At 40.1% G+C, this 576,716-nt stretch overlaps 2 protein-coding genes across 2 annotated transcripts; one reads left to right on the forward strand and one right to left on the reverse strand.

Annotated features, from left to right (window-relative positions):
- Positions 1–221,484: 221,484 nt before the first annotated feature.
- Gadl1 (glutamate decarboxylase like 1) lies at positions 221,485–444,384 on the forward strand. Its single transcript, XM_042666508.1, has 15 exons — positions 221,485–221,527; positions 265,512–265,684; positions 270,881–271,007; positions 275,812–275,902; positions 277,854–277,960; positions 278,700–278,815; positions 283,003–283,082; positions 283,207–283,261; positions 289,654–289,770; positions 294,636–294,700; positions 295,094–295,175; positions 332,775–332,974; positions 345,229–345,280; positions 365,150–365,239; positions 444,211–444,384. Exons 1-15 carry the CDS (start codon positions 221,491–221,493, stop codon positions 444,382–444,384), a joined length of 1,566 nt encoding a protein of 521 aa, XP_042522442.1. The 5' UTR covers positions 221,485–221,490.
- A 26,148-nt stretch (positions 444,385–470,532) lies between these two features.
- Positions 470,533–563,179, reverse strand: Tgfbr2 (transforming growth factor beta receptor 2). The gene is made up of 7 exons (XM_042666418.1): positions 562,815–563,179; positions 520,431–520,599; positions 514,624–514,814; positions 495,141–495,940; positions 491,976–492,117; positions 476,688–476,815; positions 470,533–473,146 (listed from the first exon to the last, which is right to left on the reverse strand). The coding sequence occupies exons 1-7, from the start codon at positions 562,906–562,908 to the stop codon at positions 472,967–472,969; spliced, it is 1,704 nt and encodes a 567-aa protein (XP_042522352.1). The 5' UTR covers positions 562,909–563,179; the 3' UTR covers positions 470,533–472,966.
- Positions 563,180–576,716: the final 13,537 nt, after the last annotated feature.

Here is a 576,716-nt window from a genome sequence, read left to right on the forward strand (position 1 = left end):
ACATCAATTTTGTTGGCATTTACTTGCAAAGTATTACTGATTTTGCTTGATAACCATGAGCCAAATGGTAGTTTCTTACTCCAGTCTTAGTTACTAATGATAACTCTCAGATCATACATTACACTTCACAGTAATACATAAATTGCATAATAGCCAAGGAGGTTTGAAGCTGCCGTAAGGTTCAAAGAGGCTTGCTGAAGCAGAGCTAACACAAAAGCAAAGAAAAATGGTTAGATTAAGATATTAACATAACAAACTTAGTCCTAGAGTGTGATGCACACTGCAGTCAGAATTCAGAACAACATCAATATGCAATGGTGGTGCTTTCACCCAGTCCAGGTGAGGGTTTGTGTAGTTTCCTTCTAGAATTAGGAACTTTCACTTACAGTCCTTGACTTTGATCACAGAGTAAGAATTTCTGGACAAATCACAGTGGTAAGAAAACTGCAGAGGTTTATTGAATAAGCAAACAGAAAGGCAAGCAGAAAGGCAGAGGCACAAAGTATAGGTGCTCTCAAAGGGAGCGGCCCAGAGCTCTTTGACATCAGATATATTTGTATGATAATGGCGGGGTCTCATTTAAAGTTATACAAAGATAAGTGTTTATTTTTGCTCTTAATCATTCTTGATGATACACTTTATCACTTGGGCTCTGGTCTCTAAGAATGACCCATTCTTTATACTTTTGATCTTTATGTTTGGGGATCCCTTTCAGGAAAGACTGCATCCCTCCCCCTCCCTCCCCCCCAAAAAAAAAATCCTATGCATATCCTAGAGATAAGGAATGTATCTGTTGTTTATCTTTCATCAATGGTATATTTAGAAGCAAAGAAGGTAGTGCTTCTATATTTCTAAATATTTTGTTTATTTCTGAGTTCCTCACTGTTGTTTTCTATGCCTCATTTCCCCAAATCTATCTTGCCTTATTTTCCCTGAAAACCACTCTGTCCCTTAATCTTGGAAGTTGATGGGTGAAGGTTAGTTTTCAGTATTTGCTTTAAGTTGAGTTTTTAAATTCCTGTCTGCTGTTTACCAGGTCTCCTCTCCCTAATCTATCCTGCCTCCACTCATGATGTAGAACTGCTTCCATGCTTAGTTGATCTAGATGGTATGGCATTAGAGTGGGTGATTCCAGTGGGTCACATGGAGCAGGCAGATCGCACTGACTCTAGCACTGGGGACAAAGTCCCTGGCCTGTGGATCCTGGATGAATACATCAGAATGTGTAATAAAGGCACTTAAAATGCTTTTGTTGAAAAGCACTGGCTTCTTACTTGGACCCAGAAATTAACTAAAAGCAGGAGAAAAGCTTGGCATCTCTTCTACTTTTTATCTATGTTTTATCTATGTTCTTTGCTCTTAGCTATTCTTTCTGCAGTCACTTTGTAGCCACTTTTTAATCCAGGAAGGGAAGGACAGGAATGATAACATTTTATAAGGAGAGATGGAGAAAAGTGCCTCCAAGGAAAAGAAGATCAATAAGACAGACCATCTGCCAGTTAACAATGACTAGCTTATGCAGACAGCACAACAATTTCTCAGGAACCCCTCTCCAACAAGGGCAGAAATAATGATCAACAGTGACCAAGACTGTTTAAATATGCATACCTTCCACCCTCTGCCTCCCTGCCCAAATTCTTTGTTATTTAATCCAAGAGCTCATCAAGTTGGTCCATCAAGGTGGGCTAAAGTGCTTTTCTTTCTATGGTGTGCCTGTGCCACAAGATAAACATTCCTCTGACCTCTCCTGTTATCATCTCTTTGCTTATTATATGGGGGTAAATGATTGGAGCTGACACATGGAACCTTTGGAATGTGGGCCTGGGGTCTAAAATTCTAATATTGTAAGGATGTGTGGATGTGTGTTATCATACTCCAATGTGAAATGCCCCTCTTTTCACATGATCCTGTTGAGGGAGTTGCAACAATCGTTGGCCTAGTGTGTTTGGTGGCTTCATGAACCCATTTTTTTTTCTGATATGTTCTTGATATGCCCACACGTCCATGTATTCTTGATTTGGTTTTGTTAGATTAGATTTTGCTTAGGTGGTCTCAGAGGTGAAAAGTTTTGGTGTCTCTTAAAAATAATTGTATGAAGACACACACAGAAAAGCCAAGTGGTAAAGCAAAGGGCTTGAGAGGAAAGAAACAGAGAGAGTGAGAGAGAAAAACAGAGAAACAGAGAGAGAGAGAGAGAGAGAGAGAGAGAGAGAGAGAGAGAGAGAGAGAGAGAGAGAGAGAATATACTGGAAACCCAAGCTAAGTGGCTCAAGAAAACACATGTTAAAATTTTTCATTTTTCTAGGATTCAAGGCATATGGGAAGAGTTCATAGTAGTGATATTGGGATATTCTTAGGGAAATGAGGGCAGATTTTTGGTACGGACCTGAACATGTAGAAATGTGCCATCCCATAGATCTAAGTTTATGTATGAGAGTCAATCCATATGCATGAAGTCTTAAGTAGGAGTTTGTTAAATAAAGGTCAGGCTAAGGACACATATGCTTCTACGGCACAGGTGTCTTAAATAGGTTAAAACTGGTCCACAGGATTTTTTTATCCAGAGGGAGAAGTCCTAACAGATTACTCTCAAGTAGGAATGGCTATGAGAATAGGGAGGAGATAGGACTCATGGGTATCTCTTAGGACAGAGGAGAGGGGGCTAGGAGAGGGGGCTGGTTTCAGCATTGTTTCCCTATAGCCAATCTGCTTCACTTTAACAAGTTCATAGGTGCTCATCTTTTATTAGCATAAGAAAGTTGTTAGTTTGTCCTTTGGTTTGTGCTAGACAGATGGTGGTTGTTTACTTGTACAAGATATAGAATCATTCTTCCTCAGCATTTGCACTCAAAGTGGAAAACTACCATTTTATAAAATGGAGTCACTGAGGACAAAGCACATCCTGAAAGCTATTGTTCCATACAATATGGAGTAACTTTGGGCCAGAACACAGCTTGATCACACCAATCCTAACAATCAAACTCTTAAGCATAAACCCCAGAGAACTTCTTATTTAGAGAAGGTAGATGGCTGTTCAGGTGGAGCTGGACACTACTTACTCGTCTATCCTTAGGGAAATAGATAAGTAAAAGACATTGGAAGTACAGTGTTGGATCTACCAAGCAGCAGTTAGAAGTGAGGAAATTCTGTGGCATGCCCTTATGAGCAATCTGGCCAGAGCTTTAAAATAATAAGAGTGCTGAGAACAGAAAATAAGAAACAGAAAAACTTTATTACAATTTAGTTAGCATATGGTCTAACATATATTAACTATAAGTTAAAACTTTATTTAAGATGAAGTAAGTAGGCTGAGTCTAAGTAATTTCTTTTTTTAATTTTTTTTTTTATTGTGAGACTACCGTACAGAGGAGTTACAATTACATGGGCAAAATAACGAATACATTTCTTAGCAAGCATTGCTGCCTCCTCCATCCTGGTGCCTCTTGCTGAGTGGAGGGAGTTCTCCACCCAGTGCTAATAAAGCCTAGAGGTGAGAGAGGCCATTCATTGAATACAGATGCCTAGCTCAAGGTGAGCTAGGAGGGCTCTGCTTCTGAGAAATGCACATCATAGCCCTGGGAAAGCTCTGCCTAGAGAATGCTCTGATTCTGCCTTGATTACTTCCCTAAATGGCTTGAATCACCAGCCTCTGAGTAGCCTCTAAGTATACCCCTATATGGAAGGTTGAGGTCTATTTTCCCTAGATGGAAAAGTTCTGCTCCTAGCTGAGCTTGTACCTGAGTATGTCCTACAAGCTCTACTTTTGTCAAAGCTTGGTCTCCAACCCAAGCATGTGGTTGTTTTCTTTAAAAGCTTGGTGCAAGCTCTGTTTGGGGCTGCTGGTCTTTGAGACATGACTGCACCATGCAGTTGCTGGCCTTTTAATAAAGACTCCTGATGCAATCTTTTAAAATGTGGCTTCTCTGTTATACAACAAAAATATATAATTTATAGGTGAACTCACAAAAAGTCACAGCAAATAGTTTCCAGAGATAATGCAAAATTTGCATCCAGAACATTGAAGTGGTTGTCTATGGTTGGAAAGGAAAATAATTTCAATAAAAGAGAATGAAAGAATGAAAGGGAACCACTGGATAAAGTAAGAAAGTGGTTTGATGGTACTGAAAATGTCACTGTGCCAAATTTAGGAGTATGATTATCTCACTCACAAATGAAGTCCAAAAAACACAGAAACGTCCCCCCCCCCCCTCCTGCTCCCCCGGGGATGTTCTGAATTGAAATAGGCACTAGGAGAGATGTAAATCTCAAGGGCTTCTCAAAAACCAAAACATTGATATGTCTTAGAACCACTTGGTTTCTAGGTCAGCAGATGAGGCCATGAACAGCCTAACAGTAGAGGGAAAGCCTGCAAAATTCTCTCCAGTGTCTAAGTTTTGTTTGTGCTTAAATGTGTTAGTTAAGATGGTATTACCTCTGAGAATGAGGAGCTATATAAATGCTAATTACTCCTGGGCAAACTTAATCTCCTATTTACCACTTAGGGAATTTTCTTTTCAATCCATCTGTAAAGGATGAGAAGAATCTATTGTTATTCTCACCAATGTTAATTATAATGAGTTAGGCATAACATAATAAATGAAAGAAGGAAAGACAATATCCAATGTTAATGAGAGGTGGAGAACAGGCAGCCCCTGGCTTTGATGGCAGGAATGTTAACTGGCACTGTGAACTCCAAATCCCTGAAATAGTCTGCCAGGAACATGAACACTAATGGCCAGCATAGATTGTCACTGAGAAAAGAAAGGAAGCAACCCAAATCCTTCAGTATAGAAATAACTGAACATATTATGGTATACCCAGAACTGCTCAAAAGAGTGAGACTATACAGACTAATGTAGAAACAGCTTTCCAAAATGAAGTGCTTTCAAGAAATATTGCTAAGAGGGAAAAAAAACATATGGGAGAAAAGTACATATGATATGGCACCAATTTTGCTTTTTTAGAGGAGAAAATGAAAATAAAATATGTTAGCATGTGTGGAAAAAAAAAACCATACAGTTGGATATATATGCTCTATGATTATCTCCAGAGGATGAGATTAGAGAAATGTCCTATTTATCTCTTTTGTATATATTGAATAGTTGTGCATCAATGAACTCTGTATTATAACTGGAAAGAAAACAATAAATAAGCACTGATTTCTTAGCATATTATGGAGCTATAGGTCTAAAAAGATTTCTCCAACACTATGTACGATAGGACTCATGGCGATATGCTGTTAAGAATGTCTCAATCATTAGACATTTTGTGGTTGAGGAAGTAACAGGCTTACTATAGGAATGATTATGTTCTCTACATAATCAAGCAAAAACTATATAGTCAAGAAGTTTAAACCAGACCAAGAACTTTTTTTATACTTAGTAGGACCTCAAAGCCCATGGTTTTTATAATAAGATCTATAATCTTTTCAACTGATTATTTGCTTTTCTATATTCTCCTATAAAGCACGGGACAGGGTTTTCTAGAATGAAATATGAAATGGATCTTAATGCATTGTCTGCATCCTTGCCCCAAGCAGAGAGTAGATCAATGAGTCAGGGAGGAAGAGGATGTCTGATTTCAGTGATGCGGATGGAATGGTGAGGAATACTTCAACAGAAGTTTCCTGAGGACATGTTAGCAACATAATCCTGTTCATGCTTGCTTAGAGGCCCTGGTACTTCCTGCTGACTGCACTCAGGCCAGGAGATACAGCTCAAAGATTTGCATTCTTTAAGTTTTCAGGAAATCAATACCCCATGGCAGACACAGCAGCATTAATGAAGAGAGCCCCAGACTTAGAGTCTGAAGATGTGTGAGACTGAGATGTCTCGGATTCATCACCAAATAGTTTGGTGATTCCTAGAGAGTCTTATATCCTTATTTGAAAACTAGACAAGTAATAGAAAAAGTCCAATTCAATTACTCATCAAGTCTAATTCAATCACTTACTAAATAAGGTACCCCTTGCATTTGATATATAGTGATATATTGATTATCACTGTCAATGAAAGAAGGCATAGTCTGAGTCCAATAATCTTTCAGATGATATATCCCTTACTATATAAAAATTACAAGCTCGTGCCAGTGGCACACATTTGTAATCCTTGCTATTCAGAAGGATGAAACCTGGAAGACTGTGGTTCATGGCCAGCTTGGGAAGAAAAGGCTGCAAGACTCCTTTTAACTAAACAGCAAAATATTGGACTAGAAGCATGGCTCAAGTGGTAGAGGGCCATCTATGAGCAAAAAATGCCTTCTGATAACACAAGGCTTTAAGTTCAAGCTTCAACACCAGCTCCCAGAAAAAAATATAGTGAATACTTCCAATTTCAAATAATTTATATTGAGGCAGAAAGCTTAGGATCTCTCATTGCCACATAATGACACCAGGGTTGCTGGCCAGCCCACAAATTCGCCTCTAATATCTGCCTCCCATGAGATACGCCCTAACACCCCAAGATAATCTTCCCTAGAGTGTCATAAAAGTGTTCATGAAGATTCTGATAGTTCCTTCAGCCAAACCAGCTGGCTCCAGGTCCTGATAATCAGGAGGTTCATCCAGCAGTTAGAGCCCCTTCCATGGGAACTGCACATGTGCAGAAAGTAAGAATGATGACTACAATGACGTTTTTGGACCCATGATGCCCAAGGATCACAATTGGAGATTATTCAGTCTATATGAATATGATGCACACAGTGTTCCAACAAATCTAGGCATGTATCAATGACATTTGTTACATAAGCTACACCTATTCATCAGGGTAGATCAACTTGTTCGCCAGAGTTCCTGGTAAATGAGGATCATCCCACACCTCTCCCCAATCCTTAAATCCCTAACAAAGAGTTTGATGCTTGGGAGTCTTTCTTGAGCTCAGTGCTCTCTTGTGTTTTGTCACACATTCTCTTTACTTTTTTATAATTTTTTTTTTACCATGTCTCATATCCTGCTTGAATTCATTTCTGGCAAGGCAAAACAAATCTAGGTTAAGTTGCATAAGGTTTTCATAACATATTATGAGATTTGTTGGTAACTCTATGTGCTTTCTGGTAGCACTGTGGGTCAGGAACTTGAGTGTTATCTTGATAGTCTTCTTCAGAGTTTCTCATGGGATGTTACAATGATGTCCACTGTGACTGAGGTCTTTTGAAAACTTAACTAAGGCTAGCAGAGCCTCTTTTAAGATGGCTTACTCATGGCTCATTAGTTAGGACTGTAATTGGAAATAGACCTTTTTATTTATTTATTTCATATAAGGACCACTTCCCAAGGTTGTCTAAGGACCATGTCATGAGTGAATTTAAAGGCCAGGATATGAGTAAGGGCAAGGCAGAAGCATTAGCTTCTTCCATGACTTATCCTAGGAAGCCCCAGGTCTTAGCCCATTCTTCTTTTGCTAATAATATAGTGTCACATATTCATTTAATTATAAAGAAAAGAGATTTGTTTATGCTGATAATTCTGGTCCAAGGAAGAAGCAATGCATTTGTTGATGGCTTTCTTACTAGATGAGTCTCAAGGCAATGTAGGGTATCACAGTAGCATGTAGAAACAGAGTAGAGAGGAGACCCAGCCAAAAAGGCTTTTATAACAGATCCACAAAGTAACCAGTTAATCCCTTAATTCAATAATGAGGTTAAATGGATTCCCAGTCACCTCCTGATGGTGCCTATAGACCAACATTAAGTCACAATGAGGATTACATTTCATAGATGACAAATCATATGCAGATCATAATATCTTAAGTATCACATTCACAACACTGTCATAGGAGAGCCCTACCTGGTGTGGAATGGGTGGGGGACACAGGGAAATGAATATCAGAAGGAAGATTCATAAGAATCATCCTGAAGTCTGGCTCCCACAGAATTTAAATCTTCCTCGGACTTTCTTATGAAATTATAATTCTCAGTCATCCAGCATCTCATTTAGGACTGTCATGAACCACTTTCAATATAAGGAGATAAGTTCTAGGTAGAACAAAAGAAAGGCAAATATATTGTAACACCTTTTCTCAAGATATTTATGTGAGTGCAACAAACCAAGACAGAGAAAAAAACTTGGAAAATCAATGTTTTATTTCTTAAGCAGCAAATAGTAAGACTCATAGTAAAAATATTAACCAACATGCATTGGCTATGTGGTAGGTGATGTACTTCTAACATCTGGTAGTGACTTCCTTAACCCATACAATAATGGCAAAGTGGTACCACTGCTATCCCATCTTCCAGGTCAGACACACAGAACACAGAGAAATTAAGTAGCTGTCCAAAGATTGCACCAAGAGTAAAATCAGAGATTAGGCTTCTATTTGAATAGGCTGGCCTGAGTTCCTATTAATTGTTCCATAAATCTGTCAGGGTCTGTTTAGGTTCAATCTAGAAAGCCAAAAAGCATCACTATTATGGAATAAGGAATTTATTGAAAGAATTAGAGTGGGAGGAACCAGAGAAATAAAGGTCCACAAATAAAAGTTGCAGTACCAAAGAACTGTCACTGAGTAGTCTGCTAGGGCAGCCAGGATAAAGTAGCACATACTTGCAGGTTCAAACAACACCTATTTATCCTCTCACAATTCTAATGGCTAGAAGTCCAAATTTAACCTACCATCAGGGCTGGTTTCTTTTCAGCACTCTCCACTTGGCTTGTAGATTGTTTTCCTCCAGCATTTCAAATAGGTTTGCCTGTGTGGATATTTCTGTTCTAAACTCTTCTTATAAAGACATATGCCATAGGTTCTTATAGTGGGTCATAGGGCCCTTATAATCTTTTCTTACCCCAATCAGGTTTTAACATCACTGTCTCCAACTACCATTCGTTCTTAAGTACTGGGGTTAGGACTTCAACACATGATGGTTGAAGAGGCACTCTACAGCCCTGAGAGAGGAGGAGTGGGAAAAGGAATTGAGTTTTCAGGGAAAGCAGGAAACTAGACACATCCAGCTGCTTGAGGGGAAGGAGGTAGAGGTCCATAGGCTGTCTATGTCCACACTTCATTGTCAGTTCTCACTGGAACAGTATAGAACAGGAAAGGACACACTGAAGCCCACCAGAACTTTAGTAATCATCTCTCAATGCCTCCTACCAATATTGACTATTAAACTTCAGGTCAAAGTGGCTGTTGCTTTACTTCTGTGTGTCCTAAATCTTATAAAGCTTTGTTTTTGGCAACTCTATTCTAGACCATAAAAACAAAAGAAATTCTAGGAAACATAGAACCATCATAGAAAGAAGATTACAGAGTACTATGTAATGCCACATCTCCGAATGGGAAGTTGCTTATGGAAATAAGACTGTTTCTGTTTTGAGACACTCTGTATTTAGGTTTCTATAGGTTAGCATCTTTAAAAAAAACCCAATTCTTTAAATTCAGAAACAAGCCCTTTGCAACTAGAACAAAATTAATGATCAATTCATGGTTGCCTACAGAAAGGGGAAATAACTCCTATAAAATGTTTATTGTATGTCAGGCATGATGCTAGTGTCTTTTTATGTGTTGTGCTTTTAAATCTAATAGCTATCCTAAACAGTATTATTGACACACCTGATTTGAAAATGAGAGAACATAGGCCCAGAGGGATAAAGCATTTTTCTCATAATCATATAGTTAGTAATAATAAAAGGAATGTCTTTTACTGAATGCTTGGTAAGTGCCTGACACTGATTTAAAAGCATACTATCAATTCTTATTACCATATACTTGAGTCAGAGGCTATTATTATTCTTGCTTTAGCATGGAGGAAATTGAAGCACAGAACATTTCAATATTTTATTCAAGGTCATATAGCAATTCACAGGTAAAGCCAAAGTGTGGCAGAGACAACGGTGCTTATTGCCCATTCCCACTGGTCTCTGTCTTCCAGAATCCCCTGGCCATGTGACTGCCCTACAGACAATACCTAAGCAGAGGAATCCTGTGACCCTACTGGGCTGAAGTGTGGAGACTGGAGGTGACTTTCACATTCCCTCTTCTCTTACTGAGGTTCTGTGTGGTGAGGCCTCCATCACCACCAGAATAGCCTAGTCTGGTAACAGGTTGAATGTATAGCACAAGAAAGAAGGAATCTGGTTTGGTTGGAACAAGGGAGGTTAACTTGTTACTGTAGCCTAGCTTTTTAGTCTCTAAGATCCCATGATCCTCCCCCTTTACTCCTATGATGTTTCTGCTATTCAGAGCCCACCAGCCCTTTTAGTTTAGAGAACACCGGGGCTGAAACTCCTAACAGGCAACACCTGCTTTGTGTTGAAGTTCAGTGGCAGGCAATATCTGCTACTGTTGTAGCTCCACAGCCGGTGCTACTGTTAGCTTCCTTGTGTTCTTGTCTCAATAATTCAATGAAGTCCAGGACATCTTGCTCCTAGGTGGCTGCTGCCACCATCCATGCTGCTCTGTCTGTCCATCTTGTCCATCCATCTCTCCTTCAGCTGTCTGTCCTCTCTTCTCCAGGTGGCTGTCTCTGTGTGTCCTGGTTGTTCTGAGGCTAGGAATTCTTGTTTCTTTTCTTTTTTTTTCTGTGCCAGTCCTGGGGCTGGAATTCTGAGCCTGGGTGTGGTCCCAAGTTTCTTTTGCTCAAGGCTAGCTCTCTACCATTTGACCCACTGTACCACTTTTGCCTTTTTCTCAGTAGCTCTTACCCAGGGGTGGGAAGAACCAGAGAAATAAAGGTCCACAAATAAAACCTGAGGCACCAGAGAACTGTCACTAATTACTAGGGTAGCCAGGATAATGCAGCATTTTCTTATCCCCTTAGTGAGCCCTAATGTCTTATGTTCCTCAGATCTCAGCCTCCTGAGTAGCTAGGATTACAGGCATGAGCCATTAGTGGCCAGCTAAGTCTAGGGATTCTTATACCTGGGCTGTGCCTTAATCAAATGCTTCAATTATAATTAGGTGTTTTGTAAGGTGATGCTTTATGGGTTAGGTTTTACAACATTCTGATTGGCTGCTAATTCCTAATCAGAGCCCTTCTGTAAACCCTCTCCCCAGGGTCACAGGAAGTTTATAAAAACTAGAAGGGACTGGGGAGTGACAGAGGCATGATATTTTGAAACAATGCCTCTTTTGCATCTGGGGAAAGTCTCCTAGATCAAGATGCCATTCAGAAACTCTGGGTCCTAACTAAATTACTTTTTCAGTAACCTAACCTTCTCCTCCTCTACCCCTCCACAGTTCATTCTCCCAGGAGACTGCTAGAGAGAGATAGGATTGTGAAAGGAATTAGAATCAGACGTTAATTGGGGTAATGAATTAGACTCCAGAATCTCATAATCTTTTTCAATCACTAAGCCATGCTATCTTCCCCATCTGATTCCTCAGAATGACAACTTATGTGTTAAGTAATGCATGTGATTGAATTTTTAAAAATCAGAAAGTATAACATAGATTTAAGATAGCAACATGTTCTGAAAGTCCTTTCTGTCCACAAGTACTGGACTTCCTGAGGCTAGTCATAGTTCTATCAAGCACTTGAAAGTGGCAACTTAAAAGATGCTTTTTGGCATCCTGAGAATTAACTATCAGTCCCCCAACTTTATGTCTGTGCTCTTTCACCTGAACTATTCTCTGCTGTAGTCTTTTTGCAATCACCTGTTTTCAGGGGAAAAAAAAGAGAAGATTCAATGATAACCACCTTGTATGGAAAGCAATCTGCCCCTTGAACAAGCAATATCTTCTTATTATCTTAAAGAAAACAGCCAAAACTGTAGGAGACCACCATGCCTGTTCTAGTAATAAAGTAATTACAACTTCTCTGGAACTCCTCCAGAGATAAAAGACTGAGTTAATGGTCAAGTGGGCCATCCCATGTCTTGGCACTGTTTTATTATGCATACCTTTCTTGCCCCTCTCCTTCCTTCAATTTTTCCTATTTAATCTGAAATCAGTGTCTACACTTCTGAAGATAGCTGAAGATGTACTGAAGTGCTACTGTCCCATTGCTGTCATGTAAAAAATTTCTTCCTTCACTATGTCTTTTCATTTGGCACATGAAGGACAGTGGCCAGACCTATCTGGGGACTCCTGGACTATTGGCCTGGGGTCTAAAAACCCATTTTTAAAGATTAGCCCCTTGGGAGAAATTTGAAAAAATAGTGGTAAAAATTTGCCTCCTGGGGGGCTGTAATGACCTGTGAGTGAGAAAATCCACAGAGGTAATAAAGGAGTTTTATTAGTTGGTCTGCAACCCTGTCCTGGGTTACCTCAGAACTAGGAGCAGCTGCAACCTCCAAGGGGGCAAGTTATTTTTTCTTTTTCCTCATTCCCACACACCTCTCCGTGCTCTGCAGGCTTCTCTACTCTTCAGAGGCCTCTCTGCAGGCCTCTCCACTCTCCCCGGACCTCTCCTGCTTTCTCTTTAGGCCTCTCTCACCTCTCTGAAGGCCTCTCTCCTCTCCAGAGGTCTCTGGGCTCTCCATGGGACTCTGTGCAGGCCTCTCGGTTCTCTGCAGACCTCTCTGCTCTCCACAGGCCTCTCTACTCTCCCCGGGCCTCTCACACCTCTCTGTGAGCCTCTCTCCTCTCCACAGTCCTCTCCACTCTTCACAGGCCTCCATGCTCTTCACAGGCCTCTGAGCAGGCTTCTCAGACTTTCCATAGGCCTCTCTGATCAGGTATCTGGGCTCACTGCAGGCCTCTCAGCCTCTCGGCACTCTTCAGACCTCACCACTGGCCCGGGTCTCCTTGAGTCTCTCTGCTGTCCCAGGCTCTCCTGAAGCCACTCAGGGAAGCACATCTCTGCTGCCTCTTGCAGTGTGTTTCCCCCTCTATCTACCTCCTCCCTGTAACTCCCTGCCTTCGTATATCCTGTGACTCACACCCCCAAGCTGCCCTTTGATGCCTGCCCCTCAGCAGCCTGGTGTGGGTGGTGGAGATGTCAATGTGGGGTGGGACTTCTTGCCGCTCAGGTTCTCACATTCCCCACTGGTTTTTTATGTCCAATCAAATCATTGATTCTTAGATCCTTATTTTGGGCCAAATCCTAAACTTCTCCCAGGGGAGGAGGCAGGTCCAACCCAGGCCATCCTTGAACTTTTTCCAAATGGAATCTCCACATTGGAAGAGATGGGCTGGATCTGGGCTGTGTGTCTCCCAGCAGCTTCGATGGATAGTCACACCTCCTGCTGCATTTCCTGCAAATTTCTACATAGTCTGGCTAAGGAAACATTACATAGGCTTGGCAGGCTGAGGCTCCACTTGTTTTCAAGACAGTTTTAGACAGGGGCCTGGGGCAATTTACCAGGGTGACACATAACCAGACATAAACAGACACAGAAGGCTTGAGTCTGTAACCATTTTTCACAAGTGTAGTCTCCACACCTGCGTACTTGTTACCACCACTGTTTCCATGCCTTTTTCTTTAATCTTATCCTACCTCATTTTTCAAAAAATGATTTTGGTTAAAGGGCCTGATGGGTGAAGATCATCCATATTCTGTAACTTCTTCAAGCTGACTCAGGGACACTGACCCTAATCAGCCAGGAACCAGTAACCCTAGCCTATTTTACCAAACTGGAAGTTATATACAACATTTAACTTCCAAGAACTGTACAGAAATTTTGAATACATTCAGTTGGAGGTAGGCTGGGGCGGAGAGTCACCTGAACCTAAACTGGTCTGACTTTTTTATCCAATTTTAGACAAGAGCACTTACCAACTTTTTACACTGCCAGGACCAGCCAAATGTCCAAACCAGGCCCACAACTGTCTCTTTAGCCAGACTTCTAGAGGACCAAACCAGGCCTACAACTGCCTGTGCTCTGCCTCTTGACTGCCACTACGCAGGGAGGGAGATATAGCAGGCCTGTGATTGGGTCCAGCCAGAGGTTGGAAATTTTATTTCCCCAGAGATGTCCAAATGAGAAACCAAAACACACATCCACAGTTAAAACTGGTAGCAATTCCAAAAACAAGACAAGACAGAAACCAAAGGCTGAGTTGAGGCCTAGTAGGCCTCCAGGTCATCCCTACTAGGACTCTGAGTCTGCTGAGCAGGCCTGCCATTCCCACTCAGCAAACCAAACTCCCTACTGTACGAGTAGTACAAGAGCATTATCAGAAACCAGACGAGCTGTCCAGAGATCCCCCAACCATGGACAGACCAGATGCCAGGTAGAATCTAATCAAAGCCAGACTAAATGCCATGGTGAGTGCTTTCCCTCAACCATGACCCTACAGAATAAAACCTCATGATGCCACTGCATCCTTGGAGTAGTAGATGGGTTACTGAGTGCATCCACTCCCCTTTATCTCCACTGTTCTAGACAGACTGATTCCAAAAATACAGAAAACATGCAGACAGAAGACAAGACACTTACTTCTGAGTAACTGAGAGACTTATTTCTGAGTGACTCTAAAAAGAATTTTAATGGCATGTCCGATGTCCATAAGCTGGCTGTTAGAGTGGCAGAAAGGCCATGGGGCCCTGAAATGTATCAGGGGGCACCTTCTCTGTGGGGATTTACATCCCCTGGTAGCCAACCTTCCAAGACCATCCACCCGTGGCTCCAAGAAACCCAACTGTCAGCACCAAAAGACAGATAAGACAGACAAGTGTCCACAGACAGTCCATATGTCCCACATGACCCAGATGACTTTTTGAGGAAGCTCCAGATGGCTTCTCAAGGGTGCTCCAGATGACTTGGAAGTAAGTAGTCCCAGATGATTTCTAGAGGAGGTCCCAGAAGTCTACTCAAGTAGGTCCCAGATGACTTCTCAAAGTCCCAGATGGCTTCTCAAGGAAGCCCAAGGAGGCATGGGTGATATCTCATCCTGGCCTTAGACTCTGGAAGTAATACTATGGCCAGCCTTCAACTGAGTCCCCCAGAAGCCGGCCTGCCCAGCCCAGATGGCTTCTCAAGGAAGCCTGAGATGACTTCTCAAAGAAGTCCCAGATGACTTCTTGAAGAGGTCACAGATGACTTCCTGAGGAAGTCCCAGATGGCTTCTTAAGGAAGCCCCAGGAAGAGTAGGCAACGTCTTCTCCTGGCCTCAGACTGGGGAAGTAGGATTGTGTCCAACCTTCCACTGAGTCTCCCCAGATGCAGGCCTACCCAGACTTACCCCTTGAGGGTTTCTAAATAACTCACATCCACATTGGTGTTTGGGAAACAGATGCTCGAGAGAGGCTCTCTCCACTGAGGGCTGAGATACTCACCTACAAGAGGGGTTCCTGAGGATCAAGGCCCAATGGTGTCCAGATGGATTATCTAGCTGGGGCTTCCAAATGTAATGACCTGGGAGTGAGAAAATCCAGGGAGGCGTAGTTAAAGGTAACAAACGGGTTTTATTAGTTGGTCTGCAACCCTGTCCTGGGTTACCTCAGAACTAGGAACAGCTGCAACCTTCAAGGTGGCAATTTTTTTTCTTCCGTTTTCCACCTTCCCACAGGCTTCTCCACTCTCTGCTCTTCACAAGCCTCTCTGCCCTCTGTAGGCTTTTCTGCTCACCACAGGCCTCTCTGCTCTCCCTGGACCTCTCATGCCTCTCCACGGGCCACTCTCCTCTCCAGAGGCCTTTATACTCTCCCTGGGCCTCTGTGCACACCTCTTGACTCTCTGCACTTCACAGGCCTTTCTACTCCCTTCAGGCCCTCTCCACTCTCCCCGGGCTCTTCTACTAGTCCGCGGGCCTCTCTTCTCTCCACAGGCCTCTTTGCTCTCCACAGGTATCTCTGCTCTCCACAGGCCTCTACGCTCACTGCAGGCCTCTCTGGTCTCTGCAGGCCTCTGCACAGTCCTCTCCACAGGCCTCTGTGTGTACCACAGACCTCTTAGCCTCTCCACACTCAGCCAACATCTCTGCTCTGTGCATGCCTCTCTGCCCTCCTAGGTCTCTTCGGGCTTCTCTGCTGGCCCAGGCTCCCCTCAGGCCTGAGGAAAGGCTGGGCTGCTCTGCTGTGGGAGGCGTATCTCTTGCCACCTCTTGCAGCATGACTCCCCCTCTATTTCCCTCCTCCCCAGAACTCCCTGCCTCCCCATATCTAGTGTCTTGCCCTCGAAGCTGCCCTTTGATGCCCTGCCCCACCCAGCAGCCTGGTGTGCTGGTTGGTGATGTCCGCCTGGGGTGGGACTTCCGGGACCTCCCTCCCTTCCCGCCCCCAGATTCTCACAGGGCAGGGTTTCCTGGAAGTGGCAAGAGCAAAGGCAAGCAAATAAACATCTAGAGATGGAAACGGCAAACGATGGACTGCCATCTGTTTTTGTAAACAACGTTTTACTGGAACACAGCCAGACTCTCTCATTTGCTCACCCAATTATGTTTGGTTTGTGGCTAATTTTGAACTATAACAGCAGAACTGCATATCTGTGAATGAGATTGTATGACCTAGAGGCCTAAAATATCTCCTGTCTGGTCCTATTCATAAAATATTTGCTAATCTTCAGCCTAGAGCTGCTGAAATAGGATTCGGACTTGTGGTAGTATTCTTTAGGGACAACTCAGAAAGAGTTTCCAGATCTTCCTGATAGGCCTGCTGGCATGTCCTGACAGTCCTTTCTTAATCGCACTTTTAGCTTAAATTAAGACCTTAAAGAAGGGCCCATAAAAACACAATTGGATTATCTATTAGCTCATTACCCCAATTAACACTTAATAGGAATTCCTCTCTCAGTCCTGTCTATCTCTATCAGTTTTCTGGGAGAGTTTCAAACGTGGAGAGGGTAGAGAAGGGGAAGAGAAAGGGACAGGTGAGGAGGGAGAGTGGAAAGTTTTTATTAAAGCATTGCTCAGAGATGGGCGCTGATAGATCATGCCTATAACCCTGGCTACTCAGGAGGCTGAGATCTGAGGATCGTGCTTCAAAGCCAGCTCAGGCAGGAAAGTCCATGAGACTCTTATCTCCAATTAACCACCAGTAGTGGTTACCACAAGTGGTAGAGCACTTGGCTTGAGCTAAAATGCTGAGGGACAGCGCCAGGCCCAGAGTTCAAGCCCCATGACTTACAGGAAAAACAAAAAGCATTGCTCAACAAGGCAAATAGAGAATTGCTAACATTTATTCCAGTCTGTACTCTTTTTAGCTACTTAGGAGAATTTAAGATCACTCTCCATAGGTGAGACAACAAAATTGTTATTTTGGGTTTTTTTTAGATTTTAGGGTGAAGCAAGGAGGCTTAACTCTGATTTCAAGAAACAAAAAGGGACAAAATGTCATAAAATGTTTCCAATTAGCTCTTGTAAAATTCCTCTTCCTTGAATTCTCCATTCTGCTTTCTGCTTGGCTAAACTTTATGCACATGATCATATGATGGGCTTGGCTATCATAGCACTTGGCTTATGATGTTGCTTTGACTCTGATGCCACTTGACTGAATGAATTAGAGATAGGTATTCTTATTATACTTAGGTATTATACTTAGGTATACAAGGTGCCTTGTTATTTGCTGCATTGTAGTGCATCAATGAAAAGGGGCTGAGCTGAGTGCTTTATGACTCATGCCTGTAATCCTAGCTTCTAAGAAGGTTGAGATCTGAGGATCATGGTTTGAAACTAGCTTGGGAAAGAAAGTCCATGAGACTCTTATCTCCAACAACCTACTCAGAAAAAGGCAGAAATTGCATTGTGGCACAAGTGGTAGAATGCTAGCTTTATATACAAAGAGGCTCAAGGACAGCACCTAGGCCCTGAGTTCAAGCCCCAGGACTGGCAAAAAAAAAAAAAGTCTCAATACATTATCCATGGACTCCCACTTGGAGAAGTGGTTTTTGCAAAGGCTGAGAATTCACCTGGACCCTCTCTCTTTCTGGGTACCAGCTGCAGAATTCTGTTGCCTGGAGACTGCTTTCAGCACAAGGAACTCTTTCTTCCCAGTGCACTTCACTTCCTAAGGAGTGGGCATCTCTTAAAAGCTGCTGAAGTGAATGACCTTGCAAAGCTGTAATGAAGCCATGGTAGCACAACAGTCTTGAATAGAGAATACCATGAACCAGAGAAAGGGAGGTAAGGGAGAGTGGGCTATGAACCTGCATGGAGGCTTGCTGGCCTCCCACCTACTAGAGCAGAGTTTGTGACTTGATTATTTCAAGCTCTGGCAATACAGTTCTCACTGACACCATTTATGTTGATTTATTGAACACCTATTACTATTTAAGAATATTTTGAATCATCTGAAATTAAACATGGTGGGAATATCTATATCAGAAAAATCAGCAAACACCTTGACTCAGGGCTTCCACTGATAACAGGTGTTTAGACTCAGGCCCAGATTCCAGAAGTCTCATATTATGCCTGGCCACTCATTCCCATATGCCAAATAAAAACACATGATGAAGGGCAGAGAAAGTTTAATTACATGGAAGTCAAGAAAGATAACACTTCAGAGCAACTATCTTTAGGGGTACAGACATTGGCTTCAGGTTAAATAGGGAGCATTGGGGGTAGGGGATGAACAAGGTATGGATAGTTGAAACAGCTTGATTGACCATTAGCTTGGAATGTTTGACTCCAGACCTGGCTGATAGTCTGTGGTTTGGGCTGTTCTCTTCAAGATAATAAGAGAGCATTGCCCATCTGTGAGAGAGTTTCCCTTGAACCGCAAGATGCTTATTCTGTTCTTCCTGGAGCCTAAGGTGATTGTCAAGTCGTGGCAGGAAGTAAGACTCAAGAGCAAACAGTTCAGATGCAAGGTGAAGGAGGACCGAGTATTGGAGTTTAGTTGATTCACAGGCCTGGCAAAACCATCTTTTAAATGTCTCTGGCACACTTTCTCCCCAACCTAGCTGAGTCATCAACAGGTATCGCTTAATCTGGTCCAGCCTAAATCCATCAGAAGCAAGAGGAGACCATTTCTTTTCCTCAAATCATTGTTTTTAGAAACACAAAAGTATATATTTTCTGCCACAAATTCTTTCTTTCTTTCTTTTGGTGCTAGTTCTAGGGCTTGAACTCTGGGTTTAGGCCCTGTCCCTGAGTCTCTTTGTACTCAAGGCTAGCAGCACTCTGCCACTTGATTCAGAGCACCACTTCTGACCTTTTCTGAGTAGTTTATTGGAGATAAGAGTCTCACAGACTTTGTGCCCTGGCTGGCTTTGAACTGCAATCCTCAGATCTGAGCCTCCTGAATAGCTAGGATTAGTTGAGCCACCAACACCTGGCTAGAACAAAGTCAAAAGAACAGAATGTAGGAAATAAAAGAACATCTTCCCATCCAACATGTCCTCTCTCCTACAGAAGATTGGAGTATAGCCTTCTAGAATTTTTTTCGACAGCAAACAAACACATAAAACAAGTATGTATTTTTTAGATAAGTAGAATGAAGTGATATATCTTTTTGTATCCTATCTTTTTATCTGAGTCACAGCTACATCATTCATCTTGATAATTTTAGAGTATTGTGTAGTATTGTCTTCTTAATGGGCATGTAGGTCATTTCCATTTTTTTGTTTCTACAAATTAGATGATAACAAACATCTTGTGTATATGTATGTGTGCATATATGTGTATGAATTTCTGTGTGCATATAACTTTTTAGAATGCATATTTAGGATTGAAATTGCTGAGTCCTTAAAATACCATTTTGGTGAATAGGACCATATTATCCTGCTCAAAATTGTATGAAAGTCCCCCACTTTCTGCAAGCAGCAAGAATGCTCATCCCCTCCAAATTCTAACCAATGATAAATGTTGCCAGTAACTATAAGTTTTGAAAATTCATTAGAAGTCATATTTTATTGTTGATTTGTTTTGCATTTTCTTATCCCTTAGTGAGCCCTAATGTCTTTTGTTCCACTTGTATTTCTTCTTTCATGAATTACTAATTTATCTTTGCTTATTTTTCTATTGAGTTATTCACTCCAGAAATCAACTTATAGGAGCTATTTAAATGAAATGCATTTTGGCCCTCTGTCTGTAGCATGCATTACAAACATCAGCTTCAAGTCCATTTGTTTATCTGTATAGAAGTTCTGTAAGATTAACCTAGTCAGGGAGTGGTATTGTGTTATGCTATCCATACTCTAAAATGTAAAAGCATCATCTTGCATTTTTAATGCTTTCTATTTTTAGTTTACATTTAGGGTTATTTATTTTACCAATCTAGAAGGGCCTGAGATAAAGATGGAATATGTGGAAGTAGGCCACTGCTTCTTTTTCTTATTGTGGTTTACAGAGAGGTTACAATCACATAAGTAAGGTAATAAGTGCATTTCTTGTCAAACTTGTTACCCCTTCCCTTATTTCTCTCCTACTTTCCCTCCCCCCACCTCCGAAGTTGTACAGATCATTTCCAACATATTGTCTTGTGTATATCGCTGTTGCATTGGTTCCCCCTTGTCTTCTGTTGTTCCTCTTCCTTTTCTAATTCAAATAAACATATATACAATATACAATACCAGGGTACCAGAATCAAATACAGTGACAACAGGGGATATGCCATAGGGGGAAAGAATATACAAAGGAAATTAAAAAGTCACATAGTACGTTAAAAACAACAACAAAGAAAAACCTCTTGTGTCCATGTCTTGGAGTTCATTTCACTTAGCGTCATCTTATATACTCATATGTACATAGCTGTTGAGCTATTCTGCTCATCTGCTAAGATTGTCCTAGACGTCTACTAATTGTTGCAATATGTTTCTTTGGGTCTGGCTTACTTAATATGATTTTTTTTACAAGTCTGATGGCAGTAAAGTTGAACCTTGTTATCTATACGGTGGGAGGGGGGAGAGGAGCTGATTAACATATATAATGGTAAATCTTTACCACAGCCCTTATCCATCTCACAAAAGTCAGAGTTGGGTCTGTGCCTATTGACGTGGAGAGCTAACTGTCTCTGTGAAATGGATGTGGTGTGCGCTGCCCAGATGCTGGTCAAGGCCGTGCGGGTTGTGTGGACTGTAGGGTGAGTGGCATCCCTGGGGCTGTGTCATGCTGCAGGGCTGTCCCTGTTCTACCCTCTGCACTGACAGAGGCGATACACACTTTGCTGATTTGCTGTGAGTCCCTCTTGATCTCTTCATTTGGAATACTCCTGGCGTTACTTTTTCTTGATAGGCTTGCCTTTTTTCTTGATTTGGGGGTTTTTGAGAACATTCCAGGATAGGTCTGTGCTAGGGTATCTAGATGGACCATGGGAATCATGCCTGCCTTGCCCTGCTCTCCAGCAGTGTAGATACTCTCACCACACATAGTCCGTGTTCTCACTTTGCCAGTTTCCTGACTGCTCCTGACAGAATCAGTCATGATTCGGTTTGCTTTTCTCTTCCCCAAACCATACAGACCACTTATTGGGTTGTCTAAGAAAATGCTTGTGCATATTATGGAAGTTATTGTAGATGAGCTTATAAGTTTCTACTGCTTAGCAGCTATTCTTCTGGAAACGTCAATATAGTAGGGAATAACTAGGGAGGGGTTGCTGGAGAGAAAGGAAGAAAGATTGTTTATTGTAGAGAAAATTAAATTACAGATTCACCCTGAAGTAGGAGTATAGAACAAGTGTCTATCACCACCTTTGATGCGGTCTTGTGATGAACATGGTGCAGTTCTTTGCTCTTTGCTTTCAGCCTTATCTATACAAGTTGTTTTGGACAACAGGACATCAGTGAACATAACTTAGGTAGCAATATTCCAGTGTGATTGGGCTTCTTTTGTTGACCTTCTGCACCACTGGGGAAAGACTTGGGGAAAGAGTGAATTGCAGCCATAACTTGCAGTTAAGCTTTGTTGAGATCATCCTGAAGCTGTAAACCACATTTGATCCAAGACATAGAAATTAGAAAAAATAAGTATGTGGTGATTGGGTTCAGGGGTGGTTTACTATATAACATTGTAGTAGAAATAACTGATTAATTCTTTATCTATAAAAGCAAAAACAAAGCCCAACTTTACTGAAGCAACAATGAACAATTAGGACACCTTTATACTCAAACTTCCTGAAAATTTGTTGAAAAGGACTGCCTCAGCCTGTCCTCTCTCTCTCTCTCTCTCTCTCTCTCTCACACACACACACACACACACACACACACATCACTCTTCCTTCCTTTTTCTTCCTATTTCCAGTCTCTGAAGGGTGAAAATCAGACCATCATTTCTGACTATCCATGGATCATGAGGTACCTCTGAGATGGGAGGCAAAGTTTAGGGCAGTGCATGAGAAAGAGAAGAGTACTGATCCCTGGTGACTGTGGAACCATAGTGCCATCTTGGATTGCCTACATCAAGCCTTTTCTTTGTGAAGAGAAAAGGAATCTTGTTCAAGTTACCCCTAAACCTAAATGACAGCATAGGATAACATTACATGGGAGTGAAGGATATAACTGTCTCTATTCTTTCTGGAAAGATATTTAAATAGAATATAAGAACAAGAACTACAAGTTACTAGAGCCAGAGGCTAACAAGGATTTGTGATGTGAAGGGAAGGTGTTGGTTGAGTGCTGAGTGTCTAGTCAGTATGGAGGAAGAGGCATTTTGCCAGGAGGAAGCCAGAAAAGTAGCTCTGACTTCCAGATCTGGCTCTAAGTACATGGTGACAGGATCATCTTGGGCACTTTGTCTCAGTTTATCCATCTGTGGAATAGAAACACCAAGTGCAGCCCCACTGAGAGCTAACCGTCCTCAGTGTGATAGCTACAGACAGAGTGAGCATGATATCTCTTGTCTTTACAGAGTTAACAGAAATGCTGCTGGTACTTGTCTTTTACAACTGAGGTATGAGACTGGTGTCCTTCACCCAGTGATGGGTTTAAGTTTGGTGCATATTTCATTTATAGTAATCTGCCTGGTTCCTACACCTCTAAGAAACAAACCTTTCTTTTGTTTTCCATCTCTGGAGGAATAAGTAAAAATGTCTGTATTCATTAACTTGGTGATCACACAATCTCAAGTTTTGTGTAATTACCTGTTTTTTTTTTTTTTTTGTCAGTCATAGGGCTTGAACTCTGGGCCAGAGCGCTGTCTCTGAGCTCTTCAGCTCAAGACAAGTGCTCTACCACTTGAGCCAGAGCACCACTTCTGGTTTTCTGGTGGTTAATTGGAGTTAAGAGTCTCATGTCTTCCTGGGCTGGCTTTGAACCATGATCCTCAGATCTCAGTCTTCTGTGTAATTAGGATTACAAGTGTGAGCCCAGAGTAATTACCTGTTTTTAGTTTCATTTATCCCAGATTACAGGGCTTTGCTGTAAAAATACCTACATAGGACTTTCCCCCAGGGTTGTCACAAAAACCACATAGCATCCATAATAGGACAATGTGTTGAATGGTAAAAGCCTTTGGGAACACTAGGAGTTTTCACTGGAAAGAGGAAAACTATGACTGACAGTCCATTGGGATAACAATAATCACTCTTGACCACAAATTCAGCAGCAAAGAGAATATGGATGCACATGCAAACAAGAAGGAAATTATATCTCCTCTCTAGATCTCCTCTCCTGAATGTGGTCTTTGAAAAAAATGTGATAATGACAATCTTTAGATAACTGCGAATAAAGATCCAGAAATAAAAGCAACCAACAAGCGCATGTACATTATCACCCAAGTTGAACCCCTTTGCCTGCTAAATGCATTGCAGTCTGATTGTTATTGTCACTAACTCCAATATGTTATTAAGTGCAAAGAATTACTTGATGATTGTGACTGTTGCAATTATGTAGCAAATTGACTCTTTTCAAGCACTCCAAAAACATTAAATAATTCTCAGGTAGGCACAGTTCCCAGGGAGGGAGAGCAGCACCTGACTGCAGTGCATGCATGTGAAACCTACCTCAAGAATGCACCTCACTTGCCTAGATTGCTGCCTGGATCAAGCCTGTACTATCTCGATTCACATTTAATATTTCATTCACTCACATTCATTCATTTACTTATGCAAACTATTATGGCTTGAATATATCATATAACATTCAAACCTGCAGGCGCCTGGGCTGAACACTTGGTCCTCAGCAGGTGGCGCTATTTTTGAGAGGATTGGGGAACTTTTAGGAGATGGGATCTTAGTAGAGGATGTAGGTTACTAAGATGTGTGCCTAGGACTACATCTTGCCCAGGTCCTTTCTGTATCCCTTCTCACTTTGCTTCCTGTCCACCAAGAGGTAAGTTGTTTTGCAACACCATACCTTCCCCACCTCCATGATGACTCTGAGCCCAAATAATAACTCTTTCCTCCCTTTGCGTTGTTTCTGTCAGGTCAAGCACATACATTTATTGAGGTACTTACTAAATTCAGCAGTGAACAAGCTATGGAAAATGCTATTAGCCTTCTGCCTGCATTTCCTGTCACGTTTGCCTGCTCCTGAGCTCTCCAACTGCCAGCGACTGCACCCTATTGCCCTCAGGGACTCTCCAAGGCAGCTGGAGATCACTTACAAACGCAGCAAGCAGCCCTTACATAGGGGCTGGTGGGAGTTAGTGTAGAAACATCTCACTCCCTCAGTCCTCAGGTGGTGTAGCTTGGAGGCATATCTTCGGGCAAGTTCCCTCTTCAGATTGAAATTTAGTTACCCACAGTAACTGTGTTGGCTAAGCCACCTCTATTTATTATCCAACTTGACATCTTATATCTATTTATTTTTTTTTCTTCCAGAGTCTGCTTCTGGGATGAGTCTTGAAGGAATAAACCCTGCTACTCAGTTCTTATGGATAAAGAGTTTCAGAGAGGGTCCAGATGGATGTGGTAAATGAGAGAAGGAAATCTATATTCCTCCTGTTATCTCTACCCACTAGCAATAAATACACTTAGTATTCAGGGAGTTTTGCCTAAAGGATTTAGCTTATTACCTATTATTTCCTAGAAAGGAATGTTTGCTACCCCAGGGGCCTGAGCAGGAATGATGGACTGAATGAATGGCAGGAAACTTCATTACCCACCCACTCATTGTCCAGCACACTCCAACCTATCCATCAACCGGCTCACCCTCTCCAAACATTAAAAAGCCTTCACCCTGAATATAGGTCATATAATCAAAACAGGGAAAGCAAAGATTCTAAAAATGTCAATAGGCAGACCTCAAAACACCTTATTCTAGCTACTTCCTTTCCAATGAATCCTTGGATCTATTAGAAATGTTTTTGAACACCTGAGGGTTTTCTCATATCAAGAGTCATTTGCTTCTAGTATTTCATCTTTATAGGTCTCCCTCCTTCTTATTTATTATTATTATTTATTTTTATTTTTTGACAGTACTAGTGTTGAACTCTGGGACTCAGGTACTCTTAACACTTGAGCCGAGCTCCTACCCCTTTATTGCTTTAGATGTTCTTCAGCCTCATTTTTGACCAGGGCCAGCCTCAGATCACAATCCCTCCTATTTACTCTTCCCACAGAATTGGGTTTATAAATATGAACCTTCATGATCTTCATAACTTTTTGCTCAGGTTGGTCTTAAACCATGATTCTTCTCATTTCCAGAGTAGCTGGTATTACAGGTATGAGCCACTATATCTGGCCCTAAATAACTTTTATTTATCCTTCTTGTTAAAAACTACAGTTAGCAACTATAGTGGATGCTGTGCTTTGCCACAGAGAGCCTGATTCAGGCTGTGGCACTCACCCATCACCACACTGGGAGTGTTGGTGTTGATGCCCGTAGTACCCTCTTCTCAGGAGTCTGACTGGCTGATACGAATCAATGAAGTTCCTACTTTATTTTTGTCACAATTTAGAAGCTCTCCTAAAGCCAGTTTCTGTCCTGTAACTTCTACAGGGTTGGCTGAAGTCCAAGTTGCAGCAACCCTCATCCAGTTCTGTGGTCCTCACCACACCAATCTCTTTTACCTAGCACACCAATTTCTTACACTAAGATCACAGAGTCCCCAAGTGTGTTTCTAAGGTAAGCTAGCCTAAGACAATGTCTGGCTACAGTCTTCTCCATTTCTTCCTTTCTCTGACCCAACAAGGCAGAATAGAAGAAAGTCTTGAACATTTTATTGCTTTCTCCTCTATGCCCCTAAGGCGTTTAGTTCATTTGGAGTAAACACAGATTAGGAGGTTGGAACCATCAGTAATACCATGAATATGAAGTCTAATGTAGGACCTTTTAAATTTTATGAAAATTGGAAGTGTTGGGCAAGTGTTAGGGAATCTGAGCTTCTGAAAAAAAATTGTCACACACATATTATTTGCAAGAAGTAAAGGCATGGGTGGACAGGGGAGTCTATAGGAAAAAGTAATGCTGTGTATGGCTGTCTGCTGATGTGAAACTCAGGGTTTTGCATTTATTAGTTTGGTGTTCTATAGTATGGACCACTACTCTAACAGAATCCTCACTTTGGCTGGCATTGGTGAACTAAAGGCCACTGTTAGTCAATAGGGCTGGCAGTCAGGAGATAATTTGGGTTTAGAATGAAAGGAGTAGGAGGGTATGCTAGGGCTCCTCTGGGCATACCTCCTTCTATTTATCTTCATTATAAGTCATTACAATGTTCTAAAGTAATGCAACAAGTTCCTATCTTCCTCAGCTCTACCCCAGAGCCATAGTAGAAGGGGGCTCTAAAAAATAGTTTACAGCCGTGGATAGGAAGGATGGAGCCGAGTTCTCAACATGGAATGCAAGCCCTTTTAACATATTTGACATATTGCTTTGGTATTAGACTTTTTTTCTGTTGGGAAATTTCTTCTAGATTATTAGACCAATGGGAGCCTGTAGACCAAATCCTGTTTTTGTAAATAAAGTTTTATTGGTTAAACAGCCACACCCATTCATTTATGCAATGTCCATGCTGCTTTCTCCCTGAGGGGGTAGTGTTCAATAGCCAGGACAGAGACAGTATGGCCACCAAGCCTAAACTATATACTGGAGAAATTTGTGGGACACTTGCCTGTGGGACCTGTGAGGACAAGGACTGTCTTATTTATGTATGTGTCCCTGGTGTCAGATGCCTCACATACTGTTTAGACAAGTCTAGTAAATTTCTATGAAATGATTGCATGAATTTGGGAGAGGAGACAAAATGTGAATATTAACACACAAATCAAGTATATTCGGGAATAAATACCATCACGCTTGGCTCGATAGTTTTTTTAGTCAAGTTGTTTAGAACATGGCTCTAGAGCTCTCGTTGCCCCCAGCTCTGGATGAGCATAAGAACACTGGCTTGGCAAAACTCAGAAGTTTGTTTTGTTTTTAAACAATCTGTAGGCCAAAATGCCATGAAATGCTGTGAGGCTGAAAGTACTAGTGCCTAAACTCGGTTGCCTGCTGCTTTCTTGCTTATGGCTGGTGCTCTACCACTCGAACCATGCCTTTACCCTGGAGTTTTGCTGGTTAATTGGAAATGGAGCCTTTTGGACATCTATGCTCAGCTGGTTTTGAACCACAGTCCTCAAAATCTCAGCCTCCTGAGTAGCTAGGTTTATAGATGTGAACCTAGTGTAGCCTGGTACTTTTCTAGGAGTCTTAACCCTTAGTTGAATCAGCCAGGAACTATGATCATGCCTCTTGTGTGAGTAGCAATGTCTCAGTTGTGAGAATACTCACTGAGTTTGGGTGGAAAATGAGCCTTTCTTTCTAAAAATTGTCTAAGTCTCACATTTCATCCTGGCAATAAGATTCAGCTTTTAAAGAACAGCATCTGATTTGTCAACAACCTTTAGGTTGCTTATTGACTTAACTTTTTTTTAGAGATGTTAAGAAATATGTGGTCTTCTGATTGTAATAGGGAGCTGTGTCTTAAAAGAAGCATCTGATGGCTTTGCTCCCCACTGTCCTGGCTTAGAGGCCTTTGCAATCACTTCTTCAGAAAATTGTTTTAAATAGAGTTTATGCTCCACTTTGTGCATCCTGTGTTTGCTTCTGTATTTCCTAACAATCAATGGAGATTGCAGTTACTTTGCATGAGACACCATGGCTGGATAGAGTCATCTCATGGTGAAATCTGCTTTGGTAGACTGATGAAGTTCACTGTATAAAAGAAAAAAATCAGGCTTCAGAAATGATTTTCAAATCCAGAAGTGGATTGTATTTATTGTTCAGAGCACTGAGACAAAATAGAATCCATGGAGCTGGCCAATGAACCAGCTTACGAGGCAAGTCAGGGCTTTCAGGAAAAGAAAAGAAAGAGCTTGGGGAGTAAGAGGACTCTCTAACACTTTTGTTCCATCTCCTTCATAGCCCCCAACTTTCATAGGAAACTAAACTGTGCAGGCTGTGTTTTATCTGTGGACAGGCTCCCATACCTGAATACTCAGTAAGAGCTTGAAGATTTTCTTTTATCTTTCAAAATTTTTCTTTGAGTTTCCATTTAACTTGTCTTCATTGCGCTTGCTTCCTCGTTCTGGAACCTCTTGAGAGCAAGGGTGAAAGGCAGGCTTGCTGCCAGCTATATGCTTCTGAAAATCTTCTAAACTGCATGGGGGGAGGACAAAGGAGTTCACTGCTTTTAGTCTTGTGTTGTTCCAACTAGTTATGTCAGGTCAGGAATTAGGACAGGGTGACCATTTGTCCCAACTAGTCCAAGATTCCCAGATTTTAACAGGGAATGTTCAGCTTCTTTACGAGTGCTTTAAGCCCCAGGTAGACACAGATGTTTCCCTAAACCTTATGCCAGCCTCCAAACAAAGCCTTAGAGTCCAACATCCTTTTTCTTTTCAAAATAACATAAAATATTATATTTTCCTTATACTTAATTTACCTGAATGTTAATAATTCAAAATAAAAATAGCAACCGTGCTATTAACTTTAACTTAACTTTTAACAGAGAACTTTGTACTGGGGATTATGAGGGATGCCTCAACTATTAATTGATTGCTATATCGGTTGATTGATTGATTGATTGATTGACTGCACTGGGGTTTGAACTCAAGATCTTGCACTTGGTAGCATAATAGTCACACACAAAAAAATGTCCATTTCAGTACAGTCCTCTAAACAAGCAAACTCTAACTGGACCATATTCTAGTAGACGTGGTCATTTAGGCTGGACTGAAAGTCAGAAGCTCTGAGGTTGGGGTCAAGTCTTCTAGGTGCTTAAACCACTGCTCAAACTTTCAGGTTGTTTTTGCTGACAATGAGTTTGTTAAGAGAAAATGGCATTGTCTGAGGCTACCATAAGGTCACTCCCTCTTTTCCTCCAGATTTATACAGTAGGGTGAAGAGAGTGTGTTGCAGAATGGAAGTCACCACTAATAACAGAAGTCACCAACTAATAGGTTGGAGAACCTATTAGTTGAAGTCTTGTTCACATTCAGTTTGGTGAGATGTTTATTGTGATCCAGAAGTGATTTCTTTCTTTGCACTGGCAAAAAAAAAAAAAAAAAATTGGAGAAAAGCCTTGCCTGTGGTCTACAAACTTCTGATTAGGTACTACTTGCATTGCACCTTCCCTTTCTTGTTTGTACCTTGGGTACAAGGTCTCCTCAAATAGATGGCAAGGACCTGGCAGACAGAAGCTAATGCTTAGCAAAATCTTGCTGCTTTGCACACAGAAAGTATTTTCATTGCTGGGCGCTGGTGGCTCATGCCTGTAATCCTAGCTACTCAGGCGGCTGAGATCTGAGGATCACAGTTCAAAGCCAGTCCAGGAAGGAAAGTCCATGAGACTCTAATCTCCAATAAAACACTAGAAAACTGGAAGTGGCGCTGTGGCTCAAGTGGTAGAGAGCTCGCCTTGAGCTGAAGAGCACAGAGACAGGTCCCAAGCCCAGAGTTCAAGCCTCATAACTGACCAAAAAAAACTCCAAAAGACAAAAAGTATTTTTATTTCCTTAGCCAAAGTTTGTGGCAGAGACCAGAAAGGCATCTCTCAATTCTGCTAAGGATAACGTTGTACACAAGAACTGTCACTTCAGATGCAGATGCCTTTTATTAGGTGGCCCTGAGGTGACTTTCAGTCCTTACTCCTTCATTTTAAGACAGTTGTACTAGGGGGTCCAGTTTCCTTATGATTCTATGGGTTCTGCTTCTTTGAGAAGAGGTCTACATGATTTGTCCCTAGCATCCAACACAGAGCACTGTGCCTCGTTACTCAGGTAAAAGGAGAATCTCGGTTCTAGGGTGGCTGGGAAGCCGCAATACTTGATGGACAACATTTGATCTTGATAATTGGTTTTTATTTGTTATTTGGTTGGTGTGATACAAATGGACTCTGCCTTCACCTTACCCTGGTGACTGAGTTTGATTCACTGTACCACTTGCCCTGGCTTTCATATCCAGGAAATTGAGGCACAAGAAGGTTAAAGAATGTATCAAATGACTCCTAAAATTGGCCAGTTAGTCAATCCATTCTTTGTTCTGTCACTATATATAACATTATAAATGTTATCTGTGTATTATGATGTATGTATGTGTGTGTTTTCATGCTGCAAATAATGGAATTGATACTTCTGCAAGTAATTTTTATTAATTTTCTCCATCATGTTGGAGAGCTCAGAATTGGAAATAAACAAATGTTAATTTGTGAATTAATATTTCAAGCTAAAGTCCTTGCTATTTCTAAAGGGAGGGGAATTGCTCTTTCCTTTCTTCTGGTTTCCTTACTTTTTCTCTCTGTTTTGATGAACAGGCTTCCATACTAGCGAGGAGAATTTCTGAAGCCTCAAAAATATCTGTCCTAGCTTTATTCCAGCTCTTGTAAATGCAGAATATACTGAGAATGTTACCTTTTGTGTTCCTCCCTCTTGACTCCATGGTGGGTCAGAGAATGGATGAAAACCTGTCTCCCTTTCCCTTCCTATCTCTTCCCACAGACATGGTAGCTAGACAGGGCTGAGAAGAGGGAAAAGGTAGTTGGCTGTCTCTAGGCAGGTGGTTTTAGTCCTCATTTTCTGCCACATTCACTCTTCACAGAGGTTTCTACATTAACAGTAAGCCTTTGGAACTTCTTGGGAAATGGTGATGAGAGAATTTTTATTTAGAACAGACAGCAATGACCTTGGCCTCCTATGTTCCTTCAGGATTGGCCCGTGAGGCACTCAGCTCAGTGGAGGTATTCATTGCCGATGCGGGTGCCACATTGTCCGAATGCCCTACATTCTAGGATTCCTTGAACACATCTGAGAACCTCTATTGGGAGACAGGAGGTATGGTGAAAAAGTTGCTCATGGCTCTCTCCAGCAATCTGTATGCTGGAGCAGCTCCCTGCTCAACCCATGAGCCCTTTCATGACCTTGCCCATGAAGCCTTTGCTGATCTTCTCTCTTACAGTACCTCCCTCTCACTCCATTCCTCTTCATGATCCAACTACATGGAAGCTGATTACCATTTTCTAAATATCCCAACCTGCTTGGTACCTACAGGCCTTTGTACACCTGCTCTGTGGATCAGTTCACCTGGAGTAACAGCTGCTCAATTCTGAAAGCTCAGCTCAAGCATTACTTCTTATAACAAGCCCAAGAGAAAATCCAACGGAGCTTCGTCTCTCCTACCACTTTCCACCCCCTAGGCAGAACTAACTGCTGTTTCTATAACTTCTGTTTATAGCTACACTGTGGTGTTTATTCTACCATTTTGTAGTTGCTGTTTTAGAAATAGTGGGATAGTCCTAGGATCCTCAGGAGGCTGATATCTGAGGATTTGGGTGCAAAGCCAGCCGGGCAGGTAAGTCCAAGAACTCTTTTTTTTTTTTTTTTTAATTTAATTTAATTTTATTTGTGAACATACTGTACAGAGGAGTTACAGTTACATGGGCAGGATAATGCGTACATTTCTTACCAAGCATTGCAGTCTCCTCCTTTGTTTATCCTTCACATCCCTTCCCAGCCTCCCCCCTCCCCCCCTAATCCCAATCCTTCTCCTCCCCCCCCCCCCCCCCCCCCCCGCACCAACGTTGTAAAGCTCGTTTTGGACATGACAACTTGTACTTCTCATTGTTGCAACAGGTCAACCTGTATCCTTAAACAACTGGTTTTTCCCCATCTCCTCCACAAGTTATACTGACATCAAATATAGTGAAAGCAGGGGTTATACTGTGGAGGAGGGACATCAAAGCAACAAAGAGATAATCTGATAAATGTGTTAGAAACACATGCATGAAAGAAGAAAACATTAAAATACACATCTAAGGGTTCATTTTCCTGACATCACATTATCTGACCTTTTCCGCTTGACTCATACATATACTATATATTACAAATAAGGGAAACCATGGGACCTACGTTTCTTTGGGCCTGGCTTACTTCACTTAATATAATTTTTTCCAAGTTTTTCCATTTCCTAACAAATGGGGCAATGTCATTCTTTCTGATGGAGGCATAGAATTCCATTGTGTATATATACCACATTTTCTTGATCCATTCATCTACTGAGGGGCATCTGGGTTGGTTCCATATCTTAGCTATGGTAAATAATGCTGCAATAAACATAGTTGTGCTGGTAGCTTTAGTGTGGTCTTGTTTGTAAACATTAGGGTAAATGCCCAAAAGTGGGATTGCTGGGTCATAGGGGAGCTCTATGTGAAGTCTTTTGAGGAACCTCCATACTGCTTTCCAAAGTGGTTGAACAAGTTTACATTCCCACCAACAATGAAGTAAGGTTCCTTTCTGTCCACATCCCCTCCAGCATCTGTTGTTGTTAGAGTTCTTGATTTTTGCCATTCTAACTGGAGTGAGGTGATATCTCAATGTTGTTTTGATTTGCATTTCTTTTATGGCTAGGGATGTTGAACATTTCTTCATGTGTCTATTGGCCATCCTTCTTTCTTCTTCAGAGAAGCTTCTCTTTAAGTCTTTCGCCCACTTACTTATTGGGCAGTTGTTTCTTTGAGGATTTGTTGTTGGGTGGTTTAATTTTTTGAGTTCCAAGTATATTTTAGATATGAGACCCTTGTCCATTGTATGGCTAGTGAAGATCTTCTCCCAGTCCGTGGGCTTTCTATTGATCTTGCTAGCTATGTCATTTGCCCTGCAGAAGCTCTGCAACCTTATACAATCCCATTTGTCCAACCTTTCTTTGATTTGTTGTGTTTCCGGGTCTCTATTCAGAAAATTTCGGCCTGAGCCAAGGAGACCCAGGGTTTCTCCTATTCCATCCTGTAATGTTTTCAGAGTGTCTGCTTTGAGTTCAAGGTCTTTGATCCATTTGGAGTTGATTCTGGTGCAGGGTGATATATAAGGATCTAGGTTTAGTTTTCTACATGTAGTTAACCAGTTTTGCCAGCACCATTTACTGAAGAGGCTGTCTGTCTTCCATTCTATTGTTTTAGCTCCCTTATCGAAGATTAGATGGCTATAGGTCTGTAGGTTCATTTCTGGGTTTTCAATTCTATTCCATTGGTCCTGAGGTCTGTTCTTATGCCAATACCAAGCTGTTTTGATTAGTATGGCTTTATAGTAGAGTTTGAAATTTGGTATTGATATTCCTCCAGCAGTGTTCTTTCCGTTGAGGAGCGTTTTTGCTATTCGGGGTCTTTTATTGTTCCATATGAATTTTTGGATTGCCTCTTCTATTTCCTTGAAGAATGAGGGTGGAATTTTGATAGGTATTGCGTTGAATTTGTAGATAGCCTTGGGAAGTATTGCCATTTTCACGATGTTAATCTTTCCAATCCAAGTCCAAGAACTCTTATCTCTAACTAACCAGCAAAAAGTGGAAGTGGAGGTGTGGCTCAAGGGGTAGAGTGTCAACCTTTAGCAAACAAGCCACATCAGAGCAAGAGGCCCTGAGTTCAAACTCCAGTACCAGCATACACCAAAAAAAAAAAATTCCTATTCAAATTCAGAAACCTATCTAATGTATGAACTGTACTTTTCACTTCCCAAATAAAAAAGATGGCTTTCAGTCCATACGCCTTCATTTTAAGACAGTTTTAGCACAAATAAAAACACCAAGTGTTCACATAGTAACAAAACGCAAGTGACTCAAGTTCTGTTTTTTTGCACTGTTGTGCTGTTAGTGTTCATTTAGAATCCACTGTTCAAATGCAGGAATGTAGTGCCCCAGGGACTGTAGATATGAGAACTCCATCTCAGGCAAGCTGGAACAATTCTATACTACAGTACTTCATACTCAGAGGAACTCACAACCGAGTCTGGTGCACTGGGAGCTAGCTGTGTAACTGAGACATTTCGGAATGAACATCTGTATTACTCAGCCTGGTCACAATCACAAAATAAGTGATGCCAGCCACTTATCTAGAAAAGGAAGATTTGTTTTGGCTCCTGATTCTGGAGTTCCAAATCCAAGACTGAGTAGCCTCATAGATTTGAGTCTCTGGTGAGGAAGACACATCAGGATGAGAATGGACATCAAGAGCAAGTGTTCACATGGGAGAGAGAAAGAGAGAGAGAGAGAGAGAGAGAGAGAGAGAGAGAGAGAGAGAGAGAGAGAGAGAGGGAGGGAGGGAGATTAAGAGCAGTGTCCCATAAGTTCCTCTAGAATTGTGTTTCCAATAACCTAATCTGTCATGTATAATACAAGTATTTGTTAAAAGCTAAGAAGTTCTGGGCACTGAGGGCTCATACCTGTCTGTAATCTTAGCTACTCAGGCGATCTGAGGATCATAGTTCCAAGCCATCCTGGACAGAAAAGTCTGTGAGGCTTATCTCCAATTAACCAGCAAAAATCTGGACATGGAGGTATGGCTCAAATGGTAGAGTATCAGCCTTGAGCAGAAAAAACAAGCAAGAGTGAAATGCCCTGAGGTCAAGCCCCAAATACTGGCCCCCCCCCCAAAAAAAAAGCTAAGCAGTGACAATGTCCTAAATTGAAGCTTACATATGTATGATTAAAACTCAACAGTAAGCACAGCATTTGTTAATCCATTAGATTTGTGGTAGAGAGATGACGTAGTTTAAATTGCTTTGCAATTTAAATAAAAGGCAAATATTGGTCTCTGTTTGGTCCACTGTTGTTTGTAATTTCTCTATAGACTCTGTGCTTAGAATAATAGCTGGCATGTAAGGCACACTCTTCCCACTGCCCTCTCTTGGTATACCCTTGAGTGCCAGGATAAAGAGATCAAGAGCCAAGAGTAAGAAACAGTGAGCTTTGGTCCCAGGAAAGTGATGCTGTTGGAAAACACATTCAAGAATGCAAACGAAGCTAGGGTAAGAATAACAAAGGAGATTTGACCTCACCACAAAGAGAAGGAAGCTCTGGAACACAAACCATAATCCTTGTATCTAAAAGTTTTGCAGATGAACTGAGGAAGGTGGCGACAGCTGAGACTCGAACACGAAGAACAAGAACAAAAAATATTTCAGAACTTGCAAAAAACTACAGAGAGAAGAGATCAGGGAGAAAAGACTTGTGTAAATTGATAGACAGTTCTATGACAGTCAACTTAAAAGATGCTTTTGCTGGGCCCCATGCATTAACAAAAAGTCCCCCAGCTTGGGATATATGCCCTTTAATCCGAGTTATTCTCTGCTGCAGTCAACTTTACAATGTTCAGGGGCTTCAGGAAAGAGAAGATTAAGCATCTTGTGACATAGCCAAACTGCCTCTCAAACAAGCAATGCTCCCATCATCTTAAAGGAAATAGCCACAAATGCAGATCACATGCCAGGAAACTGGTCTCAGTGGTAAAGTGATAACTTCTCCACAACTCCTCCAAGGACAAAGACTGAGCTAATGGTCAAGCAGGCCATCCCTGTGACTTTGAACTGTACATATCCTTCTCATTCCCGCTTCTGAATTCTCACTACTTAACTTAAAGCCAATGTCTGTACCTCAGAAGGTGGCTGAAGATGTACTGAAGTGCTGCCTTCCCATGGTACCATGTAATAAATCTTTCTCTGCCTGTCACCATGTCTCCTTGTCATTTGGGGATGAATGTCCAGACCTAACTTGGGGCTCATGGACTATGAGCCTGCGGTCTGAAAACCTGGTTTCAGTTCCAGAAGCAAAGATCAGATGGAGGAGAGTTTATTTACAAACAAATAATAATGAAAATGTTATCTGAGATGATGAAAGAATCAAAGCTAAAGAAAATCTTCAGTCTGTAGACTTCTGAGAAATGATCTACAGAAGAGCAAAGCCGTATAATCTTATGACTCCATCCAGGGAAAATTGATTCCAATGGCAAACAAAATCCTACCACCTTCAAGATAGGGAGCAAAATTATTATGTAGAAGAAAATGAATTAGATTGTCATTTGAACTTTATTTTGGCAACACTACAAACTAGAAGATAGTATAGTAAAGTCTCTTTAAACCTCCAACATGAGAAATTTGTCCTTGGAGAATCTTGTATGTGGCAAAGATATTATTTTCCTGCCAGAGTGAAAAGATGCAGTTTATGGATCTCAAATAAGTCAGAACAAAGTATGTGGCTGACTCACCATGTACAATGTAGGTCAAACAAACTGAGAAAGTGTTCTAAATGAACAAATGCCCATGGTAAGAATAGGTACATGTGAGAACACGTAGCATGTGAGCATTGGGGAGATTCTGAAGTGGGAGCTGTACTGGGTAATACTCTAGAACCAAAATACTCCACTGGCCTCTTAACCCTGGCTAGAGGGAAAGCTCAAATATCTAAACAGCTTCATCCTCTGGGGTACAAAGAGAAAAAGGGATGGGAAACAGCTGGCTAGCCTATGACTTGTGACTGGTCTCATGCTCAGAAAGATGTGTGCTTGTTTTTATGGCTCCAACGTTGTTCTAAATACTTTTGGGCTATTGGTCTTGCACTATTATTTTGTAATGGGGTCTTAAAATCACCTAAGTGGAGCTGGGTGCTAGTGCTCAAGCCTGTAATCCTAGCTACTCAGGAGGCTGAGATCTGAGGATTGCGGTTCAAAGCCAGCCTGGGCAGGAGAGTGCATGAGACTCTTATCTCCAATTAACCACCAGAAAACTGGAAGTGGCACTGTGGTTCAAGTGATAGAGCCCTAGCCTTGAGCTGAAGCGCTCAGGGACAGCGCCAAGGCCCAGAGTTCAAGACCCATGACAGATTAAAAAAAATAAACAAAATGAACAAAAAACCAAATCAATTTCAAAAGAATAGACTAGAGAGCTCCAAGGTGAAATATCTATTCTAAATTGACCTCATTTGTATCCAGATGGCTCTAGGTTGGAAAGAGTAGGAATTTTCTCCTGGTTAGAAATGGAAGCTTGAGAAACTGGTTGCATTAAACAAAGTGAGCAAAGAAAAGCTGTTTGAGCACTAGTGCATAGAGATATATACTAGTGAGACACCAGCTATTTGGCAGTGTAGACTCCTTTCTTACAGAGGTGGAGGGTGGGCACAATGGAAGCCTCGCCTTCCAGAAAAAGGATGATTCTTAAGGAATGGCAGCCTTCTTAGGCGAAAGAAAGCTTTCTGTGCATGAATAGTCAGCAGCCTTTGATACTTTTATTTCAATGGAAATACTCAAAAACTGCTAGCCATGGTGCTACACATTGCCAGGAGATACAAGAGAAGTCAACCATGGCTACTATTCACAATTTACTCAGAGCCAGTCACCTCTCTTACAGTCTCTTTTCTCATCCTTTGAGCCCAATTTCTTTCTTGTCTTTCCTCTCAGTTTTGTCTAGTTCTACATATTTTTTCTAATTTAAAGCATCTCCTTTACTTCATTACACCTTCTAAGGTGGGTGTTAGTCCCTGTTCTGGTACAGAACTGATCTAATTCTGGAAATCCTCCCTGCCCAAATCCCTAGCCCTGGGGGTGGTGCCATAGTTGTGTGAATCAACTCCTGAGTTCCTGCACCTGCCTCAGGCCTCAGGTACATTGTGGGAGAAGAGGTCATATGCTCTGAGGAGCTGGGATGTCTTCCAGAGCAAGAGAGGCAAGAGCAGAAATGGGATTCTGTAACACAGAGCTAGATGTGTGGTCACCCTAGTTTAGAGAAACAACCCGCCTTACCAGTCTGAGCAGAATGAGCATCTAGGAGTTAGGGAAAAAGCTCTCTCCTCAGGGATGCCTAGGAGAAATGAGCTGCCCTAGGGCTGGTGTTGGGTGAAGGTGGCAGGCTGAGAGGAAGTGTTTTCTATTCTCCTGCACAACTTGAACCTTGCCAGGCTTCCTTGTGGGATTGTCCCGTTACTTCAGTATCAGCCTTCTGCTTTCTAAACCTTCTACTCTCTCTAATTTAGGAGTTCTACACCACTATATTGGTATGGCACATGGGCACATGTATGTGTGTGCATGTGTGTATATGTGACTGCATGCGTGTGTATAAATAGATGCCAAGAGAGAGTCAGGATTTCAAATGAAAACTTTAAATGTATAAAATTACATATATATGATTATAAAGCATATTTATACAATACATATATTATATATGCTTACAAAGTATATATATACATATATACAATACATATATTAAACCAACAATAAAATACAGTCAATTGAGACAGACTCTCTCTTCCCAAAATATACATTATTATTATAACATTATATTCATGATTATGCATGTGTTTCTATAATACTTAATACACAAGTAGCAATGGTAGATTCTGGATTAGCTATCATTTCAAAGCAGCAATGGGTAATATTTTGGTACACCTGCAACTCTGATGGGACATGAAATTGTCCCTTTTATGTAGCACAATACATAGACTACTATAGGAATCTATGGTATAAGTAAATTCTTACCTTCAAAATGGAAAAAAATGTCATATTCCAGTTGTAAATAAAGCTGTTAAGTTTTGGTCACCTAAAGGCAGACCCAGGGTTGAGAGCCCCTACCTTAATCCACCCTAGCTACCATGCAGATGTCCCCTAAATTATATTTTCATTGTATTGCTTCTTTTCTGTACCTACTCTGGCTTTGTACTAAGTCAAATCCTTGGCTGGGCCTTCAATAACTGTCATGATAGTGACTACCTGGTCCTCCCAATTTGTAGGTCAATTACCATTCACCTTGGAGTCTGCTCTCAAACTAGGCTCAGGTCTTTGTGTCTGGAGAACACACCAGTGTCTATCTACCTGCTTTATTTCGAGTACTACATTTGCTAGTGAATAAAATACAATTTGCCTAACCAAAGAGGGATTCAAACATGAACAGATCCAGGTGCACAAATAATGCTTCTTGGTATTCTACTAAATCTCTCAGTTGTTTTGTTCTGCATAAGCTTTACTGCCAGGGAGTGTCTCCCTTTTCCTAGTAGGGTAGTACCAGAATGCCAGGTATTTAAATTCAAGGTACCAAGCCCAAGAGAAAGAGAACTTCATTTTTCTGTCTACTCACATACCTCTACAGGTATACTTTCTCTAAGGAACAACTCCCCATCTGACTTTCAATCTTATTTCTCTAGGTCATTCATCCCCCAGGCTTACCTTCCTTCCTTGGTGGCTCCTTAACTCTTAGGATGCACCTTTTCCTCTTTCCTCTGTTCCTCTGATTTTTACCAGCCTTAGATCTTTGGATCTAAGACAATCATATTTTCCTCCCCTCTCTAAAAAAAAACTCCAGCTCTTGCAAAATAAAAGGGGTAGCTTTCACTGCTACTGTCTTTGAATGTGCTGCAGGAACCTATTTTCGATGTCAAAAGATGAATACATCTATGATTATTCTTCTTTAATCACATTTGAATTATTCTGCTATACATGAAAGCTGGGATTATACATTTTAAGCCTGGCACACAGGTGTATAGCACCTGTTCTGCAGTATACGCTAAGTTCTATCATCATGCTCTGCTCTGGTCTTCAGTTTCTTGATCTTGAAGCAGCAGACCTTAGTGTCCATAGCTGGTGAGCAGTGGTCAAATAACCTGCTCCAGTCTCTTGTTGCTGCCATAACAAATTGCTAAAAACCATAATGGCTCGAGAATCACAAATTTATTGATTTGCAGTTTTCTGAAATTAAATCTAAAACAGCGTTCATTAGACTAAAATCAAAGCACAGCAAAGTTGTATGCTTACTAAAGGCCCTGGAGGAGTTCCTTTCTCTATCTTTGTTATTTTCTAGAAGCTGTGTCCTTGCGGCTTTCCTTGTTTCTTCCTTTCCTTTCCTTTCCTTTCCTTTCCTTTCCTTTCCTTTCCTTTCCTTTCCTTTCCTTTTCCTTTCTTTTCTTGTGTGTGTGTGTGTGTGTGTGTGTGTGTGTGTGTGTGTGTGTGTGTGTGTGTGTGTGCACCAGTACTGGGGTTTGAACTTAGGTCTGGGTCACTAGCCCTTAGCTTTTTTGCTCAAGGTGGCTCTCTTCTGCTTGATTGCTTGATTCACGCATCCACTTCCAGCTTATTGCTGGCAAATTGGAGATAAGAGTCTCATAAACTTCCCGGCCTGGGCTGGCTTTCACCTGCCATCCTCAGTGCTCAGCCACCTGAGTATTTAGGATTATAGGTGTGAGCCACTGCTATGTAGCCTATCCAACCTCTGTTTCTGCCCCCACTTATTCTTTGATTCTGACTCTTCTGATTTCTTATAAGCACATCTGTGAGTAAATTGGGCTGGATTGGCCTCTTTCTGTGAACGTTTCCTTATTTCCCAGGCCACTCTGGAACAGAATAGGGGCATCTGTGGTAGTTTCACAAAAAAATAAGAAAGAAAGAAAGAAGAAAGAAAGAAAGAAAGAAAGAAAGAAAGAAAGAAAGAAAGAAAGAAAGAAAGAAAGAAAGGAGGAAGGAAGGAAGGAAGGAAGGAAATGGAAGAAAGCAAGCAAGCAGGCAAGAAAAGGAAAGAAAAGAAAGAAAGGCAAGAAAAGAAAAAGAAAGAGATAGAAAAAGAGAAAGAAAAGTATTGCTTACTATGAGGCTTTTGTAATTGACACAAAGGCAACTGAAAAGCTAGAAATGACTTTGGCACTTAAGAATGGCTACTCACAAGCACAGTTACTGGGCTTGATGAGGCCTCCAACACCATGAAGTCCCATTCGTAGACATGCTAATATTCCTTCCACCTCCTAGCCACTGTCTTGAGCACATTTCCAGGAGGAATGAGAGGTAGCTTTAGAGCATCCTTAACCAACTCTCTTATGATCCTGGGCTGTCTTTCTTCTGTTGTTCCATTTCTCAGTCATCAGAACTTTCTCTCCACTGTTGGCTCTCACAGAAATGTCTACCAGGATTTATATTTAAATCTACATTTAGAAATATATAAACATATAGATAAATATTTTGAACCTTGTGATCTCTAGACTTCTGGGTGTATCCTAATTTCCTGGCGATTCTGAGCTTCCACTCTGTTTTTAAAACATTCACTTAATCTCCTGAATGGGAACATTTAGGCATGGGCATATTTTTGAGTGTATCATTTAAAACAGTATGTTCTTCATACACTGCATTGTTAAACAGCAAAAAATTATTTTTATCATCTTTAGTTGTGCAAATGAATTGCTATTTAAGAAAGCAGTGTATGAATACAGTGCATTTTGATCACTGTCATCCCTTTCAACATTCTCGACCACTCCTCCCTTACTACTTCCCCTACTCTTCCTAATTTTTTAGCATATACATTGAATTCCTGTCTGTGTTCTCCCCCTTTTCTGCCCTTCATCTGTCTCTTCCTCTTGACAAGGAATTCCCCGTGCTTGAGAACGAGTACCGTGGCACAGTTTCTTTTTCCTGCTTCATCTTTGCATCCCATGTCCATTTTCATGTGAAAAAAGGATTTCAGGCATCAGCAAATGAAGGAAGCTGGACATGATGAGGAATGGGTAAGATGAAAAGAAATGCAAAGACTCTTCTCCCTTGCTGGTGCCCACTCGAGCGGTATTTAGTGTGTGGGAGGGCAGATTTATATACAGATTAAAACAATTTATTGTAAAGGTGATGTACAGAAGTGTTACAGTGACATAAATCAGATAATGAGTACATTTCTTTTTTAACAGTGTCACCCTCTTCCTCATTTTCTCTCATTTCCCCCCTCCATCTCCTAACTCTCACCCCAAGTTGTATAGTTTATTTTCAATATAACATCTAGTGAATATCACTGTTGAATTGGTCCACCCTCTGTCTCACTGTTTCTGCTTCCCCTTTCCCTCCCTAAGTGATTTATATACAAGAAGAAGGGTACAGAAATAAAAAACAGTGACAAAAGGGAGTACACCAAAGGAAAAAGAGAAAAAAAAAAAGAGTCGCAAGCAGTATAATAAAAAAAAAACCCTTGTTTCCATTTCTTGGAGTTCAGCTAGATAAACGAAATTTTATATGATCATGTACACATAGCTATTGAGCCCTTTGTGATCCTCATCTAAGAATATTCTCCTTTAGTCTCACTGTGAGAATGTTTCAACTGCTGTGTAATGTAATTATTTGTCTTTTACTATCCATTGGATTTACTTGTAGATGAATAGGTACATTTGAGTTATTATAAATGGAGGAAACCATGCAATCTATGTTTTCTTGGGTCTGTCTGTCTTCACTTGGTATAATTTTTTCCCCAAGTCCATTTCTTACAAATAGGTCAATATCGTTCTTTCTGATGGAAGTACAGAATTCTATTGTTTAAATATAATACATTTTCTTGATCTATATGTCTCCTGACAGGCATTTGGGTTGATTCCATATCTTGGCTATGGTAAACAATGCTACAATGAACATAGTTGTTTTAGTGGGGCCTGGTTTGTGGTCATTTGGGTAAACACCCAGGAGTGGGATTGCTGGGTCATAGGGAAGCTCTATGTTTAGTCTTTTGAGGAACCTTCATACTGCTTTCCAGAGTGGTTGGACAAGTTTACATTCTTACCAACAGAATAGTAGCATTCCCGTTTGGGCACAACCCTGCCAGCATCTGTTATTTCTTGATTATAGCCATTCTTACTGGGGTGAGGTGGAATCTTAATGTTCTTTTGATTTGCATTTCTTTTATGGCCAGATATATTAAACATCTCTTCATGTGTCTATTAATCATCTTTATTTCTTCTTCAGAGAAGTTTGTCTTTAGCTCACCTATTAATGGGACAGTTGTTTCTTTGAGGATTTGTTTTTTGGGGCGTTAATTTTTTTGAGCATTAAGTATATTTTAGATACAAAGGCCCTTGTCTGTTGTATAGCTAGAGAAGATCTTCTAATCTGTGGGCTTTCTATTTATCTTGCTTTGTCCTTTGCCATGCAGAAACTTCAGTTCGATGCAATCCCATTTATCTAGTCTTTCTTTGATTTGTTGTGATTCTGGATCTTAGGACGTTTCTACCTGTGTTAAGAAGCCCTAGTGTTTCCCCTATCCCTTCCTGTAATATTTTCAGGTCTTTGATCCATTTGGAGTTGATTCTGGTTCAGTTTGATATTTAAGGATCCAACTTCAGTTTTCTGCATGTATATAGCCAATTCTGGTACCACCATTTGCTGAAGAGGCTGTCTTTCTTCTATCCTGTGTTTTTGGCTCCTTATCAAATATTAGGTGGCTATAGGTCTCTGGATTCATATTTGAGTCTTCTGTTCTATTACATTGGTCCTCAGGCCTATTCTTGTGCCAGTAGCAAGCTTATACACAGATTTTCATATAACCTGTTCTAAGGACCTATAGGAATTGCAAATACTATTGTCCCTATTTTACAGATGGAAAAAATGGAGCTCAAAGAGGTTACATGACTTGGCTGAAACAGAACAGCTAGGATATGACAAGGCAGTTTTCAAATCTGGGCTCTTCATTTGTTCAAGCCTGTGTTACTCTAGTTTTGAGATTACTGTGGGCAGTGGAAGTATTAGAGATGAGCTCTAGCTGCATGCCTTTGGTTCCTAAATTATATTCCTTGGGTCAGTATTTAGCAAATATAAGGAAATGTTCCCTTCTTTTGTCTGTGAAATGCCACTTCTAGTAGTCTGGTCTTGAAGAGCTAGCTAGCATGCATCAACATACTGAAGACAAAGAACACACCACTAGGAGGTAGTTCACTTGGGTTAAGCCTGTTTTACCCCCACATCATGATGTTCCTGTTTTTAAGACACTTTGCTCCAACTTCTGGTTGAAAATGTGGATTGTGGAGAACTTCAGCTTGGCATGTAGGCTGTCCCCTGTTTTGAAGGCATGGAAGAAAAATAGAAGGCAATAAAGCCACAGGGAAGAAGCATTTGCTGCTTTCTCCTTGGAAAACAGGAAAATAACACCCTGGCTTCTAAACAGACAAACTTTCCCCTATCTCCTATGCAATCTTAGTGACGGAACATGTGGGCTGCCCACTGTGTACAGAACCCTTATTACAACTGGAAGCCACTAAGGAACTACTTCTCATCCATTAGCTAATGTGGCTTAGAATGCATGATGGTAATATCTCTATCCTGATTTTCTGAGCTGAGGAGAACCACGTGGCAGGATGGAGCTCTCCTCAGATTTCTTGAGTTTTTTGTTTGCCTGATGCTGAGCCTTCAGCAAATATACCCCAAGATACAATTTTAAATTACAAAACAAAAAATGTATTGTGTTAATTCATCATGACTGCCTTTCTACCCGGAGCAAAACAGACTTTCCAAGCTGCCCAAACAAACTTGCAGGAGATGTGGCATAAAACATGGACTGGATTTCTCTAATGCTGCAGCATACATCCTAATACCAGCAAGAGGGACTTTGGGGACTGAGAAGGGAAGAGAGACACCCACTTGTCCACCTACCTACCTGTCCCCCTGTATCAAAGATAAGGATGTCAAGCAGGGCACCGGTGGCTTATGCCTATAATCCTAGCTACTCAGAAGGCTGAGATCTGAGGATCGAGGTTCAAAGCCAGCCTGGGCAGTAAAGTCTGTGAAACACTTTTTTTTTTTTTTCATTGTGCAAGCTTTTAAGTCTGTGAAACTCTTATCTCCAGTAAACCACCAGAAAACCAGAAGTGGCACTGTAGCTCAAGTGGTAGAGCGCTCGCCTTGAGGTGAAGAGCTGAGGGACAATGCCCAGGACAAGAGTTCAAGTCCCAAGACCAACAAAAAAGAAAAAAAAGATAAGGATGCCATCCTGTTCTTTCTCATTGGCTCTTTTATCTGCAGATTTCACTGTGTATTGCTGAAAGATGTGGAATTGGAAATGCTCTGTGATTAATTACATAGCTAATAAACTCTGGAAGCATGCTTTCAGGTTTGATCATCTTGGCAATCAGAGGAAAAAATGCCAAACAATATTCTTTGCCCTTTCAGAACAAGTTAAAAGAGATCAAGGCAGAGTTTTGAAAGGCAACCCAATCATCAGAACAATTTAAAAGAGATCAAGTCAGAGTTTTGAAAGGCAACCTAATCATAAGAACACATAGAGTTTGTTCCTGCTCTTGGACTTCCTTGTGTTCCTTGTATTGTGTTCTAAAGATGCCCACGGGCATCAAAAGCAACCATGATAACAGTAATAGTAACTCATCTAAGAGGCGTAGGTGAGAACTGTGTGCTTCCAAGATGTTAGAACATTTTTTTTTGGGGGGGGGGGCGGAAATCAGGCATCTTTCTTCCCTGGCTTTCCTCTGAATTCTTAGACTACTATGGAGCAAGAAATAGCAAGGCTTATCTTGACTGTGATTTTGTCTAGGGAGGCATTCAGGCCAGATCCCATCGTTTGAGCTTCTTTGCTGAAAAGTAATTTTCCTCTTTTCAAATTCATATTGACTCCCTACTTGGGAGAGTGGTCCAGCTGATTTAGCCTTCCCGTCTCCATGAATAATAGCACATTTTACAAGGGCTCAATCCATATGTCACGGGGAACATCCACAGCAACAGGGAAGGCAACAAAATGCTGATATGAGACAAATACTTGTGATCCGAGGAATGATGACCAGACATAGAGGCAGCATTTATTTTTTTCACTTTCTTGAAAGATGTCTTTATTATTTTTAATACATGTTCTTCTTTAAAATTTAATTTTATTGTCAAGGTGATGTACATAGGAGGTTAGTGAGTATATTTCTTGTTACTCCTCCTTCATTTTTTTCCTACTTTCCTTCTCCCCAATCCCCCCAATTGTACAGTTTATTTCCAACATATTGTCTTGTGAGCATTGCTGTTGCATTGGTTCATCCTTTGTCTCATTATTTTGTTGTTCTTCTTCCCTTCCCTAATTCAGATAAATGCATGTACAAGACACAGGGTACCAAAATCAAATACAGTGACAACAGGGGATAAACCATAGGGAAAAAACACAAAAGAAAAAGAAATCATGTTGCACATTAAAAACAACAACAACAAAGAAAAACCTCTTGTGTCCATATCTTGCAGTTCATTTTATTTAGCATTATTATATATATATATATGTATGTATCTGTGTATATATATATATATATATATACATATATATATATATATATATGTATATGTAGCTAGATTTTGAGCTAGTCTGCTCATCTGCTAGGACTATGCTAGACATATACTAATTATTACAAATGAGGGAAATCATGGGATCTCTGTTTCTTTGGGTCTGGCTTACTTCACTTAATATGATTTTTTTTCCAATCTTTCCATTTCCTTATGAATAGGGTGATGCTATTCTTTCTGGTGGAAGTATAGAATTCCATTGTGTATATTATCACATTTTTTGATCTCTTTGTCACCTGAGGGGCATCTGAATTGGTTCCATATCTTAGCTATGGTAAATAATACAGCAATAAACATGTTTGTGCTGGTAGCTTCAATATGGTCTTGTTTGTGGTCATTTGGGTAAAATGCCCAGAAGTGGGGCATCTAGGGGAGCTCCAGCATTTGTTTTTAAAAGACAACTTCTGTAATAATAATATAATTAAGTTTAGATTGCTGTGACTTGATATTATTTTTTTCAGTTATTACTGATCTCCAACCACATACATCTGTTCCATGAATACATCTATTCCAATTTAAAAATGAGTAAACAATCCAGAGATGCACCTTGTCTAGACTGAAGTTTAGGTATTATCAGTCAATGTAGTCAGGATTTCAACTCAGGTTCATCTGACTTCAAAGTGTGTGCTTTTCACACACTTTGGTGGCTACTCTATCCTAGGTATAGGCATCTAGTATTTTCTGAACATGTGTCTTAAACATGGGTGGCCCCAGTGAAGACTATATGACTGAACTTTGTGAGACTTGTGGTCTCATCTGTATAGAGAGGAATGAAAAGCACAGACACAAAAATCATAGCTAAAAAATAAAGCCATATGTACCAATTGCCCAGACAGTCCCAAATTTTGCTGATCTATATAAATAATATTACATAATAATGATTATAATTCTAATAATTATAATTCTATAAATAATTATAATTCTATAATTAACTAAAATTAGAATTCTAATAACAACTAAAATTATAATTACTGACACTAGAGTTTGAACTTAGGGGCCTCACTTTCTGATGGTTTGCTTGCTCAACTGGCACTCTACCACTTGAACCATGTCCTTTTGTTGGCTATTTTGGAGATGAAGTCTCTTGGACTTTTCTGTCTGGGCTGGCTTTGAAGAGTGATCCTCCAGATTGCAGCTTCAGGAATATGTAGGATTCCAAGCATGATCCACCATGGCCAAGCCTGAGAATAATTATTGATAGAACTCCTTCTTCTCTGTCCAGCGTGTCCTGGTTTGGATTCTAAATGAGTGTCAGTAGTAACAGATACAGTTCAGGCCCCATTCATAAGCTCTCATGTCTCCCATATAAGGAAATCCATCTGCTTGCCAACTTTTGGAAGCAAGGTTTATCTCATCTAGGGTATTTTCTTGCTGTAGGAACTGCTTAGAACTGTGTTGTTAGTATACCAGAAGTGCCTGAGAGCTAGTGCAACCTGGGCACAGCCCTTGAACAATGACTGACCATGGTTGTGGCCTGGGCTTCACACCTGCCTCCCTGCTGGGTGGGATAGTGAGGTATGTTCCTGTGCTGGCCCTTCAGTCCCCATAGAATGAATTCTTAATTGTGCCTAATGGTCACTGGCTTCATAGCATACCTGCCTTATCTCCCTGTCCCTCCTTTCTCCTCTATCTGATTTACCTGTAAGGTCTGAGTAACATCTAACATTCATTCATTCTTGTCTGAGCCTTTCAATTTGTCAGTGATTTAAACTAAAACAGCTCTGGCCTATAGAAAAGACTTGTGGACTGGGTAGTTTGGTTTAAAGTACTATCTTTAAGGGCATAGTAAGGCTTGAGCAAGACCTTGCCTGTTGGATGTGATTTTGGTCACCAAATGGTGGCAACAAGGACAAAAATGGGGAGGGCAGCGTGACCAGGCATGCAGGGGGAAGGTAATGGGAATGGGATAGTGGCAAGGATACAGGTTCTGTGAGATGAAGACAACTCAGAAGCAGGAAGTGGAGGGAGCTTTGGCCAAGGAGGAAGGGGAGATATTCCAGGTATCTGAATGGGGGAGTGGACTGCTGGGTACGTGGTTTAAGACAGCCATGTCTGGCAGTGGACAGGCAGATGGGAGGAGGGAAGAGAAGGGGGAAAGAGACAGAGTGTGAGAAAGAGACAGGGAGAGACAGAGACAGAGAGAGAGACATAGTGTATGTGTGAGAGAGAGCTGAATCAGAGAAGCCAGTGGGTAAAATGTTGATAGGATCTTTATAGAAAGAGAAGAAGGCTGAGTCCCAAGTAGAGGAAGAGATATAGTGAGGAAGGGTGGTGTGGACTTACTCAAAGAAGAGGAATCCCTTGCATTTAGGATAGAGGGACAGGGATGGATCACTAGTCAACCCACATGCCACCCTCCATTCAAACAGGGACCACCAGCACAGAGGACAGGCCAATGTGTGTCTGAGGGAAACCAATTCTCTTATGTGGGAAAGTGCATCCTGCATCTTTCTCTCTCAATTTTTCCTCCCAGAGGCCACTCTGAGCTGCTAAAAGGAGGCTTCTGTGTAGAATGTACCTTCCCTTAGCCACATGAAGCCATGGTTAAGAATGTAGGCACAGACCATACTGAGCAAGGTTCGAATCTTAGTGCGGTGAACTTCTTATGTGGCCTTTAGCAAACGAAATCATATCCTGGGTGTCCGTTTCCTAATCTTTAATGCAAATATATTTCATTGTTTTTTTTTTTTCCTTTAAGGATTATGTGAGATGATATATGTGATATCTCTACAATATGTGAAATAAGTGCTTAGGAAATGATACTAAAATTGTAATTAGCATCATGGAGTGAACTATCTTACCAGGTCTCACAGTGGCTGCAAGAAAAGAGGACTCTTAGATGGCGCTGGTGACTCATACCTGTAATCCTACATACTCAGGAGGCTGAGATCTAAGGAACAACATTTGAAACCAACCCTAGCAGAAAAACAGAGAGACACATCACTAATTAACCAGAAAAAACTGGGAGTGGAGGTGTGGCTCATGTGGTAGCATACCAGTCTTGAGTAGAAAAAACCAAGCGAGAGTGTAAGGCCTTTACTTCAAGTCCTAGTACCAGCACCAACCTCCCTCCCCCCGCCCCCATACCCAAACCAACCAACCAACCAAATAAAAAGAAAAGAGGACCCATTGCAACAATGAGATATACAAAACACTATGTTGAAAAATGAACTTTACAATTTAGGCGGGGGTGGGGGTGGGGTGGAGGAGGGAGAGAGGGGTATAGCTGAGGAAGTGGGAGGGAAGGGATGGTAGGGGAAAAACAAAGGAGACAGCAATGCTGGATAAGAAATGTACTCATTACCTTGCTCATGTAACTGTAACCCCTTTGTACAGCACTTTCACAATAAAAAAACTTAATTAGAAAAACGGGGAAAGAAAGGAGAACTGTTAAAATGAAAAGAAAATTTATCCATATCTGTCCATAGATACAGCTCCACATCTTCCCCACCCCCACCTCCCATCCCTGTAACTGAGGCGCAGAAACAGTACTGTTCTGGATTCTGCAGGAAGCTCAGCACCAGGCCTGTGGATGAGGAAATAGCCACCTCCCATCCAATTTCTCTTTTATCTTTATATAGCTACCCAATTGGGGAGTTTCTTATTTTATTCTTTGTACTAGAGCTCATATCCCATTTCACGGAAGGCTTTAGGTCAGTAAATAGGTCTATTTTTGCTCTTCAAAGGGCTCCCAAATACAAAGCATTTCAAATTTCAAATATAAGCCACCACCTGCCACCAACCCCCTTTTCATGCTCCTTCCCATTGAGATGGTCCTGCAAGCACAGAACTCTGGCCCAGCTCGCAGCTCCATGGGGGAGGATGCTGGGGCCAATCCCACAGACCTGAGCACCATGGGCACCTGTCTGGTCTGGGAGTAATGACAAAGGGGCTCTCTGATCCCTGCCCCTCTCTTTCTCTTGTGGGATTAGGCCTGGTTTTGAGTTTGCAAATGGCTGTTTCACATTGCAGGGTTCAGGAAGGAATGGCTGGGTTGTTTGAGGTGGCATGCTAGTGACTTTCCTGGGCTGGAGCCACCATCCTTGGGGGGTGGGAGTGGGGGAGTCCTCCCAGCCAGCCTACACTCTGCTGGGATCCATGTAACTTTCTGCATCCCCCAACCCAAACTTACACTTTCTGATACTGGAAAAAAAACTGCCCTTGGAAGTGAGAACAGAATTATAAACATATATGTAATTACATACAGGGTCATATGCAGTTATACACAACTAAATTGACTAAAGTATAGTATACTCAGGGGATGAATCCAATGGTGTGAATCGCTAACTTATAGGTTAGCAAAATGAATACCAAGAAGCTGGAATGTGAGTTGAGGAGGAAGATCAAGGGGAGAGGAGGCAGACGAATGAAGAAAAGAAGAGTGAGCCTAGCCGGGCTCACGCCTGTAATCCTAGCTACTCAGGAGGCTGAGATCTGAGGATCGTGGTTCAAAGCCAGCCCAGGCAGAAATATCAGTGAGACTCTTATCTCCAATAAATCACTATAAAACCGGAAGTAGCGCTGTAGCTCAAGTGGTAGAGCACTAGCCTTAAGGTGAAGAGCACAGGGACAGCGCCCAGGCCCAGAGTTCAAGCCCCACAACTGACCAAAAAAACAAACAAACAAGAGTGGGCCAATTTAGTCATAATATTCAATGTAATATGTAAAAAATGGAACCAAGACAATTTGAGGAGATGGGGGTGAATGAAAGAAGGGGTGATGTTGATCCAGATTCATTGCACTTATAGACTGAGATGTTGAATTGAAGATGAATAAATAATAATAATAATAATAGAAACTTGCCACTGCCTCAACTTCCTTGTCTAGTCTCCTCTGGCCTAGCCCTGAAGGTCTTGCTCAGGGCTCAGACCCCACCCCTGGTTTCCTAGAGCAGGTCTTGTGTACTGAAGAAACTCAAAGAGCATGTGGCGGCCTGAGTGCAGCCAGGGGGAAGGTGAAGAGTATGTAAAGTGAGACACATACCTTTTCATAAGGCCAAAATGCATACTTGTAGAAAAGAGTCATTCTGCTTCTCTTAGATGCCAGCACTGGGGAATTACAGTCTGGGATGATATGAGGATTTGTTTTCTTCTTTAGGAAATTATTAGAAAACGATTGAACAGGAGGTACCCTGGTGGAGCATTCACTCCTGCTGCTGGCTGGCTTCACCTGGCTGATTGTTGGTTGGTTGGTAACAGCCACCCATTCTCGGGAAAAGCTTTCTCCTTGTTGATCTTATTGTGCCTAGAGTGTGGGTGGCTGACTTACCAACCAACCCCAACTCTACGAGGCAGCCTGTACCCTCCACTGGCTTACTGGATATCAAAGTCTAGCAGCCTTATTCTGAATAATATTGTGGCATCAGATAAAACTGAACCTCACCCCAAACCTGCCTTTCCCAGTGTTTTCATTGTCTGACCTGGGCCCTCTCACTGGTCTTACCTTTCATCTGAGGTCTCCCATTAATCCACAGGCCCCCAGATCCTTGCCTGGGCTCTGTTTGTACACAGCCTGACATGACACTGGCTTCATCATTGCCTTGCTCTAGAGTAAATTCAGGCTCCTATACAACATGAGTTGCATGATTGCCAGAGCATAATCATCTTAAGCTAAAAAAAAAACAATAGAAAAAAAGAAAACAAGTAACTGCCTGTTCTCTTGATTTCTATAAGATTTTTCATAAAAAATGCTCACTGTGGCCTGGGATTCTTAGAAGTTTTCTACTAATTAGAAAGTGACTCTGCTCCCTCCCAACACCCTTATATAATTATCTGACTACTCTAGAAAATTGCAATTTTGATTTTCATACCATGTGTTTCAATTCTTTTTGCCAAAAAAATCATGACTTTGAAATGCTTGAGTTTCCTCTTAGAGCTAATTAGCTGTAAGTATATTAAAATACCCCTTTCTTTCCAAGAAAAAAAAATCTATCCATATAAACATTCCAAAGTGAAAAAAAAGTTATTTAATTTTTTAGGGCTTTCGTTCTAAGGGATGTTAGTGAGAGGGAGCTCTTAAGCATGAGAATGGTGGGGGTGTCCAGCTAGTGTGCACTTTGCCCTCTGTTTTATTCAGTCTCTTGGTGAGAAAGGACAGTCACTTGTGCGGCTGGTTGAAGCACATCCAGCCATGAGAAGGCACGTGCAAGATTTGTTAATTTGTTAATTTGTGGGAGAAACTGGGGAGGGAGTGGCTAGGAAGGCAGGGAGGAGTAAGAAGTGGAAGGAGACAGTTGCTACCAAGATCCTTCCCAAGAGGGAAGAGTCTGGGAGAAAGGAGAGTGGGGGTATAATAACACCGTGGTCTCATTTCCCTTGGAGTGCCGATACTCAGCTTCTGCTCTCCTCGTTTTCTAGTCCTTGGTCAGAAGCCTCACAGAAGGGTCTGAAGGACTCGTATGTCTACTCTTTTTCTGCTGGCAACCCAGCTTCTGAGGCCCAAGAGCAGTTGTCCATAGCCAGTCCATTCAAAGTCAAATCAAACAGAAGCAGAGAGAGAAAAGGGGACACCCAGGAACAGGGAAAGGGACCCAAAGACAGTGAAAACTCTGACCAAGCTCAGTGAAGCTGATGGGAGAGCATGTGTGGAGTGCAGAGAACTTGATCCAAGCCCATCTGAATCTGAAGCCTTCAGAGGGAAGAATGAAGGCCGAGTAGACTACAGCCTTCTCTGGGCTGAAGCCAATTCACACTGGACACTATGGTGTCTCTCAGACTTGTCGGTTAGAGTTGAATGAATTCAATTTATTGGAGAAATGAAGGCTGATCATTATAGATATGAATTGTGAGATGCGGAAGTTTCCTGAGGCTGTGGAAAAAGGCAGATTAGCCTCTCTTGGATATGCTAGCAGACAGAGCACAGAATATGGTGGGCTGGTACCCTCCCCTGATCTCATAGTAAAGAGAATCTCTTGGCTATGCCAGGCAGGTAAGCACAGATAAAGGAGTATAAGTGGGCCAGGTTGGTGATTTATACCTGCAATCTCAGCCCTTGGTATTAACCTTCCAAGGAAGATGATCATGAGTTCAAGGACAGCCTAGGCTGGATAGGAAGAGCTTGTCTCAAAACAAAACAAGATAAAACAAGACAAATCGATGTCCTAAATACTGCATGGGGAATGCTTATACTGAAAAAAAAAAATCATTAAGAATGTCTTATGTACTATTTAGGACATACTTATGCTAAGAATAATTTGCTATTCATCAGGAATTTCGATTTCTTAAAGAGTTGTGTATTTTAACCAACAACACCATGTTCAGCTCTTCTGAACCAGGGCTAATTAAAATGTGACAGCTGTATTTCTGCTCTTGTAGGTAAGAAACCCCACCCCACTGTCCCTCCTGTCTCCACAGTGAGAAGATTGGGTAGAACATGCTTGTTGTCTTGTAGATAGATTTCTGTCCATGCAGAGGAGTAGTTCTTATCTAAAGCAAGAAAAATGTAGTCTTGTAGAGTTCTTGTTAGACAACCCCCCAACCCTCACCCCAAGCCTAAATATTTGCTCAGCAAGAAGAGATTTTTATTCTCAAGGTAGATCTCTTAGAGAGAATGACCTGGCTGATTGACCCCTGGGCCTATCAAAGAGGGAACAAGAGAGTGAATATGGAACTTGGGGATAAGGTGGCTGAATGCAGTGTTCCCATTTAGTTTGAAAAAGATAAGCCTACAATCAAGAGGTCTGTGCAAGGAGTCAGGGATCATGCTGGAGTTTGTTTCTCTACGCCCCTTAGAGGATACCATGTTGGTGAAGGTGAAGATACCCTGGCACAGCAGAAGCCAGTGTGCTGGGAAGGAGTGGACTTGGAGCTGGATCTCTGGTTTTGGGAGCTCATTTATATGTTGTAAGCACTTAGAAGAGGAGACGGAGGAGGCTGACCCTACTTCTTGAGGTCTTAAGGCCCAGAAGTGAAAGCCAGAGAAGCAGCCACAGTAGTAAGGAAGAACTGGTCTTGCTTAGTGGCCAGGGTAATGGTACCTCTCCTTCCATTTCTCAACCCAGGAACCTAAGCAGAAGTGGTGGGAGGGTGGGGTGTGGGAGATGTGTAAATTAGCCACCCTCCCTACTGTTCAATGGGTGAAGGACCTAGAGGATTCTGAAGTGGACCCAAGATTGGACATTTAAATGTGATCTAGGCTGATTTTCATAAGGAAAATTAAGGAAATCATTTGGAACTCCCCCAAGATACCATGAAGAGACAGAAAATGAGCATTTGATAAAATAGGGAGAAAAGCCGAGATGGGAAAAAATAGAACTCCTTTATATCTATCCTCCAATGAGAAAAAGTGCTCAATAAACCAATTCTATCCAGCAAATGGCATCTGAGCAGGGTAGAATTCCCCTGGTGATATGCCAAGTGGAGCTGTCAGACTGGCTGCCCAAGGAGAAGACTGGCCATCCCTGTCTGCCAACACAGCTGGGGGGGGCATCTCTGCCTTGCTGGAAGTGCCCCAAGAGGGCATCTTCCTGCAGATGCACAGCAGAAGATTTGGCCCAAACAGGGCAGAGAGGAGCCTGAGGGAGCTGGGTTCCAAGAGCATGAGTTTGCAAGGATGGGAATGACTACTACAAAAAATGGGTGATTTTTTTTTAATAAATGAGAATGCATTTTCTAGCCAACGAAAGTTTAAGAAGGTGAGCTGTACCTGTTATTTCTTGAATCCTTTCTCCCACTCTCTTTCTCTTTCTCTTTATTTTTTCTTTAACTCAAGGCCTCATAGCATAAGCTACACCTTTACTTCTGTCTTTTTGCTCATTAATTGGAGATAAGAGTAGCTTGGATTTGTCTGCCCAGGATGACTTTGAACCTCAATCCTTAGATCTCAGCCTACTGAATAACTAGGATAATTGGTGTGAGCCACCAGTGCAGGGCTATGTGAATAATACTTTTTGTTCATGTGCCAGTCCTGGGGTTTGAACTCAGGGCCTGGGCACTGTCCCTGAAGTTTTGTGCTCATGGCTAGCACTTTACCAGTTGAGACAGAGATCCCATTCTGGCTTTTTTTGGGGGGGGGGAGTATTATTTGGTGATAAGAGTCTCAAAGACTTTCATGCCTGGGCTGGCTTCCAACCCTAATCCTCAGATCTCAGCCTCCTGAGTAGCTAGGATTACAGGCATGAGCCATCCTACCCAGCATATGTAGGTAACTTTTAAATGAAGTCCATATGACATGTTCTAGCCAACAAAAGTTTAAAATGGTGAACTGTACCTGTTATCTCTTAAATCATCTCTTTTGTGTGTATGTCAGAACTTGGCTTTTTCATTCCTCTGGACCTCTACCATTTGAGCCAGTCCTCCACTTCCAGCTTTTTGCTGGCTAATTGGAATCTCTTTGAGTTGTATGCCCGGGCTTGTTTCAAACTTATTCTCAAATCTCATCCTCCTGAGTAGCTAGGATTGTATGCATAAGCCACTAGCACCCAGCTAAATCATCTCTATTTTGATACTGAAATAATTTCTGCTTCCATTTAACCTCAATATGAGTCTACCTATATACAAATACGTTCAGGTAAAACTGCTGTTAGCAAGAAATGAATTTCAGATTCTCTTCCATTTGATGGCATTATTTTGAATAAATGTTCCTCAGTGGAAACTCAGCTGACAGTTGTGCTGATGATATATGAGGTGGGATTGGAGCTGCTTCACGTTTCCACTCTCACATTAACCCTGCAGGGCTTAGGAAGGAAGAACTTGCATATGTCAGTGAAATGTGAAGCCCTGACACAGGTTGCCGCTTGGAACCGGATCTGATAAAGGAACTAGGCTCCATTTTTTTCCCCATGGTCGATTCCAGCTGACAATTCTTCCTCTAAGCCCTACTTTATACACCCCCTCTGCCTTGTCAGACACAACACTCTGCTTCTCTTGCTGAAGATACTGTCAGAAGTATTTTTCTATTAGCCAATGCAAGATTTTCTGAAATGATGGGCAACAATATTCACATTGATCTTGCAAATCAGAGTTTGCAACAACCAGCTTTTTCCTAGATCTCCTATATCTCCTGCAGTTAAGATAGATCTGGCATGGCAAGTTTGCCAAGTATGAAGACAAAGGTGGTGTTTTCAAATCATAATTACATGAAGAAGGATGAAATATTGAGGTTCAAAGTAAAGTTAACAGAATTCTTTTCTCCTTGCCTGCCATTGTTAGGTAGGATGTTTGTGGAAGAGAATTATTGTTAAATAATCACTATCTTCTGTAGCTTTGAGGTCTTGAAAGAATAACCTTGTGGCACTTTATTTGTATAATATTTAACAAAGATGATAATAATGTCTACCTCTTTTTATGTATGTACATTTTAGGTACAGGTGTAGGACCAGTTAAAGATACTTATACAGATATGGTCCTGACATTAATTCTTAATAGTTATTATCATTACAATTACCACTAGTATTAACAGTTTTTAAGACAGAATGAAGGAGTATAAAATAGTAGGAGGGCTTAGATAAAGTGAATTCTCACATCATGAATTTGCTACTTCCTGGGTGAGCCACGGCTGGATAAATGACTTCTCTGAGCTTCAGTTACCAGATGGCCAATGGTGCTAATTCTGGTACAGAATACTCCATAGGAAAGTGACAGAATAAGACAATGTGGCTAGTATCTGCCAATTAGCTTCTTCCTCTGTTTTCAAGGTCTAATAAATGATACTGAGTTTTACATCTTGTCTATTTCCTTTATCCTGAAAAATCCTCTTCTTTGTCCTATCTTGTTTTGAGGAGGAAAAAGATATTGTTCCCAATGTATTTATTATGTACCACGTTATTTTTTGTTTCTTTGTATGTTCCTCCCCCACAGTATAACCTCTGTTTTTACTATATTTGATGTCAGTGCCCTGCATCTTATATGTACACTTCTCTAGCTTTGGGAGGGGAAGGAAAAAAACAAAATGCTTAAATAGGGATACAGGTTGACCCATTGTAATAATGAGATGTACAAGACACTATGCTGAAAAAGGAACTTTACAATTTAGTTGGGGAGGGGGAGGGAGTATAGCTGTGAGGTGGGAGGGAAGGGATGGTAGGGGAAAAACAAAGGAGGAGGTAACAATGCTTGATAGGAAATGTACTCATTACCTTGCTCATGTAACTGTAACCCTTCCTCTGTACAGTATTTTTACAATAAAAAATGTATTACAAAAAAATAAAACAAGACTTGAAGTCCCTGGACCTCACCCCACCCAATAGAGATGGAGATATCACAAGCATCAAGAGATAGTGTGGATGAGGTGGGGGCAATGGTGGCTCTTGGCTATAATCCTAGTTACTCAGGAGGCTGAGATTTAAGGATCCTGGTTCAAAGCCAGCCTGGGCAGGAAAGTCAGTGAGACTCTTATCTCTAAAAACTACCTAAAAGCCTAACGTGGAGCTGTGGCTCCAGTGGTAGAGTGCTAGCCTTGGGCAAAAAGAAGCTCAGGGCTATCACCCAGGCCTTGAGTTCAAGCCCAGGGTGGGCACAAAAAAGAAAACAAAAGAGAAAAAAGAAGTAAGTATGGATGTGAGTCCTCTTGGTTTTTCAGGACCAGCTGAGTCTAGCTAGTTGTTCAGTGAAGACTGTGGGCTCAGGTGCACCTGTGAAGCTAGATTTGGCTCCACTTAGAAAACCTCCTCCTGGAATTGATTAGTTGAGACCACAGCCTCAGTTCTTTCATGGATTGACCCTAGGGACCTTCTTAACCTCCAGAGGCACTAGGGGTCTCTACATACTTCCTGTCTGTGTTGAAGGAGACCAGAGAGGACAATGAGGAGTCATAGCCCCCATTCTATAGGTTTTGTAAAAACCCCAGGCACAGGCTGTTCTGTAAGACTACAGAATTAAACCTCAGCAAACATTTTTACTCTGCAGGCTAAGTTGAGAATTATCATCTTAGGCAACTCTATCTAGATCTTCACTCAGGAAAATGCCCTTGTAAATCAGTGCCCTCTAACAGAATTTCATAATTGTGTCTATTTAACATGAGATAACTGTGCTGCATTCGTGAACTGTCAACCTATTTTTAGAATTCTCATACAGTTTATTGAAGTTTTAATTTACACAGAATAAAGTGCACCTATTTTAAGTACATAGTTCAAAGAATTTTGATGAATATGCAGACTTACAAAAGCACCAGTATAACCAAGGTATAGGATATTGCCATCAAACAAGAACTTTCCCTGTGGTCTTTTGCGTTCTATGGCTACCAGTATCTGTACAGTCATCTTTTGGTGGACATTTGCCAATCTAATCCCAGAACTTTTTTTTTTTTTTTTTTTTGCAGGGATGAATTTGGGTAGCTTTCCAGAGGCTTGAACTTAGGGCCTGGGTACAGTCCTTGAGCTTTTGTGCTAAAGGCTAGCCTTCTACCATTTCATCAACAGCTCCACATCTGGCTTTTCTGTGGTTAATTGGAGTGTCATGGAGTTTCTTGCTGTGGCTGGCTTTGAAACACAATCCTCAAAATCTCAGCCTCCTGAGTAACTAAGATTACAGGCATGAGCCACTAGCACCAGGCTAGAATCACTTTACTAATTATTGATGATGATGATGATGATGATGATGATGTAGTTAAATAGAGGGGTTACAATTTCATAAGCCAGATTATGAGTAAAATGTTTTTTGGTCAATGTCACTCCTTTCTTAGTTCTCTTTCATTCCCCCTCTCATTCCTAGCCTCAAGTTTGTGGCTCAGTTGTTACATGTACATTTAATATAATGATTATATTTCTCATCCTTCTCCCCTCCATTCCTGAGTTCTCTTTTGCTGTCTCCCAAAAACACATTTCCACTTCCTGGTTCCTTTTGATAAATAGTACATTGGTTGTTCAGAGGAATTATACTTTTGGATTTTCCCCCCAAGTGTACCAGCCTTTAGTCAGTTTGTGTGTAAATGCATTGAGCCCTGTATATGTTATCATGAGTATTTGTATTTTAGATCTAGCTTCCACATATGAGAGAAAACATGCCATTTTTTTTCTCTCTGAGCCAGGCTTCACTTAACATGTTTTTTTTTTTTCTTGGTCCATCCATTTCCATGAAAATGTCATAATATTATTTTTTTCTAATGGATGAGTAAAATTCCATTGCACATGTACCATTTTCTACTCTTCCCTTGTAGGGAATGTGGGATGTTTTCATAAGTTGACTATTGTGAATACTGTAATAATGAACATGGATATGCAAGTGTACTTACCTTATCCTGACTTGTAATGCTCTGGGTAGATACTCAAGAGTGCTATGGCTGGATCATAAAGAATATGTTTAGATTTTGAGCAATCCCCAAACTCTCTTCCAGAGTGCTAGTTCATATTCCCACCAACAGTATGATAGGGTTTCTTTTCCTCTGGATTTCGGCCAGCCCGTTTTATTGTTTGAATTATCAAAGCTGGCCAATCTTCCTGGGGCAAGATGGAATCTCAATGTTGCTTGGATGTGCATTTTCTTTATGAGCAGGGATGTTGAGCATTTCCTCTAGTGTATTGACCATTGTTGTTTCATCTGAGAAGTCTCTGTTTAGGTATTTTTGCCCATTTATTGATTGGGTTATTAATTTTTGGAAGAGGTTAGTTTCTTGAGCTCCTTTATATATTCTGGGTCAGAATCCCTTTTTAATTATAGTAATCTCCCTACTTTAAAAAAAAGCTATTTCATAGTGAAAATAAGAAAAGTAATGTTTCATCAAAGCCACATTTATCTACGAACTGTGTGCTGGGCTCAAGCAAATTGAGTGTTAAATGTGCAAACAATCTAATTGCTTCCCTGAGGTAGCTTGGAACTGCCCATCCTTACCATCCATCTCCCCGGCTTCAATACCATTGGCTTCCACAAAGCATGCTCTCCTGGCCTCTAGCCATCTTGTTGATGCTGAGCTACTATTTTTCTATTATATTCAAGCTCTACAGTCACCAAAAGCTAAAGTGACTTTTTAATCATCTCTCTTTGTTTTCTTGCATTTAAATGTGTATTTAATGAGAACTGGAGGTGTGGCTCAAGTGGTAGATATGCCTAGCAAAGGGAAGGCCCTCAGTTTAAACCCCAGTACTAAGCAAAAAATTAAAAATTGAAAAAGAGTTCAGCTTTGTAGCCGATCCATAAAGCCCTTTAAACATCATCAAGGAGCCTCTTATTCTCTTTGTTTTCATAAAGTGAATACACACAATAGATTATAAATGTAAATATGGAAAATAACTCTGGAAAATCTGGAAATATAGAACATATACATATTTGTGAACATGTATATATGTAATGAGATTACAGTGGGTTCTCCCTATCCATGGGTACTACCTCTGTAGATTCAACTAATCTGAGATTCTAAAAATTCAGAAAAATTACATCTGCTCTGAATGTGCATATTGTTTCCTTACTATTGTTTAATTCCTTATTACTCTTTAGCAATCTAGGATAATATGGGTTTCATCATTCCTTTTTCATAATTGCAAATAATCTATTTTGACCATATTCAACTTTCTTCATCCTCTTGAGGTCAACAGCTTTCACTGAAGTTCTTTATGCTGCTTTCATGTATATTTGCAATGTGTAACTCAATTATTCAGCCTCTATCTTTCTTTTCTTTTTCTTTTACTCCTTTTTTGTCAGTTTTGAGGCTTGAACTCATGAACTGACCTGGAATGGTCCCTGAGAATTTTTTTTTTCTCAAGGCTAGTACTCTACTACTTGAGCCACAGCTCCACATCTGGTTTGCTGGTGGTTAATTGGAAATAAGAGTTTCATGGACTTTTCTGCCCATGCTAGCTTCCAACCCTGATTTTCCTGAGTAGCTAGGATTACAGGTGTGAGCCACCAGAGCCTCTATCTTTCATTTTCCCTTCCCTCTTTTTGACCTTGGCTTATCTCAGTCAATATGAAGTCCTCCAATCACATTAATTTTCCTGAAAAAATTATTTTTCTTTACTCCACAGTATTTATAAACTTTATTCATTTATCTGCCAGGCCCCTAGGCTGATTTCTTCATTTGGCTATTGTGAGTAGTGCTACAATAGATACAATATTGTAGGTGTATTTTTGGCATACTGATTTATTCTCTTTCAGAAATATGTCTAATAGTGATATGAAGGAAAATACAAATTCTCAACCTATAGGTTGATACCTTATACAGAATTAACCCAGAATGGATTAAAGCCCTAAGTATAAATGTAAAACTGTAATTTAAGAAAAAAATTTGTGATTTTGGTTAGGCTAATTAATCTCAGATATAACACAATAACACAAGGCACAATGCATAAGTTAAAAATAGAAAAGTAAATTGGACTTCATGAAAATTGAAACCTGTCACTCTATTAAAAATGCTTTTAAGAAAATGAAAACCTTCAGTCTGACAGTATTTGAAAGTTATGTATCTAATAAAGAAGTTGTATTAAAACCACACAAAGAGTTCTCAAAACTCAACAATAAGGAAAGAAATCTCAGCTTTAAAATGAACATGCAGTTATGACTTTCACTAAATATATACATGGATCATAACAAAAATTTTAATATCACTAGTCATTAAAGAAATGAAAATTAAAACAGCAATGAACTATCACTATACACATCAGAATTTCTTTAAAAAAGAAAGTACAGTTGATATGAATTGTTGAAAGTATTTGAACAATCTGAATTCTTTCACATTTATTGTGAAAATGAGAAATGGTATAATCATGGAAGAAAGCTGTTTGTCAGTTTCTTATAGCTAAACATATTTGTCATATAAGTTTTTGTAAGTTTTTAAATTACCTGTAAGTAGTTGTACAGAAGACTTTCCAACTCATGTCAGTTTATGAGGACAATGCATCCTGATTGTGTCAACCCTTTCATCATTCTCTACCCAAATTATCTTACCCTTACTTATTCTCTCAAGTTACATGGCTCCATTTTCATATATGTACACTGAAACCACATGACTTAGATATCTCACAAAATCCATTTATGAATGATCACAGCAGATTTATCCATACTGTGTGATTATCATATAATAAAGTGCCACTTTGTGATAAAAAGAACAAACTATTGACAGAAGCAATGATGTGACTGAGCCTTATATGTGTTATGCTAAATTTAAAGGAGCCTGGCATAGAAGCCAACATACAACCCCATTGCTACAACACTCTCGTATAGAAAAAGCTACAGGATCAAAGAACAAATTAGTAGTTGCCAGAATTTAAGAGCAGGAATCTGCCTTAAGAATAAAAGAGAAGCAGAGGGGAATTTCCTGAGCTGATGAAGCTCCTCTTTATGCTTATTGTGGTGGTAGTTGTACAACTCCATGTATTTGTCAAAATTCATGTATTAAAAAGAGTGGATTTTACAAGCTAAGCACTATGTGGAAACTAGATCTAAAATATAACTGAACATTAAAGCCAAACACTTGGTGGCTCATGTCGGTAATTCAAGCTACTGAGGAGGCTAAGATCTGAGCATCTCAGTTTGAAGTCAGTCCAGGCAGAAAAATCTGAGAGATTCATATCTTTAAGTTACCCACAAAACCAAAAAAAACCAGAAAAAAAAAAAAACTGTAAGTGGAAGGACAAAGGGTGAACAAATGTAGCAGCAATACTCACTAGGCATTGTGTTGTAAATGAACTATATAACTTGTGGGTGGGGACAAGAGGGAAGAACAGAGAGAGTGAGGGAAGGGACAACACTTAAAAAAGAAGTATACTCCTTACCTGACTTATGTAATTGCAACCCTCTGTATGTCACATTTATAAAAACAAAATATATACACATACATGTATATATACATATACATATATAAAATGATGGAAGTGGGAAAACGACTTATGTAGTAGAGCATCAGCCTTGAGTGGAAAAGCTACACAACCTAATTAGATGTGTAACCCTCAGTCATTCCCTTCTTCTTGTTTTTCCTCTTTCACTATCCTAGTATCAGCCTGGGACAGGGTAGAGGGAAGAGAACTGAAGACCTGTGTCACTACCTAGTAGGCTGAGAGTGGAGAGCCTCACTCTCCTGGAGGGTGATCTGTCAGAGCGCTGTTTACTGGGGATGCTTGTCTGTAGCATATTAGCTGACTCTGCTCTTCTGTGTCAGAGAGGCAGCTCTAGAAAACCTTGCACTCCCAAACTAGGAAAGAAAGGAGGGGTGAATTTTCCAGAATTGATTAAATTGTTTTCCTGCTACCAGTTTAATAGAAATGGATGCAGGCAAGAAGACCATAGATAGTAGCAAGTAGGGAAATGGCACTACAAGAGGGACTCTGAACAAGGAGAAGTAAAATAATGATTCAACTGTTTGTGGCTTCTACAACTGGCAATGCACTGCTGGACTTGCAAACAGCAATGGATCAATCACAATGTGAGTCACAGCTAAGAAAAGTCAACGGAGTTGTGGGCTACCTGTTTTAGTTCCTGTAAAACATCCAAATGGGTGCTCTGCTGACAATTAAAGCCCAGCTTTTGGTATTTAAGGAGAAATATTGAGCAAGAGAGGAGATTTAGGATGGCTTTGTTTCCAACACCTTGCCATTTTAACAAGCTTTGGGAAGAAATGGCTCTTTCTTGTCTCAGCCACACTGATTTAACCTTTTCTCATTTCTTTCCTCCTCTATCGTGGTCCCATTTCTGCCCATATAAAACAACCCAAAGTAAAGCAAAACCAATACCTAAAATGCTGGGAAGGGGCTAGGGATCCAAGATAGTTCTGTGGCAATATCCCTTCCCCCAACATTTCTATCTCTTCTGACTTCTTGCTTATTTTTTTCTTGCTAAATGGAATATGATTGAAAGTGTAAAGCAGACTGGACTTTTTAAATTGCCAAATAATTGAAAAGTATAGAATCTCTCCAAGTGAAGCAACAGGAGGGATATTCAACAAAGCTAGGTCAAAGAGAATGACTGGAATGAGATCAAATCTTTTTCACACTGTCTAGCCAGATTCAAAGGACTGTTCCACAGAGCTGCCTTGAGCAGGTGGTTTTATGTTAACTAAGTTTAGCATGTGCTTTTTACTGCCAATGGAAAGCAATTCTTCTCTCAACTGCTCTCAAGTTAGGAAAACCCGTATTCCAGGCCTCAGGGCCTGATGGAGGGTGTATTTTTTTTTAGAGCAAGGGATGCATTCTCTCTTAGAAACATTTTGGAGGTGTCTAAACCAGGCTTACCTTTGACTTTTGAAGACCAACGCATATATTGAAGATGAGAGCAGAAAAAAGAGCTTTGCAGGGAAATAAAGCAAAGGGAGAGGCTCCCTAGTGGTTCCGTATCCCTCATCATGGCCTCCAACAGTCCTGTGTACAAGCCATTGGACATCACATTACGTGTCCTTGAGCAATTGTGCATGCAGGCCTCTGAGCACCAGACATGGCCCATTGCCCCTGGAAGACTTCAACATGAACTAAAAGACAGATGGGACCCCAGAGGTATGGGCCAGAATGGATATCCATTTAGTCAGAAAGGCTCAAAAATTCATAGGAAGCTTATGCAGGTTCTGATTGGATGTTTGGGCTAATATGGCTCACTGGCTGTCTGATGATCTTGAGAGTCACATAGCACTCTCTCTCTCTCTCTCTCTCTCTCTCTCTCTCTCTCTCTCTCTCTCTCTCTCTCTCCTAGAAACATATAATTAAGTCATGTACAATGCATCCTAGGTGATGCCCTCTCTTTTATCCCCTCCTCTCTAGAAGGAGCACTGCTTATCTTTTACTTCAACAAAGATTTGTCATTTTTGCCTCTCCCTCTGTGTCCACGGACTCATTCTTCCAGGCTATAGAGACAAAGGACCTGACTTAGGTGTGACAGTTTCTCAGTTTTAGTCTTACTGTGCCCAACAAATCCACTTTGAAGATAAGAAATGAAAGGAAATGATGGATCATTCTGTGCCAGGACTGCTAGCTCTCAGTGTCCTCTGGATTGTGGGGTACAACCATAGAAAACAAGGATTATAGGAAGGCAAAAACTTAAAGTAAAAGGGAAAAGTAGCCATCCAATGTTATAGAGCTAGTGATATTAGTTCTGAGATTCTGTTTTACTTTCAAAACTATGCCTATTGAGGGTATACTTAGAGGAGAGGCCCAAAGGTATAATTCCTCAGAATAACTAATGAATGGCTTATCAAAACGAACACTAGGAAGTGGAACTATGTTTAAGGGAGAGTGTAAAGGGGAAGTTCATGTGAACGGAGGGAGGACCAGTGAGGAAATGCAGGCATTATAATCAATGTACATTATATAAAAATTGAACTATGTAAATTGAAGGTAGGGATGTTAAGGGCAAAATGGAGGAGAACGATGGGAGGGGCAACATTGAGCCAGAAGTATCGTACTCAAACCTGACTTACAGAATAGTAAGTACAGCTAGTAAAATTACGGAGTAGCATATAACCTTTTGTTTTCTCCTCTTCTTCCCCCTCCTCATCTCCTCCTATCATACCACCCTCCCACTCTCTCTCCTTCCTTCCTCATCCATTTGCTTCTTTGTCTCTTCTTCTCCCTTTCTCCTCCTCCTCTTTTTTGTTCTTCTCTTTAATTTTCCTTCCTCCTCCTCTTTGTACTTCTTTTTCTCCTTATCTGCATTCTCTGCTTCACATCCTCTTCTTCTTGGTGGTTCTCCTCTCTTTCTTCTTCCTTCCTCTTTTTCCACCTTCTCTTTGTCTTCCTCTTCCCCGATCTTCCTCCACTTCCTTATTATTTTGTGGAGCTGGGGCTAAAACCCAGAGTCTTGTGAATGTTAGGCAAGTACTATATTGTTGAGCTAGCTTCTCATAGTCAACACATTTCCTTTCATCTATGACCAGTTCTGATGCATTCTCTTCTACTTTTTTTTTTTTAAATCAAATTCAATGGCATAGGTTTAATTAGGATGAGAGGCACAAAGTCAAGAGGTTTCCCCTTTGAAGTTGTTAGTATCTTTTTAAAGACTGAGGGGTAGAAAGTTTCAGCAAATTCTAAGGGCTGGGACTGTGCTGTTTGCTTTGCTGAGCGGCACATTCAGCAGCCATTGTACCTGTTTAGAAATTCACAGCTTAGCCATGAGAACAACACTCTCATGTGCCGTGATGGTGGTGTGCAAGCCACAAAGGAAAAACACTGAAATAGATGATTGGCTTCTCCCATCGCTCACCAGCCTTGGCACAGCTCCTGTCTATGTATTGGCTGCCTGGATCCCTTTGGGACTCACAATTCCGATGCATAAGAGTCACTATTCTAGACACCTGTGACTTGCAGCTTGGGAATTGATGGCCAGAGCAAAGTAAGCCTTGCAACTGCAAGTACCAAGGAGTTTGAGCCCTAAGGAGCAGCCATCTATCAGTAATGGATACTTGCCAGAAGATAAATACTTTAACTCCCTTAGCCCTTGGAGGGATACTCCAAGATATTTTGTTTTCCACACATCTCTGAGATTGCTGGAGTGGGCACAAATCAATCCATTGGTTCATAGAAGTATCTGGTTCCTGGATGCATTCTGTGTTTATTTTCTTTCCTTTGCTGTTTCTGTATTAGTATTCTTTTCTTTCCACCATCCTATCAATGCTCTGGAATCATTTCCAGAATATACTACATACATCCAATTCTTGTCTCAGAGACTGCCCATTTCAGGAACCCACCCTTCTAAATCACATTCATTTGAAAAAATTGTGGAACTTCCCACATCATGAAAATCATTGTCTATTATACACACACTCTTGAAATCTGTAATCATATATATATTAATATGCATGTAATGGGTTTCCATCATCCAGTTGCAAGTTAGGTTTTCCATCTGAATAGGTCATACCTGTCTCTTTCTAGAGCATTAACAAAGGCACCTATTTCTCTCTTTGCATACAGCATACTTCCATTTTTGCTTTGGTTCTTTAGTGTCTCTTGTGCCAGTAATCTTTTTTGGCCCACTTCATCCCGGGAGCAATTTCTAAAAGTGAGAGCAGTTTCTCTTTGCTCTCCTCAGGCCAGAGCAAAATGGATATAACAGAGACACCAACTGGGCTGACTGAATCTGATCATCAATAATGGAAGCCATTATGGGGTGCTGGTGGCTCATGTCTATAATCTTAGCTACTCAGGAGACTGAGGTCTGAGGATTACAGTTCAAAGCCAGCCCAGGCAGGAAAGTCCCTGAGACTCTGATCTCCACTAAACCACCAGAAAACCAGAAGTGGTGCTGTGGCTCAAGTGGTAGAGTGCTAGCCTTGAGCTGAAGAGCTCAGGGACAGCACCCAGGCACAGAGTTTAAGCCTCACAAACAAACAAAAAGAATGGCAGTCACTGGGGCAGTTGTGGAAAGAGACGTGCTCTGACACCTCTCCAAAGACAAAGAAATGATGTGAGCTGGCTATGTTCTCCTTTTAGATGGGGTTTGTAAGACCTGTTTCCTTCTTGACTATGCTGAACGTAAAGGAGGCAGATCACCTCCTCAGAGGCACTGCGGTGCCTGATGGGCTGGTACTTAAGGCTGGGAGCAGGAAGAGTGCTGAAGAGTGGTTTCATTGCTCAAGATTTCCTGGGAGGTGAGTCTATGAAAACCAAATAATTCTTCCTACTCTCTCCCCACAAGATCTCCACATCCTAATCCCTAGAATTTGGGAACATTGCTTCATGACAAAAGTTTCTACAAATAGGCAACAGATTTGAGGATGGGTAATTATTCTGGATTGCTCACTGTAATAAAAAGTATTCTTTTTTATTGTGAAAATACTGTACAGAGAGGTTACAATTACATGGGCAAGATAATGAGTACATTTCTTATCAAGCATTGTAGCCTCCTCCTTTGTTTCCCCTTCCCATCCCTTCCCAGCCTCCCCCCCTCCCCCTCCCTGCGCCCCCCACTCAGTCCTCCCCGTCCCCTCCCCCGCTCCCCTCCCCCCTCGCCCCCGTACCAAAGTTATAAAGTTTGTTTTCGACATAACGACTTGTACATCTCATTGTTGCAATGGGTCCACCTGTATCCCTATTTAAACGATTTGTTTTTCCCCTTCCCCTCCACAAATTATACTGACATCAAATACAGTGAAAGCAGGGATTATACTGTGGGAGAGGGACTTACAAAGCAACAAAGAAATAATCTTATAAATGTGTTAGAAACAATTGAATGAAAGAAAAAAAAACATTTGAATACATATCTTAGGGTTCATTTCCCTAACATCACCTTATCTGACCTTTTCTGCTTGACTCAGACATATACTAGATATTGTAAATAAGGGAAATCATGGGACCTATGTTTCTTTGGGCCTGGCTTACTTCACTTAATATAATTTTTTTCCAAGCCTTTCCATTTCCTAACAAATGGGGCAATGCCATTCTTTCTGATGGAGGCATAGAATTCCATTGTGTATATATACCACATTTTCTTGATCTATTCATCTACTGAGGGGCATCTGGGTTGGTTCCATATCTTAGCTATAGTAAATAATGCTTCAATAAACATGGTCATGCTGGTAGCTTTAGTGTGGTCTTATTTGTAAAATTTGGGTAAATGCCCAAAAGTTGGATTGCTGGGTCATAGGGGAGCTCTATGTGGAGTCTTTTGAGGAACGTCCATACTACTTTCCAAAGTGGTTGAACAAGTTTACACTCCCACCAACAATGCAGTAATATTCCCTTCTGTCCACATCCCCGCCAGCATCTGTTGTTATTAGAGATCTTGATTTTAGCCATTCTAACTGGAGTGAGGTGGTATCTCAATGTTGTTTTGATTTCCATTTCTTTTATGGCTAGGGAGGTTGAGCATTTCTTCATGTGTCTATTGGCCATCCTTCTTTCTTCTTCAGAGAATTTTCTCTTTAAGTCTTTAGCCCACTTATTTGTTGGGCAGTTGTTTCTTTGAGGATTTGTTATTGGGGGATTTAATTTTTTGAGTTGCAGGTATATTTTAGATATGAGACCTTTGTCTGTTGTATGGCTAGTAAAGATCTTCTCCCAATTCATGGGCTTTCTATTGATCTTGCTAGCTATGTCCTTTGCTATGCAGAAGCTCTGCAACTTCATGCAACCCCATTTGTCCAACCTTTCTTTGATTTGTTATGTTTCTGGGTCTCTATTAAGAAAATTTCGGCCTGAGCCAAGGAGACCTAGGGTTTCTCCTATTCCATCCTGTAATGTTTTCAGAGTGTCTGCTTTGACTCCGAGGTCTTTGATCCATTTGGAGTTGATTCTGGTGCAGGGTGATATATAAGGATCTAGCTTTAGTTTTCTACAAGTAGTCAACCAATTTTGCCAGCACCATTTACTGAAGAGGCTGTCTTTCTTCCATTCTATTTTTTTAGCTTCCTTATCGAAGATTAGATGGCTATATAAAAAGTATTCTTGTAAGAGGGAGGCTGAGTGATTTTTTTTTACCACAGATAAAACCAATGTGATAATAAAAAGCAGAGATTGGAGTGACGGAACCACAAACCAAGGAATGGTAGCAGCCAGAAGCTGGCAGAAGCAAGAAATAGAATTTCCTCCAGAACCTCCAGAAGGATCCTATTCTGTTGTTCACTTTTATTTAGCCTTGTAAAGTTCATGTGGTACTTCCTACTCAATAATTGTGAGAAAATAAATTTGTGTTGTTTTAAGCTACTGTGTTTGTGGAATCTCACCAGAGGTTTTGATCAACTTGAAGACCCACCCAACAGTCATCCTTGTGGAAATTACTGAAATGGTATTTGTGAGTGAAGAACGAGGTCCATTTGAGTTCTATATGAAAACCAGATTGCATTAGATGGGTATGGAGAGTAGGAGGGCAATTAGAATTACTACTGTTTTTTTTTTTCTTGGTGCCAGTCCTGGGGCATGAACTTAGGGCCTAGAAACTATTCCTGAGCTTTTTCTCTCCTTCTTTTGTACTTCTACAGGCTAGCAGTTTATCACCTGAGCCACAACTCCACCTCCGGCTTTTTTATGCTTTGAGATGAGTCTTACAGACATTCCTATTAGAGCTTACTTCAAACTGCAATCCTCAGATTTCAACCTCCTAAGTAGCTAGGATTACAAGTGTAAACCACTAGCTCATGGCAACTCCTGCTCCTTTTGGACTCTCATAACTCTCCTTCTTGGCACAATGATAGCCACTGTGTATGCTGCTGAATTTCCTCTGTGCTAGGAACAATACATGGCATTTGTATTAATATAACAAACCAACAAGAGGAGTATCATCGAGTGTGGTGTACAGATGGCACTGGAACAGGTTAATCACAAGGTCTGGGTTTTATGGGTAGGATGTAGTAGATGTTGGGGTTCAAACCTGGGTTTATGAAACGTAGAAATCTGATCCTACATGATGTGCTATGCTTCCTTTCCTTATTCTGGTGACCTGAAATGACTGAGGACATTTCCTCCTTCACCTTTGTTTTCCCCAGTGGCACTCTTTTGCTAGCAGCACAGAACACCTAAGGTGGAAAAGACTGGAGGATGCAAGTTGATGCCCATTAAAAACATGTCATGTGCTATGAAAGAGACCTATGCAAATAGGACAAGGAAATGGTTTGTTTGAATTTGTCCTCAATCACAGCTGTGAGTCATAATACCACTAAAACCACCACCAATGATGTGCATGTCACATACAGTTTACACTTTTGTGAAATCCATTTTTACATTTCCCTTTAAATTTTTTTCACAGAAATAATACAGCAAACAAAACTCATCATTTGGAGCTCTAAATGGTCCAATAGGAAACAGTTCACTTTATTTCATCCCCAGTTCTACTTTCTAGTTCATCACTAAGAATTTGTTCATGCTGTGCAAGACATCTGGGCATCTTTCAAGTCTGGGCAAACACTCTCTGGGTAGACTTTGATGGTCTGAAGTGTATTTTATGCACCATAAGTTGGCCACTTTCAGCAACAGAGAGACACTTTTATGTAGTAACCTTTATGAAGCCACGGTCACCTGTGCCTTCAGAGGAAATCAAAAGTCCTTTCAAAATTCTTCTTCCTTCTTCAATTTGAAGGACACCCTGGCCTTTTGGCTGGTATTACTTCCCTTGTTTGCAGTGAGCTGCAGCAGATACCATTTTCTTATTTTGTCCATTCATCCAATAGCTATCCTCTATCCCTCTCCTGGTGCTCCCAACCTCTGGATGCTACCGGGAGTTGGGACAATCACCTGGCTCTGGAGCAGCAACTTAGCATTTACAGAAGTAAAATGCAATGACGTTTGGATAGGATTAGATGCGTCTCTCATTGACCCAACATCCAACAAGTACAGCTGGATACACAGCTGAGAATACCATCCTCCACACAGTCTCCACCCCAAAAGGACCAGAAGACATGTGGGAAGCGGATGTTTATTGTCATGGAGATTTTGTGATTGTTAGCCCAGTGATAGTTGAACAACACAACATCTTTGACAGTTCCAAAAGAATTATCCAGAAAAAGAAATACCCTGACTTAACTCTGTTCTCCCCTTTTAATCTTTGGAGCTCAGGACAAAGGAAGCATTAGTATACTCCCTGTAGATCAGACATCTGACATCTGAGGCAGAGAATGGGAAGGGAGGGACAGAGTGGATATGGAAGGGAAATGAAGACTATGGCACTCAGAGATGTAAAGGATATTTTTAATATGTATTTTTATTGTAAAGATACTGTATGGAGGGGTTACAGTTACATTGTCACTCAAAAATCTAAAGGATATTTTTAATATGTATTTTTTATTGTAAAGATACTGTATGGAGGGGTTACAGTTACATGAGCAAGGTCATGAGTCCATTTCCTATCAAGCATTGTTATACCTTCCTTTATGTTTCCCCTACCACCCCTTTCCTCCTCACCTCCCCAACTTCTCCCTTCCCTTCCTCCCCCCAACAAAGTTGTAAAGTTCGTTTTCAACATACTGCCTTGTTCATCTCATTGTTAACAATGGGTCATCCTGTATCCTTATTTCAGCATTTTGTTAATTCCCTTCCCCTCCCCAAATTAGAAAAATGTATATACAAGATTCAAGGCAGCAGAATCAAATACAGTGATAATAGGGTTGTACCATGGGGGAAGAACACACAAAAGAACAAAAAAAAATCACATAGTGCATTATAAGTACATCAAGAACAGCAAGAAAGATAAAACCTCTTCTGTCCATATCTTGGGGTTCATCTTGCTTAGCATTGGTTATATGGTTATATGTACATAGTTTTGACCTATGTCCTAGACATATACTAGTTATTGCAGATAAGGGAAACCATGGGAATTATGTTTCTTTGAGTCTGACTTACTTCACTTAATGTAATTTTTCCAGGTCTTTCCATTTCCTAACAAATGGGGCAATGTCATTCTTTCTGATGGAGGCATAGAATTCCATTGCATATATATGCCACATTTTTGTGATCCATTCATCTACTGAGGGGCATCTGGGATGGTTCCGTATCTTAGCTATGGTGAATAATGCTGTAATAAATATAGTTGTGCTGGTAGTTTTAGTATGGCCTTGTTTGTGATTGTTTGAGTAAATGCCCAAAAGTGGGATTGCTGGGTCATAGGGGAGCTCTATGTGGAGTCTTTGGAGGAACCTCCATACTGCTTTCCAAAGTGGTTGAACAAGTTTACACTCCCACCAACAATGCAGTAGAGTTTCCTTCTGTCCACATCCCCTCCAGCATCTGTTGTTATTAGAGTTCTTGATTATAGCCATTCTAACTGGGGTGAGGTGGTATCTCAATGTTGTTTTGATTTGCATTTCTTTTATGGCTAGAGAAGTTGAGCATTTCTTCATGTGTCTATTGGCCATTCTTATTTCCTCTTCAGAGAATTCTCTCTTTAAATCTTTAGCACACTTATTAATCGAATGGTTGCTTCTTTGAGGATCTGTTGTTAGGGTAATCAAAGACCTTCAAGTCAAAGCAGACACCCTGAAAACATTACAGGAAGAAATAGGAGAAACTCTAGGGCTCCTTGGCACAGGCTGAAATTTTCTTTTTTTTAAATTTTACATATTTTTATGGTAAAAATAATGTACAGAGGGGTTACAGTTACATGAATAAGGTAATGAGTACATTTCCTATTGAGCATTATTACCTCCTCCTTTGTTTTTCCCTTACCATCCCTTCCCTCTAAAGCTACCAGCACAACTATGTTTGTTGCAGCATTATTTACCATAGATAAGATATAGAACCAACCCAGATGGCTCTCGTATATGAATGGATCAAGAAAATGTGATATATATATATATATATATATATATATATATATAATGGAATTCTATGCCTTCATCAGAAAGAATGACATCGTTCCATTTGTTAGGAAATGTAAAGACTTGGAAAAAATTATATTAAGTGAAGTAAGCCAGGCCCAAAGAAACATAGGTCCCATAGTTTCCCTTTTTTTTGCAATAACTAGTATAAGTTTAGGACAAGTAAAATTTTCTTAATAAAGACCCACAAACACAACAAATCAAAGAAAGGTTGGACAAATAGGATTGCATGAAACTGCAGAGCTTCTGCATGGCAAAGGACATCGCTAACAAATTCAATAGAAAGCCCATGGCTTGGGAGAAGATCTTCACTAGCCATACAATAGACAAGGGTCTCATATCTAAAATACTTAGAACTCAGAAAATTAAATCCCCCAATAACAAATCTCTTCTAAAGGATAGTTAGGAGTTAACTAGCAAAGGGGCAAGGTCTAGGCCAGTGACCTAATGTGCTAATACCTTGGCAATGGGACTGGGGTTGTGCTTCCTTAAACACTAAGTATCATCTTTCCTTTAGAACCAAAAAAGATTTTCATCTAAGAAAGCAAGCAAATTCTTATTTGCTGACATCTTTGGTTGTTGGCTCAATTATAGACGGGAGGTGAAGGACAAAGGATGCTAGTTAGAAAGATATACCTCTCCCTACGTCTGTAAATGTTGTTGCTCTGCAGAGCAAAAGATGTACCAGGAGCATCTCAGATGGAGGAGTAGCTAGCAAAAGTCAGGGCAGAAATAGCAAGAATTGTATCAGAGGGCAGGAAAGAAGCTGGCTTCCATAGCCTGATCTAGGGAAACTGAGTTTTCCAGCTGCAGTGACAGTGGCAGCCGAGTTTCTGGAGCGTCACCAAATGATTAAGGAGGAAGGCCATGCTTCAGAAGCATGTACCTGTCCACAGGGACTGGAAATGATGAGGTGGGCCCTTCGAACACCTGCCATGTGGCTGCTTGCTTCCTGTGCTTGTTTGAAGGATGCTTCTCATTTGCTCTTTTCTATTTGGCTTTCCAGGAACAAGCAGAGCACAGGGAAGTTTCCAGGACCTCCAGTTAGCAAATTCAAGACACACTCTTCATCTTAGCTCCCCTCCGTGGCTGCTGCGGTGACTGCTGTCACTGCTGTTCCCTCACTGCTCCTCTGTATAAGGAAATCGTGGATGTGGGAGAGATCCACAGTCCCTTGGGACCCCCCCTCCCCACCCCCAGCACTGTCTGCTTAGCCATCACTCCTGTGCCTTGTGGTAATTATCTGCCAATGGGAAGGAGGGCAGCTGGGCAGAAAGTGGAAAAGCTGTGTGAGCTACAGCTCTCTGATTCCCCACTTCCCTCTCCTACCTCTTTCTGCATTTAGCTCTCTCCGCCTTCCCCCAGCCCCTGCTCTATCTGTCTCCAAAGTAATAACCCATTTCCCTGCAATTTCCTCAATCTGATGATCATTTCTGTTGGGCCCAAGAGACAATCAAGTTAATGAAATTTCTGTCAATAAAAAGAGGACATTTATTAACTGGAAAATATGGTCAAAGATGACAGAGAACATCACTCAAGGCCAAAGGTTAGAGATTATTTGGGAGAATATTTTGTTGGGAGGATCTGTATTGGATGTCAATATGTACAGGATGTAGTGATTCTCCTTTGTGGAGCAGATGGGGGTGGTATTGAATTTCTAGGTCAAATGACTCAGAATTTTGAATCAAATGAAAGTTACCCATACTGTAGGCTAATTGAGTGTCTATAGAAAGGTGATTTAACTTCTCTGCCTCCATTTCCTCATCCACAAAATGAGAATACAGATACAATCATAAAATGGGAGCAATATATAATCCTACTTCACTGGGACTCATATTTGTAATTACACAAGAGGTGGAGTTTTTGAGGATCTTGGATGAGGCTGGGGTAAAAGTTCACAAGATTTTATTTCAATGAACAATCTGGGTGTGGTGGCACACGTTTACAATCCCAGCTACATGGAAGGCATAGGTAAGAAGCTATTGCTCCTAGGTCAGTCCCAGGAAGGAAAAAGCAAGAGCTTATCTGAAAAATAACCTAAATAACTCAAAGTAAAAAAAGGCTGGACATGTGGCCAGGTGGTAGAGCACCTACTTAGCAAGTGCAAGGCTCTGAGTTCAAACTGAGTGAGTTGATGTCATATACTAAATTAGATAATGGCCTGCACAGAGCAAGCATATTATTAATATTTGCTGTTATGATTAGCCTGAAATGAGGTTACTACAAGAATAATTAATCTCATTTTACACATGATAACATTAATGAGTTTCCTTTCAGAAAGAAAAAAGACAGGGAATTCAGTTGATATATTTTAAATTATACATTTTAAAAATGAGAGGAAAAACAGAAGCCATAAGTTAGAATATAGATAGCATAATTATTACAATATTTCTGATGGACCACAGTTAGTTATTTAACTGGAAGTTTCTACAACTCTATTTCCTCATCCATAAGGGTTTGAGAGAGTTGAATCAAATAAATCTCTGGCTGTCTTCCATGTTATGAGCCAAGTAAATCGCTGGGTCTGACGCTGACTTCTATCACTTGAGATACCTCCATGTCTCTCCATCTTAGTCTTACACTGTGTTTAGATTTTAAGGCAAGGGCAGATGTTCACTGTAAGGGTATGATGTCTAAATTAGATACCCAAGTAACATTCTCTTACTAAAAAGATGCTACAATTTTGGTTAGCACAACTTGCCTTATTTGTGGTTGAATTTCTTCAAGTTCATTCTGCTGCAGTCAGAAGTGTGTAAATATGTGATCTCTATTCAGCTCTTTTGGAATAAATTAAGGGTGCAAAGCAAGGAGATCAAGTGTGGCTCAAGTGGTAGAGTGCTAGCCTTGAGCAAAACAAACTCAGGGACATTGCCCAGGCCCTGAGTTCAAGACCCAGGTAACAACAAAAAAAATTTTAAAAATTAAAATGAAATGAAATTGAAAGTTTTTTGAGAGCAAGGAATGCATAGATAGCCCTGCTAAGAATTAGGGATCAAGAACTGTAGCATCCATGACTACCTAATTAACTCCTGCCCTGAAACTCTACTTCACAAATAAAATATACAATATTATTTGTGCATTGGAGAATGAGCAGAATTGTTTCTAAATGTCCCTAGAGAATTATCTGGACAATGAGTCACCTGGGATCATGGCTATCTTTCTCTCAGTGGAAGGCGCTCCACTTAAGATCATCTTATGTAGAACTAAGGCTTTTCAGCATTTCAATAACCATGTTCTCCCAATCAAAACAGTTGGCCTTCTTAAACATTTCTAATCAATAGCTGTGTTATGCTTTAAATCTAAAAATATTCCGCAAAGGCTCAAGTTGTTAAGGGCTGAGTTATCAGCTATTGAACTCTTGAGAGGTGATTACACAGGAGGGCTCTAAATTACCAACAGCTTAATCCATTCATGAATTTATAACTGAATGGATGGCGAGAAAATGAAGTCTGGTTGGAAGAAGTAGGCTACTGGAGCATGCCTTTGATGGGCACATATTATACTCAGACTTCTGCTCTTGCTCTCTCTATTTCCTGCTGTCATGAGGTAAACATCCGTGCTCCTCCATACATTTTTTTCCATGATGCTATGTCTCACCACAGGCCATGGATATTAGATCATGGACTGAAACTATGAGCCCAAATAAATCCTTCCTCTTTTCAACTGTTTTTCTCAGGTATTTTGTCATAGCAATGGAAAGGATGATTAACCCAAGCTGGCATCCCATCCAGACTGCTTTGCAATAAACATTCTTCTCCTTCACTGTCACTGAAAAATGCTGTATAAAAAGGGAAAGGAAGCCAGGCACTGGTGGCTCATGCCTGTAATCCTAGCTACTCAGGAGGCTGAGATCTGAGGATCACAGTTCAAAGCCAGACTGGGCAAGAAACTCCATGAGACTATCTCCAATAAAAAAACCAATAGAAAACCAGAAGTGGCACTGTGGCTTAAGTGGTAGAGTGCTTGCCTTGAGCTGAAGAGTGCAGGGAAAGCACCCAGGCCCAGAGTTCAAACCTCACAACTGACAAAAAAAAAGGGGGAGGGGAAGAACTACTTCGGGAGCAAAACCCAGGTTTTCCAGAAAGCAAGGCCCACCTACAAGTGCAAGTTGTAACATTATTGGGAATAATGTCTATGAAAGATAAGGGGAGAGAAGCCTGAGGAAGTAGGGGAAGAGTTCAGACTACATGGTGGATCTCATACCTGCTAGGTCAAAAGAGGCAGAAGCAAGGCCGATTTGGAAGGAAGAATCTTAGACTCGGGTGTGGTTCCGAGATAGTTTTAGTCAGTCCAAGGTAAACCAAAAGAATGCTGCTAGATGAATTCTATGTTGATCAAACATGGCCAAGAACTTGTAGTCACTTGTACTCATGATGTTCAGTGACTGACCAGAGCTACTTGATGGCCTCATAGGGGTGGATCTGTGAGGCCCTAGAATGGATACTGCCAGCTTTCTGGCCGTACCCTCTGTGGCAGGTTCCCTGAAGCAGACGGTGAGGCTGCTTTATTCATCCTGCATTTATTTTTTTTTTTTTTGTGGGTCTGTGCACTGTCCCTGAGTTTTTTTGCTCAAGGCTAGGGCTCTACCATTTGAGACACAGCTCCACTTCTGGCTTTCTTTTAGGTGGTTAATTGGAGGTCAGAGTCTCAAGTATTTTCCTGCCTGTGTTGGCCTTGAACAGTGATCTTTAAATCTCAGCCTCCTGAGTAGCTAGGAGCCATGGGTGCTGGCCTTACCTGAATGCTTTTTAAGGGCACATTGGAAGACTAAAGTAAGAGGTAGATTTCCATATTGTTAATCCTTCCTTTTAAATTCCTCTTTTCCTTTGTAAAAATCTGTTCCTAAGCCTTATTGTATGACCTTGTAGAATTTATTTTGAAATCTGGCATGGAAAGAGGATAGAAGATGGTGAGTGTGTTGGGGGGTGGGGGTGGGACCTACCTACTTATAATGAAGTAGTTAACCCAAGCAGGAAAACTACTCTTCCCGTTTCCCTTCTATGGCCCAGGGGAAGTTTCTGGGCATAGCTGTGTCTCCAACCACAGTGGTCAATTAGTACCCTTGGCCTTTCAATTATTCTACAGCTCAGAGAAGTTGCTCTTCAACGCATGTAGATTGAATAGAAGAATTCACTTGTGATTTTTAGCAGCCACAAAAGATGATCAGCTTTAGTGAAATGGCATCTATTTAAGGACATTTGTACAGAACCTATAAAAGCAGTAGAGTGGGTGGGTTCGTTGCCATTATGTTCAGAAAGGCACAGTTGTTCGTTTTCTCCAAGAATGGAGTAGAAAAGACTTGTCAGTGTCATGAGGTTTGTTATTATAAAACAGTCCTATGAAAGCAATTTCAGAAATGTGTGAGAAGTGTGCTAGGGATCCCACTCTGTAAGTTGTGAGCAGGCCAAGTACATTAAGGATAGTTTTGTGTGTGTGTGTGTGTGTGTGTGTGTGTGTATGAAAGAAAGAGAGAGAGAGAGAGAGAGAAGAGAGAGAGGGAGAGAAGGAGAGAGAGTGTGTATGTGTACTGGGGCTTGAACTCATGACCTCAATGCTGTCCCTTAAGTCCCTTAGCTTTTTGGCTGAAGGATAGCCTTCTACCACTTGAGCCACCACTCTACTTATGGCTTTGGCTGGTTAACTGGAAATAATACTCTCATGGATTTTCCTAGGGTGGCTTCAAACCACAATCCTTAGATCTTAGTTTCCTCAGTAGCTAGGGTTACAAGCGTGAACTCCCAGGTAGGTATCCTGCACTAGATATTGTTCAACAACCGATATGCCTTGACCTGTTCTTCCAGCTTTCTTTCATCCTCTAGAAGCTAGATGTCTGTGAACTGTAATTCTATGTCTCTTGTTCTCAGCAGTGTGGACAGGGATTCCTTGACTTATGAGAATGTATTGGCAAAGTGAAATTTAGTGTCTGCTCCCTGACTTTAACTTCTCCATCCCTTTCAAAAGTTTTGTGATTCCCAAGTCATATGTATTAATTTTCTTTTCCATACATGGTTTTAGTCTGTTTTCTATTTCTCTCATAGAACACCTGAGGCCGAGTCATTTAAAATAAGAAGTTTATTTGGGGTCATGGTTCTGGGGAAAGGGAAATCTAGTACTTGGTAGTGATTGGGGCCTTGTGCTATCTTTGTGTTTTTTGGGGAAAAAAATAGAAGGGAAAGCAAGGACATGTGGAAGGTTAAGTATGAGGATCAGCCTCACTTCTTAACAATTTACTCTCATAGTAACAAGTTCAGTTCTGGGAGAGTAAGACTTGCTCCTGGGAGGAAGTCATGGATCCCTTTTAAAGATTTGATCTCGTCCTAAAGGTCACACCTCTCCAAACTACCACATGACAATCACATTCCAGTATGGATTTTGGCAAACCACATCCAAACTATCTCTGGCTTCATGGGCTATAGTCTTCTCAAATGTTAGAAAATGATACGTGATATCTTCTCCTCCCTTATGTTAGACCATCTCCAGACATGTCACGGATCACTAAATCATAGGTATCCACTGGGAATAGCTGTGGCTCTTGGGGAATTTCTTCCTGCTTCAGGCTCAGTATGGCTTTTTGTAGAGCCTCTTTATGCAGTCTTATCCATTGTGACCACTCAGAATCAAAGTGATGCTTCTTTGCTGTGATCATTACTGAGTTATTTACAGTGCTTTTTTCCCTCTGCCTTTGTCTTCTAACCACTTGTCCATTTTCTCTTCTTTGGGTGAAATGAATTTCATTTCCCACTGAGTTCCTCAGTAAAAGCAGCCTCGGAGAATGAGCTATCCAGTCACTCATCCAACTCTGAATTTTTGACTAAAAGATTCCCTTAATATATTAGCCAGTGCTTGCTGCTTCAGGGTAGAAATTAAGTCAAGAACAAAATGGGCCACAAAGAAATTCAATTAAAAACTTATGTCTGAGAAAAAAATAACTGTAAGGAAGATAGCAGTCAGGCATAAAATATATGTATATATATATATAGATATAACATAAAAAGAGCTCTTACAACTTGACAACAAGGAAAAATTAGACTGAAATCCTCAATATAAATAATCAACAAAAGATATAACACAAATGGTGGATGAATATAAAACAATACATTCAAATTCAAATAGTAGTCAGGGAAATAAAAATGGAAATAATACAGATTTTTTTAGACCCACTACACTGAGGAAATTCTAAGACAGTGATAATAACAATTTATAGTGAGAATAAAGGTAAAATTCTCTCCATGCTTTTATGTTGCAAATATGGAGTAGCACATTCTCTGAACATACAGTACAGCAATCCCTACTTACATAAACTTACATCTTCCTGTGACCTAAAGTTTCCTTCTCAGCAAATCTTACCCCAACCAATCCAACAGCAATATATTAAAATACATTTTAAGAACATATACTATGATGTTCTTGAGAAAAAAAAACTAAAACACAAAATGAATGACCAAATATGAGAAAATTGTTGAATAACTTGTAGTGATCCATACAAGTGGATATTACATCATTGTTTTTTTTTAAAAAGGTTCAAGTTGGACTAAAGCTCTGTGAGAGATGTATCTGAAATTGTTGAATGAGATAAACAAGTTCCCAGAAAGGTATATCTAGTAGAATTTCATTTTCATAAATTGATAATGATTTAAAGAGTTCTGAATAAGTGCATATATGTCTTTGTATACAATGACAGATAAACAAAATCAAACAATGACAAATACCTTGAGAGATATATTTATAGACATATGTATCAATATGGGAGTCTTTGAGTAGAGAGGAATAGAAAAATATACCCTAGATGATTGACATGTTCTGAAAGGAGGTGGACAGAGTAGAAGGGAGAAGAAGAAACAAAAAGAAATATTTATTGTAAAATAAGGAGTTTTGATAAGGCATGTACTGCCTAAAGAAATGTTTTAAACTAGCCAAATAAATGGAGAGCTATTTCCTGTATATGACAAGGAAGACTCAGTATTGTTAACATGTTAGAAATTTTTTTTTCCAATATTATCTATTGACTTGATGTAATTCCCATAAAAATTCTAACAACTTGCTTGGTGCTAGTAGTTTGCTCCCGCAATCCTAACTACTCAGGAAGTTGAGGTCTTGAGTTTGAAGCCAGGTAGGCAGAAAAGTTTAACAAGTCTCCATCTTTAAAATAACTAGCCAAAAAGCCAGGTTGAAGGAGTAGGTCAAGTGGCAGAGTGCCAGCTGAGTAAGAAAGGTAAGCAAATTCTGAGACCCTAAGTTCCAACCCAAGTACCAGAAAACAAATCCAGCAATTATGATTTTCTTTTTTTAAAATTTAATTTAATTTTTTTTGTGAACATACTGTACAGAGGGGTTACAATTACATGGGCAGGATAATGCGTACATTTCTTATCAAGCATTGATGATTTTCATAAAGATCAATTATAAAGTTCCTGGATAACCAACACGATATGACTAAGAAGAATAAAGTTGAAAGACTGTTCCTGCCTGGGTTGTCTTGAGGACTTACTATAAATCTACAATGACCAGTTGGTGAAGTAATAAAACCAGCATATCAATGGAACAGAATAAGAAAGCCAGAAATAGACTGGGACAAATTGAGACAACTGAAGTTTGACAAATAAGCAAAAGTAGTCCAATGGAGAAAGAAGAGGTTTTCAAACCAAAGATGCTGAAGATACAGATTTACTGCATGTAAAAAGTGAATGTAGGGGCTGGGAAGGTGGTTCAGTGGTAGAGTGCTTGCCTTGTATGCATAAAGCCCTGGGTTCAATTCCTCAACACCACATAAGCAGAAAAACCCAGAAGTGACGCTGTGGCTCAAGTGGTAGAATGCTAGCCTTGAGCTGAAGAGCTGAGGAACAGTGCCCAGGCCCAGAGTTCAGGCCTCATGACCAACCAAAAAAAAAAAAAAAAAAAAGTGAATTTAGCCAGGCACCAGTGTAGTGGCTCACACCTATAATCCTAACAAGTCAAGAGGCAGAGATGGGAAGATCACAGCTTGAAACCAGCCAAAGCAGAAAGTTTGTGCGACTTTTTTCTCCAATTAACTACTAAAAATGCCAGAAATGAAGGTGTAGTACAAGTGGTACAACACCTGGATTGAGCAAAAATGACAAGAAAACACACAAGGACCTGATTTCAAGCCCCAGGACTTAGCACACAAACAAAAGTAAACATGTTCTAGATACAGAGCTGATACAAAAGCTAAATCCAAAGTGTATGATTAAATATAAAAAATTTAAACTACATCACTTTTAAAGGATTATGGAGTAGCAAAATCTAAGTGACTTGGATTGGTGACAAAGTTTTTTATCACACCACCAAAATTATTAAGGAAATTATACTGTATTGAAAGGCAAAATTTCTGCTCTCTGAAAGGCATTGCCAATGGGTTGACAAAGTGAGCGACAGACTTGGAGAAAATATTTACAGATATAGGACTTTCATCCCAATATATACCTAATAAAATAAGGGATCATTGCAAGTTAATGACAAGTAAACAACTACCTGTTATGATTTGAATGTGGCCCCCAAAGTTTATGTGTTAGAAATTTAGTTGCCTCTGCAGAGATGTTAGGAAATAGAATCTCTTTGAGGATATTAGGTCACAAAGGCTCTGCCTTCATGAAGAGATCCATGCTGTTATCACAGGAGTGGGTTCATTAGTATGAGTGGATTTCTTATGAAAGGGTGAGTTCAGCACTTTCTTGCCCATGTGTTGTGAAGGTTGTAAGTTCCTCCAAAGCCCTCATGCTAAAGGCTTGGTTCCAGAGCAACATTATTTGGAAGTGATTGAATCTTTAGGGGATGAAGCCTAGTGAAATGTCTTTAGGTCATAAAAGGTGGAACCCAGTGGAAAATCTTTTGATTATGAGAAGTGGATCCTACTGGGAAGTCGTTTAGATCTTTGGGGGCTATATCCTCAAAGAGGATTATGAGATTCCTGGCTCTTCTTCCTCTTCTTTGTTTCCTGCCATGAATTGAGCAGCTTATTCCTCTATGTACTCTCTGCTGCAGCCATGAAACAACCCCCAAATAGGCCTAAAAGCAATCAATCTGCCCAGTCATGAACTGGAACCTCTAAAACCATGAGCCAAAGTACATCTTTCCTTTTTATAAGTTCATTATTTCAAGTGTTTTACTATAGTGATAGAAAGCTAATATGAAAGCCATCCACCATGAGATGACCAGCAAGTCGGCCCCTACCAGATGTCAAACCTTGATTTCAGACTTCCTAGTATTCATAACTGTAAGCCAGTAAAATCTGTTCATTATAAACTATATAGTCCATGGCTTCTGTCATAATAGCACAAAACAGATTGTCCATTTTAAAAAAAACAGGTGGAAAGAACAAAACACTGTGGTTCATACCTATAATCTCAGCTGTTTGGGAGGTAGAGATTGGTTCAAACTCTGCCCAGGTAAAGAGTTAGAAAGGCTCTTTCCAGGCATAGTGTCTCAACACAATCATTCTAGCTATTATGAGGGAGAGATTGGGAGGGATTATGGCTTGAGGCTACTGCAGGCAAAAAGTTTGCTTCCATCTCAACCAAACAATAAATATCAATCAATCAATAAACAAATAAAGCTGAGTCTAGTGAAGCATGCGGGTAATTCCAGCTATGCAGGAAATGCAAATAGAAGGATTGCTTTCTAAGTGGCCCCAACATAAATGCAAGACCCTGTTTGAAAGCTAGCTAAAACAAAATAGCTGTAAGGGAGCAGCTTAGGTGGTAGAGCACCTGTCTGGAGAGCATAAGCCTCTGAGTTTAAACCAGAGTACCACCAAACCCTCGAAACTGACATGCAAACAAACAAAACAGGCACAAAGATTTGACCAAATTCCTAACAAATACTACATTCATCTAAAAAAGAAGTATCAATAAATATGTTCAATATAATGCCGTCAGGGAATTGCAATTCCAAATAATAGAGATAACCATTAGATGGCAAAAATCCTAAATCACTGACCACTTCAAATGCAGGTAAGAGTGTGGAACAACAGGAACTCCCATTCATTCTTGGTGGAAATGCAAAATTGTTCAGTCACTGTGGAGGATAGGATGGTAGCTTCCTACCAGGCAAAGTACTGAATTACCATGTGATTCAGCAGTCACAGTTGGTAGTCACCCAAATGAACTTAAAAGTTAGGTTCACACAAAAGTCTGTACATAAATGTTTATAGCAACCTGATGAATAATTGCCTCAAACTAGAAGGAAGATGCCCCTGGCCAAACTAATGTATAAACTGACTATAGTGTATCAATAATGTGAAATATTACATGATAAAAAGAACTAAATTGTCAAGCTACAGAAAGTTATTGAGGAATTTAAAGACACACAGCTGAGTTAAAGTACCTAGTCCTTTTTCTAAAAAAGTATTTTTTATCTTCAAGTAATTGTACAAAGGAATAACCATTCAATGAATTATTATATGCATATAACACTTCTTGATCAATGTCACCCCTTATACATAATCTATAAAATTAGGAAAATTGAGGGAACAGCAGGGTTGGGAAGGATGAGGGAGAAGGATGAAAGCAGCCGGCCTTAAAGGTCTAAATACTGAATGATTACACCTATGTGAAATTCCAGTAAAAGCAGCACTATAGAAACAGAAAAAATTAAGATTTCTCGGGAAAAATAGGTGACTGAAGCTCAGAGAATATAGGGAATAAGAACACCCTGGTGTGTCAGATGTGGCCTTTGACATAAACTACAGATGTCAGTTAAAAATAATGTTTGATATTACAGCATGAAGTTTAACAAGTGTATCACAGTCATGCACAATGTCATTAACAACAGAAACTGTGTTAACAAAGAAGAGGAGGTTAATGGGACTTAGCTACTCCATTTTTCTTTATTCTTAGTTTTTAAATTAGAAAAAGGCTTATAGTGATTGCATTCATTTTCCATATATAATTTTGTATGCATATGGTTATTTGCCATTTAGTTTAGTATGGCATTTAATTAACCAATGAATAAGGGAAAACACAAATAAATCAGCCACACAGTACTTTGTTTTAAATTTTTCTTTGTTGTTATTGTAAAGGTGATATACAGAGGGGTTGCAGCTATATGTCAGGGAAAGAGTACATTTTTTTTTGAATAATGTCACCGCTTTCCCCACACACTCTCTGTTTTTCCCTCCCATCTCCAGCCAACTTGTATCATTCATTTTCAACAGTGTCTAGTGAGTGCCACTGCTGCATTTGTTCACCCTTTGTCCCTGAATTTCTGTGCCACTCTTATACTTCTGAAGACAGATAAACAAACAAATATGACAAAAGGAAAAGAAAACAAAAACACAGACAAAGGGAAAAAAAGCCCTCCTGTTTTCATTTGTTGGAGTTGATTTCGAAAAATAATATTCTATTTGATCAGATGTACATAGTCATTGTGGCTGTGTGATCCTCTCCTAAGAATATCCTTTGGTCTCACTCTGTGAATGCCTAGAGACCTGTATAAGTTATCATGTCCCAGTGTATTTTTTTTCTCTTTTACCATCCAGTGTGCTTACTTATAGATTTAGTTAACACTAATGAGTGAAACTATGTGACTCATGTTTCTTTGGCTCTGACTTACTTTATTTAATACAATTCTTTCCAGTTTTTTTCCATTTCTTTATGGATGGTACAGTATCATTCTTTCTGATGTCTGAGTAGAATTCCATTGCTTATATACACCACATTTTCTTTTTTTTTAATTTTTTATTGTGAAAATACTGTACAGAGGGGTTACAATTACATGGGCAAGATAGTGAGTACATTTCCTATCAAGCATTGTAGCCTCCTCCTTTGTTTACCCTTTCCATCCCTTCCAAGCCTCCCCCCACCCCCCCACCAGAGTTGTAAAGTTCGTTTTCGACATGACAACTTGTACTTCTCATTGTTGCAATGGGTCCTCCTGTATCCTTATTTAAACGACTTGTTTTTCCCCTTCCCCTCCATAAATTATACCGACATCAAATACAGTGAAAGCAGGTGTTATACTGTGGGGGAGGGACATACAAAGCAACAAAGAAATAATCTTATAAATGCGTTAGAAACAAATGCATGAAAGAAAAAAAATTTAAATACATATCTTAGGGTTCATTTTCCTAACATCACCTTATCTGACCTTTTCTGCTTAACTCAGACATATACTAGATATTGCAAATAAGGGAAACCATGGGACCTATGTTTCTTTGGGCTTGGCTTACTTCACTTAATATAATTTTTTCCAAGTCTTTCCATTTCCTAACAAATGGGGCAATGTCATGCTTTCTGATGGAGGCATAGAATTCCATTGTGTATACATACCACATTTTCTTGATCCATTCATCTACTGAGGGGCATCTGGGTTGGTTCCATATCTTAGCTATGGTAAATAATGCTGCAATAAACATAGTTGTGCTGGTAGCTTTAGTGTGGTCTTGTTTGTAAACATTTGGGTAAATGCCCAAAAGTGGGATTGCTGGGTCATAGAAAACTAAAGCTAGATCCTTATATATCACCCTGCACCAGAATCAACTCCAAATGGATCAAAGACCTCGGAGTCAAAGCAGATACTCTGAAAACATTACAGGATGGAATAGGAGAAACCCTAGGTCTCCTTGGCGCAGGCCGAAATTTTCTTAATAGAGACCCGGAAACACAACAAATCAAAGAAAGGTTGGACAAATGGGATTGCATGAAGTTGCAGAGCTTCTGCATGGCAAAGGACATAGCTAGCAAGATCAATAGAAAGCCTACGGATTGGGAGAAGATCTTCACTAGCCATACAATGGACAAGGGTCTCATATCTAAAATATACTTGGAACTCAAAAAATTAAATCCCCCAACAACAAATCTTCAAAGAAAAAAGAAACAACTGCCCGATAAATAAATGGGCTAAAGACTTAAAGAGAAACTTCTCTGAAGAAGAAAGAAGGATGGCAAATAGACACATGAAGAAATGCTCAACCTCCCTAGCCATAAAAGAAATGCAAATCAAAACAACATTGAGATACCACCTCACCCCAGTTAGAATGGCAAAAATCAAGAACTCTAATAACAACAGATGTTGGAAGGGATGTGGACAGAAGAGAACCTTACTTCATTGTTGGTGAGAGTGTAAACTTGTTCAACCACTTTGGAAAGCAGTATGGAGGTTTCTCAAAAGAGTCCACACCACATTTTCTTGATCCATTTGTCCACTAAGGGGCATGTGGGTTGATGTAGTAGTACTGTTGATATTAATCTCTGGATGGTGAACGGGGATATCTCCCAAGTGGTGTATGAGGACCAGGCCTATCCCAATCTGAATGTGATGTTTGCCTCTTACTGATGCTGTGGAAGTTATGATGCCTTATTTCTGTGTTAAAATTCTAGACATACCAAAAAATACTCAAAGACTTCTGCCTTTGTTTAGCCTTTGATGTTTTAAGAAGCTGGTCATCTATTGAATGGGCTGGTGATGATGACCTTTGATGTCTTGTTATCTACTTTGGAAGGTAAATATATAGCAGTTGAAGAGACTGAACCCTAGAAAGCTTTTTGAAAATTCCTCACCAGTGAGCTGCAGAATATGGACTACAACTTACGAGTATGTTTTCACAGGTGCCATGATTCTGCCTCACACTGAGACTTCTACCTTTCCAACAGCCTGCAGTAGAGACACTTGCCCTTCCTTAGACCTTTATCAGTCAGTGGGTTTGTGGTATGTCTAGAAATCGGATATTTTGGCAAATACCAAGGTGATGCAGATTTATGAGTTCAGGAACGTTTGAAAAACTCTGAACCTCCATAAAAGGTAAAGGCACATGAAAAAAAGATAAAGAAAACTGTGGATATATGATTAGCTCCAGAAACACTAATGCCAGAGAACAGAAGTTGGGTTTATGGAAGCAGTGGAACTTGGCACTTTTTTCTAGGCGGTATGTCCTGCTATGACTGAATGAACAGTTCCATAAGGGAGAAGTACTAAGGCAAAGACACATGGATTTATGGCTGAGACACCTCCTTCTTGCCAACTGCAGGAGATCTGGAGGAAGGGGACCAGCACAGCTCCACCATCAGGAGGCTTTTCCTACTGTGATGATAGGGCAAGTAGCCTGACAGACAGCACATAGAGCAATGTGCAGGAATCCACAGCTCAACCAGGGCTCTCTGCTGACTGCCTCCAACATGCACACATAGCAACAACCATGTGTTTTCTGACAAACCCTTCGACTTCAGTGTAAAGGGGTCTCAGTCTTATGGCCAGATGTTAACGAGCAGAGGGATAGATATGTGAGGAGTTGCTTTAGAAAGAAGCTCAAGGCGTTGAGCAAACAGCCAGCAGGACCCTGGCATGTAGGGTCTCAAAGATGCCCTCTGAGGGAAAGAACAAGATAGTTGAGCAAACAAGGGGCAGTATCACAGGGCAGTGTCCTGGGAGCTCATCTGACTTCATCTGTTATGCTCTGCATAACCACCACTGGTTTGTTAGAATTCTTAACCTCTCCATAGACCTTGGGCCTTTTTAAAAAATATCAAGAGCAGGGATCTTGTAACAATCCAGGTGCCCAGGCTTCAGCCCACAACAACCAAGCCAGAAACGCCTGGGATCAGTTCATCAGTCTACTCCAGAGCTGTTCAGGTGATCCTGATGAGGGTTAAAATCTGAGAAACTGTCAGGTGTACTTCATGCTTGCTGAAGATAGTTCTGGCTGTTACTTTTAAACCTATGAGAAAAGGAGGAGAACTAAATCAGAGTGCATCGTATGCATGAATAAAATATCATGAAGAAACTCAATTCTTTTTTTTTTTATCTTTTCTTTCTTTTTTTTTAAAATTTTATTTTATTTTATTTGAGAGCATACTGTACAGAGGGGTTACAATTACATGGGCAGGATAATGCATACATTTCTTACCAAGCATTGCAGCCTCCTCCTTTGTTTACCCTTCACCTCCCTTCCCAGCCTCCCCCCCCCCCCCCACCCAATCCTTCCCCCCCCCACACACCGACATTGTAAAGCTCGAGAAACTCAATTCTTAAAATGTATGAAAGCAAAAAAAGAAGTGGGTAAGGAGGGAGGATTAAAAAGCGGTAATACAGAGGGTGAATATGATCAAAGCATATTATTTACATATTCACAATAATCCTACACATTGCACAATGAATATGTACTAATAAATCTGGATATCCTATTAGGAAACTATTATAGAAGGTTTTACATAAGACAAAATACTGGAATTTAAAGTCATATATTTCCTAAGAGCCTTATTTAAATAATAGGTTACAATCTTGGCTGCTTATTAGAGTAATCCTAGAAAATGAAGGAGGAGGAGGAAGAGAAGAGGATGGGGAGGAAGATGAGGAAGGGGAAGAAGAGAAAAAGAAAAGGAGGAGGAAAGGGTCAAGGATAGGGACAGAAAGGGTGGGAAAGGAAGAGGGAGGGGAAGAAGAAAAAGGAGTGAAAAAATTGCTAATGGTTCATGCCTGTAATCCTAACAAATCTGGAGGTTGTGGTCTGAGAACTGCAGCTTGAAGCCAGCCTGAGTCTGTGGGACTCTTCATTACACCACTAAAAATCCAGGAGTGGAACTGTGGCTCAAGTGGTAGAGCACTAGCCTTCAGGAGCAAAAGAAGCTCAGAGACAGCATCCATGCCCTGAGTTCAAGCCTTAGGACTAGAACAAAAGAATCGAAAGAAAGAAAATCATGACACCAATCAGAACACCGAACATATTCTCAGGGTATGGGGCTGCTGAATTGATGTGAATAGATACCCAAGCCCTAAGGCACAATGTGTAGATCCAGGATGCTCCTCTCAGGAGTTCTACTGTGCTGAGTAATGTGAAGGGAGTTGAATGGTCATTTTGTCCAGGGAACCTCTTTGTGGGCTTTGCTTACACAAAACAAATGCTTATTTTCTTATTTAGGATTTTTAGACCCTTGAAATTGAATATATAATACATGCGCCACCCCCTGTGGGCTAAAGATAAAGTCTGGGAGCACCACAGCATTATAAAAGCCATTCTGAATTGTTACCAGAGTAATGGGGTTGTTGCCTGACCATGGGGATTCGTATGCCTTTGGAACACATTTGCAGGAGAAATGTGCAAATAGAAAAATCTATGAGGTTTTAAACAGCATAATGGAGCAGAACCGGTGGGAGAAGACAAGTCCAAATGATGATAGGAAAGTTAATAGTAAAGAGTGTTCCTCGGGCTGGGAAGGGGGCTTAGTGGTAAAGCGCTTTCCTTGCATGCATGAGGCCCTAGGTTCGATTCCACAGCACCACATAAGCAGAAAAAAAAAAGCTGGACGTGGCGCTGTGGCTCAAGTGGTAGAGCACTAGCCTTGAGCTCAAGAGCTGAGGGACAGCGCCCAGGCCCAGAGTTCAGGCCCACGATTGGACCCCCCACTTCCCCCAAAAAAGAGTATTCTGAGATTTAAAATGGGCACAAGGACTTTCAAGAATTAGACTGCAGGTTATGCATGTTTTGTCCTTGTCCTGACATTTTGCAGGAGCCTAGCCTTATTTTTCAAATTCTTTCTGAGGCAGGATCTTGCTATGTAGTCTAGACTGGGCTCAAACTTAAGATCTTCCTGTCTCAGACTCCCAAGGGCTGGAATTATAGGCATCTATAATTCTGCCTAGCTCAGAAAGCTAATCATTTTTTTGTGTGTTTTATTTTTTTTATTGTGAAAATACTGTACAAAGGGGTTACAATCACATGGGCAAGATAATGAGTACATTTCTTATCAAGCATTGTTGCTTCCTCCTTTGTTTCCCCTTCCCATCCCTTCCCATACCCCACCAAAGTTGGAAAGTTCATTTTTCGACGTAATCTTAAAAGTGATAGACTAGGGCTGAGAAAGTAGCTCAGTGATAGAGTGCTTGTCTTGCATGTATGAGGCCCTGGGTTCGATTCCTCAGCACCACATAAGTAGAAAAAGCCACAAGTGATACTGTGGCTCAAGTGGTAGAGCACTAGTCTTGTGCTGAAGAGATGAGGGACAGTGCCAAAGCCCAGAGTTCAGGCCCCACAACCAAACAAAAAGTGATAGACTAATTTATTTGGTGGAAGAAATTTCAAAACAGTCCAACACTGAGGCTTTGTGGTGTTTATTGATGGCAGTTTGAGAATTAGGAGGAAAAGATTTGAAAAAGGATCTTGACAAGAAAAAGTTAAGGTTGCAGCCAGAGAGGATGCAGTTGTTAGAGAGATTAGTTTGACACAGCTAAGTAGAAATTAGATACTTCCCACTGGGGTTAGAGGGAAGCTTTCTCAGGTAGTAGCAAGAACTCAGCCACTGCAGCCTACAAGGGGTTAAAAGTGTAAACAATTGAAAGCCTTTCTCTTCAGAAGAGAGTGTTGCCAGCACACCCTCTCTTCAAAACCTCCTGTGTTCCTTCCTAATTTCGATGTGCAGTGATTAGACATGTATCTATGCATATACTTCTTGAGCTGGTCACAGGCCTGGGTGTAATCCTTGGGGAGCTAGTTTTGCAGCCAAGCAGAATGCAAGAGTTGTGGTATCATGGAGGCTTCCATTCAGATTTCAAGTGAAGGTCTGAGAGGCCAGACAATATGTAGCAGGGGCATGCATGATATGTGAGACTGTGAATTGTGCAGGATGTTGGAATCTCCAAGAATGTGGAAAGTCACAGTCAAGCAATGGAACTCAAGACCGATGGTATTAGGTAACAACCATCTAGGACACAGTGGAGGGATTCCCAGGATACTTTGGATACTGCACATGGACCTATAGGATTTGGCATTTTTCTGTTTGGGGTTTCAGTCTTGCTTTGGTCCCATCTCTCCTTTCTATGGCCCTGTTTCTCCCTTTTAGAATAGCAATGTGTACTTTATGCCATTGTATTTTAGGCATACATAACTTGTTTTGATACTAAAAATTTGAATTTGTTTTGAGCCCCAGAATTGCTTTTAACTTGGATGTTTGTGTGTGTATGTGTGCATGTGAGTATGGGTACTGGTACTTAGGCTAGAGCTCAGAGCCTGGACACTGTCCCCAGGGTTTTCTACTCAAGGCTGACACTATCACTAGAGCCACAGCTCCACTTCTTGCTTTTTTTTTTTTTTTTGCTGGTTAACTGGAAATGAGATTTTTATGGACTTTCTTGCTTTGAATCATGCTTTAGATCTCAGCCTTCTGAGTAGTTAGAAGTACAGGTATGAGCTATGGGCGCCTGGCTTGAACTTGAACTTTTTTTTCCAGTCTTGGGACTTGAACTCAAGGTCTAGACACTGTCCCTGAGCTTCTTTTGCTCAAGGCTAGCACTCTAACTTGAGCCACAGCACCACTTCTGGCTTTTTCTGTTTATGTGGTACTGAGCAATCGAACCCAGGACTTCATTCATGCTAGGCAAGCACTCTACCACTAAGCCACATTCCCAGCCCCTGAACTTGAACTTTAGAACAATGGCAAAACTGTTAAGATTTTCAGTACACTTAGTGAAGGACTGAGTGCATTTTGTATTATGACATGGATATTCGAATTTTAGAGGCTGAGATAGAATGTATAATTTCAGGAGACTTGTTTTGGTATCAAGTTGCCAAGGAGTACACTTGTGATGGTTAATCTTGATTGGGAGGTGTCTAAGAAGTTAGTACACTTGTGGGTCTTTCTAGAGAGTGTTTCTAGAGAGGATTAACTAAGGATAAGGGCATGCTATCATTCAGGGTGCTATCATCTAATAGCTGGGGCAGGGGAAGAGGGGTAACTGGAATAAAAGAAAAAAAAAAGAAGAGAAGGAAAAAAAAAGAAGAGAGGCCACAAGTGCTGGCATATTCTTTCTTTCTTTCTTTCTTTCTTTCTTTCTTTCTTTCTTTCTTTCTTTCTTTCTTTCTTTCTTTCTTTCTTTCTGTCTGTCTTTCCTTCCTTCTTTCTTTCTTTCTTTCTTTCTTTCTTTCTTTCTTTCTTTCTTTCTTTCTTTCTTTCTTTCTTTCTTTCTGTCTGTCTGTCTTTCCTTCCTTCTTTCTTTCTTTCTTTCTGTCTGTCTTTCCTTCCTTCCTTCTTTCTTTCTTTCTTTCTTACTTTCTTTCTTTCTTTCTTTCTTTCTTTCTTTCTTTCTTTCTTTCTTTCTTTCTTTCTTTCTTTCTTTCTTTCTTTCTTTCTTCCTTCCTTCCTTCCTTCCTTCCTTCCTTCCTTCCTTCCTTCCTTCCTTCCTTCCTTCCTTCCTTCCTTCCTTCCTTCCTTCCTTCCTTCCTTCCTTCCTTCCTTCCTTCTTTCTTCTTTCTTTCTTTCTTTCTTTCTTTCTTTCTTTCTTTCTTTCTTTCTTTCTTTCTTTCTTTCTTTCTTTCTTTCTTTTTCTTTCTTTCTTGTTAGGCATTCCATCACAATGATAAGACAGCTAGCACAGGAACCAAAAATATTCTAAGTATTGAAGTGTTGGTGGGGTTCCCCAGGCACCAACAGCTTACTCCATTGTAGGAGCTGCTGGCCGGTGGCCCTGTTCATCAAGGAGCTGTGGGAAGCTATTTAAGGAGTACATGCTGGCCCAAGTCTCCCTGAGAACAGAGGCTCCCTTCAGGAAGGAATCCCACCCCCACCCCCCGAGTGTTTTATCCCATCTTTTCTGAGGCCAAACTTTCGCAAACACAGAAAGCTGAGTAGGAAGACTAGAATATGACTGTCATTTTATAGAATGTATTTTCCTTTAGACATTTTCTCTCTTCCAAACCTCCCTGTGTACCTCTCTATTTTGAGGGTTTTTTGTCATCAGAAATGCATTTCTTAATTTACTAATGAATGCTTTGAGGTCCTGCTCTAATACCGTGCTGTAATATGGATGGTAGCCACCTTGCTTAAGTTCCTGCTGTCATGGAGCATTCATTCTAGGGGACAAATGAACAATACTCCAATAACTATAGAAAGAACAAGATAAATGTCTATGGTGGTAAATGCATTGAGAAATTGAAATAAAGTAACTAGGAGTGAGGGGTATTAATTCATATTAGAAATTAGCACAGTATTTATGAGGAGACAAATCTTAAACTGAAGAAACCATCCATAAGCCAGGGACCAGTGGCTCATATCTGTAAGCCCAGCTACAGAATTGGGGCATGAAGTCAACCTGAAATGAAGTATCTGAGACACTCCATCTCAAGTTAACTAGCAAAGTACTGGACTAGAAGTATGATTGAAAAAGAAGAACCTAACCATGTGTGGAACTGAGGGGAGTGTACAATACCAGCCAAGTGCAAAGGCAGGAAAGAAATTGACATGTTTAAGGAACAGAGATAGATTGTTTGGAGCATGGTGAGCAACAAGGAGGGTAGAGATGGAATAGGAGAGGTTACCCAGTCACCTTAATTCTTGTATGCCATGACATCATACATATTATTTTAGGAAGCCACATTAGGATTTCATTTTAGGGTAGGCTGAAGAAGTTAGTATCAATATGTAATTTATATTTTAGAAAGGTCGCCCTGGCAGGGTATAGAGAGTATTTTCATGGAAAGGTACTGGACTAGAACAATTACTTAGGCCACTGCAGTATGATAGTTAAACGGCCATGTAGTTGGGAGCAGCTACATGAAACGCTGATGAATTTGAGAAGTAGTTTGAAGGTAAAATTCATGTTTTTCAGGATTGGAGGTGTGAGGATAAGGAAAGAAAATTATCAAAGAAGATTTATTTATTTTAGAACTAGCTGTTCAGTGAGATGGAGGAACTTGGGGTGTAGTGTGATTTTCATGTGCTATGTGTGCACACACACACCTATGTGTGTGTATGTGTATGTGTGTGTTTATGTTAGTGAGAGACAGAAAGAGAGATGGAGACAAAAAGAGGAATAGAGACACAAACACAGAGGGCCAGATACACAGATTTAAAGAAAGATAACGAAAGACAGAGAGATAGAAACAGAAACAGAGATGGGGAAAGGGGTAGACGATGAGTTGAATTCTATTAGATTGCATTGAATTTCCACTGCCTTTAATCACCTAAGATCTGTCTCTATGAGTTTGGCATGCAGACGAGTGGTTGTTGTGAACATATCAATCATCAGCATGGTTATCTGTTTTGGGGAGAACATAGAGAGTTTAAAAGAAAACTGCTCATGTTCTGGAGCTGATCTCAGGGTACAGTCCAGCAGTCAGAAGTCCAGCAAAGAAGAAGAGTCAGCCAGGAAGACCAATGAGGGGTCAGTGTGGTCAGAGGGCAGCCAGAAAAGTACAATGTCATCACAGAAATCTAAGAGGAGGGAATTGTCCAAGAAGGAGGTGCTGTTCAATGAGGCTGAGTGAAAAGAATAAGAACAGAAGAGTGACTGCTGCCCTCAACAATGGGGAGCTCACTAGTAGACCCGAAAGGAGTGTTATCCTAAAATTAGAGTAGTTTGAGAAAAAAAAAGAAATAGGACATGGATATTGGAAAAAATAAAGGCAGGCACTAGAACTGACTCTTTGAAGGTGTTAAGAAGGGAACAGAGGGGCCATTGGCTGGAGGAGGAAAGGGGATGAAAAGCATTTCTCTTCAGGATGGGAGATACTGGAGCATGTTGTGTGCTGATGGAAAAAGTCCACTAGAGGAGAAACATGACGATGCTCAGACAAGACAAATGACGAGGGGGAAGAAAAGGCAGTGCATCCTTGAATCCCAAGCAAAGGCAGTCTGTGTGACAGGTGGTAAAACATGAATAAGTTTCTGTTTCAATTTTTCTATTTCTCTAGTGATCTATTAGAAAAAAACATAACCTGAGAGGTGTGAATGCAGGTTGATGACTTTTCATTGGTTCAATCGGTACAGAAAGTGTACATCAGGATACAGGCATTTTGCTTTATCTTGAGAATTGACACAAGTGGTTTTTTTTCTTGTTTTTAATCAGGTGGGGTGAGGATAATTTGAGGGGGGAGCATAAGGCCCTCAGGCCGGAGAGCAACCCACCTGACTGCTGCTTTGTGAAGCACTGGCACTGAAGATCTTAGCTTAACTATCAACCTGGGTTGATAGCCTGCTCTGTCATGTTCTGCAGGAGGATATTTAAGGATCATTGTAACCTCCAAGCAAAACAGGGGAAAGTTGACCTTGACGGGGACTTGACAATGTTGATAGCTACATCTCTAGTTCAAGCAAGGGTCTGAATGCCCGGAGGATGGTCAGAAATGTTAGCCTAGAGAGGTGAGAGGAACTGGCTTGGATTCCAAAGATAGATGTGGTTCTAATAAGATATAGACTAATGGATTTGGGAGAGAGGAGTGAAGAATAGGGAGAATTCTCTGGGTGAGTAGAACAAATGGAAGGAGACTTCTTCACTTGATAATTTTTTGAGGCAATGTCTTCCTGTGTAGCCCGGGTTGACCTCTAATTTGTGATCTTCCTGCCTCAACCTCCTGAGTGCTGGGGTTACAATGCTCAACTGAAAGGGTGATTTATTTTAAAGGATGTTTAGCAAAGTCATAAGATAAAGAAAGAAGAATTTCGAGGATGCTAAATTGTTTCAGATAGAAAAGAGGCAGGACTTCTGTTTTAGGATGAGTTGGGGAAGTAGGAGAGCAAGTTTAGAGAGCAGGAGTCAGAATGAAGTCAGAGAATGAGCTCAGTTAGAAGAATCTAGCTAGGAGATAGAGAAGAGTTCCTGGATTGTCTCCTAGGGTCTGAGAGGATGCTGACCATACTTGCCATGGAAAAGGCTTACAGGCTTATGAGCTCATTAGGCTGGGCCCGTTAGCCTGTGATCGAAAGGCATGGTTAGCTATTCAGTACCATCTGAACTTGAAATCTAAGTTTGTGAAGAATCAGCCAAATTCAAAAAGATGTCTCAGGATGGCCATAAATCTTACAGCTGGGATATACCCAGCAGCCCCATGGTGACACTAAAGCTAAATTGTACATCAAGTCTTTAGCCTGAAAGACTATGATTTTTCCATCTCAGACAGGTTTCATTAAAGGTCACTTGGCAACTCTGGACTATGATTTTCATACCCCCATAGCCAGCAGCTCCTGCTCATTTCCATCTCTCATTGCTCTCCATTTTGGCTTTAGGCTGAAAGTTAGGAAGATGGGAAAAATGACTGTTCCTGTGGCACTTGGTTGCTTGGTGGTTTTTTTATAAAGTTTTTTTTATTATAAAAGTGATAGATGGTTATTAGAAAAGTGAAGAAAGTATTAAAAAATGGAAGGTAAAAGTGTTCCCTACTCAATCCTCCTACCAAACTCAGCTATTGTTAAAGTTTCAGTATTTTCCTTCTAGTATACAATAGTATAGTTTTCTACTGGGAGAGAAGAGCTTACGAGATACATGGTTAATGTTGCCTGGATTTTTCGTTTAAACATTATGTTATAAATACTTTCCAAATGAGCATCTTATTTTAAATTTATAGTCTCAAAAATATTGAAAACAAATTGTAATGATATAAAAATTCAGCAATTGTTATTTTACCATTTACCTTTATGTTTTAATATTATGTTTTAAATCATTTGAAGTCAAAATAAAGGTTTTATGATTCTTATTCTTGACTATGTTGGCACATATCTCCCAGGAGCAAAGATATATTTTTTGTTATTTCTATTTTTTGTGTGTGTTTTCCTGGTCCCAGGGCTTGAAGTCAGAACCTGGGCATTGTCCTTGAGTGTTTTTGCTCAAGGCTAACATTCTACCACTTGACTCAGCTTCCCTTCCGGCTTTTTGGTAGTTAATTGGATATGAGTCTCACAAACTTTAAGGAAGGTTCTTTATTCAAATTTTTCTTGTTGTTTCAAACAATGTCTTTTATAAACATACATTTCTAAGCCAGATTCTATTAGGGATGGGTGCTGAATTTAGTTGACATGTCTCATTGGTCATGTGTAGACTGGAAGGATTCTTTACTTGCCTTGACTTGCATGAATTAATACTTTTTCTGAGTAGAGGCTGTCATCTGGTACTTGTCTAATTATTTCTTCATGAAAGTATTAATTTATGTGTATATTACAATTACTGGATGTATACAGAAGAGTTTACAGCTAATCATCCTGGCCACTTCCAATTATTTTTAGATTGTAAATAATATTGTGACACATTTTTAATTTTTGAGAATTTAGGGAATGTTTCTTTAAATGAAGGTCTCAATGTAAAAAATCATAGGATCAACATATATGGGCATTTGCCTTTGATAACTTGTTAAATTTCTTTTTTGAAGAATCATGCGGGCCTACAAACATGCTGGGAAATGCCTGATTGAGAGTCTTGTTTGAAATAAGCTATGAACTTCGCATTGTTTAAAATTCTTTTTCTTTTTGGTATTCTGCTGACTTTTATTTTCTAGACATGAAACTTATAGCCTTCTTCCTTGATCTCAGTACTGTTGGCTATTCTTTCCCTTGAATTCTAAATATTCAAATTGCTGTTGAACTCACAAAATGTGATTGTATTACAGAGTTTGGAAGAAACTAGAGTGTAATCTGTCTGTTCAACCTTCCTAGAGAAATAAATGTTCTTCTTAGGGCCAGATGAGCTCTGTTAAAAAAGATTTGGATCTGGTTTTCTTGAAACCCTCTATAACACAGAGATTTGGTTCTATACTACTGTCTATCTACCCTTTTTTTCCCCCAGTCCCATTGTAGGCAGTGTGGGTTAAAGGGCTAATTCTAACCAATGAACCCTGAGGTTGTAAGGTACTCTGAGGTACTGCCTCTGTGAAAGAGTCTTTAAGAGACAGTATGCAATTCTCTTCTCCATGTCTCCAGTTGTGTTCTCCTGTGTCTCACACTGGATGTAGAGAAGATGTAGTATGTTCTTTACTGAGTTTCTATTTGGAAGATGCTGCCTGGAAATTGGCAGACAATTATTGAGGATTTAGAGATTAGCCACTAGCTGGTTATAAACACAAGGAGAAAATGAGGGGAGATATCTTCTTTCTCTGATTTCAAGGTCTGCTCTAAAGAATAGGTGTAAAGGAAGTAGAATGTGGAGGTGTGGCTCCTGGTAGAACACCAGTCTTGAGCAAAAATGTCAAGGAAAAAAATGAGAGGCCTTGAGTTTAAGACCCAGGATCAACATACCAAAAGAGAAAAAAAGCAGCAGGTATGAAGAAGAGAATGAAATTCATAACTCAAGCATGTGCTATTACCTATTGTGGAAGTTACAAAATAACATCTTGAGTTGAAATAGGTACTGTTAGGTTCACTTAGCCATGGTGCCTCCATCTTGAGTGCCCTTCCCTGCCCCCAGTATTTTGCGTACCTTTAGCTATAATAATCAAAACACTCTATTGCACTTTTTGGCTGTGGCCCATTAAGCACCATAGCTGGTCCAACCACATGCAACATCCTTGTCCCAAATGCAATCTACATCCTTAGTTACCCTATAGACACCCTGCAGGCTACATTCCAACCTATTTCCTTATACCCACTGATCCACAGCCCTTCCCCCATGCCTTTCCAGTGACCCACTTGCCCCTTCTCTTTAAAACCTTGCCGTGGACTTAACTTTTGGCTGGTTTTGCTCCCAGATAAACCTGTGCTGTCATTGAGTTGTCTCTTTGCATTCCCTATACCCATTTGCATCCAAACTTGGGACAGGGTGTAGGTTCAATTTTTGTTTGTCTCTCTCTGAGAGAGCAGCCCAGGCTTGAGCAGGATGTGAGTCATCTTGTCCTCTGTTCATCTTTCCCTCTCCTTCTTTCCCTTTAGCTAGTCTCATTTCCGCCAAATTCAGTCTCCCATTATGTCTGTCTCTCTTGCGTTCATTGTCTTCCCCTGCCTTCACAACTCAGTCAGGGACCACACTCCATTTTGGGACCCACCATTTAATATAGGCCTTCATTTCTAATGAGTCTTCTTTTTGTTCTCTTTTTGAGTTTCTCTTTTTGCTTTCCTCTAAGTAGGAAGGGTCTAGGATTCTAAAACCAGCCCTGTTGTCATGTAAGAGGGACCCTGAGGACTTCCACCCCTGGGGTGAGGGGTGGTCAGAGGTGACCTGCTTCCTCGCAGAGCTACCTGGAAGTGCAGGCCCACAGCTACGTTGAACTGATGGACAGTTGGGATGCTCCAGCTGCTCTGAACAGTGTGTCCATCCAGAAGCACTGCTTAGACAGGTCTTCTGCCTCATGGCATGCTGTCTCTGACTCAGAGGTGGGGAAGTAAAGTTACCAACCTCCGAAAAGGACCTTATATGCTCACGGAGGGACACTCTGATAGGAAATGTCATAAAAACGAGCAAAAACTCTTTGATAATAGAAAGTCTACATGACTCATCTTTACTGCAACATCATCTGGCAGCAATGCAAATTGGACAATGACTCAATATCGATTAAACAGGACATTTTTGATTTCCAAATTCAATACGATCTTGAAAACTTTCTCTAACACAATGGGAAAAGGTTGCAATTCCATATCTTCAAGCCTATGTCTATCTCTACTCTAGGCCATCTTCTGTTAATCTTGTCTTCTGTCAATAAATCCTTCTGCTTAATGGGAAAAAAAGGGCTCCACCTATCACACCTCCCTAAAAATCTTTCTTGGACTTTGATCTTGCTCAGGCTCACTTGATTTTCTCTTATAGGATTCCTGAGCACCAACTCCTCTTCTTCTTCAACACAAATTCCTGTCTATAGCCTCACACACACTTACCATCTTCCTCAACCTCTGCCTTGGCTCCCATTTTCCCTCTTTGAGAAGCTGGTAGTCAGCTGAGGGTCTCAGTTAGCTGAGTTGATGTCTCTTTTTCTTCGGACAATTTGCCTTATTTGTTTCCCCCACTTCAGTTTTCCCAGATGACCAAGTCCTTGGCATTCCTGCAATGCCCCCTCTCTCATTCTCAATACCACAATCCAATCGAGCAACATATATTCTACCCATGTTAGCTGCAGTTGTGGGTTATGGGCGCGGGGTGGGGGGGGTGCGGCACAGATATAGTGAGCAACGTCACCCCAGAAATAAACTATCGTACTTTCTCGACGGTTATAGAACTTTCTCAACTGTGTTTCAAGCATTGAGTGTTCACCTCAATAACTGGTATCCAGAGACGGATATACTCCCTTGCAGCTGTAGTGCTTCAAAACCACAGAGGGTTGAGCAAACAGCAGAGCAGGGTGGAATATATGTACTGTTCTTACAAGAAGAATGTTGATGCTATGTAAATAAGGCTTGCATAGTTCCAGAGGCAAACAGTTAACTCCTGGGGCTGATGATCTTCCTTCTCTAGTTGGCTCCCTTGGTTGGTACCAATCTAGGGGCCTACTCTTACTCTCCCTAATATAGATGTTTGGCTTATGCATTACTAATCTTGTTACATTTTCTTCCTCTGATGCTTTGATTCTTTTTTAAAAAAATGACTCAAAAATATGCAGATGACGTTCATCTCTTCACGTGATCACTACCAGCTGATACTCTAGCTACTGGAAATGAATGTAACTGACCATATCTCCTGCTTTTAACCCTACTACCCCACCTTAGGTCACGCCTCTCCTCCATAGGAAGAATCCAGAAGAGCCCTTGCACCCCTGCATCTACCCCTCCCCATTTCTTTTAACAATAAGAACAAAAAGCAGAAACGTCAGATTTGCTTGACCATGATGCTCCCATCATGAGGCCTTTGGCAGTACTTTCTTTGTTATTAGCTATGACCCAGTTAGATCACATCTGGTCCCACCACAAGTGATGCCTATGTCACTCCCATGAAAATCTTGTTTTAGGCCAGACCCCAACTCCCTTCCCTTCACCCACTGATCCACAGCTTCCCCTCCCCTATGTCTTTCAAATGACCCACTTGTCTTCTGAAACTCTGCCATCTGTTAGTGTGTTAGTGACTGTAATCTCTAGCTTTTGGATGATCCTCCCCTGCCTCGTGTTCCCCTCCCCCTCCCCCCCTCCACCCCTCCTCCCCCCGCATAAACTTGTGCTGGCAATGAGCCATCTCTTTGCCTATCTGATGAATCTTTTAAGTTTTACAATCATTGTCTCATTTTTACAGAAAAGGAAACTGAGGCTAAAGACTTATCCAGAGACCTGAATATTCTCTTCCCTAGTAGAAAAATTTTAAGGGCAGAATACCATCTGTGATAGAAATAGGTAAATAAGTAGAGACATTCTACTTCATTCTAAGAAAATCCCTGGGCAAGGCCTGCCATTACCTTTATTTATTTGTTATTTTAATTTTTGAAGGAAGAAAGTTCATGAAAAGATGACAGCACTATTAAACCACAAGAATCATGCTTCTTATTTACTTCAAAGGGTCCACCTTCTATTCTCAGGTGCTGCCTGGCGGGGGGGGGGGGGGGGGGGTGGGGGGTGGGAGGCAGGGAAATGAAGCCTGGCCTTTCACATCTTGTAGCAAATTGAAAAATTTACCAGTTTTATTTCTGACGATGTATTTTCTAACCCTAGGCAATTCATATATCCATGCTTCACAAAAATTATCACCTGTTTTTCTTCTCTCAAAAAAAAAAAGACCAGGATCTTTCTCTGCCTTTGTAAGCATTTTAAAATAGTGTTCTTCATTTATTATGAGGAATATACAATGAAGAGCATCATCCTTTTTCCTCCTTTTTTTTGCTCAGTCTCTAAGGTAAAAGGTAAGAAATTTCCCTCCTTCCTTTTATAGTGCAATGCTGCAAAAGTTCTTTCTAAAGTGCTGAGCTTGCGCTGAGCTGACCATTTAATATCACAAGTCTCTCAGATGCACTGCACCTGCAGCCAGTGTCTCAGGAGCACACCCAGCAGGAGATGCTCACAGAACGTTTGTCACCATCTTCTCTTCCCTGTTCGTTAATGGAATGCCTCTTCTCGCCTATTTCTAACATAACTGAGGAAAATACTGGCAGCACACTCCAAAGGAGTATGCTAAAAACAGCATAAACTGATTATCTTCTAATTCTTTAGATCAAAAGATTGAAATGGGCAGGTGCCAGTGGTTCATACCTGTAATCCTAGATATTCAAGAGGCTTAGATTGAGCTTCAAATCTAGCAGGAGCAGAAAAGTCTATGATATTTTATCTCCATTCAACCACCAAAAGACCAGAAGTAGAGCTATGGCTTAAGTGGCATAGCACCAGCCTTGAGCAAAAAGGTGAAAATAGCCACAGACTCAGTTCAGACTCCAATATTGAGGGAAAAAGGAAATGAGACTCACTGAGCTAAAAATCAAAATATTGTCAGGGCCACAATGTCTTCTGGTAGATAGAGTGTGGCAGGGAAAGTTACCTGTATTTCTTGGCTTATGTGATGCTCCATATTCAAATCCAGCACACATCAGTCAAGTTTTTCTCCTGATGGTTCACTCTGTAACTCTTTCTTCATTTTGAAGGGCCATTGTAAATACTTTTGAGCTGCCTGGCTATTCTGTGAGAAGCTTTGCTTAAGTCCATTTTATTAATAATCTTAATTTCTTAATTCCCTTTTTCCATGTTGCTTAACATACATACATATATATACACATACATATATACATATGTGTATATACATATGTATGTATATATATATATATATATATATATATATATATTCACTGGTTCCAAGGATTAGGATGTAAATCTCAACATGAAGCTATTGTTTCATATTCTCTTACTTCATTGAGATCACACACACACACGTGTGTGTGTGTGTGTGTGTGTGTGTGTGTGTGTGTGTGTGTGTGTGTGTGTGTGTTAGTTCTGGAGCTTGAACTCAGTCCCTGAGCTTTTCTCTCAAGTCTAGCACTCTACTTACCACTTAAGACATAGTTTCAATTCTGGCTATTTTGGTTGTTAATTGGAGATGAGTCTCAGGGACTTTCCTGCCCTGGCTGGCTTTGAACCATAATCCTCAGGTCTGAGCTTCCTAAGTAGCTAGGATTACAATCATGCGCTATAGATGCTTGGGTTACTTAATAGAGTTTTATAGTGGTTAAGTAAATTAATATTCATGAATGATTTGGCACTAATAAACATTATATATTGGCTATCTAGTTGTGTCTTTGCAATGAAGTCAAGACTATCAGTGTTACTGTAGGGCTACGTTTGACAGTGAGAGATCCTGATAAAGGGCCAAATGCCTTTCTATACTTGGTCCTCTGGATTGGAGTTCTATATTTGACAGGCAGATCTCTAGGCATCTTCAGGCCTTTCTTTTCAGGCATGGGTTTTCCCTACAGTGCTTACTACATGGGGAAAAAAGACACACAAGGAGGCAAGTCCATTTCCTGAAGTGGAAGGGATTTACTGATGCTGATAATACTTGGGAACCTGAAGAACATTTAGATTGTCCAGAAGTAATTGAAGCATTTCTCAATTCTCAAAAAGCTGGTAAAAAAAAAAGTATGGTACAAAAAGAAAATCTTTATCGGACAGTGAATCTGATGATAGCAAATCAAAGAAGAAAAGAGATACTGCCAACAAGCCAAGGGGCTTTGCCAGGGGTCTAGATCCTGAACGAATAGTTGGTGCCACAGACAGCACTGGAGAATTAATGTTTCTCATGAAATGGAAAAATTCAGATGAAGCTAACTTGGTGTTCACAAAAGAGGTGAATATGAAATGTCCTCAGATTGTAATTGCTTTATATAAAGAGAGAGTAACTTGGCATTCTTGTCCAGAAGATGAAGCTCAATAATTGTTTGCATTGTTTTTTATATATATATATATATATATATACACATTTATACATATATATATATAATCTGAATCTTATACACATATATAAAATCTGAATCTTGGTTTCTGAATTAATGCTGTGAAATAATAACGACATTCTAAAGAAAATAAAATTTGATAATGGTTTTGAAGGTAGTATTGGAGGAGTTGTTGAGTTTTTTGGTTTGTTTCCTCAATAGCACTGGTTACTTTGAACAAATATAATAAAGGCTTTCTGAAGTTGTTTCCTTTATCAGAAAAGAATATTTAATTCCATAGTGTATTTCCTCTGCATTCAGGAACAGGTTATGTTTTTTTAATATTAGGCAATATTTTTTGGTCATTAATCAAAACAGCTTGTCTTTAACTGCTATGTTAAAGGACCATTCTGAATTTTTTTTGTTTGTGTGTAAACAAAATACATAGGTAGTTTTTTGTTTTGGAAGTTTTGCTTGTTTAGAGGTGTTGGGCATCAGACCTAGAGCCTTGCATAAATAGGCAAATTATGTTGTATCACTGAGTTACATCCCAGGCCCTTGTTTTAGTTTTTTTTTTGAGATAGGGTCACTAGGCAGCTCAGACTGGCCTTGAACTTACTAGGTAACCAGGCTAGTTTCAAACTTTAGGTTCTCCTGCCTCTGCCATAGATATACAAATGCAATATGTTTGCAAAACTTATTGAAAGGAAAAAAATTATCACTACCAACAACTTCCCTCATCCAGATGAGAAAATTAGACAAATTTTGATTTCCTTTCATTAAATGTTACTGTAGTGAGCATTCCTTAACAAAATATTGGAATCTGTATACTAAAAGTTCATGGGTCATGATCTAAGACTCAGCTCATGGAAATGTAAACTCAACTGATTAGAGATTTTGACTATTTAGGACCTGCTGGCCTATATGATCAAAATTTTATAATTATTGACCTGCATGCTTTTCTTTACCACAACTCATTCCTTACATGTAAGCTCAGTTTTTTTCAGTATTGGATTACTGGTTCCACAAAAGCCAGAGAAACAACTTTGTAGTAATCAGAATGTGACCCAACTGTTTATTGTTTACTTTATTGCAAATAATGGTGAAGAGTGGTCAATAAATAGTTTTATATTCCTTTAACAAAAAGATTGCTTGGAGGTGGGGGGGTGTAGTTGAGGATGTGGGAGGGAAGGGAAGGAAGGGAAAACAAAGGAGGAGGCAACAATGCTGGATAAGAAATGTACTCATTACCTTGCTCATGTAACTGTAACTCCTCTGTACAAGTATTTTCACAATAAAAAACTTAATTAAAAAAAACTGCTTGGAGAACTATGCTATCTTCTTTCAGATCATAAGGAATCCATAAGGATTCTTGAACCAGATTTTTTTTTTTTAAATATGGAGAACTGTTTGGAAAGCAGAGCATAGACCCCATTTCTGAGTCCTCTTCACCTGTGTCTCTGGCAGGTGAGAAGTTCTTTAGAAACCTCAGACCATCTTGCAGATTCGAGAGCTGAAAGGATTTGTACTTCATGTCTAGAAACCTGATGAGCCTTGTTTGAGGATGATTAGGAGGCTGGCCTAACTCAGGAGGGGCCTTGGCTTGGGACTAAGAGTTTAGTGGTTCTTCATAGTGGATCTCTGATCAGGTAAACATTTAAGGCCTCTTGTGCCATCACCCAGCCTTCCTATCTGGCCACATGTCCCATCACATGCCCTACTTACTCCTAATAAGTTACTGATGCTCTCCACCAGCTGAACCATTACTGTGATCTTGCATTTTCAGTCCCTTCTGCCTGCTTTCCTTATTCCTTATCTCGTTAAAATATCGATTCTTCCTTTGAGGTCTACTTGATTTATGGTCTCCTCTGTGAAGAGCTTCCTATTCATCAGTGCCATTAATCATTTTTCCTCTGTGTTCCCCATGTACCTAGCACCGACCTCTATTCAACGAAATTCAACAGGTAGATATTGAGTACTTACTATGTTCCAGACACGCTGCTCACCACAAAGAGTGGACAAAGCAGACAGGGCTCAATCTCAAGGCCCTTCATTGTAGTTATTACGAGCCAATCACTGGGGCTGGGAAGGTGGCTCAGTGGTAGAGCATTTGCGTTGCATGCATGAAGCCCTGAGTTTGACTTCTTAACACCACAGAAGCAGAAAAAGCTGGAAGTGGTGCTGTGACTCAAGTGGTAGAGTGCTAGCCTTGAGGTGAAAACCTGAGGGACAATGCCCAGGCCCAGAGTTCATGCCCCACGACCAACCAAAAATAAATAAATAAAAGAGCCAATCGCTACTAAACTTACTGAGTTGTGTAGTGAGAACAACCACCTTATCTCTCACATCTTCTGAGGATTGCAAATTTATAGACTCTAGGTAGTTCCTCATTGGTTGCAGTTAATTGATGGTTGTGGCTGGAAGAGTGGGAAGGAAAAAGGTAACGTCTGTTAGCTAGCTGAGCATCTCACACTTTTCATGATATCTCAGAGACTGCAGATGTAGCCTGTCTACATGGACCTGTTTGTGCTTCTGCACAGCTTGCCACCCTTGGGGCTGTCAGACTGCTGGATGCTGGCTGAAGGCTTCATGAGTAAATATCCTGGAAGGCAGAGCCAATGCCATTTGCCTCTGAGGACTTAGCCTTGGAAGTCAATGTCACCTTTTTTTGCATCCTCTTAACTAAAAGTGGGTCACCCACTCTGCCCAGGGAGCTACATTCCAGTGTATTATGTAGAAATTCATTGAAAGGTTCAAGAAGAGTATGTGGAATATGAGAAGGTATAATAGCCTACAATAGAAGATACAACTTTCCAGCATGTCCATGTTGTTATAGAAATCATATAGACCATAAGCTTGCTGAGGATATGAATTAGATTGTATTCTTTAAAAAAAATGTTGTGCCAGTACTATGGCTAGAATTCAAGGACTGGGTGCTGTGTTTAGCTTTTCTGCTCAAGTCTGGCACTCTATCACTTGAGTCTCAGCTGTACTTTGAGCAATTTGGTAGTGAATTGAAAAGTCTGCTTGAACTACTGGCTTCCAGTAGTGATACTCAGATCTCAGACTCCTGAGTAGCTGGGATTACAGGTGCAAGTCACCAGTGCCTGGCTTAGATATTATTCTTGTATTTGGCACAGTATCTAGAAAAAAAGGCACTCAACATGTATACAAAATTCCTATGAAATAAATAAAACAAATGATCAATTTTCTTCTATGCCAAAAGAACTCTTCTATAGGTAAAAATGATGCCTATTATTTAATTAGATAATGAATACTTGCATAAGATTTAGCCCTTCAAATTAGCACATTTTCTACTTCTTAGTAGGATTTTTTTCTTTCTTTCTTATCTTTCCATTGTTAGTCAAAGTTCCCCCCAAAAATAGAGCTGGTATGTGTCTGTGTTATGTGCTTATGTGTGGAAAGATTCCTTATGGGAATTGGCTCACATGATTATAGAGATTCATAAGTCTCACTTTCTGCCATTTGCAAGCGAGAGTCTCGGGATAGATGGTGGTGTGATTATGTCCTCATCCACAGGCCTGGGAACCAGAAGGATTCCAGGATCCAATGGCTTGAGATCCAGGGGTTGCTGTTCAAGGGGGGAAATGGAGATTCCTGATCAAGAGTGAATGTGCTGTTGGGGGGTGGGAATTTTTGTCCTGTTCATTCCCTCAGTGGATATCTGTAGAGTTGGTCTTCTCCAGTCACTATACAGTCAAGGGATAATCTTTTTTGGAAACCTCCTCATAGTACAACAGACTATTTTGCTAGCTGTCTGGCAAAGCTAACCATCACAAGATAAGCCTTTTAAAAATTTGTCCCAGAAACTTGAGAGGGGCACAAAATTTATTTATTTTTCACATAGACCTTCTCTTATCCTTCATGATGTTCTATCTTAATTTTGTCCAATGAAAACTGTCAGGGACCTTGGTGGATCTAGTGTTTCATTAACTGTGGTGTTTTCCCAGAACAAGGCTGCTAATTTGGAACTCCAGAATTACTTCCAGGACCACATAGCTAATTTGCTGTGCAAAGCCACACCAGGAAACCTTGTGTTTTAATCTCTGAGTGGTACCCTAGTAACTCTCATGAGCTGGGAATTTTCTGATGCTCTTTCATTAAGTACAAATCCAAGATTTCCCTAAACACAGTTGTACCATCACAGACAGACTGTAGGGCGTTTGCTGGTGCTGTGTGGTTCATTACATTTTAGTCAGCTCCTTCAAGCATGAAGAATGGCACTTGGTGAAGCTCTTTATTTATGCAAAATTTCAGGCAGGATGAATCAATACCAATACTGGACATGTGTGATGGTGTCTTAAGTAGCCTGTACTTGCAAAGTTGACTTAGCTAGCCTTTGTTTCCTTACTCTGTCCATGTCTTATTTACATGCATAGCATTGTTATTGTTGTCATATATTGTTATATACACATTGCTGATAGCTTTCACTATGGAGGTCTTATCCCTTAGCACTCTTATTTCCCATCTCAGCTGTTGATCAAAACCATCCTCTGATCCTAATGTATTTTTCACTATTTCGGAGGTTGAGAGAGATTCAAATTTACCCAATATTAACAAGCCACAAAGCTGGGCTCAACGCTCACATATGTGAAGTGTTGAAGGCCCAGTCTTTCTCTGAACTCTTGAAGGTACTGCAAATACCTGGAGGAGGTCTTTGATCACTGTACATGTAGCCTCTGTCCACACAAGACCTTCTCGGGCTCTTAGCTTCCACTAGTTTCTTATTACATGAGAGAAAGGAGGCTGAGCATGACTGCTGAGGCTATTTATAACCAAGGGTGGCAGAGCTGGGTTTGGTGACTAGTGGACTGTGGTCTTCTGGTAGCTATTTCAGAAACAGCAAGGGGTAGAATTCAGTGCCATTTGGTGTGAAGAGACGAGGGCATGGAGAGAGAAAATCATGGTTAGAGTCTGTTCATGTGTTAGTTGTTCTGTCCTAAGCAACCTACTTAGCTCTCTGAGCCTCAGAATTCTCATTTGTAGCAGAGACTCGCCTTTCTCTCTGGGTTATTATGACAATCAAATGACTTAACCTTGAGGAAAATTGTTTTGTGAATTGTAAAGTTTTCCATAATGTTGGTTATTTTTATCAGGCATAATCAGCAGGAAAGTTCGCCTTGAGGACACTGCTGCTATGGGCAAAGGAGGTATCACAAGGTGCCACAGGAGGAGACAAGTCCCTCACTGCAGCTGGGGAAAGGCATTTTGAAATGTGAAATTTCTTTGTGCTTGGGCAGGGGTGGAGGAGAAAGGGACAAAAGATAGAAGGGGTGAAGGGTGAGGGAGGTGGTGAAGCTGAAGTGTTAGGAAGTGGAATCTTCCCAGTTATTTACTAGAATGTACTTAAAAAGGGAAACTGTCAATGCGTGAGAAGAAACTGAAGCACACGTAGTAATCCATCTATTCTCCCAGCAAAATGTTTTTAGATGTCTATCTTCTGCGATAGTGCATAGGCTATTGGGAGAAGATAAACACTCGTCTAACTAAACTATTTTGACAAGTGAAATATTTAGATGAACGCTTAGAAAATGAGGATAAACACATGATTTTGTGTGCACACCTCCCATATTCCCTCTACATTCATTTATGACATCTATCCATTGTCTGAAAGAGAGTCCAGAGAGTGGAAGTGAAACACAGGAGGTAGACATTTTTCTGCTGGTGCTGGTGCTGGTAGTGAGACCACTCCCTAGCTGTGTGTGTGTGTGTGTGTGTGTGTGTGTGTGTGTAGTGTGTAATCTCTTTCTGTATATGTGTGTGTGTGTAGTGTGTAATCTCTTTCTGTATATGTGTGTGTGTGTAGTGTGTAATCTCTCTCTCTGTGTATATGTAATCTCTCTCTCTCTCTGTATATGTGTGTGTGTGTTTGTGTGTGTGTGTGTGTGTGTGTGTGTGTGTGTGTGTGTGTGTGTGTGTGTATGCAGGTACTGGGGCTTGAACTCCACTGTCACTGAGCTTTTTCACTAAAGGCTAGTGGTCTACTATGTTGAGTCACAGCTTCACTATTGGCTTTTTGCTAGTTAATTTGAGCTAATAGTTTCACGAACTTTGCTGCCTGGCTTAGCTTCCTACTATAATCCTCAGATCTCAACCTCGTGAGTAGCTAGAATTATAGTCATGAACCACCACTGCCAGGCTGCTTCATACCTTTCAGCCTTGTACAACGTACTCTTCCATCCCAAGCCTCAGTTTCCCATTTGAGTGTTGGCAGCTCTCAGGGCCATCAGGAAAGCAATGTTACATTTGGCAACTGACATGCAGCCTGCACCTGCTCATATCCTCTGGTGTGAGGATGTCAACAGATAATGCATGATATTGACTTCTAACCATGGCTGGGCCCATTTGTCTCGTCCATTCTTGAAGCTCCTGAAACTCAGCTCATCACTATCTTCACTGGGCCTGTGATCACAAAGCTAGCTCCTCTTTTGAGCAGAAACATAGATGGGAATATGTCCTTTCTCTGAGCTTAGAATTCAGGTACAAATTCAGAGCTGAATTCAGCCACTGTGGTGTGTCAGCCTGCAATCCTGGATGGGTCTATGGCCCCTGGGATCCAATGTACCTGGAAAGAACTAACAGAGTATGTTATCTTTAGCAGGAGAAAGCTATATGGCTTTCTGTGTCTCTGACATTTCTGATCTGGGACTTAGCCTTTCTCGTGTCTTTTCCAGTTACTCTCTTGCAGCCTTGGGTTTTCACCAAGACTTTCACTGATATTCATGAACAAAGTAAGGATCCAATGATATCATTGTCCACTGATCTGAGAATTTAGACCATGTTTCTGGCTATTTGTGCAACTCTCCATTTTCACTCTATATTCATCAGGTCAGGCTAGCTGCTGTAACATCCCCCCAGTTTTCATGGTTTACTGCACTTATTTATGTCTTGCTAATGTGAATTTAATTGGATGTTCCTGGCCAGTGAGCAGCCTTCCTTCCAAGTGGTCACTTTGAGGTTAGCTATAAGGAAAGTATGTTGAAACCCTCTCTTAGTCATGCTTTGGGAGACACCTATGACTCCTATCTCCCCTGCAGTACCTCCCATGGCCACACCTCCTTATAGGTAATTAATGGTCAGCTTGCAATGAAGGCTTCTCCCTAAGGGCAGAAAATCTCCAAGTACTGAAGTAATTGCACAGTGGAACACCTTGTGTATTTAGCCTGACCTTTATGCAACAAACTCCTACTTGAGGCTTCAAGCACATGTACTTGTTCTACATCTCATGTATATGCTTAAAATCATGGGATGACAACTTTGTACATACACAAATCCTTTAAAAAATCTACCAAGTCATGACCCCTCATTTTTCTAAGATTAGCCCACTATTGTTATTATGAGCCCCGCTCACACACTCCAAATCTTAGAAAGCTGAAATGTCCTTAACCACATGTTTGCTTTTGAGCCATCTAACTTGAGTCTGCTATTTCTCCTCATGGGGTTCTCTCTCTCTCTCTCTCTCTCTCTCTCTCTCTCTCTCTCTCTCTCTCTCTCTCTCTCTCCCTCTTTCTCTCACTCTCCTTGCTTTTGCTACTTTGGGGTGTGTGTGTGTGTGTGTGTGTGTGTGTGTGTATGCGTGTGTGTGTGTGTGTGTGTGTGTGTGTGTGTGTGTGTGTGTCTTTATTCAATTCTTTGTAAAGACACTTAGAATCTAGGCTCTTCACCTCTGTACCCACCCATTTATAACAATTTCAGGATAGGAACTTGTTTTGTCTTGTCTTTCTAGGGCCTTGGAGTCCTCTTCATGGAGCCACTGAGCAAGTGTAATAGAGCACCGCACATGGAAATATAGAGGCATTTCCAGAAGCCTAGCCATATTCTCTGGGCCCCTTCTGTTCTGTGCATGCCTTTTTTAATTTTATAAGGTGATGTACAGACAAGTTACAGTTACATAAGTAAGGTAATGAGTACATTTCTTTTTGAACATTACCCCCTCCCACATTTTTCCCATCCCCCCGACTTCTCTCCCCCCAACTTGTAAAGTTCCAACATAGTGTCTACTGACTATCACTGTTGCATTGGTTTACCCTTTGTCTCACTGTTTCTGTAATTCTCTTTCTCTTCCCCAAATCAGGTAAACTTATATACAAGACAAAGAGCACAGAAATCAAAAAAAGAAAGAAAGAAAGAAAGAAGAAAGAAATAACTGCAAACAATAAAAACCCTCTCTCTTCTACTTCTTAGAGTTCATTTCGATAAGTATCATTTTATATGGTCATATGCACATAGATATTGAGCTATTATGATCCTCTGTTAAGAATATTCTACTTTATACATCACCTAGACAATAAATTTAAATTTAAAAAAGTAATATCCTAGACATATTCTAGTTATTACAAATGAGGGAGACCATGCTGTCTCTTTCTTTGGATCTGGCTTACTTTAGTTACTATAATTTTTTCCAAGTCTTTCCATTTCATTACAAATGTGGCAATGTCATTCTTTCTGATGGAAGCATAGAAATCCATTGTGTATATATAGCACATTTTCTTGATCCATTCATCTACTGAGGAGCATCTGGGTTGGTTCCATATTTTAGCTATGGTAAGTAATTCTGTAGTGAATTGTGGTGCTGATAGCCTTAGTATGGCCTTGTGTGTGGTCATTTGGGTAAATGGGTCATTTGGGATTGCTGGGTCATATGGAAGGCCTATGTTTTGTCTTTTGAGAAAACTCCACACTGCTTTCCAGAGTGGTTGAACAAGTTTACACTCCCACCAACAGTGTAGTAGCATTCTCTTTTGGCCAAATCCCTGCCAGCACCTATTATTAGTTTTCTTGATAATTGCCATTCCAACTGGAGTGAAGTGGAATCTCACTGCTGTCTTGATTTGCATGCCTAACTCCCAACAACCCACTTTACTGAAGCTTTTGTTGGAGGTTTCCTCTGGCTACCTGAACCTCTTCTGATCACATTGTAGCAGTCTGGAAACATCCAGAAACAAATGCATTGCCCTTAAACAAAGACTGTGAAGGCTGGAATTGTTTAAACAATAAAACAACACAACATAAAACAACTAGTCCCAAGGCCCCTGGGGGGTGATTGTTGTGAGGGATGAGATGAGAGAATCCTGTATCCTTCAGCAGATTTTTTCCATAGCTTGAAGCTGGTTCTGCCTAGAGGGGTAACTTGTTGATCATGCATCATTTACTGGCTTCTTTGTCCCCTGCCTCCTCCCTTCACTCTGCACTGGTGTTTGCTGAGGTCACTTTAAAAAATTATTTGCTAGTGCTCTCATCCTTACATCATGGCCTGCTTTTGGTGTTGCTGAAGCCATGCAGGGTTTTATGAGCCTCGCTTGGGAGGGTATGCCTTTCTTCCCTTCTCATTCTGATGGGCAATGGATGAACAAGGGAATATGACCTCACCTTCCTGCAAGAGAGGATGGAGTGAGATTGCAGCTGTGTGCTTAGGACAAAGAGAATGGGGTCTGGTGGGAAGTTGTTCTCTTTTCTAGAAGAGGACACTGAATCTATGTTGCTCAATTAAGCTCACTTTCCCACCATGAGTTAAGGCTAGAATTGAGAATGGCATTCCAGTGCCTTCAAACTGTTGGTTTTCTAATTATACCAAAAAAGGACCTGGCCTCAGGTCATATGCGTGCAGCTGCATACAGACTATGCATTCCTCTGTCTCACAATCCTCAACTTCTGTCTGTGATACTCCTCCAACTCAATGACAAACACTTGCTTTCCTGTAGTCTATGGACATATTTTATCTGATCCTAGGACAAATCCCTGCCTACCCATCTAGGTCAAAACCTAATGCCAAAGGGATTTTGTGTAATAACAATAACATATGGGATTATGATACACTGGTGAATATATAACTTAGTCCAAGAATCTGATCTATAAACAAAGTACAGTAAAACTAGGGAAGAAAAGTACGTGCCAAATATTGAGAAAATAGATCAGACAATCGTACTTGGAGTGTAGAAAGACTTTGACAGTTTTGTGGGTAGATTTGTCAGGCAGAGGACGTAGGCAAGGTTAGATGTTCCTAATGAACAGCACGGACGGAGCTACAGAGGAAGACAGATGGTGCTTAAATGTGGTTAGAACCTTAGGAATGTGACAGAAACTGAGGCATGTGAGAGCTGGGAGCTGGCCATTTAAAGACCTTGTATGACAAACCAAAGAAGGTGAGGCTTACCTATTAGGTGTTAATAGAGCCATTAAGGCAGTTCATTAATTAAGAGTTTAAGAGATACATGCAATCATAGTATACATTTGCTATGTATTCATTTCTATTATCTCTGTTTTGATTATCATCTATCTTCAGAGAAAGCACTTGAATTTCAGTCAAATTCTACAAATTCAAATACCTCACTAAGTCCATTGTTGGCATTGCTGAAGACCATACCACTGGTCTATCATGGGGCTGGGACAGGACTATTATCTTCTGAGTACTCAATAATCCAATCTACCTCCATTTGGTCAATTCATTGGGGGAAGATAAGCAAGCTGTGGACCATGGGAATCAGAAGACTTTATTGCCAACTGAAAAAGGTTGGCTGCTTTCACAAACACATCATAAGGACTCTCTAAAGTTTCCAAGTACTCAAACTCCTTTCTTTGCTCTTCCAGATCTTTATCATATGTCATGCTGTTCCTGCGTTGCTTCCCTCCATTTGTGCCTTTTTTCTCCTGATTCTTGCCTCAGTTTCTTGACTTTGTGCTCATTTTCACTTGTAGACTCATTTTTCTAGCTGTTACCTAGATTTATCCCTGGTTTATATTTGTCCTGTACTCATTCTACTTTGATGCCTAGGAAGGAAACCTTTCCATACTGATTGCATACAGGATCCATCTCTCCACCCTGGGGGTTGGAGAGTTAAGTTTTGGCCTGATTTGTGCCATTTAAATTCAGTGATTTTGTACAAATTGCATTGGTTCTCTGTCATGAGGGCTTTATTGTATGATTTTGTTTTGACTTTTTATTTGTGACAAGGAATAAGTCTAGTTATCTCTGGGGTTTTGTGTGTTATGTAGATTTTTTATAATTATGATAGAAAATATTAACACAAATTGGCTCGAGTGATTAAGTAGACTTTACTGGCTGCATGTCAAATGAAAAGACACGTGTTAGAGTACATTTCACAGATGACTGGAGTCTGCTCAAGCAGTTTTTCTGGTAGAGAGTTTCCCTCATCTCTTGGCTTTGCTTTCTGCTGGATTGGATTTATTCACAATGTCCAAGGAGTAGGAAAATGGCTTCAGAGGCTCTAAGTCTAGCATTTTTCTCCTCTTTAGTTTGGAAGAAGAGAATTAGAGTCTTATGCAAGTTAAAAAAACAAAACCAAGATGCTGATTGTTTTTCATTGGCTCTGACTGGTTAACTTTTCATCTTTGAGCCAACCACAATGGGATTGGTGGCACTGCAGTAATGAGCTTAACCTGGACCACCTACTCAGGCCAGTAGTAGTATTCTCCAAATGCATGGCTAAATAAGGTGGGGTCACTGGAGATCTTTAAACAAAATTGGAGACTGAAATGGGTCCACAGGAGATCTTCAATTAAAAGTAGAGGGGACTGGGTTCAAGAAGCAAAGTACTGAAATCTCTGCAAGGCTGTTCTTCCTCTGGGTGCAGTGTGTGTGGGGAGGGGGGGGGTCTCAGATTTCTAACAGTGGCTCAGGCTTTTGCTAATGGGTTTCTGAAATGTAGGTGAGGGTGTGGATAATATACATCACTAGAATGGGTAGTCCTAAGTTCTGGTCCTTGCTGTGACTTGAAGCATTTGGACAAAGACTCTCTATGACCCAATAAGTTCTGGGATGCTTACCATCCAGAAGGTAGAGACATCCAAGCAGAATTTCCCCATTGGAACTAAAGCTGAGAAATGTAACATACCAATGCATATTCCTTCCTGTATACTGTTTTTCATGTTGTACTGACTACAATACCAAAGTGCTGTATTTTAAGTCTGATTTTTGCTGCCCTTTTGGCTTAATCTTGCAGTGAAATTGGGCTGCTGCTTTGAGGACCACATCCCCTATTTCCATAATAATAGGTTGGCTAAGTCTTAAGTACTGAAAAGTGATGATTGTTAATATAAAGTCTACTGGAAACCAATTCTTCTAAGCACTTTGCCCTTTCTTTAGGAAATCATTTTATTGAGAAAAATTTAATCCATCTGATCATGATTTAGTTTCTATTGACTCATCATTTTTCCTCAGCAGAAGTTATTTAACTTCTAAAAAGTACTTAAGGAGTACCTTCAGCATTCTTTTTGCCAGCACAGAGAAAAAAAAATCACATTTTATTTTCACTTAGAACAAATGCAAAAGGTTTCTAGCCCAAAAGTGTGACTGTTTGGGCAGCAATCTTGGACTTAAATGGAAGAAAATATATTCTCATGTTGGTTCTGGGAAAATTCAAAATGTGATATCCAATTGGGACCCTGTTTGGTTAGTCTGCCTATCTATCTATCTATCTATCTATCTATTTATCTATCTATCTATCTATCTATCTATCTATCTATCTATCTATCTATCTATCTATCTATCTATCTATCTATCTAATCTTGCTATCGTAGGGATTGAACTCAGGACCTCATACATGCTAGACAAGTAGTACTTGGTAGTCCACTCAAGCTATACCCAGACCCTTTTGTTTTTTGTTTCTGAGACAGTCTTTCTACCTTTGCCAGTCTGGCTTCAAATTGACAGTCCTCCCATCTCCTCCTCCTGACAAGCATTGATTACAGGCATGCACCACAATTCCTGGCTCCACTGCTACTTTGGTACAGTGTGGGCTGGTGCATGTTCTCAGTTGTGGAGCCCTACTGTGCTTAGGATATTGTGGCTAGCAAAGTCCTCACCCTCTTTACAAGGTAAGTCTATCGTTTTCTGCCTGGATTTCAGTGTGGCCATCAATGACAAACACCTTTTTTTTTTTTAACCAGATTTTGTCTACTTAGCACATGTGGATCTCACCTAAGGACTAAAGAGAATGACACACCCGGTAGAGAGCTAAACTGTGCTCTTGGAGCTAGGACCTAACCTCCTCCTGACATTAGTGGGGAGCTCTGTAAGAAATCAAGCCCGATATGACTTCGTGTGAGATGAGGATGTATATGTATTCAACATTTGAGTCTTAAATGGTAACTAGGATACCGCTGTACATTTCAGTGTATCAACTTGAAAATTGTGAAACTAAAAAATCGAAACAGTAATTTAACCAACCCTCAAAATGTTTGTTTTTTCTCCTATGTAAACTTTTTCAGAATTTTATTTGCTTAGCCTAGCTGCAATAATGTTTCTAATTTCATATGCTGTATGGGACTTGCTCTTCCTTCTTCAAGAGGTGGAGTCTGTCTCCAGCTCATAAGTCTTTACAGGCTTTTATGACCTTTTCCCTCTACCCTCACCCCCACCCCCCGACTTGAACTCTTAGAACATGGTAGAAATGATGCTGTGTGACTTTTGATTCAAAATTCTAAAAAGCAGACCATCTCCTACTGGCTCTTGCCCTCTAACCATGAAGTTGCTGTTCAATAAAACTACTACCCATGTCACTGATGATGAACAGAAGCAGAGGTGCCCAGGTGTTCTAGATTCTAGCTGTGGGAGTTGTCCAGTCTAGTCCCTCAGCCACTTGGACATGCCAGCCTGTAGAAAACTCTAGCTCCAGCCACTACTACCTGTAATGATCACCATGCTTGAAGGAAAACAATCCTGCTGAGCTCAATCAACCCCTAGATAAGCAAAATGACTGGTGTCATTTTCAAATGCTCATTTGGTATGGCATGTTACATAGCAATAGGTAACTACACACTTCTAGAATGAGCTCACAATTCTCTGGAAGGGAAAAATGGAGCTTCAGTCATGCCTGACCACTGACTCCGTGTGTGTGTGTGCATGTGTGTGTGTGTGTGTGTGTGTGTGTGTGTGTGTGTGTGTGTGTGTGTGTGTCTATGCTGGTACTAGGGCTTAAACTAAGGGCCTCATACTCTTGCTTGACATTTTCCCTCAAGGCTCATGCTCTACCATTTGAGCTGCACATCTACTTCCTGTTTTTGGTGATTAATTGAAGATAAGAGTCTTACAGACTTTTCTGCTTGAACCACATGTCTCAGATCTCACGCACCTAAGTAAGATTATACTGTATAGACATAAGCCAGCATCATCTGGTTCTGATCATTGTTCTTGATGTCATCATCAGAAACATAAGCTGTGTTCACATTTCTATCTACAATCATCAACCGTGGACACTTGTCTCTTCTTCCTAAACATAAGACATCTAGCTCACTAACTTTTGAAGTGGCATCCATGCCACTCCCTGGCTCAGGGACACAGTTTGCCATTCCCTGTTGGGCTTCTAGAAACTCTCTTCTCTTGGACTCCTGAGACAAGTGGACATTATTTTTTTTTGCTGTTCTTGCCCCCAAAATAATGCATAAGAAATTATGTGAAGCTTCTTCAGGTAGATTCCTAGGCTAGTATTTTTTTTTAAGATTTTCAAGTTGCTTCCTTGGAGTGGATCAATCCACTAATTTACAAACAACTCCACTTAAACAAGAAAAAGGAGTAGAATAGAATTGATTGGAAAATATCATAGTAGATGCACTGTCTTTTACTTCCATTCATGATGTTACCTTGTCATCACATTGGGCTTCTTTGAGTGCTATTGGATCTCCAAACATTTACAGGGTGAAACTGAGCAGGAAAAAATATGTGAGTAGATGAAGGTGGTGGAGGTATGGAATAACAACTTTCTTTCTCTCTTTTTTTTCACACTACCATTACCCTCTGTCTCCATGCTCCTATTTCTTGAAGAATCTGATCTTGGACCTAGGTGCTTCCCTAGAACCTCATATTTTTATCATCTTTATTATGGCTAGTTAGCTTAAGCTATTTTGTATAACTGAACTGAAGGAGAATAGGATTTGACACATCTTAAATACGTACTAATTTAGTTGTCTTTTCCTTCTCGCCTACATCATAGATTGGTGTGTTCTTTCTCCCTCTCCCTCTCTCTCTCTCTTTTGTTGGTTATGAGGCTTGAACTCAGGGCCTGGGTGCTGTCCCTGAGCTTTTGTGCTCAAGGCTAGCTCTCTACCACTTAAAGCCACAGCACTACTTCCAGTATTCTGGTCGTTAATTAGAGATAAGAGGCTCAGATAAGTTGATGTTAGGCAAAATGAACCCCAAGATAGGACTCAAATGGTTTTTCTTTCTTGCTATTGTTTCTAACATATTTATAAGATGATTTCTTTGTTGCTTTGTATGTCCTTCCCCCACGGTATAACCTTGTGTTTTCACTCTATTTGATTTGGTATAATTTGGGGAGGGGAAGGGAAAAAACAAATTATTTAAATAAGGATACAGGTGGACCCATTGTAACAATGAGATGTACAAGACATTATGGCAAAAAACGAACTTTACAACTTTGGCAGGAGGAGGGGCGGGGCAGGGGCAGATGGGAGGGCAGGGATGGTAAGGGGAAACAAAGGAGGAGGCAACAATGCTTGATAAGAAATATATTCATTACCTTGCTCCTCTGTACAGTATTTTCACAATTAAAAAATATTAATAATAATAATAATAATAATAAAAGGCTCATGGGTTTTCCTGTCCAGGCTGGCTTCCAACCATGTTCCTCAGATCTCAGCCTCCTTAGTAGCTCGTATTACAGGCATGAGCCACTGGTGCCCAGTTTATGTGTTCTCTTTTTAAGACAGATTCTCCTAGATAGGAGTTACATCTGCTTCTTCAATAAGCATAGCACATAACTGCTTAGTATTTATTGAAAATATTCTCAGCCACAAATCTTCATTTCTTTTGCAGCCCTTTGACTTTTATTTGTTGATTTAAGAATTTTGAGTCTTCTTAGTTGGGAACTATACGTAACTTCCTGTAGGGAAAACATACAGATCTGGACAGATAGGAGACACATATTAGACACAGATATTACCAAATAAAAATACTATTCAAATGGAAGTGACTCTGGCCTTACCAGGACTTCCTCTACATTACTCTTTTCTTCTGAGATTTATTCATTTATTTGTTGTTTTTTGCAAATATTGGGGCTTGGGTTCTGGCCCTTAGCGTTTTCATTCAGGATTGGTGCTCTACTAAGGGAGCCTCACCTCACTTTCTAGCTTTTTGCTGGTTAATTGGAGATAGGAGTCTCTCATTCTTTTCTGCCCCGGCTGACTTTGCACCACAATCCTAAAAATCTCAGCCTCTTGAGTTGCTAGGATTACAGGCGTGAGCCATCAGCTCCGGAATGAGATAGCTCAAAGCTGGAAGAACTACAAAGAAAACAAATGTTATAGGGAAAGCCTGGACATTGAGTGGGAAATTTGACTATCTCCAGGTAATACCTGAACAATATTGGACCAATATTTCTAGTAGCTACGTACAAATTTGCTAAGGTTTCTCTTAGATTATTAAATAGAAGTTATTGTTTTCCTGTTTAATTAGTTAGAAGCATAATCTACATTGGTTGATAAGGGTTGGCTGCCTGAAGATCTTTGGCTTCCAAATCCATTTGGTAGTCCTTTAGCATGGAATATGTATGTTAACATCATGGAAACAAAGTTCTTCCTGTCTGCTGCCTAGCACCTGCTTTTCTCTTCTGGGAAGAGTTGTTTTTTCCTGTTTGGATAACAAAGCAGTTGGCCATGAATGGTATGTAAATTTGTATTCATTATCAACCGTGTTGCTGTTGAAATAATATCTCATTCTATATCAATTGGCTTAATACCTTAGAATCCAATCAGTTGTTGTATTTTCTGCATCGAGTCAATTGCCACTCAACAACTGTAAGATAATTTTACAATTTCTTTCAAAATTATATTTATTCATTTAAATAGCTCTGCTCTCCATATCATGTACTTTAGGTGAATTTTGTTATTTAATAGTTTAAATCTAGTTTCATTTTGAAGCATTGTAGATCTATTGAAAGGAATAAGTCCTTTTTCTATAGGTTCTGTGAGAAATCATACACAGAATATTATTTTCTATAATATATATGCTCTTGAGTAGGATCATAGTTCAAAGTGATTATGTACACCCCATTCATCTCAGCAGCTTTGGATTAGTCCAAGTAAGTCCTTGTATATGCTGAATGGCACCCAATTTCATCCATTGTCCTTTCTTTTCTTCATTCCTGACTCTCCTCCAGCCTCTCTTCTCATAACTAACTTGTGTGCTTTTTCTTCTACTTCTCACTTCCCTCTCCCATTTCCTCTCTCCTCTTCTCTTTAGAACAATGGCATCCTTTGATTTCCAGTGCAGACTCTATGCTTTAGCAATATAACTACCAGAGGAAAGATACATTCCTACTTAATATTGGTTTATAATTCCCACAGCTAAGCTGCCCATATAATGTACAATGGCATTAGATAATGAAGAAATTTTCATCAATACTGTTCACTTTGTAAAAAAAAATAGTATAAAAGGCTGAGTATACATTACTACATTTTTATTTTTAGTGTCAAGGGTCATATACTAGAGAAAGATTGAAAGAAACAGTGTATGGTCATAAATGGAATGACCTTTCTGAAAATGATGGTGATTTAGATGTGTGTGTGTGTGTGTGTGTGTGTGTGTGTGTGTGTGTGTGTGTGTGTGTGTGTGTGTGTGTGTGTACCAGTACTGGGGAATGAACTCAAGGCCTTGTACTCTGGCTTGGGTTTTTCCACTCAAGGTTGATGCTCTACCACTTGAGCCACACTTTCCCTTCCAGTTTTTTGGTAGCTCATTGGAAATAAGAGTCTCATGGACTTTTCTGCCTGAGCTGGCTTTGAACTATGATCCTCAGATCTCAGCTCCCTGAGTTCCTACTATTACCAGTGTGAGCCACCACTATCTAAGTAATTCCATCTTTTCATAGACCAAGTAACCACATCCAGTCCCAAAGTTTGAATACTGAAATGCTCGTCCCAAATACAGAGATGCACCTTTGGAAAGCAAATAGATTTAGATTACATCAGGAGAGCCTTCACAATAGTATGCATCTCTATATAATCAAGAAGAGTTAGACACCCCCTCTCCCTCTTTCTCTCTTTCAGCAAAAGAATATAATAGGATGGTATCAGTCTGAAAAACAGGTAAGTCTTTACCAGGAAACAACTTGATCACTAGCTTCTTGTACTTGTACTTTTCAGTCTCCCGGGCCACAAAAAGAAATGTCATAATCTATGGTTTTTGTTCTAATAGCTTGAACTAAGACTCTCCAACTTGTCATTGACTATGCTTTCTATATTTGTAGAAACTATTCCCTAAAGCTTTTTACAAGGTTGTTCTATTTCTCTGTGTCTTGTGGCTCTAAGTTACTGTCCATACAAGAAAGATCTGTCCAGCATGAGTGCTCACCATTTGAGCCTATCTTGTTTCTGAAAGTTTCTACCAGCTCCTTCTGGACACTTCTCTCCATTATTTAGGTGTGTCAGAGGGATAATTTTTTTCTCCTGAAAACTCTAATTGTGCATAGTGACAGCTAGAGTATTTGGCCTTCAATAGGCCTTCTAGAAAACCTTTATATTTTTAAGCAAGCAGTCTTACCACTGGACTATACCTCCAACTCTGAAAACCTTTTTATTTCTGAAGCCACATGAAAACCTTAGCTACCTTGCTCCCTTTTACCTTTCCTATGGGTCCATAGAGTCTCCTGGCATCTTCTCATCCTAGAGACACAGCTTGGGTTCTTGGCCCCATTAAGCAATCCTGATCACTTTCCCTCACCAATACTAGTTTGGTGAGGCACAGGCTCATTTCCATTCCATTTTGAAAGACTGAAAATACATTTATTTCTTTTCCCAAACTCTTTCTCCCCTATTTTCAGTTTTTAACAATGAAACATACAAGAAAAACTGTGATTTCCTATTACCGATTTTTGTGTGTATGTGTGCCTATATTGGGGATTGAACTCTGGGCCCCCTGCTCATGGCTGGCATACTACTGCTTGAGCAACAGTTTCATTTCCAAATTTTTGGAGGTTAGTTAGAGATTAGAGTCTAACAGGCTTTCCTGATCAGACTGGCTATCAACTATGATCCTCAGATCTCAGCCTCCTGGATTATAGGTGAGAGCCACTGGTGCTCTGTTTACAAGAGCAAAAAAAATACAAATGAAGTATAGGTAATAACAATAAAGCAATGGAGCTGGGAAGGTGGCTGAGTGGTAGAGTGCTTGCCTTGCATGCATGAGGCCCTGGGTTCAATTCTTAGCACCACATAAGCAGAAAAAGCTAGAAGTTGTGCTATGGCTCAAGTGGTAAAGTGCTAGCCTGGAGCTGAAGAGCTGAGGGACAGCGCCCAGGCCCAGAGTTCAGGCCCATGGCCAACAAAAAAAAAAAAAAAAGAAAAAAGAAAGAATAAAGTATTATCTTACAAATTTTAATATTTATATTGTTCCTTCAAGTACAACTGAATTATAAGAGAGTCTGTACTGGGATTTCCTCAGCTGAACACAAATCAGTATATTGGTTAAGATGCATTTTCTTCCATGTAAGAAAGTCGGTATTCCAATGGACTTGAACAAAATGTATTGTCACCTTTCTGGAATTCTTTGGTAATACGGGCTTCAGTGCATGATAACCAGGGTTCTCTGGCTGTTTCTCAGGGTCTTTCCTGCTTTATTTAAGATAACTGTTTAAGATGAGTACAAGATGGTTGTCACAGAAAGTGTGCAAAGTGTTTCCTTGTTAGGGGAGGGAAGAGCAGAAGAGAAGCAACAGACTCCGTCAGTCATGGAATGGAGCAAGGAGAGAAGTGATATAGAAACCAGATATGGAACAGCCCAGATGCCCGTCAGTAGATGAATGGATCAAGAAAATGTGATATATATATAAATAGTGGAGTTCTATGCCCCCATCAGAAAGAATGACACTGCCCCATTTGTTAGGAAATGGAAAACCTTGGAAAAAATTATATTAACTGAAGTAAGCCAGGCTCAAAGAAACATAGGTCCCATGGTTTCCCTTATTTACAATAACTAGTACATGTGTAAGACAAATAGAAAAGGTCAAAAGCTATGTACATATGACGATATAAGATGATGCTAAGTGAAATGAACCCCAAGATAAGGACACAAAAGGTTTTTTCTTTCTCGCTATTGTTTCAAATGTATTTATAAGATACCATGTGATTTTTTTTGTTTCTTTGTATATTGCTCCCCCATGGTATACCCCCTGTTTTCACTGTATTTGATGTTGGTGGCCTGTATCTTGTATATGCACTTTTCTAATTTGGGGAGGGGAAGGGAAAAATGCTTAAATAGGGATATGGGTTGATCCATTTCAATCATGAGATGTACAAGACACTATGTTGAAAAGCAAACTTTACAAATTAGGTGTGGGGGGAGTGTAGTTGTGGAAGAGGGAGGGAAGGGATGGTAGGGGAAAAACATAGGAGGAGGTAACAATGCTTGATAGGAAATGTACTCATTACCTTGCTCATGTAATTGTAACCCCTCTGTATGGTATTTTTACAATAAAAATATTTTTAAAAACCCAGATTTTTAGACCGCAGGCCCAAGGTCTAGGAGTCCCAATTTAGGTCTGGCTGTTCAACCCCATATGCCAGAGGAAAGGAAGGTATGCATAGTCAAAACAGTTCCACATCTCAGGTATAGCCTGGTTGACCATTAACTTAGTCTTTGTCCTTGAGGAGTTTTGGAGAATTGGTATCACTCTATTACTGGAACAGAACAGGAACAAGGTAGTCTCCTGAATTCTTGGCCATTGCTTTAAGATAATAAGAAGTCATTGTCTGTTCTAGGAATAGTTTATCTTCCTCACAGGATAGTTACTACTGAACCTTCTCTTTTCCCCGGAAAACAGGTGATTGAAAAGTTTTCTGCAGCAGAGAATAGCTCAGATCAAAAGGTACAGGTACAAAGTTGAGGAATTTTTAGTTAATTCACAGGACCTAGAGAAAATTTAAACTGCCTCTTACAAAACGAGGGAGAGGCTAAGTGGATGGGTATACTGAAGATCTGGACCATAATGTAAGTGTGTGTGCGGGGGGGGGGGGGGTGGACAAGAGAGGAGAGGAGAGGAGAAGAGAAAAAGAGAGGAGAGGAGAGGAGAGGAGAGGAGAGGAGAGGAGAGGAGAGGAGAGGAGAGGAGAGGAGAGGAACTCCTCAGGCTAAGTCATATTGGATTGCCTAGAGTTTAGGATGGAAAAGCACTTCAAGACATCAACCAAACCTGTAAAAGATCTGAAAATAAGAGAAATGAGGACAAATATTTGAAACTAGATAAACTTTGTGTTAATAAATATATATTTCTTTGGTGTTTTCATAAAAGGCTGAAGATTATGTTTAATACTGATTTTTAGTTACTTTGGTTGCTACAAAATGGCAGGCACTAAAGTTTAGTTTGTTCAACTCTTCTTTTGTCATCATCTATTAAAGAAAGGTTAACCATATACCCATCATTTAATCAAGGACACTTTAGAGCCAAAGTAAACCCTGCTAATGACTGCTACTAGTGACAATGTAACCTAGGACTACTGCAGACAACTGATTTATTCTAAGCTAGAGATGCTGCTGTTGTAGCTGGAAAGATGTCCAATCCTCTCACCTCCCTGCTCTCAGATGAGTTTCATAGTTTGCATCTGTGAAATGGAGGCAGAAATCCCTGAAAAGGACTTTGACTTCCTGAATAAATCAACAGCAGAAGGAACACAGGGCTTCTATCCCCTCCTCCTGCAGAAGTGGTACCCAGAGGCATATAAGTCATTTCCTGATGGGAGGATGAGAGCCAGTGCCTTCTAGTGAAGAGAAAGATACAGACCACAGACAAGCGTGCTTTCACAGAGATGCTGTACAGCCTTGTCTTTGCGTCCCTTCAGACTTCTCAAAACAAAAAAAAAATGTTAACCTTGACTTGGAATGGAGTTAGTATCCATCTCACAGGAAGTTGTAGCTGCTAAATAAGATAATGATCATAAAGCCCCCTGTGTGTACTTGGCACTGTATAAATACTCAAAAGCTGCTTAGCGTGCCTTTTGTACTGACTTAGCTTAATTTTGTCTAAGTTTTCTCTAAGACAAGGGATAAGTAGGTGTGGCCATAGACTGATAAAGTATTTCTCTGAGCCTCATGAAGTGAGACATTATTTAATGAGGACAGGCAATCAAGACTTCATTTCTCATGCTTTGAAGCTAAGTTGCTTCTATCAGAAAGAGAGAGGTAGTCACTGTGGATAAGGTTTGACAAATAGCTGCAGATATAGATATAGATATAGATATACACATATAACACACAGAGAGAGAATCCCACCCCCAGGACCAAAGGTTTTCCCCCTTTTCTACATCAGTGAGTGCCCAGGAATGTACTGATCTCTCAGATCCTATGAAAATTTCCCACAATTGCATCTGGAAATGGAATATTTTGTTTTGGTGGCATTAGGCATATTTAAAAGGAATCAGTTAGATTTTGAGATTTTTTTTCCATACAAACTTTGAATTAGAGATCCTCATAGCCAGACTGTAAAAGCTGTGATGGAATTACATTTGGGAATATTTTCTAGCATGTTCTAGACAATATGATTTGTGTCTCTTGTTTGGGATAATGGAGAAAGAGGAACGAACAGACGTCAAAACTTTATTTATGCGAAACAGCAGGTCCTGTCTTAGGTGAAGCTGTAGATTAAAATGTTTTAGGTGTGGCTTCCTGTGAAACTGGGTTTTAAGACCCCAGGTCCCAATTCCAGGAGTCTCAACTTAGATATAGCACTCACTCCCTTATGTCAAATAAAGCAACATGGTGAAGGACAGAGAAAGGAGATTTGTTACATGGCAGCCATAGGAAGACGGTACTTTAGCACATCTTCAGCAGTCTTCAAAGGTATAGACATTGAGTTCAGGTTAAATAGGGAGATCCAGGGCCAGGGAGTCAGAAAAATCTCTGGGTAGTTAAACAGTCCCAGGTGGCAAGAATGGCTGATTGACCACTAGCTCAGCCTTTGTTCCAGGAAGAGTTCCAAAGAGGTTACTATCACTTTCTTACTGGAATAAAATAGGAACCATTGGCTCCTGAATTTTTTGCTGTTTGTTTTAAGATAATAAGAAGAAGATGCTGCTTGTATGAAGGGGTAGTTTGCCTTCTACACAGGTGATAATTATTGAATCTTTTCTTTTCAGGAGCTCTTGCAAAGTTGACTGCTTCAGAGAATGGCTCAGATTAAGAGGCTCAGATAGGGTTGAGGGACTTTTATTTCGTTCTCAGGACCCAGCAAACGCATCTTTTAAGGTGTCTCTTATGACCTCAGAAAGTAAATAATCTACAACAAACATACACATTTTACTTTATCAGCATGAAAGCTTGATATTTTAACATATACCTGAAGTACTTTTAGATCAACTAGAGAGCATAGGGACTATTCTGAAAAACCCTTTGATATGAGGCAGTAGCTTTTACTTCATGAAATAGGAACATGTCTAGGGTGAATTGCTTTCATAATGACACTTGAAATAACTAAGCACCATTCTAATCTTATTGACTGGAATAAGAACAACATAAGGCTGGCCAGCGAATTTGGAAGAGAACTACAAATAGTCTGAAAGGCCATGAAATGGGCATTTTGCCCCATATTTCATTACAACATTTATGGCTTTATTTGTGTTAGAAATAAAGTCAGCGGTAGTCTATCTTCAAGTCAAAACATTTGATTTGGAATGGAAAATTACCAGCTTGCCTGCATAACAAATTGCTGATATGACAAAGTTCAGGTATTGGAAGGCCTAAGTGGGATGAATTACAAGAGGGCTGGGCTAACTAGCAAGGAGGAGAATGGATCACAATAAAATGAGAAAATGAGGATAAAAAGGGTAGAAACTGTTCAAGTGCCAGAAAGCACACAGGCCTTGTTGCCAGAGAACAAAAGGGTTCAGAGACAGTCAAAATACTGCTTCTGAAATTCAACCAGCCTCAAGAGATGCATGTATTCAAAATTACCCAATAGAAAATAATGGAACTGAAGTGGCATCTGAGAGAGATGTGAACGTCAGACCAATGAGGAATTAGGGGGAGGGATTTCCACCCATTAATTATTTCATTGTGGAGTGCATGCCTACCAACTTACAGACAACTGCTCTTGCAAGACCACCACTGAAGTCTCACTGTTGCTGCACTTCTAGTCTCCAGGTCTATCCTTTGAGCTTGGATGGGTTTCTCACAATTTACTGACAGAGTTCCTTACCTGTCTTGTGGATGTCCCTTGTGTTGTGGGAACATCTTTCCCTGGCTATTGGCTGAACAAATGAAAGCTTCAGGTATCCATAGGTACCTGCTTAGCAAAGCAGGGCAAGATAGCTGGGATATTGGAGTTTCTTCGGCATGCTGAGCTACTGAGTATTTTAAGTTGCTAACTGAAAGAGTTGAGTAAGCAGAGGATTGTGATATTGCCTGGCAAAGTTCTGATTTTCCCGGCTCCCCTTTTCATTACAGCAAGCCTGATTTCATGTGCTCACCTGAGCTGTCTTATTCTTAACAATAAACATCTTAATAAACACAGGTGGAATTGCCAAAAAGAGTTCCTGGTGCCATGGCTGAGCAAATTGTGCTCCTAACCCAGGAACATAAACTACATTGAATCAGATAATCCAGGATGAGTCATGGCGAATTGAGATGAATCTGAGGGAGGAGAGTCGGCATTCAAACACGTCATTTCAAAATAGAAAAGCAAAAAGGGAAACCAGGTAGGCAATCAGAGCATTACAGCCACCAAGTTCCACTCTTCCCAATCGTCCCTGAGTTTTAATAGTAGAAAGAGAAGTTCAGTAAGGTTAAGTAGCTTGCTGTCCACTGTTTTAGTAATCCATGTCCACTCAAGATTGGATGCTCTGCTAAGTTTCAGAACAAGGGGGAAAAAAGGTCCTGAGGAGGAGGCTGCGCTCTCAAGAAGCTCTCTCAGAGGACAGACACAGGTGGGTAGGAAATGGTTATGATGTGGTGACACTAGTGCCCTGGGAAAAGAGGCTTTATTGCTGTGTGATCACATAGCAGCATCACCTAATCTAGCCCAACTCAATCAGAAGAGCCTCGTGGGTGCTGGCAAGAGCAGGCAGTGGGCTCTCATGCCCTCTTTCATTGTTGTATTGGTTTCTGCATTGGAGAGGTCCAGGGCCATAACTCATTGCTTTCTGGGAATAAAAGAGCAGTTAGGAGCCCCAGGAAAAAGCTTAAAAACATGGAGTCTCTGTTCTCTCAGTGGTACTAATTGAAAGAGAGTTCTGAAAAATATCCCTAGAGTTTCTTTCATTTCAATTCATTGTGCAACCAATCTTTCCTAGCTCTCCCTCCAAAGAAAGTATTACTCATTGTTCTTCATTAAAATCTCAAACCTGGGGCTGGGAAGGTGGCTCAGTGGTAGAGCGCTTGCCTTGCATGCATGAGGAGGCCCTGGGTTCGATTCCTCAGCACCCCATAAGCAAAAAGAAAAAAGCCGGAAGTGATGCTGTGGCTCAAGTGGTAGAGTGCTAGCCTTGAGCTGAAAAGCTAAAGGACAGCACCCAGGCCCAGAGTTAAGGCCCCACGACCGGACCCAAAAGAAAAAAGAAAAAAAAGAAAAAAAAAATCTCAAACCTATGCTAACTCTGTGTGTGTGTGTGTGTGTGTGTGTGTGTGTGTGTGTGTGTGTGTGTGCATGTTATGCATGTGTGTCTGTGTCCATGTCAGTGTGTGTATGTGTGTGTGTGTATTTGTGTGTGTGTGTGTGTGTGTGTGTGTGTGTGTACTGGGACTTAAACTCAGGACCTATGCACTGTCCTTTTTAGCTTTTCTGCTCAAGGCTGGTGCTCTGTGACTTAAACCACAGCTCCTCTTCTGGATTTTTGGTGGTTAATTGGAAATAAGAATCTCATGGACTTTCTCATGGACTTTCCTACCTGTGCTGGCTTGAAACAAGAAATTTCAGATTTAAGCCTCCTGAGTTGCCAGGATTACAGGCATAGAACTACTGTCACCCCACCCCATGGTCACTTTTAAGATGAAGATGATGCCATCTATCTTACCTTACCTCACTAGTCCCTTCTACTCACTGAAATCATAGGCATTTAGGAAACCTTACCTAGTAGCAATCTCTAACACACATTTGAGAACAACTGAGGCAAGTTTGCAGGATACGGATTATTCCAGAAGAGTCTCATTATACCCAATGTGCAACTTAGACTAGTGGCAGGACACCACAAGGGTCTAGGTCCTAACCTAGACCAATAAATCAGAGCTCCAATTTTAATAGCATATTCAAATGGTTTGTGTGAATGTTAAAATTTGAGAAATATTCTGAAGACATAGAATTATTTAGTTCTCCATGGCATACATGGAAACCTATATTTAAAAGGATAGCCTTGCTTTTATTTCTTTTCTCATCTTTAATAAGAACAAAACTTATTGTAGTTTTCGGGCTGTTGCTGATGGATCAGTCCAACATTTTGGTAATTTATTTGTACAACTGAATTATCCAAAATCTACACTATATGCTACCATTTTAAAGCATGTTCAAGATTCATAAATAAATGTTTAAATCAACAAATGAATGCAAATATATTTCAAACACAAATTAACATATAAACACATTACAAAATGTTTAAACATTCACAAATAGATTGAAAATCTACATGCTAAATGCACAATGGCAGATGAAATTAGCCAACAAAGTAAATTCAAAACTACCTTAAATGAGAAAGAACTAGTGTCATTACTTTAAATACATAATTTGCTTATTAAAAAATCAAAGTGGTAAACTCAAAAATAAAATAGATGATTTTTCTATCAATACCATAATTGAGGACAGGTTTTGTGTGAACATTTCTTGCTACTGAAATGGTGTATTGTTAGAAGAGGATGTGAGAGTGAAGATTTTTTATCTTTTTGTCTGAGGTAAACACTTTGAACAGCTTTCAGGAAATAAATATGTGAGCGCACACACACACACACACACACACACACACACACACACACACTTTTGCCATTATAAAGCTTGAACTCAGAGCCTGTCTCTCAGCGATTTTGCTCAAAGCTAACACTCTACCTCTTGAGCTACAACTCCACTTCCAGCTTTCTTTTTTCTATACACATATATTGAGGTGGTGAGAGCCATATTTTTTTTATCTGAAAGAAAGCATCTCTAGTTTGTCATGTCTTCTTTGGTTTTATTCTGTATCATAGATACTTCAATCCAGGGTTACCTGTTCAATTTCAAAACTGTCAGATTTATATACCACTTGTGCAGAAAGCCTCTGAACTAGATAAGAGTTATTCTTGTGAATAAAACTTGAATTTGTCATTTACTTCTTGAGGATTCTGGAATTTTAGAAAAATGTTTCCTGAACAGAAAAACTGTGTTTAATATAAAATTTTAATGCAATAGAAAAATATTTGAGTATACAATCAATGTGAAAATAAATCTTAGATGCCAGTTTTGTTTCGATCCTAAAAGAAGGGTATCACATAAAAAAGACTAGCATATATCAGAACCCAAATACCTCCACCAACAGGGCAGCCAACTAATAACAACTGCAATGAACTGCACTGCTGACAGCACCAGTGGAGGTCATTACCAAAGGACTTTCTGAAACAGAAGATCAAGAGATGATTGACAAAGATGATCCCTGTGAACTCTTTCTCCCAGATTTACTGTGCTAAGCCTTTCTATGTATTAACCCTGAATAACTATTAAAAAATTAGGGTAATTATTCTCATTTTAAATTCAAGTCTCAGATATGTCCGTGTGTGCTTTCTACAAGGGAGTCTGCTGGGGAAATCCGATATCTCCCCCCTGTAACACAGTGAGACTAATACTGAAGAAACCAGATTCATGTAAAGTGTTCATTTCAACATAGGACATGTTTACAAATTTTCCCATTAATGTTCCTTTCATATATTCTCTTGACTACTTTGGAATTTCTGTTCATTCTAATAGTTTTCTAGAAATCTTAATTCATTGCTGGGTGCTGATGGCTTATGCCTATAATCCTAACTACTCAGGAGACTGAGATCTGAGAATCAAGGTTCAAAGTTAGCCTTCATAGAAAAGTCTGTGACACTCTTATCTCCAGTTAGCCAGAAGAAAACTGGAAATGGAGCTATGACTCAAGTAGTAATGTGTTAGCTTTGAGTGAAAAAGCTATGAGATAGTGTCCAGTTTCTGGGTTTAAGCACCAAGACTGGCACCAACAAAAACAGGCAAAAAAAAATCTCAACCTCAATTCCTCATACTTTACCTGAAGGAAGTGTAAGTTTAATTTGTAATGGTGTGAGTTCCTTCCTCTGAGATCTAACTGAACCTAAAGGTGAAGGTCCTGTGAAAATCATATGTGTAGTAGAGCACTGAGCTCTTCCTCTTCTTTCTAAAGTTACAATGAAAAGCTATATAATGTCTAAGAAAAGTGTCTGTGTATCCTGGGAAATGTGGATGCAGAATAGCCACAACATTGTCACCTAGTATCTGTGTGGCTTTAGGTAGGTCTGCATACTCTCTGCCTGTTTTCCCACCTGTAAAACGAGGAGGCTCACAATGGCATTTTCCCATAATGTTATAATGTGGAATAAATAGGATGCTATGTAGAGGACTTAGAACAGTACCAGGAACTTTGTAAGTGCTATGTGTTTACTATGATGATAATGATTGCCCGGAGACCAGGACCATTCCCTTCTAATTCCCTTCTCTTTGTTCTCAGGGAACTGAGAAGGTCATAAATTTTCTCACTTATAACTTTAGGACAACCTGATGTGACAGAAAGGCTATGGTGGCTGGAGCACCACAAGCCTCATCTCTTATCAGCTCTTTGCACAGGGTGTATTTTAAATGCTATTCTAGCTTGCTTTGTTTTTTCATTCATGGGGGAACAAGATCATCCACCTCAGAAGAATTTCATGGGTAGGAAAATTGGGAAACAGAATCCATCTAGCTATTCCTACATGGCTGTTTCCTCAGAGTGGTCAATAAATGTCCATTTCTTTCATTTTTTTTTCTTTCTGTCACTGCCTGCACAGTTCATGACTTTTGACTGTTTATTTTTAGGGTTATTTTTTTTTCTTCTGTGAATAACCTTATGTTACATTCCAATTTCTTTTTACTTTTCAAATTTACTCATCCTTTATCCCAGCTCTTTAAATCCTTAATCCTTGCTCTTTTCAGGGAAGGCACGTGTATCAATTCAACTGGGGCATTAACTAGTGTGGGAGATATCTTCTGGTATAAGCTGTTAATCCCTCAGAGAGAAAGAGAGAGAGAGAGAGAGAGAGAGAGAGAGAGAGAGAGAGAGAGAGAGAGAGAGATGAGAGAGAGAGAATATGGAAGTTGTGTGTGTGTGTGTGTGTGTGTGTGTGTGTGTGTATGTGTGTGTGTGTGTGTGTATCATGAAGTCAACCAAAATTCATTCAGGACCTATTTTTAGCTTTGAAGCTGCACTGAGCTCTGCTCTGTGAATTAAAAAAAAATAAATTCAGGTGTGATCCCTGTGGTCCCTGCCCTGGCAGTCACGTGTTCCAAAATAGGAGTTGGATATGTGCAGGCTCCTCAGAAAGCAGCAGGGCAGTGAGTATGAAAGGTGTGACAGGGGTTGGGGAGGGCAGCTGGTCTGTCTGCTATAGCAGCTGGTCAAACATTGAGAGAATGTGAGATTTCTGCATCTTACCATCTTAGCACAGAGGCATGAGCTTGCCTCGGGGGGGAAAGGAAGAAAGAGTAGAGCGGGCTGGACATTTTAGACAGAAGGGGTCACTAAGGGGAGAAATGGCCCACAGCAAGTGAGCTAATCACAGATTGGAGATAAAAGAGGGGGCAAAATCAGAGAATTGTGTCTGAATTTTCTTCCTTTCAATGCCGAGAGTGAGAACCAGGAGACAAGGCAGAAGTAGGGGAACAGGTGAGGAGGGCCCTGAGAAAAGCCCTAAGGAGTGGAAGGATGAGGTCAAGGACATGGCTGAAGCAGCTGAGTGAAATCATAGGACTTCAGAGCTCCAGGGGTGTGGAGAGCACAGCTTGGGTGGAAGAGAGCTGCAGAGTAGAGAAGAAGCAGGAGATAAAGGCACTGTGTCCAGGTCAGCTTTGCAGAGGGGATTTCAGACTCAGTTATCTGGCAAGAGGTTAAGTTTATTACCAAATAGCAGCTAGGGGTTGCCTAGCTTTCTTCATGTCAGTCACTCTGGGGGTGAAATTTTGTTCTTACCTAAGTTCACAAACTCAGGCAACAAATGCAGTTAAGCAACTAAAAAACCTCATAAGATAGATCCATCCCCATATCTCTTCAATTTCCCTTCAATCCCATCTTCTTGTCCAGGGTTTGCCCTCCAGGAGGCACGGAGGAAGGAGTTAGGAAGTACTAAGGGACTGGGTAGACCTGCCTCTTCTTTAGTGGGATGTCCTCTTCCCTGAGGTCATGATTCTTTCATGTCTAGGAGCTCAGCAGTGGTTGCCATCAAGTGAGCAGCACAGATTCCAAGACAAGCTTCACAGCTCAACTGCCCCCACAACCTGCAATCCTCTCCATCACCTCCCAAATCCTATTTGTGTTGTCTCTCAGAGCTCTTTCCAGGATGATACAGAATCCCTTTTCCTCAGGACCTTAATAACCCTGTCTCACAGCTCCACTCCCTAACTCTGTCAAGACAGTCTCTTTCTCACAGTATTTTCCCTCAGACTCTCACTGGATATTCGACCAGTAACAGTATTCAGTTTAGGATTTTGGTAAGCAAAACGTTTGATTGCCACCTTTAATTTCCCCCCTTGAAGCAATAGATCCTCCTATATGGAATTATAAAAATCTCCATCACTAAAAAGGGATGCAGGAGGGAAGGAGAAGAGGGACATTTAATAAAAACCAAGAATAGCTTACAGTGGAAAAAGAAGAGAACCCAAGACACCTCACCCAAACAGAATAAACAGCAGAGTGAGACTTTTTGTTTCTTGTTGCAGGTAATCCCTTAGCTAAAGAAGGAGCAACCAAGGACACATTAAATAGAAATTCTTGCAATAATCAATTGTAGACATTCATTTTGTTGGTTTATATTCATTTGCTTGGGAGGGTAGATATAGTTTTGCTTAGCTAAGTTTGTCCCAGTCATATTTATGTATGCTTTCTGTAGTTCAGGCACATTTCCTACAGTTTCAGAAATGTAATGTGTAGTCTTTTTTCTTCTTATTTTTAAATATTATTTTTACAAAGGGATATCAACATGTCAGTTTATGAATATAATATATGAATATAATGAATATACAAATATAATAATAATGTGTCACACCCTTCATATTCTATATTCTTTCTAAATGTACCTGAGTCTATAAAAGGGGGGAAATGAGATGTTTAGAAACAAAGAGGAAAAACAGGGCAAAGAGCTGTAATTTTAGGTACTCAAGAGACCAAGATCATGGTTTGAGGCCAGTGGAGGCAGGAAAGTCTGCAAGAGTCTTGTCTTCAATTAATTGCCAAAAAGTGAAGCAATGGCTCAAGTGGTAGAGAGAGTACCAGCCTGAAGAAAAAAGGCAACTAAGAGCACAAGGCCCTGAATTCAAGGTCTAGTATCAGCATAATCAATGAATGAATAAACGAATGAATGAATAAAAATAAACTAGGATCAATCCAAGACTTGATGTGTCAGTTTTCTGTTGCCATGACAAAATAACTGTAGAAACATATTCAGGGAAAGATGCACTGGCCCAGAATTTCAGAGGCCTCAGTCCACTGTCAGCTCCATTGCTTCTGGGCCATGATAAGTCAGAGCTTCATGGTGGGGTACACATGGAGCAAAACTTATCACCTCATGGTGACCAGAAAAGGAAAGGTGGTTGGAAGAAGCGAGAGAGAGCTTGGGCTGGGGGTCTCATACCTTTAGAATCACACTCCCAGTGACCTTCCAATTAGTCACCACCTTCTAAAGTTCCCACCACCTCCCTACAGTGTTACCAGCTGGGGGCTAAGCATTCAAACTTACAAACCTTTTGAGGAAATTTCATGTCCAAACCATAACATTTGGCTAATATTAACTAAGCAATGTGTTTTTACAAAGGTATTTCAACATGTCAGCTTATGAATATAATACATCTTGAAAAAAATGTAAGCTAGTTCTACTGTATTGAGAGAAAAAGAAAGGAGTAGCTGGGAGCTGGTGGCTCATGCTTGAAATTCCATCTGCTCAGTAGATTGAGACTTGCTGGATCACAGTTTAAGCCAGCCAATGCAGAAAAGTCCTTGAGACTTTGTCTCCAATTAGCCCACAAATTTTTGGAATGGAGGTGTGGTTCAAGTGTAGAACACCAGTGTTAGAGATATATTGGGAGATAAGGATGAATATGAGAGAGGGAGAGAAAGGCCCTGAGTTCAAGTGCTAGTACCAGTACAATAATTAATAACAATAACAATAATAGTAATAATTTTAAAGGAAAGGAAATGGAGGAATTTCTGGCAGGTGATGAGCTATTATGCTATCAAATATCTATGTCCTGGTAAAGTGTTTCATGTTTCCACTGTTAACATTTTGTCAACAAAGAATTTGAATTACTGTGAATGTTATTTATACGGTCTGTTGACTTAGAAACCGGTAACTAAACATATTATGTCATCTTGAAATAATTTAAACAATTATAATTTCAGTAAGAGAACTAGTGTTTGATAATGACAAAGCTGAGACTAAGAATTTTGTTATGTCTATGTCCTCACTAGAAGAGAAGTTTGGGAGTTGAGCTTATCAAAGGGCATGTCCTGAAATAACATGCTGGGGGACATTTGTGTGAGCATGGAGCGATCACAAGGGTGTGAGTGGAGCCTCCTCTTTACCTGCATTTAGTATGCTGCTGTCATGAGGTTCCCTACCTTCTGTAGTTTCACTTTGTCCATCTCTAAGTATGGTAAGTTGGCTGGGGTCAGGGTTCAGAAATAAAGGGGACAGAATAAGTGTCATAAATGTAAAAAATTATGTGCCACCACATCACCACTAACATTCTTCACACCCACAAACGCAGCCAGGCAGAAGTGTAAGTCTCTCCCACAGATGGTTTTTTAATGAGCATGTTCCCCATCTCAGTCAGGGTTCTTCTCATGGTTTGTTTTCCTCGTGGAGGCTCAGGATGTGTCTTTTTGCTACAGATGCACTTTGTTGGTAGAGTGATACAGCAATCATCTCTATGCTCTAAAGAGGTATCTCTGGCACAAATTTTCTTAAAATATTTGACTCCCCTAGTCCTTGGGAATTTTCCCATTCTTTAAAAAGATATAGTGAGAGGATACATGCTTCTGCCTTTTTTATTCTACTAGAAGAAAACCAACAGCAATAGGGAATAATGTCTGGTAATTATTGCTTAACCTTAATATGGAGAAAATATTGGAGGAACTCTCCACAATGGCAGACAACTAGATGGCTGTCGTTACCACATGAATTTTGACCTTTGTGAATATGGGTTAATTGTGGATATGTCTGTTGGATTTTTTTTCCACAAGAAAATAGGGACATCCTGATTATTCTACATGGGATTCTTCTGACTTTTCAGTGTTGATAATTAAAATTAAATTTAGACAAACATTAGTATCAACACTTTCACAGTTAATGGTTCAGATGCCCTAAGAGAAAACCATGCATCAGATGCTCACAAATACATCAGAAGTTTTGGACATATGGTCATCTTTTCAATATCAAGGTTTGAACTCAGATAGGCACACTATCACTTGAGCCATAGCCTTAGCCCTTTTTTGTTCTGGTTATTTTTTTGAAATAGGCTCACAGTTTTTGTTTTGTTGTTTTGCTTTGGTTTTGCTGGGTAGGTCTGGCTGTAATTTTCCTATTTACATTTCTTCTTATAGCTGAGGAACACACTATTATTACTAATTAATGGGTAAGATGGGGCTCTTGTGACTATTTACCCAGGCTAGCCTTGAATCTCAATCCTTCTGGTTTTAGCCTTCCAAGTAACTAAGATTACAAGCATGATACCACACCTGGCTAGAACACATGGTCTCAAAGACTATTTCCCCCTAGAATATATTTTATTTTATTTTATCTTATTTTTAGTTTATCTTCTTTTTTTTAATTTTATTTGAGAACATACTGTACAGAGGGGTTACAATTACATGGGAAGGATAATGCATACATTTCTTACCAAGCATTGCAGCCTCCTCCTTTGTTTACCCTTCACCTCCCTTCCCAGCCTCCCCCCTCCCCCCACCCAATCATACCCCCCCCACACACTGACATTGTAAAGCTGGTTTTGACATGACATTTTGTACTTCTCATTGTTGCAACAAGTCCACCTGAACCCTTAAACGACTTGTTTGTCCCCGTCTCCTCCACATGTTATACTGACATCAAATATAGTGAAAGCGGGGGTTACACTGTGGGGGAGGGACATACAAAGCAACAAAGAAATAATCTTATAAATGCGTTAGAAACACATGCATGAAAGAAACAAAAACATTAAAATACATATTTGAGGGTTCGTTTCCCTAACATCACATTCTCTGACTTTTTCCGCTTGACTCATACCTATACTAGATATTGCAAATAAGGGAAACCATGGGACCTATGTTTCTTTGGGCCTGGCTTACTTCACTTAATATAATTTTTTCCAAGCCTTTCCATTTCCTAACAAATGGGGAAATGTCATTCTTTCTGATGGAGGCATAGAATTCCATTGTGTATATATACCACATTTTCTTGATCCATTCATCTACTGAGGGGCATCTGGGTTGGTTCCATATCTTAGCTATGGTAAATAATGCTGCAATAAACATAGTTGTGCTGGTAGCTTTAGTGTGGTCTTGTTTGTAAACATTTGGGTAAATGCCCAAAAGTGGGATTGCTGGGTCATAGGGGAGTTCTCTGTGAAGTCTTTTGAGGAACCTCCATACTGCTTTCCAAAGTGGTTGAACAAGTTTACATTCCCACCAACAATGAAGTAAGGTTCCTTTTTGTCCACATCCCCTCCAGCATCTGTTGTTGTTAGAGTTCTTGATTTTTGCTGTTCTAACTGGAGTGAGGTGATATCTCAATGTTGTTTTGATTTGCATTTCTTTTATGGCTAGGGATGTTGAACATTTCTTCATGTGTCTATTGGCCATCCTTCTTTCTTCTTCAGAGAAGCTTCTCTTTAAGTCTTTCGCCTACTTACTTATTGGGCAGTTGTTTCTTTGAGGATTTGTTGTTGGGTGGTTTAATTTTTTGAGTTCCAAGTATATTTTAGATATGAGACCCTTGTCCGTTGTATGGCTAGTAAAGATCTTCTCCCAATCCGTGGGCTTTCTATTGATCTTGCTAGCTATGTCATTTGCCCTGCAGAAGCTCTGCAACCTTATGCAATCCCATTTGTCCAACCTTTCTTTGATTTGTTGTGTTTCCGGGTCTCTATTCAGAAAATTTCAGCCTGAGCCAAGGAGACCCAGGGTTTCTCCTATTCCATCCTGTAATGTTTTCAGAGTGTCTGCTTTGACTTCAAGGTCTTTGATCCATTTGGAGTTGATTCTGGTGCAGGGTGATATATAAGGATCTAGCTTTAGTTTTCTACATGTAGTTAACCAGTTTTGCCAGCACCATTTACTGAAGAGGCTGTCTGTCTTCCATTCTATTGTTTTAGCTCCCTTATCGAAGATTAGATGGCTATAGGTCTGTAGGTTCATTTCTGGGTTTTCAATTCTATTCCATTGGTCCTGAGGTCTGTTCTTATGCCAATACCAAGCTGTTTTGATTACTATGGCTTTATAGTGGAGTTTGAAATTTGGTATTGATATTCCTCCAGCAGTGTTCTTTCCGTTGAGGAGCGTTTTTGCTATTCGGGGTCTTTTATTGTTTCATATGAATTTTTGGATTGCCTCTTCTATTTCCTTGAAGAATGAGGGTGGAATTTGGATAGGTATTGCGTTGAATTTGTAGATAGCCTTGGGAAGTATTGCCATTTTCACGATGTTAATCTTTCCAATCCAGGAGCATGGGAGGTTTTGCCATTTTTTAAGTTCTGTGTTGATTTCCTTTTTCAAGATTTTAAAGTTTTCATCAGAGAGGTCCTTCACTTCTTTAGTTAAGTTAATTCCTAGGTATTTTATTTTTTGTGGGGCTATTACAAACGGAGTTGCTTTCCTAATTTCAGCCACACTTTTCTCATTGTTGGCATACAGAAAAGCCATTGAATTTGGGGGTTAATTTTATAACCTGCTACTTTGCCAAAGTTTTGAATCAGCTTGAGTAATTTGGGAGTGGAGTCTATGGGATTCTTTAAATACAAGATCATGTCATCTGCAAAGAGGGAGAGTTTTATTTCTTCTTTCCCTATTTGGATCCCCTTTATGTCTGCATCTTGTCTTATTGCTGTAGCTAGGCATTCTAATACTAGATTGAAGAGAAGTGGAGAGAGTGGGCATCCTTGTCTTGTTCCTGAGTTAAGGGGAAATGGCTTTAGTTTTTCACCATTGAGTATAATGCTGGCTGTAGGTTTGTCATATACAGCCTTTATTGTATTGAGGAATGTTCCATGGATTCCTAATTTTTCCAAAACCTTCATCATAAAGGGGTGTTGGATCTTGTCGAATGCTTTTTCTGCGTCTATTGAGATAACCATGTGGTTCTTATTCTTGCTCCTGTTGATGTGATGAATAATATTAATTGATTTGCGTATATTGAACCAGCTTTGCATCCCTGAAATGAATCCTGTTTGATCGTGGTGTATGATTTTTTGGATGAATTGTGGCCAAAATTTTGTTGAGAAGTTTTTCATCAGTGTTCATCAAAGAAATGGGTCTATAGTTCTCTTTCTTTGATGAGTCCCTGTCTGGTTTTGGGATGAGGGTTATGATGGCTTCATAGAATGTGTTCGGTAGTGAGCTTTCTCTTTCAATTTCATTGAAGAGTTGGAGGAGAATTGGTGTGAGCTCTGCTTTGAAGGCCTTGTAGAATTCCGCTGTAAAACCATCTGGTCCTGGACTTTTCTTAGCTGGGAGGTCTCTTATTGCTGTTTCTATTTCAATGCTTGATATGGGCCTGTTAAGATAGTTTAACTCATCTTGGTTTAGTTTTGGCATGTCAATATTTGCTAGGAAGAGGTCCATTTCTGTCAAGTTCTCAAACTTATTAGCATAAAGTTTTGAGAAGTATTCCCTTATAATGTTTTGAATCTTGGTTGTTTCCATGGTGATGTTTCCATTCTCATCTCTGAGTTTATTAATTTGGGTGTGTTCTCTTCTTTTTCTGATAAGATTTGCTAAGGGTCTGTCAATTTTGTTAAGTTTTTCGAAGAACCAACTCTTTGTTTTGTTGATACTTTCTATAGTTTTTTTGGATTCTAATTCATTTAATTCTGATTTAATTTTGATTATTTCTTTCCGTCTATTGGATTGGGGTTTATCTTGCTGCTCTTTTTCAAGGAGGTTTAGATGTGTCATTAAATTGTTAGTTTCAGATCTCTCCAATTTGTTGATGTAGGAGCTCAGAGCTGTAAACTTGCCTCTGAGTACTGCCTTTGCTGTGTCCCAGAGGAGCTGGTATTTTGTGTGTTCATTTTTGTTGAATAGCATGAACATTTGAATTTCCTTTCTAATCTCTTCCATGACCCATTCATGATTCAGCAGTATGTTGTTCAGCCTCCATGTGATACCGGACTTTCTTTGCTGGCTTTTGGTGTTGAGTTCTAATTTTATTCCCTTGTGGTCAGAGAGAATGCAAGGTATAACTTCAATGTTTCTGAATTTAGACAAGTTTGCTTTGTGGCCTAAAATGTGGTCTATTTTAGAAAACGTTCCATGTGATGCTGAGAAAAACGTGTATTCTGATGCTGCTGGGTGAAATGTTTGGTAGATGTCTGTTAAGTCTAGCTGATCTATGCAGCTGTTTAGATCTGCGGTTTCTCTGTTGAGTTTTTGCCGAGTTGATCTATATAGTGGGGAGAGTGGTGTGTTAAAATCCCCAACAATTAATGTCTTTGGATCTATATGGGATTTGAGGGAAAGTAGTGTTTCTTTGATAAATTTGGGTGCTCCATTGTTTGGCGAATAGATATTTAGAATTGTAATATCCTCCTGGAGGAGAGATCCTTTAATTAGTATGTAGTGACCTTCTTTATCTCTTCTCACGAATTTTAATTTGAAGTCTATTTTATCTGATATTAGGATTGCAACTCTCGCCTGTTTATGGGGTCCGTTTGCTTGGTAGATTTTGTTCCAGCCTTTAACATTGAAAATGTGTTTGTTTTTATGGGCAAGATGTGACTCCTGCAGGCAGCAGATAGAAGGGTCTTGTTTTTTAATCCAACTAGACAGTCTATGTCGCTTAATTGGAGAGTTCAGTCCGTTAACATTAAGAGATAGGACTGAGAGGTATTTGGGAGTTCCTGCCATGTTATCTACCTTCTTGGGGGCTGCGAAAACTGGGTTCTTCCTATGGTTCTTGGATTCTCAGTTTGGGTGCAGTTTCTTGGCCTTTATTGCAGTCTTGTTGGTTTTCTATGTGTAGGACATCTTTAAGAATCTTTTGTAGGGCTGGTTTGGTGGAGATGTATTGTTTCAATTTTTCTTTGCTATGGAAGGTTTTTATTTGGCCTTTAGTTATGAAGGAGAGTTTAGCTGGGTACAGTATTCTTGGTTGATAGTTGTTTTTTTTAGGGCATGGCATACATCATTCCAGGCTCTTCTTGCTTTGATTGTCTCTGCTGAGAAATCTGAGGTAATTCTAATTGGTTTCCCTTTATAGGTGATTACCCTTTTCTCCTTGACAGCTTTAAGGATCTTTTCCTTGTTCTGAGTTGATCCTGTGTGGATTATAATGTGGCGGTGGGATGTCCTATTCTGGTCTGGTCTATTTGGGGTTCTAAAGGCTTCTTGTATCTGGACAGGCCTATCTTTTTGCATGTTTGGGAAGTTCTCTGCTAGGATCCTGTTAAACAAATTTCCTAGACCATTAACTTCTGTTTCTAGGTGCTCCTCTACACCCATTATCCTTAGATTAGGCCTTCTGATGGTGTCTTCCAGGTGTTGGATAGATCTATCATATTTCTTGGACTTGTCTTGGATGGTTGTATGTTCTTTCTCTATAATATCTAGGCTGTCTTCAATCCCTGAGATTCGATCTTCTGCATGGTCTAACCTGCTGTCAAGACTCTCTACTTTGTTTTTGATCTCTTTTCCTTCTAGTTGGTCAGCTTTGATGGCTTCAAGTTCTTTGTTGAAGCTCTGTTTTAGGTCTTGTATGAATTTCTTTACTTCCTTAATTTGGTGTTCAGTGTTTGTCCTCAAATCACTTAGTTGATTGGTTATGGTTTCTTTGGGCTCCCATTCCTTCTGTTGGGTTCCATTCAGCATTCCCTTTGTGGTCTCCCTGACTTCCTTCAGCTCTTTGTTAATGGATTCCATGAATGCCTTTAGTGATCTTTGTGTGTTCTCTACCTGGTCTCCCAATTCCTGTATTACTCTTTGATTAGCTTCCTCCCGTTCGTGGGATTCCTGCAGATCTCTTTGAGTGTTCTCAGCCTGCTCGTGCCATGCCTCCCTTTCTCTTTGAGTATTCTCAAGTTGTTCACGCAAATACTGTATCAGTTTTTGAGTAGCTTCCTCATGCTTATGATATTCCTGTATAAACGTCTGGGATGCCTCCTCTCTCTCCTTATCACGCTCATACAGAGTCCTTTGTACGTTGTCAAACTTCTCATTTATCATGTTTGCCAGCAGTGTTTGTAGAGCTATTTGGGAACTCTCCTCTGGATTATTCATTATCTGTTCTAACCCCTGATTATCAAGATTGGGAATTGAGATACCCAAATTTGCCATTTTTCTTTTGTTTTTCCGGCTTACTCTGCCCATTTGAGATGAAGATAGCACCAGTTTTGTGCTAGAACACTATCTTAAGGCAACCATCAACCAAAGTTTGCATTTGTACAGTCAATAGTCTACAGATACAATCTAGTTCAACAGATACATCTATTCGACATCAAACAACTATATGTTAAAGGACTTCGAACCGCAGAGAAGAATTTGGAAAACCAGAAATTATTAGGGTTAGGGAGAGATGTGGGTAAAAAATAGGAATAGATTGGTGTGGGGAGGCACAGGGAGAGTTAACTATGTCCTAATCACAATGCAGGAAATAGGTTGGGTAGGATGCAAGTAGGATGCAAGAGAGAAAAAGAAGAAAGGGAAAGGGGAATGAAAAGAGACCAGAAAAAAGATAGAAACGTAAAAATTAATGTTATTATAGAGATTAAAAGACCATCTATTTAGAGAGGAATGTGAATATGTTTAGAGAAAGGGAGGGACATAGAGGAGATGTGAAAAACTTTAAAAAAATGCTTAAAATATTATATAGGTATAAAGAGGTAGTACTGCTATTAATTAATTTACGTCTCAGAGGTTTTGAATTGAGTAATAAGTTTGTGGATTAAGTGTGTACACAATGGGGGATAGGGTTTACTAGTTAACTATGGGTTTATCTGAGGATGTGCAGGACAAGAGTTAAGTCACATAAAGAAGAACAAAAGAGGAAAAGGTGGAAAGGATAGGAAAGTGAGAAGAAAAGATCAGAAGTTCAGTAGAGCTAGACAAAAAACAAAAAGATAATTAAGAATGAAAGAAAAAGAGAAAGAAGACAAGAAAAGAAAGGAAAACACACATTCACGTATTCCTAAAATAAAAATTATAAGAGGAGAAAAAAAAAGTTACTGGAAAACAGTTATTTTTTCAGAAGAGGCAAAAATTAAAGATTAATAAAAGTTTTAGAAAAGGAAAAAAATTTTTTATATATATAAGGTAACAAAAAACGAAAAAAAAAACAAAACAAAAAAAAGAAAAGAAGAAGAAAAAAAAAGTTCTTTGATTTTTTTTTTTTTTTTTTTTTTTGGGAGGGGTGGGAAGAGTCCTGTATCTCCCTTTTGTCTGTAACCAGAGTCTGGTTGGAGTCTCTGGTCAGCTTGAGGTCCTGTGGCTTGATTGGTTTCTTAAGTCAGTTTGTTGGAACAGGCAGAAAAATGCTCTGCTTTACCCAAGATTTTGAGATCCCCCTCCCAGGTTAGTTTACTGGGAGGGTGATCTGCTTTGAGAATCACAAAAGAGGGGGATGCAGTGATGAGTCTAGGTTCTGGGTAGAGTTGAGGCCTTTCAACAAACAGTAGCTTTTCCCTGGGGCTATTTTGTGAAAAAAACTCACAGCACCCATCCTGGAGCCATTCTCAGGGTTTCTGTTTTTCAATTGATTGTGGTGGCTGCTAGAGGGAGGGGCAGCCTCTGGCTCTGGTTACCCGGTGAGGAGAGCCACTCCAATGGCTGGCGCCTGAGCTGGGTGACTTTTCCCTGGATGGAACTGAGTCTGTGAGGTCACTTCGCCGTTAAGTTCTTGTGACCTGCTAAATGACTCGTTTTATTCCAAGGCCTGAGCTGGAGCTAGCCACTCCTCCGAGCTTTGTGGATATCCAAGATGGAGATCACTGGTGCTGGGGGGGGAGGGGTGGCCTTCCCTCCTCTGCTCCCTGAGAAGGAGTGAGGAAGTCGGGCTTCTACTCACGCCGAGTCTTGGATCCTGGGTCGTCTCTGGTCTGCAAAGTGCAGGATGAAGTTGTCTGCTCCTTGTCGGTTCTTGCTGGTGTTGAGTAGAATCTGCTCGTCCGCTGCTGCGTCTGGCTCCTTCGTCCCGGACTGTGTCTCATGTATGCCCCCGCGGCGTTGGTCGCTGCCACGACCCTGCCGTCGCAGCGGCAGCTGCTGGCAGGCGCTCAGATGTGTCTGCTTGGCTTCCCCTCTCTTGACTAACTCTCTGTCCTGTGATGGCACACTTGGTGTGATTCTCTGGCTTGGGACTGTTCACTGGAACTCTGAAACTGTTTTCTATGCAAAAGCTTGCTCAGATTCCAGCTTCTCCTCGGCCATCTTCCCGGAACTCGTCCCTAGAATATATTTTAAAATAAAAACTTGTGTGCCTCTAATTATGCTGAGAATATCGTGAACACTCACATGTATTTAGTTGTTTAATTGTCACAGTTACTGTATGATTTGGCTGCTTTTGTTATCCTCATATTACAAATGAGGAAACTGAGACATAGAGCAATGAAATGAATTGCCTGATACCACAGCACAAATGAAAAATAAAGATCGTATCCAACACTAATCCTATGGTACCTTAGTCCTGAACTCTCTTACCTTAGGTAAACTTATATATCTTATTTTTTAATAAGTTCCCTTAATAAATGTTGGTTTATAAAACCAGTTGTTGATGACAATGAGTTTGAATGAAGTTAGTTAATTTGGTATACAGGGAAAGATGGGTTAATAAGGTGGCCAAAGATTAGTATGGGTCAGATCAATGCACAACCTATATTAATGGGATTGAAGAGAGACAGATGCTGGTTAGATCAGTTTCTTCCAATCAGATTCCACATGTAAATTAGTAACTGCCTTCTGATTTGTTGCTGGTGACCCCCAAAGGGAGTGATTGATTCTGTACTTCTTTTTGTAGGAAATTCACCATGTTAATACAAATGGAAATTCAGCCATATATTTCAACAATCTGTCATAGCAAAGAAATTTCCAGAGCTTTTTGGTTAAAGAGGTTTTTGAATGTATGTATGAGCAATATATGAGCTGACTTTTTCTTTCTGCAAATATGAAGATGTATTATCCCTGGAGGTTTGTTATTAACCTCAGCTTCACCTCTGTTAATATTTACTCTGAAGGTCAATAAATCTTGATATTCACTTCAACAGAAGCCAATATCTCAGATTATGAGTTATTAATCTTGGCCAAGCTGAAAAATTGTGTGAATGTTTTTCTTTTACTAGAAAAAATGAGGCAGTTTTGGTCCTCCAGCTCTCTACCAAAGGGAAGTTAATTTTTATCTTGATCACCAAGCTTCCTTTTCAAATTTAGTGCCTATAGCTAAGGGTAAAGCTCTATGAGTTTTGGAAACTTTCTTTCTCTTTGAAGGAGTGGTAGGCAACGAGGGCAAAAGAAATCTTTTTTAAAACCAATTGATGAAATACCCTGATTTTAAGAGAAACTAACAGAGCTGTAGCCAAATCACTGCTGTGTCTGGATTATTTACTTGACATGTTGATTCCACTTAAAATAAGTGAAATACACTTCTAGACCCTAAGCAGCTACATCTGGTTCACCTGAGGAGGAGAAATAGCAAAAGTAAAAAGACATGCATAAGCGTGTCTCATTTCCAACATCTAAATTTTGGGATTGAAATATATAATAGAAACAATTTGTTATTTCAAACAAGTATTTGTAGAATTGTGTCAATAATGACAGAGACATCAGGACCAAAGGTTGTGGGAAAAAAATCTTTCCTGATGGCTAGTGGCTGATGTTCACAACATGGAAAAATCATGACACTTGGAAATAATTGTAATGGGAAAATCTTCCCCAAGATTGATAAAGGTTGATTCTGAAATTTCAGTGTTATATTTGTGGAAGGTGAGGCAGACAAGGTAGTGCTACCTCTGGTCAGGGAAGCAGAGCTCTAGACCCTTACTTCTCACCCTAGAGTCCCCACACCAGCAACATGAGGCACTTAGGAAAGCAAATTCTCAGCCTTCCACAGAGTGGCTGGATCAGAACCCTGCCTGCAAGGTAACCTTTCAAAACCACTGCCATCAACACTGCTTTCTGCATTTTACCCATGCATTGCCCAATCAGACTTTGGCTGATGTAACTCTGAACAAATCCTATTCGGCCAGGTATAACTTTAGGAGGTCGGCACCTTCCAGGGGGTGTTTGCAGGAATTTCCCTGAAGGGAACAATCAGAAGGCTGGTCTTCTAGGGAATTTCCCTGAAGGGAACAATCAGAAGGCTGGTCTTCTAGCGCAGCATGTGTTCAACTGGGTGATCCCAGGAGCTCTTCCCCCTGCTATACGCAGCAGGGAGCTGCCTGGCGGAATCCCCAAGCACCTGAGGCCGCCAGCCCATGACATGCTTGCCCCCAAGAACACTTCCACAGTCACCTTCTGGGAAGATGCTGAAGAGACCTTGATGAAAATCAACAGCTTTTCATGTGTAGACCTGACTCAGGGGCTGCTCCGTGCGGGGTTACATTGGGCCAGGCCTCTGTCTCAATTCAGGACCATTCTGAAGTCTATTTCAACTCCAGCTTTGAATGGGTTGGGATTTCTATAGCAAGGCCCTGAGTTCAAGCCCCAGTGCCAACACACACACACACACACACACAATTATTTCAGAAGATTCTTTAGCATCCTTAACTTTAGTTGTCTTAATGAAATAGATTTAAAAAAAAATAGAGCTAGGTGCTGGTGGCTCACTCCTGTAATCCTAGATACTGAGGAGGTTGAGATAGGATCGAAGTTCGAAGCCAGCCCCGGCAAGTTTGAAAAGTCCATGAAACATTTGTCTCCAATTAATCACAAGGAAACCAAAAGTGGAGTTGTGGCTCAACGTGGAAGAGCACTAACCTTGAACAAAAAAGTTCAGGGACAGTACCCAGGCCCTGAGCTCAAGCCCCACAACCTACAAAAAGAAAAGAAAAGAAAAGAAAAGGTACAGGAATGAGAAACCTATTCAGAAATCTCTGTGGAATATTACAATCTCCCCAGTAGCCAGATGATTCATATGCCACCCCAATGAGGCGTATTGTGTTAGACCTGGTCCTTCCTGTAGAAGTGAAACAAACAAAGGCACCAGCTCTGTCCTTGAACACTTCCAGGGCAGCTTTAGTCTTCTTGATCTATTGACCCTACAGGTGAAACTTTATTCACTGCTCACATCAGTCCTGTCCTTGGCCATGAATTAATCATGGCTTTGTTTCTTAACAGCAGAGTCTCTGAAAGCCTTGTGCATGTGGTTGGCTAGGCTGTTGTTTGCATAATGCATCAATTCTGCATGTTTAAACAACAACTAAGCTGATCATTAATAGCAGGTACTGACCTTAACCCCTGAGAATATCTTCTACTTGGAATTCTGAATTCCTGCCAATTTTCAAGGGTTTCCTAATAGCAGTTGGCTGTTTTTTAATTCATTTTTTTGTCTTTTTTTAAGTTCTTTCAGCCCGTGGACAACTCAAAATCGATTTTATTAAGCCTTTTAGGCATTAAATGCAAATAATTTTGAATGAAATGAAACAAAACCTAAGGAGGGGGGAACCCAAAACATAAGAAATCACAATCCAGGCACTAATGGTTCACACCTATAATCTTAGTTATTTAGGAGGCTAAAAATCAGAGGCTCATGGTGCAAAGATAACTTAGACTGAAAAGAGAATATCCATGAGGCTCTATGTTTAATTAATAAGCAAAAATTGGCTGGATGTGTGACACAAGTGGTAGTGCAGTAGCTGAGCAAGTATGAGGAATCAAATAAATAAATAAATAGGTGGAGTAAAAGGTGAGGAGTGAAATGGTTCACATCTGTGATTCTAACTATGCCAGAGGCAAATAGGAGGATCATGGTTCAAGATAGGCCTAGGAAAATATGTCAGAGACGATCTGAAAAATAACTAAAGAATAAAAGAAAATGAGATGGGGCCTGAAGTGGGACTCAACAGTAGAGTACTTGCCTAGTATGAGATCCCCAATTCAAACTCCCAAATTGCCATGGGAAAACAAAAAAGAGCAAAAAAGAAAAAGCTGAAGGAAGGGGAGCATTGTCTATTTTTGCAGAGCTTAAATGCAAATAGCACTTTGCAAATTATTTTTTTACATTTTATAAGTCTTTTAAATATATTTTCCTTCATTGTATGCAGTTAATTTGGTATTTTCTATCTATTCTCTTTGAATGTACAGTTTTTTATATTCTACTTGCAGTCTATTGTCTTTCATAATTTAAAAAGTTATGTTTATAGAAAGAAACAGCATCATGAAAACAAAATAACAGCAAATACAACATGACTTTCGATGTTAACACTGAGTGCCAATGCTTTTTAATCAAAAGGTATAGTACAACAACTTGAGCCACAGTGCCATTTCTGGATTTTTCTGTTTATGTGCTAGTGAGGAATTGAACCCACGGCATCATGCATGCTAGGCAAGCACTCTACCACTAAGCCACATTCCCACTCCCACTCACCAATAAATAAGTCATCCAAGAAAAAAAATTGAAAAAGGTATCTCAGAACTTAGTAATACCACAGGTAACATGGACTTAAGAGACATCTACAAAGTATTTCATCCAGCAGCTATATAATATATACTCTCAGCAGCTTATAGAACATTCTCTGAAATAGATATTTTAGAACATAAAGCAAGTCTTAGCAAATATAAGAAAATTGAAATAATTTCTTGTATTTTATCAGACCACAGTGAAACTAAAGTAGAAATCAACAGTTAAAGATATTACAGGAAATAAAGATATTACAGGAAACTAACCAGTGGAATGACCAAGGGTCATTGATACATGGAATGCCCAGTGGTTCAGAAAGAAATAAGAGGAAGCCAGGTGCCAATGGCTCACACTTGTAACCCTAGCTACTCAGAAGGCTGAGATCAGAGCATTGTGGTTCAAAGCCAGACCAGGTATAAAAGTCCCTATGAGATTCTTTAATTAACCACTCAAAAACCAGAAGTGGTGCTGTGGCTCATGTGGTAGAGCACTAGCTTTGAGCATAAAGATGCTCAGAGTCAGCACCTAGGCCCTGAGTTCAAGCCCCATAACTGACAAAAACAAGAAAATAAGGGAATACATTTTAAATATCCTGGCATCTAATGAAAATTAAAACCAACCTATCATAACATTTGGGATACAGCAAAGGTAATGCTAATAGAAAAATCTATAGCTATAAGTGCCTACATCAAAAAGCCAGAAATCTCTCAAATGAATAGCTTAATGAAAACAAATTGGTAGGTACAAATCTATTAGTAGGTACAAATAAATAATAATGATTGAGGCAGAATATAATGTAAGGGAAACTTTAAAAATCACACAAATACTAAATAAAACAAAAAAGTTGTTTCTTTGAAAAAATGAATAAGATTGATAAGACTCAAATTGAAAGAAGACTCTAACAAAATTAGAGGTAAAAAGAAGAAGATTAGGATAAATACCACTAAATTCCAAAAGGAACTTATGAGGCAATACTTTGAAAACTGAAAGTCAAATAAGCTGGAAGGTCTAGAAGAAGTACACAAATGTTTAGACCCAAAAAAACTGAACTGAGAGGATATAAAGAACTTGAATCAATTTATAGCATCCATGAGACTAAAGCAGTGATAAAGTCTCCTAACAAAACATGCTCAGGATCAGATAACTCCCCTACTGAATTCTAACAGACTTCTAAAAATAGAAACATCCCCAATATTCCTCAACCTCTTTCACGAAATACAAAGCTGAGAATTGTATTATGTTAGCATTATATCGATCCCAAATCACACATAGGCATTACAAAAACATGAACTATAGACCATTCAACTGGTCTATATGTGCATTGATGTATATATTCTTAATAAAATTGTTGTAAACCAAGTAATTAGCACTTAAAAGATCATACATGGTGATGAAGTTAGTTTCCTCCCAGGAGGTGAAGATGGCTCAACACATAAGTCAATACACAATCAATTAATATAATATATAATATACAAACAGAAGTAAAAAAAATCACATGATCATTTCAGTTGACATTGAAAGAGCCTTTGATGAAAGTCAGTATTGTTTTATCTTAAGAGATCTGAAAAAACTAGAAATAGAAGAAATGTACCTCAGGTAATATGTGACAAACTTATAACCAACATCATAGTCAATGGGAAAAACCTATTTCATTTTCCCCAAAGTCAACAAGGAGACAAGATATCCACTCTTCCCTCCCCACTCTTATTAAATGTAGTACTACTGTGCAGTAAAGTGTGAAAAAAAATAAAAGGATTCAAATAGGGAAGGAATTAGACAAGTATCCTTTTTCAAAGATGATAAGATCCTATGCTTAATATAACCTATAGAAACAATCTCCACCAAGGAACTTCTCGACCCAATAAACACCTTTGGGAAAACAGGAAGATATAAAATGAAAACACAAAAATCAGCAACTTTTCTATATACTATCTATGAGCAAACAAAGAAATCAGAAAAACAATTCCATATAGCTTCAAGTTATAAAATACTCAAGTACTAACAACCAAGGAAATGAAAGGCCTATGCAATGAAAACTAGAAACCTTGAAGAAAAGAATTGAAGACAACACCAGAAAAAGAAAACACCTCCTGTGCTCATGATCTGAGAATTAATATGGCAAAAAATGACCACATTGTCAAAAGCAAACTACAGGTCCAGTGCAATACCTGTTAAAGCTCTAATGTTATCCTTCACAAAAATAGAAAAATCCATCCAAAAGGCATAAAAGGTGCTGAAGAGCAAAGGAATCCTAAATAAAAAGAGTCATGCTGTAGTATAAGAATATCAGATTTTATATACAGAGCAATAGTAGTAAAAACAGCATGATACTGGCAAACAATCAAATAAACAACAAAAAAACTAAGCCACCACCACCACCACAACAACAAAAACAGATCTGAATTCCAATGGGAACAGATTAAATGACCCAGAAACAAAAACACATAACTATAGATACCTGATCTTTGACAAAGAAATCAAAAAAAGACAGTGTAGAGAAGACAGCCTTTTCAACAAATGCTACTGGCAAAAGTGATTGACTACTTGTAAGAGACTGAAACAGAACCTCTATCTTTTATCCTGTACAACGAGACTCAAAATGAGTAAAATTCTTTAACATAATACCTAAAACTTTAAATCTGCTACAGGAAAACAGAAAACCTCTGGAGGTTATAGGTTTTCTGATTAGGATTCTGGTTGCCCCAACACATAAAAAATTGACAAATGAGTCTACATTAAATTTAAAGTTTCTGCACAGGGGAAAAAAACAATTGCCAACAAGCCATTGAATGGGAGAAAATCTTTGCCGTCTATTCAATAGATAGAGATTTAATATTCAGAATAGGCAGAGCTCAAAAATAGAGGAGCAAGAAGATAAATAATTAAATTAATAAGTGATAAAGTTGAACAGACAATTTTAAGAAATACAAATGGCTAATAGAAAGATGAAAAGTGATTAAAATCCTCAGCTATAAATGAAATACAAATCAAAACTACATTAACATTCCATCTCCAATCATAATGAACATTATCCATAAAGTAAATAGCAAATGGTAAGGGCCAGCATTTGGAAAAATGAGCCCTCATAAACTGCTTATGAGAATGGAAATTGGGACAACCACTATGGAAATCTGTTTAGATATTCCTCAGAAAACTAAAAACAGATCTACTTTATGATCTTGCTGTACCACTCTTGGTTATATATCTGAAAGAATGCAAACCAATATATAAGACATCTGTATACCCATTTTGAACACAACTTGTTCACAAGAGCCAATCTGTAGAATCAGCCAAGGTGTCTAATAACCAATGACTAGTTAAAAATATGATTAAGATATAGTATAGAATGGATCAAAGACCTCAGAGTCAAACCAGACATACTGAAAACATTATAGGACCACATAGGAGAAACCTTAGGTCTCCTTGGCACAGGTCAAAATTTTCTTAATAGAGACCCAGAAACATAACAAATCAAAGAAAGGTTGGACAAATGGGATTGCATGAAATTACAGAGCTTCTGCACAGCAAAGGACCTAGCTAGCAAGATCAATAGAAAGCCCACGGATTGGGAGAAGATCTTCACTAGCCATACAATGGACAAGGGTCTCATATCTAAAAATATACCTGGAACTCAAAAAAATTAAATCCCCCAACAACAAATCCTCAAACAACTGTCCAATAAATCAGTGGGCTAAAGACTTAAAGAGAAATTTCTCTGAAGAGGAAAGAAGGATGGCCAATAGACACATGAAGAAATGATCAAGTGGCGCTGTAGCTCAAGTGGTAGAGCGCTCGCCTTGAGCTGAAGAGCTGAGGGAAAGCGCCCAGGCCCAGAGTTCAAGCCCCATGACCGACAAAAAAAAAAAGAAAAAGAAATGATCAACCTCTCTAGCCATAAAAGAAATGAAAATCAAAACAACACTGAGATACCACCTCACCCCAGTTAGAATGGCTATAATCAAGAACTCTAATAACAACAGATGCTGGAGAGGATGTAGACGGGAGGGAACCTTACTTCATTGTTGGTGGGAGTGTAAACTTGTTCAACCACTTTGGAAAGTAGTATGGAGGTTCCTCAAAAGACTCCACATAGAGCTCCCCTATGACCCAGCAATCCCACTTTTGGGCATTTACCCAAATGATCACAAACAAGACCATACTAAAGCTACCAGAACAACTACGTTTATTGCAGCCTTATTTACCATAGCTAAGATATGGAACCAACCCAGATGCCCCTCACTAAATGAATAGATTAAGAAAATGTAGTATATATACACAATGAAATTCTATGCCTCCATCAGAGAGAATGACATTGCCCCATTTGTTAGGAAATGGAAATACTTGGAAAAAATTATATTAAGTGAAGTAAGTCAGGCACAAAGAAACATAGATCCCATGGTTTCCCTTATTTGCAATAACTAGTATATGTCTGAGACAAGCAGAAAAGGCCAGATAAGTTGATGTTAGGTGAGATGAATCCCAAGATAAGGACTCAAATGAGTTTTCTCTCTTGCTATTGTTTCTAACATATTTGTAAGATGATTTTTTTGTTGCTGTATATTTCTCTCCCTCCCCCATGGTATAAACCCTGTTTTCTCTGTATTTGATGTTGTATAATTTGGGGAGGGGAAGAAAAATTTGTTTAAATAGGGATACAGGTGGACCCATTGTAACAATGCAAACAATGCAATGTACAAGATGCTATGTCAAAAAACTAACTTTACTACTTTGGTAGGCAGGGGGGTGGTAGGGATGATAAGGGGAAACAAAGGAGAGGCAACAATGCTTGATAAGAAATGTACTAATTACCTTGCTCATGTAATTGTAATCCCTCTGTATGGTACTTTCACATTAAAAAATATTAATAAGAAAGAAGAAAAAATATAGTATAGAACATTACACAGCCCCAAAGAAAAAATGAAATCATGTTATTTCCAGGCTAATGGGTAGATTTAGATATCATGTTGAATGAGATTAACCAACCTCAACTAGTCAAATATCATGTATTTTTACTCCTTTGTAGAAGCTAGAAGAAAGGACAGAAACATGTTGACATGTATTTATGTCTGTATATGTGTATATATATATATGTTGCTATGTGCTTATGTCTGTATATGTGTATATATGTATGTATACAGACCTAAGTAAGTAAATATATCATATGTATGTATATATGTTTGTTTATGTGTGTATATATAAGGACACATAGAACATGATTCCAACTATAGGACTGTTTAGAGGGATGAGGGAAAGTTGGAGACTGAATAATAGTGAAATACATTGTAACTGTGCATGAAGATGGAAAAAGGAATCTCATGAAAACTGTTCATTAATACAGTTTGGTGATAGGGAAAGAAAACAATATGGAGGATTATTCTAATTAAAATATAGGCATGTATGAAAATAACTAAAATGCTTGAAACAATACCAAGGATTATATTCTAATTAGAATATAATATATCCATGTACGAAAATAAATAAAACAATGCCAAAGATTATTCTAATTAAAATATATGCATTGTGAAAATAGATAAAATAAAATAAATAAAATATCTAGCCACAATAAAATAAATAGATAAAATAAAATAAATAAAATATCTAGCCACAATAAAATAAATAGATAAAATAAAATAAATAAAATATCTAGCCACAATACTACTTGTGTGAGTATTTGTTAAACTTTGTTGTGGATGTGCCAACTGTAGTTACAGTCTCTTTACTACTCTACTTTTGAAGTATCATAATTTAAATACTAAGATAAAAGTTGACCTAGCTTATTTGCACCCATTGGGCTACCCTGTTCTTATTTTCACCATCTGCCCTTGTTTTTATCCTCAACCAGATATTTAGACTTCAATGCCCATTATGGTAGCTTAGTGATCCAGGTGAAAAGCTTGCGCTCCTAAGAGCTAGTGTTTATTCTTCAATTACTATGCTCCTGGTACTGAACTGAGCAGTTTATATTCATATTCTCAGTGCTCCAATCAATCTGCTCTCCTCCCTCACTTTATAAATAAGGAAATTAAGACCCAGCAATTTATTGAGCCCCTGGCTATGCTAGGTAACAGAGGAAGGGCCTAGTTTAGCTACTCTAAAGTAATAAACACTATAGCAGAAATTCAACAGGCAGGATTGAGGTGCTCAGCACCTACAAGCAATGGTCTCTTCCCTCCTTATCCTTCAGAGTGCCTGTTTTTCACTTGCTATTATCTTTAATTTCTCTTCTACGAACATTACAACTGGGAGGGGTGGATAGAGAAGAGTAAGTGGAAGATAAAGAGGGATGGGATAACAATGATTTTAAAAATGTACTTATTGCCTTACCTATTTAACCATAATCCCCCAGCTTATCACCTTTTCAATAAAAAAATAAAAATTAAAAGGCTTCTCTTCTAAAATCCGTGACCTTCTGCTGATTGACACTTTAAAAAGTTTGTTTTGTTTTTGTTAGTTGTGGGATTTGCACTCGGAGCTTGGGAGCTATCCTTGATGTTTGTTGTTCAAGGCAAGCACACTACCTCTAGTGTTTCAGTGGTTAATCGAAGATAAGAATCTCAGGGCTTTTCCTGCCAAGGCTGGCTTCAAACAATGATCTTCAGATCTTAGCTTCCTGAGTAGCTAGGATTACAGGCATGAGCCACTGAAAGAAGTCTTGTCAGAGCACAGGCAGTGGAAGAAGTGAGAAGTAGGAACGTAGCTCAGTTTTTAGTGCTGCAGTACCTCTCCTCTCAAAACCAAGAAGGTCTATATGTTAACTAGAAAGGTAACAAATTACTTTCATTTAAAAATCTTCAGCAGATGTGTGCTTGCTGCGGGTAGCCACTGTGTGGGGCTCAGCACTCAGAGATGCAAAGGCCGGCTGAGATCTCTGAAGCCAGGAGAGAGACCACACAGCAGGAAAGAGGATGTGTATCACTAAAGATCGAAGGAGACAAAACAAAACACGCAAGGAAAAGCACAACAGGACACACAGGAACTAGAATGTAAGAGTTCCGGAGTCATTCATTGTTGAGGAGTGAAAGCCCTTACTGAAAGTGCTGGAAGGAAGTGAGGGAGAACCAGAGAATCAGAGGAGGAAAAGATGATTGGGGCAAGGGGCAGACCACTATGAGCAAGGTACTTAAACAGGATTTGCTTGCCTATTCCAGGAACTACAGGAAGTTGAATGTCTCCAGCTGGTGTGTAGGGTGGATCAGCAGAAGAAATGACATTCACACTCACCATGGAGATGCTGTGAAGCCAGGCCATCCCAGTAGGACCTGAGAAACCATCGGAGGCTTCAGAGCTGGGGGGGAAAATGAGGTTTGAGTCATATTCAAGGGCATCATTGAGTGAGGAGCCAGTGGCTCAGACTACTTACTTAGGAGGGTAAGATCTGAGGATCTGAATTCGAAGATATCCCAGGCAAAAAAGTCTGTGAGGCTCTTCAGTTAACCACCAAAAAGCCAAACACAGAGGTGTGGCAAGTGGTAGAGAAAGAAAAAGTGAAGGGAAAGGATTTGGCCCTGAGTTCAAACAAACACACAAACAAAGGAAAAAAGCATTATTGGCTGCTTTTCTGAGAGGAGAGCATCAAATGGAAGAGGAGAGACCTGGCTGTAATCCCAGTGGGAGAGGATGTTGGCTGACACTGTGTTGGTAGAGTGTGGCGTGAAGTCCTTGGGTTACAGATATATTTCAAAGATGGAATGGAAAAGATACTTTAGAAAACTGAATGTGAGTATGAGAAAGTGAGAAGTCACAAATAACCCTAAAATGTTGACCTGATGAAGGACTGGCCAGTTTCTATGAACTGAGTTGGATAGGCTATGCATCGAGTAAAGTTTCATGTGTGGGTGCGCTAGTACTAGGGCATGCACTCAAGGCCTGTGCTCTCCTTTGGATTTTTCACTCCAGGCTAGCACTCTACCACTTGAGCCACCTCTTCGTCTGGCTTTTTGCTGATTAATTGGTGATGACAGTCTCACAAACTCTTCTGCTTGGGATCACTTTAAACTGCAATCCTCAGATCTCAGTCTCCTGAGTAGCTAGGATTATAGGCGTGAGCCACCAGAGCGTGGGTGGAATAAACACTCTAAGGATTTAGTTTAGGACATTTCAACAATTATATAGAGTGATGAATTTAGATTTCTGTTAGGGCTGGAATAAAAGTCTAAGCTACAAATGTAAATTTCAGAGTTACATTTTAAATTTTCTTCCATTTCTCCTGATCACTGCTCTCATTGTTATTCTACTTCATAATGGAAATAGAGAGAGGTAGAGGAGAGGATCTCATTTCATTTGACCCCATCTTCCTGAAACTGGCAGTTTGATTTGAGAGTACCAGCTATTTTGACAAGACCTGCTTTGCTATAAAAGAATTGTCTGGATACTGGATCACAGGAAGGGAAATTAGAATTGCTGGGTGGTCACAATTTATATGACAGTTGCATTATGGAAAGCATCTGATAATTCAAAACTCATCACTCAAGACTCATCCTGGCCAAGAATGACAGGTGTTTTTGTTTGTCAGCTAAGGTGGTGGCTCCCATAATAGTGTATACAGTTTATAATTCACTTTGTCTACACTCTTTGAAATATTGTGTTTCCTTACACATAACTATGAAGTAAATTTGTCTATTGTTTGGCATTTTTCTCATATCTCCTAGTTCAAATCTACATTAGAGTAACTCATGTTATAAATATTCATCTGAAGACATTAAGAAGAGATTTTTTCCCCCCAACTTGGAATGAAGAGTAGACAGACTTGCTGTCCTCTGATTCTTCTCTTTTTTCACCAAGTGTTAGAAGCTCTGATATTTACCTTGGCATTTGGGTGCCCAAAGTAGAAATTTCCCAGACTGCCTTGATGCTGAGTGACATCTGATTGCATTTTGGAAATGATATGTGCATTTTTTCAGATGGGTCAAATCTTTCTCTCCCATGCACCTCCTGGGGTTGTGGGTATCTCATTTACTCTTAGGATTTGTTCAGAGCAAGAAAACACTGTGGAGAGAGGGAGCAAGAAGACAGCAGGAAACCAGATCCCCAGACAACATCCCTTGCAGCATAGCCACTCTTCAGCTCTAATAGCCACATCCCTGTTAAGGGAGAGAAATCACTGTAGTAGAACTGGAGCAGTGGCAAAAGTCTACAATTCTAGCTACTTGAGAGGCAAAGACTGAGGGGTCATGGTATGAACTGAACCCAGGCAAGAAGTTCAGGAGACTCCATCTTGACTAATGGCCAGGTGTATGGCATACAGCTCTTACCCCAGTTATGGAAGAAGGACAATGGAAGGACACATTGGTACTGTACCTGTCATTCCCAGCAACTCTGGGACGTACAAATACTATGATGGCAGGCCAGACCCCTCCAAGCATAAAGCAAGACCATACCTTTAAAATAACCAATGCAAAAGTATGCAGAGGTTTTGTGCCTGCTTATCAAGCATGAGACCCTAAATTCAATCATCGGTACCACCAAAAAGGAAAACAAATAACAACAAAAAGAAATAGCTATATGGCTCTATTGGCATGGCTTGCGTAAAAGCATAAGAAGCACAAGATTTGTTTCTGAGGAAGCGCAGGTTAGCAAAGATATAGAAAAGATAGCACTTTGGTTAAGCATTAAGAAACCTGGATTTGAATTCTAGCTTCTCATGCTACCAAATGGATGACTAAGTTATTCAAATTCTTTGATACACAATATTCATCTACAAATCATCCAAACAAAATGGAGGTGAAATATCTAGTAGATAGGCTTTGGTGCAGTTACAGTGAAATGAGTAGAAAGCCCCCACAAAGAGAAAAGCACAATAAATATCCTTTCTCCAAACCCCAGCTCTTTCTCCAGATATTCATCTGTCTACTATGACTTTCTTCTTAGATGAATTATAGATATTTCAAATGCAACAAGTCCAAACAGATATTCTCTCTCCTCACCATTTGCTAGAGACTCAGTGCCTTCTTTATCTCGTCACCCACAACTTCACCTTCTGTTGCTCAAAGCTGAAAATGCTTGGAGTCATCCTCATCTCCCTATCTTTCCCATATCCTAGAGTGACTTGTCAGAACATTATGCTGGCTCCCTCTTCAGAGCAGATCCAGAATCTCTAGTCTCCTCACAACCTTCTCTATTGCTACTCCAGTAGGAGTAACCAACCTTTGGAAAACCTGTATTTCTGAGCTGGCTCACTAAGAATCTCAAAGATCAGACCTTTTTATTATGATTATGACTATTTTAAGTAGTTGAACAGAGGTATTTCAATTCAACAAACCAATTTGTAAGAACAATACATCTTGATCAGTGTTACCCCTTCAATCACTTGATTTGATGTTAATCTGGGCACACAGAAACTCACCAAGTTGATGCTAGAGTCTGTCCATCATAAGTCATTTCAATGTAAGTTCTTGTTTGAGATACCGAGTTGAATGTCTGAGAATTGTGTAGTGTAGTTCTATCTTATAACAATACATTGCATTCTACAAATGCAGTGTATCTTTTTGCTGTTTTGCTGGGATGTGGGTGGACACTAAGTGGGATGGATTTTTATTGCTCTCTTGGCACATCCTGTACCTTGTGAATTAATTAGACTGCTTTTTGTTTTTAAGAATTAATTGAATTCATCTATTGCAGTGCCCTTCTGAGGGCTTCATTTCAGTGCTTTTAAAGGTGCAGAGCCAGCCTGGGCAGGAAAATCCATGAGACTCTTATCTCCAATTAAGTACCCAAAAAACTGAAAGTGGGGCTGCAGCTCAAAGTGGTAGAATGCCAGACCTCGACTTCAAGCCCCAGGATCATCAACCTGCAATCCAACTATTCAGAAGGCTGATATCTGATGATTGCAATTCAAAGCTAGCCTGGGCAGAAAAGTGTGTGAGACTCTTATCTTCAATCAACTACTCAGAAGATGCTGGAAGTGGTGCTTATGCCTCAAGGGGTAGAGTATTAGCCTTCAGAAAAAGGAGCCTAGGGACAAGCACCTAAGCCCTGAGTTCAAACACTAGAACCAGCACATACACATAAGGTGGAATAATTTGAGAAAGGCCAGAGTACATCCTGCAAGTAATATGCCCTGCAGACTCAGGCAGAGCAGAGGACCTGTTAGGACCAGATTAGACTGGAATGTAGCTCTCTATAGTACTGCCTTTGAACTGCACAAAGAAGCACTTCTAAGTAGAACATGTTATATTAGAGCATTGGCCATTAATCAAGTGAATTTCAATAATTTCTTAAATAAATCAGCAAAGCTCTACTCACTATCTGGGCAAAACCCAAATTCCATACCCCTCCTTAGGAAGACCCCACATAATTCCTATCACACATTCAACAGACTTGTGACCATCACAGCCACGTTTCTTTAATCTTCATGTTTTTCTGGTCATTTAATAGTTGTTTTCTCATTTAGTTTCCTGTGATAAAAGATGCGTGTTTTGTTTTCCTCCTTGACATGGTTAATTTCTAAAGCAGAACTTAAAAAACACTAAGTCTTATAATGACCTAGATGGCAGAATAAAGGGCAAGACTGAAGTGGGTTCTGGGCTGTCCTCTGGGTGCCAATCCAGAGGTGTGTGACCACCACTTCCTTTCCAGACTTTCCAGAGATGATTACAGCCTTAACAGCTTTTCCTAACCTGGCTCTTGATGTCTCTCTTAACAACCCCTGGATACCTCTAATGTTCATGAAGGAAAACAGCAGAACAGTCCATAGTCTAGCAGTACCAAAATAGTAGAAAACCCAGAGTCCAGAAGATCTGAGAGTACATCAAGATTTGGGGCAAGTTATTTTACCTCAGTGAGCCTTCCTTTCTTAATTTAATTTAGAATAATGCCACACAATTCAATGCTAGAAATAGCGTATTCTAGAAACATAAGGTTGAAACATTGTAGGAGTGAACTTCCAGCACTATTTAACTCGGGTAGGCACCACAAGAGTCTATGATTTACACACTTAAAATTTAAGGAAGTGTAACACAGTAAGGAAATGAAGGGCCTGTAAGCTTTCTCGTGCAACAGAATGGATTCTAAGCTTTGTCTCGATTGTGCTGGTTCTAGTGTGTGGTTATTGATGATCTACTCTGAGAATGTACACACACTTACCTTTATAGTTGGTGAAGCTTGTTTTCTTTTCTTTCTTGGGGCTTGAATTCAAACCTCAGGCTTGCTAGGCAGACATTGTACTGCTGAGCCATACCTCCTGCCCTTTCTTGCTTTAGTTCTTTTTTTTAAGTAGGGTCCCATGTTTTTGACCTTCCCACCTATAGCTTCCTGCATAGCTGGGATTACAGGTACTTGCCACCATGCCCTTCATTAAGTGTATTTTTTATTGACAGTTATAAAATACTTTATTTTGCTTATAAAGGTGGTAGGACTTAAGGTGCAGCTTTGTTCCCTGTTTTTCCCTCTATTCTTCCTACACCATAAGCCAACTGCTTTGTGAAGCTTTTGGGACATTAAACCTTGCTATATCCTTTCTCCATCTTTACCCTGGCAGATGGAAGAGCTTTCGTGGGGAGGGTGAGCCGAAACAGACTGGGCCTGAGGACAAGAAGGCACAGCTCTGGATAAACAGGAGTTCACTCATCCGTCCTAATTTTCTTTAGGTTTGCTGCAAAGTTGAAGCCCTAAGGGTAGCTTTCACTTCTTCCCTGTTGGATCCTGTGGTCCCTGGGCTTCACATCTTCCTCCTGTATGTTTCCATCCATGATTTCAGTGGACAACAGCTTTCAAGAGGTGAATAATTTGAGTCACTGCCCACAAAAATATTTATTATTCCCTCTCTGATATTCAGAAGTTAGATCGAAAATGCACTGGGGTGTGACAAATTACACAGAATTCTAGATACTCACACACAGTGAGACCAAAACAGGATACTCTTAGGAAAGTAATGCAATGCTTAAGTGCCTCTTCATTTTGCTCCAAAATAACACACATACTGAAACGAACTCCAAGATATGGAAACAAAAGCCTTTTTTTTTTTTTTTTAAAAAAAAGAAGCTTTTAGTTTTTGATGATTTGGTCTTCTTTACCTTATGTATGGTGTAGTCCATGTATATCATTGGAATCAGGGGAGGGCACAGAAATCAAGGAGGTGCAGCAGTGGAGCTCAGGATATTGGTGAAAGTGAACTATATAACCCATGGGTGGAGACAGGAAGAAGGGACTGGGAGAGAGTGAGGAACAGAAGCCACTGTACAAAAGCAAATGTATTCACTACCTGACTCATGTAACTGTAATCTCTCTGTATATCACCTCTGTAACGACAACAAAGTAAGTTAATTAAAAAATACTATTCCCTCTTCATATTTGATTTCCGGGACGGTAGAGAACTCTACACTGAATATCATTTTCCCCATGTTTTGTATGCCTGAATCCTATCTTCCACATATTTTGCTTTTTCTTTTCAGAAATTTCATTTTTGTCTTCCTGCTGTTGTGATATTTCATGACAATATGCTTCATGTAAATTTTTTCCTTTTCCTTTACTGGAAATTCATGTGTATATCCAGATAGAAAAACACATCCTTCCGAAGAGAGAAAGCAGTTATTTCTTTTCTAACTCACCCTGCTCCGCTGCATGCCTACACCTCAGACATGTTTCAAGTTCCTACCATTCTCTTTGATAAAGGGGATTTAATCATGGTATCTGACTCATGCAACTATCCTATTTTAGTCACTTCACTAACAGGTGTGGAGATCTGTTACCCTATTTTCACCATGCACCTCTGGAGACAAGAGGGCTTCTGGAGATTCCCTGATGTCATCTTCCTCCACGACTGTGAATTCACCAGGCAGGGCCACCCAGGCCACTAGGATCCTTCTGAGTATCATTCACTAGGTCTTCAACAAATGAAGCAAATATAAGTGCAGCACCTTCAGCATATATCTGACTTAGGCTTTCTCTGGGTCTTCTAAAAAAAGTCATGGGACCTAAATTTTACCACCCGCCCCTCAGACACTGCCTGCTCCGTCTACTATCTCACTGCTTGTTTTGCTAGCACTGTTCCATAGTGTATGCTCTTCATACCAGAAAACGTTGTTCTGTACCTCCCAGGTACTTGCTCCTTTCACCCCACAGATTCTTTCTGGCCTCAGTTACATGTCTCTCACCAACAGGACAGGTTGTTCACTGATTTGCTTCCTCCACAGATCTCTCTGTTTTGGTCTGTGGGTCCTTCCTTGTTAAGGGTAGTGCTGACAGGCTGCAACATTGTTCCCAACAGTGGGCCAACATCAGACATAAAGGAATCTGGGGAAGCCGTTGGGTACTTGACAGGCACATCTCAGCAGCACACAGCCAGCGTCTTCTAAACTACTCACCGACAGGCAAGCAGGCCGCGAGCCAGCAGATGAAATCTGAAGTTGGCACAGAGTATTTCTTCTGTTCCTTCTTCCAGAACACAAGGGTGAAAATCTAATTCCTACCTGTTCTCCTAGTGCCTGTCCTCCATGGCTGTGGAAGATCACATCTACCTGTACCACACAAGTGCTTTTATTTTATTTTATCTTTTTAAATTTTATTGTAAAGATGCTGTCCAGAGGGGTTACAGTAACGTAAGTAAGGCAATGAGTGCATTGCTTGTCTATCATTGTTACCCCTTCCCTTGTTGTTCTCCCACTATCCCTTCCCTCCCCTACCTTCCACACTCCTCCCCACCCCACCCCATCCCCTGCCCAAAGTTGTCAAGTTAGTTTCCAATATACTGTCCTGTGGGTATCATTGTTGCAATGGGTCATCCTGTGTCCTTGTTTAGGCGTTTTGTCATTCCCCTTCCCCTCCCCAGATTAGACACACACACATATATATATATATATATATATATATATATACATATATATATATATGTATATATATATATATATATGCACACATATATATATGCACACACACACACACACACACACACACACACACACACACACACACACACGATGCAGAGTACCAAAATCAAGTACAGTGACAACAGGGGATATACCATAGCGGGAATAACATACAAGGGAAACAAAAAAAAAAAATCACATAGTACATTTAAAACAATAACAACAAAGACAGACTTCTTGTGTCCATATCTCAGGATTCATTTCACTTAGCATCATCTTATATGGTATATGTACATAGGGTTTGAACTTTCCAGCCCATTTGATAAGATTATCCTCTACATATACTAATTGTGCAAATATGGGAAACCATGGGACCTAAATTTCTTTGGGACTGGCTTACTTCACTTAGTATGATTTTGTTCCAAGTCTCTCCATTTCCTAACAAATGGGTCAGTGTTGTTCTTTCTGATGGAAGCATAGAATTCCACTGTAAGACCCAGAAATGAACCTGCAGACCTATAGCCACCTAATCCTTGATAAGGGAGCCAAAAAATAGAATGGAAGAAAGGCAGCCTCTTCAGTAAATGGTGCTGGCAAAATTGGTTAAACACCGGTAGAAAAGTAAAATAGAGGATGGGAAAGGGAAACAAAGGAGGAGGCTACAATGCTTGATAAGAAATGTACTCATTATCTTGCCCATGTAATTGTAACCCCTCTGTACAGTATTGTCACAATAAAAAAAAGAAAAGTAAAATAGATCCTTATATATCACCCTGCACAAGTGCTTTTAAACTGTGGCTGTTATCATGCCCGCTGATGAATCAGCCAGAGCATTCTATAACCAAGCACAGAGAGAACACAATGCAGGTAAAATCTATGTACAGAAATGAGAAGGGGAGAAAAAATTATTAGATTTTAGTCTCCTTAAGTGGGAAGAATCACGTTTTTAAAAATCTCAAATTATCCCTTTCAAGAACTTGACTTAATTTTGAAACAAAAGCCAAAGAACTGAATTAGAATTAAGTCTAAAGTTTTTTTTCCCATTGTTTAGAGAATACTTTATTAGCTTCTGCAATCAAACCCATGTAGATAAGAACTTACATATTTAATAATGTGTATTTACCCCTGTACAAATGGAAAAAGTAAGTTTAACATTTCTAGACCAATATGGCTATTAATTTCTGTACAATGTCAACTCAACACAGTAAACCGGGATATTTTTTCCAAAGTTGATAGCACAGCTAAAATTTCCAAAAATTCAAATTATATGTATATATTTATATAAAAGACCAATAATAGCAGTATGTTATGCATCAATAGCAGCAACAGCTTTTCCAGGTAGTCTAAAGTTTTTTTTTTACCACAACCTCAATAAACTTTGAGATTTTATTTATTCACTTATTTATTAATTAATTAAGAAGGAAATTAATTAATTTGTGTTGGTATTGGAAGTTGAACTCAGGGCTTACCCTCTATCTTGGCTGTTTCACTCAAGGCTGGTATTCTACCACATAAACCAGACCTTCACTTCCAGTGTTTTGGTGGTTAATTGGAAATGAGAGTCTCTTATATTATTCTTTCCTAGCTGTCATTTAACTATGATCCTAGGATCTTAGTCTCCTAAGTAGCTAGTATTATAGGAATGAGCCAAGGTGCCTAGCTCTTTTTAGATTTTGGAAGCAAAGTAATGTGAAAGAAAAAAAAACAGTTTAATAAACCTTAGCACAAATGTAACAGACACATCTAAAATCCCTGAACTTATTCCTAGTGGCTTAAGTGCTATCAACATGAAAAGTGACAGAAAGGAGAAAAAGTCCCTTTCCTCCCCTTCATCTCCCTCCCCAATAAAAAGAGTCTACAAAGATAACATTGGCCAAAATTTTCTTTAATTATCTAGGAGTTTGATGGGAGAGAATGCTTCATAATTTATAAGCCAATTCTGGTTTAGCCAAATTAGGTCTTTAATTCTTGCATATTATAGCAACTATAAAACACAATTACATGTTACATAGGAAACAAACCCATAAAACAAAATGAACAATCAATATAGCTCATTCCCTATAGAATTCTTTTTGGTATTTTAATGAGCCAGATCCCCAAACTAAGAATCAATACTGATTATGTTCCTTTCAGAGAGGAGTAGTGGTCACATCCTGTTACAGTTTGGGGTTTTCAGCACCTATAACTCCTCCAGCTTGTATCTCCAAGGCCTTGGCAGTAGCCCACAGAAATGGTGGCTTGGCTGATCTCATTCAGTGACGTTTGCTACTACCAATAATTTAGTAAGATAACATTTGTCTATGTCAAATCTTTCACTTTGGTAGTGGAAAAGGATGAAGTTGATGGAAATACAGGCTCAGTTTTTTGACTCATAAAAATAGACCTATCCAGAGGCTGGTATATCCAAAGTAGCAAGAACCCTGGGTTCAAGTGAAACAGTGAATCTGGTTAGACAACCAGAGTATTCCATTAGTGCATCCAACAATGAAGTTTAGGGAGCAAATGATGATAAAGAACCAGGAAACTCTTGTATAACTCCCTGTAAGCCCTTTAAGATTGCCCTGTTTGAACCTAGGGAGATTCCAGCTTGGCCATGTGTGTCAGATAAACTCATTCCTTACCTCATGGTGGTAATTGAAATATTAATTATTTAATAAATAATATTCTGAGATATCACTACATGGCATCTGTTCATCTTGGAATCTACTGTAGGAACCAGCAGAAAGGGACAAACTCTTGTTTCATGATGATGCACACAAAGCCAGTGGATTAGCATAAGATCCTTAGAATCAGCTAGAAAGTCACGAAGGCCATTGAATGGATAGATAGCAATCCATGGGAAGCAACTAGGAAGCCACGCATGCACTGGTATCTCTCTGTTCGGAGCAGAGCGCTATGAACAGATCAGACACAGCTTATCTCCTGTCTTGCAAGAATAAACAAGGTGGTGGAGAAATGAGTCCATATTCATGTTGTCTACTGTGATCTGAAGCAGGGTGAAGATGTGGAAATAATGACACAGATCAAGATGCATTGTACACATAAGCTGCTTTGTTAAATAGCAAAAAATTCAATACATAACCTAAAATCAAGATAAGTAAGGGCAGAGGTGCGTTGGCAGGGATGGATGAGAATGTTGGAAGGGGTGACATTGATCAAGATGCACTCTTCATAACGTGCTTCGTGAATGGCAACTCTTTTCTGCAACTCCTTAAAGAAAATAAAAATAGGGAGAAAAAGAAATGGAGCATCTGTGGTCAAACACATTAGAGAGAAACTGTTATGTTATAGTTCTGTTTTTCAAGCCCGAAATGCATTCATACCAGTTCTTGTTTCTCCTTTTTATCCCATTTGTCAAAATCTGCTCTTGCAGCAATAATCTGATGACTGTGCTTATTTCCTTATCTAGACTATTAACAAGCATCTACTGGGATTTCACACACAGGCAGCAGTCTGTTATTACCAGCCTTGGGAGACTATGGTGTGGGAGACACAAACATTTCAGCAATGGAGAAGGAGGAGACAGGAAATGGGTCCCAACTCTTTGGAGAAACTAGATAAGGTTCTACCAACGCCTTCTAGCCTGGCACTTTAGACACACTGCAGTACTGCCTAGTGCAGCTTGGTGCTACAAAAAAAAATAGTCCACCTAGGTTGGGGTAGAAAAAAAGAAGGATGAAGCTCTAGTCATTGGACATTTCCAGAGATGGCTTCAGACTTGATCAACTCATAGACACCTTTGAGAGAGCTGTCAATGGAAGGGCACATTGATGATCTCTTGGGTGGAAAAGCAGTCCAATTTTCTCCCTAACATGGAGCAACTCTACCATCCAAACCAGAATGCTTTGGAAAATTGAAGCAAGAAATCTCTGTAATTGTCTTATAATAAAGTTCATTATCCAGGAAACTCTGGAGAAGCTGGAAACATTTCCTTACTCTTGCTGTTCCTTTCTTGCTGTGACCTTCTGTCATCTACTTGGAAATAAAGAGGTATATACCAACAGTGGGATCTGATTTGCTCTCAAAGCACAATGAATCCTAGAAAAGCTGCTAAAATGTAGATTCCTAGGCCTGGCAGCAGAGATTCAGCTTCAATATGTTTTGGGCAAATTTTAATTGCTCAGGAGGTCCTTAAAATGAAAACCGAGGTTCATATTTTAAGAAACACTGGGTCTTGGAGCTGGAGCTAAATGTGGGTCTGAGCTTTTTCATAACTGAGTGATCTTGGGAAAATAATAATAATAGTATAATAATAATAATAATGTTCTTAACATTCTCAACTATAAAATGGGCTTAGTAATGGCCATATCATAGAGTATTTTGTGGTTCAGAATATGCCTTGGCATAGTATAAAACCTATACAGTACCAGTACCCACTAAATATTCAATATTAATTCTGTTAGAATACATGAAGCTGGGTGTTTGTGGCACACAATTGTAATCCTAGCCACTCAGGAGGCTGAAACCTAAGGAATATGGGAGGAAAGTCTTTGAGACTCCTATCTCTGATTACCAGAAGAAAAAGTTAGAAATGGAAGTGTAGACCAAGTAGTAGTGTCAGCCTTGAGCCAAAAAGCTAAGAGACAGTGCCCTGACCATGAGTTCAAGTCCCAGTACTGGCAGACACATACACACACACGTGAAATTTGTAGTTGAACACATCAAGCAATGGTGATTTCATATGGTTCAACCTAATAATTCAGGAAAATTTCTCTAGGCATCTTGAACTTTATTTCATAGAGTATTTATCCTTGAGTATTGAAATGATCATAAACCAGACAGGTTCTTTGACAGGGAGGTAGAGAATTCTAAACCTTAAAGAGAAGATGTGTCTCTCTAGACCTCAAGCTGTTGGATTGACCCACAGAGACATTTTACAAACTTTGGTGTGCATACAAATTACATGAGCCTTTGTTAAAATTCAAACTTAAATTCAGTGATGGGGTGGGAACAGAACTGTGAGTCTATAAAGCTCCCAGGTGTCACTGGAATGAATGCTCCTGGTCCATAGATCCCTGCTCTGGGAAGCAAGAATCCAAGATGCTTAAAGGGAGATCACTTTGTAAAGCTGTCCTCAAGGTTTTGACTCTCCAATGAATAAAAATGAAATGTTTATCTTCCTAACATGATCACCTCTGGGGAATCATGGTGCCCTTGAGTTAATTGCTTTTTTGTAAGTACTTTAAGCAAACTTACTATGCATTTATCTTAGCACAAATCCAGGAATTTGGATATATTCATATTCTGATTGATACAGCAACTTATAATTCAAAAGGATTTATTTTTCCTCTCATTCTTATGCTAAAAAGCATAACAGTTTAGGAGCTTAAGTGCATTTATTCATTCATCAAACATTTCTTTCACATCAACTCTATTCTTTGCTTGCTTGTTGGTTGTGTGCTAAAAGAAAAAAAATGCAGGAAGGGATGTGAGAGAATGTTTCAGAGCTAGCTAGGATGAAGCTAGAACTGGATCACAGAGTTCCCAAAGTACAGGGTTTTCTCCCTCCCACCAGAAGGAAAGGGACCAGCATAGAAAGGAACTCAGATGGGCTGGGTGACTTAGATAGATAATAGATGCTAAAGAGATATAAATAGATGATAGCTAGCTAGCTAGCTAGCTAGCTAGCTAGCTAGCTAGCTAGATAGATACATACATACATACATACATACATAGACAGACTGATAGATAGATAGATAGATAGATAGATAGATAGATAGATAGATAGATAGATAGATAGATAGATAGATAGATAGATAGATAGATAGATGAGATAGAGAGATAGAGAGATAGATAGATACATACATACATACATACATACATAGACAGACAGATAGATAGATAGATAGATAGATAGATAGATAGATAGATAGATAGATAGATAGATAGGTAGATAGATAGATAGATAGATAGATAGATAGATAGATAGATAGATAGATAGATAGATAGATAGATAGATAGATAGATGAGATAGAGAGATAGAGAGATAGATAGATAGATAGATAGATAGATAGATAGATAGATAGATAGATAGATAGATAGATAGATAGAGAGATAGAGAGATAGATAGATACATACATACATACATACATGCATGCATGCATGCATACAGTCTAGATAGACACAGATAGCTGATCGATAGTTGATAGATAACAACCCTACAACAGTGGCAGAATCTGGAAAGTAAAAGTCTGTGAGACCCAGTCTATTTTTCCATTCTTTTTCAGTGTACACATGGGAGAAATACTCCTATCATGTAGAAATGTGACCCACTAACCTGTTCACTCCGAACTACGATTTTGGTCTCCATCTACATTTCCTCTCTGAACCTCTGGGCTACTGTTTCAAGCTTGACTTGACTCAGCTTGCCTCATTCTCATTGTAATGACACCACCCTCTCTCCAAGATGGAGAAGGGAACTTACCCTTCTGCACAAATCCAGAAACCTTTTCAGCCATATCCACAAATCATGGTCCCCCAAGGACTGAAGTGCATCCACACATGGGTTGAAGTTCCTCTATCTGCTCCTGGACTGATGGGCTCATAGCTGAGAGGTCTGGCAAATGTCTGACAGTACACACCCCAGGCCTGAGGGCTGAGAGTGGCATGTTTTCTTTGAGCACAATAGGACATTGCTGGGTTATTAGCCAAAGTATATCAGTTGGGGTTGCAGAAAGAGCACCATGACTCCATGTTCCATCTGTACTTTGACTCCCACTTGAGACTGGCGTTCTACCACTTGAGCTACACCTCTACTTCTGGACTTTTCTGTTTGGCTGGCCAAACTCCTCAGACTTCTGTGTTCTGAGTACCTAGGATTACAGGGATGAGCTACCAGTGTCTGGCCTTTCTGTTTCCTCTTAACACCAGTAACCCCATCACCATGCAATAAACTGAGTGAGAATCACTTAGGTATATTTAGCAAATATTTACTAACTATATCAGGACAAGGTGTCTAGTCTATCATTCACTAATTGGAACTTATAAGCTGTGCTCATTCTCTCTCGGTGACACTGTTTCTAGATACAGGCCAAGTCTTCCCAGAGCTCAGGTAAAGCAAGGCAGCGAGGAACACAACATACTCTTGGCATTGGTAGATCATCCCAGCCAGTGTGAAAATAACTATTACACTCCAAAGCTGCCACCATTCTGGGGGCTCTATTTGGTTCTCAGCTCTGATGGTCCCAGGTCTGTGACAGTGGAGTCACTGGACCACTCTGGATGCTGATTTTGGAAATACAATGGAGATGAACACCACCTGGTCAGTATGCGATAACTGCTAAGTAATGAAATGTGTGTGAAATCCCTGTCCCAATGTCTGGCCATGGAAATGCTTAGAGTTAGAGTAGATGTGGCTATTTCTCTTCTGGAAAAGAAATTGCTTTAACCCACCTTAAAATCCAGTCAGCAGACTGAACTAGCTTTGGCAACCATTTATAGTCTTGGATTCTGGAATTTTCCATGAGAGAAACCCCCAAGTCTGTGCATCCCAAATCCATAGAGGATGATGGCAAACTCAGGGCAAATCACAGCCACTGTGCTCTCCGTACACCTGGCCTGTGGACTGGCTTTTTACCACATCTGCCTTTCCCTTGCTCTCAGGTTTACTTTCCTGATTGGCTGTTTGATGATAAACACTAGTACATCTCAGCCCACTAACACAAACCCACAGAGGTAACATGTGGATAAGCTTTCAGCTAACAGTGGTGCCATCAAAGGAATTCTAAATCCCCAGGCAATTAAACCAGCACATTGTATGTATTTCCCCTGTGTTGGAAAGGGGGCTTTCAGCCTTCCATAAAGAGGCTCCTGATGTCTCCCTCTTAGGATCAATACCCAAGCAATCATAAACCTGACTTGCTCCGCTATCACCTGAGCTATAATCTCTACCTGATGGATAGAGACCATAAAACACTTTGACAAATGCACCGATGAATCTGTGGGATTTTATCTGTGGGATCTCTCCAACAGGTCTGTCTAAAAGACACATGTGGACAGCATATCTCTCCTGAGAAGGTATGGGGTCTTTCTCCCCTACACTCTACTTCCTTTCTCTTTCTCCTCCTCTTCCCATTCCTCCTCCCTCCTTTTCCTCCTCTTCTTCCTCTTTCTTCTTATTTTGCCAGATTGATTTCCAGCATTAAATCATTAAAGACATATCAACATAACCATTATATGATTGTGAATAAACCTTTACTAACATATAATCAAATATCAAGCCATTGCTAAAGTTTTGGATTGTCTCATGAACGTGTTTTCATTCCACTCAGGTTTCAAACTGTTTCATTCCATCACATTTGGCCAATGTGTCTCCTTAAGCCTCTTTAGAGACTTCTCAGTCTCCTTTCATTTTTTCCATCACATAAATTATGTTATAGAAATCAGGTCATGTGTGTAGAGTTTTTCCCATTCTGGATTTTTCACACCTCGTGGGTATTGTTTAACAAGTTTTTTTTTTCTCCCCACCGAGTTTCCTCTAAACTGGTGCTTCTATCTGTAGGTTCGGATGGATTCAACTGTAATTTTTGGTGAGATTTTCCACATATGGTTCGGTGTACATCCTGTGCTACTGAGTCATCTCCTGAAGAACACGATGCCTGGTTGTCTGTCTTTATGTAATGCTAAAACCTGTGAGGACATTTTATGATTTTTATATTTTTCCTATATTGCGTGCTGCATGCGCTTGGCTAGATATACAAGTGTCATTTCTCAGCATTTCATGGGGCAAATATGGATAAAGTCTTCAATGCTTCATAGAGGGATTAAGATACATTATTTTTCATTAAGTGATTAGAAGAGGGCTCAGGCATAAATAGCACTATATAAGACAGATAAGAAGATGCAATTATCAGCTAGATGCTGGTAGCTCACACCTGTAATCCTAGCTACTCAAGAGGTTCAGATCTGAAGATTATGGTTGGAAGCCAGGCCAAGTAAAAAAAAAAAAGACATATCCTTATTAACCATCAAAACAACAGAAGTGGAAGTGTGGCTCAAATGCTAGACGTAACCATGAGCAAAAAAGCTAAGCAAGAACTTGAAGTCCTGAGTTGAAGCCCCAGTACCACTATTTAAAAAGTAAATATAAATATGTAAATAAATAAATATGTAATCCTCAATATGTATACTTAATATATACTATAAAATGTATAAAGCAAATATGAAAATATAATATATACTTTAAAATGCACAAATATTTTATGGATATTTCTTGATTTTTTAAAGAATGTGAAATACTTTACCTATGATATTTTAATATATAGTTTATTAAATAATATAATGTATAACAATATAATGTATATTAAATAAGATACTGCAGTACACTTAAATATACTTCAGTATTTAGTGTATTTCAATGTATTTTGTTATTGTAAGTACTTAAAAATTAACATATGTATAATGTATGTGTAGGGTATTGTATTATTAGATTTACGCTCATTTTTACATATTACATAATGGTTTCTAAGGTCATTTGGCAATCTTCTGTTTCTGAAGACTACTTAGCTTCAGGGCAAAAAGACAAACCACAGTAATTCAGGAGCTGTTAGATCATTGTTACTCAACAAATGTTTCCAAAGTTTCTTTTTATTTTTAATTTTTATGTAGGTACTGTAGATTGAACTCAGGAACTCAGGGCTTCACACTTTCACTTGACTGTTTTTAATGAAGGCTCGTATTTTTCCATTGGAAGCCACAGCTCTACTTCTGCCTTTTTGTGGGTTAGTGGGAGATAAGAATCTCATGGACTTTCCTGGCCAGGCAGGTTTTGAACCACAATTCTCAGATCTCATTTTCCTGAGTGGCTAGGATAACAAGGTATAGGCCATCAGTGCCTAGTCCCAAAGCTCCTTCTCAATGCTGATCCCAACAAGCAAGCCCAGCTTAGTGTCTGTTCTCATGTGGATATGTTAGCTTTTGAGAGAGTACTACTGAAGTTTGGATTTTCTTGTCTTCCACCTTTTGTATATTTCCCACCTTTGCATCCCACATTCTGTTAGTATCTGGTATTTATATGCTGTGTCTATGCATCCTGATTTGCATGAGGAGCTGTTATTTTGCTCTTACAGAACATTCAATTTTAGTTCCAGGACCACAGAACTTGAGCCCCAGATTATGCACCTGGCACTTTGCCTGACCTCTTGCAGCTCTCAGTATTGTGAGGGATGGTTTTGAGAACTTCAATAGTAGAATTGATTTTGAAACAGTATATGAAGTAGCTATTGTACATTGAAAATTCATCAAGTTTAATGGCTTTAATGATCATTTGTTTAGCTCATGATTTCTGTGAGTTAACGTTTTTATGGGGCTTGGCTGGACCATTCTGGTCTTGGCTGGGCTCCATCACACACCTGTGATTAGCTAAAGGCTAGGTAGATAGGTTTATGAATGAGGCTGGTGTGTGCATAATGCTAAAGTGACAATTGAACTAAGTTGATTTGATCCACATAGTCTCTCCTATTCCAGCAGGTTAGTTTGGGCTCATTTATTGATAGAAGCAGGGACCAAAAGAAGAGAATTCATATTCTGATTCTGCATTATATCACCTCTGCCACATTATATTGACCACAGAAAGCATTAAGACTCAGAAGGAGATGGGATAAATGAGGCAGCCTGTAAAACTACAATGTAAAGGGAAGACACAGAAAGAGGGGTAAAGGATTGCAATCATTTTTGCAAACTATGTTCCATGATTTCTTTGTGTGAAATCACATCTGAGGAAGAAGGCTTAGAAGTGGAGAGTTTCCATGAAGTCCTACTTACTGCCTACAGCCTATATCCAAGAATGTAACCTGTCCACCAGCCAGTGACCTATCACTGAAAATGAATCACTTGGGATTGGACCATTCTGAAATTTAATATTCAGAACCAAATAATATTGCAGAAGCAAAGTGAAGAGCATCTCAGGTTGAGGGTACAAAGCTGCATATCTTCCTCCTTCACTCTCCCAGCCAGACAATGATCAGGGGAGAGATACAGACTTGTCTCTTTGCTTTGATGTTTAAAAAATTGTAAGCAAATGCCACGTGAGAGTCTCCAGACTGCCCACCACCCTCTGCATGTTATTCTTTCTATCATAATATGCTTGTCAAAGCAATAAGGTATTACAGAGCAACAGGCTGTGGAAATGCATGCAAAATAGCATTTCATACTTTGATGCACCGAGAGTCAAAGTGAACATCATACAAACCGTTTAGTTTTGAAACCAGCTCTTGTGAAGATCATTTCATTGCTATTCAAAATTCAATTGTGCTCTCTTTACAAGGGCCTTTTCTACCAAATGTTTTCCTCACTTGGCGGAAGGAGGACTTGTTAGTGGAAAGTTGAATCTGTCCAAGAACCTCACCTCTATGTTTTCCTTTTGATAGGATATTTGATACCTACCATTTGAATTTAATGGCTATTTTGTTATGTTTTTAGGCTGGTTGAGAAATTGTGCAAATTATGTCACAAGATGCTTTTCTTTTTCTTTTTGTTTGTATATGTGACAGTACTGGGACTTGAACTCAGGGACTTGTACACATGCTTGGCTTTTTCTTTTTCTTCTTTTTTTTATTTTGGTCAGTTGTGGGGCCTGAAAGCTGGCCTGGGCTCTGTCCCTCAGCTCTTCAGCTGAAGGCTAGCACTCTACCACTTGAGCGTCAGCCCCACTTCTGGCTTTTTCTGCTTATGTGGTGCTGAGGAATCGAACCCAGGGCGTCATGCATGTAAGGCAAGCACTCTACCACTGAGCCACCTTCCCAGTCCCTTGGCTTTTTCATTCAAGAATGGCATTCTATCACTTGAGCCACAGCTCCACTTCTGGCTCTTATTTTGGTAATTTAGTGGCAATAAACTTGTTCAACCACTTTGGAAAACAGTATGGAGGTTCCTGAAAAGACTTCACATAGAGCTCCTCTATGACCCAGCAATCCCACTTTTGGGCATTTACCCAAATGTTTACAAACAAGACCACACTAAAGCTACCAGCACAACTATGTTTATTGCAGCATTATTTACCATAGCTAAGATATGGAACCAACCCAGATGCCCCTCAGTAGATGAATGGATCAAGAAAATGTGGTATATATACACAATGGAATTCTATGCCTCCATCAGAAAGAATGGCATTGCCCCATTTGTTAGGAAATGGAAAGACTTGGAAAAAATTATATTAAGTGAAGTAAACCAAGTCCAAAGAAACATAGGTCCCATGGTTTCCCTTATTTGCAATATCTAGTAAATGTATGAGTCAAGCAGAAAAGGTCAGATAATGTGATGTTAGTCTTTCATGCATTTGTTTCTAACGCATTTATAAGATTATCTCTTTGTTGCTTTGTATGTCCCACCCCCACAGTATAACCCCTGCTTTCATTGTATTTGATGTCGGTATAATTTGTGGAGGAGATTGGGAAAAACAAGTCGTTTAAGAATACAGGTGGACCTGTTGCAACAATGAGAAGTACAAGTTGTCATGTAGAAAAATTAACTTTACAACTTTGGTGCGGGGGGGGGGGGGGGGTTGAGTGGGGGGGTGGGGGGAAGCTGGGAAGGGATGTGAAGGGTAAACAAAGGAGGAGGCTGCAATGCTTGATAAGAAATGTACTCATTATCTTGCCCATGTAATTGTAACCCCTCTGTACAGTATGTTCACAAAAAATTAAAATTAAAAAAAAAGAGTCTCATGAATTTACTTGCCCATGATCCCCAAATCTCAGCCTCCAGAATATTTAAGATTATAGGTATGAGCCACTGGCATCTAGGCTAGATCTAAGCCTTTTAAGTAGCTACTTTTCTTATTGCCTACCTATCTACTCCACTCGAAAAGACAAATGGATTTCACTCTGTGGGTGACTTTCATTTTGCTTTTATAAAGTGATATATTTTGCCCCACCCAGGTCTTACAGATTTTAACATACTTTGCATTGATTAAAGTTTTAGGGTTATCTCTATGAGATCTACTCTGCTATGCTGTATACCCTTCTGGATATGAACTTCAACATTCACTTCTTTAGAAAACTTGCATAGGGGACTGGGAAGGTGGCTCAGTGGTAGAGTGCTTGCCTTGCATGCATGAGGCCCTGGGTTTGATTCCTCAGCACTACATAAACAGAAAAAAAACTGGAAGTGGCGCTGTGGCTCAAGTGGTAGAGTGCTAGCCTTGAGCTGAAGAGCTGAGGGACAACACCCAGGCCCAGAGTACAGACTCCAGACTTGCATAGCTGGGGGTAAGTTTGAATGGGCTATGAAATAGCCTGATTTGATATCCTAGTACTCATTTTGACCTTGTCAAGTCTGCAACTGTGTTTGAAAATACTATGTCCCAAGCTTATCCAATGATATGTTTGGTTTGGTTGAACAAATGCCATACAATTGCCAAAGAAACACAGAAAAAAACAACTTTTCCCTCTGTCCAATCCTTCCTTCTTTGTGTCTTTTCTCCCCTTTCTATTCTTTGTCCCTGGTAGTGTGTGTGTGTGTGTGTGTGTGTGTGTGTGTGTGTGTGTGTGTGTGTGTGTGTGTGTGTGTGTGTGTGTGTGTGTTGCTGGCTTGATCTCAAAGCCTGGCTCTGTCCTTTAACATTTTTACTTAGGGCTGGTGGCACCCTATTGCTTGAGGCACACGATCACTTTTAGTTTTTTTTTTTCTTCTTCTTTGGGTTTAATTGGAGATAGGAGTCTCACAGACTTTCCTGCCTGGGCTGGCTTCAAACCACAGTCCTCAGATCACAGCCTCCAGAATAACTAGGATTACAGGTGTTAGCCACTGGTACCTGGATCTCCCTGTTTCTTTTTTTGTTTTGTTTTGTTGTTGTTGTTGTTGTTTTCCTTGTCAGTCCTGGGGCTTGAACTCCAAGCCTGGGCACTGTCCCTGAGGTTTTTTTGCTCAAGGCCAGCTCTCTATCACTTGAGCCACAGTGCCATTTCTGGCTTTTTCTAAGTAGTTTATTGCAGATAAGGGTCTCCGACTTTCTTGCCTGGGCTGGCTTTGCACTGTAATCTGCAGATCTCAGCGTACTTAAGCAGCTAGAATTACAGGCCTGAGCCACCAGCACCCGGCTTCTACCTGATATTTTAAAGGGCTTCTCTGGAATCTGGGGAGAAGATCCTGGGTACAGAGACTGATATAACACACTTCTATACTCCGTGTTGCTCCTAGTTCCTGCGGGAACATGTAAAGAATTAACTATCACAGTCCAGTGCTTCTTTGAAGGAGCACGGGGTATAGGTAAAAGGGAGGGTCATATCTCCGAGCTTAACCAGGAAGGGCTATCAAGAGGAGTCAATGTTAAGCCGAACCAGGAAGGTGAGAAGCATTTGGCATTCCATCATCACCTGAATGAAGGATGTGGCTTAGTGGAGAAGATCTGGGGAAGGAAGGAGAGAAGGGTGATCTGGGAAGACAGCAATGTGGCCTGTTTGTAGAAGGAAGAGGAGGACACAGACAGCTACCTTCCCCATGGTGTAGTCCTTCTTGTGCTTGATAGAGTCCCTCATCCACTCATTTCCCTCTTACAGGGAGCTGCTTGCTGCCCATGCCCAGACCCCTTCAGGCTGTGGAGACAGGATGCAGGATGACAGGACAGATCATGAAACATGGAGCACCAGAAACTGATCTGGAGGTTGGCTCCAGAATCTAAGTTGGAAGAGGAGATAAACAGGTCAGAGGAGGGAGGAATGGCCCTTAGGAGGGAAAGGCTGAGGTGGAATTGTGAGGAACAGAGACCTAACAGGGGCAGAAAACCGTCTGCCACGTCAAAGCAAAGTTGCAAAACGTGAGTGTAACACCTGTGCCTCATGCTGCTCAGGAGGCTGCTCTAAAAGGATCAAGGTCTGAAGCCAGCCCAGGAAGGAAAGTCTGAGATTCTTACCAACCATGAACCACCAAGAAAAGCCAAAACGAAAGAAAAAACAAAGCCCAGAAGTGGAGCTGTAGGTCAAGTGGTAGACCACCAGCCTTGAATAACAAAGCTAAGGGACAGTGCCTGGGTCTTGTGTTCAAACCCCAGTATCCACATGGAAATTTAAAAAAACAAAAACAAAAAACTTGCAGTGCTTGCAAGCAAGAGAAAACCCACAGCAGTTTGTAAAAATTATTATTATCTTTAAGTCGTTGTACAAAGAAGTTCCCATGCTACAAAACAGTGTATGAATTCAAGGTGTCTGACAACCTTGTCACCTCCTAACCCATCCCTTCTCTCACTTCTCTTTTTTTTTATTTTGAGATTAGGTGATTACATAAATTTCACATCTTTCACAGTATTGTAGAATAGTGATACTTAGTTAAAAATCACAAACACATTTTAGCTTTCACAAGGCAAATTGTCATTATTATGGTTTATAAAGTTTGTGAATTCTATGATCTTTGATACAATTATTTCTTCCACATCAGGTGCTGTTTACATTTCTTTCCTTTTGCTTAGTGTCAGCTGTTTGACTGCTTCCTACCAGGCTTGCTCCTTTGAGGGCTTAAGGCCTGTGAAAAAAGGTCAGAGTACCACACAGAGCAAACTGTTGAAAAAAATTATGTTTAAAGCTAGAATTCCTTGAGGAGAAAAGCACGGCATTTTTGTTGTTCATTGGCTTATTTTTCATTTTGATGTTGATTCTTAATCCTCCATTAAACCATAGCAGGCACCCAGTGTTGGAAATTTTTAAGAGATAAATTAAAAAGATTTGTAAGGTCTAAAAGATTATATTTTGTACCTGTATGAGATACTATGGAAGACAGAGAAGCTACTTGGCATCCAAATGTAGGGTTCTTAGTTATTGTGAGATGTACCAGCTGTGAGCCTCGCTGTTATCTACAACAGCAAAGACGATGCCCACTGTGGGCTTCATGTTTATGAGAATAAAAGTGATGTTCATTTATACGTATGATGGTAGCTCTAAAACAAAGTTTTTAGATTCCAGGCCCAAAGTTAGGCAGGGCTATGTGAAATAAAGAGGATTGGTGGAAGACAGAGAAAGATTTGTTAAATGGCAGCCAGAGGAAGACAGCACTTCAGCATCTTCCCAGGTACGGATACTGGCTTCAGGCTAATAGGGAGAATTGGAGTCAAGATATGATATGTCAAGAAAGATATGTATAGTTGAAGTCACAGGGATGGCCTGGTTAACAGCTGCGTTTTGGGTCCTTGAAAAAGCTCCAAGAAGTTATTACTTTATTACTGGAACAGAACAGGAACAATGTGATGTCCTGTATTTTGGGCTGTGTTGCTTTAAGGTAATCGGAAAGCATTGCTTGTTTTAAAGAACAGTTTGCCTTCCGCACAAGATATGTGTTATTATATCTTGTCTTTTATCCTGCAAGTAGGTGATTTCAAAGTGACAGCAGCAGAGGATAGTTCAGATCAAAGATATAGACATGAAGTCAGGGGACTTTTAGTTAATTCACAGGACCCAGAAAAGCATCTTTTAAGTTGACTCGTATGGCTCCTCCCATAATGAAAGCTCTGATGGTTTTATATGAAGCATATAAAGAGCCATAGCTGTCATTCTTGAAGCTGGCAACCTCTTTTGCCTCAAACTGAAAACCACTTAAAGAATTCAAGAACAACTTGATAAAAAGAGATTTAAAGAGTACATATATTTACATATTTTTTAAGTTCCAAAAACCTTCTTATGACATTGATCAAGAAGCTTTATACTCATGGCTTAGGGAGTTGCAACCTCTTTGTGCAACTTCTTAAATCACAATAAAAATAAAACCTGCTTTTAAAAAAGGATTCACAGGGGGTGCTGATGATTCATGCCAGTAATCCTAGCTACTCAGAAGGCTGAGATCTGAGGATCATGGTTTGAAGCCCACTGGGGCAGGAAAGTCCGTGAGACTCTTATGTCCAAGTAACCACCAAAAAATTGAAAATAGAGCTGTGACTCAAGTAGCAGATTGCCAGCCTTGAGCACAAAAGCTCAGGGCCTGTGCCCAGGCCCTGAGTTGAAACCCCATGACTGGCAAAATTAAATAAATAAGTAAAAACAAACATACATAAGTACATAAATAGAGAATTGGCATTTTTGTGTTATTTGGTTGCTAAATAGTTACTATCCTATCATGATCTTGAAAAATTATCAACAAACTAATAGAGCACTGGGAAATTGGCTAAGCAGAATTTCAAAGAACACTTAGGGCTACTTGGGAGGAGAGGAAGAAATGTACAGCAAGGAAGGTAGAGGTGGCACTCTCTTCATGGTTAAGATTCAAGGGTATAAGTATATTTTGCTGGCTGGCAGAAGAACGCTTGGAGCTGTGGCTGTCCAAAGTCAGCCGGATGAAGCTGGGGCTGGCAGACAGAGAACCATCTGCTGAGATGCCAAAGAAAGTCATCCGGAAGCTGCTGCGAAGAGGGATAGGAGGTGGAAACTGTTGCCTTTTGGATTTTCTAAAAATGTCCCTGGAAACTGTCAGAGCTTACAATGGGATATCCCTGACTCACCAGGAAAAAAAAAGTCACCAGCCAGGCCAGCAGGAACTTATTGGTTGCTCTGGGGAAAGCCGCTGAGCTCCAGCCTGAGCAGGTAATTTTTGCTGCTGGCCATGGGGGCTGCCTTAGTCAGTTTACTATGGTTATAATAGGATACCACAGCATGGGTAATTTCTAAAGAAAGGGAATGTGTTTCTTGGTTCTGGAGGTGAGAAATGCAGCCTCAAGGTGAGACTATCCATGCTGTGTCATGTACAGTGGTGGAGATGGAACGGCAGGTGACCAGGCATGGGAGAGAAAACTAAGGCTGAACTCACCTTTTACATGACTTACTGTTTTCTCCCCAAACCACAGTACTTATCCATTCATACGAAGCCAGGATCCTATGACGTTAGCATATCTAAAAGGCCCCACCTTCCAGTACTGTCACAGTGGCAATTACATTTCCACAGGAGTTTTGGAGGGGACGAACATGCAAAATACAGCAGGGATATTACCCCCTCTGCAGCAGCCTACCAGGACCACAAAAAGAGCAGGCCAGGATTAGGAAGAAGACGCTCCCCTTCCTTTTCTGGTGTCCTGCCTGCGCCCCCTGCTGGTAGCATTTAACATGGTGCTGGCAGGCAAAGGAGAACTTACTAGGTCCCCTCCTTGTTACTGACACTGTCCTATAGAGGGAAGAGATACTAGAAAAGCCAGAGCCATTTCTTTCTTCTTCTTTTCTTTTTCTGCAAGGAAAGAAACGTTGGTTTTACAGAAAGGCTGTGTCTTCCTCTGTCTCCGAAACGATCTCTAAGAAACTTACTATCTGTAACTTGAATGAGTCAAATGCTAGCTAGCACTGAGCACTTCTCCAAGCCATTTGGACAATTTTGTATTGAAGCAATTCGTGTGATTTCTTCCATGGTTTTGTGGATGAATGTTAGGAAAACTATGCATTTACGCAAATGATTGTGATCGGATTTCTTAGACTTCATGAGCTGTAGCAACATTTCACTTTCCCGAGCCAATATTCTCATTTTTAGAAAGGCAATTTAATAATCTCAAGGCTGCCTTAATGTAGCACTGTATCGTGGAAGATTTGTTTGGTGCAGTTCAGTTCCTTCAGCCTAACAAGAATTAAGTGCCCATTATTCTCAAGCTTGATTCTCAGAAGTGTGCAAACAATTTATGAAGGGCTTGCTCTCTGTGAAGACCAATAAAGGAGCAGAAAGAAGCCAAGCAGAGGATAACCTAGGGTGAAGTCCCACAGGACCAGTTCAGCTTATGAGCCACTCCACAGAATGAATGCTGTCTGAGCAATGGAGTGGAGCTGTCCGACTTCTGACCTCTGAAGAGATGCTTGCTGTTCTAACACCTCAGCTGTCTGCTCAGGCAAAGTGTACTCTGTCCGGTAGTTGAGATTAGTCTTTCAATACCACATTGACAAGCTGGGTGCCATGGGCTCCTACCTGCAATCCTAACTACTCAGGAGGTTGAGGTTGTATGATCTCAGTTCAACGCTAGCCTGGGCAGAAAAACCCGTAAGACTCTTATCTTCAATTACCTGCCAAAACACTAAGTTTACAGTTCAGGAAGAGAGGGATGTGGGATAGTAACTAGATAACTAGGGATATATGATAACTAGAACAGAATGTCAAGTAAGGTTGTTCTGGTTTGTTTTTCCCAGAAGCTTCTTTGGAACATGGATTAAGCTACGAGTCGTTTGTTTTGGAGAGAATCCTAGGCATTACTTCTGGAGAAGCACTAAAATAGAGAAGGAAAGCATTAAAAGATAAACTTTAAAGGAAGTTACTATTTCAGGGCAACTCTTGACAGCAAGGCAGAATGGAAGCCTCATAGTTTATCCCATTTGGGGGTGGGGAGAGAGAGCTGGGGAATTTGTACATCGGTCACCACTGAACTCTAGGGGAAGGCTACTCTGGGTAGCAGAAATACATCACTCCCAAGCAGAGCTTACCAGTGACATTTTTAGACACAAAGGCAGATACCAACAGCTTGAAATCACGCCGGTGTGCCCTGAAATAGAAGAGGTTAAGGATATGTGGGTAGCATTTTACACAAGGGTGCGTTCTGTTTTATTTCTTGGCATGAGAAACTGGGACACGTAAGTTGTAGAGAAGGGGTAAGGAAGGATCACTAGAGATGAATGGTTTAAGATTTAGCATAGAGCCAGGGGGCAGTGTCTTTCACCTCTAATCCTAGCCACTCAGGAGGCTGAGATCTGAGGATCAAACCAGCCAGGGCAGGAAAGTCCATGAGACTCTTATCTCCAATAAACCACCAGAAAACTGGAAGTAGAGCTGTGGCTCAAAGTGGTAGAGCATTAGCCTTGAGCGACAAAGCTCAAGAACAGTACCCAGGCACTAAGTTCAAGTCCCACAATGGGCAAAAAAATAAATAAGAGAAATGTAAGAGAGAAATGAGCTGATTTATGTGACAGAGTTGCAGAGAGGAGGTGGTCTCAGGAGCTGGGATGAGTATAGGGACTGCTGTAGAATAGATGGCCCATGTCAACAGGAGAGGAAGAGTGACTGTCACCATTTCTCTAGGATGAGGGTTAAGGGATCAAAGATTACCTTATATCCTGATTTCACACTGATTACAAAGGATGGAGTCATTTGGGGTATTAGTGGGTGAAGGACTTGGATATTATTCAAGTAATCTGAGCTTAGTGGAACCACAGGGTACTTTTTATATGGTAATGGAAAGAGCTACCAATGGCTGATCAATGATGGGTAAAAGGGTCTCTGGTAAACTGGGTACCACAGCATTGTGACACACATAGTTGAAACTGACCTTCAAAATATTTTGATGTGTGTGCAGTGGCAATTAATCCAGCCACAATTCTGGCTCAAAAATTGGTTGGGTTGATTGACTAGGAAATATCCAAGTAGAACTCAGAGAAAGAGTAACTGTAGTAGTAGATCATGGAGTCAGATGGACCAATAAGAAAAAACATGCTCTTAGAATTGGGAGTTTCCCTATATTTAAATAATATTGGTATGGAGGGAAGAAATGGAGAAGTGGGAAAAAAGGATGTAGACCAAGGTGGAAAAACAAGAGGAAGGGAGACATGGTTACATCCTGAGAAATGTGATCTAGAAAATTACCATGATATTGAAATAACAGAATCAAATACAAATAAAAAGAATGGTAAAATAAGGAGGAGGGAGAGGAGGAGGAGGAAGAGGAGGAGGAGGAGGAAGAAAAGAAGAGAAGGAGAAGGAGAAGGAAGAGGAGGAGGAGGAGGAGAAAGAGAAGGAGAAGGAGGAGGAGGAGAAGGAGAAGAAGAAGAAGAAGAAGAAGAAGAAGAAGAAGAAGAAGAAGAAGAAGAAGAAGAAGAAGAAGAAGAAGAAGAAGAAGAAGAAGAAGAAGAAGAAGAAGAAGAAGAAGAACGAAGAAAAAGAAGAAGAAGAGGAGGAGGAGGAGGAGGAGGAGGAGGAGGAGGAGGAGGAGGAGGAGGAGGAGGAGGAGGAGGAGGAGGAGGAGGAGGAGGAGGAGGAGGAGAAGGAGGAGGAGGAGAAGAAGAAGAAGAAGGAGAAGAAGAAGAAGAAGAAGAAGAAGAAGAAGAAGAAGAAGAAGAAGAAGAAGAAGAAGAAGAAGAAGAAGAAGAAGAAGAAGAAGAAGAAGAAGAAGAAGAAGAAGAAGAAGAAGAAGAAGAAGAAAGAAGAAGAAAGAAGAAGAAGACGACCACCACCTACTGCTGCTGCTACTACTACTACTACTACTACTACTCTGGGGCTGGCAGAGATGTGAAATACAGTGTATATGTTCACATGTCCCTCCTAGGATGGCAATCCAGATCACTAGCCTACCCTGCCACTTGTTTAAGACATAATAGAACAGAGAGGAACAGGTCCTGACACCTGACAGACTGAACCTTCCTAGGCCGTTTCCTCTCTAGATGACCTTGAGCAGGTGTCCTAAGCCATCTGCAATTCACAAACTCCTGAGACTTTTCAGAATCACTGAGAAGTTGCTCTACAAATACGAGTCATAGATACTAGGCATGTAGAGAACAACAAGTAGCATATAAAATGGAGAAAATACAGGTCCACAGGGACAGGCTGTATAGACTTGAAATACAATGTTAGATCTGTTCATTTTGCTAAAGTTGCTATGTAAAAATGCTGTGTATATTGCAGGCTACAGCCTTTATTCCAGAGAAGACTAACAGGAAAAGGGGAATTCGAGCTGTTAAAAGAACGGTTTAGAAGAATATAGAATATTGCTGATCAGGCAGAATGGCACCACTGATTTTGCTTGCTTTTTCTTTTCCATAGAATCTTCTTCTCTACCAGAGATCCAGAATGCTCTAGCCCATTACTGGTGTGCTACTGGTCAAGTAGGAATTGAAATTTATGGTTTAGTCATTCCCATGTTAACACAACTGCTCTCTATTCTATTTTTCTAAGGAGAAAATGAGTAGTTATTATTCATGTTTTTCCTGTCAGAACTCACAAATAAGTGGAACTTCTCTCCTGTAAGCTTTGAAAAGAGTCAAGCACCATGCTGACGATCCCCCCTGTGGTCGAAACAGAAGACTTGTTTGTTTTCTCTCCAATTTATTTGGAAAGGATGTTGATACAGTGATGTTATTTGAATTATTATAGCTAACCTTCTCCAGTGTACGTGTCCAGAGGCATAATTGGATTCTCAAAATGAGCTCCAGAAAGATGGTTCAGCTTGTTCATTCTGAAAATTGGTGCCTTTTCATTCTTTTTCTTGCTTAATTGACTAACACAATTGTTACTTACCAAAAAAATAAAGCTGAAGAATAGAGGTGTGGTAAGAAAATGAAATACCTTGTTTGCCTCTTTTCCTTTTCTCCATCTCATGGTTAATGGATTTAATCAGGTAGAAGAGACTCCATGCTTCTCAATCTCTTGTGACCCCTAAGATAAAATTTAGTAGCATCAAGCTCCAGAATCCACTTCTGTTTCGGAGGATCATTAGTCTTACAAATTGTACATCATTATACTTTTATGAGAAGCCATCACTATACTTTTATAATGGTCTCTAAATAGTAAAAGCTCAGCAGCTGTGGTTCAGCAGACCACAGCAATGGTACAAACAATCCCATGGACAGGAAGACCGAAAGAAAACCAGCTGTCTGCACTGAAATGCACAAGCCTGGTTGCTACAGAACCCTTCACTTTGGGAAGATGGTTACTGGTTTGGAGGTGGGGCAGGTGTGGCTTGGGCTTCAGTTCTGCCACTGATAAGCAGAAGCACATTTTTTATTTCTCTGCACTTCAGCTTCTTGACCTTTAAGAAGGTCAAGTGTGAGTGGGGTTCTCATCTCCTGCAGTGGTGAAGTGTTAATGCTCTTAATACTTCATTTAACAGATGTCTGGCTGCATCTATTAAATTCCAAAGTGTACATATTCTTTTAACTTGAAACCACTATGGAATCTGCTCCATAGAACCAAGAGTAGCAGTACAGTGCATGAATTCTTAGAATGAAAGGCTAGAATCTGCATGAAGCTGCTTTCATGAACTGTGATTGAAGAAGAAACGTAAGAAGGGGAATGGGCATTTTAAAGCCTTTCCATATATTCGTATGCATGTATAGTCTCTGTGTGTTTATAATCTGTGATATGGGAAATAACATGGAAATATGCACACCATATGCCAGGAATGGGGGAGCTTTGTTGAGTTACAGTGGTGGAAAGCAGAGTCGAGTAGTCAGAAAAGAGAATAAAGGAAGAAAAGGCCACATTACAAATGTTAATGACTTGTGATGGACTGAACTTGGTCCCCTGGCCTGCTCTGAGGTCTAACTCTCAGTACTTCAGATGTGATTGTGTTAAGAGATTAGGTCTTTCATGAGGTGATAAAATAAATATGGCTATTGAGGATGGACTTCAAAATATAAAAAGATTGGCGTGCTTTTTGAAAACATGTTTTTTTTATTTTTTAAATTTTATTTTTTTGTAAAGAAGCTATACAGAGAGGTTACAGTTACATCAGTATAAAACATGTTTTCATTGATATTATAAAAGTGATGTACAGAGGGATCACAGTTTTATAAGTCTGGTAATGAATACATTTGTTTTTGGACAATGTCACCCTTCTCTCACCCTAGGATGCTTTAGAGTAATTAACAGAGTAAGGAAGAATGTAGGAAGATCCCAAAAGATGTCCAAGAGCAAGTGAAGGAGAGAGGCTGAGAAAAATCTCTCTCTCTGAATTTTTCAACCATTTTGTTTGTCTTTTAGTAGCTTTTCCAAAACTTTACAAATACAGTACTTCTCCTGTTCCCGGATGTTTCCATTTATTTTTCAATAGCTTTGGTTCTAGAATTGTCTAGTGTTAAGTTCATGGTTGACTCTTCACATTTCAAACAAAAAAGTTGTTCCATTTTTTTTCACTTTGTATATAACCTGACCATTTCGCTGCAAACCCCATGAATGTATTGATATTATAAAGGTGATGTTCAGAGGGATTACAGTATTTCTTCTTCACTTTTAGAGTCTGATACATTTTTAAGTATAATAAGGGAGTATTTAACTCTCATTTCTACATGTTTCTCTTTTACTATTTCTCCCTATTTTAACCTGGTATACTAAAATAAATCTTTGCTAAAACTTTCCACAAAAATCCTATTATAATAGTTTATAGCTTGGAATCACAATTCTGAGTTCATGGTGGCCTTTTCAATATGTAAGTTAGAGAATGTTTTCTTTGAACTTTTTTCCTTGAACTATTTTTAAAGTATTAGCTATATTTCACTATTTTGTTTCTACTCTTCATAGATCTTGAGTATAACTATTCTCACAATGCTAGTACTTGTAATATAATGCTACTGCTTGTTCTTAAATCCTTGATATTGCCTTTTTTTTTTGTCATGGGGCTTGAACTCTGGGCCTGGGCGCTGTCCCTCAGCTCTTCAGCTCAAGACTAGAGCTCTACCACTTCAGTTACAGTGCCACTTCCAGTTTTCTGGTGGTTTATTGGAAATGAGAGTCTCATGGACTTTTCTGCCCAGGCTGGCTTTGAACCACGATCCTCAGATCTCAGCCTCCTGAGTAACTAGGATTTCAGGTGTGAGCCACCAGCGCCTGGCTCCCCTACTTTCTCTTAACTGATTTCATTCATTTCTTCAATGTTCCTAAATTATTGTTTTTTGGGGACAGTGCTAGGTTTCAACTCAAGGCTTCACAGTCTCACTCAGTTTACTTGCCTGTGGCTAGTACTCTACTACTTTAGCCATACCTCCAGTCTTGGCATTTTTGCTGGATAAATGGAAACAGAATCTCATAGACTTTTCTGCCTAAGCTGTCTTTGAACTATGATCCTCTGTAATTCAGCCTTTTAGGTAGCTAGGATTGTAGGTGTAAGCCACAGTACGTGGTTCTTTATTTTTTTTTTTATCAAGTTGATTTCTCCTTTGCAGATTTTTTTTACTATAGTTTCACATATTTTTAAATTTTTCCAAGTCTGACAATCTCTTTCACATAATTTTATTTTCTACCATTTTTTACTCTATACTTCTTATCTGAGGCATTCTCTCATATTTGAAAATATTGTTAATTGATTATAATGCATAGTGAATGTATCAGTTTTATTCTGTTTTTTATTGTTTAATATTTCACTAGATTAAAAACTATCAATGCCACTTTTTCTTTTCACTGTAATAGCTTTATATGCATGTAGCCTGTGTTCTGTTTTGAAATGTCTTGGATTTTACTGGGTCACCAACAAAAAAAGCATAGCAGAGAATGGTTTGATTTCTCAGTTGTCAATAAGGTGAAGTGTTTTCTTGTTAGTGTGTGGCATCTTTGAAATGAGGAGGGCAACATGCATTTTGATGCTGTCATATGCATCTGTTCTTAAGCTTTTTTATTTCTTTGACTTGGTGCTTTCTTTTTTTGAAGACACTTTCCTGTTTCATGTCACCTACCTTTTCTCCTAAAGAATATTCTCTCACAATTTCCATCTTTACTACCATGAATTTCAAAACTTCATCTTTAGATTTCTCCATAGCTGGCCTTCTACTGCAGCAGGTGGAAGGCAACCTGTGAGCCACTCACATGTTGTTTACCAGCATGAAAACCTACACCATTCTCCAGACCAAAGAGTAGCAACATCTCTGTGCTGACATTTTCAATCCTTGAACATGTGATATCTACCTGTTACTGTAGGTCTTTAGTAATTAATAATGAGTCTCCAGATCTTAGTGTATGGAACTTACCCATGCTTTTTAAAAATTTATTCCATCCTGACAGTTGTGCTTTTTCGTAAATAGTGTATGGTAAGCTTTTCTTTCTTTAGTAATAAAATTCAACAATTCAAATCATTATATTATTTAACTTACTTATATTTAACATAATCATTGATATTTTGGGTTATAAATCTACCATCCTTATTTTTTGTTTTATCCCAGAATTTTCTTTGTTCCTTTATTTTTAGATTACTAAGAATAAGTAAACCTATAATTTCCTGTTATACTGAGATTGAATACGTTGATTCATTTGGGGGATTTCAGGCATTAACTGCAAAAATATTTTCGCACTTAAAGTATAAAGTTAGCAGGGTACCAATGGCTCATGCTATAATCTTAGCTACTCCAGAGGCTGAGATCCATCTGAGGGAGAATTGCAGTTGAAAGCAGGTTTGGGCAGGAAAGTCCATGATACTCATTTCTAGAAAACTACTTCAAAAAAAGGTTCAAAGTGGAACTGTGGCTCAAATTTTAGAGCAATAGCCTAGCCTTGAGCAAAAGAAGCTCAGGGACAGAACCCAGAACCCAGAACCCAGGTCCTGAGTTCAAGCCCCAGAACTGACACCAATATATAAAAATAAAATTAGTCTTTAGCATCAATGAGTGTCAATGAAAATAATAGATGTTTGATTGTTTTGTTTGTGTATTAGGAAAGTTTCTTTGTTAATGGTTTTAAAGGAGAAAGGAAAAACTACTATTAGGGAAGTTGCTTTTATGACTTAATATCCTAGTGTTACATGCTAGGTAATGTATTCTCGTCATCCACTTTGAGACTTAGTCTAGATATACTCATAATGATAATTTTAGGCTTTGAAATTGGGTTTCTGTTTGTATGTAACAGATAATAAGATAAATCAACTTTTTTTTTTTTTTACATTTTGGGAATTTGCCCAGGGCTTAAGGATCAGTCAGGGTTCAGCCAGAAAATATAATCTATTTGGAGTAATTTGATTGAATGATTTACTAGGAACACCTGATGACTAAAGTACTCAAAGAATCGAAGAAACAGAGAAGGAAATTCAGAGTAGCAGCTTCGGGAAGATACCCGTTCTTTGAAGAGATAAGACAGAAGGAGAGAGCAAAAGAAGAGTTTCTAGATGTTAGTCATTACAGATCAGGAGCGCCAGGCTCTGGGAGGAGCTGTAATTAGGGGCTGAAACAACTTGGCTGCATACCCAAAGCAGAGAAAGAGAGGGGAACATATCTCCTATTCTTCTAACCTCCATACAATCTACTGCCAGGGCTGCCCACTGGCAAACACTAGAAGCCAAGAGGTAAAAGACCCTGGCAAATGCAATTTGTTAAGAATCAGTCTTCTCACATGAAGAAATACCCAATATTTCTGGCTATGAAGGGAATGTGAATTAAAACAACACTGGAATTCCTTCTCATCCCAGTTCAAATGACTGCCATCAACAAAAGACCAACAGATGTTGGTAGAGATGTGAGAGAAAAGAAACTCTAATGAACTTTCCATGGGAATTTTAACTGGTGCAATCACTGTGGAGGCAGTTTGGAAATTCCTCAAAATCTAAACATAGAACTACTGTATGATCCAGTGATTTCACATGTGGGCATTCATGCAAAACATTACAAGTTAAGATACAGTAAAGATATTTGCACTACTATGTTCATTGCTGCACTATTTAGCCTAGACGAGTTAGGAAATGGTCCAGCAGCCTTTCAGAGGAAGACTAGAACAAGAAAATGTTGTATGTATGTATTTATGTGTATATGAATGTATATATATACATATGTATAGACAGATATATGTAAAAATGTATATAGAAGATAGATAGATAGATAGATAGATAGATAGATAGATAGATAGATGACAGACAGATATATACTCATCCAGAAGGAAAAATAATGTCACTTGCAAGGAAATAGATGGGACTTGGGAAACATCATGTTAATGATGTTAATAAAGTAAGAGTTAGGCTCAGAGAGACTATGTATGCATATTTTTTCTCATATGTGGAAATTGGACCTAAATTACAAATATATATGTATATGTAAACCTATATAGAGTCATATGCATATATAAAAACATATATATAACTGTTCATATAAAACTATATATATATATATAAAACTATATATGTGTACATGAAACTATATGACCAACTTATGGCATATGCAGGAACAGATTCTAAGATAGTTGCTACTTTTGAATAACTAATTTATATATTTTAACAAAATGAATACTAGGAAGCTGACATGTGTGGTATGATGAAGGTGAGGTCAAAGGAGGAGTTTAGACAATTGGAGAGAGGAAGGGTGGGCAAATAGTCATAATACTCAATGCACATCTATAAAAACAGAATCAGGTAATATGAGGGGATGGGTGAGATTGTGAGAGATGGGGAAAATGATGATGCATTGTACTTACAGACTAACGTGTAAGTGAAGCCCCTTTGTACAATTACTTTAAGATTCATAATAGTGATGATGATGATGATGATGATGATGAAGAAAGCAGTCCTCTGTGATTCAAAGGAGAGAAGTCAATGATGAACAATGAATCTGACAGTAAACAGGCAAAGGACAAATTTGGCACATATCACTACCATTATCAAACCCTTTTTAAATGTGGTACATGACTTCTAGGCACGAGCAGACTCCACCTGAGTGGTTGCAATTGTCCTTTTGACAGTCAAGTGTGTCACACTACAAGTGACTGAGGGATGTAGGCTAAGACCAGTCCTGGATTGGCTCTGACCCATTAAAACCTTGGAATTGGGAACTTTGTCTTGAGTCATTCTTATCTGACTCCAGTTCCTAGCCGGAGAGTAAGTTCTTTGTAGCCTCTTCTGGGTGAGGATAAGTCCCTCAGCGAAGTCTTTCTGATGCAGAAGATCTAACCCAGCTGAACTGTGCTCACACCCTGTAAACCTTTACCTCTAATCTCATCCTCCAGCAGTGTATCTATATCATCTTGCTCCTGGGTTGTTCTTCGTGGAAAGGTGAAAGATTTATTTGATCTGAAGAGAAGCAAGAGTATTTCTGGGTTGCTCTTTTCTGGAGACTTGGTTATCTTGAGTAGAATTTCAGTAAGGTATCTTACCATTATGCAGAAGCTAAATTGAAGAAGTTATTGATCTATTTGCCTATGCGTGATTTGGTATTAGTTTATTTACCTACTTACTTGTCAGCTTCCTCACTGGAATATGAGATCTATGTGTATATATACCACATTTTCTTGATCCATTCATCTATTGAGGTGGCATCTGGGTTGGTTCCATATCTTAGCTATGGTAAATAATGCTGCAATAGACATAGTTGTGCTGGTAGCTTTAGTGTGGTCTTGTTTGTGATCATTCAGGTAAATGCCCAAAAGTGGGATTGCTGGGTCATAGGGGAGCTCTATGTAGAGTCTTTTGAGGAACCTCCACACTGCTTTCCAAAGTGGTTGAACAAGTTTACACTCCCACCAACAATGCAGTAGGGTTCCCTTCTGTCCACATCCCCTCCAATATCTGTTGTTGTTAGAGTTCTTGATTATAGCCATTCTCACTGGGGTGAGGTGGTATCTCAGTGTTGTTTTGATTTACATTTCTATTATGACTAGAGAGGTTGAGCATTTCTTCATGTGTCTATTGGCCATCCTTCTTTCCTCTTCAGAGAAGTTTCTCTGTTTTGTACTCAAAAAAAAAAAAATAAAACAAAGATCTATGATCTGCAATGTCTCCTTCACTGCTCTATGCTCAGTACCTGAGACACTGCAGGGCCCATGCTAGGTGACCAATAAATAGTAATTAAATGAACAGAGAGCTAAAGAATCAGGGAGAGACTCTAGAGGATGTGGTTTTTGTGAAGCCAAAGAAACACGTTTCAGAGAAAAGGTAATAATCAATACTGTCAAATATTGTTGAGAGATGATGTAAAAGTACTTTAGCTAGGTGCTAATGGCTTATGTCAATAATCCTACTTACTCAGCAGGCTGAGATCTGAGGACTGTGATTTAACACCAACATAGTCAGAAAAGTCCTGAGACTCTTATCTCGAATTAATCACCAAAAAGGAGACATGGAGCTGTGGTTCCCGTGGTAGAGTATCAGCCTTTAGCAAAAAATCTAAGGGACAGTAAATACCCAGGCCTTGAGTACAAGCCGCAGAAATAGAAAGAAAAAAAAAAAAGATGTATTTCAAGGTAGCTTTTGGGTTTGGAGAAAGGCTATCAATTGAATTTTAAGAAGATAAGGAGTGAATGACAAGTATTATGGGGATGCAAACATGGTGAGTGTAGACATGTCCCAGCAAGTTTGCCACTAAGCGGCAGATGAAGGCAATAGTCACAGTGGAAAAGGCACTTCCAAAAGTGATGGAGCTGTGAGTACCTTTACAGTCCAAGTGAGAAGGAGCCAGTAGGCTAGGAATGTCTGGAAACACAAGTAAGGATGGGAATAGTAAGTATCAAAACTTATGGGACAGTAGAAAGGAAGAATTAGGCATAGCTGGAACCAAATTTTTTTCAATAACTAAAGTTTTATTGGAACACAGCCACTCTTTCATGTATTTGTCTGTGACTAACTGCCTTTCGGTTCAAATGGACCCAGTTTTCTCAAATGCTATAACAGGAAGGAAGGGAGAAAAGATGGGAAGAAGAGTCAGGAAAATTTGGAGGCAAGCAGCAGGAACAAAAAGAAGCTCAGTTATTGCACTTGGTCCCCATGAAGAGGTGAGGTAGCTGCTTTCTCACTATGTGTGGAGATCTTGCTTTGGGCTCTCATGCTGTTGGAGCCTAAGAGTAATCCTGAGCAGGACCAACATAGGCTGGCCCAGGAAAAGCACTAGACACTAGAGGGGAGATAGACCTCATCAAATGTTCACCTCCTCAGCTGTAAAGACACAATTGCAATGAGATTGAAAACAAATATATTGCTCTGTAACTTTTCTTTTCTACCAATACATGTGGCAAACAAGAAGAATCAGAGGGAAAAATTGCATTTGAAAAATACTCGAAAATAATAACAAAAGTTGGGTGCTAGTACCACATGCCTAGAATTCCAGCCACTCTCTACTGCACAGGTTGAGATCCAGAGAATCTTGGTTGGAAGCCAGCCAGGGCAGAAATATTTGTGACACTCTATTTCCAAAAATAATCAGCTAAACCCAGGCTGGCAATATGGCTCAAGTGTTTAGCACTAGCCAAGCAAGCGAGCTAAGTGAGCAGTTCTAGAGAGTGTAAAGTCTTGAACTCAAATATTAGCTAAAAAGAAGGATAAAATAAGAAATTACAATAGATGGCAAGCCCTGTTGCTAAAAAGATAAACCTTACTGGCTTTCAAGAACTTTGAGATTCTGTAGGTGAATAGTTCCTATTTGCCTTAATTCCATTGAAAAAAATGTTATCAACAGTTTAAAGATCTGGTTCCTGAATTGTATCCTGACTAATATTGTGTATTTACTCTCCTGTTATTCACTTTTCCCTTCTTTGGATTAAATGAGCTTTCTTCTATAGGATCTTACCCATTAACTAGGTAAGAATAATTTAAAAAGCATATACTTTTCACTTTCCTTTTTAAAATTCTGAATATTGTCTTTTTTGTATGTATATAAGAACAGGGGTTGAATTGAGGGCCTAGCTTATTTTACTTACTTAGACTGACACTCTGTCACTTAAGCCACACCTCCACATCATGCTTTTTGGTAGTTAATTGGAAATAAAAATCTCACAGACTTTCTTGCCTAGCCTGGTTTTGAACCATGATCTTCAGACAGCAGCCTCCTGTGTAGCTAGGATGGCAGGCATAAGCCACCAGCACCCTGCTGAGCAAGTATCTTGAGCATTTCACAGTCATTAGGTCGGTAGGCCAAGTGTGGACACAATTACTAAGTCTGCTCCTCAGTCAATTTCTAGGAAACTTCTTTACCCTCTTTTAGGTTTCTCTACTCTGATATTTGATTTCTTTATCACTATTTACGTTTGCCTTCCCCATATTTCTGTCTTTCCACTTAATACTGTGACCCAATCACCTGCCAAAAGCCTCACCTTTTAAGATAATCACCATGGGTATTAGGTAACAAGATATGAACCTCAGGAGGACCCACAGCAGGAACCCCAGAGCAGAAACATAGTTTCTCCATGTACCATCACTCAGGTTTAATTAAAGATTTTTGTTGTTTATCCCTCATTTCTTTTCTGTACTATTTTAAAGCAATTTTTTAGTCATTTAATTTTACATGTAAATTTTCTTGTAGATAAAAATCTATTTTAAAAAATAACTAAAAAAGCATTATTATACCTAAAGAGGATTGATGATATACTTTGTTAACATTGTCTAATATCCAATTTTCTCAAGTTGAATCATTTTTTTTCAAAATTAGTTTATTCACTGGTTGGAGATAGAGCTCATCAACAGAGCTCCTGCTTATTGTGCACAAATTTTTGAGTTCAAATCCAGTAGTTCTCTCTCCATCCTCCCTACTTCTCACCTTTCCCTCCCCCCCCAAAAATTATTTAAGTCAGGATCCAAAGGAAATCTTTACCAGCACAACTATGTTTATTGCAGCATTATTTACCATAGCTAAGATATGGAAGCAACCCAGATGCCCCTCAGTAGATGAATGGATCAAGAAAATGTGGTATCTATACACAGTGGAATTCTATGCCTCCATCAGAAAGAATGACATTGCCCCATTTGTTAGGAAATGGAAAGACTGGGAAAAAATTATATTAAGTGAAATAAGCTAGGCCCAAAGAAACATAGGTCCCATGGTTTCCCTTTTTTGCAATAAGTAGTATATGTCTGAGACAAGCAGAAAAGGCCAGATAAGTTGATGTTAGGTGAAATGAACCCCAAGATAAATATTCAAATGTTTTTTTTCTTTCATGTGATGGTTTCTAACATATTTATAAGATGATTTCTATGTTGCTTTGTATGTCCCTCCCCCATGGTATAACCCCTGCTCTTACTGTATTTGATGTTGGTATAATTTGTGGAAGGGAAGGGCAAAAACAAATCATTGCAACAATGAGATGTACAAGTCGTTATGTCGAAAACGAACTTTACAACTTTGGCCAGGGGTGAGGGAGGCAGGGGTCCGGTGAGGTGTGGGGGGGGGGGGGGTGGGAAGGGATGGGAAGGGGAAACAAAGGAGGAGGCAACAATGCTTGATAAGAAATGTACTCATTATCTTGCCCATGTAATTGTAACCTGTCTGTACAGTATTTTCACAATAAAAAAATGCACTCCTTATCTGACTTATCTAATTGTAACCCCTCTGTACATCACCTTTATAATCATAATGTTTTTAAAACAGAAGATGCAAACATGTCAGGAACGGAGCAAATCTGCCTTTCCTATCTATCTACTAACATATCTATATTTAACTACAATTTGGCCAGTTGTTGCATGTGGAAATAGAGCAACACAAAGTCTTTCAGTGTTCTTGTTTGTCATAGTGCAAAACCTCAATATATTCCTTAAGCTTTTAAACACTATTCTCACCAATTTATCTTATGTTTATTTTTTATCTATGTTTGTGTGTGTTTGTGCCCATATTAGGTCTTGAACTTATGGACTTGCACTCTCATTTGGCTTGCTTGTTGATGCTCTTACTTGATCCATGCCTCTAGTCCAGCATTTTACTGGTTAATTGAAGATTAGAAGAATTGAAGATTTTTTTCTATCTGAGCTGGTTTAGAACCTTAAATCCTTCATATCTCAGCCTTCTGAGGAAATAGGATTATAAGCACAAGCCACTAGTGCCAGGCTTCATTTATTCTTGATAATGATGATCTAAAATTTGCACTTACTCTTCAGAATTCAGATGGTTCCTTAGAGAGAAACCTTGGTTTTCTTACTTAACTTGCTTTCAAAATATTTAGAATATCAAATAATTTTAAACATTAATTAATGAATTTTCTAATTATGTAGGTTTGTACGATCAAAGCTTCTTTAAGATTTCTTATCTCTAACAGCATTTCATTTCAAAATTATGTATCTTTGAATTTACATCCAGTGATAGATTATAGCCTTGGCCTTCTAGCCACATCACAGAATAATCAAGTCCCACTTGGCTCTGGGACTGACTTTGGTCAAGAGGGCAGCAGCAGCTGTCAGTCAATCTACACCTGAAATGTGCTCACCCAATTAGAGCTTACTCTTTGTTTACGTCTGTAACCACCATGAGAACAAGCCAAACACAGCCTGGGAGAAGAGACTGTATGAAGAGCAGCTACTGTCTATTCCAGCCATCTAAGCAAAGGCCATCAAAAACCCAGCTAGCCCCCAGCCAGTCCCAGCCATCTCATCAGCTCATAGATACGCATACAAACACACTAGCAGAGACCAGCAGGGATGTTCAGCTGAGCCCAATCCACACTTCCAATTCATAGAACCATGAATTGTCTGTTGTTTTAATCCACAAAGTGTAGATGTTTTCTAGCTGGGTGCCAGTGGCTCATGCCTATAATCCTTGCTACTCACGGTGGTAGAGTGCTATCTTTGACCACAAAGAAGCCCTGAGTTTAAGCCCCAGGACTGACAAAAAAAGTATATGCTCTTCTTTCCTTTCTTCTTTCTTTTCTTTCTTTCTTTCTTTCTTTCTTTCTTTCTTTCTTTCTTTCTTTCTTTCTTTCTTTCTTTCTTTCTTTCTTTCTTTCTTTCTTTCTTTCTTTCTTTTTTCCTTCCTTCTTTCTTTCTATCTTTCTTTCTTACTTTCTTTTTGTCCGTCTTTCTTTCTTTCTTTTCTTTCTTTCTTTCCTTCTCTCTCTCCTTCCTTCCTTTTCTTTTTTCAGAACAGAAGATAACTTACATATGCTTTTATTTCTCTAAGACTTTGAAACAACCTCCATCTTCAAATCTCAAATGCAATTGAACTTTGTGCTATGTGGCTAAGCTTTCCTATTTTAAACTAAAGTCAGAATACATAACTTTTCCTAACACCTTACTCCCAAGAAGATATTTCCCAAGTGGAGCAAAGAAGAAACATGTTGTGGTCTTCAGATATAATTTGTGAAAACACAGCATTTAGATGGACCAAACTAAATAATGATTAAAACATTTGCTTTTAGCTATAGTTATGAGTTATGCCACAACTTTTCTGAAAAATCACAATTTATCAAGAATTTGACACAGACATGAATTATCTATAATTTAATAGAGAAAAGAATTTATTATAAAACGAGCTTCCCAATCCCTTGAAGTCCCTAATGCACAAAGGTCTTGTCTATTTGCCTTTTGGTTTGAGTCCATACCCTGAACTCTGGCAAAAATTATCTACCTAGATAAACTAGCACATCTCTACTTACAAATGGCTTATTTGTTGCCAGTAAAAGAAGCATGGAATATTGCCCTGTTTAACTATGGGGGCTCAGACAAACCATGTTTGGAATCTGTGCTCTATCTAAAGCAGACTTTGAGCAAGTTTCTAACCCTTGCTAAGTCTCAGTGATCAGAGAAATAATGAAAACCCATAGTCTTACTCTGTGGAGTTGTCTGAGGTAAAGGAATCAGCACATGCTGATATGGAATAGGACACAGAGGTACATAATAAATGATAACACATCCATTATCATTGTTGTGGTTGTTATTTTGTACTAGTACTGAGGTTTTCACTTAGGGCCACACTCTTTCAAATGAGTTTTTCACTTATGGTTGCCTGCTCTACCACTTGAGCACACCTCTACTTTCAGCTTTTGGTGGTTAGTTAGAGATAAGAGTCTCATGGACTTTTCTTCCTGGGATGGCTTCAAACTTTGATCCTCAAATCTCAGACTCCTGAGTAGGATTATAGGCCTGTCACCAGTACCCAATTTACCCATTTGGTCGTGTGTGTGTGTGTGTGTGTGTGTGTGTGTGTGTGTGTGTGTGTGTGTGTGTGTGTGTGTGTGTGTGTGTTAGCTGGGTGAATACTATTATACTTGTAATATTCTACCATGTGCCAGTACTGTAAGTCTACAAAGGCATTGGTCTTGCTAAAGACATATCTTCACCACATTCAATAAAACATGAGAGACATACTTGTTTTTTTTTTTTTTGCTTTGCTGGTGGCAGGCTTGAACTTCAGGGCTTTTCCTCTGGTTCTGCATGCTCACAGCTAGTGCTCTACCACGTGAGCTGGGCTTTGTGCTGATTAACTGGAGATGGAATCTCATGGACTTTTCTTCCAGGTCTTGGCGGCTATAAGTAACTAAGAATACAAAAGAGACCCATTGGTTTCCAGCACAAGAGACATAGCTTGAAAATGGAGTAGAAATGTGATTTTTAAAACTGTTACGGTAAGTAAATCAGATGATATCATCAAAGATCAGCCAAGGCCGTGGCATTGCTGATCTCATCCAGACAGGCAGCCTCTGGGGTGGAAAGCAAAGCAGAGAAAGATGGAGGAGAAGGGCTGTCATGGAGAAAAGAGAGGAGACGTTGCATGCCACTCAACCATCAGTGAATTCCATTTCTAAAGAAAATGGTGAGTGCCCATGCCAAATAAAGTAGTCCCATCTCCCCAGCTGGAGAATGGAGTGGGCCTTTTTAGCTACAACAGAGGGTTAGAAAAATCAGACCTCGGGGCTGGGAAGGTGGCTCAGTGGTAGAGTGCTTGCCTTGCATGCCTGAGGCCCTGGGTTCGATTCCTCAGCACCACATAAGCAGAAAAGAAAAGCCGGAAGTGGGGCTGTGGCTCAAGTGGTAGAGCGCTAGCCTTGAGCTGAAGAGCTGAGGGACAGTGCCCAGGCCCAGAGTTCAGACCCCACGACCGGACCCCAAAAAAAAAAAAAAAGAAAAATCAGACCTCATAACCATCCTGATCTACAGTTTTTCCTTGATGCCAAGATACCATCCATTGTACCTCATGCTACTGTATTGCAGGGGTGTCTTAAAACTGCTACTGAGAAATACTGACCACTGACATGGGCTCATAAATTAATTAAGAGATGGATAAAAGCTAGGCATTCCAGACTCCTCTATTTTATACCCACATCATTTGTCTTGATTCTTTCTCTCCTAAAATCAGTTTGCAGCCACCTGGGGATCCAGAAAGGGCCCATATCACCTGGCAAGCATTATAAGTCCCTACTTGAGCAGTCCTGAGACAAAGGACTATCAGATTATCATCCTCTCTGACCACCTCTGAACACACTTGTGACTTGAGACTGTTTTAACTATGCATACCTCCTTACCCCCTGCCCTTAATCCTCTCTCTTTAACCCAAGGCCAATGTCTATATCTCTGAAGAGAGCTGAAGAAGACTCAAGATGTCTTTCCATGCTTGCCATGTACTAAATCTCCTTTGCCCTTCATTATGTTGCTCTATTTGGAATATAGGGGCAAATGCTGGTACATGGAACTTCTGGAATTTGGGCCTGGGGTTTAGAACTACAGTTTTACTATCCATTCACATATATTTACATTCCATACTAGGAAGGAAGGAAGGATGGAAGGAAGGAAGGAAGGAAGGAAGGAAGGAAGGAAGGAAGGAAGGAAGGAAGGAAGGAAGGAAAGAAGGGAGGGAGGGAGGGAGGGAGGGAGGGAGGGAGGGAGGAAGGGAGGGAGAGAGGAAGGGAGGAAGGAAGGGAGGGAGGGAGAGAGGGAGGAAGGGAGCAAAGGAGAAGAAGAGGGGAAAGACTGAGAGAGAGAATAAGGAAGTGTGGGAGAAACAACAGAAGGAGGGAAAGAGGGAGGGAGGAAAGAAGGAGAGAAGGTGGGAGGAAGGGAAGAAGGGGGGAAAGAAGGAGGGAGGTTATATATTTTTTTAAAGGAGGGAGGAGAAGAAAGATGACATTATATTAGTTGTAGCTAATATAATGTTTCCATGTTTCCGTGAAACATGGAAACCCTCATTTCTGACACAATAAAATATACAAAATAAATGTGCCAGTTGGCCCAGAGGCATTTTAGGGGTGAAATATTCTACATGACAAGGTACTTTGTGAATCCATAACATTAGATATTGGTTAAAACCTATAGTTGGTACAGTAGAACAGATCAGTCCTAATATAAACTCAGGTTTCAGTTAATACAAAAGACATCATCAATAGGGTTCATAATTGTAACCCAGCTACCACACCATGCAAGTTATTCATCATAGGGCTGGTGTTGGTGGGGTATGGAGAGAAGGAATATGGGAACTTCCCACTCAAAGCACATCTGCTTTCCTATAAATATACAACTACACTAAAAAAAGCCAAACAACAGAAGTTTTTTTATCTGAACCATCTTAATATTCTCTCTACCCAAGGAGGGTGTGTTGGGAGTGGTAATTGTAATCCTAACCCAGACAAATAGGTGTAGAGATTGTGTCTTCTATGAAATATTTCTGGTAAGCACAGATTTCTACAGTTGTATAGCTTCACTAATAAAATTACAAACATATCACCTCCTATTTGCAGAAGGCAAAACAGAAGTACGGATACTTGGTTTGATTCCCGACCTTTTGTTTACTTTATGAACAATTGTAGTAGAAGAAACAGTCCTGGAGAGCCTACTCTTGAAGACTTAGTTTTCCTGAATATTGTCAGAATGTTGCAGGATTGCAGTTAACCAGAGTTCAAGCAAACAAAATGGGTTCTGTGAGTCTGGATTCTGCAGGCCTAGGAAGTTGAAGGCTTGGTTCTTTAGTCTACTGGGTTGGCAGATCTCCCTGTCTCCATGTGAACAGATTTTGCTGAGTAGAATAGATGGAATACTTTGACTGCTAAACAAACAATTCAATAGTGAGTTGAGAAGATAGTTCTACACAGCATGACAGGTGCACTCTAATTTATCTTCCCTTGAAGCAGCTGGTCTCCAAATATGGCCCTGATGACCTGGTCCTCCCAAATTCATGAACTCCTTGGTCTTGTTCTACCCCCAGGGAATCTGGGTTGGCTCTGTGATTTACTTTTGAATATAGAAGAAATGGAAGGTAAAACACTCCTGCAGCCTCCACCAGAGACTCTTCAGTACTCACTCTGAGGAAACCTACCTATGACTGAAGAAGTTCAACTGCTAAGAACTGTCTCTAGTCCTCCTTGCAGAGATACTGCAAAAATATGATGAGGGCTTGGCCAAGGTGATTCACATCTGTAATCCTAGCTGCTCAGGAGATGGACATAGGTCATGATTTGAGACTGGCTTGAAGCAAGAAGTTAGCTAGAACTTGTCTAAAAAATAAAGCAGAAAGGACTGCTTATGTGGTTCAGATGGTAGAGTACCTGCCTAGCAAACACAAGGTCCTGAATTCAAGCCCCAGCACACACAAAAAAGTAAAGATGAGGTCTTTGAAGTATGGTTTTTGTTTATAGCTACATTTCTATTGCTATATTATAAAATTATTTCTAAACTTAATGGTTTGAAGCTCATTTGTTTTTCTTAAGGGAGTCAGTATGTTAACTAGTCATAGTTAGGCCCATCTTGCTTATAGATTTGTGGTCACTAAAAAGAATGCTTAAGCCGGAGCTTTCTGAAAGCTCACATGTAAAAACTGTGTAAGGGGGCCTCCTCTCTTACATGCCAGGCCTGTCAGCCTGTATGGCTGGAGGGCAGGGCCTGGCCAGGATCTATCTCTACCTGCTGCCTCTCCATGTGGGTAAGTTGGGCTTCCTCACAGTATGGCCATCTCAAGGGCACAAAACCCAGACTGACCTCACAAGAATCTCAGGTGAAAGCTCCAAGACTCTTCTTTATCCAGCTGGAGTGCAGTACAATGTCTGCCACATTCTATAGTCATATGAACCCCAGGGCCAGTCCTGGTTTCCTGACAAAAAGTAAGAGTGAGGTGTGAATATAAGAAGATTGGTTTCCTAGGGCTAGCTTGGGATATCAGCTGCTTAGAAACAAATACAATAGAGAAATAGAGGGCCATAAATCTTTCATACCAGTGTTGTTGTTAGGTTTTGCTTGTTTGTTTGTTTTATATCATATCCCCTGATGTTCTTTAAGTAGCAAGTTCAAATGACAACAAACAGGTTAACTATTTCTTAAGACTCGCAGTGTGCCAGGCACTTAAGGATTTTTATCTTTCATGTAGTTAGTATTTTACCAGCACTCTGGTGTTTCTACCACAGAAGGTAGTCCCCAGAGAATAACAACATAGCTGGCACCATGTGGTTAGGAACTTGATAGGCATAGGGCTGCTATACACATGGATCAACTGCTCCAACAGCTAGCATCCACATAAACATGTGAAGTCCTTAGTATTTTGGGCTTTTTGCTTTTTTTAAAAAATAAATTGCAGGAGAAGCCAGCATACCCAGGAGGTAAATGTGACAAATGAAACAGTTATTGAATCTAAATGAGAAAATGCTGGAGTCATCTCCAAAAAAAGCTGAAAGGGAGGATGCTGGAGGTCTCCACCACAGAAACCTGCTCACAGTGACTATTACTTAGAAGGATACACATACAACTCCACCCCCTGATTCCTGCCTATACTCTCTGCTGCATTTTCCCTGGACACTAGTTTGGGTCTTTACTGGAATTTTTGCCAGTGGTTCCCGAAACTGCTTACACTATCCCAGAAGCTCTGAAAATCCTGGTGCCAGATCACACGTCACATCAACTGAAACAGAATCTCTTGGGTGGAACCAAGATATCTGCATTTTATAACTCTGGTTTTTTAAGTCAGCCAGCAAGAAAAGTTTAACCAGAGCCACCAAGTTGTCCCATACTTATCTTGGTCCTTTTTGCATGGGAAAGTTCATCTCTTCCTGGAACATCCAGAGTGTCTCTCCCTGTGCTAAATCACCTTATCAGCTCACCACCACCCTTCTTCAAGAGTATGTCACTTCTCCACTATAGCAGCACCCAAAGCACACTATTTCTTGGCTTACTTCTCTGGTCACTGCACCTACCACCTGACACCACCATGAATCATAATTCCCCTAAGAGCAGGGAACATACTTTGCTTCACTTCTAAAATGATGGTTGGCATAGAATATGATTTCAACAAAGTGTGTGCTAATGGATGATGAATGACTGAATGGATAGATGGGTAGCTGAATGAATGAACTTTAAAATCTTCCACTCAGAGTGATATACTACAAGCCAGGGATTAGGTGCACATCGATCCAATGAGCTTATATGGATGGAGAAAGTCACAGACTACTCTTCCCTGCCCTCAAGGACAGAGTCATGGATTGAGATACTTCATCTTAGCAAGGCTTAACATAGAATAGGCTGGATAATTACCACCAATAATATCCATGTCCTACCTGAAAATTTGTGTATGTTTCCACTATGACAAAGAGACTTTGTAGATATGGTTACGATAGAAATCTGGAGATAGGGAAAGTACCCTGGATCATCTGTCTGCCTAAATGCTCTTTACCTATATGCTCCCTCATGAGAGGGATGTAGAAGACCGGATAGCAGAGGCAGGAAAACATTGCTGACTCTGAAATCCAAAGGCTGAGAGCTCTTGAAGTTGGAAAAGTCAGGGTGTCAGATTCTTCCTTAGTCCCTCCAAAGGGCACAGACCTGCTGACAGTTTGATTTTGGCCCAGTGAAACTGATTCTAGATTTTTTAACTAGGAGAGAAGAATCTGTGTTGTTTTAAGTGACCAATGTAGGGCAGTGGGTTCTGCAGTCACAGGAACATAAATGGATACTGTGGGAAGATTGGATTTCTCAAAACCTTTGGTAGGTGACACTCTCTGGTGTTGGCCATGTACCAGAATGGAGAAAAGAGGGAACCTGGAATATACTCTAGACTTCCTGAAAGAAGCATTACTGTGAAAAGAGGAAAATTTCTATTATCTTACTACCAAACCTCAGAGTTCCTCTTAAGAAAAATATTGGTTATAACTTATTAAAGCTTACTACATTTGTTTTTATACATGTTCTTATATTTAATATTCATGATAGACTCATGCATACCTTCTGCACATAAGGAGTTTGAGACACAGCCAGAGAAAGGCCAATTAGAAGTTATAAATTCTAGTAATGTTCTGGGGAAAATTGCCTTTTCTCAGGAACAACTTCACAGATTCCTTCAGGTGTAGAAGATGAGACCCAAGAAATGACAGAAAAGATATTGCTGATAAAGTAGGTGACCAAAGTACCCTGATTATTAAGAAGTTCAGGAAGCTGGGCATCCTGGGTCATACTTATAATCTCAGATACTTGGGAGGTAAGAAGTCCAGAGGATCATGGCCTGAGACCAGCCAAGGTAAGAAGTTCACCAGATCCTATTTCAATCTGCGTCAGCCTGACATCCCACCTATATGAGAAAGCTAAATAGGAAAACGGCTGTGCAAGTCAGCCTGGCCATAAACTGGGGAGTGAAAAGAGGCCTCTATGATTATTAGGACAAGTGGCCGGTAAGAAATTCCCAGTGCCTTGGAGTAAAAGATTTCCTTGTATTCTTCTACTTTTAGTAAAATCTGTTACATTTGGATATTCTGTAGGACAGGCCACAGGAAACTATCCAGGAAAAGGAGACATTGACCCATCCTGAATTTTGGGAAACCCAAGGAATTATATAAAGCAAGCAGGAAATACAAGTGAACTGCAAAAGAAATATACAACGTCCTTATCTATGGGGATGTATCTTACAATGTTGGAAACAGGTACATCTCAGAGGACAGGTAGCCCTGCCTGACTTTAGACTACAGATGATCTCTGAGTACATCGTACTAAAGAATTTCATATGGGTCACATCACTGTTGTGGCTCCAAGGAGACTGCTTGCCAGCCATGTGCTGCCCTACCACTATTCAACAAAGCCCCCAAGCTTATAGGGGAAACCAAACAGCTCATTCTTATTTGCTCTTACTTTCCCAAAGACATTGATCATATTATGTGCAATCTAATCTATTAAAATGTATGATAGCAATATGTGATCCGTATTGAAAGTATTAGTAAGGTATTTTATTTTCCCCCCTCACAACAGCTTTTCTAAACCTAGCATGCATTTTTTCTGCCAACATGTGTCAGTTGGGCCAATCACATTTCAACTGCTCAAGAGCCACATGTGGCCTGTGGTTCTTCAGAGGAAAGGCTACTCTGCTCTTCTTTCACTGACAAGCTCTCCCTCTCCTCACACATAGCCATCCCATTCCTTCAGTTTTGTAGCTATGGTTTCTTGTTGGAAATGATACATGAGCTCCATGGTTGGGACAGGGAAGCACTCAGTGTTCCCAGAGCTGTCCTGTGGGCAGGAGCATGGCTTTCCCATCATTTCTGGGTAATATCACACACAAGTTTATATTGGTTATTATTATTACTTATAAAAAACAAACCATTCAGCGACAAGTGATGTTTTGTTGAACATATTATTCTACCAGTTATAGCCGACTGTGCACTGCTTAGCATACCATACATAACCAATAGGGATCTTTGTTCTTTTGAACTCAGGACCTCTCACTTATGTTTGGCTTTCTTGCTCATGATTGATGCTCTACCACATGAGCAATACCTCCAGTCTGACATTTTGATTACTAACAAGAGATAAAACTCTTACAGACTTTTCTGTCCAGGCTGACATCAAACAGTGATTCTTCAGGTCTCCTACTTAGAATGACAGTAGAGTTACAGGCATACGTCACTGGTGTCTGGCTAGGCCTATTTTTAAACATACTGCTAATAGTGTTTGCTATGGAGTAGGTGATTTTACTGTCAGGATCTTGGCAGAAAGTCTGTGCCACCTTAAATCAGAATGATTTCATTTGAGCAATGGATTATTCCCAACTGTGCCAGTTAGTGCTAGGGAAATCACCCAAGGGGGAGTAGCACTCATGTGGTGGCAATAGTCAAAGTAGCTCTTTTGTTATTTCACTACTTGTTAGTGTGATGTAGAGGACAAAGCTGCCTGGACAGGGCTTTCTGGTGCAAGCTGCAGGGGCACCTGGAGAAAGACAGTGGGCAGCGTGCTACACAGCATTCAATCTCCCTCTCCTCTGTCTCCATCTCAGTTCCTGCCAAGGCCTCTCATTGGATGAATCTGCTTGAGTACCGACTGGTGGCTGTGGGGAGACCAGTGGAAAATAGCCAGCTCAGTAAAGTGGGGCATTGCTCAGTGACATAGGGAACTGCTGTAAGCCTGCTTTGTTGGTTGATTTGTCAACGCATGATAAAAGTTACAGTGATGACTATAATTATACAGTAAATAAATCAGAAGAAGTTTCAGAAACAAAACTTTTAAAGTCTCTTGAGTGTGTTATGCAACACAGCTGATACAAAGAAGCCCTCAATCTCACCTTATCTTTGGCTGTGCTTAAATTTGTGTGTCTTTCCCTGACCTTCACTTTGTAAAACTCTGCTTTCCCAAAAGCCAATGGTGGCCAAAAGCAAGGTAAGCGTTTATGTGCTTAATTTAAGTGACGAAATGAAGATCTGTTGAAAGATGTGTCATTGGGGGGATGTTGTTGGGTGGCATCATGGGGAATGGATCTAGCATCCTCAGTATAGTAGTGAACGCTATGGCTCCTATGCAGGTGCAGATTTTCAACCGTGGTTTCCTTGGGACCATACACATGGAGTCAGTTATGGTGTTTCATCTGACTGACCCCACAGGACTGTCTCAATTACAAGTTTTTCAGCAGCACCATCTTATTTTGAGTTTCTCATTTACTTCCTCTTAAACACATCCAGAATAGTTTGAGGGTTCCTAAGGAAGTTACTGCTGCATCCACAGGACAAGAGAAAATAATCAGGAAGTAACCTCCTAGGTTTCCAAGGTTTGATTTGGCCTTCCGTTTATTTTCCCCAGCAGAGCAATCCTGTCCTCTATAGATCTTAAATGGCCTCTTTCAGGTAAAGAGATGCTGAGGACCCTACAATCTCCTCTGCCTTCCAGAAACTTCTGTGTCTATGATTTTCTGCAAAGTTCACAGCAAGGATTACAAACGCAAGAGCCGCATAAGTTACACATTTTTCTCAAACTTAAAAAACTCATTTTCAGATGAGAATACCCAGGCATCCAGTAGAAAATGCAAAGAATACCTTTGCTTAGACAAAGGGAGCAGCCTCTTCTTGGCTCCCGGTCATGGTAATCATGCAGGATTATGGGCATGACCCTGTCTGTCTTAAAAAGCCTGAAGCACCAATTTATAATGAACTCTCCCAATTAATGGTTTGGGGGAAGGCCTAGCAACTACTTAGAATAGTGAAAAAAAAAAAAAACTATACAGGACAAATTTCTTTTAAATGTACCTCTGTGGCCACATGGCTTCAGAGAACCGATTTGCAACCTCAAATGGCTGGCCTAGGAGCCATTTAAGCAGTAAAAAACAAATGTTTTAAGTAAAAACTAGAGAGAGCTTTGATAATTTCATAAGAACCTGCTCTGTGGTAAAGGAGAATGGAAGATGAGCCTGTAGGTCACAGGTTTTCCTTGGTAGAAGGGCCCTAGATATCCCCAGGATGGCCAGGAAGGGCACCTCACACAATGAAAGCCAACAATCACAGAAGGTTAACTAAAAGCTGCCCAGAGAAGACAATTGAAATATGAAAGACTCATTTCCATGGTACACTGCAGGCCAGACATTCAGTTTCTCTGTTCCAATTATCTGCCTTTACACAGAAATGCCAGGAGGAATCTAATTTCCTAATTTCACCTTCAATCATTTTTTCCATTATTTTCATTTATGGAAATAAGCATACTTTGTGCTAAGGACTCAGGTTGAAATTGTAGAAGCAGTGCCCCTTTGGGGGGAAAAAAAGAGAAACATTTGGTTTCCTAAACCTGTTTGAAATTTTACTGCTCATATTTTTTTCTCATGTCAAGTTTGAAACCAACCTATGTTCGCTCTCCTATGGTCTTCTGACCCTCCCATGTGTTGGCAGCGGTGGGAATGTGGGCACAGCCAGCCTGGTGGGCCCAGTCCTTCAGAAGTATCTGGAAGCATGGTTTTGTAGTCACTCATACCAAATCACCTGAGCTAAGACAGGGCCCTCTCTCATACCAACTCTGTCTGCATCTTAGAGTTTCAACAGTGGAGTTCATTAAGTTTCAGCACCTGCTTTGTGAGCATAATATAGACTAAGAACTGTTACAATAAAAGACATTGAACACATTTCATGTGTTTGTTCACTTACTCCCCACAGTACCCTTCTATATAGGCATGTTCATCTCCATTTTTCAGAGGAGGAAACTGAGGCATAACATTTTTTTAATGAATTTTCTAAGATGGTATATCTGTAAGGGTTGAATGCAAGACACTTGGCCTTGGAAGTAGTCTTTGCAGATGTCATATCATTCTCCTATAGTGGCACCTGGGGTGCCAGTTTCAAAGACAAGTCCTGAGCACACCTTCCAGAGATGGTGGTCCCAGAGATACTGATCCTAGAGATACTAGTCATGGAGATACTAACTCTAGAAATACTGGTCCCAGAGATGCTACCCCTGGAGATACTGGTCCCAAAGATGCTGGTTCTGAGAGATGCTGATCCAGGAAAACCCTCAACATCTGGCTGAAGGTTAAGGGGAATCAGGTATTGACAGAAAGATATCCTGCTCCTGGGACCACACTTTGACGTACTCTTGACATCCTTTCAAGACAGTTTCTCTTTGGTCACTCCTCTGAGACAAGGCTGCCACCTTTCCCTCACTCTAAGACCACCAGTGTCCTCATTTAGTACAAGACCCAGAATCCTCTTCTGAAGAGTTTGTCTTTTCTCATTCATTCATTTATGCATTCATTTGTGCCAGTACTGGGGCTTGAACACAGGACCTGGGCAATGTCCCTGGCCTTTTGTGCTCAAAGTTAACACTCTACCTTTCAGCCACAGCTCCACCTTCAGCTTTTTGATGGTCAGTTGGAGATAAGAGTCCCATAGGTCTTCCTGGCCAGACTAGCTTTGAACTGTGATCCTCATATCTCAGCCTCCTGAGTAGCTAGGATAACAGGCATGAGCCACCCATTCCTGGCTATCTTCTCTTTTATTACTGGGCTCTTTCCTATCACTACAAACATGTGTAAGGCATTCTCATTCTCAAAACCAAGATCAAGTTGAAGTATTAAATTGCAGATGACTTAAGCCTCCAGCTTAGTTCTTGCCTTAATTTCAACCTCAAATTCTTTAAAAAAAAAAAAAAAAAAAGAAGAAGAAGCAACAAACCTGATGTTCCTCAGAGGAAACATAAAATTATGTGCCAAACTTTACAACTGGAGGCCTTTAGAAGTCTTAGGACTTCAGCTAAGGCTACGCCAGGTGGAGGTGATAGCCAGAGGCCAGAGTGAAGAGGATAGCGTGAACTCAGGTTCTGTAAAAGCAGAGATTGAGGAAGTGGACTATTCATTCAGAATTTGAGGTTAAAATTGTGGCTGGGAAGGTGGCTCAGTGGTAGAGCGCTTGCCTTGCATTCATGAGGCCCTGGGTTCGATTCCTCAACACCATATCAGCAGAAAAAGTTGGAAGTGGCACTGTGGTTCAAGTGGTAGAGTGCTAGCCTTGATCTGAAGATCTGAGTGACAGCACTCAGGCCCAGAATTCAGGCCCCATGACTGACAAAAATAATAATAATAAATAATCAGAGCCTTGCGTTCAAATAATAATACAAAGCACTTATATGACCCATGCTGGACTATGAACAAATCATCTTTATGAAATTAGCCTTAAAGAGAATCAAAAGAAATAAAAAGATATTTTTTCTGTACCCTTTAACATTTCTCCCTTAAACTCAGGGACTTCCTTAGGTCTTGACCCAGATGTCATCAATCATTTATGAATCTCTGTTCTGATGTTTCCTCACTCTCTTTTCAGTGAAAATCCAGTGACCTATTTTCAAGCATCTTTTGGATAAATCCATTTATAAGTCCCCCTACTTGTTCCAGATTGGCCCGAAACTATATTAACTAGACATTATAATATCATACCTAGTGCGCTATTAACTCATCACTTTAAAATCTGTATTGACAATTTCATTATCCACTCAAATCTCCCCAGGTCAGAAAGCCTAGTCTTCCTTGGCTCCTCCTGCTTTCTTCCTTCCCCAAGTGGGAACAGTCTATGCCTAGCATCGGTCTTAGCTTTTCTTAGTTCATATTGGCAAAAAGTCTCCAGAACTGGTCTGTCTGGTTCCAGTTTTCATTGCCCACTTCCATGATTAATTTGCCACTAAATTTCATCTCCCAAAACCAAAGTTGATACAGGTCAAGTCTTGTCACCTTGACTTGAAGACATCATTTAATTTCAAATCAGTTCATTTTGAGGCCCTGGACACAGTGTTAGCTCAGCCTCTATTCTTGCCACACTAAGCAGCCACTCATTTATGTTGAAGAAGCTCCAGTTAGCCTTCTTCATTGGCACACACCAATTCCTTCCCCTTTTTCTTTACCTATCAACTCTACCTGATCTTGTGAGTCTGGCTGAGATGCAATCTCTCAGAAGACTCAGTTTTCCTGCTGTTTGGTTCATGTTCAGGCTTCCACAGGGTTTGATTCCTTCTCTGCAATAGCTCTTGCTCAGCTTGGGCTATTACAATTTTTCTCTCTCTTGTTTTACTTGGTTTTGAACTCAGAGTGTTGTGCCTGCACTCTCCTGCTTGAGCCATGTTCTCAACCTCTTTTGCTTTGAATGCTATTTTGTTTAGATAGGATCTCATATTTTTGCCTAGGGTAGCCTGGACCTCAATTCTCTTAACTAAAATCTTCTATAGCTTGAAATACATTTGTGTACTACCACACTGGGTTGTTGATTAAGACCAGGTCTCCCTGTCTTTTTACCCATATGATGTTGAATCCTACTGGTCTTAGCCCCCTAAGTAGCCCTTGTGCTCCCCTTCTAACCTTTTTACCTTTTCAACAACTGTCTCATCTCCTGGATGATAGCATCACGTGGCAGGGAGCACTAATGTTTGTGAAATGTCTGCCCTTAGAGCCAGTCAACAGTAGATACTCATTGAGCATCTCTGTTACCCACAGCATTGGTCCTGGCCTTGAGATGCAATTGGTTATTTTCCTGAGGTCCTTTAAATTTGTTTGAGCAGTCATGGCCAGGTTGGGTTATTCTCTAGGAGCAGAATTTAGTGGAGGGGCCTTGGAGTTTACAAAATGTGTGAAGACTCTCTATACCACCCCATGAGAGAAACTGCTGCCTACACAGAATATTCCCATAGTCCAACTTCCAAGAGAACAGCCAGAAAACTCAGGCCTGAGCATTCTGCACCCCTTTGTGGAGGCCTCCACTGTGCTAGCCCCAGTTTTAGCCCGTTTCTCTCCAAGGCCCAGAATTTAAGCCGTGTCAATCCTACAAGTACTGGGGCCTCTGTCCTGTCCTCCATCAAGCCTGGAATGTCCTTTGCCTCACATCACCTCAAATCCTCTGTCCCTCTTCTTTCCCCAACTGTCTAGATGATTTGCTTTGTGGGTTTAGCCCAAGGGTAGCCAATTCCTGCTGCATGGGCCAGAAGTGGTTAGGAGCAACAGAAGAGAGCTAAGGATGGAATGGGCCTTGTCAATCAAGGGGTATGATGGACACCAGAAGGGAAGGCATTCCAACTCCATGTGTGGAAGGAAGTGTTTATTTTAATGGTATACATTTGCATTGAATATGATAATAACAAATTGCTAGAAAAATGAAGTTAAAAGATGAGGCTTCATTTTATTGTTTACATTATTGGATCCACAGACATAAAATTACTTTGTAAAAAGTGGCTCAGACTTTCTCTTGAAAGTGGATACCATTTCTTTTCTCCAAAGGAGCTTCTGGCTTCTTTGTCAATACTTACCTTGCTCTAAATGTGTGATTTTATTCCCAGGTCTTCTACACTGTTCCGTTGCTCATCAGTTCTGTTTTTGTGACAATACCATGCTGTTTGTGTTACTATGGCACTGAAGTGTAATTTGGAGTGTGGTATTTGTGATAGTTCCAACAGTGCTCTCATTAGCTAGAATTGCTTTTACCTTCTGGGTTTTTTTCCCCTCCATATGAACTTTTGGATTGATTTATTTAATTCTCTGAGAAATGCAATGGAGATTTTGATGTGTTTTGCATTGAATCTATTTTCATTATATTAATTCTGCCAATCCATGAGCATGAGCTGTCTTTCCATCTTCTGGTGTCTTCCTCAATTTCTTTCTTCAAGGTTTTATAGCTTCATTTTAGAGGCCTTTCATTATCTTGGCTAATAGTATTTTATTGTTTTTTGAGTTATTTTGTCTCTCTTAAACCAGCCTGTTCTCCAGCATCTTTTGGTCCTATCTGGTCTATGATGAAATATTGTAAGGATAGTGACATTTTTCTATTTAAGTGTTGTTAGTTTGAGAGCTTATTAGTTACTGAGAATAACCTTATTCTGACAACTAAAAACTGCCATAATTCTATATTTCTATGGTAGCATCTAACACATCACACTGTGACTTAACTAATCACATACCAACTTCCCTGCTGGACAATATTGTCTTAGGGATCAATGGTGGAGACAAGATGTCTTATTTTGATGCCACATTGAACTTGGTGCCTGTCAACTTATCAAACCTGACCACTAGACAACTAAATAGCAATTACCTCTATTGTCTGTTGACTATAATAACCCTGTACCCTGGTGGAGTAGTCCTCCAAAAGTAGGAAGAAAGGGGAGCTTCCTAGACTAGACCAGCGAAAGGATGCTGTGCTTTCTGCTTCTCCATCTCCTAGAGCTGTCTTGGTCTTTGCTTGACTTATAGGTCTGATCTCTCAGCCTTCCAACCTGTGTGACCTGTGAACTAGAGATCCTTCTAGTATATTTCTTATAGAAATTGTTCATATAGCCAGAATTGATTGAGTTATTTATATGAAATAAATGTGCGATTTCTTTCTCATTTCCCTCACTTCACTTTGTTTCCTATAAATTGCTGAAGCCTTTTTTTTTTCTTTTTCTCTCCTGACCTGGAGTTCTTCTATAAAATATCTGAATCATAATTCTTCTCAGGTTTTCAGCCTCTGGGTATATCTATTGTAATCTAAATCATGCTTCTTGGTACTTTTGACTCATCTCAAAACTTATAAAAATGAAAGAATGTTCTGATTCTCTTATGAAAAATATCTGCCTTCCTCTGCTCTTTCTCTCACCCTCCACTGCTTCCCCTAATACTTGTGGACATTTACACCAGCCCTATTAACAGCGTGGCTGAGAATCATTTTTATTCTCTAACAGAGCTACTTAATTTTGGGAGGGGCACTTACTGGGGTAATAGCACTCAGTATTTTCTAACTATGGAAGAAACCACTCCTTGTCTACTCAATATCCTCCCCCATCTGTTTTTTAAATTCCAGTACTGGGCATTGAACTCAAGACCCTCTCCCTTAGTTTTTTTTACACTCAAGGCTAGTGTTCTACCATTTGAACCACAGCACCACTTCTGGCATTTGGTAGCTAATTGGAGATAAGATTCTCATTGACCTTTCTCTCAAGATGGTTTCAAACTGCAGTCCTCAGATTTCAAGCTCCTGAGTAGTTAGGATTACAGGTATAAGCCATAGATGACAGGCATCAATATCCATTCTTTCTCCCTTTCTTCCTAGGAGAACTCCCAAAGTCTTCAAGTTAATACACATTCCCTTGCCTGTCTATGGAGAGCTCTGTTTGGACTTTAAGAGGATGCTACTGGATAAGGTTTCTGGGAAAGTCACTTAAACAGGCCTGATTCAGTGTCCAGCGCTGCTTTAGTTTTCCTTCCCTTTCTCTTTCCTGTTTGAAAAATGAACAAGAGTCAGCCTGGAGTTTTGACAGACATTTTGTGACAATGAAGAAACCCTGAATCTAGAATTCTACATTGAAGATGTTGGAAAACAAAATTCAAAGGTGCCTAGGTTCCTCAAGAAGCGTGGCTCTGTAATACCGACTTCATCAATCTATCTTCAATGTCCATGTTAAATTAGGAAAAATATTTAAATTACTGTTAATTTTTATCTCTGCTACTAGTGACTGAAAGCACTTCTTCACCAATGTATAGATATCACACCAAACCTCCCTAAACTTTGTTTGGTAATCCCATCTGACAGAGGGGGAGTCTTATGCTACCACCCATTGCTGGTAGTATTAGACTAACCCTGTACTGGGTCATCACTGATGGATTAGGTCACCATTTGAACACCATGTTTGTCTGGCACCAAGGATTGGAATCTTCATCACTGCTTTTGCTGTCTTTGAGTTGAACATGCAACTAAATTCTCAGACCCACACAATCCATGGGCATTCTTGGAGGTGTGTGAATGGTAGAGATAATCCCACAGAATAGAAGTGTGTGGTGCTCCTTCTCTACTTTGGCTTTCTGTTTAACATGCTCTTCAACTTCAAGTAAATTTGTCCAGTGGTCAGCTCTGCATGGAGCAGCCCTTCCTTATTCTTTCTAATCCTTTGGAGAGTTATAAGGGGAATCTGTTGGAATGAAATTGGCTTCCAGAAAATGTGTGTGTGTGTGTGTGTGTGTGTGTGTGTGTGTGTGTGTGTGTGTGTGCATGTGCGTGTGCTTGATATAGTTGAAAGGATTAGGTAAATGATATAGTTTAGTGTGAAATGTCCAATGGATTTATGAGTTAATGAATGGTGTTCTCAGGCAGTTGCCCTGACTCTATCTTTCTTAAGGGTGATGTATATCTCCTCTTATTGTGACAAGTAGAAGCTCCTCAGTGAAGACAGTGGCTAGGTTGGTGTGATTCACCTTCCTTCTGTACCAGCTGGCCTATTTTTTTTGTATATTTCAGGGAGTGTGCTGTCAACCACTGTAGTTCAGAGTTGAGATAAGGAACAGGGTTCATAACCATTGATTGTGGTTCTGAAAATCTTCAACTACCTGTTCTTGGGCACATTACTTAGTATAAATCTTGATTTGTCCTTATTCAAATTGGTGGAAAATGAATTCCTGTCCTTCTAAAGATTATAAGAAGATATGTATGTAAAGTCATTGGCAGAGCGTGTACCTCAGGACACTATAGCAACTATCATTAGTGGCAATTTGCAAGTCTTTCTAGTTGACTACTTCTAGTTGGAAGCACTATTTAATTCCCCAGACAGAATGATCTGCTCTCAGCTGTGGCTCCTCCACTTCCCATTTGGTCAGTAGCTGGCCCTAAGTCCATCTCTTCAAGCTACATTAGAGGTCTCTGCATGCAAGACCTTTCTTCAAAACCTTCATGACCAGCACATGGGAACTCTGTAGGCATTGAAGCCCCCCAAAATAAAATCTACGATAATGGCTTTGTTATAGGAATAAATATAATAGTTGGGATGAGCCACCAAGAGATAAGCACACAGGGCCATCTCTGGCTGCCAATGTAAAGAATTTTGAAGGTCATAGTCTCTGCTTGGTGGGAAAATAAGAGGGGAATCTTTGTTCTGATTTGTAAATGGACATTTCTGCAGTCCATTCAGGATCTAATAGGTCCTGGATGGTCTCACACTGGGAGATTTGAGATTCAACAGGAGTTGACACTAGTTACCATGAGCAGGCTCCCTACCTCCTCAACTACTTTCTCCCTCCCCCCAAGTTGTAAAGTTCATTTTCCACAGAGTGTCTTGTACATCTCATGGTTACAATCGGTCATCCTGTATCCCTATTTAAGCATTTTGTTTTTTCCCTTCCCCTCCCCAAATTAGAAAAATGTATATACAAGATGTAGGGCACCAGAATCAAATACAGTGAAAACGGGTTATACCATGGGGAAAGAACATATAAAAGAAACAAAAAAAAAATCACATAGTACATTATAAGTACATTAAGAAGAACAGCAACAAAGATAAAACCTTTTGTGGCCCTATCATGGGTTTCATTTCACTTAGCATCAGGTTATATGGTCATATGTACATAGCTTTTGACCTCTTCTGCTTATCCTGGACATATACTAGTTATTGCAGATAAGGGAAACCATGAGACCTATGTTTCTTTGAATCTGGCTTACTTCACTTAATATAATTTTTTCCAAGTCTTTCCACTTCTTAACAAATGGGGCGATGTCATTCTTTCTGATGGAGGCATAGAATTCCATATATATATATATATATAAATATAATATAGAATTCCATATATATATGGAATTTATATATATAGAATTTATATATAGAATTCCATATATATATGGAGTTTATATATATGGAATTCTATTGTATACACACACACAGATATATATATATTCTTGATCCATTCATCTACTGAGGGCATCTGGGTTGGTTCCATATCTTAGCTATCATAAATAATGCTGTGATAAATATAGTTGTGCTGGTAGCTTTAGTATACCCTTGTTTGTGATCATTTGCATAAATGCCCAAAGTGGGATTGTTGGGTCATAGGGGAGCTCTATGTGGAGTCTTTCCAAAGTGGTTGAACAAGTTTACATTCCCACCATCAAGGCAGTAGGGTTCCCTTCTGGCCACATCCCCTCCAGCATCTGTTGTTATTAGAGTTCTTGATTATAGCCATTCTAACTGGGGTGAGGTGTAATCTCAATGTTGTTTTGATTTGCATTTCTTCTATTGCTAGAGAAGTTGAGCATTTCTTCATGTGTCTATGGGCCATTCTTATTTCCTCTTCAGAGAACTTTCTCTTTACTAACTTTAACATTTCTAATAATAACTGTGATTATAAGCATACTAGAAAGGATTGATTATTTATTTGAAAAAATGTAGATAGAACTGTAACCCCTTAACACTTAATAATTTCAAAAATATGTGTCAATATTGGGGCTTGAACTCAGAACCTTGCTCTCTTGCTTAGCTTGTTCTCAGAGGGCTGGTGCACTAAAACTTGAGCCACAGTTCTACTGTTGTTGTTGGGGTGGCTAAATGATGATAAGGGTCTCACAGACATTCCTGCTGAAGCTTGGTTTTGAACCACAGTCCTCAGATCTCAGCCTCTTGAGTAGGATTTATATGCATGAACTAAGATTATAGGTATGAACAACCAGCCCCTAGCTAAGATAAATTGTAGTTTGGGTTTTTTTTTTTCTTTTCCTTTCTCCCCCCCCTCTTTTTTTTTTTTGGTTTTTGTCTTTTGTGGGTCCTGGACACTATCCCTGGGCTCCTTTGCTCAAAGCTAGTACTCTACTACTCTGAGCCACAACTATACTTCCAGTTTTCTGGTGACTAATTGGAGATAAGAGTCTCAGGGTCTTTTCTTCCCAGGCTAGCTTTTGAACCATGATCCTCAGCTCTCAGCCTCCTGAATAGCTAGGACTACAGGTGTGAGCCACCAGCACCTGGCTTTGAAGTATGTTTTTTAAATTGGACTGATAGATTGTTCCTGTACTTTGAATTAAGTTCAAGGCCTTCCTTTCCTGCTCAGTCTTTTTTGTTCATTTGATTGTTTGTTTTGTCTCCAGCTAACTGTCTACCAGTTGGGCCATGCCTCCAGTGATAGCTTTTTGCTGGAGATAAGAGTCTTTCAGATTTGTCTGTGCAAGTTGGCTTTGAACTGTGATTGTCAGACCTCAGTCTCCTGAGTAGCTAGGATTATAGGTGTGAACACCTGTATCCAGCTCCAAGTTCTTTACTATTAGAAGAAATGATACCAGACTCTGTGCCAAAGGAGAGCAAATTTCAAATAATTTTTTTTCTTTTCAGCATTTCTACAATCTAGTTGCCATAAATGTAACATTATTGAAATGGCATTAATTTATGGTTCCTGTCATACCAACAGCCCCTGCTAGCTAGTTGTTAAGAGAATTTGCTTTGGGGAATCAGATCTGCTGGATGGATATAATTTAGTCATGCTCACTGGCTAAATTTACAGAGGAATATGGCAAAATTGAAATTTCAGGGGCTTGAGCAAGCAGAAACAGTGTTAAGGAAAATTTAATCAAAGGCCCCCAAACTGCTGGACCTTTTAAATCTGCCCTCTACTTTTGCCACAGAATCAATTGGAAACAAAATGTTCACCCCTCTCCCTCTCCCCTGCTTCACAGAGGCAGAGGCCGCTGAAACCTGATCAGGAAAGAGATTCACTTATACAACTCTTAAATGTCACGTCAAGGCAACTGCATGAATGGGGGAAGGGGAGCGATTCCCTTTGCAGCACATACCCTAAATAGGCTGTCTGAGCTGGTGGCTGGAGCCTCGTATTTAGCTTAAGGATTCTGCCCACCAGGTCAGCTCTTGCAAGGTGGTTTTTGTCCAAAATAAACAAAAAAGCAAACAAACCAACAAATCCTGGGTACTCAGGAGGCTGAGGTCTGGGGAATGCCGTTGGAACCAATCCAGAGCAGAAAAGTTCAGGGGACCCTTATCTCCAATGAACCATCCAAAAGTGGAGCTGTAGCTCAAGGGTTAGAGAGCCAGCCTGGAAGGGAAAAGCGAAGGGAGGGTGTCACACGTGCAACTGGCCTAGGAGAGTCCCCAGGCCTCTTCTATTCCCTGGCCTGGGCTGGTAGAGGTCCCTCTTCTCAGCTCCCCGAGATGAAATGCATGTGACCCTACCCTTGCCAAGGGACCATGTTCAGGGTTAAGCCCAGAGTTAGCTATGCTCCAAGTATTAATAGAGAGCCACGGGGCGGCGGCTAGCGCGCCCTGGAGCCGGCGTGGCTGCGAGAAAGGATCCTCTTGTGTCCTCATTCCTCTCTGGGCTTGGCGAGCGCCCCGCAGCAGAAGGTGCACCTGCGCGTCCCAGAGGAGGCGCCGCCTCGGCGAGATTGCCAGGATCGCCCGGAATCGCCGGGATAGCCAGATCGCCAGGCAGCAGGATCCGGAGCTGGAGCCAGAGCGGAGCCAGGATGAGCAGTGTCGCGGACCGCCGCAGCTCGCTAGAAGGTAAAAGGCCTCCTTGGCGCCCCGGGGGGCCTCTCCAAGGTTCCAATTTCCCGGGTGCTTGTGGAAAGCCCCCCCTCCCACCCCGTTCTCGTGAAGTTTTGCACCCTCTTTTAGACTTTTGTTTGGGTTACTTGGATATTGGAGTTCACTTAGTTGGAAATTGGTCTGATGGGCGCGCTGGCGGGGAGCCTGAGCGCGGTTGGAGGCGTCCTGGCTGAAAACGACAGTTTTGCTTCTGCTTTGGGGCAAGAACACAGCATCGCCCAGGCCTCCTGGCCGCCCAGGCGCTGTAACGCTTTAAAACAGGCTGCCTTGGTCCTTGGTCCGCGGCTGCTGCCCTCCTGTTCTTCTGACTGGATACCTGCGACCTTCCCAAGGCATCGTGCTGTGGCAGACGACCCAAAATGATTTTATATCACGATGGCATTCAGTTCTATTTCTTTCAGGCTTACTAACTTCTTCTGGGGAAAGGAGGGTCTGGATTGCTTAGAACATGAGACAAAGCACAGAGAACCCCATTCAGGTCAAAATAGATCTATACATGTATGCACGTTTGGTCTTAGCTGAGGATTGCAGGATAGACTTCATCTCTTGTCTCTCCCTCCGCCTCTCTCGGCGTGTATCCCTTCTCTGAAAAGTTTGGTTGCCATTCAGGCTTTCTTGCTAACTAGCTATTTGTTGACCTTTTAAGAGGAACCCTCCCCTAGGAATAACCAACTCCTCTTTGAATCAAAACCCTTTGGATTGTACTGCGCACACCTTAATGAAACTCTTGGGAGGTGAAATTCTCTACCTGCTCCACAGGTAGTCAGGTAACCACACAAGGGGTCCCTGTGGGTCTGACAGTCCTGCAATTGGGTATTTTCCTCAGATCTGGCAAGAGTAGAATCATTATGTAGAGAGAAACATTTCATTCTTTCCTCTTACTACATTGATGTGAGTTTCTAACATAATTGCCCATGATTAACATTTTTAACAATGTAACTTTGAAAAGTTACACTGTAGCCAGCCAGGCATAGTGTAAGCACACCTTGAATCCCAGCCCTCACAAGGTTAAAGCAAGCAGATAAAAGAATTCAAGATCCCCTTGGGCTACATAGCAAAACTCTGGTTCAATAAACAACAACAACAATAAGTATAAAGTTAAAAAAAAGTTACATGATTGTAGTTTTTACTAGATAACCTAAGAACATCATCATTTTAAACCAATGTTGCTTGTTGTCAAACCACTCACTACCTGTGTGTCTAGGATCCCCATACTGCAAGGTAAGATTTTTGACAACTGATTGAGAAATATAAATAAATTAGATTGTTGATTTTTTAAAATTCTTTGATGAGTATGACAATCTTCTTCATTTAAAGCAAAAATGGGAAAGACAAGTGTATCTGACCACCTTGGCCCTATTGTTTGGTTTGTTTTTAACTTTAGTTTTTCTTGTGAGTTTGTGTAAATGTGTGTGTGTGCACATGCATGCACATATATGTGTGTGTGTGTGTGTTTGCTGGTTAATTGGAGATAAAGGTCTCACATAACTGTTTGCTCTGATGGTTTAAAACCTTGATTCTCAGATAGTCTCCTGAGCAGCTAAGAATACAGGCCTGAGCCACCAGCAGTGGACTTTATAGTTTAAAGCTACACGGCCTTTAAAACTCTGAGTGAGACATTTGAAAATAGGCATCAATGTTCTTAAATCATGTGTGAAGAATGAGGTATTATTCCAGGTGTGCTGAATGAAAGTCAGCAAATCTGGTTGGTAATGAACTCAGTTGAGTTAATACCAATGCTGGTAGCTATTGTCCCCAGCAGAGGCCCAGACAGAAGGGCAAGCACAGATGACTCACCTTCATGTATCTCCTGTAGACGTCTCTCAGATGTGAGAGATTATAGGAAGCCTTGGTGATACAATGCAACATGAACGTTCAGGAATTTCTTTAGTACTGTGGTTCCTGGGGAACAAGTAGGGACGGATATCAGGATACCTGGGCAGGAAGAGACCAGGGAGTCATGCCTACACCTTCACATATCTCCAGGATGGGGACATGGTTGGTGACCTTATAGCAAAGCAGTACACGTTCCAGGAGTCCTGCTGTGACCCTCTTAAGTTGATATCTAATGGCTAAGTGGCCTTTTTAAAGGAGGTAGAGAGAAACTGACACCCTTCACCTCCTAAGTGGGAGAGATGCCTCTAAATTCTAAACAGCGGATACTGCCTGGACTATTTGAGTGGGGTGTGGTATTAGAAAATGTGTCACAGGTAATACTATTCTGATTTTGATCTTCAAAAGTTAAACTTCTGTTTCAGAATGAATGTTGAGGCCATGTATATTATCAGCACTTGTTGGGTTCCTTTGGCTCAGGAGGCTGAGATCCGAGGACCTTAGTTCAAAGCCAACAGGCCCATGAGATCCTTTGTTTCTTTTATTTATTTTCTTTTATTTTTTTTTGGTCAGTCATGGAGCTTGAATTCAGGGCCTGGGCACTCTCCTTGAGCTCTTTTGCTCAAGGCTAGTGCTCAACCATTTTGAGCCACAGTGACATTTCAGGTTTTTGAGTGGTTAATTGAAGATAAGAGTCTCACAAGTACATTTTTGCCCGGGCTAGCTTCAAATCATGAGCTTCACATCTCAGCCTCCTGAGTAAATATGATTACAAGTTGTGAGCAACTTGTGCCCAACTAACAATTTAGTGTTTTGTTTTGTTTTGTTTTTGCCAGTCCTGGGGCACAGTCTCTGAGCTTCTTTTTGTTCAAGGCTAGTACTCTACCACTTGACTCACAGTGACACTTCCAGCCTTTTCTGTTTATGTGGTACTGAGGAATTGAAACCTGGGCTTCATGTATGTTAGGCAAACACTCTACCACTGAGCCACAAGTCCCAGCTTCTTCCTGGGCTCTTTTGCTCAAGGCTAGCACTCTAACACTGAGCCACTGTGCCACTTCTAGCTTTTTCTGTGTATGTGGTAATGAGGAATTGAACCCAGGGCTTTATGCATGCTAGGCAAGCACTCTAACTCTAAGCCACATTCCCAGGCCACGAGAGTCTTATTTGCAATTAACCAGCAAAGAAACTGAAAATGGAGTTGTGACCCAACTGGTAGACTGCCAGTCTTGAGTGAAAAAGCCAAGTGAGGGTGTGAAGTCCTGAGTCAATCTTCAGTACTCCCCTTCCCCCAAATTGTAAGCACCCACTGTAGTAGTAGCCTGTGGTAACTTCAATAGCTGCTGTAAGCAAAGAAGGAAGTTTCAGGTTCAACCTTGAATGGGAATTCCTGAGGACACCAGCATGCTGGAGTCCACGTGGTCTGTCAGAAAATCCTTGAGTAGGCGATAAGGTGATAGCATGTTTGAATTACTCTTAACTGTGTCATATGCTTGCTGTGTATCTTTGTAAAGCACAGGGCAGTTCTTTCATTCAGTAGAGTTCCAAGACCTCCTCAGAGGAGATGGTGCAAAGGGACTTTGACTGAGATGCTTGTCTTAAACTCTTATTGGCCATCCATTGTGGACCTGTACTGTATGGAAGAAGCTGGCAAAGAATCGTACTGATGAGAAGGAATTCTTAGTCTACTCTAGGTTTCCATGTAGCTCATGATCTTGTCATGGCACAGCCAAGAAATGTTCAAGCAAATTAATTATATCCAATTGTGCTTTACTTGTATGAAGAATCAAGGATCCTTTGGGTATAAATCACTTTTCCTCTATTGTTTGAAATCATAGTGCCATCATTTGTACAGTTCTGCCTGCATGGTTGTAGTTCTGGTTGAAATAATTTTGAAACAAGTAAAATTTTAGTTTTCATAGGGTAGAATAGAAATGTTTTCTGCCAGAACACAGATTTTTCACATGCCCCTTCATCCCCCATACTTGAAGTTGGGGCCTTACGTACTATTCCTTAGCTTTTTTGAATCAAGACTGATGCTCTACCACTTGAATCACAGCTCCACTTTCTGCTTTTTTTTTTTTTTTGTCAGTCGTGGGTCCTGAACTCTGGGCCTGGGCACTGTCCCTCAGCTCTTCAGATCAAGGCTAGCGTTCTACCACTTGAGCCATAGTGCCACTTTTGCTTGTGTGGTGCTGAGGAATGAAACCCAGAGCTTCATGCATGCAAGGCAAGCACTCTAGCCCTGAGCCACCTTCCCAGCACCCCCCCCATACACTTTCTGCTTTTTGATGATTAATTGGAGATAAGAATCCCACAAACTTTCCTGACCAGGCTGGCCTTAAAGGGAGATCCTCACATAATAGCTCAATAGCTATGTATACATGACCATATAAGCAAAATGAACTCCAAGACATGGGCACAAGAGGTTTTTCTTTGTTGTTGTTTTTAATATACTATGTGAAGTTATTTCTTTTTTCTTTCATTCACTTTTTTCTTCCTATGATTTATCCCCTGTTGTCACTGTATTTGATTTTGGTGACCTGGATATTGTATATACATTTATCTGAATTAGGGAAGGGAAGAGGAGCAACAAAATGGTGAGACAAAGGACAAAGAGCAAACCAATGCAACAGCAGTACTCACAAGACAGTACGTTGGAAATGAACTTCACAACTTGGGGAGGGGACTGGGGTGCAGGGAAAGTGGGAGAAAAATGAGGGAAGGAGTAACAATGTTTGACAAGAAATGTACTCACTGCCTTACATATGTAACTGTAACCCCTCTGTACATCACCGTGACAATAAAATAAAATTAAGAAGATAAGTAAAGGGTGATCCTCAGATCTCATCCTTCTGAGGTAGCTAGGATTACAGGTGTGAGCTACTGGCATCCGGCTTTCGCACACTATATACAAGATGTACTCTATATTTAGGGTATGTTATAATACAATTAAAATCTCAATATTCAAATTTGAATACAGTTGAGCCTCAGAGAGGACCTGAGATTTGACTATATAATCATGCTACATAAACACATTGCTTTCATTCCTTTATTTTGGGTGGGAAGGTGAGGATGGTAGTGGTGAGCTGTGAAATAAAGACATATAAGTAAGCACAGATTCTTCCCCTGCAATAGGGCTTTCTGGTTGCTAACAAGAAAAAGCTGGCTTTGAGGGACAGGACAGTGCCCCAGGGGCATGCTTGCTACCCTCTATTAGGGTAGATTCTCTTATCTTCTTCCCCTGGATCTGAATAGGTGGAAGAAGGTATGCCTATGGGGCTCATAGCTGTTCTGTTGTGAGAAGCCATAGTAAAGGAGAAAGGAGAACGAGGAATAGAAAATATTCTGGCCCGCAGCTTGGTTAGAGAGTGTATTTCTGGATATGCAATTTAACCCCATGGGTCTCAGTTTCTTGCTCTATAAAGTAGGGACAGAAATATCCACCAATTAGGATTATGGTAAGGATCAGGGAAATCAGGCAGATAAGATGGCAAATAAACTGCTTCTGCTTAGAAAATTGCACATGGAGGCTAAGGAAGCAAGTGCCAAGTGTTAACACATGAGACTTTGCAGAAAGATAGCCCAGGGTGATAAAGTGAACCTTGTGTCTATTGATGCAGAAAGTTTAAGCTGCTGCTCTTTGTTACTTGGGATTTCAGTCTGAGGAAAGACTAAGGGGAAATTAATTTATATGTTAAAACCAAAGCATGATTTAAGACTCCAGATGATTCATGGAAAGCTGATTTTCAAAAAGTGATTGGGGCAACGACACAATGAAGTTGCTGCCACAAATGACTTCAAGGTTTTTATTCTTAACTGAGTGCTGGGGGCTCATGCCTGTAACCCTAGCTACTCAGGAGGCTGACATCTGAGGATCATGATCCAGAGCCAGCTTGGACCAGAAAGTCTGTGAGGTTCTTACCTGCGATTAACCTCCAAAATACCACAAGTAGCTATAGCTTAAATGGTAGAGCATCAGCCTTGAGTAAGAAAGGGAAGGGACAGCACATAGGCCATGAGTTCAAGCCCCAGTACTAGCATGCACACATATAAACACACACACACACACACACACACACACACACTTTCCTAATTTTGCTCACTAATTTTCCAGTGTAAACAATTTGGTTAACTATTACCAACATCACAGCTTTTTACTAAATATTTGTCACTGTTTGTATTCTTATTTCTTGCCTAAATTCTGTGAGGACTTCTGTTTATTTACTATATCCTCAGCAGTTAGAAAATGACATTCATATAATATACACATGTGTACACATATAATATGTGTATGTATGTATAGAGGTCATGTTTGTGTGTGTGTATATATATGTTTATAACATGTTTGTTATATGAATTGATGTATGACTGAGTGAAAGAGTAATAGGAGATTTAATTAATAGTATGTGCTTTCTGAAATACTTAATCTTTTACACATTTGCATTTTATATATTTAAAATTTTGCACTTACATCCTCATTTTTCCTTATAAGAGCTGTTTGGAATAGTGAAAAATTGTAACTATTTACACATTAAGCAATCTGTCATTATTCAAGACACCTAAATATCTAAGAACTGAGTAACTTAAATAAATATGGTAAGATATAAAATGTCACATGAAAGAGTTGTCTTTGGAAAATGGCTATATATTCTGCAAAGATTTGGTGGACAGATAGCAGATCGATCACTATTAATTTCTGTCTCTGAGTAGATGGGATGATGAATGACTGCTCAAATTCTTTTGCTTGTTTATCTTTCCTGAGTCATATGGAATGAACTTGCCTTGCTCTTTTAAGGGAGAAACACATGGCAATAAACACTTTGAATAGTCTAGGTCACTTCCGTGGTCCCACTTATCATTGGGTCCTTATGTCATTTTCATAGCTCACTTTCTGACCTTACCCTTCTAACTCTTTTTGAACATTTAAATAGTTTCCAGTTTCTCTTTGTTACAAACTAGCATAACTAATTTAAAAGAAACTAAAAGTAGGTGAAGAAAAGAGGAGGAACTCAAAACCAGTGGTTATAGTTAGATATAGTTTCCAAGCTGTTGTCTTGACGAATGCATTGTTGTGCTGCAGACCCAACTACCTAGAGCTCTCTCCTGAGCCCTTAAGTTACTTTCCTCCCTTGTAATGGAAACATGTTAAGATAGTCCTTAATGCCTTATTTGTAAGAGCCTCCTACTTGTTTGGAACATGAACTTGAAGTGTTATCAAGGTGGTCAACTGTTGAATATCACTTCTTTTTGTGAAGCATAGCCACAGGCTCTAGGCCAGCTTCTTATCTGTGACTAGTGAATGACGGAACCTGCCTTGCAGAGTACAAGTGAGGATTCAGTGAGAATCTCCACAAAGATGCTGAGCTCAGGCTCATTCACTGTAAATGCTGTCCGTATCAGCTGATAGAATTAAAATGATCCATTCTCACATGGAGAGGAAGAGGACAATGCATTTGTTTTCATTTTTGTGGTTTGGTTTGATTTTTGGTGCCAGTAAAAAGATTTGAATTTAGGGCCTCGTACTCTTCCTTGGCCTTTTCATTCAAAGCTTGCACTTTACCACTTGAGCCACACCTCTATTTCTAGCTTTTAGTTGGTTAATTGGAGATAAGTGTCTCTCAGATTTACCTTCCCAGCTGGCTTTGATCCATTACTCTTAGATCTCAGCCTTCTGAATAGCTAAAGTTACAGGCATGAGCTACCAACACCCAGCTAGCAGGCTGCATTTGTGACTAAATTTCTACTTTACCATGCAAATTCCATTGTCTCTGTTTTTGTCCACCCCCTACCTTATTTATTTGTTTTTCATTCATTCCATCGATCATTCATTCATTCATTTTTTTATGCTGGTACTGGGGCTTGAACTCAGGGCTTTGGTTCTGTCCTTTAGCTTTTTCACTCAAGGTTGACTCTCTACTACTGGAGCCACAGCTCTTCTTCCAGCTTTTTACCAGTAAATTGGAGACAAGAGTCTTAGGAACTTTCCTACCTGGGCTGGCTTTTAACTGTGATTCTCAGATGGTTTACAGGCATGAGCCACCAGCACCCAGCCTCCCCAATCTACTTTATGTTACTTGATTAGGCTCTGAGTGTCCTAGGCTTTGATCTTGCAAGCAGCAGCAGTGCTCCTAAACCCTCTATCTTCTCTGTAAAGAATAGCTGGTGGGAACACAAGGGCTTATCCATGAATGATAGCATGAAGGTAGGTCCCAGGGTGGGGAGTTTATAGCAGACCTTCTCAATATTTTTGGCTTTCTCTTGGAACAATTAGGACTAGATGGCCAGGCATTATTTTCTGGTGAAGCCCTTGGGGCCATTATCCACACACATGCTTCATCCTGGCATTGTCCTCTTTCACCAGGGCTGCCCCCAGGTAGTTGGTGCAGGGAGATGTTCTCTCCTTCTTCTGCAAGCCCTTTGGAGCCAGTGATCAATGGTGAGAAGTTGTCACTTCAGACTTCAGTGAGCAGAGCTTTCTTTTTTTGTTTTTCTTTTATTTTCCTCTAAGAGGAAAAGGTGGGGGGGGTGTTCATTTTTCATTGTAAGAATGCTGTATAGAGGGGTTACAGTTACATGAGCAAGGTACATTTCCTATTGAGTACATTTCCTATTGAGCATAGTTGCCTCTTCCTTTGTTTCCCCCTACCATCCCTGCCCTCCTCCCTCCACAACTACCCCCTATGCTCCTCCCTGCCAAAGTTGTAAAGTTCGTTTTCAATGTAGTGTTTTGCTTATCTCATTGTTATACTGGAATGCCACTTCCTTTGGACATGGCCAGTCTTCTTGGCTCAGTTGCATCCTTCAATCTAACCCTTAAATTCAAGAAGCAATTGGGAAGTCATGGTCTACTAGGCCTCTGACTGCTTGGCAATCAGCACTATTGAATTTCTTATATATATAGTCAGCTCCTCAGTTCTTACATTAACTTCGTTAACTGTAGCATGAGTTGATGAATACTGATATTCTCATTTTCTAATCATCTTAGATCTAAGTAATTAAATACAATGGAGTGCAGTTTTACTGTTTATTTTCTTTAAGTAGTTGCACAAAAGGGCTTCAGTGCAATGTGTCAGGTTGTAAGTACAGTGCATATTGATCAATGTCTCCCTTTTCAGCATTCCCGCCCATCTTTCCCAACCCTACCCATCTCCTCAAACTTTTATGTTTTCAATCATTTATTGATTCTATACACAGCTATTTACGTTTTCTTCCATTTTATTTTTGGTCTTTTCATTAGTTTTCAGGCAACTTTTGTTTGTCTCCCTCTCAGTAGTAATAGTGAAATGTTGGAGTGCATTAAATATTTAGAACTTGGAATTTACTTGACAAAATGCAAATGCTAAGTTATTTAAATTACATTAGATTGTAAAATAGTGTGTGCAGTAAGAGCCCATTTTGTTGAAAAGTAATAATCCACTTATACATGTGGAACTGAACTGAAAAATACATACCTAGGGATTTAAAACAGCTGTGCCTGATTAGGTAGATAATAGAGTTTTTCTAAGTTTCTTCTGGCTATCTGGATGTTCTGTAGTGAGGCAGCATTGCTTCTATGGAAAAGAAAAACAGATGTCAAGGAAGAAGCTTGTGGATAGAGCTTTGCTTTGCTTAGTTTTTTTTTCTCATTCATTGTAGACCAGGCTTTACAGTTGTGTTAATCTGGTTCATTTTCCTGTCCTTACACAGGTACCAAGGCCATTTCTGTTATTTTGAAGATCTTACTTTGGATTCTGAAATGTATTTTCATTAATCTCTCATTACTGAATATTTAGGCTGTTTCAATATTTATCATAAACAAGTTAAAAAGCAGTGGCTCAAAATTAATTAAAATTGTAGCAGAGAGAGAGAGAGAAAGAGAAATCTGCCATTCAGAAAAAGGATTAACAACATTTTAAAACAGAAAAGATAATTGAAAATCTACTAAGGAACACATCAAAATGACCAATTTTTGAAAATCCATTGGTGAGAAGTATTTACGTTTTTGACAAATGAGCACCTTGGCCACTGTGTACTTGGTCACTTTACTATTGGACCAATAACACTCTGTTGTGGAGGCAATGGGGTAAGGGGACACGCTTTGAGCATTGACCTCCTCTTGATGGAAGTTCAGGTTCTGACAAATGTAACAAGGTGCCCTGTGTGAACATTGTTCCTTGTACAGCTCAATGGAACTGTGTTCACAGTGCTCAACATCTCATGATCTTTGTGAAGATGGATGGAGAGAGCTATGCTAAGCAGCTGGCACACTGAAACAAGTATTTCTTGACTTTTTCCACCAATAAATATTTATTGCATTGAGTTGTATGAATAAATAAGACTGGAACTCTGTGGGGAGTATGTGTTAAAATATAGATTAGTTTAAGTAAATCTTCCAAACCAAATACAAATCCATCACATAATGAAATAAGCAGACCTTTCACTTCCATCATTCCTTATAGAGAAACCAGAACAAAGCCTTGATTGTAAAAATTCTTCCTGCTCAGAACTGAAGCAAGCAACACAGATGGAGAAGACAAGAGGAACTGATATAGTGTGGGAGACAATGTTTTCCCTGTTGATGAAGTTTTGATGGTGAATAACATCTTCCTGGGCTGGACAGGTGTATATATTACTTTGGGAGCATTTAGGGAGTTGAAACTGTTCTTGCTTCTGTTGTAAACATACTTAGAGGCCGCAGACTTGTTGAGGAAATAAAGCAAAGTGATTGCTAAGAGAAGGACTGGCTAATGATCTTTCTATGAGCATAATATCAAGACATTTCATTACAGTGGCAGGCATTCTTCTGCCCAAGATGGGTGCCATGACAAATCCTCATGAGTGTCTTACATGGTGTTCTTGAAGTTGTCCAGCCTGTGACTACTGTGGCAGAGTACTTCAAGGTTGGTCTGGACTACAGAGAGATGATCAAGCACTTTTTTATTTAAAAAAAATCAAAGGTTGCTGGGCACTGGTGGCTCATACCTGTAAATCTAGCTACTCAGAAGGCTGAGTTCTGAGGATCCCGGCCCAAAGCCAGCCCGGGCACTAGTGACGATGTGGCTCAAGGTAGAGTGCTAACCTTGAGCAAAATTGCTCAGGAAATCCTTGAGTTCAGGCCCCATAACCAACTAAAAAAAACAAAAAAGAAAGAAGGAAAGAAAGAAAGAAAGGCAGAAATCAAAGGTTTGTAATAATAAATAAAATACTTAGGAATAAACTTAAGCAAAGACATGAAAGATTTCTTTACAGAAAACTACAAAGTAGTACAAATAGAAATTAAGGACACAAGTAATTGGAAAGTGGTCATGTGACCATGCTTTAGAGGAGAATATTATGAAAATGTTTACATTGTTCAAAGTAATTTGACAGAAAATCCCAATGCCATATTTTTGTAAATATAAAAAATCCCCTAAAATTTATGTGGAATTTCAGGGACCTTAAATAGCCAAATAATTTTGTGGGAAAATATAAATAAAACAATAAAGTTGGAGCACTCACATTTCCTAGCTAGAAAATATATTAAGATCCAAAGGGTTTTGGTTCAAATCTAGCCCTAGCAGACAAGTCCATGACATTTTTGTTTCCAAAATAACTAAAGAAAAAGCAAAGCTGAATTTAAAAAAAAAAGGATGGCTCAAGTGGTAAAGCATCAGCTGATCAGACAAACCAGGAAATCCCTGAGTTTGAATCTCAGTATCAGCAAAAATAAAATACAACAGAAAGAAGTGAAAGAGAGAGAGAGAGAGAGAGAGAGAGAGAGAGAGAGAGAGAGAGAGAGAGAGAGATGAAAGTTCCATAACACTGGATTTGGTAATGAATTCTTGGATATGAGGCCAAGCACAGGCAACATAGTTGAAAATAGACAAATGGAGCTACATCAAATTTAAACCTTTTGTGTAGCAAAGGTAATAGTCAACAGGGTGAACTGGCAATTAATGGAGGAGATATAATATTTGATAATCATATGTCTGATGAGTTAATATTCAGAATACAAAAAAGATTCCCTACAACTCATATAACCTCATTTAAAAGGGGCAAAGGACTCAAATAGGTATTTCTCCCCAAATGACATACAAATGACCAACAAGTATGTACAGAAAAGCTCAACATCACTAACCACAAGAAAAACACATATCAAAATGTTGGTGATGAATCCCTATAATCTCAGCTACACAAGAGGCAAAGATAGAAAGACTACAGTTTGAGGTCAGCCCAGGCAAAAATTTAGTGTAATCCTATCTAAGAATTAAGTAGCATATAGTGTCACATATCTGCAACCGCAACTACATGCAAGATGAAAATAGGTGACTTTGCCAGCCCAGGCAAAAGCATATGAGATGCTATCTGGAAAACAAATTAAAGCTAAAGGGGCTTGGGACATAACTCAAATGGTCGAGTACTTGCTTAGCAAATATGAAGGCCTGAGTTCAAATCTCAGTGCTGACAAACAACAACAACAACAACAGAACAGAAAATTAACAGTGCTGGTGAGAATGTGGACAAATTAGAACACTTGTATATTGTTGGTAGAATAGTAAAATTATATACCTGTGGTAGAAAACAATGTAAAAATTAAACATAAAAATACTTAATAGAACTGCCATCTGCTCCTGAAATCTTCTTTCTGAGTATTTACCTGAAAGAATGCAAATCATTTTTCACAGTTATTCTCATAGCAATGTTATTCACAATGGTGAAGCAATATGAATGTTCATGTGTGTATGAATGGATAAACAAAATGTGGGAACTACACCCAAGGAAGCATCAGTCACTGTTTACAAAGGAAGAAAATACTGCCACATGGAGGGACAAGGATTAGCCTTGATGCCATTGTGCTAGGTGAAACAAGTCTATCCCAAGAATAAAAATCCAGTGACTCCATTCATGTAAAGAATCTAAATGGTTAAATTCATAGTAACTGAAAGCAAGATGATGAGTTCTAGTGACTAGTGGTGGGAGGTGGGGGAGGGAAAATGATATAGAAATACAATTGACATAGAAATGTCTATGAAAAAGTTCTGGAGATCCAATTCACAATGTGAATTTTCTGTTTTTTTTTTCTTTTTGATTCTATTGTAAAGTTGATGCATGGAGGGGTTACAGCTATATAAGTAAGGAAATTAGTACAATTCTTTTCAAACGTTGTTACCCTCTCCCTTGCTTTCTCCCACTTTCCCTTCCTCCAAACTCCCCTCTCTGCAGATTGTAAAGTTCATTTCCAGCATAGTGTCTTGTATCGCTGTTGTATTGGTTTACTCTTATTCCTTTCTCTCACCATTTCTGCACTTCCCCTTCCATTTCCCAAATCAGAAAAAGGGTAACAAAATAAAAAAACAGTGATCACAGGGAATAAACCAGAGGAGGGAAAAATGAAAGAAAAAAGAAATAACTGCAAACAGTACACAAACAAACAACCAAAAAAAAACCCCCTTGTTTCCATAGGTTGGAGTTCATTTCGATTAACATTTTTTTTTTCTGGTCGTGGGGCTTGAACTCTGGGCCTGGACACTGTCCCTGCGCTCTTCAGCTCAAGGCTAGCACTCTACCACGTGAACCGTAGCTCCACTTCTGGCTTTTTCTGCTTATGTGGTGCTGAGGAATCAAACTCAGGGCTTCATGCATGTGAGGAAGGCACTCTACCACTGAGTCACCTTCCCAGCCCTCGATTCACATCATTTTATCTGGTCATATGTATATATCTATTGGGCTATTGTGATCTTTTGTTGGAAATATCCTAGACATATACTAATGATTACAAATGAGGGAAAACATAGAGCCTAGGCTTTTTTAGTTCTGGCTTATTTCACTTAATATGATTTTTTGAAGTCTTTGCATTTCCTTATGAATAGGGCAATGTCATTCTTTCTGAAGGAAGCGTAGAATTCCATTGAGTATATATACCACATTCTTGATCCAATCATCTACTGATTGGCATCTGGGCTGATTCCATATCTTAACTATGGTAAATAATGCTGCAATGAACATAGTTGTACTGGTAGCTTTAGTGTGGCATTGTTTGTAGTCATTTGGGTAAATGCTCAGGGATGGGATTTCTGAGTCATAGGGGAGCTCTATGTTTAGTATTTTGAGGACCCTCCTTACTGCTTCCCAGAGTGGTTGGACCAGTTTACATTCCCACAACAGTACCATTCTTTTTCATCCCTGCCAGCATCTGTTACTAGCTTTCTTGATAATGGTCATTCAAACTGGGCTGAGATGGAATCTCAGTGTTTTGGTTTGCATTTTAAGGCCAGAGATGTTGAACATTTCTTCTTGTGTCTATTGGCATTCATAGTTCCTCTTCAGAGAGTGTCTCTTAAAGTCTTTTGCCCACTTATTAATAGGGCAGCTGTTTCTTGGAGGATTTGTTATTGGGGGTTTAGCTTTTTGAGCTCAAAGTATATTTTAGATATAAGGCCCTTGTCTGTTGTATGGCTAGTGAAGATCTTCTCCCCATATGTGGGCTTTCTATTTATCTTGCTATCTATGCCCTTTGCCATGCAGAAACTCTAAAGTTTAATGCATCCCCATTTAGTCAGTCTTCCTTTCATTTATTGTGTTTTTGGATCTTTATTTAGGAGGTTTCTACCTGTGTCAAAGAGCCCTAACATATCCCCTATCCATTCCTGTAATATTTTCTGGGTATCTGCTCTTACCTTTAGCTCTTTGATCCATTTGGAGTTGATTCCTGGTGATTTATGAGGATCTAACTTCAGTTTTCTACATTTCTTCCAGCATCATTTGTAGATCTTCCATCTAGTGTTTTTGGGTTGCTTATCAAAGATTAATTGACCATAGGTGTGTGGGATCATTTCTGGGTCTTCAATTCTATTCCATTAGTCCTTAGGCCTGTTCATGTGTCAGTACCAAGCTATTTACATAACTACACCTTTATAATAGAGTTTGAAGTTTGGTATTAATATTCTTCCAGCACAGTTTTTCCCGCTAAGGTTGTTTTTGTTATTTGGGATCTTCTGTTTTTCCATATGAAGTTTTGGATTGCTTCTTCTATTTCATTAAAGAATGTTGTTGGGATATTAATGGGTATTAAATTGAATTTGTAGATAGCTTTTGGCAGTATTGCCATTTCCATATTAATCCTCCCAATCCAGGAGCATGGGAGGTTTTTCCACTTCCTTAAATCTGCTTTAATTTCCTTTTTCAGGTTTAAAAAATTTTCATCATAGAGGTCCTTCAGCTCTTTGGTTATGTTAATTCCTAGGAGTTGCTTTTCTGATTTCAGCCTTGCTCTTCTCATTGTTGGCATACAGAAAAGCTACTGATTTTTGTGGGTTCATCTTATCATTAGCTGATTACTTTGTCAAACTTTCAGATTTTCAAGTAACTTACAAGAGAGTCTACAGGGCTCTTTAAATACAGGATCATGTCATCTACCAAGAGGGAGAGTTTTATTTCTTCTTTCCCTATTTGGATCCCCTTTATGTTTGTCTTTTGCTTGATTGCTCTGGCTAGGAATCCTAATACTATATTGATAAGGAGTGGAGAGAGCAGACATCCTTGTCTCATTCCTGATTTTAGAGGAAATGGTTTTAACTTTTCACCATTAAGTGTAGTGCTAGCTGTAGGTTTGTCATATATAGACTTTATCATATTGAGTAATGTTCCATGGATTTCTAGTTTCTCAGAGCTTTCATGATAAAGGGGTGTTGGATCTTGTCAAATACTTTTTCTGCATCTATTGAGATGATAATGTGGTTCTTGTCCTTGCTCCTATTGATGCATTGAATTATTTTAATTGACTTGTGAATATGAATCCAGCTTTCCATCCCTGGAATGAATCTGGTTTGATCATAATATGCAATTTTTTTGATTAGTTGTTGAATTCAGTAGGCCAGAATTTTATTGAAAAGTTTTGCATCAATGTTCATCAAAGAAATGGGTCTAAAGTTCTATTTCTTTGATTAGTCCCTATCTGGTATTAGCCTCATAAAATGTTTGGTAGTAATCTTTCACTTTCAATTTCATTGAAGAGTTTAAGGAATATTGGAGTAAGTTCTTTTTTGAAGGCCTTATAAAACTCAACTGTGAATCTGTCTGGTCCTAAGGTTTTCTTAGATGGGAGGTCTTTTATTACCCTTTCTATTTATATTTGATATAGGTCTATTAAGTTGGTTTACATCTTCTTGGTTTAGTTTGGATACATCAGTATTTGCTAGAAATTCTTTTTTTTCTTCCATTCTTTAATTTGTTGGCATAAAGGTCTCCAAAGTATTCTTCTAAAATTTCTGAATTTTGTTTATGTATGTTGGGATGTTCCCATTCTTGTATCTGATTTTGGGTGTTTGCTTAGTTTTTTGGTCAGATTTTCTGAGCATCTGTCAATTTTGTTAATTTTTTTCAAACAACCAACTATTTGTCTTGTTGATCCTTGCTATTTTTTTTGGACTCAATTTATTTTATTCTGTTTTGATTTTAATTATTTGTTTCTGTCTACTGGATTAGGGTTTGGCTTGTTGCTCTTTTTTCAAGGAGCTTAAAGTGCATCATCAAATTGTTGGTTTGATATTTCTCCAATTTTTTTATGTAGACACTCAGAGCTATAAATTTTCCTCTAAGTATTGCCCTCGCTATGTCTCAGAGGAGCTAGTATTTTTGTATTTTTGTGTGTTAATTTTTGTTAACTATAATAAACATTTGAATTTCCTTTCTGGTCTCTTCAATGACCCTCTGGTGATTCAATCTTCATGAGTTACAGAATTTTCTACAGTGGTTCTTGGTGTTATGGTCTAATTTTATTTATTGTTGTCTGAGAGAATGCAGAGAATAATTTTAATATTTCTGAATTTGTACAGATTTGCTTTGTGACCTAAAATGTGATGTGTTTTGGAGAATGTTCCACATGCTGCCAATCAGAACATATATTCTGATGAAGTTGTGTGAAATATTCTGTAGATGTATGTTAAGTCTAGCTGGCCTATGCAATTGTTTAGTTCTGAGTTTTCTCTGTTGAATTTTTGCTGGGCTGATTTATCCAGATGTGACACTAGTATGTTACAGTCACCAACAACCTATGTGTTTGGATCTATGTTTGACTTTAGGGTAAGTAGTGTCTGTTTAATGAAGTTGGGTGCTCTGGGTTTTAGTGTAGAGATATTTAGAATTGTTATATCCTCCTGCAGGAAAGATCCCTTTATTAGTATGAAATGTCCTTTCTTTCTCTTCTCACCAATTTTAGTTTGAAGTCTATTTTGTCCTATATTAGGATTGCAACTCCAGCCTGCATATGGGGGCCATTTGATTGATAGATTTTATTCCAGCCTTTCAATTTCAGAATATGTTTGTGAGTAAGGTGTGTCTCTTGAAGACAGAAGATAGATGGGTCTTACTTTTTGATACAAATAATCAATCTATGTCATTTAGTTGGAGACTTAAGTCCATTAATATTGAAAGTTAGAACTGAGAAGTGTTTGGTATTTCCTGCAATATTATTCACCTTCTTAGGGGCTGTGGCTTGTCAATTTTACTATCAAGTTCTTATTGTCAGGTTCTCTGTTTAGGAGCTGTTTCTCTGCCTACATTGTGCTCTTGTTGGTTTTCTATGTGTAGGACATCCGTAAGTATCTTTTGTAGTGCTGATTTGGTGGAAATATGTTGTTTCAATTTTTCCTTGCTGTGGAAGGTTCTTATTTATCCTTCAGTTATCAAGGAGAGCTTAGTTGGATACATTATTCTTGGATGGTAGTTGTTTGTCTTTAAGGCATGACATACATCATTCCAGGCTCTTCTTACTTTCATGGTCTCTGCTGAGAAATTTGCAGTTATTCTAATTGTTTTTCCTTTATATGTGATTGAGCTTTTCTCCCTGACATTTTTAAGGATCCTCTCTTTGTTCTCTATTTATTCTGTGCAGGTTACAGTGGGGTGGTAGAATGTCCTGTTTTTATCTGGTCTGTTCAGGATTCTAAAGTTTTATCATATCTAAATGGACCTATCCTTTTGGATGTTTGGGAAGTTCTCTAATGGGATTTTGTCAAACATATTTCCTATCCCTTTTTCTTCCATCCCTATGCCTTCCTCCATACTTATTAGCCCTAAATTAGGTGTTCTGATAGTGACTTCCAGATCTTTTAGGGATCTATCTTGTTTCTTTTATTTGTATTTACTATTTGTTCCTTCTTTCTCTGTAAAGTCTAAACTATCTTTGATTCCACAGATTCTAACTTCCACATCTTCTCTACTAGCAAAACTTTCTACTTTTTTTTTTAAATTTTCCCTTCCTTCTAACTGGTCAGTTTTGATGGCTTCAATTCCTTTTTTGAAATCTTGTTTTAGATCTTGTATGGACTTCTTTCCTTCCTTAAGTTGATTATATTTTCATTGGATGCCTTTTCCTTCTGTTGGAATTCATTCAGCTTTTTGTTCATGAATTCCATGAATTCTTCTGTTTAATCTTTGGTTAACCTCATCATGCTCATGCACAGCCATGTGCAGGCTTTCAATCTTTTCATTCAGCATATTTTCTAGTAATGTTTGTATAAGATTTTGAGAGCTATCTTCTAGGTTTTTCATTGACTGCTCTGTTCCCTGTTTATTTTGACTGGGAGTGAGTTTCCCTTAACTTGCCATTTTTCTCATTTTATATGGTTTGTTCTGCCTAAATGAAAGCCATTCCAATACCACAACAGAACACAATTTTAATACAATAACCCACCCAGACTGTAGTTGCAGTCTTTGGAGGTTCAAAATCATAGAAAACTACCTCTCTTCTTTGTTTGAGGAGGTTTATTGTGGTTCAGGGGTGGGGAATATACATAATTGTGACCAGAAAATAAGTCTGTTGTGAGCAATAAAGTAATTTGAACCAAAGGGATAACACAGTAAGCCACTTAGATACAGTCAAAATGGATACATATCATTCTAGCTGACAGACACACAAATAGGGATGAAGGGACTAAAGAAAATGAAGGAGTGAATGACCAGAAATAAAGGAAAATAGATTAAGGTGAAATTAAAAGAAAAATTAAAAGATATAGTGTAAAATAGAGAGAGGAGCAAATAAGAATAGAGGAATCTAGAAAATGAAAGGGACATAAAGAAGAAAACTAGGACCTAAATTCTGAAAAAAATTAAACTAAATATAAAATAATAATACTAAGATTAAAAATGCTGAGTTGATTGTGAACTAGAAAGTTGAGTAGTCAAAAGTATAGCCTGAATTAAGTATGTACACACTTAAGAAGGAAGCCTGGTGATCACAGTAGGCTATATAGGTAGAACTAAAGATGACAGCGATGAAGAGGGGGAAGCAAAGAAAAAAATTCTTTCATTTGTTTGGGGGACCTTGTGTCTCACTGATGTCAACTATCCACTCTATTGATGGAGCCTTTGATTTCCTTATGATGGTCAGTGTTCCGTGCAGCTTAGTTGAATTCTTAAATCAGTTTGTTTGAGCAGGCAGAACAAAATTCTGCTTTACAAACTTGGAGTCTTTGTAACTTGTCTTTGTTTGATGCAGAGGGGTGGGGCTGCTTTTCATTGTGCCTGCCCCAGGTAAAGCTGTCCCTCCTTGGGTGGAGCTTTCTCTCCCTGCCTTTTTCTGGGTGGAGCTGTCTCTCACTGTTCACATTTCTTTGCCCTGTTGGAAAATGGTGCCACAATTGCTGCTTCTCTGGCTGGTGTTATGTGCTAGCTGCTTTTGTCGGCTCTAGCCAGTATCAAAGATGGTGATCTTCTCAGGTGGGGATAAGGCTTCCTTTCAGAAGTTCCTCTCAGAAGCAGTATGGTTGACTTTTGTGAGGTACTCACACTTTCCTTTGGTGTTTCAGACCATCCATGATCTGTGTCCCTCTGTGGCCAGCAGGATGTAGATTTCTGCTCCTAGTCATCCAGCTTGCACTGGAGGTGAGAGAAAAGCCATGTTCACTCTAACTGGTGCCTTTGTCCTGTTTTCTTTCTGAGTGTTACCTCAGCTGTGGCTGCTGCTGGTGGCATATGCTCAAATCTGTCCGCTTAATCAGGCTGCCTGTATTTTTCCTTTCTGGCAAAAATCTCTGTATAATTATGGCTCCCTTGGTGTGATTCTGTAGTTGCAGACTATTTTCTAGGACCCTAAATCTCTGGTTTCTTGGAGAGAGCTCAGTTAGTCCCTAGCTGCACCTCCACCATCTTCCTCCATGAATTTTCTTAATACTACTGAGCTCTATACTTAAAGATGGTAAAGCTGAGTGCTGGTGGCTCACACTTGTAATCATAGCAACTCAGAAGGCTGAGATCTGAAGATCAAGATTCAAAGTCAGCCTTGGCAGGAAAGTCCATGAGACTCTCTGCTCTATTAACCACCAGAAACCTGGAAGTGGTGCTGTGGCTCAAAGTGGTAGAGAGGTAGCTTTGAGAAAAAGAGCTTAAGAATAGTACTCAGGCCCTGAGTTCAAACACCATGACCAAGAAATTAGAAAAGATGGTTAAGATGGGGCAAGGGGCTAATGGTTCAAAGCTATAATCCAAGCTACTCAGGAGGCTGAAATCTCAGAACTGTGGTTCAAAGGTAACCTGGACTGGAAAGTCTATGAGATCCCTTTCTCCAATTTACCACTTAAAACACCACAAGTAGAGTGGTGTTTCAAGTGGTAGAGCACCAGCCTTGGGTGAAAAAGCTAAGGGACAGAGCACAGGCTCTTAGTTCAAACCTCAGTACTGGCACAAAAATTAAAGATGGTTAAGATGGTAAGTTTTATCCATGCTTTCTGGAGGAGTAAGAAGCACTAAATTTAAAATACAAACTTATAGATAAAAAAACTGTTAAGGCTAGAAAAATTTATAAATTACTTAGAGACTTACTTGCCTCCTATCTCAGTTCATTTTGTGCTGCTATGACATAATTCAAAGAATGGAGAAATTATTCTGAGCAGAAATTTATTATTTCACAGTTCTGAACTCTAAGAAGTACTAGGTCTTTGTGCTGGAATCTGATTGAGTCCTTCTTGGTGTGCCCTCCCAAGTGAAGAAGGTGTGGGGGAGGAGGAAGGCATTGAATGTGACCTTTAGTAATAGCAGCCTCCCCATGCATAAAAATGGCCTAATTGTCTCTCAAGGGTTCCAGTACTAGTAATGATACAGCAGCAGTTAACCCTCATGGGTTTTAGAGGGGATAGGCATTCAAATGATAACATTCCCTGGACAAGTTTAGATTTTCTGAGTGTGTATCTTGGCATTATGAACACTGGTTTAATATAATACTCATGAATCCTACTTATCCCTTCATTGAAGGATCTCAGATTGCTGCCTTTGTATTCTGGTTGTATTTGTGGGTTTGCTGAATTGAACTCAGGACCTCATGCTTGCTAGGCAAGAGCTCTCTCACTTGAGTCTGTGAAAAAGTTCTAGTTTGTTTTGGGTTCATGCTTTGACCAGGGCCAGCCTGAGATCATATCACCATTTTAGGAGTAGCTGGGATTACAGATGAGGACTAACACATCTAGTTCTCTTATGCCTGCTTTTTTGTGTATGTGTAGGTCCTGGGGCTTGAAACTCAGGGCCTGTATGCTGTCTTGCATTTTTGTGCTCAAGACTAGCACTGTAGTGCTTGAGCCACAGCTCCATCTCTGGCTTTTATCATAGTTAAATGGAGATAAAAGCTTCATGGGCTTTCCAACTGTAAGGTTCACTAAAAGGAGACCACCACATGGTTCAGAAAGAAAAGAGTTTATTGCAAGGGAGAAAACTGCCAGCCTGTACAAGATGGAGGTATGCAAAAAGAGAAGAGAAAAAGGGAGGAACTTGTAGCTGAGTGGGATTGTATAGGGAAAGGTGGGGAGGTGTGACCACAGCTAATGCAGAAGTGACCTCAGAGCCTGGGGGTCTCTGACTGTCCAAAGGAGGTATGACTGGGGTGGTTCAGGAAGTGATCTCAGTGGATGACAAAGTGGCCTCAGAGTCTAGGGTCCTTTGCTGCCTCACAGGTAGGTGATTTACTGTGATTGCAGATTTACCAGCAAATAGCTGGTAAAGATATTTGCTGTCTTTCTTGAAGAGTAAAAGGGGGAAGGGCTCTTCTTCTGAGCAGTCCTAAAACCAGCCTGGGTTGGCTTTGAACTGTGATCCTCAGATTGCAGTCTTCTGAGTAGCAGGATTATAAATGTGAGTTACCAGCACCTACAGACACCTCCTGTGCCATTTTATACTGTTGCTGACTTCCTCATAGTCTATTAGAAATATCAGTTCATTGTTCCATTTTTATCTCCTCATAGTATCATCTAGAATCACTACTTGCTACACTACTTATTAGTTACATTTTAGAAAATGTGCTGGTACTGGGGCTTGAACTCAGGTCCTGGGCTCTGTCCTTCAGCTTTTTTGTGCAAAGCTGATGCTCTACCATTTGAGTCACAGCTCTACTTCTGGCTTTTTCTTGGTGGTTAAAGGGAAATTAGAGTCTTGTGGACATTCCTGCTCTGGCTTATGTTGAACTGTGATTTTTCAGAATTTAACCTCCTGAGTAGCCAGGAATATAGTTGTAAGCCATCAGCACCAGGCTAATTTGCTGCTTTGAAAAATTGTGACCATCATCTCTTCTACTTCTAGTGAGACAGATTGCCTCTGTTTGGAATGTAAAGAAGCTCATCTAAGAAGAGTTAATAACAAATGTTATTTACCTGTACAATCAGTTCTTAGTGGAGGAACTCTCAGATTTTTCACTACAATCTAGTTTGAGAAAGATTCCTCACATGCAATCCTTTAAAAAGTTATCTTTAAGTGATTGTATATAGGAATTGCCTTTTACAAAGAAGTTTATGAATAAAATGCATCTTGGTCAGTGTCACCTCTTTCAACATTGTTACACATCCCTCCTCCACCCACCCTTTTCTTTTTCCATCTTAATTTGTAGGATATACATTAAATTCTTGACCCTGCTCTTTCCTCCTGTTCTCTTCTTCATTCTTTCACCTCTTTCCCTTTGAACTGACCTACTACATCTTTTAAGTACCCACTTCCTGGTGTTTTTTGTTGTTGTTGTTGTTGAACTTTGACTTTGTCTTTCTATTTGGGTTCTCCTTTGAATCTACCATATTTTAGTTATTACATTTGCATACTCTTGCATTACGTGCAATGTATTTATTTACACGTTTATAAGGTAAATCCAGCTTCCACATATAAGGAAAAAACATTCATGCTTTGTTTCTCTGGGCCTCACTTACTTCACCTAACATAATTTTCACCAGGTCTTTCCATTTCTTGACAATGGGAGTTGGTCCACAGAATAGAGAGAATACTCTGGAGCATATTTTATGGTTACCCACACATATAATGGGCAGAGGAAAGGACTGAGAAGCAAGAGCTGTAAGTCACACCCTCCATTTCTCAGTGCCTGAGATCCAGGCATGTCTGTGAGGATGGCAGCCCTGCTATCTGGAACTCAGAAACACCTTGTAAACTTATCAATGCCAAGGTAAATGATCTCTGGTGTTGGGCGAAGGAGATCTTTGACTGAGTTCCCTGGGGCAGGTTCAGAAGCCTGCTTTTCCTCAAAGGATGGCAGTTAAGGGCCCTGTTCTTTCAAAGTTCTTCTCTGATGAGGGTGAAGACAAAGGCCTACTGATAGATATAAAGGAGGGATGTTATATGAGCCCAGTGGAAAGCCAAGCCGGAACCACCACTGAGAGCCAAGGTGGAACCACCTCAGGACCAACAGTCTGACCACAGTGGAAAGAAACACACATGAGTGGGCTTGGTCACTTACTGTTCAGTAGGAAAGGCATGAAGAATACAGACAAGTGACATTGCCCAGAGTAAGAGTCAGGACATTCAGATCTAAGATCTCTACCACTTTCCTTGTACCTTGATGCTGAGGAAGACATGCGTCCCTCCTCATGCACATAAAGCCACCAAGAATACGTTAGGAGAGTGAAGTGGGCCTAGTGTATGACAGGAAAACAGATTGTGCTAAATAAAGCAAACTTGCTACCTCCCAGAATGGAGGTTCAGAAGAAAGATAAGAATAACTAGAGATCAAAACAAAGATATCACTTTTTTCTTTGTATCTATGTGCCATAAACATAGTACTCCTACAAATAGCTATAAAGCAAATGAAGTTAGATGTATCAGTCAGGTCATGGCTATTCCCATTGCCACTGGTCCTGTTGGTAAGGTGTACATTTGCCAGATACAAAAATATGCTAGACTAGGCCTCAGGTCTGCTGATGGAGCATCTCACCATAAGTATTCCTTAGCAAATTTGTTCTCCATTTTCATTTTTTTTTGTAACATTGAGGTTTGATTTCTGGTCCTCCTACTTACTAGACAAGTGCTTTTATTGCTGAGCCACACCACCAGCCCTGGGTTTTGCTCATGAGTTTGAGGTTGAATCTCACTTCCTATCTTCCTACCTGGGCTTGTTCCTAGTCATGATCCATCTATGTTGGGCTTCTCCAGTAGCTAGGATAACAGAGGTGGGCCACCAAACTTAGCTCTTCATTGATGAGGAGGAGTGTTCTCTAAAAATATTTTCTGCCTTGGGTTGCCTGAAATCATGATGCCAACCAAATCAAATAGCTAGGATTATGGGTATGATCACACTGGCACCTGGTCTGTTTTACATTTTATAGTGAGAGAAAAAAATGTATGAAAGATGTTACCAGTCATTTTGTAAATTCTCTCTGTGTGTCTCTCTGTGTCTCTGTCTCTGTCTGTCTCTGTCTCTGTCCCTCTCTCTCTGTATACTGGTATTGGGACTTAAACTCAGGGTCTGGGTGCTGTCCCTTAAAATTTTTGCTCAAGGCTGGTGTTATTTTAACTGAGCCACACATCCACTTCTACGTTTTTGTTAATTGGAGATAAGAGTCTTTTGGATTTGTCTGCTTGGGCTAGCTTCAAACCATAATCCTCATGTCTCAGCCTGAATTATAGGCATGAACCACTAGTGCCTAGCAAATCTACTTTTATACACTCTAAAATATGATTGACATTAATTACACCAATTATTAACTCAGTCAACAAACATGCATTAGCTATAGGATCATTATTAAGAGTGGCAAGGTATCTTGAGAGCAGTATTTACCTGAAAGCTTCATTCCACAGGAAAATTAAAGTAATACAACCACAGAATGACTCTAGAAGAGACTGACCTAAACTCCCCATGTGCTCCTTCTATTCATTCATTTATTCATTTACTCCTTCATTTAGTGGTACTGGGATTTTGACTGAAGACTTCCATCTTGCTAGACAAGTACCCTATCACTTGAGCTATATCCTAGCCTCTAGAATGTTCTTTATGCACATATTGTTAAGGTAGATAATGAAAAAAAACATGAAACAAACTTGAAATATACCAGTGAAGTCAGAGTGGGATTGATGCTCATTGCCACTGGCAATTCTAAGTGTCTGGTAAGTTTCAGCATCCAGAAACTTCTTAATGCTAAGTATGACAGAACAGCTGTGAATTACTTGAGATTTAACAAACCATTGTTAAATATTCAAATATATGTGGGTGATTTGGCATGGCATAGACAAATTCTGAATTTTCAGATTTCAATTTTTTATCTATTAAATATAGTTTCTTTGTGGTGTATAGCTGATAAGAGCTTTAGAATTCAGCACTTTGATTGCTGTGTGGTTTGATCTCCTGATAGTTTGTATTGACTAACAAAAATTCAATGACATAGATCTACTTTATGACATATCTACTTTCAGGAGTATATGTTTGCATGACGTAGCTACTTTCAGGAGTATATGTGTGCCAAAAATGTACATGTAAGCCACATATCTCATTCATGGGGGCATCTGTACTGTTATGCCGTTACCCTCATTTTATTTCGGTAAATAATTTGTATGAAGAAGAAATCAAGAAGAAAGAAAAATCTATGAAAAATTGAATTTTGTAATATTACTCAGGGTCTTAAATTATAGTTCCTCTTTTTTTTCTGGTCAGTCATGGGGCTTGAACTCTGGGCCTGAGTCCTGTCTCTCAGCTCTTCAGCTCAAGGCTAGCTCTCTACCATTTGAATTACAGCACCACGTCCTACTCAAGGTCTTTACTTTTTGTGTTGCTAACACCACCAAAAGGAATTTTTATAAGTAATAGTAGAGTACAAGTCTGATGACAGTTTTGCCCAGAAGTGTGCAATACAACATGTCAGCTCAGCAGTTCATTGTTCTTTTACTGGTTCGTGTATGTTCATCCACTCTCCCTAGTGAGAGAGGATGCACAATTTAGTGGAACGGGAAGGTATGTTCCAATCATTTATAGTTTGAATATTAGCCCTGGATTTACTACCCCACTGTGTGATCTCCAGAGAGACTAATTAACCTATCAGATGATCATTTTTATTTATAGTCTGAGTACAGCACTCATCTCAAAGTGTTACAAAGATTTGTGCAAAAACATGTAACACAGTCTAACTGGTTCACTGGCATTCAAAATTGGTAACTGTTTGCTGGATTTGAGCTTTCTAAAAGCAGGGTCTGGATCAAGGATAAGTGTGCAAGCAGTGACTTTGTAAAGTGACTATAGGGAGAGAGCTGATGAAGAATAGATTGTAAAGTAAGTTGTCACTGAGAGTCCACAGCTTAATCTTGCTGGGTGACACTGATGTGGCTGAAGAAAACACACATCAGAGTTTTCCCATCTGAAGGACAAGAAAGCTGGACATTTAGGTATTCATTTCTGTCACTTCTTGTGTCAGGAATGCTGAGGGAGAGGAATTAACTTTTCAGAGCTTCAGGCTTACTATCTGAGCAGAGAGAGTAAGCTCTGGCCAAAATAGAAAGGCTTCAGGCAAATGATATGGAGATACTAGCAGTGGAAATTCCCAGCTTGCATCTGGACCAAGTGAGACACCCGAAGAATCAACCACTAACTCTTGCATTTTCTCAGTCTTGACATTTGACATTTGTTTTCCTGGCTTCTCTCTTCCAGGTGTGCTGAACCCACATCTGAACACCTCATAAGAGGCATAAATATCCAAAAGTGGAGTAAGCCAGTGTGTGTGATACTCAGAATCAAACTCAAGGGCTCATGTATACAAGGCACTTTCTTTACCACTGAGACACACTCCCCACTCTGTAAGCAGAGTGACTATGAAATTAGCCACCAGATGAGTCTACATCGTAGAAAAAGGCAAAGCATTTTCCTTAAGAGACAAGTTTCCCAATACATCATGTCCCTATGCCTCACTTTTCATAGAAGGAAAATAAATGTTACAAGAACAGACGGGATTCAGATAAACCTAAATTCAAATTTAAGCTTACCTCTTAGCTGTCCAGACTTGGACAAGTTCCCTATCTTCTCAGTTTCAGGGTGGTATCTATATAAGGGAAAGTTTAGTATATAGTTTGCCTAGTTATTGTGACGATTCAATACCATATCATGTTTGCACAAGGAGCATTATGGAATAAGGAATTTATTATATGAATTGGAACTCACCCAAATGTGGGTGAATCCAACAAAATTCTGTACAGTGCAATTGGAAATCAGAAATAAGTTACTAACACACCTCCTGATGGAAATGTCAAAATTGTCAGGGTGGAATGGGGTAGAGGAATCTTAGAATCTAGGAATGGCAGATGTCAGCCTGTGACTGTAGAAAAGACTGCAGTAAGGAAGCTGTTTCCTTGGGCAGCTCCTGTCTCTCAGGGTCTAGAACCAGAGAACGGGGAAGGAGAGAGAGAAGCTGCTGCTGTCAGCTTGCCTGAGCCTACCTATCCCTGTGCCTGTGTTTGACCTCCAAGAATGACAAAGAGCCCTGGCCACTTAGCTGCTTCTGTGGGTTAGGAAGACACCCTAGAGACCTTATCTACCATGCATAGTAAGTATAGGCTAAATTTCAAAACTGCTATGTGCCAGAAATTGCCCTGAATTTCCTATTTTCCTGGGCATTGTCTGTGGTGTGATCCCATAGCACTGTTGTTTATGTGTTGGATCTCATTGCTTGTGTTGTTAATTTATGGTCTATGGATTAAGATCAACTACAATTAGGCAGCCTTGTCTGCCTGAAGACGTGGTTCAGATCATGACATCTTGGACGTCAAACCGAATTCAGTCATAGGTTAGGACCTGGGAGTTTATCTGATAGGAATGATTGTATGTTGTTGCTGGGAAGAATATGCATAGTTGGTGGTCATAGGTCAGACAGTAAGAGAATAGAAAAATGGTAATTTTGGCACTATTGGTTCATACCTATAACCCTAGCTTCTCAGGAGGTTGAGATCTGAGAACTGCAGTTTGAAGCCACCTTGGTCAGAGAAATCCATTGCCAGTGAACTAGCAAAATGCCAGAAGGGTAGTAGTGGCTCAAATGGCAGATTATCAACCTTGAGCCAGAAAGTTGAGGCCCAGTGTCCAGACCCTGAGTTCAGTCCGTGAGCCCTGTTCTAGATGGATCCAAACTTGCATCAAAGTGAGTCTCAGTTAAGGAACAATAGTCAGTGTGGTTATGTCCTCTGTAGGTGCTCTGAACAGCACTCTGGCTCTCACCATCAGGGTAACTCAGGGATGTGTGTGCAGCACTCAGAGCTCCAGATTTTCTATTCAAGCAGTACATATTAGCATGTAGCTTCAACCACTGTTGTTTCTCTTGGGCAAGTGAAAAATTTAGAATAGTTGCTCCACTTGTATGTAGGGGTCAGGAAGATTCTGTGAGCATGTAGGATAAGAAGGGCTATGTTGATGGGCACCTGATCCCTTTCTCTGCTTCACTAAGCAGTTCGGCTCTGGCCTTGCATTTGCACACCACACTCAGCAAGGCATCAGCCCTGCAAATAACAGCCATCGCTCTTTCTCCAGAAGGCAGTGTAGACTATCCATTTTTACTTAAAGATAAAAATACCTTGGAGAGTTATTGCTGCCTTTCCAAGCAGCTCCGCAGTGTGCTTTTTCCAACCCTATTTAGTAATACCACATCAGAGCTTAGGCCGGTTTAGTTTTCTGACGCTTAAGCGACCACATGTTACTGTCTCAGCATGTAGGGTGAGGTACAGGAGGGCTAAGAGTATCTGTCCTCTTCTTGTCTGGAAGGTAGTATCAGAGCCCTGGGCACAGATGAATCCCATATCACAGTTAATCAACAGATCATGCAAATGAGGCATCCATTTATAGCATTTATTTAAATTTTCATTTAAATTGCTGGTTAACTGGAATACATTTAAAATCTTGAAGTCAACACTCAAGCAAATTGATTTTAAAACTAGACATTAAATTGCAGCACATTGCAATTTAATGTGTACTTCTAACATAATTGCTTATTGCTCAAGGAGTACAAAATACGTGTCCAAATAGTTTAGTGTGGTTGATGAGACACAGGAAGCAATCTTCTTGCTTACCTTTTTTGAGGGGAAAAGTAATTATTGGCAAGGTATCTGGACTTTGGATAGCTGGCTGCCTGGCTTTGCCACTTAGTTATGAATTGTATGATTTGGCTAATTCCCATCATCTTCCTGACTTCAGTTTGTTGTTTGTAAGAAGGAGTTAATAAAAAATACTTCTATAATAAGGTTACAATGAAGATCAGATGAGATAAGCCATATATGTACTTCCTCAGTAGCTGGTCCATTGTAAATAACCATAAATGTTAATTAGAAGCAGGGCACAGTCTTAAAAAGACTGTCCATTAAGACTCCTGTTTTTTAGTATCTCCAAATTTTAACTATTCCAACCTCTAGATTTTATAAGACATCATAATTTAACTCTCTCTAACTCTATAGGCTGTTATTATTTTATAAGTATAGCTATATTTTTTGTTTTCTTTATGCTGGACTACACCTAAAAAGTGTATCAACCCCCCCCCCACACACAAATTACTAAAGAATCTATAACTTACATTACATTTTTGGATGGACATATTTTTCTAAAACACTTTTTTGAAGATGATAACAAAATTACATTCATAAAAGTTTACTTTCAGTAGGATGAAAACAATTATTTTTGCCCAAGCAAAAAACTACCATTTTTTACTATAGTTTAGAGAACTGGAATGTTAAGTCCCTTCCCAGAATCAGCCAAATCGCTGGGAAGCTAAGGGGATGTTTACAGACTTACAAAGTATAAATGAGTACTGTGTCAGATCCACCGGACTCCTAGGATATGGTTTATAGGCCCTGGTCTATGTTGTGTTAAGGTGAACTATTCCAGGCCTCGTTTGTTGTTGATACATGAAAGATTTGAAAGACTTTAGTTAATCTTCCTGTGAGTAGAAGCCTAAAAACTCTTATGACATCGTATGACATCCATGGTCTGTTTGATCTTAACAGAGGCTAGTCATCTGTGAAAGGGAAAGCTTAATTACAGTACATTTTCCTCAAGAGAACTTGTGATCTCTTCTTTCTGTGCCCACTACTTCTGTCTACCTGCTAGCTAACATTTTTCCTACTGTGAGGACTTAAAGGACCTCCATTTTAGGTTTTCCTTTGCATGTCCCTGTTGCTTTTGGACTTAAAAATATTGTTATTAATTAAGGTGATATACAGAGGGCTTACCATTTCATAAGTCAGGTATTGAGCCTAAGCACTTTGTACTAGAGAGTATAGAAATTTAAGACCAAGAAGAAAAAGAATACTCTCCCCACCCCTATACACACACAGAGCACAATTTCTGATGGTAACTGAGTGACCTCCAAATTTTGGAGAACAGTAAAAATAGGTGATTAGCTCTGATTGTCCCAAGAATATGGAAAGTATTCTTAGTAAATTATTCCAAGTTGGCTTAAACTTTTGTACATGGAAATAACCTTAGAATCCAGTTACACAGAATATGAATCGTATCTCTCTATTTCACAGAACACAGAAGGACTCCTCCTCATTAAAAGGACAAGTTTATTGGGAAGATCTCGCATAACTCATAAAATTGGAGAAAGTTAACAAATGAGGTCTTCAAAAATTGGGAAATTAGCTGGTGCCAGCCAGCAACTCATGTCTGTTATTCTAGCTACTCAAGAGGCTGAGATCTGAGAATTATGGTTCATAGCCAGCCAAGGAAAAAATGTCTGCAAAACTCTTATCTCCTATTAGGCACCAAAAATAAGCCAGAAGTAGAACTGTGGCTCAAGTGGCAGAGTGTTAGACTTGAGCAATAAGGCTCAGAAAGAGTACTCAAACCCTGCAAGCTCCAGGAGCAGCATGTATGTGCGTGTACTCTCTCTCTCTCTCTCTCTCTCTCTCTCTCTCTCTCTCTCTCTCTCACACACACACACACACAATCTGCAAATTAGAATGTTAGCTACTTGAAAATGCCAACAAAAGGAGTCTGGTTTGGTAGACTGTCTTACCAAGGGAGTCCTGGGTGAAGGATACTTCTTTTAGAATGCAAGCTTGTCAAAAATGCTACCAAATGCTAGTGACTGATGCTTCTAATTCTAGGTATTCGGGAAGCTGATAATTGAAGATTCAAAGCTAGCCCAGGGAGGACAGTGCTTAAGACTATTATCTCCAGTTAGTCACCTAAGAGCTGGAAGCAGAGCCATGGCTCAAGTGGTAGAATACCAGTCTTGAGTGAAAAAGCTAAGAGAGAGTGTAAGACCCTGAGTTCAAGCCCCAGTACTGGCGTTTGCATGTGTACGAGCACACACAGACACACAGACACACACACACACACACACACACACACACACACACACACACACATGTGCACACAGACATGCACAAATACACATAAGCACACGCACACACACTACCGAGTTAACAATGAACTTTCACACTACTCACAAAACACAAGTCACTGGTAAAACAGTGAGACCCATCTGAATTTCAGAAATACATGTCAAGGTGAAAGAAGATAAGATAAGTAAGAGCATAAACAGCCTAGATGACAAGAGGAAAATACCAACAGTCAGTGTGACTGTAGGGAAACAGAAAGATAGAGTGAATACAGTTACCGGGAGATGTACTATACCAGAGTGCAGTGCCTACTGCTGAACCAGAATAACATGTTTCAATCAAGGCCAAGTTTTCCAGACTGGAGCTGAAGAATGGGGAAGGAATTTTTAGAATGAAGATGCCGGGTCTAGTCCCTTCACCAAGTCCATTGTCATGCAGGCCTTTTAAGCTGAAGTAATATTCATCAGAAATGTGTTGCAGACGAATGAATGAGCTTCCTATTGATATGACAAGCTAAACATACAATGCCAACCTATTGCCAAGTAATGTTATCTCAAGTGGCAGCAATAAATGTTGCTGGAAATCTACCCTCCTGAACAGGTTACCTAATTGCTTGCCTGGTGCCCTGTAGGAGGAAAACATTTGGAAATTAAAAGTAAGTGAGTACAGTCCCCTGTGTTTGTTGGTCACTGGGGATAACAGCTACCTGTCATGGCTGTCTCAGGAGTTCTCTTATAGGAAGCTTGTCCTCTCCAAAGCTGGGTTGGGTTTGGGGGGGCTCATGTGTTGAAAGAGGTGACTTGGTGTGGTGTTTCAGTTCAATATACATCATCCAATTGATCTCCTGCATGTTAACAACAGGATCTCATACAAATAAAACCCAGGGCAATGGCAACATGTCACTTCCAGAAATGTGTTATGGTCATCTGTGCTCGGAAAGAGGGGAGCCGATGCACACAATAATAATCTTTTCTCGGTCTTATTCTGTCACCATGTCATCCAGTGATCATTTTAGAAAGTAGACTTGGTGAAAGATAGCACAACAATCCTATTCTCATACCATAAATAGTTGCAGGGCTTGGTCTAGTAATCTTACCGAAAGAAAAAGGATAAAATAAATACAAATCTACAATCTTGAATTCTGTTCTGCTCTCGCTGCCTCATTGGGTTACTGACACTGGGCCTCCTTGCCTCCAATTATTTTTTTTTTTTGTTGTTGTTTTTTTTTGGAGGGTGGAGGGGAAAGAGGCAGAACTGGGGCTTGAATTTGGGGCTTAGGTGGTATCCCTCAGCCCTTTTGCTCAAGCCTGGCACCCTACTACTTGAGCCACACCTCTCCTTCTGGCTTGATTAATTCTGGACTTCCATGCCTGAACTGCCTTCAAATCATGATCCTCAGATCTCAGCTTCCTGAGTAGCTAGGATTATATGAATTGGAGATAAGAATCTCATAGACTTTGCTGCCTAGCTGGCTTCAAAGTGATTCTTAGATTTCAGACTTTCTGAGTAGCGAGGAATACAGGTGTGAGCCTCTGGCACTCTGCTTACCTTCAGTTTTTAATTTTCCATATAATGGCAATACCGACACCTAACTCAACTTTCTGCAGTACCTCCTGATTCTCAGAAGGCCTTAGTGGCCTCTGGCTGCCTCCTTGGTGGCAGCTAACCCCCTCAACCCTGCAAGCATCTGTGGGATGAATCCCCAGGCCTTTTCCACAGCGCCTTCTCTCATTTACAGACAGATGCTGCCCCTGCAGTTCACGAGCAATCAGAACCCACAGGTATGCATGGCATACTTCTCTGCTTAGCTCCTGATGCTTTCTAGATCTCAAATCTCCTTGCCATAGTCTTTGTTTCTGCCCTATTATAACCAATTCAGTCAAACCCCTCTGTGACCTGAGTACAGCAGCTCTAGCCTTTTAGACTTTCTTTCAGCTTTCCCTGCATCAGAAACAGGCTTCGGAATCACTAACTTCCTTTAATCATTTTTCTTTCCTTGATCCCTGCATCTAACTAGTCAGCAAGTTCCTCAGCTTCACAGCCAAATGGCTTCCAACTTGTATCCCTCACCCTATCTCCTCATGCTCTTCTGAGCTCTAGTCACCATCTCGAATTGCCTGGTCTTTTCTAGTAGCCTTCTAAGCAGTATCTTGTTTCTACATTGATCTTTATATGGCCTGAAGAATAAGCTCTTACAAATGGAAACGAGCTCATGCTGTCTAAAGCTCTTAGTGACTTCCGGTTGCTTTTAGAGGAAAATACAAGCTAACCTGACTTGCCCGCAGTCTGCCCTTCCCAGCCTCATTTTATTCCTTTTTTCCTCTTTTCCTTGCACTGGGGCTTTGCTAATATTTTTCTATTCCTTTTTGTTTGCTTGGTTTTGTGCTGATACTGAGGCTTGAACACAGGGCGTCACTCTCTTGCTTAGCTTTTTCACTCAAGGCTGGTGCTCTGTCAATTGAACTACACCTCTACTCTGGCTGTTGTTAGATTTTTCTCCCCAGGCTGGCTTTCAACTGTGATCCTCAGATCTCAGTCTCCTGAGTATTACAGGTGTTAGCCATAAGCATCCAGCTTATTTTTCTGGTTCTTGAAGAAGCCAATGTGTTGTTTTCATTTTCTGGTTCTTTCTTCCTGACCTTTCCATGTCTTTTTACATGTCTTAATTCAAACATCTCCTCTTCCAGAGCCCTTTTTATCTAACCAAATCTCAAATATATCTTTGTTTTTCTTTTACCGAGTCAGGTCATTTCCTCTAAAGCATTTATGAAAAGCTGCAATTGCCTTCATTATTCATCTGTTTGTTTCCTTATTACCCTATCCAACAACTTTCCTTAAGCAGCTGTGAATTTGTCTGTCTCTCTGTTCATAACACATCTAGGAGCATGTCACACCCTGCTAGACTGACAACTAGTACTCTTGTAGAGTGGTTAAATGAAGAGCAACCTCCAATGCCATGTATTGTGAAGACTTTCTGACTTTTGCAATCAGCAGCGCTGAATTTCAAGGTGGAATTTTAATGTGTATTTTGTCTGACTTTAGGTATAACACTTTATCCTTTCTGGATGGGATTCTAAGTTTTTCCTAACCATATCTTCTTTTGCTTACTGGATTTTGAAGTCATCATCTGTGTGTCTGATTCATATATGAAGTTTCCCAACACTGCCAGCTCCAAAGTCTTGCACATAATAGGTGTTCAGTGAGTATGTCTTCATGAAAGTATGAATTTAACAATGATCCATTCACTGTGCACTTCAGCTCAGGAAAATGTAACCCTAAAAAGAGACTAAGGAAATTGTATGCATGGAAAAAAATCATATTGCATGAAGTAAGCCAGGCCAAAAGAAATATAGATCCCATGGTTTCCCTCAGTTGTAATAATTAGTATATGTGTAGGATAGTATTAGCAGATGAGCAGAATAGCTCAATAGCTATCTACATATGATCATATAAGATGATGTTAAGCAAAATGAACTTCAAGACATGGAAACAAGAGGTTTTTCTTTGTTGTTGTTTTTTTTAAATGTACTATGTGATTTCTTTTTACTTTTGTTTTTTTTCCCCCCTATGGCATATCCCCTGTTGCCATTGTATTTGATTTTGGTACCCTGGTATTGTATATACGCTTATCTGAGTTAGAGAATGGAAGGGGAGCAACAAAATTATGAGACAAAGGACAAAGGGTAAACCAAGGCAGCAGTGATACTCACAAGACAAAATGCTCAAAATGAACTGTACAACTTGGGGAGGGAAAGTGGGAGAAAAATGAGGGAGAGGTACCAAGTTTGACAAGAAATGTACTCATTACCTTATGCATGTAACTGTGACCCCGCTGTACATCACCTTAACAATATAATGAAAAAAAATGTATGTATTGTTTTCTCATTTAATTCTTTGATTTCCTATTTGCAGTGTCACTCTCCAAGCCAGGGGTGATTGCACCATATCATAGGGCTATGTTCATAGTTGGCATTTGTTGTCATAATGCAGACTGTTGGTGTTTCTGCACCAACTGCCTTGTATTTGTTATTATTATCATTATTATTATTGTCTTCAGTAGGACTTGATCTTGGGGCCTTTATTTGCTAGACTGGTGCTCTGCCACTTGACCCACGATTCCACATTTTGCTGACTAATTTGAGTTTCAATTTCTTGGACTTTTTTGCCTGGGTTGGCTTTGAACTACAATCCTGTAGGTCTCAGCCTCCTGAGCAGCTAAAATGACAGGAACCACTGATTCCCAGCTGTTATTGCTATTTCTTAGCATTTGTTTATTTTCTGTAGTCATCTTTTCTTCTAAAAATTTTATTTTTCTTTTTAGCAGAATTGACACTTGAACTCAGGACCTCATGTTTACTAGGCAGGTTCTCTACCACTTGAGCCATATTCCCAACACGTAAGTCATCTTCTTTGTAGATTGTTTATTGTCACTCTTTCTTTGATATGTTGTTTCTCAGGCAGTAAACGTGGCTTGAAACAGGTGTGATTTGAAGGGGATGCCAGTAGTCTGAGGTTGGCAGTACCAGAGATATCAGTGAAATTAAGTATCTGTTCTTTAAGCCTATTAGAAGCTTCTTACCTGAAAATTTCCAGAGCAAAATGATACTTGTTCAGTTTTTAAACACCCAGTTTTCCCTGACCTTGTTCCCTCCATGCTCTCTTTCTAAAGTTAATCATTTGAGAACAGAGGATCTGTGGTGTACTTCAAACCCAGGTACAAGCCGGAGGGCTTAGACTATTACCATTCAAATATGGTCATAGTAATAGTTAATATGGGCTAGCCGCTGAGCTCTCCAGGCTCTGACCTTTGGCCTCTTTTGGTCCCAGTGTGAAGGCACTGAAGGGTTTCTTCACCTGCCAGCTAGGTGTTTGGATTTCCTATTTGTTCCATTGTACTTCCTTTTCTGTACATTGGAAGCAAGCATTATTTTTCTATTGCTAATTTTCACTTAACAAGGAGAGACTCAGATGGGATCCTTTGTTCTAGTTGGCAGACTTTCTGACAAAACCCTAATACTGTTACTATAACATCTAGCTTAGTACTGTGAGAGTTCACATAGATTCAGTCACATTAGCATTGTCTACTCGTTCTTTACACTGTTATGAGCACTTGCCTTGAGCCTTAGGTGCATTCAAATGTGATTCAAGACAAGATCCTTGTCACTTTTCTGTTTTGCTGTTGAGAAACATAGATCACATGGGATTTTAAAATTGTGGTTAAGGTCATAGATAGCAGAGTTAGGATTTGAACTTTGATCCACCAAACTTTAAGGCTTGAGCTTAGGAATCCATTGAACTTGGAGTGAAAGCCAGATGACCAGAATCACAGTGTCCAGGAATGAGAATTATGCATTCATGTTTAGAGGTGGTAGGTCTACACTTAGGGTATTGTACACGGCCTCATTTTATCCATGAAAACAAAATGGTTCCTACTGGAGATAATGGGCTATCAGAAATGATTGGAAATATTGTGGTAGTTTTAACTGGTAAAATGTAAAATTAGCCAGGTGCCAGTGGCACATGCCTATAATCCTAGCTACTCAGGAAGCTGAGATCTGAGGATTGTGGTTCAAGCCCAGCCCATGCAGGAAAGTCTGTGAGACTCTTATCTCCAATTAACCACCTAAAAACTAGCAGTAGAGCTGTGGCTCAGAGTGGTAGAGCACTAACCTTGAGCAAAAATGCTCAAGGACAGTGTTCAGGCTCTAAGTTCAAGTCCCACAACTGCTCCCCCCACCCAAAAAGAGAGAAATTTATAGAAGCTTTCATTTACTAGGTTTGGAGTCCTGTGGAAGAGAAACGACCTGATTGGGCTGCTCACTGCTATCAAATGGCACCAATGCAAATTTCAACCCAACCTTCCCCTCTCCCCCACCCCACCCCTCCCAGGATTATTGTGACTATCCCAGTGGTCTGTCATTGAAGTCACTGACGTAAAGAGTGATGAAATTTGGAAACTGCTGTTATTTGTTATGGCAGATTGTGTGTGTGTGTGTGTGTGTGTGTGTGTGTGTGTGTGTGTGTGTGTGTGTATTGGTAATAGGGCTTGAACTCAGGGGCTGGATGCTGTCCCTGAACTTTTGCTCAAGGCTAGCACTCTTCCACTTGAACTACAGCTCCACTTCTGGCTTTTTGGTGGTTGATTGGAGATAATCTCAGAGACTTTTCTGCTTGAACAGGCTTCAAACCAAGACCCTCAGATCTCAGCCTCCTGAGTAGCTAGGATTACAGGTGTGAGCCACTGGGTCCCGGAGTGTTACTGCAGCTATTAAAAAAGAAGCAAATCTTGGGATTCAGGTGAATTCTCCAACACTCTGACTTTTCATGAAATTCTAAATCTGAACTTCAAATGTCCACATTACTTACACTCAAAAGATCATATTAGCCCCATGCTGGTGGCTCATGCCTGTAAGAGCACAGAAGCTCAAAGGACAGCATCTAGGCCCAGAGTTCAAGCCCCAGGACTAGCAAAACAAACAAATAAACAAAACATTGTGTTGACTGGGCACCAGTGGCTCACACCTATATGTGAACTCACAGTTAAGGAATTCCCAGTGAGACTTTGCAGTGAGTCTTTGGGAGGAGGGACTCAAGGAAGGACTCAGTTTCCATCTTTTTCTCCTGACCTTGTATGTGGCACATAGTAGTAAGTGACAGGTGGTTATTGAAATGGTCAAATAGCTATTAAAGAATGAGAGAACCTAGGCAACTGAAGAATTGAGAATTTGAAAATGCTTTAAAGTTCACCCAGAATAGCGATTTGCAAAGGCACCTACATATTCATGTATGAAAGTACTGTTAGTACAAGTTAGAGTCCTTGCTAAAAGTTCAAATTCTGGCCAGGCATGGTGGCTCATACTTACCATCCCAGTCATTCAGGAGACAGAGGTCAGGAGAATTGCAGTTGGAGGTCACTCTGGACAAAGTAATTAGTGAGATCTCAATTCAACCAACAAGATGGGTGTGGTGGCATACTTCCAACCATGTAGGAGATATAGGTTGAGTAGACCAGGCTGAATGTATGGGAAATTAAGAGATTCTAACAGGAAAACAAATGCAAGACAGGGCTGGATTGAGGCATGGCTCAAGCAGTGCAGTGCTTAAACAGCAAATGAGATACCCTGGATTCAAACCCCATACCACAGGGAAAAACAAAGTTCAAATTCTGCTCCATCTATGAACAGAATCATTTGAGGAAGAATCCAGCAATCTGAGTCTTCACTGGTTTATGCAGAGCCTTTCTAGCAGCTAGTGTACTATATTACCCAGCTTGTCTCTTGCTTTAAAGCTGATTGAGCTGGGGTATGGAGGGGTGATGTTACACTGAGATCTTAGAACTTGGAACTGAGATTGGAACTCAGCTCATTTACCTGTGGGGTGTGTGTGTGTGTGTGTGTGTGTGTGTGTGTGTGTGTGTGTGTGTGTGTGTGTGTGTGTGTGTATGAGATATTTGGAATGCCTGAGTAGACTTATGTAAAATGACTTCCTAGGTAATTCCACAGCCAATCAGTCCTTGAGAGCTGTGGGAAGTCAGTGTTTGAACTCTGTTTCCTGGGATGTCTATCAAATTGAGCTTTGTATCTTTTTTCCCTATGGGAGTTTGCAGTCATCAACAAGAAATACAACCTCTACATGGATGACTGCAGTGGAAAGGAACAATGTGAGGCATGTGGCTGACAGACTTGGTGGCCTTCTTGTGTCCTGCACCCCATTTGGGCAGCCCTGTCATTGTAGTCCCTTGTCCACACCAGCAATGTAGTCACGTGATCACTCCAAGCCCATCTCATTACTGTCGTAGCTTGCTGACGGTCACTCACAAGCTCCTTTACACATCACTGTACGTTTCTAGAGACAGCTAAGACCTGCTGCCATTTATTGTGCACTCTGTTCCAGGTACTGTTTCAGGCTTTATCTCTGTTTCTTCTTTCCATCCTTTGTCAAAAGAAAAGCACCTCCCTGTGCAACAGTATTTGAGATGGACTTACTGTTTGCTAAGAGTAGTTGTATCTCTAATCAAGCCAAACCTTAGGCTTGTGTAGAATTTTAGGGAGGGCATGGGTTTGAGGGACTGATGGGTATGCAGGAGTGAGAATTTAATTCTATATAGGGTTGAATAGCCTTCACCGGGGAGGCTGTGGTTTGGGGCTGCTTCAGAAGAGCAAAGGACTACCACTGGGAAAAAGAGAGAGGCCAGAAAGAAGATAGGAGAATGAGGAATAGAGAGCATGGAGAGAGAGAGAGAGAGAGAGAGAGAGAGAGAGAGAGAGAGAGAGAGAGAGAGAGAGAGAGAGCGGATCCTTTTATGTGTGGTTCCTTTAATAATCAGAGGCTGTGAATAGCTGCCTGATTCCGAGCTCTTCTTTTAGTCCCCCTGTCTCTTCTCTGGCCCATCAGCTGTGTTGGACCATGGCATAGTTATTGGAGCTGATGATGTTGGTCCTGGCAGAGTTGAGGACTGGTGATGCTCCAGGCAGGAGGCCTCTAACAGGGAGGAGGTCTCTACCCAGCACTTGGATACAGAGATCTTGATATTACTGCAGAACAGAATTTGAGAACACATCAAAGTAAAGATCAAGGAAGTTTATTAGTAAAAGCAAAGTAAAGGGAAAGATAGATAGTCCACACCCCAGACATGAGGATGGACACATCTGATAGCAAATACAGTGAGTGCTTTAGCACCAAGGTCTTTTGTGATATAAAAGGTTGGGGTTCAGTTCAAATTAAAGTCACTTTAGAATAAGGTGTTTTCCTTTGATGTGACACCTGGTACATTTATTCTCTCTTGTTGTTACATTTTTATCAATTGAGCTCAGTGACTTGAAGATTGACCTGCCTATTAAAGATGTCTGGGCATTCTTTCAAAGAAAGGATGGATTTTTTTCACTTACTCCCTTCAAGACAGATGTCCATGCTTGAAATAAATAAAACTTTTAAACATATTCTATGCCAACTTGGAACTATTTTCCCAAGTATTATTTTTTTCCAGGATAAGTACCTCTAAGTCATGTATCAAGTACACTTTGTTTATTTTTCCACGATAAGTATCCTTAAGATACTGAGTGAGTTTCCGGAGCACACTAATTATTTGGGGCCATTAGTCAAGGCCAAAGGGAAAAAGAGCTGCTCTTTTTCCTTTTCTTTTTTCCACTTTATTAATATTGCAGCTTATGAGGGGGTAGAAGGCTTAAAGCAAAGAAAACAGTGCTCTAATAGAGCTCTAATAGAGCTATTCATTTAAAAAACTTTATTGTTATTGGAAAGGTGATGTAGAGAGAGGTTACAGTTACATAAGTCAGAGAAAGAGTGTGTTTCTTTTGAATAATGACACCTTCCCTTCCCTTGCTTTCTCCCAGTTTTTCCCTCCCATCCCCATTTATTAATTGCTTTTTTTCCCTTGAGAAACAACAAAAAGTGGGCTAAAGACTTAAAGAGGGACTTCTCAGAAGAAGTTAGAATGGTCAATAGACCATGAAGAAATGTTCAACATCTCCAACCATTAAAGAAATGGAGCAATTCTTCGTACAAGTGCTTGTTTCTGAATTCCTGGCTACTATTTCTCATACTTCATTTTCCCTGTTCTACCCTGCCTCAGTATCTGCCCCACCTCCAGACAAAGAAAGGTGCCTTCTGCTTGAGTGGGTCCAGTCTCTTTCCTGTGAGCTCAGATCAGAAGCTTGCATGTAGACAGCTGGCCATAACAGCCCAGAGGCAGAGCCTTCCCACTGGCTGATGAGTCAATAGAGAAGAGATATCTACGGAACTCTACAAACTGCCTTGAATGCATTAGGGCTGGGCAGACAATGCTGTAGCCAGCAGACACAAACTTCTGTTCATCCTGAATGTGGCCTCTTAGGTGACAGCTAAGAGAGCATATTGATATATGGGTATCCTATGTCACATGGCATTATTTGCTATGCAGTGCAGGGAGAGAAGCAAGCTAGTGGAGTAATTTGATTGCATGCTGTGCAGGTTCATTGAAAAAGACTTCCCTAAGAAAGTGATGTTTGAGAGGAGAATTAAGGCCCATGGTAGGGATCAGAGATGGCAGACTGGGCAGTATAGATGACAGGAAAAGGACAGTTTTGCTTTTCAAGTCTATGATGGTGACTTGGATGAGATGAAGAATCATAGTCAGAGCAGAGCACTTCTAGCTAAGCATCTCACAGGGATGCAGGAGCTACTGTGTGGAGAGGAGTCTACACACCATGGGGGGCTTGGCTAGGAGGCTACTGAAGAGATAAACATTGGATGGTGATTTGGACTGAGGATAGGTGGGAGTGGGAAAAGCACTCAAGTTCTGGATGTACTGGCTATGGGACTTTCCTCTACCATTTGAGATTCCTTAACTTTACTCTAAGCTCTCTCAGTTAGAAAGATAGTTCCAAATTACATCCTGAGCAGACCACAGAGTCTCAAGGGTATGGGGACTAAGTTGTTCCAACCTGGACAAAGGCAGGTGAGGAGAGGCATGTGATTCCAATGATCAAAAGAATAAAATGTGATTACTGAGAAAAAGGCAGCTGAACTAGACTCAATTCTTTATGGATTTCCTATGGTATTTTTTCCCTAGATAATTGTATGAATTATAGGGATCTCTTTCATCAGTCGTGTGAAGAGAGTGATGATTTAAATTTCACTGCTATTCTAGTTTCAAGTGGCTGTTTGACATTTAAAAATCTTATTGTGAGTGTTGGGGGGAGGGAAGGAGAGGGGAAGGAAGACATACTCTGGGAGGTCTAAGAGCTGTTATAATTCCTTGGGCAATAAAAGCCTGAAAAATCTCACTTTTTCTATTTGCCTAATGATAGCTCTGCTTATTGACACAACCAGGGTTCCCAGAATAATTGCCCTCCTTCCCATTTTAATTCTAAAACACAGAAAACATTTTTTGGGGGAATGTCCCTTCAGATAAAGTGCAGTACATCTCAAAGCTCAGTTCTGGGTGTGACATCTGGCTGTGTCATAAGTCATGGCAGAGACACCTTTCCAGTAGAAGCTGATGGAAGATGGGAGAGGCAACATGCCGCTGCCTGGGGTGAGGTGGAGCCCATGTGCAAAGACCCCACTCTTTCCATGCAGTAGCCACGGCTCTTCCTTCTCACCCCATATCTTCTTGGACACCATTTGTATTTGTTAATGACTGAACCAAAGGGTGTCTCAAACGTTAACAGCATACTGTTAGAGAAATCAGTAACAATAGAAATTTTTATAATATATAGAATCCTAGCTATTTAAGAGACTGAGATCTGAGATCAAAGCTAGCTATGCAGGAAAGTCTGTGTGACTCATCTCTGATTAACCACCAAATAGCCAGAAGTAGAGGTATGGCTCATGCAGTAGAGCACCCGCTCTGAGTGAAAAACTAAGGGACAGCATTTAGGTCCTGAGTTCAAACTCCAGCACATGTACACACACACACACACACACACACACACACACACACACATGCATGTGCACCCACATACATACATACAACTGATCTTTCTTTACATGTGTGTGGAAATTTGAAAAGTGAACATTTGTGAGCCAAAAATTCTCCCTGATACTAAACAAGATGACACAGGAAAGAAAAATAGAACTTTGTATACAGAATTCAAAGTTTAGTTGGTGGGGAAACTGACAGAGCTCCATGCACTAGAGGAAGAAGTGCTTCCATTTAGCGAGACCTGTGGTTCTGGAAGTAGCAGCTAGCTCTGCTTTGAAGCTTTCCATACTGACTTTCTCGAAGGTCCTCACGTGACCCCTTTCAGTTCTTTCTGTGATGCATAACCATCAAAATGCAGCATGGAGCTTACGAAATTCAGTCCAGAATCCATTCCACAAACTCATTAGTGCTTTGGTAAGAACAATTTGTATATGACCAGGTGCTATGTTCTTACCAAAGCACAGAGCTAGCTTCTTTCTAGGCTCAGAAATGGTAAGCAGATTTCCACAAAGAGAGGAAGGCCTAGGCTTGCTATCTCAATCATACAGCCTCTACACAATGTCCCAATAGAACAATTATCATATACTTTATATCCAAGGACTCAGAGATGAGGTTAATTCCAGGTAAAAATCCCATTCCTTTTGTCCAAATGACCAAGACATACCTCCCTTGGCCAGCTGTATTCCCTCCTGTGGTAGGAAGAGGGACTTGCCTCTGATAGCAGCTATTACACATTTGTAATGTCAGTCAGTCTTTTCTTTGGGGATGTTTTGTAAGCCATCTCTGATGATGAAAGATGTTTGTCTTTTCTTTCTTTCAATGCCATTGTCACAGGTTACACAATGGTAACCCTCCTGATCATACCCACTCTTATACACAGCCAGTGGTCATCATCCACACCGTGTGCTGACTCAGTTCAGTTCTGAAGGGCAAGTATCACCTGATGGTTTACTGCCCCACAAACTAGTAGCTTTGTGAAACTGTCTTAACTAAGCCATGAGATTGTGTTCCATATGAAATTCACTCCAAATGGTACCTTCATATTAAATGATATCAGGCTGTTTGGAGTTGAGATAGTGGTCCACTTTTTTGGCCTGTGTTTTGCTATGTGAGCTGATTAGTTTACCTGTGGATCACAGTTCGTTTATATGATTCCAGGAGACAATGAACAGCAAGAGATGTTGCCGAGGAAGAAGAGTGCTGTTCTGGTGGATGGAGTTATACTGAATGGCCCTACAACCAATGCGAAAGCAGGAGAACAGTTCGTGGAAGAGGCCTGTAGGCTAATAATGGAAGAAGTGGTTTTAAAAGCTACGGATGTCAATGAGAAGGTAAATATGAAAACCTATTAGCTGGGTGTAAGAGGTACATGCCTATAATCCTAACTACTTATGAGGATTGCAGGTTTGAAGCGAGCCCCAGCAGAAAAGTCCATGAAACTCTTATCTCCGGTTAACCAGCAAAAAGCCAGAAGTGGAGATGTGGCTCAAGTGGAAGAGCTCCATCCCTGGGGGGAGGGAACAACCAAGAATTTGAAGCTCTGAGTTCAATGACACATCAATGTGTGCTAGGCATACTTCCTTTCTTATTATAAAGATACTTTTCAGAGGGGTTACAGTTACATGAGTAAGGTAGTAAGTACATTTCCTAACAAGCATTGTTACACCTTTGTTTTCCCCCTAGTATCCCTTCCCTCCCCAGGTCCCCAACTCCTTCCTCCCCCACCAATAAAAAGCACTCTCCGCATGTATTGTTTTTTTTATCTTTACAAAGAACCTTAAAGAGATGGGCTATTTACTTTCCTCATTTTACAGATGGAGAAAGGAGTAGGAACTGAAAGCATACAGGTCTTGTCCAAAGATCACAGATTAGCAAGTATCAGAGCTGGGACTAAAATCCAGGCAGTTTGGCTTCAGGGTCTTCTCCATTTATTCCTAAAAACCACTCAATTTTCTTTTTGTACATTCAATACTTTCCATGTTGGAGGTGGACTACCAACAAATGAACGCATGGTAGATGCCCCTCTGTTATAGTAGTAGAAATTAAATATCACTTGAAAATGATTATGAGTGTGGTGGTATTTGTTCTGAAATTTTGGTAATATGATATTGAGGGAATTAACACAATTCCATGCTCACAAGGCCTCTGAACATAGGATAGTTATGTTTAAGGCAAACCCACTGATGGTATTTTATTTATTTATTTATTTGATTGTTTTAGTTTGTTTTATGTGTTCTTCCGTAGTCCTGGGGATTGAACCAGGGCTTCAGGCTTTCAAGAGCTCTACAACTTGAGCTATGCCCATTGACGGCATTTCTTTTTTTCCTCCTCTCCTGTCCTGTGCTCTCCTTCCTGGCCCCTCCATACCTTTCCTTTCCTTTCCTTTCCTTTCCTTTCCTTTCCTTTCCTTTCCTTATTTTTGTTTTTGCTTTTATTTTTTAGTACAGGAATTGAATTCATTGCCTTTCAGTTGTTTTGATTGCTTTCTCTGTTGGTAGTCTATCACTTGAGCCACACCTCCAGCATGAGTATTTGCTGATACTCAAAATGGAGTCTTCCTGACTTTTTACCTGGCCTGGCTTTGAACTGTGATCCTCTGAATCTCAGCATCCTGAGTAGTTAAGATTATAGGTGTGAGGCAATAGCGTTCAGCTGATGACATTTCTTTTCTTTTTTATATATTTTTTCTTGTAACAATACTGTACAGAGGGGCTACATTTCCTATAGAGCTGGCGTTTCTTATCCATCTAAATTCTATATTTATAATTGCACATTGTCTGGTCTTCTCTGTGTTTGTGAAATATTTTGGACATTGTTTTGGAGCACTCTGTTCCTTTGACAATATTTTTAAATTAACTTTCATTCAGTCACTATATATTTACTGTTAATATAACTGAGTTTAAAAGGCATTCAATTCAGCTGTGAAGTACATAAAGAAACAAAATAAATGCCCAGCTTTGCACAGAATTGATAATTTAACTGGAAGGATACACCTTCCCTGGAGAATAAGACACAGTACAAAAGGGACAGATACTGTAGGTTTGAGGTGAGGCTTTTAGCGTTCACAGGAGAGTGGTAACAAGGGCTCTGGTACACAGGTAGGGACCTTTTTTTCTGTCAAGGGCCATTTGAATAATCATAACATTATTGTGGACCATACAAAATTATCAATAACAGCAGATGAGCCACAGGCAGCCAACATGACATATAAATAGCTGTCCCATCGTGCACCGAATGGACTTTATAGGGCCAAAAGATGGGCATCTGCCACCTCTCAAGACTGATGGGCAGAGAAAAAGTAAGGTGGGATGCTAATTTCTGAGATGTTGAAAAAAGCAGGAAGGAAAGTCATACAGCATTGCAGAAGGGCCCTAGGTATTTGACCTAGCAAGGGAACTTTTTTTTTCATCTGGAAAGAAGGGCTCACATAAGTGACCAATGAGAAGCAAAATGAGAAGGGAAGCCGGTGCTGGTGACTCACATCTGTAATCTTTGCTAGCTACTCAAGGTGAGGTACAAAACCAGCCAGGAAAGTCTGTGAGGTGAGATTCTTTCCTCCATTTAAATAACATAAAGCTGGACATGAAGCTTTGGCTGAAGTGGTAGAGTGCCATCCTTGAGCAAAAAAACTGAGTTCAAGTTCCAGTACCAGCATTCCCTCTCCCCCCAAAAAGAGGAGAGGCTTGTGACCCTAAATTACCAGCAAGACCAATAAGGAACCCAAAGTTGGTCACAATGTAGTGGATGTGCAGGCTTTCTAGTCACATGAAGTAGGGATAAAAGCTATTTGGAATTGGTGGAGGTGGGTGAAGTTTATACCTCTAAATTTGCTCACTTAAAAAAAACAAAACAAATCCCACACTTTGGAAGGTGTCTCTCTCCAGTAGACCTTCTTTTTTAGCCATTGGAAAAAAAAGTACTATGATTCATGAGGTTTGGGTAGTCATATGACAATCATCCTGATCAAGATATGAAAATTTCCATCTTCTCTTAGGGCCTTGCTCTTGCTAGGCACATGCTCAACCATTGAGCTGTGCTTCCAGCCCTTGGTACATCAGTGATTTTTGCTATAATATAATGTCTCCTTTTTGTCTAGGCCAGAAGTTGGACTATAATCCACCTATTTCATGCTTTCCATTGTAACTGGCATTGACTGCTATCATGCACTTTTTTTTGCCTGGGTTGGCCTGGAACTTCAATCCTCCTGATCTCAGCCTCCCACGTAGCTGGAATAACAGGCACACTCCTCCCACCCAGATGTTGCTTAAAAGGGGATCAAGCCCAAACTGACTTCAGACCATGATCCTCCTAAGCTCAGCTTCTCGGGTAGCTAGGATTATAGGTGAGAGCCACTGGCTTCTGGCCACAAAGTAACTTTTTTTTTTTTTGGGTCCGGTTGTGGGGCCTGAACTCTGGGCCTGGGCGCTGTCCCTCAGCTCTTCAGCTCAAGGCTAGTGCTCTACCACTTGAGCCACAGCACCACTTCTGGGTTTTTTCTTTTTGCTTATGTGGTGCTGAGGAATCGAACCCAGGGCCTCAGGCATGCAAGGCAAGTGCTCTACCACTGAGCCACCTTCCCAGCCCCACAAAGGAATTTTTTAAGGCTCTCGACAGTCCGTCATTTCCTCTACTACTTTACCTCCTACCCTCTTACTCTCACCTCTGTTCCCACCTCTATGCCAAACTGCTCTTTTCAAGATTCCTTCTTGGAACGATTCGCACGCTTACTTTGTCTTTTTCCAATTTGACTTCTCAACTGTGTTTGGCAGTAGAGCTGCTAAAAGCAGCCATTCTTCTTCCTTTGGGCATCACTCGTGGTTCTTTATCTCCTCCTTCCTCTCTGGCCTGTCTTCCACATGTCATTTCTTCAAGGGCTGATGTTTTGGGGACTCCTGGGCTCTCCTCTCCTCCCTATAGGTTCTCTGAGCCATGCCATTTGTCTGCCAGTGCATCACCAAAGTATACCCTGGGACTCTCTCTTGTCCTTCATGCAAGACTCACACTGACAGCTACATCTATTTTGGATGCTTGAAACTCCTCACTCTATCTATTCCCAAATAGATCTTTCTGTAGCCCCACTGCCACCTGCAAATTCTATATCTAAGATAGAAGATACAGGGATAGAATTGGTCAATTCCTCTTCTCACCCTCAATATTGAATTGATTTCATTTCCAAAGGTTACTTATTCCGAATTTTTAATCCTTCTGGGGACTCTGTACTTTATGTCTGTTTGCCCTCTCAACCAGATCACCATTGCCTGATTTATTATAGCTATTATAGTTTTACTTGGAATCTCCACATAGGAAAGCAAGTGAACATTCAAAACATAGACATGGCCATTTTATTCTTCTATCCTAAACATTACCATGGCTTCTTTAGAACTAAGCAAAATTCAGTAATAATCCCAGAAGGCCCCCACAATGCAACTTGCTTTATTTCTCCACATACTCATTCATTTAGTCTATACATCTCTATTGAGTGTGTTGAATATAGTAGGTTGCGTTAGTTATTGGGATCTGTGTATGAGCAGACAGGCCTCTGCTCTCCAGGACATTATATTGAACTACTAGACAAGTGAGTACCACACTGTGTATCTGAATATGACAAGGACTAAGGCATAAAGGAGAGCGAAGAAAGCCAGGGAGATAGATGGAGATCAGGTAGGCAATGACAGGTGATAGATTTTGTTTGTTGTTTTTACATTTTTGTTGTTGTTATACAAAAGAATTGCCATTTCATGGTAGTAGCTTTTAAGTCAGAGGCTCAGGGTTACTGTCATTGAGAAAGCAACATGTTTGAGCAAGTTTCGAGCAAAGGGAAGGAGTTAGCTCTAAAGGTGTTTGAAGGAGAAGCATTCCATGCCAGGGGCACAGCCATATGGAGACTCGAAGGTGAAACTATGCACAGTGTGCTCAAGGGAATGGAAATGACTCTTCCGGGAAGTAAGTAGAGCTCAAGGAGACTGGAGGGGTGCTGCGGCTGGGGAAGGCAGCCATGCAGGATCCATGTGCATCCTTGTGAAGACTTTAGCTCTTACTCTGAAGAAGCCAGTGGATGCATTTGGCCCCAGATAAGAGGATCACTCTGACTGCTAGTTGATAGATTGTGTGGTGTAAGGGTACCTGCACAGAACAAACAGGGAGCCATATAAGAGGCCAGCTCTGCTAATAAGCATCTTTCTTCCTCAAAGGTCACACTTCAGCCATACCAAGCATACTCAGTTTTCCAGAGATGCAGAAAGCTCCTTGCTTTACAGCTTCTTGTCACTGTATCCTCTGACCTCAGCTTAATTCATTCTTTGAATTTGTGTCATAACTCTGACATAGGCCCTCCAGTAGTCCTTCTCTGGCCATGCCCAGCTCAGATGCCCCCTTACTGGTCACATCGATATCTGTGCTATATTATAACTCTTTTTGTGTCTCCCACTATCTGGAGCTTCATAAGGTCGAGTCCTAGCTACTTTCTTCTTCTCTGTCCTGGGCTGGACTGGGTGTGTGGTTAACAGTGTGCTGTGCTCAACCTCCAGGTGTGTGAATGGCAGCCTCCTGAACAACTGAGACAACTCCTGGACTTGGAGATGAGGGACACCGGAGAGCCACATGACCGGCTCCTGAAACTCTGCCAAGATATCATCCACTTCAGTGTCAAAACCAGTAAGAACTCCAGCTTACGCCTTGATGTGTTCTTGACAAGCCCTGGCACTTTTCATAAAACTAAGAAAATCTTTATGGGATACCAAGCCTGGATAAAAAAAAAAAAAAAGTAGTGATTCTGATGTTTTTGCAATAGTCCATTTAATCCCTAATTCCGTTTTCCCACCAAGGGCTATGATGTATAGATAGGAAAACTGTTGGTGTGTTATAATTTTTAATTTTAATTTTTATAGTACTGGAATTTGAATTCGGTGCCTTATACTTACTAGGCAACCGTTTTAACTACTTGAGCTACTACCCTATCTCTTTTTACTTTATTTTTCAGAAAGGGTTTTATACTTTTGACTGGGAGCCATCTTGGATTGTGATCCTCCTATCGATGCCTCCTCCATAGCTGATATTATAGATGTGTAACATCATGCTTGGCTTAGAGAGTGTTTTTCATATAAGCAGGAATATTTTTATTCAGGAGACATGGATTAACTCTTGGCAGTTGCTAATTACTAAATTAGTCTATCAAATCTGGTAGGACAAAAAGTACTCAAGGCAGATGTAAGAAAAATGAGTTTGTGGTAAATTTTGCAGGAATGCCTCACAGTAACCCACAACCACTATCATTTCTTGTGAATATGCAATGTTTGACTAAAGTGCCCTATTCACCTAGAGAACAAGTCTTAACCGTGAGAGAGTAACTTACCAAAACATTCGTGTCTCAGCTGGGCACAGATGGCTCACAGCTATAATCCTAACTGCTTCAAAGGCTAAGATTTGGGGGATCACAGTTTGAGCCTAACCCAGGAAGAAAAGTTTGTGAGACTCTATTTCAAAAATAGCCAGCCAAAAGGGATGGTGGTGTGACTTTAACTGGTAGAATGTCCGCCTAGTAAACATGAAGTCTAGAGTTCAAGGCCCAGTACCTGAAAAAAAGAAGTCATGTCTTAGTGTGTTGTGAAGATGATCCATTACTTAAAACTATGCAGGCATTACACTTTGGGAATTCTGACACTGGACTAAATTTAGTGAAAAAGTATCATAGAATCAGGCTAAAAATAATTGGATTAGGTTCCCCTGGGAAAGACTTATATGTGTTTCAAAAAAATTCAGCGTTTCAAAAGCAGAGATACATATCTTATTATTATAGTGCATGTCAGAAGTGGAGAATGACATTTAATGCAGTAGATTTTTCGGTTTACTGGTTATTTTCCATAACGTTACCATGGAAATCAATCATAAATTAACACAGAACTTAAAAAAATCTTATTAAAATTACTTGTGGCAAAGTCTGGCTTCCTTTGCCAGATGAGAGAGAGTTTTCTATGTTTTAATGGAAAAGATATTTTCTTTTGAGCTTTGTTTTTTTCTGGAGCTCTTTTTCCTGATCTATTGGTGTTGAGAAAGAGGGTGAGAATGGAGACAGTGGCAGAGGGTAAGCAGAGAATAAAAACAAGAATGAGTGAGAGAGACAGACAGAAAGAGAGACAGAGAAAGAGAGAGACAGAGAGATAGAGACAGAGAGACAGAGACAGAGAGAGACAGAGAGACAGAGAGGCAGAGAGAGGGGGAAAGGGGGAACACTACACTGAATTCTATAATTTGTATCAAAGGGTCACTAATTAAGTGCTTCCAAAATGCTAAAGTAATCACTAGCTTGAATGTCAAGCCAAGCCAGTTAGTCTGCTATTGTGTAGCAATGTTTATACTGTACAAAGCCAAAAACCTTTATGAGACTTTTTCCATGAGGAAAAAAAAAAAAATAAGACAATTGGAGTTTGACATGGGTTCTTGAAAGGAGGCTGTGTTTGAAATAAGCCAAATCAGAAAGTATATGTAAACAGGGTACGAGTGACTTACTCCTGAAATCCTAGATAGTCAGTAAGCTGAGAACTGAGGATATTGGTTCAAAATCAGCCTGAGCAAACAAATCCATGAAATTCTTATCTCCGATTAACTAACAAAAAGCCAGAAATTGGGGCTGGGAAGGTGGCTTAGTGGTAGAGTGCTCGCCTAGCATGCATGAAACCCTGGGTTCTCTATTCCTCACTACCACATACACAGAAAAAGCCAGAAGTGGCACTGTGGCTCAAGTGGTAGAGTGCTATGCTTGAGCAAAAGAAGCTCAGGCACAGTACCCAGGCCCTGAGTTCAAATCTCAGGACCGGTAAAAAAGAAAGCCAGAAATGGAGATGTGGCTCAAGTGGTAGGGCACCAGCTATAAGCTGGGGGTCAAAAGTGAGAACTCTGGGCCCCTGAGTTAAAGCCCTAGTACTAGCACCCACCCAAAAAATTATATGTAAGTTGTATAGCAAGTCACATGTCACTTCTACACTGTCATGTGGCTCAGGATCAAAAACATACGAAGGTCATTTGTGGATACCATCTCAGAGCGACTCCTGTAGGAGAGTGAAGTGCATCTACCAGGAGGGAAATTAATTAATATTTTTAGAAAACAAAGGCAGCAGACAGCAGCACTGGACAGACATAGTCAGATCCATTTCTCAAGGGTTCTAGTTGAATGTGGGGTTCATGGAAGAGTTTTGGGGTGCTGGTTGACCACACCTGTAATCCAGCTACTCAGGAGGCTAAGATTGGAAGATCGCTCTTCAAACTCAGCTCAGGCAGGAATAGTCCCCTGAGACTCTTACCTTGAATTAACCACCAAAAAGCTACACATGGAGCTGTGGCTCAAGTAGTAGAGTGCCAGACTTGAGTGAAAAAGCTAAGAGAAAGCACCCACCCCCTGTGTTCAAACCCTAGTACCAGCACACACACAAAAAAGAGTGGGTGCAGCAAGAAAGACAAACAGGATACAGCAAAGCTCAAAAGAAAGCATGCATGTTTTACTTAGAAGCATTGTGCTTCATGAAGGAGTTTTGTTTCTCTCCTATGTAATCATGTTTTGAATATTTTTAAAAATTGAGGTGTTACTTATAGTCAATAAAATGTATAAATCTGAAGCACTTAGCTCAGTGAACTGCATGTGTGTCATTCCACAAATCATCACACAGACCATCTTCACTTATTTCTAGCCCTCAAAAGTCCCTCAGCCTCTGTCCACCACAGCGCCTTCCCTAGGGCATCCGCAATCTTCCCCTGGAGCTCCACGTGTGGCTTTTCTGAGTTTGAATGTCATGAGTAGAATCACACTACGGATACTCTCTCCTGGATAACAGCTTCATTTATGTTATTGTCATATCAACAAGTTTGTCTTGTGACAGTACTAGGGCTTGAACTCAGGGCCTTGCTTCCTGGCTTAGCTTTTATACTCAAGGATGATGCTCTGCCATATGAACGACAACTCCACTTCAGCCTTTTTGCTGGTTATTTGGAGATAAAGAATCTCAGGTACTTTCCTGCCCAGGCTAGCTTCAAACTTAGCTCCTGAGGAGCTGGGATTACAAGTATGAGCCACTGGTACCCAGATGACAGGTTGTTTTGTTTGTGATTACTATACAGGTGAAAACTTAGTGCCTTGTGTGTGTTTTCTTTTTACATTTTAATCGTATATATTAGTTGTAGAAAGAGGTTCCATTGTGCTATTTCCCTACATACATACAATACACCCTAATCAAATATACCCTTTCTATTATTCTCCCGGGTCCTCACTCCCTCCTCTGAAAAGAACATTGTTAGTTTTTATTACTTTGTTTTCATGCCTGTGTATAAAGGACTTCAACCCATTCACCCTCCTTCACTCTTTCCTTTCACTCTTTCTCCTCCTGCTGGTATCCACCTCCAAACAGAACCTGCTTATCATTCTGGTCATTTATTTATTTTTGTACTTTAAAATTATCTTTTAATAGTTGTATGAAGGGATTGCAATTCAACATGGTGATTTATACGTATAATGCCTGTTAGTCAGTGTCACCCCTTCCAGCATTCTGCTCCCCATCTATCCCAACCCCACACATCCCCTCAAGTTGGCATTCATTTCTAAAAATTAAATTTCTAAAAACTAACTTTTCCATAGGAGAGACAACATATGATATTTGTCTTTCTCAATCTGCCTTGTTTTACTTGACATAAGGATTTTTAGTTCCATTTGCTACTTTCCTGCAAATGACAGAATTTCATTCTTCTTCATGGCTGAATTGTGTTTATATATCACAGGTCTTTATCCACTATCCGTTGTTGGATAGACCCCATATCTGACAATTGTAAATAGTGCTGCTATAACATGGGTGTGTAGGTATCTTGATTATAAGCTGACTTATTTTCTTTCAGATATGCCCAGGATTGGCATAGCAGTATCATATAGAAATTCTACTTTTAGCTTTCTCATAGAAAACTATACTGATTTCCATAGTGGCTACAGTAATTTACACTACAATCATCTATGTATGAGGGATTTTTTTCCCTCCATATTCTCACTAGCATTTGTTGTTGTTTGTTTTCTTGATGATGGCCATTCTGACTGGGGTGAGATGGAATCTGTGTCTTTTTTTTGTTGTTGTTCTCGGTCATGGGGCTTGAACTCTGGGCTTGAGCACTGTCCCTGCGCTCTTCAGCTCAAGGCGAGCACTCCACTGCTTTAGCCACAGTGCCACTTCTGGTTTTCTAGTGGTTTAATGGAGATAAGAGTCTCACGGACTTTCCTGCCCTGGCTGGCTTTGAACTGTGATCCTCAGATCTCAGCCTCCTGAGTAGCCAGTGAGCCACTGGCACTTAACTGTTATTTTTTTAAATGTATTCATTAGCTATTTCTACTTTTTCTTTTGAAAGCTGTTCATTTGTCCATTTTAGTTGGATTATTAGTCATTTTGGTGTTTAATACTTGGAAGCTGAATATCTTATTTTAAATTTATAGATCACCCAAGATTTTTTAACCAGTTGTATGCTGGCCTTGATTATTATTCCTTGGTGGCTCGATTCATGACGGAAGCACTGAACCCCAGTATGTAAGTGATGTGTAACTGGAATTTCACTGGGAATATGGGTTAGAGATGCTTTCTTTCTAAGCAGATGACATTTTGTTTCTCAAATGTTCATCTATGTTTTCTTTTGTGCTCTTTTACCATTAATAATGGGCAGTCTTAGGCCACCAAGCAGTAGTTGAGGAGCTGTTTGGTGGAGGCTGTTTTCATGAACTGGTTCAGCAGCATCGCCATCTCCATTTAAGAAATAAGAAAATGATTTAAGCTGTTTTCCATTCATTCCTGGAGGCAAAGGTGTGCCATTACTAAACATTAGAGACTTAAATAGATCTTGACTCTCCCTTGTGAAGCACAGAATCTAGTGAAAGAAAGAGACAATCGAGGCACATGGTATTCATATAAAAATTAATGTGAAATTCTCACTCTTATGCAATGGAGAGGTGCCCTATACTATAAATAAGAACAGATTTCCTAGTTGGGAGTTCAGGAACATTGTCTCTTAAAAAACTGACAAGTATGAGCTGAAAAAGAAGAGAAATGAGTTCTACGTAATGGTAACTGCATACCCCAATGTCCTATAGTGGGAGGCAGCAGGCCTCCTCCATGAACTGAAAGGTCCGCTAACTGACTAGTGGAGTGGAGTGGAGGAGAGATGGAGAAAAGCCAGGCGTTCAGGGCTCAGGGACCTCAGTTATTCCAGGTACATTGAGAAGCCGCTGGAGATTTCTAGTCATTTGATGAAATTTGTTAATACATTTGTTATTAATTTGTTCTGAAAATTATGGCAAGTACACTGGAGGGGACCCACTAGGATATTGTTTCCTTAGTCAGGTAGTTTTCACTTAGATGGAAGTGAGAAAGAATAGGAAAAATGTGAGTTTAGAAGATAAAACATGAAAAAAAATCTAGATATATGTTGGGCCTTGGAAATGAGGATAGGTGTGTGGTTTCTGAGATACTGTTTAGGTTCCAGAAGTTCATTGCTGTGTCTGTGGACTTTCACTGACACAGGAAGCACTAGATGAGGGGGCCCAGGGGCTGAGACAGTGTCAAGAAGTTTATTTGCAATGACAGGTGTTTGAGTTGGCAGTGACTTTAAGATATCCAAGAGAACCGGATTCAACAGTTTGGTGTCCCTGGGAAGGTATTTGAGGTAGACTTCAGTAGACAGGCTGCTTATTAAGGGTTACTCTTGGGGTCCATATGAGGGACATGGAAGAGGATGGTTTGTATGTCCAGGTCTAGTGCCTATCACTGCTGGCCCTCAGACATCTTTGCAATGACCCATCATCCAGGGTCAAAGGTACAGAAAAGACTTTAGCCTTGGGAAAGGCATTTTCCTGAAGCTGAGCCCATCTTAACAGAGCTAACATAGTTCTCTGGTGCCAGTAAGTCCTTCAGTGACAGCGGGCTGGGACAGAGATTGGTAATAAAAGCATCACAGGATACGAGATGCCTCATAGAATATGTCCATCTGTATGGAACAAGTAGTACAGCAGAGGAAGGTCGAATTCAGAACAGGTGGCCTCCATGTAGGCTAGGCTTTAACATTGTTAGTGTATTCAGAGTAGTAACCTAATATTAACCTGGTTACCAAGACAACAACTACTCTTTGGCATCAGCACCCAGTACAGTAGTCAGAGCATGTGCAGACTGGAATGCCCACTGTCCATGTCTGATACACAGAATCCCAATGCCCTGCATTTTTCTCTCCCATAGAATTAAAGATGTCTTCTAAACTGGAAGTGACTTGCATATCCCTAAGGCCTCGAACCGTTAGAGTAGTCATCTAATTATGACTAGGACAGTCACTGAGGGAAGTAATCCATTTATTCCATATCCATTTATTCCAATGGATAAATTTCCAAGGACTACCTACACCTCTGCGTCCACTGGTTGAAATATATTTCTTGGGACACCGAAGGGATGTTTGGACTGCAGTCATAGAAGTGAAGTGTTTTTTATATCTGTCTAGTTATACGTATGAGGTGTCCCCAGTGTTTCTGTTAGTGGAAGAAGCAGTTTTGAAGAAAATGATTGAATTTATTGGCTGGAAAGAAGGCGATGGAATATTTAACCCAGGTGAGTACAAACAGTTACTTCTATCCTGCATCCACTCTGAGCATCTAAAAATGTATTCCTATGAGGGAAAACTCCTTGCAGACTTACACAGTATACAGAGTTAGACATTAAAAGTGCTACGTGGTAAGCCTGTAGCTGGCACTTTCTCTAAAATGATCATAATTTGCATAATGCTAATTCAGTGGCATGCATACTTAATGAATGAGATGTCTACAATTTAGTACTTACATATCTATAATCTCAGATTTAAATCTAATATAAATGAAGTTTTCTGCTATTGAGAATTTGGAAAGACAAGGATAAATCCTTCAATATTTGCAATCAGTTTTATTTGAGAAGGTTCGCAAATCACATTTATCTTATAATCCTTTTTGTAGACCCAACGATAAACAGGTAGTATTGTTTCAATTTTATTGTGTAGACAACAGATGAAAAAAAAGACTTAACTCTGGATCATTGGCTACTAAATCTGGAGCTCTTAGATTAAAATTTTTTGTTCAGAAAAAAACTGAAATGAGTGAATAGAGCAGAAATTTCCATCTTTGCTAAGATGGAAAAGTTCTAGAATTAGAGATTAAGGAATGGGTAAGAGGAACATTAAGAGTAATGAAGGGTTGTATTTAGATGAATTTCAAAGTGGCTAGAAGAGTTCTGACCATTCATGTTTTGCATTGCATTTGGTGCTTTGAGTGCTAAATCTTCATGTAATAACTATGACATTTTAATTTTGTTTTTGCAGGAGGTTCAGTGTCCAATATGTATGCAATGAATTTAGCTAGATACAAATATTGTCCTGATGTTAAAGAGAAGGGGCTGTCTGGGTTGCCAAGATTCATGCTTTTCACATCTGCAGAGGTAAAATAGTCTTCTTGTTGACAGATACATTGCTTTAGCTGAGAATGCATTATTTTAAAAAGCTTGTTTATTTGATCAGTCTTGCTGTGACTTTCACCTATCCACATGTGATTAATATGCCTGAATATAATCTAGATTTGCATTCCGGGAGAGATCCTGATGAGGTTGGAAGCGACACCCCTAAACTCCAATTTCTACTTTACTTAAAATGCATAGTTTGTAACATTTTAAGGAGAGAACATTTCACTTGAAAGTATGTTTTTTTTTCCTTTGAGTGTTTATTAGAACTCAAATCATCACTACTGATCTGAGATGTTTTCCTCTCAGTTCCTTGTAAATTCACTTTGATTGGCTAGCATGAGGAAATACTGAGTAACAATCAACCACACACACACACACACACACACATAGACACACACAGACACACACTCTCACACACACACACATACAGACACACACACAGAGGAGCTCCTATCTCTTATTTTACCTGCAATAAATTCAAGGTCAAGTATAGCTAAAAGCACTGACATGGAGCTAGGCTTCCCAGATCAAGTTTATCTTCTAACTACCTCAGTAACCTTTGATAAGCTGATAGTCTCTATATCTCAGTTTCCTTAGATAGATAGATAGATAGATAGATAGATAGATAGATAGATAGATAGATAAATAGATAGATAGATAAAAACCTATATCTGTTAACCTTTGTATTTAATACCTTATCCTCAAACTCAGTAGCTTAGAAATTTAACTTTGAATTCATGCTTACAAGTCTCCAAGACAACTAGATAGGTTAGCCTTGCCAATACAGAGTATGGCTAAGCAATGGCTGGTGCAGGAGTTGCTTATGGTGACTTTGTCTTCCACATGGCGCTGAGGTATGCTTTCATGGAGACTGGAAACACACGAGATTCTTGATTTGTGGCACAGGAGTGATGGTGAATAGGGCAGTGAGGAGACTGAATTTTCATGTGATTGTGAGATCAGAACTAAGTGACTCTTTTTCCAGTTTCAAAAGAAGGCTTCATATATCCTGTGCTAATAGGCCACTTCAAGTTGAAGCCAAAAAATCCAGAAATGGAATGGAAATTCCATGGGGGGAAAAAATCTACCTTGGGAACATGCTGTAATCTCAAGTCTATATGTCTACACCATTCATCTAGACCCCACTTTGTAACTCAATCATTTCCAGCTCTTTGAAGATACTTTATTACTGTGTGTTTATCAATAATTTATCCATTACTTAGCTAAAGAAAGTATCAACTGGGCACTGGTGGCACAAATCTGTAACTCTAGCTACTCATGAGGCTGATAGAGGTTCAAAGCCAGTCAGGGCAGGAAAATCCATTAGACTCTTATCCCCAGTTAACCACCAAAGATCCAGTGGAGCTATGGCTCAAGCAGTTGAATGTCAGCCTTGAGCAGAAAAAGCTAAGTGATGGCACCCACGACCTGGGTATATTTCTTTGATTATATATATATATATATTTCTTTGATTATATATATGTGATATATATATAATCAAAGAAATAGTCTTACCTTATCTTTTATGATAGTCTTTCTGCTACTCTTTCCATTAGTTTCTTTGAAGTGTTTGGTCTATGCACAGCTTATGTTCTTGACAACTTGAACAGGTGGATCTTTTGGCTTTTTGCTTCTCCAGACCACCCAAACTCTAGTTTGTACCATCAAATGTATAATATATGCCCTCATACTAAAGGTGTGACTAGGAAAAAGAAGGAAACTTTTGGAGAAAAGTAATAATTGATGACTTGGTCAGCACTATGGCATGCATTTCTTGGGCATGTAGAAATCTTAGGGGTGTCCATCAAACCTAAGATTCAAATTATCTTTAGCATCAGAATAAAACAGTGGCCTTTGCAACCACAAGGTGAGGATCTAAAAGCAACTCTTACTGACCTATGGGAATCATTTTTATTTCCCCAGGGCCTGGAGTTCTAGAGTGCCTATCTTTGGGTTGTATCTCATCATTCCTTGCACCTTAGGAAGGTAGCTCAGGCCTTCCTAACAGGCTGATGTGTGCCATAGGACCTCTTGCAGAGCATGAGGGTGAAGGTTGTCTTATCCAGATTCTAGTTCTGGACTCTTCAGGAATGGAAACAGTTATGCATTCTTGGAGAAATCCTCTGGATATTTCTATTGTGACATTTGGTAGCTCTGCTGTATCTGTTCGTGAAGTTCAACATGAAAACAGTCAGCAAAAGATGGAATGCAATGTCCAGGGCACAGGACCCTCTTGAGGAGAAAGTCAAAGTCATAGACAAAACATCCTTTCGGTTACCAGGAAGTAAAACTTCAGCTCAGTGTTGCCCTTTGTGAGAGCGCTTGATGTTTTATCCTTATAGAGATGAACACCTGCTGAAATTATGGAGCTTTCTGTAGATCTGAGGTTGGGCCTTACACAGACTTACTTATCTTTTGCCAGTGTTGGGAACAAACACCATTTGTTTCTAAATGCAGTTGCTCCTTCTGAATTGCAGCCTTCTAGGTTTTCTCCTTTCCTTGAAACTACTCAGCATGCTGAAGCATCGCCCATTTTTCTTTCATCCCCTTCCAGGGTCCTTTTCCTTCTCAGATGCTCTCAGATGTTTAAGCTTCAGTACTGTAGACTTTTTATCAGTCTCTATCCATTTGAGAATGACATTGGGCTGTACTTTTCCATGAGGTACTTAAACAGTTTCACAGAAGTTATTCCTTCTCTGGTTATAAGGTTTTTATTTAGCATATCTATTGGTTGGAAGCATTTTGCTGCTGCTTAGGGAGAGAGAGCTGTGATTTCCCTTCTAGTCAGAGGGCAGTGAGAAGCAGGTAGTATTTATCATGAAGAAATCAATAACTGTTTGATTGGCACAGTGCAAATCTCTAGTGAGAAGTAATTTACCTTAACTCTATCATCTTAGCTGTGTCAGGTCTGTTACCTCCAGCTAGACAGAGTAGGCTGATGTAGCAAGTAGAGAATTAATTACACTTTTTTGTGTACATTATTACTCCTCAACGTGCATATGTTCTTGTGACATAAATGAAATAGATGCATCTTGCAGGCAGTTTGGATGGGTTCTATTTGATATCTGGAAATTAATTATTTAAGATGGCTTCATTCTTTTTTCTGTGATGGTATTACTTCTGCATCCTATTTTTACAGAGTTAAAAAAAAGTTTCCAATAAAACTCCCTTGACAAAAGAATGAAGAAAATTACCACATTGGAGGGAATATATCAAGTCAAGTATGAAGGCATGAGTACTCTTCTAATGTATTCATACCTACAAAATTAAATTACAAAGGTTTTTTTGGGTACAATAATATCCTTTAGCACCTTCATTTTTCTGGCATGACAAAGAATTAATTGACCACCTGTCCTCACTAATATATAAAGAATGGCATCTCCAATGTTTGAATGCTAATTATTTTATGAGTTCCACATGATGGTGTGGGGGAGGGCAACAATCTGAAGTCTGGACTGCTTTTTGCCAGTGAAAGAGGCCAAACCAATAATTCTAGAAACTTCTATTAGCCCCATTCATAATGCGATGGCTGACAAATGCAACTGTTTATAAGTTAATATTACTTTCGTTCTTGTGGCTTTAGCCACTTTCCTATATATTTAATTTCAGCTTTGCATGCAGCGTTAAATAAGATTAGTCCTGTATCTTATCAGCATTTAGAACCCATTGTTTGCTCTTGGAAATAATTAAACTCTTCTTCAGTCTGTGATTGCAATCTTCCAGTCCAAGTCTTGCTGTCTCCCTAGGGGATTCTGAGTCAGCAGTGGACTAGATTCTAAGTTCCCATTAATGTTCAGCCTTACTTATTAAAAGTACTGAAAGAAGCTTTTCTCAAATGTTTTGCAAAACAACAGCTTCCAGTGACCAAGTTTGTTCCATACGTTAAGTCTTTCATATAGGTTAACCTGTTCATTCCATGGTGAGCTGGTGGCAACAGATGCTGACAATTACTGATGAGCAACCCAGGCCTTGAGAGTGTGTCATTCATCCAATATCCCATCAATCCTGATTCTCTGACCCAGGATCAAAGTTCTCAGTCACTGTATTATTTAGTCATATTCCAAAGATGTATTGAGCTACAAGGGCACATACCATTTAGATGATCAGTGATGCATTTTCTGTGCCCTGCATTCAACTGTCTCCCTCCCCCTCCCCCTTCAATTCAGTGTCATTACTCCATGAAGAAGGCAGCTTCCTTCCTTGGGATTGGTACGCAGAACGTGTGCTTTGTGGAAACAGATGGAAGGTAACTGGGACAGGATCTGGAAGCCTGGTGGGGGGAGGGAGAATTCAGACTGTTTAAAAAACAGTACTCTTTTGCCTGTGGAAATCCTGAATGTAACTGAAAGTCTTAAATCTGTATTCCTTAGAGGTAAAATGATACCTGAAGAGCTGGAGAAGCAAATCTGGAAAGCCAGGAAAGAGGTGAGAAGGGTGAGAACAAGAGAACAAGAAAGAGCAAGGAGAGAGAGAGAGAGAGAGAGAGAGAGAGAGAGAGAGAGAGAGAGAGAGAGAGAGAGAGAGAATATGAGTGAATTAAAGGAAGAGAATGCAATCCATCAAAAGCCAATGTTCTGTGTGAAGAGAGGAGAAAGTGCGTTGGGGTTGAAAACAGGGAAATACGTTTACAGATCTTTTATTTCCACGTATTGACTCTCTAGGTTCTGTTCTTGGATGTTCTCAGTCTCAGATGATCAGAGATGGTTAAAAAATAAAGTAAAATACTGGCATAATCATATTCAGCACTCTTGGCTAGAGCAAGTCCTAAAGATGAACCTAGACTGTTCTCATATTCTTCTGAAAAACTCTTCTCTATGGAGTCTAAATATGTGTGTCTGGCTGCCTTCAGGACAGTTCTAGAGTTGAATGATTTATTTTTCGTTTTTTTTCTTTGTGTGTCTGTGGGGGTGGAGGGGCTTGATGCAGGGCCTGGGCACACTATTCCTTGGCTTTTTTTTTTCTCATAGCTGGTAATCTTCCACTGAAGTAAAGCTCCACTTATAGCTTTTTTTTTTTCTTGTTAACTGGAGATATAAGTCTCAAAAATTTTCTGCCTGGGCTGGCTTCGAACCATGAGTCTCAGATCTCAGCCTTCTAAGTAGCCGGGATTATAGGCATGAGTCATTGACACCTAAAAGTTTTGATTTCTTGATCAATCCATCCTCCCATCTGCTTCTAACCCTTAGTCCTCTCTGTTACTGCCACCTATATTGATTGGTCCTGGGTCTAGTCAGTGAGTGGCAGAATGTCTTGTCTTCATTAGTTTCTAGAACCAATGAAAGCTGAGAAGCCAAGGCATGATCCCTGTTTACCTGCTATAATCCAGTAAGGCTGGCCCTTCACCTGTTTTGAAAAAGTGGTTCATTATTTTGCGCTAGCCACTTTTGCTTCTGAGACCCGCAGACTCTAGATGGGGTACACTACCGCTCTGCTTCTCCTATCTTCACCTTCCTCCTCCGCTCTCAGAGCTGCAGATAGATAGTTCCCTAGAACTTCCTGATAGGTAACAATACTCAGTTGCACCCGCAGAAAGGAAAAAGTTCAGTTCTTAAACTGAAAGGTCAGCCAGTGCCCATTCTCATAGAAATTCACTTGCTAAGAAGCAAGGACTCTTTTTGCTTGGTTTCTGTTTGGTTTTGTGGTAAGTAATAATATTATAGTCTTTGAATCTTTTTGAAAAAAAATCATGAAAGGCACCTCATTCTGAGTCATGATAGATTGTTGTATTTCTTCTGGAGTCTATACATTAAAAATCTCCTATCATTGTGACGTATTTTCTTTCTTTTTGTCTCTGTCTCTGTTTCTCTCTGTCTTTTTCTGTTTCTCTCTTTTGTAGTTCTGGAAATGGAAGCATGAACCTTAATTATATTAGTCCAGTTCTTTGTTACTTGAGCTACGTCCCTAGCGCCTTTGATTTTAGTTTGTTTTTCAGACAAGTTGTCATGCTTTTTCCTGGGCTTGCCTTGGAGCTGGATTCTCCTACTTCTGCTTCCTAAGTAGTTGGTATTACAAGCATGCAAGACAATGCCTGCATTGCTTTCTTGAGATAGAATCCCACTCAATTTTTGCACAGTTGGCTTCAGATCATGATCCATCTTTATCTCCCAAACTACCTGGGATTAAAGGCATGAGTCATCATGGTTGGCTCTATTGTGAATGTATATTATTAAATCTATATTTTTCTTTAAAAAATTTTTAATAGTGTAATGCTATGTAGACTTGATACTTGTCTGATTGTTTAGATTATCATATTTATTTGACTTCAGAGTGAAAGCCAAATGCTTGGGAGGAGTTTGTTTTGCTATGAACCATAGGCATTGATTGAGTTTCATCTTTTTCCACAGAAGTGCCTATAAAAGAAAGAACTCTCACATCATTAATGCTTGCTGGTGAATAGTGCTGAGTGCTCTTTGTTGAATGATCTGTATTACTCCTGCCTGCTTCCTTCTCTCTTTCCTACTCTTAGTGCCTTCCTTCTTCCTCCCTTATCCCCTTCTACTCCTTTATTTCTGCTTCCAGTCCTCTCTTATTCTTTTTCCCACCCCACCTATATGTTTTTCATTTATTTTTGAATTTTAAACTTTTCATTACAGAAAATTTCAAACACAAACAAAGCTAATATGATGAGCCTTCACACACCCATCCATCATTTTCAGTAATCAAGTGACTTCCTGTTTCACCTACACCCCAGCCCCTCCTGCCGTCACTGGATGGCCATGAAGCAAATCCCAAACCTTGTATCAATTGGTCCATAAATTTTTTTGTTTTGTTTTTTGGTCAGACATGGGGCTTGAACTCTGGGCCTGAGCTTTGTCCCTCAGCTCTTCAGCTCAAGGCGAGCACTCTACCACTTGAGCCACAGTGCCACTTTCGGTTTTCTGGTGGTTTATTGGAGATAAGAGTCTCACGGACTTTCCTGCCCAGGCTGGCTTTGAACCGCAGTCCTCAGATCTCAGACTCCTGAGTAGCTAGGATTACAGATGTGAGCCACCAGTGCCTGGCTCCATATTTGTTTTTAATAAGACATAATACTATCATTATATTTGAAAACTAAGCCCTCTTAATTAGCATTAAATATTCAGTCTATATTAAAATTTCTTCCATGTCCTTTAAATAAATAGTTGGCTTATTTAAGTAAGTCTTCAAACAAAGTTCCTTCATGACATTTGGTTGCTAGGTACATTGAACCTTTTCTAACCCATAGCTTTCCTCCTACTTTCTCCCTCAAAGCATTTGTCAAACCAGCTTCATTGGTCCATTGAGGTTTCCACATTTGCAATTTATAGGTAGTAGGAAGGATCTAGACTCTGTCTCTGTCCTACCCAGCCTCTGTTCTATTGTCTGGGATGTGGAAATCAAATCCCTAGACTCCAGAACTTCAAGTTGGATGTTCTACTAGGAAGGATACATTTTTCCTCCATCCACTTTAGGTCTTTGTGATGATATTTGTCACTGTTATTGTTGGTCCATTCATTAACTTTCACCTCATTGCAGCCTCTCACATCATAGACTTTTTAAAATTAACTTTGTGGTTGTTTTTTAGAGCCAGTACTGAGCTTGAACTCAAAGCCTGGAAGCTGTGCACTACCACTTGAGCCACTTCCAGCTCCACTTCCAGCTTTTTGCTGGTTAATTGGAGATAAAGACTGTCATAGATTTTTTTCTGCTCAGGTTGACTTTGGATCTTGACCTTCAGATCTCAGCCTCCTGAATAACTAAAGTTAGAAATGTGAACCACCAGTGCCTGACTTACTTCATGGATTTTACTGACATCAATGATCATTGTCCATACCAGTCAATCCATTAAGTGATGCTATAATTCATTCTCTCATTTCTTCTTTTCTTGATTGACAGGCATTCTACTACAAAGAAAATCCTTTCTTCATTCCTATTTGATTTCCCTAAGGAAGCAGTTTTCACCTATAAGGCAGGATAAATGTTTTATATTTCCCCCATTTACCAATTTTCAAAATAGTGAGATTCCTAGCCTTCCCTAAGCATAGCTTCCCATTTCAAAGTATCATTAACAATTCATATTTCTAGCATGATGGATTCTATTCTACTGCAGTCATTATTATATTCTGTGCTCATTTTTTGTTTGTTTTGACAATGAAAGCATACAAAACTGACATAATTCTATAGTTGAGAACTTGGAAAAATAAAAATTGCTTGAGGCACATTTAAAAGTAGGGCAATAGGCTTAGAGTTGTCCTGTCTTCCCAGGTTTCTTTCAAGCCAGCTAATATTTAAGCCTGGATTTACTATGAACAAAGCCTGCATCCATTCTGCTATATTAAGAGTGGCTAGTTTATTTTTGTCAGTAGATCAGACTTAGCTGTTTTGGTTCAAGCTTTTAACTCTTATTGCTTCAGATATAGAGACCAACACAGCGATATATTTTTTTAGTGCTGTGATTCAACTCCTTGGCTGATGATAATTCACTTAAAAAAATCTTTTAACCCATGACCTTTCTTTGATGTCCTGATAAAGAAGTGATGATCACAAGCCATCAGAAGTTCGAAAGTGATTATTAGCCAGGTGCTGGTGGCTCCTGCCTGTAATCCTAGCTACTCAGGAGGCTGAGATCTGAGGATTGCGGTTCAAAGCCAGCCCAGGCAGGAAAGTCCGTGAGACTCTTATCTCCACTAAACCACCAGAAAACCACAAGTGTGCTGTGACTCAAGTGGTAGAGCACTTGCCTTGAGCTGAAGAGTTGAGGAACAGTACCCAGGCCCAGAGTTCAAGCCCCATGACCAACAACAAAAAGAAAGAAAGAAAGGAAGGAAGGAAGGAAGAAAGCCTACACTAGCATAATGATTGAATACTTTGGAAGTATTTTTGTGTGTTTGCCATGACAAACTTTTTTAGGGAGTATAGCTTGTTGACAGCCTGTAATCAATATTAGATTTGCTTAATTTTGTTATTAACAGCAAGAGATTTGAGAAAAATAGGGAAGGTTAAATCCAAATTGTAAAAGTTTAATACCTGGGCAAGACTGTTTTGTGTATGTGCAAATACGGGGGTTTGAACTCAGGGCCTCCTGTTTTTACTTGGCTTTTTCACTCAAGGCTGCTGTTCCATACTTCAATCACACCTCCACTTCACTTTTTTGCTGGTCAATTAGAGACAAGAGTCTTACAAACTTGTCTGCCTTGGCTGGTTTCAAGCAAGGATCCTCAGATCTGAGCCTCCTAAGCAGCTTGGATTACAGACAGGAGCCATGAGTGCCTGGCTTAGAACAAGATTTTTTTTTTTTAGAGGTGAAGAAAATTCATTAGTAAGTTATCATAGCTTGCATAGGTGTTTTCTTCAGACTGTCAAGATGTCAGGCAGTTCATAGGGAAAGCCCAGCCATAAAGACACTTTCAACAGTTTTAGTAAATTACTTTTACTGATGCTTTTAATAATTGATGTAAATTTGTTCTCATTTCATTTAGGTCACTGACATGATAAAGACTTAATCTGTTGTGGTTGAGTACAGGGAAGAATTTGCAAAGCCCCTGGTTTGCCAGGGGCTTTGTCACCTACCTCCTGACCTGGCTCTGAGAGGTTTGGGGGTAGACCCCAGCCTCTGTGTCACAGCTGTCTTCCCAGATGGCAACTGGATTCATTATGTTCCATCACTTTGATTCCTGGGCATCTCAATTTGGAGATGTGGGACCAAGTGGTCTTGTTCTGCCCCACTTTCCGTTGAGAAATAACATCTTTCTGTCAAAGGTCAGTTAAATTGGAATGAGTTTGGTTCAAACACAACAACCTCTGACATCAAAGGATATTAAAATATATTGTCATACCAATGCACTTTGCGGTAAAACTGAAGGGGAAATGGCATCACATGCTGTATAGAGGTAAAATGCCTTTCTGAGTAAAATAATAACCTGACAGGAGTCAGGTGGACTGGACTCCTAGGATTCTAGGTGCTCCTTACAACTTCAAGGTTGTAAGTTTTCCTCCAAGATTATTCCACATCACTGCCGCCATGCTGGTGTTGACATGTTTGGAACAATCTCCTCAATTCTTCCTCTACTTGGTTAGTTCAAAGCCCCTTAATGGGGCTAAGATACGTGGCTAAGGTAGCTTCCAAGGTAGCCAAGTCCTTTGGCTCCCATTTTTCCACTGACACCTGCTCACTCTGCAAGTTGCAGCCACGGACTCTGTGAAAACCATGTGCAGGGGCAATGCAAGCTCTTCTTCCCAGCAGGTGCAGTGAATTTCCCCTGCAGTACCCTGGGCATGGTGCTGCATGTGAGGTAGCCAAGGTCAAAGTCCGATTCAGATTTTACTGAGTCTCTACCTGAGCATATTATGGCTTGGTAACTGAACTTACTTTACCAGGAGAAAAGTAGACAAGCCTGCCTGCCTGCCTTAAACCCCAGGGCTGAGGGGTTTGTCCTCCTGTCTGATCCTTTTTGTTTGTTTGTTTTCTAGAAGGAGGAGGAGGCTGACATTATGGAAGTCCCAGACATTTCCCCAAGAAGGAGTTAGGAACCCTATGGAATGTTGGGTTACCATTACTGTAAAGTTATTCACTTTCTATCTGGGTCATCTTCAGAACAGAAAATTCTACAGGAAGCAAATGAAAGCAATTATGATGAAGCTCTGTATTGAGTCAGGACGAAAGTTGCTTAAACATGTTTGCCATGACAGGGGCCTGCACAATGTAGAAGTTTTTAAAACACCCATTAAATTAACAATTGTCGCCTAAGAATCTTGTATATCTCTGGATGCTTTGCCTTTTGTGTTTATCAAACTACTACTGCAGAGTAAGTTTTGTTCTGACAGTGACGATTGTCTTTGTGTGTGGCTCTTTCTTACAGGGGGCCGAACCCTTCCTTGTCTGTGCCACGGCAGGTACCACTGTCCTGGGTGCCTTCGATCCTCTGGATGAAATAGCAGACATCTGCGAGAGACATGGGCTGTGGCTCCACGTGGATGTAAGTTCACCTATGAGAACGTAACACGAACTCCCTCCTCTTCTAACTTTCTTACTCTCAGGAACTAGATCTGAAGCCTTCCTCCTTTCAATCGTGGCTTTAACTTGGGGAGTATGTGTGGCATTTCCTGTAAGGTTCAAGGAGCATCCAAGATTTCAAGTGTATTTTGATTTAGTTTTGTGGGTTCCAAGTTATGACCCGTCTTCGTATCATTTATTTATGATTATATAGTAGTTATAAACTATATAATTTATATAGTCTCTTTTCATTGTATATTATTTTATCAGCATCCATCTGTTTTATGTGGGATTTTTGGTGACGTTTCTATATATGTTGACAATATAGCTCAACCAACCACTCTCCTCTATTACTTTTCCCTATCCCCTTCTCCCTTATAAGTTTCATCGCTCTGTTTTCATACATGCAGTAAACTACTTCAATCCTATTCATCCTCCTTCCTGCTCCTTATAACTTTAGACAATCTCCTGCTAGGACCCACTGCGAAACAGACCTGAATGTAAATTCCTGCCATGCTTTTTTGGGAAGGGATAGTAGGAGAAAAACAAAGGAGGTGGTAACAATGTTCATCAAGAAGTGTACTCATTACCTTACTCATGTAACTGTAACCTCTCTGTACAGCATCTTTACAATGAAATAAAATACAATTAAATAAAAATAAGTAAATCTATGACCTGAATGGGTTTTATTTTTGTTATTCTTATCTTTAAATAGTTGTACAAAGGAGTTGAAATGCATCTTGATCAGTGTCACCCTTTTCAACCCCCCTTTGATTCACCCCTACCCTTACTTTTCTTAATTTTATAGTATATGCTCTGCATACTTGACTACATTCTCCCCTGCCTTCCCGCTTCAGTCATCTACCCCTTTTCCCCACAGCTCCACCCCTCTTTGCAGGTACCTATTTCCTGGTGCTTATTTTGTTGGGCTTTGTCATTCATTTTTAAAGTGTGTATTGAATTGCACTGAAGGGTTTCATCATACTACTCCATATGTAATCTGCCTGCTGTCCATTGTAATCTAAGCCTTTGGACTTTAGTTTCTTCCTTTGGGAAGGGAGATGGCTAATGTATTTGATAAAGAATTTTCTAGCTCTCAAATGGTATGATTCCAATCAGCCAGAAAATGCAAAAAAAAAAAAAAAACCCAACTTGCATTACTTAATTGCATAGTATAATTAAATCAGGTTTTCTCAGAATCTATCAGAGATAATTGTTTGAGGGGGATTGAGATCATTTATATTCTTTTTAATTTTCTAACTTAAAGGGTTGGCTTTATTTTCTAATTAATTTCATAAGTCCTGGGGGCTATTCATAATACAAATTTCCATAAATTAAAGGTAACTGTTATTATAAATCTGCTTATCCAGGGTTGAAATGGTGAACTCAGATAGCTATGCATACTTGTTGAGCTCTGTGGTTTCCTTCCATCTTTTTTCTCTTTCAATTTTTTGTTTTATGAATCCAGGAGTCAATTTGTTTGATTCTACCTAAGGAAAGGGACGGTTGAACACGTTTATGAGAATTTGGCACTATCTTGAGCATTATCCCGAGGGTCCCAGAGCTTCCTGACCAAACAAATATGTTTTAACTTACCAAGTAGAAACAGTGGAGGATATTCCCATATATAATTTTGTACTTTCAAAACATGTCCAGGCAGGTGTCTTATGGTTCACATCTATAATCCTAACTACACAGGATGCGGAGATCTGAGGGTCATGGTTTCAAGCCAGCCAGGCAAGAAAGTCTGTGAGACTCTTATCTCCTTGACCAACAAAAAGCTGGAAGAGGAGCTATAGCTCAAGAGATAAAGCACCAGCTCTGAGGGGGAAAAAAAAAGCTACACGAGAGCTCCTTGGGCCTGAGTTCAAGCCATGGTACTGGGGTTAAAAAAATAAGCAAACTAATGTCCCAAACTGATGTTGCTCAAATATGTTCTTAAAGAAAGTATTTCTTAACAAGTTCCATTTTTTAATTTAAAAAATTAGAGAGATTTTCTTTCATATTTATAAATCACAATTCTCTCTAAGCCCCATAAATCTTTAAGAATCATTCCCAATTTAAAAACTGCCACAGAAGCCTCATTTTACATAAAGTGTATAATCCATATTTGATGTTTTTTTAATGAGAGTTGAATATTTAAGCATCGCTGTTTATGTATTTGATTATTTCTCTTTATTTCCACAGTTATCAAAGAACTCAACTTCATATTATATTAGGGCATAATGTATTGTTATGCTTTTAAATCTATAAAATCAATACAATGAATGTTGAAATGTGAGCAGATACCAATACTGAAACCCCATTTGAAGAAGTTATAAATTACCTACCTGAAGTGTTGCTATTGGCCAGCTAATAGAGTATGTCATTTTATTCAGCTTTACATTACCACCACTTTCGCTAAATATTAGATATACTTAAAAAAAAACTTGAATTGCTAAAAATCAAACAAAAAAAAACCCTTTGTTCATATAATATGATAGACTATTTTGGAAATTTACAGGTCCTTTAAAATATAAAAATGTATTTATTCTTCTTCAAATACAATTATGATTACTTATTTTCCTTGGTTTCCCATGAATCCCAGGTTGCCATACATTTGTATCATATTTTATTAACTTTATTTTATTTGTATCATATTTTTATTAATATGAACTTTCAAAAATATCTTTTTTTTTCAACTCTGGGCCTGAGAACTGTCCCTGAGAATTTCAACCTAAGGTGAGCACTCTGCCACTTGAGCCACAGAGTCACTTCTGGTTTTCTGGTGGTTAACTGGGGACTTTCCTGCCTGGGCTGGCTTTGAACCACAATCCTCAGATCTCAGCCGCCTGAGTAGCTAGGATTACAGACGTGGGCCACCAGCACCTGGCTCAAAAATACTTTTGCAGGTAGAGTACCAGCTTGAGCAAAATAGCTAAGGGACAGCAGCCAGGCCCTGGGTTCAAGTCCCATACCAGCATACACACTAAAATTACTTTTTTCATCTCTGAATGTTTTTTCTTCTTTAGTGGCATACAAAAATGATAACTCATATATTGGATGTTATCTTGAATTTGGTTCTCTACTTAACCATTGTAACATATATTTTAAGTATATATATTTTAGGGTGTTTTGTCTCGATGACCATTTTGTTTTCTGTGAAAGCAAAATGCCATTCTACCTCTGCCCCAGCCTTGGTCAGGGCTGGCCCAGGTCTAATGTGTGACAGAGGCTGGTGGCTTTGCCAATTCTCTCCATCCAGGCAAAGCTTCTAGACACTTGCTCATCATTCATTCCAAGTCCTGGAGCAAGTTTCAAACGTTGTGTGTAGAGCCATGGACTTTTAGAGATCAGTCCTGTTTTTACCTCTGCCTCAAGACTTTTTTTTCCTATCAATCAGTTCATGAAAGAGAAAATATATATATATATATATAAACTGAGTGTTGATCACTCACACCTGTAATCCTAGCTACTCAGAAGACAGATCCTGGTGAAGATTGCTATTCAAAGCCAGCAGGACAGTCCATGAGTCTTATCTCTAACTACCCAGCAAAAAGCCAGAGTAGAGCCGTGCCTCAAGTGTCAGAACACTAGCCTTGAGCAAAAATACTCAGGGATAGTGCCCAGACCCCAGAACTAGCACCATAATAAAATAAAAAAGTGCGAAATAATTATTGTGTTACCTAGCTTGTAGAAATAATTCAATAATTGAAAGTCCTTATTGAAAACCTTATAGAAAACCAAGTTCCTTCAACATTTAGAGAAGGATGTTTTTTGCAAATCCTTGAGTTAGGAAAATGGAATAACTCCATTCTCAGTTGATGTGGAGAACCTTCAACATGGTTCAAGCCATTTCCTTCAAGCTGTCTACAGATTAAAACTCACACCAACACAAATAAAATAAAATTAAATTAAAATAAAAAAAAACGCACACCAAAGTGACTTTTCATATTTTCTGGATATATTACTTTGCCTTCCCTTCCAGATGTATTGTTTATGGGACTTCTTTCGTCTCCTTTAACCTCATCTCTTCTCCCCGATGCTTAGAGAATTGACCTCTCCAATACATTATTTCCTTAATTCACAAGCTTCCCTTCTTCCACCTATGATTTGCCAATATTTCAGAGAACCCCAAGGCTGAAGGGATCTAATTATTATTGAAAGATGATTCCCTTCATCCCATTTGAGTTTGCCTTCCATCCATGTTGTCAGCAATGTAGCCCATTCATTGTATAGAATGCCAAAACTTCAGCCACGACTCACAGTACAGTAAGTATGGCAACTGCCAGCCTCATGAAATCATTGCCTGCTTTTAATTTCTAGGGTTGAAGATGGCACCAATTTTCTGTGTGTGTGTGTGTGTGTGTGTGTGTGTGTGTGTGCTTATACTAGGGCTTGAACTCAGAGCTTGTGTGTGTGTGTGTGTGTGTGTGTGTGTGTGTGTTTTCCTGAAAGCTAGTGTTCTACCACTTGAGCCACAGCCTCACCTCCAGCTTTTTTTCTGGTTAATTGGAGACAAAATCTTTCAGATTTATCTGCTCACTCTGACTTCAAACTGTAATCTTCAGAGCTCAGCCTCTTGAGTAACTAGGGTTACAGGTGTAAATCACTGGCTTCTGCTACCAAGTGTGTCATTTCAATCCATTTTCATCCATCCAAAGCCCAACTGGCCAACATGCCAATTTGTTTACAGTATGTTCTCTTACATTCTGCTGGTCAATGAAAAGCTTACTACTCTGAAGAAGTTCTGGATGTTTCAATACTACCAGTGGAGTTCCAGACAGCACCAGTGGAGATGTCACTGAGAGTTATCTGTGGGAGTGCCCCTGAAATAATGTTATTCTTGTTATATAAATATCTCAACAGGCTTCCTGGGGTGGCTCAGCTTTGGTCTCTAGGAAGTACTGCAAGCTTCTGCATGGCATCAACAGGTAAATGCTGTTTTCTATTTTGTAGCTGACTTTCTTTAGGCAAACAAGTTTCTTTGAGATTTTCCCTGGCAAGTGGTGCTTTTTTTTGTTTATTTTTGCCTGTCAATCCTGAGGCTTGAACTCAGGTCCTGGGAACTGTCCTTGAGCTTCTTTTGTTCAAGAATTACCCTATGAAATAAAGCAAAGAACAATATCAACAACAACAACAACAACAAAAATCCTAGCATAATGAAAAAGCAACCAAATTGCTCCAAACTCCACAAACTCCTCTAGAACAATGACTTGTGAATGAAGACTGAATGTAGATACTGCTAATGCCAGATTTCCTTCTACCTTGGAGAAATTAATCAAGTGTCTTGCCTGCTCTGTCCCTTTCTTTGTTTAACACAATAGGGCCGATTCAGTGGCCTGGAACCCACACAAGATGTTGATGGCTGGAGTCCAGTGCTGTGCTCTACTGGTGAAAGACAAATCCGTAAGTTTTCCTCTCTGGTTTCTGGGAGACTATGGAGTTAAATCAGTATAGGTAAAGGCTTCAGTTGCTAATCCTCTGATGTTTCCAACCAGTAGTAGGTGCAGTTCTTTGGGAAATGATGTTGGCCTTGAAAGATAGACTCAGATAAAAGATCTAGGGATTTTTGGTCCAGTAATCTTATGAATGTGACTTAGGTAAACTATCATTTTTGTTGTTGTTGTTATAGAGAAATGCTCTCTCTCACCCTCATTTGGATTATATTTTCAAACTCAGTTTTGAATGTTATTGAGTGACTTTTTTTTTCCTTGTTGATTAAGTCTGGGATTTGAGTGATCACAAGATTTGTCACTGAGAAAGTGTGACAGATGTGGGTCACACAGGAAATTGAATGCTTGATGTGCTTGGCTGAAACTCAACAGCTATTTGCATGAGAACCACAAGTTCAGTGCTGATGGTGGCATGCTAATTTATTAGGGGATGGCTTTTCTCAAGTGGCTAGTGCTTTTTGAATGAGGTAGAGGGCTGGAAATTTGTATAGATGATGGGAAGGAGGTGGGACAGGAGTTGTCGGTCCCGTTGGCTAGAGGCATCAACTCTGTGTTTTCCATAATTAAATAAGGATCCTGGTGGGAAGTGGCCCAGACTGGCAAGTGCTGCTGCTTTCTTCGAAATGCCTCTTCAAGCTCTGTGTTCAGAATGTGGGCGATCTTTCTCAGCCATCTGTTTATATTTTTCCCCCTGGGGAACTCCCTTGCCAACATTAAAGCCATTTTATTTTTATTTTTAAGGCTATTTAAAATTCTTTTTTTCCCAAAAACTGTTGTGATATTCATATGTTAATATCCTGGACATTCTGATATGATCAGACAATGTCCACCAGAATCTACGAACCGTTTGTACACATGTGAACACTAAGGAAAATGAGTCTGCCTTTCTGTGAAGTTGGCTATGGTAGATTGTATCCAATACCACTTTATCTTTCTAATTTAAGTCCTTAAATTGCTCTGTGATGATAACTGAAAGGTAGTTTAAGATTAGTGTATCCAAGTCCAGCACTGGTGGCTCACATTTAGAATCCCAGGATAGCTTGTAATCTTAGCTACTCAGAAGGCTGAGATCTGAGGATCAGAGTCCTAAGTCAGCCAGGGCAGAAAAGCCCATGAGATTCTTATCTCCAGTTAACCGCCAAAAAATTGGAAATGTGGCTCAAGTAATAGAGCACAGATCTTGAACAAAAAAGCCAAGTGAGAGTTTGAGACCCTGAGTTCAAGCCCCAGTACTGGCATGCACATGTGTGTGCTTGTACACATACACACACACACAAGATTAATGTATCATGTATGAGCTATGTTCAATTTGCCCATAGCTGTGCTTTTAGGAGATAGAGTTAAATGTAAGCCATAGTCTCCTTTTAGACTAGATAAAAGAATATAAATGCATAGGCATATTTAAAATGACAGGCATTTGACATTCGCTTTCTTCCTACTCAGCCGACCCAAATGACAAACTTAACTGTTTGTGTGACACTCTCAGGAATGGAAAATTTAGAACAAAAGTTTTATGACTCTCTTTTGAATAACTCAAGTACTTCTGTAGAGTTTTCCTTCTTGAATGATATTTGAGTGATTTAGCCAAGAATTGATTTACATTTATGTACTTAAGACATTTAAATTGTACTGGATAATATAACTCCTTGACAGTGGTTAAAATTTTACTTTATTTTTTTTAAAGAAATCATTCCTGGATCCCACTGATAACAATAAAACCCAGGTCTACTCATACAGTTGAAATTGAAAGGTTAAGGGAATCGCATTCACCATCAGGAAATTTAGTGTGTTAAAGTTACACACACACACACACACACACACACACACACACACACACACACACACACACACATATATGTTTTTGATGAAAAGATCATTTTTAATCCAAATGGAATAGTAAGATCAATCATGATATATGAGCCAGGCTAAGTCTCTCTCTCTCTCCTTTTTGTGTGCATTCTGGTGCCTCACATTCTCTCTTTGCTTTTTTCACTTAAAACTGGTGTTCTGCCACTTGAGCCACTGTTAAACTTTTGGCTTTTTGCTGATAAAGTTAAGATAACTCTCAGACTAAGCTAGGTGCTGGTGGCTCATTCTTGCAGTCCTAGCTATTCAGGAGACTGAGATCTGAGGATGTGAGGTTCAAAGCCAGCCCAGACAGGAAAGTCTGTGAAACTCTTATCTCCAATTAACCACCAGAAAACCAAAAGTGGCACTGTGGCTCAAAGCAGTTGAATGCTATCCTTGAGCACTAAGAGGCTTCCAGCTCCATGACTGGCAGGAGAGAGAGAGAGAGAGACAGAGAGAGAGAGAGAGAGAGAGAGAGAGAGAGAGAGAGAGAGAGAGAGAGAGAGAGAGAGAGAAATATGAATGGATGAATGAATGAATGAATTAAATGCACTTATTGCATTAAGGGTCTCCAGTGGGTAGTCTGTGGCTTGAACTTAAATGCTTCTTTATCTGATGCAGAGAGTAGCTTAGCACAAAGTGGGAAGACTTGATATGGTCAAGGTGCAAAGAACAGTTTGTATGAATTTTCTAAGGAGAGAAAGTCTTTGTTAAGTTTGAGAACCTGAGAGAGCTTATTGTGGCTGAAGGACAGAGGGTGGTATGAAATGAGACCAAAGGATAAAGCTGTGAGTAGCTCATGTCAAATCACAGAGAATATTTTAATGACTTTAGACTTGATCTTTGAAAGTAGAAGAACTTTAAAGTCAGAGAATGATCTGAAAAGATTTTCATTTAGTTGTTTCTTTGTATGTCCCTCCCCCATGGTATAACCCCTGCTTTCACTGTATTTGATGTTGTTATAATTTGTGGAGGGGAAGGGAAAAAAACAAATAGTTTAAATAGGGATACAGGTGGACCCATTGCAACAACGAGATGTACAAGTCGTTATGTCAAAAACGAACTTTACAACTTTGGTGGGGGGGGGAGGGTTGGGTGAGGGGTGGGGGGAGGATGGGATGGGAAGGGGAAACAAAGGAGGAGGCTACAATGCTTGATAAGAAATGTACTCATTATCTTGCCCATATAATTGTAACCCCTCTGTACAGTATTTTCACAATAAAAAAAAAAGATTTTCATTTAGGACAGTAAATTGGAAGGGAACATGAGTATACATAATAGCAAAGATAGGTCTTCAGTATCTAAACAAGAGCTGATGACAAGGAGTAGAAAAATAATGTTATAAAATCCTGGCTATGTCTAACTATCAAGTAGGCAGGAATAAATTCCCACTTACATATGGGGGGTGGGGAATGAAGGAGAAGCAGGTGTTATACTTGATTCCCTATGATGGATACAGCACTTAAGTGAATGAATGGTCCTGTTTAGGAAGATGGAGGAGGAAAAGAATTCAGAGTGAAATATGTTGCCTTTAGAGGTGGACATATGAAATGTGAGGTCCCAATGAGATATTTGAGTGTCATGTAGGCAGTTGACACAAGGATTGGTTATATGACAGGAAGTCTGGGCTAGAAAAGCCTATTTTGAATAGTTGACATATAGGTGATAGAAGAAACCCTGGAGGGACAAAATGGAATGACCAAAGAAGAGAGTCTTGAAGAACTTTATCATCTACAGATTGGATAGAAGAGGAAGAAGGCTAAACCAGAATGCCCAGGGCATTAGCATGATTAGGAAACAGTAGTGCTAATCAAACTGACAGAAGATCAAATGGAGGGAAAAGTAGTATCTTTCTCTCAGTAATGGCAAGCCTCACACCTGAAATCCCTATGATAAAAGAGAAAAGCATGGGGCTGGGAAGGTGGCTCTGTGGTAGAGTGCTTGCCTTGCATGCATGAGGCCCAGGGTTCAATTCCTCAGCACCACATACGCAGGAAAAAGCTGGAAGTGGCTCAAGTGATAGAGCACTAACTTTTAGCTGCAGAGCAGAGGGACAGCACCCAGGCCAAGAGTTCAGGCCCAACAACCGACAAGAAAAGAGAGAGAGAGAGAAAAAAGCATAACGGGCATATTTATCCAAAGTTGTATGTGACATAGGAGACTTTAGAAATAAAAACTCAAAAGCCCAGGGAAAATTGAGCATAGAGAAGAAAGACTGGAGGGCAGAGGTCTTGATCTGATGGTAATAGATTGGGATTAGGGAGTGGGGAATGGTTTTCAACACCTATTCCAATTATTATTGGTATCTGGGTGCAAGGTAGGACTCTGTAGAAAGGGGGGTCTTACACTTTATTTCAGGGAGAGTTCCTCAGAGAGCTCTTCTGAACTGCTTGAAGAAGAAAGATGGTAGCAGGCCAGAGAGGGGCCTATACTGGAGTCTCGCTTTGAGCTCTTAACAGTGTTAATAGGAATATGAATGGATGCCATCCTGTCATAGCCTAAATGGCACTTCCTTAAGCCCAAAGTTCACGGACATCTCTCCACTCTCTTCTTAGATGGCTCCCTTCCTGTGAAGCTCGTGCTACTATGAGTGATTATGATTTTCTCATAAATCTTTCCCTTCCACTAGGATACAGGTACCTTAGGAGAGGGACTGATACTGATAACAGGGAAACTGTCTCTGTAATAGAAGAAACAAAACTGAGGTGAAAAGCAGGAACTGACAGGCAAAGGCTGGGTGAAGGCTGTACCTCAGGAAGGGAGGTGAGAGGCAGTACTGACAGAGGGAGAGGTCAGATGGCCAAGATGGCTGACCTGGGCTGACGTGCTTTTCCTGCAGCATATCTATGCCATGTGCCATATACCTTTTCTAATGAACTTTTCTAGAATCTTTACTTGGAGTGGACAAGAGGGGTGAGAGAGAGAAAAGATTAGAGAAGAAAGCAACCTTTTATCAGGTTGTTTGGCAGGCCTGGTATATCCCACTAATCATGAGTATGGTATTTAAATTTTTTTCTTTTATCTGTTATAAGAGATTTTCTTTTTTTTCTCTCCTCGTATAAGAGAGTAATTAACAGCCAGTTCATCCTTGAAGATATCCTGACACAACTCTGAACGTGACTAATTTTCTTCTCATAAGGGTTGGCGGATAAGGGTTAGAACACATCCCATAGGCTATTGATGAACGAGTATGGAAAGACATTTAGTGGATAAGAGGTTATGGATTAAGGATTTGGAATTTATTTTACCTCTTGTTCTGATCTGCATCAAGATCACCTCATTCTATTCACCACCAAGTCCCCTTGCCTAAAAAGGGATTAAATGGGAAAGCAAAAAAAAAGAATACTAAACTAAAAATCATTGAGAACCAAATGTGATATTAAAGCCTGTAATCCCAGCGCTCAGGAGACTGAAGGAAGAGGATCACAAGTATGAGGCCAGCCTAGACCATGTACTGAGATCTTGTCTCAATAAAAACAAACAGAAAAGAAAACAATAAGTAAAATAAATTGCAAATTTTCATGCTTGATTAAATACATTAAAAATCTTCAGAAATATCTGATTTTATGTCAGCAAAAATCAAAACAAAACAAAAACAGGTATTTTTAGTTTCCTCCCGATCTGTGTTGTTCTTTTGGAGAAGTCTGAGATAGAGTGACTAACATTACAGCTAATGAGATTATTGCTCAGCCTTACACAGGCTTGAGTGCAACTCCAGTGGCCCTTGGTGAGCAGTGATTTTAATCGGGGCTCACTTCTTCACTCCATGTAAGGGATAACTGTAGTTAAAAGAAAGCAAATTGCTTAGTGTTGTGCACTGCTGGGAAGGGAAAACACAGTTCCCTAATTGGCTCCCCCCATAGCTCTGACATCCACAGAGTATTCTGATTGGCTAGCTGGAGCTGTGTCTTTTTAAATGTCCTGTGCTAGTGCAGAGATTGCTTCAGGAACAAGGCCTTGCTGCTTTTATTGAAGTTGTATTGTTACTAACCCGCTCTTCATTACAGGGATGAAAAGAAAACCATAGTTATTTTTTTAAAAATCTGAGATGATAAATAGATTGACTGCGATGTAAATGCCGTGTGTCTACATAGCTGTTTTGGATCAAAGACAGTTTTGATGCTTTGATCTAAAATAAAAGGCCAAATATTCTAAGGTTTGGTTGCTTAGATACAGAAAATCTCAATATCCACCTTTTGATTTTTAATGTTTATTAGAAGAATGTTTTTTTTGGTCTTAAAAAGCCTCCCAGACAGATAAGAACATGAAACGTGCTCATCAGAAGGCTTTGGAGTGTATATCAGCCCACTCATTTCTGTCTCCTACTGTCTTTTGACGTTAACCTACAGACCTTTCTCTTGAACCTGGCAGCCAGCAGAGAATTTGACTTCTTTGCTTTTTACTCTTCTAGAAAGGTTGTGCTGACACTGCAAATTAAAAAAAAAATCCGCCCACTTTTATATTTTTATTTCAGAGGTAATACGTATTTATCAGAGATAGATCAGAAAATTCTGATAGAGAAGACGAAAAGGCACAATACCAGAGGATGCCTTTTATGTATTCCCCTGGTACACACATGTTAAGAGCACACTCATATCCATTATCTGTGTTTCTAGCATGTAGTCTTTCATTTGCTTGGCAGTCCTGAGGATGAACTCTGGGTTTTTCTACCACTTGAGTGACACATGCCCGTCCCTTCCCTTCCCTTCCCTTCCCTCCCCTCCCCTCCCCTCCCCCTCCCCTTCCCTCCCCTCCCCTCCCCTCCTCTCCCCTCCCCTTCCCTCCCCTCCCCTCCCCTTCTCTTCCCTCCCCTTCCCTTCCCTTCCCTCCCCTCCCCTCCCCTTCCCTCCCCTCCCCTCCTCTTCCCTTCCCTCCCCTCCCCTTCCCTCCCCTCCCCTCCCCTTCTCTTCCCTCCCCTTCCCTTCCCTTCCCTCCCCTCCCCTCCCCTTCCCTCCCCTCCCCTCCCCTTCTCTCCCCTCCCCTTCCCTTCCCTCACCTCCCCTCCCCTTCCCTTCTCTTCCCTTCTCTTCCCTTCCCTTCCCTTCCCTCCCCCTTCCCTTTACTTTCCCCTTCTTTTCCTTTCCCTTTTTCTTTCTTTCTTTCTTTCTCTTTCTTTCTTTCTCTCTTTCTTTCTTTCTCTTTTTCTTTCTTTCTTTCTTTCTTTCTTTCTTTCTTTCTTTCTTTCTTTCTTTCTTTCTTTCTTTCTTTCTTTCTTTCTTTCCTTTTCTTTACTTCCCTTGCCTTCCTTTCCCTTTCCTTTCTCTTTCCTTCCTTCCTTCCTTTGTTTCTTCCTTTCTTTTCTTCTTTTCCCACTTTTGCCTAGGCTGGCTTCAGATGGAGATCCTTCTGTCTCCTTTCCCTAAGTAGCTGAGATTATATACTACCACAGCTGGCTCTAACATGCATTTGTAATTTAATCAAACTGTTGTCATTGTTCTATATTAATATACATCCATTTAGTCACAGAATCATATTGTATTATATTGGTATACTGTAGTTAATTTTACCAACCTTTTATTAGTGACTTGTTGGATGCCTTAAATTTAGAATTATTACCAATTGGGTTGCATCTTTGAGGTTAAGTCTTTGCTCCTTCATTCCTTCCCTAGAGTGAAAGGACCATGATTAGTCCATGATGCTTTTTCATACTTATTTTTCATACTTGCTCTATAATTAGCCTTGCAAAAATTTTGCTCACATTCTCACTACCAAGGCATAAGTGTGTGTGTTAACTTTTGGGGGTTGTAGTTACATCAATTTGATATGCAAGAGATTTGTTCATGGAGAAACACAGGTGCAAATATTTTGCTTCTAATTTTATCTACTGACATTTTATATTTCCTTCTCAGGCATCTTCTTTAGCTCAGGATATTGACATGAAGTTTCCTGCTACTTAACTTTCAAGCATGAGACCTTGAAGATAAGTTTGTAGTTCTTTTCCATTCATATTCGTCCCAGAGGAGGTGTAGAATGTAGACCTAGTTATTCTTTAGAAGAAGAGTAGGAAATTCATTCAGTTCACATTCATTGAAGATGAGGAGAAGAGGGGAGAGTAGGGACAAGGAGGGAAAGGAGGGGACAGGAAAAGAGAGGAAAGCAGAAAAGAAAGGGCAGAGGAGGGAGGGGAGTGGAGGAAAAGGGAGGGAAAGGGAAGGGAGTGAAGACCTGCTTACCTCTAGAAGGAAGAAGTTTCGAGCTTAAGCACTTAATTCAAGCCCCAAGAGCTGTGTGTGCGCATGTGCGCGCGACACACACACACACACACACACACACACACACACACACGAGCATACACACACACACACACACACACACACACACACACACACACACACACACAACAATGTACTAGAGCTGGGCTCTGCTGGCTCATGCCTATAATCATAGTTACTCAGAAGCCTGAGATCTGGAGGACTGTGATTTAAGGTCAGCCTAGGCAGAAAAATTCATTAGATACCTAGGAATCAAGGGTTGCTGAGTTCAAACCCCAGTGTTGCCAAAAGAAAAAAGAAAAGAAAGAAAAGAAAACAGATTTCTCAAAACAGAAACTAAAACAAAATATCTGTTCCTGTGAGGGTTTTCTCTCAGCTTTGATATTTCATCATGAGTTCCTGTGGTGTCTATGATTTGAAATCATCTGATCATCAAAAAATTCTTTTTTCTGCTCATGCCAGAGAATCCCCATGCGTTCTCTCTACACATAGATCATAAATCTCTTCAGAATGAAAACCTCCTACCTAATGTAGAAGAAAGGGGGAGGGTAGTTGTTTCAGGCTGAATAGAAGAGAGGAGCCTATCAGGTGGAGGGGTGATATCAATTTCTGGAGCTCGAGGCTGACACAATCATTCTCTGTCTCCTGGATATTCTCACTCCAGATGAGAAATTTCTCCTCAGACCTTTCAGCAAGGTTGAGATTAGTGTCACCCTGACAGAATTCACCAAATCCACACTTGGTAAATAGCCCTTTTCTTTTTAAAATTCCTGGAATATAAAATTGTAAGAAGTAGGTACTTGTCTATTCATGGATTTCCTTTAAAGACTTTGTGTACTCTCATGCATAGGTGGGGAAATCACGTTCAGGAAGCAGGAGATTAGCCAAGCACTAGTGGCTCACACCTATAATCCTATCTATTCAGGAGACTGAGATCTGAGGATTGCTGTTCAAAGCCAGCCTGCGCAGGAAAGTCTGTGACACTCTTATCTCCAATTAACCAATTAATCACCAAAAACAACAGAAGTGGACTTGTGGTTCAAATGGTGAAACACTAGATTTGAGGGACAAAAAAGTTCAAGGACAGCATCCAGGCTCCAGAACCAGCACAAAAATGTTCTCAATACTAAATACTTCTATCAGTTTTACCTTACTTCTCCAGGAGGAAAAAGATATAATGTATTAAATTATTGTTTTCAGAATCCACCAATAGTAATGTTGTTGGTCTTACTATTGTCATTACTTTTGTGTATTTGTGTATATGTGTTACTATGGTTTGAACTGAGGGCCTTCAGCTTGCTAGGCAGGTGCTCTACTGCTGAGCCGCACCTCCAGCCTTTTCTGCATTGGTTATGTTTGAGATAGAGTCTCAGTCCCTGCCTTAGCATGCATACCTACACCATCATCTGCAATATTTGGGGCTTCCTGATAAAAGATGAGATGATAGGCATGTACTATTCTATCCAGTTATAGGTTGAGAAAAGGGTCTCATGAACTTTTTCCCTACAATGGACCTAAACTGAAGTCCTCTGGATTTCAGCCTCCTGAGTAGTTAAGATTGCAACCATGAGCCACAGGTGCCCTGCCCTTGTCATTTATTTTAACAGGGAAATCTGTCCTTCGTTTCGAATCTATACTCCATATTGCCTAGTATAATAAAATTATTGTTAACTGTATCTCCTAGGGAGTTATTATTACACAATTGTGATGGTAGTCCCAATGTTCTTTAATCATTGGCTACCATCTAGTCACACCTATGCTCAGGTCCTAACACGAGGCTTGAAGCCACCATCATCAGAGCCTGTGTTCGTGGCCTTTAGAATCATCTCAAGTGAGCTTCGAGCTACTTAGGATAAGATGGGCATCTTAGTCACACTACATTCTCACCCCTGGGTTCCAAGTCTGACACTCAATTATGTTCAGTAATAATGTTCCAGAAGTGATGGACTTTGTATCTTTCTCTGGCACCCCCAAGTGCTAATATATTTTACATCTGTTACCTTCAATGTGAAGTAATAATGCCCTGTACCAAGACACTTGAACTTCCAAATTTCAGTGTCTCTTCTCACTAGTGCATCGGAACTCTGCTTTGAGGGGGTAGAACTAATGCCTGTCACATCCATGTGACTTGATACATCAGTAGCTCCTCCCATCCCACTCCTTGTGGGCCCGCAGAAACAAGTCCACACTGTTGCCAGTATTTGGCCCCATATCTACATGCTTTGGGGACCTATAATAAATTGGTAACTCAAGCTTTCTACTTTTAGAAACCATATTGTTTTTCCCCTAGGAAGTTATTTTTGTTCTGGTGTCTAATGATGCTGTTCTTTTTTGGAGACTAGACAAGTAGAAGAGATAGTCAGTTTACTAAGGCTCCCTGGGTCCTCTCTTGACCTCCTAGTAACACAGAACGGCACTCACAAATCTGCCCCTTTGTTGGCAGTGGGCGATTGTCATTTTGGACCCAGCGTTTTGGCCCCACAGCTTCCCAATTTCATCCTTGAGTTCCTTCGGAGCTCTTGGGTGTCTGCCACCTGGTGCTACTGGTTAAGCTACGTTTATTTCATCAGTTTGGCTGAAATGAGCTGGGCTTTTGCCCACTATTGCATAGCCTGTTTTCTGCCCGTCTATTTCTGGAGTACCCTGATGGAGTGGGAATCTCTCTGATACTTTTCCAGGTAAAGAACATCCGGGCAGCCTGCCCGTGCCTATGTAGAACCCCTGTCTTTGTTTCTCTGCCAGGCATCACGGATGACTTCACATTTGCTAAGAAAAAGAGCAAAAAGGGGAAAATACAAAATTCTCCTTTCGTGTCTTTTGTCATTGCTGATTCCACCTGAACCAGCAGTCAAAAAGTACTACAGGAAAAAGATTCTATTTATAGACCAAACTTTCTGCCCTATTTAGGTACAAGAAGATACAAGAAGATCATATAAAATGGAAGTCTAACCAGGTGTTAGTGGCTCCATTTGCAATCTGAACTACTCAGAAGACAGAGATCTGAAGATTGAGGGTTGGAGCCAGCTTGGGAAGGAAAATCCATGAGAGATTTATCTTTAATCAACCACCAAAAAGCCAAAAGTAGAACTCAAGTGTTAAAGAACCAACCTGGAATGTCCCTTAGGACAGTGTCTAGGACCTGAGTTTAAGCCCCAGTGTCACCCCCCCCCCCCACCCCCCAAAAAATCATCTAAAGAGAAAACAAAGTAGGGTCAAAGTATAAAAGGAAACATATGTCATAATCAGCATTGGCCCCTTGATTCAGTGGGTAAGTTAAAGTTAGGCTTAAGGATTTTTAAAAGATCTAAGCATCAGCCTTTTGCTTTTTCTTCTACTACTAACTTGAAGCAACAAAGACTTTTCCTATTTGCACTCTGCAGTGTGACACCAGGGACCCCTGTGACTTCTCAGAGTAACTCATTCCATTTGTTTTTCCCTTGCACATTTCTGCTTGTTTCCAAGGCAGACACCTGGAAACAGACCTATACCTTTAATTGGGCTTTGTAGTGTTGCTCCAAAGACAGACTATTTCAGGGAAGTCAATTATTTCCTGGAGTTTTCTTTTTTCACAGCTATTCAAAGTATCAATATAAGTCCATATGCAAAAAAGAAAAAGAGAAGCAAAAAAGGGTTCAGTTTTTGTAAATCAGAAGTGGTAAATATAGCAGTAATACATAGATATTTTCAGTAAGGGGTGGGATGTGGGCTTACCTATAAGCAAAGTCCTGGGTTCAACCCCCACCAACACAAGAAAATGAATATATTAATAATTGTATTTCAACCATAATTTATGTAGAAATGGAACTTTTGAAGACGATAAAAAATATAGTCAGCCTTCTATATCTATGGGATCTCTAGCCACAGAATCAATTAACCGCTAACCAAAAACACTTGGAAAAAATTGGTAATGAGTCCAGCATTGATGGCTCAAGGCCTATAATCCTAGCTGCTTAGGATGGTGGTTTGAAACCAGCTCAGGCAGAAAAGTCCCTCTGAGACTCTTATTATCTCCAATTAACCATTTAACAACCAAAAGTGGCTGTAGCTCAAAGTGGTAGAGCACTGAGCAACAGAGTTCAGGAACAGTGCCCAGACCCTGAGTTCAAGCCCCAACACTGAAAAAAATAATTGCTTCTGAACTGAGCACCTGTAGACTTGTTTTCTTGTCATTGTTCCCCACACTCGTTACATAGCATTATGATGTATTATACATTGTTGCTTATAACTGACATAAGTTATAAAGATGATTTTTACTACAAAATTTTTTTTTAGTTTTTATCGGCAAATACTTGTACATGCAAAATTGACATGAACCACCTAACATGTCCCTTTATGTGTTCAGTCATCTTGATCAGACTCACCCCTCCCATTACTCTCCTTCCTCACATCCCCTGGCATCCATCAGTAACATCAAATTTCCCATTTCCTTTTTCATGTATGTTTATTGAGTATTATGCTTGTATTTATCTACCATTCCTTTTTCCATTCATCCCCCCTTTGCCAATGTTCCCCCTTACTCACAACATATTTTGGCTTCCTGATAATCATTCTTCAAACATTTTTAAACATTTTAAACATTTTTAAACATTGTTCAAAAGGTACGTTGTAGCATGAAATTTCATTCGTAAATATACCATACTTTAATCAACTTGGTTGTGTATGTATCTAAATGGTCCTGTATGTGTTCCCATGCAACTTTATTTTTTAGGTCTAATATTCACATATGAAAGTAAACATTCACTCTTTGTCTTTCTAGGCTTGACTTACTTAATGTGATTTTCACCCCAGATCTATTTTTCTGAAAAATGACAGAATTTCATTATTCCTGAAAGATGAATAAAATTTCCTTCTCTCTCTCTCTCTCTCTCTGTCTCTCTGTCTCTCTCTCATACACACACATTGTCTTGGTTTATTTATCAGTTGTACAGCATCTGGGCTATTTGCATCTATAAATTGTATATTGTGAGTAGAGCTGCAATGAACATGGGCATATAAGTGTCTTTATTTTATCCTGTCTTGCAACTTTTCAGATAAATGTCAAAGAAGTTATTGTTGGATCAAAGGGCAGTTCTCTTTTTAGTTTTTTTTTTTTTGTGAAATCTCCACATTGCCTCATATAATGGTTGCACTAATAGACATAATAAAAGTATATGAAAGGATATATGTAGGCTATATGCAAATGCAGGTTGAGTATCTCTAAGATTTTAGGTTGTAGATATGCTCGACTGCAAAAGTCTTTGCAAATGTTACAGAATCTGAAGAAGTCCAAGAAGCAAAACACCTGAAATTGAAGTATTTTATATAAGGAGTACTTAGCCTATATTTGCCATATTATATGAGGGATTTGAGTCTGTACAGACTGGAATTAACAGGGGTCTTGGAACTAAATCCATGTGGATATCAAGGAACTGCTTGTATATTAAATGTGAATAAAACCAGGTGATGTTGACTGATGCATGTAATCTAGCTACTCAGGAAGCTAAGAGACTCACATTTCAAAGACAGCCTGAGCAGAAAAGTTTGTGAGACTCCATCTTCAAAATAACTAACAAAAAGCTAGGCTGTAGGAGTGTCTCAAGTGGTAGAACACCATCCAAACAAGCCAAGCCAAGAAGGTGTGAGGCCATGAGTTTAAAACCATACTGGAAGAAAGAAAATAATAATAGTAAATCACTGACTAAATTCAGCATAGAAGAAGAGTAAACAAGTCCTTCCTGAACAGATTTAACAAAGAGCATAACCAAATACTAGAAATTCTCCCTGAGTTCTTTCCCAACCTTGATTTTTTTTAGTTTCTTTATAGTTTTGCTTTTTAGTTACAGCTCCTGAAATGACATAATTTACTTTTGCCTATTTGAGGTTTTTTTAGGTTGTAGATAAATAGGGTCCACAGTATGGATTTGTGTGTGTGTGTGTGTGTGTGTAGTATGTATGTGTTTGAGTTTTTGTTGTTGCTGCTCATTTTAATTCTGTGTTTTTGTTTTGGGGCTTCTTTGCCATTTCACCTAACATAGTGTAAACCTCCTGGGTTAATGCAGTGTTCTGGCCTCAGACTCCAGGGTAGCTGGGGCTATGGCATGCACCGCCATGCATGTTGTGTCTTTACGATCCATTCAGGGCTGGGAAGGTGGCTCAGTGGTAGAGGGCTTGCCTTTCATGCATGAGGCCCTGGGTTTTATTCTTCAGCACCACATAAGCAAAAAGAAAAAAGCCAGAAGTGGTGCTGTGGCTCAAGTGGTAGAGCAATGCCTTGAGCTGAAGAGCTGAGGGACAGCACCCAGGCCAAGAGTTCAGGCCCCACGACCGGACCCCCCCCCCCAAAAAAAAAGATCCATTCATACTGCACACAACACACAACAACCCAATGAATATTTTCTCTCCTTTAGACTATACCATATGAATAAATCACCAATTTGTTCATCAGTTTTATTATCTGTAAGAACTTGAGTTATATCACTAAAGCCTATCAATTCAAGGCTTTAATGGACACTCACTATGAATGTATTTGGGGGCATATCTTTATTACTTCTTTATCTTAAAGTTCAATCTGGGAAAATTTTTGCTCTTGAAGGCCATATTTAAGAATGCGTTACTTGGATGACACACTTGGTTTTCTTTTAAACCCTCTATCTTTATTTCATTTTTATTGCAAACAGACTTCAATGAGTGATTTCATGATGCATACCCCCTACACATACTTTATTTTAGTCTTTTGGCTTTATGTCAAAATGTGAGCTGTCATCTCTTTGATAGGGAAATGAGTTTTTTCCCTTTGACTCCTTTTAACGGTTTCAAGCTTTCTTTAACTACCATGTTCTAAGTATGAATTTTGTTTCATGTATCTCTAATTGGCCTCATTAGGCGTCCTGAGACTATAGATTGATGAGTTTTCTAAGTTTGGAAACTATTGCTTGTGCCTCCTTTCTGTCATTTTCTGGCACTCCAACTCAATGTGTATTCAAACTTCTCATCAGTTTTCTCTTACTCTAGTTGGTATGTTCCATGCTTGTCTTTCTGTGATTTGTTGTGGATTATTTCTTCTGATTTGTCTTGAAATCCACTAATTCTTCTAGGCTCTCTAATATCCTATTGCAGTTGCTTTTGTTTCCTAATTTTGTTATTGGCTTTGAGACTGATGGATTGGTTTCTTTTGGTTTTGTCCAATGGGAGGATTTCCCATGCACATGGTTGTTTCTGACTGAAGTTGCAATGTGCCAAGCATTGGCCTGCCTCTTGTAAGCTGCTGCTTACTTCTGCATCAGAGATAAACAATCACTAATGTATTCTTCTTACCATTCAAGAGACTGCATGTATCTAAATCTGGCCTGATTCCTACCCTAGGTAAATGCAAAAGCTAAACAGAACAGAAATATAAAACAATTAAAATGCAATTCCCTTAAGTTGTAGTGTTATTATACAGCATAGTAAAACATATGTGTTTGGGGAATGTAAATCAAGTAAGAGAAAAGTGCTAGAGTATGGACAACAAAACTTTTGAAGTAATAGTTACTAGTATTTTATTTCGAATACTTCAAATGCATTATATGATCACAATAGCAAATAGAATCAAGCATAGCGAACATCATAAAGCTACAAAATTCATGAGTCAATGTTAGAACACTAAACATTTTCTTAATGCATATTAATGTATTCATGCATATATATCTATGCTATTAAATATAGGTTATTCTATTTTGCTTCTATAATCCACATTTTTGCTCTCCAAACTCCTCCATCTTTGTTTTAGAATCTAAGAAGCAGAGGTTATCTGGGCTTTATAGAGGGTTGAGAATGCATTTTTCTTGTAAAATAGCATGCTTTTTGTCAGGGTAATCTAACTGGGATACTCCTACTTACATCTCATGCATAGCTGGGATTACAGACATATACTACCGCCACCTGACAAAGAAATATTTTGTTTGGTGGTACTGAGCTTTGAAATCAGAGCTTTGTACCTGATAGGTAAGCTCACTTTCACTTGAGCTACATCCTCTCAGATTTTTTATTATTTCTTAAAGATTTATTTTCTTGCACTCTGTCAGAAAATGATTGTGTTAGTATAAATTGTACTTTTATTTACTTTCCAATATCTAAGGTACAATTACAAGGCACTGTAGAATTTCAAAAATAGCTCTGTTGTCTTTTATGTAATTTTATTGAGTTGCCTTAAAATATGCATTCTTTATAAATCCTCTTGAGAGTTATCTAGGAATGGGTATTCCTTTTTATTACCTAATAGGGTGGTTCTATTTTACTCATTAAACAAAGTTAAACATATGTTAATAGATTTTCTTTGCTACTAACTAACCTCACTTTGTTATAGTAAGTTATTATTTTAACATGGATGGATTTATATGTTTAGAATTTTGCCTGCATCTAAATATTATTGATCTTCTTTGTGTGTGGATACTTTCTCTTGGATATTTTCCTCTCACTGTTGGGTTCTAAATGTTTTGTTTGTTTAATTATTATAAAAAAATGGATCACTAGGTTTTGAGAATTGCCCTGGAAAACTAATAATAACACTGTCTTGCTCAGCATTGTTTGTTCGTTTTTTTCAATTGTTTTTTCATTTTTTACATTTTTGATGAATTAGTAGGAATTGCTGTTGTATTTGAATCAAGTTCAACAACATATTTTCTCAAATATTTAATATGGTTCAATAAACCTAAATATGTTAGCATAATTTACTATTTTCTTATTTTTAAATCACTTTCATCTCATTTTCTCCCATCTGAAATTTTAATTTTTTAATGTTTTTGTTTTCTCCCTCATTTGTTTCTCTGTGAGAGAAACCACTTCTTGCTTCTATTTTCCAATTCACATCCTTATTAAACTTCCTTAATTAATATTCATTTTCCCCTACTTTCTTTATGTTTTTCTTCTGCAAGAATGGTAATTCACATTTGGAAGTTTTTGGCTTGACTCCTGAAGTTTTATTTGGGGAATGTTCTCACTGAAACTATTTTTCAATTAATCTATAAACACAGCATTGACTTAGTCTTTGCAAAGAGTGGTTTAGAAAAGTGATTTAAATCTCCAAAATGCTTAAAATATGCCACGAAATTCTGGCTTGCTTTCTTGTTTTCAGTTACAGAGCAGAATAAAAACAAATCAAGAGTGACAAGTCCTTACCTTTTTTTTTTTTTTTAAAGTCTGGAGAGTTACTCTTGGAAGGCTACCTCAGCCTAGATTCTACTTTTAGTTAATTCTTTTTCCTTCAGAGAATATCAGCCCTTGGAGTTTAGGGGGAGAGAGGTATCTGCAGAAGAAGCAAGTATTGGATAAGAACATAGGACCATATGGGTCCCTAGAATTATGCAGGTCCAGGGGTGCAGAGATAGAACAGATCCTCCTCCTGGGTGTATAAAGTCATGTAGGCTATTTTCTCTCTGGCTCAGGTTCTAGGTGAGGTTTAGATGGATGAACTTCATTTTCCATGTGTCAAGGAAGGCAGGAAGAAAGAGAGGAATGGAGGGAGAGGGGAAGGAAGGAAGGACGGAAAGAAGGAAGGACGGAAAGAAGGAAGGACGGAAAGAAGGAAGGATGGAAAGAAGGAAGGAAGGAAGGAAGGAAGGAAAAGGAGGAAGGAAAAGGAGGAAAAGGAGGAAGGAAAAGGAGGAAGGGGGAGGGGAGAGGAGAGGTTTGGCATGGCAGGGGGTTATCCAAAGGAACAATGAGCAATTCAACACAAATCATCCTGAAAACCGCAGTTCCTAAGAGTTGGGACTCAGAATCTTTGGCAGTCAGAGTCATGACAGGAAGATGGAATGGTATTTTGAGAAAAGCTAGAGATGGAGCAGGCGCTCAGCACAATGACCACTATATTCTGTTGGGGATTTGGTGGGAAAAGGAGGGGTCCTCAAGCTGGAATTCAGAGCCCTCTATTCTGATTTCACTCCCCACTGCCAGGTCGCCAGACTTAGCCACAAAACCACAAGGTGCTCACTTAAATTTGAATTTAATAGAAATGACATACAATATTTTGTTATATTTCATATATTTCACAGGATATGTTTCCACTAATTTGTGAATTTATGTGAAATTTGCATTTGGTGGAGTATTTTACATTTTAACTGATAACGCTTGTCCCTGGCCTTTGTGAAATTCACAATAATGTTAGAGAGCAAAAAGAAAAAACGCCTTTCAGTGGACAAAGGTTGATCAAACAAAGGTTGATCTGAATAGTCTGGGAATACTCCATTTCAGCTTTTTTTCTGGACATAACCAAAGTAAATGTTATTAGAAATAATGGTGGTTCTGAGCTGGAAATCATTTAAAGAAAAATAAAGCCAGGTGCCATTGGCTCATGACTGTAATCCTAGCTCACCCAGGAGGATGAGATCTGAGGACTGTAGATTGAAGTTAGCCTGGACAGGAAAGTCAGGGCAACTCTTATCTAAAATTTACCAGCAAAAAGCCAGAAGTGGCTCACATCACTGAGCCTTGAGTGGAAAGCTAAAGGACAGTGCCTGGACTCCGAGTTCTATCCCCAGTACACGCCGCCCCCCCCCCCCCCCCCACCATGTGTGCAAAGAGGAAAAAACAGTATTCTTTTTACAGAGTTAAACTAATACAATTTTGAAATTCAGGACAATAACATTTGCTCTTAAGTTCGGCTGTCAGGTTAAATACATGATTTTGACTTCACTGCCCATGAGACCCCCCACAAATGGATTAGAGTTTCCCCAGATTAGATTCGGATCCCACAGATTCACCTTTAGTCCACTTGGCTGGATCCAGGGCCTAAAACAGGGCAGGGCTTGTTCTACTCTCTGTGACTAAGAAGGGAAATTAGGGCTTATTGTGGACTGGGCAAACAGCCTAACTTGTGGCCACTGTAAACATCTTTCATCTCTCGCTGTGACAACTTCCTAATGGCTTGCTGAGTTTTAAACCTGGTCCAGAAACTGAGGAAGATGAAATGTATCTTCTCCATTTCTTCCTTGGTAGCAGCTGTCAGGAAGTTCATGGCATTTTTTTTTCTAAAAGGCTACTTTCTTCCTAGCACATTCCATTATGCCCTTGTCATGGTATAGCACATGTCACTATTCTATGACCTTTGGGTGTTATCTTGACGCCTTATTCCTCTGTTTTATTAGCAGTTAGAGACAGCACTGTAGTGTAGATTAAACTCCGACATTCAGTTACAGAAGCTGGGATGCATTCATTTAGAGAGGCCTGTCAGAATCTGCACTGTTTCCATATCCAGCTTACCAGAGGTACACAAAAAAGTACAATGAAGTGTGTAGCTGTTTCCAGAGCCAGAGAGACCCAGGAATTTATCCACAATAAGGAAAATACTGTTTGCTGTGCTGATACAGCTATGTCTAGAGTCAAAGGTTCATCTGCTCTAATGGACTTTATTTCCCAATTATGAAAGTCCTAGGGCTTCTCTGAGCTTCATTGAAATCTCATGAATGTTTTACCTTTGCTGATTATAGATTTAGTGTCAGCCTATGGTGCCTTTGTAGCAGAAGTGCTGAGAAGTGACAGGGAAATGGAATTGGGAGCTGAATCTGTGGTTGGATACATGGCAGAAGTAGGGGTGTAGTAGGAGATAGCTCATGATACTATGAAACATTTCTGAGAAATGCTACAGGGTCAGAAATTGAGATTATGGGCTTTGGGAGAAGCAGATGATGAGCAGACAATGGCATTTGCCAAGTGTCTGGGGCTGGGAGCCACATGCTGCTGTGCTGGGAGATGGGGCTGGGTAGCAAGCTCAGGCCATGTAAAAGAAAGCTTTGTGTTAGGAGAATCTACCATTTTCTGATGGGCAAGTAGAAAGCCATATACTCTTCTTTGTCTACTCAGGTCCTTTTTTGGGGATGCTTTTTATTGTAAAAATGCTGTACAGAGGGATTACAGTTACATGAGCAAGGTAATGAGTACAATTCCTATTGAGCATTGTTGCCTCCTCCTTTGTTTTTCCCCTAACATCCCTTCCCTCCCACCTCTACAACTACCCTTCCCCCCATCCCAGAGTTGTAAAGTTCATTTTCAACATAGTGTTTTGTTCATCTCATTGTTACAATGGGTCAACCTGTATCCTTATTTAAGCATTTTGTTTTTTCCCTTCCCCTCCCCGAATTAGAGAAGTGTACATACAAGATGCAGGACATCTACATCAAATACAGTGAAAACAGGGGTTATACCATGGGGGAGGAACATACAAAGAAACAACAACAAAATATCACATGGTACATTATAAATACATTAGAAACAATAGCAAGAAAGAAAAAAAATATATTTGTGTCCCTATCTTGGGGTTCATTTCGCTTAGCATCATCTTTTTTCCCCTACCATCCCTTCCCTCCCATCTCCTCAACTACCCTCCCCCCAACAAATTGTAAAGTTCTTTTTTCAACATAGTGTCTTGTACATCTCAATTATTGCAATAGGTCATGTGTATATAGCATAAGGAATGCAATTTGGATTCAAAACCAGTCAGGTCATTCCAAGATTCATGCATTAAAAGAAGTGTGCTGATGGCTCAGGCCTGTAATCCCTAGCTACTTAGGAAGCTGAGATATGTTGATTACAGTTTGTAGCCAGCCTGGGCAGGAAAGTCTGTGAGACTCTTTCTCTCCACTAAAACGACCCCAAAAAGCCAGAAGTGGAGCTGTAGCTCAAGCACCCTCTTTTTGCTCAAGAGCCCTAGCCTTGAGCAAAAACAAGCTCCATAACAGCACCCAGCCCTGAGTTCAAGCTCCAGGCTCAGCACAATTTTTTAAGTGAGTAATAATAAATGTAAACCCCCTATAGGTGGTAGATCATAATGCAACCTTATTTTCTGCCTAAAACTATAGACTTTAAAGCCAAAGAAGCAAAGAAGGTTGCTTTAGAAAACATGATGCCTGTTGGATCTCCTCAGAACTAATAATATATGAAATGTGTTGTTAACGATCTTTGCTAATTTTGATTCAGTTCACATCTATAGCCAAGTCAAGAAATCTTCTCCTAACACAATTTGGCTTTGAGACCATCAATTGTCTATCTCTCCAGGGACTGACAGTCACTGTTGTTCTGAATACACCCTGTTCTCCGGTCCCCTTCAGAACACTTATAGTTTATCAGGCAAAAGCTTCTTCTTTTGTTTGGACACTGTAATTTGCATATTCAGAACTGGACTGGGTCAGAACAAGCTAAGAAACCTCATCTCCTGTACAAACCTGCCAGAGAGCCTTTTTCCTTCTGTCTGCCTTCTCTCCCTCCTTCTCTTCTGCTGTTTTTGCTTTTAACCAAGAGTAACTTATGTTTGCATATAATGAGCTTTCAGTTTGAGATTCATAGTCCTTCCTGCCACATTATTTCAGCAAAGATCCATTACAAGTGACATAATACAATTTTAGAATAAGGCAGAAAATAAACCCAGATATAACCAGTTTCATCACACAATAATATTTTTGCTTCTTCTTGGGGTGATGACCGTTCAGTGAAAATCAGAATTGAGATGCCATCATGGGTCCAAATCACCAAATATTATTCTCTATGGAAATGTATGGGATATTTCTTGAACCAAAAAAGGAAACTAAATCATGGCAATTTTCCTTCCCCAATTCAAATATCTCTTTTGGAAGGCTATATAAGTGGGATTGAAAACTGGCCTTAACTAGGTGTGACAGACACCTCTAATCCTGGCTACTTGAGAGGCAGAGGCAGGAGAATAATGCGTTTGAATTTCTCCTTCTCCTAATCTTCTCTTTCTCCTCCTGCTCCTCCTTCTGCTCTTCCTCATCCTCCCCGGTCTCCTTTTCTACTCTTCCTCATCCTCCTCCCCTTTCTCTCTTTCTTTTCTTCCTCCTCCTTCTCCTCTTCTTCCTTCCCCTTTTCTCCTTTTCCCCTCACCCTCCTCCTCTTTTTCCTCCTCTTTCTCCTCCCCCCTCCTTCTCCTCCTCCTTGTTTACCTTCTCTTCCTCCTCCTCTGTCTTCCCTTTCCTCTTTCTTTGCAGTACCTAGGAATAAAACCAGGGCTTCAAACATCCTAAGCAAACATTGGTCCCTAAGCCACATCTTCAGCATCTGCCCACTTTTAATCAAAGAAAATGTTTCTACTTTCATGCAAATTGCTACACTCTTCTGATCCCTGAAATTGATTGTCTTACTGAATGGATCTCTTGTAGACCTAAAAATTATGGACCTTGGTTAAAATGGTCTGTCACCTGTTTTGTAAATAAAGTTTTATTGGAGCACAGCCATGCACAATCACTTCAGTATCCTGCACGGTTGCCTTCCTGTACAGTTGCAGAATTAATCATTGTGACAGAAATTGGAGTAAACACTGAAAAACTTACAGTATTTATTATGTGACTCTTCATAAAACTTGTTTGTCACCTTCCTCCTTTAAAACACCTGGAGGAGAAAGCTTTACTTTCCCTAATCTCTTGTGCTGTACTGTGAAGTGGGAGATTGTGGGATTAGATATGCTTCTCAGTGGGTAAACACATTGTGGACCTTGAACCCTGGTAAAACCTGTGCTCAGATTCTGCTTCTGTCTGTGACTGTCCTACATGTCTTTAAGCATTTACTTGATCTGTATGAATCTCAGCTTTTTTCCCTGTAAAATGCAGATTCCCTTCCTTCTTTGAGAAACAACTATAGCATTAAGCAAGATAGTTTTTAAATATGTGTAGTACAAGCTGGCACTGGTGGTTCCTGCCTATAATCCTAACTGCTTAGGAGGCTGAGATTTGAAGACTGTGATTCAAAGCCAGTGTCAACAGACAAGTACAAGAGACTTTTTAATCTCTTATTAACCAGAAAAAAAGCTACAAATGGAACTGTGGCTTAAGTAGTAGCTTGCCAGCTTTAAGCCATGTGAGCACATGAGACCCTGAGTTCAAGCCTCAGTTCCAGCTCTCCCCCTCTCTCCCCCTCTCTCTCCCTCACTCTCTCTCTCTCTCTCCCTCCCTCCCTCTCTCTCTCCCTCCCTCTCTCTCTCTCTCCCTCCCAGCTTCACACACACACACACACACACACACACACACACTCTGTAGTGCATTGCCAGGCATATAGGAGGCACTCAATGAATGGAATATCTTTATTTTGGTTTATCCAACTTTGTGGTAAACCATATGTGAACGCACAGTTTTTTTCTTTGAGCAAATATCCATTGTTAGGTTAGCTAATTCTTGATCATTTTAGCACATTTCTGCATTTTTCAAAGAGATGCATTTTGCTTTTGCTGGTTTATCTTGCTGTTTTTATTGTTTATGTTATTATCTTTAAATAGTTGTATGAAGGGTTTTTATTTCAATATGTGGGTTTATAAGTACAATGCATCATGGGTCTTTGAAAGAGAAATTGATTTTTTTGTGGGCTACATCTTTGGTTTTATCAATTGCTTCTTGATGCCGTTTAAATTCATATTTAAGGCTAGTTTTTATTGTTCTTTTTAAAATTTAATTTAATTTTGCTGTAAAGATGTTTTACAGAGGGGTTGCAGTTACATAAGGTAATGAGTACATTTCTTGTTGAATGTTGTTACCACCCATTTTCCTCCCACTTTCCCTCCGCCCCATCTCCCCTCCCAAAAGTTGTCAAGTTCATTTCCAACTAGTGTCCTGTGAGTATCATTGTTGCACTAGTTCACCTTTTGTCCTTGTTTCATCATTTTGTCATTCTCCTTCCAGTCCCCAAATCAGACAAATGTATATACAAGACGCAGGGTACCCAAATAAAAAACAGTGACCACAAGGGATAAATCAAAGGGAAAAAAAGAAAAAGGAAGAACTTCATACAGTACATTAAAAACAACAACATCATCAACAACAAAAAACCCTCTTGTTTTCATATCTTGGAGTGCACTTTGATTGGCATCATTTTATACGGTCATATGAACATAGCTATTGAGCTATTCCGCTCATCTGCTAGGACTATCCTAAACATGTTCAAGTCTTTCCATTTCCATACAAATGGGGCAGTGTCATTTTTTTTCTGATGGAAGCATAGAATTCCATTTTTTTATTTATTCATTTACTGAGGGGCATCTGGGCTGATTTTATATCTTAGCTATGGTAAATAATGCTGCAATGAACATAGTTGTGCTGGTAGCGTATGTGTGGCCTTGTCTCTGGTCATTTGGGTAAATGCTCAGGAGGATTGCTGAATCATAGGGGAGTTTTATTTAGTCTTTTGAGGAACCACCATACTGCTTTCCAGAGTGGTTGAATCAGTTTGCATTCCTGCAGCAGTGTAGTAGCATTCCTTAAGGCTAGTTTTACATGAGATTTTTCTTGGTTGTGTTAATATGAACAATTCCCAATGAGTATTTAATGGGATTTATACAAAGAAGAGCAGAGAAGTTGTATTTCAGAAATTGGCATCCTACCTTGCACTTTTCTCTTCCATAAAATCAATCACCAACCTCTACCCCAGGCCTCAGGCCAGACCTCCTGAGGATGCTCAAATTCCAGGAAGTATAAGCCAGAGGTCATTCTTCTGAACATGTACAATTTCTTTTGAGGAGGAACTGTGCACTCATTAACAACATCAGAATAAGCCAGAGACAGATGGCTTTTATCAAATTCTGTGCTCCTGGTGTGGGACTGCTTTCTAGCCTCAGTCTAAAGCACTGTTCTTTGTCAATTTTGTCCAATTTAAAAGAGAGCATTTCCATACGTGTCTTCCCACCTCTTTGAGAGATTTAGTTAATACATTTGGCTGAAGAGATGTGACTTGGGTTAATATTTCTTTTCTAGGCATTCACCTAAAACTCATACCAGAAATAACATTGCCAGGAGGTAGGCTACAGGAAGGTATCATTATGCTCAGTACAGATGAATGAAGTCCAGACTCTGGTGGCTCACGCCTACAGTACTGGCTACTCAAGAGGCTGAGATCTGATAAAACTGCAGTTCCAAGACATTCAGGGCAGGAAAGTCTGTGAGAATATTGTCTCCAATTAACAAGCAAAAAGCCAGACATGGAGTTGTAGCTCAAGTGGTAGAACATCAGTCTTGAGTGAAAAGCTAAGGGAGATTACCCAGACCCTGAGTTCAAGCCCCAATACTGACACGTGTGTGTGTGTGTGTGTGTGTGTGTGTGTGTGTGTGTGTGTGTGTGTGTGCGCGCGTGCATGCATGGACACACACACACACACACACACACAAATATATAGATGAATGATGAAGTAATGGACTGTAATTGATCATTATAGCAAATATCCAGGATTGAAGGCAGCAAGCATCTACTGGATGCTTTTGCTATGTGTGGGTACCCAGTGTGCCCAGAAATTGGCATAATCCTCATTCCCCTGCCATCCAATGTGAATTTTGTGTGCAAACATCCCTGAAGAGCTCATTCGTCCATCATTTTTCCTCTTGACTTTGCTTTCATCTCTTCTCCTGATCGCCTTCTTCTTCCCCCATTTCCCCTACCTTCTTTTTATTTCTTTCCTCCTCTTTTTCTTTTCTCTCCTAATCCTAATCCTACCATATTGGAAGCTGCCTTAAGATTCTTAAAAAAAATAGGGTGTAAGCTAATACAGATTTAGAGTAATTATAGGAAGAGAGTTAGAAGAAATGCAAGAAGAGCAAAGATCACAATTTTTCTCACCGGAATTAAATGAGAAAGTTCTCTCAGATCTGGGTGGACATGTTTAGCTTCTAAGTACATAACTTTTCTTGATCACAAAAGCAGAGCCAATCAAATAGTTGAACAGATTAAGGGTCTTCATTTTATTTGCCCATTGCCTGAATGCCATAACCCATTGTATACTTCATTAAGATTCCAGCGTGCTAACTACTCAGAAGGTTGAGAACTAAGGAATGCAGTTTGAAGCCAGTCTGGGCAGATAAGTCTATGAGACATAGTCTCTAGTTAACTAGCAAAAAAAAAAAAAAATTAAAGTCAAGTGGTAGAGTGCCAGCCTTGAACAACAACAACAACAAAAGCCAAGCTAGAATGTGAAGCTCTGAGTTAAGCCCCAAGTCCTGTTGTAAGGTGAAAACACAGAGAAGCCACATTTTGAAAGAGCAAATCTTGGAGTCTTTATTGGAGCACAAGCAGTTTGTAAGCAATCAATTGTTACAAAGGCCCACAGCCTACAAATATGCTTAACACAGGAAACAGGGCAGAGAGGAAAGAAAGAACAAAAACAATACCAACAAACCAATTCAGTACTGATGCAGAGCTGAATCGGGATGCCATGAAACCAGGTTAGCTCCAATGGAGAGCTGAATTGGGATGTCATGTTGACCAGAGACAAACCAAGAGCCAGCTACATGTGGCCTGGCTTAATGATACTTGAGCTGGTCTGGGCCAGGGCAGGGGCAGGGATACAGGAAATTCCTAGTCCTAGGCACCAGACTGACAGATTTAATGACCTGTCAGTCAGATGTCCACCCCTGCCTCCAGGAATTTAGTCATATACATCACCTGGGAGTAAGACTTCCCTTCCTATAGGAATTCAAGCACAGCCAGCCATCACCTGGGAGGTGGGACTTCTCCTTCCCCACCATGAAGACAAGCTGCCAGACCCTCCACTACACCATATAGCCAATATGGCGCTGGCCAGAGCTGGTCTCCTTACTTCAGTACCAGCATAAAATAAAATAAATTAGTAGGACTCTAGCATGATTTATATTTTCTTTATATTTGGGTATGTAGAAAGAGCTATTTTTTCATTGGTATGCTTTCACAAAGAAGATTCAGATAATGGATACTAATTGCACAAAAAGAAACCAGATAATTACCATACTTTTACATTCTCCTAAAAGCACTTCAGCTGTCTCTAGATTCAACGGGGCCAGTAATGCATTGTTGCCTTAAACCGCTGCATCCGGAGTTTTCAATGTAAGGTCAAGCCTTAGGAGGAGAGCAGTTGCATATTAGCAACATGTGAAGAATTTGAAGAAATAACGTTGCACTTACTCCACACCATAAAAATCTGAACTTTTGCCTAGAATAAAACCCTTGCTTACATTATTCTTGGTTAAAAAAAAAATAGATGGGTCTCGTGCTACCTAAGGTTAAGATGCACTGTACTAATTGGTCATGAGTTATAGAGCCAATTAGAAGTCACACCAGCCTCTTGTGTTTTCTTTTGTTTTAAATTTGTTTTGGTAGTTGCATCATAATGAATGGAAAAATGGATTTTTAAAAAAGGAGTGTGTGCCTTCCATGTGAGAGTAGAATACCATGAGATTTGCTTCAGTTCACATATATTATATACAGTGTCAGTTTTTAAAAATAATCTTTTACTGTGGGTTGTATTCAAAGTTTGAAAAATACGAGTTTAGATTATCTTTAACAGACAAGGTGTGTTGATAGTTGTCCAAGGAAAATCAGAACAATCTCCATCTGTCCTTAGAGAGAAGCCTGATTGTAAAGCAGAAGAATTGCTCAGTGATCTCTGCACTATCAAATGTGTCTTGTCTATTTATAGAAGCACTTGCACATTCTCTAAGAAACTGGGTCCAACTTTCCTATCTCCTGAAGGCAGGAGCATGGTTTAAAATTATTAAGTTGCATTTCTTAAAAATAGTTTTTTTTTAGCTAAGGCTCTTCATTTTCAAATCAGCTCAGCCTTACCTTAGTTTGGGGGTTTTAGGGAGATTTATGCTTCAGGGAAAAATATATAAGAACTCAGCTCATGCATAACTCTACCAGTTAGTTCTCTGTAAATCTCTCTCTGTGCTGCAGGCTTAGAACTTAACAAACTTTCTGGAATCTTCCAGGAGGCATTCTGGAAGAAGTAAGGCTTTGTTGTTCACATTAAATGTGCAAATATTCCAAGATACTCTTGTTTTCACAGACAGTAGCTAACTAATTCAGTTCCTGTGATCTCTTTAGCCTTTCGTACACAAATTCCTATTGTAAAATGCTTCCCCAGACCTGCCCCTGGGTGCTATGCCCCATCTCCTCCTCCTTCTTCTCTCCTGTACTTTCATTTTTGGATAGAGACACAGGTGCTTGAAGGCTGCTCTCTCCTTGGGGAGTGGAGCACCTGACCGGAAGTAACTTGGGAGAAAAATGGAGAAGGCAAATGAGTCAGAGGAATCTGGGTCAGGAGGGAACTAGAACCCTTTGGCAGAGGATGGCCGGAAGGAACTTAGGAGTCCAGCCCACTGTGCCAGCAGTGGATGGAGTGGTCCTAGGTGTCTTTCTGCCCGGAGCTGTGGCACAGAGCTGAAGATCTATTTCATCACTGAAAGCCATGTGTGCAGGATGAAGGTGATGATTTTAAAACGACATCCACTGCATTCAAGAGAGACTTAATTGAACTCTGCACAGCAGTGCAAAAGAATACCAGTCTTAATGACATACGCAATTATGTACTCTGTAAAACCTTTCTTCTATAATATCCTGAATGAAAATGTTTCTTCAATGAATGTACTTTCCTTGTTTCGTTACAGTAGTAGTATTCTAAGCTAATAGGGCAGGAAATTCCACAAGACTTTTATCTCCAATTAAGCAACAAAGAGCCAGAAGTGCAGGTGTGACTCAAGTGGTAGAGTGGCAGTCTTGAGCAAAAAAGCCAAGCAAGAACATGGTGCCCTGACTTAAATCCTCACTACTAGCACTAAAAACCAAACCAAACCAAGCCAAACAAAACAAAAAGAAAACACCTTGTCCATTAAGTAAAAGAGAAGAGAAAATCACATGTTGTTGGGATCTAGCCCACAATACCCTTTCTGGAAACAACTCAAATTAGATAGACTGGGAAACATTTTCAGAAGATGGACAGTATGGAGGAAATATTTTGCAAGAATGGAAGCTGACATGAAGAATGAAAGGTATATTCAATGAGTAGGTCAATACATGCCTCCAGAAATTAGCAAGGCAAACTGTTCTTAAGAAATTTAAGCATAAACACCCCCAATACCAGCAAACTTTTATGGTCAACAACTTCTAGAAAATATAAGCAGCAAGCGGCTGAAGCTTAGCAGGAATTGGATGATTAATTGATTGCATAAGCAGAGGATATCTGTGTGTGATTCAAAGGGGTGGACAGGAGGGATGAGTGAATTGATCAGAAACAGTTCACCCAGAGCTTAATGTCAGGATGTGAATCTCTGCAGACACTCACCTCACTGTGAAGCAGTCAGGGAAGTTGGGTATGTCTGGAAACTGCCTCTCCTATGGCAGAGGAGGAGGCAAGTAAGAACTTGGGTTTAGTGGCAAGTTCAAAGAAAAATGGTGGCTATTTCAATAATAAATAAATAATGATTTTACCCCAAGCTGGTTGCAGTGCTAGATGATTTTAATTTTTACTGTAACAGAAAATAGAAAAGGACAGAAAGTGAATTAAATGCAAAACAGATACACCAAAGAAATGCCAGAGCACGAATGAAAGGTATCTACCCAAAGAAGTCACAAATAAGAAGATACTTGCTTTGGAATATAGCAGGTGAACATTCATGGAGCAAAATGCAGCAGTAGCATGCTCAGAGGCTCAGAAGATGAGGCCTGGGTTAGATAAAGTTGAAGGCAGATTCATAATAACTGGTAAACAGATTGAGATAAGTCTCAGGGACTTTCCTGCTTCTCCTGACTCTGAACTGTAATCCTCAGATTTTAGCCTCTTCAGTAGCTAGGATTACAGGTGAGAACCATTGTTACCCAGCTGGCAAACAAATCTTGCAACGTCATTGAGCTTGAGAACACCCTCCAGCATCACTGAATAGCTGTGTGACACTAGGAAAAGATGTTTTACAGGAGAGACAGAAAACTGAGCACTAGATAATTTCAATGATGATATCATTGCAAATGATCCTTATCATCACCTTTCATTCCTATTATGGATCTTGTAAGATACTGCTTGTTCTACCCGTGTTTAATGCCGGAATCAGAAACATTCCTGACACAGAAGGAAAACCAGACAAGTAAATGTAGTGGTATAAATGCCTTTAGAGATGCAAAGACAAAGGGGTGATTGCCCCTGCTTTCCTACTGCATTCTTTAGGGTCTATTTAGACTGGATGGCCAAAGATTCCTAAAGGGAGGGGCTGATACAAGTGAAATACTGTAGGCTTTCGACATATCCAGGAAAATAGGTATCTCACAGTGACATATCCTTTCTGTTCAAAATACACCCCTTTTGTTTATTGATTTGTTATTTTTGGCTCCCACACATATTCCCCCTTCTCCTTCCCTATCATCATTCCTTTCTTTCCTGGATTGTTGTGATTTCACATTCACATGATGCCTTTGAGTGTGTGTGTGTGTGTGTGTGTGTGTGTGTGTGTGTGTGTGTGTGTGTGTGTGTGTCTGGTGCTGTAGCTTAAACTCAGGGCCCGGTGTTGCTGTCCCTTAGCTATTTCACTCAAGGTTAGTGCTCAACCACTTGAGCCACAGCTTCACTTCCAGCTCTTTAGTGGTTAATTGGAGAATCAGAGTCTCACAGAATTTCCTATCTGGGCTGGCTTTGAACCCCATCCTCAGATCTCAGCCTCCTAAGTGAAGTAGGGAAGTCAGGTCTGGCCAGTGCGTATTGGCCACATGCTGCATTGTAAGGTCTGACATCTTGTCTTCATGTTGGGGGAAGGTGATCTCCCCCTCCCAGGTGATGAGCATGCCTGAACCCCTGGTTGCAGGGACAGGCACTGAGCTAATAGGTTACTGAACTTGTCAGATCAGTACCTGAGACTAGGAATTTCCCTGTCCCCTGGCCAGGTCCTTTTTAGGCACAGAACAGGATAGGCACCATTACGCCATGCCATAAGTCTCCATGTTCACGTCCTGTGTCTGGTCTCCTGGCTCATCTCTGGTCATCATGGTGTCCCAATTGAGAGCTGAATTGATTTGTTGTTGTGTTTTTGTTCTTTCTTTTATCTCTGGCCTGTTTCTTAGCAGTGTTAAATAAATTTGTGGGCTACAGGCCTTTGTTACAATTGGCTGCCTGCAGACTGCTACCTATGTAATAAAGACTCCAAGATTTGACCTCTTAAAGTGTGGCTTCTCTGAATTCTCTGATAATTTACCTTACAACATGAGTTGCTAGAATTTCAGGCATGAGCCACTGGAGCTCAGCTTCACTAATGCCTTTTTGTGTCTCCAATACATACCCATCGAGACTTGGAAATAACCACAGCCTTTAAGAAGAGTACCAAGAATGAGAGCTTAGCAGGTGCCAGTGGCTCATGCCTGAACCAGATAGATGTGGGAGGTAGGCACTGGGCCAGAGACCGAAGAGTATTTCCAATTGACACTAGATCATTAGATTTTCATGAAATTCAGGTATGCTATATATACAAAGCATCCTTGTCTCCATTCGGTGGATGAGAAAAATAGAGCCTAGGATGTTAAGTGACTTGCTTTGGGCTCTGATACCACGTAGGTAGATCAAAAGCGGAATTCATGGCTGTGAATTCTCACATTATGCTGACAGAATAACGAAGTTTAATATGGAATATCTGCATGAGCCTGTGAAGATTTTATAACAAATTATTCCTATCACAGCATTTAAGATTCCTGGTGCCGTAGCTACTCTTTCCCTTTCCAGTCCCTTCTCTCTAGAGTAACCTAACTCATTAATTAACTCAGGTCATTCTGAATGAATTCCACCCCCTTTTCTACCCAGCTGTTCCTGCCTCTTAGCTAGCTGCTGACATATTTCTTCTGTAAAGGCCTGTGATGGCTCTAAGGGATGGACAGGTGGCACTCCTTTGTGCTCTGGACACCTTGCTTGTTCTCCTGTCCCAGTACTGTACTAGTACTGCCTGGTTTTGTTTTTCTATCCTTGTTTCCATCTGAAACATGTGTGTGTGTGTGTGTGTGTGTGTGTGTGTGTGTGTGCATGCATGCATGTGCACATGTGTCTGCTGGTACTGGGTACCCTTCTTTAGCTTTTTCAGTCAAAGCTGGTACTTGACTTGGTGCTTGAGCAACATACCTGTTTCTGACTTTGGTTGGTTAACTGGAGATAAGAATCTCACAGACTGTCCTGCCTGGGCTGGATTCAAACATCTCATTCTTAATGATAGTGACTTGCAGATTTCCCGTTATACCACCAATCCCTGGCAAATATTAATGCTCAAAAAGATGTTTGCTAAGTAAATAAATAAAACCAATATCAAGTAGCAGAATTACTTTCAAAGTTCATTTTACATTCTAGGTTATAGTCACTAGGTCTTTCCTCTGTGGTAGCCTTACATGTGGTTTTATAATTCAAGCAACAAATATCAGTTGAGGTACTCAGCACATTCTGGAGATTTTACACCAAGGCTCCTGACATCATAGTGCTTGTTACAAACTAGGATACATAATTTAGCATAAATTTATTACTACAAAGATGTTTAATATGCTCATTTGCCAAGTGCTTTAGCATTATTTTACATGCAATTAATGGAGTCTTGGGAGAGAATGATAGAAAAAGGTTTTTGGTGGCTATGGTTTGATAAACTGGAAATACAATTGCAAAGAGGAAGATAAAAGAAAGGTTTATAAAACATAGAGAATTTTGATTTAGAAAAGTGCACATGGTCATTGGCTGCTGGGAAAGAGGCTTCTGAAGTGGATGTGGCCCATGGGAGTCAAAAGTGAGTTGGCTGTCACACTTATAATCCTCTGCATTCAGGAGACTGAGATCTAAGAATCAAGACTTGAAGCCGGCTCCAATAGGAAAGAAGTCTGTGAGACCTTAATCTCCAATTAACCACCAAAAAGCCAGAAGTAGATCTATGGCTCAACTGGTAGAGCACTAGCTTGGAGACAAAAAAGCTGAGGGACAGTGTCCAGGCCCTGAGGTCAAGCCTTAATACACACACACACACACACACACACAAACACACACACAGAGTGACTTGGTTAATGTGGACAAGAATAGGCAACTAACTTTTAGTGGTATCTTTAAATATTACCGGAGTTCCCAGTATGTTTTTACATGCATATGGAAACATTGTAGAATAGTACACTGTGGTGTATAAAAGTTCAAGCAGGCTTGGCTTGAAAGTCAGCCCCAATGCCTAGTAAAATGACCTTGGATAATTAACTGAACCTTGCTCTGTTGAAAAACATGTACAACAGACTTGGCAAAAGCAATAGAACTTTGCTCACTGGATTATTGTGAGCTCATAACATATACAATGCCTGCCCAATAGTATGAGTTCAATAAAAATTACCCACCATTGTTACGATGATGCTTATGTGCTAGGTTATATTATGAATAGAGAGAGAAAGTGAAAATGGTGGTACTGTGCTCAGGTCCCGTACTGTTATTAGATAACTTCTCTTGATTGTAAAAACCTGTTTTCTGCCAGCATCAGACAAAGGAGCCGGGCTCCTACATGTTACATTCCTCACACATGCTTGATACTTAACTTCCTGCTAAGGTTTGGCCATAAAAGGTTCAGATAGGAGACTGAATTAGGTTCTTTTTTTTTTTTTTGGGTCTGGTGGTGGGACCTGAACTTTGGGCCTGGGCTCTGTCCCTCAGCCCTTCAGCTCAAGGCTAGTGCTTTACCACTTGAGCCACAGAGCCACTTTCGGCTTTTTTCTTTTTGCTTATGTGGTGCTGAGGAATCGAACCCAGGGCCTCAGGCATGCAAGGCAAGCGCTTTACCACTGAGCTACCTTCCCAGCCCCATGAATTAGGTTCTTGAATTATGTTGTAATGTTATTGAAATGTTAATTTTATTGAAGTCATGGAGACAGTATTATTGTACTTAAGTTCCTAGGAATTAAGGACTTTTAAAATGTTGCCTTAAGAAGAAAGAGAAGTGTAGGTGTGGCTCAAGTGCTATAGTGCCAGTCTTGAGGGGAAAAACAAAACCAAAACCAAAAACAAAACAGGAGGCTTTGAATTTTAAGTCCCAGTTCTTGGATGGGGTGGGGGGGAGGGAAGAAGAGAAGGGGAGGAAGGTAGATCAAGAAGCTGAGTGTCTGCTTACATAATATTGAAGAGAATCAGAGCTAGATGGTTAAATGGATAGAACAAAGTTCGTCCAGGGACCATTGAAACACAGATTTCTGCAGAGACCGGGCTCAGTTGTGGACCTGGACCAATGAAGATTTGTAGCCAAAGAACAGAACAGAGATCAGTGAAGAAAACATAGCAATCAATGAGCGGTACAGGATAAGCAGACTCAACAAGATTCTTGCAGAATGCAGGCTAGTGTAAATCAGATACTAAGAGAGAAGGATGAAGAATCTGGTCCAATGTCAAGGGTGATCACATATCAGGGTGGAAGTTCTCTTCAGATTGATTTGACATAATTCTAATTACAGCAGGAATGCAGGCTGATGAGGATGGGGGCAAAGGAGGGTGCTAGAGGGCTTAGGTTAGCAGCATCACTAGCAGAAATGGACTCTCCTCCATCTCTGTCTGTGTCTAGCAGACTCTGTCCAATCTCATGGGGCCCCTGTGAGGAAGCCCCATTCCTAGGCTTCCTGCAGCTATTTGCTTAGGGACTGAGGCCCACACAGAAGACAAAAGAACAGGAGGAAATGATACATTCCTGATGAGGAATATCATTTACTCCTGATTCAACTGTGCCTGGAGAAAATGTATGATTAGACTTTTACGTATACGAACCAAAACTCTTTCTCTTTGCTTCAGAATCTTTTTACTCAAAAAGTCCTCATGTGCTAATTCCCCAGAACAGTGTGAGTTCCTATCACACCACAAAGCACTTCTTATTCTCACTGGACGCTTGCCATTGGAATTTATTTAACTGGTGTTGATTGTCCTGCTTAGGTGTGAAGATGAGCAAATGGTCTTTCTCTTTCGTAGCACAATAAGTAATTAAATTTTTTTGAACATGTTAACTTTTACTATGCTTATTTCAAACTGCAGCTTTCTCCAGAGACCTGTACCTCTTCTCTTGGCTGATGTGTCTCTTCAAAACTAAAGGCCATTTCATCCATTTTAATACGAGGATAGAAACTAAAATGCAAAGCAGGGACTTAGAGGGGAAAGTTTTCATTTATTTTCGATAAAGTAAATCCCAAGCCTCCAGTTGTTCTTTATGAAACCTTCCCAAAGCAGGCAGATTTTTCAGTGCAGTAAAATTAACTGTGTCACGACTACAGGATAGTCCTCAACTCCTGCTCCTCTGTGTTTTCTTGGCTTTCTGCTTCTCCAGCAACCTATGGTGATACAATTTGCCTTCTGTTAATGGACAGATGGGACCCCATCCAGCTTGGTCACTAACATTCAGCCACTGATGCCCAAACCCAAAGATCACTTGCTTTGAAAGCTATTTTAAAACTTTCAGGGTTGATAAAAGTCACTTTATAACTTTATGTGTACCTGTGTTATGAATGTATGTGTGTGCTTGTGTGTGTGTGTTGTCTTTAAACTACGTACAGTGGCTTTGTAATGTTATATGGTGAAACTGTAGTTTCTATGGAAACAATAATCACATTTTCTGACCATTGAGATAGGGAGATACGGTGGTGGGAGCTAAGAGATTGCTGCTACAGCTGAGGTAAAATATGAGTGAGGAGCATTTTCCAGATTAGTATTCAGGTCCAAGTGATGGACCTGTGAACTATGAGCAGAAGGACCCCTATCAGTACCAAACTCAAGGCTTCCTTTGATTAGTGTTTTACAGGAATCTCGTACTCTGTATGTGTGTGTGTGTGTGTGTGTGTTGGTATTTTGGGCTTTTTAGAGATGAGTTTCATGGACTTTCCTGCCTGGGCTGGCTGGAAATTGTGATCCTCAGCTTCCTGAGTAGCTAGAATTACCCAATTGTATGTTATGTATAATGTTTTACATTGTATAAAATCATGGGTTTATTATTTTTTTGTTTTGGTGATAGAACATATTTAGACACACATTAGAGTCCACACAGATGATATTGTGATTCAAGTAGAAACTGCCTTTCACTTGGAGCGTGATATGCTCCTCCTCCTGCTCCTCCTCCTCTATCTTCTTCTCATATAGAATATTTAATCCATTGTCTATGGAGAAGGGAGCAGTTTCTAGAATCCCTGTGTCTACTGGGGTGTTCTTTGTAGCTTCTGTACAAATCTGACAGGGATTCTTTTTGGTTTCGATGATAGGTTTTAGTTTTAGTTTTGTTGTTGTTGTTTGTTTTTGTGCTGGAACTGGAGCCTGAACTTTGAGCCTTAGTACTGTCCTTAGCTGTTTCACTCAAAGCTGGTGCTCTACCACTGAGCCACAGCTCCACTCCCAGCATTTTTCTGTTTAATTGGAGATAAGAATCTTATAGATTTTTCTGCCCAGACTGGTTTGAACCTTGAACTTCAGATCGCAGCCTCCTGAGTAGGTAGGACTGAGCCGCCGGCTCAAATCTGACAGGTAGCACATGTAAAGGGAATGTGGGAGAAATGTGGCTTTGTAGGGTGACATCATTGTTCAGATTGATTAGTGAGGGAAGACTGTGCCCAGCACATGGGCAAGCAGCATGCATGCAGGGATAGATAGAACCTATAATACCTGACTTCAAGAACCAGCAACTAGGTGAGCAAATGCAGCCATGTATGGCCCATTTGGAATGGGAAAATGAGGAAGGGGAGAGGGGAGAAAATGGTGTGGTGGGACCCACTGGAAAATAGACCTAGATTTTATCTTATTGAACTTCAAAAGTCAAATAGCTATGGCTCATACCTATAATTCTGGCTACTTAGGAAACTGAAGTCTTAGAATTTGGATTTGAAATCAGGATAGAAAAGTCCATTGAGACTCTTATCCCCACTTAACCATGAAAAAGCCAGAAGTGTAGCTGCAGCTCAAGTGATAGAATGTCAGCTTGGACAAAGAAGCCAAGCAAGATCTGAAGGCTAAGAGTTCAAGCCCTGGCACGCACGCGTGCACACATACACACACACACTTTACACACACACACACACACACACACACACACATATATATATATAGAGAGAGAGATGTATATGTATATGAACATATATGATGTAGCAAATAGTGTAAGATAATAGAAACAAGCCAGTGGTTGCTGCTTCGTGATTACGAAGACTCCTTGGGTTACATCTAATTTTTCCACAGTTGAGCTCTTCCCTCTGGGTTTTTCTCTGGGTATTGTCACATCTGGTCTTACATTGTGGAATGGCTTAAGAAAAGGGCATTTAGAAGCCTGGATTGTCTGTGCCTATGAAATTGTATCAAATATGCACAATATGTCAAGGTTTCTCTCTGTGTCTCTCTGTCTGTCTCTCTGTCTGTCTGTCTCTCTCTCTGTCTCTCTGTCTCTGTCTCTGTCTCTCTGTCTCTGTCTCTGTCTCTCTTCTCTCTCTCTCTCCTAGCAGAACCTTGGGTGATTTACAGACAGATTTAGTTCTCCTAAGAAACTGGCCTGCCTGGATCTCACAAAGACATTGTCATTTCTGCTTCTCTTTATTGGCTGTGAAATTGTGAAGTTGGGTTCTACCACTATCAAGTCTTAGGTTTTGTTTTAAACATACTGAGCAATCTGTGCCTGACAGAAAACCATCATAAAGCAGTCAAGTGAAATGTGCTTTTCCATAAATAATGATTGTCATACAAGTTTCGTTCCTGTGTTTTAAGCATCAAGTATATCTTAGACATGAATGATTGTAAAATCTTTCTTTCTCTTTCAAAGGGTCTCCTTAAGAAGTGCTACTCTGCTGAAGCATCCTACCTATTCCAACAGGATAAGTTCTACGATGTAAGCTATGACACGGGGGATAAATCCATCCAATGCAGCAGGAAACCTGATGCATTCAAGTTCTGGATGACCTGGAAAGCAGTGGGCACTTTAGGCCTTGAAGAGAGGGTGAATCGAGCCCTTGCTTTATCTAGGTACTTTCATGATGTGTGTGTGTGTGTGTGTGTGTGTCTGTGTGTCTGTGTCTGTGTCTGTGTCTGTGTGCACGTGTGCGCTAAACACCAAAGAAAAATATCATTGGTAAGTTTTGTTCATGCTTATTGTAATAAGTATTTTCATGTAATAAATGTCTTCTTAGCACCTACTATGTGTTACAAACTGTAAACAGAGCAGCCCTACCACCAGCTCTACAGATCCACTGAGGCACACAACAAGATCAGGTGAAGTATAGGTAACTCCCTTTGGATAAAAGGAATTTGTGCTGTTCCAGGAACATTCTGGAAGGCTTCCCAGTGTGTCATTAAGGGCCACTTTAGAGGCTTCTTGGAGGATAACACTCAACTGAGCCATAGTGAAAAGGAAGGAAGAGTGGTATGAGCAGAAGTAGCAGCAGGCCCTGGTGTCTGTGTCTAAGGGACTTAGGACTGGTGTCATTGTAAGGACTTGCAAGTATGGCTTGTGAGAACGTAGGCACACAGGAAAAGGCAAGATGGAAGTGTCATGTTTGGATGCTCTTTGCATCATTAGAAACAAAGCTTTTTTCTACCTTTCAAGGACATTAGGAAGGCTCTCAAGATGCTGGTGGCAGCCACCTGCTACCTGAACATGACTGAGTTATTACACTTAGATTGGTGGGTGCTAATGGACTGGACAATCAAATCTGGTCATGTGCTTTATTGAGCATGCACTGCTCATAGGGCTGAACCTCATGGTGTTAAAAAGGCTTTCAATGTTGAAAATCCTTAAAAACAGATTTTCTTCAAATCAAAGATTTTTTTATTTCTCTCAAAAGAATTGTAGGAGAATGGGCACCGGTGTCTTATACCAGTAATCCTAGCTACTCAGGAGGCTGAGATCTGAGGGTTGAGGCTCAAAGCCAGCTCATGCAGAAAAGTCAATGAAATTGTGGTCCCTGGTTAACCAGCAAGAAGCTAGATGTACAGTGTTGGCTCAAAAGAAAGAGTGCCTACCTAGAGTAAAAAAGCTACAGGAAAGCATCAAGGCCTTGAGTTCAAAACCCAAGAGGGCTCTCTCTCTCTCTCTCTCTGTCTCTCTTTCTCTGTCTCTCTTTGTCTCTGTCTCTTTTTGTCTCTGTCTCTGTCTGTCTGTCCGTCTGTCTGTCTGTCTCTCTGTCTCTCTCTCATGACTTGAAGGAATCTAGATTTTTGGCCTCTCTCCTAGAAGCTGAAGGAGCTACCAGCTGAACATGATGTTATTGAATCTATGGAGAACTACATTCCCTATTACCTCTGTGAGTGTGTGTGTGTGTGTGTGTGTGTGTGTGTGTGTGTGTGTGTGTGTGTGTGTGTGTGTATGTTTTAATCTGGCATATTTGGTATAGTAAAGTAATAGAAAAAAAGTCTAATGCAAACCTAGCTATCTTATTTACAAACTGTGTAACTTGAGCAAATTTCTTCACCTCTCTGCTCCTTAGTTTTGTCCCAATAAAACAGCAATAATTCAATAATTATAACTGTTTCAACTAGTTATGGTGGAAACTAAACTTGGAGCCCTGCCTGGCATGTGCTGCATTTCATATGAGTTGCTGTTGGTTACCTACTGGCCACCAGGAACCTCAGAGGATTAGATCTCTAGATTGTGTGGTCTCAACCCCTTCAATGGCTGTTTACTTGTCACTCACAAAATCCTAAGAATACACTTTTCATTTCCTCTTCCTATTCTAGGAGTGGAAGGGGTGTTGTGTGGAACAAACTGTCTGGATCCATGTCTCAGAACACCCACCATTTATTCCCTAGGCCTGTGTGACCTTCCACTCTGGTGGCAAGAGATGCAGTCTTCACTCTGTACTTCTTTCCACTCATTGTACCAGAAGACTGACTGGGGAGTGCTCTTGTGACAGCCATGGTAGAAGTCCAGGAAGTCCTACTTGTGATACCTAATTGTATTATCTCCGACATTTCATTGGCCCTAGCAAATCTTACGGCTAATCCCAATTGCCAGAATCAGGAAGCACCTTTTCTCTGCCTTTTGTCAGGTGAACTGTGACTGTATTGCCAAGGGCTTAGATGTGAGGACACTTAAAAGGATGGCTTCAGCACTTTCAGAGGCTTTTAAAAGTTAGAAATCTTGGTGTTATATCAGGGATGACAGAAACCTTTTTCCAGTTATTATAAACAAAGAAAATGAAACTTGTGTTACTTACAAGATAGTGTAGGGTTGGTTTTTGTAATGGCTTGATTAAAGGCTTTTTATATTGAATTTTATTGTCAACATGATATACACAGTGGTTACAGTTACATACATAAGACAGTGAGTGCATTTCTGGTCAAAGTTGTTACCCCTCCCTCATTTTTCTTCCACTTTCCCTTTCCCCAATCTCCCCCCACTCCAAGTTGTAAAGTTCATTTCTATTATATTATCTTGTTACACTGGTTCACCTTTTTCCTTTGTCTCACCATTTTGTTGTTCCCCTTCCCTCCCCTAATTCAGATAAACACATATATACCCAGAGCACCAAAATCAACAGGGAATAAGCCATAGGGGAAAAAAAAAACACAGAAGAAGAAAGAAATAGTACATGACTGACAACAACAAAGAAAAACCTCTTGTGTGCATGTCTTGAAGTTCATTTGGCTTAGCATCATCTTGTATGGCCATATGTACATAGCTATTGAGCTATGTTCTTCATCTGCTAGGACTATCCTAGACATATACTAATTATTAAAAATGAGGGAAACCATAGGAGCTATGATTCTTTGGGTCTGGCTTACTTCATTTAATTTGATTTTTTTCAAAGGTCAAAGGCTTAATAGATATCATCAGGCCTAAATCTCTGTCTTTCAGCCATGCTTTTTCTTGTTAGGTTCCTATTTTCATATGGGAGGGTGGTCATCAAGGAGACAGATCTGTATTCTTCGAGATTCAAGGTCAAAATGAGAGCATCTTCCTCTTTTTCCAACAATCCCAAGGAATGTTTAATTATTTGTGAAGAAGGGAAAGGTCTGTCTCTGAATCCATCACAGTTTCCAGAGAACATGAGGTCATACTGAGCCATGTGGTCTGGCTTGAGTCTGGGAGAGTGCCTCCCTCATCCTGTAGAGAATATGTAGAAGCTAGGAGAGAATGGGACTTTCTAGAAGGAAGTTGACATGCTTCTATTAGAAGCAGGACATAACTACCCAGCACTGAAAGAAAGAGACTATCTACCATAAATATTCATATTTGTCCATTAAATTAAAATAAAAATGCAGCATGCTCTCTTCCCTACTTTATATATTCTTGTGCTATTTAAATGTGTCAGAATAGTGCATTATTTTGCCTAAGCTGCTAAGGAATTCAATGACAGGTGTCTTGCAATAAGGTTAAGTATAAATATTTAATGATTATATTTATTATGAAGTTAACATTCATCTCAGAGTAGACTTTAGTTTATAGTCTAAGGATAATTTCTGACTTTTGGAAAGAAATATCACTGGAGGATAAATGTTAACATTTTAATCCAATCCAACAAACACTTATTGTTTGTAAATGTTTATCAAGTTGAATTGAATTGAATTAACATTTCAGTGAGCATCACTGCAGAATCTGTGACCTATATTTAAATATTTGAAAAAAAAACCTCCTCTTTTATGTGGTTACTCCTAATAGTTTATTTCCCCTAGTCTTCCCCATTTTTTAAAAATTTTTATTTTTATTTTTATTGTGAAAATACTGTACAGAGGGGTTACAATTACATGGGCAAGATAATGAGTACATTTCTTATCAAGCATTGTAGCCTCCTCCTTTGTTTCCCCTTCCCATCCCTTCCCATTCTCCCCCTACCCCCCCAATAATCCTCCCCCCCCACCAAAGTTGTAAAGTTAGTTTTAGATACAACGACTTGTACATCTCATTGTTGCAATGGATCCACCTGTATCCCTATTTAAATGATTTATTTTTTCCCTTCCCCATTTTTTTGATAACTGACAGTATATTTCTGGGCTTAGCAAAAGTCATCCTGTCCCCCAACCCCAATGCCAAGAAGTAGGAGAGTCTTTGCATACATGTCACTGGATTGAATATGAAATAAAAATCTTGGAGAAATTTTAGTAGGGTAAGGAATCATAGTTAATTAACAAGAGGGCTATATTTTCATGAGCATATTATTTATTTATTTATTTATTTAGTTAGTTAGTTAGTTATGTGCTGGTCCTGGAGCTTGAACTCAGAGCCTGGACACTATCCCTGAGCTTGTTTGCTCAAAACTATTGCTCTACTGCTTAAACCACAGCTCCACTTCCTGCTTTTTGCTGGTTCATTGGAGATGAGTCCCATGGATTTCCCTGCCCTGGCTCATTTTGAACTGTGATCCTCAGATCTCAGTCTCAAGTATGAACCATTGGTGCCAGGTCATTGGGCTTATTTACTTTTTTTGTTTGTTTGTTTGTTTGTTTGTTTTTATTGTGAAAATACCATACAGAGGGGTTACAATTACATGGGCAAGATAATGAGTACATTTCTTATCAGTCATTGTTGCCTCCTACTTTGTTTTCCCCTTCCCATCTCCCCCCTGCCAAAATTGTATAGTTCTAACTTGTACATCTCATTGTTGCAATGGGTCCACCTGTATCCTTATTTAAATGATTTGTTTTTTCCCTTCCCTTCTACATATTATACCAACATCAAAACTGATTAGTTTGTATTTCTCATTTTTAAGAAAGATAGAATATTATCTCAATTCCTGTCACTGCTGTCTTCACTGGGATCTAGCTAGTGGAATATTGATAAATTGGCTTTCCAAAGAAACAAAGAAAACTAAAAACTCTTCATTCATAGGGTCCACCAATTATGGTGATATAAATACTTCCATCGTGGCGGTTTGAAAGCTACAACAGTTGGGGTTTGTGAAATTGTTGAATATTTAGCAATGGGCTGTCATCTGCCAATTCAAGCTAGCCAGAGCACACAAGTGCGTGTGTGACATAATCAGCTCCAGGCTCTGACAATTAGAGTCAAAATGTTATTTGTCCTCAAGCTCCCTGACCTGCGGGAATTTGCTTCAGAGTTTGCCAAATCAAAATAACTCTCATCCATAACTGGAAATCTCTATTTGAAATAATTTGTCAGTCAAGGCATCATTATTTTACATTTACCAAGAATAATCTTCTTAAGCAGATGACAGATGTGTTTCAGTAAAGCAACACACAATGCCTCATGATACATTGGTGGTACACAGCTGTTCCTGGAGGCTGTTTTAGTTAAAGCATTTATTGCCGTGGGTCCTAGGTCAGGACTCTTTAAATAATAGAAAAGCGACAACTTCTCTCTGCATCTCAAAAAGAGTTATGCTAATTCCATAGAAACAGTGATCCCATGTTCCTGAATGTAAATGGAGCATCATTTTGAAATTGGTATGTTGATCTTAACATTTATAAACCAGATGTTTATAGACCAGTGATGGCAACTTTCATCAGAATGTTCTCCTCCTCCCCCCATAGTGGCATGCTGATTTTTTTTTCAGAAGAAAAAAAAGCCTCTGTGTGTGTGTGTGCGTGTGTGTTTGCGTGTGTGTGTGTGTGTGTGTGTGTGTGTGTGTGTGTGTGCGCGCGCGCGCGCTTACGCGCTTACGCGGGCGTGTGTATGTTTGGGGGAGGTGCTGGTATTGGGGCTTGAACTTAGAGTATTGCATGCTGACTTAGTTTTTTTTTTCATTCAAGACTGCCATTCTACCACTTGAGTCACACCTCTATTCTCAATTTTGGATGGTTAATTGAAAGCAAGAATTTCAACAATTTTTCTGCCCAGGTTGGCTTCCTGAGTAGCTAAGCTTACAGATGTGAGCCAATTGTGCCTGGAAAGAGATTTTTTTTTTTTTTTGGTACCAATGCTGGAGCTTCAACTCAGGGCCTGAGTTATGTCCCTGAGCTATTCTGCTCAAGGCTAGTGCTCTACCACTTTGAACCACAGCTTCACTTCCAGTTTTCTGGTGATTAAATGGATTATCTCCAATTAATTATCTCCAATGATCTCCAAAAATCTCATAGACTTTCCTGCCCAGGGTGGCTTTGAACTGTGATCCTCAGATCTCAGCCTTCTGAGTAGCTAGGATTATAGGCACCCAGCAAGAGCAGATATTTTTAGGAGAGTAATGATGCTGATTTTTATGGCTTGTCAGAAATCCAGCAGGAAGGGAAACCTTAGTCTCTAGAAGACCTCTAAGGATTTTCCTCATTTCCATTTGACCCCATCATTCCAATTGAAAAGAAAACATTTCCCTCAAGAAATATTAATGATTAAAATTTCCTCTGGTTGTTGAAAGCTAGTGACTTTGGCAGCCTAAAGCAACTTGTGCTTATGAAGCATTATTGAAACCTGGAAAGCCAAGGTTGTAAACCACATCTTCTGGCAAAAAGCAGGTGATTGATTGTGCCCTCTGACATGTGCCTGCAAATGTGTTTCCAACACCCACGCTTACCTATTACTAAGGACACTTTTTAGGCTTTTGTTGTGGAAGTCAGGTTCCAAGAGTGTGTGTGTGTGTGTGTGTGTGTGTGTGTGTGTGTGTGTGTGTGTGTGTCTATACATACATACAATGACCTCTGTCCCTTAGTTTTTTTGCTCAAGGCTGATGTTTTACCACTTGAGCTTATTTCTACTTCCTGCTTTTTACTGGTTGATTGGAGATAAGATTCTCAGTGGTTGTTCTGCCCAAGCTGGCTTCAAATTGTCATCCTTAGACCTCAGCCCCTGAGTAGCTAGACCTGAACCACTGGTGCCCAGCTAAAGGGTGTTTTGTTTTGTTTTGTTTTTAACGCAGATGTAGAATAGTCATACATACAAGTCTTTCAACAACAACCAGCTAAATTCCCATTTGGCTACTTCACTGGGTCTCCAGTGGATCACTAATCTATTCCCAAGGCATACAATCTCTCCAATCTCTCAGGTGGAATTTATTTCTTAACCTGCTTGCATGCTGAACAATTGGTTGCTGTATTTTGGAAAAGGTGAACCATTGCACACTGTGCTACCTAGTATTCCCCCACAGGGAGGAGAGGGATAGAGTCTGGAAAGGCGAATGTTTTCATTCCTTTCTTTCAGTCTGTAGTATGTAAGTATCACCACTGCAAGTAGGCTAAGAGCCTGTGAGTGTAGGCCATGAATTAAAGAAGCCATGAGCTACTCTGCTAGATGTAGGGCATATAGAAAGCAGATCAAAACCCTCTGGAGTTCTGAAAGGCTCTGTGCAACCATTAGAGCATATTGTAGCTGAGAAGATGAGACTGGGGGAGAAACTTGTTCCAGGGTGTTTCAGCAACCCTTAAGTTCCTGGTGAGTTGAGAAAAGATCTGAAAAGGCCATTTCCAGAAAGAAAATGGTATCTTGTAAAGACAAACATACAAACAAAAAAACAAATTAAGCCCAAGTAAATTTAAAGGGACTCATGTAACAACTGAAAGAACTGATAGTCTAACGCTGGGAACACATTTGTCAGTGCAAGAAAGGGAACTGTTTTGGAGCAAGACTATCATTAATGTTAATGATAATTATTGAGCCAAGTCAGAATATTAATACTCCAGGAGGATTGATGAAAATGCTTGCTCATGTGTTTTCTCCTCTCTTTCATGCCAAGCTTACTGGAAGAGACAGTGATGAATTTAATGAACTTATCCTTTTTTAGGCCCACTTACATGCATGCTTTTGATGGAAGTAGTTTTAGTTTCTACATTATGCCACACAATTGAATGCATTTCTTTTTAATTTTTTATTGGATTCTCCCATAATAATAATTTGAATATGCGTTTTAGGCTCTGTGCATACATTGTAAAAATGTTGTGAAGAATAAATCATCACTCTGAGTATAGACAGAGGTAATGGAAAACACTACTTTATTTTTGCACCAGTACTGGGCTTGAACCTAAACGCTGGGCACTGTCTCTTTGTATTTTTGCTCAAGGATAGTGTTCTGCCACTTGAACCATACCATATTTATGCATGTGTTTAAGAAGATACATTTCTCTATAGAAGTCCTACTATAACTAGTATTCCTGAACTTTGCCCTGTGAGATAAAGACTTCTAGATGATCACATGAGGTGATCTGTCAAAAAATGACTTCCTGGTCAAACAAGTTTGGGAAATGTTAACTACTATTACTTTCTCTTGGAGATGCTGAGTGCTCATATGGACACAAAAGGCTGAGAACATTGTAGAATAGAAACTTTGTTGTTGTTGTTGTTTAACTTTGTACCTAAACACTGCCCCTTAGCATTTTCACTCAAGGCTAGTGCTCTACCATTCAAACCAAACCTCTACTTCTGGCTTTTTGCTGCTTAATCAGATATACATGTCTCGTAGACTTTCCTGCTTGGGCTAACTTGGAACCATCATTTCTAGATCTGTCTCCTTAGTAGCTAGGATTATAGGCTTGGGTCATTGGCACCTCACCAGAACACAAACATTTAATTTAGTTTTCACCCAGAAGCAGACAATATTGACTGTTAATTCAACTACTCTCTCTTCTTCCTTGCCAACTGGAGCCTGGTTTCATTGACGTAGTAATATTTGAACTAGGAACATTGCTTTGCCCACAATTAGTTTAAGGTTGGGTATAAGACACAGTACAAAAGATATAGAATGAATTCTATGAAGACCGCTGGAGGAAATAGTCTTAGCTAAATCAAGAGAATTGTATGGAAGAAGAGAAATACTTTGCTCTTATCACTTTGTTCCTTCTGGTGACACCATTATGTGGTGTGAGAATGCTGTAAACATGAGGAGAGACTTCACTGAAATCCTGAGCACCCATCTAGACTGAGTGTCATTGTCCAACCATCCAAGCAAATCAGAAAAATGGCCAGGTGAAGTAAGTCAAGTATGCTTCTGATTACGGACCACAGAAATTAGCTTGTTATTCCTTGCTGTGCTCAAACTTAAAATTAACAGTAGAACCATGATTTATGGAAAACCTTCTTAGCACAGTATGCCAACAGGCATCATTTGGGAATTGGTGTTGGACTTTGGCTTTCTTTGTCAAAGTTGTAATTCTCACACCCCTTCCTCGTGCCTTTACCCTCAGTTCAGCTGCAGAATGACACTGGACCTTAGCGTTTCTGATGGTGACTGTGGGCTGAGCATAATCCCTGGTCTCTGTGGGTAGCAAAAGGAGAATTTTCATTTAAATAATGAAGCTCAGATTTAGGAGGCCTTTCCCTAGGAGCAACTGTAGGCAGTTTGTCAGAAGTATTTTAAATGGATTCTATAGGTAGTGAGTTTCACTCATTGCCCAAAAACATTACCTATCAGTAAAGTTTTTGCAAGTCTAGTTCCACATCTTCATTACATGCATGAAGAAATAGAGGCAGAGTCACATTGTTGACTTACTGTCTCCTTAACAATTTCTAATCTGGAGCCTCCCCTCCCCCCACCCCAGGGCCAGGCTGCTGGAGAGGCTGAGCACTTTGGACACTGAGGACAGTGCCAGCCACCTCAGTCAAGTGAGCTCCAGCTTCCCAGCGCTGGACTAATACTTGTCACATTTGTGCCTGAAATGGTGAGAAAAGGGCTCATTCTCAAAGCTTCCCTCCTCTAGGTAGAGGTAGTCAAAGTTTGTTTCCAAAAATTACAGAACAAGGCTACTGAGGGTTCACACTTGTAATCCTAGCTATTCAGGAGACAGAGATCTGAGGATTGTGGTTGGTTCAAAGGCAGCCCAGACAGGAAAGTCCATGAAACTCTCTTCTCTAATTGACTACCCAAAAGCTATATGTACAGCAGGGACATAAGTGGCAGAGCACCAGCCTTGAGTGAAAAAGCTAAGGGGCTGAGCTTAAATCCCAAGTTCAAGCTCCAGTACAGGGCCCAAAACTTCTAAAAAAGGAGCTACATCTATAAAACTTTGTAGAGAGGCATAAAGAGAAAGCTGGTTATCCCTAAGCCTCATTATGCCCTCTTTCTGCCTTCCTCGAGTGAACAGACTAGAACAATCTATGATGCATCCTTTTCTGTTTTACTCTGTGTTCCCTACTGTATGTGATAGAGGCTACTTTGGCTTTCTTTAAGAATTTCCTTTAAAATGGAATCCAATTATCTATGTTTCTCACTACCTTGGTTTTTATCTTTTACTAGTATATCAAGAACATCCCTTGGGTTGAATGGAACTGGACCAAGTCCATTCATCCATTCATTTTACTAGTTACAACATATTACATCAGGTCACTGCAGTACATTTCAATTTACCATCTTTTAGTTCCTTGATATTAACCTTATTTCTTGTTATTCTCTATAGAATAGATTCACATACAGAGCTTTGTATTTTTTAATTATTTTTGTGCCGGTATTGGGACTGGAATTTCAGGCCCGGGAGCTGTTCTTCAGCTTTTTTACTCAAAGCTGATACTGTACCAGTTGAGCTGTATTTCTACTTCTGACTTTTTTCCTGCTAAGTTGGAGATAAGAGTCTCTTGGATTTGTCTGCCCAGGCTAACTTTGAACTATGATACTCAGATCTCATCCTTCTGAGTAGGCTTACAGACATAAGCCACTGGTATCCAGACACATGTAACTTTAGCTACAACATACAAGCATACAAATATGTCAGTATCATTCCTGTTAATATTTTCCTGATAGACCAGCACAAAATTGCTTTGCTTCATCAGAACATACGAGTATTACTCATTTGAAGGAATACATAGCATGTTTCTACCATATCCTCACTATCATTGAAGGTTGTCACTTTCTAAGGTTTGTTTCCAATACCACCTGGCCCAGGCTTGTTGTTTTCATTGACATTTCTTTGGTCAGTATCATCAGTGATTTTCGTGCATCTTTTTCTGATTTTTATTGACCATTGGATTATTTTTCCTTAAAAAATAACTTGCAGTGTGCTAAAGGTTCTAAGACCATAGCTAAAAAATAGTTTGGAAATATTTAGGGAAAGGAATATGTTTGTGAAATATCAAATACTTCATGAGTCAGGGTTTGTGTGTTCACGTGTGTGTTCACATAGTGCTCTAATAAAGAATCCATATTACTAGTTAATAGTGATAGCATTTCCCCAAGATTACTTGTATTTCAAAGATGATATCTATAAGGAAGCATCCAGAAGAAAAGCTATAAAAGTAAATATGAAAACTATGAGACGTGAAAACTATGAAAGCCCGCATTCTAGAATCACCTTTAGCAAACAATGTTCTGAAAAAAATCCAACTTTTCTTTGCTTTTTTTTTGGTTGTTTGTTTGTTGTGGCAGAACTGAGGTAGACAAAGAGTCTAACATGTGCTAGGCAATTCCTATACCACCTGACTGCCCACCCCCAGCCCAATGATGGTGTCACAGAGAGCCTACCCATGTCTGTAGCCTAGTTAGAACAGTGATTGTCAATCCTCTTTCTCTCTGTTTTGGCCATGGAGATTATTTTGATCTTTTTTGATCTTCAGTTAATATGTAAGGAGGCATTGCACACTAAAAACTCTTCTCCATGAGCCAACAAAGTGGTTAAAATATCTATGCCAAAACTCTATCAAGAATATGGATGTGAAACACACATGGTAATGTGTCTGGCTTTTCACACTGAGGTTAAAAGCTGATGTTAACATGTGAGACAGACATCAGATCATTAAGAAGATGTATCATTTTTGCTGAGACCAGAGGATTGCAATAGACCTGGGAATATCTATTAAAATCGCAAGTTCTGCTTTAGTGTCTAAGTTCTGCCTGAGTCAAAGTTCTTGCAGTCTAAGACTTGTCTCTACATTACACATAACAGCATTAGGGTTTTGTTTTTGTTTTTGTGGGGTTTGGGGCAGTAGTGGGCTTGTACTTAGGATATCATATGTGCTAGGCTGGTGAGATAGTGCTGAACCATTCTTCCAGTCCTGTTTTACACAGGTTAATTGAAGATTTTTTTTCTTACTTCCCACTTAGGCATATACCTGAGCTATGATCTGCCTGTTTTAGACTTCCCATCATTGCTGGGGTCACAAGGAAATATCATACGGATTCTGACTTACCACTGTGGGAATCCAGTCTCTTAGACTTATCTGCTTGGACTGTCCTGGAACCAGAGTCCTTTTGATCTCAGCCTCTCAGATAGCTTGGGAAGACAAGACCATGCTACTGCACTATGTATTATATGTTGAGAAGGGTCTTGCAACCCCTGGGCTGGCCTTGAACTGAGATCCTGCCATTCTTAGCCTCTTAAGTAGTAGGAATGGCAGTGTTGTCTTATATACAACATGTTCCTAGGGTTTTTAGAATGTATATTATAACTATTCCATGATTTTTAACTCTTAGGTACCTCGTAGATGAAATCAAGAAGAGGGAAGGTTTCAAGTTACTGATGGAGGTAAGTGACTATGGAATTGTGCTTGTGGTTTTGCCAGTCAACTGTGATGAAGGTGGAAATTTTTTAATCTGTTATATTTCATTGATTTTTTTGTGTTAGAAACTTAGAAACAACTCATTAGCTTAATTTGTAGAGTCCATTATGCTAATTTACTCTATTAGTGAGTATTTTTCTTTGTTAGATTCACAGGGAACACACTTGCCTTTAAGTTTGAAAATTAAAAAGCTCAATAATAATTACCTAGGATAATACTGAATAAATTATGACCTCTATCTTGATGTATAAATTGCATAATGATTGTACCGCAAATATTCAATTGTGCCTGCATGTAAAAAATCAATTAAGGCAATGTACAATAATGCATATACTTTCTCTTTTATATGAAATAATGAGAGCATATTAGCTTTGGAGCAATGGAAAAATAAGTCATTTTGTTATTTGTGTTGTTGGATTATTTGCAATATTGCAAAGACAGTGAATTTTTTTCTAAAATACCTGGTAAGGAAATGTGGGGAATATTTTTAACTGATTTTTATAAGTTTTTAATGTAAAAATACTGTACAGAGGAGGGGTTACAGTTACGTGAGCAAGGTAATGAGTCCATTTCCTATCAAGCATTGTTGCCTCCTCCTACCTACCATCCCTTCCCTCCCACCTCCACAACTACATTAACTCTGATTTTTTAAGACATAATGTGAGCTTACTTTTGATCTTGCTATAGTATATATCTGGTAGCAATTTTTAACCTAATCTAAAATCACCTAGAGATTACCATTTAACATCCTCTACTATCTATAAGAAAAACCTAGTTTTTCTTTGTCTAATATTTTATTCATTTTAATTAATTAATTATTATTATTTTATTATATGGAAGCATTACCCCATACTAGGTACAGTGATAGGCACTGGAAATACAACACAAGAGAGGCCACTGCTCCACGGTGCTTCATTCAGATAGCTCTTTGCCCTAAGCAAACAACTTGACACATGGAGCGAGAAGGCTGCAGAAAACAAGCAGGTCTGTGAGAGATAACCCAGGATATACACTAGTACAGCTATCAATATGGAAAGTACTATAACTGCAGTAAATATACAGCACAGGTCTACAGTTGAAGTGTGTGTTGTTAGGCACTTGGTTTGGATGGTTAAGTTGGGATCATATTTGCTTATCTTTGAGCAGAGATCTGATTATGATAGACAGCAGGCCATGTGGATGTTTGAGGGAAAGGCACTCCACAAAGACCCAATGAAAAATCACAAAGACTAAGAATTAGAGAGCTCTAGGTGTTGGAACGAACCAAAGAAGGTGATTTAAACAAGGAGGGCGACTGTAGGAGATGGATTTGGAAAGGTGGGCAGAAACTAGATGGGGCAGATCAAGGACATCAAGGAAAGTCCTTTAGTTTTCATTTCAAATGTCGGCATTGGTGATGTTTTGAGAAGGAGTCTGATTCCAGTTTTATTTGTTTTTGTTTTTTTTATTATGTGTAAATACTTGTACCAAGGAGTCACCATGCAACAAACCAGTTTATGAGTAGAGTGCATTTTGATTGATGTCACTCATTTTATTATTCTGCCCCTTCCCTCTTAAGCCTTCCCTGGCTTCACTTTTCTTAATCTTGTAGGATGTGTGTTAAATTTTATGACTGTACTATTCCCTTCCTTTCTCTCTTCATTAGACTAACCCACGCCCTCAACTACACACATTCCTTTCAAGTGCCTGTTTCCTGGTAATCATTTTGTTGGACTGTGAGTTAGCCTTTCTAAGGACTCACACCATTTGAATTCTCCCCTGAAAATACCATAGTATGGTTAATTTTGTGTACCTTGCATACAATCTTAAAATGTTCACTTGTACATTTATAAATTAGCTCTAGCTTCCATGATAAGAGGAAATGTTTGTCCCTTGTCTCTCCTGGCCTGACTTACTTCCCTTCACATGATTCTTTTTCCAGGTTCATCCATTTCTCTGCAAATAATATAATATAATTATTCCTTGTGGATGAGTAAAATTCCATTGAGTACATATATCGTACTTTTTAAAATTTTTTATTGTGAAAATACCGTACAGAGGGGTTACAATTACCTGGGCAAGATAATTGTAGCATTATTGCCTCCTCCTTTGTTTCTCCTTCCCATCCCCATCCTTTCCCATCTCTCCTCCCCACCCTCCACCCCCGCCCCTGCCTGGCCAAACTTGTAAAGTTCATTTTTCAACATAACAACTTGTACATCTCATTGTTGTGATGGGTCCTCCTGTATTCCTATTTAAATGGTTTGTTTTTGCCCTTCCCCTCCACAAATTAAACCAACATCAAATACAAACCAACATCAAATACAATGAAAGCAGGGGTTATACCGTGGAGGAGGTATATACAAAGCAACAAAGAAATCATCTTATAAATATGTTAGAAACAATTGCAAGAAAGAAAAAAAAAAACATTTCAATACTTATCTTGGGATTCATTTCACCTAACATCAACTTATCTGACTTTTTCCACTTGTCTCAGACATATACTAGTTATTGCAAATAAGGGAAACCATGGGACCTATGTTTCTTTGGGCTTGGCTTACTTCACTTAATATAATTTTTCCAAGTCTTTCCATTTCCTAACAAATGGGGCAATGTCATTCTTTCTGATGGAGGCATAGAATTCCATTGTGTATATATACCACATTTTCTTGATCCATTCATCTACTAAGGGGTATCTGGGTTGGTTCCATATCTTAGCTATGGTAAATAATGCTACAGTAAACATAGTAGTGCTGGTAGCTTTAGTGTGGTCTTGTTTGTGATCATTTGGGTAAATGCCCAAAAGTGGGTGGGATTGCTGGGTCATAGGGGAGCTCTATGTGGAGTCCTTTGAGGAACCTCCACTTTCCAAAGTGGTTGAACAAGTTTACACTCCCACCAACAATGCAGTAGGGTTCCCTTCTGTCCACATCCCCTCCAGTATCTGTTGTTATTAGAGTTCTTGATTGTAGCCATTCTAACTGGGATATCATATTTCCTTGATCCATTCATCTACTAAGGAGCATCTGGACTGATTCCATATCTTGGCTATGGTAAATAATGCTGGAAGTAATAAGATTGTGCTGGTGTTCTTATTGTGTCCTATTCTGTAATTTGTTGGATAAATGCCCAAGAGTGGAACTGCTGGATCATTATGGTAGCTCTATGTTGAGCTTTTTAAGGAGTCTTCCTACTGCTATCCAGAGTGGATGAACAAGTTTACATTCCCACCAACAGTATGATTGTGTTCCCTTTGGCCACATCCCCACTAGCATCTGTTATTGTTAGTCAAAGATGTGAAGGACCTCTATTATGAAACTTTAAAACCTGATAAAAGAAAATAAGGCAGGGCTGGGAATGTGGCTCAGTAGAAGAGTGCCTTCCTAGCATACATAAAGCCCTGGGTTTGATTCCTCAGTACCATATAAAGCCAGAAGTGGCATTGTGGCTCAAGTGGTAGAGTGCTAGTCTTGATTGAGCAAAGAAAAAAAAAGAAGTACAAGGACATTGCCCAGGCCCAGAGTTCAAGACCTAGGACTGGCAAAAAAAGAAATTAAAGCAGTTTTAAGGAAATGAAAAAAACTTCCATTTTCCTGGAATGGAAGGATTTACATCATGAAAATGGCAATACTGCCCAAAAGCATCTACAAATTCAATGTAATACCCATCAAAATCCCAACAATATTCTTTAATGACATAGAGAAAGCAATCCAAAACTCCATAGGGAATAATAAAAGACCCTAAATAGCAAAAAACAATCTTTAGGAGGAAGAATAGTGTTGGAGGAATACTAATACCAAACTATATTACAAAGCTGTAGTAATAAAAATGGTGTGGTATTGGCACAAGAATAGGCCTGAGGACCAATGGAATAGAGTAGAAGGCCCAGAAATGAACCCACAGACCTGTAGCCACCTAGTAGTTGATAAGGTATCAAAAAATACAAGATAGAAGAAAGACAGCCTCTTCAACAAATTGTGCTGGCAGAACTGGCTATACATATGCAGAACACTGAATCTAGATCCTCATATATCTATCACCCTACACCAGAATCAATTCCAGCTGGATCAAAGCCCTCAATGTAAGTCCAGATACCTATTACAGGCAGGGATAGGGGAAACACTAGGGCTTCTTGGCACAGGTTGAAACTTCTTAAGTACAGCTCCAGAATCACAACGAATTAAACAAAGACTGCATAAATGGGATTGTATCAAACTGAAGAGTTTCTGCATGGCAAAAAACATAGCTAGTGAGATAAACAGAAAGTTCACAGAATGGAAGAAGATTTTTACTAGCTATGCATCACACAAGGTCCTCGTATCTAAAATATACTTAGAGCTCAAAAAGTTAAGCGACCCCCCCCCCCCACAAAGAAACAACAACTCAATAAATAGGTGAAAGACTTAAAGAGACTTCTCTGAAGAAGTAAGAATGGCCAATAAATACATGAAGAAATATTCATCATCTCTGGCCATAAAAGAAATGCAAATCAATCTCACCCCAGTTAGAATGACCATTATGAAGAAAACTAAATATTGTTTGTATCCTTGATGATGGCCATTCTAACCGGGATGAGATTTATGTGGGATTTTTTATTAATAGTTTTTTTATTGTGAAAATACCATACAGAGGGGTTACAATTATATGAGCAAGGTAATTAATACATTTCTTATCAAGCATTGTTGCTTCCTCCTTTGTTTCCCCTTCCCATCCCTTCCCATCTCCCCCCACCCCCCTCTGCCAAAGTTGTAAAGTTCATTTTTCAACATAACATCTTGTCCATCTCATTGTTGCGATGGGTCCACCTGTATCCCTATTTAAACAATTTGTTTTTTCTCTTCCCCTCCCCAAATTATACCAACATCAAATACAATAAAAACAGGGGTAATACCCAGATGCCCCTCAGTAGATGAATGGATCAAGAAAATTCTATGCCTCCATCAGAAAGAATGGCATTGCCCCATTTGTTAGGAAATGGAAAGACTTGGAAAAAATTATATGAAGTGAAGTAAGCCAGGCCCAAAGAAACATAGGTCCCATGGTTTCCCCTATTTGCAATAACTAGTATATGTCTGAGACAAGCAAAAAGGGTCAGATAAGTTGATGTTAGGCTAAATGAACCCCAAGATAAGGACTCAAATGGTTTTTCTTTCTTGCTGTTGTTTCTAACATATTTATAAGATGATTTATGTGGTTTTGAGTTGTGTTTTTAATGACCAGAAATGTTCTTCATGTGTCTATTGGTCATTTTTACTTCTTCTGAGAAATCCCTACCCTGTTTGCCCATTTATTAATCGATTTGTTGACTCTTTGAGAAGTGTGTCTCTAAAGCTTTTAGTATATTTGAATATTAGGTCATTTTCTGATATATAGCTGGCTAAGATCTTCTCCCATTCTGTAGGCTTTTTATCTTGTTAACTAGATGCTTTTCCATGATGAAAAGTCTTAGTTTGATGCAGTTCCATTTATTGACTCTTTCTTTGATTTTTTTTTCTTTCTTTGATTTGTTGAGCCCCTAGAACTTTACTCAAAAAGTTCTTTCCTGTGCCAAGAAGTGCTCATGTTTCTCCTACTTCTTGTAGTAGCTTCATGGTTTCAGGTTTTACATTAAGGACTTTGATCCATTTTGAATTGGTATTAGAACTAGGTGACTCTGATTTTAAAAGACTATACTTGCGATGATGAGAGAGGAATGTGGTGGTGATAAGGGTAAAAGGAGGACAAGAAAAGAGCACAGGAGACAAACTGGGAGAGGGCTGCAGTAACCCAGGTGAAGTATGGCAACGGCCCTCAGGCAGATATGAGAAACGGCTGCTCAGAATGTAGCAAGTGGCTTACCCCACCACCTACCCAGGAGGCATCTGATTAGGTTCTAAAAGCCCAAAGCTCTGACAACCAGAAAGGTAAAGGAATTCACAAAGTAACATAACTAAGAAGCAGTGACCAATGTAAACTATGGGTTATTCCACAAGGCAGTGCTGCTGGTGTCTCCAACAGGCTAATGATAGGAAAAACCATAAAGGATGGGGTGCTAGTAATTGCTTAAGGCTCAAAGAGGCTAAGAGGTATGACAGGATGGAGATCTTCTTGGAATCTTAATTTGAACAAATCAACCATGAAAAATGATTTTTAGGATTGTTAAGGAATTTTGAATATGATCTGACTATTAGAGGATATCTAGGGAATATTGATAACTTTGTTAGTCATTAATAATGGCATTATCACTATGCCCTCTGTTTCTACAGTTTATAGAGGTACATAACTAGTCATGTTGAGAAGCACTGACATATGATTACCTTTAATAAAATTTGAGTCTATTGATCGGTCTATCCGTCTATCTATCTATCTATCTATTATATATACCTGTGTATATGTATATATGTGTATATATACTGAATTATATATATAATATATATTTATATATAGAATCAGTTTTTGAGCTTGCTAGGCAAGCACCTTACCACTTAAGACATGCCTAGTCCTTTAACTTTTAGTTTGCTTTTCAGATGGAGTCACATTTTTCATTAGCCATCCTTATATCATGATGCACCTGTTTCTGCTTCCTGAATGTCTGGAATTACACATGTAGGCCAGCATGCCTGGCCTATTTCTCAAAATTTGAGTTGCTTTATTTCTCTGATATATACATATATATGTATATATATACACACATATATATTTGATGGACCATATATAATGTTTATGGAAAGTGTTGCACATTCTAGGACTACACAGTCTTTTGATAGAGATGAGAGGAAAAGGACTGGGAAGGTGGCTCAGTGGTAAAGCGCTTGCCTTGCATGCCTGAGGCCCTGGGTTCGATTCATCAGCACCACATAAGCAAAAAAGAAAAAATAAGCCGGAAGTGGTGCTATGGCTCAAGTGGTAGAGCACTAGCCTTGAGCTGAAGAGCTGAGGGACAGTGCCCAGGCCCAGAGTTCAGGTTCAGATCCCACGACTGAACCCCTCCCCCCACAAAAAAAAGAGATGAGAGGAAAAAAATGATGAAAATAAATGAGTTATAAAACATTGTTTACATATTCTTCCTATAGACTGAGAAAAGTTAAAACGAAACCTGCCAGACTTGAAATCTGGGCCTGAGCTCTGTCCCTCAGCTCTTCAGCTCAAGGCTAGTGCTCTACCACTTGAGCTACAGCCCCACTTCTGGTTTTCTGGTGGTTTATTGGAGATAAGAGTTTCACGGGCTGGCTTTGACCCATGATCCTCAGATCTCAGCCCCCTGTGTAGCTAGGATTACAGGGATGAGCCACCAGCACCCGGCTGCTACCATTATTTTTACAAAGTTACTTTCATATCCTTATGAAGAAAGTTTAGATAGTTTTTTGTTTTGTTTTGTTTTTGTGCTAGTACTGGAGCTTGAACTCATGATCTCACACTCTTGCTCAACTTTATTGCTCAGTGTTGGTGTTCTATCGCTTGAGTAACACTTCTACTTCTGGCTTTTTGGTGGTTAGTTGGAGATAAGAGCCTCCTCTCAGGTTAGTTAATTGGCCTGGCTTCAATCTCTGATCCTCATATTTCAGCTTCCTGCATAGCTAGTGTTATAAGTATGAGCCATCAGGGCCCTGCCAGAAACAGGTGTTAATTATTAGAAAAACTTCTACCCCTAAATGTGCCTTTCTGAGGTAACCTTCTGGCTCCTGTCCATAAAGATGCCTCCTTCAATGATCTTTCAGAATTACTACTATAACTTTTAGTTTTGGCTTGATTTTGCTGCTGGTGACGAAGCCTAGGACCTTGTACATGCATATGCCTTACCACTGACCAGTACTCCGAGCCCCTGCTGTAAGAATTTTTGTATTGCTTCTATGTTTTCATCTTTTCTCATTTTGTTTTCCTAAATACAGAAAATTCAACTTTGAATTTCACATCTAAAGATCAAGTTGATGTGAGGCAATGAGGGCTAGGTGGAGAAAGAGAGACATAAAGTTGGTTAGAAGATAAGTATAAGAATATTAAGTATTACCCAGAAAACAGTGAATGAACACAATGGAACAGTACCTAATACTTGAATATATCTTTTCTTAAAAAGAGTAAAAGTCACTCATATCTTCTTTAAAAATGATAGAAAGTTAACATTTCAAATGAATTCTGCATTATTCATAGTCTCCCAAAACTCCTATCTGTTTTCATCTGCATTCGGTCTAAGATCTAACAACTATTTCCTAGAGGTGTATTCATTCATATGTTATGAGTCAAATACTTCATTTTGATCTCTTGGGAGAGTTCTAATTGTTCAACTTTTTTGTTTTTTTCTTCCTGAGTTCTGCAGGAACTCAGGTAGAAATGGTTTTTTAGAGTTCACATACTTTACAAGTGTGAAGGATCTTCAGAAACACCTGAGTGACATCCTATGCATGGCAGGTTACCTCTCTTGATAGTGTTGTAACAGGGAGCCAAGTTCCATTTGCAGAGAATTCACTGGCTCATTCCCCTTCCGGGAAGTTCTGATTGTTCATGCCCTAGCTATTAAACATTACCCTGTGTATGTCAACACTTTGCGATTCATCTTGCATAGCTATCTTGTTATGTAGTTATTTGGTTGTTTGTTTTTTGCCAGTCCTGGGGCTTGAACTCATGGTTTGGACACTGTCCCTGAGCTTCTTTTTGTTCAAGGCTAGCACTCTCTCACTTAAGCCACAGTGCCACTTCCAGCTTTTTCTGTTTATGTGGTACTGACCCAGGGCTTAATGCATGATAGGCAAGCACTCTATCACTGAGCCATATAGTTTCATGAGATCACAACAACTTAATTTCTAAATCTAGCAAATAGTTTTTGATCCTCTTAGTTTTCTAAAGCATTTTACAGGCTCTATCATTTTCATCTGACTTTTCCTTCTCAGTCTCTATGTGAACTTCTCTTCAGCTGAATGTCTGTTAGTATTCTTCTTTACTCTTTTACTTTTGTCCTTTAGTCAATCCACATAGTCTTCTTAAAACATTTATCCACATCTAGAGTTTTGTAGCATTTTGCCATATATAATCGATCTCATGCAATGTCTCTCTCTTTCTCCATATATGTGTGTTCTATATATATATATATACTACATATACATATGTATATATACTTATAAATGTATTTATACTATATATGTACTAAATATGTGTGTATACACACATATGTATAATCCACACCTGATTTTTCTTAAAACCTCTAGTTTTTTGTACATGGTTATGTCTTGCAGTTTTCACCTAAACCATAGGCACCTCAATTCTGACATATTTCAGGGTTACTAGGGCTTGAACCCTGTGCTTATAACTCTCCGTTGGGTTTTCATTCACAGTTGGTACACTACTGCTTGAGCTACACTTCTACCTCAAACTTTTTGCTGGTTAATTGGAGACAAGACTCTCAAGGACTTTTCTGCCTCAGCTAGCTCTCAACCTCAATTTTCAGATCTCAGAGTCCTGAGTAATTAGCTTACAAAATGAGCTACCGACACTCTGTTTAAAGATTTATACGTATTTTTTTCTCTTGTGGTACCAGGGATTAAACTCAGGGCCTTATACTTGCTAGGCAAGTGCTCTGCCACTTGAGCCACACCCCCTAGTCCAAACCTGCCATTTCTTTTTTTTTTTTTTTTTAATTTTATTTTATTTTATTTGAGAACATACTGTACAGAGGGGTTACAATTACATGGGCAGAATAATGCATACATTTCTTACCAAGCATTGCAGCCTCCTCCTTTGTTTACCCTTCACCTCCCTTCCCAGCCTCCCGCCTCCCCCCACCCAATCCTTCCCCCCTCCCCCCCCACACCGACATTGTAAAGCTCGTTTTTGACATGACATTTTGTACTTCTCATTGTTGCAACAGGTCCACCTGAATCCTTAAACGACTTGTTTGTCCCATCTCCTCCACATGTTATACTGACATCAAATATAGTGAAAGCGGGGGTTACACTGTGGGGGAGGGACATACAAAGCAACAAAGAAATAATCTTATAAATGCGTTAGAAACACATGCATGAAAGAAACAAAAACATTAAAATACATATTTGAGGGTTTGTTTTCCTAACATCACATTATCTGACTTTTTCCGCTTGACTCATACCTATAGTAGATATTGCAAATAAGGGAAACCATGGGACCTATGTTTCTTTGGGCCTGGCTTACTTCACTTAATATAATTTTTTCCAAGCCTTTATATTTCCTAACAAATGGGGCAATATCATTCTTTCTGATGGAGGCATAGAATTCCATTGTGTATATATACCACATTTTCTTGATCCATTCATCTACTGAGGGGCATCTGGGTTGGTTCCATATCTTAGCTATGGTAAATATGGCTGCAATAAACATAGTTGTGCTGGTAGCTTTAGTGTGGTCTTGTTTGTAAACATTAGGGTAAATGCCCAAAAGTGGGATTGCTGGGTCATAGGGGAGCTCTATGTGAAGTCTTTTCAGGAACCTCCATACTGCTTTCCAAAGTGGTTGAACAAGTTTACATTCCCACCAACAATGAAGTAAGGTTCCTTTCTGTCCACATCCCCTCCAGCATCTGTTGTTGTTAGAGTTCTTGATTTTTGCTGTTCTAACTGGAGTGAGGTGATATCTCAATGTTGTTTTGATTTGCATTTCTTTTATGGCTAGGGATGTTGAACATTTCTTCATGTGTCTATTGGCCATCCTTCTTTCTTCTTCAGAGAAGCTTCTCTTTAAGTCTTTCGCCCACTTACTTATTAGGCAGTTGTTTCTTTGAGGATTTGTTGTTGGGTGGTTTAATTTTTTGAGTTCCAAGTATATTTTAGATATGAGACCCTTGTCCATTGTATGGCTAGTAAAGATCTTCTCCCAATCCGTGGGCTTTCTATTGATCTTGCTAGCTATGTCCTTTGCCCTGCAGAAGCTCTGCAACCTTATGCAATCCCATTTGTCCAACCTTTCTTTGATTTGTTGTGTTTCCGGTCTCTATTCAGAAAATTTCGGCCTGAGCCAAGGAGACCTAGGGTTTCTCCTATTCCATCCTGTAATGTTTTCAGAGTGTCTGCTTTGAGTTCAAGGTCTTTGATCCATTTGGAGTTGATTCTGGTGCAGGGTGATATATAAGGATCTAGCTTTAGTTTTCTACATGTAGTTAACCAGTTTTGCCAGCACCATTTACTGAAGAGGCTGTCTGTCTTCCATTCTATTGTTTTAGCTCCCTTATCGAAGATTAGATGGCTATAGGTCTGTAGGTTCATTTCTGGGTTTTCAATTCTATTCCATTGGTCCTGAGGTCTGTTCTTATGCCAATACCAAGCTGTTTTGATTACTATGGCTTTATAGTAGAGTTTGAAATTTGGTATTGATATTCCTCCAGCAGTGTTCTTTCCATTGAGGAGCGTTTTTGCTATTCGAGGTCTTTTATTGTTCCATATGAATTTTTGGATTGCCTCTTCTATTTCCTTGAAGAATGAGGGTGGAATTTGGATAGGTATTGCGTTGAATTTGTAGATAGCCTTGGGAAGTATTGCCATTTTCACGATGTTAATCTTTCCAATCCAGGAGCATGGGAGGTTTTGCCATTTTTTAAGTTCTGTGTTGATTTCCTTTTTCAAGATTTTAAAGTTTTCATCATAGAGGTCCTTCACTTCTTTAGTTAAGTTAATTCCTAGGTATTTTATTTTTTGTGGGGCTATTACAAATGGAGTTGCTTTCCTAATTTCAGCCACACTTTTCTCATTGTTGGCATACAGAAAAGCCATTGATTTTGGGGGGTTAATTTTATAACCTGCTACTTTGCCAAAGTTTTGAATCAGCTTCAGTAATTTGGGAGTGGAGTCTATGGGATTCTTTAAATACAAGATCATGTCATCTGCAAAGAGGGAGAGTTTTATTTCTTCTTTCCCTATTTGGATCCCCTTTATGTCTGCATCTTGTCTTATTGCTGTAGCTAGGCATTCTAATACTAGATTGAAGAGAAGTAGAGAGAGTGGGCATCCTTGTCTTGTTCCTGAGTTAAGAGGAAATGGCTTTAGTTTTTCACCATTGAGTATAATGCTGGCTGTAGGTTTGTCATATACAGCCTTTATTGTATTGAGGAATGTTCCATGGATTCCTAATTTTTCCAAAACCTTCATCATAAAGGGGTGTTGGATCTTGTCGAATGCTTTTTCTGCGTCTATTGAGATAACTATGTGGTTCTTATTCTTGCTCCTGTTGATGTGATGAATAATATTAATTGATTTGCGTATATTGAACTAGCTTTGCATCCCTGAAATGAATCCTGTTTGATCGTGGTGTATGATTTTTTGGATGAATTGTTGAAGTCGGTTGGCCAAAATTTTGTTGAGAAGTTTTGCATCAATGTTCATCAAAGAAATGGGTCTATAGTTCTCTTTCTTTGATGAGTCCCTGCCTGGTTTTGGGATGAGGGTTATGATGGCTTCATAGAATGTGTTCGGTAGTGAGCTTTCTCTTTCAATTTCATTGAAGAGTTGGAGGAGAATTGGTGTGAGCTCTGCTTTGAAGGCCTTGTAGAATTCCGCTGTAAAACCATCTGGTCCTGGACTTTTCTTAGCTGGGAGGTTTCTTATTGCTGTTTCTATTTCAATGCTTGATATGGGCCTGTTAAGATAGTTTAACTCATCTTGGTTTAGTTTTGGCATGTCAATATTTGCTAGGAAGAGGTCCATTTCTGTCAAGTTCTCAAACTTATTAGCATAAAGTTTTGAGTAGTATTCCCTTATAATGTTCTGAATCTTGGTTGTTTCCGTGGTGATGTTTGCATTCTCATCTCTGAGTTTATTAATTTGGGTGTGTTCTCTTCTTTTTCTGATAAGATTTGCTAAGGGTCTGTCAATTTTGTTAAGTTTTTCAAAGAACCAACTCTTTGTTTTGTTGATTCTTTCTATAGTTTTTTTGGATTCTAATTCATTTAATTCTGATTTAATTTTGATTATTTCTTTCTGTCTACTGGATTGGGGTTTATCTTGCTGCTCTTTTTCAACGAGGTTTAGATGTGTCATTAAATTGTTAGTTTCAGATCTCTCCAATTTGTTGATGTAGGAGCTCAGAGCTATAAACTTGCCTCTGAGTACTGCCTTTGCTGTGTCCCAGAGGAGCTGGTAATTTGTGTGTTCATTTTTGTTGAATAGCATGAACATTTGAATTTCCTTTCTAATCTCTTCCATGACCCACTCATGATTCAGCAGTGTGTTGTTCAGCCTCCATGTGATACCGGACTTTCTTTGGTGGCTTTTGGTGTTGAGTTCTAATTTTATTCCCTTGTGGTCAGAGAGAATGCAAGGTATAACATCAATGTTTCTGAATTTAGACAAGTTTGCTTTGTGGCCTAAAATGTGGTCTATTTTAGAAAACGTTCCATGTGCTGCTGAGAAAAACGTGTATTCTGATGCTGCTGGGTGAAATGTTCGGTAGATATCTGTTAAGTCTAGCTGATCTATGCAGCTGTTTAGATCTGCGGTTTCTCTGTTGAGTTTTTGCTGAGTTAATCTATCTAGTGGGGAGAGTGGTGTGTTAAAATCCCCAACAATTAATGTCTTTGGATCTATATGGGATTTGAGGGAAAGTAGTGTTTCTTTGATAAATTTGGGTGCTCCATTGTTTGGCGAATAGATATTTAGAATTGTAATATCCTCCTGAAGGAGAGATCCTTTAATTAGTATGTAGCGACCTTCTTTATCTCTTCTCACGAATTTTAATTTGAAGTCTATTTTATCTGATATTAGGATTGCAACTCCCGCCTGTTTATGGGGTCCACAAACCTGCCATTTCTAAAACTGAGGTGTATCAGTTTTCCTTCCTCCCAAGTTTCTACCTTCTTCTTTTTGTTATTTGGACAACAATCCTTAGTATTATAATCCATCCAAGCAATGATCTTGATGTCATTTTTCACTGTCTACTTCTCTTCCTCTTATCTATCTCCATTCCCAAAGCCAAAGCCAGTGTCTAGACTCGGGAACCCATCACTTCTAGTCTTAGACCTCTCTAGCCATCCTCCACATTGTAACCTGAGTTGCTTTCTCAAAAGGAAACTTGCCCTTGGGTGCAGCTCTGCTGTGACTCCACATGACATCAGGACCAATCCCTCAATTTCCAAGTATGGCGCAGGAGGAAGCCCTTGGTGAAATGACTCTGATCTTTATTTCTAGCCTGGCCCCTCTTTGCCCTCTGTTCCAACACTGGCTTCCACATGGATACTATTCTTTGCCAAACATCTTAGATTCTGAAAAATCTCCCCTTACCTTTTTTTGTGTGCTGGTACTAGAACTTCAACTTTGGAACAGGAGTTTTGTGGGGTTTTTTTTGGGGGGGGGGAAGTTGTTTTCATATTTTTTAAGTTGTTGTGCAAAGGAGTTACTATTGAACAAATGAGTTTATAAGTGCAATACACTTTTCAACGTTCTCACCCATTCCTCCCACCCCAACCCCTTCCCTCAATTTTCCTAGTTTCTTCTTTTTTTTAAATTATCTTTAAGTAGTTAGACAAAGGAGTGCATTCAGCAAAGCAGTTTACGGAGACAACATGTCTTGGTCAATGTCACCCCTTAGAACATTCTTTCTCATTCCTCCCAACCTGCCCTTGTTATCACTTTTCTTAATTTTTCACTTAAGGATAGTGTTCTACAGCTTGAGCTAGAGCTCCAATTGTGGAGCTCTGGTACTTAATTGGAGATCATAATCTTGTTGACTTCCCTGCCCTAGATGCCTTCAAACTGCAATTCTCCAATCAATCTTAGATCTCAGCCTCCTGAGTAGCTAGGATTACAGGCATGAGCCACTGATGCCTGGCTAAAATCTCCCCTTTATAAGTGTCCCTTGCATTGTAGTCCATTTTTCCCAACACCTTTATTAATTCTTTAAGTTTCTGGGGCAAATACTGTGTAAGTCATTCTCACTGTAGCATCTAGGTCAGTGTCTAAAGCCTAGAAAATTTGGTGTAATATGTTGAACCATTTGGTTACCTTCTGCAGATACTGTGTAAAATTTATAGTTTTAGTGTTTTTCAAATATGGTACCCAGAAATTAACATAGTGTTATGTCTCAACTAGTACAGATGTTAATGAAGATACTCATATACTGTAAAAGAGAATCTATCCATTAGTGTATCCCCAGACTGAAAGACCCCAGACTCCTGGGATACTTTCGTCAATGGGAAGGCGCCCCAGAAAATCCAGGCCGGGAGAAGCAAGAGGAATTTATTCAGCATTTGCGCAAACAGACTCTCTGCCCCGGTCAGTCAGAGAGCCCCGAGCAGCGGTTACAAGCCTTTTTAAAGGCTAAAACCACAAGATTAATGCATAACACAAAGCATCCCATGATTGGTCCATTTAAAGGTCACCATATACACCAACAATCACTTTGCCACGCGAGAAATTTTGTAACACTCTGTAAAATGATTGGCCCATGGTTGGTTTAAGGGGGGGTTACATGGTTACAGGCCTGTGATTGATTAACATTTGGCCTAGTTTGCTGTACGTGCCAGGTGGTCCTTATCTTGGGTCCTTATCTTGGATCCTTATCTTGGGTCCCATTCTTGGGTCCCATTTGGCCACTTGGGAATTTACTTGTTTGTTCTTTATTTTTGACTACAGAGCTTGTCCCAGGGCCGACAACTCTGAAACTTTTTATGTATTTCCAGGGAGGGGAAGGGTCAGTGCTAGCGCAAGCAAGTTTACAGAAGCAAAACCAGCAGTTAGCAATTGTAAAATGTAACTCTAATTTTTAATCTTTCACAGACAATAGTCATTGGGTAATAGAGTGCCTTCTGTGGACTAGATCTGGTACCAGATACTGGAAATTAATTATGTTATTTGTTAAGCCAACCATATAGTACAAACAGTATCCTCTCCACATATAGTTCAGGAAGGAGAAGCTGAGGACATTTAGCACTTGTCCAAGCACAGACCTTTGAATCTAGAATTCATGTCCACAGCTTGTGACTCCCAGTCCAGCCTTTTTGTGCTACCAGGTGCTCCCTTAAATTCGCTCAACAAGCCCATTCTGTGTTTAAACCATAGGATGCTGGGGTTAGTTAAAACCTGCCTACCATGAATATTATTCACACTAGATTTGCCTGACTGATGATTTGAATCTGTGTGCTAGAAGTTCATTTATTCTGGCTCAAATAAATTGTGTTGGCTTTTTGATTGCTGTTATTCTAGTTGAATGACCTTGCAAACAAAGGGGTGACACAGTCTTCCAGACTGACCTGCTGCCTGCAGGTGACCATTCACTTATTGGCCAAGTTGGCGCCTTTCATTTATGCAGTAATCCTTCTTGAAATTGACATCAAAACATCATGAAGTCTTTTTTAAATTTTCTTTTTATTTGAAAATCAGGATAAAATGTCTTCAACTCACCTTTAATGACACTTTGGAGGTTATAGCAAAATACTTGTTTCATAGGGCTTTGTATCCTTCACTGTAGACTTAGGTCCTTTCCATGTCTTACCTACTTTATGACTTTTAGAGAATATAGACTAAGATTCTTAAGAGGTCAGACTTTTTTATACAAAGGAGTTTAGATTAAGTGCCATGTGAAGCAGTTCTGCTTTGAAAATAACCCATTAATACTTTCTTTTCTCAAAGAAACTGTATGAAATATAAAGTTACAAAGCCAAGGAGTCAGGAAAACTTCAAACACCTTCTTTGAGAACATTCTAAGATGTTATTTTTAACTCAATAATTTTGGAAATGAGGGAAATGAAGGTATTTCACAACATGGAACATCAAGTTGCTTTCAAGTAAAGGAAGCGTCAGAAGAGCTTCCCCAATTTGCAGACATCCTAACACTGGTGCCACACTATTCCACAAGAGATTGTCCATGAAAAAACCATCACAGATATGTCACTACTAAAATATCTAGACCGACGGAAATTTTAAAGGAAATATTTAAAAAGTCTAAGTCCTAACATGAAAACCTAAGTCTAATAAAGCTGTTTTAAAATACTTTCATGCAAATGAAGATGAGTAAAATATTTGATGAACAAAAAACTTGATCAGGGTCCATTCAGAGTCTATTCAGAAGAAAAAAAAAACATTTCCCACTGTATGTGTGTGTGTGTGTGTGTGTGTGTGTGTGTGCGTGCACGTGTGCATTCACTCATGTATGTATATACATGTATATACATATGTGCACATATGTATGTATAAATGTATATGTGTATAATGTAATTATGTTGTGCATGTATGCATGTACATGTTCATATATTTATGTGTGCATGTATATATGTGTGTATCTTTACATACAAGTATATAAAGATCTATTAACAGAGAATTGGAGTCCTGAGGGATTATCTCATAGGAAAAAAACAGCACTTTAAAAATATATAGGAATAACTCTATATACATATATATGTGTATATATATAACTATAAGTAGAGGGCAGCCAACACACATAGTCTGAGACAAAGCTCTGAGAAAGAGACCACATCCTTGTAAGGCTAAGAGCAAACCTCTTTGGAGACAGTGTGACTTTGGTTCCCAGCGTGGCAGGAAGTTTACTGGGCTACCTTGCTGGTGAGACTCACTGACAGTGCACCATTTGGAGGCCCTGGAATTCCATAATTTGGAAGCCCCTGCAGGCTCTTCCCAGGAGGCACTGAAGATGCCCTGTGGGTGATGTGAATATACATAGCTTATCTATCTTCTCACCCGTGAGACACCTGTGCAGAAAATGCCAGGAATATTAGTGATGGGCCCTGATCTGCTGCTGGTTTGCTACATTGCTCTTGAGAGGCAGGAGCTGCCCAAGGCTATGATCTGCGAACAAACACCACAAAATCTGCAGATCTATAAGATATCCACAACAGATCAGGAAGAGAAATACCTCTCTTCTCTGGCATCCTCTAATGACAATGTTTAAGAAAGATCTGGATAAGAAAGGAGACATATTTACATCAACAATCTCCATTGTTGCAGACACCAAGAATGGGTGGGTTTGGAGTTTAGAGGTCATGCAATTAAAACTGATCTAGTACTGAGTAAGGAAAACTGTTGATGTAAAGGCACAGTTTCCTAGAATCTATTAGCAAATAGTTAAATATATTTTTCTTCCACTTCCTAATCAGTCATAGTTGCTTTATTTGAAACGACTTATTCACTTTAAATAATTCGAAGAAACCAAATCAATTACCATTCATAAATCAGAATATAAATTGTTATGGAATTTCCAAAAAAAGCAAAATAAAAAAACACTACTGTAGTTTCATGATAAATATTTGTGAAAATTTATTTGAGTTACATAGTATTTTATGTTGAACTATCTATAGTTTGAAGATTTGTAGCTCTTTTTCTTTATCAAATGCAATGGGAATCTTAAAATTTTCAAAGATGAAAAGATGAGCAGATGAAAAACTTACCTTGTTGGGCTGGAACTGTTCCTGAGCATTCTGTTATGATATAAAATCCACTAAAATTGAAACTCTATATAATACTAGTCTTGATCTTAAGATAAGAGATGATAGCTATTTCCTTCTTCTAAACTACTTGGAACTTTATACTGACACCAAGGCATAATTCTCTGGTCAGTGGCAACTATTATAGCATTGCTTATTATATACAAACTGTATTTGTAGTGGAAATTCAATGTCATTTCAAATGCTGCCAGTGGTAAGTGTCAGACGAGGAAGGTAGGTACAGATCACAATCTTTCCTAAGTGTAATGTGTCTCATTTGTGAATTCTCAATGTAATATCTCCAATTACCTGGTCATTGAATACAAGTTTGTGATTGCCTTTGACATAGCACATCCTGTGTTGTGCTTCAGTGAGCACAAAGCTTTGCCTCTGTTAACAATGGCTGAGTTAAAGTCTGTTCTAGAACATTGTCTCCTGTCTAACCAAATCATGTCTGATAGAAAAGTGATGTCATAGAAAATACAGCCCCGCCAGGCTCTGGCCACTTAGCTTGCATCAGAGTTTTCCACTTTACAACACCAACTTCAGAATCACCCAGCAGCTCTCGGGAAATAACCGTTTGTTGGCCTTTTCTAGGATGGGTTTAATCAAAATGTGGGCATTTAAAGCACAGGAAATTAGATCTTGCATTTTGATCAGGCTCCTAACTGAATTATATTCAAGGCCAAGAATCAAGATGGCAGACCTTCCCTTGTACCCCAAAGCAGAACTGACTGGGGTTATGATGTGTCAGCTAGCGAAACCCCAACATATCATGCCACTAACAAATCAGAGGGGCTTTTGCATCTGTCAGTTGTAGCTAGAAAAAGAGAACCTTTGTGGCTGCCTAAAGCAGAGAAAGAATTATTAGAAAGAAGTAGTGGGGGAGGGGATGGAGAAGTGGGAGGAGATGGGAAGGGATGGGAAAGGGAAACAATGGAGGAGGCAACAATGCTTGATAAGAAATGTACTCATTACCTTGCTCATGTAATTGTAACCCCTCTGTACGGTATTTTCACAATATAAAAAATAAAATAAAGTAATTTTAAAAATGAATTCAATAAAACAAATTGAAACTGGAAAAAAAGGATACTTTAAGGGCCAGAACTGAAGAGGAACTATATAGATCTCTCTGTCTCTGTCTCTGTCTCTCTCTCTCTCTCGCTATATATATGTATGTATATACATATATATATATATATAATTCATTAGCTGAATAAGCTCCAAGCTTTACTTTCCTGATCAATACCTAGTTTTACCTACAAGAAAGAGAACCTTTGAAGTGCAAATGATAGAGAAAAAAAATTAATAAACTTTTATCAGAAGTTAGGCAGAATGGGTGCATGCTCTATAGGATTCTGATTTGGTGTCAAAGTTATAGCACCTGATAAGTTTTAGAGAGACTAAGTGTTTAAAAAGAATTTGGTGAATTGCTTTTTAAAATGAATCTTGGGATAACAAAACAACTTTTCCATTATTTCTTCATTCTCAGCCTGAATTCACCAATGTTTGCTTTTGGTACATTCCACCAAGCCTTAGAGAAATGGAAGAAGGACCCCAGTTCTGGGAAAAACTTCATTTGGTGAGTAACTCATTACTTGTATTCTCCTTTTTGATGCGATGAACTCCTTGGCCGTTGTTCCTGTGGGAGATTCTTTACTGGGGCTAATATCTTGAAGAACTAGAGTAGGAAATGATCACAAATCTAATAGCTGTAAAGGAGGATTCCCTCTAACCAATTAGATCACAGTTAAAAAAGTGTGCTGGTTACATGATAAGTTCAGAATGTATTAAGTCTGATTCACAGTGCATGTCAGAATATGAGATCTGGTAATGGGATCCAAGTTATAAGTTTAGTGATGACTATCTGCTGGTTCAGCTCTGCTGGTGTGTCTCTGTAAGTATTATGTCACCTCACTTGTGAATAATGTAAAAAGTCCAATTTGGACTTCTTTTCTGAAGGTAGAATTCTGACCTCTTCACCAAAAAAAATACCTGCATCTGACACCCAAAGATGCCCCTCAGTAGATGAATGGGTCAAGAAAATGTAGTATATACACACATCAGAAAGAATGATATTGCCCCATTCATAAGGAAATGGAAAGTCTTAGGGAAATTTATATGAAGCAAAGTAAGCCAGACCCAAAGAAACATAATCCCCCTCATTTGTAATAACTAGAATATGTCTAGGATATTCTTAGGAGAGGATCATAATAGCTCTGTAGCTATGTGCATATGACCATGATGCTTATCGAAATGAATTCCAGGAATGGAAATCAGAGGTTTCTTAGTGTAACATTTGCAGTTATTTCTTTTTCTTTTTTTCCTTTGATTTATTCTCTGTTATGACTGTTTTTGCTTTCTGTACCCTTTCTCTTGTATATAAGTTTATCTAATTTGGAAAAGGGAAGGGAAATCACAGAAACAGTGGGACAAAGGGTGAACCAATACAGCAGTGATACTCACTGGACATTATATTGGAAATGAACTTTACAACTTAGAGGAGGGGAGTTGGTGTGTGTGGCAGGGGGAAGGGAGAGAAAATGAGGAAGGGGGTAACACTGTTCAAAAATAAATGTACTCATTACTAATGTAACTGTAACCCCTCTGTACATCACCTTTACAATAAAATTTAAAACAAACAAACAAAAAGGGTGGGGGAGATATACCAGGAATTAATTTCATCTGATCTCTGAACAAGTGTGCTTAAAAGTGTTGGCACACACAGCACAGCAGTGGTGTACTGACAGGCCAAAGTTTGCAGTACCCAGCCTCTAGAGACAGCTGTGATTCATTCACACCTCCCCACACATGGCTCAGCCAGTTAAAATCCTGCCTCCACGCCAGAGCTCCAAGACCTGTGAAGTCTGGTGAGTCTCACTACTAGACCCACCTCCCCTACAGTATGAACACAATACATATTGAAAATGAACTTGGGTGTTCCATGGGGATATGAGAGTTTGTGATAGGCTGCTGCCATTAGTGAGGCAATCCCTGATCTGCTTCATCTTCTCTCCCAAGATAAACACTGAAACATACATTTGCTTGGTTAGTAAAAGCTATGACTTACAATTCCCTTCTCTCCTTAAATGGAAAAAAATGATAATTGTGTGGAGGGGATGATGCATGCGTGTGCATGCGCATGCCCAGCTCTGGTGCTTGAATACAGGGCTTGGGCACCGTCCCTTAGCTTTTTTGGTAAAAGCGATCTCTCTATCACTTGAGGCACAGCTCCACTTTCTGGCTTTGTGGTGAGTCACTGGAGATTTGAGGCTTTTTCTTTCCTGGGCTGGCTTTGAACCATGATCCTCAGATTTAAGCTTCTTGGATAGCTAGGATTACAGGTCTGAGCCACCAGAAGCCAGCTTGATAATTTTTAAAATTGAAGTTGATAGTCCTTTTGTTTAGTTTTTGAAGGAAAGACTTACTTTACTGAGTGCTTACTAATGTATACACTGGAGGTACAACCATCAAAAGAACTTGGTTTCTGTTGAGAAGTTTGTACCCAGGGAGACAGTGAGTTATGGGATCTCACTTGATATTAGAAAGTGGAAGGAAACCCAACATGCAGGCAAAGTGGAGAATAGGAATACTTGACTCAGAGTGTGACACTAGAGCCGAGTCTGCATAGATCCATCAATGCCAGTGAGGGACAATTGGGAAGAAGTCAATCCCAAGAACGACATGAAAACCCCAGCAGATTAAGAGGGGAGAGTGTGAGTCAGACTACAGGGTCACAGGACTTCAGGGAAGGTGAGATGACAAGCACATGGCCTTTATCTTTCAAGGCAAAGAGCTTGGAATTTTTTGCCACAACTAAGGAGGCATTGTCTTTAAGCTATGGACACCTGTGCAATTTCACCTAAGACTTTGACCATTTAGCCTCAGGTCATTTTCTGTTTCTTCCAACTCACTCATTCACTGACCTACATGGTAACACACCAGAGGATTAATATATGAATATTCTACCTTCTGTCAAACCTTAGTTCAGGTGGCAAAACTTGAGAAGATGGGTGATATTACCCTTGCCCTGGACTAGCTAAGTTCTTTGTCACCCATTTCAGGCAGTTAATTCAGTCCTTGGATGTGTCTTGTATTTTTGTCACACAATGCAAATCAGAGAGTGCTTGAGAATACATTTCAGATGGTAAGCAACCCATAAAAGGAAACAGCAAGTGGACGACATGAGAATTTAGTGGTGAGGTTTAGAGGCACACTTTTCCCTTTGATGGAATGCAGCAGACATTTTTTTGGTGGAGGTGGGGGAGAGGCTGCTTCAAAGAGATATGGATGCCTTTTTTCCTCACCAAGATAGAAATCACTTTTTTGATTATTAAGAAAGGTGAAGAAATATGTGATATTTGTGCTCTTCTAACTCAGAACTGCTGCAGTGCTATAACTAGATTGGGATTTTATGGTGGGTTTTTCTTTCTGTTTGTGTTTTTGATTTGTGCTAAGACTAGGGCTTGAACTCAAAACCTTGCCCCCTTGCTTAGTTCCATACCTCCACTTCCAACTTTTTGCTGGTCTCATAGACTTTCCTACCTGAGCTGGCTTTGAACCTTGGTCCTCCAATTTCAACCTTCTGAGTAATTAGATTTATAGGCATGAGCCACCAGCACCTGGCCTAGCTTGTTTTATGATGTTGGGAGCTATTTTTGTCTCATTCTTCCTTTACTTTCTAGTCTTAGAAAACTCTGAAATTGGGAAGATGCCTTACTGAAGGCTTATTCTCCAAGTAAAGAAATGCCTGAATCTTAAAAAAAAAAAAGAAAAGAAAAAAGAAAACTCTGAAATTGAAGATGGGATATATAAGCTAAAATCAGAAAACTCAAATATGTTTTTTATTTTAACTGGAAATCAAACATGGATGGAGACATTCTGTTTTGTCCATAATATGTGCCAACACTTCTTCTTTTAAAGTTAATACGTGGTTACCCACCCCTTCACCTTGGAAATGCTTTTCTGCTAGTTAGAACTATGGTTCTTATTTGCCTGGTTTATATTATACAATTTTAATTGTTCTGGATGCTTCTAATTAGTAAAATTGTATGCTACTTGGGAGGCTGAGATCTAAGGTTCATGATTCAAAGCCAGCCTGATAGAAAAGTCTGTGAAACTCTTATCTCCAATTAACCAGCAAAAAGCCAGAAGTGGAAGTGTGACTCGAGTGATAGAACACTAGCTTTGAATAAAAAAGCTAAGGTATTTAGTCCAGGCCATGGGTTCAAGCTCCAGTACCAGTTAACACACACACACACACACACACACACACACACACACACACACACACAATGTATGCTGCTCACAAACTGTTGTTAGGCCTCAGGTTTAAGTTCCTCTTCCCTCTTTCTCTGTTTATTGTGTGTGCTTATGAATTTGGCAAAGGCAAGGGCAACACATACATATCTTTTGTTGATCTCTAGTGTGAGAATTCAGGTATATGATTTATAACTGTGAGTATACTTAAAACACACTTGAAATTTATCTTGGATGGAGAATCACAAACTGATAAATAAGCTGAAGAAGGCTTGTCCCTCTGATGGAGACCATTGTCAGGGTGAGTTGTCAGATTCAGACTCAGGGCTGTGATAAGTCTTCTTCTATAAGCAGAGGAGGAGAGGGAAAATCTGGTGATGAATCTGGACTATACAAGGATGTGAATGTGTGTGCTTGCAAGTGTATGTGTGTGCATGTATAACTTTCTGAGATCACAGTTGCTCTGCATTGATGATATAAGACAGCTGCTCTAAAACACTGTATTCTCTCCCAGGTTCAAACAACTTCTCTTTAAATGTCCTCCAGAAATGCCCTTCTTCCTGAACTTGCTGGTATTATGAGACTCAACTCTTCACTGTTCCCTACTCCAATTGTATTTGTTTCTTTGCTCATCTGCCAGAGGAAAGAAATCCATTCATTAGCCAGTGACTGATGGCTCATGCCAATAAATCCTAGCTAATCAGGAGGCTGAGATATATGGTTTGAGGGTCAAAGCTAGCCCAGACAGACAAATCTGAGAGACTATCATCTCCAATTAGCTAGCATAATGCCAGAAGTGGAAGTGTGGCTCAAATGGTAGTTTGTCAACCTTGAATAAAATAGTAAGTAAGAATAAGAAACCCTATTATTCCTTCCCTCCCCACTTCCCCAGCTCTTCCCTTCCCCACCCCACCCTCAAAGTTGTAAAATTCATTTTCAACATAGTGTCTTGTACATCTCATTGTTACAATGGGTCAACCTGTATCCTTGTTTCAGCATTTTGTTATCAGGGGAACAAAAGGAGGTGGTAACAATGCTCAGTAGGAAATGTACTCATTACCTTACTCATGGAACTGTAACTCCTCTGTACAGTATCTTTACAATAAAAAAATGTTTTAAAACATAAAAAAGAACAAAAAGTCCTGAGTTCAAGACTCATTCCAGGCACACACACACACACACACACACACACACACACACACACACACACTTTCATTTGCTTTCCTCTCTGAACATTTACAACTGCATCTCTGCTGCCTCCTCACTGTCCTGCCAAAACTCTCTGAATGGCTTACCATTCTTTGCTGTGGACATTTTCAGCCTCATCAGATCCAATGACCAGTATGTATAATAAATACAGTGAGTGTCCCCATTCTACAATGAAAGTGACAGAAAATATAACCTACTTGTCCACATGATTTTATGAAGCCTATAGAAGATCTTATATGTAATATGAATAAGAAATTAGTTTATAATAAAACTATATATTTCATTACATCAGTGCTCATGCATGATAATGCTGGAAGATGTACAAGTGGGAAGATTCCTGTGCAAGCTCTTAGAAGCATGGTGAATGTAAATCATGTACAAATGCAGATGTTCTAAGTAGGTGATGGAAACAACAAGAATGTTGGAATGTTACAGGTAACATTTCTAAAAATGGTATGTAAATCTTGTTAAAACTCTGATGAAAACACTTTTCAGAAATTTGATTAAAAATGAGCACCCAGAAATGATGTCTCACATCTTAGCTATCCAGAAGAATGAGATGTGAAGATCCTAGCTGCAGCCAGCCTTTGCAGACAAATCCATGAAACTGTTATTTCCAATTAAACAGCAAAAAGCCAGAAGTGGAGGTATGGATCATGTGTTAGAGTGTCATCCTTGAATGAAAAAGATAAACAAGAGCATGAGGTTCTGAGTTCAAGCATTAGTACCAGCACACACACACAGACTCACACACATACACACACACACCACACACACACAGAGCATAAAGCATTTGTGCTTGAATATTTGTTATTGGGCATTTTATTTCATGCATTTCCAATGGAATATCTGAAATTGAACAGGACATGGCACCATGCTTCCTGGCTTAGCATAGCTCTACATGGTTCAGGATTGTTTGTATCCATAATCTCCACCTATTCAATAACATTAGCAACCCCAAACATTGTGAAAACCAAAACCTCTGCCCAGATTTCCAAAATATACCTGGGAATGTAGACTCTCCATTGACAAACACTGTCCATAGAATAAAAGCCATAATTACTATTTAAAATAGCAAAAATTTCTGAAATAACTCTCTAACTATAAGCAATTGGTTAGATTTAGTACATATTTATATATCAATTGATAGGGTTCACTTAAAATTCCATTTCAAATTAATATATGAAGATATATCATTAATTAAAAACAGGTAATACCCACTTTAGTATATGAATTTTGAAAAATTGTGTTTATACACGCAGATACACTTAAACATATATACAGACATATAAAATACACTGTATATGCTTAAATTAAGGACACATGCCACACCAAAATGTTTCTGGAGACAAAATTACAGAGATTTCTTTTTCTTTTACATTTCTTTGCAATTAAAACTGCAATTAGTTTAAATTGCTTTTATGAAAACACTGTAAAAATAATAAGAAAAATATAGAGTTATTGAACCAATAAACTCATAGCTGCCTGTGTAATTCTCTTGGCAAAGGTTACTGGCTTTGGTTATATGCACCCAACACTTCAAAAACTTGAACAAACACAGAAGACCTGAAGAACACTAAAACAGGCTAGAAGACCCAGAAATTGATATTATAACAGCCATCTGACTTTGACAAAGGGGTCCAAAATATATTTTGGGAAAAAAACAAACCTTTTCAGCAAATGATGCTGAGAAAACTGAATGTCTACATTCTGAAGTCTGAAACAGGCTACCTATATCAGTTCAAAGATCTCAAACTCTGAAAATACTACAGGAAAAAAATACAAAATATCAGAACTTACTGACATAGCTAGTAACTTCCTGAACAGAACTTGAGTAGCTCAGCTACTGTTTGCGGATAGGCCTCAACCCTACCCAGAGCTTAGCCTCAACACAGCAACTCCAAGCTAGAGGAAACAGCCATCTCCCTCTTTTGTGATACTCCCACAAAAAAAGCAGATCTCCCTCCCACTAAACTAGGCTGGAAGGAGGACCACAAAGTCCCGGGTAAGGCAGAGCTTTTCTCTGCCTGCTCAAACAAACTGACTTAAGAAACCAATCAAGCCACAGGAAAACCAAGCACCACAAGCAAACCAGAGACTCCACCAAGAGACTGGTTACAGACACAGGGGAGATAAAAGATCTCCCCCCCCCGCCAAAAAAAAAAAAAAAATCACTCACTTTTTTAATTAAAAAAATGTTTTCTAATTTTTCTTTCATAATTTTTATTTTAGGTGTGTGTGTGTGTGTGTGTGTGTGTGTGTGTGTGTGTGTGTGTGTGTGTGTGTGTGTGTGTGTGTGTGTTTTGTTTTCTTTTAAATCTCTATTAACTTTTTGGTCTTTTTTAATTTTGCATGACTTAATTGCTGTTATGCTCATCCCCAGATAAATACCCATCAATGATTATTAGACCTTATCCTTCATTGTGTACATACTTAATTCAGAAATTAAAATTTACTCAATTCACAATCTCTTAGGCTTAACGTCTTTAATAGTAGTAGTATTTCTTTATAATTATATAATTTTTAAGTATTCCATTTTTAAATCTTTTATTTTTTCATTTTTCCTTTATAATCTCTCTCTTCCTCTCATCTTATTCTTTCCTTCTATCACTTTATTTCTTTATACTTGCATAATTTGTAAGTGTTTCATTTTTAAAATTTAAATTTTTGTTTTTTCATTTTTTTCTTGTTTATCTCTCTCCTTTCTGTTTCGTCCATTTCCTCTCTGAGATTATGACTTGGTTAAATTCACTCTTTCCTTTTACCTCTCCACATCCCTCTAATCTATTTTCCCCCACAATTCTCCCTAAACCTATTAATTTCTAGTCTGCTGAATCCCTCTTTGATAGTCTTAGCTCATTAATCCATACTTGTTTGATGATGAATAGATTGTGTCTGTTGAACTAGATTGTATCTGCAGCCATTTTGACTGTGCATCTACAGGACTCTGGTTGATGCTTGCCTTAAAATAGTATTCTACTGTGAAATTGGTGTTACTTTCAGACCAAATGGGCAGAACAAGCTGGAGAAACACAAGAAAAATGGCAAGTCCAGGTATCTTAACTCCCACTCACAATAATCATGTGAAAGAACAGTTAATGAATAATCCAGAGGAGAGTTCCCAAAAAGCTCTACAAATGCTACCGGTAAACATGGTGAATGAAAAGATTAAAACCCTGCAAAGGACTCGGTGTGAGCATGATAGTGAACGAGAGGAGGCTAACCAAAGATTAATACAGGAACTTTGCAAGTCTGATGTGGCTAGCCAAAAATTATTACAAGAATCTCATGTGCATGAGGAAGCTAATCAAAGATTAATACAGGAATTGCATGAGCAGGCTGAGAACAGCCAAAGAGTAATACAGGAATTGCATGAGCAGGCTGAAAACAGACAAAGAGTAATACACAAATTTCGTGAGAGTGAGGAAGCTAATCAAAGAGTAATACAGGAATTGTGTGAATGGGATGAGAATAGACAAAATCAATAGAGGCATTCATGAAATCCATAAACAGACAGCTGAAGGAATCCAGGGAGACCACAAAGAGAATGCTGAATGGACCCCAGCAGAAGGAAAGGGAGTCCAATGAAACCATAACCAATCAGCTAAGGGATTTGAGAATAAACACTGAACACCAAATTAAGGAAGTAAAGAATTTCATACAAGATCTAAAACAAAGCTCCAGCAAAGAATTTGAAGCCATCAAAGCCAACCAATTAGAAGGAAAGGACATAAAAAAACAAAGTAAAAAGTCCTGACAATAGGTTAGACCACGCAGAAGATCGAATCTCAGGGACTGAAGACAGCCTAGATATTATAGAGAAAGAACATACAACTATCCAAGAAATCCAAGAAATATGATAGATCTATTCAACATTTGGAAGACACCATCAGAAGGCCTAATCTGAGGATAATGTGTGTAGAGAGCACCTAAAGGAAATTTATTTAACAAGATCCTAGCAGAGAACTTCCCAAACATGCAAAAAGATAAGCCTATTCAGATATAAGAAGCTTTTAGAACCCAAATTGACCAGAGCAGAACAGGGCATCCTTCCATCACATTATAATCCACATAGGATCAATTCAGACCAAGGAAAGGATCCTTAAAGCTGTCAATGAGACAAGATCAATCCCCTATAAAAGGAAAACAATTAGAATAACCTCAGATTTCTCAACAGAAACAAAGCAAAAAAATCCTGGAATGAGGTATGCCATGCCCTAAAGACAAACAACTATCAACCAAGAATACTATACCCAACTAAACTCTCCTTCATAACAGAAGGCCAAATAAAAACTTCCATAGCAAAGAAAAACTGAAACAATATATCTCCACCAAAGCAGCCCTACAAAAGATACTTAATGATGTCTTACACATAGAAAACCAACAAGAGCACAATAAAGGCCAAGAAACTGCACCCAAACTGAAAATCCAAGAACCATAGGAATAACCCAGTTGTCACAGCCCCAAGAAGGTGGATAACATGGCAGGAACTACCGAACACCTCTCAGTTCTAATTCTCAATATTAATGCACTTAACTCTCCAATTAAGTGACATAGTCTGTCTAGTTGGATTAAAAAGCAAGATCCTTCCATCTGCTGCCTTCAAGAGTCAGACCTTGCCGATAAAAACAAACATATTCTGAAAGTGAAAGGCTGGAATAAAATCTACCAAGCAAACGGCCCCCATAAACAGGTGGGAGCTGCAATCCTAATATCAGATAAAATAGACTTCAAATTAAAATTAGTGAGAAGAGATAAAGAAGGACACTGCATACCAATTAAGGGATCTCTCCTTCAGGAGGTATTACAATTCTAAATATCTATTCAGCAAAGAACAGAGCACCCAAATTTATCCAAGAAACACTACTTTCCCTCAAATCTGGCATGGATCCAAAGACATTAATTGTTGGGGATTTTAACATACCACTATCCCCACTAGATAGATCAAACCAGCAAAAACTCAACAGAGATACTGCAGATCTAAACAACTGCATAGATCAACTAGATTTAACAGACTTCTACTGAATATTTTACCCAGCAGCATCAGAATACGTGTTTTTCTCAGCAGCACATGGAACGCTTTCCAAAATAGACCACATTTTAGGTCACAAAGCAAACGTCCAAATTCAGAAACAGTGAAGTTGTGCCCTGCATTCTCTCAGACCACAAGACAATAAAATTAGGACTCAACACTAAAAGCCACCAAAGAAAGTCCTGTAACACATGGAGGCTGAACAACACACTGTTGAACCACCAGTGGGTCATGAAAGAGATATAAAGGAAATTCAAATGTTCATGGTATTCAACAAAAATGAACACACAAATTACCATCTCCTCTGGGACACAGCAAAGGCAGTACTCAGAGGCAAGTTTATACCTCTGAGTTCCTACATCAATGAATTGGAGAGATCTCAAACCTACAATTTAATGAGATATCTGAACCACCTTGAAAAAGAGCAGCAAGCTAAACCCCAGCCCAGTAGATGGAAAGAAATAATTAAAATTAAATCAGAATTAAATGAATTAGAATTTAAAAAAACATAGAATCAACAAAACAAAGAGTTGGTTCTTCAAAAAAAATTAACAAAATTGACCGACCCATAGCAAATATTATCAGAAAAAGTAGAGAACACAACCCAAATAAACTCAGAGATGAGAATGGAAACATCACCACAAAAACAAGCAAGATTCAGAACATTATAAGGGAATACTTCTCAAACTTTTATGCTAATAAGTTTGAGAATCTGGAAGAAATGGATAATTTTCTAGCAAATATCAACATGCTGAAACTAAACCAAGGTGAGTTAAACCAATTTATCAGACCCAAATTTAGCATTGGAATAGAAACAGCAATAAGAAACCTCCTATCTAAGAAAAGCCCAGGACCAGATGGATTTACAGTGGAATTCTACAAGGCCTTCAAAGAAGAACTCACACCAATACTCCTCCAACTCTTCAATGAAATTGAAAGAGAAAGTTCACTACTGAACTCTTTCATCCCCAAAACAGGAAGGGACTCATGGAAGAAAGAGAAATTTAGACCTATTTCTTTGATGAACATTGATGCAAAACTTCTCAAAAAAATTTTGGCCAATTGACTTCAACAATTCATCAAAAATTCATACACTATGATCAAACAGGATTCATTTCAGGGATGCAAATCTGGTTCAATATACAAAAATTAATATAATTCATCACATCAGCATCAGCAAGGATAAGAACCACATGGTTATCTCAATAGATGCAGAGAAAGCATTTGACAAGATTCAACACCCCTTTATTATGAAGGCTCTGGAAAAACTAGGAATCCATGGAACATTCCTGAATACAATAAAGGCTGTATATTACAAACCTACAGCCAGCATTATACTTAGTGGTGAAAAACTAAAGCCATTTTCTCTTAACTTAGGAATGAGACAAGGATGTCCATTCTTGCCACTTCTCTTCAAATTAGTATTAGAATGCCTAGCTACAACATTAAGACAAGATGCAAACATAAAAGGGATCCAAATAGGGAAAGATGAATTAAAACTCTCCCTCTTTGCAGATGACTTGATCTTGTATTTAAAGAATCCCACGGACTCCACTCCCAAATTACTTGAGCTGATTTAAAATTAACCCTCAAAAATCAATGGTTTTTCTGTATGCCAACAATGAGAAGAGCGTGGCTGAAATCAGGAAAACAACTCCTTTTGTAATAGCCCCATGAAAAATAAAAATACCTAGGAATTAACCAAAGAAGTGAAGGACCTCTATGATGAAAACTTTAAAAACCTGAAAAAGGAAATCAAAACAGAACTTAGAAAGTGGAAAAACCTCCCATGCTTCTGGATTGGAAGGATCAACATCGTGAAAATGGCAATACTTCCAAAGGCTATCTACAAATTCAATGTGATACCTATTAAACTTCCAACCTCATTCTTCAATGAAATAAAAGAAGCAATCCAAAAATTCATATGGAACAATAAAAGGCCCCAAATAGCAAAAACGATCCTCAACAGAAAGAACACTGCTGGAGGAATACCAATACCAAATTTCAAACTCTACTATAAAGCCATAGTAATCAAAACAGCTTGGTACTGGCACAAGAACAGACCTCAGGACCAATGGAATAGAATTGAAACCCCAGAAATGAACCCACAGACTTATAGCCATCTAATCTTTGATAAGGGAGCTACAAAAAGTAGAATGGAAGAAAGACAGCCTCTTCAGTAAATGTGCTGGCAAAATTGGTTGACTATTTGTAGAAAACTAAAGTTAGAGCCTTATATATCACCCTGCACCAGAATCAACTCCAAATGGATCAAAGTCCTTGAAATAAAAAAAGACACCCTGAAAACATTACAAGAAGGAATAGATGAAACCCTAGGTCTCCTTGGCACAGGCCAAAATTTTCTTTTTTTCAATTTTTTTATTATTGTGAAAATACCGCACAGAGGGGTTACAATTACATTAGCAAGGTAATGAGTACATTTCTTATCAAGCATTGTTGCCTCCTCCTTTGTTTCCCCTTATCATCCCTTCCCTTCCCATCCCATCTCCACCTCCCCTCCTATGATGCACACCCTCCTCCTCCCCCCCACGCTCCCTCCCACCCCGCGCCAAAGTTGTAAAGTTCATTTTCGACATAACATCTTGTACATCTCATTGTTACAATGAGTCCACCTGTATCCCTATTTAAACAATTTGTTTTTTACCTTCCCCTCCACAAATTATACCAACGTCAAATACAGTGAAAACAAGGGTAATACCCAGATGCCCCTCAGTAGATGAATGGATCAAGAAAATGTGGTATATATGCACAATGGAATTCTATGCCTACAACAGAAAGAATGATATTGCCCCATTTGTTAGGAAATGGAAAGATTTGCGAAGAATTATATTAAGTGAAGTAAGTCAGGCCCAAAGAAACATAAGTCCCATGGTTTCCCTTATTTGTCATAACTATGTCTGGGACAAGCAGAAAAGGTCAAAAGCTAGGTACATATGACTAGATACGATGATGTTAAGCGAAACAAACCCCAACATAGGGACAGACGTAGTTTTTTTTTTTCTTTCTTGCTATTGTTTCTAATGTATTTATAAGGTACCATGTGATTTTTTTTGTTCCTTTGATATGTTGCTCCCCCACGGTATAACCCCTGTTTTCACTGTATTTGATGTCAGTGCTCTGCATCTTGTATATACACGTCTCTAATTTGAGGAGGGGAAGAGAAAAAACAGAATTCTTAAATAGGGATACAGATTGACCCATTGTAACAATGAGATGAACAAGATGCTATGTTGAAAAACAAACTTTAAAACTTAGGCAGGGGGTGGGGGGCGGGGGGGAGAGGAATGAAGTTGTGGAGGTGGGAGGGAAGGGATGGTAGGGGAAAAACAAAGGAGGAGGCCACAATGCTTGGTAGGAAATGTACTCATTACCTTGCTCATGTAACTGTAACCCCTCTGTACAGTATTTTTACAATAAAAAATGCATTAAAATATTTACAAAAACATACACATTTAAAAAATTATATAAGTAAGCATTTTAAGGGAAAATTTTAAATTATTAAACCATAATTTTTTCTAGTAGTTCTGTGGGGGTGTCTATTTTGGAGACCATGATTACACTATGTCAGTCAAGTTACAGAATGTTTTTTTTTTTATCATAATGAACTACCACATATCATATGTTACTTGTTATCCCTTCTATCTTTCTGTGTCTCAGTTTTATCTTTCTCTCTGTCCAACTTCTTTCTTTTTTTCCTCTCTTACACACCTGTACTGCTCTTTGAACTCAAGGCCAGGGCACTGTCCTTTAGCTTTGTGAGTCAAGGTTGGCTCTCTATAACTTGAGCCACAGCTCCACTTCTGCCTTTTTGGTGACATAGGAATCTAACAGACTTCCTTGCTAGGCCTGGCTCCAAACTGTGATTCCTAGATCTCAGCCTCTTAAGTAGGTGAGATTACAAGCATGAACCACTTGGACAGCAAATTTTACATTCTTAAAAATAATTAACAAGATATCTTTTTGTACTCATGCATGGTCATTTCAATTTAGCTTTATTTACTGACCTGAAGATTTGTGACTAATACTAGTCATTTATGACTAGCTCCTTTCTCTTCAATAGCTGAGGAAGAATAAATCTTTCAGGATCCACTTGATGCATTTGTTGTTTTATTGCTTATTGGGTGATAAAACTTAATATGATATTCCAGACATCTCTAGAGAGAATTTAAGACTCTGCTGATGGGTCTCTGATTAATGACTCTTGAAGACAAGCCTGATGATGTGGGAAGCTTCTGCTTGTCCAAGCCATTTCTAGAGACCTTGGGAAGGGATCCGAGTTTATTGTCACACACCACTCATTTCCTGATTGTTCCGTATCACTTCAGCCATCCTCTCTAACGGTGGATTGGTACATAAGGTCTTCTGTGTTCTTTGGGTGTATGCATGTATGTGTGCATTCATTTAAAAAAAAAACTTTATGAGCTTCTGTATATCTTTTGAGAATTCTGATTTTCTTTCAATCATCTATGATAATATTATAGCTCAATCACTCAGTTTTGGATTCTGAACTAAAGACGTATATTTTCTTTAAAGGTGTAGTGGTTTTATAAGATTTAATGAAGTACTTTTTAAATCTTGAGATACACAAATCATAGCGTAGTCTTTTAAAATCTTGTTTTTAGTAGATGGCACTTTCAAGCTGTACTGGCTTAAGATTTGCATTTTTAATTGTTTTATCTTTAAGTAGTGGTATAAAGGCATTTCAGCATGTTCACTTATGAGTACAATGCATCTGGATCAATGTTACCACTTCTGTCATTCTCCCCTACCTATCCCAGCTCCAGTCATTCCCGCAAGTTACCTGCTTCTATTTTCACATATGGACATTGAACATGATGACTATATTCACCCATCATTCTTCTCTCCATTTGCCCATTGTCTTTCCCCTTGACCTCACCCTCCTCTGACCAACACGTTTCAACTTCCTGATATTCATTTTGTTTAACTGTAACAACTAACCTATAGAAGGTCCTTTTACATCAAATGTTTCTGAAAGCCATTTTGGAGTCTCCTTGTCCTGGTCATGTCTAGGATGTGAATTGTTCCTAAGCAATGAACTTCTTGTACTTTAGAGATGTTCAAGGCTCTTATTTCACACTATGATAAACTAGGATGGAAAGCTGTGTTGTCTCCAGTGAAGGATTTGTTGACTTCTAGTGCCAACTAGAAGTGTGTCATGTGTCATGTGTCATTCTGCAAGTAATGTTCCAGGAGCCACCTAGACACTTCCTGTGATGGTGTGATTCCTTATGATTCAGTGTAAGAAGCTGGGGGTGGGGGGCGCATCTTTTTGGCTCAGGGACGTACACCTCCCTAAGTTATAAAATGTCAGACCCCAAGAAGTTCCAACAAAATTCTTACAGGACCAGACACCAGTAGCTCATGCTCGTGATTCTAGCTATTCAGGAGGCTGAGAGATGAGGATCCAGGTTTGAAGCAGCCAGGACGGAGAAATCTGAGAGACTTAATTAACCATCAAAAAGTCAGAACTAGATGAAGCAGCACAACACTAGCCTTGAATGAAAAAAAACTAAAGGACAGTGCCCAGACCCCAGACTTGGCACAAACACACACACACACACACACACACACACACACACACTTGTGTGATATTCATATACAGATGTATATGTTGTATTCAACATATGTTGAATACATATGTTGTATTCAACAACTTGAAACCACATCGAATTGTTATTAATCATCTCTTTTACTTTAGTATTTCTTTTGGGCCTTAAAGCATTGTTAGAGATGTATTTTTTTTCCATTTGTAGTAACCTTAACTCCCCTGAAATGTTAGGCAAGTACAGATGTCCTCATTAAAATATTTTCTTTCATTTATTTTACTCTTCTAGTTTTAATAGGCTTCTCTCTTTTATTTCCATGAATTAGTCTACCTGGCTTCAGACGGAGCTGTTGAAAATTCAAGTTGAGGCATTGGAGGTGTGGCTCTGTTGATAGAGCACCAGCCAATGAGCAAAAGTATCAGGTATCTAGTTTGAGTCTGGGTCTCTGACAAAAAGAGAAAAATTAAAGTTGAGCAGGGCAGAGCCGGTAACTTTCTTTCTTTTCTTTTTTTTTTGGGGGGGGGATGGGGGGTCTGGTCGTGGGCCTGAACTCTGGGTCTGGGCGTTGTCCCTCAGCTCTTCAGCTCAGGGCTAGCACTCTACCACTTGAGTGACAGTGCCACTTCTGGCTTTTTTCTTTTTGCTTATGTGGTGCTGAGGAATTGAACCCAGGGCCTAATGCATGCAAGGCAAGCGCTCTACTACTGAGCCACCTTCCCAGCCCCGAACCGGTAACTTCTATGTAGGCAGAAGCTGAGTTCTCGGGTCTGCCATTAGGATCCCGCTGTCTCTTCAAGAGAAGTTCCAACGCGGGTTACGTCTCATCAGTCATGCTCACACATCAAGAACTCAGGGCCTAGAACTGGATGATCTGCCATGCACCTTGTGGTGAGTGGCAAAGCCCAAACGACACAGCTAAAGCTCCACTTTCCAAACTTCTTTTTGTATGTTGGGTCTACTCTTCTTCAGACATGAGCAAACTCTGTTGCAAGCCACCAACTTGGTCTATAATATTTGCATTTGAACCCAGTTTGTCACTGAAATCTCCCCACCTCTTTTCTCTCTGCTCTCATCATAAGATCCATCTGAAAGAATCCTAAATTGAGTTTCCCAGTACATCATGGTGGGGAGTGAGGAAATGGAGATGTTTAATTAAATGCTCCTGGAACACTTACACTGCAAACCTAAATGTAATATGTCTTTTACTCAGTCAAGGCTGGAAAACCTAAATTCCTACAGGAGCTGGACAAGTCACCTGCATGGGATAACACAAGGTGGTGTTGGGTCGCTGTGGAAACTGCAGAACACTGGCCTGGGATAGGGGGAAATCTTCATTCACCATGATGCCCCCATTCCCTGCAGGAGTACAGGTCCGGTTGCCAGGTGTTGTTGTTTAGAAGAAGCTAGAATCTAATATGCACTATCTTCATGTTTTAATTATTTATTTGTTTTTGTTTGTTGTGTTAGTAGTGGGATTTGAACTCAGATCCTTGTGCTCTTATTTAGCTTTGTCACTCAAAGCTTACCCTTTATTTAACCCACATCTCTACCTCTGGCTCTGTGTGTGTGTGTGTGTGTGTGTGTGTGTGTGTGTGTGTGTGTGTGTGCTGGACCTGGGGCTTGAACTCAGCACCTGGGCACTGCTCCTGAGATTCTGTTGCACAACACTAGTGTTCTACTCCTTGAACCACAGTGCCACCTCCAACTCTTTGGTAGTTTATTAGAGATGAGAGTCTCACAGACTTTCCTCCCTGGCTGGCTGGCTTTGAAACATGATCCTCAGATCTCAGCTTCTAGATTGGCAAGGATTCTAGGTGTGAGCTACTGACACCTGACCATGTCTGCCTTTTGCTAATTAATTGGAGATACGAGTCTCACAGACTTCTGCCTGGGCTGGCATCAAACCACAGTCCCCAGATCTCAGCATCCTGAGTAAGCTAGGATTACAGATATGGTCCAGGTTTTTAATTTTTTAAATATTGGTATATGATTTCAACACAGTAGACAGTATATCTATAATTGTGATTAGCATACACAATCAGTGGCTTGGGGCTTTGGGGCTTGTAATCTTAACTAATTTCATTAGTTTCCAGTTTCTTGTTTGTATGTATGTGTTGTGGATGTTCTTGGGGATGAGGGTGTGTTCCCTAGTCTTTTCTGAGAAGGTGAATCTGGTGGTCAGACCCAATCCACCATCACCAACTCTGAGGGATACTGAGCTCCATGTCTTCTACTAATAGGAGAAAACTGCCTCTCTCCTGCTGTCAGACCAGGGAAGGGACAGAAGTAGTCTTAAGGACTTCAGACTTATATCAGCATAATTAGGATGTACAAGAGAATGTGTGTATTCATGTGTTTGTATGTGGGGGGGAGGTGGTGTGTGTGTGTTTAAGAGAGTACGAGGGCTTGAATTCAAGGCCATGGCTTTCTCTTTTAGCTGTTTTCACTTAAATCTGGAGCTCTACAACTTAAGCCACATCTCCACTTTAGGCTTTTTTTTTTTTTTTTGCTTGTTAATTGGAGATCAGAGTTTCATGTATTTTCCTGCCTACTCTGGCTTTGAAGCTCGTTCCTCAGATTGCTACCTCAGGTAGTTAGGATTACAGGTGTGAGTCACAGGTGCCAGTAGATGTATTTTGTTTCTGTCTTCTTTTTACTTATCTCTACCCCTAAAATGAGATTGTGCCATTAAGGCTACCAGCTTGTCCTAAGGTTTGCATGGCCTGAAGAAAGTGGTCTTTCTTGATTTTTTGAAAACATAAGTTGAAGTCAGTGAAGATATCATAGAGAACACAGCAGAGCTATAGCACAGGGGAGGAAGAGAAACGTCCCTCCTGCCAAAGCAGTGTAGTCTGATAGAATTCCATTGTAGGAATTACCTGCAGCCTTAAACTGGCTGAGCCCCCATTACCTCTGCTTGCCTCAGTAGCGCTGTGGGTACTGTAATTCATGACTGAGCTAGCATTTCCTGACTTTGAATCTTGCCTGTTAGGATTGTGACTTGAGGTTGGATTTGATTTTACTTAATGGAAATCAAATACTGGGACGTTTCTTGCACACCTGAGTTTATGGAGTAAAAATTCATCCCCACAACATAGCCATTAAGGAAATTGCTCTGGGCTCAGTGCAGTATTTATTGTTGCAAAATGAAGAATGGACCCTGCATTGAGAAACAGCTTTGTTTTTTCCCCCTCCTGTCTTTGAAGTTGCTTTGCCAGTTCCCAGCCTGCCCCCTGCTGGCCATTCGGCTCCTTGTTTCTTTGATGGCTGGGAAATGACCCTGTAATACAGACTGGGCAGGGGCTGTGACAATGTCTCCGTCAAAACCTAGTAAGTGTCAGGATCCTTGGATTCTGCAGACCCGAAAAGTGCAAGGGATTCTCACAGCGTTAGATGGTTCCATCTCACACGTCAAACATGTGGCTTTCTCTTTGTCTTTAAAGCAGAGGAAATTGGCCTGGTCTCCACAAGGAGCATTGCCACTCTTGCCTTTGGGGTTTCTGACTGTTCAGGACCTCATTCCACCTGAGTCTCACCCACTTCTGCTTCTTCTCTCCTTTCTCCATGCCAAAAATTTAATCTTTGTCATCAAATATACTGCTTCCTTTAATCAATAAGTATGTTTATGGTTTGATAGAGAAGATGATTTCATACTTTTCTCTTAAATACTATTTACCTCCTCCAAACAGTTCACTGTTTCTCCATTATATTGGACTATGCTCAAGTACAGAAAAGTTAAAACATCTTCACTATATAACAATCTTGGGTATCTTGGGTTATGAAATTGTGCCTGTAATTGAGATGTGTGGGCGGTTTCCTGCATTTTGCGATCATACACAATGGTGGATGAACATCTTCATGCTCACACCACTTCTGTTCTTTTGTGTGCATGTGTGCCAGTAGTGGGGCTTGAACTCAGAGCCTTGTGCTCTCACCTAGCTTTTTTGCTCAAGGGTGATGCTCAACCACTTGAGCTACACCTTTATTTCTGTTTTTTGTGGGGAGGGGGGAGGTTGCTGGTTAACTGGAGATAAAGTTCTCTTAGTTTTGTCTCTCCTGGCCAGCTTCAAACTGTATCTTGTATCTCAGTCTCCTGAGTAACTAAAATTACAGTGTGAACCATCAGTGCTCAGCTCACTTCTATTCTTATTTCCAGAATTTACAGTGCTCAAAATGCAAATTATTGATTTATGCAAATCAGCATTATTTGAGCATGATTAATTTTGAATAACATTTGCACATCCAGGAAGGAATACAACCATGATATTCCGTCTAACTTTGGGACATGGGTGCTACTTGTGGGGGTAAGTGAACTATTTAGGAAGGTGAAAATCCACCTCAGATTGGCTTTGCTTTGTAAATATCATACTAATTGTTGGTGAGCCAAATGCTTTCTTTACTCTCATTACTGATTATGTTTTCCTATGTATTTAGCTTTTTGCTATTGTACATATTTTGAGATCTGATGTTTTCCTTATAAACCTGATCGAGGGTATTAAAGCTTTTTCTGTCCAACGAAATGCAAATGTTGCCCCTCAAAACCATCATCTTCTTTTTCTTTTAGTCTGGCTGTTTTTCCCATTGTACAGAAGTTTTAAATTTTTCATGTATTCAAATCTGTCAGTCTTTGCCTTCATGCTTTATTCCACTGCTTCAAAGCTGAAGTTACTGTTCTTTCACAAATCTGATAAATATTCTATTCCATCTCCTGCTGGTTTTTCTATCATTCAATTTTTAATTTAATTTTTTATTTCATATGGAGGATATTTTTGTGTAGCCTATAAAAATATTACTCTAACTTGATTTTTCCCCAAGTGGTTATCCAATTATTCCAATTTGACTTATTAATTTTTCATATACTCTAATGAATTTGTGCTATCCTGTATTAAATTTTATGTCATCTATTTATTTTTGCATGTGCTGGTACGGGGTTGGAATTCTTAGGGCTTCAAGCTCTCAGCTTTCTGACTTACAGATGGTACTCTACCGCTTGAACCATGCTTCTAGTCTAACATTTTTATGGTTAACTGGAGATGGAATCTCATAGACTTTTCTGCCTGGACTGGATCAAATCTCAGCCTTTTGAGAAGCTAGGCTAGTTGTACTTAACTTATGTATTATATCTTGAAAAGCACTGTATTCTATTTCTGGACTTTTCCATTTAGTCTATTGATCTGTGCTTCTGGTGTTCTGCCAGTAACCAAAGACTTTAAATAATATTGCTTTATAATGGGCTCTCTAATCTGCCTAACACCGCCCTTCTGGTTCTTCTGTAAAGTAGCATTCTTTAATAGGATTTGGTTTTGATTTTTTATATGTGTTTTTAGAGCTTTTGTTTTTAGTTAAGACATCATGTTAAGATTTTTAGAAGAGCTGACCTCACTGATTCTGGGGTTACATAAATACAGGTGCCATTTTCCTTTGCTAAGTGACCTTGGATAGCAAAGGCAGTTACTTACATATCCTTCAGGCCCAGCACCTCCATGGATAGTATGGAGAAATTATAAGACTTTGATGGGGAGTGGATGGTAGAAAAAGTGCTTATCATAGTGTCTGATATGGAGGAAATGCTAGCAAATTTCAGTCTCATTATTTATTATTAATGCATTGCCTCATTTTGAAGGACTCTGAGGCATGCATGTCTTCTCCTCATCTTTCTCTTTGTCTTTCTGCAAAACCTCTTCACTATGGCAATAATAAACCTGCTAAATCCAGCCCTGATCATGTAACTATCGCTTTGCCCTTAGGAAAGTCTGTGACTCTTGTTCAGCGGCCAATCTGATCTGATTAAACCTTATCTTCTTGTCTCCTGGTTAATCCTCATCTATTGCCACACTCCAACCAACTAACCTCCTACTCCTGTCTCTACTTGTGGAAACGGTATACCATTGTCCACAAATGCACTTAGTACTCAGGAAAATCCAAGTTCAAATACTGTGTATACTGTACCCTTTGGCCAAGTATCTTTCCACACTATGCTTCAGTTTCTTTATCCACATGAAGACAGAATCCGTTATCCAAAACACATGGGACCAGATGTGCTTCTGATTTGGAATATTTACCCAGAAACTTCTGGGTATTCAATATCCCTAATCTTAACATCTGAAATCTGAGATAGTGCAAGTTAAAAGTTAGTATTCTCATTTCCTCAAATTTGTTCCCTAGAAGTGTGTGTGTGTGTGTGTGTGTGTGTGTAAGAGAGACACACAGACAGACAGACAGACAGAGAGCAAAACAGAGACAGAGACAGAGATAGATAGATAACCAGATGGTCATATATATAATATATGTATATGTGAGTATATATATTCATATATTTATATATACACATATTTGTTATATAATATATATTTTATATATAACATATATACATCTTCTTTCCTCTAAAGGAATACAACAGTGATCCAGTCTTCTGTAAGTCAATTATAGCTTTCAATCTAGTGTATAGGAAATTTTTAACTGCCAATCCCCTCGGCTTTAGCACAAGAAACATTTCCTAACATTTAAGTGTTAGAACCTATTTCATATACTACTGTGACACATTTGCTTTCCCTGAATTGATCCAGACTCTAGCATTATGTTGGCAGAAGGGTGGGGCTGGAAGATAATGTAGTTATGGATAAGAGAAACAGGCCTTGAGAGGTGACCATAAGAGTAAATAGTTGCTGAATTTGGGCTGAGAATTGTGTAATATAAACCCTGTAGTCAGTGCAGAGCCACTTATTTGTATTTCTACTGCTGCTAGAAGGGGAGATGGAGACAGAGGGGTGATGTGTCATTCTCGCATTCGCCATAGTGAGCTTCTGTCTCCCAAGCATGACTACCCCAGGACAAAATAAAGATGCGGGAATCTCCAAAGTCATCTCAAATTTCAAGGTGATGATCACAGAACATTAAGCCAAGAATAGTATCTGAGCAAGGTCCCACAGCTGAACGGGTTTGTCCACCCATAAAGCAAGCTGTGGTATTATGTGTTTACTAATGCAGCTAGTTGCTAATATACTTTCATTTCCTTACATTGTTGCTATTATCTAGTAAATGCACACAAAATGTTTACTGGAGGAATGACTCAATGGATTGAGGCAGGGCTAATACATTATTCCCTTTGGAATGGACATGTAATGCCCCTTCCCTTCCTTGTCCATCATCTCACTGTAAAAATACAAGTACTCATGCTGAGTGTGGTTGGATGATGGACATGGAAGCCTGAGATGGTCCAGTTACAGGCTTCTGCTGTGCAGGAGGTGGGGCTGAGAGTCATAGCTTTCTATGAATGGGGATCTGTGGGAGGAGTCTTGGTACAACTGTAGCCTCTTAAAGAGACATTTTTAGGGGTGATGCACATTTTGATGGCCTTTCTACCTTTTTACCACAGAGGATACTATGTCTACTATCTTGGGAAAATCCAGAAGAGAGAAAGAAAGAATTAGTGTTCCAAGTTGCTGCCTAGTTCGATTCTGTTGACCAAATCATCACCATTAGTTCAGAATAAAAAACAAAACAACAAAATAAAAACAAAAACAAACAAAACCAGATGAGCCAGAATTTAGAGGTGTGACTTTGGAAGGCTTAATCTCCTTTGATGTGAGTTTAGACCTTTCCTGGCCATCTTGCTGGCATCTCCTAGCAATGGTACCCCTCACTGCTATGGGAGGAGAGCATCTGCCTCCTGTCATGACATCTACCTCAGTCAGAATAGGGACCATCTTTCAGTGTACCCTGGGGGAGGTGGTATCCAGGAGTATTCTTGAACCATGGCTAGTGAAGGACTGATCAGGTCCTTCACATGATGTAGACATGAATGCCCATGTGTAAAGAGATGGCCAGAGAGAAGGAATTCTCCTGTGTACCTACCCATTCCTACTTGCCTGGGTCACAGGCCCCCCAGTCTAGTAATTTCTAGAAGAAAATGATCACTGAGAGGCATAGGAAACTTCCAATTTGGGAGTTTAGTTTTATAAAACATTATAGGAAAGATAAGAAGTTAATAGCAAGATTGCTTTCATGCAGCTATTATAAAAGAAAGGTGGCTTTCAGGGGTTTTTTGTTTGTTTGTTTGTTTGGTCAGTTGTGGGGCCTGAACTCTTGACATGGGCACTGTCCCTGAGCTCTTCAGCTCAAGGCAACTGCTCTGCTACTTGAGCCACAGCGCCACTTCTGGCTTTTTCTGCTTATGTGGTGCTGAGGAATCGAACCCAGGGCCTCATGCATGCAAGGCAAGCACTCTACCACTGAGCTACCTTCCCAGCCCCTGGTTTTCAGTTTTTAATGTAATCCTGCCCTTTTCTTTTTTCTATATAGCATTGATATTATAAGTGTGATCTACCAGAAATATTGAAGAATTAGCTATGATTTATTTTACTCTGTACACTAGAATCTATCAGATTGTGTCTTAGAATTTAGTGTTATATACTGTTATGACTTCTTACAACCTCAACAGAAACAATACATTGGAATTAAAATCTCATGCTATAATTCTGTTAAGAGAATATTTTCCCTTCATACCTTCAGTTATTATTTGTAAGAAACAAATTTTCCAAACCTTTACACCAGTTCATTTTTAATTTTTTTGCCATCAAGTTTAGGGAAAAATGTTTTACAAATTACTTGATTGAAGGTAAATAGGAGTACATCACATATAAACATAATGCACCAATTTATATGATAAATATAGTTTTACTTCTTTTTTGTGCTGGTATTGGAGCATGAACTCAAACCTGTGCACTCTCATTCATTTTTTTCATTTAAGGTGGATATTCTACCACTTGAGCCACACATCCATGTCTGCTTTTTGGTGATTAATTGAAGATAGTAGTCTCACAGATTTTTCCTGCCTGGATTGGCTTAGGACCATGATCCTCAGATCTCAATCCCCAGCGTAACTAGCATTATAGGCATGAACCAATGGTGTCTGGCTAACTTGACCTTTCTGTTGTTGTTGATTGTGGGACTTGAACTCAGGGCATGGGCCCTGTTCCTGTGCCTCTTTGTGCACAAGACTAGTGCTCTACCACTTGAGCCATAGCACCACTTCCAGTTTTTAGGTGATTAATTAGAGATGAGAGTCTCATGGGAACTTTTTTGCCTGGCCTAGCTTTGAACAACGATCCTTAGATCTCAGCCTCCTGAGTAGCTAGGATTATAGGCATGGGCCACCAGTGCCCAGCTAAATTTACTTTTTTATAGAATATTTATTATGAAATGTTTATGTTACTATCATAAAATCAATAAGGAATGAGATTATGATTGTAAATCCTGTTATCCTCATTCAAGATTTAAAGCTTAGCTTAATAGAAATATGAACTGTGCATTCTTTTTGTCACAAGGAAAAGAATGAGAAGGAAGTTTCTTTTGTATTATCAAACATATGCTTATGACGCTGTGTTTTCCAAGTGTAGATAATCAACACCTGAATTGTTTTAACAAAGGCTATTTTCTAAGACTTTCAGATTTTTTCATTTCATAATTTAAACTTTTCTGGTCAAACACTATCTCAATATTTAATTACACAAAAGATTTTGACATATATGTATAAAGCTATGCATTTATTTATTTAGCCAGTCCTGGGTTTGAACTCAAAACCTCATGTTCTCATTTGGTGACTGGTATTCTACCACTTGATCCATTACTCCAACCTAGCTTTTTATTCTAGTCCCAGGGCTTAAACTCAGGTCCTGGGTGTTGTCTCTGAGCTTTTTTTGCTCAAGGTTAGCACTCTACCCCTTGAGCCATAGATAGCTCCACTTCCAGCTTTTAGTGGTTAATTGGAGATAAAAATCTCACTGACTTTTAAGCTCTAGGCTGGCTCCCAACCTTCATTCTCAGATTTCAGCCTCCTAAATAGCTAAGATTATAGGCATGAGCCAACACTACATTCAATTAGCGTTTTAGGGGAGGAAAGGGAGTAGTGAGGGCTAGTCAGCTGACCCAAGTTTCACACACTTTCCTGCCTTGATTAGCTTTGAAAGTCCTCAGATAGCAACTTTCTAAGTAGTATGAGCTATTAGCACCTGGTCCAAATACATTTTTAAACACATATTCACAGACATATAATAGCACACATACAATTTGAATGTGTGCACATCTGCATGTGTTTATACACACCTATGTAGAAAGTATACTGAAAATGTGTTGAGAAAACAGTTCATAAGCATATAAGTATTTTTGTTAAATTCCAATCTAAGGCCAGTCTGCTGAACTCTAGAACTCAGATATATTTGGTGTACTTTATCATGTAGTGGCAATTCAGAAAAATTCACATGAAAACTTGGAATGCAATCCTATAAAGAAGCCTTGCTTTGAAGTTCCAGGTAGGAAAGAAAGCTGCTTTATTGAATTTAATTTTTATATTATTGCCAAATAGTTGTACAAGGAAGTTTCCATTCGACATAACAAATTATGAGTACAATTCATCTTGATCAATGTTGAAATATCCCAGCTTCCCAAGGCCTGTAGGACTTGAACCCACAATCGGCAAAGGAGTCACCAACACTCCGTCAATAGAGCTAGGAATCTAATAGTCATGGCATCTGACCTCCACCACACCAAGACAGTGAAGACCAGCTACGACATCAAATACCTCAGGGTATTTAAAGGCTAAGTCCATGGGGGAAGAGGAGGGTGACACTCCAGGCGGCTAGTGGTAGTTTCATGATCCATAAAGAAGCAAGTTACAGAAGCAGAGGTAGCAGTTAGTGATTACAAACTGGTGATTACCATTCCAGCCATTCCAATAACCAAGGCTGTAAAGTCACAAGGCAAAGTGCCTATCCCAAACCTTCCCATCAAAGAAGCAAGTTACTGAAATAGCCATTACAGTCTCTAGACACAAAATAGGAAGCCCTCAAAGCAAAAACCACATTCCAAATTTCTTACTTATCACACCCCAAAATCAAACCACCTTCCTGGTTTTCTGCCTCTTTCTGAGTTTCTATCGAATTCCAGTAACCTGGTGTTTAACTCACTAATTATTTCAAACCTTTATCTCTGGAATTTTCCCTTTAATGACTAACCTGGAGTTTCTACAAGGAGATTCTGCCTTTCAAGTTTAGCCCTATTAAATGCCAGATCTCTGTGTATTCCATTCCCAGGGTCTGTACTTATGTTTCTCATGTTACTTGGGGCTTATCTGTCCCAGTTAAATTTCATTTTTCCTTGGTCTAATTAATATTCGTTGTTTAATTCAATCTGGTTCTAACAATGTCACCCCTCCCTGGTTCTCCCCCATATCTCCCAACCCCACTCATCCCTTCAAGTTTCCTAATTCTGTTTTTACATATGTACACTGAATATTAGGACTGAATTTGCCCACCCTTCTTCCCTCCTCTTGACCTCACCCCCCACTCCTGAAAACACATTTCAGCTGCCTGGTATTTGTTTTGTTAAGCTATGGATTTGTTGTTAGAAGGAGTTACAGTATTGCAAATCTCTCCTGTACATACCATACTTCCAACCATATGTTTATCTATATATGCATACAACCCTCTGTATGTTTTTTATATGTTTATATTTTAGATCTTACTAGAGACTGAAAGAACTATGCAAAGAATCAACAAAACAAAAATGTTCTTGAAGAGAAAACAAGAAGAAGCTGTTTTTTAAATGTGTTCCTCACTCTCCTTTTCTTACATAGCATAGATTTCTGGCACCGTCACCTCCTTCATCATTTCTGCCTGGAGAGGCATCTAAGGGAGCCTCTCTCTCTCTCCACAGCCACAGAGCTGAGTATGATTGGGCATGGAGTCCTTTGTCCTGCTGTCTAGCTACTTCTGTTTCTTCCTCCTCACTCCATTCTCTTCCTAGGGTAAGCTGCTAAGCAAAGCAGTTGAGGCCTTGGATGATGGCAACTTTGCCTCCTCCTGGAGACACACCTTTTGCCTTCCTAGGTCATCTGACATTCTTTCAGATTCCCAAGATCAGTGCTCAGTGCCTAGGCATTCTCTTTTGTGTCTTAGTTCAAGGCACTCCCTTTTTTTTTGTCTTTTGTGGCTGTACCAGGGATTGAATTCAGTACCCAATAGTTCAGTAAACAAGTGCTCTACCACTTGAGCCACACTCCCAGTCCTTTGGCTGGTTTTCTTTCTTTTTTTTTTTTTGTCAGATAGTGCCTAATATTTTTGGCTGGGCTGGCCTGGGAAAATTGTCCTATCTGAGATTACAGCTATACACCACCACATCTGGCTTGTTTTTGAGACAAAGATATCCCAAACTTTTTGCCTAGATGGACTAAAATACTGATTCTCTTATCTGTGTGACAAGCAGCTGGGATTCGTGGTATGACCATGCCTGGCCAGGTACCTCACTTCTCCAAGACTCTTATACCTCCCAGAGCTCCATTTTCCCCATGTGGAATACATAGTCCCAAATATACATAAGTAAACATCATATTACACATCATATTGTATGGTATCATTGTCTTTAAAAATATCGGGGGCATGTGCATTGTGAGTTAGTATGGGAAAGTTTTCCATGTGATTTACTGACTTACTGTTTATATGGTAAAAATCATTTTCTTTCCTCTCTTTCTTCCCTACACACAGACACCTCTACAAATTCTGTTCCAGTTTCCTTTGTGATCTCTACGATCAGTAAAATCTTAATGTTTTCAAGTAGATAGAATTTGGTCTAGGTTCAAAATTTTTGAATACAGAACAAGGATTTGTCTATGTTCACACAAACTTAGCTAGTGCAGGAACTAAACTCCACCACAGTTAAAGACAAATGTATAAAAACAATGTCTTGTGGTTAATGGAATGTGAGAAGAGAGGAGAGTGTTTTGTCCCTAGGAACCCCAAAATCTGGGCCATTCATTGTATCAACTTCCCCATGCATTCGGTAAACTTGCCAGAATCCACAAATCAATATTCTCAGAGTGAATTTTAACTCGGTAGCTGGGTAAAGAGCCCCAATAGGCTTTCACTACCTTCTCCTTGGAAGCTTTGCTGAGAATTCTTATTGCTGTCCATGGTAGGAGATCCCTCAGTAATGTACAAGGTGACAGAAATTCCTTCAGGTCTAAGAAAAGGCAGGGACTTTAGAGAATGAGTCAATAAAGCTTACAATGCAAGACTTACTTCCAGGGTCCCTTCCAAGGTCCTCAATGCAAGACTTACTTCCAGGGTCCCTTCCAAGGTCCTCTGTCAAAGACTTGTATGAAAACTGATAGTGTTATATACTTTTTAAATGGAAGAAGAAATCTACTGGCAAAATATTTTTATGGGCTCTGTTCTGCACAGTGAATTTTAATCCCTATTTTGCCAGTTTGAATAAATATTGCTAACATGTTTATTAGCCATTATTTTTGAGAAAGAGAGCAAAGGAGAAGTAGCAAAGGCTATCTGCCTATTACTTCGTTAAAGTGGGAATGGCTGTGTCCTCTCTGCCCCATGAAATGATGACCACGATCTTCTAGTACTATAGGTGACACTCCATTACCTGTTCATCATCACCTGGCTTCTAGCTCGTGTGTGTGTGTGTGTGTGTGTGTGTGTGTGTGTGTGTGTGTGTGGTGTGTGTGTGCTGGTACAGAGGCTTGAACTCAGGGTCTAGGAGCTTTTATATTCAAGTCTGGTGCTCTACCACTTGAGCCACACCTCCACTTCATTTGTTGTTTTGTTTACTAGCTAATTGGAGGTAAGAGTCTCATGGATCCCTGCCCAGGCTGTCTTTGAACCATGATTGTCAGGTCTCAGCCTCCTGAGTAGCTAGGATTACCAGTGTGAGCCACTAATGCCTGGCTAAATTTTTAAGTGCACATATGTAAACTTGGAAACCAGAGGATGCATTCAAGGCAAAGTCACTCTTTGCATTACAGAAATCATTCCAACTCAAAACCTCCAGTAAGCAACATAAATAAGTTCTTCTGAGTGTGTCTTAAAAACCACAACTGTTTGAACTAAAAGTGATTGGTTGTTATTAGGTTGTTATTGTTATTATTCATTATGATGATGATGATGATGATGATGATGATGATTTAATAGTATAAATTAAACTCAGGGCCTTATATTTGCTAAACTGGAGTTCTACCACATAAACCAAGCCCCCAGTCCTGTTTTTTGCTGATTATTTTTGAGGCAGGGTCTTACTTCTTGTCTAGGCATGTGCCTGAGCCACGATCTGTCTACTTCTCATCATTATTAGGATCACAGGCTCAGACTACCACAGCTAGCTTTACTCTACGGACACAGTCTTGCAGGCTCTTCTGCAATGCTAGTCTGAAATTGTGTTTCTCTTGATCTCATCCTCTTATGATAGGTGCATACCACTGCACCCAACCACTTGACTGCTCAGGCTGGTTTCAAACTATAAGCCTCTGGATCTCAGCCTCCCAAGTCCTGAGGAGTACATGAAGGACTGGCACCTTGATGTTTGGTTATTAAATGTGTATTGGTGAGAGGAAGGTAGCAAGTTATTGCTGGGTTTTTGTATACAGATGGCCAATGAAGAGAGAGATAGTGGAAGAGCAAAGTTTTAGAAGACAGTACAGGTCATGGTTCTGGCCTTGTGTGTAGGAGGCAAGAGAAGGAATCCATCTGGAGAAGGTCCATGGTTGTTAACACTCAGTGGCTGAAGTTCAAGCAGGGTTCAGGACTGGGAATAGAATTTTCCACTGAGTGAACCAAGTCCCTAAAAATAATACTTAAAGGGGAGAAGAGGCTTCATGAAGAGAAGTAACATCCATTTAATAAAGTGAAAAATGTTAAGATAAAGATAGAAAACAGCTGGAACTCTAGCAGTGTCTATTGCTATGGAAATGAAAGAGATATATCTCAAGACATGTCTCAGCCTGGTTGTGAAGGGAAAGAGATCTTCAACTGGGAAGTCTTCAATTTCCTACCAGACTGTGCCTTCTCTCTCTAATACATCTTTGAAAGACAGAATTTCTTTTTTTGTCTCCTTAGAAACATGATTCCTTGCCACAATACTGTGAAATAAGCAATCACAAGATACTAGGCATATAAAATAGCAAGCATGTGTTGCCCACAATATTGGGCAAGCCAGAGATGATGGGTGGCTAATTTGGGGTAGACTCAGCTGGAGATGTCTCTGCCCTGTATAGATCTTATATTCTTCCTTGAACTTGTAGATATTAGATATATGTTCTTATGCAAATAACAGAAGGGCAAAAGCATGTAAACAGTTGCTGTCATTTTATGTCTGCTAATAGATGATTGGCTAAAGTAAATGACACAGTTGAACCCGAAACAGTTGAGCCCAACACTGAAAGGCACTGAAGACTATGCTGCCTCCTTGAGCCCATGTGGTCAAGTCCATCATTGGTAAAACAGGTCAATACTGAACTTCATAGAGGAGAAGAATTACTATCTAGGGAATAACTGAATCTACCATGAATGAAGAAGCAGTTGAAGTTTCTTTTTCTTCTTTTTTTAAATAAGTTTTTAATTGTGAAAATACTGTAGAGAGGGGTTACAGTTACTTGAGCAAGGTAATGAGTACATTGAAGTTTCTTTTTGAAACTTGGGGGTTTAAAAAACACAAATTCTTCCTGCCACTAGTGGCTCATGCTTGTAATCCTAGCTACTCACGAAGTTGAGATCTGAGGATCCTGGTTCAAAGGCAGTTTGGGCTATAAAAAGAAGGAAGTGAAGGTATGGCTCAAGTAGTAGAGTGCCAGCCTTGAGCTAAAAAGCCAAGTGAGAACACAAGGTACCAAGTTCAAGCCCTAATACCAGCATTCAGTAAAATAATGATGAATTCCTTGAGATGCTAGTAATGATAGACTACTTATTTAAAATTTCAGATTTATAACTATGGCACCTGGCCTCATAATGGCATCATACTACCACACTAAGGAAACAGCTCTTCAACAGCTGTTTGGCAGAGTCGAGTTTAAATAGCTTTGTTAGTGATTTTACTATTTATTTCTAGTGTTTGTATTTTTTTTTCACTTTGTAAGAATGTAATTGTGGTTCAGGTTAGGGTGGCAGTAAAAATGATTATTCTAGTTGGGAAATGAGAAACTATCATTTAATTCTTTTTCCTTAGCTGCATAAAATCCCAATGGCTGTGTGCAAGTGTAAATCAGGTACTTATTTTATTTGAGCTATGTGATCATTGTTTCAAAACATGGACTTCAATGCAGCATTACTTAATAAATGTTGAATAGTGTTGTGTAAAAAAAGTTTAAAAGTAATAAATAAGCTATTTATTATTTATCCAAAAAAGCTATACTTCAGACATGATTCAATAAAGTATACATTGTAGAACAATAAAAACCTAGAGATAATTTTAAATCAGGTTATGAGAACTAAGAATTTGCTTCAGAAAGTATTTTATGCCAAACACCATGGGGAAAATTCAAAGATGAAATGACATACCTTCTATCAAGCTTTCAATCTGAGGAAAAGATAAATATGTCTAAAACTCCTTACAATAACAAGTCAAGTATAACAAGAATTATGGCAATTATCTACTAAACTACTATAAATACAGAAAGAAGAGCAGAAAGAATTCTCTGTTAAGCCCTGTTTTCACTGTAATTGATGTTGGTATAATTTGTGGAGGGGAAGGGAAAAAACAAATTGTTTAAATAGAGATACAGGTGGACCCATTGCAACAATGAGATGTACAGTAAGTTATGTTGAAAACGAACGTTAGAACTTTAGTGGAGGGTGGGGGGGTTGGTGATGGACAGGTGCGGGGGAGATGGGAAGGGATGGGAAGGGGAAACAAAGGAGGAGGCTACAATGCTTGATAAGAAATGTACTCATTATCTTGCCCATGTAATTGTAACCCCTATGTACAGTATTTTCACAATAAAAGAAAAAAAGAATTCTTTGTTAAATTACCTTCCTTCCTTCCTCCTTCCATTCATCCTTCTTTCGTGTGTGTGTGTGAGAGAGAGAGAGAGACAGAGACAGAGACAGAGAGAGAGAGGGAGAGAGGGAGGAGAGAGAGAGAGAGAGTTGATACTTGGGCTTGAACTCAGGGCCAAGGTTTAGTCCCTTAGCTTTTTAAAAAAATAATTTTATTGTAAAGATGCTGTGCAGAGGGGTTACAGTTCTGCCTCTTAGCTTTCTAGCTCAAGGCTGGAGCTCTGCTTCTTGAACCACACCTCTCATTCTGGCTTTTTGCTGGCTATTTGAAGATTAAGAGTCTGTAGGGTTTTCTGCCTATTTTGGCTCTAAACCAGGATCTGCTGATTTCAGCCTTCTGAGGAGCTAAGATTGCAAGTGTGAGCCACCAATAGCTGGCTTAAGTTTCCTCTTAAAGTGCAGATAATGGAATATATATATATATATATATATATATATATATACATACATTATGCATCTCTGCATATGCTGATATATATATATATATACATATATATATATATATCAGCATATGCAGAGATGCATAATGAATTAAAGATTCCCTTAGTCACTATGAGAAGTAAAAATGCCAGTGTGCCAAAGTCATGCTTCAAACTGGGCTAGTCAGGGAGCTGTTGCTCCTACTTTTCCTACTGTGTCTCTACCACAGGACATGTTGTGCCTATTCTGGCTTCCTTTGTCATGATCTGCTCTGAAAAAAAATATGTATTTCTGTCATTCTTCTTCTCCTGCCCCTAATTCTAGCATATCAGACAGCTCAGCTGCAAAAGAGTTTTGTGAATCCTAAAAATCTGGAAGGAGCCAGAAGGTCCCTAAAGTCTTCCAGTGAGAGGCTAGGGAAGATTTTATCAGAAGGATGGTGCAGGACTCTGTTCTGATAAATCTTTATGACTTGCAGAGAAGTAGGTAATTACAGACAACTTGATTTAGGGAAATGCAATGGGGACCTCTTGAACGGGGTCACTACAGTGTCCTGCCATTTTTTCAATAGCAACAATCCAAGAAAACTCATAAGATTGTCTCTGGCTCAATCATATATTCGCCAAAGGCCTACATTTGGATTTTGTTGCATGATACTCTCTGAGCATGTCACTGCACCTGAGCTACACTGTACACAGCTCAATCAGTCTTGTGGTAATTAACTTTTTTTTTTATTATCTTTAGGTATTTGTAAAAAGTGGTTTTGATTCAACATATCAATTTATGAGTACAATGCATCTCGATCAAAGTCACCCTTTCCATCTCCTGATGGAAGAAGAGGCAAAGAGGGAGAAAAAAATGGAAGGCAAGACAGGGCAAAATGTAGGACACTGAGATCTAGCAAAAGGAAGATCCAGGAGAGGCTATGCAGAGAGAACTGGGGGGCGGGGGAGAACAAAAATAAATGTCAGCTAAAGAAAGTCTCTGTCAAGGCTGAGTGCCCACTGGCCTGCCAAGGAAGGGACTCTCTAGAGAGAGGAGCTCTGAACTTGTACACCCAGGAGTGTAAGAACATAATACAGGCAGTCACAGGTTGTATTGGTTTCTGAAGCTGATGATGCAGGCTGGGCCCAGATCTTGCAGTTCAAATGGTGATGGAGAGAAAAGGTCTTAGCTATTACCTAGGCTTGATTTGGCTCTGCAAAAAATTCTAGTTTCTAAGGCTTTTGGAGTAAATTAATAAATCTTGCTAAGCCTCGTCTGTAACATTGGTAACAATTCCTAATTCCTAAAATTAAATTGAGAAGACACGTTTGAGATAATGAATGAGCACATGGCACTCTGTACAGAGTCAAATACCCCAGAAAAAGTCTCTGCATTTATTTTTACAGGATATCAGCCTTATCAGCTTCAGCTCACATAGTTTCATAGAGTTTTGCTGAGTTTTCTGAGTAACTCAGCTACTGGCAACTTCCAGTGAGAAAGCAGAGTGGTGTCTAGGAAGAGCACTCCTTAATCTCCCCAGATGAACATAGTTTTCAGGAGTTGTAAATTTGTGAACCTAATCTATTTAATCATGAGAAATGATGTCTAGAGGTCTATATCCTCCTGTGCTTATCATACTCAGTAGGAGAAGTCTTATGTCCTGGAAATAAGCAAAAGGCAAACATAAAGCTAAAATCACTAATCCATTGGTCTTGGTTAGGCTCAAAAATATTTATTAATGCCAGGTGCTGGTGGTTCACGCCACCCTAGCTACTCAGGAGGCTGAGATCTAAGGATCATGATTTGAAGCTAGCCCAGGCAGAAAAGTGTCCTTGAGACTCTTACTCCAATAAACCACTCAAAAGCCAGAAATGGTTTTGCGGTTCAAGTGGTAGAGCTCTGGCCTTGAGCATAAAGACGCTCAGGTACAATACTCAGGCCCTGAGTTCAAGCCCCACAACCAATTCCCCCACCCACAAACACCCAATTCATTAATGACATTACATTAGCCTTGGCTACAATTGGCCAGAGTTTTATTAGCCTTGGCTACAATTGGCCAGAGTTTTATGAGCAAGAATTCTTGCTATAGATAAAAGACTTTTGATGGAACAATTTTTTATTATTAATAAGATTTTATTGTGAAAATATGGTACAGAGGGGTTGCAATTACATGAGCAAGGTAATGAGTACATATCTTTTTTTTTGTCTTTTCTTTTTTTTGGTACTGGGAATCGAACCCAGGACGTTGCACTTGCTAGGCAAGTGCTTTGCCACTGAGCTACATCCCAGCCCCAATGAGTACATTTCTTATCAAGCATTGTTGCCTCCTCCTTTGTTTTTCCCTTACCTTCCCTGCCCTCCCATCTCCACAACTATCCTCCCTCCCCCCCCCCTGCCAAAGTTGTAAAGTTCATTTTCAACATAGTGTCTTGTACATTTCATTGTTGCAATGGGTCTACCTGTATCCCTATTTAAACAATTTGTTTTTTCCCTTCCCCTCCCCAAATTATACCAACATTAAATACAGTGAAAACAGGGGTTATACCATGGGGGAGGGACATACAAACAAAAAAAATCTCATGGTACCTTATAAATATGTTAGAAACAATAGCAAGAAAGAAAAACCACTTGAGTCCTTATCTGAAGAATCTTTCTTCCTTATAATTCCCTTTCCTTTCTTCATGCAAAGTTTCTTGTGCATTTGTGTTTTCATAGATTTCTGGTGATCTAGATTCTGATCTAATCTCTTGCTCACTTTTGCTAACTAATACTTTCCCTCTTTCTTATATCAGCACTTCAAATATCAAATAGAATAGGTTGCTTTAAAAAAGAATGAATATTAATAGTGAAAAACTAAAGCCATTTCCTCTTAACTCAGGAATGAGACAAGGATGTCCACTCTCTCCACTTCTCTTCAATCTAGTATTAGAATGCCTAGATACAGCAATAAGACAAGATGCAAACATAAAGGGGATCCAAATAGGGAAAGAAGAAGTAAAACTCTCCCTCTTTGCAGATGACATGATCTTGTATTTAAAGAATCCCATAGACTCCACTCCCAAATTACTCAAGCTGATTCAAAACTTTGGCAAAGTAGCAGGGTATAAAATTAACCCTCAAAAATCAATGACTTTTCTGTATGCCAACAATGAGAAAAGTGTGTGTGAAATTAAGAAAGCAACTCCATTCATAATAGCCCCACAAAAAATAAAATACCTAGGAATTAGCTTAACCAAAGAAGTGAAGGACCTCTATGATGAAAACTTTAAAAACTTGAAAAAAGAAATCAAAACAGAACTTAGAAAGCGGCAAAAACTCCCATGCTCTTGGATTGGAAAGATCAACATCGTGAAAATGGCAATACTTCCCAAGGCTATCTACAACTTCAGTGCAATACCTATCAATATTCCAACCTCATTCTTCAAGGAAATAGAAGAGGCAATCCAAAAATTCATATGGAACAATAAAAGACCCTGAATAGCAAAAACGATCCTCAACAGAAAGAACAGTGCTGGACGAATATCAATACCAAATTTCAAACTCTACTATAAAGCCATAGTAATCAAAAAAGCTTGGTACTGGCATAATAACAGACCTCTGGACCAATGGAATAGAATTGAAAACCCAGAAATGAACCTACAGATCTATAGCCATCTAATCTTCGATAAGGGAGCTAAAAAATAGAATGGAAGAAAGACAGCTTCTTCAGTAACTGGTGCTGGCAAAATTGGTTAACTACTTGTAGAAAACTAAAGCTAGATCCTTATATATCACCCTGCACCAGAATCAACTCCAAATGGATCAAAGACCTCGGAGTCAAAGCAGACACTCTGAAAACATTACAGGATAGAATAGGAGAAACCCTAGGTCTCCTTGGCATAGGCTGAAATTTTCTTAATAGAGACCCAGAAACACAACAAATCAAAAAAAGGTTGGACAAATGGGATTGCATGAAGCTGCAGAGCTTCTGCATGGCAAAGGACATAGCTAGCACGATCAATAGAAAGCCCACGGATTGAGAGAAGATCTTCACTAGCCATACAACAGACAAGGGTCTCATATCTATATACCTGGAACTCAAAAAATTAAATCCCCCAACAACAAATCTTCAAAGAAACAACTGCCCAATAAATAAGCGGACTAAAGACTTAAAGAGAAACTTCCCTGAAGAGTAAAGTAGGATGACCAATAGACACATGAAGAAATGCTCAACCTCTCTAGCCATAAAAGAAATGCAAATCCAAACAACATTGAGATACCACCTCACCCCAGTTAGAATGGCTAGAATCAAGAACTCTAATAACAACAGCTGCTGGAGGGGATGTGGACAGAAGGGAACCTTACTGCATTGTTGGTGGGAGTGTAAACTTGTTCAACCACTTTGGAAAGTAGTATGGAGGTTCCTCAAAAGACTCCACATAGAGCTCCCCTATGTCCCAGCAATCCCACTTTGGGGCATTTACCCAAATGTTCACAAACAAGACCACACTAAAGCTACCAGCATGACTATGTTTATTGCAGCCTTATTTACCATAGCTAAGATATGGAACCAACCCAGATGCCCCTCAGTAGATGAATGGATCAAGAAAAATGTGGTATATATATACACAATGGAATTCTATGCCTCCATCAGAAAGAATGACATTGCCCCATTTGTTAGGAAATGGAAAGACTTGGAAAAAATTATATTAAGTGAAGTAAGCCAGGCCCAAAGAAACATAATTCCCATGGTTTCCCTTATTTGCAATATCTAGTATATGTCTGAGTCAAGCAGAAAAGGTCAGATAAGTTGATGTTAGGGAAATGAACCCTAAGATATGTATTTTAAATGTTTTTTATCTTTCATGCGATTGTTTCTAACACATTTATAAGATTATTTCTTTGTTGCTTTGTATGTCCCTCCCCCACAGTATAACCCCTACTTTCACTGTATTTGATGTTGTTATAATTTGTGCAGGGGAAGGGAAAAAACAAATCGTTTAAATAAGGATACAGGTGGACCCATTGCAACAATGAGATGTACAAGTTGTTATGTCGAAAATGAACTTTACAACTTTGGTGGGGGGGGAGGAGGGTTGGGTGGGGGTGGTGGAGGAGGATGGGATAGGAAGGGAAGGGAAACAAAGGAGGAGGCAACAATGCTTGATAAGAAATGTACTCATTATCTTGCTCATGTAATTGTAACCCCTCTGTACAGTATTTCACAATTTAAAAAAAAAAAAAGAATGAATAGCCGTGCTCTGGTAGTTCATGCCTATAATCATAGCTACTCAGTCAGCTGAGATCTGAGGATTGTGGTTCAATCTAGGCTAGGAAGAAAAGTCTCTGAGACTCTTATCTCCACAAGACCACGTAGAAAAAGCTGGAAGTGGTACTGTGGCTGAAGTGTTAGAGTGTTAGCCTTGAGCAAAAAGAGGCTCAGGGACAGTGCCCAAACCCTGAGTTCAAGCCCTAGACAAAAAAAAAAAGAAAGAAAGAAAGAAAAAGAAAAAAGAAAGGAAAGAAAGCATGAATATGGAAGTAGAGATATAATAGTGTCCAGAAAGCCATTTCTTTCCTTTTGGCCCATGTCTTGGAAGCAGAAGAACATGTCTACAGTATAAGTGAAGAACATCTTTCTGGTGCAGTTAGGAACTGACTGAAACAAGAACTGTCGAAGACAGTGGGAAGGGAAAGCTAAAGTGTGCAGTGTCACAGATTCTCAAGACCCACACATCTCTATCCATGTTACCCCTCCTTCTACACATGCTCCCAAGGATAGTTATTGGAAGCTAGAAGATTGTATCAGCCATGGTTACAAAAACAAAACAAAACCCCCACCAGCAAATTCCATGGTGTAAATAATGAACTTTTATCACCCCCATATTGAAGTTGTAGACCTTCTGTGTCCTGTAATCTTGGCTGGTCTCATTCTTAGTCTGTAGTGAGCTGTGGGTCCTATAAGCAGTTCTGGTGATCGTGGCTGTGTTGGCTGCTGTCGATTGCACTAAGATGGCTGAGCTGAAACAACAAAGTTCTCCATGTGCTTTCTCATTCTCTGCTAAGTCATCCAGGCTTGTAGTCCTGGAAAGGGAAAGATTCTAAGAGAGCGAGGACATCTTCGCAAGACTTGCCGAGGCCTATGAGGAGAACTAGAGCCCCATCACTTCCGATGTTTTCTATGAACCAAAGCAAATTTGTAAGACCAGCACAGATAGGAGAGGAGGTGAGATGAAGAACTAGACTGAAATTCTTCGTGGGGAGACCTTGAAAGTCATGTTGTAAAAATGGCAGATTAGACTGTCAGTACTACATACTGCAAAGATACAAGATACAGCTTTTTGTTATTCTGGTACTATAGCATGAATTCCTCTACCACTTGAACCATACCTATATTTCCAGATTTTTTTTTCTGGTTGGTTAGTTAGAGGTCAAAATCTCTCCAGTTTTTCTGCCAGACTGGCTTTGAACACAATCCTCAGACTTCAACTCCTGAATAGCTAGGCTTACAGGCATGAGTCACCAGGGCTTGGGTCCTCTAGGTCCCTTGCTAGGTCAAATGGCAATTTTTTTCCCCAAAGCTTGTGCAGTGGTGCTGTAATCCTGAACTGATTTCTCTGTGGTCTGCTTTTTCAGTGAAACTCTATGGATTTTTTTTTTTATAGTTGAGCATTTTATCAGTTACTGAGAAAAAATTTAATTTCTTTCCAAGCACACTAGAGATAGTTTTTCAGAAAGGAATTTTTAAAAAAAAGGAAAAGAGAAGAGGAAAATAAACCAGTGCCCTACAGTTGTCCTTTTACACCATGGGGTGAAGATCCATTTTTAGAAAAAAAAAACATGCTGGGTAATTACATCTTCTCCACTTGCCAGTTTATCTTTGTTAAACATAGTAAACATCTCACTGCTTAATTTGCTCTGTCAGCCATGGCTTAAAAAAAAAACTAGAGCTTTCAGGCAGGCAAGATATTTATGTTTGCAATATAATTTCACAGGCAGGTTTTTTTTTTAAATTTTTGTATTCTTGGCTCATTTACAGTCCAATAGCTTCCACTCCATGAAAGCTTAAATATTTAGCCATTGAGGAAATGTACTCTTCATCTTCTGACAGCTGACCTGTAAAATCTGGACCCCCATATTCTTTTTAAAAGAAAATTATTGTCAAGGTGATATACGTAGAGGTTACAGTTACATATGTAAGGTAATGAGTACATTTCTTGTCCAACATTATTACCCCCTCCCTCATTTTTCTCCCACTTTCCTTCCCCCTCCAAGCTCCCCGCAAGTTGTAAAGTTCATTTTCAACATATTTGGACTCCATATTCTTGATACCCCAGATTTTGAGATTCATGATGTCCTGTGATGCTGTTGATCCATGTATGCATCTTGGGTTCTTTCTTTATATCAAAGAAGGAATTACAAGGCAGGAAACATAGGAGCAAAGGCAAATTTTATTTGACAGACAATGTGCCAGAGAAACTGAGACAAGCCACAGAGCTACTGGCAGGTTAGTGCAAGTCCCCAGGAGCACTCCTGGCTGGGAGGGCTGTCTTATGCTTTACGATGTCTTATCTACCTGTTTCTTGGACAAAGAGCAAGAAGGAGGTCCACAAATTGATAGCCTTATCCAGGCTTGTGTAGGTCCTCTTTTCTAACCCTTTGTTCAGGTCTCAGCTGCTCTGGCATCGGTTGGGTTACTGTTCACCTCACCCTGAAGGAAGGAACACAGAACTAGGAGCACCTAGTTCTGTGACAGAGTTGTCAGGTGCTTTGCTTTTGTTAGATCCTTTTTGTTGAAGAGGAAGGTGCATTGTCTTCACTGGCATCTGTCTCTGTTTCCTGGGGTGTCAGGAAGAGAAGAGGACCTTCTCTCTACTAGGCTATAGTCACCATTTCCCTGTCTACCTAGTTTTCCCCTTTTGGCTCTCCCTCTTGTCTTGTCTCTCTCTGTCCCTTTAGAATCCCAGCTTGCTCAAACTCATGGTTACATATATTCAGAATGTGGTCACAGCACCTTCCTTTGTTCTTTCTGGAAGGAATCTATACAATCTGAGTGCTTGATAACTTCGATGCAATAAATTGGGCATAATTACAGTTTGTCCTCCAAGAGGCTTGCTTGTGGGGCTGTTATATAAAATAAAAAGATGCTGAGTAAGGACCCTCATGAACGGATTTATATGCACAAGGAAGTCAGCCAGTTTGTAAATTAGCTAGGCAGGGTTTGAATTAGATAAAGCTTACACGGAAACACAGGTCTACAGATTTAACTGTTTAGAAGCCAGTGAGAGCTCTATAGTTTTTCATAGTGGTTTACACTACACTCCTGCAGTTTTTTTTTCCTGTCATCACCAAATGCCCTTTGAGATTGGCTGTAAGTCTCATCCCACAAGTAAATATGGAGTTGAGAGAGTGAATTTACAGACCAGGTTTTGGTAGTAGTAGTTCATGCCTGTAATTCTAGCTACATCAAGAGGCTGAGATATGAGATTCACAGTTCAAAGTCAGCTGGGAAAGACAAATCTAAAAGACTTTTATCTCTAATTAATCAGCAAAAGCCAGAAGTAGCTCAAATGGTAGAGTGACAGCTTTGAGCCCAAGACCTTGATTTCAAGCCCCAGTAAATGCATACACATAAATAAAGAGAATGAATTTACAGTGATCAGGAGGAAGACTGACAGGTTATCTGTTCAGGTTTGTCATTCTTTGGTGATTCTGTTGAAAGAGCATCAGGAGAGTGCACCCACCCTTGGTGGGAGGAAGGGACCATCATTCCCTGACAGAAGTAATTTCCTTTCTATTTTAACACTGCATAAAAGGATTCTGAGAGAATATTAGATCTTGTTTTTCCCTGAAAACTGAATTGAAGAAATTTTTAAAATAAAAAATAAGCCCAAAGTCCAATCAGCCATGATAAATAACCAAATGCTATCGAAACACAAACCTGACATTGATTATATATATTTATATATTTTATTTTATATTACATGTTATAATTATGTATATTATATGTTACAAATATATAATATATTTGGAACTAGAATTAAAAACACATCTTTTGTGGAAAGATTTCTGAATCAAATGTATGTCAGAGGAGAGACGTTGTTATGTGCAGAGACTGTAATGTAAATTGGAGCTGTCTCATTCACTGCACCCCTGAACAGTGCCTCTAATCTGGCACACAGTCAAGCATGGAGGCTTTGGAGTGTGGTTAATATTTCACAAGGTGACTTGGAAGCTTGTGGTCACAATAGAAGCAAATCACTTTCTCACCAATAGGAGAACATATGATATTTCTTTACTGGCAACAACAGTATTGGGGTTTTAAAGAGAAGTTGATTTAAGCAGGTAACTGTAGTTGGCGCCTGGGTACACTTACAGTTTCATAGTTGAGGGTGTACGTGGTAGACAGAGTGTTCCAATCTAGAGCTGAGCAAGTGGAAACTCTCAGTTCTCTGCTTTATTGTCCCTATGGTTTATTGTCATTCTCTTTTACTGATTTGACTTGCACTCATCCTTTCCTGTGGGTGTGCCAGTCTTGGGACTTGAACTTAGGGCCTGGGTATTATCCCTGAGCTTTTTCTGCTCAAGACTAGTGCTCCACCATTTGAGCCATAGCTCTATTTCTGGCTTTTTGCTGGTTAATCAGAGATAAAGGTCTCTTGGACTTTCTAATTCAGGCTGGCTTTGAACTACAAGCCTCCAATCTCAGCCTCCCGTGTAGCTATAATTACAGGTGTGAGCAACCAGGCGCCCAACTCCATCCTTATTATATTATTTGTGTGTTTGTTTGTGAAGTTCAACATCCTTTTGACTTAAGAAGAACAAACATTTTAATCTTCTCCATTGGAACAGGTTATTTTAACATGTCATTACTTTTGCACAAATGTCAATAAATGAGCCAGGTGCCGGCGCCTCATGCCTGTAATTATAACTACGCAGGTGGCTGAGATCGGAGGATGATGATTTGAATCCAGATCACACAGAAAAGTTTGTGAGACTCATATAGTCAATTAGCCAGCAAAAACATGGAAGTGGAGGGGTGGCTTAAATGGAGAGCACCAGCCTTGAGTGAAAAAGCCAAGTGAGAATGTAAGTACTCAGGAATGAAGTAAAAAATGAAAATGTTTGTCTAGAACAGGGTCTTCTGCCTTCCTGCTGCTGTCCTTGGGCTATTATTTGATTGTAACTCTAAGAGGTTGAAGGGGAAAGTTAAGATAGAAAGGTCAAGTATCCCATATCAATCTGGTCTGCTGAGTAATCATAAGTTAATATTGTAACTGTTGGATTATGGCACTTCATGACACTGTATAAAAGCTGAGACTGGCTGTGCACAGACTTTTAACCACACACTGTACTCCTACACCTCCACACACAGAGGGCCGCCTCCTGTGTACTGGGTGGCAGAGGCAGCCTGTAATTTCAGAATGAAAGGCTGTCTGTCTCAGACTTGCCCCTGTCAGTACTCAATTCCTGAACCTCCCTCCCTCAAACTTGAAGGAAGAAGTCAAATTATCCCCATTCATAAATATGATTCTATACTTAATAGACCCTATAGATTCCACCAAGAGAAATAAATCAAGAAAACAACTCTCCTTAGGATAGCTTCTCCCCAAATAAAATAATTAGTAATCAACTTAACCAAGGAAGTGAAAGACTTCTACAATGAAAACCTGAAAACATTAAAGAAAGAAATTGAAGAAAATACTGGAAGATGAAGAGATCTCCCATGCTCATGGATTCAGAATTCAGTAACTCACCAATACCACAAGCAACCTACAGGTTCAATGTAAAACTTACCAAAATCTCAGTGTCAGAAGTGGAAGTATATGCTGGTGGCTTTCACCTGTAATCCTAGCTACTAAGGAGGCTGAGATCTGAGGATCACCATTTGAAGCCAGCCTGAATAGAAAAGTTAATCTGAGACTCTTATCTCCAACAACAACAACAAAAAACCTCAAAAACAATCAAGCAAACAAACAAACAAAACTGGAAGTGGCATTGTGGCTCAAAGTAGTAGAGCTCTAGCCTTAAGCTAGAGACAGTGCCCAGAGACAGTGTCCAGGCCCTGAGTCCAAGCCCCATGACAGACAGAAAAAAAAGGTGGAGGTATAACTCAAGTGATAGTGCTCTGGCCTAAAGCAAAAAAGCTAAGTAAGAGGAGAGTCCAAGAGAGTGAGGGAAGGTAGAACACTGACCAAAAAGAATTGTACTTCTTACCTGACTTTGTAACCCCTCTGTACAACACCTTTATAGTAATAATAATAATAATAATAATTTTTAAGTTAGATAGCTGAAAAAAGAGCAAGAGTCCCTGAGTTTAAGCCTCAGTACTGGCACATACATGCACCCACACACACCCACATGCTCCTCCCCCCCACACACAGGAAAACCCCAATGCCATGCCTCTCAAGAGATAAAAAGGCAATCAAATAAATCATAGGAAAGTATAAAATACCCCACATAGCAAAAAATAATCTTGAACAAAAGGAGCAATGTAGGAGATATCACAATACCAGAAGTGAAATTACATAGTACTGTACTATAGTAATCAAAACAGCATAATACTGGCACAAAAAGACCAGTGAAAAAAGAAGACACAGAAATAAAACAAGACAGATAAAGTCATCAAATTTTGACACAGAAGAGAAAAAAAAAAGTATACACTGAGGAAAAATTAATGTCCGACAAATGGTGTTGGGAAAACTGGCTATCTACATGCAGGAAATTGAAACAACCCCTATTTCTCACCCTGTAAAAAAATCATCTCAAAAAGGTTCAAGGAACTCAAAGTAAGACCTGAAACTAAATCTAACACAGGATAAGAGGGAAAACCCCACAAGTTATAGACATAGGTAATTATTTTCTGAATAAGATGACTCCAATTGCCCAGAAAGCAAGAAAAAAAATTGACTATAACAAATTAAAAAACTTCTGCATAGCAAAAGAAACAATTATCAGAACCAATCACCAGCCCATGGGATGTAACAAAATCTATTCGGTGAATAATTAATATCCAGAATATACAAAGAACTCAAGAAATTAGACAGTACAAGAGCAAACAATCCAGTTAACATAAATTGGAAGAAATACTAATGGCTAATAAACATATAAAGAAAGGTCCAATATTCTTCGCTATAAGGCATATTCAAATCAGTAAGATTCCATCTCAACCCTGTCTGGACATGGAGTAAAAGGAGCTCTCATACACTATGAAACCACTATGGAAATAAGAATGGAGGTTTCTCAAAAAAAACTCAAAATAGATCAACCTTATGCCTCCACCATACCATTATTGTGTATTTAAATCAGTATACAAGAAAGACACCTGCATATCCATGTTTATTGCATCTTTGTTCACAATAGTGAAATGGTAGCAATAACCAAGATACCTCAAAACTGATGAATGAAGAAAACATGATCATATCTACCATTGAATAAAGAAAATTGAAATCATGTTATAGGAAACTTGATGGAGTTGTCCATCATCATGTTGAGTGAGGTAAGTCAAGATAAAAAGCTATTCACTCATTTGTGTAATCTAAACATTAAAGACCTCGATATATACATAGAACATCAATCTACATACATACATAGAACTTTATTATTTTATATGTAGATACATAGCTATATGTATATAAAACTTGCAGCTATGGGACTGACTAACTAGGGGAACAAAAAGCAGAAAGAGGGAAAGAGAATAATAGAAGGTGAACAGTATAGAATCAATTGTGTTTATGCATGAAGCTAGCATAGAAATCTCACTGAAAGCTGTTAAACCACAAAGACGGGTGGAGAAAGAGCAATAGAGAGAATTGTTGATTAAAATATAATATATGTGTGTAAAGAATACCATGGGAAAACCCCTGGGTACAATTAGTACACACACACACACACACACACACATGCGCGTGAGTGTAGAATATTCTATTGGGGGTTGGGTACTAGCAGGAGAGGGGAAGGCCAGTAGAGGAGGTAAAGGATGAATATGGTCAAGGTAGTTTATTTGCATATATGAAAATACGTTCACTTACGCGAAAGCAGAGCAATGAAACTGGGTGAAATTGTTCTAAGGAGGAGAATAGGGGTAAGGGAGAGCGGTGGAGGAGGTAAGATTGATGGAGTACATCAAATACATGTATGGAAAGGACACCGTAAACCTCCCTTGCACAACTGATGTACACTAAAAAAAACAATCTAGGGTGGGATGAAGGAGGAGAAAGGCTGTTGGTAATCACCCTGGTGTTATCTGAGAAAGCTGTGTGAGTGTGGCAGCCTGGATGTTGTGACTCTTGATCTGTTCTCATAAAGTCTTGGTCAGGTGAAGACAGAACAAAGTACATTGCTGCGGCAAATGTGCAGGCTGTGGGTGTGGGAAAAGGGTCATTCCAGTGTCCTTGGACCTCTTGTGACTATCAGCAACTTTTTTATTTTTGTCTGTGAATGTTTTTGTCTTGATTATTATCCATTGTCATTCTCTCGTTGGGGAGAGTAAAGAGGATTGCTCAGATTTAGCTTTGGTATCGACTCCTATCTCTGGATCCAGCCAAGGACAAAATCTGTGCCAAGGTTTCCCCATCCTTTAAGAACTGTGGGCAGAGGGCTGGGATGTAGCTCAATGGCAAAGTGCTTGCTTAGCAAGTGCAATGTCCTGGGTTCCACCCCAGTATCAAAAAAGGAAAGACCAAAACACACAAAAACTGTGTGCAGGGAAATGGTTAGGCCAGTTGGGGGCACCAGTGCAACATAAATCCCACTGAATTTCTTGGTCCATGTCTCTCAATATGAGATGCACCAACGGGGCACATGTGATTTTCAAGACAAAGGTTCTCCTACTACACTGTCCTGTTAGGGGTCTGTAGACACCTCATCGTCTATCAGCTTCGCTTCTGCTGCTCTTCTCTCCTCCCATCTGCCCGTGCTATAGCTCCCCACTCGCATCCCTCACAGCACACTTCCTGTGACATTTGTTCCAGATCATTTCCTGTGTCTTCCAAACATATTTTAAACATAGGATGCTCTATTGATTATAGGTTCTATCAGGGCCTAATGTTCATTATAAATTTAAAAGATGAGCCAGGTCAGGCAAATAAATAATTTTTGAATTCAGCAAAAATAAACTAGTTTGATGAAGCTGTGAACTTAAAGCAAGTAATGCAAGCACAGAATGAGTTACACATATGTATTATGTGGGGTGTGTGTGTGTGTGTGTGTGTGTGTGTGTGTGTGTGTGTGTGTGTGTGTGTGTGTGATGTGTTTCTATCATTTGAAAACCTCATTTGGTTCTCTCTGGAGGGACACTGGTGATTCACAGCTTTCCTTTGGAGTGCTGTTTGAGCAGCTCTGTAGGGCTGGCCTTTTGGGAATGTACACAGATGGTAGCCAGAGGTGATGGTGCCAGTAGCCAATGCCACATCATGTCCACTGTGACACTCCATGCATTGTTGAATCATGCATGACAGACTGTTACCATATGGGGCTGGCGGCTGGAGTGTATTGCCCATCTCAGGATTCTTTGAAAATGTAAGTAGATGCTACAATCATGAGAGTAGAATGACATCCATAAATAAACCAGAGCTCCCCTGGGGAAAACAGCACCTTTAGTTACATGTAACCCCTCTCTCCCATTCATGAAAACACGTTGGAACAGAATTCACAGGACATTACACAGGGATAATATGAAATATTGTCTAACTTACTTTGAAGAAGGAAGAAACAGAGCAGCAGTTGTTTACATATTCCCATACTCTAACACACCCCCCCCCAATAGTAAATTACTTAAGCAAACAGAATTGGGCACCAGCAAACTCTGACTTATCTACCTGGCTGTGTGCTAGCGGATCACTCACGTAATCCCAGCTATTTAGGAGGCTGAGATCTGAGGATCTGAGGATCAGCCCAGGCAGACACATTCTAGACACTCATCTCCAATTGGCAAAATTCTGGAAGCGGAGGTGTGGCTCAAGTGGCAGAGGGCCAGCCTTGAGTGGAAAAACTAAGAGCAAGAGGCTTTCAAGTCCCAGTATGGGCACAATGTAACAAAATACCACACAATGAAAGAAAATAAAACATCTCCCACCCAAATCATGCTTCACTGTCATCTCTGCTCATTGTCTGTGGAATGCCTTGTCTTCTATCTCCACAACATTGTATTCTTTGGGGATGACTTCTAACCCATGTCCTTCAGATGGTAGTTGTTAACATGTGTTGCCAGATCCTCTGAGCAGTGATGTGTCACCACTAATCACTCTTCATTAGAGGATGTCAGTCACTGGGCATGTAGATGCTGAGGCCCCAGACAGCCATAGCGGACAGCTCTAAACCAAACATTAGAGCCCATCTGTCTGTCCTTAGGTGGCTTCTAGTAGACTGATGTTTTATTACCAGATAAAAATCTTCCTACCCTATTACTTAAAGGAATACAAAGAAATATTAGGGAAAACACAGTCCAAGTGTCTTAAAACTCTATTTCCTCAACTCAAAGTGGCTCCACTGGGCCTAATATGTTGGCTTCTTGATGAAATGTGTCAAGACTCATTTGCTACTGAAAATATTCATTGGCAGCCAGGTGCCAGTGGCTCATGCCTGTAATCCTAGCTACTCAGGAGGCTGAGATGTGAAGATTACAGTTTGAAGCCAGCCTAAGGAAGACAGTCCATGAGACTCTCATCTCTAATTAACCACCAGAAAACGGAAAGTGGTGGCACTAGACTTGAGCAAAAGAACTCAGGGAAAGCACCTAGGTCCTGAGTTCAAGCCCCAGAACAATCCAAAAAAAATTGTTATAGGCTAGTCAAGGCATGGCTCAGTCAAAGACAGTGATGGCTAGTGGACAATGGTCTGACTATAGACAAGTGGAAAGGAGAAAGTAAGAGAGACATCCGACATTCTAGTCTTTCAATAAAGTTGAGGCAATGGAGGAAAACCAAGGAGCATGAGCCACTCAAATGCAGCATTAAACTGTGTCCCAGTGGCTCACACCTGTGATCTAGCTACTCAGGACACTGAGAACTGAGAATTGCAGTTCAAAGCCAGCCCGAAAGAAAAGTCCATGATTCTTGTCTCCAGTTAACCAGCCAAAAGCCAGAAATGGAGGTGTGGCTCAAGTGGTATAGCACTAGCCTTGAGTGGAAAGAAAATAAACAAGAAAACAGGCCCTAAATTCAAGTCCGAGTATATAGGCATGCATGCACACACATGTGCATGTGCGTGCACATGCACAAAATCTACCTAGGATTTTTTAATATATATTTTTATTGTAAATATGCTGTACAGAGGGGTTACAATTATATGAGCAAGGCAATGAGTCCATTTCCTATGAAACATTGTTATACCCTCCTTTGATTTTCCCCTACCATCCCTTCCCTCCCTACCTCCCCAAATTCTGTCTCCCTTCCCTCCCTCTCACTCCAACCCCAGCCCCGCAAGTTTGTAAAGTTCATATTCAACATAGTGTCTCGTACACTATGTTGCAATGGGTCATCCTGTATCCTTATTTCAGCATTTTGTTATTTCCCTTCCCCTCCCCAAATTAGAAAAATGTATATACAAGATTCAGGACACTGGAATCAAATGCAGTGACATCAGGGGTTGTACCATGGGGGAAAAGCATACAAAGAAACAAAAAAAATCACATAGTACATTATAAGTACATTAAAAAGAACAGCAACAAATACAAAACCTCTTGTGTCCCTATCTTGGGGTTCATTTCATTTAGCATCAGGTTACAGGGTCATATGTACATGGCTTTTGACCTCTTCTGCTTGTCCTAGACATATACTTGTTATTGCAGATAAGGGAAACCATGGCACATGTTTCTTTGAGTCTGGCTAGCTTCACTTGTTGTTGTTATAAATACACTCTTCAAGGACCACTGGAGTCACAACTGAAGACATGAAAGCAAAGATTTGTCTCAGCAAAGCTAAATGTACTTTTATGCAGAAGTGTGCACCATTAGAAAACAAGCACACAAAGCTGGCAGGCTGCTCCCTATTTAACCCTAGAGAAGAAGACCCAGCCTTCTGCTAACATTAGAGGAGAGCAGGTTCAAAATCTACTTGTTATTGCAGTTTGAAGCGGGTATGCTGTATTTACATGAAGTGACCATTAAAGGCTTTGAGATAAGATTAACAGTCTTAATTATACTCTCCACTACTTTCTTGAATAACCTGTGTGTCTTAATTACATGTACCCTCTGCTACTTTCTTGCTGATACTGTCCTAGCCAAAAAAAGAAAATATCAAGGATCCAACCTACCTTGCCAAAGCAACCTATTTTGATAGAACCCTGAGTTCTTTTGCTCAAGTCTAGTGCCACCACTTTCCGTTTTCTGTTGGTTAATTGGAGATGAGAGTCTCATGGACTTTCTTGCTCCAGCTGATTTCAAACTGAAGTCCTTAACAGTTACAGAGCAGGCTGGCTGACTATGACTTTAGGGTGACATCTAGGCATGATCAAATGAAGTCCTTTAAAATCGTAGTACAATGGATGAAGGAAAAGCCAATCAGAGTACTGATAACTAATTCCAGTCAAATTACAATGTTGAGCTTGTTTTACTTTGTGCTTTCCTCTGCTGCTCAAATTTTAGAGGTAATCACTGAACATTTACCTAATACAAGAGTGCATAGATCACTATCCAAATGGAGAGGGCATTGAAATATGGGGTTGAGAAATTCAAAGATACATAAATTTGGGATATAGTTTGAGAGAGAAGAAATCAAACTGTAACAGTTGAATCACATGCAGCTTTCTTTCTGGGGCTAAAATGTGGGGCTGCCATGTCTAGTTATTGAACAACGTTATATTTATTGAGTGCTTTTTGTGTGCAGAACACTGTGAAATAGGTGCTGTTGCTACTGATTTTCTGGTGATAAATGCTATTAAATTCTAGAAAAAAATTATTATTTTTTTCATAGTGAAAGCCTGTTACACTTGTTCTGTTTAACTGAAGAAACCCCGTGGCTAAGAAATGCATGCATAGAAAGGTAGTACACAGAGAGCGGCATTGTTCTTCCCCAACCCTGGGAAGTCATTCTCCCAGGCTGATTTTCTGGCAGCAAGACACTTTTGATTGTTCTAACTACATTCTCATTTTCTGTAGCCAAAGAGAAAGTGCTAGGACAGGAAGTCTCCCATTCTTACCCAAGAGGCCAGCAGGGTAATTAGCTGAATTTGGTCTGTGGTGGAGTATCCTATCCACTGAGCATTCTGCTTTGTGAATTTCTCTTAACTTAAAAAAAAAAACCAAAAAAATTTATAACATCATTCTCATTCAGAACTATATAAAGTAGTCGGAAGGAAAGTATTAAGGAACCAGTTGAATCAGAATTTGGCTTGGGATTTTCCTATGTCCCTGCACTTCCACAAATCCTTCACTAGATGGTGTCCCAAATCAATTCATGGTCTCCCAGCCATCGCTTAGGTCCAGGAAGGTGGTGAAGGAAACCATCCCTCTGGGACTGACCTAAATTCCCTTCTCTAGCCTCATAAATGACTGGACCTGTTACCATCAAGGGATAAGTAATTAGGTTTGCCTGTGGTTGAACATTTTGTAGCCGGGACTGGTAAGACGGGTAGATATTTTTGAGGTACTTCAGGATTGTTATCACTGAATAGTCGCAAGAGACAGGCAGGAAGCTACTCTAGAGCTATTCCCTCAGTGGCCCAGTGATCTAGCTTATGGTACGAATCTAGAACAAAGTCACTGAGTACTTACTGGAACTATTTTTTCTGTGCCCATATTGGGGCTCAAACTCAGGGCCTTGTGCTCTTGCATAGCTTTTTCATTTTAAGGCTGGTTCTCTTATTACTTGAGCCACAGTCTACTTCTGACTTTTGGCTAGTTAATTGGAAGTGACAGACTCTCAGATTTGTCTGCCCAGGCTGCTTCTGAATCAAGATACTCAGATTTCAACCTTCTGAGTAGCTAGGATTATAGGGATGAGCCTTGCTTTATAGTTTCTCCTAAATTCCTCCAAAAGATTAGGAAGTAGCTTTTACTATCTCTATTTTACATATGAGAAATCAGGCACTTATCTATGTCCTTTGGTGGCCAATGGGCAGCTCTAATGTTAACACAATAAAATGTAGGTATAAAACATTATCTAATAGGCTTAGACTTGGGGTGTGGGAGGGGTGTTTGGATTGATTTGGTTACATTTTCTTATGGATAGTAGGAATCAGCCTGTAGGTCAAATCTGGCCCATTTGCCTGTATTTATAAATATACCTTACCTAGAAATAAACACGCACATGTGTTTGTTTGTTTAATCATCTCTGTTACTGCTTGTGCTCTCAGCCTGAGCATTGGGACAGAGACTATGGCCTGTAAAACCTATTATATCTACTGTCTGATTGTTTACAGAAATGTTTTACCAGACCTTCTGTTGTATATTGAACTATCTGTACATATGGCTAAACAACATTTTTAACTACTACTGTTGAACAATAGCTTAGACTCATCAAGTTGCTCCTTTCACTTTCCCTATGGAAACTGAAGTGTTTGGCATCATCCCCAAAGATTAAGGGCTTTAGTCTCTTATGCCTGCCTAATGGAGAATATCAATTTGAGCCACAAACACCCAAATAAGCAAGAGTAGTGACCCAGGTTTCCTCTCAAGTGGAACTGCTTCAGTCTCTAACCAAATACGCCTTGGTTTGAGTCACATGAATTAGGTTTTGCTTTGGTATTGTTATGTGGAAGCGACAAATGAGTCCCCTCCCTCAGCCAAATATCCATGGTTTATTTCTTGATGACATCACACATCCCAAGGGCCAATGACAGTTCTGTTCAGTATCCAGAACTGATGGAGGAGCCCCTGTCTGGGACATGCCACCCCTACCCTTGTGACAAAGTGAGAGGAGGAAGTGGCAGCCTACAGAAACACAGGTAGCTTTTGGCGCAGCTCAGAAGTGTTCATGAGATGAATGGAGGTAGACACTGACCTGGAGGCACCATGGTCAGGAGTAGAGACAACATTTCTAGCACTAGAATAATGGGGAACAGTGGACCTCCCAGTCAGTCCCCCATCTGCCAGCTACACAACTTCCATCCACTTGAACTCAAGTTTCTTTCCACTCCTCTTCTGAGTTTCTCATTGTTCTGTGTTTTGTTGTCACAGCCCAGCTTTGCCTCTTCTTCCACACGAGTTCCTATTTTCCTTTCTGAGGTGAGAGTCTGTGACTTGACAAATAATCTCCATGATGAAATAAACACAGGTCCAACCAACAGCTTTTGATTTACTTCCACCAGTGGGTGCAGAGAATTCTAAGCATTTCCCCTCCTTGCTTTCTATTTGCGGCGGCTATAGAATGAAAAGTAAAATCACCTGAAAGCTGTTCTGTGATATAAGTTTCAATTTCCTTTTTAAAGAAAGCTGACCCCTTTTGTGAGGGCCAAGATGAAAGTTGTCTGTTAAGTTCAGGTATTTCTGGCTGTTCTCTTTGGAGATCAGTGACGTAGAAGAAGATATTGAAGATATTCTCCCCAACTGGGTCAGAAACACATTAAATGATGAGAGGCTTATTTCAGGAAGCCGGGGAATAATCCACTCACCCAGGCTGGAAAATTTATGGAGTGTTTTGGGGCTCTGAAAAACTGTCTGAGGAGATGGATTATTTAGCTGGTACTGCACTTAAGTTCTGTTTTTAGTACACCGTTCGGCAGACTGCCATTATTTCAAAAACTAAAGCAAGAGCAGGCCTTGAAAAGCAATTTCATCATTTTCTACTTATCTCTGAACAAATGAGTCAAAAACATAATCCAAAATTGTTTCTCTTATTTAAATAGATCAAGAAAGAAAAATCAAAACCTTAGAAATTTACTAAAATATCCCAGAATCGATAGGAAGGCTTAGAGGTCATTCAAGGTTATATGATTTACATTTTGTGTGATGCGCTAGATTAATATATAAAACGTGAAAAGATTCCTCATTAAAATTCACAAGACATTATGACTATTCACCCTTCACACTTCAAGTTAATATTGTGCTTGTCTGTAAAATGATCATAAAAGAAATGAGCTATAGAATATTTTAAAGATCTAAACATATTCACTTCATTTCATTTATATTTATTTCTATGTCAGTACTGGAGCTTAAAATCATGGCCTTGCTTTCTCACTTGGATTTTTTGCTGGTGCTCTACCACTTGAATCATACCTCCAGTTCTGTCTTTCTGCTGGCTAATTGGAGTTAAGAGCTGCATAGACTTCGCTATGCAGACCAGCTTCAAACCTTGTTCCTCAGATCTCAACCTCCCGAGTAGGATTACAGGCATAAGCCAACAGCACCCAGACCTGGCTAACATGTTTATTTTATATTGTATGTATCTCTATGAAACCTAAGGGCAATTAAAAAAACAAAAACTTAGAAATTTTCCATAATAGATGTGCAACAGTTTATATCTAAAAAAATATATTTCTTATGTAAGGAGTAAGAAACTAGGAGCTAGGAAATAAATCTTCATGAGAAGGCAGCTCAGAAGGATTTCATTACCATAATAACAAAATGTTGTATTAAATAACTATGAGAAATAATTTAAAACAGATCATTTAAAGGGGAATTTATAGATAGAGACCATAAAACGTTAAGGTGAAAGACATCCAAATTTGTTCTAGAAACAGTTTTTATTCCATAGATTACCAAACATAGCAGTTTTAAATGGATACACCATCATTCAGACAGAATCTGTGGGTCAGGAATTGGGAAAGCACCCAGAAAGAGAACAGTGTGTCTGGTGCGTCTTGTGGGAAGATGAAAAGAAGCTAGAAGGATTTGATGCCTGGGGCTCAAATGTTCCAGAAGCCTCTTCATTTAGGCTTGGTGATTGATTAATGTCCTGGATTGGGGATCCTGCCTTTGGAGGATCCGCCAGAACATTCCCATAGCATAATGCAAAAAGAAGACTTGGCGGTGGAAACACCAGCTTCCCTGAGAACAATCTGGACACTGGTCATGGTTTCTGAACTTGCCTCTGATATCAAACCAGGTTTCTTCCAAAGTGCACTACTGACTGCAAACTTATTATCCCTTTCTGTGACAAGAATGCAAAGTAATTTTCATCCATACTTAAAAAAATACATTAAGAAATGGGAAAGCATGTAACTTTAGGTGAGAAGATGAATTTCCCCTGCTTGATAGAATTCTAATCCTGTTAATGAAAAGATATCTAGCTAGCTATTATCTATCTATCTATCTATCATCTATCATCTATCTATCTTATTGCCAGTATCAGGCTTGAACTCAAGACTTCCTGTGCTTTTGCTTGGCTTTTTCCTGTCACACATCACTTGAGCCATAGCTCGGCTTTTTGGTGGTTAATTAGAAGTAAGAGACTTAGGAACATTGTTGCCAGGGCTGGCATCAAACCTCAATCCTCTAGGATTATAGGTGTGAGCCAACAGTGCCAAGCTATGAAAGAATTTTTATACCAATATAACATGTGTATGGATATATGTGCATATGCATATTGAAACTGCCCATGAAATAACTAAAAACAGATCATTTGCAACATATAAAGCAGTCAGAGACGTCATATGCTTAATAAACTCTATCATCCTAAGCAGAAATGGGCAAAGCACATGGATAGGCATTTCACAAAAAGACATTCAAATGGCCAGTGGAGACTGTGAAATCCTGGAGGTAGACAGAGCAGGAATAAATGGTGGTGGCTTTCCAGAAGCGCAGGAGCCCTTAGGAGGAGAAGATGCCCTGTGGTGTAGCGGCTCTAGGAACACTGAAGTTCCATTATGTGCAGTCATTATATGTATTTTATCACCACTCTAGCTGAACTTTAGTCTTAGTCAAAGAAACTTGTTTCCAACAAAGCAACATGTCTTTTAGTGATCTTTCTCATGCCTTCCCCAACCTGGTAAAGAACTCTAAACTCCAAGACGCAATCTCTTACTAGATTTGGCAAATAGGAAACAATTCTCTTAGTTGTTTTTCAGTTATTCCAGAGTAAAGAGTTTGAATAATAATAATAAATAGTGCCTATTTAATTCAAATCTTGTCTTTGTGTTGGGGAAGAGGGGCTAGGAACAGAGGGGTAGAGGGAAGCCGGGTTTTAACTCCACTTCTGATTTTTTGGTGGTTTTTTGGAGATAAAAATCTCACGGACTTTTCTGCCCAATCTGGCTTTGAACTTCAGTCCTCAAATCTCAGCCTCCTACATAGATAGAATTATAAACGTGAGCCACCAGCACCCAGCTGCCTTTTTAAATACTAGAGTCCATTTGTCAACAGGATTTTACACAGAAATTCACTACATGAAAGTGGCACTGCAGAGCATAGTTTAGAAAGAGAATGTTTTTGCCTGCATGTCTCCTTCTTGCCCACTGTAACCTGTTAACTCCCCCCACCCAGTATACAATGGGGACACCATAATTTAGAGGAAAGAGCAAGTTATATACTCAATTTAAGAGTGAGCACTATAGTCATCAGAGAATTGTGAGTGTAAACTACTTTTCAAGCCCAGAGCCAGTGGCTCAGGCCTGTAATCCTATCTACTCAGGAAGCTGATATCTGAAGATCAAGATTTGAAGCCTACTGAAGCAGTAAAGTCTGTGAGACTCTTATCTCCAATTAATTACCAAAAAGTTGGAAGTAGAGCTGTGGCTCAAAGTGATAGAGCAAAGTGAAATAAAAGCTGAAAAACAGCATCCAGGCCTTGAGTTCAAGCCCAGTACAGCACACAAAAACAAAATAACACAAGACAAAAAATATTTACATTTAGATTCCATCTCACTCTAGTTAGGATGCTGTTATCAAATAACGACGACGACAACAACAACAACAAATCCAGGGAAAGATGAGGAGAAAAAGGAGCTCTTATTTATTGTTGACAGGAACTGTGAATTAGAATATCCACTAAGGAAATCAGTATGGACAGAGCTACCATATGTCTTACTCATCCCCTTTGGGTACATACCCAAAGGAATCAAAGTGAGCAGATAATAGAGATACCTGCATATCTGTGAATGTTATGGCACTATTTACATAAAATCAGCCTAAGTACCTATGAATAGATGAACGCATAAAGAAAATAAAATAAATGTACATATACTAGCGTATTATTCAGTCACAATAAAGAATAAAATCATGTCATTTTCGGGAAAATAGTTGGAACTGAGGCACTTCATGTTAAGTGAAATAAAGCACACACAAAAAGACAAATGTAACCTATTTACTCTCACATACAGAAATTAAAAATATCCTTAAATGGGAGCATTAGAGGGGGAAAAAGGACAGTGTAAGCAGGGTAGGAAGGAAGATGGACAAGATCAAAACATGATATATCTATATCTATATCCATATCTATATCTATATCTATATATATGGAAACTCATAGCAAAGCCCATTGATTTTTGTAGTCATTATGCATTAACAACTATAATAATGACAAATAAAAAGTAAGTGTGCAATTTGAAAAACATGTTGAGCAAGCTGTGTAAGGAAGATTAATTAACTCAGTTTCATTGATTTTTCTCAAAATGTGCAAACTTGAAGCATACCATTACTTAAGTAAAATGTATTGCTGCTAAAAAGCTGTTGTATATGTTTAGGTAATAGTAGCATGCCAATGCAATTTTCCACTGTGAATAATTGAACTGTAGTTATGCTGAATGATAACATGAGAAAGCTAGATGGAAAATACTGGGGTAATTTATATTGCCTTTGTCAAATTTCTGTAAGCTAAAATTAGTTGTAAAATTCTAAAAAGAGAAAACTGCATACCTACTTATCCAACAATTTGACCTATAGAAATTTAGCCTGAGGAAGTATTGAGAGAAGCCCACAAAGCTAAGTATTTACATATTCTCATTAAAAATGAAAGTGAAACAGATCTGGTGATTCTTGACTGTAGTCCTAGCTACTCAGGAAGCTGAGATCTAAGGATCCTGATTCAAATCCAGCCCAGGTGGAAAAGTCCATGAGACTCTTATCTCCAACTAACCAGAAAACAGGAAGTGGCACAGAGGCTCAAAGTGATAAAGCACTTAGCTTTGAGTGAAAAAGCTCAGGAACAGCATTCAGACCCTGCGTTCAAGCCCCACAACCGACAAAAAAAAAAAAATCAAAGAGAAAATAAACTAAATATCCAAAAAATGAATGTTCCCTTCACACCATACATGCAATCTTGAAAGTCATACTCTCCATTTAGTTATTGACACAAGCAATCTGTGTTTCTATACTCACATTATAAAGCCAAATAAAATACACATATAGTACAATCTAATTATTATTTTATGTGAATGCAGTTTTTTCTTTTAGAATTTTTAGTCAAAAACCTCCTTTTTAAAAATATGTATGAAGGAATTTATCTTGAACAACTTACAACAAAATGTTAACATTGTTTTTTTTTTTTTATGAGTTAGAATAATAAGTATTCTTCTGGTCTATATTTTCCAACAGTTCTAATAGTGTAATTAGAAACAATATATTTAGAGTTTTTTTTAAATTTGATGCTCAGTATTCACAGTATTAATTGTAAGGACCTCTCATGAGTGTATATGTGTGTGTATGTGTGTGTGTATCTATGAGCATACATAGTCACATATATACATCTATTAATATGTATATACACACATTCATTCATGTGTACATATATCCATATGTGCACATATGTGCAGACATGCATGCATTCATATGAAACTATCTATACACATATGTATATGTACATATTAAAATGAATATGCATATGTGCATATATTTTTATGTGTACATATATTTGAATATATATGAGCATTGGGGTGTAATCCACCATACCTCTTGCATGCTAGGCCGGTGCATTGCTGAGCTATACCCCCAGACCTTGGATGGGTGGTTATAATGATTTCAAGATGAGATCCTTAATCCTGAACATATTCCCCATGTTTTTGTAATACAGAAAATGGTTATTTTAAAATATGTTCATGTAAACTTTCTATGAGTCGCTAACAAAAGGGGTATATAAAATGTGATTTTGAAAATTCCTTTCTCCTCTGAGGCTGACACCAGCGGGTGTTTTGGAATGCACTGAAACTGAATGAAGAAATGCAGTAAGCTGTATGCAAATGATTTAGAAATAGGGGGCATAAGAAAACAGATAGGGAGAGCTATGAGTGTGCTTTGTAAGTCCTATCTAACTTTGAACAGAAAGTGAATACAAGTATTTGATCAGACAAATAGAAGATGGAAAAGACAATTTGGACTCCAGCTTATTTTTGAAGCAAATAATTGATTTTAAAACAACAACAACACCTGTCAACATAATCTGGATGTAGGTACAGTTGGGTGGGCAGGAAGGTGGGCACAAGGCATCTCTTGCAGGCATAATTCAAATGCAATCCAAACATTCTGGCAGCCTGAATGTAGCAATGTGATCATTAGCCAGAATAGCATAACACCCTGAGCTTACTTCCTCTTTCACCCCTGCTGTGTAAGGTTCCCAAATACGCTTTAAAAACCAGTGATTCTGCAACTCAGGAACATGTCTATGTGGGTTCTATGCCTTAACATTTTTGTCATGCCCCTCTGAAGACTTTCTCCGACAGCTGTGCCTGCCTGCTAGGTAGCAGGATTACAGTAATGTCTAGTAGTGCTTCATTAGTTGCTAAAAGCTTGTTAGCATGGAATACAATCAAGACAAAAATTTCTGTGGCCAATTGCTCAATTCCAAAGAATGGAGGTAAATAAGATGCTTCTCATCTTACTGAGTACAGGTGAGATGTGAATGCAGTACCTATGTGGCCTAAACCTTGGGAATCCGACCACATATTGCAGTAGGCACAGCAGTAAGATGAAAGCACCAACTGCGTGTTAACATGGCCAGGTAAAGCTTTCAGAAATACTGGTCCACTGCCTATAGGACCTAGAGAGAAAAGTGGAGCCTATGTAAATTTTTCTCCTTGGTAGACTAATATTCTCTAGACATGATAAGAATCTTAAGAAAACAATATGCTGATTTGGGAGCTCTGATGATACCATTTACTCTGCTGATCCATCAATTCCATCTATCATCAATCTATCATCTATCTTTCTATCTGTCTATCTATCTATCTGTCTGTCTGTCTGTCTGTCTGTCTGTCTGTCTGTCTGTCTGTCTATGTCAGTATCAGGGCTTGAACTCAGGGGCTTACATTGTTACTGTCATTTACTTCTTTCCCACAGTCTCACAGAATTCTTTGCCCAGACCAGCTTTGAACTGTGATCTCAGACTCTTGAGAAGCTAGGATTACAGACAAGAGCCACTAGTACTCAACCTGACCTATCTATTTGATTATCAGTTTGGGGGAAAACAAGGTTAATGGTTCATGGAAGACCCAAAGGTGCCAATGGAGATCTTGAGGCTCCTGGAAACTAGTTATTAATAAAAACACTCTTGGCATCCTTTGGAATCTTTTCTTTGGAAGGTTTATCTAATGTCTGTAATTGTGGGCCACTGAAAATAAATAGCACTCCTGAGTTATTGCAATCATCTTAGTGCTTTGACATGTTCCAACATGCACCTGTGGTGCAGATACCACCTCTGGTGAAATGCTATTTACTGAGGAGCTCTTTATTTAATGGGCCAAAAGGAATTTCTCTCAAAGTCTAAACTTTGTGTATTGGTCCACAACAATTACTCAGGAGCTATTAGCTCAGAGAGCTGCTGGGACACAACCAAGTATCAAGCTTTTTCTTTATAAAGTGTGTAAAATGTTTATTGTGTCCATTCTTCAGCTAAAGCTTTCAGTTCAGTTTGGTTTGCTTTTATGACTGTTTATTTCAGCCACCTTGAATATATGACTGACATTAGGCTTATTGGAATTGCTGTTGTTGCAATTTCTATGCTGTAAACACCTGCTGTGAAGCTCTGGGTGTTCTTCAGATTTTCTGGAATCCTAACTTTATCTTTTTTGTGTGGTCCTTCTTGTTTGGATTGGAAAGGGCATGAATGGAGCAGCCCTTTTAAAGAAGTATTTTTTTATTTTGTGTATATATGAATTTTCAGCTATACGCTGAAAGAAAATGATAGAAATGCAAGTAGAAAAAGGTATATCCAGTCAAAAATATAGCTTATTCCTTCCTGTTCTTCCAAGTTGAATTGATCTCTTAGATACATATGACTTCACGGGCCATACACCACTGATTCCATATAACTTAAGCTTGAGAGATTTATGCTAATTCATCTCACCTCTAAATAATGGTGGAGAGTTACCAAGAGTAGTGAGTGAGGGATATACTAAAGATTAAGACAAGAAGTAGACAGGCAAATAAAAGTACACACACACACACACACACACACACACACACACACACACAGAGGTAAATGGATTCTTGAAGTAACCAAAACAAAGAAACTCGTTCTTTCCTGGGTCCTAGTTAAGGGTTTTGAATACCTCATCAGGGGAAGTGGTGCTGTGGCTCAAGTGGTAGAGCACTAGCCTTGAGCTGAAGAGCTGAGGGACAGTGCCAGGGTCAAGCCCCACAATTGCCAAAAAAACAAACAAACAAAAAAAAACTTTGACTACCTCATCAGGAATTATGGTTAACAAAAAAATTGGCTAACAATTTGAAGGTTACTAGCTTTTTTTTCTTGCAAAGTGGACATTAACAATCTGAGACAATATTTCCAGTTGTTTCTCCTGCTATGTCAAAATTGCTTTTCTTGTCTAGAATTCTTCTCCACGTCCACCTTTGATTGCCTCTTCACAAGTCCTAGTTAAAGAATATTACTGTTGGGCTGGGAAGGTAGCTCAGTGGTAGAGCACTTGCCTTGCATGCCCAAGGCCCTGGGTTCGAGTCCTCAGCACCACATAAGAAAAAAGCCAGGGGTGGCGCTGTGGCTCAAGTGGTAGAGTGCTAGCCTTAAAAAGCTGAGGGACAGCGCCCAGGCCCAGAGTTCAAGCCCCACAACTGGACCCAAAAAAAAAAAAAAAGAATATTACTGTTTAGTATATTCCAAACTTACAAAGGGGAGACACAAATGGGTGACCTAGAAAATCACACACCCCTCAAGAGTGGTCTAATCAAACCAGCTGATCTGACTGGGGCCTTCCTCCCCGTAATATTCACCTTCAAGAACATTTGAGAAACACCAATTGCTCTTATACCTTCCTTTGATAAAAATATAAATAGCAAAAGAACAAGGTGGCTGCAAAATTCTGGAGCCAACTCTTGAATTTTGAGTATGTAGCCTTTACATAGCTTTAACTAATTAATTTGTTCATTTGTTTATTTTTGTGCTGGTTTTAAAGCTTGAACTCAGGGCCTAGGCACTATCCCTGAGGATTTTTACTCAAGTCTCACACTTTACCGCTTGAACCACAGCTCTACTTCTGGCTTTTTGCTGGCTAATTAGAGCTAAGAGTCTCATGGACTTCACAGACTGCTCTGGCTTTGAACCATGATCTCCAGATCTCAGTCTCCTTAGCAGCTAGGATTATAGGCATTAGCCACTAGTGCCCCAGTAGATAAAGCTTTTTTTTTTTTTTCCTTTGGAAGATTTATGTATTCTGACAACTAACATATCAGGTAGAAATCTCTAGAAGATAGTAGGAACTCATCCCTGGCCACAATAAATTTCAATGGTAGAGATTCCCTCCCCAAATACTACCAAGACCATCAGATTGTTTTGAAATTTTTTCTTTGTGATGGTAATGGGCATGAGCTTAGTGGGTCTCACTCTTGGTTATTCAAGGCTGCTACTCTGTCCCTTGAGCCACAGATCCACATTCAGCTTTTTGCAAGTTAATTGGAAGCACAGTCTTGCCAACTATTTTGCCAAGCCAGCTAAATCTCGATTCTCAGATCTCAGGTTCCTGAGTAGCTAGGATTACAGGTATGAACTAGTGTCTAGAATGTCTTACTTTTTTATATATATTTGTGTTGTAAAAATACTGTACAGGGGAGTTACAGTTACATCGGTAAGGTATTGAGTACATTTCTTATCGAACATTGTTACCTCCTCCTTTGTTTTTCTCCTACCATCCCTTCCCACCCACCTCCTCAAATTCTCTCTCCCCCTCCCACCCCAAGTTGTAAAGTTTGTTTTCAACATAGTGTCTTGTACATCTCATTGTTACAATAGGTCAACCTGTATCCTTATACATACATGTCTTACTTTTTTACAGAAAAATAGATTTAAGTGTCAGTATTGCAAAATAAGTTGGAGCATGTCTAGAAGTTTAATGTAGTAGTAGTGTACATGAGGTACAAGATTTAATTTCTAAAACTACTCACAACTCCTTTTTACAAATATTTAGATACAGTTTGCATGCTTAAGGGAGAAAGGATAATTACAAGTCATGTTTTTCCATATACTTCCAAATGTTTGTGTCTCAAAAGATTGCTATGAAATCATGTAATAAGACACCTGGTATGAATATAAATTGATTAAAAACAAATTCAATTTAAGAAATAAATAATATCATTTCTATTTGTGAGGACTTAACAGATGCTAGGCTTCTCTTTCCATGTATTTATATACATCATTTCTTCTTTCTATATAGTAATCCTGCAAGCAATTATGGGTAGTAATTTTTGTAGGGTATTGCTGGGAATTGAACACAGGATCTCATGAACGTGAGGCAAGTGTTCTGCAATGAAGCTACATTCCTAACATTTGAGTTTTTTGTTTGTTTGTTTATTTTGTCCATCGTGGGGCTTGAACACTGGGCCTGGACACTGTCCCTGAGTTCTTCAGCTCAAGGCAAGCACTCTACCACTTAAGCTACAGTGCCACTTCCAGTTTTCTGGTAGTTTTATTGGAGATAAGAGTCTCACAGACTTTCCTACCCAGGCTGGCTTTGAACTGCGATCCTCAAATCTCAGCCTCCTGAGCAGCTAGTATTACAGGCGTGAGCCATCAGCACCCAGCTACCTATGAGTTTTTAATAGAAGAGGAAGAGGTTTCTAAGAGGTATTACATATTTGCACAAAGTCGCATAGAATTTCAGGAACTGGGTCCTAAATCAGTCTAAATAGCCTATTGGTCTACATATGCACAATCTAAATCATGCAATCTGTCCTCAGAACTAGGCCATTTAGGAGACTAAAAATAATACTATTGATCATTACAAGAAACCAGATATGAGCTGTGTCTGGCCTACGTTGGGAAGTGGAGTTTAAGTCACTCTAGAGTGAACAGAGCTAGTTGGTTTATGCATCAGGCAAAGTAAGCATACAAAGAGGAACTGAGGAGTTAAATAAGAGCACAGAAATCATGCTTTACATGATTTCTACTTAAATCCTGGCTCTGTTCATGCATGCCTTTGAATTCTGGTTCCCACCTTTATTCCCAGTGCATCCATACCTAGATTCAGAATCAAATATCACACATATCTTATTTAAAGTAAGGTGATTTAATGGGGGAAGGAGTTACATAAATCTCAAAGTTTGGGGTTGGGGTTTTGTGCCAACTATGAAGTATGAACATTTCCAGATCATCTTTTGCAGTCAGTTAGATTTTACTATCATACATGAGAGAATCTTCCTCAAGTTAAAATGAGGGCAGATTATATTTGGAAGCCAGATGACTTTTGAAGAAAGTTGCTTTTTGAGTTGCTCCTAAAACATTGTGCTGAAAGAAAGGAGCAACCAACATCCTCACCTTTCCATAGCTCTCGTTGCCTACTCTGCTAGAGTTATTAAGACTGCTGGTTTTCTGTTTCAATACCAAACATTATTTTTGTTTTCATGTGGGTGCTGGAACTTGAACTCAGGATCTTACACTCTCACTTGGTTTATTCATCCAAGGCTAACATTCTTCCATTTGAGCCATACCTCCACTTCTAGCTTTCTGCTGATTACTTGGAGATAAGAGTCTCGTGGATTTACCTGCCCACAGCTGGTTTTGAAACTTGACCTTAAAAATCTCAGACTACTTTGGTGGGGGGGGGGGGGGGGGGAGGGGACGGGGAGGATTGGGTGGGGGGGCAGGGGAGGATGGGAAGGGATGGGAAGGGGAAACAAAGGAGGAATCTACAATGCTTGATAAGAAATGTACTCATTATCTTGCCTATGTAATTGGAACCCCTCTGCACAGTATTTTCACAATAAAAAATAAATAAAAAGTTAAAAAAAAATCTCAGACTACTGAGTAGTAAGAATTACTGGCATGAGCCAGTAGTGTACAGTTTCATCGCAAAACTTCAGAGAGAAGCCCAAAGAAGTATACTGTTCTCCATACTTTGTCCTTTGAAGATATGATATGACATATCATAATTTATTTTCCCCAATCAGACCAGAGAGCTAACAAATGACAGCCCTAGGCCAAATCTAGCTTATTGTTTGTTTATTATATTACACACAACCTAAGAGGTGGGAAAGGGTTTCCTGTGTTTGAAAAATCATCAAAAGCAAATTTCATTGACTCTAAGTTTTATTGGAACACAGCCATGCTTATGTGCTTTCCATGGGTGCCTTTATGCTTGAATAACAGAGCTGAGAATTTGCTACTGAGATTGTCTGGCTCCCAAAGCCTAAAATACAGACAGTCTTGCCCTTCATAGAAAAGAAGCATGCCAGGTGATAATGACTCCTACCTGTAATCTTAGCTACTCAGGAGACTAAGATCTAAGGATCTAGCTTCAAAGCCAGCCCAGGTACAAATATCCATGAGACTCTTGAATTTCCAATTAGCCAGAAAAGAGATGGAAGTAGAGTTCTGTCTCAAGTCTTAGAGAACCAGCCATGAGTGAAAGAAACACAAGTATGAAACCCTGTGTTTAAGACCTAGTACCAGCATGTGTGTGTGTGTGTGTGTGTGTGTGCGCGTGTGCGTGCGCGCACACACACACACACACACACACACACACAAACACACACAGATTTTTCCATTCTTGATCTAAGCACAATTCAGAAATGTTAGCCTGAATTATTCCATACCATTTTGCCTTTTTGAGATAATTGCTTAACTCTAAATTGCACTGAATGGCTTTAACTGAGCTCTGTTTAGAAGCTATCAAAGATGCATGAAATTCAGAAAAAATGCTCCAAGACTTCAAGTACCTTTTTAAATAGAGAAATACTGTGCACCATAATTTCCTGTATTTGATATGATCAGGGTAATCTTTGAAAAAATTAATTATGATACAATTTGTGTAGTTTACTCTTCAGTTTACTTGTGTGCCTGTTCAACTCATGTGTGCCCCAAAAGTTTGCAAATCATTATAAATTTTATCTTCCATCCCTTAGATAACCTTTACTACCTTAAAGAGAAAGGAATATAATAAAACCCAAAAGATAGCACTAAAATCTAGACTTTGAGGAACATATATTTATTCAGAGCTTAGAGCAGAAATCAGATAAGCACAAGTATCTTTGGATGTATTAGAAGTTTGGAAGTTTTGCTATCTTGACTTATGGGAAAAACCTGGGAGCTGATCTGAGCTTTTGTGCTCAAGGCTGGTGCTTTAACCTTACTTGAGCCATACCTGTACTTCTGGCTTTTTGGTGGTTAATTGGAAATAAATGTCTCATGAACTTTCCTGCCTGGGTTGCTCCAGGATTCTCAGCTCTCAGCCTCTTGAGTAACTAGGATTAGTGACATGAGGCACCAAGTACCCACCTAGAAGCTTTTTTCAGCCTTTGTTCCTTATATTTGCTGCAAAAGGATCACTTACTTTAATACAGGCAATTTCTTCCCACTCAATTTCACTCAAGAGCATCAGTCTTCCAGAGGCTCACACTTATAATCCTATCCAGTTGGGAGGGTGCACTTGGTAGGATCATAATTCCAGCCCAGCATGGGTAGAAAAATCAATGGAAAAAAACAGGGCATGGTGGTATATGTCTGTCATTGCAGTACTGTGGAACCTAAAATAGGAACATCAAGTTCCAGGCATATGCCTGAGCAGGAAGCAAGACACTATCTCAGAAACAACACGCATATGCAGGTAGTGGCTCATGCCTATATTCCTGTCTATGTAGAATGCTGAGACCCAGAGAATCACAGTTCAAGTCAAGCCATACAGAAAAGTCTGTGAGACTCTATCTCTAAAGTAATTTTTGGTTAAATTTATAAATCAAAATTAGGTTTTATTTTTGTCTTTATTTCATTTTTCTAGTTAATTTTTATATTTCACAAGAATATTAATCTGTGATATACTGAAAACAATAAAACTGGTACTTCCCTATTAATAATTTGAGACATACTTTGCATATTGAAAATATATATGACATATATGACAAGATGTAAATTCTTGTTATACATATAATAATACATATATTCCTGATAGTTATATATATATCATCTATGTCTACATCTATATATCCTTTTTCATAATGAGTATATAATACACTTTTCCCAAGGAATATCATTGTGCATACATTACCATTTTATTTTAATCAAGAGCTGTGATTTTTGCCAGATCCGTGGCTTATCAAATGACTATACTTAGCCAGAGAGAGTCATTTTATTTTATTTTCCCTTGAGTTTAAGCAACTTTTAAATAGAAAATGCTATCATGTACAGCAATAGCATCACAACAACATTTCATTGAAATGACTAAATCATTTCAGGACCATAATTTAAGTGGAGGAAAACAGAAGTCCTACAGAAATGTGTAGATGGAGTTGCTGTGCAACCAAATAGAAATGTCAGGATCTTCTTCCACTTAAGATGCAAGAACCAGTGCACTGAGGCACAAGGAAAGAATTTGATTTACAATTTGAAGGCAAAGCAGCAGTAAAATAATTGAAAGCTGGAAAAGCAATCTCACTGTTGCCAAATTGCTTTCCAGCACGCATGCTCTATTGTAGGATGGAATTCGGATACTTACACTGAGTTTGTGCATAGTCCCATCCCCTGTGAATATCCCATCTGAGCAGATTAGGACTATTTCTCTGCTGTAATCAGCACAAATAGAACATCCAAATTGCCCAGCATTGGATTACACCTACAGCCTTACTAACAGAAAATGTTTTGTTTTGTTGATTTTTTTGTAAGTGCAGAGGTGTTAAACTGGTGACTGACAAGACTATTCTTGGTCCCTACATGGTTAAACCGTGTTTCTCTTTCAAATAAGATTTGAGTTGATGGGAAAAAGACATATGAAAAAATATTACAAACTATAATGGACTAGGAGAATATTTGTTTTCAGTAATTAGTTACTACAGTTACAAGGATAATTTTTTGTGATGGAGATATGATGAGTTATCAGTCTTGGGTTACTTTCTTTCCCATGAAGTATTTTAAGCAAATAACAGCCATTATGCCTGAAGTAATGTTATTTGCAAATTAATCTTATGGACACATTGATAAAACACTTGCACTGTCAAACCCTTGCTTAGCTAGTTCTTTGAATCATAGAAATACTTTGTGCATTTCTGTATAAGCTCAGAAAGTTGGAGATGAAATGTGGTCTGTGTGTGTGTGTGTGTGTGTGTGTGTGTGTGTGTGTGTGTGTGTGTTCCATTTCTGGGGCTTGAACTCAGGGCCCTAGCATCTTTGCTTGGCTTTTTTCTGCTCCAATCTAACATTCTACCACTTGAGCCACACGTCCACTTTCTTGTGTGTCATGTTTTGCCAGTGGAAGCCCATTTTTTTACCTCACCCCAAGGGTAAGAATCTAAACATTCAAAATATCTTTATATTCAAGCATCTGAAGCACCTTTAGAAAATACATTAGAAAATACTTCTGATTGGCTTACAAGAAACAGAAACCAGATAGATTCAATTGGATTATTGCTTCATTTGAGCCTTGGATACACTAGAAGCTGGAATCAAGAGTATGATGCTTTCTAAAGATAAAGGGAGAAACATAAAAATAGTGGAAAGGGAGAGAGTTCCGGGAAGATGGCGGAGGAGAAGCTGGAATCTGAACAAGCTCTTGCATAGAAAACAGTTTCAGAGTTCCAGTGAACAGTCCCAAGCCAGAGAATCACACCAAGTGTGCCATCACAGGACAGAGAGCTAGTCAAGAGAGGGGAAGCCAAGCAGACACATCTGAGCAGCTGCCGCTGCGGCGGCAGGGTCGCAGCGGCGACCACCGCCGCGGAGGCATACCTGAGACGCAGTCCGGGACGAAGGAGCCAGATGCAGCAGACGAGCGGATTCTACTCAACACCAGCAAGAACCGACAAGGAGCGGACAACTTCATCCTGCACTTTGCAGACCAGAGACGACCCGGGATCCAAGACTCGGCGTGAGTAGAAGCCCCACTTCCTCACTCCTTCTCTGGGAGCAGAGGAGGGAAGGCCACCCCTCCCCCCCCAGCACCGGTGATCTCCATCTTGGATATCCACAAAGCTCGGAGGAGCGGCTAGCTCCAGCTCAGGCCTTGGAATAAAACTAGTCATTTAGCAGGTCACAAGAACTTAACGGCGAAGTGACCTCACAGACTCAGTTCCATCCAGGGAAAAGTCACCCAGCTCAGGTGCCAGCCATTGGAGTGGCTCTCCTCACCGGGTAACCAGAGCCAGAGGCTGCCCCGCCCTCTAGCAGCCACCACAATCAATTGAAAAACAGAAACCCTGAGAATGGCTCCAGGCTGGGTGCTGTGAGTTTTTTTTCACAAAATAGCCCCAGGGAAAAGCTACTGTTCCTTGAAAGGCCTCAACTCTACCCAGAACCTAGCCTCATCACTGCATCCCCCTCTTTTGTGATTCTCAAAGCAGATCACCCTCCCAGTAAACTAACCTGGGAGGGGGATCTCAAAATCTTGGGTAAAACAGAGCATTTTTCTGCCTGTTCCAACAAACTGACTTAAGAAACCAATCAAGCCACAGGACCTCAAGCTGACCAGAGACTCCAACCAGACTCTGATTACAGACAAAAGGGAGATACAGGACTCTTCCCACCCCTCCCAAAAAAAAAAAAAAAAATCAAAGAACTTTTTTTTTCTTCTTCTTTTCTTTTTTTTCTTTTTCTTGTTTTGTTTTTTTTCATTTTTTGTTACCTTATATATATATAAAATTTTTTTTGCTTTTCTAAAACTTTTATTAATCTTTAATTTTTGCCTCTTCTGAAAAAATAATTGTTTTCCATTAACTTTTTTTTTTTTTCTCCTCTTATAATTTTTATTTTAGGAATACGTGAATGTGTGTTTTCTTTTCTTTTCTTGTCTTCTTTCTCTTTTTCTTTCATTCTTAATTATCTTTTTGTTTTTTTTTTCTAGCTCTACTGAACTTCTGATCTTTTCTTCTCACTTTCCTATCCTTTCCATCTTTTCCTCTTTGTTCATCTTTATGTGACTTAACTCTTGTCCTGCACATCCTCAGATAAACCCGTAGTTAACCAGTAGACCCTATCCCCCATTGTGTACACACTTAATCCACAAACTTATTACTCAATTCAAAACCTCTGAGACTTAAATTCATTAATAGCAGTACTACCTCTTTATACCTATATAATATTTTAAGCATTTTTTTAAAGTTTTTCTCATCTCCTCTATGTCCCTCCCTTTCTCTCAACATATTCATATTCCTCTGTAAATAGATGGTCTTTTAATCTCTAAAATAACATTAATTTTTACGTTTCTATTTTATTTTCTGGTCTCTTTTCATTCCCCTTTCCCTTTCTTCTTTTTCTCTCTCTCTCTACTTACATCCTACCCAACCTATTTCCTGCATTGTGATTAGGACATAGTTAACTCCCCCTGTGCCTCCCCACACCAATCTATTCCTATTTTTTACCCACATCTCTCCCTAACCCTAATAATTTCTGGTTTTCCAAATTCTTCTCTGCAGTTCGAAGTCCTTTAACATATAGTTGTTTGATGTCGAATAGATGTATCTGTTGAACTAGATTGTATCTGTAGACTATTGACTGTACAAATGCAAACTTTGGTTGATGGTTGCCTTAAGATAGTGTTCTAGCACAAAACTGGTGCTATCTTCATCTCAAATGGGCAGAGTAAGCCGGAAAAACACAAGAAAAATGGCAAATTCGGGTATCTCAATTCCCAATCCTGATAATCAGGGGTTAGAACAGATAATGAATAATCCAGAGGAGAGTTCCCAAACAGCTCTACAAACACTGCTGGCAAACATGATAAATGAAAAGTTTGACAACGTACAAAGGACTCTGTATGAGCGTGATAGGGAGAGAGAGGAGGCATCCCAGAAGTTTATACAGGAATATCATAAGCGTGAGGAAGCTACTCAAAAACTGATACAGGATTTGCGTGAACAACTTGAGAATACTCAAAGAGAAAGAGAGGAATGGCGTGAGCAGGCTGAGAACACTCAAAGAGATCTGCAGGAATCCCACGAACGGGAGGAAGCTAATCAAAGAGTAATACAGGAATTGAGAGACCAGGTAGAGAACACACAAAAATCACTAAAGGCATTCATGGAATCCATTAACAAAGAGCTGAAGGAAGTCAGGGAGACCACAAAGGGAATGCGGAATGGAACCCAACAGAAGGAATGGGAGCCCAAAGAAACCATAACCAATCAACTAAGTGATTTGAGGACAAACACTGAACACCAAATTAAGGAAGTAAAGAAATTCATACAAGACCTAAAACAGAGCTTCAACAAAGAACTTGAAGCCATCAAAGCTGACCAATTAGAAGGAAAAGAGATAAAAAACAAAGTAGAGAGTCTTGACAGCAGGTTAGACCATGCAGAAGATCGAATCTCAGGGATTGAAGACAGCCTAGATATTATAGAGAAAGAACATACAACCATCCAAGACAAGTCCAAGAAATATGATAGATCTATCCAACACCTGGAAGACACCATCAGAAGGCCTAATCTAAGGATAATGGGTGTAGAGGAGCACCTAGAAACAGAAGTTAATGGTCTAGGAAATCTGTTTAACAGGATCCTAGCAGAGAACTTCCCAAACATGCAAAAAGATAGGCCTGTCCAGATACAAGAAGCCTTTAGAACCCCAAATAGACCAGACCAGAATAGGACATCCCACCGTCACATTATAATCCACACAGGATCAACTCAGAACAAGGAAAAGATCCTTAAAGCTGTCAGAGAGAAAAGGGTAATCACTTATAAAGGGAAACCAATTAGAATCACCTCAGATTTCTCAGCAGAGACAATCAAAGCAAGAAGAGCCTGGAATGATGTATGCCATGCCCTAAAAACAAACAACTATCAACCAAGAATACTGTACCCAGCTAAACTCTCCTTCATAACTGAAGGCCAAATAAAAACCTTCCATAGCAAAGAAAAATTGAAACAATACATCTCCACCAAACCAGCCCTACAAAAGATTCTTAAAGATGTCCTACACATAGAAAACCAACAAGACCGCAATAAAGGCCAAGAAACTGCACCCAAACTGAGAATCCAAGAACCATAGGAAGAACCCAGTTTTAGCAGCCCCCAAGAAGGTAGATAACATGGCAGGAACTCCCAAATACCTCTCAGTCCTATCTCTTAATGTTAACGGACTGAACTCTCCAATTAAGCGACATAGACTGTCTAGTTAGATTAAAAAACAAGACCCTTCTATCTGCTGCCTGCAGGAGTCACATCTTGCCTGTAAAAACAAACACATTTTCAATGTTAAAGGCTGGAACAAAATCTACCAAGCAAACGGACCCCATAAACAGGCGGGAGTTGCAATCCTAATATCAGATAAAATAGACTTCAAATTAAAATTCGTGAAAAGAGATAAAGAAGGTCGCTACATACTAATTAAAGGATCTCTCCTTCAGGAGGATATTACAATACTAAATATCTATTCGCCAAACAATGGAGCACCCAAATTTATCAAAGAAACACTACTTTCCCTCAAATCCCATATAGATCCAAAGACATTAATTGTTGGGGATTTTAACATACCACTCTCCCCACTAGATAGATCAACTCGGCAAAAACTCAACAGAGAAACCGCAGACCTAAACAGCTGCATAGATCAACTAGACTTAACAGACATTTACCGAACATTTCACCCAGCAGCATCAGAATACACGTTTTTCTCAGCAGCACATGGAACGTTTTCTAAAATAGACCACATTTTAGGCCACAAAGCAAACTTGTCTAAATTCAGAAACATTGAAGTTATACCTTGCATTCTCTCTGACCACAAGGGAATAAAGTTAGAACTCAACACCAAAAGCCACCAAAGAAAGTCCGGTATCACATGGAGGCTGAACAACACACTGCTGAATCATGAGTGGGTCATGGAAGAGATTAGAAAGGAAATTCAAATGTTCATGCTATTCAACAAAAATGAACACACAAAATACCAGCTCCTCTGGGACACAGCAAAGGCAGTACTCAGAGGCAAGTTTATAGCTCTGAGCTCCTACATCAACAAATTGGAGAGATCTGAAACTAACAATTTAATGACACATCTAAACCTCCTTGAAAAAGAGCAGCAACATAAACCCCAATCCAGTAGACGGAAAGAAATAATCAAAATTAAATCAGAATTAAATGAATTAGAATCCAAAAAAACTATAGAAAGAATCAACAAAACAAAGAGTTGGTTCTTCGAAAAACTTAACAAAATTGACAGACCCTTAGCAAATCTTATCAGAAAAAGAAGAGAACACACCCAAATTAATAAACTCAGAGATGAGAATGGAAACATCACCACGGAAACAACCAAGATTCAGAACATTATAAGGGAATACTTCTCAAAACTTTATGCTAATAAGTTTGAGAACTTGACAGAAATGGACCTCTTCCTAGCAAATATTGACATGCCAAAACTAAACCAAGATGAGGCAAACTATCTTAACAGGCCCATATCAAGCATTGAAATAGAAACAGCAATAAGAGACCTCCCAGCTAAGAAAAGTCCAGGACCAGATGGTTTCACAGCGGAATTTTACAAGGCCTTCAAAGCAGAGCTCACAGCAATTCTCCTCCAACTCTTCAATGAAATTGAAAGAGAAAGCTCACTACCGAACACATTCTATGAAGCCATCATAACCCTCATCCCAAAACCAGGCAGGGACTCATCAAAGAAAGAGAACTATAGACCCATTTCTTTGATGAACATTGATGCAAAACTTCTCAACAAAATTTTGGCCAACCGACTTCAACAATTCATCCAAAAAATCATACACCACGATCAAACAGGATTCATTTCAGGGATGCAAAGCTGGTTCAATATACGCAAATCAATTAATATTATTCATCACATCAACAGGAGCAAGAATAAGAACCACATGGTTATCTCAATAGACGCAGAAAAAGCATTCGACAAGATCCAACACCCCTTTATGATGAAGGTTTTGGAAAAATTAGGAATCCATGGAACATTCCTCAATACAATAAAGTCTGTATATGCCAAACCTACAGCCAGCATTATACTCAATGGTGAAAAACTAAAGCCATTTCCTCTTAACTCAGGAACAAGACAAGGATGCCCACTCTCTCCACTCCTCTTCAATCTAGTATTAGAATGCCTAGCTACAGCAATAAGACAAGATGCAGACATAAAGGGGATCCAAATAGGGAAAGAAGAAATAAAACTCTCCCTATTTGCAGATGACATGATCTTGTATTTAAAGAATCCCATGGAATCCACTCCCAAATTACTCAAGCTGATTCAAAACTTTGGCAAAGTAGCAGGTTATAAAATTAACCCCCAAAAATCAATGGCTTTTCTGTATGCCAACAATGAGAAAACTGTGGCTGAAATTAGGAAAGCAACTCCATTTGTAATAGCCCCACAAAAAATAAAATACCTAGGAATTAACTTAACTAAAGAAGTGAAGGACCTCTATGATGAAAACTTTAAAATCTTGAAAAAGGAAATCAACACAGAACTTAAAAAATGGCAAAACCTCCCATGCTCCTGGATTGGAAAGATTAACATCGTGAAAATGGCAATACTTCCCAAGGCTATCTACAAATTCAACGCAATACCTATCAAAATTCCACCCTCATTCTTCAAGGAAATAGAAGAGGCAATCCAAAAATTCATATGGAACAATAAAAGACCTCGAATAGCAAAAACGCTCCTCAATGGAAAGAACACTGCTGGAGGAATATCAATACCAAATTTCAAACTCTACTATAAAGCCATAGTAATCAAAACAGCTTGGTATTGGCATAAGAACAGACCTCAGGACCAATGGAATAGAATTGAAAACCCAGAAATGAACCTACAGACCTATAGCCATCTAATCTTCGATAAGGGAGCTAAAACAATAGAATGGAAGACAGACAGCCTCTTCAGTAAATGGTGCTGGCAAAATTGGTTAACTACATGTAGAAAACTAAAGCTAGATCCTTATATATCACCCTGCACCAGAATCAACTCCAAATGGATCAAAGACCTTGAAGTCAAAGCAGACACTCTGAAAACATTACAGGATGGAATAGGAGAAACCCTGGGTCTCCTTGGCTCAGGCCGAAATTTTCTGAATAGAGACCCGGAAACACAACAAATCAAAGAAAGGCTGGACAAATGGGATTGTATAAGGTTGCAGAGCTTCTGCAGGGCAAATGACATAGCTAGCAAGATCAATAGAAAGCCCACGGACTGGGAGAAGATCTTTACTAGCCATACAACGGACAAGGGTCTCATATCTAAAATATTCTTGGAACTCAAAAAATTAAACCACCCAACAACAAATCCTCAAAGAAACAACTGCCCAATAAGTAAGTGGGCGAAAGACTTAAAGAGAAGCTTCTCTGAAGAAGAAAGAAGGATGGCCAATAGACACATGAAGAAATGTTCAACATCCCTAGCCATAAAAGAAATGCAAATCAAAACAACATTGAGATATCACCTCACTCCAGTTAGAACAGCAAAAATCAAGCACTCTAACAACAACAGATGCTGGAGGGGATGTGGACAGAAAGGAACCTTACTTCATTGTTGGTGGGAATGTAAACTTGTTCAACCACTTTGGAAAGCAGTATGGAGGTTCCTCAAAAGACTCCACATAGAGCTCCCCAATGACCCAGCAATCCCACTTTTGGGCATTTACCCAAATGATCACAAACAAGGCCACACTAAAGCTACCAGCACAACTATGTTTATTGCAGCATTATTTACCATAGCTAAGATATGGAACCAACCCAGATGCCCCTCAGTAGATGAATGGATCAAGAAGATGTGGTATATATACACAATGGAATTCTATGCCTCCATCAGAAAGAATGACATTTCCCCATTTGTTAGGAAATGGAAAGGCTTGGAAAAAATTATATTAAGTGAAGTAAGCCAGGCCCAAAGAAACATAGGTCCCATGGTTTCCCTTATTTGCAATATCTAGTATAGGTATGAGTCAAGCGGAAAAAGTCAGATAATGTGATGTTAGGAAAACGAAACCTCAAATATGTATTTTAATGTTTTTGTTTCTTTCATGCATGTGTTTCTAACGCATTTATAAGATTATTTCTTTGTTGCTTTGTATGTCCCTCCCCCACAGTGTAACCCCCGCTTTCACTATATTTGATGTCAGTATAACATGTGGAGGAGATGGGGACAAACAAGTCGTTTAAGGATTCAGGTGGACCTGTTGCAACAATGAGAAGTACAAAATGTCATGTCAAAAACCAGCTTTACAATGTCGGTGGGGGGGGGGGGGGTATGATTGGGTGGGAGGGAGGGGGGAGGCTGGGAAGGGAGGTGAAGGGTAAACAAAGGAGGAGGCTGCAATGCTTGGTAAGAAATGTATGCATTATCCTGCCCATGTAATTGTAACCCCTCTGTACAGTATGTTCTCAAATAAAATAAAATAAAATTAAAAAAAAAATAGTGGAAAGGAAACAAGATTATTTATATTAGGTGGAACATATTTTTGTTGGTGTTTATTTGTTTTTGTTTTTCTGTATTAGTTCTGGGGCTTAAAATCATAGCCTAGGCGCTGTTTCTTAGCTTTGTTCCTCAAAGCTAGTGCTGTACTGCTTGAGCCATACCTCCATTCCTGTTTGTTTGTTTGTTTGTTTTGGTAATAATTGAAGATAAGAGATTCACAGACTTCCCTGCTCAGGTTGGCTTTAACCCTCAGATTCCAGCCTCAAGTAGTTAGGTTTCCAAGCAACAGATACTGGCACCTGGTTTTTGTCATAAAGTTTTGCAAAAAGAGTGAAACTATTGTTATATAACTCTATTTTCCCAATTTCTAGAAAGCTGAAAATAAAATGCGTGACATATTTGCAGAAATTTGTAGAAGCTGATGGTGGACATTAACTCATTCATTTGACCTCTAACATTGTCTTACATTTTATTGCTTTCTTTGACACTGTATATTTTCTCTTTTGTGTCTTGTATATTGTAAGAAACCTCCAATCTTTTGCTAATGTTGCAAGATGATTTCACTTAATAGGTGTTTGTTTTTGCTGTAGTCTATGTTTTGTAAGACTTAGGTTCTAGACCTTATACGGCTGGGAGAAAATGTGTTTAATTTAAACTATCATTGAACATTCCTTGAGAAGGATCTGTGGCTAAGTATATCTCTAGAGGTTTCATACACCCAATTTTCACACCTTGTTTGAAACAGATAAATATTGTATTGAGTGTTAGACAAATAGATGGGTCTGCCTTCAGGTAGGGCATCTGACAAAACATGGGCATATTAAAACTACAGTATCTGATGATTATGCTATATGAGAGAGGCTCAGTGGAATTGATATTTCTGCTCCTCACCTCAGGCATTTAAAATTGCATTTTGTTTTGTGGTATTTATGTTTTGTTTTGTTTTTTTGGGTCCGGTCATGGGGCCTGAACTCTGGGCCTGGGCGCTGTCCCTCAGCTCTTCAGCTCAAGGCTAGCGCTCTACCACTTGAGCCACAGCTCTACTTCCGGCTTTTTTCTTTTTTGCTTATGTGGTACTGAGGAATCAAACCCAGGGCCTCTGGCATGCAAGGCATGTGCTCTACCACTGAGCCACCTTCCTAGCCCCTGTTTTGTGGTATTTATGTATTTCTTCTTTCCTTCTGTATGAGTCAGTCTTACCTTTCACAGAAAACAATGATAGAAATACACATCCCAACAGGTGGACCCATTGCAACAATGAGATGTACAAGATGTAATGTCGAAAAATGAACTTTACAACTTTGGTGGTGGTGGGGGAGTGGCAGGTGACGGGGGGTGAGATGGGAGGGCAGGGATGGGAAGGGGAAACAAAGGAGGAGGCAACAATGCTTGATAAGAAATGAACTCATTACCTTGCTCATGTAATTGTAACCCCTCTGTATGGTATTTTCACAATAAAAAAACTTATATTAAAAAAAGAAATACACATCCCACATGGAGGCCATATCTAACAATTTTTCAGTTTTATTTAATTTTACTTAATGTTGGAGTGGCAAGACCTTTTTATGTTTTCAAGCTGGTAAGAATGAATTTTTAGTTTTTTTTTTTTTTCATATAGTTAAAACATATCTAGGATTGTAACAGTGGGTATTTTGGAGACAAGAATGCCTAAGGACACAAAATTTGATTTTTTTTCAACCAGTCCTGGGACTTGAACTCAGGGCCTATGCACTGTCCCTGAGCTTCTTTTGCTCAAGTCTAGCACTCTACCACTTGAGCCATAGCATACTTCTGGCTTTTTCTGTTTATGTGGTACTGAGGAATTGAACCCAGGGCCTCATGCATGCTAGGCAAGCACTCTGTCACTAAGCCACATTCCCAGTCCCACATAATTTGATTTTTGTGTGTGTGTTTGTATGCTGGTATTGGGCTTGAGCTCAGAGCTTGGGCACTGTTCCTTAGCATTTTGCTCAAGGCTAGCAGTCTACCACTTGAGCCACAGCTCCACTTTCAGCTTTTTGCAGGTTAATTGGAGATAAGAGTCTTACAAACTTTCTTTTTGAACCACAATCCTCATATCTCAGCCTCTTGAGTAGCTACCGATGCCCAGTCATAATTTGATTTGTGTAAGGCAGTATTGTATCATAATTTACATTTCATGCTGGGCACCGGTGGCTCACGTCTGTAATCCTAGCTACTCGGGAAGCTGAAATCTGAGGATTACTGTTCAAAGCCAGCCTGGGCAAGGAAAGTCCTTGAGACTCTTATCTCCAATTATCCACCAGAAAACTGGAAGTGGCGCTGTGGCTCAAGTGGTAGGGCACTAGCCTTGAGCTGAAGAGCTGAGAGACAGTGCCTAGACCCAGAGTTCAAGCCCCATGATGACAAAAAACAATTACATTTCAGAGGATCTGCTGTTAGTAAGACTTCCTAGGACCTAGGTATAATTATTTAGTGTCCACATACGTTTGAGTCCTCATTTATAAATGGCTTTGCTGCTGGTATCTTCAGAGATTTAATGAACTGATAAGTCTAAAATTCTTGAATCAGTAATCACAAGCCATGTTTTCAATAAAGCGTTACAGCATTGCCTAATCTATATCTGTGAATGGCTTGTACAGCTCCTTTCACCTCTCCCTTCTCCTCCCTTGCAGGTGGCCCCCGCCATTAAAGAGAGGATGATGAAGAAGGGAAGCCTCATGCTGGGCTACCAGCCCCACAAAGGAAAGGTCAACTTCTTCCGCCAGGTGCTGATCAACCCTCAAGTGAGCCGGGAAGACATGGACTTCCTCCTGGATGAGATAGACCTTCTAGGAAGAGATATGTAGCCATGGCTTCTGTTCCCCAGAAGTATGGACCCTGTTCTGGGGAGGGTGACAGTCCAAGGCATCTGGAGATAGTAGATACATAGTAGAGACAGTTCTTCTGATGACTAATAGGAAATTCCAAGTTCCCACACAGAAAACACAAACGTTAAGAAAATATCCTGTTCAGAGCTCTTTTGATGCATGGGCACTATTGTTGCTAGAAAAGAGAAAAAAAGTGTGTGTGTGTGTGTGTGTGTGTGTGTGTGTGTGTGTGTGTGTATGTGTGTGTGTACACATATATATGTAGGGTTTTTTTCCTCAGTTGGTCTGGGGTCAGCCTTCAGGAAAGTATAGTAAGAACCATGCAGATCCTGGATTATAAATCTGCACCACTCTTTAAAGAACCAATAAATGAAAAGTTTAAAGCAGCACCAGATTACTTGTTAAAAATCCAGACCAACTGAATTAAAAACTCTGGGGGAAGGCCCAGTATTCTATATTTTAACAAACCCTCCAAGTGATTCTGATACACAGCAAAATCTGAGAATTTCTGGTTTAAGAAAAACCTTGCCTTGATTAAATAACTAATCTGACATTTTCCCACCAAAAGGAGATCTAGTATTTTAGTAGACCCCAAGACACTGAAAAATACAACTGTGGCATTTATAGTACAAATTTTTTAAGGTCATCAGTGGCATATCAAAATTATTTTTTAAAAGAGGTATTTACTTTATAAAGGCTAAATATGTATTTTCTAAAGTTAAAAATAATCATTATCTATTGCAATTTATCTAGTTAGAGAAGAGGATAAAAAATCAAACATTGCAATGTGACCTTCTTGATTAATGAGCAGTAGTTCTGATTCATTTCCTAAAATGACTTGCGTCAATAGCTTGAAGCAGACATTTTATATGGGGGATGGGGTAAGGAATTGGCCTTCTTTCAGCTTTAGGAGCTCTTTTCTCATTTTGTTGTCTACTCTCCTGGGAATAACTAGAAGGAAGTCCAGGGTTGCACAACATTCCCTTTCCCAATCTGAAAAGTCAATGTAGACTTATAAGTAATTGTTACTGGATGTAGAATCTAGGAATTAGAGACCTCTCTGGGGCAACACTTCCTCCATTTCTATTGGAAGTAGTTGATTGTAACTTCATCCCTCATCCTGGTCTAGATTTTATTTGACAGAATACAGAGATTTGGGTGTACCATTAATGTTCTGAATTAGAAAGTAAAAGAGAGTGGTCTAGGAAGGTGGCTCAGTGGTAGAGTGCTTGCCTTGCATGCATGAGGCCCGGGGTTCAATTCCTCAGTACCACATAAGCAGAAAAAGTCAGAAGTGGCACTGTGGCTCAAGTGGTAAAGCACTAGCCTTGAGCTGAAGAGCTGAGGAACAGTGCCCAGGCCCAGAGTCCAGGCCTCATAGCTGACAAAAAAAAAAAAGGTTGAAGAGTGTTCCACTCTTAGACTTAACATAAAACACCTTTTCCTACTGCATCATTGACTCTTGCCATGTAAAATTTGAGAGATAGATGTGTACTGTTTTGCTTTTATGGAAAGTTTTTGTTTTAGTGTACATGGTTTCAAAATCTGAATTATTTCAAATTCTCTGATGGTAGCCATTTGTAGGTATAGATTTCTGTGTTTTACATGTCTTGCTGCTTTTAAAGAATGTCTACATAAAATGCTTTCTGAAATTGATCCTTGCACTAGTTTGGATTTCTTGAAATAAAAAGCATTATCAGAGCAGTTCCCATTGCTGACCTTCCTTTTCCCTTCCTCTTCATCAAAAACATTTTAGAAGTGGACTGTATTTCATGTACATTTTACTTTGACAATGGAGGAAGTTGGAAGTGATCTGCTTTTCAGCTAAAACCTTGAATAAAATAGCAAAAACAAACTATGGGTTGATCTTTGATATGGTCTTTGTTTCTAGTAAGCTATTCATGGGAAACTCAATAGATAGCCATAGCTCAGCTCCTGCTGTGACTTTTTATGAGAAACAACAATTTTCCTCAATCAATGGGAAATAAAATTGGTATCAGATATACTGAAAATTACACTTTTTACTGAAAAATTCAGATGTACTACATTCAGGCACTTATGGGTCACAAAAATGATCATTTGATTGAAAGGAAATCATAATGAACATATTTACAGTTGATCTTCTGTATTCTAGGCAATTATATAGGTGCTAGAGATATGCAGTGGACAAAATAGACAATATTCTGGCTCTCCTAAAGCTTTCATTCTAGAGGAGACAGACAATTATCACATAATATGTAACAAGAGGTGGTAAAATGGAGGCTATTTTGCTAAGAATTAAGTGCTGTTAAATAAACTGTTAAGAATGTTAATTGGTCTTTATTACAAATCACCCTTTCAATGTTTGCTTTTCCTTCAGTAAGCTAACTTGTTGAGGGCTTCCACATGACTCTTTAGTTGACAGTTTTCAGCCTCTTTTCTTGTGTTTAGTTGCCTTAAGACAGAGAACTGTCAACCAGGCAGTTTCTCTTTTGGAGGTGACATGCCAGACTGTTTTATGGCAAGATAGCTGCTTCGAGTACTCCATAGATACCTTAAAAATTAAAAAACAAAAACAAAAACAAAACCTACAATCCATCTTCAGGGAACACTACACTGAAGCTATGAATCTTGCTCCAAAAAGCCATGTTCAAGCTGTGACTGCTTCAGACAACTTGTAACAGCTTTAGTCATTACAAGCCTCAGTGCACTCTAAAGACTGCAGCTATTCTCACAGGCCAAATAGGTAACACGTCCCTTAATGACTCAACAGAAAGTTTGTGATTGGTGGAATTAGAACCTCTGCTGTTTCTGGTTGAAACTCAATCTATGTTTGCATTCTACACCACCACCTTCCTATATAGTCATGCTGTTTTTCTCACTTTTGTATGTGTTCAAAATGATGATGGATTTGTAGGGAACATGAACAGCCAAGACATCAAAAATCAGAAAGCTGTGAAGAGTCAAAAATGTGGGTCAGTATCACTGGTATGGTAGACTCCAGGGCAAAGTTCCTAATAATGAAGGCCTGATAGCTATACCTGTTGTTAAGGGTCAAGGGTCTTGATGCTTGAGGCCCAGGAGTTGTAACAGAAGTAAGACTGAGGATCCTGACAACAAAGGCTTGGAGCTGTAAAACCAACTTGTACCAACAGCTGCTACCCTAGCTGCTAAAAAGAGCCAGGGATTATACCAACTGCTGTGGTCTAAGCTGCAGTTAACCGAGGCCCAGAGCAACAAGCCTCAACCTGAGCTCCCAGAATTGTAAGTCTCTGTTTTCCAAAGCTTAGAACCATAGTCTCTAGGTCTCAGAGTTTGGAGTTATAAGTCTTTGAGTCTGTCAGCTTATTCATGGACCTTTGGAATTCTAGGGCCCAGAACTGCCAACACCAGATGAGCTCTTCCTTGCCTACTTTTGATTTCTATCTTAGTAAAGTAGAAGAAACTTAGCCAGCTGTTTGCTAACAGTGGTATGTGTTTCAAAATAGTAAAGAGAGTAAAGGGATAGAGTATGGAAATGAGAAGAACAAAATTAGGCAAGAACTTTGTTTAGGTAACATTTGAGTAGGCACTTTAAAGAAGTTAAGGAAAGAGTCATGTGAGTAGCTGGGGAAAGACTTTTCTAGAGAGAGGCCCTAGTAAGGCCAGAGGTCTGAGGCATTGCATTCATGGTATGCCCAAGGAACAAGAGAACATAGGGTGATTGAGACAGAGTAAGAAGGATGATGAATTTAATGTAAAGAAGCATAGGGGTTGTATAGGAGAACTCGTCACCTGGAAACATACTGGAACATTTGAACTGGAACTGGAGCTACTGCAACTCTTGTCATTTAACTTTTAATTTTTTTTGAGCTTTTATAGGGGCTTAATTTCAGGGCCTTATGCTCTTACTTAGCTTTTCACTCAAGATTGGCACTCATGTGAACCACACCTCCACATCCAGCTATTTTCTGGTTAATTAGAGATAAGAGTTGCATGGACTTTCCTGCCCCTGCTGACTTCAAACCAAGACTCTCAGATCTCAGCTTCCTGAGTAGCTAGGATTACAGATGTGAGCTGCTAGTGTATTTTAAAACAAGTACACTGATGGCTGTTTAGAGAGTAGAGTTTCTAGGGGCAAGAGTATGTACATGAAGACAAAACAAATGGCAACTGAAAGAGCTAAATCAAGAAATGATGGTCATTTGGACCTGAATTGAATTGGAGGGAAGGTTGAAAAGGGGTTAAATGCTAAAGCCACTTAGTAAATAGGACTCACTAATGTAATGGAATATTGAAATAGAAATGGGGAATTAAGGATAAAATTCCTTGCCAGGCACCCGTGGCACATGCCTGTAATCCTAGCTACTCAGGAGGCTAAGATTTGAGGATTGTGGTTCAAAGCCAGCCCTGGCAAGGACAGTGCCCAAGCCCAGAGTTCAAACCCCACAACCAACAACAAAAAAAGGATAATTCCTCAAACTTTGGCATAAGCATCTATTAGAAAGACCCTGACACTTACTGAAATGACCATTAAAGAACAGTTTAACCTGGTGTGGCCCATGCAAAATTTGAGTTGTCTATAAATGGCCCAACTCTAGATGATCTACAAGTAATTATTTGTAGTCTCAACTTCATAGAGGAAGTTGTCACTGAAGATATAAATTTACAGTCTATCAGGATATTATTTTAAGCTATGGAATTGGGTGAGATCATATCATATAGACTGTATTTGTAAATGAAAAGGAGTAGCAGGCTAAAGAGTAACATACTGGAACACCAACTCACAAGGAGGAGGGACTTTCATGTCCCCTGAAGGGAGCCACTAATGAGGCAGGAGAAGCACTAGGAGAGAGTTGCTGTCCAATGGCCAAGTATAGAAATTTTGTTTTGAAAGAGGAAGTGTCCAGTCATGTTAAATGCTGTGGGTGGAGTCAAGTAAGAGTTACTTTAGAATTTGCAGTGGTGTTGAAATTTTGTCTACTAAATGTAAGCACTTAAAGTATAAATCTTCAATCTGGGCTATAGTGGCTCACTGCTATAATCCTAGCTACTCAGAAGGTTGAGTTTGGAGGATCATGGTCTAAGGCAGCCAGGTAGGAAAGTGAGACTCATCACCAATTATCTAGCAAAAAGTCAGAAGAAGTGTGTTCAAGTGTGCCAGTCTTCAGCAAAAAAGGTAAAGCACAGTGACTAGCCCCCGTACTGGCACACACAAAAAATAAATACATACATAAAATTAACTAATTAATAAAATAAAATCTTTAATATGTTTTCTAGTAGTCACTAGACTTTAATCAAATAGCAATTGGATTTCTTTGTAAGCCTTTGATTTTTAACAGTAGTTCTTTATTAGAAAAAACGTAGGGCTGGGACGGTGGCTCAGTGGTTGAGTGCTTGCCTTGCATGCATGAGGTCCTGGATTCAATTTCTCAGCATCATATAAGCAGAGAAAGCTGAAAGTGGCACTGTGGCTCAAGTGGTAGAGTGCTAACTCTGAGCTGAAGAGCTGAGGGACAGCATGCAGGCCAAAGTTCAGGCCACACAACAGACAAAAAAAAATGTATTCATAAGAATGTGATTTAAGCATAGTAAAGAATTACACTAGGGCTGGAGATGTAGCTCATTGATAGAGTGTGTGCTGCACATGCACACACAGAGATATGAGCATTGTGGTTTAAAGTCAGCCAAGGAAGGAAAGTCCATGGTACTCTTATCTCCGATTAACCACCAAACTGAATAAACAAACAAACCATAAATTTAAACAGAAGTAGATGTGTGACTCAAGTGGTAGAACACCATCTTTGAGTAAAAAAAAGCTGTGGTACTATACCCAAACCCTGAGTTCAAGCCCCATATTGGCACAAAAATAAAAAAAAAATTTAAAAAGGACAATGACAAGCCATTCACATTCTTTGCCTCCATAGCACAAGCATAAGAGAGCACCCATTAAATTTTTGTTTGTTTCTGGTGAGAATTGTACTTGCTAGAAACCTAGAATGTTTACATGAGCTGTAGCCACACAGTAAAAACTCAATAGAAAATTCTACATACGTCTTCTATTATGAACAATGGCAACTGAGGAAAAAATAGTTCCTGAATTGAAGTATATGGCTCCTGGGTGTGCTTTGCCTGGGTGAGGTTAGCTAAACCACAGAGAGAAAGAGCACGAGAGAGACCAAGAGACAGACACAGAGAGGACTGAAAGAGAGCAACAGAGTGAAACAGAGAGACAAGGAGAGAGAGAGATGGAGAAAAAGAGGTTTATGTTGGGGAATGGGTTATGGGTTGAAGATCAAGGCAGAATTATACTTGACTTATAAATGACATCAAATTGGTAAGAGGTCATTGATCGGAACCTTAGCTGATATTGTAGTTTCACCTATAAATTTGCAAGTTTGATGTATGTGGTGTGTGTGGATTGCTCTAGTGTAAAGGGGCAAGGTCAGGCTGCACACTTGTTAGTAAAGGCATCTGTGGAAGACTGATGCGAATTGTTGATTCTCAGTAAATATAAAAAGACTTGCTGTTACTGGAAAATCTCGGGGGGAGATAATGTAGTAGGCAAGAGGCTAATGAATTTTCATGAGCAGATAACTTGCAATAAGAGGGATGTAATGCAACTCAGAACTGAAATAAGCCAACAGTCATAAATTGCTGTTGCATATGAAACTGAGGGGAAAAAAAAACAAAAGTACAAAAACTGGGTCATCGGCCTCTGTGCTAACTGCTGGCTTCTAGAGGTACCTGATAATTAGAAATCAGCATTTGTGCTGTTGCTGCTGGTCTCAAATTCCCTGCGTGCTTGCTCAGTGTCTCTTGATGCAGTGTGCTGTACAATAGTTTTATGCTTGCCTAACTTTAGACCCCACTAAGAACTTGATTACTTGATTGTATTTTTTTCTTAATTTGAAGATTAAGTAATTGTCTCTGAAATCCCTTCTACCTCTTTTCCAAAATAGCCATTACATTCTAAAAGTGAGGAAAATTCTCTCTCCTATTTTGTGTGTAGATGAGTATTGGGGCTTGAACTCAGGGCCTGGGCGCTGTCCCTGAGCCTCTTTGTGCTCAAGGCTAGTGCTCTACCACTTGAGCCACAGCACTCACTTCCGGTTTTTGAGTAATTGGAGATAAGAGTCTCACCAGGACTTTTCTGCCCAAGCTAACTTCAAATCTCGATCTTCAGATCTCAGACTCTTGAATAGCTAGGATTACAGGAATGAGCCACCAGTGCCAGGTCTTCTTGGGAACTTTAAGGACAGATCCAAATGAAATGAAATATTAAAGCACCCACAATGTACTAGGAGAAAGGTGATACAGATGAATAACTCAAGCTCACAAAGCAATTTAAAAACGAAATAAGGAGGAATGAGATCAAGTTGGGTAAGAATTTAAAACAGAAATACACTTTTGAAAAACATTTTAATGCTGGATGGTTACCCAGTAATTTTTACAACAACTCTGAAAAGGAACATCATTTTGTCAGTATGTTTCCTTACTGGTTCATTAATCATGTGTTTATTATTCTTCTAGATCTCAGTTTTGCCCTGGAAACCTCAGTTATTAGTAATTTTATTTTGATAGTAACATAAAATCAACAAATATATCAGGTGCCAGCAGCTCATACCTGTAATTCTAGCTGTTTGGAGGCTGAAATCTGAAGTTCAAAGCCAGCCAGGTCAGGAAAGTCCGTAAGACACTGACCTCCAAAATGAGAAGTAGAAATGGCTCAAGTGGTAGGGTGCCAGACTTGAGCAAAGACGCTGAGGGAGAGTGCAAAGCCCTGAGTTCAAGGTACAACACACACACACACACACACACACACAGCGTAAAATCATAAAACATTCTGATATTTGGATGAATTAAGCCTAAAATTGACTTAGTCACAAGTGAAAGAAATGAATATGGAGACATTAAGCTTACCTTGGTTAACACTGGTCCTGATGCATTAGCCTCATAAATCACTTTGTTCAATGACAACTCCTTTGTCTAACTATGTAAAGATAGTAAGAAATATCTGTCATAAAAAGAAACTTAAGTAATAATGGTAAATGTAAAAGACTTAAAGAACAGAAGGCAGCCTTTTGCTTTCCCTGAGCGTGAGTGACAAGATTCAGGTTGAGAGAACAGGAAGTCCCGCTATGTGTCTCTGACCAAAAGAAGATCTAGGGGCACAGCCACACGTTACCTCAAGAGATCTACTCCAATCAAACTTTAAATACCTAAAGTCTTTTTCTATGACAAGAAGACTATCCTAGCAGGCAAATAAGGAAAGGGAAAAGAGCAACAGTGAATGGGATCCCTGCGCAACAGCTGCCCCACTGTGCCGCACGGGGACTTTCTATAGCCTTTGAGCAGAGGAGCGCCTAAAAACTGGAAAAAAAAAAAAAAAAAAAAAACACTCAACACTAGACCCGTGGAAAGTTAGGAAGGAATCTGGTGAAGACCTCCAAGTCGGCCAATGGCACCCACCCCAACCTGCTCTCCCCACCCCTCCCCAGGGCGGCTAAGAAGGAGCAAACTCAGCAACACTGCCATTACAGAAATTGGCACCACCAGGTAAGCCCCCAAAGTCAGCCTGTGCCTGCAGTGCTGGCGGGATCCCTGTGGGCCCCAGCCAACCCTGCACAAGGCCCCCAGGAAACCACAGCCGCAGCCAATCTATCACGCTATGCTCTACAGGCCGCCTGCCCTGCCACCGGAGCAAGCTGCTGGGACCTGCTCCCTCTCTGCTGCCACCTGGCACGGATCCCAGGCTCTCCCAGACACTGCACTGTCAAGCTGCTGCCGGCCTCTCCCGGTTGACACACCTAGCAGCCACCCCCAAGGCTGCCCGCCGCTGCTGCCTGCCACCTCCGACCTGTCTGCTTCTGCTGCAGACCAGCATGGGCCCCCGCAGTCCACACCAGCCTGCCGCACCAACCTTCACCAGGTCATTCCAGTGCCAGGACTCCCTATGCCTTCACAGAGGAGACCCTTCAGCATCAGCAGAGCCACCCCCCCCCCCACACACACACCTGGACCTGCCAACACCCAGACCCTCTGACTGAGAACCTGCCAACTCCTTCTTACCCGCCACAGCACATGCTCTGTGGTTCAGCACACCACCAGCTACAGACCTCGTGAGTAACCCAACTGGGCCCACTCCACGGGGGTGGCAATTCCCTGTGGGATCCCAAAGCCCTCTGACCCAAGCCCCCTTCCAAAAGGGAGGGATCCTACCAGAACACGGACATAAGCTCTGTTTCTAAGGCTCCTGTGGCGACCTGGGAAAGCCTGGGAACACAGCTCCAGGCCTATGATAGCAGTCTACGAACGTGAAACTCCCAAAACTCCCTACCAGGCCTGAGAGTGGGACTCTAGATAGCGGGCACCCTCCCCCATCACAAGGCCATCTGCTCCCAACCAAGCCACAAGGAAAGTGGACTACAGCAGGCATACAAGGTCCTATCAGGAATCGGCTTTGAGAACTATGGGGAGACTAAAGATCCCCCAAAGAACCTGAAAAACTTTTAGTTTTTTATTGTTGTTTTCGTTTTATTTTGTTTTCATGTCTGATCATTTGTTGTTCGTTTATATGTCTATGTGTTGCTTATGTGTATTGTGATTTAGGATTTGCTATTCCACTTAAAGCTTCTATTTTTCCTTATTATTTGATTTTTTTTCTTCCACTTTGCAATTTCCTAATTTGTCAGTTTTTTTCTTTCTTTTCCTCTCACTCTCCCCTTCTCCTTTCTCTCCACAGTATACTACTACTCCATCAGAGCTACCCTGCCTAGTTCTATACACAAAGTAAGGCCTCTTTCTATGTGTGTAAACAATAATTACAGGAATTAACTTAGACTTTCCAATAATATCTGAATAATCTTTTTCTAATCTCAGCAAGTCTCCCAAATACACCTATGTATAACTTGTTTTTCTTATCTTCATCTAGATCTCTAAGCTATTCCCTACAAAACCTTTCTTCAAATTCTTTTCCACCTCTTACAGTTGGTAACAAGGTCTTTATTCTCGTCTTACTACATATACCCCTCCCCTAAGCTGTGCTTACCCCTCTACTATCATTATACCTAAGTTCTCTTCTGAACTTAAATTCATATCTCTCCAATCCTAACCCTACACTTCTCCATCTGCTCCAGCCCATTGATCCCTAATGGTTTATATCTGACCCAGCTTACAATTGGTTCTATATTTGACTACAAAATTGATTCCATTTGACTATTTTGAGTACAAGGGGCACTATACATAATCTCAACCCCAAAGTCACAATATCCCTCCCGTAAGCAAAGAAAAAGAGAGCTAAATAGGAAAACACCTACCTATAATTCTGAAACCCTAAGATCTATACATCTATACAACACTGGGTTGGCTCTGGTCCTAAAAGACTATCTTACTGTAGTACCAGTGTGGTTCTTGTCTCCAAATAGGTAGAACTAACTGCAGAAACACACACAAAAAAATGGCCAATCAGCAAACCCCAACACCATCTCCACATAAACAACCTACAGAGCAGTCCCAGAATGACCTAGAGGATAATGTTTAAGATAGATTAAAAGCATGGCTGGTAAACCTGCTGAATGAAAAATAGGACACCTTGCATAGGGTTATCAGAGAACATGATGAGGCCAACCAGAAGCTAATAGATGACTTCATGGCCTCCACAAATAAAAAGATAAAGTAACTTCAACAGAGGGAGAAAGAAGCTAATGAAAAGATAGGAACCCAGATTAAGGAGTGGAAAGAAAAGTCTGATAACCAACTCCAGGAGGTAAGGCAATCTATTCAAGACTTAAAAGAAAACCTTAATAAGGAGCTGGCCACCATTAAGAAAGACCAGCAGGAGCAAAGGTGATAGGCACTGAAGTAAAAAACCTTCAAAGTAGAATGGAGGAAGGTGAAGAAAGACATTTGGAGGCTGAAGACAGTTTAGACTCCATAGAGAAAGAGCACACAATTATTCATAACAAAACTAAGAAGCATGACAGATCACTGCAGGAAACATAGGATACATTCAGAAAGCCTATTTTGAGAATAATAGGTATACAAGAGGGCCTGGAGAGGGAAGCCAATGGATTAGGAAATTTATTCAGCAGAATCCTGGCAGAGAACTTCCCAAATATACAAAAGGACAGGCCCGTGCAGATACAAGAAGCTTTTAGAACCCCAAATAGACCAGACCAGAACAGGTCATCCCACCGCCACATTATAACCCATACTGGCTCAATAGCCACTAAAGAAAGAATTCTTAAAGCTGTCAGGGAGAAGAGAACAATCACATATAAAAGTAACCCAATCAAATTACCTCGGACTTCTCAGCAGACACCATAAAAGCCAGGATGGCCTGGAAAGAGATATGCCATGCCCTAAGTCAAATAACTACCAACCAAGAATAATCTACCCAGCTAAGCTCTCATTCATAGCAGGACAAATAAAAACCTTCCATAGCAAGGAAAATATGAGGCAATATATTGCTACCAAACCAGCTCTTCAAAATATCCTCAAAGACGTTCTACAAGAACAGAATATGGGCAATGAAGGAGTCAACAGAGAAATACATAATCACAACAAGAACAGTCAAGGCACAGCCTCCTCCCCCAAAAATGGATAAAAAGGTAGGGGCTGACAAAAACCTCTTCGTCCTAACCCTCAATATTAATGGACTTAACTCTCCAATTAAGTGACATAGATTGTCCAGTTGGATCAAAAAGCAAGATCCTTCTCTCTGCTGTCTTTAAGAGACACACCTTGCCCACAAAGATAAACATATTCTGAAAGTGAAAGGCTGTAATAAAATCTACCAAGCAAATGGCCCCCATAAACAGGCGGGAGTTGCAATCCTACTATCAGATAAAATAGACTTCAAATTTAAATTAGTGAGAAGAGATAAAGAAGGTCACAACATACTAATTAAGGGATCTCTCCTTCAGGAGGATATTACAATTCTAAATATCTACTCACCAAATAATGGAGCATCCAAATTTATCCAAGAAATACTACTTTCCCTCAAATCTTACATAGATCCCAAGACATTAATTGTTGGGGACTTTACCTCACCACTCTCACTGCTAGATAGATCAACCTGGCAAAAACTCAACAGAGAAACCTCAGATCTTAAAATCTGCATAGATCAACTAGTCTTAACAGACATTTACCAAATATTTCACCCAGCAGTATCAGATTACACCTTCTTCTCAGCAGAACATGGAACATTCTCCAAATTAGATCATACTCTAGGCTACAAAGCAAATGTGTCCAAATTCAGAAACATTGAAATTATGCCCTGCATTCTCTCAGACCACAAGGGCATAAAATTAGAATTCAACACCAAAAGCCACCAAAGGAAATACTGTAACACATGGAGGCTGAACAACACACTGTTGAACCACCAGTGGGTCATGGAAGAGATTAGAAAGGAAATTCAAATGTTCATACTATTTAACAAAGATGAACACGCATACTATCAGCTCCTCTGGGACACAGCAAAGGCAGTAACCAGAGGCAAGTTTATAGCTCTGAGTTCCCACATTAACAAATTGGAAAGATCTGAAATTAACAATTTAATTTGGCACCTAAAGCTTCTTGAAAAAGACCAACAAACTAAACCCCAATCCAGTGACGGAAACAAACAATTAAAATTAAATCCGAATTAATTGACTCTAGTTCAAAAAAACTATAGAGAGAATTAACAAGCCAGGCACTGGTGACTCATGCCTGTAATCCTAGCTACTCAGGAGGCTGAGATCTGAGGACCAAGGTTCAAAGGTAGCCAGGGCAGGAAAATAAGACTCTTATCTCCAATAAATGAGAAGTAGTGCTGTGGCTCAAGCGGTACAGTGCTTACCTTGAGCTGAAGAGCGCAGGGACAGTGCCCAAGCCCAGCATTCAAGCCCCACAACCGACAAAAAACAAACAAACAAAAAACAAGAATTAACAAAACAAAGAGTTGGTTCTTTGAAAAAATTAATAAAATTGGCAAACCCTTAGCAAATATTATGAGAATCAAGCCCCATAACCGACAAAAAACAAACAAACAAAAACTAAGAATTAACAAAACAAAGAGTTGGTTCTTTGAAAAAATTAATAAAATTGGCAAACCCTTAGCAAATATTATGAGAAAAAGAGAACACACCCAAATAAACAAACTTAGAGATGAGAATGGAAACATCACTACAGAAACATCCAAGATTCAGAATATAATAAGGAGATACTTCTCAAACCTTTATGTTAATAACTTTGAGAATCTGAAAGATATGGACAAATTTCTAGCAAATATTGACATGCCCCAACTAAACCATGATGATTTAAACCAACTTAACTGACACATAGCAAGCATCAAAATAGAAGCAGCAATAAAAGAACTCCCACCCAAGAAAAGCCCAGGACCAGATGGATTCATAACTAAATTCTACAAGGCCTTCAAAGCAGAACTCACATCAATACTCCGCCATCTCTTCAATGAAATTGAAAGCAAAAATTCACTACCACACTCTTTTTATGAAGCCAGCATAACACTCATCCCAAAACCAGACAGGGACTCATCAAAGAAAGAGAACTATAGACCCATTTCTTTAATGAACATCAACACAAAAGTTCTCAACAAAATCTTAGCCAATGGACTTCAACAACTCATTAAAAAAAAAATCATACATCACGATCAAACAGGATTCATTTCAGGGATGCAAAGCTAGTTCAATATACTCAAAACAATATAATTCATCACATCAAAAAGAGCAAGGATAAGAACCACATGATTATCTCAATAGTTGCAGAAAAAGCATTTGACAAGATCCAGCACCACTTTATGATGAAAGCTCTGGAAAAACTAGGAATCCATGGAACATTGCTCAATATAATAGAGTCTGTGTATGACAAACCTACAGCCAGCATTATACTTAATGGCAAAAAGTTAAAGTCATTTCCTCTATGTTCAGGAACAAGAAAAGGATATTCACTCTCTCCACTTCTCTTCAACCTAGTATTAAAATGCCTAGCTACAGCAATAAGACAAGATGCAGACATAACGTGCATCCAAATAGGGAAAGATGAAATAAAACTCTCCCTCTTTGCAGATGACATGATCTTGTATTTAAATAACCCCATGGACTTTACTACCAAGTTACTTGAGCTGATCTGAAACTTTGGCAAAGTAGTAAGGTATAAAATTAACCCTCAGAAATCAATGGCTTTCCTGTATGCCAATAATGAGAAGAGCATGGCTGAAATTAGGAAAGCAACACCTTTTGTAATAGCCCCACAAAAAATAAAATACTTAGGAGTTAACAAAAGAGGTGAAAGAGCTGTATGATGAAAACTTTAAAAAACCTGAAAAAGGATATTAAAGCAGAACTAAGCAAGTAGAAAAACCTCCCATGCTCCTGGATTGGGAGGATTAACATAGAGAAAATGGCAATACTGTGAAAGGCTATCTATAAATTCAATGTGATACCTATCAATATCCCAACCTCATTCTTCAATGAAAAAGAAGAAGCAATCCAAAAATTCATATGGAACAATAAAAGACCCCGAATAGCAAAAAAAAAAAAAAAAATCCTTAGTAGAAGGATCAGCACTGGAGGAGTATCAATACCAAATTTTAAACTCTACTACAAAGCCATAGTAATCAAAATAGCTTGGTATTGGCACAAGAACAGACCTCAGGACCAATGGAATAGAACTGAAAACCCAGAAATGAACCCACAGACCTATAGCCATCTAATCTTTGATAAGGGAGCTAAAGAAATAGAATGGAAGATAGACAGCCTTTTTAATAAATGGTGCTGGCAAGATTGGTTAAACATCTGTAGAAAACTAAAGCTAGATCTGTTTTTATCACCCTGCACCAGAATCAACTCCAGATGGATCAAAGACCTTGAAATAAAAGCAGACACCCTGAAAACATTACAGGACGGAATAGGAGAAACTCTAGGTCTCCTTGGCACAGGCCAATATTTTCTTAATAGAGACCCAGAAGCACAACAAATCAAAGAAAGCTTGAATAAATGGGATTGCATGAAACTGCAGAGCTTCTGCAAGGCAAAGCACATAGCTAGCAAGATCAATAGAAAGTCCACAGACTGGGAGAAGATCTTCACTAACCATACAACTGACAAGGGTCTCATATCTAAAATATACTTAGAACTCAAAAAACTAAATCCCCCAACAGCAAATCCTCAAAGAAACAACTGCTTGATAAATAAGTGGGCTAAAGACTTAAAGAGAGACTTCTCTAAAGAGGAAATAAGAATGGCCAATAGACACATGAAGTAATGCTCAACCTTCCTAGCCATAAAAGAAATGCAAATCAAGACAATGTTGAGATTCCACCTCATCCCAATTAGAATGGCTGTAATCAAGAAATATAGTAAGAACAGATGCTGGAGGGGATGTGGCCAAAATGGAGCCCTACTGCATTGGTGGGAGTGTAAACTTGTTCAACCACTTTGGAAAGCAGTATGGAGGTTCCTCAAAAGACTCCACATAGAGCTCCCCTATGACCCAGCAATCCCACTTTTGAGCATTTATCCAAATGATCACAAACAAGGTCATACCAAAGCTGCCAGCCTAACTATGTTTATCACAGCATTATTTACCATAGCTAAGATATGGAACCAACCCTGATGCCCCTCAGTAGATGAATGGATCAAGAAAATGTGATATATACATATATGTATATATGTATAGTGTGTGTATGTGTGTGTATCTATACAGATAGCTATACATATATATACGTATATATATGTCTATACATATATATATACGTATATATATATACACACACACATACACATACACATACACACACACACACACACACACACACACAAAATGGAATTCTATGCCTCCGTCAGAAAGAATAACATTGCCTCATTTGTTAGGAAATGGAAAGACTTGAAAAAAATTATATAAGTGAAGTAAGCCAGGCCTAAAGAAACATAGGTCCCATGATTTTCCCTGTTTGCAATGACTAGTACATGTCAAAGACAAGCAGAAAAGGTCAAAAGCCCTGTACATATGACCAAATGAGATAATGTTAAGTTAAATGTACCCCAAGACAGGGACACAATGTTTTTTTTTTTCTTGCTAGTGTCTTACAATGCACTATGTGATTCTTCTGTTTCTTTTGTATATTCTTCCCCCATGTTATAACCCCTGTTTTCACTGGATTTGATACCGGTGTTCTGCATATTGTATACACATTTTTGTAATTTGGGGAGGGAAAGGATATAGCAGATCGCTTAAATGGGGATGCAGGCTGATCCATTGTGATGACGAGATGTACAGGACACTATGTTGAAAAACTTTACATTGGGGTGGCGGGGGAGGGAGCAATTGGGGAGGTGGGAAGGGAAGGGATGATGGGGGAAAATAAAGGAGTAAGTAACAGTGATTGCTATGAAATGTACTCACTACCCTACTCATGTAACTGTAACCCTTCTGTACAACTTTTTTACAATAAATAAATATATATATAATAAAAAGATACTAATTTGATTTATTATGTAATAAATGTTTGATTTTTTTTTTAAGATCCAGGTTGACTTTCCTGCTTGACACAGTAAACTGGAAAAGCAATCCCTATCAGACAGGGAAGGACAGTGACCCCAGAGGGTCAGGCTGACTGAAGGATCCAGTTTGAGAGTATGACACAGGAGAACCTCAGTGGAGTATAGCAGAGACTCCTTGAATTAGAGAGACTGATTTGGGAATCTACAGTGACCCATTAGAGTAAGGACCCAGGACAGATTCCTGAGAGCACAGAGTTGCAATGGAGACCCTCTAAGCTGTTGTTTGAGTCATCAACACAATATTAACACATGCAAATAAGAAAATGACCATAAAGTGGAGTCCTTCTCCACTGGCCTAGTATAACCACCAGCCTCCCTCTGCCAGCTGACTGTAACATTCCCTGATTCATAGGGCACAAGGGAGAAGACTCAGGAAGACCTTGCTTTCATAGTGTGACATGTATAGGTACAAATTAAGACATCTCTTTTGTGTATAGTTTTATTCCCAGAGCTGTTAACCTGTATCCCTTGATTAGGTGATGGCTGAGTTTCTCTATGGTGAGCTGACAGTTCTCTCATTTTATTTGTGTCTGTTTTTGTTTGCTTGTGCCATTACTAGCTTTTGAACACAGGTACTGGGCATTGTATCTAGCTTTGTTCCTCAAGGCTGGCACTCTATTACTTGAGGTCCGCTACAGGCTTTTTGCTGGCTAATTGGAAGTAAGAGCCTCTTAGCCTTTCCCACCCAAGCTGGCTTTGAACCAGAATCCTCATATCTCAGCCTCCTGATTATCTAGGATCAGAAGCCTTGAGGGAAAAATTGCTTTTCTATCAAATTATGTTGATTAAAAGTCTGCTTTGGCCTAATGACAGGGCTTTTGCTTAGAAAAAGAGGAACAGCTTTTAGGTAAGGAAGGATTTTGAAACATTAGGTTTTGTCTTAAAGTACTGGTTCCTTTTCAAGATGGAATTATTACATACCACAGACTATACAAGAAATAGCAGAGAGTGTGAGTATATCTTCAGATTATTTATGTACTGTCAATCTTATTTCAGAGTCACATTATGTAAATATATCTTACTCTATTCTCATCAGTCAATCATGAGCAGATTGTGAACCTGAGTTCAACCAATCTGAGCAGAGGGGCAGGGACTGCTTTAAGCAATAAATAGGGAAGCAACCTGCCTGTTTGTGTTTGCTTGCCAGATTTTAGGCTCATGAGACAGCCTTCTGCAGAAGTAAATTTTGCCTTGCTGAGACAATTATTCTTGTGTCTACTGTGACTTCAATGGTTCTTGGCGGGCATCTTTATAACAGTGTAAGCCACCAGTGCCCAAGCTGTTTTTCCTTTCTATATACTGTTCCTTAGAAGTGAGTTGTCTCCAAGAAAGAGAATGAAGCCACTCTTAGGAGGGAGCATCATCAAAGACATAATGGATTGATGGTAAAGCCACCAATAGTCACTTAGGGCTATATAGTCAAGTTGTATAGTCCACTATTGTTACTACTGTGGTGTTTCTAACATCAACATCTTCTACATTTATTAGTTTGGATTCTTTTAGGAGGGAAACTGATTCCTCTAGTACCCATTTTTTCAGTTGTTTACTTGTATTAGTTTGGGTTGCAGTGCATAACTATCAAATGGTATTGGTGATAGGTCTTTCCTCTTTAGCTTTATAGTATGCAATCAAAACACGGCTCTCCAGTTGTTACTTAGGTTCACTCCTTTCCCCCTACACATATCCCTATCAGTGAAGTTATGTCACACATTCACAGCATGGTTAGGTTTGTCACATTCTACATTCGGTCCTGGTTATTCAGAAAGACTCTCCCTGACCAAACTTTAATAGCTCCCCTGAGTTAGATTCCTTCCCTACTAAGCCTCAGTCTCAGATTCTGTGTAGACTTTTGTCTGGTCCCGTTGTATGAAGGACCCTGCTAAGTCAGTTTAGAGAGAATCACTCATTATTGATATCTCATCACCCTTAACATCTGATCACATTCTTTATCCTCTGATGTTTTTTTCTACCTGTACTGGGCTTTGAATTCAGGGTCTAAGCACTGGCTTTTAGCTTTTTCACTCAAGATTGGTCCTCTACCACTTGAACCACAATTCAATGTCTAGCTTTTTGCTAGTTAATTGAAGATAAGAGTCTCATAGACTTTCCTGCCTGGGCTGGTTTTGAACTGTGATCCTTATATATCAATCTCTTGAATAGCAGGGTTTATAGGCATAAGCTACTAATATCCAACTTCATCCACTAGCTTTGATATTTGGAGATACCTTAGATTTTGGAGACGCCTTCAACAATAATTCTATTCAGTTTAGCAAGATTTCTCCTGTCCTTGATGTTTCTTCTCAGGATTTCTTCAGCCATTTACCTGCTCATCAGCTTGCTGGCTAGTCAACTATGTTGGCTGTATTTGGAGTTGAGACTGGGGCTCTCTCATCATAAAGTCTTGTTTACTATTTGAACAAATGTCAGAATTATTTTTCCTTTAACTCTATGCTGACTTCTTAGTTAAATTCTTTTTTAAAATTGCTATAGTAAAATCCATGCACTGTGATAACTATCTGTTTTTATGATTTTTGGAAAACATATGGTCAAGTAGGCATGACTACAGTAGAGAAAATACCACTCATCTTAAATTTCTCTTGAAAGGTCTCTGTGTAATCAACTCTTTTTCCTACTTCTAGTACCTGGAAAATAGTGAAGTGTTTTTCTATCCTTACCTTTTTTGGAATGTGAAGTATGTAGTATTGGATGGACCAATTTTTTTTTACTTGGCAAAACACGTTTAAATTCACCCATGCTGTTATATTAAGTAATGTCTCATCAACTTTACTATTGAGTACTATTCCAATGTGTGTATGTACCATAGTGTGCTCACTGTGAAAGGTCTGGCTTCCTTATTGCCTTTCATTCTATAAAGAAAGCATATATACATATTTGTGTACAAGTTTTTATGTGAACATATAAGTTTTCATTTCACTTCAGTAAGTGCTTTAGGAGAGGATTGCTGGATCATATGGTAATTATATCCTTGTAAGAAACCAAAAAATTGCTTTCCATTTTGCATTTTGCATTCTAACAAGCAATAGATTCTATTTTCTGTTGTTCTGTATTCTCATAAGCCCTTAGTAATACCATTTTATTGGCCATCCAAATTTCTGTGTCTTTTAGTGGGTTTATTCTTCAGTTTCTTACTGTGCTAAAGTACACATGACATAAAAGTTGCCAATTTTATTATTATTGTATTATGATCATGTGTGTGTGTGTGTGTGTGTGTGTGTGTGTGTGTGTGTGTGAATATGGGCACTCGAACAAGGCTTTGTATTCTTGTTTAGTTTTTTCCTCTCAAGGTTGGTGCTTCAGCTATTTGAGCCAGCTTTTGGCTGGTTATTTGGAGATAAGAATCTCTTGGATTTGTCTGTTCAGACTGGCTTCAGATTGTAATCCTCAGGTTTCAATTCCTGAGTAGCTAGGGTCACAGGTAAAATGACATTGATTACATGATCACATTGGCACCTGGCAAATGCCAACACATTTTTAGATTCCTTGAATCTAAAGTGAACATCTGAAATAGCATAGAGTTGGATTGTATTTTATATCCATTCTGTGTTTTACTTCATTCATTATTGCCTTCTGGGTTTTTTTTTGGATTTTTATAATGAAATGTCTAAATTCCTTTCCCATTTCCAATTGTGTACATCCTATAGATATGTTCTTTGTGGTTATCGTGGAATTTATACCTAACACCCTAAAGTTTTTTTACACTCAAATTCGAATTTATACCAGCTACTGTGATAATATAAAGCACCGAGCTAGAGCTCAATGGCATTCCTTCAGTTGTTGATTTATCTTTGTACATTGTAAGTACAAAGCATAAACTAATTATTCTCATAATCATGAATCTAAAATTAGGTTTTAAAACATGGAATTATAGAATTATATAAGCTAAAGTTAAAAAGTTAGCTTTCAAATTAATAGTTTGTTTAAATCATTTAATCTCTTTTTAAAAAACTTTTACAGTTCTGGGAGTAAGACATACTGCAGGGCCTGAAGGAATGGATTTGTTTAGTACTCCTCTACTTCTCCCTTAGCTGACTCTGCACCAACCTCCTTGTAACCCTTTTCTAGTGCAGTTGTATCCTTACAGACCTCAGAAAATGCTCCTTTCTCTAGTTCCTTGCCTCCTAGCCCATTCGTCACATACCAAGGAAGTGGAAAGATATGTGTGTGTGTGTGTGTGTGTGTGTGTGTGTGAGAGAGAGAGAGAGAGAGAGAGAGAGAGAGAAAGAGAGAGAAATAGACAGAGAGAGACAGAGACACAGAGACACAGAGAGAGAAAGAGAGAGAGAAGAATTCACAGCCTAAGTGCTGTCCCTAAGCTTTTTTTGCTCAAGGCTAGCATGCAACCACTTGAGCCACAGCTGGTGGCTCATACCTGTAATCCTAGCTACTCAAGAGGTTTAGATCTGAGGATCACAGTTCAAAGCCAGCCTGAGAAGGAAAGTCCATGAGATGCTTATCTCCAATAAACCAACAGAAAACTGGAAGTAGCACTGTGGCTCAAGTAGTAGAGCATTAGCCTTGAGCTGAAGAGCTGAGGGACAGCAGGGACAGCACTCAGGCCTAGAGTTCAAGCCCCATGACCAACAACAACAACAAAAAAGAATCAATAAGGTCAACTGCCAGTGGCTCATACCTGTAATCCTAGCTACTCAGGAGGTTTAGCCTGCGGATCTCAACTAGAAGCCAACCCCTGAAGGAAAATCTATCAGAGTCTTATCTCCAATTAACCATCAGAAAGCCAGAAGTAGAGCAGTGGGTTAAGTGGTAGAGCTCTAGCCTTGAGCAAACAAAAACCTCAAGGATAGCACCAAAGCCTTGAGTTCAAACCCCCAGGACTGCACCAAAGGAAAAAAAAATTATGTGTATGTGTATGTGTAAAAAAAAGAGAGAGAGAGAGCCAACAGAACAAGCTTTAAGGTGTGTGAAATTTTAGCTTAATCAGCATTGGAAGACTGTTAAGTTACTTTTAAATGCACTGAAAATCAGGAGGTATATCAGCATTAAATTAAATCACATTGTGAGATTGACTGGCAGACCATGTAATGTGGGCAAGTTCATAGTCTTATCTTTATCGGCATAGTTTGCAAAGTAGGGCTGATAGACATGGCCCCAAACCCACAGAGTATGGAGCTATAATTATTCAAGTTTCTTTTTTTATAGAAACTAATTAGAATTGTGATAAGCAATGATTAGGCTGCTATTTCGGGAGGAAAATGATCAAAATGAGCCAATGCTAAATGTGGTTGCTTTAGTGAAAATGGATAGACAAGCCTGTCTAAATGAAAAGTTCCCAGTCAGTCCTTTAGGGAAGGAATTTCCCTCAGGACTAGTCTATTAGCATGTCATTTGCATAGAAAGTTAAACACCAAACCACCACAAATTAGGAACTGTAGGGCACAAAGTAAAGTTCTTTTTTTTTTAATGTTTGTATTTTTTGTTTTTTGTGCCAGAACTGGGATTTGAACTCAGGGCCTAGGATGCTATCCCTTAGCTTTTTTGCTCAAGGTTAGCGCTCTATCACTTGAGCTACAGCTCCACTTCTGGCATTTTGGTGGTTAACTGTAGGTAAAAATCTCTCAGACTTTCTGCTCAGGCTTGGTTTGAACTGCAATCCTCAGATATTAGCCTTCTGAATAGCCAGGATTACAGGCTTGAGCCATCAGCACTGGGCTATGTCTTCCATTCAAAGATGCTGTTTAGTCAAAGGGATAGAATCCTTGCTGAGGGCACTTTGAGGCACACTCCCAACTGTGAATTCTCCTAGCCTTGCAGTAGCCAGTACTGAAACTCCAAAACAGAGTATAGAGTGGTTAGAAGACCTTGACTCCTGTTTTGGCTGAAGCTCTTGGGCCTGAGCCCAGAGTCCTTTGCGCACTAAAGGAAGAATTTTCTCTCCCTGGGCATTGAGTAGCCAGCTCCTCCCCTCAAGTGCTAACTTACCTTCCTTCTCAGACATGTGAGATCTTCAGAGGCTCCTACTGGTGTTCAGCATATGAATTTCACCTCTTGGAACCCAGTTGCTTTAGTTCAAATCTTGGTGTTAATGACTGCTAGCTAGGGGTCCCTTAGGAAGATCTTGCTAAAGTTTTCTTATCTATAATAGATAAGATGACTGCATAGGTTTGTCTTAAGGATAAAAGCAGATAAAGGCAAAGAAGAGAACAGTGTACACGTTTCTGTAACAATGTAGGTGCTCCGTAAGTGTTAGCAATTGATACAGCTTTTCTTCCTTGGATGGAGTTCCTCATCATTCATATTTACATCTCCTGAAATTACCACAAATCAGTGCCATTCTGTACTTAATTCAATTTTTAAAATTTTTTTATTTTCAAATTTTTATTCATCTATATTTCAAGAGGTCATAGTTGTAAAAGTATAGGCTTACTAATTTTTCTAAAATATGTTAAAATAAAGGCAGATACACTAAAAATCATGTTCTTGTGTGTGTGTGTGTGTGTGTGTGTGTGTGTGTGCGCCTGTAACTCAAGGTCTAGGCACTGTCCCTTAGCTTTTTTGCTCAAGGCTAGTATTCTACCCATGAGCCATAGCTCCACTTCTGGCTTTTTGCTAGTTAATTGGAGCTAAGTGTCTACAGACGTTTCTGCCTGGGCTGGCTTTGAATCAGGATCCTCAGATCTCAGCCTCCTCCGGTGTAGCTAGGATTATAGGGTGAGCCGCCAGTGCCCAGGAAAAATAACGTTCTTAAAGGTTAGCACATTCTGAAATCACCTCAGGTAATAAGTTCACATTTTACACCCAGGGAACACTGTCTACACACATTCACTCATCTTCCAATTGTTCTCTCAGCAAGTATTTAGACAATACTTACCAGGTGAGTGGCAAGCACATTGAATAATGCCATGAATGGTTATCTTCTTGGCTTTCATGCAACAAATGGAGCTGGAAGGAGAAAGATAAGGACAACTCCTGCTGAATAGATGGGGCCTTGTAGAATTTTATCATGGGGTGACATTTTTGTCCTACTAGGTAGGCCAGTTCCTTCAGGAAACAGCATGAAACAGAGAAAAGAACTAAGCATCATCAGCTTCTGGTGGCTCACACCTGTAATCCTCACTATTCAAGTGGCTGAGATCTGAGGATCAAGGCTTAAAGCCATCTGCACAGGAAAATCGATGAGATTCTTACCACCAACTGACCAGCAAAAGCTGAAAGTAGAGCTGTGGCTCAGTGGTAAAGTACCAGTTTTGAGCCAAAAAGCTAAGGGGCAGCACCTAGGCCCTGAATTCAAGGCCCCATGCTGGTGCAAAACAAAACAAAGAAAAGAACCATGAATGATAGTTCTTTCACATGCCAGGTCCCAGGTAACTTGTATTTATAGCCAGATGCTGCATCCTGAGATTTTGGGCTTCTTCCTTAAGCTCTGGGAACTGAGTTCTTCCTCTGTAAATGAATATGCTATTCATCTACCAGACCACTGGAGGATTAAATCCCATGACACAGCAGGCACTCAGTGAATGAGAGCTTTCCTCAGATGAGCAAGCCTCACACAGTTGGATCCGTTTCTATCCTATGGCCTGTGGAACTTATCTAGTTTCTCTGTGTAATAACATATGCTCCTCAAAATCCCCCAATATGTAAAAGCAGCACTTGGTCATTTCTAAATCAAGTGCTTGTATTGGCCCACATGATTGAAGATTTTCCCAAGTTCAAGACAATTCCAAAATATTGGGTGTATAGTTTAGCAGAGGGCACATCTGTATGTAATGAGGCGGTGAAAACCCACCTTATACATGGAGAAACTGCAACATGGAGAGAGGTTAAGTCATTTGACCCAATCTCACGGCTGAAAGTGGAGGAGGAAATTTGACTATAGCCATGCCCACAATAGGACTCCATCTCCTATCTCAGTAATTCTTACCAAAGAGGGATTTTATTCCCTAGCACACATATGACAATGTCTGGACAAACTTTTCAGTGTGGGTTTCGTATGTCTGGTATTTAGTAGGTAAAGAACACTGCTGTTGCCAAAGATACTATAACACACAAGACAACTTTCTCTCTCCTGCAATCCAGAATCATTGACATAAAATGTCAGCAGTGTGGAGGATGGTGACACTGACACTGATATAGACACTACCATAGTAACTAGCAACATAGTGGTTCTGAACCAAGTGATAACTTAGAAGTCACAACATCCCACAGATCCCATATCAGGTAGTTTGAAGTATAGGCAGAAAAGATACAATCTGCTTTATCACAAGAAACTCTTGCCAGGCACCAATGGCTCATGCATATAAACCTAGTTACTCAGGAGGCTGAGATCTGAAGATTTTAGTTCAAAGCCAGCTCCAGAAAGGAAAATCCTAGAGACTCTTACCTCTAATTAACCAAAAGAAGCCACCAGAAGTAGAAGGGTGGCTAAAATGCCACCAACACATGCACACATACACACATACCATGCACACACACACACACACACACACACAAATGCACATGCAAATACACATGTATACCTTCAAGCAATAGTGTGGAATCCATTTCCTAAAGTGTTTTCATCTTGCCATTCAAATAAATCACTGAGGAGCACAAAGGGGATCCAGTGGCCAGGAAGAAAGGATGTGGGAAGTGTGTCACAGGACAGACATCCAAGACAGTCAATAGCCTGCTAGTATGAGGAATGGAGAAAACTGAACAAGTGGGAGCTTCTGCGTCCACAGCCTGCACTGTGAAGTCACTGGGACAAATAGCTCTGTGGGTCAAAGCAGCTCCTGTGATGAGGGGAGGTCACGTGGCCCCTGGAAGGACACCACGGCAGAATGAAGCTGGGCATTTGTACCTCAGGCCCAAATTCCAGGAGTCCCAAGTAAGGTATACCCACTCTCCCATATATGCCAAAAAGAAAAAGAAAAGACTGAATGGAGGGCAGAGAAAGGAGAGCAATGACATGGCAGCCATGGGAAAACAATACACAATTTCATGGCCAACCGTTTTCTGGGGCACAGACAATGGCTTCCAGTTAGAAAAGAAGATTGAGAGAAGAGGGTAAGAACGATATGCACACTTAAAACAGTCTCAAGTCAAAGGTATGGCCAAACTGATCATTAGCTTAGTCTCTGTCCCAAGAAGAATTTTAGGGAATTTTACCGCTTTAGAACTGGAACAGGAACAGGGTGATCTCCTGTTTGAGACTGTCTGCATTAAGATAATAAGACATTGCCTGTCTGAGGGGCACTTTTCCTTCCATTAGATGGTTATCTAAGGCCTTTTTTTTTTTCTCTCCTACAAACGGGGATTGCCAAATTGAACACAGTAGAGGATAATTCAGATCAAAGGGCAAAGATACAAAGTTGGGAGACTTTGAAAAAGCCAGCAAAAGCATCCTTTAAGTTGGTTTTTGAAAGGGCAGAGGGATAAGGTGCAGTCTACAAGAAAACAACCACTCCATCTTCTATTTGTGAAGTACTAGGATGGATCTGTTTCTCAAGGAACAAGATGGTCAGTTGAAGAAGACAATATACATGACTCAGCTGGAGCAGATGTGCCAGTGACATCATCACACACTGCAAAACAATCAAGTGACATTAATGGAATTATACACTAGCAATAACCACAGGAGACAGGCAGCTCACCTGAGCATTTTGCTTTATTCAATCTAATAAACATTTTCCTTATATAAAAGGCAAATGATGCATAGAATTAAAATAAGTTCTTGGTATTGTTGAGTTCTGAGCATTCACATTCCTATTTTAATACATGAGTATGGCTGAAATATCCCATAAGAGAATAAAACTGTTCCTTTGCATAGAGTAGTGAAGAAAACTCAGTATTTGTAGGAACTACAGAATGTTATTCCTTGGTCACTTTTTTGGATAAGAAAAAAAATCAAGAAAACAAGCCACAGTATATTGTCTGACACTATGTTCCAGTTTATGCTCATGACCTGGAAGTAAAAACTCTCTTGAATCTGGGATATCCCCCAGACCAATATTCTAGAATTCACCACTAGAGGTCAATGAGCCACAGCTATTGGCCTGGCAAGCTCTAGGCACAAGTGGCATTCCTGGGTCTCTAGGGTACTCAGGCACTGGCTCAGCCCATATCCTGAGCTCTCCAGGCACACCTTCACTAAGCAGGGTGTGTGAAGTATACCCCAATTCTAGTGTGTACCCTAACACCTCATTGAGATGAACCCTCCCACAATCCAAGCAGCTGTTCAGTTCACTGTCAGTCCCTCTTTCATATTCCTATTTGGCTGAAAGTAAGTAGCTTCAAAACATTTTTTTAAAGAAGACATAGTTGCTTGCAGCATTAACATTTGTTCATGGATTAACAAGTTTCCTATAGAGTATTAAAACTCATAGTTTGTTCTTGTCTCAGTAGACACTGATTTCCTAACGGCACATGGGATGCTGAAGTCCTCACTAGTGATTTCTGCATAGAGGAGGATGACAAGCCTAGTGTAGCCACTGGCAGCCAGGACAAAGGCTACCTGGAGAAAGAGCTGCCACTCACATACAAAGGGAATAAAAGAGACCTGGGTTGGTCAGGACCACATGGGCAAAGAAGGGGCCCCTTTTAGTCTAATAAAGGGTCGACTTAGAATATTATCACCAGAAAAGGAGTCAAACACAATTCTGCAGCCAGAGAAGGGCTGTCTGAATGCACAGTTCTCACAGGGATCTTGGTTAGGGGCAGTTTTCATCCCTAGACTGGGCTGGGCATGGGTGGCAGGAATCACCAATGTTTACAGTAAAGAGTAAAGCAGCTTTTGAAGTGTCTACAGCTTTATGAAGCGGTACAGACTCACCAAACTGGAAACCATTTACTAGTCTTACCTGGGTTCCAGATTTTACTGCAAAATCTTCAACTACTTTTTTTAAAATGGCTCACTCTTTTAAAAAAATACTGTAAATATACAAGCCAAACATCTATTTAAAGTGCCTGAGGAGTGGCAGTATTGTGTTCAAATCCTCCACTAGGACAGAATGTACTGAGCAGAAAATGGAACCCCCTGGGTGTTTGCATAGCAAACTGGAGACAAAGCAGAAGTGTGCCAAAAATTACAAACAAAGAGCCCCAGAGATGGGGAGAGAGGGATAGGAAGAGCAGTTCCCTCTTAGGAAAGAATAAAGTTTGGGAGTGGGCCATAGTGGCATAGTATAGGAGAGTCCATAAGATCAATTTTACTAGTAGATAACGTGGCAATTTCACAGAAAGAAATTATCCTAATTTCCTACAGCCTGTGAAAGTAAAAGATGAGCTTAAGACATTCAAAGTTCTAGATAGGACTGAGTTTCTGAATTAGGGTGAGGAAGATTCACTAATCATTAGATATGGGGTGTGAGGATCAAGAGCAAAGCCCAGAAGAAGCAACTCCAGGAATAATGGTCCTCAAACTCAGTGCAACTGTCCTTAGCTCAACGGCCAGGGAAAACCTCTTGTGCTGGGAGTCATTATTGCAAAAGAAAATGTGTAATTATTGCTAAAGAAAATGCAACATAGCAAAGCAGGAGTTGAGGAATGATCTACTTCTGCAAAGACTTCCCATCCTATAGTCAGAGAGCCCTGGTGCATGTGATTGTCAAGTGCCAATGCTATCTTGAATCCTGTCCTTCTCACTCAACAGAAACCATTTCCTGGAACTATATGATCTTCTTCCTTGTCTCTTTTCAGAGTATGGCTGTAGCTATATAGATATATGTATATATAGATAAAGATATATATATAGATATATAGATATAGATATAAAACATAGCTATTCCTTATTTATATACAGGCATTAATAAAGTGCAAATGTTATTGGCTATTGTAAAAAAAAATCAATCTTATTTTCCTGAGGAAGTGCGAACACAGCTTATCCCATGACAAGGTCAAAGGCATAGAATGCTTTCTGACACTCATTCTCTGATGCTGCAGGTTCTGCTCAGCCTATGGCTCACATAGGAGGGAGGGATGCCTTCCTTTTCCAGGAAGCATCAGTTCAGGGCAGTCTGCTGTTGCCTCTGTTCTTTGGTAATGATACAGCCTCTTTGAACTTGGTCTGGACAGCTCCAGAAGAGCTATTTGGTAGTGTTCAGTGAGCCATCTTCTGGAATCTTCTCCTCTGAGCAGCTCCTCCCTGATAGTCTGTCCAGGTGCTCCAGCTCACTGAAGCGCTCCGCCACACATTGAGCCGTGAGACGGGCCTCTGGGTCATGGTCCCAGCACTCCGTCAGCGTTTCGCACACCATCTGGATGCCCTGCCACGGGAGAAGGGTCCAAAAGGCACCATCAACAGGTGGGCTCCACACAACCAACATGAATACATTACTGTTCCCACTATCATGTACATCTTATGGGTGTGACAAATGTAAGGACATGCATCTGCCATTATCATATCACACAGAATAGTTTCTCTGCTTGGAAACTTCCTTCCTTCCTTCTTTCCTTCTTTCCTTCCTTCCTTCCTTCCTTCCTTCCTTCCTTCCTTCCTTCCTTCCTTCCTTCCTTCCTTCCTTCCTTCCTTCCTTCCTTCTTTCCTTCCTTCCTTTGTTCCTTCCTTCTTTTTCTGTCCCCCCTGCCTTCTTTCCTCTCTCCTTCTCTCCCTCCTTTCTTTCTTCCTTTTTTCTTCCACCCACCCTGGCTCACCTTTTATTGTCTTTGGAGTTTTATTTTCTCCAGAAGGTCATGTAGATGGATCATATACATATGACTATTGTAACAGTGCAGGAAGATCCTAGCCCACAGTGGTCAGCTGATTACCCAGTATCAGCTTCCAGAGTTGTCAACAGTGAGGCTGCGATACCCTATTCCTCTCCTCCAGCACTGGGCTGGATTTTGTAACATGGCTGTCTCTGTATGCCAGATGTGCTTGACTGATTCATAGGGTTCACCCCCAACATATAAAGTCCAGGAAATGTTACAAGAGTATTCTTCACTGACTTGATTTTTCTTTTGCATTGCAAATATTTTTTGTTACCTTGTCAGGCCTTCTGAATATAAAGCAATTCAATGCTAAGCAGCAGGTCTGACAGGTGGAAATAGAATTGGCTCCTCCCATTTAGACAGTAAATGCTGCCATTTGTGATCTTCCTATGTAGACAGGGCAGGACAGGTCTGCCTAACCCTGCTTTGGGGAGCAGGCACTTGCCTTTTTGTACCAATAACTGCCCAACATATCTTGGAGCTTTGTTCGCTCCCTTGCCAGTCCATGAGTTCTTGATGTTGAATTAATTGAGTAATTCACCTAATTGACAGTATTGATTGATGGCCCTGTTAAAGTAGTACTATTGTTGGGATTCTAGTAACATTTATTTTATTCAAGCACCCTAATTACAGGGGGTAAATTAAATTACATATTAAGCATTAACTTGAAATCAATAGGGCAACAAATCTCATTAAGAGAAAAAATGTATTATGCAACATCTTTCTAGAATTTTATCATCATGAATAATGGCTTCATTAAAATAACTGTACAGCAAGACGAGGCCATAGAGTTTGAAAGGAGCCTACCATTCTTGCCTTTTATTTCAGTGTTTATACAAACAGCTGTGCACCTTTTGAATAAAGACAGTTTTCTTGGAAGCCTGGAAAAGCCCCTGACCCTCAGCACCCTGGTTCACCAGGCCCTCTCATGGCTAACTTGCTCTGGGCCAGTGCTGGCTCACACCAGACTTCCTTCCATTTGTCTTCTTGATTGCTCCTGGTTTGCTATTTCCATTGCTTATCTGAATGTGCCCTGCCCTTAGGAAAACCTCCAACAGCCTCAGCCTTCATGGATGAGGGAATTCATCCAAAACTGGCAATAAAGAGTTTATCTGCCAGTGAGAAAGGGAAGTGCTGTTCTCTTCCTTCTCCAATGAGGACTGTTTCCTGGGTGTGTCAGAGTTCTACCATTTTTCTCTTATTCATGACCTATATTTTTTAAAAAATCTAATCATAGCCTTCATCAAGTGTCCCTGAATGCAGAGTTCAGATAGTCCTTCCTGGATCCCTAGGCCAGTGTGCTTCCCTGAAAGCCCTGTTTTTCTTTTCTTTTCTCCTTTCCTTTCCCTTTCCCCTTTCCTTTCCTTTCCCTTTCCCCTTCCTCCCTCCCTCCCTCCCTCTCTTTCCTTCCTTCCTTCTTTCCTTCCTTCCATCCTTCTTTTCTCTCTCTTTGTTTCTTTGTTTCTGTTTCTTTCTTTCTTTTCTTCCATTTATTCTTTTATCTTTCTTCCTTTCTTTTCCTCTCTCTTGTTTTTTTCCCAACCCCCTTTCTTTTTTTAAATAAGTATAGTAAAAATACTATACAGAGTGGTTACAGTTACATGAGCAAGGTAATGACTACATTTCCTATCAAGTATTGTTGCCTCCTCCTTTTTTTTCTCCCTACCATCCCTGCCCTCCCACTTCCACAACTACATTTCCCCCACCACCGCCTAAATTATAAAGTTCGTTTTTCAACATAGTGTCTTGTACATCTCATTGTTACAATGGGTCAACCTGTATCCCTATTTAAACATTTTGTTTTTTCCCTTCCCCTCCCCAAGTTAGAGCAACATCAAATACAGTGAAAACAGGGGTTATACCATGGGGGAAGAACGTACAATGCAACAAAAAAAAATCACATGGTACCTTATAAATATGTTAGAAACAATAGCAAGAAAGAGAAAACCACTTGTGTCCCTATCTTGGGGCTTATTTCTCTTAACATCATCTTATCTGGTCATATGTACATAGCTTTTGACCTTTTCTGCTTGTTCCAGACATATACTAATTATTGTAAATAAGTCCCTCTCTCTCTTTTTCCTTTCTGGGCTTGAACTCAAGGCCAGCACTGCACTACTGGAACCACAGCTCCACTTCTGGCTTTTTGGTGGATAACTGGAGATAAAAGTCTTACAGACTTTCCTACTTGGTCTGGATTCTAACCATGATCCTCAGGTCTCAGCTTCCTGAGTAGCTACAATTACAGTGTATGCCACTGCTGCCCAGGTCTCTTTTTCCTTTTGTGCCAACTCTGGAGCTTGAACTCAGGGCCTAGGTGCTCTCCCTTAGCTTTTTTGCTCAAAGCCAGAACTTTACCACTTGAACACAGCCCCACTTTTGGTCTTTTTGCTGGTTCATTGGAGATAAGCGTCTCACTAATTTTTCTGCCCAGGGTGGCTTCAAAGTATGATCCTTAGATACCAGCTTCTTGAGAAGCTAGGGCCACAGGCATGAGACACTGGTTCCCAGCAGCTTCTGTTTCTTGGAAAGGAAAACTGAGAAGCCATTAAGTTGCAGCAAGTGAGCAGGTTTTCTGTTCCTCCATGGAACAGAAAGCCTTCACTTTTCTGTTCTAGGGGTGAGTGAAGCTCCTTCCTCATGTGAGCACCTGCAGCCTCCAAGCCTCATGCGCAAAGCTTGTAGACCTTGCATCCAGCGGTCACCTCTCAGTCCACTTACCTGATAGTCCTGCTTGTTTGCAATTATGAAGTGTTTCCTCCCAAAGTGGAAGAACCCCAGAGGAAAACATTTGGGAAAGCAAATGGATTGAGATTAAAAACTCCTGGTTTGGAAGTGAAAAGCAGAGGCAAAATACTTCAACCCAGAATCAATAGAAGGGGGAGAAGCAGGGGAAACTGGGAAAATAAAAATGTACCCAATGTCTTCCTGATGTTTTAGGGTGCTGTATATACCTGGTGATCGACTGTAACTTATGATACAGTCAAGAGTTATTTGGTCCATTATAATGTACAAAGGGACCTGCCTTGTTGTTTAAGCCCATTCTTCAAAATTCTCTCCTAGTCACAAAGCTCCCTCAGAGCTGTCACTCCTTACCTGGTGGTTGAGCCAGAAGCTCGGTATTTCTGGTCGCCCTCGATCCCTCAGCACATTGTCCTTCATGCTTTCCACACAAGGGTGCTCCCGTACCTTGGAACCAAAAGGAGGCTCATAGTCTTTGACTTCTGTGGAGAGAAAAGCAGACACCGGCCAAATTAGAAGGGAATGGGCAACTTAGAGAAATGAACTTTCTGAGAAGCTTGTCTACATAAGCTCAGGTACCAAGATGGCAGAATACATCTGGAATTATAACTTTTGTTGTTGGTGGTGGTTGTGGGGTTTGAACTCAGGGCCTGGGTACTGTCCCTGAACCTCTTTGTGCTCAAGGTTAGCATTCTACCAGTTGAGCCACAGTGCCACTTCCTGGAATTACATCAAGAGAAAAAAATTTAACAGTAGTAGGTTCAAATAAGAAGGAAGGAATGATTGTGGATGGGACTGGTAGTTACACATTTTTTTTCTGCTACTGGAGCTTGAACTCCGAGTCTTATACACTTGCTTGCCTATTTGAATGGCAACCTGACAGTGCCTTAGGTATTGCTTGAAGAGTTGCTTTTTCTGTTTTCCTTTTCTTTCCTTTTTCTTCTTCTTCCTCCTCCTCCTCCTGCTCCTCCTCCTTCTTCTTCCTCCTCCTTCCTCCTCCTCCTCCTCCTCTTCCCCTTCCCCTTCTCCTTCTCCTTCTTCTTCTTCGTGTGTATATGTGTGTGTGTATGTGTGTGTGTGTGTGTGTGTGTGTGTGTGTGTGTGTGCCAGTCTTGGGGCTGGAACTCAGGGCCAGGGCTCTGTCCCTTAGCTATTTCACCAAAGGCCGGTTCTATACCACTTGAACCAAAGCTCTACTTCTGGCTTTTTGATGATTATTTGGACATAAGAGTGTCAAAATATTTTTCTGCCCAGGCTGGCTTTGAACTGTGATCTCAGAGCTCCTGGGTAGCTAGGATTATAGGCATGAGCAACCAGGGCCTAGCACAATATATAACAACTGGGAACTTATATAATGTGCTAGGGATTGTGCTAACAGCTGGCAACAGGAGGAGAATAGGAGGTCATGGCACACAGCTGCCATTTCATTTCATTCTTTTATTATTTTAATTTTGTGTTCGTTTTGGGGCTTGAACTCAGGACTTAGGTGGTATCCTTTAGTTTGTTTGCACTAAGCTGGTGCTCTACCACTTGAGCCACAGCTCCATATCTGATTTGTTGGTGGTTAATTGTAGATAAGAGCCTCACAGACTTTCCTACCCAGGCTGGTATTGAACCTCAGTCCACAGATTTCAGCCTCCTGAATAGTTAGCATTACAGGTGTGAACCACTGGCTCCAGGCACAGCTTCTACTTTAATCCTGGTAGGCTTGATGGGTGTGTTTAACTCAAATAATGGAACTGGTCCTTTATAGGTGGAAGAATCACAATATTACAAAAAACAGCTTCTGGTCCTCCATAAAACCACAGTATACAGATATAATATGTGAAATTCAGTTTTATGAAATCCCGATGCCTGGTACAACTTAGATAAACTCTAAAGACACCATGTGTTAAAGGAAATAAGCCAACATACAAAAACATATTGTATGATCCACTAATATGGATGTACCTTGGTTCCATGACTGATTGTCTCTGCCCCAACCCATGTTGATAGTCAATGAGGCCATGGTTTAGACTGGGATTGTTTCAGTTATGCATATTGTTTTCACTCCTTCCCCATAATTCTGTACCTCTGTACCTCTAATGTCTGTACCTCTGAAGACAGGTGAAGATGTACTGGAATGTTGTCTTCTCATGCTTCCATGCAATAAATCTTTCTCCATCTCTTTATTTGGCATATGGGGTAAGTGAACAGCCCTAAGTTGAGACTCCTAGACTTTGGGCCTGGAATCTAAAAACCCAGGTTCAACTTGCACTAAAACTTGACCAAGCTGAACTTGGATGTGAGTAAAATTCTACCTTTCCTCCAAGTAAATAGGTTTGTTGACCTTTAGCTTCAAGATAATCCTGTTAAATGAAAGTCTCACAATTTACTCTTCCAGGGTAAGAATCAAGGAAGCTTTCATGAAAAAAAGGATATTTTAAGAAGACATAACTAGGATTTAAATTTCATTTCCAACTATCATGCCTGATGTAGTGGTTGTGGTTGGTGCTTGCTTAGATCCTTGTTACCACACTAAGAGTGCCAGATCCCAGCTGACCCAAGCATTTACCATGAGGGTTCATATCTACACCCTTCTCTGGTAGATTGCCCGCGGTTGACAGGAAGGGCTACCCTTGAGGGTTGTGGACATGAATGCCTCCCCTTGGTATAGCCTGGGGTAGCCAATGACAAATGACTGTGAATGTTAGTCCACTCCTTGTGCCTCTGAATGGGACAACTCTGGTACAATTACAATTCATGCTACAAAGCTTCCCATGAAATCAGCCTGAGGCATGACCCTCCCCGAACTACAACTTTGCTTACATTCCTTCCATGTACGTGTCTGTTTCTTGTACTTCCTTCTCCTGAGACCATCTCCTCAATAAAGTGTCCCTTAAAAATCCTTCTGTCAGGTTAGACATCTAAAATGCTGCCCCCCCCATAGCTGCCAAGGAGTGTTTACTTCCTTCTCCCTGGGCTACATCTCGGTTCAAACATATATCTGCCTAGGGCTGCAAAATTACCCCAGGAGCAGAGGGGCAGAGGGCTTGCCGAAGCTAGAATGCTGACCTGGGAAGAAAGGACAGCAGGAAGTATATGCCACACTGCTGTTTCTTTGACCAAGATCTCTTTGCCTTTTTAGAGAGCTCTTGGGCTTTCTTCTTTCCACCAAACTGGTCATAGTTCCTTCTCCTTTGATGGCCAACTGTTCCCATACCAGTGCTCACAAATGACAGGATAGAACATGACCACGAACAGAAGAAGAAAATGTCAGGATTGGAGTCAAACCCAGCTGTCAATCTGAGACTGACAATTCTTGAGAACAAAAAAAAAGTCTCCATAGTGGAATTGTAACCCAGGGAGAGATTATGCCATTTTAAGACTTAATCTTCAAATTCACTATATAAACCTCAGATTCCTCTCACTTTTTAAGTTCTTCTCATGGAACAAAGCAGGCTCCCTTCATGGGGGGAGGGGAGAAGATGGCACTAGGACTTAGGACTAGTTTGGCTTACTAAGTCAGTAATAAATATTCCAGTGAAGTTGGTGGTTCACTTCTGTAATCCTAGAGTCATTCAAGGGCCTGAAATCTAAGGACTGCAGTTCAAAGACAGCCTAGGCAGGAAAGTCAAAGAGAAACTCTTCAATTAATCAGCAAAAATCCAGAAGTGGAGCTGGAGCCCACATGCTATGGTGGTAGCCTTGAATGAAACAGCTAAGGGAGAGTACCCAGGCCCTGCCCCAGTACTAGTGCATGCACATGCGTACACACTCACAAGTGCACTCACACACTCATGGACACACACACACACACACGCATGTACACAGCACTAATTCTTTCCTAAAACCAGGCCCTGCCCCAGTACTAGTGCATGCACATGCATACACACTCACAAGTGCACTCACACACTCATGGACACACACACACACACACGCATGTACACGGCACTAATTCTTTCCTAAAACCAGGCAACTCATGACTATGTTTTGTTCTACTCCTCCTGAAGCTCTGGAGATTCTCTCTTCCTCCCCTGGGACACAAGGTCTGCTGTTCCTCTTGGATTTGAGGAGATATTACAGGGAAGGGGGACACCTGGAAGGCCCTGGCCCGGTCTATGAATTTTCTTCCTTCTTCTACACTTAAATTTCACATGTCTGAGGCCATGATCATTTGATCAAACTGCCTTATTCTCATCTCTAGTTTTATAGTAATCTTTCAGGATCAGAGTGAGGATGGGGATTTGAAGTGGTGTGTTTGTGTGTGTGTGTGTGTGTGTGTGTGTGTGTGTGTGTGTGTGTGTTGGTTGGTCGTGGAGCTTGAACTCTGGGCTTGGGTGCTGTCCCTCAGCTCTTCAGCTCAAGGCTATCACTCTACCACTTGAGCCATAGCACCATTTCTGGTTTCCTGGTGGTTTATTGGAGATAAGAGTCTCATGGAATTTCCTGCCCGGGCTGGCTTTGAACCGTGATCCTCAGATCTCAGCCTCCTGAGTAGCTAGGATTACAGGTGTGAGCCACCAGCACCCGGCAGTTACGTGCATTTTAGGCTAACTCCTGAGAAATACTATTTGTATATAATCTTCCAAAACAGGGGAGACATGTGTGCTTTATTCTTTACTTTTGCAATTTTTTTCTCTGCATTTACTCCTCATTTTGCATACCCCAGTCCCCACCCTACCATTTTTCTCCTGCATCACAATGTGTGCCAAGATGAATTTATACCCGTGGTGTGTCCTTCTGCCTCTCAGACAGCCTCTGTGCTGTCTGCACAGGGCACCAGTCTACTTCCATTTTTGTGGCTGCCTAGACAACACATTAGACATTCTAGGGTCTCAAGATGACCTAGAAGACACAATGGTGTCTTCTAGGGGGTGTTCACCTCCTGGGGTGTTCCCTAACTGCTCCTTTGTTATTCTACATACCACTTGGGGTGTAGTGATGGGATCTTTGCTTTGGCTCTGTAGGAGATCACCACAGATGCACAAGGGGAGCCTGAACTCTTGAGGAAGGAGAGCAAAGGGAAAAAAGCCTCCAAATATGTAGGTTGGTGCCTGTGGGGGAGAGATCCTGGTGAATGGAACAGAGTGAATATTATACCAAGTGGGTCACCTGGGACCTTTGTTTTGCCCACTGGCTCTTTATGGGTTCAGAGACGGTTCAGTCCACAAAACTGTCAAGTCCAAAGTCATCTCAGCTACATTTTGTTGTTGGTTCTAGGATTTGAATTGAGAGCCTCTGGCTTGCTAGGCTGATATTTTACCACTTGAGCCATGCTTCCCAGCCAGTTATTTGGGTGATGGAGTCTCAGTGACATGTTTTTGCTCAGAGTGGACTTGAATGATGATCCTCCAGATCTCAATCTCCTGAATATCTCAAATTATAGATATAAGCCACCAGTGCCAGCTACTCATTTTTCATGTTGGGGCTTAAAATACTTTTAGTTTCAAAAATGCATGTGAGCCAAGTGCTGGTGTCATGCTTATTATCCTAGATACTCAGGAGGTTGGGAACTGAAAAACATGGTTCAAAACCAGTCCAGGCAGGAAAGGTTATTAGATTCTTTTTCTTTTTTTTCTGTCATGGGTTCCTGAGCTTTAGTACACTACCACTTTGAGCATAGTGCCACTTCCAGTTTTCTTTTTTTCTTTTTCTTTTCTTTTTTTTTTTTTTTGCTGGTCTGAACTCTGTCCCTGAGCTCTTCAGCTCAAGACTACCACTCTATCACTTGAGCCATATTGTCACTTCTGGCTTTTTCTGCTTATGTGGTGCTGAGGAATCGAACCCAGGGCCTCATGAATGCAAGGAAAGCACTCTACCACTGAGCCACCTTCCCAGCCCCACACTTCCAGTTTTCTGGTGGTTAATTGGATATAAGAATCTCATAGATCCAGACACCAGTGGTGTACACCTATAATCCTAGCTACTCAGGAGGCTGAGATTTGCTGGATCATGGTTCAAAGCCAGCCTGGACTGGAGAGTCCATGGAACTCTTATCTTCAATAAACCACCAGAAAACCAGAAGTGGTGCTGTGGCTCAAGTGGTAGAATTCTAACATTGAGCTGAAGAGCTGAGGGACAGTGGCCAAGCCCAGAGTTCAAGCCTCATGACCAACAAATAAAAAAAGAATCTCATAGACTTCATTCCCTTGTCTGGCTTCAATCCATAATCCTCAGATCCCAGCCTCCTAAGTAGCTAGGATTATAAGCATGAGCCGCTGCCACCTAGCTTGTGAAACTCTTATCTCTACTTAACTGGCAAAAAGCTGGAAGTGGTACTGTGGCTCAAGTGGTACAGTGTCAGCCTTGAGAAAAAAAGCTAAGGGAGAATGCAAGTCTCTGTTTTCAAGCCTCAGTACTAACACAAAAGGGGAAAAAAGCATGTGAGTAAAACAATGAAATTACTACCAAAAACTTATAGAGAAAAGTAAATCTCTCTCCCCTTCCTAATCCTTAGTTTCTTCTATGTAAGTATCATAGGTTGAGTGTTGGGAATAGAAGTGGTTGAAATTTTTCCCTTATTGTTTATAAATGTGAATTTCTCCATTTACTTTTATTTTTGTTTATAGATTTTTACAGAAGGTCAGGTATTTTTCCTTCAGTTCATCAGGAAGAGGCCTGGGGAAAAAAAGGGGCATGAATCACAAGATAAATGAATATGACTGAGTGTCTGGCCACATTACACTGCCCTGTGAGCCATCCAGTACCCTCTTATTCTCAGCTGCTTGTCCTTCTCGTGTTGCAGACCTGAAACAAACACACCTTCCACTGACCACATCAGATCAGGCTGGCCTTAGAGGCTTCACAGAGAATTGGAGCTGTATCTTGCCATGTTATTAGACATACTGGAAGAGGTCCAAGTGAGTCAGACAGAGGAAGAATGTGGAAGAACAGCCCTCCGATGTCATTCAACTCTTACTTCATAACCAAGGAAACTGAGGCCCCAAGTACTTAGGTTCTGGGAAAAACATTGAGAATGGAACACAATGTTACCGTCATTACATGCTATGAAAACTGCTTTTCCTTTAAAGGAAGTTCCCATGCTTTCTCCGCTCTTCTGCCAGATCTTTCAAAAACGACTTTCTCTCCTAACCAGAGCAAGAAGCAAGCACAAGGGTGCAAGCGCCAAGTGACAAGGTGCCTGTCACAAATCTAACAAGTATGTCCTGCTGAGACCCTCCTCCCTGCATTGAGACTAGCATCTTTATAGGACATTATGGTTCTGGTTTGGAATTTCTAAGCAAACTATGCAAAATCTACCTGTGACTAAAAAATTAGCCTCCCCTTTAATTGTCTATTCTAGTAGGAGAGATAGGTGAAGAAACAGAAAAATAATTCTTCTCCTCCCCCTCCCCCTCCCCCTCCCCCTCCTCCTCCTCCTCCTCTTCTTTGTATTGAGACTAAAACTCAGGGCCAGGGCACTGTCCCTAGCTTACTTCATTCGAGACTGGTGCTCTACCACTTAAGTCACACTTCCACTTCTGGCTTTTATTGGTTAAGTGGAGATAAAAGTCTTTTGGCTTTATCTACCTTAGCTGGTTTTGAACTGTGATCCTCATATCTCAGCCTTCTGAGGAGCTAGAATTACAGACGTGAGCCACCAAGGCCTGGTAAAAATACAGTTTAAAAGCCCTTGTACCTTGTTTTCTGTGCCCACATAATAAGGTACAGGTGCCTTTTATCAGTATATACATTGCCACTACAGGATGCCACATCCCTTTCTACACTGTCAGACACAGTGGCCTAACTCCAAACTGGCAGGCTGGATACTGGGTCATTGTCCTGTTCTAAGGACAAAGGGGAGGTGCGATGTGAGCCCTGTGTGCACCTGGCTGATGCTGTGATGTGAGTATGTGCTTGCCCTGGGTTACATGCATGCCCACCCTCCAGAGGCTTGCTGGCCACTTCCCAGCTGAGACGCCTTGGCCTGCTGCCTTTTATGAATGCCTGACTCATTTCCTTATTCCTTACTGGAATTTCCTCTGAATCTTCCCAAATAACTTTCATTCATCCTTTCTCCAGGGTCAACACTCTAACCACTGCAGGCACCTATGTAGTAGGACTGTTTACTCAGATCAGGTCCTTGATCCATCCTCAGTTTGTGTCCCAAGCCAGGGATTCTGAGGTGAATACTTCAGTGTTTCTCTCAGTATGTCTAAACAGAGGTCATCTCTTCCCTTCCCTATCCTTCCCTTCCCTTCCCCCTTTCCCCTACCCTTCACCTTTTTCCCTTCCCTCTTGTTTCCTTTCCTTTCCTTTCCTTTCCTTTCCTTCCCTTCCCTTCCCTTTCCTTTTCTCTTTTCCATGTGTGTGCACACATGTACACAGGCATGCATGTGTGTGTGTGTGTACACATGCGCACCTGTACTGAGTCTTGAACTCAGGCCTAGGTGCTGACCCTAAGCTTTCTCCACTCAAGGCTGGTACTCCACCACTTGAACCACAGCTCCACCTTTTTGGTGCATAATTAGATATGAGAGTATCATAGCCTTTCCTGCCTTGCCTGCCTTCAAACCATGATCCTCAGAATCTCAGACTCCTGAGTAACTGGGGTGACAGTGTGAGGCGCCGGCCTCTGGATGACAGAGGTCCCTTTTATGAGAAAGCTCTGCCTCATAGCTGGAAAAAGGGTCTGTCTTCCTGAGGTTCCCTCCTCGGCCTCTCCCTGCAGCCTCTTCCTAATGTAAGGTAGCTTCTAGGCCTCTCTCCCAAGAAGTTTCTCAATACTCTGAAAAGAAAGCGCATCAGGCACTGGCTTCTGGGACAACTGTGGTGTGTGTATCTCCAGTGTCAGCATCTGGCACACAGCTGTTGTTTTTGCTGTGGCTCTGGACTTGCAGGACAGCGAAGCTGTTGTCCTCCAAGGCCACTCCCTGATGTTTCCCATTTGCTTTGCAAATTGCACTGACTTGAAGTCCAGTAAAATAAAGTGCTTCCTCATCCTGGCCTCTTCTCAGTCTCTTCTCCATACCCTTTCTTTTCTACTCTTTCCCCACCCTGTTCTTTCTTCTTGGATCATCTGAGCTTTCTTTCCTCACAGAATTGCAGAAACCCAATAACATGGCACTGTCATTCTGGCTAAATACGTGCTCAGCCAGCTGTTTGTCAGCTTCTACTCAAGAAGGATTCGCAGTGGGTTTACATGTGGGCTAGTTCTGGCTGTGTGTATGAAGTAAAAGGGGTCCTGGACACTGCCTTCATCTGCCCCCCTCCTACACCACTCTAAATCACTTTCTCCGGACACCCAGCCAATTACATGCCAGTCTTTGCTGGATGTCCATCACATGACTTTTCTCCTTTTTAAGGCAGTCACACACCCACCCATCATCTCCTTTGGCTATATTCCTTCTTCAAACAACTCTGTGAAGACTTTTTCCCTTTCTATTCCCTTCAGATGATCAAAGTGTCTGGAATAACAGCCTCTGTCATTATCTGTCCCCTTAACATACTGTATTTTGGCTTCTAAAATTATAACACTCATCTATGTCACCTCTAACCTCTAAATGAGCTATTGGCTCATTAATTTGTCTTTCTAGAATATTACCTTCTCACTAGACTGTCTCTTGGGGGAAAAAACGTTTGCTTTTTAAACTGCTGTTCCTGCATGGCATTGTGGTATACACCTGAAAAATCGTAGCACTGGGACAGGAGGATACCAAGTTTAAGGCCAGCCAAGGCTGCTGTGTCAAAAATATAAACTACTTTCCTAAGCCTTTTGAATAGTGTCTGAGACACAGCAGGCATTCATGAAATAATTCTTGAGTGAACAAATGAATACATCCATCCTTAGAGAAATAAGGGTAAGGAAGTGATCCTGGGCTGGACACCTAGCTACTCAGAAGGCTGAGATCTAAGGATCACAGTTAGAAGCCAGCCTGGGCAAAAACAAAACAAAACAACAATAATAACTTCTGTGAGACTCTTTTCTCCAATTAATCATCAAAGAGCTGGAAATGGAGGAGTAGCTCAAGACAGCCTTGAGATCAGAAAAAGCCAAATGAGAAAGAGAGTCTCCTGAGTTCCAGTTACCACTGTTAAACACAACAAAAGTGGTCCCAGATTTTAAGGTACTCATTCCTTGAATGCACAGAAGTGTCTAGGGATTGTACTGACAAAGGCCCACCCAGATGAGAAGAAAACCCACCAATACAGACTTTCAGGAAGTAGGCCACTGCTAACTGCTCCTCAAGTGTCTCTCCACCTACCCCCAGAAAGGCTTTGCATAAGGGCTTTTGCATAAATTCTAGGACACATAGCACAAAGTTGACTACCCACTCCATGGTAGTCGGGGTACTTGTAGCTACAACTTAATGTCAATACTTTTCATCAGTCAGGCTAGCTCTCCATCAGGTTGACAAAAGGGCTTTCATTCTTGGCTCCTCAGCTTTTCTGTCTCCAAAGCCTGAGTTTTCCCATTTGCAAACAGAGGATTAACAAGAGCACACACTTCAAAGCATTGTATGTGGATTACATTAACTGCACACAGGCTGGTGCTTATGCAATAATAAGCTGTTGTTCCTTTGTGGCTCTATTCAACAAAACCAATGCCACTTTCGCTACAAAATATCTCTTTTTTTGGACCACTTTCCTCTCTGGTGTGTATGTGTACTTGAGTGAGTTAAATCTTAAGGAAAGACAGTTTACATTTCTGCTCATTCCTTATACTTTGCAAATTAAAGTCTCATGTCAACTAGAGGTATTTAATGTCATTTTTTGGTTTAGAAAAGTAAGAAATATATGTTCATGTGTCAATTTTGAAAAAGCAAAGTCTGTTTCTTGCAGACTATTAACTTATGGAGGTGAAGGTCTGTCTTTTCCATCTGTGATTGTGTAACAGCTGGAGAGTGTGACAGAATCCCTGGCTTGCAGGAAGTACATCTGTTTTATGGCTTTCTGCACTCTCCATGGGACTCACTGGATGGAAAAGAAAGCCTCTGATATTAAGACTAAGCTAATATGTGCATCTGATCATATAAAATAATATTTATCGGGGCTGGGAAGGTTGCTCAGCGGGAGAGTGCTTGCTTTGAATACATGCCTTGCATGATGAAGTGCTGAGAGACAGCACCCAGGCCCAGAGTTCAGGCCCCACGACTGACAAAAACTAAAACAACAACAGCAACTATATATATATATCCATATGTATGTATGTATACATACATACATATATACATACATATGTATGTATGTATATATATACATACATATGGATACATAAATATATATACATACATATACATATATATATATACACACATACATATATATATATAATCAAAATAAACTCTGGGAAGTAGAAATAGGAGGGTTTTTTTGTTCTTTATTGCTGTTTTTGTTTTCATTTCCTTTTGTCATCTTTGTTCATTTATCTGTCTTTGGGAGGGTAAGAGAGGACACAGAAATGGAGGGACAAAAAGGTGAACAAATACAGCAGTGGTACTCACTAGACATCATGTTGAAAATAAACTGTCAACTTGTGAGTGGAGATAGGAGGGAAGAACTGGGAGAGAGCAAGGGAAGGGGTGCCATTGTTCAAAAAGAAATGTACTTATTACCTGACTTATATAACTGTTACTCCTCTGTACATCACTTTTTTTTTTGGGTCCAGTTGTGGGGCCTGAACTCTGGGCCTGAGTGCTGTCCCTCAGCTCTTCAGCTCAAGGCTAGCACTCTACTACTTGAGCCACAGCGCCACTTCCGGCTTTTTTCTTTTTGCTTATGTGGTGCTAAGGAATCGAACCCAGGGCCTCAGGCATGCAAGGCAAGCGCTCTACCACTGAGCCACCTTCCCAACCCTGTACATCACTTTTATAATAATAAATAAATTTTAAAGAAAAGAAAGTAAAGCCTTCATATTGAAAAAAAAAAGACTAAACTTAAAAAAAAAAAAAGCTGTCATTTGGGTTTTTAAGATGAACCAGGCAGTAATAAAAATCAACAAAACCCCAAATGCCAATAGTTCGAAAGGAGAAGACAGAGTAAGTGAAGGGTGGGTGTACAGCATTTGCTCACTCACTTAGTTCAAGAAAGGGCTTTGTGTCAGGATGAAAGCAAGGATGGATAAAACAGCCTTGATTCATTAGGCTGAGTGGACATGGGAGAAAAAGAATCAAAGAAAATAAAAAACAGGGCAGCTGGTTTCTCCAAAGCCATCTGTTCTTACCATGAAGTTTATAAAAGGATTTTTTGAGACAAGCTTTCCAAATCAGATCCTGCTCTTTCCTTAGGACTGCTTGCTTACCCCACTTTAGAATGTGGAAAAGTTGTTCTTCCCCATGTGCCTAGATTCTTCCACATAAAAACAGGAGCAGGGAACTCACGCTGGTCCATCATAAGCAGTTGCATGGACAGAGCGAAAGACAGAGACACACTCTCCAGCACAGGAGAAGATTCTGAAATCTAGGTACATTTATTCCAACACTGACTACAGAATCTTCTCTGACACAGTTCTTATCAGACTAAAGATTCACTTTGGTCCTGTCAAAGCTTTCAGGCAGAAAATTATTCTCAGTGGCTGAAACTCGGTTAAATAAATTTCACTGCACAAGAAAAAAAATTACTTGCAGTAATATGAGAGAAGAAATCTCAGGCAGGTAACCAGGAAATAGGAGTGTCAGCAGAGAAGAACACGATCTCTACCCTGGGGGACCAGGGAGAGAGGTCTGGTCTAGCAAGGAGCAGGGAGAAAGGGGTGAACCTGGATCCATCAGTCTAACATGTTCTGAAAGGGATGAAGAATCTGAGCCTGCAAAGGTATCAATCTTTATCTGGATAGCTTTTATCATGGATAAAATGTTGACAAGTTTGAGCCAGTAACCAAAGCTGTGGTAGTCTGAAGAACAAAATGAATAACAGCGGTATTGAATATGCATAGAATGGAGTAAATATCCATATTGTCAAAGCTCATCTAAATACATAATTAGTGAATAAATAATGAGATGGTAGAAGAAGGGACAGATCTTCCCCACAGGAGAATACCAATGAAGGAAAATAAAATATGTCCAGTAAGCACATAATAGTGATAATTGTTGGAAGCAAGAATTACTGATGCCTCCCCAATTTAATGGGTAAAACGATGAGGGGGTGGGGGTGGGAACCCTAGTACTACACAGGTGCTCGGTATTGTCAGAAACAAGTAAAAGTTGGGCTAATTACAAATAGAAAAAGAATAGTTTTACTGAGAGAAGCTATAAAACATTGCCTGAAAAGAGTAATCAAATTTCTCCTCTGACACCAGTGACCTTGAACCCACTGAGAAGGGCCACAGCAACCTACCTTCGTCATTCTTGCTCCATATATATAATCTCAATGTAATGATCAGAAAACCTCAGAGAAATACAAAGTGAGGAGCTGTCAATAAAGCAACAGGTCTACACTTTTTTCAAGCCTCCAGATTATGGAAAATCAGGATAGGCTGGGCAGGAGACTATGGGGCATGAATGTCCACTCATCATGTAACTTGGCCTGGATCCTGCTTCAGAAAGGCTGTTAGTGGAGACATCTAAATACAAGTAGGGTATCTATATCAATGAAGAGCACTGAACCAATGTTAACTTCTTGGTGTTGATAGTTAGATGCTGTGGGTTAGGAGGAAGCTGGGTTAAAAACAGATGAGGACTTGCTGGGTGCCAGTGGCTCACACCTGTAATCTCAACTACTCTCAGGAGGCTAAGATCTGAGGATGGTGGTTTAAAGCTGGCTCAGACAGGAAAGTCCATGAGATTCTTTTTTTTTTTTTGGTTCCGGTCGTGGGGCCTGAACTCTAGGCCTGGGCACTGTCCCTCAGCTCATTTAACTCAAGGCTAGCGCTCTACCACTTTGAGCCACAGCACCACTTCCGGCTTTTCTCCTTTTGCATATGTGGTGCTGAGGAATCGAACCCAGGGCCTCACACATGCAAGGCAAGCGCTCTACCACTGAGCCACCTTCCCAGCCCAGTCCATGAGATTCTTATCTCCAATTAACCAACAAAAATCCAGAGGTGGAGCTGTGGCTCAAGTGGTAGAGTGCTATCTTTGAGGAGAAAAGGCAAGGGAGAATGTGAAGCTGTGAGTTCAAACCTCCCCCTTCACCCCCCCCATACAAACACACACACACACATACACACACACACACATTTTTTAAAAAAGATGGAGATTTTATGTTGCTTTTGCAACTATTTTCAAGTCTAAAATTATTACAAAACACACATTTTAAAATAATTAAGTTTAGCGTTATTTCATCTGTCAGCCATTAGGACCAGTCTGATGTACATTGCTCAGGTGAGCCCTGATAGAAATCAGAGAGGAGAATCAATAGGAAAAAGATAGGGCTAAGTAGACATCTGCTGTTCTACTGGCACAATATTCCCTAAAGCAATGGCCCTGCCCCTGAGCCCCAGTAATGCCTATCTTATTTACATTTCAAGGCCTAGAGCAAGCACAGCCACCAGCAACAGCGAGCTTTATGTACAGCTTGCTGAGAAGACAGGGCAATGGAATCTGGGGAAGTTATGGTAGTGTGCTTAACGGGAACGTTCAAAAGGAAAAGAAGAGTAAGGGACTAAACTTGGAGAAAAAAAAAAAAGAGCAAGCAAGCCAGACCACTTAGAGATTATAGAAGAAAGGCAGAAAAGAAGCCAGTCATCCTAATTACTGGATGGCTTCCCTCAATAGCCTCTCTTCCTTAGAGTTTCCAAAACCTAAACAAATAGGTCAAACCATTTTGCTGGTTTTGCCTAAATCAAACAAGACATGTCTATGGAAGTAACTTCTTAGTCAAAATATTTTGTTGGACTTTATAATTCTGAAAAGCTTTAAAACACCAAAAGAAACCTATCTAAATAATATTACATACTAGATAAACAAATAATTCTCATACACATAGTGTTGTCTCTTTTTAGTTATTAAAATATATGTGAAGAGGTGCACTAAGAAAAAGTAATGATATAGAGCCATCAGAATGAAGAAGACACAAAGGTTTATCCCTTCCAAACTTGGCTTTCAGGTTAACATATTTTGCCAGTTGCTAGTGGCTCATGTCTGTAATCCTAGCTATTAAGGAGGGTAAGATCTGAGAATTGTTGTTTCAAGCTAGCCTGGCCAGGTAAGTCTTTGAGACTCATTTCTAATTAATTATATAAACAAACAAATAAAAACAACTTTCCAAGCATCCATGTCTCAACCTATAATCTTAGCTACTGAGGATGCTGACATCCACGATCACAATTTGAAGACAAACTAGGCAGAAAAGTCCCCATGAGACTCAATTAACCATTCAAAAACCAGAAAAGAAAGCTGTGGCTCAAAGTGACAGAGTGCTAGCCTTAAGCGAATCAGTTCAGGAACAGCACCCAGGCACCCGAGTTTAAGTACTACAAAGGAAAAAATAAAAGCACAAGCAGTTGGAGGTGTGACTCAAGTAGTAGTACCTTAGCCCTGAGTTCAAGCCCCAGTTCTGGCACAAAAAAAAAAAAAAATACAAACGAACAAACAATAATATCAGATTTTAAAACGTTTAGCTTAGCTCCCAAGATTGTAGAGTAGATTCTAGTAGTTGCCACTGTGGAGTTAACTGTTTTGTGATGAGTCCCTAGCATCATGCTCACAGCAAATAGTAATATACTATCATTTGGAAGGCAGGTCCAGGAGCATGACAGGACTGTGATCTGTACATACATACCTCCCACCGCATTACAGCGAGACGTCATCTCCCAGAGCACCAGAGCCATGGAATACACATCCGTCTGCTTGAAGGACTCAACATTCTCCAAATTCATCCTGGATTCTAGTACTTCTGGGGCCATGTATCTTGCAGTTCCCACCTAAATAAAAACAGGCATTGAGGCCTTTCATTTCATTACAATGTCTTTATTTTAACACCACAGTTGATACGTGTCACTCCCACAGGCAGATTACCTTAAAAAAAAATCACAGTGCTTCCAAATGCTGGTGGCTCACACCTGTAATCCTAGCTAATCAAGAGGCTGAGATCTGAAGACAGTAGTTCAAAGAGAGCCAAGACAGAAAAGTCTATGAGAACCTTATCTCCAATTAAGCAGCAAAAAGCTACAAGATACCACCTGAGCAAAATAACCAAGAGAGAGCAAAGGCTCAGATACAAAAACAAAAATAACAAAAACTCCACAATGAAGTTTTAAATTAAGAACAACACAGAAAGAGAGAGCAATATAGTCACTAAAAAAAAAAAAAAATAGAACATCTCTTCCAGAAAACCCTTGGAAGATTATAAACAAAGGAACAAAGAAGTGCCAGAGACTTATCTGACTTCTAATGTATGTCATTACAGATAATATGAGAGAATATAGCAAGACATTTTAGATGCTTAGTTTTGCTTTTACAATGAAAATTAAACATTTCTGGTTTTGTACCAGTGTTAGAACTCAGGGCCTTATACATGTTTGCCTTGCTACCACTTGAGCCATGCCTCTATCCCTGTTTTTTACTAGTTATTTTAGAGATGAAGTCTTGTGGTCTATTCTACCTGGTTTGGTCTTGAGTCTCAATTCTCTAGAACTCAGCCTCCCAAGTAGCTAGGGTTACAAGCATGAGTTAGTGCAAAGTAAATAATTTTTCTTTAATTCTTGAAACTCTAAAATGAGAAAAATTGACATTCATTTTGATCACTTAAGAGTTGTTTTAATCTTTGTTTACTCCAAGACATAGTCTAGTTTTCCAAGACTATAATTTCCAAGATATAATTCTACAAGTCACCTAAATTAAAATTACATGAAAGTATTTTCACAGGACAAGACCAAATCCAAATCATATTTTAATTTTTAAAGATGTGACACATAATTGTGTTTTGACTCATAGGCCTGTGGTAAACTTTATTACTGACCATATGTGAACATGGGATTCAAAGGAATAAGAAAAATACTTCTAACAAAAAAATCACTTTCAAATTAAATGTATGATATTGTAGCTTGTACAGCTTGACTTATACAACAATTGCCAGACCTTGTCAAGGACCTAAGGAGGTCAAGTAATTTGACACCAGTGTTCCAAGGAATGGTTCTTACAGGCACTTTGTAGAAGACAGCTTTCTTTTTAATGGGTCACTGTATGAGTCATGGCCTTGACATATGGATTTATTTCTATTTCAACATGTTAACCTCAACACTGCCTGGGTAGCTGGAAGCACAGAGGCTGCCTGGGCAGAAACTCCACATATTCAACACTTCTGAATATATAAGAAGTAAATCCTTGGCCAGGCACCAGTGGCTCATGCCTGTAATCCTAGCTACTCAGGAGGCTGAGATATGAGGATCATGCTTCGAAGCCAGCTAGCTTCAGGAAAGTCCGTGAGACTCTTAACTCCAATAAACCACCAGAAAACCAGAAGTGATGCTGTGGCTCAAGTGGTAGAGGGCTTGCCTTGAGTTAAAGAGTGCAGGGACAGGGTCCAAGCCCAGAGTTTAAGCCCCACAACCTAAAAAAAAAAAAGAAGAAGAAGAAGAAAAAAAAGAAGTATATTCTGCCAACTGGCCAGAGAGAATAGCCTGGGGAATGCCTGGGCTCATCACCAGGGAAGGGTGTCCTGGACCTTTCTAGTCACTTTCCAATAAGTTGTTAACCAAAGTCCTTTTTCATGACTATTGATGATCACTTTCACCATCCTAGGCATGCAGGTAGGTGTCACAAGAACACAGATTTAGGTAGGTTTCAAGAAGGCTACCTTCTGTAAGCTAGAAGTCAATATGATTATTGACATTAATCAAAATGATTGTGCACATACATTGGTTGATTTAAGATGTTGATTTAAGATCCCTTTGTTGGGCTGGGAATGTGGCTTCGTGGTAGAGTGCTTGCCTTGTGTAAATGAAGCCCTGGGTTCGATTCCTCAGTACCACATAAACAGAAAAAGCTGGAAGTGATACTGTGGTTCAATTGGTAGAGTGCTAGTCTTGAGCAAAAGAAGCTCAGGGACAGTGCCCCAGGATTGACAAAAAAAAATCCCGTTGTACAATTACTTAAAGATTATATGTATATGTGTGTGTGTGTGTGTATATATATATATATATATATATATATGTATATATATACACATATACAACAGTGTAGAGGAGAAAGAACCAAGTAAAATTGAAAGAGAGGGAAAAATAGAGATAAGCTGGTAACTCATGTCTGTAATACTAACTACACAGGAAGCTAAAATCTGGAGGATCTTGATTTTGAAACCAGCTTTGACAGAAAAGTCTACATGACTCCATCTCCAAAATAACTAGCAAAACACTGGGCTGGAAGTATGGCTCAAATGCTAGAGCACCAGCCAAATAAGCAAATCCAGCAACTGTGAGACTCTGAGTTTAACTGTAAGGGTTAGCCAGATGGGACATTAGCCAAGTTACAGAATCAGCCCGGGTGTCCATCAACCATGAATAAAAGAAATGTGGTACCTGCACCTACTGGAGTATAATCTGGCTCTAAACAATGCGACTATGTTGTCCGCAGAAAAATGGACTGAAATGGAGATAATCGTGTGAAATTACATAAGCCAGACTCAGAAAGATTAATTATCACATATTTTCTCTCATATGTAGAATTCAAGCTTGGGGGGGGGGGGTGGGGGGGACACATGACAGGAAAGTAAAAGGGGAATGTGAAGAGGAGAAGGAGCAGGAGAATGAGAAAGTGTAATGGGAGGTGTCATTACATTATATGCATGTATGAAAATGTCATAATGAAGCTTTTTCTATGCATAATTGATAAACACTAATACAAATATTAAATAAAATGCATGGTTTTTTGTTTGTTTGTTTTTTTCAGAAGAGCTAAGTTTGGGCCTGGCTCTAAGTCAGAAGGATTGGCATTGAATTTAACTTACCTGCCCGCTATTGGCCAGGTCATCCACAGACAGAGTAGGGTCCAGACGCAGGGACAGCCCAAAGTCACACAGGCAACAGGTCAGGTCATTCTTCACGAGGATATTGGAGCTCTTGAGGTCCCTGTGTACAATGGGCACCTTGGGCCTCCCACAGGGAGTGTGGTCACTGTGCAGGTGAGCGATACCCCGGGCCAGGGAGCTGCCCAGCTTGCACAGGTCCTCCCAGCTGATGACATGCCGTGTGAGGTACTCCTGCAGGTTGCCCTTAGCGTGGAAGGCAGTGATCAGCCAGTACTGTTTCCCCAGCTCTGTCTTCCGCTCCTCGGCTGTCAGGAACTGCAGGATGTTCTCATGCTTCAGGTTGATGTCTGAAAAGATGTCCTTTTCCGTTTTCCAGGAAGCGTACTCCTCATAAGGGAAGATCTTGACAGCCACAGTCTCAAACTGCTCTGAAGTGTTCTGCTTCAACTTGGCCTTATAGACTTCAGCAAAGCGCCCTTTGCCCACCAGGGTGTCCAGTTCGATGGGCAGCAGTTCGGTGTTGTGGTTGATGTTGTTGGCACACGTGGAGCTGATGTCAGAGCGGTCATCCTCCAGGATGATGGCACAGTGGTCGCTGAATTCCATGAGCTTGCGAGTCTTGCTGCTTTCCCAGGACGGGCTCAGCTTCTGCTGCCGGTGAACTCGGTAGCAGTAGAAGGTGACGATGACGGCGATGGCAATCCCCAGGGGTGGCAGGAGGCTGACACCCGTCACTTGAATTATGACTAATAACAAGTCAGGACTGTTGGTGGTATACTCTAATGTGGAGACAAAAGAAGGGACAGGAGATGGGCTCAGGAGGTACAACGTGCCCAAGCATCTAGCTACATGTTAGCATTTGAACACTTTCTGCAGATTCTACATTATAATTTTTTTTTCCCTTTGGTGCCATTACTGGGGCTTGAACTCAGAGTCTGGTCATTGTCTCTTTGCTTTTTCACTCAAATCTGCAGCTCTACTACTTGAGGTCCACCTCTACTTTTTCCTTTTGCTGGTTAATTGGGAGTTAAGACTCTCATAGACTTTCCTGCCTGGACTGGCTTTCAAATCTTGATCTTCAGATCTCGACCTCAGGAGTAGCTAAGATTCCAGGTGTGAGCCACCAAAGTCTGGCCATTGTGATTCCCCTCCGCCCACCCACCCACAGGTGTTGATATGTACCTGTACATCATTCTTTGCCTCTGATAACCCATTTAGCCTAGCCTACGCCCCACTCCCCCTCCAGGTATTAGGGTTGAAACTCAGGGCCTGTACTCTTGCTTTTTCCTATCAAGGATGGTTCTTTCTCTACCACTTGAACCACGCCTCACTTCCACATCTCCTAGTCATCCTAGACTTCAGCTTGAATGTCGCTCCCTAAAGGAAGTTTAAGAAAACTAGGTAAAATGCCTTATGCTTATATATCCACACAGCACCTACAATCTTCCTATGGAACACTTCAGCACAATTAGATCTGACAAATCATGACCTCGTGATTTGTTTGTGTGTTTGTACCAGTACTGGGCTTGAATTCAGAGACTGGGAGCTATCCCTTTGCTTTTTCCACTCAAGGCTAGTCTCTACCATTTGAGTCTCAGTTCTACTTCCAGCTTTGGCTAACTAATTGGGAGATTTCAGTCTCATGGACTGTTTTTTTCTGGGGTTGGCTTTGCATCACAGTCCTCAGATCTCAGCCTTCTCAGTAGCTAGGATTACGAGCCACCAGTGCCCAGCTAATTTTTTGGTTTCGTATCTGTCATTCCCTATTCTTTTGCTCAGCCTGCTGAGACTCATACTGGCTGGGAGTTCACTGTACATACAACACGTAGTAGGTCCCCAATATTTCTGAAAAAAGACAAACATCTCCTGAGTGATGATGATAGAGGAAGCATTGGAAATAAAGACAAAAGGGGAAAGCTCCTGCCTTCAAAATGCTTGTATAAATCATGTGTGGTTAAAATACAGAAACTGCCACAGTTCAGCCACCATCTTTTCCATTTTCCAAGCTCCAACATATTTTGCTCCAATCATCATCCAGGTTATCCTGAGCATCAGCTCTGGGCCTGAGTATGAGGAGCAGAGTCTCTGGAAAAGATCTCTTTGGAAATCGGTGACTTTATGTCCACCACATAGTTCTCTTTATACGGTGCAAATAGTTTAGTGTTCTGTCAAATAGGAATAATTAATGGAAACATTGGTATGAGGGTAAGAGAAGCGAAATGGAAATGCAGCCAGTGTTCTGACAGCACACTGATGCAGGCCTCTGTGAACTCATCAAACATAGTCCACGACAACTGATATCCAACAACACTTTCTTCAGTATCAAACTTTGGTTCCTGGGCCAGCCTTGATTGCCTTAAGAGAGTTTTCCTCTTGGAAATAATGTGATAGATAAAAACACAGAGTGGACAGGAAAAAGTGAAAGGCAGATAAGAGTTCAGGGAGAAAGTCTGTTTTTCTTTTGTTGTTTGTTTTGTTTTGGCCGGTCCTGGGGCCTAAACTCAGGGCCTGGGCACTGTTCTTGAACCTCTCTGTGCTCAAGACTAATACTCTACCACTTGAGCCACAGCACCACTTCCAGCTTTTTCTGTGTATATGGTACTGAGGAATCAAACCCAGGACTTCATGCATGATAGGCAAGCACTCTATCACTAACCATATTCTCAGCCCTGAGAGCTTCTGTTTGATATCTCCATTGTGTATGTGCTTGAACTCAGAGCCTGGGCACTGTCATGTAGTTTTGTCCGCTCAAGAGTAGCGCTCTACCATATGAGCCACTTCTCCACTTGGGGCCATTTTCGGTGGTTAATTAGTTATAATCATTTCATGAAATTTTCTGCCCAAGCTGGCTTGGAGTGGGGATCTTCAGATTTTGGTATCCTAAGTAGGTAGGATTATAGGCTTGAGTCATTAACACAAGGTAAAAGTTCTATTCTTTATGCGCAGTTTATCTTCTGTTGAACATGAGCAGGCTTCAGGCGCAGAGACTGGATTCATTTATCATTATTATTATTATCATTATCATTATTATTTATTCATTATCACCAAAAGGATGTATAATAGGCATGATACCCTCAAAAAGTACCCAGAGGATGAAGTAGTGAATGTAAACATGGCCTGTGAGAGAAATGTGTGATGTTATCTGTATGTTGTTAGATTGTGAAATGCTCTTGGAAACATAGAAGGCCCAGTGGTAAGGGTAGCTTTTGAGTGGGTCTCATACAGATTGCAAAGGCCAACAATATCTGGAAAGAAGATCATAATAAGGAGAAAGGACATACAACCTATCCCAGAATCCCTCCAGAACTGAATAGAATAGAAAGAGAAAACATTGAGGTTTGATGCCATCATTTAATTAAGTAAGTCAGGAATGAGATGAGTACGTCACCCTGTAGGATTTCTGGGTCCATCCAATCTACTCCTTTTTCTAAATAAAAGCTAAGTGGAAATGCCATCTTTCACGGACTCTAAGTTTTAAGGTTTTGTATCTACTTGACACCACTAAGCACTGAGTGAGTAACTCAAACTTCTGGATTTCAGCAGACAGACTCCCTATTTGGGAGTCAGTCACATTAATGTGCTTAAAATAAAAAATTAACAACAACAACAACAACAACAGGCAAAGGTACACAGTTTGGCAATTGACCTTTGAAAACACAAATTCTGAATTGCACTGGGAAGACTGGCTAGGGGACAAAGGACAGGTAGCACGGAGCAGAAGTGGCTACGGAAAGGAGAAGTAAACAAAACAAAACAAAAAAATATGACCCTGAGATGTCCTGTGGAGCCTGTCCTTGGGTCCTCCTGCATAAGCCTACACAGCAAAATTAAAGACACACTTGTGATCCTACCAAGTGTCACAGAAAACTGCAGGGCCTTATCTGCTTGAAGGGCCTCTGTCTCTGCTCTTTGTATCTCCAAAGGTGTGAAATGCCTCATGTCATACACTGGCTTGATTATCTGGTTGACTCTTTCTCTTGAGATAAAGTCAACTCTATATAGCAGCAGCTGCATCTATTTTGATCACTACGTTGTATCCAGCCATTGGTGTAGACTGCGACACTTTATGGTAGTAAACAAATGCATGGTTACTTCTGGGAGAAGGTATTTCTCTTATTTCTTATGTTCTATGACCGGATTTGGCAAAGTATGACCCAAAGGGACATTTCATGACTAGTTTCATTATTGTCTATTTTTTAGCCCTAGGATCTAAGGCTTCCATTTCTCTCTCTCTCTTCTCTCTCTCTCTCCTCTCTCTCTTCTCTCTTTCTCTCTCTCCCCCTCTCTTTTCTTTTTGATAGTACTGAACTAAAGGCTTCATGCTTGCTAGTTACTCTACAACTTAAGCTTACACAGACAGACCATTTTTGCTCTGGTTACTTTTTGCCCAGGGATGGGTTGGCCTACAATCCTTGTGTGTAGTTAATTCTACAGTATGAACTATCACTCCTAGTTTCATTCATTAAGATGGAAGTCTGGCTTACTTTTTGCCTGGGCTCATCTTGGAATAAATCATCCTGATTTTCATTTCTCAAGTAGCTAGGTTTATAGGCTTGCACCACCACATTCAGCCATTTATTTTTGCTTTTAGAGGATTGTATTACAAACACACACACACACACACACACACACACACACACACACACACACACACATTCACATAAAATGGAAAGAGATGGTGAAAGGGAAAGAGAAGAGAACAAAAGAGAAAGAGAGAGAGAAGAGGAGGTGGTGAAGGGAGACAGACAGTGACAGACAGAGAGACAGAGACAGAGAAATATTCTTGCAACAGAGGTCAAAACAAAAACATTTACTGTGTGGTCCTGTAAAAGAAAAAAATGCAACTATTCTTTTTCATATCTAAAGGAATAAAATTAGTGAAATTTAAATATTAACTACATAATTAGTTATTTGTAAGGTCCGCTCCTGGATGGCCAGCAGACTCCACCCTCCTCCCAGCAAAGTCTCCACCCAGTACCTGTGTTACCTAGGCCACACCTTTCTCCACCCATACCCTAGATAAGGCCTAGCCCAGGCCCAGGCGCTATCTCACTCTTTTCTAGCTCTCTCTGCTCTCTCTGCTCTTTTCTAGCTCTCAGCTTTTTCCTTCTGTTCTCTTTCCCAGCTCCCTTCTCTTTTCTAGCTCTCTCTGCACTTTTCTAGCTCTTTCCTCTTTCTTTCCTCTTTCCCAGCTACTTCTTTTTAAAAACCTAACATTATTTGTGTCTATAATTTATTAAACCATCCAAGTGGTTTGTCACTGATAGGTAATTTTATAACCCCTAGCCATACACACACAAAAAACTTCTCCTTGCTAATTTCTATTATTTGTCAGGCTAAGGAAACACATTAAAATAGAAGTTCTCAAAGCATAGAAATTTCTAGAAACTTCCAGTCAAGCTTTATTTTTCTCTCCCTCAAATTTCTCTTAATTTCTTATTGAAAACCTACATGTAAAAATTGGTGGGGACGCAGGGGGCGGGAATATTATTGAATAACATCTGCCAATCTTGAAATCTCAAAGATACGATGAAGTATCCCAACAATAGCAACCAAGGCTGGAAGGAAGCTTTGGGGAGTGGCTCAATCTAAACAGGAGCCTCCCAAGTCCTCCAGCAGTATTCGCCCCTGAGCTGTTCTTTCAGGAGCCAACAGCTGTGGGCACTGGCACAGGCTGGCATCTCCCTTGTTCCCAGATCCACAGGAGCTATTTCTCCCTTCCAGCCCCCACATATAGAGAAAGGCATAAACTGAATACATACTACATACTGGGTGTGTGCTAAGAGTTGTTTCTGTGTGTGTGCACACATGTGCATGTGCACATACCTGCATGTACATGCACCAGTACTGGGGCTTGAATTCAGGACTTTATGCTCTTTCTTGGCATTTTACTCAAGTCTGGTGCTCTACCACTTGAGCCATGGCTGCACTTTTTTTTGTTAATTGGAGACAACAAGTCTCTAGTCAGAGTGGGCTGGTTGCTTTGAATCTTGATCCTTAGATCTCAGTCTCTTAAGGAGCTAGGATTAAAGATCCAACCTTGAGATTTATACAATATTTACCCTGCAAAGTAGAGACTTCCATGATCATAAACCCCATTTTAATTTCCCAAGATCCTCAACCAGGCAACAGCAGAGCTGGTGTTCACAATAAAATCTTTCTGATTGGAGAGAACTCTTAATTTCATGCCAGAAGATCTCTAAACACACTGGTGAGAGCCAATGAAGAATCTCACTTTATACACTCAGGATAAAGAACAGTTCATTACAAAACATTACATATCCAATTTCATAGTGCTACATTTTGTAGTCAGACCTTCCACCTAACCTTAGTATGAATAGTTATCTATCTGTTTTCAATCTCTTCTAGTCTATTCTAGAATAAAATGTAAAGGAATTCATACAGAAAAACTAATTTTAGTTTAAGAAGGGGATTTATGCATGGGACACTAGACGAAGTGCTTTCTAGCTATTCAATTCAATGATCCTGGCCACTCACAGCATAGTGCCTGAGAAGACACAGCCTGTGTAGACCGCTGTGTAGAGCCACAGCTGAGTAGCATTCCTGGGAATACCATCTTTTCCCTGACTGTGAAGAAAAGGTCCCAGACAAGGGAGAACACAAAACTCTTTCTTTCTTCTTTAAGAAATTATCCTGTACTATGTACAGAGAGAAACCTCTCAATGAGAAGTTTCTTATTCAAAAACATAAAACCAGATAAAACTCTGGATAAGATTTTCTTATGTCTCATAAAATATGAGACTTGACAGCAAATGAGTCCCATGAATAGAATTTGGTAGTTCTGTGTATTCACATGAGTAATAGTTACACCTCTAATTTTCTTTTTCTTTTTTTAATTTTCTCTAACCTTTAACTAAAATTTAAGTTTCTGGAATTAGCTGTACCTGTGACTTTGTCAACAACAAAGTCATGCATGCATAATGCAAAGTGCTTATACCATCACTCAGATATTTAATTTTTCTCAGAGCTGCTGCTAGATCTTTAAGAAATATATGTATATATATTTTTTTCTATTGTTTTTGATGAACACACATTGATATCTTTGTATTCACAGCATTAATCACCATTCCCTGACTCCTCAAAATGTTATATAGTGCTTATTAAGGTATCAAGGTGAACAGGATTTAGAAATTAGTGTTGGATTTGGCCTTCAAAAGGGACCAAGTTTCATTGTCTCCTGTGGGGTGTATTTGTGTATGTGTGTAGATGTGCACAAAAATGTTCTTGAATAAGCTAATTTGTTTATTTGAGGTTCTCTGCCAGTTTTTTTAATGGAATACTAATTTATCTTTTAGAGACAAAAAAAGAAAGAAACAAGTGAATTTGACATTTTTCTTTCAAAAATATTTATCTACTAAGAGTCTGACACTGCCAAGTGGCTCTTCATTTGTAAAGAGGTATGGCCTCTCTCTGTGGTACAGAGCACATGTTACCAGACATCTCTAGTTATTTTTATGGATTCAGAGTTAGGAGATAGGTTGGCAGAACAGAAAGAATGGCTGAGAATTTAACCAGCCCTGGGGAAAATAGGTGAGAAAACTACCCTAACTCTTAATTTCTTACCTCTAAAATGAGACTAATATTTGGAAAGGGTTTCTAAGTATTGTGATGACATATTTGAAGTTCTTGGCACATAGTAGGGTTTAAAAATCAAACCAAGGGGTTGGGAAGGTGGCTCAGTGGTAGAGCGCTTGCTTTGCATGCCTGAGGCCCTGGGTTCGATTCCTCAGCACCACATAAGCAAAAAGAAAAAAGCCGGAAGTGGCGCTGTGGCTCAAGTGGTAGAGCGCTAGCCTGGAACTGAAGAGCTGAGGGACAGCGCCCAGGCCCAGAGTTCAGGCCCCACGACCGGACCCAAAAAAAAAAAAAAATCAAACCAAAACCAAAACATAGTTTCCTCTCAAGTTTATCTGAAATAATATTCTCAGCCCAGCAAGACATGGATTCCATAAATCATTATTCAGATTTCTCTTTTATCATGCTGTATATTTTTATTTCAAAATAAAACATAAGCCAAGTGCTAGTGGCTCAGTCCTGCAATCTTTGCTACTCAGGAGGCTGAGATCTAAGGACTGAGGTTTGAAGCCAGATCAGGTATGAAAGTCTATGAGATTCTCATCTCCAAATAACCACCAAAAAGCTGGAAGTGGAGCTGTGGCTCATGTGGTAGAGTACTAGCTATGGGCCAGATTCTCTAGGCCCAAAGTTCAAGTCACAGTACTGCTACAAAATATTTTTTAAGCAAAAATAAAATTTATAAAACAGAAAAGCCTAGATAACAAGCAGGTAGTTTAGCATATTATTAGGAAGCAAAAGCTTTTACAACTACTGGTCAAGTCACAACACATAGCTTTCCCAAACATGTCAGACCCTTCGTGTTGCTAAACTCTTATGTACACTCATTTTCCTCCCTCCATAGCAGCTTCTGTGCCTAGATTTTGTGGTCCATATATGTGGGTCATTTTTAGTTTTGGAGAATTATATGAAGAAATCATGCTCTGATTTAAAAAATCAGTAAAATCCTTAAAAAATGTCTAATAACAATTCAGTGAAATAGGAACCATCAGACAAACCCAGAATGAGTCTTTAGAAAACAAATGGACAGATATGCTCATTATGAGGACAAAACCAAAAATACTGAAGGAGGCCATGCCTTTGATGTGTGGCCCCTGACTAGATTCTGAAATTATTAAAATCAATGGTTCCATGGTAGGGGAAAAACAAAGGAGGAGACAACAATGCTTAATAAGAAATGTCCTCATTACCTTGCTCATGTAACTGTAACACCTCCTCTTTACAGTATTCTCACAATAAAAAACTTATTTAAAAAAAATAAAATCAATGGCTCCTCAGAGGAGGAACACAAAGGCACAATGCATACATGCCTCAGATCATTTAAAATATATTTAACAAAGTGAACTCCAGGAAATGCAAACAAGAGGTTTTTGCTTTGTTCTCTTTTTGTCTTGTTTGCTCGTTTATCTGTCTTTGGGAAGATAAGAGGGGCACAGAAATGGAGGGACAAAGGGTGAGCAAACACAGCAGTGGTGCTCACTGGACACTATGTTGAAAATGAACTATACAACTTGTGGGTGGGGATGGGAAGGAAACACTGGGAGAAAGAGGGGGAAGGGATGCTATTCTCCAAAAAGAAAGGTACTCATTATCTGATTTATGTAACTATAATCTCTCTGTACATCACTTTTAAAATCACAATAAAAAATTAAAAACAAAGAAAAATGTCAATATATCCCTGGACTACAATTTATACATATTTATATGTATACACATCTCTGTGTGTTTATATAGGGATATACATGTATATTTGTTCAGAGAAAGAGAGAAAGAGACAGAGACAGAGAGAGAAAGAGAAAGGAATCCAAGTCATTTACTTCACAGCTGTGGAGATCACATTGCCAGAATCATCTACGTCTGTCTGTCTTTCTTTCTTTCTTTTCCTTCCTTCCTTTCTTCCTTCCTTCCTCTCTCCCTCTTTTTCTCTTTCTTTCTTCCTTCCTTCCTTCCTTCCTTTCTTTCTTTCTTCCTTTCTTCCTTCCTTTCTTTCTTTCTTTCTTTTCCTTCCTTCCTTCCTTCTTTTCTTTTTGTTAGTGCTAGTACTAAGGCTTGAACTCAGAGGCTTGCACTCTTGCTTGGCCTAACTCAAGCCTGAAGCTCTACCACTTGAGCCACAGTTCTACTTTCATCATTTTGCTGGTTCATTTGAGATAAGAGTCTCATGGACATTCTTGCTCTGGCTGGCTTCAAACTTTGATCCTCAGATCTCAGTCCCAGCTAGAATTACAGACATGAGCCATTGTGCCCAGCTCATTATCTTTAAACATTTTGTTGGTGTGGGACAGAGTATCTTGTTCAAAAGCTGATCCCCAGACTGGCAATGTCAGCATCACCTCAGGGCTTATGGGAAATGCATAGCCTTATCCCTGTCTTAAACTGGCTGTGTCAGAATCTCCATTTAAAAGTTCCTAGGTGATAAAAGTTTCAGAAGCATGGGTTTAGCAAAACATAAAATCTGTTCCTGGATACTCTGCCATAGAGATGCCACTCTGAGAAGAAAATTTCCTAATGGGATTATTTGCAGAGCTTGGGCACAACTGTATTTGGTACTAGCCAATAAGAAAATGATCCATGAGGCCCAGTGCCAGTGGCTCAAGCCTGTAATCCTAGCTACTCAGGAGGCTGAGATCTGAGGATCATGGTTCAAAGCCAGCCCAGGTAGGAAAGTCTGTGAGACTCTTATCTCCAATAAACCACCAGAAAACCGGAAGTGGCACTGTGGCTCAAGTGGTAAAGCACTGGTGTTTAGCTCTGCGTCCAAGTACAGAGTTCAAGCCCCATAACCAACAAAAGAAAGAAAGAAAGAAAGAAAGAAAGAAAGAAAGAAAGGAAGGAAGGAAGGAAGGAAGGAAGGAAGGAAGGAAGGAAGGAAGGAAGGAAGGAAGGAAGGAAGGAAGGAAGGAAGGAAGGAAGGAAGGAAGGAAGGAAGGAAGGAAGGAAGGAAAATAAAATGGCCCATGAGAATTTTTTAGTTAATTAGCTGGTGGAGTGGAGAATTAGATATGACTTCCTGTTCACTTGCTTCAAATAAATTGAAGCAAGCAACTGAAAGAAAACATTTTAATTGGGCCAGAGCAGGACTGTAAGCTCACCGGCAAACAAGATCGGATTTGATTCCCAGCAAATTCACAAAACTATTAGGCATTTCTGGAGACTCCAAGAATATTTTTCTCCAAATAACAGAAGCAGCCTTCTCTTCATGTGACTATTTTGTGCCAATTGCACATGATTAAAAATGAAGCTGTTCCTACCCCTCCCATCAGGGTCTGCTCTACATTATGTTCTCCTTGGCTCTCCCTTCACCAAAGAGTCATACATGCCATCTAAAAGGTGTGTGTGTGTGTGTGTGTGTGTGTGTGCTGGGGTTTGATATCAGGGCCTGGGTACTATCCTATAGCTTTTTCACTCAAGGCTGGCACTCTACCATTTAAGTCTCAACTTTGCTTCCAGCTTTTTGGTGGCTAACTGGTGATAAGAGTCTCATGTATTTCTTGCTGGGCTGGCTTTGAACTGAGGATCCTCAGATCTCAGCCTTCTGAATAACTAGGATTACAGGTATGATTCACTAGTGCCTGGAATGTCAGCTAATCTAAACCCTCTTCTGGAATACTCCTGGAAGGTGGCAATAAAATATTACAAAAGAGGGATTCCACCTCTTCATCACCTATTGGCATCAAGTACCAACATTAGGATATTTAATAAAAGATTTTCTCATTGAATCAAATGGGGCCTCTGAGCTGCTATTTACTGGTCCACATGTTGCTCTCTAAAGCCAAAGGGGTGGGGGAAAGGACTCCTAGGGCATGAGAGCTCAGACTCCTGTCTCTGCAAATCATTTATTTTCCAGGCTGAACATCCCTGTTTTCCTTCAATTACTTTTCAAAAAATACATTTTTTTCAAACTCTAAAGTCAGACATATGTTTCAGATTTCCGAATCTGCCAAGAGATCCCAATATTATCCAATAAATGCTGGCTCCTTCAAGTACAAAGAAATCTCCTCTCTAAAATTATTTTGTTGTTTAAGACATCACATGATGTATTTTTCTAAACCTAGCTAGAAACCTTTCAACCTCTGTGGCACAGATTTACAACAGAGATTTTCGCCAACCTTCTCAGTGACTGCAGTTCAAGACAAATGCCCTGCTTTTCTGTGAATTTCATTTTGGAATTAAAAAAAAAAAATTTCAGGTTGCCAGAGCAGCCTGAATTGAGATTGACTCAACTTACTCGCAGACTATTTCTGTATCATATGAACAAATGCCAACACCAACTATCGGGTCATTGCCTCTCTGTAATCACCTTGCTGAGATACATGTTCACTTTTACATGCACCTATAGGTTTCTTGCCACTAAAACCTGCTTGTTTTTCTGAGGTGGGCATTCCTACCATTATGACTTCGATCCTTCATGTTATTCCAGGGGATAAAGACCCCCGATGCCTCTGTCTCTAGGTCATAGAAGGAAAGAAACCAGCATAAATGAGGTTCTACATTATGCCAAGCTCTGCCCAAGAAAACATGGCATGTTTCCATGTCCATGATGGGGCTTGAACAGCCTGGGTGCTTGCACTGAAGGCTTGATCTTTCCCACTGGAGTCATACTTCTACTTCCGAATTTTTGCTGGTTAATTGGAGATAAGAGTCAGAGACTTTCCTGCCCAGGCTGGCTTTGAACCACGTTACTCAGATCTCACCCTCCTGAATAGGTAGACTACAAGATGCATGAGCCACTGGTGTCCAGCTAAACTTGGGGTTTCTAGACCATCCATCTGTGGAAATACTTTCATTCTGTTTCCAGCTGACTGTCTAGTGGCCAGCCATGTGGTCAGGAAGCAGAGACATATTTATTTCAGAATCTCCTGCAGCGGGAAGACAGGATTGTCTTGGAAAAGCATATTCATATATTTACAATACCAATACATTCCAGGTGGTGGCGATTGTGCTGTGTCGTCATCTCCTGTGTTTTGACTTTCCATATGTAACTAATTTCTGTAGGCCCTTCTCAACTGAGCATCTTTCTCTAATAAACCATGCATCTTGTCTCCTGTGTCCCAACTTTGTTCCTACAAAGGTAGTCATACTTATGCTTCCCTTTAATCTAAACTTCAGTTCTACAACTTCAAGGAGGCCCCAGACCTTGTTCTAAAGTCATTGATTGTAAATTGTTCAAAATATGATATTTTGTATTAAAAACTCCTCCTGCTGGGTACCTGTGGCTCACAGCTGTAATCCTAGATACCCAGAAGGCTGGGATCTAGGTTTGGTTGAAAGCCAACCCAGACAGAAAATTCTATGAGACTTTTTTTTTTTTTTGGTCAGTCATGGGGCTTTAGCCTGGGCACTGTCCCTCAGCTCTTCAGGTCAAGGCTAGTATTCTACATTTGAGCACAGTGCCACTTCTGGTTTTCAGGTGGTTTATTGGAGATAAGAGTCTCATGGATTTTTCTGCCCAGGTTGACTTTGAACCATGATCTTCAGATCTCAGCCTCTTGAGTAGCTAGGATTACAGGCATGAGTTTGTAATCAATGCCGGGCTTCCAGGAGGCTCTTAATCCAACTAATCACAAAAAAGCTAGCAGTGGAGGTATGACTCAATTGGTAGAGTGCTAGCCTTGAGTGGAAAAAGCTAAGGGATATTTAGGCCTTGAGTTCAAGCCCCAGTACCAACACACACACACACACACACACACACACACACACACAATCCAGGGACAGTGTAGGAAATACAGGTGTTCTACTAGTTGGTCTTCCTCTTCCTCAACCTGAGGCTGAACTGCAGCTACATGCTATGGTAGCTGCCATTCTCTGAGTGTCACATCTTTTCTTTTTATGACATAAAAAGACATAAAAAGATTTGGCAGGACAGACTGTCTTGAGTCCAGAGTACCCAGAGTTGGCTGCATACTGGAATATCTTGAGGGAATTAAAAAACATTCTTGATCCTAGGCCCCAGACCAATTAAGTCAAAGTGCAGCAGAGTGAGGCCTGGTTAATGAGAAGTCTGTAAGCTCCTCAGGTGTTTGGGGAGGGGGTGGGCAGCAAAGGCTGAGTCAGCCAGGCCCTTTCTAATAGGGCGGAGCTTGGAAAGTGTGAGAAATCAAAAATATTCCAATGATTGTGGACAGGGATGGAGGGGAAAATTGGGGGAAAGTGAAGTAAGGAGTGACACTGTCCAAAAGAAATATATTCATTACCTGACTTATGAAATGGTAACCCAGAAGGGTTACAACACCTTAAAAATAACAATAAAATAATACTTAAAAATACTTCAGTGACAAAATTCCACACAGATTGCTCTTCCTTTCTCTTTCTTTCCTTCCTTCCTTTCTCTTTCTTTCCTTCCTTTTTACTTTCCTTTTTTTTTTTTTTTAAATTTTGGTGCCTGCTACTACTGTGACTTAACCTCAGGGTCTTGTACTCTTGCTTAGCTTTTTCCCCCAAGGCTGGAACTCTACCACTTGTGCCACACCTCCACTTCTGACTTTTTGCTGGTTATGTGGAGGTAAGAGATTTCTGGATTTTTCTACCTGGACTGGCTTCAAACTTTGATTCTCAGATCCCTGCCCCCTGAGTAGCTAGGAGGCAATGTCACAGGACTAAAGAAACCTCTGGTCTTGTAGACTTTACTTAGAAAGCACCCTCTGAATCTCCCAGTCCAGCCCTGTTTGGCTAAGGAAATGATCAAGACTGCTGGAGGCCAAGGTGACTCAGTCAGGTGAAGCTTGGAATGTACTTGAAATGTCTCAAGGCTAAGCAATTTGCTTTTGTAGATTTCCCCACAAGCAACAAAATCACAAATACGTATTTTACAGACCCTTATTTTCACTTGAGTCACTGCAGAGTAGAATGTGGACACAAAAATGTCTTGAATCCATCCCATGGATATGAATGGCCAGTGGAGTGATTGGACTTCAAGGGCTAACATGGCATGGTGACTTTACATTCATGTTTCTCCCACAAGCTTCTGCCTTATGGGTACTGGTGGAAAGGGCTGAGACCCTTGTTGCATTGCTACCTTGCCGGAATCCAATGTCATTCCCTCCTATCAGGAAAGCGAAGCTCAGGAAGCCAGGCACTGCTAGCTCACACCTGTAATCTTAACTATTGAGGACACTGAGTACACTAAGGTTTGAAGCCAGTTAAGGCAGAAAAGTTTGTGAAACTTTTATTTCCCACCTTTTACCAAAAAGCTGGAAGCAGATATATGGCTCAAATTGTAGAGCACGAGCTTTGAATCCCTAATTTTCTTCTAACAACTTTTCTCAACCGCACATCCACACCTATTTCTTATTTCTACACTTAGACAAGATAGAAAATAGGTTTTGATTTTCTCAAAACAAAAACATTTGGCTGAACCAAGTGCCAGTAGTGGATGCTGACATATGAGGTTTGCCATTCGAAGCTCAGCTGGGCAGGAAAATCTGTGAGACTTTTCTCTCCAATTAACCACCATGGAAGTGGATGTGTAATTCAAGTGGTAGAGCATCGGCCTTGAGTGAAAAAAACTGACAAACAGTGTCCAGGCTCTGATTTCAAGCCCCAGTAACTACACACACACACACACACACACACACACACATACACAGAGAGAGAGAGAGAGAGAGAGAGAGAGAGAGAGAGAGAGAGAGAGAGAGAGAGAGTGGGTGGGGGGAGGAGCGTGGCTAGCAAACTGCTATTTTGAAAGGTGCATCCACAACTGAAAGGAACTATATACAGTATTCATCCTAAGTCCCAACCCTACTTTCCAAAGCACTATTTGCCCTTCTCATTTCTTCTAGGAGAAAAGAAATGAAGTTTCCTTCCAGGAAACTAGTTCCAGGATGTTGGGGCTGAATCAACACACAATGAGATTTTGGAGGCAAGGGGCAGCATTTCTAAATCTGCTCTTCCTCCAAAAAGCAATAAGTCAATTAGGATCTCAAGGCATGTGACTCATGTACAGTGGGTTTTGCAGGATGGCGCAAGGCATCCTAGTAAGGTCGCAATGGGTCCAGAGGGAAACAGCTGGCCGAGCCGAGCTGCTAGCAAGTTAAACACAGACAGGAAACCGCGTGTCTGATACTGTAAAACAAAAAAAAAAAAATTATTTGTCTTCCTGCCAGAGTGAGTCTTACAAACCCAAAAGACTGTTTTCATTTTAAAGAAACTCTACAATAATGAGAGGAAGGAATGAATCTTAGTGGCTATAAGCAGTCTTCTCTTTCTCCACTCAACTTCTCTGTTAGAGGCCACGGATTTCCATGCTTGTGGCTCATATCTGCACAGAGCTTGTATGTCTGTTTTCCTGTTTAACTGCACAAACTGAAGTGGTTACTAGGAGTGTGATGAAGAGGGTAAAATTGATGAGAATTCAGCATTCACATGTATGGAGATGTAATGGTGAAATCCCTATACTCTTCTACTCTATATAAATAATATAAGCCAATGCAATTTTTTAAAAGTGGTTAGCCAGGGGCTAGGGACTCACATGTGTAATCCTAGCTACAAAGGAGGCATGAGATCTAAGAATCATAGTTCAAAGCCAGCCTAGGCAGGAAGGTTCATGAAACTTGTATTTCTAATTAACCATCAAAAAGCCAGAAGTGGAGCTGTGGCTCAAGTGGTCTAGTGCTAGCCTTAAGCTCAACAGCTCTAGGACAGTATCAAGTCCTGAATTCAAACCCTTTATCTGGCACAAAATAAAATGAAACAAAATAAAATATATTTTTGTAAAATGTAGTTTCTAGAGTACTGGTATTTGAGTTTATTAGAAACACTTGATGAAATTACGTAAGTAAATAAGTGTTATATATACTTACATTATTATACATACAGTAAGTAGTAAAATTTTTGATTGTTCTAAACATAAAGATATGATAAATGTGCCAGTGGACAGATATGCCAATTAGCCTGTCTGAACATTACACAGTATACACATATATTTGAATGTCATCCTATATCCCCACAAATACATACAATATCTATGGTTCAATTACAAATGAAAATCACATGTACTGCTGAGTACTGTGGCTCACGCCTATAATCCTAGCTACTCAGGAAGCAGATCTGAGGATATTTGTTCGAAGTCAGCCTGGGCGGAAAAGTCTGTGAGACTTATCTCCAACTAACCAGTAAATCAGCTGAGAGGAGAGACATTGCTCAAGTGCTAGAGCACCAGCCTTGAGCAGAAAAATCTAAGGGAGAACTTGATTTTGTGAGTTCAAGCCTCAATACCAGCACAGAAACACACACACACACACACATTTAAAAAGACATGCATAACAAAGTGCTATCTTATCTTTCCTATAGCCGTATCTATATTAAACCGGTATTAGTGGAGTATATAACAAAAATCTACTCATCACTACAGTGTTATAGCAACAGAAAAGTCTATTTAGCTCATTTCCAAATGACCAAATTTTCTCCTATTGGTCCAGGTAAATATGGAGCATGAAATCAGCAAGAGCCTGTCACTGATTCCTTCCTATTTGGGTGAGTTCCCATAGTACTTTCCACACTTCAAGGTGCACAAAGCACCCTGAGGGTCTTGTCACAACTCTGAGGGCCCTGAGGTTGTGTAAGACTCCCTGTCACTGCCTCTCATCTGCAGAAAGAGCGGCAAGGATCCAACCCATCCAGACAGGTGTGGTCCTCAGTGCAGTATTCTTCTTCCCTAGGGAGGAGCAATAGGACAGGGGCATATACTTATGCCAGCTGCAATGCTGGGCATTACTGGGCATCGTGTTCCTGAATTACAACAATACCCCATTAGGTACAGTTTCATTGCTCACTGGGTAGCCATGGAACAGCAATTCAAAGAGAAAGGGGAACTTGGATTAGTAGAGATCGCAGAGACTGGGATTAGTCTCATCTCTGATCAGAAAGGTCCTTGTGTTTCAGTCTTATTTTGTTGCTTCCTGTTGTGATCCTGAATCTAAAGCAAGAACAACACATCTAATTTGTAATATTAATCCAACAAAGTCAGGAATGTTGTTAGCCTGGACTCCACAGGCCTTTATGCCTCTGTGAAGATGTACAGAGGAAAACAGAAGCAGTTAGGTTGGGACAGGGGGAGGTGATGAAAATAGGGCATTCCCATAGCACATCGGTGGTCCAGGACTTCAAGCTCCAAATGCTGTGTTCAAAGGGCCTGGCCAGAGGGTTCCCCAGTCCTTTAGGAAAAAAAAATCAGACAGCTCTAAGAGCTCAGATAATGATTGCTTACTCCGGTCAGGCACCTCGGTGAGAACTCCCTGTGTGTGAACCTATTTGATACTCACAAGGACACCTCCTGTCCCCTTAATATTTCCATTTTGCAGAGGAGGGGACTGTAAGGTCCGCTCCTGGATGGCCAGCAGACTCCACCCTCCTCGCAGCAAAGTCTCCACCCAGTACCTGCGTTACCTAGGCAACTGGGACACCTGGAAGAGGTCACATCTGAATTTGATGTGGCCACACCTTTCTCCGCCCATACCTTACATAAGGCCTTAGCCCAGGCCCAGAGGCTCGCTCTCTAGCTGCTCTTTTCTAGCTCTCTCTGCTTTCTCTCTGCTCTAGCTCTTTCCTCTCTCTTTCCTCTCTTTCCCAGCTCTCTCTCATTCCCAGGCCTTTCCCAGCCACGTGGAGTGCCAACCTTGCCTGGTCCCAGCAGGTCTACTGAATAAACCTACCCCTTACCTGAATACTAGGTGTGTGGTGCAGTTCTTACTCAGCTACCTCTTTTTAAAAACCTAACAGGGACCAGGCCTGATGACATCAGAAGCAGCAAAGCAGGCCCTGAACTGTCCCCTGTCTTTCATCCTGACCCCTGCACTGGGCTGTTTCTCACTTCCCTAAAGAGCAGACACCAACTCCTTGCTGCAGTCTGTAAAGCCAATGTTTTTGCTACCATTGGCAAATATTTGTGAGCAATGAGTGCATTTGAGACTTAGAGTTCAGCAAGACACAAACACCCATGTCATATCTTGCAGGGCAGGAACTCTACATGGTATATAGCAGCTGCTCAGCTGCTTGCATCAGAAAAAAGAGGAGGAAAGAGGGAGTAGCATAAAGTAAGGTGGTAGAAAGAATGGTAAGAGACATGTGTGCTTCCAACCATCTGTTCCTTTGGATTATCTGTTGGGTTGGGAGTGATGGGGTAAGAAAAATACACTTTCATTTTTAATTGTCACACACTGTGGGGTTGTTTGAATTTTTCCTAAGAAATTAAAAAATACTGAATAGGTTTGCTTTGCTTTTGCTTGATTTCAGTTTCAACAAGACCATGTTTCTCTTTCCAAGTTGAAGGAATCATGAACCTCAAGATGAAAGGCCAAGATTGAGTTTCCCTACAGTTTCTTAGGTAAACTTAGGTTATTATTTTCTCTCTACATTTCAACTTGAATAGGACTCAATGATCTCAAGTTGAACCCTTTAGACAAATCCCAGGAACTTGCTCATTAGACCATAGCAGTTAATGTAAGGGAAGTCTTTCTCCAGGATCAAACAGCTCTTTTCAAATCTATAGAGCACTGGCTCTCAAATTTTATCTAAAATATGCATCGAATTCAATGGTCTGGGATAGTTTTTGAGACTGCATTTCTAACAAATTCTCAATTGCCATTGCTGCTGCTTTGGAATCTGTATTTTTAGGACCATGGTCTGGGTAAAAGAAACTATATGTCAGAACAAATGTTAATATGGACCCTGGAGATTGAATCAAAGGATCGTGCCAACCCTTCCACTTCTTAGACACTTAGCTCACCAAGCAAATGGATTTGTCATCCACACAGAACAGGCTCACTCTCCAGCCCGGAGCCCCAAGAGGATGTCTTCTGCAGAACTGGGAGCAGGAGTGAATGGCACTGACAAGAAATGTCCCCCAAACCCTTAAGAGAAGAAACCTTACCCTCTGAGAAGATGATGTGGTCATTGCACTCTTCCGCACTACAGGAGCACATAAAGAACGTCTCGCCCAGCACTTTTTTTTCCTTCATAATACATTTTGTAGAAGAAGAATCTTCCAGAGCAAATCCATGGTAGGTGAGCTTGGGGTCATGGCAAACGGTCTCTAGAGTTATGTTCTCATCATTCTTCCTCCTGAGAATCATTGAGGAAGGAAAGAGAGAGAGAGAAAGAGAGAGAGAAGGAAAGAGAGAGAGAGAATATGAATGATTGAATGGATGGATGGATGGATGGATGGATGGATGGATGGATGGATGGATGGATGGATATGGTTTCTGTGAAGACAGGCAATATGGCCTGTATTTTCCTCATGAAAGTTGCTCCTATTGATGGCAGCTGGCTCTTGTTCTCCATCAGCAGTCTGCCCCCATACTCTCCCATACTCACTCTGTTCCTTTGTTTGTCCTCTGCTTATTCTCAAAACCTACTTCTGATTATAAATACCATGGCTTCCCATGGCAGTTTGTCCTGCTAGAGAATTTCACATATTGAACTTTAACTGGATCCGTAGAGAGGAGTAAGTACTGCAAACAGAAAGTTCCCATGTGTTCAGCATAATTTTAAGCCTTCTACCTTGAAGGTATGGTAATTTACGGCTCACATAGTGAAGGGTTCTTCATTTATGGCTCAGTGAAATCTATGTTGTTGTAACTTAATTACTCCTATATTTAGTATCGCTTTCATATCATCTATGGAGGGACCAATTCAACTAAGGTTCTGTGGGTTTTAGGAAATGCTTAGTTGGCTGTATATGCACATTACATTTAGAAATGGCTGGAGTAATGCATGGTATTACAATTACAAAAAACAGCATAAAACGTCAACATTCTTGGGGAAGAGTACTGATTCTCTATCTCTTTTCTACAACTTCTCTCTCTGCTTCCCTGATGAGGCTACCATGATGAGACCCTTTCTCCCATCTCAGCCTCCTCAGGTGCAAAATACTGTCTTGTTGAATGACAATCTCTCCACCAAGAGGAAAGCCTTGGGAAAGCAATAATTTTGCTGTAAAAGATGTTACCTACAAGCCAGGTGCTGGTGGCTCACGCCTGTAATCTTAGCTACTCAGGAGGCTGAGATCTGAGTATTGCCACTTAACGCCATCCTGGGGGCAAGAAAGTCCATGAGACTCTTATCTCCAATGATCTACTCAGAAAAAGCCAAAAGTGGTGCTCTGGCTCAAGTGGTGGAGTGCTAGCCTTAGCCAAAGAACCTCAGGGACAGCGCATAGGCCCTGAGTTCAAGCCGCAGAACTGACACAAAAAGAAAAAGATAAAAGAAATAACATGTACAGTCTGTCTGCTACTGCAATCTTCCATGAGAAGGAGTCTGAGTGCATATTATGTGAGTGCATCATGTGTCAACAGGTGTGTGTACATACTCACGAACAGCCACCATCACCAGCACACACAAATTTATTACTCACAGCAAGGAAAACGGAAGGAAGGCTAAGAGCAAGAAACAATAAAGACAGAAATTTGTTCTAGTAAAAACGTAGGGTCTTTCTCACAGTAAGGGCCAACCCTGGCCTGCTTAGTGCTTAAATGAAGGACACGTAAAAGACAGAAGGTCAACAAGGAGATGAGACAAGGAAGTTTGGAAAATAATGGTGCAGCCCAACCAGGAATTAGTTGGTGTCTGTGACATTTACGCAATCTGAAGGTCACTCTAGTAGAGGCAATGTGCCCCCTGATGAAAGAGCTCAAGTCTCCTGAAATAAAATCCTGGCAGGCACAAAGGGAGCTATTTTTTTTAACCAACCAGTTCCCTATAGATACAGGAGGAGCGACTATCTTCCTATGAGTAGACCTTTCTCTAGGACAGCTGTCAGAAAATGAAAAGAGTCAAGGTTTGGCAAGACCACTTCACAAATGCTGCATATCTAAAAGCCTACCCAACAAGAGGCTGTGTTTAAAGTTAGCTCTGGCAGACTAATCTGAGAGACCCTTATTTCCAGTTAACCACCAACCAGAAGTGGAGCTGCAGCTCAAGTGGTAGAGTGCTAGCTTAGAATGACAAAGCTCAGGGTCAGTGCCTAGGCCTTGGATTTAAGCCCCTATGTAGGGATACACACACACACACACACACACACACACACACACACACACACACACACACACACACACACACACACATGCAAATCTACTCAGCCTGGAGTAGAGCACTTAGTAGTACTAGGCATGCACAAGGCCCAGAATTACATTCTTTGAAAAAGATAAAACCCAAATCAAGAACCCTTATTTGTCCTTAATCCCATAGTTACTGGGGTTTCTTTGCAAAGTTATATCCATTGAATAAAACACCCTGAACACCTCACAGACACACAATTTTACTAGTGTGAATATGTGTGAAGTTTATTTTTGCTTGGGTAATAAAATGAGAACACAATCTTCTGTTTTCCCAGAGAAAAGCACGGTAGCTCCCCTCTGAGAAGTTTCTAGAGGCCAAGGAAGGAAAGGTGTTGATCTGTAACTATCCAGCAGCTTGTTCAGAGCCTCTTGCTTCACTGCTCTTAGCTGCTCAGAGATCTTCAATTGCAGGAAAAAATGATATTACTCAAGTTTCAGAAGAGTCCTGAGATATCAATGTCCTGTAAAAGAGCTTCTTACCAGGCCAAATGGACAATACAATGAAATACATCCAGACTTTTCTTTGTTCTGAGCTACAGGATACACTGCCAATTTCCACTGAAAGAAGAATCACTGTAATGCTATTAATTTTGGACCCCAAATATTTCTTACCTTAGAGAAAGTATTAGCATTTCACATGAACTGGACACCCAATTGTCATTAGTTGAATGAATCAAACAATCCATCAATGAAAAGAACATGAAACCCAATCAGAGCACTGGAACAAATTCCAGGACAGACCCTTCCCTTTGCCTCATTTGACTCTTTTAAAAATAGACTTCTGGCGGGGCACTGGTGGCCCCCACTTGGAATCCTAGCTACTCAGGAGGCTGAGATCTGAGGATTGAAGTTCAAAGCCAGCCCAGGCAAGAAAGTCTGTGAGACTCTTACGGCCAATTGAATATCCAAAAAGCCAGTAGTGGAGCCATGGCTCAAGTAGTAGAGTGCTAAACTTAATCAGAAAAGCTAAGGGACAAAGCCCAGGCACTGGGTTCAAGCTCCAGAACCAGAAGGAAACAAACAAATAAACAAAAAAATAGAAAGTAGCCTCCTGTCCAGTTTTGTTTGTCTGGAAGCAGACATTAAACTGTAAGGTGTCCATGCAGGAGGTGTTTGAAATGTACCTGCAGGGGGAGAAGTTAGACTACTGTACAGGTCAATTGCCACAGAGACCCTGGTGGATGTCTCAGACGTTCTGAAGCCAGAAGGGCCCTTAAATTTTTCCTAAATTAAGCAGCTAGCAACTTGTACCCCTGCATCAACCGGCCATGGAAGAAGCTGCTCATAAGGAATGAAATACCTCAGGGAGGGAAGACACTGAAGGGATTCAGGGATAGTGCCTCAAGTAACCATTGCTCCCAGGGAGCAGGGACTGGTGCTCATTCCAGACAGATACCAAGGAGGTCAGAGACACCAAGTTCTGCTTCCCTTTGCCATTATCCACAATCCTGACTCGCAGTGAGGTTTGCTTTCATTGAGTAAGCAAGAATAAAGCTCACTGGATTCCTCCACATTCTCATAGCTCTGTTCCAGAGAGACTTGATTCTCATCCAATCATTTGGATTTGTGTGGAAAGACAGGAAAACAATGCAATTAAAGGATGCTGCTACAAGCAACAGAAGTCGGTCCTCCCAGCCCAGTGGGAGATGAGCTGTGGATGACACAGCCCTAGAAGAAAGCGTGGAGGCCAGGGCTCTGGTGTCTCCACCTTTCCTCTATAGGCCATCCAACCCCTCTGGAATTTCTCTCACTCTGCCAAAGAAGAGAGCTTTCTGGTATTGTGAAACCAAGAATGTGCAAATGTTGAAGCTTACATTCAGCACAAATCTGTCCCCAGCGAAAGGTTATAGACCCTCCCTCACCCTTCAGAACCTCACAGGATGACTTTATGACATTTTCCACCTGAGAGCTTTTCAGAATCTCTCAATAAAATCATGTACTTCTTACTGAATTTGAACCATTCCTAATTGCTCCAGCCAGTCCTCGGATACCATACTTTATAACCTTCTACTACAATGGTTCTGCCCTCGAATACCCTTCTTTCAAACCACTGATCAAAACTGGACATGCATGAGGTTGTAAGTACGTGGAAGGAAGGTGGAGGGGCGGCATGAAGCTGCCCTGACCAGTCTTGGCTGTTAACATTCTTCTAATTCTTAAGAAACCAGTTCAGCACCTGGTATGCATGGAAATTTGCAAAGTCCTTAGATCTATCATCAAGATAAATCTGTGGAATGGAGAAAGTCTACAAAGATTCATTTCCAAGAAAAGGAGAGACATATTTGGCTTTATATTCGTGCCTGGTAATCAACCAGGACATGCATATGGTTTTTAAAATAGTAGGTAATTTCCAATCATCAGAATAAGCCTGCAAAATGTTAAACTCCACTAATGAATTTATACATTTTCCTTACAAAACTGGCACTCTTTTAATGATCAGAGTTGTTTCTCACCAGGCACTGGTGGCTTATGCCTGTAACCTTCCTACTCAGGAAGCTGATATCTGAGGATCACAGTTCAAAGCCAGCCCAGGCAGAAAACTCCATTGAGACTTTTATGTCCATTCATCCAGCAAAAGGCAGAAGTGAAGCTGTGGCTCAAGTGGCAGAGTTTCAGCCTTAAACAAAAACTCAAGCTAGGGAGAGAGACCCTGACTTCAAGCTCCAGTACTGGCACATATTAGTCACTCACAGCCATGAATTAATCAAATGATTTATGAGTACCCATTGTGTAGTATACAGAATTGTTTGGGATGTTTGTATGTGCAAAGGATGTAAGTTGGAGGGAAGGAGAGAAGAGAGAGAACAGAAGATTTGACCCAAGAATATATGGTCCTGATCCAAGAGAAGGATGTCAGGTATAGTCCAATGAATATACCAGGGTGTAGCTGGGATGTCTGACAAATTAACAGGTTGTCTTTCTGCTTCTCTAACTAGCTTTCCCATCTTGGGCAAGTGTTTTTCTTCCCCAAAAGCCAAACTTAGACCTCTTCTCCTTTACCAACAAAGAACTAAGATTGTCTCAGCAGAACAAAGCTCCTGGTGTTACTATAAGGACTGGGAAAGAATAATTTAAATTACTAGTAGGGAGAAAATCATTCTTTTTTGACACAGGAAGGGCTTCTAGATGCACTATGCATATTACATCTCATGTCATGAACTCCTGTGAATGTGTATATGTGTGTATATGTATTTGAATATCCCTAGAAGCCACACTTAATAACTGAAAGATAGATGTTATTAACAAGGAAGGAAGTGGACTGAGTGTCTGCACTGAGGGAATATGGAGACACTTATATTATATACTATGAGAATTCAAGACATATAAAGTAAGATAAAGAACTGGGCACTGGTGGCTCACACCTGTAATCCTAGCTACTCAGTACATGGAGATCTGAGGAAGCTAGCCTGGAAAAATAAATTTGAGAGACTCTTATCTCTAGTTAACCAGCCAAAGGTCAAGAATGGAGATGTAGCTCAAGTAGGAAGAGTGCCAGCCTTGAGTGAAAAAGCCAAGTGAGAGTGTGAAGCCATAAGTTTATGCCCAGGAACATCACTAACTAACTAACTAAATAACTAACTAACTAAATTAGAAAGAAAGATAAAAAGCAAAAGTCCCTTACCACACGGCTACACAGACTTCATGTGGCTTCTCACAGATGGCCGTGATGCTGCAGTTGCTCATGCAAGATTTCCGGTTGTCACAGGTAGACGATCTCACATCACAAAACTTACATAGCTGTGGAATCTTGACCTCGCCATTGTTGTCACTGGTCATCATCTCATCATTAACTGGGAGAAGAAGAGAAAGAGACAGTAAATACCTATCTAAAGGTTAGGGAGCCAGCACATGGGTTCCTGGAGCCATTATGCAATTTCCAAAGGAACTTGAGGCCATGAAAAGGAATATGGAGAAAGGCAAGACAACTTTTTCACATCAAATTAGAGTTCCCTCACATAGACCACTTGTCATATAAGCCATGTACATGAGGACAGTGGATGATCAGTAGCAGTAGCTTCTTGCTTTTGTCCATGATTGCCAGAAAGCACTCTACAAAAACTTTATCAATCAGTAAAGACACAGAATGGTTTACTGCATAGTAATGGATACTAGAAGCACATGTGCACGTATGCACATGTGTGCTTGAGTGCGTGCACATACACACAAAAATAGAAAGAAGAAAAGAAATTACAGTTTAGCTGATGAACAAACAAGGAAACAAACCAGAGCAGGGCAACCCAAAATAGAAGGAGCCCCATAGGATGTGGGCACCAGAAAGAGTCATTGCCCACATGGGCAAAGAGGTCACAGCAGAGTGGTAAAGTGTATAAGCAAGCGGGCAAATCCCAGGGCAACTCTTAGAGAAGGTACAAGACCATACCAACTGCCATTAAACAATGGCAGCACCTGGAAGAGCATAAAAAATAATCTCTGTACAAATGACAACTCCCATGATTTCCTGCCTACAAGCCATTAATTAAAACTTTCCCTGTATGTCTGAGACACAAGACTGTCAAGGCACTGATCTGATGGCCAACTAAGACTGGTGCCACCTCAAAGACCTGTGGCTGGCCACCTCTTTGACCTCATCCAGTATATCCCAAGCCCCTTAGTCATCACATAGGAGGACATCTGGGCCTTTCTGATCTCTGATTAAATGTCACCTTTCATTGTAAAACTACCATAGGATTCTGTTTAATCATCTGCAAAACTATGTGGGTCACAGACTCAGTTATTATCTATTTACCCAAATGTAAGCTTCATGAGACTCATTGTTTCTATACTTGTACCTCTTACTACAAAAACAACTCAGGTCGTATGGAAGGTACCCAAACTATTTATTGTGGAAGTGACCAGAAGAATACATATAGGTATAATCACATAGAGTTCACGTTTAGCCCTTTATACCAAGTGGGGCAGGACACAAAACCTCTTCCCTCAGATGGAGAGGAACATGATCATAAATGAAATATTTATGTTTACTCGGTACAATATTGAAAGCAGACAATGCATGGTAAGGCACAGGCATGCCAGAGGCAGTAAGCAAAGTACAATGCTTATACCCCATTTCTGTCCTCAGTGAGGCCCATTTCTATTGGTGATGGAAGTAAATTGAAAGAGTTTGGAGAGCCAATAGAAGTAAACCAAGGCTAAAAGACATTCAATACACAAACATACTCAATAAACTTTCTCTGCCTTAGAAAGATTATACTTTTGGATCATAAGTGGCACTGAACAAGGTGCTAGTTCTTCATTCCCTTGGAGAAACTCAACAGTGCTTTATGGTAAAGGTAAATGTTCCCGCCTGCAAAGGGGCAGCCCCGGGTCCTTCTACAGCCTCTTTCTGCCCCATAAATTTTAACTGTCTGCCATCAGTGCTCTACATGATACATAATCTTCTTTGTTGCTCAGGCATAACACCTGTTTCCTGGATCTCTAAAAATATAAACATACATATTTCACCCTTGCTTTCTTGTGGTAACAGTAAATACAGAAGAAAAAAATAAACCCATTCATCGCATTCAGGCCTCAAGTTCATTTCAGGAAGTATATTTTTAGGAGCAAACTATTTTGAAATTCTCAATGACTCCCAGACCAACAACTCTATGCTTAGCTAAAAATACAGGCAGAATCTCGGCACCTTATGTTAAATTGGAACTCACACAACAATGAGTATATCTATTTTCTACAATGGTTTATATTTGGATCCACTTGAAAAACAACTAATTTAACCCTCTAGATTCCCCTATAAGTCACAGTCAAAACAAAACAAAGAAAAATAAAAACATATTTTCTATATTTGATTTTTTTGACAGAGTACATTCTGAAGAAACATCTACTTGTTCATTTGAAAGCTTTGTACTTTTTTTTTTTGGGTCCGGTCGTGGGGCCTGAACTCTGGGCCTGGGTGCTGTCCCTCAGCTCTTCAGCTCAATCTAGCGCTCTACCACTTGAGACACAGCGCCACTTCCGGCTTTTTTCTTTTTGCTTATGTGGTGCTGAGGAATCAAACCCAGGGCCTCAGGCATGCAAGGCAAGCGCTCTACCACTGAGCCACCTTCCCAGCCCGTTTTGTACTTTTTTAAAACTGTAAAATCAAACCTCTTCGAAATGAAATAGAGCTATTTAGGATCTTAGCCTCTATTACTAGTTATCAACTTTGAAGGCAGGCGGAGATAAATTCTTGGAGAACTTGATAACTAATGAAGTCTGGGTCCCACTTTGAGCTATTCTTATTATTCTGAAGTGTTTCAGAAGACACCCTGCACGATTCTGAGGTTCAACCAAAACTGAGAATCCTAAGCTAGAATTAGTTGTTAAGAAAAATAAAATAACAAGTGTAAAACAAAATAACACTATCACCTCTCAATACACATACAAGCTATGTGGTGGTGAGAAAGGTCTTCTTAACAAAGCTAGACGAAGTTCCCCGGTGCAAAACACATACCTAAAGAGATGTGATTAGCTCATTTGCACCTCGGATGGAGAGAAACATTTCCTGGGAGGATCCATCCTTTTCTAGAAGTGTGAGAGAGGTGACAGCAGTCAGGAGTGACAAGGTAGATATGAACGCAGAGGAGTCTGGGGAATGTGCTGACAAGGATAAGTGGTTTAGGGCTGCTGCCTGTGAAACACAATCAACACAAAAGATGCAAGAGAGGACCCCCCAACAAGATAGGAAAAGCAAGGAAGGCAAGAAGGGAGGGAGGAAGTGAAGGAGGGGGAAAAGAGGGAGGGAGGAAGGGAGGAAAGCAGTGGGCAGAGCTCTTTACACTGGAGCCTGTGCCCATGGTGTACTGGACACATAGCCTGACCAGGAGGCTCAGAAGTTTCTCAGCTAAATTTTTTGTGAAAATGGAAACAGACAACCATTACTCCGTATCTGGAAGCCTAGGCATAAGAAGGAGACAGCCATTCTACAATGGGAGTTTATACCCACTGAAGGCCTACTGTGTACTTTTTACCTAAGGTATTACCTCCCACCCCATACACACCACCCACAAACAGCTCATTCTCCTTACTTTGTTTCAGCAAAGGCTGAGGGCCAGTTTCACTGAGATTCAACATGAAGCAGTGTTGACCCCCAGAAGTTTGCTAACCCTGAGAATTCCCACTTGCTCTCGATGTGAATAAATTCCTCACCTTTGCTTTTCAGCAAGGGCTCTTTTTTTTCCTCTATGTAAAGTAAGTGCCAAAGCCCTTTGTGCAGCCATGTATGAGGGGGGATAGGTGGTTGAGTTTAGAAGGCAAAGCTCACCTAGTTTTGTTTGTGCCGCTACTAGACTTCAACTCAGGGCCTTAGCACTGTCTTTGAGCTTTTGGGCTCTAAGCTAGCACTCTATCACTTGAGTCACCCCTCCACTTCGTTTTTTTTGTTGTTGTTGTTTTGTTGTAATTAGAGAGAAAAGTCTCAGAGATTTTTTCCTGTCTGAGCCGGCTTTGAACCTCGATCCTCAGATTTTGACTTCCTTCCTCCTGAGTAGCTAGGATTATAGGTGTGAGCCAATGGTGCCCAACAACCTAGTTTTGATGAAAACTTTCATCTCCTTCCATAATGTGTGACAAGCCAAAAGAATGAAAAGACAGGGGAATGCATACATATAAATAGCTATCAAGGAAGATAGTCAACAACAACACAACAAAACCCATCTTTCTCTCTCCAATAAACCCATGCCCCAGTTCAAAATCATTTCCCGTCTGGTATTGTTACATTACCCTGAGTATCTTTAGTTAAGCATTCTAATATTAAGACAATATATTTTAATCACTACAAATCCTTTGTGAGCACCTGACTATTCTGAGCACCTTCCTTCCATAACAGATAAGTTAATTCTTCATGAAGTTCTCCAAAAAGAAGTTTCAAATAGAATATCTCTCACATTCAGGTGCTAGTAGCTCACAACTGTAATCCTAGCTATTCAGGGGGGATGACATCTGATAAACATAGTTCAAAGCCAGGCCAGGCAGAAAAACCCAAGAGACTCTTATCTCCATTAACCAACCAATAAGCAGAAGTGGAGGTGTGGCTCAAGTAATAGAGTAAAAACATGCAGTGAGGGCAGGATGCCCTTAGTTCAAGACCCAGGATTCGCTCTCTCTCTCTCTCTCTCTCTCTCTCTCTCTATATATATATATATATATATACACACACAGAGAGATATACACACCTATATTGATATAAATATATAATATACATATTAAATGTATTATATGTAATATATAATGTATAGTACACACATATCTTCTAGAAACTCATTCATTTAGAAATTAGTGTGGGCAGCTCCTCTCATCATGTGATAGTATCATATGGCCTGTCACATCTCACTACTCTTCCAACAAGACCATGAGTAATATCAAAACCTTCACCCTGGGTTATACTGCCTTCCTTATTTCATCTCACATTTTCCCCAAACTTAGAGTTTACAGCCAAAGGTTCCAGGTCTTGTGAATATGAATTTAGTAAGTGCTAGGCTGTATTTACTTGTGGTACTCTTTTTTTTTTTTTAGGTTCAGAAGGAAGCAGCCTAAGAAAGTTTAGACTATTCTAGATATATGTTAGGCATTTTGACTGTAAATTCTATAGTCCCTATCTTTGAAGTAGTGAATACTATTACCTTAATCATTTGGTAAAAACTCAAGATTTCCAAATGATGTTAAATGCCATACCAGTAATGCATTTGTGTTTAAATCCATGTATCTATTATTGCTTTCTAGCATGCTTTTGGGGGCAGGTGATTTAAAATTTATGCCACAAACACTTGTGGATGTCTTGCTTAATGCTATGTAACTCACGGCAGGGACTACTGAAATTGATATAGTTAAGTGTAGCATCCCAAAGAATATGAGTGAGCCAGGCTCAAGTGGCTCATGCCTTTAACCTAGCTAGACAGAATGCTGAGATCTGAGAATGGAGGTGCAAAGCTAGCTCAAAGGCAGCCCAGGCAGACAAATTCATGAAATGCTTATCTCCAATTAACCACCAAAAAGCCTTCTGGCTTTTTGGAGCTGTGGCTCAAGTGGTAGAGTGCCAGACTTAAGCAAAAAAGCTAATGGAAGAGCACCCAGTCCTTGGTTTCAAGCCTACACAAACCTACAAAGCAACAACTGGTAAATGGAACTCACTAACACCTTAGAGCTTTGCTTCTCAAATATGAAGGTGCACAGAAATCCCTTGGGGGGGGAGAGAGAGAGAGAAAGAGAGAGAGAGAGAGAGAGAGAGAGAGAGAGAGAGAGAGAGAGAGAGAGAGAGAGAGAGAGAGAGAGAGATTTATAGATATTGGAGCTGGTCCTAAGGCTTGAACTCAGGGCCTTGGTACTGCTCTACCACCTGAGCAACTGCAACATTTCCAGGGTTTTTTTATTTTAATTGGTTAATTGGAGATAAAAATCTCACTGCCATCTATAAGGAAACTAAGTCATGAGGGTATCAGAATAGAGAAAGGGCAGAAAGTGAACTCAACTGATTAACAGACTTTTATTTCAGGGTAAAAGACTGAGAGAGATGCCAGAGTCTTCAAGTCAAACTGGAGAGACAACGGCCCACTCCTTCACAACTACAAGGGGAGAAGGGGGAAGAAAGCTCTTTGTGAGCATGGCAGGAAGGCCTTATCTTGGGCCACAGGTTGGGAGTTGTCAGTAGAGGAGTCCACAGCAGATGTGACCAGAATCTTATAAAATCAACGGTCTCAGGGTCAGTTAACCTCGAGTGTGGGAATTCAGGATGTGAAAAGCAGTTTATTTGGGGAGGGGGATTGTTTGCTTTAGAGGGAAGAAGAGAGTTTGTTTTAGCTATTTGTTTCAGCAGGGTCAGCTTTAAGGCAGTTTAGGGCCAATTTCTCATCACTATCTGGGAACTGTGACCCTCAGATCTCAGCTTCCTGAGTAGCTAGATTACAGACATGAGCCACTGGCACCTGGCTCTTGGAAATATTTTTAACATGCAGGTGTAGGGAGTGTGCAACTCACAGGTCTGTGGGAGATGGCAATTCTGATGTTTATAGAGCAGTTCGGAAGGCAGAAAACAGGTAGAAATTCACATTGAGGATTTGAGGCAGAATTCTACCTCCAAGAAACCTCAATGTTTCCCCTTACACCATCCAGTTAACTCACATTAGTGAAATAACTTCTTTTACTTAAGTTAGGTGCCAGTGGCTCACTCGTGCAATCCTAGCTATTTAGGAGGCTGAGATCTGAGGATACCAGTTGGAAGCCAGCCCAGACAGGAAAGTCTGGGAGATGTGAGACTTTTATCACTAATCAACCCCCAAAAAGTCAGAGGTGAAGCTGTGGCTCAAGTGGCAGAGCACTAGCTTTAAACAAAAAAGTTAAAGGACAGGACCCAGGCCTTGAGTTCACCCCCCCAATGCCAGCATGCATGTGCTCACGGACACATACACACACTTACACACACACACTCACACACACACACACACACACACACACACACACACACACAATTTCTTATACTTAGAGCCAGTTTATTGTGGAAAACCTACCTACTGAATACCCTCATGGTAGTAACTGGATTGTCTGGTTAAAGAGCTGGATACTCCAACCTAGCCCAGTAGGCCCATACTACCCAGTCAGCTAGGCAGTGGGATTGCTCCCTATCTCCACTGATTCAGAAACTAATTTAACCAATTTAATAACTATTCCTCACCTTTTTCCATGCACTTCTCACTTTCTAGCTCTTTCCATATGCTTTTTTCTTGAGCCTGGCCTCTTAAATGATCACAAGTTCAGAGGCTCAGTCACCATATGGGCCTGCATTGAAAGCCTTGTTCTCTGAAAGAAGGGTTTTAATTGCAGCTGGCATTTCACAGTCAGACACTGAGGCAACCATCTGGCCAACAGCCGTTCTGGTCTGTGATGCTGGCAACAATCACTCTGGTCCTCGAGACCGGGTGGGAAAGTCCACTGGCCTGCCACATACATCCTCCTAGCCAGAACAGAAAAGCAAGCCAAGCAAACTGGAAGGACTTTTCATGAAGAAAAGATAGTCCTGGTCCGACCAAACACTTTGGTACCAAACAATCAAACACAAGATATTTCTTGATTGAGACAAAGGCAGAAATACTTTAGGAATATTTCCCTTTTTTGAACATATATGGCAGATTTGAAATTTGAAATACAATGCAGTACTTGTGTGAGTGTGTATGAGTGTGTGTGAGTGGTGGAGGAGGGTATTTGCTGGCACTGAAGCTTCTACCAGGGCTTGAACACATGGCCTCTATCTCAAACTTGGCTTTCTTGTTCAGTGATGGTGCCCTACAACCTGATCCATACCTCTACTCTGGCATTTTGCTGATTAAGTGGAAATGGAGTCTTTCATACTTTTCTGCCCAGGTTGGCTTTGAACCAAGATCTTCTAGGATACAGCCTCCTAAATAGTTAAGATTGCAGGCATGAGCCACTTTCACTTAGCTTTGCAGCAGTTGTACAAAGCAGTTTCAATTCAACATGTCAGTTTATGCATACAATGCATCTTGATCATTGTCGGTTCTTGTGTTTGGCTCTAACTCCCTGTGTAATTAGAAGTATCTTGACATGGAAGAGTTGGAACTTTTCTTCCAGTGGTAGTGAGTCTTATGTTGTCTTTGAGTTTCACTACAGAACCATCCAGAAGTCCACAAGGATAGCCCGGGGTGTTAGAGGGAAAGAAACAAAAATAAGAGGCTTGAAGGCATCCGTTCTCAGTCTTATGCAATTGTTTTTGTAGATGATATAATTAGTGCTCTTCAAAATGCAACTGCCTTCTAATTCCTACTTGGTAAATAGTTCAACAAATGCCACAACAATCGGTGTTCACCGGAAATGAAGAGCATTTTCCCTAAGTCCTCTTTAGTACTGTTCTAAGAGAAAAAAAAATGTCGCTTTGAATTTCAGCTCCTTTCCTTGTCACCAGAGAACAAGGACTTTAAAAGCAAAGGATCTTACCTTCATTACTGTGGAAGTTAAAAATGCATAGTGTGCACAGGTGTCTGTGGCTCACACCTGTTTTCCTATTTATTCAGGAGGCTAGGAATCTCTATTAGAAATCAGCCCAGGGAAGAAAAGTCCATAAGATTCTTATCTCCAATTAACTACCAAAAAGCTGGAAGTGGAGCTATGGCTCAAGTGATAGAGTACCAGCTTTGAGCAAAAAAGCAAGGCACTGGGGTGCACACACACACACACACACACACACACACACACACACACACACACACACACACAATGTACAGTGTACCTCACCCACCTCAGAGCAGAAAAGATTAACCAGTCAGATAACAGTAGATTGACCAAGACACAGACACTGTGACAAAACCATGACTTAATTGAATGATAGAACTTCTTATTAGTTTCTGTTGGTGATCTCTATCAAAAGTACAAATGTAAATGGCCTTTTACCTGGCACTTTCACTTCTATGACTATCAGCCATTCACTGACAAATTCATTGCCACGGTACTGGGAAAAGAACTGGTTTGCCCACCATCATCTAACTGCTCATCAACACAGCAGTGGTAAACTGCATGAGGTGCATCCAGAGATTACAATAAAGTGGTCAAAAAGTGAGAGCAACTCCATCCCTGTCACTTGTCAATGTCCAGGTTACTGCATTCAAGAAGAAAGGTCCAGATCCAACTAGAGAGCAAACACCTGGCTTCTCTTGTCCTAGGGCTGTGCTCCCCTACATTGTCACCTTCCTCTTTCATGAGGCTGTCCTTTGTGAACTTCAGCTCTGAGGTCCTCAAGCTTCCAGGAAATTTAGCCCTTAGGCAGACCTAACAGCAGATCAGGAGCAAAGGTGACTGTGTTTAGAATATTTGTGTTGCAGTTCCTCCCCGTGGAATTTTTTCCAGCTGTCTAAAGGTCGCAGCTTCTCTTGAGGAAGTCATTTCTGGAATTCTGGTGAACATTCCACAGTCAGGTTTCTGTTGCTTATTAAATATAGCCGTGTGCCCATGGCTCATGCCTATAAAGCTAGCTACTAAGAAGGCTGAACTTTGAGGACCACAGTTAGAAGCCAGCAGTGACAACAAAGTCCCTGAGATTGTTTTCTCCAATTTACCACCAAAAAGCTAGAAGTAGGATGCCAGCCTTGAATGGAAGATCTAAGAGACAACACCCAGGCCCTAAGTTCAAGCCCCAGTACTGGCAACACCACCAGAAAGAATAATATATATGTATATGTATATATATATATATGTATATGTATATGGTTCTTATATATACAAATGTATGTCTTATTCTGTATGTACATTATCTCTGGGAGTAAGTAGAAATCAAACATTATTTTTCTCTAGAAAAGGAAACTGGGGGCTGGGAAGGTGGCTCAGTGGTAGAGTGCTTGCCTTGCATGCATGAGGCCCTGGGTTCGATTCCCCAGCACCCCATAAACAAAAAGAAAAAAGCCGGAAGTGACACTGTGGCTCAAGTGGTAGAGTGCTAGCCTTGAGCTGAAGAGCTGAGGGACAGCGCCCAGGCCCAGAGTTCAGGAGCCAACACCGGCCCCCCCCAAAAAAAAAAAAAAAGAAAAAAAAGAAAAGGAAACTGGATGGCCAGGAAATTGAGATTCCTTTTGTTAGTTTTGAATTTTCTGTAATGTTTCCGTACTTCAAACTGTGTTAATTAAAATAAACAAATGTCAGTCAGATTCTGCCATGGCAGATACCTGTGGCCTTCACTAGAATGACAGTATTATTGTAGCTTAGATCAGTAGTGGGGAAGCATCCTCAGCTGATGGAAAAAAATGGAGTGTAGTGTAGGCAGGAAACAGATAAGCAGACCAAAGGCCTCAATCTCTTCATGTAATGTTTTTGTAAAAATACTATAAATTACTGTTCTTTCTTCCTTTTTTTTTTTTCAAATACTGGAGATCAAACTCAGGACCTTCTGTTTGCTCAATTCGCTTCATTGGCTGGCATACTACAGCTAGAGTCACTCCTCTAGCCCTGCTTTTTGCTGATTATTTCAGACATACAATCATGTGGACTTTTTTGTCTAGCTGGTTTGGAGCTGTGGTCCTCTGGATATCAACCTCCTGCATAGCTAGGATTATATATGTGAGCTACTCATGTTTGGATGCTGTCCTTAAGACAGTATGGGTAAAAAAAAGAAAAGATGATATAATCAATATTCAGAGTATTGTTAAAATTGTGGAAAAATCATTCTGGTCAGAAATCTTGTAAAAAAAGAGACATGTTTTCTCACTCTGAATCTGTCCTCCACAACTAAGGGTCCACATTGCAAGAGAATTAAACCAAACAGCAAGTGGTTCCCTGGCCTTTAATGAGGCAATATTAACCAATGCAACCTAATGAGCATCAATTACTCTTTCTACATGCCAACATGAGGTCAAAAATGGAGAGACCGTTGGGATAGAACTTGGTTTGCTGGGGGCTGAGAAGGTTGCTCAGTGGTTAGAGCACTTGCCTTGCATGCTCAAGGCCCTGGGTTCGATTCCTCAGCACCACATAAGCAAAAAGAAAAAAGCCGGAAGTGGCGCTGTGGCTCAAGTGGTAGAGCGCTAACCTTGAGCTGAAGAGCTGAGGGACAGCGCCCAGGCCCAGAGTTCAGGCCCCATGACCGGACCCAAAAAAAAAAAAAGAACTTGGTTTGCTGGAAAAGATAGACAGTTCTGAGGCAGGGAAGGAAGAGACTGTAGGTGCTTTAGTCTGAAAGTACAGCCTGGATCAGGAGTAACCAGGTAGAACAAGGTACCAACATCTAGAGACACTTTCATTCAATTATCAGATACTTTGGTCTGTTGAGATCTCTGAAGAGAGCCACAGTCAACAAACATAACATCCACGTAAACACTGAAGCATTTGAATATGACAGGACTGGGTGGTATTTCTATATTGTTAATTGGATTGGCTTGGGCCAAAATTAGAATGACAAAGGCCAGAAGCGGAGAAGTTGAGGAAACATTCCAGCAGAAGCACATCAAGAGCATCCCAGACTTTGTCCACCTACACCTGAAACCAAGGGTTCTACCTGATGCCTATTTGAAAAACTTGAAGGTCCAAGGCAGGTAAATAAACCACTGAATCTGGGCACCCATAGATCATTTTAATAAATCCAGTCTAAATTCACTATTATGTAGTTGTGAGTGAATGGGTATGTGAATGAATATATAACTTCAAGAAAGGCATTTAAACCTGTATATTAAGTTAGTAAACCAAGAGATAAATGAAGGACTCCCACATTTCAAAGGGATTCATCTAGTGCAGTATTTAAATGGAAAACGTATCTGCCCTTTTAAGATTGTGTGTGTGTGTGTGTGTGTGTGTGTGTGTGTGTGTGTGTGCGTGTGTGCCTGTATTGGGGCTTAAACTCAAGTCCTCATTTGCTCCTTCCCTTCAAGGCTAGTACTCTACTACTTGAGCCATACTTGTACTTCCAGCTTCTTAATGGCTAATTGGAGAGAAGAGTCACATGGATTGTTTGGACTGGACTGGCTTTAGGCAGGCTGTGAACCACCATCTTCAGATCTTTGCCTCCTGAATAGCTAGGACTATAGACATGAACCAGCAGCAAGAAGGCAAGAAGGCTGATTTTAACAATTCATCTGCCAACCATTGAGACTGACATGAATAAGAATGAGAATGTAAAGGTTGGGAAGCCAGTTGAAACATTAGCCATATGGATTCCAATGGGGACACTATTCCATATGTTTTTACAAGCTCTGTTTTTTCTGCAGAGAAGAGCTTTAAAGTTTCTGCTTCATGTAATGTCACAGCAATTGAGGAACCAATTCTCTCCCTCAGGTAGTGTGATTTGGATGAGATTTAATTGCCCCGTGAATAATAATGCAGAGATTATTGATAATAAAGATAAATGAGAAATTTGTTGGGCAATGGTCAAAACAAACATGGTAAGTAGCACAGTCTTACAGAGGTAAGAGAATGGATGAGAGTTCAATGTATGCGTTTTAGAGCATTACAAAGCAGCCCAATCTTTTACCAACAAGATTAGCTGATGTAAACAAATAGGGAATGGATTTGCTCTGTGAGACCTTCCGGTAACACGGTGGGAAAGAAGGTAAAAGGCTGTTTCCCCGGATACTTACGCGCTTGAAGGAAATGAAAGGGCATACACAGAAATGAGCTCATCCCAAGAACTTCCAAAGTTGAAAAGTTCCATGAAGAAGGTCTCTCTGTTTAAGTTACTCATTTATTATTGAAACAATACTTTATCTCAAATATGGAAAATATAAGCACCAAGTGTGGTAAAAAATAGATGTAAAACATCGTGACTATTAGAGAATCAGTAAAATGACACCTGGCTTGTACCACTTGCTTCAAGGAAGAGTGGAACTTCGTTTGCATATTAATTTCCTGCAGATGGGGATTTTTCACCATGAAATTTCTCTAAGGAGACCCTTGTCCTGACAAAATGTGCTGCAGTTGTGTGACGTACCCAAATGCCTGAAAGGGATTTCAATTGTGGTTTTCCTAAGGATGTGTGAATATGGATCCAAGTAAATGAGCCTAACTTCCCTCTAGGAAAAATTGACAATATCCAGGTCCTAGAGGGAGACATGTTCAAAGGCTGGGAGACCAGTGTGGAGACACTGTCTGTGGAGAACAGATGGGGCAGGCAGAATCTTAAGCAAAGACAGAGAGAACTACCTGTGGCTTACACTTACGCTGTGTGTGTGTGTGTGTGTGTGCATGTACTGGCTGGAGTGCATGCACACACATTCAGAGTACCTCAGGCACTTGGCTTTTTGCTCCAAGTGGCAGTACTCTAGTCCTTGAACCCTGCTCTACGTTCAGTTTTTCCTGGTTAATTAGAGATAAGAATCTAAGCCCTGGTTGGCTTAGAGCCTCAATCCTCAGACCTCAGCCTCCTAGGTAACTAGGATTATAGGAATGTGTCTGGCTTGCTTTTGAATATGCATGGTCACCTGCTTATAATCATTGACTGTTTAACTTTTCCATCCAATTCCATGTTCTAATATTAAAGGTTTCGATGACACATAGTATGTCATGATTTAACTTTCCAATATGGATATTTTCTAATATGCATTTAACTCCTTATGTGGATAATCACATTTCCGTTCAGGAGTCACTTTACTTTTTTCTTTTTTGTGCTTGTACTGGGGCTTGAATTCAGAGCCTAGACTTTTCTACTCAAAGACAATGCTTACCCATTTGAGCCAAATCTCCACATCCAAATTTAGCTTGTCAATGAAGATTTGAGTCTGTTGGATTGACTACCCAGGCTGGCTATGAACCTCAATTCTCAGATCCCACCAGCATCCTGGGTAGCTAGTATGATCCACAGGGATAGGGCTTGGCTTTCTTTCTTTCTTTTTTTTTGTTTTTTTTCTGTTGGTCACAGGCTTGAACTCTGGGTTTGGGCACTGTCCCTGCACTCTTCAGCTCAAGGCAAGCACTCTACTGCTCAAGCCACAGCGCCACTTCCGGTTTTCTGGTAGTTTATTGGAGATAAGAGTCTCATGGACTTTACTGCCTGAGCTGGCTTTCAACTGTGATCCTCAGATCTCAGCCTCCAGAGTAGCTAGGATTACAGACATGAGCCACTGGCGCCTGACTGGCTTTCATTCTTAAGGCAATAATATTGGTATACTTTGATTCACAACTAAAAAGAGAACTTAGGAAATGAGTATGAACAAATAAATGTTTAAATATCTACAAGAAATACTTATGCATCTAGATATATGAAAACGACCGTATCTTACTCTCATCTCCTTGAAATTTACTTCCCTAAAATTTACTTCCTCAAGTAAAAATTAGACACATGGTTTAACAAAATGATTATCAGGAAACAGAAACATGATAGGGTTGGAGGTGGGGCTAAAAGACAGGAGTGGATAAATGGAGAGCGGAATGGCAGGAAAACACAGAGTACTCAATGTACTATGTGAAAATGGAACTAAGAAGGAAACGAGACAGGGAGATAGGGTAGATAGACTGGGAAGAGAGAATGATGGAAGGGGCGACTCTGACCAAGATGCATTTATTCATAAAGGGGTATGTTACTCCATAGTACAACTATTTGAATATAATACGGGAAATTAATTAATAAAATAAAAACAGTGGCATGTATCTGAGGTCAAAAAGAAAAATTAGTCACATGATCTTGCTATATGATTTCTGTAGGAGAATTCCCAAGGCTGGAAGTAAAAGCAGATTGTTCAGAGAAGGCTCTGAGCTAGTCATGAGCTGGCTTCATGCTTTGGGGTAATTAGTTGGCTACTTTCTATGCCTCTTTCCTCTGACTTGTTTGAACATGTATGCTGAACATGAAGACCTTTAAGTGTCTTTCGATTTAAAAAAAAAGAAATACTTGCAATTTAACTCCAAAAAGCCAAGAAAGATGAAAAAAAATCAAGTATATCCAGTTTGAACATTAACCCTGGTTAAACAGAATGAAGTGTTTGATTTAGCCTATAAAAAAATAAATTATTTCTGAGCCCAAGAACTGGAGGCTCACTCCTGTAATTCTAGCTACTCAGGAGGTTGAAATCTGAGGATCCCAATTTGAAGCCAGCCCAAACTGAAAAGTTCATGAAACTAACTCCAATTAACCAATAAAATGCCAGAAGTGGAGTTGTGGCTTAAATGTTAGAGCACCAGCCTTCAGTAGAAAAAGCTAAGCAAGAGTATAAGGCTCTGAGTTCAAGCCCCAGAAAGAGCACAATAAAAAAAAATAAAGAAAAAGAAAAAGAATTTCAAGATTATTAAACACATACAATTTATATTAAGAAACCCATTCTACAACATCTCCCTTGCTGTGTAAATACTATTCCTCCCCGTATACTATAGACAAATTTAAGCCAGACCACTGCAGCTTAACAGGCTTTCAAGAACAAATACGTGGTGGTATAATTTGCATATCACAAGGTCTGAGGAAGGAAAATTTTGTCAAGTGACAAAAGACCACTTTCCATACAGACATTGTAGGCATTTCCTCTAATTTTATGGGGGTTGTGAAGGAAGTTCTGGTTTAGAGCAGTTATTTACTATAAGAACAGAAACCCTTAGCAGTGTGTGTGTGTGTGTGTGTGTGTGTGTGTGTGTATGTATTCACAGTTTAATCTCCCAGAGCTCAGCTTGGAAGAAAAATAAGTATTAATGCAAACCGGCACAATTATGTAAAAAAAAAAAAAAAAATCCTGCATGATCAGTGCCTGATTATGTCTGAGGGTGACCACTGTGGAAAGGACTTGGGGAACTTCTATTTGCTTAGTAGCAGTTGGGATAATAGGACAGAAAAGCACATAATTCAGATTCATTTTGTTGGTTTCTCACACCCATCTATGCCCTCCCCCCTACACACACACACACACACACACACACACACACACACACACACACACACACACACACACACACACACACTTCATGTTTTTCAAGTAGAGGAAGTGAAATAAAAAGAACCAAATTTCATGCATTGTTCGGGTATCAAGAAAGGACAACAAAGGGCAGGAAATTTGAATGAAATCTGAGAATCTGCCCGTAAACGAGAGCAATTTTGCTTGTTTTCTCACAGAGCAGCTGGATGAGAAAAAGGGGTGAGGTTGGTCCTTGCCTTTCCTGGCCATTACTCATGGCTGTCATGACCTGAATGTGATTTGCAGGAAACAACATCAAGGTCTCTCATAAAGTAAGCCGCTGCCACTTTAGAATGGGAGCCTCCAAAGAGTAAAAGAAAATCAACTTCCCTCCAATTCCAAACAATCATACGAATGTGTCTTAAGCCATTCCTGCTGCTGTAAGAAATTACCAGAGACTGGGAAATTCATAAAGAACAGAATTTTGTCTCATAATTATAAAGGTGGAAAGTTGCAGAACAAGGCACTGATATTCACTGACTTACAGACCTGTTCCCTTGCTTTCAAGATGGTGCTATATCCTAGGAAGACTAATGCTGTGTCCTCACATCGAAGAAAGCAGAGGGCCCAAGGGCTAAAGTTCATCAACTCTAACCCATTTCTAGGAGTCCAATCTCCTCTTGGTTTTATCAATTCCTAAAAGACTCCACCTCTTAATACTCACAGAATGGAGATTAAGTTTCTGGATGAATTCTGAAGGGGACATATTCACACTCTAACAGTTGATAAGAACAGAGAATAGTGTTACACCGTGATATTATTTGATGGTCAGTGGACAGTGAAGGAATCTAGATAAGACTCTAAGAGCAATCTAAATATGAAAAACAAGGAAGAACCAGAAGCAGTCTTTGAGGTGAACTTTTCTCATGTGTCACTCCTTCACATGTGGGTGCTGAAATATAATTTAGAACCAGAAATGATGGTACTGGAAGTAACCCAAACTTTGAAATGTCTTGAATTACCTTTGTACTTCTCTCCACACTATACCCCCATCTCAGGCCAATTTTAATCCAGGGTCTGGGCTCTGTCCCCTAGATTTTTCTTTCAAGATTGGTGCTTTGCCACTTAAGCCACACCTCCACTTTCCTGTCCAGATTGGTTTGGCCAAGGGGCCTTCTGATCCCAACCTCCTTAGCAGCTATAATTACAGTCACGAACAAATAGAACCTGACTGCTTTGTACTTCTTAAGATGATCTTTTATGCCAGTTCTGCTTTGTACCTTACTTAGTTTGGTATCTTAAATTTTCTCCCATTCAAATAATCTTACTCGTTAAACTTCCTCCTCATGCAGGAGAGCTGAAATGTGCGGAATGCTAAAAGTCACTATTCCACAGTGTTGTGGAGTGCAATGTAAAAATACTACACATTCAACTCTTAGAAAAAGTAGCAAAGCCAGGTGCCCATGGGTCACATCTGTGATCCAAGCTACTCAGTAGGCTAAGATCTGAGGATTATAGTTGGAAGCCAGCCCTGGTAGGAAAGTCTATGAGACTCTTACCTCCAATTAACCACCAAAAGGCCAGAAGTGGAGCTGAGGCTCAAGTGGTAGAGATCCAGTCTTGAGTGAAAAAGCTAAGGGATACTACCTAGGTTCTGAGTTCAAGCCCTAATATCAGCACAAGCAAGAAAAAAAGAATGGAGAGAAAGAAAGAAAGAGGGAAAGGAAGGGAGGGAGGGAGGAAAAAAAAGAAAGAAAGAAAATAAATGAAAAAAAAACAAAGATGAGAGAAACCATGGACTTAGTTCAGTTAATTCTCTGCAGGGATCTCCGTCACTGGCTGCAGTACACTGGCTATCGCTTGAAAAGTACTTTTTGATAGGCTGGGAAGGTGGCTTAGTGGTAGAGCGCTTGCCCTGTATGCCTGAGGCCCTGGGTTCAATTCCTCAGCACCACATAAGCAAAAAAGAAAAAGCCAGAAGTGGCGCTGTGGCTCAAGTGGTAGAGTGCTAGCCTTGAGCTGAAGTGCTGAGGGACAGCACTCAGGCCCAGAGTTCAGGCTCTAGGACCGGATCAAAAAAAAAAAAAAAAGAAAAAAAGAAAAATACTTGTTGATCCATTTCTGTTTCCTCAAGACCTCTGAAACTAAGTTCCATAGCTCATCCTTAAGTTCCAGTAATACCTTTGTACTCCTCTGAAAAATTCAGATTGTTTATATAAAAGAAAAACTGAATATACATTTTTAGTTGCTGGACAAGGAATAAAAATATACTCACAGAGGAAATAAGGCAATGGAGGAGGGTAGAGAAGAGACAGGTCAAATCCAGGTACAAGGGTATAAACATTTTTCAAGGTTAAATTAATCCACACTAGTTTGGAAGTCAAAGAGAGTTTCTATCCTAGGACAAGCTGATCATGAAGATGAAAGGCTGTGCAGATGTAAAGAGCAATTCTTCCTCCAAGACACACTACCCTCAAGTCTGGGGCACAATCTGCAGCTGCACAATAACCACGAGCACACAGGCCTCTTCACATTGAACTTAGGCTACATTGCATTAAGTCTCACTAGTCGTTTTTTCTTCCATCCCTCCCTTCCTCCCTCCCTCCCTTCCTTCCTTCTTTTCTCTCTCTTTCTTTCCTTCCTTCCTCCCTCCCTCCCTTCTTTCTGCCTTTCTTCCATGTGTGTGTGTGTGTGTGTGTGTGTGTAGAACTGAAGCTTGAACTTAGGACCAGGGTACTGTCTCCTAACATTTTTGTACGACACTGGCGCTCTACCACTTGAGCCACAGCTCTACTTCTACCTTTTGCTGGTTATTTGGGGATAAGAATCTCATGGATCTCTCTGCCTGGGCTGGCTTTGAACAGCAATTCTCAGATCTCAGTTTCCTGAGTAGTGAGGTTTGTAGGGGTGAGCTACCAGTGCCCAGCCATCTCACTAGCTATTCTCAAGTGCTTAGTGCTCAGTCATATGGCCAAGTACCACCCATAAAATACTTTCATCATCACAGAAAGTTCTATAAGACACTAATGATCTAAAGAAATCCAAGCTGGGCACCAGTGGCTCATGCCTTTAACTAGATCAGAGGATTGTGGTTTTCTCACAGCCAGGGCAGAAAAATCTCCAATTAACAATTCAACACACAAACAAAAAATGGAAGTGGAGCTGTGGCTTAAAGTGGTGGAGTACTAGCCTTGAACACAAGAGCTCAGGGATAGTGCCTAGGCCCTGAGTTCAAGCCCCACAACTGACCCAGCAACCCCTCTTCCTCCCCCCAAAAAAATCAAAGTCCAAAAGGACCTGAGACCTTAAGGACCTGAGACCTTAACCTTCTAGGGAGATTTCACCTTAAGGGAGTTGAAAAGAAATAGATGAAGTGATCCCGTCAAGGGAGGCCTTGCTCCTGGCTCGGATACCATTTGTAATTAAAGTCCTTAAACGCTTTAAGCACTGTGTCACTGCTGAGGCAGAAACAGAAGAGAATTATGGACAAGTACAAGGCCTATGGTTAACCCACATGCCCTGAGTGGCAGTACCAGAAAGTCCTAGAAGTGAGAGAAATGGACTAAACTAGGTTGACAACAAGTTGAAGCCTACAAGGGCTCTCAAGTCAGCTGGCACAACCTCTCGAATGCAAATCCCTGAGCTTGAGATAAAAGACTTAAAAAATAAAGTTTAAGATTGCCTGAGTCATGACGTATCAAATAAGTCTTACTAAGTCCCATTTCAATACTGAAACATAACTCAGAGCTGAGGCACAGGGATTAAGTTTCCAGGCAAAGACCACAGAAGCCTAAAGCAAGGAAACTCATATTTGAGAGAAAACATTGACTTTTTAAAAAAAATTTTCTTCGAGGTTTTCAGAGAGTTTCAGTCACAGTGTGTCAAAGAAAGGTGAGTCTGTACAACATCGCAGAGAGGTGACCCAAGGTGACGGGAAGATTTCTTCACAGGGGAAAATCCCGATGCTGCAGGGAAAGCATTTCTGTTGGTCTGAGCTGAGGAAAGCAAGCCCGTGTAGAAGTGCGCATTCCAAGGCAGATTTCCTCCTTGAAGACTTTAACCAGAGCTCTCACTTCCCACACTTCTAGAGAGATAGACTATCTATAATCCCTACTACACTAAGAGCAGAGACCATAAGCACCCTTTTCTCCTAGACAATGTGTGTGTGTGTGTGTGTGTGTGTGTGTGTGTGTGTGTGTGTGTGTGTGTGTGTGCTTAAACTCAGGGCCTGGGTGTTATCCTTGAGCTTTTGGGCTCAAAGTTAGCATTCTGCCAGTTGAGCCACAGCTCTAACTTACAGCTTTTTGTGGTTAATTGAAGATAAGAGTCTTACTGACTTACTTTCCTGCCTGGGCTGGCTTTGAACCATGATCCTCAGATCTCAGTCTCCTGCATAGCTAGGATTACAAGTATGACCCACGGGTGCCTGCATGACAATAATGTATTTACATCCTTTTTAAGATGAAAACTAACAGTACAGATGATTAAATCAAAGCAATTTCAAAAGAAGCCTAGCTGTGTCCTCCTGAAACTGAGTTTTCAGACTCCAGGTCCAAACACCATGAGTCCCACACTAGGTCTGGCCCCTCTCCCACCCATCAGTGCCAAATGAGGAGACACAGTGAAAGCCCTAGAGTACATCTTCGAAGATCTTCAGGGGTACAAACCTTAGCCTTTGCTTAAATAGGGAGAATAGAAGACAGGAGCTATGCATAGTACAAACAGCCCCAAGTCAAAGGCAGGTTCAGAGGTGAAGAGGTGGCTGTTTGGTGGCCTCAGTCAGGATTTCTCAAAGAAGTTGTTAGGACTTTGCCACTTAAGAAGAACCAGTTGTCTGGCTGGTGGTCCCCTAAACTCTCTTCCTTTGGGGGCAGTTTCTCCTTTTGAGATAAGATAAGAAGGTGGCGTTGCCTACCTTCTGGAGCAGTTTGTCTTTGTCACAGAACTTTCCTGGAGCCTGAGATAATCGATTACACAATAACTGCTGGAAAGAATGGCTCAGAGGAAAGGCCACATTCCAAGAAGTGAGGGAACAGGAGGATCCCGCTTGCATCCTGCATTTGGTTAATTCATGGGCCCAGCAAAATCAGCATTTAAGTTGCCTTTTGCATTCCTTCCATAAAGTACTATCATTAGAGTGTGTTGCTGGAGAGTATCTCCATAAATATTAGATGATCAGGTTTCAAATCTAGAGCACAGGGAAGGAGAGGCACCAATGATCTAAGCTGACCCATTACAATTACAAATGCTGAGTAATTACTTGCATGTTCATCTTTCAGGACTCCAGTAAATGGGAATATTAAGTATTCTCCATAAGTGCCCTGTCCATTTTAATAGCCATTAGCCACATGTGGTTACTTAAATTTAATTGAAATACAGTAGTGTCTAAAGTTCACTACCTTAGTCGTGCATGCACATTTCAAGCCACTGGAAGGCTAATGGTTACCTCTGGAAGGTGAAAGAGAAAGGATATTTTCATTACTGTCCACATTCTATTGGAGATGCTGCTTTCTAAAATGGCTATGTACTTTGCCCTAATTACATCAGTGGGATTATGAAGTAAAGATTTACAGCTCCAGTGATTCATGCCTGCAATCTCCTCAAGAGATTGAGATCTGAAAGGACTGAAGTTTGAAACCAGCCTGGGCAGAAAAGTTCATGAGGTTATTATCTTCAATTAACCAGTATAAAGATGGAAATGGAGATGTGGCTCAAGTGGTAAAGCGCCAGCCTTGAGCAAAAGTGCTAAGGGAAGAGTCAGGCACACATCAGTGGCTCATACCTGAAATCCTAGCTGCTGAGGGGCTGAGATTTTAGGATTGCACCTCACCCTGGGCAAGAAAATCCATGGCATTCTTACCTCCATTAAGCATCAAAAAACCCAGCACTCTAATGTTTCTACCTTCCCACCAGATCATCAGAGTTATCTTAGGGATCTTTAAGACAAGAGGAACTCCAGAACCATGCTTATACAGAATAAATCTGGAAACCAGGGCACTATAATTATTCTAAAACGTCTCAGATGATTCTGACATGCAACCAAGGTAAGAAAAGTGAGGTCCAGAAAGGACTTACTCCACGAGGAGTGAATAATGCAATCAGAAAAAAAAAGTAGCAGTTAGAGATGGACACAAGTAGGCTAATAAGTGGTGCTTTTCAATTCTGTTTTAAGCTGGCTGGTCAGAACACTACAGCCAGCACAGATGACAAATTCAGTAATGGCTGAGCCCAACCCAAAGAATTTTCTTACATGACTCAAACTCTAATAACATTTTTGGGGATGAGGCAGGAAGCATAAGCATAACTGGGTCCTGGCTCTAAGGCATTTCCTTATCTTCATAGAGTCTTCCTGGAAGAATCTGTCCCTGACTTCTTTGTTGAAAGCTGATGCTCTCCCACTTGGGTCACATCTTTACTTTTGCCTTTTTGGTTGTTAATTGGAGATAAGAGTCTCACATACTTGTGTGTGTAACTGGTTTTGAACCACAATCCTCATATCTCAGCCTCCACAGTAGCTAGTATGATAGGCATGAGCCACCCACTCCTAGCTGCGCTAATTCTTAAGTATAAATTTTACAAGTTCCTTTTGTTTTCTTTTCTTTATTTGGGGGGGGGGGGGGGAGGTCCGGTCATGGGGCCTGAACTCTGGGCCTGGGCGCTGTCCCTCAGCTCTTCAGCTCAAGGCTAGTGCTCTACCACTGAGCCACCTTCCCAGCCCCTTTAATTTTATTATTAAGGAAAGCAATTTTCCTGATTCTCATGAAGCTATTTGGGCCTAAGATTACTAGATTTTGTTTTGGACGGACTTGTGCCAGTACTAAGGCTTGAGCTCAGCCTCCAGCTCTCACTTGGCTTTTTCACTCATAGCTGATGCTCCACCACTTGACTCAGGCCTCCACTTCCATCTTTTGCTAATAAACTGTCGATACCAGTCTTGTGATTTGTCTGCCCGCCTGGCTTTGAACTTTGATCCTCAGATCTCAACCTCCTTAGTAGTTTAGAAATTAAAGGCATGAATCTCAGCACTAGGCTAAGGATGATTAGACTTGTTAACCATTTAGTGTTAAAAGAATCTTTTTCCCAACTCTTTAATTCTTTTGGATGAATTGATTTTGTTGTAAGGTGTGTTTTTTCTTTCCTTTTTTGGGGGGGGGGTCCAGTCGTGGGGTCTGAACTCTGGGCCTGGGCGCTGTCCCTCAGCTCTTCAGCTCAAGGCTAGCGCTCTACCACTTAAGCCACAGCACCACTTCTGGCTTTTTTCTTTTTGCTTATGTGGTGCTGAGGAATCGAACCCAGGGGCTCATGCATGTAAGGCAAGCGCTCTACCACTGAGCCACCTTCCCAGCCCTTGTTTTCTTTTTTTAAAGGGTAGAAACCCTTGGCTATTTCTCAAAAAGACAATCGAGTTCAAGGAAGATTGTTTGAAAGATCCAAGCTGCAGGTTTCCTGTGAAAGCTGAACCTCTAGCTTTGTGACCCCACAGGGTAACATAACCTGTGAGCTGGGCGGAACATCGTGGGAAAGTGGGTCTCTTTTCCCATACACTGGCAAAGAAGGTCAGATCAGATCAGATCAGAGTAACACTTATAGATAAGCTTTCCCTTTAATGCTACAAGGACACAACATAAACAAGACATATTTTAAGTTAATGTATTTCTGAAACTTACCTCACTTTCTTGGACTCTTTCCTGGCCTCTGTGATATTTTAATCACACTAGACAAATACATATTGAACACTATCAATATTCCAGATCTGAAGAAGAGTCATTTCTGAATTGTTAAAAATCAGGGACTTTTCTTGATGCATCTGTTTTAACAAGCATTGTATATAAAACTTACATTTTCATTGTATTCCTAAACTTTTGTTGAATGGCAACTCCTTTGTGCAACACTTAAAGATAATTTTTAATTGCTTATTTTTTTCAACTAGTATAGAGGCTTAAACTCCAGGCTTCACACTCATTTGTATGGTTCCTCTTGCTTGCTTGCTTATCAGGAGTGGTGTTCTACAACTTGAACCATGACTCCAGCCTAGCTTTTTGCTGGTTTAGAGATGGCATTTCAAGGACTTTCTGCTTGTTGTGAAACATGATCCATTAGGTCTCAGACAGAATTATAGGAATGTGCCACCAGCATTCACTGTATAATTTTTAAAAGAGTATATAAACAGTGTTATTGCAGAAGACACAAATAAAAAATTTCCTTACAAAGGAAGTACATGAGGTAACCTGAAATCTATTATAATTTGAGGAAAATATTGACAAATAGAGTACAGAGTCATCAGTGAAGCTAATATTTGCTGGAAAAAAGGGTATCTCAACTGAAGAAGAATCACAAGGATCCTGACTCCACCCAAGCCACCGGAACCTCATCCTGATGACTACAACGGAAAAGAAAAGGAAGAAGTCCTAATCACAGGGCCAAATTTAATATATTCTTCAGCCAAAGTAAAATAAAACCACTTTATGTCTCAACTTCCTTTTTGTAATGTTGTAAGGAAAAAAAAATCACATTTACCTGAAACAACCTATGGGAATTCAGGAGTCTATATTAGCTTGTTATGCTACTAAACAAAGAGTTTTCTGCTAATTGAGATTTTTTTTTCTGTTACTATGTCTTTTGAAGTTTTGACTGTCATATTAACAGGCTTTTCTCTAGGACTATTTGCCTTCTCCAAGTATTCTTTCATATAAAAGCAATCTGAGTAAATATTATGGATTATGTTATTCACAATCTTCCATTAAAACAATTTTGTCTTTTCTTGATGTTTATTCAGACATTGATATTTAAGATGTTGTGGGAAGGGAAGCCAATACTGCTACTTGCCCTTTGTGTCTACATGGTGAGGAAGTGTCTCTCCTCTGTAAAGATGTCATACTCAACAGGCACCAGGGGCTCACACCTGTAATCAAAGCTACTCAGATGGCTGAGATCTGAGTATCAAAGTTCAAAGCCAGCAAGAGCAGAAAAGTCCATGACACTCTTATCTCCAATTAACCACCCAAAGGCCACAAGTGGTGTGGCTCAAATGGTAGGGCATCAGCTTTGAGTGGAGAAAGCCAAGTGAGAGTTCCTGGCTTTCAGTTGAAGCCTCAGTACTGGTACAAAAAAAATCCATAATCCTGATTATGTTGCACACTTAGACCCTCTGGGGTAGGGCAAAACCACAGGACTGTAGCAACTGGTACAACCATTTATAAATGGCAACAGATGTCTACTGACAGGGTGCAATAACCTCAAGAAGACAGACCACATAACATTTAAAAGAGAAGCTGTGTCTACTAAGAAAGAGAGAGGGAAAGAGAGAGAGTGACTCACCACATCGTCTGAACTCCAGTAAGACCTCAAAGAAGTACGATTTGAAACAGAAAATTTTCCAGTCCTAAATGCAACTTTTAATTTTCAAGGCAAGAACAAAGCTTTTGATATCAACCCTTCCATTGCCTCATCTGCAATTCAGCTACAAACTATGAAAATACAATGGAGTCACAGATTTGGAGGAGAGGGGTGTTTGTGCTATCCTGGTGCTTGAACTCAGGGGCCTGAACATTATCCTTGAGGATTTTTGTTTTGTTTTGTTTTTTGTTTTTTCTCAAGTCTAGGGCTCTCCTACTTTGATTCACAGTTCTACTTCTGGCTTTTGGGGAGTTTATCGGAGATAACAGTCATTTCCTGCCAAGGGGCGCTTCAAACCTTCATCCTCAGATCTCAGCCTCCAGACTAGCTAGGATTGTAGGCATAAGCCATCAACACCCAGTGATCCACAGCTTTTTATCTTTGGTTTACTTACAAATACAGCAGTGGGAGAGCAAAATATAAATCACAAAAAGATAGAAAGGTACACTCAAGTCATGGTGGACCAGTGGTGCTATCATGTAGCACAGAACAATGCTTTCATTTTTGGGGCCTCCATTTCCACATCTGCAAAAGGAAATAACCATAGCCACCACAAAGGGTTGTTTCCAAGATTAGATATGGCAGGTAAGTAAAGCTATCTCAAAAACAATAAAGCACACTACTTAGGTGATAGATTATTAAAAGATTTTAATGACCAGACACAATCATAGGTTTGCTTTCATGTTACTAGATTTACTGATAGAAGTAAAATTATTCAAATCATTGCTCCTTTTTGTTTTAAAGGTCTAGGTATGTATATATGTATGCATGTATTTACTTATTTTTTTAATAATCTGCGTGAACTAGTGGGCAAGTCATCTTTTTTTGCAGAGTGGGAGTTGTAATGGGAGTTGGGAGTTGAATTGGGCTCTGGGTATTGTCCCTTAGCTTTTCCCACTCAAGGCTGGCACTCTACCACTTGAGCTACAACTCTATCAATTTTGGTATTTAACTAGAAATAAGAGCCTCATAGACTTTTTTGCACAGGCTGGCTTCAAACCATTATCTGTAGGTCTCAGCCTCCTGAGTAGATCTTCAAACCATTACCAGTAGATCTCAACCTCCCATTCCCATCAACCACCCCATCCCCTCCCTTCATTTTCTTATAATTTCAAGATATTTCAATTTATTGGGCACTGATGGCTTTTGCTTAAACCCTAGCTACCCAGGTGGCTGAAATCTGAAATTTCAGATTCAACTGAATTTCAGTTGAAATTCAGCCAGGAAGACCAACCTGAGAGACTTTTATCTCCAATTAACAAGCAAAAAACCCAAAGTGAATCTATGGCTCAAGTGGTAGAGTACTAGCCTTGAGCCCCAAAACAAGAAGCTAAGTGATAATGCCCAAGCTGTGTATTCAAACTGCAGTACCAGTACACGTGTACACACACACACACACACACACACACACACACACACACACACCACTTCAATTCAGGTGGTATCACATGGAGAGGGGTTTAAGAGATGTGACACCACCAGATCAATCAAACTTTAACATGCTTTCGGGGCTCACTGGGAAGACTCTCTTAAAGGTAAATTCTATTAAAGCACTGATTATAATCAACACACTATATAATCAACATTCTATCACAGGTTAGTATTGTTTTCTACTTTCTTTCCTAGAACTTCTAAAAGATGAATGTCTGAAGAAAGGACACAGAGAAGAATAAAATTGCTTTGGTTGGTAGAGTACAATTTACACAGTCATTTAATATCTTGCCAAGTATTTTTTTTTTTATTGGGTCTGGTCGTGAGGCCTGAACTCTGGGCCTGGGCACTGTCCCTCAGCTCTTCACCTCAAGGCTAGTGCTCTACCACTTGAGCCACAGCACCACTTCTGGCTTTTTTCTTTTTGCTTATGTGGTGTTGAGGAATCGAAACCAGGGCCTCAGGCATGCAAGGCAAGCACTCTACCACTGAGCCACCTTCCCATCCCCCAAGTATTTTTTTTTAATATAAAAGATGTTGCATCTTGGAAGTAGCAAAACTAATAGGCCTGGTTCCTAAGGTTTTAAAATTCATTGTAGCTCCAACAGTCATTCTGGAAGTTAACATGAAACTGTTAAGAAACTGAGTGCCAAGCTAGGAGCACAGGTGGCTCACATCTATAATCGTAGTTATCCTGAGGCTGAGATCTCCAGATCATGGTCCAAAGCCAGCCTGGGCAAACAAACCTCTAGGATCCTATCTCTAATTAACCACTAATAAGTAAGAAGTGGATCTGTGGTTCCAGTGGTAGAGTGGCAGCCTTGAGCATAAATGTTAAGGGGCAGTGTGTCTAGGCCTTGAGTTCAAACCCTAGTACTAGCACAAAGAAGGAAGGAAGGAAAGAAGGAAGGGAGGAAGGAGAGATGGAGGGAGGGAGAGAGGGAGGGAGGGAGGGAGGGAGGAAAGAAGGAAGGAAGGAAGGAAGGAAGAAAGGAAGGAAGGATTGACTTCTTTCAGTGTGTTTAAGACACACTGACATCTCATCAATGAAGTAATAGACAACACTGACTTTGTGAAAATGCTTTGAGAAGTAACAAATAAATGAAAGGGATTAATTGCTATAAACATCCTTATCAACATTATCATTAACATCCTGTAGGAAATGTTATCAGCAGTTATAAAACCTAATTAATGGCACGTTAAAAGTATTATATTAAAACCATTCTGAAAAGTAGCAGAGAATATTAAAACCTAGAACTCAAAATAATTTTTTGTTGTTGTTGGTGGTGGTGGTGGTTGTGGGGCTTGATCTCTGGGCCTGGGTGCTGTCCTTCAGCTCTTCAGCTCAAAGTTAGCACTCAACCACTTGAGCCACAGCGCCACTTCCAGTTTTCTGGGTGGTTTATTGGAGATAAGAATCTCACGGACTTTCCTGCCAGGGCTGGCTTTGAACATCCATCCTCAGACCTCAGCCTCCTGAGTAGCTAGGATTAAAGATGTGAGCCACCAGGGCCCAGCACCATAATAATTCTTATTTCTTCTCTTTTTCCGCTGACAGAGCAGGTAGGGCTTTGTTAGTCTACATCTGGGAAATGTTAGGAAGTGAGTAGTGGTTCCAGAATTTCCATGGAGGATACCAAGACCTACATTTTCACAGAAGCACAGGTGGCTACAGTGCAGGGCTACTCAAAGTGGCTAGGTAGGGGGCCAATGGAGACCTTGCGAAGGGAATGCCCCAAGGCCTTCCAAATCTTCCTTGGGGACTCACTCCTATTAAGTCCCCATCTCAGAAAGTCTTTGTATTTAAGGTCTCTTACCAGTGCCATTTCCAGTGTGCTGGTGGTTAATTGGAGATAAAAGTCTCACAGACTTTTCTGCTTGCGCTGGCTTTGAACCACAATCATCAGACCTCAGTCTAGCTAGGATTACAGGTGGGTACCACCGGTGCCAGCTACAAAGTGCCATTTTAACAGTTTTCCAAAATGTGTGAGCAGGGGTTTCAACTTGACAACAAGGTATTTTTTTTTTGCTCTCAGGCTCTCTCTACTTCCTCCAGCCCCCTTCTTCTCAGACAATCTAAAAGGCAGAAGATAACCTAGGATCAGGCAAAAACAGGAAAGACTTGTCCTGAGTCAGAGAAGATGATTTATTTATAACTCTTACTGTCCTCTACTGTCATGACTCGGTACCTGGACAAAAGATTCACATACCAGAGAAGAGATGAATCAAAGGCAGCTGTGATGAATGGAAAACCAGCAGCCCTGAATGCTCACACACTGGAGCACCCCAGAATTAACAGCAAATCTCTACTGCAGAGCACACAATGCCAGACAGATCACTTAAGCCTCCCACAGGCCTATGGCTCTGTGAGAGCTCTGTGTTGCTATCAGCAATAAAGTCCCTGATTCTCAATGGCATGAGAAAGTAAGTAGTCCAAACAAAGAGCCTTGGCTTTTAGTTTTAGATCTACAAGCAGTTTCCTTTGCCTTAAAAGCAATGAATTCCAAACAGCATGAAAACCTACCCATAAACAAACACAATGACCCAGGACTTGTGGTAAGTGCTGGAGCAGAATCATAGAGTTGCTCTTCCCACAGAGAGTTTTCATTCAAACAAGAAAGTTAGGCAATGAGTGAGCCTGAGAGAGAGGCTAAGAGCAGTAGAAGAGGAATAAAAGTGTGATAATACATACTGGGCAAGTGCTATCAGTGGGAAAGCACTTGCTTAGCATGCCATAAAGGAGTATAAATGAGAAGCGGACAAAGAATGTCCAGTTGCAGATTCTTCCAAATGACAGAAAATAAGGGTGCAGGTTGAATTGTGGAAGCATCATTCAAGAGTAAAGATGAAACCAAATGACTATGCATCTCAAGCAACTCCCCTTCTGTTATCAATAAATGTCTGATTAAGAGGTTCTTAGTATTAGAATGTTGGTTATTCTGATGAATAAGTTGAGATATGATCAAGCAGAAAACAATATAAGATGTGGATTACATTGGGAAGTCTGCTTTCTCTCTCTATATATATATAGTTTAAATGTCACAGGGGGTGGGGGAGGGGAGTACCAGTGGCTCACATCTGTAATCCTAGTTATTCAGGTGGCTGAAAACTTAAAAGGATTATGATTCAGAGCCAACCCAAGCAGTAAAATCAGTGAAAATCCATCTCAAATTAACGAGCGAAAGTACAGGCTGGAGGTATGGCTTAGTGGTAGGTGCCAATAGAGCAAGCATGAAGCAAGTGAAAAAAGAGAGAGAGAAAGAGAGAGAGATACACAGAGAGAAACAGAGAGACAGAGACAGACAGAGACAGAGAAAAAGTCATAATTTGGAAAAATCAGAAAGAAGTTGTGAGAAACAACAGTTGCCTTATCATTGAGTAAGGTTCAAAATCAGTTTATGCAAAGGCCCACTGTAGCATTTTCTGAGCAGTTTCAAAAAATGATGAAGGGTTCAAGAAAAATTCAGCCTGTTCTTACTGTGCTTCAGCCAAATAAGTTCCTTAAGACAAACAAGGAGGGTTTGAAAAAAATATATCAACAAGTAGAACCATTTCCTCAAAAACCTGCCACTAATTTATTAATTATTAGGCACACATTTTGTATAGAGCAGTAGAATTTAAGAAATGCCACGGTATAATAACTACAGAATGAATTAAGGCCTGCATGTGTCAAGGTAGTTTGTGATTAAAAGCCTAATTAGGTAGATATGATTAATTCTACATTTCAGAGAAATAAATCCTTGGGTTTCTATAGTTCATGATCAAGAGATGGAGTCTTTTAGTGAATAAAAGGCCTATATAGGATGCTTCAGAGAAACAGATTAAAAACCAACTGCACTCTTAGCTTGTAAGTCGTATGAAGTTACAACAGGCCTTACAACCTAGGAGTCAAAAGTCTCTTAAAAAGTTAAGTACAAGCCAGTGGCTCATGCCTGCTACTCAGAAGGCTAAGATCTGAGAATCACAGTTCAGAGCCAGCCTGGGCAGGAAAGTCTGTGAGACCCTCCAGTTAATCACAGAAAAATCTGGAGGTGGCACTGTGGCTCAAGTGGTAGAGCACTACCCTTGAGCACAAAGGAGACAGCACCCAGGTCCCCTGAGTCCAAGACTCCAGACGAGGAAAAAAAAAAAGCAAAGTACAACTGTTCCTGGACCTGAAACAGACCACTCACTACAGAGGTAGTCACTACATACTACAGACTCCTACTTAAGAATACTTCTTCTTTGGGCTGGGAAGGTGGCTCAGTGGTAGAGCGCTTGCCTTGCATGCATGAGACCCTGGATTCGATTCCTCAGCACCACATAATCAGGAAAAAAAAAAGCCAGAGTGGAGCTGTGGCTCAAGTGGTACAGTGCTAGCCTTGAGGTGAAGAACTGAGGGACAGCACCCAGGCCCAGAGTTCAGGCCCACCACCTGACCCCCCCCCCCCTCAAAAAAAGAATACTTCTTCTTTGTGTGTGTGCCAGTACTGGGGGCTTGAACTCAGTCCTGGGCACTGTCCCTTAGCTTTTTTATTCAGGCTGGTAATCTACCACTTGAGCAATAACTCCACTTCCAGCTTTTGGGTAGTTAATTGAGATAAGAGTCTCATGGACCTGCCTCCTTCCAGAGTAGCTAGGATTACAGGCATGAAACACTGGTACCTGGCTACTTTATTGCTATTACCCTGAGGTTTCTCAAATGGTAATGGCTACAAAACCTCCTGGAGACCTAGTTCCTGTGCCACAAATCTGGGAATGTCTCAAGATCGCACACTTCCAACAACGTCTCAGGAAGGTCAATGCTGCTAGAAGATGGTATTGGAGCATGTTTAGTTGGTGTTATTAGACAACAGAAAACCATCACCTTCAGGGGAAGAATGCTTGAGCTTCAGAATTGTGCCTTGATGATACAGGATGACTTATTTCAACAACAATAACCACAAGACACTATGTTGTAAATGAACTTTACAGCTTCGGGAGGAGGGGGTGGTGGTGGTGGTGGTGGTGGTGGTGGTGGTGTAGGAGGTGGGAGAGGAAGGGATAGTAGAAGAAAAACAAAGGAGGAGGTAACAATGCTCAACAAGAATGTACTCATTACCTTACTGATGTAACTATAACCCCTCTGTACAGTACCTTTACAACAAAATAATTTTTTTAAGTATTGGGCCTTGATGTCAATGATAGCTTCAGAAATGTGAATGGACAGGGCAGAGAGAGGTTGTAGAAGAAACTAGAAGTGAGGCCATAGTCTTTCCCGCCACTGCCATCTTCGGTTTCTGGGCTTCGGCTGATTAGAAGAAATAAGCAGAAGATAAGAAAGACAATGAAAATTATGACAAGAGGATTTATTCTAATAATAGCAGTTGTATAAATGAAGTCAGAAAGGCCAGGGAAGGTTGAGACAGTGAAGAAATTATTTCATAACAATGTGACTTAAATGATTCTAGAACAATGAATGCAAAATGTATCAGGATAGGCAAATTATATCACATGCATGCTCTTTATTTTTGCCCAGCACTGTGAGTTTTAAGGACAAAAATATAGAAGTAATATATAGTAAGAAGTGGTCATGCAAAACCATCATTGGAAGATCGCTACTCTGTGCTAACATGTATCTTCAAACTACACTGAAATGTAGTTTGGTGCCTTAACAGTACCTTCTGAGCCCAAAACCACAGTCTGAAAACTGCCAATCTGTAGCAGATTCTGTCTTTTCTCAGAATATTTTAAGATGGAGAAATCTTTGAAAGGCAACAGAACACTAATTATATCCAGACAAGATTCCTATTTGTCCTCTCCCCAAAATAAATAAATAAAAGCTCCTTTGGGTTTGACTTCTTATAAACATGGCAAAGTCCTTCATAATGTTCTACCTTAGGAAAAATCTTCACAGACATTTTTACCCCTTGAGAGGAAGAGGAGCATGAAAACACCATAATTAACCAAAGAGAAATGACACCACCACCAAACCCAAATAGGCCTTACTTTCAGACAGAGGGAGAGAAGTCCAGCTAAAGTAAACAAGCTAGTTAGTCAGCCTATCTCCTTAGACACCTGCAGTTAGGAAATTTTCAAAATAGTTATCGTTTCTTTTTCCTTTGTTCGAAAAGTACTGCCACCAAAAATCCAAGGAAACGTTTGTGACATTTGTCCATTATGGCTTATAGTTTTCTATCTTGATTCATTTTGGTTAGGTTGTGATTTTGATTTATGAATGTATTTTCTAAACCAACTTCAATGTTTTCCTCTACTAATATAAAGGACATTAAATGTGTCAGAACAGGAGTCAAAAAATCTCATCTTGAGCTATTTTTCCCACTATTATGACAAGGAGACCTTTGGAGGCCAAAACATTCATCTGCTTCCCCAAAAGCCTTGCTTCCTGGCACTGTGGGATTCAGTCTCCTCTAGATGTTTCCCAAGCAGATCTCAAAGTAAGAATCAGCCTTGGGTTACCTTTTATTCAAGATCAAGGTTGAATGATAATTACATGTTTACAACTTTTTTTCTAGTTGGCAAGCAAATGATGACAGGTTTGGCTAAACTCAGGAGAGCAGACATCAGTCTGTTTTTTAAAGAAGAAAGAAAGAGAAGGCATTGTTAAATTTATTTCCTAAGCTGGCAAGCAAACCATTCTATCTGGCGTATATTTGAGTCTAACGGCACTCAATTTAAAGAATAAAATATTAGGTGTGAAAGTTACTATTTAGCTAGAAACATGAACATGGCAATATAGTTGTTGCCATTTTTATTTTATTTTATTTTGGCCAGTACTGGAGTTTAAATTTAGGGTCTCACGCATACTCAGCTTGCATGCATATCTGATGTTCTACCACCTAACTAACCCATGCCTCCACTCCCATTTTGAGCTGGTTATTTTAGAAATGAAGTTTCTCTGAACTTTTCTGCTCAAGCTGGCTTCAAAATATCATCCTCCACAACTCATCCCTCTAAGTAGCTAGGATTACAGGCAAGAGACACTGACACCAGCACTCAACTTTTAATAGCAAATTTCAAAGTCACAAATACCACAAATATAAAATTGAATTGAAAGAAAGCTTGTTATCTTTTAGTTGCTTGATACCTCACTGAAATAATTTTCATTTTTTTGTTTCCACGGTCTTTTGATCACCTTTCCCAATGAGTTTATAATATTCTCTGCATAGAAACCAGAAAAATAATTCAGTCTTCCTTTAGAACAATGAATCAGAATTTGTAATTTATCCTTGAATAATGTTACCACGTTCTTTCTTACTTCATACTCATTATAGGTACTACTATGTAAATGTTTTGGATTGCCTTCAAATTTAGGAAACCTCCCAAATTTCTTTCTTCTAGGAGAGGTATGGTTAAATGTATTTCAAAGTTCTTTAAATATTGTTTGGTTTATTTGTTGTTAAGCACAAGGTCAGGATCAGGAAATGAGCAAGAGCCTAGAATCCTGAGTTCTAAACACTTCATGGTAAATCTACCTGGGCCAATGTATTCAATGCAGTCTTGCCCTCCTTCCAAATGTAGTTCCTATTTTACTGTGAATAGTGGACTGCCTTCATGATACAACTATTCCAGCATTCAGATGAGAATGTATCACTATTTACCATTCTTTTTTCCATGGTGGTCCCAAGTTGGGCACGATGTTTTGCTACCTGGTGACTGTAGTTCACTAAGGATGGTAAGTAGGACAATATATGAAAAATCTAAAGCATGAGAAAAAATGTTAGATAGTATTATTTCTTCTAACATCTAGAGTCTTCCAATACCTTGCCATGATGAATAGCAATTTATGTCTCAGTAGAGATAACAATTAGGGATTTAGAACCTTAAGCCAAACCACCCTGGTTCCAACCCCAGCAAAAATCATTTACTAACTGGGTAGCCACATGCAAGTTTCTCAGTCTGAACTATACAACTTGTGGAGGATAGGGATTGGGAGAGAAAAATTAGGAGAAAATGAGGGAAGAGGCGACACTGTTTAAAAAGAAACGTACTCATTACCTGATCACCTTACAATAAAAATAAATTTAAAAAATCTTCCTTGGGAGGAAAAAATTTCTCAGTCTCTGGGAAACCTATGGAAGCATTCTAAAATCTGCATTAGGCCAGGTGCTAGTGACTATCTCCTGTAATCCTAGCTACTCAGGAGGCTGAGATCTGAGGATCACATTTGGAAGCCAGCCCAGGCAAGAAAGTCTATGAGATTCTTATTTCTAATTAAACACCCACAGAAGTGGAGCTGTGGCTTAAAGGGCTAGAGCCCTAGCTTTGAGCAAAAAAGCTCAGGGACAGTACCCAGGCTCTGAGTTCAAGCCCCATGACCAACAAAACAAAAACAAACTAAACAAAAAGCTACCATGGAAGCTATTGGTGGCTCATGCCTGTTAGCTACTCTGGAGGCTGAGATCTAAGGATTAGAGTTTGAAGCCAGCCCAGCCTCCATTCCCGCCCCCCAAAAAAGTCTATAAGACACTAATTTCCAATTACCAAGACAAAAGTGGTAGAGCACTAAGCCTTGAGCAAACACACCAAGTAATCGTGTGGGGTGCTGAGTTCAAGCCCCAGTACTGGCACCAAAAACAAAACAAACCCTCCCCCATCCCCCCAAAAATAAAACTACCTGGAAAAGTTGTCTTGAGGCCTATGTGATACACATGAACATATCAGCAGGATCCCAATGTGAAGGTATTGGGACTGCTGGGAAGTCTGAGTAAAATTAAAGGGGCCTAAGATTAATTGCATTTCTCTATATGGAAAAGACTTAAGATCAATTCCACTTCTCTATGCAGAGTTTGGGAGTGTTGGCTAATTCTCTACTAACTAGCAATGAGTCCTTCCGCACCTCCCCCAAAGTCAACAAGTCCTCTGTCATGATTTACTTCTTTAATAGATAAACAGCTGGTGTGGTTTATGCCAAAAATGTACACTCATCCCTCAAAGGCACTGTGCGTTCAGCTAAATCCATAGCTCTCCAAAATGCATAGTTTTTACAGTCCCGGGCCTTGTATGGCATGGGAAGGACTTTTACTTCTCTAAACTGTCGTAACATCCCTGCTTCTATAAAGAGGCTTGAGAAGGTCATGGACTGCTCAAACAAAATATTTATAGTAGTGAAAACAAACATTCAGATCAGCTTCACCTTCACCTTGCCCTAGTGGTCTCCCTGCACAGAGGAAATGAAACCAGTCACTGAGAAATCTAAAATCTTTCTAAGTGAAACTGCAGTAGAACAAGCCCAATGGATAGAGCTCTAGTCCCCACTCCCCCAAGAAAACACTACTTATGAAAAACTGGATTGTTCAATGCTTTTTACTAATGACTGTGTTCTCTACCCCAGGGGAAATATAATACAATCAACAAGAAGTCTACTGAGCTCTTCTCCAGATAACGTGATGCTAAAGCACTCCTAACCTTGGAAGGCTCAGGCAAAGATAAAACACAGACTTGATGCATGAACCAAAGAATGCTAGCTATAAAACCAAGCTCATAGCCGGGTGCTAGTGGCTCACATCTGTAATCCTAGCTACATCAGGAGGCTGAGATCTGGGGATAGCGGTTCAAAGCCAGCCTGGTCAGGAAAGTCTGTGAGACTCTCATCTCCAATAAACCACCAGAAAACCAAAAGTGGCACTGTGGCTCAAAAGGTAGAGCACTAGCCTTGAGCTGAAGAGCTGAGGGACAGCTCCCAGACCCAGAGTTTAAGCCCCATGGCCAAAACAAACAAACAAAAAAACAAAAAAACCAAGCTCATGAACTGCTTGATAAAATAGCATTCTTCCTTCAATCTTACTGACATATACAACTTCCCTACTTTTTGGATGACTTGATTGAATTATAGAAATTCTGGTGACACTCCAAGCCCCTCCTTAGAAATGTTGGGACAGAGTGGGCCATATGCATTTGAGCCCTAGCTAACTTGGTACCTTCTTCTCTCTACTTCCAATCTGCATCAAGGACACCAACGTGGAGATGTGTGGACAAAAGAAAATCATCTCCTCTTTCCTTCTCTCTCAAACACACACACACACACACACACACACACACACACACACACACACACACAGCTGTACCTAGGCCACCCACCAAAGAGAAGGTATCAATTAGAGGCCCTGAAGGCCTTCACAGAAATATATCTGGGTATCCTAGTAGACAGGCAAGTTTGGGTTTCCAGAAACCAAAATATATTCTAGAAAAGCAGACAAGACAGAGACTTAGGGGGCCTAGAAATGTCCCTACCCAGGGTTGTAGCCTGAGCAGAGTAGCCACAAAAGCCACAGAAAGAAGCTCCTTTTGCCCATAAACCTGTTGTACAGATGAAAATATTTGAAGGAAAATACTCCATCAGAAAAAAGAGAAGGGCCAGGGGCTGGTGGCTTACGTCTATAATCTTAGCTACTCAAGGGACTGAAATGTGAGGATCTCTGTTCAAAGCCAGAGCAGACAAATCCTTGAGACTCCCATTAACTACAAAAAAAAAGACAATGTGGAACTGTGGCTCGAGTGGAGCAGCAGCTCTGAGTGGGGTAAAAAGCTAAGGGACAGAGCCCAGGCCCTGAGTTCAAGCTAGGAAAAAAAAAAAGTGCATGGGGGTGGGGGGGGGGGGCAGGGGGCGTAGTGGAGGGAAATGGAGCTCCAAACCTTGACCTTTTCCAGATAGGATCTCTCCAGGAGCAGTCATTTGTCCTGTAGCAAATTCCCTTTTAATAATTTACCGATTCAACTCCAGAACAAAACACACAGAGAAACACCGGGCACCTGTAAGAGCTAAGACTGGAAGCTATGAAACCAAGGATACAGTTACCCCAAGTGGGTACTAAGACAATGGTGGTCAGGAACAAGTGGACACATTCATGATGAAAAGGGGAAGAAGACATTCTTTACTATGTACATGGTTCAAAATGGTTGTACTGCTCGTGCGAAGAAACTGTCCCATCTTAACTTTCTGTGCTACAAAGAACATCTGGAAGAGGCAAATCACAAAGCAAAGCAAATCTGCTAATCTGGAGCTCTGAATGGATGATGTCAGATGGTAAGTTTACCCTCTGTGGAATCTGGTGGCCCTCAGCCCCACTGATGGTCTGTCCTCCAACACATATGTACACAGCATGAACAAAGAACACAGCCAAATGCTAGGTTAGGATACACACACACACACACACACACACACACACACACACACACACACACACACACACACACACACACACACACACACACCGATGACCAGAGTTGGTTCTGGAAGTAGATTGCTCTTTTGATTTGGAAACTAAAGATAAGACGCATCTTCAGGCATATTCTGGTAGTTAAATTAAGTGACTCTCAAGTATTCGTTCTCCCAGTCATTTTTCTCAACTCCCTGAGGTGAGCCCTCAAGCCTTGTTGCCTTCCAAACTTTCTTTCCTCATGCCTCACCAAGAAGTTAACATCACACTCTGGCCCTAGTCAGAAGCAACAGGTAGCTAGGGAGCAAACTAGTACAAGGAAGGGGGTGGGAAGGGATGCACATGCAGAATTACATGGTGAGCATTTGAGCTCCTAGGACATTGCTCTTGAAAGTCAGAGTTGAATCCTACAGCAGATTCAGAGAGGGAGCTGTGTGGCCCACACTAACAAGGTGATAGAATTAGCCTTTATCCGGAACTTAGCTCAATGTGCCATGCTGCAGCCAGGAAGTACGCTTTCCTGTCCCCGATTTTAAAGCTTTTGGTGGCTTGCATTGGATCTAAATTACAATACAGCAGACATTGGCTGCTATGGAACTGCACTTCTTTAAGACCAACTGTGCTACACCACTTATAAACCAAATACCCCCCTCAACCCACCAGCAAAAACAGAAACTAAAGAACTAAATTTAGAACCATTAAATGAAAGTCGTCCTTTGACAATCTTCTCAAAGAAAATAAAGAGAACTCAGTATTTACTGGGTCATTTTGTTGCTTACAAACTTTTAAAAATATTTTGTATTGGCTTTGAAATACTCCTTTAAAATTAATTTGCGTGTGTGTGTGTGTGTGTGTGTGTGTGTGTGTGTGTGTGTGTGTGTGTGTGTGTGTGTGTGTGTGTGTGCATGCTCATGTCAGTACTGGAGCTTGAACTTAGGGCCTAAGTGCTGTCCCTTAGCTTTTTCACTCAGGGCTGGTGCTCTGTTTCATGAATCATAGCTCCATTTCTAGTGTGTGTTTGTGTGTGTGTGTGTGTGTGTGTGTGTGTGGTTAATTGGAGATAAAAGTCTCACACACTTTCTGTCCCAGCTGGCTTGGAACCTGAATTCTCAGCTCTCGACTTCCTGAGTAGCTAGGATTATAGACATGAGACAACAGAGACTACTCTTTAAAAACTTCTCAGTTGTTTATAAGAAATCATAATATTTTTCTGTATATCTTGAGAACACAAGAACCAATTAGACAGCAAAAATGCATCAAATTTCTTACTTTTGATCAGAAGTAAAACTATTCTAATTGCTAGATTTTGCCATTCAGCCAACTAGCCAGTAATTAATACTGTCTAGTAGTTTGATGCTGCACCTAGCATTCACTGATAGAGCAGGAGGAAGTGGAGGCTCAGGCCAGCATTTGCTGGATGCTATATAAAATGCCACTGTGAGAGAGGCTCTGGGGACAGGGCACTGAATAGCACATTTTTCTTTGCCTTTGAGAGGCTTCAGGGTCCAGTGGAAAGAGTGTCATATAAAGAGATCACTTTGTTCTTGCTGAGCTAAAACCGGACTGTACCTAGGAGAAGACCCTTACAGCTCAACCTAGGGTTTCAAAGCAGATTTCCTCATCATTTGTACTTTGATCAAATTACATTACATGTATATATAGACTATTTCAATGAAACCCTTTATACAATTCATAAATGCTAGCTTACTAGGGAGTGGTGGCTCATGCCTTGAATCCTAGCTACGCAGGAGGTTGAGATCAGAAGATTGAGGTTCTAATCCAGCCCAGGAAGGAAGGTCCATGAAAAGACTCTTATCTCAAATTAATCAACAAGAAGCCAGAAGTGGAGATGTGGTACAAGTGGTAACGTACCAGTTTTGAGTGACAAAGCTTGGGAACATGGGAGGAATAAAACAAAGCTATTCAATGATGTTCCAAGTGCACACATTAAAGCATGTACTCCTTTCTTTGCCTGTAAGGCACTTCTGTGTGTTGAATTCAAGGTTGGCCAAGACCGTATCTGTCTTATTCATTGGGATGGTGTCTCTGGGCCTTAGCATCCTGCCAGAAACAAGATGATAAATATTATGGAGAAGGAAGAATAAGAATGGTGGCCTTCTATACTGGCATCAGCAAGATCCTCCTTAAAAAAAAAAAAAGGAAACATAAAGTTTAATCTAAATGGAAAGGAAGTTGTGAGGGTTGTCAGGTATCCCTGCAATACAATGCTTGCCTAACACGCTCAAAACTTCATGTTTCATCCATAGCACTGAAACAAACAAAAATATAAGAAAAGAATTACATAATTTGTCAGGGATGAGGGTACACAACTATAACCCCAGCACTTGGGAAGCTGAAGCTGGAGGACCGAAAGTTCAAAAGCAGTAGCCTGGATGTAAAAAGGTATTCTATGTAGAGGGCAAGGGAAGAAGTTGGTAGGCCTAATGATTTTGAGACCTTGATGGTGACAAAGGAAACATGTCTTTCAAGCAATGTTATAAATCTTTAATCCCTATGACACTGTTACTAATGTTTAGTCCTTAACAAGAATCTTTCATAGGTATCTGAATAGTAAAGTTATATTTGTCAAATCTGAAGTTTTCAGGAAAAGAGTCATTTCTTAATTTTGAGCATTTGGGAAAAGTGAACTATATTAGTCAAAATAATTAAATGTTTAAAATATATTCCTTAGTGACTTTTGTTCTTATACCAATATTCTTTGTACACTTGTCAAGCTACTAAGAAGATAGGCTTCTGATGTGTGTGTATGTGTGTGTAGGTGTGGATGTGTGTGTTTAATGACTAAGATTGAACAGTCTCATTCCCTCATATCTCATTTTGCATTAAAGTATTTATAAAACTGTTTTCATAGTTTACCAATTATATTAGAACAATACTGGTACTATTCATTTATATAGAAAATTAAAATATACATGGAATTAGACTGCTCATCTTTATTGTGGCTATTTTCTACCTTTAACCATTTTTTTTTTTTAAAAACTTAATGCCAATTAAGTAAATAGAATTTCAAAGTGATTCCTTATTTCGACCATTTGGAAAAACTTCAATTCCATAAAAATATGCATTCTGTTAGTCTTATAAAATGATTTAAAAACCAAATTAAAAACCACCACACTTTTAAGCTAATTATTTAAAAGCATATGTAGAAATGACTCATAGACTATTGAGTTTGAAATTTGCAAATCACAAATCTGATCCTTGTAAACAACACTTAACTAACAAAGTCAGGGCCTGCTAATTTCTTTCTTTCTTGATCTGAACCAAGAGGTTTTTTTTTCAAGTTTTTGACACTTTATAACAGTAAAAGTGTTTCTTCCACTGTCCAATATGAACCAGAAGTTTTACATTCACAGAAAATCAAGGGTGTCATATGACGTACAATATTTATTAGTAAAAAAAAATAAGAAGAAAGAAAGAAATTCAGTATTTAAGAGAAAAGTAAAAGCAGATAAGTTTGGACATTCTAGTTCTGCAAAGTAGGAAAAACAGTAAAGAATGAAACCTGGAGACTTTCTTAAATTCAAGACCTCAAAAACTGTGTCAGGATTTTTGGTTTGACAGTGTTTTTCCTACCACTGAAGGTCTCCATTTCCACACGACTTTTAATTTCATGAATTCTACAAAGTTTCCAATGTACTTTGAATGTTCTGTGATACGATGTATCACAGTGCTGCAGTGAATATGACTGCTCGATGGATAAGACTGTCCACCCAAATTGGCACAGGATATCCCCAAGTGACCAGAACCCGCCCCCCCCCAAAAAAATGTCAGGGTTCTGAATGTTAATGATGAAAGGAATATAAACTTCTCCAAACTGAACATATCATTCCACGGATGAGGAAACTGAGCCCCTCACCCCAAAAGTTTTGGGACTTGTCCAAATCCCCAACTGCCCAGACCCCAGCTGCAGATACTCAAGAGATGTACACTACAGCTGCAGAACTTCTAAAGCTTTCCAAACGTCGTTAAGAACTCCGTACCTGGCCCCATCCACTCCCCTTAAGAACCCTTTGAGACCAGGATCAGGTGTGCAGCTCAGTGAAGATTTTAACCCTCTGGTTTCTACTGAACGACAGTGACAGAGAAACTGCAACTCCTGAAGGCAAGGGAGGCCCGGCTGCAAGCGATCTCTCCAGGGTCCCAGCAAGGAGGCGCTGGCTGGAGAGATCGCATCGCCCAGGCCACCCGCGCTCCGGCCCCCTGCACCGGCGCAGGCCACGCGACAGAAAAAGTCACCGCCTCACTCGGCAGATCTCATCTCGTCTTTTTCTAGTAAACCCAGGCCAACAGTCCGGCCTAGAGGAACGTGCGGCCACTTCCAGTGAGCTCAGGACTGGGTGATGGTGGGTGGCAGGAAGAGGGGAGAGAGTGGAGGCAAACGGGCCCTGTTGCCAGGGGCGCCTGGCCCCAGGTGTGCATGGCTGGGGCGCAGCTCGGGGCGGCTGCCTTCAGATAGCCAACTTCTCAAACTTCCCTTTCCGGGCTGCGGCCGACACCCGCCTTCCCTGCTCGCACAAAGGGGCCAGAAGCGCCCCAAGCCCCAGCAAATGAACCTTCTCCTTTTCAAGAAAAACTTCCCTCCCCGCCGCCCTGGCTCGGGGGGGTGCCAGGGGCCAAGAGGAAACTTCCTCGTCTCTGCCCGCGTCTGCTCCGCGGGCCGACTGTCAAGCGCAGTCCGCGCAGGAACACAGGGTACTCCTGCGCCCCACCAAACTCGGCGCGGACACTTACCCGGTTTCGGAATGTGCGGTGGGATGGTGCTGGCGATGCGTGTCCACAGGACGATGTGCAGTGGCCACAGGCCCCGGAGCAGCCCCCGACCCATGGCAGCTCCCGCTGCTAGGCATAGACCAGCCCGGACCCCGGTTTGTGCTTCTGCGCCGCGCCCTCTCGGGACCCCTGCGGCTGGCGCGCCAGCCAGAGGTGCGGGCCAGATGTGGCTCCCGCTGGCCCGGCGACAAGGGGGCCTGGAGGCCGGCAGAGGCCCCCGGCGGCCAAGGGGAGCTGCTCTGGAGGCTGGCTGCGTCCTGAGCGTGTGCACGCGCGGGGGTGTTGTCGGTCGGGGCGCGCGAGTGACTCACTCAACTTCACCCAGCTCTGGGGCGGAGGGGATGGGGGGGGGGGGGAGGGAGACAGGAAACTCCTCGCCAACAGCTGGGCAGAACCTCTAGCTGTTAGGCTTCCAGCCCTCCGCCTCTCCCAGCTGCCAATCACGTCTCCTAGCCCGACCCTTCCCTGGGGCGCTGAGAGCTAGCGGCCACTCGCTGCAGTCCCAGGCCACTCAAAACTTTCCCTCACTGTAAGTAGTTACTAGAGAGTTGAATACGTGCTTGCCTTTCAACAAGTAACTGAATGTGAAGGTCTTCACTTTCTACAGCACCCCAGGAAGCATCTCCTCCGGCCCACCCTCTTTGGATCATCTCTAGGTGCTTTCGAATTGCATTTTCATGCCACAAGTGGAGAGAGACCCAGGAGTGGATCCTGAAATTTAGTGGGTCGTGAGCATGTTTTCTTTCTTTCTTTCTTTCTTTCTTTCTTTCTTTCTTTCTTTCTTTCTTTCTTTCTTTCTTTCTTTCTTTCTTTCTTTCTTTCTTTCCCTCCCTTCTTTCCTTCCTTCCTTCCTTCCTCCCTTCCTTCCTTCCTTTCTTTCTTTTACGTTCTTCTTTCTTTCTTCCTAGTAAAGCTTCATTAAACTTTTGTTTCAGTTCAGAGTAGATACAGACTTGGTCACGTTGTAAAATGGTTTTCTATCTGTAGGTCCGAGTGCAGAGATTTTTTTCCTGGACCTTAACATGCATTGGGAACCCTTAGGATTCTTATTCAAGTGCTTAGTCTGATTCTCCCGGTCTAGGAGGAGGCCAGGATCCTGTGTTTGGGAGTGGCGGCTATGTAGTGCCTCCCACTAGAACTGCTTCTGCCTGAGAGTGGTTTGCTGGGTAAAGACAAAAACGCAGCCACAGAGCCTGAGTGGGGTGGGGTGTTATTTTCATAATGTACTGTGTAGGGCAGAAGATTGTCAAAATAAAAGTATCTTTGGAGGCTGCTAAATGCTTGCCTTTGCATTCCAATAATGCAGATGAGGGAAAAGAATGTGTAGCCTCTTAAAGGGTAGCCTTAGAAACAGGTTCACTGCAAGCGTCCAAATTTCCCTGTTTGCTGGGGCAGCCAGGTTTGCCCAAGATAAACCTAGTTTCTCTAAACTGATTGGAGAATGAGTTACTTCTAGCTCTCAAAGATGCCCACTGTGCCTAACCTTCTGGTCTAAGACCTTCCAGCTGTTCTTTCACACAGTGGATTTCTTTTACCTGAGGCAAAACAGGTTCCAGGCTGAGATTAGAGAGTTGGAGGAAATAAAGACACACACCCTTTCTCTAATCACAATTGTTTTTTTTAAATCTTCCTGGCAGTCTAAGACTTCACTTACTTGATCTTGGAACTCTAAGTCTTGTTCCCATTAGCACCAAAGGCTACCTCTGGATGGGTCATGCAAAAAGGCCACACTTCCCTGCTTAGGATGCAGAAAATGAAAAGGACGTTTGGAGGGCTGGCTTTCTTGGTGCTGCAACCACTTTAGTGAGGGAAGAAGACGTCTGAATGCAAAACCCTCTCCCCAAGCTGAGTGTGGGTGGTTTGTGCTTGTAATCCTAAGTACTCAAGAGGCTGAGATCTGAGGATCACAGTTGGAAGCAAGCCTAGGCAAGAAAGTCCAATTAACATCACCAAAAAGCCAGAATAGAGCTGTGGCTCAAGTGGTAGAGCACTAGCCTTAATCAGGTTAGAGATAGTCCCAAACCCTAAGTTAAAGCCCCAGCCTCTGGTACTGGCAGGCACATGCATGGGTGTGCATGTGTACACAGGCACAAATTCGAGAACACACACACCCCTCCTCCTGTCTCCATTGCTCCACCCTTAACACTGCTATTCCTTAACCATTTCTCTCTCAGACACTTAACTTCTTCTGTCAGGGCTCCTCTGGGTATCTTTCCATTGTTTCTCAAACCAGAGCTGAAGTTTTTCAAAATGCAAACTCTGCTACACCAACCATCGGATTCAAATCACATAATAGCTTCATTCTGCTCCAGAGATGAAGAGAAGATAGGAAGCACATGTCTGAATCTCTACCTTTACTGGCTTTAACTAGCCTGCCTAGAACCTTTTCCTTGTTTGAAACAGATGTGGAGTACCTCCAGCACAGAGCATTGTGCTGTGTCCTTTTCCTTTCTGTGCTTTCTGACTCATACCTCCACCATGTTTCCTTGACCTTCCTGAGCAGAGTTACATATGGTAACTTTATAATTATTTAATTTCTCATCCTATCTCCCATTCAACTCCAAATTTCCTTAATGCAGGCATTCTGTCTTTCCCTGGATTTTTTATATTCCCAGTATCTAACACATCAGAGGTGTTTAGTTAAGTATATGTTGAACAAATAAACAGAACAGATAATAATTGTACTGGATGGTCCTCATTACCTTAGAACTTTGGAGAAGGCATTTTGTTACCCAAATGACTTAAACAGATTAGATTTTAGCAGAAGGTGATGTCAACACTTCCTTTTCCTATAAATGGAGAAGTATGTGGCTTTCTTCCTCTTTTCTTTCTCTTGTCTCCTAAATTTACCCAAGTTCCTCTAGACCAGATAGATATACTTTCTTCCTCCCCTAAACGCTAGAGGCAAATAAAATTCTAGACAATTCCAAAGACAATAGTTATAGTAAAAACACGCTTTGCATTGTTAAAAACATTTGATTGCATGGTAGAACATTTAATTGGTGGTCTTTTCATCATCTTCCATAATATAAATTTTAATTTTATTTCTCTTTCACATTTCTGATTTAATCCTTAGCTGTGAAACTAAGAGTCTGGATTCAACATTGTTAAAGGCAAACTAGTCTTTTAAAGATCATCAGACGAAATCATAAAGATATAAACTGATGAATATTACAAAATAGACATCGTAAGGTTTATTAACATTTAAAATATTTTAAATTTAGAATAAACTTCTTCCATCCCTTTTGGAATCTCATTGAAAGAGCAGTCTAATAAGTTCAGTGAAGACATTATTTTTATTTATCCTTGTATATTCGGTTTAGTATAATCTTTTCAGTATACTCACATGGCATTAAAAATATATGCACACGTGGGGACACTTGCAAAATATAAGTAAATATAAAAGCTTATTTTAGAGTTTTAGAGACAGGAAGGTAATGTATAAAGACCTCATCAAGTTGAAAAACAAAAATCAAGTTGAACCTAAGGTAAACAATTGGGCAATTTTTTTATTTTGGAGGTTTTACAATTTCTACATATATACATAATTGAACTGAATCAAAGCATTAGTGATGTAAAGCCTGTGTTTCTCACTGTGATGAGGGTCAAGCGATCGACTCCTCTGAACTTTTTTTTTTTTTCTTTTTAATGCCAGTACTGGTCTTAAATCCAGAGTTTGGGTACTGTCCTTTAGATTTTTTCATTCAAGGTTGGCACTCTACCACTTGAGCCACAGCTCTACCTCCTACTTTCTGATGATTAATTGGAGATAAGAGTCTCCTAGACTTTTCTGCCCAGGTTGCCTTTGAACAGTGATCTTCGACCTGGGCCTCCTAAGGAGCTAGGTTACAGGCATGTGCCTTCACAGCCTGGTTTCCCTTAACTTTTTTTTTTAACATGCTACTGTGAAGGATACTGGCAGCTAAAGCACTAGAGTCTTTTACTTGGGAAACTGAATTTTTAGCTCTTGTCTCTTGGCCAACTTTCCTTCTATTGTACAGCAAAAAAGTAAACCCCGAGACAGTAGTTGATCTGTGAGGTCCCCACCTTGGGGATGGAGCTATCTACACTGCTGGCTTCTCTAGCTTACTATGCAGACTCTTCACCCAGGAACCAGAAGACACTGAGCATAGCTCATCTATTCTTCAGTGCTATTGGTCCCATCTGACAGGGAATAATTGAGGTTATTCATTTGATCTTTAGAATTCTACTCCATCCATTGTAAAGTCCTTGAAATCACAAGACATCTCTTTTCCAACTCAGATGCCCACCATGCCCTACAAACTATCTACCCAGGGTGTGTTGCTTCTCTGCAACAGAAAAATGAAAATATCTGATTTGTTCATCTATTCCTCTATTTGGAATCCTTCATGGATAGTAATAGAATTTGCAATTAAACTACATATTTATAAAAATTAATAGATTATGAAACACCTTTAAAATGTAAGATATATACGTATGTGTGTGTTTGCATATGTGTCATAGGTAGAAACAGATATGAAATAAACCAAATAAACCAAAGGCAAAAATGTAACCTTGATGCCAAAATACAGTCATCATTGGTTGGGCATGATGGAGAGAGATGACAAGAAGGATGGAGGTCTAAGGGAATCCATGGCAAAAGGCCAGGTGCTAGCCAGGTGCCAGTGGCTCATGACTGTAATCCTAGCTACTTAGGAGGATAAGATCTGAGGATCGTGATTCAAAGCTGGCCTAGGTAGAAAGGTCCATGAGATTTTTTTTTCCCCATCATGTCTTGAACTCAGGGTTTAGGTACTGTCCCTGAGCTTTTGCTCAAGGCTAGCATTCTACCAATAGAGCCACAGTGCCACCTCCCGCCTCTTCTGTCTAAGGAATTGAACTCAGGGCTTTATGCATGCTAGGCAAGCACTGTACCTTTAAGCCATATTCCCAGCCCTATGTGAAATTCTTATATCTAATTAATCACCAGAAAGCTCAAAGTGGAGCTGTGCTGTGGCTTAAGGGCTAGAATGCTAGCCTTGAGTGGAAAAAGCTAAAGGAGAATACTCAGGCCTTGAGTTCAAGCCCCAGTACTAGATTGCATGTGTGCATGTGCATGTGTACACACATACACACACACACACACATACAGGCAGACTCTTATCTGATAAAAGAACTAAAAACAAAAGGAGTTGGGTGGGGGTGTGCTCAAGTGGTAGAGTTCTTCTCTAGCAAGTGTGAGGCCCTGAGTTCAAAATCTTTTCCAATGAAACAAAACAAACCATCATCATTATCTACATTTTGGAGCATGTCCTTGTTCCTTACAGAGGAAGAAGGTGAGGATTAGTGAGATTCATTATTTGACAAAATTCATTATTTGTCAAAATTATTTGTGAAAAAATCAGAAGGGCAATAAGAGACAGAGCCTAGGTTTGCACACAGCCTGTCTGGCTCCAGAGCCTGTGCTCTGAAAATAAGGTTAATTATTGGTGACTTTAAGTAGTAAAAGGTTTCAGGAAATGGCTGTTCTCCAAATATATGAGTTGAAGGTACTCAGAGCACGGCAATTACAAGGAAAGGTTTTTGTTTTATTTTTGTCGGTAGTGGGGTTTGAACTACTAGGCCTGGGCACTGTCCCTCAGCTCTTCAGCTCAAGGTGAGCACTCTACCACTTAAGCTACAGCACCATTTCCTGTTTTCTGGTTGTTTATTGGAGATAAGAGTTTCACGGCCTTTCCTGCTCGGGCTGGCTTTGAACCGCAATTCTCAGATCTCAGCCTCTTGAGTAGCTAGGATTACAGGCATGAGTCACTGGTGCCCAGCTAAGGAAAGGTTTATCTGAAGTCCCCTTACCAACCTAAGACAGGTCTCTTAAAAGCTGCTCCATTGTCATCAGCCCCCAAATTCCTATGCTCTAACCCTTAAAGGCACTATATTTATCTATTTGGGTCTTTCCTTTCCATTCCATTCCTTTCCTTTCCTTTCCTTTCTTTTTTCTTTTCTCTCCTCTTTTCTTCTTTCTTTTCCTTCCTTCCTTTCTTCTTTCTCTGTCCCTCCCTTCCTCCCTTCCTGCTTCCTCCCTCCATCCTTCTCTTCCTTCCTCCCTCCTTCTCTTCCTTCCTTCATTCCTTCCTTTCTTTTTTCTTTAAATTTTTTGTGCATGTATTTAGGACTGAATTCATGACTAGACACTGTCCCTTAGCTTTTAGCTTTTTCACTCAAGGCTAGTGTTCTACCACTTGAGCCACAGCTTTACTTCCATTTTGGGGGGATTAACTGGAGACAAGAGTCTCTTGGACTTTCATGCCAGAGATCACAGCCTCCTTAATATCTAGGATTACAGGTGTGAGCCATTGGAACTGATGATTTGGGTCTTTAAAGATGGAAATAAAGTTAAGTGAGGCTTTAAGTGTAGGTCTTTAATCCAGTGATATTGGTATCTTAAACTGAGGAACAAGCACCGGGAATACTTGCACACTGAAAAAGATCCTCATAAAGACACAGATGTGCTGGACATTATTAGTTCATTATTTTAGTTCTAGCTACTTAGGGACTTGTGGTCTAAGGATCACAATTTGAAGCTATCCTGGTCAGAAAAGTCTATGAGACTCTTATCTCCAATTAACTAGCAAAAATCCAGAAGTAAAGCTGTTGTTCAAGTGGTAGAGTGCCAACCTTGAGTGAAAAATCTAAGCGATAGATCCTGAGTTCAAGTCTTATACTGGCAAAGAAGAAGGAGGAAGAGGAGAAGGAGGAGGAAGAAGAGGAGGAGGAGGAGGAGGAGGTGGAGGAGGAGGAGGAGGAGGAGGAGGAGGAGGAGGAGGAGGAGGAGGAGGAGGAGGAGGAGGAGGAGGAGGAGGAGGAGGAGGAGGAGGAGGTGGAGGAGGAGGAGGAGGAGGAGGAAAAGATGGAATGTAGCATTACAGAGATGCCAACTTTAGCCATGTTGTAATCCTAAACTTTCAGACTCCAGGACTGTGAGAAAATGTTTCTCTTATTTAAGGTAATCAGTTTGAGTAGTTTGTTATAGGAATCCACGCAGACAAATATACCCATTTCAGACCTGTTTATCCATTTACTCCTTATTAATATCTCTATAGATTCTTTTCTCTCCTCTTACTGGTACAAGCTGATTGATAGCAATTTTAGTCTTTGCTCCTTCTCTAACTTCTCCAGCAATACACACCCTTTTGTGGTTTCTTTTCCAATACGTGGCAATTTCCCAATCAAATTAGCAACCTTTGATTTCTCATGTAAGCTATAGCTTGTCTTCATAGATGTGACACTGACATCACATACTTATTATTATAAAATAATCCAGAACGAATTTTCTCTTTTTCTATTCCCCACAGCAAGGAAAGAATCCCTGTCTCTAATGTTAATCCAAGCCAGAAATAAAAAAAAATAAGACAAGATTTTTCTCTATTTTACCCTGTAGAACCAGCCTGACATGGGATTTGATCTAGTTGCCTTCATTTTTCTTTTTCTTTTTTTCTTTTTGTGCTGGTCCTGAGGCTTGAATTCAGGGATTAGGCATGGTCTGGAGCTTTTTCTTTTTCTTTTTTTTCCTCAAGCCAAACTTGAAGCCAAACTTTCACTTACAGCTTTTTAGTGGTTAATTAAGAATCTCATAGACTTTTGTGCCTGGGCTGGCTTTGACTTATGATCCTCAGATCTCAACCTCCTGAGTAGTTAGTATGACAAGTATGAGCCACCAGTCCCTGCCTTACTTACTTTCTTTTTTTGTTTTTTTCTTTTTTTTTGTCCATCGTGGGGTCTGGACACTGTCCCTCAGCTCTTCAGCTCAAAGCTAGTGCTCTACCGCTTGAGCCACAAGGCCACGTCCCAGCCTATATACACTCTATATATTTATTGAACCTACTCTGTTCTCACTTTCAGTGTTGATGTTATCCTAGGTCTATCTAGTTCTGTTTCTCCTCTGACTCTCTGGTCTTACCTTCTTCTCTTATAGCCTCCGTTCTCTTTCCCAAAGATATAATAACAATAATATCTAAAACTGTTTAATAGCTCCCCACCAAGTCCAGGATAAAACATCTATCTGCTATACAAGTATTTTTTATCCAATATATTTGACTCCCTATTATTACCCCCAAATTATTAATTGCTGAAGGCATGAGGAATCAGAAAATAAAAATCCAGTCTTATTTCAAAGGTATTAGATTGCCTTTTTGGTCTGAAGTGAGACACAGGTCAACAACTCATTTTTATAAATATGATGCTGTTATTGTCATTATGATGATATACTCTAGCCTAAGAGAAAGAGAGGTCCTAGGGGAAAGGTCTGCTTCTAAGAGACTGTCCAGGTGAAAGCCAGTAGAGACATACTGTCCTGAAGTGAATACGAGATAGGCAGATTTGGAGTAGGTAAAGAATTCAAAGATGTCAGAGTGTCTGCAGCGGAGATTCAAAAGGATTTTGTTTGAATTATTGTCCACATTTACTGCTCCTTGAATCCCTATTCCTTGCCTTGTGACTATGCAGTTACTTCCACTAGAGGCCAGGGGTACTTCTCCATCTTTCCACCTTATGTTTGGTCAATAGTGTTGGCAAGAAGAAGCAAGTGAGGGCATGATGAATTTGCAGGGATGGGCTTGCCCAGGAGCAGTTCTAACTTGGCAGTGAGTAAAATGGGCCTTCTTAGCTTTGCTTATCCAAGAAGGATGAGAGGCACTGGGAGCAGATAATGACTTACTCTCCAAACCTCCATCAGCCAACACTAGCGATCCATAAATATGTAAGAATCAACAAATACAGTTTAAATCACTGAGTTCTGGGTGGTTTGTCAACTGGAATTTTTTTTAAAGGCAATATCTAAGAGACACAGAGGTATGAAGAATGAGACTAAGTAAAACCATGAAGGTTCTCACAGGCAAACTGTCCTGGGGATGGGAGAGATAAAGAAGTAGTATATAGGCCTCCAACATGGGATGAAACATTCTGCCTGCTTCAACCTCCCGAGTAGTAGGGACTACAAGTGAGCCTCACTATACCCAGCTTGGGTGCGGTTGCATGGTAAGGGAAAACCCAGCCTTATTCAAGGATACATATGTACTGAAGTTTTGGCCACAAATGTAAGAAGACTTATGGTAGAGCTGGTGGGCAAAAGATTTTTTTCTACCTAGTTAGAAATAGTGCCTAAGAAGAATCATTCCAGTCAGTGTGGTGACGCACACCAAGAGGTAGAGGCAGGAGGATTACAGTTTGAGGCCAGTCTGGGTTGTATAATGAGACCCTGTCTCAAAACTTAAACCATGTTTAAAGGCAAGCAATAGGAAGAGTGAAGGACAGGTGGCTCTTTTTGTTTTTGTTTGGATGGTTTGAGTTTTGAGGCAGGGTCTCATTATGCAGCTAGGATTATAGATGTGAGCCACAGGTACCTAAAAGCACTACAAGAAGTGTTAATACCCAAGAATGTTCAGAGATAACTTGAGCTCTGTTTTTAATGAGTGCATGAGAGGGTAAGAAGTCACTGGAAATGGTTTTAATCAGGAGAGGATAATGACTAGAGACAGGTACACTTTCCAGGGGATGCACCTGAAGACATAAGAGGGTATTAGAAAATGAAACTGAAATAACAACATGTGAACCAAAGTCTCATTGTGAAAATAAAGGGAAGTCAATAGACCTCTCAACTATCAAAGAAAGAAGTCAAGAGCTCAGATGGACAGGTATTTTGACATAGTATTGACATAGTATTTTCATAGACGGCAACACCCAAAACAACATAAAACTGATAATAATAATGAACACCAATATTCAGCATATTATTATCTGCCACATACTCTTCTCAGTGGTTGTGTGTGTGTGTGTGTGTGTGTGTGTGTATGTGTGTGTGTGTGTGTTCCAATACTTGTGCTTGAATGCAGAATCTCACACTCTTGCTTGACTTTTTGCTCAAGGCAGGTACTCTAACACTTGAGCCATACTTCCACTTCCAGCTTTTTGCTAGCTCTAGGTTTACCTTCCTAGGGATAGCTCTGAACTACAATCCTTAGAGTTCAGCCTCCTGAGTAGCAAGGATCAAGGTATAAGCCATCACTGCCCTGCCTCTGAGCAGTATATGAATAAATATATTTAGACCCCACAACAGTTCCTTGAGGGATTATCATACACATATGTTAGGTGGGATCCTGAACCATAGGTCCTGAGTGCTGAGACCATTTTGGCTTAGCTAGCTGGGCTTCAGAGCTCAAGCACTGGGCCACTGTGTCCCCTGATATCACCACAGGAACCACATCTTAGAGTCTCCTGCTCAGATATGATTTGTTAATGACTGTGGATGCGTACGCGTGCGAAAGTGCATGCGTGTGCGCGCGCACACACACACAGACAGAAGAAAATCTACTGAAAAATTCTTCCTATAAGTGAGAATGGGCAAACAAGTGTAGGTAGATGGCTTTCTAGAGAGAGAAAATTCATATCCCTAGCAGTTACATTAAACAACTTTATTTTGTGAAAACATTCATCTCAAATTCTTAACTTTCTTAAAACAGGAAAATTATAACAAAACATTAAAATACTTGCTTCCTGGGAAATTGTGGACTTCATTCTCATTTGGACATTATTTTTTAAGTGTCACAAACTTTCAGTTTTGTGAGTAGCTATTAGTCAAACTCTACCACAGATCTTGGAAGTTAGAGGTTTAATCAAATATGAGTTATTACATTAATTACCACAAATGATTTGAATTGTTCATTTCACAAAATTACAGTCATTTAAAAATACAAGTGTATTGATGTTAAAATATCTCGCAAGGTAGATTTATTTAGTTGATGTCAGACAAATGATGATGATGACAATTTTATGACCCATAGTCTAAATGTACTTCAAATCTGAGGGATTGTACATCTACAACCTGTAAAATATTTATATCTACAACCTGTGAAAAGCATACATGCTAACTAGATTCAATGAATGTATGGCATTTTCTGATAAAAAATTTTGTGTCTTCAGGCAAGCACTTATGGCCCATGACTGTCATTCTAGATACTCAGGAGGCTGAGAAATGAGAATCAAAGTTGGAAGCCAATCCAAGTAGAAACATCCAGAAATTCTTACCTCCAATTAACCAGCCAAAAGTTGGTTGCACATACTCAAACACAAAGCTGTGTCCTAATAAGCACCTCCCTAACACTAAGTCTAGCCCTTACCAAAGAGCTGTACGCTCAGAAAACTCCTGCCACCCCTCAGCTAATTTTATCTTCAATCAACTCCAGAGTGTTTGTTGGCCTAATAGAGGTGAGAAGTGAGTTTTCTCTGCAGTGATTGGTGCTCAGGTTATGTGAGTTGGATTAAGGATATACAAGAGTCCCTGTTAGGGCATGAAGAGAAGATGAAATCATTATCAGATCCCTATACTAGCCCTAAATACCTTGTCTTGTGTTCAGCCACATTTAGAGTAATCTATCATGCATTTCAGACTACCTGTATACCACAGGTCCACAGTTTTCTCGAGTGACCATTTCTGCCAAATATGTGGAAAAACAACCAAGAGCAGTGACATTTACCTTGTTTACAGAAGCGGACAGTGCTGATTTACTAGTCAACCTCAGTACCTGTGGCACAAATAGATTCATTACTAGATGTTATCTGGTTGCAAGATAGGGAGATCTCATAGATATTTTTAAAAACTGATTTTAATTAAATTTGAATAATTTAATAATTTTAATTTTTAAAAACTTAAACATTAAAAATCAGTGACAAATGGACTCTAACCTGCTCACATCCTTTCTCTAAAATGCAAAAGGTTTAATGCCCAAGGACACCTGGCAAAGGGATTTTGGCTTTAATGTTGCAGAAGTGAAGAACATACACTCTAAGATGTGCTCTTGCAAAATCACTTACACAAGTCTCAAGAAGATCTTAATTATTAACCAGTGAAGTTACTAGAAAAGTATGTGCCATTTGGACCTTCAGGCATTTCAAAGAGTTAGCTCCTTCCTGAAATTGACAATGACCTCATTGGTTATTGTTCAGGATTAGCACTATTTAGTTATTCCTCACCTGGAGTTCTCAGAAGCTAACAGAGTCTAGAGGAAGTGGTTCAGAAGCTGCCTTTGAAATAGACTCTTATCTTTTTGTCTCCACCTAGGAAGTAATGTCCTGGAAGACAATTAAATTATTAGGCTACTTTCATTCCACACTTAATCCTTTATTTGACTGGTTTTATAGAAACCTTTTACCTCATTCTCCCCCATCCCTGTTAGCCATCTGCTTCAATGAAACATATTTACTCCTTTTATGGTAAGATTTTTTTTTCTCTCAGAAGAGTCAACTAGATTATAGTTTTTACTACAGTACTTAGATAAGTTTTCATATCTGATCTTTTGGAACAACCGTCTTTCAAACCACAATAACTCAACAGATTATATTCTATTTCAGAATGAATTTCTAGTTAGAACTAAAATAATACTGGAGCAGTATTTTCCCTTCCTTCCTTCCCTACCCCTCTCCCTCCTTCCCTCCCTCCCTCACTTCTTTCCCTCCCCCTCTCCCTCCTTTCCTCCCTCCCTCCCTCCCTCCCCCTCTCTCCCTCCTTCTCTTCCTCCCCCCCTCTCTCTTTCTTTCTTATGCTGGTACTGGGGCTTGAACTCATGGTTTTACACTCTTGCTTAGCCTTTTCATTCAAGGCTGATGTACCATTTGAGCCATACTTCTACTTCCAGCTTTTAGCTGATTAAACTGGACACAGGAGTCCCTTAGATTTGTCTGCCCAGATTGGCTTTGAACCTTGATCCTCAGACCTCCTATTTAGCTAGGACTATAGACATGAGCCACCAGTATCCAGTGTAGTATTTTAGAATTCACCAAGTCTCTACATACACAATCTGATTCACTCTTCCTGAAAAGTCACATAATATAAGGCATTAGTAATATACATATATATATGACAAAAGGGCTGGGATCAGACAGAGGTAATCTCTGCATTTCATATGAAGAAACTGATATTCCAAGTCCCTGATACCTTTCCCAAGACTTTAATTACCTGGATGTCCTTTGCTCTGCTTGCTGTGGGCTTTTATGCATTTCCAACTTCAAGTAAGGCTTTAACCCTGTCACCAACTTGGGGGATTTTGGCATGCTTAAGTCCATTCCCAAAGTTCAAGTATTCCTTTGAGCCTGGTCCAGAAGTGACCCAGAAGTCCTGTGCAGCCAGGGCTCTGAGGACATTTCTATAGGTCATTTAACATGGTGATCACTAACCAGCAAGCAACATCCTCAGACCAGCTAGGTGGGGTTCTTGGCACAGCAGAGTCATTCTAGGAAGGAATTGTGTGTAGGACTAGGGTAGATGGAGGTGAGGGGACAAAGGCAAATACAGAATCCAGGAGTGGGAGTCGTGTAGTCTAACTGCTAGTTCGTAGTCTAATCTGTAGGTTTATAGGTTCCCAATGGTTGTCTTCTCCATATAAATGGCCTCAGGGTCTCTTGGTACTGAAATCTACTCTTGAACCAGCAAATGACCTTTTGAAATGTGATTCTCTGTTATATCCTTAAACACGTGCCTTCTCTGCCCTTTACAGAGACCTACGGCATGCTTCTTACCTAAAATGGAGATCCTAATTTAGAATCATGGAACTTACCTAAAATCTTATATGAAATTTTAACATATTTACATAAGAATAATTTCAAAGTGATCTGTGGTATACAGAAGTTTACCAATCATACTTATGGTGAGTAACAGATTCAAGAACCAGACTCAAGATATTTTTCTTTAGTGTACTCATTGTTGCATGCTTTGTGATTTTCTGCCTTCTGACTAGGTGACACTGAACAATTCATCCAATATCTCTGAGCCCAACTTAAAATCAGACTTATAATCATGCCAGACTTCTATTTCCAGGAAGATGGGAGAGATGTCTTCTTTATTATTTCTGATAC

This window comes from Dipodomys spectabilis, unplaced genomic scaffold (genome assembly GCF_019054845.1).
Source record: "Dipodomys spectabilis isolate Male_0828 unplaced genomic scaffold, ASM1905484v1 ptg000365l, whole genome shotgun sequence".
NCBI classification, from domain to species: Eukaryota; Metazoa; Chordata; class Mammalia; order Rodentia; family Heteromyidae; genus Dipodomys; species Dipodomys spectabilis.

What these genes read in the sequence shown, in the direction of transcription:
- Tgfbr2 (XM_042666418.1), bottom strand. Translation starts at nt 562,908, where the DNA reads ATGGGTCGGGGGCTGCTCCGGGGCCTGTGGCCACTGCACATCGTCCTG. An exon ending in GAAGTCTGTGTAGCCGTGTG is followed by an intron (nt 514,815 to 520,430) that starts GTAAGGGACTTT and finishes AATGATTCTCAG; the next exon opens with GAGGAAGAATGATGAGAACA. An exon ending in GCTTCTGGCTCAACCACCAG is followed by an intron (nt 473,147 to 476,687) that starts GTAAGGAGTGAC and finishes CTCCCGTGGCAG; the next exon opens with GGCATCCAGATGGTGTGCGA.
- Gadl1 (XM_042666508.1), top strand. Translation starts at nt 221,491, where the DNA reads ATGAGCAGTGTCGCGGACCGCCGCAGCTCGCTAGAAG. An exon ending in CCGCCGCAGCTCGCTAGAAG is followed by an intron (nt 221,528 to 265,511) that starts GTAAAAGGCCTC and finishes ATATGATTCCAG; the next exon opens with GAGACAATGAACAGCAAGAG. An exon ending in TGCTTTTCACATCTGCAGAG is followed by an intron (nt 278,816 to 283,002) that starts GTAAAATAGTCT and finishes CCTTCAATTCAG; the next exon opens with TGTCATTACTCCATGAAGAA.